We start from the raw sequence: 576,716 nt of genomic DNA, 5'->3' as shown, positions 1-576,716 counted from the left end.
CTCCAGACCCTTCTGAAGATATTTGTGAATTAGTGTGCTAAAACCAATTTAATGTTCTTATTGTACCTTCTGTCAGCTTGAGAGGTGGAATTCCATTTCATCTCAAGTGGTTTGAAATTTACAACGCCAATTTGGTTAGGTTACATTGGCCCCAGCACCATCAGGAAGGCCATCTGAGGTCCAAGCAACAAAGGAGGGAGAACCGTGGCAGAGTCAAGCAATGGGCAGGAAGGCCACAGAGCAGGAACATGGTACATTAACACCATCAGAGGCGAGGCTAGAGGCCAAACATGTACGAGGAAGAGGCTGGAGACATTGAAATGGTCCTGCCCAAGCTACCTAAAGTGTGATCAGCTTGTGACCAAACACTGTCAAGTCATTCTCTAGTTGTTTCATGTGTATGCAGCCTGTTTCCTGACCTACAGTGCAAGGTTCCCAAATGAAGAGAATCTTTTTTCCTCTATCTCCTCCTCCTTTTCCCCCTTTTTATCCCTAAGCACTCAGCAAATGTGAAGAAAGGAAAAGGAAGGAGGGAGGGAGGGAGGGAAGGAGGAGAGGAGGGAGGGAAGGAGGAGAGGAGGGAAGGAAGGAGGGGCAGAGTGAGCAGGAACTATTGTCTAAGGGTCAGTGGAATTGTTAAGATAAGTATAGATAAGGTAAGGTAAGTACAAAACTGAAATTAAGCAGAGCTAAAATTTCTGAATTCCGGCCTTTTGGACAATATATCTAGAGTTATCATAGACTAGATTGATAGGTACAAGCATGAGGCTGACTTCAGGAATCACTGAACATAGAGAAGCCAGCCCTTTGCACCTGTTGAGTCTCCCCACATCCACACGGTAAAGATAAGTCAACTTTCTTCGATGGATCCAGCTTCACCGCTGCCTAGTTGTACAACTTGAGCACTTAACTCCTATGTTTCATTTTCCTCATCTATAAAGTGGGGTTAATAATAGTCCCTCTGTCTCATAGTTACTATGAAAACTAAATTTAAAATATATTATATACCTATAGATATGTATTAATATATGTATGCTGAGCATAATATCAGACACACAGAGACTATATGATAAATATTAACTATTATGATTACTAATATCACTAAATTATTTAAAGTTTCCCCACCTTAAATAGCTTAATAATATTAACAATGGGATCACCATTTTGCCTGTGGCTCAAGCATTCTCTGGGCTCTAGGTAATGATGGCATTTACAACAGTGGGTTTCAGATAATAGGCTAATTGATCTTGTTTAATAAAGATGGAATTTATTCTACATTCTGATGTCTGTACCCATCCATGAAAAGACCTAAATACACTACACGTATAGGGATATTAGTCATTAAAATGTGCTAACAGGAAAAAATCCCATTTCCTGTCATAATTATCATTAGGGAAAGAATTCTTGAGAGCAGCCTAGTAAAGGCAAAATCTGCCATCCTACCCTGAGCACGAGGCAGCCTCATCTTTTGGAGATACTGAGTGCCCCCACCAAAGGCAGAGTAATTCCTGATCAATATATTATGTTCTTCCAATGGACTCATCTATCTAATGTGAATTCAATTTAGAGGACACTGCCAGACAGAATTAAATATCTTAGTTTGAAAAATTACAAAGAAAGTGTGTTTATAACAGTTCTATTTGATTGAATCAATTTTCTAAGCGTTTATCTTTTAAGGGTCTTAGAGGTCTTGCCTATAGGGTGTGTCTCCCAGATAGACTTTGCAGGACACCATCTGCTGCAAGAAAGGACCCTACAATGTTTTATTCTGGGCCTTCAATAGCTGTCCAAGGGGACTGCTGCAGGAGAAAAGTGCGTAAAATATCACTTACCACAGACATTTCCACAAGCAATTATTCTACCCCTTACCTAGATTAATTATTAATCTGTGTATTTTAGGGAGATCAGAGTTACAGCAAAAGGGTTATGATGGGACATGACTAATGAGATGATCTCAAATACTAAATGGGGATAACCCACATAATGGCACTGGTTCTGATTAAGATTCTTATGCAAGAAATAATAATACCCCTTTATGAAGCACTTGCCATTAGCCACACTTTGCACAAGCCATTTTATATATATCTTATCATTGGTTTCTCATGTTGATGCTGATGGGTTTATCTTACAGATGATGAAATTAAGATTCAGAGAGACTCAGTGAGGTTAAAAGAAATTGCCCAAGTCCCACAACTGATTAACAACAAAGCTGGCACTGAAACCCAAGTTCAGCTGACCCCAGAGTATATGCTTTTTTGCATCCTACTGATCTGTCAGGTTTAGCAGCTAAAAGTATAAAATATGCTGTCTTTTCTCCCAACTATTTTCAGAGATATTCCCCTAGCACAGATCCAATCAATTAACCAATATTTCTGTTAAAAGTATTATAACCACTGTAGGACTATTCTCTATTTTTAAAAGGTATAATTGGAGAAGGTATAGTGTCTTTATGGGATTTTTCCCCCCTGGATAAAATTTCAATCCTCCTTTTCAGATTTAGTATTCTTTTTGAGGAGAGTTAATCCCCTTACTTGGTATTAAGTCAAAAATCACAAGAAAGAAATAGAATATAGATCTGAAAAGTATTCAAAGTGCAATTCAGAATGAGATTTTTATAATGACAAAAATAAAGACAATGAGAGAATAAAATGAGAAAGTATATTCACAGGAGTTGTAGAAAGAGACTAGAGCCTACTATATCCAAATGGTAATAGCTGAGAATATTCTAGAATTAATAAGAAAAATAAATCCTCTGATTGAAAAAGCACAGGGGGCGCCTGGGTGGCTCAGTCATTAAGCGTCTGCCTTCAGCTCAGGTCATGATCCCAGGGTCCTGGGATCGAGCCCTGCATCGGGCTCCCTGCTCTGTGGGAGGCCTGCTTCCCCCTCGCCCACTCCCCCTGCTTGTGTTCCCTCTCTTACTGTCTCTCTCTCTCTGTCAAATGAATGAATAAAAAAAAAAAAAAGAAAAAGCACAACAAATATTGACTAGGCTAAATAAAATAAGCCTCACTTAGATATTTTTGGTGAAACTGTGGAACTTCAGAAATAAATCCTAGAAAAATGTAAAAACAGCCAGTAAAAAAAGCACATTGTCTGCAAAGGAACAACAATTAGACTGAAAGTTGACATCTCAGCAACAAAAATTGAGGCCAAAATAAAATAGGAAAATATCTTAAGAACTGCTGACCTAGAATTCTATACCCATTTAAATTACAATTCAAGAATGAGGATGAAATAAAGACATTTTCAAACAAAGACTAAGAGAATTTTCCACTCACAGATTCTAAATGAAAGAACTATATAAAGAGGGGCACCTGGGTGGCTCATTTGTTTAAGCATTTGCCTTCAGCTCAGGTCATGATCCCAGGGTTCTGGGATGGAGCCCCACATCAGACTCTCTGCTCAGTGGGGAGCCTGCTTCTCCCTCTCACTCTCCCTGTGTGTTCTCTCTCTCTCAAATAAATAAAATCTTAAAAAAAAAAAAAAAAAAGAACTACATAAAGATGTACTTCGGGGAATAGGAAAAATGAACCCATGAGAAAGGATTCAATAAGAAATAAATTAGCAGTGCACAATCTAAAAAAAAAAAAAAATTAAGGAAACAATTCCATTTATACTAGCATCAAAAAGAATAAAATACTTAGTAATAAATTTTTTAAAAGTATAAGAAAGTACAATAGTACAAAACTTGTGCTCTGAAAACTACAAGATATTTTTAAAGGAAATGAAAGAATTCCTAAATAAACAGAAAGACATCCCATGTTCATGGATTGAAGGATACTATTGTCAAGATGACAATACTCCTGCATGCATCTACAGATTCAATACAATGCTAACAAAATCCCATCTGACTTTTTGTGCAGAAATCAAGATGATATTAAAATTCATATTTAAGTACCAGGGACTCAGAATAGCGCTCTGAACAAGAAGAACAGAGTTGGAAAACTCACACTTCTGGACTTCAAAATTTATTACAAAGTTACAGTAATGAAAACAATGTGATAGTGGATTAAGAATAGACATACAGATCAACGGAATAGAGTCCAGAAATAAACCCTAGAGTTATGGTCAACTGATTTTCAACAAAGGTACAAAATATTCAGTGGAGAAAGAAAAATCATTTTCAGGGCGCCTGGGTGGCTCAGTTCGTTAAGCGGCTGCCTTCCGTTCGGGTCATGATCGCAGGGTCCTGGGATCAGACCCCGCAACGCATCGGGCTCCCTGCTCAGCAGGGAGCCTGATTCTCCCTCTCCCTCTGCCTGCTACTCCCCCTGCTTGTGCTCTCTCTCTATCTCTCTGTCAAATAAATAAATGAAAATCTTAAAAAGAAAAAAAGAATAATCTTTTTCAACACGTGATACTGGATAACTGGATAACTATGTGTAAAAGAATGAAGTTGTACTTCTTCCTCACTCTATACACAAAAATTAACTCAAAATTAATCATAGATGCAAATGTAAGAGTGAAAGTGTAAAATTCCTAGAAGAAACATAGGGATATATTTTCGTGACCTTGGATTAGGCAAAACCTTCTTAGAGATGATATTAAAAGCACACGCAACAAAAGAAAAACATATAAATTGGGTTTCATCAAAATTAAAAACTATTGTGCTTCAAAGAACACCATTAAGATAATGAAAAAGACCCCACAGAATGGGAAAAAATATTTGTAAATCATGTATCAGGTTAAGTGATTTCCATCTACAGCATACAAAGGACTCTCACAACTCAATAAGAGAAAGACAAATAACCCAACTTAAAAATGTGCAAAAGATCTGAATTCCAAAGAAAATGGCCAATAAATACATGAAAAGGTGTTTACCATCATTAGTCAGAAGAGAAATATAAACCAAAACACCAATACTACTTCACACAAACTAGGAAGGCTATAATAAAAAAGACACACAATAAAAAGTGTTGGTAAGGATATGGAGAAATCAGAATTCTCATATACTGCTGGTGAGAATGTAAAATAATACAGTCTTTTTGGAAAACATTCTGGCAGTTTGTCAAGAGACTAAACTGAAGGTTACCATTTGGCCCAGTAATTCCACTTTTAGATATATCCCCAAGGGAAATTAAAGTATGTGTCCAGACAAAAACATATACACATGTTCATAGCTGCATTATTCATAGTAGCTGAAAAGTGGAAACAACCCAAATGACCATCAATTGATAAATGGGCAAATAAAAAGTGGTATAGCCATAAAATATTATTCAACCATAAAAGGGATGAAGAACTGATACATGCTATAACATGGATGAACCTTAAAAACATTATGTTAAACAAAAGAAGCCAGACACAAAAGAGCAAATATTCTATAGTTTCATTTCTATGAATGTTTAGAATAGGCAAATCTATGTATATAGAAAGCAGATTAATGGTTGCCTAGGGCTGGGTGGTTGAAGGCAAATGGAAAGAGACTGCTGATGGATATGAGGTCTCTTTTTGGGGTCATAAAAATATTCTAAAGTTGATTCTGCTGGTAGTCATAACTGTGAATACAGTAAAAACCACTGAGTTGTAAACTTTAAATGGGTGAATTGTATAGAATGTGAATTACAGTTGACCCTTGAGCTATATGGATTTGAACTAGGTAGGTCCACTTATACATGGATTTTTTTTTTAATAAATACAGGGCAGTATTGTAAGTATATTTTCTCTCCGTTAGGATTTTCTTATTAACATTTTCTTTTCTCTCCTTACTTTCTTATAAGAATACTGTATATAACACATATAACATACAAAATAGGTGTTAATTGACTGTTTTTGTTTTGGTAAGGCTTCCAGTCAACAGTAGGCTATTAGTAGTTAAGTTGCAAACGGGCAAAAATTATACATGGATTTTTTACTGTGTGGGGGGTCGGTGTTCCTAACCCCTGTGTTGTTCAAGAGTTGACTATATATTTCAGTAAAGATGTTTTTTAAAAAGCAATAGAGGGTAAAGAATTTGATAAGTATATAGTCAAATCTAAACAAGCATTGAATGTATCAAATGGTAACAAAAGCACTCACAGAAGTTATAAAAAATGATGGGACTAAAATGCTGCAACAGTAATAAATGAAAACAGTGGAAGAAAAAATGACTACATCAAAAACTAGTGATGTATTGTATGGTGACTAACATAATGTAATAAAATTAAATTAAAAAATAAAAATTAAAAAAAATGATTAGAGATAAAGCATCCCAAGGTCCTTATTTTGTTTGAAAGAAGAGCAAGGGCTACTGATCAACCTACAAGATCGGAGACTAGTAGGCTTGCTAAATTTAAAAGTAAATAGGAAAAAATAGCAATAGAATCACTTGAAGGAAAAATATTGATCAGTTCTATAGCAGAAAAGGAGAAAAAAGAACCACAGGGTGAGCAGAAATCACACAATAAAAGAATAAGTCCATCACAATATGTAATCACAAAAATGTAAATGGATGAAATATACCAGGTAAAAGACTGAGACTCAGATTTAAATAAATCCAGGTGCACATAGTGTTGTTGTTTTTTTTAAATTACACTTTCTGTCTGTTCCTGGTAATTAGGATGAAATTACATTTGAATATTTTGCCTTGTCTTGTTCCTCACTTTAAATGGGATGCTCTTAGCATTTCACCATTAAGAATCATACTTGTTGATGGGATGCCTGGGTGGCTCAGTTGGTTAAGAGTCTGCCTTCGGCTCAGGTCATGATCCTGGGGTCCTGGGATTGAGTCTTGTGTTGGGCTCCTTGCTCAGTGGAGAGCCTGCTTCTCCCTCTGCCTGCCACTCCCCGTGCTTGTGCTCGCTCTGTCTCTCTCTCTCTCTCTCTCTGACAAATGAATAAATAAAATTTTTTTAAAAAAGAAGAAGAATACTTGTTGAGGGATGGGCTGAATGGGTGATGAGTATTAAGGAGGCACTTGTGTTGAGCACTGGGTGTTGTATGATGTGATGAATCCCTAAATTCCACACCTGAAACCAATTTTACCATATATGCTACTAACTAGAATTTAAATGAAAACTTGGAATTTAAAAAAAAGAATAATATTTTTTATGGCTTTGGTAGATACTCTTTTTCAGGTTAAGGCGTTTTCCTTCTATTCTTAGTTCATTAAGAGAAATTATATTCAGAATGTCGAGAGAATTCTCTACACAGGTAAACGATCATTCAAGAGTAAGGCTGAAGTCAAAAGATTTCAACGCTATAAAAGAGCTATACGGTGCCTAGATGTAAATCTAACAAAAGACGTGATAACTTTTATGAAGAAAACTCTAAAATCTTATGGAGAGACATAAAGGATAACCTGAGTAAACGGAGTGGTATGTTCATATATGGGAAGACAAGAGTTTCACAGTAAGTGTTCTCTTAGATATACACTATAAATTTAATAAATTCTATTAAAAATCCCTGGGGAGTTTTTTTTTTTTTTTCCCTTCACTGACCTGGATAAGCAGATCATAAAGTTCATGCAGCTCTAACAATAAAGGCCCAAGAATAGACAAAACAATACTGAAACAGAGAAAGGACTCACCCTAACAAATCTCAAGACTCATTGTAAATTAATAGTAATGAAAATACTCTAGTATCAGTATCCGAGTAAACAGATCAATGGGACAGATTTTCTGTAAAACCTAGAGACATTGCCATATACATAGGAACTTGGACTATGACAGAGGGGACATTAGAGATCAGTAGGGAAAGGATGACTATTTCATAAATGGCACTGGGACTACTTGCTAACAATATTTTCAAGGGGAAAAATTATATTCATACCTCACAGCATGTGCAAAAAATAAATTTCAGGTATGTTAAGGGAAAGTTGTAAACATTTAGACAAAATATAGGAAAATATATATGACATCCTAGAAGGGCAAAGCAGCAAAAATCATGGAAAAGTGATAAATTGAACTACATAATTTTAAAAAACTTGTCCATGGCAGATGACAACAATAACAAAGTAAAAAGACAAGCACTTAGAGAAAATATCTGCAACCTACATTTCTAAGGGAAGATAAGTATCCAAAATGTATAGTAAGTTCCTAAAAATAAGAAGAGAAATAACAAAACACCCAAAAGGCAAAGGGTATGAAGAAGCAATTAGCAGAGGAGGACATTTAATGGTCAAGAGACACATGAAAATATGCTCGACTTCACTAGCAGTCGAGGAGAGGCAAATTAAAACAAATAGATATTATGTCACAACTATTAGAGTGGGAAAAAAAATGTTTAATGCTGACATTACCAACAATACCAGTTGGCGAGAACAGAGAAAAACTTTCATCTGCTGCTAGTGGGAGTGTAAAATTATATAACCACTGCAGAGAGCAATCTGGCAATATCTGGTAAAGTTAATGTATAACCTATGAACAACTCCACTTTTATGTATCTAGAAGTTCCTGAGAGATACATGGGCCCAAGGAGATACAAACCGGAGAACATTCTTTTCAGCACTCCATGCAATAGCTGAAAGGTGGAGACAAGCTACCCGACCCTCAGGGGTAAACTGGGGGGATAAAATGTGCATTATTTATACAATGCCACATGCACAGTAGCTAACATGAGCGAGCTACCTCCCTGCCATCTGCGTGGATAAATCCAAAATATATAATGACAAGCTAAAAAGATGCTAAGTAAATATTATATGCGATATCATTTATATAAACTTTAAAATAAGTGAAACAATAGTACATATTATTTACAAATACATTAAAGATACCAAAATATTACCGGTTATTATTCACACCTTTGAGGGTGGAGAGAGAGGAGCCTCCTAACCAGGTGTCCTGGAGGTCTTTGAACTCACACATAAAACATAAAAGGATTTTTTGAGAACTGAGCCACTAATGAGCACTATTTGTGTACTTACGTACAAAGAACCCTAAAGACGTTCCGTGGATTCTAGTATCAATGGCTAGTTCCTCTTCACTAAAGAACCAAGGAGAGGGCGCCTGGGTGGCTCAGTTGGTTAAGCGACTGCCTTCGGCTCAGGTCATGATCCTGGAGTCCCGGGATCGAGTCCCGCATCGGGCTCCCTGCTCGGCGGGGAGCCTGCTTCTCCCTCTGACCCTCCCCCCTCTCATGTGCTCTCTCTCTCTCATTCTCTCTGTCTCAAATAAATAAATAAAATCTTTAAAAAAAAAAAAAAAAAGAACCAAGGAGAATAACCCTCCAGCAGCGGGGCTAACAGAACGGCTCTGGCCTAGCTCCTGTCTTCTCCTACAGCTTCTGGATTGTTCCCTGGCACCCAGCCTGGTTTGCACTGGGAAATCCCCTTGTTGTGTTTTCTTAGGCATCCACCAGAGGTACAGCCCAACACCCCGAGTTTTACCTGCTGACTTCTGTAGAAGATTCTATAGCTTTGCTCTGCCTCTGACCCATGGGCCTATCCCTGTGCCTTTCAGGGTGTGCTGCTTCCCTGGGTGGGCTTAGCTTTCCTCTAGGAGCTGCAATCCCAGGCAGGGGGCCTTTAAACTCCCTTCGGCCTGGAGTTACAGAACAGCGATCCTTCCTCGGTTCCTCCATTCAAGATGTGCACACACACACACTTTCATATTCACACAAACACCCTGATACACACATGCACACACGCGCACAAACTCGCACACACAAAGAAACACACAGACGCACCCACACTACCCCCTTCTCTGCAAGAGAAACCCGGCTTGCTGAGTCACTCAAAATCCACTATTGTGTGGATATCGTGCGGCAGATCTGATTTTATAATGGAACACAATGGGAAAATAGAATTCACTATTCACGAACACATAGATCTCAAATATCAAAGGACAATTGGATGATACCGCTGGGACCACTAATACACGATAGACCCCTCCTCTCACACAAGCTCAAATCCTGTGAGTTTTCTTTTCTTTTTCACTTTGGGAGCAGAGTTGATTCAATTCCACCCTTCAGTTCTTAGCGCATTACCATTACCACTCTGGGAGGCCCCCTCTCTAGCTCTATTTTACTTGATTTTATTTTTCCCCTTTGTGCCTGATTCCACTCTTCGGCCCTCACAGACATCCTCTGTAATGTCTTTGATATTTGCCCGATTGTTATTTATCCTATTGCTCGTCTACCAGGATGGCACAGCAAGATGATGTTTATCTCTGATTCATTACCCTGATTCATTTTTATTAAGCAGCCATAAAACTTTAGGTGTTGTGCGGGAGGGGCCTCTGCTGGGGCATCTAGCAGCCAGATGATGTGAACATCTGTTTAATCTGATGGTGGGTCCAGAGGTGTCTGTTACATTATTTTCTTTATACACAGAACACAGCTCACAAGTTGATGCCCTTGCTGGAAAAGAGTGCTCTTTCAATCAGGAAAATGTGCATTTGTCCCAAAGGAGTGTTTAGGTCTGCAGGCAGAGGGTGCGGTGACTGTGCCACAAAGACCCCCTTCTGTGGGGAGAGAGCGGCCTGCTGAACCCCGCATGCGGGCTCCCCTGGAACCTGGCCCGTAGGTGGCAGTCTCCCATCATCGTTCCTGGACCACAAGCCTCAGAAGGGCAGACCGCAGTCTAGGTGTCCTTTGCTCTTTTCTTCTGGCTTCCTAATATTTAATGTGCCCCCCACCAACTTCCCCTCATCCCCCCCAGCAGGTAGAGCCCAGAGTAAGGGAGAGCAGCAGTGACAAAAGAAACTTCATCTGGAACCAGCCAAAGTCAGAAGGGCCCGGTTGTGACCCCCTCTTTGCGACTGTTTTGGAATTGCAGGCCAGCCCTCTTGCAGAATTGCCCTGTAAATGGCAAGAAGGGGTGTCTTTCACACTAAACAGAAAATAAATCCTTCTCAAATTGTCATAATTTGTAAAAAGCAATCATGCTAATGCAAGTCTTTATCCTCCCTGTTTTGTCTTGCCCCTCACCTCTCTGCCAACACACACCCACAGAGTTGGGATTCATCTTTGGGAATGAGCTGTGATCAGGCATTCTTCCCCAAATATGCCCGAGCCCTCACCTTGCCCCTCACAGAGCCTATCTGACAAGATAGAGAATAGTCATAGGTAGAGATGAGGAGTGTGTGCATGTGTGTGTGTGCGTGTGTGTGTGTGTTGTGTGTATGTGTAAAAATCCTCCTACCCCTCTTGTGCAGAGAATTCTAGACAGGAAGTCCGAGGGAAACCAAGAGATCAAGAAAAGGGTACCACCTTCTCACCTTCCTTCTACCCACTCATTCCACACCAGAGAACAGAAGGCAGGAGGAACACTAACCTAGCCCCAGGCCCTTTTAGGAGAGCCTGCCCAATGGGCTTCTAATCAGCCTGCCCCTCTTGTCTGCCACCCATTGTTTAAGGAGCCAAAGGGGGTTTCAATCATTAACAAGTGTCAAATCGCCTGAGGATTGTGCTTGTCTAAGAGGCCACATGGAGTGGGTCATTAGCATTTGTAAAACCCGCCTCAGTAGCAACATAGAATCTAGTGCTGGGGTGGGTTTTGTGTATTCCACTTGAATTAGCAAGCAGAATATGTTTGTAAACTTATGAACACCTGGGTTCTGAAAAAGACACTGCTAAGGAAAGGACTTCCTTGGAAGGGGGCTTTCTCTGTTTCTAGGTGCTTCTTCTCCCCAGACTAGAAACCTAGACGCCTTGTCTTCTCCTTCCTCAGAGGTGGTTAGGACTCAGAGACTGTTAGTTAGGTTTGGAGGAATGAAGATACAGGAAGTCCCAAGTGTTACAGAAAGCATTCCTGAGTCAGAGGTAGTCAGCGGCCAGCCTATTCTAAAGGGGGGCAAATGCGTGTTTCTCCAGAGGACTAGAGCCTGGGGTAGGTGGGCTGTCAATGGTGGTGAAGGTGGTGAGGTGAAGGTAGAGGGGGTAGAGAGAGAGAGGTAGTGGAGGTGGAGGTGGCCGAGGTGGAGGGGTCAAGATGGAAAGAGTGCAGGGGGTGGAAGAAGGACTAGGAGAGGCCTGGCAGAAACCTGGGTCAAGCTGGAAACTGACGGAGCCGCGGCCATGACAGGGAAGCCTCTGCCAGCCCCGGGAGTCTTCCGATACGGTCTTGGCTGCTTGGCCAGTCTGTGCCATGCACTGGACTCACCAGGACCCAAAACCAGTTTCTTCTTGCTCGGGGAGACAGTCCCTGCAGTCTAGCTGGGGGTGTTAGGATGTGCCTGGTGGCTAGAAGCCTGTGAGGGGGCTGCCCTCTGGCACATACCCACAAGGGAGCAGAGGTCACTGCATTTTCAACCCTGGTTGAAAATTTCTGAGATGGGAGGATCTGGTTATTTAGGAGATAGACTCTATCAGGAAGGTCCATTGTCTCAGTGGCTATGTTCCTTTATGACACAGGAAATCATTTGTTGAAACCAACATGGCAAAGATACTGTGGATGAAAAGGTTGTAAAACAACAACAATAATGGGATTTCAGGTTAATTTCTTCCATCTGGATCAGACCTGAGTTCATTATACTTCCATGATGATTTACCATTCTGCATCTTCCTTTGACCTTGGGGGTACATATCAACATGGGGAATGAATGCAGAAGATCTGAGAATATAGGATCTTTCCTCTCTTTAGACTCTTTCCCTTGAAAAGCTCTGTGAATTCAGATTTTCTCTCTCATGTGGAAAAAGAACTGCTGAAAAGCACCTCCAACCCTCAAAATCTATACAATGAAGCCTTAGCAGGGCATTTAAATTCTGCTGGAACAGGAGCCCAGCAGCCTTCCTACTCATCTCCTACCACTCACCTTTTATCAGACTCATCCCAGTTGTCTTTGAAACACCAGGAGCATTTCCACACCTCTGTGTGTCTGCTGGGCCCTCTCACCCTACTGCACTTGCCCAGAGATCCTCCTTATTCCTCACGGCCTGTTTCAAATTTCACTTCCTTCCTGAAGCCTGATCCCTCTGGAGAAAGCGGCCCAGCCCCATTCTGTGCTCTCGTGGGCCCTGGGAATCTCCAGGGCATCGTCTTTGCTCACAGCCCGGTGGGTGGGCAGGCTGCACGTGTGGCCTGCCTTTCTCCTTCACAATCGTAAGCTCCTGGAGCGGGTCATCCATGTCTCCGTGTTATCTCTTCTAATACCCAGCCCAGTGTTGCCCAGTTCGAAGGGCTCAACAATTGTTGGTGGAATTTGCAGTCAAACCATGTTAGCTTACAAAAATAAACACAAATGTCAGGCCTAATCCTTCCCTATTCAATGTAAGAGGCACCACTAATTCACTTTTAACGGAAGAAAATGAGTAATTTAAAACTAGAAATGAATCACCTAATGAAGAGAGAGACAAAGAACGTTCAGCCCCTCTGAAATTCAAAGGCTTGACTGTGAAAATAAGGAAATGCCAAATTTGACAAATCAAATTAACAAATTTAGAAGAAATTACAGTGCTCGCTGTTGCCAGAGTCACAGTGAGACGTACATTCTCAGGGCTGCTCGTGGTGCAGCGAGGACGGCCTTTCTCAAAGTAATTTGACAAAATGTCTCAGGAGCCTGAGAAATCTTCATTCACTTTGATCCAGTAACTCCAACAAGAATGTTTTGTAAGGTGACAAGCTGTGATGCAAATGAAGAGTTATGTTTATTATGTTCATTGCAACCAGCAAAATTTATAATACTGAAAAGTTGAAGATAACCTAAACATCCAACACTACGGAAATGGCTCAACAAATAATAGTGGATCTGTGTAATAGTCTGCGCCGGTGCATTAAGATAATTTTTTTTTAAGATATTATTTATTTATTTATTTGACAGAGAGACACACAGCGAGAGAGCGAACACAAGCAGGGGGAGTGGGAGAGGGAGAAGCAGGGTCCCCGCGGAGCAGGGAGCCCAATGTGGGGCTCGATCCCAGGACCCTGAGACCATGACCTGAGCCAAAGGCAGATGCTTAACTGACTGAGCCACCCAGTGGCCCCCATTAAGATGATTTTTAAAAAACATTGTCACGGGAAAATGCATGTGATATAGTGTTAACTGGAAAATAAGACATAAAACTGAATATGTATTAAGATCTCAAATGTGATGTTACATATACATGTACATACATATTTACGTACCTATATATGTGTATATAACCTGTTTTATCTAATACGATCGCCACCAGCCACATGTTGCCATTGAGCGCTTGAAATTTGGCTAGTCCAAGGTAAGAGATGCTGTAAGTGTAAACTACATATTGTATTTCAAAGACTTAGTATGAAAAAATGATGTAAACTGCCTCATTAATAATTTTTTATTGATTATGTAATGAATGACAATATTTTAGACATATTGGGCTAAATCAATTCTATTATTAATCTCACCGGTTTCTTTATACTTTTTTTTTTAACATGGCTACTAGAACATTTAATATTAAACACAGAGTGCACATTCTATTTCTTTTGGGCAGTGCCGTATTAGATGATTGCATTTTTTAAAATGAAGAAAATTTCTAGTTGAGGTTATACCTGGGTTTTAGAATTACAGGTGATTTTAGTTTTGTTCTTTAAATTCTCCTGTCTTCTCCCTGTTTTCTGAATATGCATATATTTCTAGTGTCTCACTTCTTTTGGGGAGCTTTCTCCAGCCTCCCAGAGTGGCGTTAGATGCATGCATGACTTATAACACTTCTGTACAGCACTTACTAGAGTTTGAAATTACATGCTGTCTGATCATCTGATTCATGTCAGCCTGCTCAGTAGACCATAAGGTCCACGAGTCTGGGACCCACGTCTGTTTTGCTCACCTTTCTGTCCCTGGCACTTAGCAAAATGCATAGTACATAGTAAGTACATAATAAAATACTGGTTGGATGGATGAGTGAATGAATGAACAAATGAAAGTGTGAATGATTAAAGAAAAAAGCATTCAACACCAGAAACGCCCAAGTCACCACAATGATAAAATCAAAGTAATTCATCACATAAGAGAAATATTGGCAGACTTGGAAAAGGAGTGGTCCGAACAGGTTTGGGAGCTGCTGTGGCCAGCCGATCCGTGGCAGGGAGCACAGTGATCAAGAGCCCCACCAAGAGCTCTGAGGCTGCTTTTCCAGGGGCTCCCAACCAATGACCAAGTGCAGCGGGGAAACTAAGGCACACCCATTCCTGCATGAGGTGGGACTCTCCTGACTGGCGTTTTAGCTCAAGGACTCCCACCGGCCTTGCCTGAACTTCCTTCCTTCCTTCCCTCTCTTCTTCTCAGGGGTCAGACCTTCATCACCATTCGAGGGCTTTCCCTGCCGCCTTGGAGTCCCTCCCCATTTCCCCCAGTAAATCACTTGATTGTCTTATCTCATTTGGGGTTTGCTATTCAGAGGACCCAAATAATGCATTTGCTTCCAAAATTTAAAAACGTATGTTATTTACTTATTTGAATGGGCAATCCATACACACTCTACAAAATTCAAACAGCACAACATTTACAAGGAGGTTGTATTATAAAAGGAAAGTTGCTCCCATACCCCTTTCCTACAGCCACCTAATTATCTTCGAAATTCCCATTTCACTCCCAGAAGTCAATCTCTGTTCTACTCTTCCATACTATAGATACACTATTGTTACATTGCCTTAGTCACTTGAGAGTGTATCTTTTTTTTTTTTTTAAGATTTTATTTATTTGACAGAGAGACACAGCAAGAGAGGGAACACAAGCAGGGGGAGTGGGAGAGGGAGAAGCAGGCTTCCTGCCGAGCGGGGAGCCCGATGTGGGGCTCGATCCCATGACCCTGGGATCATGACCTGAGCCGAAGGCAGACACTTAACAACTGAGCCACCCAGGTGCCCCTTGAGAGTGTATCTTGACGAGTGCTCCATGACTATATATATTACACCTCATTCTTTTTATGGCTTTATCGTATTCCATTGTATTTCCCTGTTTCCACACTGATGAACATTTAAGTATTTCCAATCTTTTGCCATGATTATTATACCGTTGTAGTTTGTCTTTTCATTTATGTACAAGTATATTTGTACATAAATTCCTATAGAAAAAGTCCGGAAGTCGATTTACTGGATCTAAGGATAAGGATATGCTAAATTTTACTGCTGAATTGCTCTCCACAGAGGTTAGACCAAGCTACACCTTTAAGAGCATGGCCTCACACACTTGCCAACACGGTAGTTATCAGTCTTTTCCTCTGTGCCTGTCTGACAGGTTAAAAATGTAGTTCGGCTTTCCTCTTATTGTAAGCAAAGTCAAGAATCTCTTCATACCTTTAAGAACCATTTTATTCCTTTTCTGTGAACTGTGTTTTCCCATCCCTTGTTCATTACTCTATTGAGTGTTTTGCTCTCCTAAAACTGATTTGTCAGTGCTCTTTACACTTCAGGAAATTTATACTTTGGTTGAGATTTCAATGTGCTAGATTTTTCCCAGTTCGAATTTGACTGGTCTTTACTTTTTGATGGTGTTTTATTTTGTTTGGCTGAGAATTTTTTTAATTTTAAAATTAGTTAAATTTATCATTCTTTTCCTTTAAGACTTCTACATTTTGAGTCATACTTAGAAAGGCTGTCTTCAGATTTTTAAAAATAATTCCAAAAAATATTTCTGCAATTTATTTTTAAAGTATTTTTTTAAAAATCAGAAAAATTCATCTATGTTTTCTTCTTCTTCCCTTCCTTTCTCCCCCCTTCCCTCCCTTCTTTCCTTTTAAACAGTTTGCTCTTTCATCACAATTAACATTGGTATAAGGTGTGAGTTAGGGATTTGTGCAAGAGACTAACTAGTTATTAACCAAATCCATTTCCCTTTCTTGGCTAAAAAGCTAGACAACATTTTTCCTCTTCCCTTGAAGTTAGGCGTGGACATGTGGCTGAGTCCTGGCTAATGGGATGTGAGGGTAGGTAAAGTGACCCCCTCATCCTCTCTCTTTCCCTATCTGCCACGTCGATTCACCATGGAGAAGACTCTGGGGGTCTAGAGCAGTGCTGTCCAATAGAAATAAATGTGAGCCGTAAAAGCGAGACATATTTGTCATTTTACATGTTCTTAGTACCATATTAAGTAAACCAAAACAGGTAAACTTAATTGTAATAATATATTTTATTTAACCCAATATATATCTAAAGTACTATCAGTTGAACAAGTAATCACTATAAGATGGATTAATGAAATGTTTTACATTTTTTTTATACTATGTCTTTGAAATCTGATGTGTATTTTATACTTACTGCACATCTCACTTTACATTGGCCACATTTCAAGTGCTCAACAGTCTAATGAGTCTTGTGGTCAACATATCGGACAACACAGCTCTAGAGAATATCCACATGAATAGAGCTTGGGTCCCTGAATGGCCACACGGAAAACCGTACAACAGTAACAGCCAATTGTATTTTATATACACAAGAACAAACCTTAATTGTGTTAAATCACTGAGAACTTCGGGTTTGTTATAGCAGTTAGAATGACTTTATATACCTAATTTAGGATCCTAATCTACTTTTTCTGGCTGGCTACCAATTTGTTCCAATACCACTTATAGAATAATTGATTATTTTCATCAATTACTTGAAAATCATCTTTCTCATATTCTATGTTTTCATGTTTTAGGGATTATTCCTGGACCTTCAACCTAGATCTATTCATCAGTCAATCAGTATTGATTTATTTATTCACTAGTATCACACTGTCTTAACTATTACAGATTTCTTGTTCCCTGGGATGCTAAGGGGATATTCTAAGGCAGAATTCTAAGTTGACTCCCAAGATTCCTGATCCCTGGTATATATCCTTTATAATCCCTAGGATTTGTGAATTATGGGGTAGTCGCCCCCATGATTAAATTATATTGTTTGGCATAGTTAAGTTTAAGCAAGGGAGCTTATCCTGGGTGGGCCTGACCTAATCAGGTGAAACCGTAAACGAGACTGGGCTCTTTCTGGAAACAGATTCAGAACAGGAAGGAAATCAGTATCAGGGGGATTCCCCATTACTGGCTTTGAAGATGGAGGGGTCTCTGTGGCCAGTAGTATGGGAGGCTTCTAGGAGCTAAAAGCTCCTGGCTGACAGCCAGTGAGGAAACGCAGTCCTCAATCTTAAAATCACAAGGAAATAAAATCAGACAACAATCAGAATGAAATTGGAAGCAGATTCTTTCCCAGTCCATCCTCTAGAAAGGAATGCAACCTGGTGGACACCTGAATTTTAGTCTCACTAGACCCTGAGCTGAGAACCCTGTTATGCCACTCCTGGATTTCTGACCTGCAGAACTGTGGACTCATAAGTAGGTGTTATTTTAAGCCATTAGATTTGTGGTGATTTGTGATGCAGCAATAGAAAACTAATACACCTATTATATCTATTCTTGTTTAGATTTTTTTTTTTCTGGTTACTAATTATTTTTTCAGATAAACTATGTAATCAGCTTATCTAATTCTAAAAGAATATTCTGATAGTATTTTTATTGTCAGTGTTTGGCACTTAGAGATCAATTCAGGGAGAATTGACATCTCTATGATGTCGGAAGCGAGAATATACTACCCAAGAATATACTATGAATATTCCTACCCAAGAATATACTATGTCTTTCCATTTTTTTAAGGCCTTCATTTGCATTTGAAAGTTTTCTCTATATAGTCCTTGCACAATTTCCTTTAAAATCTATCCCAATTTATGTTTTGTTTCTATTGTACATGAGGTCTTTTTTCCATCACATTTTTAACTGGTTATTATTTCTATATAATTAGATTACAAATTTCCTAATGTTAACTCTGTACCAAACTTCCTAAATAAAATTTCCTATTACCTTTTTTTTTTTAAGATTTTATTTATTCATTTGAGAGAGAATGAGATAGAGAGAGCATGAGAGGGGGGAGGGTCAGAGGGAGAAGCAGACTCCCTGCCGAGCAGGGAGCCTGATGCAGGACTCGATCCTGGGACTCCAGGATCATGACCTGAGCTGAAGGCAGTCGCTTAACCAACTGAGCCACCTAGGCGCCCCCTATTACCTTTTTTTAAAGATTTTATTTATTTATTTGAGAGAGAGAGCATGAGCAGGGGGAGGGGCAGAAGGACAAGCAGACTCCATGCTCAGGGGCGAGCCTGACACAGGGCTTGATCCCAGAATGCTGAGATCATGACCTGAGTTGAAGGCAGACACTTGACCAATTGAGTCACCCAGGTGCCCCAAATTTCTTATTACTTTTAATAGATTTTTAATTGAATCTCTTAGATTCTTCAGGTAAATGCTATTACCTTCAAAGTGATAAATTTACCTCCTACTTTCAAGTTTTTATACCCCCAATTTATTTCATCTCATTCAATTATGTTGGCTAGTGTTTCCAACACATTGTGGAATAATAATGATAGCAATACGTACTTTTATCCATTTCCTGGCTTTAATAGAATTATTTCTTTTATTCTGAGTTTTTACAGCAGTATTCATAGGTAGAATTGTGCTATGATTTCATTGATTTGGGGGTATCATTTTTGTTGTGTTTTAATATCAATGTTATACTGCTTTCATTAAAAAGAATATGCACCTTTGAGTCTCCTTTTTTTTCTGAAACAGTTTAGTTTGCATTGATGTTACTAGCTCCTAAAAAATTGCATAGAACTTGCCTAAGAAAATATATAGGCCTGTTGCTCTTTGTGGGTTAGTTCATTAATAGTTTCATAATTCCTTCATGTTAAGTGGTTTATTTAGATTTTCTTTCTTCTCTGACCAATTCTGGCAATTTATATTTCCTAGGAAAACATCCATTTACTCATTTTATTTGCATAGAGTTAAACAAAGCAGCTATTTATGATTCAGTTTTATTTAAAAATGTTCAATATTTGTCTTTTCACCCCCCTTTCCTGATTAGATTACCTAACATCTATATATATCTTATGTTTTTCCACTGAAGAAACAGTTCTTGATTTGCTTTATTCACTGGTGTTACAATTTTTCTGTTTTTTAATGTAATAAGTTAAGCTTTGATCTTTATTATTCCTTCCACCTGCTTGCCTTGGTTTTACTGTTCTTTTGCTAACTTCTAGAACTGGATCTCTAATTTACTTTTATTCTTTCTTGCTTATTAATATAAATGTTTAGGACTTTGAATTTTTTTCTGAAGTTCACTGATTTAGCTATATCCCATAGTTCTGACATGTAATATATGTATTATTATTACTTTGTAGATTTCCTACACTTTAATTTCCTCCTTGATCAAAGAGTTGACAGAGAGTTTAAATTCTCCAAATGATAAGGTTTTTAGATTTGTAATTATTTCCAGTTTTATTGAAATAGTGTTAGAGAATTTGACCTGCACTATTTCTGTATTTTTCAAGTAAATCAAATATTCTTTCAGTTTGATATAGAGTCACATTTTTGTGACTATTACATGGGTACTTTTACTTTAAAGAAGATATCTTCTCTAATACAGTGTTTGCATATATATTCATGAGATCTATCTTATTAATTATGTTATTTAGGACTTTACTATTTTTATTTTTATGTATCTGTGTGGGTTCAGATAAAAAAAAATTTTAAATCTCGTACCATCAATATTTTTCTTTCTATCTTCTTTATGTTCCGTAGCCTTTGCTTCATGAATTTGTTGGTATGTTATTAACTACATATTTATAATTGTTAGATGTCTATTGTGACTTATACCTTTATCATTCTAAAACAGTATGCTCTGTTTTAATGGTTAATTTAGTGCTGAACTTAATGCTTTCTGCCTTAAATTCAACCTTGTTTGATTTTGGGGATGTCAATCTCATTTTTCTGTTGTCTTTGTTTCGTGTGGTTTTACCTACCTTTGTTTTCAAGTTTCAAAAACATGTGTGTTTCATATATATACACATATCCATATTCCACTGGGGCATTTTACTTTAATAGCTGATGTAGCCTGGCCATTTCTAACCACTGGGATATTTTCCTCCCTGCTTTCTGCCCCTTGCCTTCAACACCAGCTCCCTTATATTCATTTCTTGAGCTATTTCTGTTCTGCCTCCATAGGAACTAGCATGTGAGCCTCCTCACCACAGGCATCACACTAGACCATAATAAACACCCTTTGAGCCTAAATCAAAATGCAGAACACTTACTTAAAAACTGGGTATGAATATGTTATGTGTGTGCTCCTACTTCAGTCTCATGAGTAATGTTTATATAAACACTACAGTACAAAAGTACACGTATTTGGCTATTTGGGTAGAGGCCCTGGAAGGAATATTGTATTTAGGAGTTTTCCATTTGAGAAGCCAATGAAATTGACTTTTCATTTTATCTAAAAGCTATTAGATACTAAATAGACATGTATTTGAAACAGAAAAGCAACTTGTTTGTTCATGGTAAGGGTAGTTACTGAAAACTATGTTCTGATAAAAGCTCTATGACTGTTTAAGTAACTACTTTTGTGTAACTATTCCAAAATTCAGCAGTAAAAGACAATCACTGTAGTAAAGATTGTGTGGGTCAGGAATTTGGAAAAGGCCAGACAGGAACAGCTTGTTTCCACCTCAAAATGTCCACAGTCTCAGCTGGAAGGACTTGGAGGTGGAGCAACCCAGCGACTAGGGACAGAAATCCTTTGGCGGCATCTTCACTCACGTGTCTAGTGGGCCCTCAGGTGGGCCCGGTAGCCAGAACACCTACGCCTGGGCTCTCAGTGCGGCTGGGACTTCCTCACAGCTTGATGACCTTGGACTTCTTAATGGCAGGTCAGGGCTCCAAAGGCAAGAATCCCAAGGGAACCAGGTAGACGCTGCATTGCTTTTATGACCTAGCACCAGAAGACGCCGAGTGTAATTTTGGCCTTACTCTATTGGCCAATCAGTCACTGAAGTTGATCAACTAGTTACAAAGGCCCAGGTTCAAGGGGAGGAGATCGTCACCCTAACTCTCAACGGGACAAGCATCAGCGAATTTTCAGACATGTTTTAAATTCACCACACTGGCACTGCTCATCACTGGGCTCTCTGTGTCTCTGTCTCTGTCTGTCTCTGTCTCTCTCATACACCATCGCACCCAGTCACACCCATACTCACAAACTTACCTGGCTGCTTATTGACACTAGCTGTCAGTATAGGTAACTAAACTACAATGGTAGCTGTGGCGCTTCGTAAGCAAAAACACCAAGATCGAAAAAAGTGAAATATATTGGTTATCTGCAAATAACACATCTAAGATTATTTCCATTCACAAAATATCTACAAAACACAAGGACAGAAATTTTAAAGGGAGTGACACAAGGTAAAAGGCCAGAGTCATCACCAGAGTATGTAACCTGTCTCCTGTTTAATTTTCCATGTGTTGGGCTGGCTTCAGAGCTTCCCTGGCTTCACCCTCATTAACTTTTTCCTCAAACCTGCCAGGCTTCTTTCTTCCTTGACATAAGGATTGTGTATCTTTTGCTAAAATTTACTCTAGACGGATGCAGTGTTTTCTTTCTCTGTGATTCCACGACTGCTACGTTTGCTGTCCCCACACCAACTTCCCATCCATTATTATTACTTTGTTTCTCCCACTCAATTCTTCATTTAGTGGGCATTTATCAAGCACTGACGGTGTGCCAATCCCTGCAGTAGATCCTCGATAGACCGAGCCTGGCTATGCTAGAGTTCTGGACATCTGTAGGCAGCTGGTGCTGGGGGTCTTCCAGGTTGCTAGTGGCAGACACCCCCAGATGATAGATAGGGAAGAGTTAGCAAGGCACGGCGGTAGATGGGCAGGTAGCATCAATAGACTGGCCAAAAGGATGGAAAACAATGGCTGTGAAGGAAAAGGAGGGCGTCATCTAGAGCAGAGGAATGGTTGGGTCTCTGGCAGTGGCAGAAATTTTATGTGATCCACTCCTCTTCTGGATGGAGGGTTCCTAGAGCCAGGCAAGGGAGGGAGGGACTTTGCCATTTGGTTGATGGAGGCTGTTGATTCCAGGGACAACAAAACACACTATTAACATGATCTGCTTTAACAAGGATTCTCAAGCTGGTGGGGTCTTAATAGTAATATCTATTTGAGAGAAATGTAACTTTTTGTCTCAAAAAGAATTAAGTTAAACAACTGAAGAGAAGATATATAACAATTTAAAAAAAATACACAAGACAAGCATGGGGCAGTTTGTCCTCAATTTCCCTATTTCCATGTACCATATCCATGACCCATGTCCTTAGACTTTATTAATTGCATCTAATGAGAAAGAGCTTATCATCCCTGAAGATGGGCTCCTCCCATGTCTTTGACTTTTCTGTGTTGGTCTTCTTCTCTGGTTCCTCTTTTTCCCTCATCCTTTGCCTAATGATATTTTTTAAGGCTCTTGTGAGGCTCGCCTCTCTTCATATTCTGCCTATTCATCAATAGCCTTGGCTTCACCTACCATCTATCAGCTGCTGTCTGATCAGGTTTCTTCAAAAACAGAGCCTGAGGCAAGGATTAGGTACCCATGCTTTATTTGAGAAGTGAGGCAGGGAAGAATGTGAAGCAAATGCAAGATGATGCATCACCATACTAGTCATTGCTTTGCAATGAACTGTGAAGAGACACCCAGGTTATTAGCAAGTATGTCTGCTTGACCACATGGATATTTCCAAATAGGCTATCTGGACACACTATACCTTGTATCAGTTCATAGGACATAGGAATTTCCTCTGCTCTCCTATTAGCTCTTGGTCATCATTTACTCCACAAGGAGTTAGAGCCCCTACATTTTCAGGTTATATCATTGACCTCTTTGGTGGCTGTTTGGAATGCCAGGACCCATGAGCTGTGATGAGCCATTTCATCCAAGTCTGGAAGTGTCGGGAGGAGCCAGAATCTACAGTATGCTGTCATTTGGCATTACTGTGTGGTGGTGACCAAGGAGGAGGGCCTGGCATAATTGCCTAAGTGAAAGATACAGTCAACTGGCAATGACCCCATTTAGAGCAGAACAAGTGGTTGAGGGTCCAACAGGCAGTGGTGGCAAGAGAATCTGAGGAGATAGGCAATATGTATGCCCCCTACACATGGTAACTCCCAGATCTATATCTCTGCTTTGATTTCTCTCCTCATCCCTAGGCTACACCTCCAATAAGAGGTCCCAATGGCTGTTCAAAAATCAATGTGCCCCAAACCTAATTCATTATTTTACCCCTCCACCAAAATATGCTTCCTACCATGTTCCTTAACTCAGTGAAGAGTGCCACTATCCACAGATAATTATTAGAATTATAACTAGAATGGAACTTCATTCTCTCAGAGATCCAATCCCCTTCAATCCTGGGTGCCTCAACCCTTCATGCTGTCAAACAGCTGTATTTTCAAGACAGCTTTTATGGTTGTTCTTGAGAGGAAGGTAGTCTGTTAGGAGCCACTCCCTTACAGCCAGAAGCAGAAGCCCTTTGCAAACCTTTGTAACACAATTCCATTAAAAAGAAAGAAATTTTGGGGTGCCTGAGTGGCTCAGTCGTTAGGCGTCTGCCTTCGGCTCAGGTCATGATCCCCGAGTCCTGGGATCGAGCCCTGTGTCGGGCTCCCTGCTCTGTGGGAAGCCTGCTTCTCCTTCTCCCACTTCCCCTGCTTGTGTTCCCTCTCTCGCTGTCTCTCTCTGTCTGTCGAATAAATAAATAAATAAATCTTTAAAAACAAAAAACAAAAATAAAAAAATAAAAATAAAAACCCACCAATTCTATAAAAAAAAAGAAAGAAGTTTCATTATAAGAAATCTATATGACAAACATCTACTCTGTAGACAGTTTATGTAAAGTTAAAGTCTTACTTTATGAAGCAGGACCCATTTGACTGCAGTTGAGAGAAGACATGTCCCAAACTGGGTTAAACAAACAAACAAAAAAATTTTTTTTGCTCTATATGCTGAAAATTTCAGGAGGAAGATCATTGTATACAAGATTTCAAATGAAGTTTATCAGGATCCAATTTTATCTTCATCTCTGCTCAACTTCACGTAGAATGGTAAAGCCATTTTTAAATAGGCTTATGACCATAAGATGGCTGTCAGCAACTCCCTAAACTACACCCTTCCAGGTCCACACCCAGCAGAAAAGGAACGTGGAAAACCTCATTGGCTCTAATTGGGTCACTGCCCATTCCTAAACCAATCACCTTGCCTAGGGAAATTTGATAGAGTGATTAATCTAGACCCAGGTCAGCTCCCTGATTCCCAGGCCAGGGCTAGATTCAGTTCCTCCAGAAATCCGTAGACTGAGCAGGAGGTTAGGATGTGGTTACCAGGAGAAAGCAAACTGATGTTAGACAATGGAAAGAACAGTTGTCCACTTCCCTGGCCAAATCCAGTCTCTAAATCCACATTGCCTAAAGTTACTTGGAAGATCATAGTCTTCCTGCTTTGGTCCTCTAAGGCCATTTCTGTGATCCTGCTTCTGGATCTGTGACACCACTCCCCTCACACAGCCATGTGCTTTATAACCATCCTTCCAGGACACACATGCAGCTATTCCAACACTAGCATATTCATACCCGCGTGTTCCCTTTCTCCTGTTACTCTGAAATCTTAGCAAGAGTTGGGACAGGAGTAGCAGGAGGATGACACGGTTTCATTCCCTCACTGTCACCATTTCCTTTTCTCTCATTATCTCTTCAACAGAACAAGAGTCAGATGACCAGATTTCGCTCCCTAACTCTGCCACTTACTGCTATAATTCCAAAAAAACTCACTTCACCACACGAAGTCTCAATGCCCACAACTGCAAACAGGGCTAAGGATGTTCACTTTACCTCCTTCCAGGCAATCTCTCTAAAGAGTTGTATAAAAGAGGAAGAGGGTGACAGGTCTGGAGACGTCATCCTTTTGAATGGCTGTTGTGGATGGTGGTGACGCTTCTGATAGAGACATCTTAAAATGTGGGATTTTTCAAGCATTTCAATGATTGTGAAGGTTAAATGAAATATTTTGAAAATGTTTATCAACTCTAAAGCTCTTCAGAGATGCTGAATTGTATTATGGGCTGCCGATTGGTCCTTGAAAAGCTCTTGCTCCACATTAAGTGTTGTTTGTGTGTAACACTTGTCAAAGGTTTCCACCCCAGGAAACAAAAGCACAAAAGTTTCACTGAAGTCCTCTGGCCTAATCCTCTTAAGAGTCATTGAAGCCTCTCTGAATTGATCCAAAGGTAGTCAAGTACCTTCTTAAAACAGGAGGCTCTTTCAAATTTTCTTGCCATTCTTATTTGTGACAAATTCACTCCAGTGTTCCTTGCTACCCATCACCATTGTTCACACACACCGCCAGCAGCCAGAGATTGCCGAAGGTCACAGTGCCAGGAAGTGGCACCACGGGGATCTTCCTAGAATCTGCCCTCCCTCCACATGGCCAGGGTAAGTCAAGACTCATAACTACAACAGATGCAGGCTGTGGAACATCCAAAAGACACAGATTTTGACCCCATCTTGTGGGGAAAAGGGGAAGAAGTGTCTGAGTCAGGGCTGCATGCCCAAGGAGCGGCAGGTGTGGAAGTGGAGTCAGGAAGATTAGCTCTTGGACTGGTGCAGGTGCATAATCCAGAACTGAAATCCTATGACCAAGGGCCTTAATGAACTTTGCATATGCAGAGCCTAGCACAGTGTCTGACTCAGTGGGTGTCCAGTTGGGCTGTTGGTTGGGCTGGACAGGAACAGATAGATTTCAGAGATGTTCTGGGTGGTAGGCAGATATCATTTGTGAGTGGGTCAACATGAAGGATGAAAGGTAAGAAAGAGCAAACTATGGCTTTGGGTCTAGGGAACTGGCAGACAAGAGCTGTTCAGGTGGGATGATTAAGAATCCAATGTATGGCTTTAGTTTGAAGTGATGGTAAGTCAGCCGTGGAAACCCTACCAGAGATTTCACAATGTCACATGAAAAATTTATATGATGTTCAAACAGGTTTTGACGATAAAATATTAAGTGCATAGAACGTTTCTTTCTCTCTTTTTTTTAAATATTTATTTATTTGACAGAGAGAGCAAGAGAGAGCACAAGCAGGGGGAGCAGCAGAGGGAGAGGGAGAAGCAGGCTCCCTGCCAAGCAGGGAGCCCGATGCGGGGCCGGATCCCAGGACCCTGGGATCATGATCTGAGCCGAAGGCAGACACTCAACCGACTGAGCCACTCAGGCGCCCCCATAGAATGTTTCTTAAAGAAATGTTTCTTTAGACATAGAGCACAGACTGCTGGACCCCCCTTCCCACTTCTTTTTTGCTAATAGAACTCTGATTTTGTCTGAGGTGGCTCTGAGCCAGGCTTGGTAGTTCGGTATTCCCGCCTCCCCTGCCAGATGACCATGGAACTAAATCTAGCCAATGAGCTATAAGCAGAAGCTATTGGGTGGGACCCAACAAAATGGCATGCACATTGTACTCTTGGCCCTTTCCCTTTTTCAATTTGCAACGTGGCCCTGATGGCTCGCGTTCCGGTAGCCATCTGATGTCCATGAGGATGGAAACCACATGCTAAGGATGGCAGATGGAAGGAAACTGGGCCGTGAAGCTACCATACCAAGCCCTGGATGCCACCCGAAGGTTTCTTTTTAAAATGAGAAATAAAGCCTCTCACTTTTTATGTCTCTGTTTTTCAGGTCTTTGTTACTCACAGCCAAACTCGATTTCTTGTTGAAACACCATTGTCTTAAAAATATAAAAGACAATCTCAGAATGAGTTTTAATGTTTTGCAAAAGTGATAATGAGAGTAAGGCATCAGCCCCATAAGCAAGCCTATCATTTAAAAAACCTGAAAGGAAGCCTTTGGGGAGTCCTGTGAGATTAGTCACTAACATAGCCCCTGGCCCCTAACCTCTCAAAGGTTAAGAAAACAGCATGTCTCAAACACAGTTCAAGGTCATAACAACTGCTTGTGACTTTCAGTTTGAATTCAAAACCACCTATATGTACTTCCCATGACACAGAGTCTAATAAATTCCAAGAGTATCCAGGTTCTTACTGTGGTGGAATCCAGTGAAAACAAGCTCCCTCTTAGCAATCACATCCCAGGAAAATCACAGTTAGTGAGGGTAAGGAGAGAGGCACCCATGTCCACAGCAGGCTCTCTCTTAGCTCTTACAACTGAGTGGGAGGTTTTTGTTTGAATGAAGGCACAGGTCAGAAACGGCTGGTTCAACCCTGGCTCCATCTCATGCCCAGCTCCAGCCAGCCACTGACCACCGGACTGGCCGGGCCGAACGCCATTTTCTAGGAGACAGTCTCTGCTTGGTCCAGCCCAATTTGTAGATGGGTTCTCCCCAGTCAAGAGTGGGGTAGGGCCTTTGGTTGTAAACCTGGCTCAGAAGCACACCCTTGGCCAGAGGCCGTAGTAATTCTTAGAGCGAGGTGTCTATGGGCTCGGGGTGGGAGGCAGTCCAGATGAAACCCAAGTGTGGGTAATGAAGAACAAACAGCATGGGTGTGCGTGCCGCAGATATTTTCCTGCCAAAATGCAACTACACCCTCTGGAAGGTACCGCGGGCAGAAGTCTATCAGGTTTCACCCTGAAGCTTCGGGCATCACTTCCACAGGGTTCTCTGCCTAAGACGTGAGCTTCATTTTGCCAATAGCTTTCAGTTCATCACTCATGCACCTAAGTAGTTCTGTTTGAAAGATACATTTCTTTTCTCCAGACTAGTTCAGCTGATCTATTAGGTAACCAAACAAAACCTCTAAAAAGAAAAAGAAAAGAGAAAAACCTCAACCCTTAATTCTATCGCTCCCTCACAAAAAGGACACCCCAATGAGTTCATGTTCACAAAGCTTCCAACTTACCTGATTTACCTAGAACAGACTCACACTCGAGGGCGAGCTCTTGTAAGAGCGCCTCTGCATTTCTTCCGCACCTGGGAGTTTTTGGAATTTCAACGTCCTCAGTGGTGAAATGGAAATGAAACACACTCGAAAGTCTTGCCTAAGCAACAGTATTGTCTCCAGGCACGTCCAGAGGGACGGGCAGAGCATACATAGCAACTGGTTCTAAGACTAGTGAAGAGTGAGCGTAGACAGACACCTCTCTCTTTACCTGGGAATAACGGAAAGTGTGTGTTGATGAAGGCAGGCTCAGGCAGCCTCTACGTCTCCTCTTTCTGATGGGGCAGCCCGCACCGAGCATTTATATTTTGTGTCACGCACATTCTCTCATTTCCTAGATGGCTGGTGTCAGTCAAGTGACCTCCCTTAGCTCCAGTCCCACATGGTGTCGGGAGCCGCACACCAGTCCCTGCCAGGAAGTCAGGCTGCTGCCCGTCTGATGGGAAGGAGCTCACCGCCTCACCAGGCCCCCCGCCCCCACCTCTGCAGCTAATCTCTACCTCCCTCTAGTTTCCGTTCACTGGCCTAGCTCTGATCCTGCGGCTTTCCCCTTAGACTCGGCATTTTTTCCATCTCCCCGACCATTTAATTATATAAAGACCGCCATCAAGTCCCCCCAGGGAGTATTCCCCTCCGATCTGTCAATGACTCTTAAAGAGCATTCTTTTGGAGCCCAGGGCTCACGCAGCTATGCATGCAAACTCAGGGTGAGTCCTTCTAGGCCCTACACCTCTGTCGTAGAGCCTCTGGCTGCACTGACTGTCAACCCCAGTCGTATTGAGCCTCCAGTCAACCCAAACCATCAATATTCTGCAGTCCAAGCGTGTGACTTGAGCTTTCCCAAATCCTTTCCAAGAGCAAGAAAGCTGTCGGTCAATAACCAATGCCAGCACAGAGCCATCATCGTTAAACCTGGGTACGGTTCTGCCCATTTGCCTTAGAGGTTTCATCCCAGTGTTCCAATCAGTCTCCATATCTTCTAGAAACCTGATCCATCATGTGTCATTATTTGCTACACTCTCCAGTGGCGTGGCATTCACAAACTCGATGGGTCTGCCTTTTATTTCTATATTGGATACATTGCAATAAAAGCTGGCCAGATAAACCAAGGGAATGAGCAGATGTGATCACATTTGTCTTATGTGGGGTTTGCTCAAGGTCACACAACTGACCTAGGCACTGTGGAGCTGGCACTGGAATTCCGGTCTCCTGAAGCCCAGGTGGAGATTTTCCCACAGTGCCATGGGGCTGCCATGGGGGATGTTACCTCCCACAGGCCCTGCTGTACCTGAGTGGATGCTCATCATCCACTCAGCAGGTAGGGTCTCCACACAGATTTCAGGACAAGAATCTGTGTTTATTACCTTGTGTTGGCTGACACAGAGGTCTATAGTGAATAACAAATTTGCTTTCCACTCACTTTCACTTCTAGACTTCGAGAGTTTCTGACCAAACCCAGGCAGATCCTTCCCCTCCATGGACCTCCCTATATCTGCCCAGCTCGCCACAATGGGATGGACATGATCTGATCTAGGCATTAAGAGACTTGGGCCCTAATGCTCATTCCACCATATTTAATTCCTTGACCTTGTCTGACATTTAATTTCTATTTATCTCAGTTTTCTCACCTAAAATAGGGGACCACTTTGCCCTACCTTATAGGGTTGAATTGAGCATCAAAGGAAGAGAATGAATATAATTTTTTTTAAAAAAGCTATCCAATGTTTTGCAAAGTTTATTGTTATCAAGTGGGTACAGAGAACTCCAAAATGACTCAGTACCACTTAAAATTCCTTTTTAAAGCAGTTCATTGTATCCTAACCTATTTATTCATTTCTTTCTCTTTTTTCCTCTTAAAGTCCCAACAAAAACTGAATATTAAGAATGCATGCAGGGAGAGCACTGAATACAAATTAGCTATGCAATGTTCTGTAGTCACTTTGGCAGGGAAATGATACACCTATTAAAATACCCCAGTCAGAGCTGGCATGTACTCTGCTGATAACCCCAGCAGGCAACGACCTTGGCACCATTACAAGGGCAATATTTTCAAATGGATGAACTATTCCTGAACAAAGTGTCCAGTGTACTAGGAATAAACAGGCTTTTCATCCACCAAGCATGTGTGTTTTCTGGTTCCAACAACCTTTCCCAGAGACATGTTGGGGGGCTATGGGGGGGACCAGGAAGCCACACCTCCTAGAAACCTGTCCAATCTTGCTCATCCCTCCTTAAGACTGTTGACTGAATTGGCCTCCAAATCTCCATCCTCTCTTCTGAAGGTTTCACGATTTCTTGCCTGCACTTTTTCAAAAGTAGAACCCAGTGCTGCCCATTGTTCTCCTGGTCAGATCTCAAGGAATTCCCAGTAGGACAACAGGTTGGGGGATCAGCACCTCCCACCCCATTCCCCTTTCCCCCCAGTGTAAAATGGGAGCCTCACAAGCAAGAATCTGTGCTGGAGACTCACACAGGTTGCCACCAAGCATCTGCAAGGTCAACTCTAGGAGAAGGTGGACCAGTCTCCCGGGACAATTCAAAGTTGAATACACAAGAGGCTTTGAAGACAAGATTCTTAAGACAAAATTTTCTGGGAGAGCAAGAAAGGGCTCTAGATTCACCAGGAAGGAAGCACACATGCAAAACTCATTTGGTGAGGTTTGCTTCCTCACCTGGGCCAACAAGGCTATAGCTGGCCATTCAGCTCTTCACCTTTCATTCATTCTACAGTTATTTCCTGAGCATCTGCTGTGTGCCTAACCTTGTTCTATGTCCTGAGGACACAGAATAAGCAAAGTTCCTGCTCTCCTTACATTCTGGTGGTAGTGGGGAAACAATAAACAAATAAATAATTGAATATAGGGTGTGCCCGGTAGTGGTAAGTGCTAAGAGGCACAAAGAGTGCAGGTGTGGGTGAGCATGAGTTTGAATCAGGGAAGGCAACACCATTCAGGTAAATGTGACTGGGGGTCTGAAGGAAGTGACACAGTGAGCCACAACTATCTGGGCAAGCGTGTTCCGGGCAAGACCGTGCTTGAAACTGCAAAGAAGATAGTGTTACAGGAATGGAGCAAGCCAAGAAGGGAGTCAGAGGAGATGAAGTCAGAGAGGTAACGGGGAGCCAGCTCATGCAGGGCCTGAGAGCCATTTTAAGAACTTTGGTTTCAATACTGAGTGATCTGGGAAAACACTGAGTATCAGGGGAGGGGGAGAGGTTGGAACCGAAAAGTGAGATAATTTGATTATATGTATAAAGCTCTTCCTGGCTGTTCTGCTGAGAACAGAATGAAGGCAGGAAAGAATGTGAGTAGGGACAATATCAGGGGACTATGCAACCATGTAAGCAAGAGGGGCACCTGGGTGGCTGAGTCGTTAAGCGTCTGCCTTTGGCTCAGGTCATGATCCCAGGATCCTGGGATCAAGCCCCGCATCGGGCTCCCTGCTCCGCGGAAAGCCTGATTCTCTCTCTCCCACTCCCCCTGCTTGTGTTCCCTCTCTGTCAAATACATAAATAAAGTCTAAAAAAAAAAAAAAAACAACAATGTAAGCAAGAGATGATGGTGGTGGCTTGCACCATGACAGAGCACTGTGAGGGCGAGGGGAGGAGCTCAATATTTTTAAAGCAAGACCTATAGGAATCGATAAAAATGGGATGTGGGAAATGAGAGACAGAGTCAAGGATTAGTCCATGGCTTTTGGCTTAAGTAGTTGGAAGAATGAAGTTAGCATTTTTCTGAGAAGAGGAAGATTATGGGTGAAGTAGGATGAAAGGCATCAGGAGAATGATTTCAGATATGAGAAGTTTAGACGCCCAGTGGAGAGGCCTAGCAGGCCACTGGATTAGCAAGTCTTGGGTCCAGGCAAGAGATGTAACCTTGGGAATATCTTTGTAGAGAAGGTATGTAATGCCAAGAGCAAGAATGCTATTACCAGAAAAGTGAGTACTGATAGAGAAGAGGTGTAAGGACTGAGCTCTGGGGTGAGCTAACACAAGGGAAGATGAGCAAAGGACTTATTAAAGGGAGTTAAGAAATTTTTTAAAAAAGAGAAGGCCTAAAGAATATGTGAAGAAAATTTCTCAAGAAGGAACCACTGATAAACTTTGTTAAATGCTGCTATTTTGTCATACGTGAAAATAACTGAGAATTCACTATTGGACTTAGAAATTTGGGGCTCACTGGTAATTTTCCTAGGATAGGCTTACTTCGGTAGCAAATAACTACCAAATCAGTGACCTAACACAATAAAAACTTATTACGCACTCATGCTATAGTCCAATCAAGTGTTTGGTAGGTGGCCTTCCATGTGGTGATTTGCGTACTCAACCTCTTTACATCTTCCGTGTGTGGCCTCCAGGGTCACCTTGGAGAGGGAAGGGGCAGTCATACGGAAGTACCCCCACACTCAAATGCCTCAGCCTGTAGCTGGCATATTACCCTCACTCACATTCCTATGGCAAGAACTAGTCACGTGGTCTCATTTAGAGGCAAAGAAATTAGGAAACATCATTTATCTGTGTGCCCAGGGAGAAGAAACAGTTTTGTGACCATCTGGCCAATTTCTCCCATAACATCTTAGCAAGATCAGTTTTGGGGCCTAGGGGGAGCAAAAGACTGATTGAGGGGAGTTCAAGAAAAAAAGAGAAGTAGAGAAATGGGGTGGTGGCTAAAGTGGGATTTGGGATCAAGAGAGGTTTTTGTTTTGTTTCTTGCATGTTTGTAAGATAATAGAAAATGATCCGGGAGAGAGGGGGAAAGTGGAGAGGTGGTAACCTCCGGAGGGATAGCCTTGAGCAGGTGTGAGAGAAGGGGACCTAGCTCAGTGCTTCTTAAACTTCATCATGCACAAAAATCACTTGGAGAGCCCATTGAAACACAGATTCCCAGACTCCACCCCCAGAGATTCTGATTCAGCAGGTCTGGAGTGGGGTTGATGAATTTACATTTCAGACAATCTCCCAGGTGATGCTGATGCTGCCAATCAAGATGGAGGGCCACATCTTGAGTAGCACTGATAGAAGCTTGGGAATTCATCCTATCCTCAGAGGGAAGGCAGAGTGGACAGGCAGAGAGGAGGGTGAGCAGGTGGGTATGGTGGTGGAAAGGTGCAACTTCTTGGTTCATTGATCTATTATCTCAGTGGATTAGGAAGCAAGGCCATCAGCTGAGAATGAGGACAGGGGAGGAAGACAGAGGGAAGAGAAAATGTGAAATCATTGTCTTGAAGAACGGGAGAATAGCGGCGTAGGGAAGTGAACAGGAGTGCAGGTGAGCACCAAGGACCCACCTGCAGCTGTGGTGCTGAATTTAAAGACCAGGCAGCCATACCCAGTTGTCCAGGTACACACAGAGTGGACAGAGTGTAGATTCAGCCAAGGTCATGGTTTTGACAGGAAAGTACAATGAAGGGAGAGAGGGGTCAAAGGGAGTTGATCATATATTAATGAGTGGGGGGTCATGAAGGACCACAGAATCCAAGTGGGTAAGGAGGGCAGTGAGGACTTGTGGCCAGTGGTGGGGTGGTGAGGAACGGTGAAAAGCTGGGAAATCAATCAACTGTGGAGCTCAGTGAGGTTGAAGAATCATCAGAGAGAGCAGAGGACTGAGCAGGAAGGAGGAATTGTGACAGCAGAGCCGTATGCTTGAGATTGAAATTATGGAAGGAGTACAGTTATTGGTAATGATAAGGTCCAAGGCATGGCCATGGGTGTGAGTGGCCACGATACTATAAAGGACAAGACTGCTGGAGGAGAGGAAGTCGAGGAACTGGGAGGCATGGAAGGACCATGTTTGTAGATATTGAAATCACCAAGGATTAGTATCAAGAGTCTTGTTGGAAAGAGTACTGAGAGCTATTGCTTTCAATCCCTCCTCCAGAATCTGGTGCTCTAAAGGAGGGGGAGAAGTTCTAACATATAAATTCTGGGCCCCCAAGCAAAAATTTCCCTGCGAGTCTCCTTCTAGCACTAATTGCAAAATAAACACATAAAGCAGCAGGGGCTGCCTGGGGAGAGGCTGAGCCAGCAGAGAGGAGCCTCACTCTAGCTGGCTGGTGTTGGCCTTGAAAGAGTCCAGCTTCCCCCGGCTCTTTCCCTGCTTAATTTGAAGAATGAAAAGTGATGATGGGATGCTGAGAACCTGTGGTGATTCATCCCAGCCTGTGAATGCTCATGTCTCTCCACACATTTTCAATGGAGTAGTAGGCTGCTGGTTTGTGACGTCTTAGATTTCATATTTAACTACTATGTGTGTTCTAGTGCAGAAAAGATTAAATATAGACTCCGAACTAAGAAATCTAAAAGGAAGACCAAAGTAGCATCAGTGGTGAGCGCTGGAGGAACCGTGACGTGGAGTGGCAGGAACTTGGCCAAGAGGGTGGTGTCCCCGCCTGAGGTCCCGCTCCACGACCACAGTGTTCCAAGACCGAAAAGAGCAGCTTCAAGAATTATTGAGAATGAACATCCTCCCTCCCTTCACTTGTCTGAGCAGAGCTGTAGTACGTTCGGGTCCTCACTGGGAGGGAGCCATACTGAATTCCACCCAGAACTGCGGAGCGCATTCCTCTTTGCCCCAGGCCAGACACACCCCTGAGGCAGAAAGGGGGCCAAATTCCATGCTGTCCACTCCATTTACCCTCCACGCCCGAGAATCCAAACACAAAACCTGGCCTCTTCCCTACACAGACTGGGGCTGCCAATCAATGCAGGGGTAGGGTGGGGGGAGGGGCCCAAACTGTGGCCACATATGGATCCCATCTGGGACCTTCACATGGGTATGCAGCTGGGTATGAAGCTAGAGCTAGAGAGAGAGAATATGGGCAGGGAGGTTTTCTATCTAAAACAGACTGTAGTTATCTCTGGGTAATAGGGTTGTGGATGACTTTTCCATTTTCTCATCTGTAATTTCTAAATGTTCTGAAAGGAGTGTATGTTACTAATGTGTATACAAATGTATGTGGAAAAACTAATCAACTTGTTTTGTTGTTTATAAAATATTTAGTTGGATGAGTCTACCTTGACCACATCAACCATACAAGACCAGGCAAACAGTAAAGGACTCACCTTGCACACAGTTGGAGCTTGAATCGGCATATGGCGCACAACAATGGCAAGCGTGAAAGATTTTGGTGATTCAGTGTTTGCATCTCCTGACAGGCATGCCCTCTCCCTTGCCAATGACAAACAGTCAGAACCCTAAAACCCAAGAGGATGGGAAAGACAAAGAAGCATGGAAGGCAGTGGTGGTGTTCTCACGGGGGGAGAGGATACTTGATGTCCCCTCTAGTCTCTGATTCTCCATCTGGAGAATGGAGCTTCGTCCTGCGATTTCCCTGCCTGTGAGCAAAGGGTGATGTTCCATTGCTATGGGCCAGTATCACATGGGGGGGATCCTGGACCACCTAGCCGAAGCATATTTCATTTTTGCCCCTTGGTCTGGGTTGTCAAATTTGAGTGCAGTACCCAAAATGCCACATTAGCTTTGACCTGAGCTTTGAGATCAGGTTCAAAGACTTCTGGTCTAGGGTAAACACACAATGACGTCTGATCAAGGGAGGGCCTAGATAAAACTGTTACATGAACAAAATGCATCTTTGGACATCTCCCTGAAAAGGAAAGAGCAGCTACTTCTTATCATGGAAACTCATTCTGCAGGATTCCACGCAGGTACCCACTGCAGTACCCCACCTGACTCCCTGTGCCTCAGGATCCCCTCCCTGGATGGGCTCACGCACATGCTGTGGAGGTACCAGCCCAATTTGTTCACACCTCTCACCAGATTGAAGCTGTGTCTGAGCTTGGGCCTCTTTCTAGAAAGACATGGCCTTACCCAAATAAACAAAATGCTAATGATAGAAATTTTAGCTTGACCTATAGAATGCTGGTAAAGGAGAAGTTAGGGGATAGGGTAGGTCAGGAGTCTCCCTAAAATAAAAACACTTTACTTAAATTCGTCAACAAGAATGTTGACTTACTGGAAGAGTAAGCTACCTTAAATCCTTTGTGGAATAGAACTTCTTAAATGACAAGAAGAAAGGAGGGAAGGGAAGAAAGAAAAAAGGGAATAAGGAATTAGTAGAATCAACAACTGATTCTTAAAACACATACCCACATTCTTTCATCTGCTTTTCTCTTTCGTCCTTTGCAAGGGGCAAGATAATATTTGGCCCCATGATAATGTGCTTCAAGTCTTTTTTTTTTTTTTAATATTAGTTTCTAGGACAGCAGTTCTCAAAGTGTGTTCCAGGGAACCCTGAGTGGGGGAGGTCTTAGGCCATTTTAGGAGATTGTTGAGATCAAAACTATTTTCATAATAATAAGACCCAATTTGTCTTTTTCACTCAGTTGAGGTTTCCAGAGGCCACATGATATGCGATGACATCATTACATCAAAAAAGATTTTGTGGTCCAAAAAGATTAGCAAATGCTTTTAGACATTCTTAGAGAATTCACAATGTCTACTAGCATATGAAAGGCTCCGGGGAAGTTCTGTAGTAAAACAAAAACAAAAATAAGACCGTGTTTAACATAGTTTCATACAACATTGCCTATTTACTTGACCATGGAATTTATTCCTGTTTTTGTTTTCGTTGGTTGAATACCTGTTGTGTCATGTTTTGGAAAACGCTCCTCCAGGGGTAAGATATTAAGCCAGTAATCCTCTGCCCAAGGAACTTATTAAAGATCCCTCATCCAGACCTGATGTGAATAGTCAAGGACTGGACATTAGTATGTCAGTATAATGTAGTGGCTGAGGACAGAGCCAGGCTGCCTGAGTTCAGATCCTCACTCTCCCACTTACTAGCTGTGACTTTGGATAAGTTACTAAACCTCTCTGTGCCTCATAACCTTCATGCATAAAATGGAAAAACTTAAATATGCCTGTGTGTGTGTGTACCCATATCTTACAATGGACCTTACACATAGTACACATTATATAAGAATTAGCTATCATTTGTTCCCTCGCCAAACATGCTGGCCCGGGGCCAGGACCTCAAGCTAGGCCACACACCAGCAATGTGCCCTGAGACAGGTCATCTCTCCGCCATGGACTTCAATGTATCCATGTGTCAAATGAGAAAGTGAGCTGAGGCCATCTCCAAGGCCCCCTCTACTGCAGATATTCTCTGATTCCACACATTTGTGACTGAAGGCAGCACTCACGGGGAGCATGCGTGACAGGAAAAGCAAAGTCGGAGGTCAAGGGTGGTCCAAGAGCCCTCGGGCCCCGGGCAGTGTCACGGGATGGGAGGATTGACAAATTATGACTGGTCTTTGAGGGTGGAGTTCATCTGCGCCAGAGTTCTGCCACCCACCGACCCGGCTTCCCAGCCCACCCAGGTAGGAAGCAGAAAGAAGGCGGGAGCTGCCATTCCTGCCACCGTCACCACCATCAGCACCACGACTACTTAAACTGGCTGCTTGAGAGGAGCGCCTGGCTACAGAGAGGAGGAGGCTCTTTAAAGGGGGTTAATAGCAAACAGGGCTTCTGGCTTCATGGGCAGCCTTTTCTGCCCTCTTCTGAGGACCCTTCCCACCGCCCCACGCCCACCTACTCCTGTTAAGGCACCACAGTGGTCGCCTCTGTGTAAGTTCCTCCTATGAGACCTCATCATGGTTGGGCGTGAAGAGAACGCACAGACTAAAAACACGAAAAATGTCTGTCGAAGAGAGAGCTTTGAATTGCTGGCAGCTGTGGGCCAAGGTAGAGACACCCAACATTAGGCTTAGCAGGCTAAATTGGGAACATTTGAATGCTTGGTTTTACTTGTGCTTAAAAAAGCAAGTAGCATCTCAGCTGCCAGATGTTGGAGAACTTCAGCGTGGAGCTCGTGGGCATGGTGTCAGCAGTGCTTTTGCAGGTGACTACACGTCAAAGGGAAATGACGACTTGCTTTCCTAAAAAATGCTTCTCAGGAGGGAGCCCAGTGGCTTTCGTGTTTCACTTTCACTGGAGAAGTTAAATTTGGGAACACCAAAAAGGATGTCACTTAACTCAGAGAAGATTGACAGTAGGATTTGTCAGCACAGGAAATAATTCTGAGAACTGGGCTTCATAAGAGCTCAATTCCCTGTAGCTAAGGCCTTTGAGTATCACTGAACTACCTTCTAATTTGGTGTATCAATTAGGAGTTGCTTTTGGTTGTTAGACACAGAAAACTGCCTAAAGTTGCTTAAACCACACAAAGGCTCTTTTCTTCCCTATGTCACGAGAAATGCAGACATGGGTAATTACTGGTTCAATCAAGAAATCAGGAAAATCAGGGCTGAGTCTTTGTGATTCTTCTAGTCTTTTCCTCCTGGCCTCAGTATAGCTGTGGCAGCTCCAGCCATCATATCCACATCCCAAACAAGAGGAAGTAGTTAGGATGGAATGGCACAAAAAGCTTTCCGAGAAGTCCCATCTAACAATTTCTGCTTTCATCTTCTACAAGAGAGGCAGAGAAACAGTCTTTTCACTGGATGCATGCCACCTAGAATGGCACCGGGACTCCGTCACTCAGAAAGAAAGAGAGTGGAAATCACATAGGAAACTAGCACTCTCTGTGTGGGACTTCCTAGAGAGATGTGCTTAGACAAGAAGTTGCTGCCTAGCCTGATCCCTCTGGGATAGCTTGTTACGTGAAAGGGCAGGTATCCGGGGAGCCTCAGTTTACCTATGAAACTGACTTTCAGACCTCTCTCACTCGGACTGGGGCAAAACTGGCTTCTGTCCTAGGAGTGCCCCTACTTCCCAAGGCCACTTAATTAGGAAAAAAGGATTCTGGAAACAGGGAAAGAAGCGGCGGATTCGTTTCTTGATCAGAGACAGTGCACTCAGCATGGAGCACACGGAGATGAATGTGCTCACAGACACGGCAGGCGCGGATGCAGAACACGTGGTTCCGAACCTCCACGATCTTACAATTTAGGAGAGAGAGAAAAACATGCAGATCAGCAGAGAGGCTGCTACAGACTGAATATTTGTGCCCGGTGCCTAAAGTCATCAGTTGAAATGTATTCCCCCAATGTGATGGTGTTAGGGACGTGGGGCCTTCGGAAGGTGGTGAGGTCACGAGACTGGAGCCCACATGAATGGAATTAGTACCCTTATTTAAAAAACAAAACAAAACAAAACAAAAGCAAACCCACAGAACTCCCTTGGCCCTTCTGCCATGTGAGGACACAGCAAGAAGACAGCCATCTATGAACGAGGAGGTAGGGTCTCACGGACAAGGAATCTGCCAGCACCTTGATCTTAGATTTCCCAGTTCCCAGAGCTGTGAGAAATAAGTTTCCATTGGTAGAAGCCACCCAATCTCTGGTACTTTTGTTATAGCAGCCTAAACAGACTAAGACAGAGGCTAAGTGGAATCAGCCCCCGGCACAGAGAAGACAGTGATCAGCGTTACCAGGATACTCTCAAAGGTGTCAGAGAGGAGCGGGAAGATACAGGGTTTGCTGGTTGAACAGAGCGGGAGGGCGTGGGGAGGGCTCCCTCACCTGGCAAGAGAAACAGTGCTTGTCCTGAATTCCCAAGGGCCGCCCCCACATTTCCAGCTCCCCATCCAGCCACGGGAAGCAAAGATGAGCACTTAACAAGATCCAGCAAAAGCCAGGGAAGGGCACAGCACATTAGAAACACTGTAGCTGAGAACCAAGATACCAACTTCTTTTGCAGGAGGGGGAGACTCTTACACCTACATATTGGGGGATGGGTTAAGGAAAAGGGGCTCTTTTGTCCTGGCCTTTCTTCCTGGGCTTCCTGCAGATTTGGGAGCAAAAATGGCTAGCAAGACAAATGCGTTCTGTGGGCTGTGTGTAAAGTAGCAGCCAAGGGAGGAAGGATGAGTGGCTGGTTTTGCCCTTAGGTCTACCCATTTCCAACCGCCCTCCCATGCTTCCAGCAGTCACCATATGTTCACAGATTTGTAAATCACAATAAATGTCAGTGAGCTGCTATGGAATAATTCTCACCTTTGTTCATTTTCCAGCCCCTCCCGTCAGATCACATGGCTTAAATAACGGCCCGCTTCCCTCCCGCTCTTGCACACTCTTGCACGTCAAAGTCACAGCCCCTCTACGTTAAGGGCAGTGAGAATGGCCCATTTTACTCCAGTGGGAAGATAGCAGCATCGCAAACTGGCCTGCTAAGCTTTGGATCGGTCATGAAATGTTTAGTCACTAAAAGTCCTTTTTCCAATGGTTAGATTTTTAAAATATTTCTCTTCTGTAGTGGCATCTTCTAATCAAGCAAATTATCACAGGCCCGCAGGAGCAAAGACTGATTCCATCCCACCCTCGGTGTTTTATTTGCATCCCAAGAGGCAGATAAGGTGGGAGAGAGTTTGGGCAGTACTCTGGAGATGGGCTCTCTGGGTTCAAACCCTGGCTCTGCCCCTTACTCGCTGTGTGAAATTGGGCCTGCTACGTAACCAATCTATGCCTTGAGTTTCTCATCTGTAGAACAGACTGATAAAAGTGTCTACCTCAAAGCACTGGGAGGATTAAATGAATTGACCGATGTGAAGTGACTAGTGCCAGGACCAGATGCCAATTATTATTATTAAACAGCCCTGAATAGGGGCGCCTGGGTGGCTCAGTCGTTAGGCGTCTGCCTTCGGCTCAGGTCATGATCCCGGGGTCCTGGGATCAAGCCCCGCATCGGGCTCCCTGCTCGGTGGGAGGCCTGCTTCTCCCTCTCCCACTCCCCCTGCTTGTGTTCCTGCTCTCGCTATCTCTGTCAAATAAATAAATAAAACCTTTTAAAAATAAATAAATAAATGAATAAATAGCCCTGAATATAATCATGTACTTGTTGACCTTTGTGGCTTCTTAGAGGTTAAGTCTTGCAGGGAACTGCAGTGTGTTTGCCCAGGTAGATTCTGGGCAAGGAAAAGCCCTGGTCTTCCGTACACCGCCCCCCTCACTCTTCCACCTGGCCTTCCCCTCACCAGCATCTCTGACAGTAGTGGGAGGAGGTCTACTAGCCAGGGCTAAGTCATTGGCTCACCTGTGCTCAGCAGCAGAGGAGGATAGACAAGACCGAGGGATGGCGTAGAACTGAGGGGGACAGGGGCACCTGGGTGTGCCTTCGGCTCAGGTCACGATCTCAGGGTCAGTCTTCCTGCTCAGTGGGGAGTCTGCTTCTCCCTCTACCTCTGCCCCTCCCCTTGCTCGTGCACTCTCACGCGCACGCGCTCTCTCTCTCTCAAATAAATAAATAAAATCTTTAAAAAAAAAAAAGAAAAAAAGACCTGATAGGGACAAAAGAAGTGTCCTCAGCTTGGAGATTTTCTTTCTTACTTTTCTGCAAGCCTGCTAGAGTTGCTACCTTACACCATTGCATTCTATCCAAGGCATCCAATTATTTGTACATCTGTTTGAAAAGCAGCCTGCTCTTGGGGGCAGGGACGAGCAAGCCTGGCCCAGCTCCTTGTGACACCAAATAGACTCGCACTGCTCTTGGGATCCCTGCCCAGTGCTCTGGCCTGGGAGGGGCTGCCAGCTACCCAGAGAGAGTTGGATCTTTTCCATGTAATGAGACGGACTCAAAAGAACAAAGTTGCTCTCAACACCTGCTCACCCTCTCACAGCTACGAGGGCCAGGAGGGGAATGGGTGCTTGCAGACCACAGGCAATGAAAGAGAAAGAAGGGAAACAAAGAATCAGCAGCCCTTGGTTTGGCATCTTCCCGCTGTCCTTTCCCGGGAGGAGCTCAATGCCAAAGTCGCCACGTCCGTCTCTGGGTAGAGAGCTGGAAAACGGAATGGCTCAAAGGGCAGCAGGTGGGAAAGGATAGAGGGGTCTGGAAAAGCAGCCCCAGAATAATCTCCTTTTTTGCTTAAGCTAGCTTGGAATGAGTTTCTATGACTTGTGCCCTGTCTCATTTGTAATACCTTTTGTGAGAAATGCAGCATGGACCCCTCGGCCCCAGCAGAATAGCCTGGTCACACTGAAGGAGCCGCAAGGTGGCTGCAGGATCCCCAAGGCACCCCGTGGGCCTCGCCCCACTCACTGACGGGGCCCTCCAACCTCACCTTTGTTCACTTTGGTCTCAATGCCCCGCCATGGCTGGCCTATTCAGAGCTCACATGATAGAACTCACAGACCACAGCAGAGACAGGGACGCTATGAAAGGAGTTTCTTAAAACCGAATCTTTCTCTTCCAATGATTGTTGTAATCATATCACTAGGTGTTGCCACAATGTTTGTAGCAGGTACCTCTCCCGGTACCTGCCCAGCTCATCGCCAGAGTGATGGCCAAAGGACAGCTGAGTTTATGCCATGTGACTCCCGCCCACACTGAGGACTCATCAGACAAGGAGTGAACCCCCAGCCCAAGCTGAACCAGTCTGAATTAGGACCCGATATAAAAGTCTGGGCTCATGGCTTGAATGTAGGGTGTGTAATCACAGTGCCACGGGGCTACCATATCTGGCCCTGCAAGCTAGAAGAACAAAAGCCCGTCTGCAGAGAGGGGGAGAGAGAGAGAGAGAAATGAAAACCAGAGGAGCCAAAGGGAGTGAGCTGCCTGTGGTCCCGGCTCTCCAGACTCCATTTCTGGATACAGCCTCCCTTCCTGCCCGTGCTTTCTGAGAGGTTGCCCAGGAGCCTTCAACTCCGTGCCTTCCTTTTTTTGCATATTTTTTGGGTTTCTCTTACATGCATCCAGAAGAACTTCCACGAAGGCAGAGAGTGATTCACAGTTTACTGAACGCTTTCACATGTGATGGTGTTTGGATTTTGTTTCTCATGCTACTCTAGGGAGAAGGCAGGGGAAATACCATCATGTGCATTTCATGGCCCAAGAATCCCAGGTGATGATAGTTAAAGGTCTCCCAGGCACGGAGGTAGGTCTTTGACCCAGACCCAGCATCCCTTCCACCTTGAGACCTTGACATTTGGCGGTGTGCTTCCAGGAACAGGGACTTTGGCCTCAAGGTATATTCAAAGGTGATGTGCTGCATTCCTAAGCACAATCAGACACTTCAAAAAGAAATAGAAGCTTCAGCTTGATCCTTAGTTGCCACACCTTCATGAGCTTGTGCAGGCAGAGCTGGCCATGCTTCTGACTCCCAAAACAAAGTACATAGAGAAAGCAGAGCCGGGCATGGACGTTTTCGTGGGGAATCCTGCCCCTTATAAAAATACGTGGAGGGCGCCTGGGTGGCTTAGTCTTTAAGCTTCTGCCTTCAGCTCAGGTCATGATCCCAGGGTCCTGGGATCGAGCCCCGCATCCGGCTCCCTGCTCAGCGGGAAGCCTGCTTCTCCCTCTCCCACTCCCGGGGCTTGTGTTCCTGCTCTTGCTATCTCTGTCTCTGTCAAATAAATAAATAAAATCTTAAAAAAAAAAAAAAATACGTGGAGCCTGCGCTATTATGATATCACTCTAGCATTTGCCATATTTTACGTCTTCCTTCCTCTAGGACACCTGTGAACAATGGGCAGACAGGTTACATTTCTCTTCCCTACCTTTGTCTGGTCCTCAAGGACATTTTCTACGCAAGGTAGATTAACTCAGGAACTGGCAGTCTCTCCTTCTGGCGCACACGTGTGCACGCAAACACACACACACGCACACGTACACAGCTTGTGGATACCATTTTTAAAAAAACAGCTTTTTGACATATAAATTCAGATACTATACAGTTCACCCATTTAAAATATACAATTCACTCAAACTGTTCCAAAAAAAATAAAAGAGGAAGGAAAATTTCCAAATTCATTCTATGAGGCCAGCATTACCCTCATACCAAAACCAAAAGCAATTCATCTGATGAACATAGATGCAAAAATCCTTGACAAAATACTAGCAAACTGAATTCAACAATACATTAAAAAGGGGCGCCTGGGTGGCTCAGTTGGTTAAGCGACTGCCTTCGGCTCAGGTCATGATCCTGGAGTCCCGGGATCGAGTCCCGCATCGGGCTCCCTGCTCGGCGGGGAGTCTGCTTCTCCCTCTGACCCTCTTCCCTCTCATGCTCTCTCTCATTCTCTCTGTCTCAAATAAATAAATAAAATCTTAAAAAAAAAAAAAAAACCAATACATTAAAAATATCATTCACCACAATCAAGTGGGATTTATTCCCGGTATGCAAGGGTGGTTCAATATTTGCAAATCAATCAACATGATACATCACATCAATAAAAGAAAGGATAAGAACCATATAATCACTTTAATTGATGCAGAAAAAGCTTTTGACAAAGTAGAACATCCATTCATGATAAAAACCCTCATCAAAGTAGGTTTAGAGGGAAAATAAAGGCCATATATGAAAAACGTTCATTATTTGCAGATGACATGATACTATATATACAGAAAACCCAAAAGACTCCACCAAAACGCTGCTAGAATGATAAATGAATTCAGTAAGATTGCAGAACACAAAATAAATGTAAAGAAATCCCTTGCATTTCTATACACACTAATAATGAAGTAGCAGAAAGAGAAATCAAGAAAACAATCCCATTTACAATTACACCCAAAATAATAAAATACCTAGGAATGAACTTAACCAAGGAAGTGAATGACTTGTACTCTGAAAACAATAAAACACTGATGAAAGAAATTAAAGACACAAACAAAAAGATACTCCATGCTCATGGATTAGAAGAACAAATATTGCTAAAATGTCCATACTACCCAAAGCAATGTACAGATTTAATGCAATCCCTATCAAAATACCAACAGCATGTTTCACAGAACTAGAACAAACAATCCTAAAATTTGTATGGAACCAGGGCACCTGGTGGCTCAGTTGGTTAAGTGACTGCCTTCGGCTCAGGTCATGATCCCGGGGTCCTGGGATCAAGTCCCACATCAGCTCCCCCTGCTCAGTGGGGAGTCTGCTTCTCCCTCTCCCTCTGCCTGCGCTCCCCCTGCTTGTGCTCTGTCTCTGTCTCTCAAATAAATAAATAAAATCTTTTTAAAAAAAATTTGTATGGAACCGCAAAAGACCCCAAGTAGCCAAAGCAATCTTGAACAAGAAAACCAAAACCAGAGATATCACAATCCCAGATTATAAGATATATTACAAAGCTGTAGTAATCAAAAGAGTATGGACTGGCAGAAAAATAGACCCATAGATCAATGGAACAGAATAAAGAGCCCAGAAATAAACCCACAATTACATGGTCAGTTAATCTTTGACAAAGGAGGTGAGACTATGAAATGGGAAAAAGACAATCTCTTCAACAGATGGTGCTGGGAAAACTGGACCACTTTCTTACACCAAACACAAAAATAAATTCAAAATGGATTAAAGACCTAAAAGTGAGACCTGAAACTGTAAAAATCCTAGAAGAGAGCACAGGAAGTAATTTCTCTGACATCAGTTATAGCAACTTCTTTCTAGATATGTCTCCTGAGGCAAGGGAAACAAAAACAAAAATAAAATAAACTACTGGAACTACATCAAAATAAAAAAGCTTCTGCACAGCAAAGGAAACAATTAAAAAAACTAAAAAACAACCTATTGAGTGGGAGAAGATATTTGCAAATGACATATCTGATAAAGGGTTAGTATCCAAAATATATAAAGAACTGATACAACTCAACACCCCAAAAACAAACAATCCAATTAAAAAATGAGAAAACATGAGCAGACATTTCCCCAAAAAGACATCCAGATGACCAACAGACACATGAAAAGTTACTCAACATGTCTCATCATCAAAGAAATACAAACCAAAGCTACAGTGAGATATCACCTCACACCTGTCAGTATGTCTAAAATCAAAAACACAAGACACAATAAGTGTTGGTGAGGATGTGGAGAAAAAAAGAACCCTTGTGTACGATTGGTGGGAATGCAGATTCGTGCAGCCACCACAGAAAACGGTACAGAGATTGCTCAAAAAATTAAAAATAGAACTACCTTAGGATTCAGTAATTGCACTACTGGGTATTTACCCAAAGAATATGGAAACACAAATTTGAAAAGATATATGCTTCCTTATGTTTATTAAACATTATTTACAATAGCTAAACTACAGAAGCAGCCCAGGTGTCCATTGATAGATGAATGGATAAAGATGTGACATATATGTGTGTACACACACACACACACACACAGAGGAATATTACTCAGCCATAAAAAGGAATGAAATCTTGCCATTAACAACAACATGGATGGAAATAGAGAGTATAATGCTAAGCTAAATATGTCCAAGAAAGACAAATACCATATGATTTCATTTATATGTGGAATTTAAGAAACAAAACAAATAAACAAAGGAGAAAAAAAGAGACGAACAACAAGAAACCACTCTTAACTATAGAGAACAAACTGATGATTACCAGAGGGGAGGTGTGAGGGGATGGGTGAAATAAGTGGTGGGGATTAAGAGTACACCCATCGTGATGAACACTGAGCAATGTATGGAATTGTTGAATCACTATATTGTACGCCTGAAACTGATATAACACTGTACATGAACTATACTGGAATAAAAGTAAAAAATTTTTAATTAACATAAAAATGTACAATTCAATGAGTTTTGGTATATTATAGTATTTTTAAAATTTGGTAAGATAGATCTATAACATAAAATTTTCCATTTTAACCATTTTTTAAAGATTTTATTTATTTAGATTTATTTAGAGAGCAAGAGAGCACAAGCAGGGGAAGCAGGAGAAGGAAAGGGAAAAGCAGGCTCCCTGCTGAGCAGGGAGCCCGATGTGGGGCTCGATCCCAGGGCTCTGGGATCATGACCTGAGCTGAAGGCAGACGCTCAACCATCTGAGCCACCCAGGCACCCCCATTTTAACCATTTTTAAGTGGCATTAAGTACATTCACAATGTTGTGCAATCTTCACCAGTATTTACTTCTCATGAGTACCATTTTTTGCTCTTGTACTCCTCTCCCTCTCTCTCTCCCTCCCTCCCTTCCTTCTTTCCTTTTTTGTTTTTAAGGAGAGAAGGAAGCCCATCTCCCCCAAGCCCCGGCTTCCCCAAGCAGGTGAATCCCCACTGCACTGCTTCACTCTACACTCTTCTACTTAACCAATGTAGAAAAGACTTGAAGGCAAGATGCTGATTTGATCATATGTGAATTTCTGCTGCTCCCAGGTCTCCATGACCCAGAGAGAACATAATTCTTCTGGGACATTTCTGATGCCAAGCTCCTCTGCCGGAAAGGGAACTGCTTGAGTGCAGGGCTATGTATCCTCAGTCTGAACCCCTGAATTCGCCATAGGGGCTCAGCGAATGTCTGCAGAATGGCCTTGGCCTCCATTGTGTGGCCCAGATGAAAGCACCTATAGGGATTCCTGAAGGAATTTCTTCCCAAATGGAATGTTAGATTTTGATTTCTCTTCTCTTCATCAACTTTGCTTGCCTCCTCTTACTTCTTACTTGTCCTAACTGGTATGAGAAAAGAACCTTCTAGAAATTTGGTCTATTTGGATGTTAATGTGGGCTCAACATTTTGATGCTCTCCCCTGTGGCTGACAGGGGAGGGTGGGTCCTGAATGAGTACTGGGTGCTGGATCCCTATTTCTGGGTTCTGTGGGGGGGTGCACACCCTCCTATCAATCTACTCAGAGTGGAAGAGAGGGAGGAAGATGGTGGCTTTCCAGAAGGGAAAGCGCAGTTCTCAAGCACAGCCTTGGAGTCTCTCTGCACAGGGCTGACTTGTGAACCTGTCTGGAAGGCTCCCAATAAGAAGGCCCTGCCAGCCGCTGCTGCCAAAAGCCATCCTTTGGGGGATGGCATAACTGTCATTCACCGTGCAGATGGACAAGCAACAGCCGAGTCTCTCGTGAGGGTCTTTTGTGTAATTAAATGTACTAGCCTGACAGCCCCCGAAAGAGGGGCAATATCTCCTAAAGGTAAAACGGCTTTTCTCTAATCCTGAATGATGTCATGCTGTTGCTAGGTGCCTATTTTTCTGCCTTTCAAATAAAAAGTGACTAATGGGGTATATTTCATAACACATCTGCAAGTATGTAGTTATTCTTATACTTCAATGCCCTTTAAAATATTATTATCTGCCAACACTTGGACTATGTGCTGGTATGCAAATTAGACATAATAAAGAAAGAAGGGAGAAGTTTCTTGCTCTTGAAAAATCATATTTATAAGGTTAACGAGATTTATATATTGTATCAGGGAACCAGGGTTAGAAAGCAAGACTTTTAAAATGTAATAGTTGGCAACAATAAAGATTCTCTGGTGTTTTTCCCTGGACAAGATAAAAACTTTTCATCTATGCTGAGGTTTAATGAGATGAGAAAAAAATTCCCACAAAATCAAAACACATAGAATCCAACTCCAGGAACAAGGCAAACATTCTAAGTTAAATGTTTCTGTGGCAGGAACAGGAGCAGTGTTTTAAAAACATATGATTTTGCATTAAAAAAATCAAGTTAAGTTAATCATTTCAATGAGTTATCCATTTAAGCCAGAGAGTGGGCACCTTTTTTTTTTTTTATAAAAGGGAAAATACCAAGAAAATTCAATCTAATAAAAGAAAATACACAAAAAAGTGGGAACAATCTACACACACATATACATATACATGTATGAATGTATATGTTGAATTATGAACTACTTTATACACAAACAGAAAAAAGTCCTGAACTCAGTCTCTCAAATAATGGGGTGTTAGGATTTAGCATACATTCTGACTATAGGGAACCACTTCTGTAAATGTATATTGGACTAGACTTTTTAATACTCCAACATGAGTTGGAGTAATACCTGAAAGGGACTGAATAGTATGACCAGTGAAAGATGGGACAGAGCAGTTTGGAAGGACAGTGATGAAAGAGAAAAAAAAAAAAAAAGCTATCTCCTGTTATATCCCAACAAGTCCAGCCCCTTTGGTACAATAGTTATAAGCAAATGGAAAGATGCATGCATGCATGAACAAAAGAAATCATTTCTGTGTAACTTCTTTGGCTCTGTGCCTACCATCAAGCACCCTGCTCAACCTATATCCAGACAAGGTCCTCCCCTCAGCTGCAGGTGGAGCACAGGGTGAGACCTCTCCACCAGCTTGGAGGTGTGGCTGGGGAAAGTCACCGAGTCGGTGAGTCAGGGAAGGCTGACCTCCTTGCCACTCCTGACTTCTCCCAGGTCCGCTGTGGGTTGATCATTCACCAACCCCTCATCAAACCCCGTAACTGCTTAGTGTGACTTTGGCCCCAATAAGAATGAACTTTCAGTGGGCAAGTTAGCAGAGTGCCCAGGTGTGACACCGCCCTATGCTGGGTGCCCCTGGGGTTGCTCAGGACTCTCTCTGTACAATGTAAGACTCTCTCCGAACACCATGAGAAGCATACTCGCCTCCCCTCCTTGGGGCTCTGCATGTGGCAGAGACCAACCCTGTGTGAGAAGCATGAATGGTTCCTGCTTTCACTATGTCTTCCTAAAGAGCACTGCACGGGCTCTTTTGCAGAGGAGTCAGTGAGATGAAGTTGGCCAGAAGGTCCCTTCTAATTCGGCTACTTAAGTGAGGGGCTCATGGTGGTCTCCACGGCATTGTCTCCATTTTTCTTGTGTCACCTAACTACATTGCCCTGGAGCAGACCAGTCACTTGCCTGTCTCTTCTTCTAGGGCAGAAGTTTTCTTTGATTCCTAATCCTACCTTAAGTGCCAGGCACAGAGAAGACCCTCAGTAAGTGCTGGCTTAGTGAATGAATGTGATTTGCTCTGTTGGGTCTCCTTGAGACAGGTGGAGTTACAGAGCAGACCCATTTTCCAGAGGGAGTAGCTGAGGCACAGACAGACAGGTGGGGTGCTTTGGCCGAGGTCCCAGGGGAAGCAGAAGGACAGATGAGATTAGAACAGGGTGATGGGCCTTGAAAGATAACCGTGAAACCAAATGTCTCAGGAAACGCAAGCCAAGAGCCAGTTGCCTGGAGGCCAGGGCCCTTTCCCAGAGCACAGACTCTTAGCACAGAGCCCCAGACAGTCATAATGGCACCCCACCTCTGTTTGATAACATTTTACAAATTACCAAATGCTTGCCTACTCTTCACAGTGATCTGGAGGGAGGGCGGGCTGACATTATTATCCACATTTCACAGATGACGGTTTGGGGTTTTTTGTTTTTAAAGATTTTATTTATTTGAAAGAGCAAGAGAGAGAGAGAGCGCGCGCGCACAAGCAGGGGGAGTGGGAGAGGGAGAAGCAGGCTCCCTGCTAAGCAGGGAGCGTGATGCGGGGCTCGATCCCAGGACCCTGGGAATCACAACCTGAGCCTAATGACTAAGCCACTCAGGCGCCCTGGTTAGATGTTCTTAAGGACACACAGCTCCTAAAGGAGGAAGGGTGATGAGCTCAGGTCATGTGAGCTTCTCACCGAACCTGGTCAAACCCACTGTCCAAGAGCACAGGGCACGGGTCTGGCCCCACCGGACGCCACCGGACGCCCCTTTCAGTTACAGGCCAGCTTTAGGTGTAGGCGTCCTTCAGCGCTGCCTGCAGCGAGGCGGCGCTCCTATTCCCCGCAGAGCTGCGCCCGGGCCCTCCTCCTGGCTCCCGGGTGTAGCCCAGGAGCGTGCTGGCAGGATCGGGAGGCAAGGCGGCCTCCACAGCTTGCGCTGCGCCTGGGCAGGACAGATTGCTGGGACGCGGGAGCGGCTCCGCAGCCAATGCACTTGCCGTATGGGCGAGGTTGCTGTGCCAACAGTCATCTTCCCCCCCAGAATGTCAGGTGAGGAGGGAGACCGACAGCGCTCTGCCCTCCGCGCCTCCGATGCCGCGCTTTTGTTTCTACCCCCAACGGCCCGTACATCCCGTTCTCTGCCCAGGAGCGTCTCGGCCCAAGAAGTTGGCAAATCGGCAAAGTCTCATTTACAAAGTTGGGATCAGAAGATGGAATGGCTTTCCAGGTTTTGTTCAGACTGTTAAAAGAGATGCCAAAAGATGTCTTTTTTACATTCAGTTGGCTTCATCTGTTAACGACAACACCAGCTTCATGCTGAAGGTAACGGATGACACACTGTAAGATCTCGCTGGGTTAATTTTTAAAAGGAAATTGAGGGGGAGGGCCTGAAGTTACTTTCTGCTTGTTGGTTTTTTAATGACAAAGCATATTTAGACAGACTAAATGTGGCAAAATAAACAAATAAGTAAATACAAGTTCAGAGACTTCAATTTACTGAAACTCCTTTTAAAAGCAAGAGGAGACGTGAAAGGCAAAACTTCCACTCAAATTCAAAAGTTTCCAAGGAAAATTCCTGTAACCTTGAAGAATAATAAAGGCTCATGGATATATTTGGAATTTCTGAATGGTAGGACTGTTTCCCAAGAGTATTTTAAATATCCCAAGTGAAAAATGAGAACAAGGCCTAAATTGTTTGGTAAAGAGCAAAGAACTCTTTAGTTTAAGAAAAAGAGAGGGAGACTGGAAGAGTCAAAAACGCTACAAAAGGCCTGGAGCTTCCCATGAAATATGAACAACAGTAGTTTTTTGCCAGAAAACTTTTTACTCAATGCCATATGCAAAGAATGTATGTTGCATTTTTTTTTTTTTAATCCATCTCATGCTATCTTGCATCCTGTGAGTTTTCCCTTTGCTTTTTAGTCCTGCACAGGGTGTCAGGGTCTGGGGCTCTGCTGGCGGTGGGGGTGGGGGGAGGTCTGCCGGCACACACAGCCAAGCCCCCTCTCGCATCTTTGTAGGACTCTAGGCATCGGTAGTTAACAGTCCCATCCCTGCCCAGCTCCCTCCCAATCTTGAGGTGGTTGGGATTTTTCTGCCCTTATCATTCATTCTCTCCCACATTTCCTAAGCCCCTCAAACCTCAAAATTGAGCATTATCCTGGACCCTAAGTACTGTTCATACTAGGGACACATGGTAGACTGGGGACACCGCCTGCCCTCAAGTGACTTACCCTCCATGGGCCTGGCTAGATATCATGTGATACACATAGAAGGTGAAATCGTAGCCAGCATCATACGATGAAAATACTAAAGTCCGAGCACTTGGAAATTGTTAAGAAGAGAGCAAATACTTCTAGCAGAAAGGACTGGGGAAGCCCTCATTCAAGCAGCATGTTGCAAAGGAGAGCTGAGAGGCAGTTGGGGCTGGGACAGGGAGAGCAGGTGGCAGGAAGGCCAGCCCCGAGGCGGCCTGCGTGTGGCCATACCAAACGGGCCACGGGAGGGGCTGGGAAGGGCGTTAGAGCCCTGCCATGGGAGGTTTGAACACTGTGATGAGGACTGAGTTGATTCTGGAGGTGAAGTGAGACCAAATCTTTGGGAGCAAAGGAATTACGAAGTGCTCAGGACCCATGGGTGGGCTCAGGGGAGCAGGAGGCCCCTGAATACGTTGCTATGCGCATGCATGGCGGCTTGTGGGGGTGAGCAGAAAGATAAGTCTGTAGCTCTCCCTAGCTTCTCAAAAGGCCTCGCTGTTCTGAGGCCACATTCCAGGGCCAGGCTGGAGAAGAGCCTCACCACCACCCTTCTTCCCAGCCCCCCATCCTCAGCCCAGACACAGGGCACAAAAGTCACTTCGTGCCCTCCTTCCTTGGACACAAATCAGCCATTAAAATAGAGACCTGAGGGGGAGGGGGGCTTCAGACGCAGGTGGCCCCATTGGGCCTCTGACGCCCTGGGTTATTAGGTTTCCAAACTACGCAAGGGTGTTTATTTACACCACATTTTAATGTCAAATGAATGGAGAACTGCAGAATAACTTCTGCCCCAAGTTTCAGATTTCAAACTTTCCGCCTTTGGCAACATCATCTTAGTTGTTTGAAACAAGGTAGCAAACTCCACCCATGATTTCCGGCTCCTCCAGCAGCTCCAAACCAGACCCCAGCCTCTCCTCCTGCCTTCCCGCCCTCACCGCCACCAGCTAGCAACCAATAGAAATCCACTGGGCCTTCTGGATTTTTCTTCTTGTGAGAGTAAATGTGGCCTCCTCCCCTTCACCCCACTCCTCTTCTGCTCTTCCTCAGCAGGCCAGGCTGCAAATCTTTTCCTCAGATCCCTTTGCTCTATAGACCACAGTAGTGATGGACTTCTCCAGAACAAAGCCCATGCCCCACCTGAGATTAATTTTGGCTCTTTTACTACAATCACCACCCATTGTTCCCAACACCATACCTTTGCTCATCAGAAGCCCTCTGCCTCTAGAGCTGGGGGCTAAGTATCCCCAGCCTAGGGCAGCAGGAAATGGGAAAGAGGAGCCAGAGACTCTGGGGGAGGGCAAGGAGAGCATGTTTTGGATTCAAGTCAAAGCCCCCACAAAGACTGGAGAGAGAAGGGATGCGTCAAAGTGCAGCTTCTAAAGTGGCTTGGCTGATTTGGGAAGTATGGAGGCTAGAAGCCTGAAACACCTTTCAGAAATCTTAGATTGAAAACATGCAAACTGAACAAACAAGCGTTTCATTACCATGTGCACGTATATGTGCGCACCTCCATCTGCACCTGTTGGCAGGTGTCATTTCTGCCTCGAGCGCCACATAGATGCCCTTCCTCTCCCTCACCTGACTAGAACCTTGCCGAGTCACCAGGGCACTCCTCCCCCACCCCCAACACACGCAGTCCTAGGTATGGGCCTTGCACATAGCCAGCATCAGTAACTATGTGCTAAAGAGAATTTGCTCATTCAAATGTTTGTGGAGGGACGCCTGGGTGGCTCAGTTGGTTAAGCACCTGCCTTTGACTCAGGTCTTGATTCCAAGGATCCTGGGATGGAGTCCTTTGTTGAGCTCTCTGCTCAGGGGGAGTCTGCTTCTCCCGCTCCTTCTGCCCCTCCCCCCTGCTGGTGAGCTCTCTCTCTCTCTCATAAATAAATGAAATCTTTAAAACAAAACAAAAAAATTTGTTTGTTGAAATCTCATTATGTATTGCAACACTGCCTCAAACCCTGAAGCCAGCCTTAGATAAATGTGCTCCAGAAGGCTATCTAATCATGGCAGACATGAAGAGGAGAGCTAACATTTAGATAAAATGACCTAAGACCTAAACAAAGGAGGAAGTAAACAAATCAGCAGGCATAGAATGGGTCTGGCAAAACTCTGCTTTGATTGGCAAGGCTAAACTGCTCCTGTTACCTGAGACTGAGGGCAAGGACCTATCCTACTTACTTCCTCCCCTCCTGGTAGAGCCAAAGGGAAAAGAGAACCATGTCTTAGCCCCATAGGACAACGTTCCTGGACACCAGCCCCTTCCTCTCTCCCATCTCGCCTCTGTGGCTTTGGCAGCAATCAAAACACTCACCATCATGGTTTTGCTCAGAAACACAAAAAGGTCAGGACACCCCAGTGTCCTGGGGAGAGGTGCACTGGGACAAAGAAGACAGGAAGAGGTTGACTGGCAGAGAAAATTCAGAGGCAGATGGCAAATTTTTAGAACTTTCCCAAGGTTAAACATACACACACGCACACACACACACACCCCTATCTATTTATCCATCCATCCATCCATTGCTTTTTGCTTTTAGAAGTAAAAATAAAGAGAAAATAGAGAACTAGAGGATTTGGGGGGTGGGAGGCATTGGGGCAGGGGGCGGAGCTTCCTATTTTACTATAAACTGTAAATGAAGGACCATAGCTCTCTCCTCACACTCTCCCCGGGAGCACATCCCCCCTTTGCCCTTCTTACGGAAGTCCCTGGCTTTTATGAGAAAAATAAAACAAAACACGTATTACAAAATCTGTACAATCTCATCTAATTTGAGTTTCTTTCTGAGTAACTACCATCAGTCCCACACTCGTCACCAAACCCCCCTTCCCCGCAATACTTTCTAATTTTAGAGCTAAGAGCATGGAACTTGACACTGGATATGTTTCCATTTACCATGAAAGGCATGTTTCTCCACAAACAACTGGAGGGCAGGCTTGGAAAACAGGTTTAAAGACCAGACTTGTGGAACTTTGGCACGGCAATTTTCTGGAAACCTCTACCATCCCACCAAGAGGCAGGAAGCATCGAGAATGAATATGTGTTCTGGCTTCTTTCAAATGAAATGATTTAATTTTAAGAGTTTCAATTCATAAAATAGCCCCAGCTAATTTTCCAAGGAAAATAAACATATTTTGTGTCTCCTCATTCTTTAAAGAATATTGGGGCCATGAAAAGAATTTATACTGAAGACTTAATTGGGCAATGCCCCCAGTGTCTTTGAAGGAATATAGAATGGTGGGGAAAAAAAGCAAGTTTGATGGGGATGGAAACTTCTGTGATTTAGAAATTAGAAATCAGTTTAGCTGCCATGATATTCACAAACAAAAAATAAACTGGAAGAAAATCCTTTAGCATGTTATGGTTCATTTCCATAGTTTTATAGATTTATAGAATTAGGAGTTATTTCTACAGAAGGAAAAGCGAAGTCTTTATTTGCAAAGCGGATATTTTCATACCTACATGTATGTCCTCTTTGCCCAAAACTGTGAATCAGCTCCCTTTATTGCCACAAATATACTCAAATTATCAATATTTCCCATTAGTTGGCACCTTATCAAAGTCAGAAGTCATGGTCAATGCAGTTAAAAGAAAAAAAAATCACATAGGACTCCTACCCCTTCAGTCTCGCTGTCCCCTCCCTCTCCCCTGCCTAGCCCCTCCGTCACCTGTCTGTCCGGAGGGGGGGGTACGAGGGCACACATGTCTCCTGGTACACAGGCCCCAGGTACTTGACCTGCTTTTCTTTCCATTCCAGAGCTGCTACGGGACAAAGAGCACTTTTTTTCCCCCATGACCAGCTTCTGAGGAAGGCAGGTCTCCTCTGCTCCTCCCTTCTGCCTCATTCCTCCAAACAAGCAAATAGCAATCAATTCCCCATTGAGTTAAAGAACTTACTGCTAATCCCACTGTAGAAATGGATGGTGGGCACCCAAAGTAACAAGCAGGAGGAAGCCACAACAGCATAAGGAATCTCCTCAGCTCTCCAAGGCATGTCCCTGATTGGAGCCTGACTTTTCCCTTTCTATGCAGCCTCAAGGAGCTTCTTTCAGGGGATGTTGGATGTTGGGCAAACCTGTGGAGATTAGAGGCCAAGTTAAATTTGATCTGGCTTCCCTGCTGGAAAAATCAATCCAGAGCATTCTTGGCTATTGTGGAAGGTACACCTACCCAGGATGCCAGATACTGCTGCTCCTTCATCCTGAGCCCACAGCAGACCCAACCAAACAATCACAGATCTGTTTCCTGGGAGCCTGGATGAGGCCTCAGAATCCCTCTTAACAAGGTGGTAAAGTGGCCATTACTAGCGGCTCTTTAGATTTGGCCTGTGAGACGAACCTATTTGTCATTCCCGTCCCACCCTGTCCCATCCTCCGGGTGCTCTGAGTAAGACACATTCATCAGCCAGTTACAAAGTCTGTGTCCACCTTGCAGTAAAGCTTGGCTTCTTTGCCTCTTAAGGGGCATCTAACAGATAGGCATTTGGCCTTCTTGTCCCCACTCCTCTGCCAGGGTGTGTCAGGCCCCAGGTTTTTAGCAAATCTTCACATTTACCAAATTAGTGCATACGAATTAGTCAGGGACTAACTCCCTGCCTACAAGAAATCTGAGTCATTTGGTCTCAACATGAAAAAGGAGTTCACCTGATGCAGAAGGAACGGTTGATTCAAGTTCATGGAGAAGGCAGCTGTGCCCACTTCCTGTCGGAGCCTCATCAGAAGACCTGGAGACCTGGCGAGGCAGGCTCCTTGCTAGGAGGAAGGGCTAAGGAAGCGATGAAGGTAGTGAGTTTCCTCCACACTCATGGCCTCCACTGCAGCTGGTTATGGGACACTTGGAAGAAGTTAAAGTGGAGTGTGCACATCCAGTCTATGTTAATGCAGGCGAATGGCTGGGTTGTAGAAACTTGGAGAGATTTCCTAAGCAGCTTCCTCAGATCCAGGTCTCGTTAGCATTAACATGCTCTGATGGGGCTCGCGTGGTTGTACTAGCCTACGATGATATAAATGATCTGAACGTGTGGAGTTGAGGCTGCTAGGGGAAGGAGAGCATTTCTAATGGGAATGTGGAAGTATATAGGCTTCCCAACTCACGTGGGCATGTGGTTTGAAAAGTAAACAGAAACAGCCTTTCTTTCCCATTCCTGAACTGCTTTGGGTGCCACAAAGTGACAGATTTGAGCCACTGCAGAGCTATTTGGTGGAAATAAAGTCACAATTTAAGAAGAGAATCATAGATTAAGTGATGAAGCATAAGTTTCTCTCCCTGCCTTTAAACTTGGGGTGTGGCTGAATTATCAAGCATCTGCCCCATAAAGATAACTCTGTTTCACTGGACTGACCACCTAGATGACAGGATAGTTCCAGAAGCTTGAAGATACACTGAACAACAAACAGTATTTGAATTGTCTGCTATGAGCCAAACTCTATGCCTCACATATATCAGAAATCAGCTGGAATGAAGTTAAAAGTCACCACTAGTCCCATAAATCTACATCCAGAATTGAGACATGTTTTATACTTAATACATCCCATAGTTCTTGAGGATACTCTTCTATCTCTTGACTTGGCCACATCTGATTAAAGTCTAATTCTAGGCTTCTAACTGTAAAATATTATCTGAAAGAGTGCGTTAGACAGTTTTTGTGTTTCTGATAAATATCTACATCTTTGACTAGCTAAAACCATTTACCATTAAAACATTTCAGGCAGGGGCGCCTGGGTGGCTCAGTCGTTTGGGCGTCTGCCTTCGGCTCCAGTCATGATCCCAGGGTCCTGGAATCAAGCCCCACGTCGGCTCCCTGCTCCGTGGGAAGCCTGCTTCTCCTTCTCCCACTCCCCCTGCCTATGTTCCCTCTCTTGCTGTGTCTCTCTCTGTCAAATAAATAAATAAAATCTTAAAAAAAAAAAAACATTTCATGCAGCAGTGGGCACCACATACGGATTTCCGATAGAATGGTTTACAAATTAAAAAATAAATAAATAAACCCTTCTCTCTTAAGGTAATGCCTGGCCTAACTTCTCTGGATTCTACATATTCCAAATGTGTTTATCCTTTTAACTCACTTTTCTTTCAATTTTCAGCCAAATAATTTTTATTTAAATTCACTTTATCCTAAGGCTTAGGTTCGTGATTCCAGTGTGAAAGAAAAGTTCTTGCTGGTTCACTGCCATGTGCCAAGCTGAAATGACTGACACATCCTGTGACTAAGGAGGGCCGACCTTTCCGGTTTCAGATCCTTAGCCCCTCCCCCCACCCTGGGCCCCTCAGGTTTTCTGGAATGACTCACTCTCTCTTATTCCTCACAGGCCCTTCTTCTGGAGGGCCTCCTCCCCTCCCTACAGGTGATCCTCTGAAATTACCTTTTAATGGGTATAAATAGAAGAAAAAAATGAACTTTTCTACTGAGAGGAGAGTCTTTTCAGCATATCTTTAAAAAAAAAAAAAAGATTTATTTATTTGGGAGAGAGAGAGATGAGCCTGAGTGAGTCGGGGGAGGAGCAGAGGGAGAGAATCCCCAAGCAGATTCCCCTTGGAGGGCAGAGCCCACCACGGGGCTCAATCTCACGACCTATGAGATCATGACCGAGCGGAAACCAAGAGTCAGTCGCTCAACTGGCTGAGCCACCCAGGCGCCCCTTCTCAGAATATCCTTAACAGAAATACCTCAGTCTTCATTCTGAAGCTTCTAAGGACTTGGAACAGTTCCAGTGGCTCATTCCTGTCTACCCTCTGCCATCTTGCCCTCCATTCTAGACACGACATGAGTCCTGACTGTCATCTTCCATTCTGCCAGGCAAGGTTCTCTGGTTTTTCTGTGCACTTCAATCTCTGACAAAGGGATCTTGAGCCCCCAGAAAATTTGGTACCTTTTTCCATTCTTGTCAATAACAGGAAGAATAGGGAAAAGAATTTATTGAAAAAGAATCCGGGAGAGTACATTCCTGGCTTGCCACTAACTCCCTTGTGGCATTTAGAGGGTCACGTCCAGTGTCTCTGGTTTCACTTCCTCATCTCTCACAGGAGGTATTGGACCAGAAGACTGCCAAGGCTCCGCCCAGTCTAGCAAGATAGAATCTACCCTCCCTTGGAGAGCCCTGGAAAGTGGCCTCCATAGAACTGACCCCTCATAGCTGTCCCTGAGTGGCTGGTCCTACTCTGGGAGGGTGGTGGAGGGGCAGTGAGAGGGAAGAGCAGAAGTACAGAAGCTGGTGGGGTAGCCAACAAAAGCTTTAAAAATGGACAAATAAAACAATACAGAGGGAGAAAGACAAATACTGTATGATCTCACTTAAGTGGAATCTAAAACACCAAACTCGTAGGAACAGAGAACAGATTGGGGTTGCCAAAGGTGGGGGTGGGGGAAATGGATGAAGATGGTCAAAAGGTACAAACTTCCAGTTATAAGATGAGTAAGTTCTGGGGATGTAACGTACAGCATGGTGACTATAGTTAATAATACTGTATTATATACTTGAAAGTCGCTAAGAGAGTAGATTTTAAAAAGTTCTCACCTCACATGCAAAAAGTTGTAACTATGTGACGTGATGGATGTTTTCTTTCATTTTTTTTAAGATTTTATTTATTTATTAGAGAGAGAGAGAAAACACAGAGGGAGAGTGAGAGAGAGAAGCAGACTCCCTGCTCAGCTGGGAATCCGACGTGGAGCTCGATCCCAGGACGCTGAGATCATGACCTGAGCCAAAGGCAGATGCTTAACCGGCTGAACTACGCAAGCGCCCCGTGATGGATGTTTTAACCAGCAGTATTGTGGTGATCATTTTGCAATATACATGCGTGTACACACACACTGTGTATAAAATCACTACTGTGTTGTACACCTTAAACTTATACAGTATTATACATCAATTATATCTCAATAAAGCTGGGGGAGAAAACAATAAGGATGAACATTTGTATGACACTTCACAGTTAAGTCAGGCTTTCATTTACATGATCTCATTTAAAAGTGGAGAAGCACTTTATGGAGTACAATCCCCATTTTATAGATCATAAAACTGAGCTCAGAAGCTATGTGAGCTGTCCTAAGTCACATGACTAGGAAAGGATAGAGCAGAGTCGACCATGCAAGCCTGCCATTATTAGATCTGATGCTCTTTCCACTGGGCCAGGAAGACTTGCTGAGTTTCTCCTTGACTATGCCCCTGATCTTGGCCCCTGGGGGGCCGGTAACCCTGGCCTGCCAGGCCAAGGGGTGCTCTGTGGAAACATTTCTTTCTTTCTCTCTTGATACCTTTTTACTCTAATTCATTATGATTTATGTTCTTTGGTTCCCTTCATCAAAGCTTCTCATCATGTTATGGTAGCTCAATTTCACCTCTGTAAGAAAAGTCATGGCACTTGGAATTTGCCTTCTCCATCCCTAGAGATCCCAATATACAGTTATTAGGGCCTTAAAGGGGGAAGTATGAATAGAGCATTTCTTTCTTTCTTTCTCTTTCTTTCTTTCTTTCTTTCTTTCTTTCTTTCTTTCTTTCTTTCTTTCTTTCCTTCCTTCCTTCCTTCCTTCCTTCCTTCCTTCCTTCCTTCCTTCCTTCCTTCCTTCCTTCCTCTTTCTTTCGAGAGCACGAGCCGGGGGACAGAGGGAGAAGCAGACTCCCCCCACTGAGCAGGGAGCCCGACATGAGACTCGATCCCAGGACCCTGAGATCATGACCTGAGCCAAAGGCAGACGCTCAACTTACTGAGCCACCCAGGCGCCCCTGAATAGGGCATTTCTTAAACGTAAAAAGTATGTCTCTCTGTTTAATCAAACAACAACAGCAAACCCTCACGCCTCTTAGTATCGATTTAAATTATTTTCACTCTGGTTCTTGACTGTGTCCAAACTAATTATAAGCTAGATTCGAAATGTAATCAAAACTTCTTAAACCTTATGACTCTTCGGTTAGTGTCCGCCCTTGCTGAAATGACACTCTCTGTGTGAGGTTAAATGTTTGTTTCTGCATTTGGCCTCAGGACCACCATTAGCAGACAGGGCCTGGGGCACTGGATGCACTGTGGGAAACACCACTGCTCATAACCGCGGGGCTCTTTTGCCCCATCTGGGTCATCAGACTCATATTAACCAAAGCTCTGCCAGCAGCAAGCCTCAGAAGCCCGGAGAGCATCTCTACCTGCGGCGGCCACCTGAAACCTCTGCCTTTTCCCCTGGAAGGTAAGGTTCGCGTCCTGCTGGCCCGATCTTGCAGGTACAAAGTAAAGGTATGGGTCGTGTGACATGGCAGCCACACGCCTGTGGATGTGGACTTTTGAGTCTGGCAGGCTTCTCCTGCCCAGGTCTCCCTCACCAGGGCCGATGCCTTCAGAGACGCAAATGCAGGGGCGGGTCCTGAAGAGCGGGTGGCACTCAGGTCTTGGTGGTCACCCCGGTGACCCAGGAGAAGCTCCTATAATTTGGAGGGATCATCACTGCAGAAATCTGTCACGCACAGCCCTGTGGAGAAGTAGTGCTCTGGGGTACAAGATGTCACACCTTGCATTCAAGTCCCTCCCATGCTTTTTAATAACTGTCACCCGATCACAAGTCACCTAACCTCCCTGCACGTCAGCGTGTTCATCTAGAAGATGGAAGCAGTAATGCCTGCTCTTCTAATCTTACAGGACTGCTACAAAGCAGTGGTTCTCAAAGTGTGGTCCCCAGAAGAGCATCGGCAGCACCTGGGAGATTGTTTGAAGTGCACATGCGCAGGCCCTCCTACCCCAGACCTACAGACTCAGACGCTCTGGGTTGGGGGCAGGCAATCTGTGATGGCGCCAGTCCCCCGGGGGTTCCAACACGCTGTGACGTCAGACAAGCTCTGCTCTACAGCAAGGAGATAATGAATGTGAACGGCGTCCTCACGGTGAGGACGGCAGCTCTCCGGAAACGTTGGTCGCTGCCGTATCCCCCAGGCTCTTGTGAAAACACACACACCCCTGAGCTAACAGCTTATGCTTTGACAGGTGTCAGTCACTGGTAACAGGGGTAGCAGGCTGTTAAGAATAAACACTTTCCAGAAGAAAAGGTTAGGGAGGTTGAGCGTCTCTGTGTGGTGGGTAAGGGGCCGGGAGGGAGAAGGAAGAAAGGGACTTCAGTCATGTCCCACCTCTGCCACCTACCAGCTACACGACCTTCCGCAAGTTACTTAAAGGACATCATCATTACGATGATGACCTCCATAGGGTTACTGGATTAAATGACACCATGCATGCAAAGCTCTCTGAGCGATGCATGGTGCATACAGGCATTCAGTAAGCGATACCTGTCATTAGCAGGGCATCTAGGCTACCTGAGGCTACCGCCCATGTTGCTCACCAGCACCCCCAACCATCCTATTATTGCTATTACTCTCACCATCACCATCATCCTCACTCCTCCCACCCACAATCCCCCGACCTTAGGCTTAAGACTGCACCCGAAGATGTCCTGGAAAGCTTAACTGAATGGCATGGCTGTCTCAAGGCAGCCTGGGCCACGCGCTGGTCTCCAGAGGGGACACTGGTGGGTGCCACATTCTGAAGCCAGAAAGATGGTAGGCTACCAGAGGCACGAAGTCCTTCCTCTATGTGCATCCCCTTTTCTGGTCTGGAGGTGTGGCCGGTACAGCCTGAGGTGGGCAAAGTGGACAGCTTTGTCCATTGTCCATTGTTAACCACTAGTGGATCCGGCCAGCCCAGATTTTCTCTCTCGGGTGGCTCCGGGCACCTGTCTGCCCAGGTTCAGGCCTCTGGGATGGGTCATGTGGGCTTGTCTTGTCTTCCCTGGGATGACTCAGGGCCAGGAGGCCAAGAGTCGCCCTCAGCTCCCCTCCCGATAATGAGAGGTCAGATTCCTTCAGATTTAGTAAGGGCACTCCTTGAACCCGTCTTTTGTCACTCATCCACAGTGGGAATTCTCCTTTAATGAGCAGTAAGGCACACCCTTCCCCCAGAATGGGGGGCGGTGGCCATTCTAGGTGGCACATGAACAGGGCTGATTTCACAGTGGCCAGCCCAAAGGTGAGGGGCCGAGGGCAGGCCGGGCTGGAGCAGCCTGAGAGGGACACACCCCCTGGGCCTGCGTGGCCAGCCCTCCCCAGCCTTCCTGCCCAGGCTGCCACTCCTCCACACCCCACCTGCCCAAATAGCTCCAGGGCGATGCTGCTGCACGGGTGGGAGGCCGAAGAATGGCGGAAGAGCCCGGGTGGGAGGCAGAAGAATGGCGGAAGAGCCGGGCCCTGGGTGCTCAGCGATACCTGACTGGAAACCAAACAAAGCAGCCGCTGGGCACCTGTGGTCTAGCCATCACTCCACTTAGAGCCCTGGAGAGGCCTTGCCTTCACGCAGTGCCCTATCGTTTACACATTCACACACTGTCTCGCCCTGATCCGGACCCTCCCCACAGCAGGAAAGTAGAATGAACCTTCTCTGCAGCTCAGGATTAGTGAGGGACACACTGGGTCACATGCTGGTAAGGAAAAGAATTTGGATTCAATCCCATGAGGTCTGACTCCAAAACCCATCCATTTTCTTGTACCATACCACTGGTTTTTAAACTTCTATTTTAAAAAAGAATTTTTCGAACATCTAAAAAGAATGCCTCACTGTATTACCTTTGTTGAATCTGTAATAATTTTAAAATAAAAAGTGAAAAAGATATCTATGCCCTGATATATAAAATACATCAATAAGTATGAGAAGTCAGGTGAGTGTCTCGCCTTTTGGGGGCAGCGTTGAAAGGGAGTATGGGGGCTCCTGGGAGACCTAGAGATGTTCTATTTTTGGAGCTGTGCGGTTCCACAGGTGTGTGCAGTTGGTAAAACCTCACTGACATGTACCTTTATGATCACTGCCATTTTCTAAATAAATGTTAAACTTGAAAAATTAAAAATCAAAGTGGAGATGTCTGGTTGAAAAGGAAGGGGGGTTGGGATTTGCTCAGCCTCTCCCACCATCTCCCTTCCCTTAACGCCCTGAGATCCCCAGGATTCTGCAGAACCCAGCTTGGAATCTGGGTCCTGATTCCTCCTACTATAATGTGAATGGCTGGGTCAAAGGCCCTCAGCAACCCAGGGCCCTCGCTGACTCATCCAGTTACAAACCGTAGCCCTTAAGTTAAAAACCACCATTCAGACGTATGGGAAGAAGAGCTTCATCCTGGATGTGGAGATCCCACAAAAGGACACTGAGTGAGAAAGGAAATGACAGGCTCTGGGTCTCCCATAGGAAAGCTGTGGGCCCCACTTGGCGGGGGCGGGGGGGGGGGTGCGGGGGGCAGCCTTACACAGAAAGCATGGGCTTCGAGTGCAGGATACCCAAAGAAAACTGGCTTTTAAAAAAGACTTCTTTGGACAAAAGAAATCGGTTCAGACTTTCCCTAATCACAGGGAGCTAGAATTAACAGCCATTCAACATATTCCATAAGTAAAAGGCAGCCGGCAACATAAAACAAACTAGCAAATCTCACGTTCAAAGCTGGCCATGTACTTCCTTTCCACTTGATTTGGCTTTGATGAAGGTTTCTGGGTGGACCATGCACCTCTGATCAGTATGCCTCAGCCGGGTTGTTTGTTCCCTCGCACTTGGAGGACGTGGTGAACATTTTCTCCTGTAATACACTAAGTTAGTGTCCATTGTTCCCTGCCCACTGCTGTACCTGGAATGAGCAGCAGCTGCCAACCCACAGCTAAGGGCAGAAGTTAGCCCAGCGGGAGGTTAATTGGACCAAAATGAAGCCATGACAGTTTAACAGACCCTCTCAGAAGCCTATGGAGGCATGCTTAGGTGGGCTCCCCCAAGACTTCGGAAAGTTTGGAGGTGAAGTTGCTCTTGTTATTCACAATAGCAGGGTCTGCTGTCTCCATGTCAAACAGCCACTCTCCCACCTGCTGTGGGATAAAGCTGTTAGACAAAGGGAAATCTTTTATGAGCTCCTGTTTCTAGAAGGGGCTATTCTCTGAGGTGTTAGGAACTGATAAAACAGTCAATCAGACCAAGGACCTGACCCGGAGGGGAGGAGGGCAGGTGTCAGGGTCTCCTTGGTGACGTGGATTTTCTGTGAAGTTCTTTCCAGTTCAACAACACTGCACTTAACCTCAAAGAAAGCAGAGTTTTGTTTTATTGAATTTTCAGGCTAAGTGGAAAATTCTTTTTAGATATAGCATTTGTCATGGGGGAGCCATGTTCTCTGTGATTTCTGCCCAGAACACTCTCTCTACCTTGAGACTCCTCTTCTGTGGAAGAATGGCAGGAAATCCCAGTTGGTCAAAGTAGAAGCAGCCAATTGCAGCACATGGCTCTTATAGTAAAAGCCAACCCCACTTAGACACATCCAGCCAAGGGTTCATCTAGCAGAGTAAGGTAATAGCGTGGGCCCTCTATACTTTCAGTTGGGTACAATTGTTGGAGGCTTATTTTAATACTGACACATTAGAATCTTTCCAGAAGAGACCAGCTTGGTAAAGTATCTGGGAGCTGAGTCAGTTGAAGAGAAGGGACATGTGTAGCCCAGAGAAGAGAGGACTTATCTGGGGATGGGGTAGTTCCTGGGGGAAGAGCTATGACTCTTCTGGGTAATGACCATCTAAGTGATTCTAATAAGAGCTTGTCCAGCACAAACTCCTAGATAGTGTTTCCCTATGGCTTGGTCACTAATCTGAACACTGGACATACTATGAACTCATTAATGCTCACAACAGCCTTATGGGGTACTGACTGTTGTTATCACCCTCATTTTACCAATGTGGAAACAAACACAGAGAAGTAAGTGACTTGCCCAGTGTCACACAGCTATAAATGACAGAGCTGGAATTTGCACCCAGCTTTCTTACTAGCCCAGGATTTCTCAACATTGGCACTGCAAACATTTGGGGCGAGGTAATTCTTTGTTGTGGGGGGATGTCCTGTGCCTTGTAGGATATTTAGTGGCATTCCTGGCCTCTATCCACTGGATGCTGGTAGCACCCCTAATCATAGCAAAGAAATGTCTCTAGAAATTCATAAATCTTTCTTGGAGGGCAAAGTCACCTTAGTGAAAACCACTAAGCAAGAGTCTCTTGGGATGGGACAGCCGGCTTCGTGCAGGAGAGCAGACCTATGCTGCTACGTTCCTCTGCCATTCAGTTGTGGGGGCCATGAGGACCTCTCTTCTGGAGGCTTTATTATGCTTATCCTAACTGAACAGTGTGATTGCATTGGACCCTATGACTGCCTAGAAACATCCTAGCCCTAGGGGTTGTTTGATTTTTAACATGTCCAACATTTCCTAATTTTACTATCATTTGCCTCAGTGTCCCAAATGTCGAAGGCCAGAAGCCAATTCCAACTCACTGGGGCAAAAGCTGAAGGAAAGCCTAAACCAAAACCCACACACATTTTTACAGGGCGCAAGTGGAGGCTCTCAGAGATAAGCTCAGACAGACAATGCTCACAGTGACACACTGGGACATGGATAGCCTGAGTGGGAGGGGTGAGTGTGGGGACAAAGGGCAGGCCTGCTCTTTCCACCCTCCTGGGAGATAGCTTAGTGTCATAGGCTACTGTGACAGGGCCAAGGACAGGGGTGAGGAACACATTGTCCGACTCAGGCCCTGTCCTCTTTCTTCTGGGTCACCAGCCTCCTCTGTTTTCACTATCTCTCCTCAAGAGCCCAAAACTGTCTATTAAAACCCCTCACCAGCCTATGTCACTCCCCTGCTCTAAATCCTCCATGGCTACCCTTCTCTCTGAGTTGAAGCCCAAATTGTTCAAGGCCAGACTCATCTGGCCCTCTTGGCTTCTTGAGTCCCCTAACACTCATTCCTTCTTGCTGTTCCTGGAATTCCATGCTTTTCCTCCTATGTCTCCATGTCAAATCAAGCTTTTGAATGGAGTGTTGGTGAGTAGATCAGTCTCACCTCCTTTCTTTATTGTTCAAGCTCCAGGTGGCTGGGTCATCTCCTCCCATGATCTATCAGGTAGAGTAAGTGCTCCAACTTTGTTCTTTTTAAAGTTAGCTTTGGTTGTCCTGTGTGCCTTACAAGTCCACATACATTGTAGAACAAGCTTATCAATCTTCACAAAAGATCTTCCTAAGATTTTTTTTTTCTTCCTAAGATTTTGATTGAAAATATGTTGAATCTGTAGATAAGTTCAGGGAGAACACTGACTCTTCCAACCAGTGAACCCAGTATCACTTTCCATTTAGTTATATCTTCTTTAATATCTCTCAGCAGTGATTTGTAGCTCTCAGCATGGAAGATTTAACATTTTTATTAGGTTCATTTCTAACTATTTTATGTTTTGTGATGCTATTATAAATGGAATTGCTTTTTTAAAGTTTCATTTTCAAGTTGTTTGCTGCTAGTATTTAAGAATATAATGGCTTTTCCTATAATATCTTTGTATCCTGCAACCTTACTAAATTCACTTATTACTTCCACTAGTTATATCGTAGAGTCCTTGGGATTTTATATATAAACAATTGTAACATTTGCAAAAAGGTACAATTTTATATGTTCCTTCTTGGTCTTTATGCCTTTTATTTACTTTTCTTGCCTGATTGCAATGGCTAGAGCTGCCAGTGCAATATTAAATAAAAATGAAAGCAGGTATCCTTGCCTTGTTTCTCATCTTAGGGATAAAGCATTTAATCTTTCACCATTAAGTATGATATTATCTGTTGGTTTTCTGGAACTGCTTTTTATCAACTTGAGGAAGTTTCTAGTTGCTTAGAGTTTTTATCAGGCATGGGTGCTGAATCTTATTAAGTGCTTTTTTTGCATTGACTGAAATGGTGAAATGGTTTTCCTCCTTTACTAAGTGTCTGCTCATGCTGCTATAACAAAATACCAGATTGGCTTATAAACCATAGAAATTTATTTCTCAAAGTTCTGGGGCCTGGGAAATTCAAGATCAAGGTGCCAGCGGATTCAATGTCTACTGAGGGCTCACTTCCTGGTTCACAGATGACTGTCTTTTTGTTTTGTCCTCACATGGCAGAAAGGATGGGGCCTCTTTTAGAAGGATACAAATCCCATTCATGAGGGCTCTAACTTCACAACATCATCACCTACCAGAAGCCCCATCTCCTAATAGCATCACATTGGGGATCAGTTTCCAACATATGTATCTGTGTGGGGGTGGGGGATGGTACATATACACTAAGCACTAAGACAGACGTAGTTTTAGGGAGGTAAGAAAAAGTGTGGTATATGAGATCCTGCCATGGAAAGCTCCAGACTTCTTGGGGAAGAGGTGTGAAGGTGACATAAGGATTAAAAAGACCACAGCTTTTCAGTCAGCAGACCTGGCCTTTGAGACCTAGTTCTACATATGACTATAAGCAAGTTGACTGAACGAACCACTTTGAGCCTCAGTCTTCTCAGATGTAAGATAGAGGAAATAATCCCTACGTGGAAAAGCTGTGGTGAGGATTAAAGCATACCACGTGTGTCTAACACATTTAACAGTAGACACTGGGGGGGCCCTGGGGGGCTCAGTCAGTTAAGCGTGTGACTCTTGATTTCAGCCACAGTCATGATCTCATGAGTTCAAGCCCAGGCTCAGGGGGGTCCATGCAGGGAGTCTACTGGAGATTCTCCCTCTCCCTCTGCCCCTTCTTCCCTCCACTCGCACATTTGTGCACTCTCTCTCAAATAAATAAATAAATCTGTTTAAAAAAATGTTTAAAAAAAATAGAAACTGTTGCCTATGCTGTTAGATGTGAAACTCTGAGGCATTGATCCTTCAGAGTGAAGACAAAGCGTGCCCAGTTGGGATGACAAACACCCCAGTGCAGCTTCAGCTCAGGGCGGCGAAAAATACTTCCAGGAATATCTGGATAAAGGCTTCTCTACTTTTCCCTGTGTGCCTGATGATCCTGAATAGCAGACCAATTAGATAAAGTAGTAGACCAATTAGATAAAAAGCCATATACATCCAAAAGTGGCATTGTTTTTGATTAAACAAAATGCTCAGATGCTGGAGTATCTGAATCCAAAAGTACCAAACCATCTTTCACAAGAAGGCCGTCTGTTTTTAATCACAGGTTAATGAAAATTCCTGATGACTAAATACACAGTCATAGAACACCCCCATTTTGGATCTCCAATTCAATTTAAAATCTATCTTTAAAATTATCACAGCAATTAGTGTCATCCAATCCTTGGAATAGCCTACACTGGGAGTAGGGTAATTTAGCATATCTCAAAGCGTTACATCAAATCAGGGATATTAATAGTGTAACATGAATAAAAGGCTCCTTTTTATTAAGTGGTCAAATAAATGTGCAAACACTGAGTTAATCATAGTTAAACGTTCTTTTTAAATCACAGGACTTTAAGATACGAATGCGCAATGCCAACTTCCAAGAGGAACATATAGGCTGTAGAGTTTCCCAAACACCACATTTGATTTCAGAACTCTTTCACAATCACTGTCTCTTTGGTTACAAAGGTACAAACTCTAGGAAAGCTGAATGTAATTTTACATATGGCTTAGTAACATTATACTTCAGAAGTTTCAACCTCCACATCAAATCTTTTTAGAAAAATTCATGCACATTCACTCCTTGCAGCTTTCCACAGAACCCAATCCTTAGGAGGCTGTTAGTAAGTAGGATTATATTCTCGTCAAGTATTATTACCCCTACCTTACAAGTGAGAAGAAACCTAACAAAGAATGCTAACCACTTGATATTTCATCTAAGTGAATTGGCTCTGCATCCTGATGATGTAGGCATCACTATCACTGGTTGACAGCCATGGAAGGAAATTAAGTGACTTGTCCAGGGTCACACACAGCTAGTGGCAGAGAGTAAGAAAAGGAGTTACCATTATCTCCATCCACCCAAGGTGGGGAGTGGGTCACTGGGACAAAAATGGACACAGACGCAGATGCAAATCCCTTGGGAGGACTGCACCATGACGGTGCAGCTGACTCACCCCCACCCAACATGCCTCCAGGTGGGGCTTTGGGCAGAAGAGGGAATGAACGTGTGGATGTTAAAGAGCTTTGAGCTACCTGAACAAGAGGGCTTTGTTTTCTGGAGATCCCAGCTGGTAGCAAGAAAACCACCACTCAGACCTGCAATGCTGGCTCACAAACCCCACAGCTAGATTGGTAAGGGTTTTTCTGCAGCCCGTGTTTTGACCTTACAGCTTAGACTATATGACTAGTACACTGAGAAAGGAAGTAGGCAGAAGTCCTTCACACAGATGTTCTCATGAATATTCTTCACTGCCCCAGCCCTGCTGAATAAAGAAGAGGAGAAAGAGAGAGGAAAACCCAGACCTTGAAAATTCAGGAAATTGTGGGTGGAGGAGAGTGAAGAAAATGTACAACCTGATATTCAAAATTAAAAGTTGTTCATACGGTGGTTACTCGATTGTATTAATTGGCAAGTAATTGCCAGGGTGTGGGAAGGAAAAGACCTCGTCGGAGGCAGCTAAGTGTAATTTAGTAATCCCACCGAAGACACGAAACAGACTGTCCTCAGATGTTTGGAAATCTGACTTTACATGTAATTTGTGGGTGAAGAGGGGAAGTCGGGTTTGCCTTTATTTTGAAGACGCTGAACCTTGCCCCACTATTCCAGGTTTAGATGTGAACATTTTAATATTGGGCAGGGGAGGGGAGGAACGGGCAGTGAGGTGTTAGTTTCCCAAACAGATGATGCAGTTTCTTTCCTAGATGCAAAAACAGTTTGCTAAATCATCCATCAGTTTTCTCGGGTCCATAGACAAAAGCCACCCAGAGTAAAGGGATAAAAGCTGAGATGAAAATGGAAAATAAATCAGAGCTTGTAGAAACGGACCTGAAAAATGAATGACACCAAGCCCCCAGGTAGGCATTTTTATCTTCTCTAGGGTCATGGATCCACATGGGAATCTGATGATCACTGATACAAATGCACAGAACTTTGCGTAAACCTAAGGTTCTCACTGTCTGTGGCCTCACCATGGACCTTCTGGGCATGCAGGTACTAGATTAAGAGGCCCTAATCTTGGCAGAAACCAAACTTAACTGGCAAATGGCAGTATGACTTTCTCCTTTAGTTTTGAGTAACTAGCCGAGACAACTTTTAGAGCTATCTCTGGGACCACTCCAAGAAAACATTTCACTTAATCATCTGAGGTAGTCTATTAAATATGGGCTGTTCTGAAAAATTGGCCTGCAATCTGCCAATTCTGGTGACTTATTAGAAATAATAAAAGACAGTCACCTGCAGGATAGATTTAGATTCCATTAACCCCTACCTGGATGTGGTGCAAATACTGAATAGAGTGCCCTGGTTTACTGAGATGGGGTTTAGGATGGGATCTGCAAACACCACCAACTACTGATTGCTGGGGAATTGATTTTGTCCTTGGCAAAGCACATGGCAAAATAGGCTCTGAATGCCTTGTGCTTAATTTAACAAGAGTCTTCTTCTCCCACATAGGAGGTCATCGGCAAACATTTGGGGACAGTGAGAGCGCAGGCTCCAGGGGAAATGTTCAGGGTTCTCCTCTTCAAAGTGGAGCTGGTATTCTCCTCCACTTCCAGGCCGTGGACCTTAAACAGACTGCCCACCATGGCCAGGCTTGAAAGATAAAACTATTCAGCTTTACCAATCCACTCATAGGTCTTGGCTACCTTTTGGGTTAGTACAAGGAGTGATGGAGAGAAAGATGACATTGACCAGCCACAGAGTCTCTTTCCCCATACCTCAGTAAGGAAGGCATTTCCTATACCCTTTCGATGCTTCTACGTCACTCCAGAACAATGCCCTCCGAGATGTGTGTTGGGTCCTCCTACCTGGAGCAGTTTCCCGTGCGTGGAACTGCCATATTTTCTGAACCAAGATGGAGGCTGGGAGGACTCCTGGTCTGGTGTGCAACACGAATTCACGGAGGGTCACGTGAGCTGGGGCCAGGCTAGTCTGGGACGCTGGGAGTCACCATAACTGTACCTCACAGTGCCTTCCCTCCCAAGATGGAGTCGGAATGGTGCGTCCAGGCAGGCGTCTTGGCACGCTTCTGAAGGCGGCGGTTTGTCAGCTTGTTTTTAGGGCAGAGTGACGGGAGCCCTGCCACTCTGTGGCACACCTGCAAGGATTTCTGAGTACAGTCATGATAAATCAGATGGCACTTCACACTATCGTCTAGATTCTGGCCCACAGAAGCATTTCAGGTGATTTTTAAGAAGAATTAAATAAGAAAATTCTTAAAACTGAGGAAAATTATACCCTGAACCTAATTTCCCACCTTCTCCTCCCACTCTCACCCCCTCCCGTGAATTCGGAAAAGTTCCAAGTTCTTTGCCTTGGGAACAAATCACCCCAATCCAGCTTGTGATGCACCAGCATCAGCTGGGAGCCACTGGTTTAAGGTTTTAAAAGAGAAGTGAAGGAAGAAAAACAGAGAGAGAGAAAGGGGAGGGGGGAGAAGTATTTGCATTGGTATTACATGGATTAAATCTAAAATTGTCTCATGATAGCAGGCATTTTCTTTCAGCCAAGCTTCTTGTGTCTCAAAAAATCATAGTGTTTCACCCAGCTTTCCATTCAGCTTAACAATTTAAATCTGTTTCCAGCAGTCGGAATGGAAGTCTGGGGTGGACTCCGTGAGATCTCTTTCTATTCAGATTTTCTGAAAATACTTAAAATGAGAATTTTTAAAGTTATCCTTATTTATGCCTTCCTAGCAATGAGGAGGTGGCTGCTGGAGTAATTTTGCGAGGTCAAAAGCCACCCTCACCCCAAAACTCTCCTTCCACTGGCTTCCCACACTGCCTCAAATGTTTCCCAACACGTGGTCCAAGCAAGCAGTAGGCGTATTGGAAAGAGAATGGGCTTGGAGGTGAAGCGAACTTAGATTCAAATCCTAGCTATTCTACCACTTACTAGCTGGGAATCTTAGAAACGTATGTCACCTCTTAGAAACTCAGTTTTCTCTATATATACATAAATGCTCTCTGCATTAGTTTGGGTCTGAATAGTCAAACTGATGATATATGAAATCAACTGATACATAATAGGGCTCCAAGCATGTTGATTTCAGGAAAACAGAAACTGGCTTCTGAAGATATAAAACAGGAGGAATTTAATGCAAGGACTTGATTTCCAGATGACAGAAAAGGTTAAGAAGTCAATCAGGGGACAGTGAGGCAGCCCAGCCGGATGCCACCACCGCCAGAGGCTGGAGGGACACAGGCAGAGGGCAGGCTCTCCAAGGGCAAGCACGAAGGTCAGCGTAAGGAAACGCAGGGCCACAGTGGGAGCCAGGGTCATGAGAGAGGCACGGCTGCCAGAGATGGCACCCAAGGCAGAGGAGGAGGGAGAGAAGTACCGTGCCTCTGGCCACGCCGGCCCCCCTCCCACCTCTTGCCAAAGCCTCTGGCCGCTGACCTACCTGCAGAGAGTGCCACCTGCAGGGCCTGCTCCCTGCTGTACAGAGCGGGGTGGAGGCTCGGGAACAGGCCTGAGCGCAAGCAGCCCCAGGCCCAGCGCTGGAGACCAGAAATCCTGACATCACGTGGCCTCGCAGCACGGAAGCCTGTCCCCCTGGCTGCAGGCTCCAGGCATTGCCCCTGCCATCCCTCTCTCTAAAGCCATCACTACCTTCTAAACTGACCCCAGGGCAAATAGATTTCCCTTCCTCTTTCTAGGCAACGCTCTGCTCCTCGCTCCTTGAGGCAGGCAGACATTCCCCACCCCACCTGGCCAAACCCATCCTGTCGGGCGGGGTAGGGAGGGGACAGCCATACTGGAAGCACACAGGCTTTGGGGGTTCACAGGCACAGTGCTGCCCTCAGGCTTGGGCTGGGGTGCCCCTGCCCTGGGCCTCACTTTTAAAAGGCCAAGACTCTAAAAGCAAGGGAAACTAGCAACACCCATCCCCCCCACCCCGCTCTGGGTGTTTGACATCAAATTCCCTGCCCAAGGAGTCTGGAGCACATTTACAGGCCCTGACTGGTCTTTCCTCCTGCTCCTGAGGATGGACCACCCCTCCAGAGACGGCATCCTTAGACCTGAAGGGCGACCGTTCATGGGGGAGCGAGGAGGGAAGGGAGGGTCATGGTTATAAACACGGCTTACACACCACACACCTGGGGTGTCCACACACCTGCCTGTGAAGCCCCTCCTGGGGAGGGATGTAACGAGGGGTGTGCAAAGAAGGGGGACAGGCTGCCTGCCCGGGGTTGGGGGTTGGGGCCAGCTCTCCACATGCCATGATGTTCTGGCATAGCATTTCAAGGAGTTCTCCATTGAAACCTGGCCTTCCAGGTTGTTACGAAGATGTGACTGTTGGGTTATGAGGACAGAACATATTTAATTTAGCGGCTGTTGGCTTGATTTCTAACTTTCATGCATTAGGAGCTGCCATGTACCCTCCTGCTGCGGCCCCCACACTGGTTCAGTGTGGGCCTGGGCCAGAAGGAGTCCGGCTCTTTAACCAGACGTTGGGCTCCGAGAGTGTGGGGCTCAAAGAGGGAAGAAGAGGCCCAGACCCACAGATGCTCACAGGCCAGGAAGGGATGCAGAGGACTATATACCCACGGCGGCAGGCGGGGGGCTGGGGCGGTCCAGGGCTTCTGAATCTGGTATCTGCAGCCCTCCTGAGCAAACTCCTTCAGGCTTTGCGGAACAACACGCCCTTTGATATTTCTAAGCTAATTTATGGAATATGGCATATTCTGTTCTAAACACATTTCATATATAGTCACAGGTAATCCTCCCATGAGGCATATAATATCATTACCTCCATTTCACAGATAAAGAAACAGATAAAGAGGTTAAGCAATTTGCCCAAGACATAACCAGGATTCAGATCCCTGAGTCTGAGTCTCAAGCTGGACTCTTAACCACACCCTAACCCGCCTCCCACTCCATGAAAGTGTGTGTGTGTGTGTGTCCAGAACTTCACTGAGGGCTTAAAGAAGTCTCTTACCCCCCAGACAGTGAGGGACCACTCTGTCATTCTCCCAAACACTGAAAGATGGTTCTTGAGTCCTTGGCCAAGCCTCTTCTTTTCCTGGCTGAACATTCCCATCTTTTTGCTTTTCCTCATGTGATAGAACATCTAAACCCTTTACCAGCCAGCTTGGGGTCACTCCATCCTGTCTCATTGTCTCTTTTGAAGTGTGGGACCCAGAACTGAAATCCATATTCAAGTTGGCTGATCTTCCCTGCGTGAGCAGAATTAGGAAATCATTTCTGCCCATCGTTCTTGTACAAACACAGCAAGACAGGATTGGCCCTTCGCAAGAGCCTGTCCACAAGCATTTGTTGAACACCCACCCTGTGAATGAGAAAGCCCTTGTCCTCGAGGAGGATACAGTCCAGTGAAAGAGACAGACAGGGAATCGGTCACTTGAACAAAGTGTGAGTGCCACGAGGGAGCCCAGAGGAGCAAGCATTCTGTAGCAGGGGTGGTTGGGAGATGGACGTTAAAGAGTGAATAGGAATCCACCAGGTGAGCTAGAGGAGGTGGGAACAATGCGTGCGGAGGTAGGGAGGTGTGCAAGTATGTGGCACGTTCCAGAACTTGTTAAATAATTTGGTGGTCAGACCACATCTCCACCTGACCCTTTGGAAGGATTTGACATCCTGAAGGCAGAGGGGGCCACAAGCCTTTTTCTATGACTTCATTTCTATTAACTCGTGGAGCTTTTAGTCCACTGAAATCCTTAAGTCCTTTCACCCTGCCTCATTGATTTGTTAAACTAAAGTCCAGAACTTTTCACTTATGCCAATTCAGCTTCATCCTATTAGATCCTGCCCATTATTTTAGTCAGTCTGGATCCTATTTCTGCACACCCAAACTGTTAATTCTCCTTGCCAATGCTGCATCAGCTGCCCTTTCTGTTATTGATAAAAGTATCCAAAACAACAGGCTTGGGCAGAGACTTGTTGCCCACCACGACAGACTTCCTCTGAGTTACCATGAGTCGGCATTCCTCAGGTCATGAGTTCTTCTAAATACAAACACATCCAGCTCACAATTTTCCAATTTTGTCTACAAGAAAGTCCTGAGAGAGATATCAGCTGTCCTGCCGAAATCTGGATATAGCATCATCAACATCTCCCTGACCTACCAGCCCAACAACCCCATCAGAACAGGAAATGAGTGAGACGAACCTGACTTGTTTCGAGGGGACCCCTGCAGCTCCTCAGCTCTCTGTGTTCCAATTTCTAGGGTGCATACACCATTTGCTTACTAGCATGGACTACAGTTGCGGTGAGGTTTTTGGCACTCTGCCTCATACCTGTACATATGTAGTTTGCAGAATCCAAGTACTCTCTCTTTTGAAGATGAGGACTTTTGCCCACCCCAATCTTTGGATCGCTCACATTTGCTACGGTCTATGAAAGATAACAACAGCCACGGAGCAAGCTGGGCTCCTGCTCTCCCCTTGGCTGTGCTGGGACTGGGGAGCACTGGGAGGGCATCCGGACTCTCTTCCAACCCTGTCACAGGCATCTTTGCACCAACCTTGGGCTCCAGTTCCAACTCAGTAGGGTTATTTTCCCCTGTCCAGATTGAAGATCATTCTTGAAAGAGGAAAGAGCAACAGGAGTTTGGCATTTTGTCATACTCTCTTTAGTACTTTGCACTGCAGGCTAAAGAGTTTGAATTTGATCTGGTAAGTAATCCCTGAAGATTTTTGAAAACAGGAGTGATGTGATCCTAATTTAGGTGCAGAGTTTTAAGGTTTTTGGCTGTTTTGCATCATAACTACATTGCTCTCAGCATTAACATTTAACACTAGCAATTGCCTATAAGTATGACAGGCAGAGGAAAGCATACTAGCCAAGCACAGTAGTATAAGATCATTTTATCTTCAGTATGAGGCAGAAAAGGGAAACGGTGATGAGTAGGATTCGCAATCTGACAGACCCAGGTTTAAAATACCAACTCCATCATTTAAAGCCTGGGGGCCTTAACCAAGCATCTTCTTACCTCTGAGCCTCAGTTTTCTCATCCGTATAATGGGGAATAATAATTGTACCCACCAATTGGAGTCAATTGTGAAGTGCCTTGCTCCATAGACAAAGTGCCCAAGAAGTGGTCCTTTATCCAAATCCTTCAGCTTTAGGTGTTATGATTACACAGTGGTCACCTTGCGGGATTCCGAAGCTCCCCCAAACCGGGGGGCATCCTCCGAAAGTAGCCTGAGGAGGGGGGCCCTCCCCCATCAGATGTGGGCTCTGTGAAAGGAGGTGGTGTCTGCTGGTTGTGTGGCCCCAACCCCTGAGTGACCTGCAGGGGAGGCTGGCACCAAATTCCTGGAGTCCTGATTGCCACTCCCACCCTAATTAGCTCCACCGGGGCGTGTGCTTTTTTGTCAGGAGTTGTGGGGTTAATAGCTGGAAGAACCGGTTTTAAAATGCGCCCTCAGTAGTTGGTCTGGGTAATTCTTCAGAGGAAACTGGAGCCTGGGTGGGAGGCGCCAAGCCCCGGAGATGGCCTGTGTCCGCCGCCCCCGCCCCAGGTGCTGGCAGCTTCCTGCACGTGCGGCCTATCCGGTCCCACACACCTGGCCGCCCCCTCCCGACGGGCGGGGCGTTCAGAGAAAGGGATGATACAGCTGGGGGAGCCCTGGCCACCTTGCTCTCCTGCTCTCCGTCCACCCCGCCCTGAGGTTGGCCTCCCACGGCTGAGCAAAGTGGCTTTGGAGAGCGCGTGGTGCCACTCTGCCTGAGCCACATTTTCTTTCCACTGAACCCATGTCCACCCAGAGGCCCAGTTCTTCAGATGCAGCATGAATTTTCCCGTATATGCTCTGACCCTGTCAAGAAGCCCTGACCTTCCTAACACAGCACACTGGCCCAAAGTTCAAGGGTTTTCATAGCATGGCTGCTTAGTCCTCACTCTATGCCTGTGATTGGAGTACTACTGCTGCCCCCATTTTATAGATGAAGCAACTGAGGCACTTGAGAGCTCAGGTACCTTGCTGAAGGCCACATAGCCAAGTAAATGCCATAGATGGGATTTGAACTCATGAATGCTTGCTCGACACTATATTCTATTTCCTCTCTTGTGATAGAAAGTTGGGGACTTTGAGACCTGGCAGGGACAACCACCAGGCGGTGAGCCCCAATGCACAACCCTGGGGGCCTACTCCAAGTAAAAATCACCCCAGACTCTCTAGTGACCAGGTTCATTTCAGCTTCTAGGACCTCTGCAGCAGCATGGAAGCAGAGCAGAACCCAATCCGTCCCCTGCCCCGCAGAACCCTACACACACACACCCCTCTCCTCCTTTTGGGTCCAGGCAGAAGTCACAGCCCTTGGCCACTGAAGCCTGAACTCTTTTTTTTTTTAATTGGGGTAAGTGTGTGTATGTGTATGTGTATATATATACACACACACATATATATAAAATATATATTATATAACATACATTTTATATATTATATACATTATATACATATAATTTAGTGTCAATCATTTTTTAAGTGTATTGTTCAGTAGTGTTAAGTATATTCACATTGTTGTGAAACAAATCTCCAGGACCTTTTCAACTTGCAAATCTGAAGCCATACCCATTAGATGGCAGCTCTCCTTTTCACTCTCCCTCTCCCAAGCCCCTAGAAACTGCCATTCTCCTTTCTGTGTCTAGGAGTTTGACTATTTTAGATAACTCATATAAGTGGAATCACATAGTATTTTTTTTTTGTGACTGGCTTATTTCACTTAGCTAATGTCCCCCAAGGCTCATTCATGTTGTCGTGTGTGACAAGATTTCCTTCCTTTTTAAAGACTGAATAATATTCCATGGTTTCTACATACCGCTTTTTGTTTATTCATTCCTCCCTTGAAGGACATTTGGGTGGCTTCTGTCTCTTGGCTATTGCTAATAATGCTGCTATAAACATGGGGGTTCCAATATCCCTTTGAGATCCTGTTTTCAGTTCTTTTGGTTGGGGACCCAAACGTGGGGATTGCCGCATCATATGGTAATTCTATTTTTAATTTTTTGAGAACCTCCAGACTGTTCTCCATAGCCATGGCACCATTTCATATTCCCACAGATAGTGCACAAAGGTTCCAATTTCTCCACATCCACATTTGATATCTTCTGTTATTGTTGTTTGTTTGTGATAGTGATCATCCTGATGGGTGTGAAGTATGGCGCCTTAACTTTTGAGCACAGAGTCTTGCACAGACTGGCGGGAGCCTGGGCCTCCCCATGCCAGGATTGAGACTCCCACGTGACAACAGTAGTTCCTGTTACATTTTCCCCATGGCCAAAGAAACCAAGTGATTCTTGCTGACTTGCTGAAAATCCCTGGGCATGTTATAGCTTCGTCTCAGGCAATCGCTGAGGAACTGCTGTGGTTCCATGACCCATTCCTGGGGGAGCAGTGTTTTCAGCCGGTGGCAAGCAGGTGATGATCTGCTATGATATTAGTTATGATTTTACATTCTGTGATCATGATGATATTAATGACCACAGAATGTAAGCTCCATGCAGACAGAAGCCTTTATCTTGGTCATCTCTACATTCCCAGCACTTGGCACATAGTAAGTGCTCAGAAAATATTTGTTGAATGAACAAAGAGTAAACAAAACAAAGAAACGAATGCTTAGCTTTCTGAGCGTGTACAAAGCAGTCCCTCCGAGCCAAAGTGGCCCACAGTGATGGCCATCAGCAGACGGCCAGTTCCTACCTGTGGTGGCTTGCAGACTGTGTTTCATGGTAGCCTCAGCTGTAACCCCCGCTTCTCCTCCCCCCCCGCTCCGGCTGAAGTATTTTATACCTGGCTTCTAGCCACCAGCTCAGTCCTGTCACTCTCTCTCTCTCTCTCTCAGGACTCGGGACTTTGCTGTTCTAATGGGGCTGTCAAAGAGAGGGTTTAAAATGTTTGAGAAGGGATGCCTTAGCAGAAGATGTTGGCAGGCAGTGATAAATTGTCAGCTTTGCTTCAGGAAAAACAAAGTGTATCTCTTCTCGCTCCTCGCAGGGGAGATTTTTCAGGATCTCAGCACTTTTTTGTGTGTGTCTGTAGGGTTCCGCCTCCAGATACGAAGACACTTCAGTAGAGAATGAGAATGAGGGGGTTTCAAGCTAACACAGACACAGCAAAACCTGTTTTCTCTAGTACGGCAGAAGGAGAGGGCCACAATCATGAGGAGAGTGTGCCGACCCCAGGGCCACACTCAGATGTCACAGTCTGTAAGAAATGCAGTGATGTCACCCTTGCTATGTGCCTGGCACTGTTCTGAATACTTTACCTACTCATTTAATCTTCCCATTGATCTTGAGGGATGTTGCACCCATTGTACAGATGGGAAAACCAAGCTACTAAGAGGTCACACAGGTCCTGGGATTTGGATCCAGGCTTGTGGTTCCAGAGTCTGGGCTTTCCCCTGAACTGTACTGGATCTCTTTAGCCATTTGTCAACCCGTTCGTTAAGTCCACACCATTTACAGAGAGCCTACTAAGTGGCAGGCTCCACCCCTGGAAGTGAACAAAACACAAGCCTCACCGCCAAGGCTTTTAGTCTAACAAAGATGTTCATTCCATATGTGTCTTGTCTGTAAAACTAGGCCAGGATAAGTGGGAACCCAGATTCACAAACTGCCAAACCAAATTCAAATTCACTTAGTGATCAAGATTCGTGACAAACTACTTCTCAGGAGCCAAAATTGAATCTTTTTTGAAGCAAACGGCCCTAAGGGTAGGTGTGGGTTTTAATGGTGACTCTGGCCTCTGGAAGAGATTTTGGCACATTCGAACCAACAGGGGAAGCTGTTGACGCCCCTGTAGTGCCCTTCATGGAGGGGGAGGGGCGCACCTCTCCACCCAAGAACCAAGGAAAGCCACGATATCCTCATGAAAATACCAAATGAAGCCATTAGTCATATCAAGTGATACTAATATCAACCACATTCCTGCACTGGAATAGGACTAGTGGAGTTTCTGGGGCCATCCCTCGCTTCCCTGGAGAGCCCAGCCAAGTAGCATTTTCTTGTCAATTCAAATAAACCATAGATTCTGTGGGTGCAAACTTAAAAACCAGAATGGCAAAGCCCCTGCATGCCCCAGACACACTGGGAGAAACGGAACATTTATATGTCCCTCTGCTTACATTGTAGTAGGCAGTTCGGAGCTGGGTCCTGGATTAACTCCCAGCTCTGCAGCTCATGCAGGCAAATCACCTTCTATCCTTCAGTCCCCTCATCTGTAAAATGGGACTAATAACTAATAATCGTACCTTCTACATGGGGTGGATGTAAGATCAAAGGAGGGAATCTAGTGGAGAAATGCCCCGGAAGTGGTAGCTATCATCATGTTACTGTTGACCCTCAAGCAACATGGGTTTGAACTGCACAGGTCCACTTACATGTGGATTTTTTTGAATAAATACAGGATAGTACTATAAATGTATTTTCTTTTCTTTATGATTTTCTTAATAACATTTTCTTTTCTCTAGATGACTGTATTGTAAGAATACAGCATATAATACATGCAACATACGAAACTTGTATCGATTGACTGTTATTGGTAAGGCTTCTAGTCAAAAGTAAACTATTAGTAGTTAAGTTTTGGGGGAGTCAAAACTCATACATGAATTTCCAGCGAAGTCCCGAGTCCTGGGGACTGGGGGGAATGCCCTTAAACCCCACATTGTTCAAAGGTCAACTGTATCTTATTACATATTATTACTATCTGCAAATGATTATAATTCATTACATTTAAATAAATGCGCTATGAGTACCTTATGAGAATAGTTTTTCTCTGTTGCTCGAAGTTAAACATTATCGATGTCAGACACAGTGTAGGGCTGAGGCCTGTTTTGGGGGTTTTCAGTGAGGGACAATAGTAGTGTGACTCCCACCTTCCATCTTTTTTTTTTTTTTTAAGATTTTATTTATTTATTTGAGAGAGAGAGACAGAGATAGCGAGAGAGAACGTGAGTGGGGGGGGCAGAGAGAATCAGACTCCCCACCAAGCAGGGAGCCCCATATGGGGCTCGATGCCGGGACCCTGGGATCATGACCGGAGCCGAAGGCAGCCGCTTAACCGACTGAGCCACCCAGGTGTCCCTGCGTCCCTGCCACCTGGGCATCTCCCAACCTTCCAGTGTGAAGCTCTACCCAGTAGCTCAAACCTCCTTCCTTTAGCCCTGATGTCAATCCACTTCCTTTGTTCAAAAGGGGAGTTCTTTGCCCACCCCACTTGTCATGACTTCAGTTCTGTCTTAGCTTGGCTTCCCCAGAAAGCAGACTTTGGGTACAAACAACTCATCAAGGCAGTGCTCCCAGAAGTAACCAGTAAGGGAGAAGGGGGATCAGGACAGGGAAAGTGAGGAGGCCAAACAAGAGTGAGGTCTGAGCAGTCTGACCGAGGCCAGTTTTAGACTGACCCTGCAGGGGACCCTGGAGCATGTGATCCTCCCCGCCTGAGGGAAACGGAGCCTGAGGTGTAGACAGGGAAGGGCAGGCAATGGAAGTGGGAGTGGCTCTGTGCGCCATCCTGCCCCGGTGACCTACTTGGGAGAAGCTGTGTCTACCATTGCCACAACTCCCCCAGCTCTGAGGGTCCGGAGGCCCTGATTCCCAAAAGGGAGACAATGCATCTGGCAAGGGACACAAAAAGAGCCCCACTAAGCCTAAATCTATGCAACCCCTTGGTCATTTGGAGGCTTCCTTGACTGGCAACCCATCAGGCAAAGAAAGGAGCTGCCATCCTGGCAGGGGTTAAGGAGTCATGAGGAGGAGGCTCTGTCTCAGCTTCCACGGGCCAGGCAGGAGTATGTGTGGAACTCGAGGCAGCTCCAGGTTGCTCCCATGCCCAGGGTTAACTGTGCCCCAACAATTAGAGCAAGCAGAGCCATGGTAACCAGGGGCTCAGACTCCTCCAGGATGCAGGGCAGGGTCCCCCTGCCAGGGAACAGCCCGCAGAGTGCCAGCCGGCCAAAGGTGAGGGGTGGAGGAATGGAGGAGGGTTACGTGAAAATCCATTTCTTCTCCAGACTAGCTATAGCAGGGGCACTCTGAATTGTCCGGCTAACCCTCCTCTTATACGTTGCCCATAAACCACGGTCAATCTCCATCCTGAAAGCTCTGAACTTGAATGTGGGATGTTCAGGGGCAGCGTCTAGGCTCTGCCAGATCCTCGGAGATTCCTTGTTCACTCCTGGCTTCAGTGTGCTTTACTTCCCAGCTCCACTCCTGTTACCAGCTGTCTTAGGTCAGGTCCCCCAAAGCAGCCCCCAGATGAGGATCTGTGTGCGTGCGCACGATGCAGGAGCCTGGTAGGGAGTGGTGGGTTTAGACAGGACCGGGGCTCCCAGAGGGCGGCTGCAGCCTGACCCCGTGTGCTCTAAGGGTGTTCTGGGCTCTCTCTCTGTGCGGCCGAGGCAGCTCCAGAGCCCTGAGGACCATCTGCCAGAAAGAACCAAGGGGCTGGCTTAGAAGCAAAAGCATGCCAAAGCCTGGGTGCACCAGAAATGGTGGAAAGGACTAGGGTGAGTGTGGGTAGGGGCACGGGCATTTTCTGCTACCAGCTTACTACAGAAATGCTTTTAGAGTTGCTTCGCTCTCACAGTAAGAATGAATTCAGGCCCAAGACAGGGAACCGAGAGGGGAGAGCAAGTCTGTTTCAACAGAGCAGAAGACCACGTCTATCCAGCCTTGCCTCTGAGGGCCAGGGCGCCAGGGAAGGTGGATACGCAGCCCTGCCCTCCAAAACGTCCCCTCCAGCTGTGGAGAGAAGCCACCTGTGGACTTTTTAAACCACAGGCCAGCAAGCTCCCAGGCGGCCTATTATTACAGGGCAGAAGGCAAGGACGTGACCCAGGAGATTACAGACTGGCAAGGCCACTCTGAGCCCAGCAGATGAAAAAACAAATCAAAATAAAGAATTGGCATTGACAAGTTCAGGACAGAATTTATTTCTTCAAATTACACTTCCTTAAGTTTTGCTTGGGCTTGGAGATGTTTTCCCGCCAGGCAGATTTCCAAGGGTCAAAAGCTGTTTTGAGAGCAACCACATTCATCGGTTAATTCACTGTGTCTTTCTTTCTGTGCACGTTTTTGCGGGTCCTGCTCTGTCAACAGCCCCCAGGCTGAGCTCAGGGTGGGTGAGAGGAGACACTGGCTCTGCCTTTATGGAGTTTGCAGTTTAGCCGGGAGACAATGGCTACCTGAATAAGTACACACACAGACAGGGAAGTACAAACTGGGACCGGTGTCTTAAAGGGAAAGTGTGGAATGCCATGAGAGAGAAGAGCGGGGTGAACTGAATTAAATTGATTAGTCAGGAAGGACCCCTCTGAAGAAGCAGCATGTGTAAGTTGAGGCCTGAAGGATGAGTGGGAGTTAAACCATTTCGAGAAAGGAGGTTGGCTGTTGGGTGGGGTGGCTTTCTGGAGCAGGAAGAACAGCCCCGGGGGCGCCTGGCTGGCTCAGTCGGTTGAGTGTCTGCCTTCGGCTCAGGTCGTGATCCCAGGATCGAGCCCTGCATCAGGCTCCCCACTTAGTGGGGAGTCTGCTTCTTCCTCTCCCCCTCCCCCCTACTCATGCTCTCCCCACCTCCTCGCTGTCTCCCTCTCTCAAACAAATCTTAAAAAAAAAAAAAAACAGAACAGCCCACACTAAGGCCTGAAGTTGGGAAAAGTAGGGGTCGACCTGAGGCTCAAACCAACCAGCAAATTAAAACACCCCAATTCCCCCGAAGGATCCAAGCAAAAGTTTGAGCCTGTTTCTGCATGTGTGCAGTGGGGGTGGGATTCCAGGAGGGGAATGGGAGCCCAGAGTGGTGATAAACTTTAGCCCCCAAACCAGCTCTGGGTCAGATACTAAATATACAGAAATAATGAACTTTCTGATTAAAGGCAAAGTCAAGTAGTCTTGGCTCCTAGCACGGCCCGGCCCGGGGGCACCGCACACACCACAGTCTCTGTGAAGGGGGCCCCTGCCGTGGGTAGCATGCACCATCTGGAACAGAGCTTGTGGGAAAGAGGCTCTCTGGAGATCACTGGGGAGAAAAGAAGGTAGCTTAATGGTTGAATTTTTATTTTCAGAAGAAGCGAGAGGCCAGTGAGGCAGGACAGCAGAAATTAGAAGTGTGAGATGTATTGAGGAGAAAAGATTTTTTTTTCCTACAACAAAAAAAGTATTTGTGGAACTTTTAGATAGATAATATCTATCTAAGAGGCAAGAGGCAAGGCCCTACCCTCATGAAGCTTATAGTCTAGTGGGGGAGAAAAGACATTCATTTAAATAATATAAAAACAAATGTGTAATTGTCGGTTGAGAAGCGGCGCAGGAAAGGCCCATGGTGGTGGGGGTGGTTGGGTGTGTCGGGACACCTTCCCTGAGGAAGGGGAATTCAGGTGCAGATCTGAAGGTTGAGCAAAGGTTATTTAGGCTAAGGGAGTGGAGTGGGGGCAGGGTGAGAACATTCTAGGCATTGGGAAGGGCATGAGCAAGGCACTGTCATGGGGACATCTGAAAAAATAGAAGAAACCTGGTGACTGGGGCACAGTGAACATAAGAACAAGGAGAAATAACAAGGTTTAAGGGAGGAATTAGACTTGGATTCTAAAAACGTGTCCTACATGTTCATGGTGGGTGGAATTGAGGGGGCAGGAGAGCAAGCAGGGAGACCAGATAGAAAGCTCTTGGAGAGGCACAGGGTGGCCTGGACCAGGGTGTGGACAAGAATGGGATGGGTTTGAGACATATTTAGATGTAAATTTGGCAGGAAATGGTGATAGGCTGGGTGTGGAGGCTATAAAGGGGAATTGGGTGGGTGCTGGGGTCATTATCAACTTAGAGAACCCTTGAAAAGAAGATACTATTTTAGACATTTTGGACAGATTAAGTTGGAGGTGTCCCTGAGACCTCCAAGTGGAAGCAACAGGGTGAATGCATCTGAACCTCAGGGAAGAGGCCTGGGATAGTAGTATCAGTTGGGAAGTCACTGGTGTATGAGGGTTACTGAGGTCACAGGGTGAATGAGGCTGCACAGGCAGAGTATGAAAGTATGAATATGTACAGAGATGTGGCTTCGTTGGTCAAGTTTGTTTGGAGAACACTGAGTTAAAGATACTTAAACTGGATTCTTTGCTGCAGGACCTCTCAGGGGCCTTTAAAAGGCTAATGGGGGGCGCCTGGGTGGCTCAGTCGGTTAAGCGTCTGCCTTCAGCTCAGGTCATGATCCCAGGGTCCTGGGATCGAGCCCCGCATCGGGTTCCTTGCTCAGCGGGGAACCTGCTTCTCCCTCTGCCCCTCCCCTTGCTCATGCTTTCTCTCTCTGTCAAATAAATAAATAAAATCTTTAAAAAAATAAAAAATAAAAGGCTAATGGGTGGGGTGCCTGGGTGGCTCAGTGGATTAAGCAGCTGCCTTCAGCTCAGGTCATATCTCCGGGTCCTGGGATGAAGTCCCACAACAGGTTTCTTGCTCAGTGGGGAGTCTGCTTCTCCCTCTGCCTCTCTCTCTGCCCCTCCCTCCTCTCTGCCTCTCTCTCTGTCCCTTCCTCCTTCTGCCCCCCCACAGGTGCACATGCACATTCTCTTTCAAATAAATAAATAAAATCTTTAAAAATAAATAAAAACAAAAGGCTAATGAGTGTATTTCTGGAGGGGATAAGAAAGACTAATGAACACTGGGAATCTCTAAATACAGAGACACCTAAATTCAGAGATTCCTGAACTTTTTTTGACCATAGAATCCTTCTATCACGGGGCATCTTACTGCACTAGAAAAATCTTTCTGATAGTACAGTACTGTAATCCGAGCACTATCTTTTTTTCCTTTGAGGATAAAACCAACAGTAATACCCCACAGTTGAATAGTGTACCACACTTGACTGAGTGCTTTCATATCACTTCGTATCCAACTCCCCAAATAACCCTGTTGGGGTGGTCTTGGGATCCCCACTCACAGAGGAGGTTCAGCTATGTTAAGGGACATGCCCAGTGCCCAGTGTCTCACAGGTGGTGAGGGGAAGACCCGGAACTAAAGCCGGGACGACCAGGTTACCAAGTCCAACACCAGGTTCAGTTTCATGACCTTAGTTGTTCCCACGTGAAAACACATGGTCTTTAACAATGTTATTAATTTAACAGTTGTGAGGCTGATGCTTGGATCCTCAGAGGCTTCATCTGACACAGCTGCTGGCCTGCTTCCTCTTAACAGCCTCAGAATGGCGACACCGAATCAGACCCAACAGCCACTGACACTGGAAGCACATGACCTCATGAGGTCAACTTTCAAGAGCCATACCTCCAGCACCCCGGCTTCTGGTTAATGGTCAATTATGGATCTAACACCCACGAATTTATCTAAAATTTACAAAAACCGATTTATTATTTTAATCTCGTATCACCACTTGAGATAATGAGGTCTGGAAGTTCATCCTTCCTGCTATAAAACCTTTTATTAATCTTTTCTCTGTTGACTGGAGATGAGGCTGTTGGAGGCACTAAACTTCTTCAAGAGGGAGGATTATCCTTAGAGATGAGACAAGCCAAGACTACCTTCTAACATGAGCACAGGACTCCTCTTTTCATAAAATTAAATATATGCTCCCGTTAGTGATGGCCTTAAATAACAGTTGGGAGCTACTCTTCTGCTCAGCTGTGCTCTCAACACTGAACTCCTCTTCGTGGCAAAAGTCTGTGCTGGCTGTAGCGGGGGACCACAGCATATAGTCCCCATTAAGGAATTTTGGGGTTTTTTTTAAACTTCTTTTTAAGATTTTTATTTCATTTACTTGAGAGAGAGAGAGAGAGAGAGAGAGAGAGCATGAGAGGGGGGAGGGGCAGAGGGAAAGGGAGAAGCAAACTCCCCGCTGAGCAGGACCCTGGGATCATGACTTGAACCGAAGGCAGACACCCGACTGAGCCACCCAGGTGCCTTGGTTTTTTTATTATATAAATTTTCATTGAATTATAATATATATTCAGAAAGCTATGCAAAGCATAAATTTTCACAAAATAACTGTGCTAATGCAACCACCACCCACGTCAAGAAATAGAGCATTATCAGCTACCTGGCGCCTCTTCCCAACACTACCCCGTCCCTCCTTCCTAGAGGTAACCAGTGTTCTGACCATGTATTAGCTTCCTTTTACTCCTACAACAAATTAACACAAAATTAGTGGCTTAGAACAATATTCTCTTATAGTCCTGGAGAACAGAAATCCCAAATCAGTCTCACTGGGTTAAAATCGGGGTGTTGGCAGGGCTCGTTCCTTCTAGCGGCTCTCGGGAGAATGTTTCCTTGTCTTTTCCAGGTCCTGGAGGCCACCTACATTGCTTGACTTATGGCCCTCTTCCTACATTTTCAAAGCCAGCATTGTAGCATTTTCTCTCTGACTCTGATCCTCCTGCCTTCCTCTTATTAAGACCCTTATAATTAGATTAGGCCTACTTGGATAATCAAGGAAAATCTCCCCATCTCAAAACCTTTAATTTAATCACATCTACAAAATCTCTTTTACAGTATACGGTAATATATTCCAAGGTTCAGGGGATTAGGACATAGATATGTTTGGGGGGCCACTGTTCAGCCTACCACAGACCATAACACCATAGATTCATGTTACCCATTTTGAACCTTAAGTAAATAGAATCATACACTCTTTTCACGATGTCTTTTGATTTTAAACAGTTTTAAGTTTTAGAGTAGTCTATCTTATCAGTCTTTTGCTTTAAGATTAGTGCTTTTGTGTCTCTTTAAAGAAATATTTGCTTAGGTACCCCAAATAATGAAAATACTGTTTCCTCTGATTGTTATATTATTTTACTATCACTTTTTTAACGCCTTTTTTAAATTTTATTTTATTATGTTATGTTAATCACCATACATTACATTTAAACCTACAATCCATCTAGAACTAGTTTTTGTGAATGGTGTGAGGTAGTTACAAAGGTTCATTTTTTTTCCTGATGTGGGTACCCATATGATCCGGTATGATTTTGAAAAGACTGCTTTTCCCTCATGAGTCTGCATTAGCACTTTCATCTTAAACATCTGTTTAGGAACCATACCACGCTGTCTTAATCACTGTAACTTTTAAATAAACCCAGCTAACCACTGGTGCAAATTCTCCAATGCTGTCGTTCTTCAATATTATCTTGGCCACTCCTGGCCTTCTGCATGGCCATATAAATTTTAGAATCAGTTTACCAATTTCTTGGAATTTGGCTGGGACTACCTGAATCTGTAGATTATGTGGGAGAGCATGTTTCTAATCCTTAGTCCCCTAGTCCTTGAACATTTATTTGGGTCTTTAATTTAGTTCGGTGACATGTTACTCTTTTTGCACAAAGGTGTTGCACATCTTCCCCTGGATTTATTCTTAGGTGTTTAATGTTTGTTATGTTATTACAGTGCTGTATTATTATTTAAAAATTTCATTTTTGGATTTATTTTTAGTATATAGAATGCAATTGATTTTTTTATATTGATCTTGTATTCAGCAATCTTGCTAAGCTCATCCACTAATTTGTATAATTTGTAGGTTCTTTGGGATCTTCTCTCAATAGCTATATGTATATAAATAATATATATTACATAATCATATATATTTCTCTATATTATCCATGATGCTGATGAATAATGTCAGTTTTCTTTCTTCTTCAGTCTCATTTTTCTTGCCTTATTGTACTAGCTGTGAACTTCCAGTCCAATTTTGAATAGATACAATAACAGATATCTTTGTCTCATTTCCAAATTAGGGGGATTATGATGTTTGCTGTAGGGTTGTTTCTAGATTTCCTTTATAGGATTAAGGAAATTCTTTATATTTCTAATTGGCTAAGAATTTATTTTTAATCATGAGTGAATATTGAATTTTTTAAAGATTTTTTATTTATTCATTTGAGAGAGAGAGAATGAGCAAGCAAAAGCATGAGCAGGGGGGAGGGGCAGAGGGAGAAGCTGACTCCCTGCTGAGCAGGGAGCCCGACACAGGACTGGATCCCCAGATCACGACTGGAGCCAAAGGCAGATGCTTAACCAACTGAGCCACCCAGGTGCCCCAATATTGAATTTTTTAAAATGTTTTTTCTGTATCTATTGACATAATCGTAAGATTTTCCTTTTCATTCTGTTCATGTGATAAATTACATTAATTGAGTTTTCTTGGCTTTTTATTTTGAAACAATTTTAGATTTATGGAAGAGTTGCAAAAATAGTACCCTGCACCTACCCTTATACCCTTCACCCAGCTGCCCCAAATGCTCATTTTATATAACCATAGGATAAATGACAATACTTAAATAACACTGGTATAATACTTTTAGTCATACTATGTACTTTATTCAGATTTTACTAGTTTTCCCACTAATGTTCTATTTCAGGATGCCATATTGCATTTAGTTGTGGAATCTCCTTAGTCGGCTCTAATCTTTGACAGTTCTTCGGTCCTTCCTTGTCTTTCATGACTTTGACACTTTTGAAGAGAATTTTGTTAGACTCTCCTTTAATTTAGGTTTGTGTGATGTCTTCCCACGATTAGATTGAAGACTTTCATTTTTGAGCAAAGGTGATGCTCTTCGCAATCATCTCAGGGGGTGCATGATATGTCTTGTTACTGGTGATGGTAACCTTGATCACTTGGTTAAAGTGGTATCTGCCAGTGTTCATTGAGTTTTAAATATTAAACTTCCCTTATATTCTTGGAATAAACTCAAAATGGCTATATTTTTCATATATTTTAGGCTAATATTTTGAATGGAATGTTCATATCTACGTTTATAAGAGAGCTTGACAATTTTCCTTTCCTGAAGATATTTGTCAGGATTTAAGGTTAAGTTGGCTTCATAAAACAAGGTAGTAGCTGTTCCCTCTTTATTCGCTAGGAGAGTTTATGGTTTATGTAGGATTGTTGCTATTTCTTCCCTAAATTCTTGAAGAATTCACTGATGAAGTCACATGGGCCTGGAGTTTTCCTTGAGGGAAGGTTTTAAATTATATATTCGATATATATAGGACTAGTTAGATTTCTATTTTCCCTTGTCTCAGGTTTAGTACAGTGTCGCTTTTGAAGAATTTATTTCCTATTTTCAAATTTATTGGCAGAAACTTATAATATCCTTATTATTATTTTTTTTTTAAGAAATTGCAGTATAATCCTTTAATGGAATATCAACCACAGTGAAAATGAATTAACTACAAGCTAGAAATTCAACATTGCTGAATCTCAAAAACAATTTTTAGCAAAAAAGACAAATCACAGATGGATATATATATATATATGTACACATATATATACATGATTTCCTCTGTATAAAAACAATTTTTTTTGAGAGAGAGAGAATACCTGTACATATGTGTGTGAACACGGGAGGGGCAGAGGAAGAGAGAGAGAGAGAATCTTTTCCTTTTTAATTCAAAAAAAATTTTTTAGTTTTTTTTAATTTAAATTCAATTAATTAACATAGAGTGTATTATTAGTTTCCGAGGTAGAGGTCAGTGATTCATCAGTCTTATATAATACCCAGTGCTCATTGTATCACATGCCCTCCTTAATGTCCATCACCCAATTTTTTTTTCTTTAGTGGGCTCTATGCGCAACATGGGTCTCAAACTTAGAACCCCTGAGATCAAGAGTTGCATGCTCCACTGACTGAGCCAGCCAGGCACTCCCCCTTGTATTCTCTTTTAAAGGTATGATCTGCGATGAGGTGCTCTTTTTCATTCCTATTATCGATACTTTGTTTCTCACTTTTTTCTCGATTATTCTTGGTAGAGGTTTATCAAGATTACTGATCTTTGTGTAGAACCAACTTTTGGGTTTGTTGATTCTCTCATTGTACATTTGTCTACTATTTCCTTAATTTTCTGTTTTATCTTTATTATGTTTTTACTTTCTTGGGTTTAATTTGCTGAGTTCTTCCTCCCCTGCCCAATTTCTTGAGATAGATTCTTACATAACTGATTTTCAGCTTTTCTTCAACATTTGCATTTAAAGCTACAAATTGCTCTCTCCACTCAAGCACAGCTTGAACTGAATCCCACGTTTTGAATGTTATATTTTTATTATCCTTTAGTTAAAATATTTTCTCATTTTTCTCTAATGCACAGATTATTTAGAAGTTTATTTTCTAAAATGTGGGGATTTTTCCAGGTATCTTTTGCTATTGATTTTTAGCTGACTTTTACTGTGGTCATAGACCAGAAATTCTCCCAAAGAAATAAAAGCTAAGAACACTTACCATTCGTTTTATGAAGGCAACTTAACCTTAGTACCAAAACCTGACAAAGATATTATGTAGGGGGAGAAAAGGAAAGGAAAAGAGGATTTAAATCCTCTGAAATCTGTTGAGATTTGTTTTACGGATCAGCATACAGCCAGTTTTGGTAAATATACCATGTGCAATCAAAATTTCAAAACTGTATACTGGGGGCACCTGGGTGGCTCAGTCAGGTAAGCATCTGCTCAGGTCATGATCACAGTGTCCTCAATGGAGCAGCGTGGGACTCCCTGCTCAGCAGGGAGCCTGCTTCTCCCTCTCCCCCTGCCACTCCAGAGCCCTGCTTTGTGCTCTTTCTCTCAAATAAGTAAAATCTTAAAAAATAAAATAAAATACAGGGGCGCCTGGGTGGCTCAGTCATTAAGCGTCTGCCTTCAGCTCAGGTCATGATCCCAGGGTCCTGGGATGGAGCCCTGCATCAGGCTCCCTGCTCAGCTGGGAGCCTGCTTCTCCCTCTCCCACTCCCCCTGCTTGTGTTCCCTCTCTCGCTGTGTCTCTCTCTGTCAAATAAAATCTTTAAAAAAAAATAAAATAAAAAATAAAATAAAATACAAATAAAACTGTATTCTGCAGTTGTATGAAGCATTCCCTACATAATAATTAGGTCACATGTGCATTTGTTAATTGTATTGTTCAAATTTTTTATAACCTTGTGGTTGGTTTTTGTTCTCTGCTTCCTCTTCTAAAAGTTAGTAAGAGAAGTGAAAGTTGTGTTAAAATCTCCCATTGTTCCTTTTATTTCTGTCTATTTTTGCATTATAAAATTTGAGGATGTGTTATTAGGTACAATTTAGAATTGTTATATCTTCCAGATGGATTGACATTTTTATCCTTATGAAATGTACTACTTTATCTCTTGTAAAGTTTCTTGCCTTAAACATTGTCTGATATTGGTTAAGACATACCAGATTTTTTTATTTAGTTAGAGATATGTTTTTCTTCCTTTTATTTTTATTCTTTCTGTATGTTTATATTTGGGTGTAGTGATATGTTTATTTTTAATCCAGTCTTTTCATGTTTTAATTAGAATACTTAATCTGTTTACATTTAATATCCTTACTGATATATTTGGATATAAATCTACCATCTTCTTATTTTTTAGTTGTTACAATTGTTCTGTTTTCTTTTTCCCCTCTTTAACTTCTTTGGAATAAAGTATTTTTATTATTATTTCATTTCAATCTCTTATTAACTAGTTCATCATTGATTCTTTTATTATCTTTTTATTGGTTATCCTAGACCTAAAGATTACAACATGCATCCTTGACTTATTAAAATCCCATTCGTATTTTTTTCAATTCATGGATAATGTTAAGGACATTGGAATACTTTAACTCCTTTTTCCTACTTATATTTTATGTATTGTATATACATTAATTCTACAAATATTCTAAGTCTCTCAAGATATTATAATTTTACACAGTCAATATTAATTTATATTTCCTTGTAGGTTTAGTCTTTATTCCTTTCTGCATCTTCTTGCTTCCATTTGGAATTCTTTTCCTTCTACCTGAAAAACTAGTTTTTCCTTTAGTGTCTGTCAGTGAGCTGCAAATCATCTGTTTTTGTTTGGCTGGAAATGTCTTTTTTTCACTTTCATTTTTGAATGATACTTTCTCTGGGTATAGAACTTTAGGTTAGCAGTTATTTTCTTTTAGCCTTTTATTTTTATTTATTTATTTTTTCAATAGAAAACTATCGACCATTGTTTGCCAGTATTTACAATAAAATAAACCAGATACAGTTGGATAACATTCTGACTACTACAAAGTTATTGTTTTTCCTGGTTTCTGCTGAACCAGGAATTCAAATACTGAGAAGATTGAGCTTACATGTAGGGAATGACTTGGTGTAAAGAAAAAACATGCAGGTCAAGAATTTAGATTATAGGAGTTTGTTCACCCACCCATTTATTCCAGCTGGTCCTAAATTGCCAACATCATTAACCCTCTGATTATGATTAGGTTTCCATGAATGAAGTCCTAGACATTCCATGAGTCATGATCTTTTAGTCAACATAGAACAGGGATTTCAACTTCTTGAAAAGGGAATGGTTCATTAGAAGGAACCTTTAAATGTCCATTTAACTAAGTGTTACTTACCTAATTAAAACACACCAAGACTTGTCTAGTTTTCTCATTTGTGTGGGGAGGTTGTTGGTAGTGATAAAATTTTCCTTTCAGTATCTTGCAAATAAACTTGCATTTATATGACTGACTATAGATATGGATTCTGATATGGCTGCTTTTAAATTGTCCAATTTAAATTTTCAATTAATTACAAAATTTGAAAGGTTAAGACTTCAGGAAAAATTTCAATTTACTTAAGTGATTTATTTCTTAGGTTGCTGAAAATGATGGCATCCCAGAAACAAGGGCTTATCCATGGTTATGAAATGCTGATTTTACTTTGGTGAATGTTTAAAGAAAAAAAAAACCATTTACACATGTATTTTTATGTACACACACACACACACATACACCAAAAAAAGCCCAAATAAACAAAAAACCCAGAAGAGTCCTTAGGCATATAGGAGTTAAACACAAATCCTGATTGAGTAACGATTATGAAGATTTCCCCCAACATTTAGAAAAGATGTTCTCTAATGCAGGGGAATAACACACCATGGTGTCAAATATTCTTTTCTTTCTTTCTTTTTTTTAAAGATTTTATTTATTTGACACAAAAGAGAGAGAGATCACAAGGTGGGGGAGCCCTATGCGGGACTCGATCCCGGGACTCTGGGATCATGACCTGGGCCGAAGGCAGATGCTTAACCAACTGAGTCACCCAGGCGCCCCTCAAATATTCTTTTCTGATAAAGGAAGCAACTACAGAAAGCTTTTATTTGTTCAAAGTAACTGGTGCTACAGATGCAAAAAATCACCAACTCCCCTGATACTACTTCAAAACAAATATATCAAACTTGATTTTCATTAGAATGTTATTTCCTCATCCTAAGAAATCAAAAAACCGGGGCGCCTGGGTGGCTCAGTCGGTTAAGCGTCTGCCTTCGGCTCAGGTCATGATCCCAGGGTCCTGGGATCGAGCCCCGCATCAGGCTCCCTGCTCCGCGGGAAGCCTGCTTCTCCCTCTCCCACTCCCCCTACTTGTGTTCCCTCTCTCACTGTGTCTATCTCTGTCAAATAAATAAATAAATAAAATCTTTAAAAAAAAAAAAAGAAATAAAAAAACCAAGACCCAGATTTTATATATATATATATATATATATATAAAGCAATGGAAACAATTACTAAACTTCATCTTCTAGAGAAGAATGACAAGTTAGTCTCTCTTCGTAAAAAACAATTACACTTTGAGGACACTTCCTATGTGCCCCTTTTTCCAGCCCCAAGTCGGCCTCATCTGAATCTTTTCCATTTCATGACACACATGAATTCTCCATTGCTCTCTGTGGCACCAATTACTCATTCAGGATCAAGACCTCTTGGTTTATCCGCAGCATCTCTTTTCTTCTTTGATTTGCTATCATCAGATTCACGGTCAGATAAAGATTGCCTTTTTGTACCATCTTTTTCTTTACCAGCTTTCTGAGCATTAGGAAATACTTCAATTCACTCTGGACGATCTAAATTTTCTTCAGGTTCCCAAGTACTGTCAGCATCAGTAAATCTCTTCCACTTCAGGAAATACTCCCTCTTCCCATTTACTACACATTGGTCCAGTACTTTTCCCACCACAAATTTTCAGGCTCTGCCTCTTCTACTTTTTTACTCTTTCCTTTCTGTTTCTTCCCCATTTTTTGCAATGTCATTTTACTGGAGGCCTTTTTTTTTTTAATTGCAGGCTTGAAGAGCTGTTATCCACTGCCCCGGGGCGGCTCTAGGTCCCACACACCTCAAACTCCAGCCACATCCCTTCGTTTAGCCTTTTAAAGATAGCTTTTCATTATTGTTTGGCTTCCATTATTTTCATTGAAAATTTGACTCTTATTATTGTGCCTCTGAACAAAATGTGTCCTGTTATTTTTTATACTAGCTATACTTACAGTTTTTGCCTTTAGTTGTTTTTCACCTGTTTTACATGACGGGTCTAGCTGTAACTTTCTTTGTATTTATCTGTGGCTCTATGTCTTTTGTCAGTTTTTATATCCTCAGATTATTTTCTCATCAAAATTGTTTATGCTGTATTATCTCTCTCCTTCTCTTCCAGGACTCTAATTACACAAATGTTTTATACTGGGTCCCATTTATCACTTAGTCTCGCTTTTCTGTATTTCTTAAAATTTTTATCTTGCTGTAATTGTAGTGAAGTCTACATATTTTCTTCTAGTCTATACGCAAGTTCATGAATCATCTCTGAAATTGAGTTTAATCTGCCTTTAAATCCTTCCACTGAGTTCTTAATTTCAGTCCTAGAATTTTTATTAGACTATTTAAAAAATATATTCAACGTATCTGTTTAAATTACAGCATTTTTTTTCTCTTGGTTTTCAGTCATTTGTTCCTATCTCTTGATATGCCCAGTTTTATTGTTGTTGTTTGTTTAATGCCAGACACTATGCATGAAAAGTTGTGGTGATAATTTGAGAGTCTGGATGACTTCTTCCTCCAAAGAAGATTTACTTTGGTCAGGTAGGCAATTAGCCAGGAGAATATCTCTTTACTCTAATCTGAGATTGATTTGATTCAGATCTGAGTTTCAGTCTCTGTGAATGCTAGTCTATTTTCAGGCTAGCTTTTATTACCAGGGTGTAGTCCTTCAAGATTCCCAGCTGAAAGACTGTGCTGTTTACGAGGACCTCTCCTTTTGGAAAGCTTTGAATCCCAATTTTTGTCTCCTTACCCCTGTAAGATTGCCAGCAGTCCTGCTCAGCATCTCTGTACGTATTCAGAATAATCAAATGCCTCACAAAGGAAAATAGCTGCATATGTTAAGCTGCTCACCTCTCTGTGTTTCCTTTTTCTCTAATACCTTAGACTCTTAGTATCTCTCTAATGCTTTCAAATAGATGTTTCTCACTGTTAAAAAAAATCTAGGCTTTTCTAGTTGTTCTCATAAGGAGGATTGATCTGATACAAGCTAGTCCATCATAACTAGAAGCAGAAGTCTTCCCCTAAGGAGTTTATAACTTGTACTGCTCCATTTTATCATCCTTAGTTCTTGCCCTTGAGGAACTTTGCTTTAAAACAGTCTTGGCCGCTGTAATGAAAAATTCCAGGAGGGCGCCTGGGTGGCTCAGTTGGTTAAGTGACTGCCTTTGGCTCAGGTCATGATCCTGGTGTCCCGGGATCGAGTCCCGCATCGGGCTCCCTGCTCAGCAGGGAGTCTGCTTCTCCCTCTGACCCTCCCCCATCTCATGCTCTCTCTATCTCATTCTCTCTCTCAAATAAATAAATAAAATCTTTAAAAAAAAAAATTCCAGGATAACAACAACAACAACAAAACTGATGCCTTGGGGTGCCTGGGTGGCTCAGTCAGTTAAGCGTCTGCCTTCGGCTCAGGTTGTGATCTCAGGGTCCTGGGATCAAGCCCCACATAAGGCTCCCTGCTCAACAGAGAGTCTGCTTCTCCCTCTCTCTCTGACCCTCCTCCCCACTTGTGCACTCTCTCTGTCTCAAATAAATTTTTTAAAAAGTAAAAAAAAAAACAACAAACAACAAAACACTAATGCCTTGGATATTGAATATTATTTTTCAGGCATATTGTATAATATTGATGAAATAACAATTATTCAGTGTTTACTCTGGGCCAGGAAATGTCCTAGTATGTCCCATGCATTAATTCATTTAATGGGATAGAGTGAGGGTCCAGTGCTGTTCATATCCCTTAATCATAGAATTTGACCAAGGGTGGGTCATGGATTAAAGATAATATATAATTCAACAAACACAACACAACAATTCAACAAACACAGCCAAGGCCCAACTAAGAAAAAAGTTTAGATGCTATCTAGGCTATCAGATGACAGAGAATGCACAGAAAAAAAGGTAATCTACAAGCCTCAGACTACTCCCCCAGTAGTCTTTTTCCAGTGGGAAATACTAACAAAGCTAGTTTACAGCAAAAGACTGACAATGAGCAAGCTTTCTTTCCACTCCTGTGCTCTCTGGCAGAGGTGATATCTAAAGTAAGTAGCAGGGAAGAAGTAACAGGAAGAGAAGAGAGAACAATCAAAATCTTACGTCAACTGTCCCTGGGTATCAAGAATCAGCTTTATTTGCATTCAACAGACACCAAATAATGGCAGATTTAGGCCACGGAACTGAGTTGGGTGACCCATATAAGAATGGAATGGGTGTGATATGGTATTAATGGCCCAAGACCCAGCCAAGGAGAAGTGAAGGGGATATTTCAGCTGTTGGCCCAGAAAAGCAGAAGTATACACCAAACACCAGGCACAGAGCACAGAACATGGCAATCCCACTCCAACTTCAGGGCCAGACACTCCTCACCCTTTTGTATCCTTGAGCCTTCTAATACACAATGTGGGTGGGTCTCCTTCTTGCTATTGGATGGTATTCTGTCTAGCTTCCTCTGGACTCCAAAGAATTTTGTTTCCACCGGTGGAAGCAGTCTGTGGGAGAAGCAGAGACTGTCGAATAAGTCTGCCTTCGTTCAAGTCTTGGCTCTCACTGTCACTTGGGTGACTTTGGGCAAATTATTTAAACCTCTCTGAGCTGCGATATCGTCATTGTGAAATGGAGATGATGATAAAAATAATCAAGATGACATGAGATAATGCTAGTGAAGTGCTTTGCAAAAAAACCCAAAAAACAAAAGCAAAATAAAGGTTGGCTACGGCCATTACTTAATTTAATTTAGGGTCCTGGAGTGTGTAGGAAGGTCTTAGACTACTGTCATTGGATTCCTCATTTGGGAGGCAGCCTTGGGAGTGTTGTGGGAGGGGAAGGAAGAGGTGAAAACAGGGGGTTCCATGGTTCTCTGGGTGAGCAGGAGTTTAATCCCACAGGGATGGTGCTCCTCAGGCTGGTATCCAGGCCTTTTCGGAGAAACATTGCACAAATGTATGACTCTGGGAAGTCATTAGCCAGGTTTCCTGTTTTCACTTCTCCCTAGCAAGAAACAGGTTCTATTTCAAAGACATTCACAGGTCTCATCTTCCCTGTACCTCCCCACTCCAGAAACACTGAGGCTGGCACAGTCCTAGGTTGATCATGAATGGATGATGCCTCCCACCCATGTGGTCAGAAGTGCTCCTCCATGGAGTTCAGGGGCTCCCACTCACCAAAATGTCTCCTCAGTAAAGTGTTAAACATCAATTATTTAGCTCTTAACATGAATTAATGTGTCATTTTGCCCAAGTGTATTTGCATTTTATGCCTACTTTCGCTCGGGAATGAAAACCAAGAAACAGCAGTAAGAAGGGGAGCTCTAGAAGAGCCATTTTACAGTCAGAACCCCTCCCCCCATCCCCACTTCCGGTTCTCATTAGCTGTGTGGCTTTGGGTAACTTATTTTTCCTCTATTGTCCTTGACAGCCTCATTTAAGGGTCTCAGAGTTCCTTCCAGCTCTAAAAACCATATCTGTAAGACTGGTATTAGTTGGAGGACCTGAAGCCAGCCCAGAAATCACCCACAGGCCTATACAGTCACCCCATAACCAACCTGACCCAGGAAGCTTTGAACACACGCAGCGTGCCCTCTCGTCCGCCCCTCCCCCAGCCCCATGGGAGTCTCCCCGACCCTCCCCCTCCCCTGAGGACAGGGCCTCACCTCCGCCAGGCTCTGCCCCCACTCCAGCCCCCACTCTAGCCTCACTGTGCAGCCCCCTCCTTCTCTCCCCTCCCAATCCCCATTTCCTGTCTAGCAGATTTACAACGCAGTTCAAAGAAGGAAGGATGATATAACAGCTTTCCTGCTCCCTCCCTCTCCCAACTGACTTAGTCTAGCTGGCTTGGGGCCAAGTGGTTTTGTTCTCCACAGCCTCCCATAAGTAAAAATACTCCAGGCCCCAGCTCTCCCGTCTGTGACATGGCGTCAGCTCCCGAACCCACTGGTCAGGCTTTCGCTCGTGGGCGGGAAGGAGGCAGCCCTGTGCAGCGCTGGAGTCTAATTAAGTGCTGAGGAAATAAACCATGGGCTTCAATTTTAGTTCTGAAAATAGCTATGGCCTAGGATTCCTCTCTCTCTGGCCTGAGCTGGGAGACTTGTTCCACCGCTTGTCTTCCTGTGCCTGGGCTTCAGGGTTTGCGAAGGCAACGAGGTGGTGGGGAGGAGAGGACGCGGGTCCGAGAAGCAGAGGCAGCCCACAGAAGCCCAGGGGTTCAGAAGTCAGTGGGACAGGCACACTTCAGGGACAGGGGGATTCCAGCCCAGGGCCTTAGGCTCTTCCATACCCTCCATCCCTACTGTGCATTCTAGCCCCTGCTTCTCGAACGTGCTCTCAGTTTGCAGGGCATCCAAGAGTTCTGGGTCCTGCTGAATGCACTCCCGGAGTCCCATGTGGCTAAGAATGCAAAGCTCTGGCCAATATTGAAGTAATTCTCTAGGCAGATCATAGAATACACATCACGGTTTTGTGTATAATCAATCCTCTTGGGCAACGAGGATGAGGAAAAACATCAACAAATGGATTTGTGGAAATAAAAGCTTTTGCCAGTCAACTGAATGTCTAACTGGGTCTGTTAGACTGGATCCTGAGCATCGTCCCGTCTGCCTCTGTGCCGGGAAGGAGAGAATCAGCCTGCTGAAGGACACAGGCTACCCTCATGAGTCCAGACAAAGAGGGGCACACCCCTGAACTAATGGCAAGTCCAGCGGGGTCATCAGCTCTGCGATGTGGGAACTCCTTGGTCGTTCGCCCCATCCCAGCTCTTCTCACGCTATCTCATCATTAGCTGTCATCTCGCCATCAGACCACGGGCAGGCGCTCTAGATTCTTTCCTCCCTTCCACCATTACCCAGCACACAGTAGATGCCTGGCTCAAGGGCTTTTGTTCCTTTCCAGCCTCCCCCTTTGAGCAGTCAGGACTGAGCTTGCTCCTTATTGTCACGAGCCCTGTTACCTCAGCACCAAAGGGCCCGGGCCGGATGCCACGGTCAAGAACAAGGTGAAGGAGTTCAGTGAACAAGTTTAGCTCATCCGCCTGGGCGACCAGAGCGGACAGCAGAACTGCGGGGAGGTCTCTAACTCCAGGGGTGGCTGTGAAGCCAAACATCACGTGTGCCTAAAACTAAGCCAGTCCTCAAGGCTTCTAGGCAACAGCTGGAACAAAAACGAAGGAGAATTCCAAAGGAAATCAAACTCAAAGGGCAGGAGTGAGAGCTCTTCCCTGCCACTCTTGTGACAGCTTTTCCATCGGGCAAAAACGCAGAGCTGCTGATGCCCTGTGCGGAAGCCCCCTGGGCTTCTGGGAGCTCTCTTCGGATTTCTTTGGTCTCTTCGGATTCATTCAGTCGCGCCCTCGTGTTCTGAGCAGGTGCTGCATATGAGCTGCATACGGCGGGTGCAGTGGGGGCGGCCCATTACAGTACAGTGGGACAGGGCTGCATGGAGGCGGGGCCACGGGGCTGCGGGGGGGACAGGCCAGAGGGCGCCTGTGGCCGCATGAGGGACGCCGAAGCCTTCCCCGCGGGGGCGGAGGGGACTCGGCCGTCTCCGGGCCTCTGCCTTCCCACCCCTTGACCCGGCTCTTGTAAAGGGCCCCGTGCTGCGGGGGACAGGCAGTCAGGGGACAGCCTCGGCTCCCTGGTCTCCTGCTTTTCGCTCTCAGGAGGCTCCTCGGGGCCCCGTCGTTCCTCCACAGCCCCTTCTCTTGCTCCAGTCGGAGGCCCCAACCCAGGCGACCCGGGGCCGGGCTAGGGCTGCTGGGAAGGCGGACGGAGCGCCCTCCTGCTCCCCCGCGTGGGCAACTGTCTCAACCCCCAGCTGTGCTTGTGGAGGCGCGGGGCGGTGTGGCCAAACCACAGAGTCCCCATGTGGAAGATCCCGTTTCCTAACCACCTTGGCCTGACATCAATGGCAATATTGCCCCACAGGAGTGGCAAGCCATTTACTGCGGGAACCGCCGGGGCTCAAACACCAAGTTCAGACACGAAGAACTCCCCTCTGGAGGGTAAAACCGAGTTCAGAAAGAAGAAAAACAAAGCCTTCAGCCCAACTCTCCTGCGCGCAGACACCGTCCGTCCGCGCCCCAGCGCACAGCTGCCTCCCAGGCCTCCTTCCAGGGCCGGCCCCTCCTCAGAACCCCACGGTCCCCAGCTGTGCCAGCTTCCCGGCCTCCTCCTTAACCCGTCGGTTTCCTCCGTCGCCACCAGAGCGGAGTTGGGCCTCAGAAATCCTGTGCGGTGCTCGGGAGCACAGCACCCACCGCACGGCGCTGATGGTGTGCACGGTCTAGAGTTTCTCCTAATAAAGCAAATTAATAATAACTGCGGCCATTTATGGAGTACCTCGTATGACTTACCCGCTTGCGTTATTGGCTCTTCTGAGACCTCTCAGCTTTGAACACTAACTAGGAGGTAGGAATTGTTTCACTTGTCCTGTGAGAACATGGAGGCCATGCAGCCCCAGCGAGCAAAGGCAGGATTTAAACGGCTTTGCTCTCTTTCTGCCCACCCTATCACTTACTTTGAGCAAGAGTTGGTTCTCAGATGTGCAGATTAAAGAGATAACCACCACTTTAAAAAACTTTGAAACCAGAAAACACTAGATTGTGGGTTGGAAGAACCAGGGTTTCTCCCTAACCAACGGGGCTCATTGACTTTGGACAAGTACCAGCTTCCTTGAGCTCCCACAACCTTATCTTCAAAATGGTGCGAGTAAAAATATCTTCCTTTCTTCCCTCTTGGGTTGGTTGGAAAATCAAATAGATGCAAAAGCATCAGAAACTGTAGAGAAGGATGCTGGATGACTCCGACTCTGCCATGGCACACAACATAGTCTAAGACAAGAGACCCCCCCCCCCCCAGGGTGATCTCAGAGTGAGTTTGGGGACCTGACATGCCAAGAGCCTTTCATTTCATTTGTCAGAAACAGGCTCTGAGGCACTCTGTAAGACCCTGCTATTTTTATGATTTTGGAAGACTAGAAGGTATATCATAATGACAAACTGAAGTCCTCCATGACGGAACCTGGCCCATTAAACAGGTGACCCACTGGCAGGAACCATGTGGAAGCCATTGTTTTCAACCCACCTACTGCTGCCCTCTCTTATCACTGGCACTATATGAGATTTTGACTCTCCCATGGAAAAGAATCAGTTAATTAAATCTGGATCATTGAGTTTATCACCAAAGCCCAGAAACAACCCCAATGTGCCTTCAGCTGGGGAAATAGAGAAACAATCATGGTATGTTCATACAACAGAATATTACTCAGCAACAAAAGGAATGAAAGACTGTTACATGCAACAAATTCTGTATGCAAAGTGGAAAGAGTCAGACTCAAAAGACTTTGTACTGTATGATTCCATTTATATGACATTCTGGAAGAGGCAAAACTATAGGACTAGGAACAGATCAGTGGTTACCAGAGGTAAATTTCGGGAAGGATTTGACTAGGAGTGACACAAAGGAGTTTTTGGGGGGTGATGAACCTGTTCTGTATTTTGATTGTGGTGGTGTTTACATGACTCTATGCATTTGTTAAAACTCATAGAACCGTATACCAAAAGGAGTGAATTTTACAGTAAGTAAATTAAAACAGATTTTTAAAAGTTAAAAAATAAACTACTCAGAATTTTTACAAATGGGTCACTGTGAAAGTAGAGCAATTTGGTAGGGAGTCCCATAGTGTAGTATGATGTTGTATTAGGTGCCAAGTATAATGCAGTAGTCTGGGAATTTGGCCACTAGTTCTCTGGCTTGCGTTGGCAACAGTCACCTGGGTAAGGTGTTAAGAGGGCCCCATCCGCAGGTGACCTGATTCCCTGGTAAACCCTGGAGTCTACATTTTAAACAAGCTTCCCAGGTTGTTTGGGTTCAGATGGCTAATGGCCCACATTTTGAGACCCACTATTCAGCCTTTTTTCATTGCTTGGGAATGAAATTCTTTTGTGAACAGGTCCTTGTATGCCTTGAAGTTTCTACTAGTAAAATGAGGACAATTAGCGTGTCTCCTGCTTTATAGCGACTTGGGCTCGAACTCATGACCCCAAGATCAAGAGTTACATGCTGTTCTGAGCCAGCTAAGTGCCCCCCCCCTTTTTTTATTTCATCTTTTACTGAACAGATCTATGTTACACCATTTCTGAAATGTAAAGCTAAAATAGGGCTTTAAGGGGGTGCCTGGCTGGCTCTGTCTAAGCCCCACGTTGGGTATAGAGATTACTTAAAAATAAAATATTTAACAAAAAATAAAATAACATAAGACTTTAAGAACGTCTAATAGAGGGGCACCTGGGTGACTCAGTAGGTTAAGAGTCTGCCTTTCGCTCAGGTTGCAATCCCAGGGTTCTAGGATCGAGCCCTGTGTTGGGCTCCCTGCTCAGCAGGGGCATCTGCTTCTCTCTCACTCCCTCTGCCCCTTCCCCTGCTCTTGCTCTCTCTCTCTAAGTAAATAAAAAAAATCTAAAAAAAAAAAGTCAAATAGTAAAAGGGGGTGAGGTCTTATTCACACATTTAGTGAGTAGGCAACTAAGAAAATTTGGGATGGGAGAACATTCAGGTGTATCCTGGGGGTGCTCCAAAGCGCTACCTCATTCCAGGGGCAGTGAGCTTGGCAGCCTTCATGATCTGTTCTTCTGGGGCCTGCACCCTGAACATCTTTTCTAGTAACCTGACATCTTGGAATTTACCCAACCTCTTGGGAAGTGGTAGCTTTGACCTTAAGGGGATATTGTTAAGAGGAAATTTTGTCTCTCTGAAATGCTTTGAGTTTTCTCACAGCAAGAAACCCAAGACCAGAACCATGCCTTCCTTCTGGGATGACCATAATTCTGAGCTCTAGAACCATTCAAACAGAAGACGATGAGAACCTGGGTTCAAATCTCAATTCCATTGTTTATTGTCTATGTGATTCTGGCCAAGTAATTTCTTAGAACCTCAAATTCTTACCTTCAAATATTTCAGGTGTGGGCGCCTGAGTGGCTCAGTCGTTAAGCGTCTGCTTTCGGCTCAGGTCATGGTCCCAGGGTCCTGGGATCGAGCCCCACATCGGGCTCTCTGCTCAGCGGGAAGCCTGCTTCTCCCTCTGCCTGCCGCTCCCCCTGCTTGTGTTCCCTCTCTCGCTGTCTCTCTCTCTGTCAAATAAATAATAAAAATTAAAAAAAAAAATTTCAGGTGTAAAATGGGGCCAATGACTGTACTGACTTTGCAGGGATACTATGCAATTTGAAAGATACATACTGAGGTATTAAAGGTGTTATGATGGCTGAACTGTCAAAAGATTTGGCAAAAACAAAACCATACAGAGGTGCCTGGGTGGCTTAGTCGGTTAAGCATTTGCCTTCGGCTCAGGTCATGATCCCAGGGTCCTGGGATCCAGCTCTGCCTCACTGGGCTCCCAGCTCAGCAGGAAGTCTGCTTCTCCGGCTCCTCTACTCCTCCCCCATGCTCGTGCTCTCTCTCTCTCTCATCTCTCTCTCTCTCTCTCATCTCTCTCTCTCTAATAAATAAATAAAATCTTAAAAAAACCCAAAACCATATATACCTGTAATATATACATGCATATATAAATATAAAACAAACATGGCAAATGTTAAGAATTGTTGAATCTAGTGTAATCATTCTTTCAACTTTTCTGTATGTTTGAAGATTTTCATTATAAAATCAGAAAAAAAAAAAAAAAGATGCATGTAAGCCTGATGTACATGAGTCTTGCTCAATAGCCATCCTGAGCACCAGAGAGTGAATGAACAAGAAACAAGTAGCCAAAGCGGGGGGCGGGGGGGGGGGGGGGAGTGTCAGTAAGCACATGTTGAATTCTAGGGTAAATAAATAAGTAGGTGTTGGTATGACGTAGCTAATCCTTGTAAGAATCCTAAAGGAGGTATTATTATTATCCCCAGGAAACAGACAAGGCACCGGATGGCGAGTGGAGAGGACCGGCTCCACGGCCATGTCTGACCCTGAAGTCCATATGCCGCTGCTCACTACACCAGGGCCTTGCAAGCCGCAGTCCACAGGCTCCTGCAAAGGAGTGTTTTCTCATCATGCTTGTTTTATTAGACTTTTTACTGTTGTAAAAGTTAAACCTACTTTAGGTTCCGTCGTGAACAAGTGGCTTCTGAACGTACAAAATCGGGCCCGAGGGGCAGCCGCAGCGCTGGACGTTTCCTCTTACTCGCCCGGAGCGGAGCTAGCCCTGGGCAGAGCCGAGCCCAGGGAGGTGGGCCCGAGCCTTTACGCTCAGGGAGGTACAGACGCGGCAATTAGAAGCTTCAAACCACACGGGGAGGTCCTCTTTAACTCAGCTCTTCTCCGAACACCCAGCGGGGCAACCGGGAGGCCCTGGGCAGGAAGGAGTCTGTCTATGAAGGCAACGCCATCTCGGCCCATCCTGGAGGCTGCAACTCCGAGGCCTCGTCCTCCGCCTCCCGCCCTCCACGCATGCGCACGCGCTCGCGCTCGCGCTCGCGCACGCGCACACCGCCGACAGGTTCCGGTCCTTACGCCCGCAGCCCCCAGCCCGCGGCCATTCCTTGTACCCCTGGAACTAGCCGGGGATGGGGCTGGCCCCCAGTGTTTGTCCGAGAGACCTTCCAGCTGGGCCCCCGTAGCGCCTGTGTCATTCCACTTCTTGAGGACAGAGACTGGAGAGACTCACGGCAACACCACCGGGGCTCTAGGGCGGACATCTGCGGAGGGCGGCGAGCTGCCCCTTCCCCACTCTCGCTGCCGAACCCCCCCGCCCGGCCCCCGCTCCCCGTTCTCTCGGCCAGGCTTTCCCCTTTGTCCAGTTCTTTCCTCGCCTCCCTAGGGGCGCTGGACCCCAGCTCTCGCCCCAGGCTCTCTGGGCCTGTGTGGCTTCGGAGGCCCCAGGCGGAGGGCTGGCTTGTCGCCAGAAACCATGAGCCTTGAAGCCCACTTTGGACTCTGCCTCCGTTTCCCTTCTGGAAAATGAATGTGTTAACATTTGCCAACTTCCTGACTCAAAAAAGCGTCTGTGGTTCTGTACTTGCTTTGTGGTTTGTAAAATGTGTGCTCTGCATCTGGGCTCATCATGATAGCCTTGTGAAGTATGGAATGTTCATGGAGTAGACTTTGTAGATGGGGAAACTGAAGGCCAGAGAGAGGGGGGGAAATGACGCCCTCAAGGCCACACGGTGTTTAGTGGCAGAGCCAGGACCAGAAACAAGTCTTCCAACACTCTTGCCATGACCTTTGAGCTCTTTGTGATAATGATGATGACTTTATGGTACACAGCATGGACCGTGCACATGGGGCTGCCCACAGATCCCAAACGACTTCAAAGAAACCGAGAGCAGGAAAACCTTACAAGTTGGTTGTTACCTTTTATGCGTAATTACTACGCAATCTAATTACACAGATGGGGTTCATTAATATGTCAGTTTGCTTTATATTTTTATATGATGAAAACCAACACCCCACACAAAGCAAATGAACAAACAAACAAAAAGAATCAGACCTATAAAAACTGAGAACAAACTGATGGTTTGCGGGAGGGGAGAAGGGGGGAAGACAGGAGAGGTGGGTGAAGGGGAGTGAGGGGGAGTGGGGGGCACGTGTTTCCAGTTAGGGAATGAATAAGTCACAAGGATGAAAGGCACAGCGTAGGGGATATAGTCAATGGAATTGTAACAGCGTTGCGGAGTGACCGTAGCTACACTTGTGGTGAGCACAGCCTAACATATAAACTTGTTGAATCACCGTGTTGTACACCTGGAACCATTGCAGTATTGTGTGACAACTACACTTCAATTAAAAAAAAATCCCACACCCTACAGTGTGTGGGCCAATGGGCTGTGTATAAAGAGAGAGAACTTCTGACGAGGGTCTTCTGTCGATGTGGAAGCGGGCTGCAACTTCACTGGCTCGCTCTCAGGTAATCCTCACAACTCACAACATGGGCGGCCTTGTTCCCATTTCACAGAAGAGAAAACAGAGGCCCAGAGAAGTTAACTGACTCATCTCTCGTCATTCAGCTAGAGAATAGGCAGGGCTGGGTGCAAATCAAGATCTGTCCCATTCCAAAGTTGAGTTTCCCTCTCCTACTCCATGATACTGGCTCCCTACAGAGACATAAAGGGCTTAGTCATTAAGTGACTCAGTTTCCTCTTGTGTAAAAGCCTGCCTCCTGGTTTCTGCGTTAACTAAGGAGAGCCCCCCCCCCCCCTACCCCAGGTGCCCACCTGCACAGTAGGGCCAAAGGAGGGCTCATGGAGCAGCAGCCTGCAGGAGAGTGTTAGAGCCTTTCCTTTGGAGGAGCAGGTTTCCCCCACTGAGGAGGAGAAGCCAGTCAGACTTTTGAGGTCACCGAACCCCCCAGGGACAGCCTTGCTCTGAAAGCTGGAAGGCCAGCCTGGGGCACCAATGGGTCAGGGTCTGGCCCACATGTGGCCCTACTCTCCCCATGACCAGCTGGGCTGCTCTCCAGCTGGTTGTGCAATCTTGCTATGAATAGGTCTAGGTGTGTGGTTTGGTGCCAAAGAGACCAGACTTGTTTCCTTCGGGTGATAGCTCCCCTCTGGAATTCTGGGAGGTGAGGGAGCACAGCTGCGAGGTCAGGCTGCTGACCCTGAGGCTGGGCGGTCCAAGCCGGTGGCATGAGGGGTGTAGCCCGTGGCCAGACTGGATGGACAGGTTGGCAGCATGATCCCCAGCGTGCACAAGGATGGGTGCTCAACTGTGAGTGCCGAGAACTCCTCCTCCCTCCCCAGCAGTCGCCAGGCTGCCTGTCTCCCTGAACCTCTCTCACCTGCTCCCCTCCCTCTCACCAGGCCCTCAGTCCCTTAGGTAGGACTTAAAGAAGCTTGGAGGGGGAGAGGGAAAGACAGACTTGCAATTTAATTTTTAAAATATTAAAAATATGAGGATGTGGGAAAACAGGAGTTCTCCCATATTGTTGGTGATGTGACTTGGTACCTTGGAGGGCAATTTGGTCAATCTCTATTAAAATCCCAAATGTATGTATATCCTTTGGCCCAGCAATTCCAAGTTTGGGCATTAATCCTACAGAGATTCTTACATGTGTATGTAATATATGTATGAGATTATTGACTGCAGTGTTGCTGATAATAACAAGCATTTAGTAACAATGTTGTCTATCAATAGGGGACTACTGGTTCTATGAGCTATGATACAATAATACAATGGAATACTATGTAACTATAAAAATGAGGAGGCTTTCTATGTACGTACATTTTCTTTATGTCTAAGAAAATTATTAACAAAGTAAGATGCCTGACAGTGTGTATAATGCACTGGGAGGCTCAAACATCTGCCTTCAGCTCAGGTCATGATCCCGGGGTCCTGGGATGGAGCCCCGAGTCGGGCTCTCTGCTCAGCGGGGAGTCTGCTTCTCCCTCTCCATCTGCCCCTCCCCCTGCTCATGCTCTCTCTCTCTCTCTAATAAGTAAATAAAATCTTTTTTAAAAAATAAAAAAAAGGGGGAAAATAAGAATTTGTGTTTTTATTGCTTGTAGGTGCATAAGAAATTCTGGAAGGATGAGCAATAAACTCTGAAGTGAGGGGAACGAGGCAGAGAACTAGACAGGGATGGGAAGAAAACATTTCCTGTGTGTATCTATATGCTTTCCAGCTTTTGAATCTTGTGCATGAACTATCTTTCAAAGTATTTAAAAATACGGTGCAACAAAACGAAGATAATTTTGACAAAAATGTTCGTAACCCAATTGTCAGATAAAAGGGCATTTGTCTTCTGGGGACAAGTCCCCTTCCTACTTGAAGGAGTTACCCAGTAGGCGTATCTCGGTGGGAGAAGAGCCCCTCCTCCCCTACTGGAGCAGGACATGGTTCCTGATGCCCCTGCCAGTGGGGCTCCAAGCAGATGACTCAGGTGCCCTCCACTTTGCATTTGGAGGAGCAACTGAGGAACAGTTCACGGTGGCAACAGTTGAGGTCCTAAGTGCAGTGTTGAGGCCAAAGTGTCCGGACACAAGAATTATTTCAATTTTTGCTTTTTTCCTTTTAGGACCTGTCCCTAGTCATAGTTTACCCTGGCAGTACTATTTCTATTCTGCTCTTTGTTTTTCTTACGTTAATGTATAAGGTTATAATATGACAGCAATAATTACATTTCTAAGAGCGGATCTGATATGAGCATTTTCTATATATATTAATAACTTCCATAATTATTGTTTTAATTGATGCATAATATTCCTTTGTTCTGACTAGGTATTTCCTATACTGATATTCAAGATGTTAAGAGGATGAAATTATGGAAATCTGAAGTTACAAAGATACAATTTTGCAGTGATACTATTCACTTATCGGTCAGATTCCTTTTACGCGGTACTGCTACCTAATTATCTCCACTTTTATACCCTAATACCCTTATCCCACCTTATTCCTTATTCCTTACAGTCTTAAAAGAGGACTCAAAGCCGGCCTTTCCACCTTGGCTCATGTGAATGCATTACCTTTCAAAATATTTAAAAATACAGTGCAACAAAATGAAGATAATTTTGACAAAAAATTCCATAACCCAATTGCCAGGTACAATGGACATTTGTCTTCTGCGGATGGGTCCTGGCATGAAACTATTTATCTTTATAAAAGTAATACACTTGCACTTTGATAAATTAAACTTGTACAAAAGAGTTGAAAGCCAAAGTCCCTTGCCTGTGTCGCCCAGATTTCACCAAGTTTTTTGTGATTTCCACTAGATCAGGGCTCTTACCTCAGTTGCAAAGTCACAAGGATGCCGAGAGCTATTGATCTGTCAACCCTTGGGGCAGCTTCTAGGGCCTGTGGCTGTCAAGACACCTGGGACCAGGAGCAGCTTCCTCTGTCATCCCAGTAGGCAATACACATCATCATTTTCTGTGGGTAGCATGTTGTGAAAATAGTTCCAGAAAAACCATGACTTCTCGTTTCCTCAACATCTTGCTCCTAGGATCCACCTCCCACAGTGTGGGAGGCCCACTCAAGGCCCACTTGAAACAGCTCCCTGCCCTGCTTTCTTCCCATTCCACTATCAGAGTCCAAGCCACTGTTCTGGAATTTTCTGGCAGCCCACTTTTCTTGCCTGACTTCTCACTGATCTTCTTTGACCTCTTTTAAGCCCCAAACAAGTCCACTACTCACTGTTTCCCAGATACGTTCCAATCTTTCCTGCCACCTCTCCCTGCGATTCTTCACTTGAGCTAGAAAACCCAACCCATTTCTGCCTTTCCCCTCAAACGTTCCCTTCCTCTGGGCTCCCATGGCTTTACTTCCTCTGTCCCATCATACCTTTAGTAGCGTTGGTAGGATTCATCCACACAAGAACTCATGCCATCAGCCCTACATTTCACTTCAGCCCCTTTGTGCCCATCTGTCTGGGACAAAGACCGTGCCTGCCCATAGTAGGTGCTGCTGAGATGGATGAGGGTGGGATTCAGAGGAGGTCCTGTGTCAATATAAGAAGGGCGTCGACATTTTTCTTCCCTGAGTGGGAGTGGGCATGTTTGTAGTGTTTCTAGAAAGTCCTCAGAGAAGGCAGGCAAAAATGCAGGTTTGAGCCATTATTACATGACAGACACTAGGCAGAACCACACACGCATGATTTTTCTCAGGTCTTACATATTGCCGATGGCTTTCCCCTTTTAACATTCAAATTAGGAAAATCCAGGGGAGGGCCTCCTCTTCCTCCAGTTCCAAAGGTGTCTAGTCCTCAGACCCAGCACCATTGCTTCTCTTAGATGGAGATAAAAGCAGAGCTAGGGTGGGTCTCCTTCTGAATGCTCCTTTCTTTACCCCCACACTTCCAACATGCTCCCCTGGCCACGCTCCCCCCCTCATTGCCTACCCTTACCCCAGAGCCATCTCCCTACTTTTCCATGTCCCAGGGGCCTGGCTGTGCTGGGAGAGGGTGAAGACAGTGGCTCTGAAGTCTACCTTCCTTTACCTTTCAGCCCTGTACTCTAGCTGTGCTATGGTGACTGGGTTGACGCAGGTCAGATTTGCTAGCTTAAAGGTTTGCCCTCATTACTTGAATTTTATTTGCAAAATCAAATCCCTAAGGTGTTACAGAGATTAGTCCAAATCTTTCCTCTTCTAAACAAGAAGCTGAAGCAGGGAGTCAGCAAGAGTTAGCCCTTTATTCATCAAAGTGGAGCAGACACTTACACCTAGAATATAAACTCATGGGAGCAGGGCCCAGGTCCTGGTTCTTCTGGTGCTCATCAGTGTCTGGCCCACTGCCACACTTGACTTAGTAATTGTTGACCATTAACTTTAATTAGTTTTTGGTTGAATTTTTACTTGGTTTGGGAGAAGGCTCTATTGAGAATCTTATGATAACTAGTATTAGGTTTCCATCTTTAATCTTTTGGGAAACAAAATCAAAACTGAGAAGCAATCTCAAATGGAATACCTTCTCCCAGTTGGCTTTGGTGTAGAAGATGGTGAGGTTTTACCTTCACAGGTAATTAAAACCGTGGAAAGGACACTTAGGAAAGCATGACGCTCCACCAATATAAAATTTATCTCAAAGGGCAAACTTTATTTTTTTTTCCGAAGGGCAAACTTTAAAATATTTACTCACTTGATCTGAAATGAGTCCATCATGTTCCTTGGGACTTTGAACCCAATACTGGGGAGTTTCTAAAAGCGGAATAATGTCTACGTCTATTAAAATGAAAAATACCACCCAGGCTATGAGGGATAGTTTTACAATAGGGTGGAGTTTCTCCTCACTTGACTGAGAGGCCCTAAATGAACACATGGAGGAAATATTTATGCTGTTGCCACCAAAGGCCTGAAATATTGTGCCTGATTTTCAATGTGCAGGAGGGCTCTGTCGATGACCGATGTTCATCCACGGCACTCACATGAGGGGGACCTTATTAGGGTCAGTTTTGATAGGTCAAAATCTCTGACACTCAGCGAAGGCAGAGAGTCTAAATCCGGCTTCCCTACCTAAAAGCCCCACCTGGGCAATATGACACCATGCACACCAAAGTGACTATCAGCCACCACGAACAAGGCCATAGATCTGATCTGCTTTTATTAAACTGGTTGTCTGTGGAGCTCACAAGTTGGCTGGAGAGAAAGTTTGCTAGATCATTCGGTTTAGAGAGCTCATGACAGAGGCTCTCAGCTTTGTGCCTGTCCCAGCCTATGAAGTCATTCCACAGGAAGACCCTGACAGAAATGCAGCCCTTTCACGTCTGGAGTTAAAGGAGAAAGGAGAACAAAAGACTTCTTGGAGTGAGACAGAGTGTCACGGATGCTTTATTTACATGCGTCACCATCTCTTTTACAAACTAGATTACGGTTTTAAATGGAATACACAAGGCAATATCTACAAACACCAAGAAAAGTTAAGTACTGCATCTCTATTTCATTTGGAAAGGGGAAGATTCCCAAATCAAACTGGTTTTGATTCTTGAGAAGAGAGGTGGTAGAGTTAATTCATGGCAACAAATGGTTGGACAAAATCCTCAGCAAGAATGCAATATGATAGTGTTCGCGTGGAAAGAAAGGATGAGGTGCTTCAAACCAAAGTACCAACTGCTGGACTCTTAGGTGTCTGAATATGGCCATGCACCATATTTAATTCTAGTTTGAATGGGGCATGAGCAAGAAACTGAAACAGGTAAGACAATTTTACAGATACTGTATACAGATTTTTTTTTCCATTCATGCAACTTTTTTTTCTTAAAAAAAGTTAAACATGTGAAGCCAAAACGTACAATATATTTTTTTAATATCAACTTATTTTTCTGGTCCTCCTTCACATCTGTTTACATTTCCTGTGTACATAATGTGCTAGGACAAGTATACGCGAGAAGACTGATTGCCAGGCAATGAGATAATTTTAGAGAAATAAGTGATCAGACACATAGTTTTTTAAAAGCAGCCACACAAATAATTATGGAGTGTGGCAGAGGCCTCAGAACCAATCATTCACCAAAGAAGAATACACACAAAATTAAACAAGAGGAAAATATTTCATTCATTCGAACTGCATAAAATGTTATCCACCGAAGATTTAGATCAAATAGGATATACTCTTTTCAGTTCCTTGGGCGTCTGCGTTACGATCTCATGTGCAGACAGGATTTCGCAAGGCCTTCACTATCCCCTCACTGCCCCTGCTGCCCCCAGTCTTCAGGACAGGCTGGTTTTTTCGTACCTCTTTGCCAGTGATTGCATTTCTACAAAAAACTCTGCTAAGTCAAAAAATACAACAGTATGCCTAATCATACATGTTCCCCAAATACATCAAGAAAAAGGAAATCAGAGTTAGAGCTATCAGGGTTTTGCTTCTGCGTTCAGAGGGAAAGGGTGACATTCCCATTTCCCTCTAGCAGCCCATGGCATTAGCACGTGACACAGGACTGGCTGTCTGACCGCTTTACTCTTGACAGTCTCCCCAAGAGATTCCAACAGTCCTCTTTCCATAAGCGGGGTCCATTGGGTGTAGGCCAAGTCTGTCCCTACCGTCTTCAATAAGATCGGAAGCCACCTGAAAGGGCACCCTGAGACTGGGCAGAGCTGTCCTGAGCTGTGAGTCGTGAGGTCCTCCCCTCAGGGTGCTCAAGTGCCAAACACAGAATACCCAAACTCAACACCACACACACACACACACACACACACAGCCCACCTTGTATCACACGTGTGTGTTACGGTATCACTGTCCACTTGCACAATCCTCCCGTTAACAGGAAAGACAAACTTCTGAAATTTTTTAAAAATCTATGTTTCAGCAATCATCCTATTGCAGAGGATGCAATAAAGTAGATCGAGCTCAGCTTCATTCACAGTTAATGGGTGAGCTGAACCTGGCAGGCAGCTCTCACACCAGGACAGAGAAGGCTGATGATAAAGCTCTTTTCTAACTTTGGTACAAGGTATCTGGTGCTGGAGCCTGAAGAGAGAACAGCAGAACCCAAGAGTGCATGTCATGTTTTCAACATTAGTTACTCTTCTAATTTCCCATTACAAGTGGAAGGCTCCCTAGAGCAGCTTATTTAGAGGCTGAAGATAACCTGGAATAGTTCTCATCAGGATGCAAACATTACAGCTGCCAGGCCCCTGGAGGCAAGTATTCCACCGAGATACTCCAGATCAGAAAACTTACTGTGAGGCACCCATGACAGTGAGAACTCCACACGGCGGCCAACAGTTGGCCCTTCCTGAGAGCAGAGTCTCAGTGTAAGAGGCGGAGGTCTTAGGCTGCACCTCTGCCCTGTCTGGCCACCGCAGAACCTGGCGAGTGCAGGGGTGAGGGGTGGGGGTGGGGGGGTGTCGGGCCTCTGGGTGTACAGTCAGCCGGCAGTGGCCAAGGCTGAGAGTGGTGCTGCTGTGATCCTGGATGGGCCTAACTATTCCAACTCCCTCCCGAAACTGACGCTGGCACTCGACTTTGTCCTGACCTCAGCTCTCCACAATGCTCTACAAGTAGACGCTATTTGCATTATTAAGAAACAAAAACCCCAACAAATTCAAAGCACCCCTCCCCCTCCATTTTCCTGATGTGCTCTGTGGCTGCCCTGCTCTCAGACCTCCTCTGTCCCTCCCTCAGCTGTTTTCAATTAAATTATAATCTGGTTCTAGGACATTTTGTAAGACATTCTGCCTGAAATTTAACAAACACTGAGAAAAAAGGAGAATAAATGAGATGCCACATGTCTGAAAGGAAGTCAACATTTTAAAGTTGAAACATATTTGAGAGTTGCTTTTCTTACTCCCAAAGTAGCTCCCAGGGCCTATAAAACTGCAAAGGCAAATTAGCTATTTCGTTAGTTTGCTGTTTCTTTGCGTTCAGGAGAGAAATTCTCAGGGCCCTCATGCTGTAAGCACTCCAGATTCTTCTTGTATCTGACCTCCCTTCACCTTTCCCTCCCTGCGGCTGCTGCAGCTGAGTCCCATCGGCACCCCCACCAGGGCAGCATCACCTAGGAACCCAGACAGGCAGCCTCCTTTCAATGATACTGGACAGTTCTTGCGTGCAGGGGACTACCAAAGAGTCAAGGAAGTGGCTAGCATTATTATAAAGGAATACAGTAAGCAAAAGTCTGTCTCACTGACAAGCAGACCACGTGAATAGAGTACATATTTTTAAAAATTATACATACTTTTAAAATGAAGATTATAAACGTGTAGCAGTTTAGAAAAGGCGATACGCTACAGGCCTACTATAACCACAACTGCACGACAATTTACAGATTCAGTAAAAGGCAGGGTGAAATCAACAGGGCCATCACTCAAACATGACAACCCTAGCGAGGCGGGAGAGATGTGTGACAATACCAAATGGAACTTTCATTATGCTAGGAGCTGTTATCACCACCATTATCACCCCCAGAGGAATTACGAAGTGAAGGTGCACAAGGGGTCCCCTGGTGGCCAGTGGTAGGTGCAGGGGTCAGGTGGCACGTCTGTGTTGGTGGGAGGGAGTCAGTGCCCACTGCACGGTGCAAGCGTCAGCGAGAACTCATGCAGGGAAGTCTGTGCTGAAATACTAGCCTGTATTCCTAACGTCCATGCAGAATGGTCCATTTTTGTACTGTACATAAAATTTATTTATACATTTATATACCTAATGCTTTTTATGCAAAGAAAAGAGTCTTCATATATCACTTTGGAGAAGTATGCATATGCTGTGCTAATCAGAGCTTCATTACACCAGTTTTTCATATGTACCTAAGGTGTTCCCAACTATTCTGCCTACCAAAGAGGGTAACTAATATAATCCCACTTTCCAGGTTCAACAGAAAGCACTATACAGCACCATAACTTTTTGAAAACAAAACAAAATGAAATCCATAGAAGCAGAAAGGTGGAGGGAAAAAAAATGTCAAAACTGCCCTATCTTGTACTTCCATTGTGTCACTTGTACAATTACAATCTAAGCTTTTATATATATATTAGATTGTGTGTGTGTATATATATAAAAATCAGTTTGTATGCTATTGCCTCTCACTCATACATGTCTAGTAGATCTGATTATACACAGCAAGGCTGAAAATAATCAAGGGTATTTTAGGAAAATAGTGACTCTGGTTTGTACTTTTCACACATTTCTCACTATAGGCTTAATGCTCACCTGTAAGTTCATTTCTTCTGCAAAGCGAAACAGGACTACTTTTCTTTTTCTTTTCTCCTTAAAACTAAATCCTTTAGTGGCATTTGGCAATGAGTGGGTAGCTGAGCTGACTTCTTTCTTGAAAAGATCCTAATTTCTAACCTGCATACCATCACTATTCACTGCATCAGCTGAGGATAATGCCAGGAGACCAGAGGCCCGACTGCTCTGGCAACTGCAGACCAGGAGCTGGGGGTCTCTCCCCGCCCCTCCCCCCAACCCCTCACTCAGAACGAAAACACACCGGGTCGCATGCAGCACTCCATTCGTTGGGCCTATGCAGGGGTCAGTCCTGGACTGGTGCTCACGGCAAAGAGTTGTGCCATTGTTCAGTTTTTAGAAAAGCAGTTTTCTACCAAACAAAAGAAGAAAGAAAATCCCCCTCTGGTTTATGTAATTTGTTAGTTTATGGAGTTCCAAGGGCTCAAATGCTTGTGATGCCCAAAGCTAGAAATAGTAACTGGTACAACATTTTCCTTCTGTTTTTAAATTTGCCAGGGGAAGGATGATTAACATTTTAACATAAAAATACTGCAAGTTAATGCATGTGAAAAACTCAAAGTCAAAGGAAAACAAACACAAAAACGACACTTAAAACATCCCATAAACCATCGTGATATGAATACGCCACAGAATCGCCAACAGGAGCTCACGGTGTGCTCTGAACGAGGGTGGGTGGTGCTGACAGGGTGCTGTCCTTCGCTGGCAGGTGGCTCATCACCCTGTACAAGGAAGATTTTGCATACTTTATATAGAGAGTTCTGTTCCAAGGGTAAGTGCTTCACCCAGGGTAAGGGGCCTTTAACAGTCTCTGCTGGGTTAGGAAAATGGTGCGGGATTCACAAAGGTGTTAAGCTGTAAACGGTATCACTGTCCACTTGCTGAGAGCAGATTTGGCAAAGGGTTTCTCTGTAGGTCTTGTGTCAGTTTGAGGGTCTGCAGGAGGAGAAAAGAAAACCAAAGATGATTAAGGACATTCAAAAAGCAATTGTAGGCACCTCCGGGTCATACTTCACCAGCCTCCTGTCTCCTCACGTCACCTCCGAACTAAGGGTACTCACAGGAAAGCTGTTTTGCTACACTAGCTTCAAAGGTCTGAAAACCTAAGGACAAAGCATGGAGACTACTTACCGTATTTCTGGGCTTGATTACAAGATGCTCTCAAGTTGAAAAAGCCTAGAGGAAATGAGGTCATTCATCTTGGGAGGTTAAAAAGAAAGGCAAGTTAGGGGTGTTTTAGTAGGCCCTTCCTTTTTTTTTAATATCTCTAAGATTGATTGACTGATTTGAGAGTGTGTGTGCACGCACACGTGATGGGTGAGAGGGGGCAGAGGGAGAAGAAAAGAAGTCGACTCCATGCTGAGTGCAGAGCCCAATGTAGGGCTCAATCTCATGACTCTGAGATCATGACCTGAGCCAAAACCAAGAGGCAGGCGCTTAACTGACTGAGCTACCCAGGTGCCCCATTAAAAGTAAGTTAAGTCAGTCAGGGTGCAGATGGGATTTTGCTCTAGACTTCTGGATTGAGGGGTATCCTGGGACATGGAACTTTCAAGCTGAAGCGAGAAAAGTTGGTCACCCTAAGCAGACCAGCCTATGCCTTTCTGGTTCTCTCCCACTGGCTATATGGACTAACCGACCTTGTTTACCATCAATACGAGGGGAGTTGAAATGGCCATTTTCCACAAAGGCTTACGCAGTCTGCACTGCTGGATGGAGATCATCTTGACTTTCCTCGCTTTAATTAAAGGAGTAAGTTATCTCTAAATGGGCTGTGTGGGATTTTTTTTTTTTTAATATTAAAAGTCTGCAGAGAAAAAAAAAATTATCTAACACACACATATGGCCAAAAAACCCTCCCACAAAACATCCCTTTAACAGTTAACAATCTATTATTATTTTGCCTTCAACAGTCTTCAATGGTGAGGCACAAAAGAGGTCCTCTCAGACCATCTGAATTTACATGTCTGAGCAGACTTCCTGAGACCTCTGAGCCCAGAAAAGTTAAAGGACTAAAAAAAGTATACTCACAGAGATGTAGCTAAAGGAATTAACAAAACAGGGGCGCCTGGGTGGCTCAGTGGTTAAGCGTCTGCCTTCGGCTCAGGTCATGATCCCAGGGTCCTGGGATCGAGTCCCACATCGGGCTCCCTGCTCGGCGGGAAGCCTGCTTCTCCCTCTCCCACTCCCCCTGCTTGTGTTCCCTCTCTCGCTATGTCTCTCTCTGTCAAATAAATAAAATCTTTTTTTTTTTTTAAAGATTTTATTTATTTAACAGAGAGAGACACAGCGACAGCAGGAACACAAGCAGGGGGAGTGGGAGAGGGAGAAGCAGGCTTCCCGCCGAGCAGGGAGCCCGATGTGGGACTCGATCCCAGGACCCTGGGATCATGACCTGAGCCGAAGGCAGACGCTTAACCACTGAGCCACCCAGGCACCCTAAAATCTTAAAAAAAATAAATAAATAAAGGAATTAACAAAACAGACCTCAGGACGTAAGACCTTTGGTTTACGGAGACAGTGTCAGCTGTCACCGTAGGGAAAAAATGGCTCTAGGCCAAGAAATGGATAGAGAAGTAGGAGGGAAGCAAGCTGAACTCACCATCTTCTGATCAGAGAAGGTAAGCAAGTCATGAAATGTGCACCAGTAAGCTCACATATACGTTACACATCTGCTTCCCACTCTTTAGACCAGATATTATCATAGGTTCATTTGGAATTTTCACAAATGCACTTATGACTTCAATCTCTTCTGTGGCTGGGCTGGCTGGCAATCTTACCTTTCACTACCAATATTCATAAAGACAGCAGGGCTTAGTATTGGTAATGATGCAGAACCATGGTCACAATTACCCTTGCTACAGCTCCAAACAGAAGCACTTAGGGGTTTTATCAGAGGCAGCAACAATAAAGAAGGAAAAAAGGCCCCTTGTCCCCCACCCATCCCTGGTATTTAATTTCCCCGGCTGATGGATTTTTTTTTGCTTTGTAAAGGTACTAGACAATATCATCCTGGACTTGTTGGCTTCAGAGCAAGAAAAAGCTAAAACAGGGGTGGCTGAGTTGGTTGAGCACCTGCCTTCGGCTTGGGTCATTATCTCAGGGTCCTGGGATCGAGTCCTGCATTGGGCTCCTTGCTCAGCGGGGCAACCTGGCTGGCTCAGTCAGTGGAGCATGTGACCCTTGATCTCGGGGTTGTGAGCTCAAGCTCCACACTGGGTGTAGAGATTACTTTAAAAAAAAAAAAAAAAGCTAAAACAGATACCAGATCTAAGTATCTGTGAAGCATTTAGCCTCCTAGAGCCAGCCAGTGCTATTCTAGCTACTCTACCTGGGACCCCCGAGGAGTGAATGGATAAGGGTACAGACATGGTTCTTTGGAAGGGTATTCAGTTTTTTCCTTCCCAGTAACACTTAATAAACCACAATCTAACATTACTATGCGATTAGTCATCAAGGACTATGCTCCCCAGGTGCCAAGAGAGAAGCTGTAAAGCACTACCTAATTCAGACCCCATCCTGGTTCCCTCCGGTATTAATTATTCGGCCATGGAAACCAGTGCATACTGGGAAGGTGACACACTTCATTCCCCAAGTACAGAGGCAGAGCATGCAGCCTGCTCCTATGCTGGAGCTGGGTCAGCATCAGAGGAAAGGAGGCAGAGGGCACCTATAACCCCCCACGTGGCATCATTCTAAGCAGAACAGGGCATTAGCCCTGAAACCAGGGGCAGGAGGCCCACACTGAGACAACAACAATCCCCAGGCCAAATAAACATTCCCTCATCAAAAGGCCCAGAATCTTCAGGGAACATCATCTTTCAAAAGGAGATGCACTGATCAGGACTCCTTCCATTTCTGCAGAATGAGCATGGGGCTCCCTGTGGCACTAAGTCTCGGCACTCCCTGGGGGTCTCCCAGGCCATGCCTCTCAGCCTGCAAGGGAAACCTTGTGTGCTTAGAAGGGAGCCAGGAAAGGAGAGGCCCAGGTTCCGAGGCAGCTCTGACAAGGACAAACATAATGAGGAAATCCCACTCCACAGGACAGAAAGGTGACCTGTTTTCTCTGTGATAGAAAGCAAATACATTATAAAATATTGTAAAAATATAAAGAAATCAGATAAATGTTGAAGAGAAATACAAGCATTCTTCTTTAAAAGAAACACCAGAGGGGCGCCTGGGTGGCTCAGTCATTAAGTGTCTGCCTTCGGCTCAGGTCATGATCCCAGGGTCCTGGGATCGAGCCCCGCATTGGGCTCCCTGCTCGGCCAGGAGCCTGCTTCTCCCTCTTCCACTCCCCCTGCTTGTGTTCCCTCTCTAGCTGTCTCTCTCTGTCAAATAAATAAATCTTTAAAAAAAAAAAAAAAAAAAAGAAAGAAGCACCAGAATCACCATTCACTAGGAAGACCTTATGATTAAAAAGAGTCACAAAGAACACAGCTCCTTATCTGCCTTAGATTTTTAGCCATTCTTTGGTGACTCACTGTTTGCAAATGTTTATCTGACTCCATCAATGACGGCAAGAATAGAGGGAGCACTTTAAATGATGACACCAGTTACTGAGCTGGGAATTTAATGATACTTAGGTTGGGTACAGGTGTGGTGGGTTTCAATGAAGCTCCCCCATTCTTAACATTGTTTAAAATAAGATGTTTAAGTATGCTGATGCTGATTCTAAGTTTAAAAACACATCAGATTTAAGCAAAACATTTGGAAGGAAAAGGAAGCATACAGCTGAAGGGAATTATAGTTATCACTTTGCAGTTACTAGGCAATAGGCCAACTAACAATAAATATGAAAGTGCCCTAAAAAAAAAAAATGTCCTGTCCCATCAGTGACTTTCATTAATGGGGAGAAGGTCCCCTCTCTTCCCCCCCTGTGCCCAATAAATAAGTTTGAAATCAGACTGTTGATACAAGGAAAATGAAATGGGGAAGCCAAATGATGAGACCTATTCTAAAAATATCTATGGATGCTGTCATATGGTCTCTGGTGAGAGTAAGTCCCTCTATAATCTTGGCATCTGTAGGGAAGACAAGTTTCTGCCTAATTATCACCACTAAATCACATGATGTTCTAAGAAAGGGCAACGCCTCCAAGAAACTCTACACAAAACATAACAACCTCAATCAACTTTAATCTGGGAATAAAACATAAAAGTTCCTACTGCTGTCCTCCCACAACTTAACTCCACTGTGACAAACGTGGATTTCTCAGCAGTGTTTTTATCTTCTTGGCACAGAGGAAAGGAATAGGACCCTAATACCAAATATGACACAGAAGGAAAACAAGCCAGTAGCATGAAACTCTCGCATCCACAAATCCATGAAGGTTATCCACTGCTTTCCTAGCTAAAACAAAAGATGTTTGGAAGACGACTGCCTGAAACACAAAATTAAAGTGAAACACCTATTTTCCTTACTCTTTAAACATAAAGATAATTTAGGCCAAACCTGCAATCCCCAGGACAAGCTGGGGACTAAATATGGAACATTTAGGACAGAAAAGGAAATGAATCAATGTTCACTCGATCTGACAGGGAAACCTCATGTGGAGTTCAGAGAACAGGTGTGGGCTTCAGACTATGAATGTTTCCACCCCTGAGGAGAGAGCAAAGAAATGCCTGCCTGCCACCATCTCTGCTTTGCTCCCAGAGGGATCTCCGGGACACCCAATCCATCACGAGCCACAACCATTTGCCACCATCCACCTAGGCTTTTGGAGCTGGTGTCACCCCAGGAAAAACGGCATTTCTGTGGATCTAATTCTGGAGAGCCAAAATGGTGGCAGTTCCCTTGGAGTCCACCTTCACAGCCAAAACACGGAACAGCTCAAGAAAACACCTAATGGGTACACCACTTCAGCTTAATTTGGTAATTTTTCAGTATCTCCCAGGTTGGAACGGGAGACAAAGACTTACAGAAGCACCGGAAAGCCAGCCCGGAGGTCACTGTGGCAGCAGGCGCCTGACAGATGAGAATCTAGCTCTCGGCCTGCAATGCTGGCCAAACAGTGCCATCCTCCAGGACTGCCAGAGAAGGGGAATGAGGTGGTGCAGCTCTATAAAAATACATTTTGACAAATGCTGTCAACTTGCCACTTTAGATACTGAATAGCTTATGAGGGAAACAGGATAGGTATGGAGGTTTTGGCCGGCTGGAAGCCAAATTTGTATTCAGTTTGAGGAGCCTCAGTAAAGGAAAGTCAAGTTTCTAGGAAATGTAGTCCATAGGCACAGATGCCTTTTTAAAGGTTTATTTGAGAGAGAACGTGCGCGCACGTGTGCACGTGGGAGTGGGCGGGTGGGTGGGGGGGAGGCAGAAAAGAGAAGGAGAGAAATCTCAAGCCAACTCCCCTCTGAGCTCGGAGCCTGACACAGGGCTCGGTCTCACAACCCTGAGCTCATGACCTGACCCAAAATCAAGAGTCAGATGCTCAACTGAATGAGCCACCCAGGTGCCCCTCAACTAGTAAGATTTTTAAAAATTAATTTAAAAATTTAAAAAAGTATTTAATATTTACCTTCTCCCATCTTTTCTGTATATCCTACCATACACATTCTTTATTACAAGGACCAAAATTAACAGTCTTGCTACTCTAACTCTCAGATTGCTATCACTGCTTTAGTGATTCACCACTTACAAACAAGAGGGAACTGTACGGGAAGAAATGTGTAGAGCCATAAACCGTGACCCGAATATCACATGTTTATGTTTGCCTGTGTGACTCTTCACTGCATTTACTGGCGGGGGGAGGAGATGATTGCAAGTGTGCAGCCACCTCCTCAGGCTGGGGACGCACGGCATCCCTGGGACTTGGGACTGCAAGTGTAGGTCTAGTGTGCCAGCCCGTCTAAGGGCTCCACAACCAGCAGCTACAGAAGAAAAGAGTCTCCAAAGTCTTCTTTTCCTGCTTTAGATATACAGGGTTTTGAAGACCATCTAATTTTTCCACAAGTGACTCTGAAATTGAAAACACAAAAACAGCTGTTTTAGTTCCACAAATAGACCAGACCACTCATCCACCTGTAAGGTAAGACCAGGACATGCAGGTGACACAGGTGGTGGCCAAGAAGCAACAATTCTACCAGGGCAGCAGAAGAAGGAAACCAAGAAGGGAACTGAAAGGAGGGTCTCAGGGGTGGTTCCAAGATCGACAGGACCGCCCTAAGCAGCCTGGCCAGGAGCATAGACCCCAGGAGTGAGGTATGGGAGGCCCCCATGTCCCTGCTCAGCCTGGTTAAGCGCATGGAGCTCCCTTCCATGGGGCCCCCTACCCCAGCCAGCAGGCGACCTGAACCGAACGAGCTGGACAGAGAGTGCTTTGGCTTGAGGCATTCAGGCAGCAGGCATAAGGGACACCTTCTACCATATCTGTAGGTATGTTGGGCTGTATTGCTTTCTGATCATTTCTGAACATACAAATGACCAATGGAAGTTCCGATTAATTACAGTGGCAACGTATACGTGGAGACCCACCGGAAATTAATTTAAAATTTCAACCTCATAACCTCTGGCCTTCTCTTCTTGGCCATTAAATTTCCTTAAGGAGTCAAACAGTCCACACAGACATGAATACTTTAAAAAAAAAAAAGAAAGAAAATCTTATGATCCAGACTTCTTTCATCAGAGAGAAAGAGACAGAGGAAGAAGGGGAGGGGAGGAGGGAGAGAGAAGACATCCTGATACCCAAACCTTCAATCAAACCAAGACTGGCAATTAACATTTTATCCTCCGGAAACACTGGGATTACCTTCTGAGGTTTCCATGACTAAGTAATTCTCGTTTAATAAATGAATATCATAGATTTTAGCCAAAAAGAGGTTATTAAAAAGAACAGGAAATCTAGAATTATAGAGTACAGTCCACATCTATTACTGGGGAAGAAAAGCAAAGCACAAGACTTGCACCCAAGCACGCAGTTCTTCAGGAAGTGGACGGTTTCAGTTCTAAGGCTGGTCCTGCTTCTTTGGGAGGAAAGCTCCTGGAGAAGAACAGCCCATTTTCTCTGGGTTTTCACTGAACTTACAGTTGGAAGAGATCTTAAGGGCACAGTGACCACATTTTCTGAATCCCAAACTGTGTCACATTAGCCAATAAGGGGGTAAACCACCGGCCCCAGGGGTGGGGGTGTCCATGGCCAGACCACTGCCAGCAGCAAGCTATTTATTGTGTGGCAACTTTCAGCTCTCAAGAGAGCCCTAGGAGGGCTGGAACAGCTCTTTATTTCTCTGCTTTATTTCTGTGGCTTGGGATGGGCTGGCAGTGAGAAGGGGAAGATCGGATTTCTAGGCTCCCTACCAGCAGGAAGAGGCTACACTAAAAGGGAGCAGAGAAGGGGCAGGGGGAGGCTGTTCCCTCCGCAAAGTGCTACCACCCTTTGGATACTGACAGACACCCCAAGGAAAGCTGAAGCCAGACAGCTAGGACTTCTCAGACAATCCTTTAAAGATGCTAAGGAAATACTCTGGGTACCACACACAAATCTCCTCATTCCATCTACGTCAGAAGTTCCCTGTTCGTGAAACAATAGTTTCTCTCATGGGTACCTCCAAATTGGTAGGCAGGACTTCTAGGGGGCATCCAAAGTTTCACACAACAGCCAACTGCTATACCTTTTTAATAAAAAGAAACCAGACTCATTCTAGTTTATTGAGGAAAGTACTTGTTCTTTCTGCCAACAGTGTAAGATTGGCTTGGCTGCCTCCCTTATTCTGTATTAACCTCTGGAGCCACTGTCAGTAACAATAAACATTAAGTAGCTCTTTAAAAGTAGCCAAAGGACATTAACCCATATAAGAGCTCTGTGGGGTAGGTCTCCATTTTAACCCCATTTCACAGATAAGTAAACTGAGACTGAGGGAGATGAGTGACTTAACTCTGACACATAGCCATGAAAATGGCAGCCTTCTGCTACAGAATCCCACAGCTCCTCTGCCCTACCACACAGATGATACTTAACTTGGAGTGGGTTGTAAGGCAGGCTTTTTAAACCCACGGTTCCCACCAGAGCAGAACCCCAGTGACAGCGAGCTGAAGTGGGTGGCTGGTTCATGTCTTTAGGGGTTTCCTTAGAACATGGGTCCTATGGTTTCTTGATCAAAAAGGATTTGACTCAAGATATCAAGTAAATTTGGGAAATACTGCAATCCTATACTAGAAGGTTCATAACATATATTAAATTTTAAGGCTCTGATGGGGCGCCTGGGTGGTTCAGATGGTTAAGTGTCTGCCTTCAGCTCAGGTCATGATCCCAGGGTCCTGGGATCGAGTCCCGCATCGGGCTCTCTGCTCCTTGGGAGCCTGCTTCTCCCTCTGCCTCTCTCTCTCTCTCATGAATAAAAAAAAAAAAAAAAAATTTAAGGCTCTGAGAAGCCCGACTGGCAACAACCCTATTTCACTTTGTTTAACATGGTATTCCTCAAACTTATTTGACCACAGAATGCATTTTCAAAACAATGAATCATGGAACACTATATCAAAAACTAATGATGTACTGTATGGTGATTAACATAAAATAAAATTTAAAAAAGAATGCATTTTCTACTTAATACCCATAATACCTTGAGGATCTAGTATTCTGTGGAACACTGAGAAACACTTATGGGACCTCTAAATATCAGAAGTGTCACACTAATTTTCAAAAAATTTTAATTCATTTTAGTTTTTGGAACTTTAAACTTCAAAACAATCTGGAAGTTGGGGGAAAGCAATGTTTTTACATCAAATGAACACATCCACAAAACCAGGGTGAAGTGGATGATGTCTCTTATAAGGTGGGGAATCTCCACTTGGAATGAAAATCCAGTGTTAAAACATGCATCACCAAGTCGGGAAAAGCAAGCAGTCAGCAAACATCCTTCTATCTGCCCCAGGAACAAGGCAGAACCCTGGCCCATCTCTCCACTGACAGCACAGAGGTAGATCCCGACAAGCCCCTTTCTCCCATCTCTATAAAGAAAGGGAAGACTGTGAGAAGCACAGGTGGCACCTGGGGGAAGACTTTACTTGAGAAAACGTTATTTATGAGATGCTGAATATTGAGCATTATGAACCCTGGAAAAAGAAGCATTTAAAGGAAGCTTAAAGTTTACAAGAATTCCCAGTAGTAATTCAGGTGATTTTCACCCCATTTATTCATGCTCCATATAAGCTCTGTGGCCAAAGAGACCTTGCAGAAAGCCATTTATAAATGCAACTGCTTGAAGTAAGAGTCACTCAGGCTCTGTCCCTGTGCCCCAGAGGAGCAGCCTCAGTGCTGGATATCACTGCTTTCTAGGGAAAAGAATGTGTGTAAGGAGTGTACCAGCCTCTGCATAGAAAACCCCTTCACAGCTGTTGTCAATTTTCCTTTACTGTTGTCAACACTAAAAAGATCCGGACAGCCATTCTCAATGAATGACAGTTCAGACTTCAGGCTTTTTTAAGGTAAGAATAAAGATCCCTGCAAATGCAGAATTCTTGAGACGGGCATATTGTAACCACAGACTAAGACTACAGCCCCAAGTGCAAGTAACAGAGTATATTCTCCATGCAATACTTACAGATTCATACTTATCATACGTTACATTGCGTAACACAGAAATATCTACAACAAGAAAAAAACATGATACAAATAGCCTACATTGCCTGTATTTGGTTAGAATTAGTCCTATTCCCCAGCATGAATACATAACAGAATCAGAGCATTCAGATATCAGTTCAACAAGTATCAAAAAGTTGCTCCTTTTGGAAAGTAGCCTAAACATAAACTCCATAACATAAATGGCCTCCAACACTAGATCCTGACGTTCCCACACTAGTATACCACTGTTTCTTTATAATTCTGTACCATCACGTATCTCTTACTAGGGCCACTTCACAGACAGAATGTTATGTTTCGGGTTTAAAATTACATCTACTATGCACTTTTGAAACTATGATTCTATCCTCATCTGACAGATGAGAAGCCTACTATTGTGAGAGACTCACTGGTGATGTGCAGAAGCAGGGAGAGAACTATACCTCCGCTCTCCAGCTGGGCCTTTTCTGGTTGATGTCTTCCAATCTTTATCGCAAAGTAGTTTAAAACTAAATACAGGGCTGCTCCCTAATGGGGTCTCCAAATGCCAAAAAGATGAAGATGAATGAAAGAGCTTGTGAACTTAGGCATCTTTTGACCTCAAAACAACAGTGAGACTGAGGCTGCCCACCCTCTGAGGAGACACACATCAGACACAGGAGGGCTTGCTGGGAGCTTGGCCTTGCAACCACACCAGCTCACAACATCTCTGCTGCCAACTGGCAAGTATGTGCACCAGGCTGTAGGAGAGAAGACAGTGCCCTTCACACCCCAGTAGCTGGCACTCATAAAAAGGTATGGTTATTTTTTTTTCTTTTCCAGATAGGTCAAAGGATTTTACACATGGTCTAAGATGAATGACGTGTGTGAAACACCCAGCCCTCCAGAGGAGCACCTCTCCACAGCTCTCTAGCAAGACTGTCTGTCAACTGGACAGAGCTGCTCCATTAACTCCACAACCAGAGGGCTCTAATTTAGGGTCACATGACCTTCTGTTAGGCCAGGAAGGGAGTCTGGAGAATACCATGACTACTAGTGGAAAAAAAAAAAAAAAAAAAGGCCAAACCAAAAATGTCTTGGGAAGCTGGGGTGCTTAATTTGGGAGAAGGGAGGTCTGAGGTGGTGACCTCAGGCCGGTTTTGCAAATTTGGGAGAGTCACAAGTTTAAAAGTAAAGAATATACTTCAGGACATTTGTGCTCCTGGCTGGTTAGAGGAGTAATTCATTCCAAAGCAATATGGAAATCCTAAACTCAGACACCAGACTCCCTCAAAGCCCCTGTCGTCTTTAGGATGTTTCTTCTCTTGCTCTGATCACACTGAGCTGGTTTACTTACCTTCAGGAAATTTTGGTGACTTTTCATTCTTAAATGAAGAAATATCTTCTCAAAACAATCTCCCCAAAATGTTCTGAGAACGTTAGGGCATAATAATAAAATGCATTATCCCAAAAGTAGTTCTTTATCATCCAAATAATAATTCATTAAATATGCCTTAAAATGTATTTACATCTCCCTCAAAATATTTTTTTTTTTTTTACAGATTTTATTTATTTATTTGACAGAGAGTGAGATAGCGAGAGCAGGAACACAAGCAGGGTGAGTGGGAGAGCGAGAAGCAGGCTTCCTGCCGAGCAGGGAGCCCAATGTGGGACTCGATCCCAGGACCCTGGGATCATGACCTGAGCCGAAGGCAGATGCTTAACGACTGAGCCACCCAGGCGCACCCTCCCTCAAAATATTTTTATATAATCTTTCAGAAGTATACATACACAAGAAAGGTCTGCTATTGAACTACATTGAAAAAGTACGTAAGAATTGATAGTATGTTTCCTTCTGAACTACCTCTTCTCAATGAATTAGAAAGTAGCCTCCTTACAACTACACCAAAATTAAAACTTACTTGGGTCATTAGAAGCCACAATCACATTCCACTTCTTAAAGGAAGACAAACTATTTATTCTTCTAAAAGCCAAATATCTGTATTTCTCAAGGCCAGTCTTCACCAGTCTGAGTTCTGGTATGGGACTGAACTGGCTGGCATGCAAGCATGTCACTCTATTTAGCTTCCATTACAGTCTTTTTACCATCTCAAGGGCTATTAAATGACTGAAAACAGATGTCTGAGTTCCATTAGGGGCCTGCTTATGCCTGGGAAAGCTGAGAAGCTTTAGCATCACAACACTCTTGACATTCCCCTTTCTACAACTACCCCGTGAACTGCACTGAGCTCACCATAGGAGACCCTTGTAATTCCTTCCCAGGGGCAGAGGGTTAAACAAGGCTCAGGTTTTAATGGCTTTGAATCCCATTTCCCCTTTACACCATTTAAAGAAGGGTGTAAGAGCCTTGCCGAGATGTTTTTAAAAGAGGAGCTGGGGCACAGAACAGTCTTTGAACATGGGTAGGGTCTGGGGGTACGAACCTGTCAGAATACCCAGTGCTCACCTTACTTCTTAAGGAGAGTTTCAGGGCAAGCCTGTGTTATTATCTGCTCCACTGGCTCCAGTTCAGAGCGCTTCCTATTTTTTTCTACCTAGAGAAAATTAGGGAAAACTATCACAGTTCAAGACATTCAAGAAATATGGATTCTGGGTCCAGCTGTGTGACCTCTGGCAAACTACTTAACCTCTCTGGGCTCCCTGCTTACTCATCTGTCAGTCAGTTATGTTTACCTAATTACACTATACATATTTCAGCCCACTGCAGTTTTACAAAGCACTTTCACATACTTCAGTGCATTTGATTCTTACAATAACCCCAAGAAGTGACAAGGGGGTGATTATTCTCATTTTATAAAACTGGAAATTGAGGCTCAGAGGCTAAGTAACACACTCCTGATAGCAGCCAGAAAGTAGCAGAAGTGGAACTGAACCCTTGATTTCTGATTCTAATAAGGTATTTTTCTTATCACATCATGTGTGATCTTTCTGGTTCCAACAGTATTAAAATGCCACAATTTAGAAAATCTCTGCTCCCATTCCCAACCCATGTCACTGTTTGGAACCTGACCTCACTTAGACTTCGGGGAACAAGAAGCACATGAGCAACTGCTCTCTCTCTCTCTCACATAAAAACTGTTTTCAATTTAATTCTTTTGCTCTTTTAAATGCATAAAAGCTGAACACTAACCAATAAAGACAATTAGTACTATGGTGAAGAATCTAACAGACCTTGCTTTTGGTGGAAATAGTCATGCATGAAGGAGTCCAGAATATATATTCTACAGTTAAATCAGAAGTACCTGCAAACTGTTACTTTACTGGAAAAAGATGAAGAAACCACAACATCGAAGATCGACAATGGTAATGGTGGACTTGAGAGGCTAAGAAGGTCCTCTGGTTGGGTCCTTAACCTTGAAGTTTGTGTGACCTAAGGTCCCCCTCCCTCCCCTTCCATTCTATCCTCATCCATCCATCAAGTAGGGAGACCTGTGTCATGGGTAAGCGAGGGTGACTGGATACAAAGAAGAATGAAATCTGTGAATGTGTGTATTTCTTTTTACTCGCAGTAAAATTCCTGAGCTGTCAGCAAATTGTGGGGAGGGGCACCTGATGGCCCTGTTTGACGTGGAGATGAAATGGCTGGGAGCCACGTTACCACTGCTCCGTGGTTCTCAATTTCTCAATGTGGAGTAAAGTTCAAAGTAAATAAAAGTCAGCCTCCCCCCCATCATCCCCACTTTGTTATTAAATGCCATAGCATTGGGCACTGACCTGCTTTGCCCACTTCCCCTTTCCTCAGTGATCCTTCAGCCTGGCACCCAGCTCTGAGATGAGGCCTGCTTAGCACCAGTGAAGTTCCCCACGTTCAAACCAACAACATTCTGTGTGGAGATGAGGGAATCAAAATTAAAATCCAACCCATCAGCATCCATGAGTTCGCTACGGATAATGGACTCCATGTCACATTCCAAGCTCCCATTGAACATGTCCAGGTCCAAGTCGCTGGGGAACTTCTCATGGCCCATGACGGGAAGGTTTGCACTAGTTGAGTACAAGGAGGAGCCTGAGAGAGAGTCCGAGAGGGTTTGCATAGACTGGCTGACAGGAGACTGTTGCTGGTGTTTAACTGACCCAAGGCTGCTGGAGTCGCTCAAGCCCATGTTGCTGACAGAATTCGACAAGGCACGGCTGCCACCGAGAGCGCCCTGGGTTTGGTGCTGGTGGTGGAGCAAGTTCTGATTGACCAAACTCCCCTGGTTAGGCTGGGCGGCAAAGGACATCATTGGGTCATTTCGAAGCATCACGTTCCGGCGGGAGTTCTGGGCAGACACAGCAGTGCTGGCCTGAGACATCAAGGGGTCTGACTGGGTCATCATGACATCGCTGTGGCTGAGTGAATCTGAAGTGAGCAGGTCCTGGAGTGTCTGGTTGCCATAGTGTGACATGGAAGAGAAGGTAGCTGGCTTGTTCTCTTGGATGGTCTGCATGGGAGACTGGCGCAGGGAATTCAGAGACGAGGGTCCAAACACTGTGCTGTTAAAGGAGCCAGTTGGAGAACCCAGGCCGGAGCCCTTGGTAGTATATGGGAAGCTAGAGCTCCGCTGCATGAGCCCTCCAGTGGGCGATGGCTGGGATGATGGGAGGGTGATGTTATCCAGCAGGTCATCCATGAGGTTGTCAGACAGGCCATCATTCAGATTCATGGTGCCCGCCATGTCGGTCAGCCGTGGTAGCTCCACGGTGCATGGCTTACTTACAGAGGGTGAGAGGCTAGTGGAGCTGCTGTAGAGCATGGGGGAGAGTGGTGCATCATCATCCTGGACGTCATCCAACTCTGTGCTCGCCAAGATGGGTGACAGGCGGCCGCTGACGGTGCTGGCATTGGAATTGGTGCGTGAGCGGAAGTCCGTCCACGCATCCAGCTCATCACTGCTGCGTGACGTGGGGCTGCCAGGCCACTTGGTGAGCTGGGAGGGACTGTCATCTGCTGACTCAGGGGCTGTCTGCAGGGCTGCCTTCTTCTTGGCTGCACGGCCACGGCTCTTGGTATACTTGTTGCTGTTGTCCATGGACACAGCCCGCCGCCGGGGTGCCTTCCCGCTCTTTCCCCCATCAGGGTTGATGATCCACCAAGAGCTCTTGCCGGTCCCCTCATTCTGGACCCGCATGAACCGGCTGTGCAGTGATAGGTTGTGCCGGATAGAGTTCTGCAGAGAGAAAGGAAGATGCAGAATATGAGACAAAATGGTCCAAAATTTAGGCACCGAGAAGAGGTAGTTAATCAGACTCATTTTGGGGCTGGGGGACTCCTTAACTTTGGAGGTTTAAAAAATTAAAAAAAAGACAAACATTTGTATGATATGCCCCCCACCCAAGTTGGAATTCAATGACAACACTGTAAATGGCCAAGTTTGGTATTTAGGAGGTGGGAGATGGTTTCATATCCAGGAGATGCTGGACATGTGTAAAGTTCAATGATGTTGTTTTCCCCAAACTCCTAAATTTTGTTGTCCCTTCTATAATTCTATTTCCTATACTGAAGTTCACACTTATAATTTATTACCATAGCACTCTCTCCCTGCACTTTGCAACAAACCTCCCTGGCTCTCTAAGGGTAATTAATCACTTGGGGGGGCCATTTTGTTCTCTTATGGTTCCCTCCTCCACTAATTTAAGGCAGCATCTACCTGTTCTTAACCACGTCTATAAAAACTCAGAACTGGTGTGAACTGTTATCGATCCCTTCTATGACTCCACCTCTTCTTGCCATAATTTCACACCTGTCCAACAGGCATGAGAAAAAAATGGTAGAGTAGGATTTGCTGAGTTGACAGAAATAGGCAAGTCTTCCATTCAGAACAATTCCAAATAATTTATATAGATACCCCCCTCAAGGCAATGATCTGAGCATAGTAACTTCCTTCCAAAGAGTACAGCATGGAAAGGAGGGGAAAAAGTAACTTTACAGTGGAGACACAAACACTATCTCAGGTGATCAAGGTCAATATCAGTAAGACTAAGTCATGTTGATAATATGCATTCTTGATGTGATGAAAATGGCACCCTCTTTTGTAGTCTTCCTTCTAAAACCCATCACACCAGTCTAATTATGAGAAAAACATCAGACAAATTCCAATTAAGGGACATTTTAAAAAATGCCTGCCTGTTCAGTGTTCCTCGAAACTGTCAGACCCATGAGGAACCTAAGGAAGAATGATGATTAAATGTAATGTGTATCCTGGATGGGATGCTGGAACAGAAAAAGGACATTAGGTAAAAATGAAGGAAATGTGAATAAAATATGGACTTCAGTTAATAATAATGTATCAGTATTGGTTCATTAGTTGTGACAAATGAGCCAAACCTTAGATTAAGGTAAGATGTTAATAGGGTAAAATTGATGTTGGGTATATGAGAACTCTCTGTACTAGTTTTACAACTTTTCTGTATATCTAAAACTACTCTATATTAAGGGTAAAAAAAAAAAAGAAAGAAATAGGGCAAAATATCTTCAAAATCCTAACAATTGCAGCCATCTTGCAAGATCCTCCTCTTGGCTTGGTAGATAAGCCTGGTTGGCTGGGATGACCCAGATCCAGTCCTATCTCTGCCACTGATCAACCATGTGACCTTGAACAAATCATTTAATCTGTAAGCAACAACTTTACTTCTCTATCTTCATTATAGCCATAATAACATCCAAACCATCCCTCCCTGACAGGGATGATGTAAGAATGATATATGATAATATACTTCAGGAACCGGTCATGCTACCAAGTCAGGGTGTTTTCATTGCTATTATAGAACACACAGTACACATGGTGGAGAGAGCTCATCACCTGATGTGGCCTCATTCTAATCCGTAAAATGCCTCATGTGCAGTAAAAGAGAGGAGCTGATGGTATTCTCCACATCTGCAACAGCACCTACAGGCCAGATGAGTTTTTATTTGCAAGTTAAAGACAAAAGGTATTTCCTGATGCTGTATATTAAATACAATCCTAAAAGTTACCATAGTTTTTAAAAAATTGGCAATCACTAACTGTATTTATGTAGAAGATGCAAATACATGTGTTCCCCCAGAATGTTTTTAGAACATAGAAAATTAGCAGGATTTTACCATAAGCAAATAAACCGTGTTTCCCATATTTATGTTCCCATGCAAGGAGGGCCTACAGCTCAGGTTGGGCAATGAACATTTGCAACCATGGGTCATATGCTGGCATTTCTATGATGGCCATAAAGACACATTTGAGAGAAAAAAACAGGGAATATGCTATGCTGAGTATCTGATGAGACAAATGTTGCCCAGGAGACTATATACTCTGATTCCCTTCTACTCTTATGGTTTTTGAAAGAATAATGGCATCTCTACTAATGGTTCAGAAATCACATTTCTTTAAAAAGCAAAATACTTTATAAATCAGATATGAAGCATGCTTTTGAAATTCACTCTGCAGGGCTCAAAAAGCAGGTAAGTGCAAGGTGTTTCTACTATCTGAGTACTCAGATGACTAGATCTATTAAATAAAAAACTTAAACTTCTTGGTGAAAAAACAGGAAGGTTCTGAAGCTCTGTGGGAGCAATGTGCAACCCTGGCCAGCCCACTTAGCTCTAGATTTTGGAAAGAGTTCATATCAACGTCTAGGATTAACAATGACCCATCTTATGTACTGGGTTACCCCCCCACCCCCTTACAAAGCACTTAGGAGGGGCGCTTGGGTGGCTCAGTCGGTTAAGCATCTGCCTCCGGCTCAGGTCATGATCTCAGGGTCCTGGGATCGAGTCCCCATTTGGGTTCCCTGCTCAGCAGAGTCTGCTTCTTCCTCTCCCTCTGCCCCCACCCCCCGCTCGTGCATGCACATGCATGCACGTGTGTGCTCTCAAATAAAATTAAAAAAAAATAAAAATTAAAAGCACTTAGGGAACAATACACATTTTTAAAAAGATATTTATTTTAGAGAGAGAGAGAAAAAAAATATAAGCGGGGGAGGGGGAGAGGGAGAGAGAAAATCTCAAGCAGACTCCCCACTGAGCGCTGAGCCCAAGAAAGGGCTCAATCCCAGGACCATGAAATCATGACCTGAGCCAAAATCAACAGCTGGACGCTTAACCAACTGTGCCATCCAGGTGCCCAACAATATATACATTTTTTAAATGTATTTTTACATTTAAACTCTAAACCTGAACCAAACAGGAGGAAAAAAAAAAAAAGCAACACTAAAAAAACTCCAAAATGCCCTATGTGAATTTTCTAATGGTCATCTATTACTACAACTCTAAACCTCAATGTATGTGTATAATTTAGTAAAATTTACAAGCTACAATTGGTTAAAATTTGGAGACAGAAATTAAGCTTCTGGAAGGGCATGTGGTAAAGAGGCTGGCATACCCACATCTAGGATCAGAACTGAAGGGTGTCAGGGCCCAGGTCCCTGATCTCAAGGGTTAAGAAATGACAGCCAGCCTATTAGAGCACTGCCAGTTACTGGGCCATAACTTTTAGATTCATGGTCTCTAATCCTCATAATAAACCTGCAAAGTTGGTAACAGTACCCTCGTCATATATATGAAGGCTCAGGCTGAGAGATATTAAATAACTTAACACAAGGTCACACAGCTAAGTGTCTATATAACCCAGAGTGAAATTTGTTTTCCAGAACCCAATCCAATGCTTTTACTATAACTTTTCACAGCTTTGTCACCAAATTATTTAGAAGTCATTGTTTGAGCTATTTGTGCCAACTTAAAGAAACATTTAAGAAAGAAGGATATAAAAGGCACAACCTTATTCTGCTCAGAGAAAAAGCTTCCCTCCCGGGGAGCTTGGGTGGCTCAGTCAATTAAGGGACAAGACTCTTGATCTTGGCTCAGGTCATGATCTCAGGGTTGTGAGATGGAGCCCCGTGTCTGGGCTCTGCGCTGGGCATGGAGCCTGCTTAGGATTCTCTCTCCCTCTCCCTCCGCTCCCCAGGCCCCTGCTCTCTTTCCCTCTTAAAAAAAAAAAAAAAAAAAAAAAAGATTCCTTTCCAAAAAAGAAGAAAAAAAGCACAACATTACTATAATTTTGTTTATGAAATAGGGATAATAATTTGATGGGTCTTTTCTAAACTAAATTTTTTTAAGGAAGGTCTTTCAGAAGAACCGATCTGAAAGTGAAGGCTCACACAGCCCATGTTTGTACTTGTTTACTAGGTGGCCATAATAGCATTCGCTCTAGGGAGAGCACAGTGGTCACCATACAAACCAACGTTAACTGCCCTTAGATTCTGAAATAAAACCTGACTTCTTAAATTGGTGATTAGCTTCAGTTTCCAATCTTTGCTCAACTCCTGTTTTAGAGGTTATTAGTAGCAGGATGCATGCCCTAAGGCATATTACCTACACAACACTGACAGGTTCTTCCAGTTACATTACTAAGACAACACAAAAGCTGCCACCAGCATTGTGACAGTCCCCTATCTCAGCAGCCCTTATCCATACTGGCTGGTCAGCTTTCCATTTACAAAATCCATGATCTGAAGATGGGCCACCGACAGAAGGCCAATGAATAGGGCCCCTCTGTCCATTTCCAGTTCAAATGTCCCCTCACCCTAACAAGGTCAGATGCCAGGAATGTATTCTGGTTTTCCTCACAGGTCATGATTCTAATCACTAGTTTCTCTACCTAAATTTTGGAAGCAGGAAAAGGTAAATAAATAAATGCCAAATAAAATGTCAGAACTGCAATGTTTCCCCACACCTTCCCTGATAATGAAAGTTAATGGTGATATGATTTCTATAAGTTTCAAATAGCCATTCCCTCATGCAGTCCCAGGAAGGAGAAGTGGGATTTATAAAAACAGACAAGCCAACTGTAAAATCTTCTTAATGACCTATCATTTAAGTTCTCTAAAGACCTCTGCATTAGGGTCTGTAAATTAGTTTCCAACGTACTATGTGTACTTTAAACTATAAAACCACCACTAGGGCGCCTGGGTGGCTCAGTTGGTTGAGCGACTGCCTTCGGCTCAGGTCATGATCCTGGAGTCCCTGGATCGAGTCCCACATCGGGCTCCCTGCTCAGCGGGGAGCCTGCTTCTCCCTCTGACTCTCCCCCTTCTCATGTGCTCTCTCTCTCTCTCATTCTCTCTGTCTCAAATAAATAATAAAATCTTTATAAATAAATAAATAAATAAATAAATAAATAAATAAATAAATAAATAAAACCACCACTAAAAATAGTCTATGGTTTTCGACTAATTCATATATCATACCAATCTATATTTCTAAGATTTTACATAAGTTTGGGGATTGGGAGCTGAAGTAAAGCAGGAATGGTTTGACAGGACTAGAGTGATTTTTCTAATAGACATTTTGAAATACCTTGTGAGGCAAGCCATTATTAATTGGCTGAAGTACTAGAGATACATTTTCATTAATGCTGAGGTGATAAGGTAAATATTAACAACCAGGACTTGAGCACAGGCCATTCTGTCATCACATTTACTTACTAAAGGAGCCAAGAAGCTACTACAATCTCAACCCAAAATCATGTGAAGAGTTCTGGTTATTTAAGTCCACTCCTAAGAAATCCAGATACTGATGAATTATAGGAAAGCAAACATCTTCTAGGAAGCAAACTTTAGTGTCAGGGACAAATATGCCAGTTTTTCTCCAACCTGGCCCAAAGATTTAGAAAATCCTTAAAGCACCTCTAACAGAACATGTCTGAAGAGAGAGCAGAAATAAGAACACTCTTCATCCCACTTCATGTCAATGCTCTTTTACAAAATGATTTACACCGAAGCAAGCCCTGTACCAGACAGAAATGCTTCTACATGTAGTTAAGTAGTAACAGAACTGGCAAACCTGTGTTCTATGTGATTGCAGCTGCATTTAGTGGCCTAATCCTTCAAGGAGGTATGTGCAGGAGGTGTGTGAAGGAGGGAGCACCAGGGACTCATATTTCACAGTCACGATGACTGAGGGGCCACAGCCTAGAGATTTCTTTACCTGGCCCTCCTTGAAGAAATTAGCATAAAGATGACTGTACTTATCAGAATCTGTTAATTACTTTTCTTGCTATCCTGCAAGACAATCTTCTACTGTAAGATACATTTATTGCTAATATTAAAGTGCACACAGTCACTACATATGTGCCAACGGGTTGTGAAGACAGATGAACCCAAAACAGATGAGATGAGGTGACAGAGAGAAACTGCCTGAAATGAACAAGTATTCTCCACTGATAGTTTACAGAGTGGATAATTCACACATGCAATTTAAGGTGGCGAGTGGCTGGGGGGCTGGGGTGGGTCGGGAAGCGTGATGCTGAAGGAAGACTACAAGCTTTGATGTCAGTCAGGTCCGGGCTGGAATCCCAGCTCTGAAATTTGTCCAGTGACCTTGGGCAACTGAATTAACCTCGCATGCCCCTTTCATAAAATGAGGATAAAATTACCCTCCTTGCCTAACTCTAGGATCCTCGGGAAGGTTAAATGAAATTACGCATGCAAAGTACCCACTGGAATGCCAAGCACAAAGAGGCTCTCTACTGTCAGATCCCACATACGGAAGCAGTGACATCACAAACGTTCACTTACTGTTTTCCGAGCATCGTATAATTTAAGCCAAAAGGTGAGAGGGCAGCTCCTTCCAGGAAAAGATTTCACACTCTTAAAAGTATTTCAAAGGTGCCGTGTCAGTCGGGAGTGACTGGTAATTTCCTAACTGTTGCTATCCTATGTCCACTCCAGCCCCCTCCAACCCATGTTTACCTTGTGGGGACTGTCCACTAACCCAGACGCCAGCTGCATGTGCTTCCCCTGGAGCACAGAGAGGGTTTTGTCTGGAAGCAACATGTGGTATCAATTTATCTTTCTCAGCAACGGCAACAAGGAATCCACTGACTTTAAAAATAAAAAGGGAGTTGTATAATTTAACTCTTAAAGGCCCCTGCACACCCTCCTTTTTATGAAGACAACCCATCCCTCTCCCTCTTTTTTTGTGCAGTCTCCAAAGCAGCAAAAGGTGAGAGGCTGTCATGGCTGTCAACTCCTAAGCCAGACCCACTGCCTCCCACCAGGCAGATTGTAGGCATCCACCTGGTCCTTCTAAGGGATTTCAGTGGGGACAGTCTGCAAAGGATTGCCTTTAGACACAGTACTCATCTACCTTGTACACAGGATCAGCATTTCAAGTAGGTCTCACTGCTCTGACTTGTGGGCAATGACAATTCAGAATGAGGCTGCCAAATGCCTGAATTCTAATATATGCCTCTCCTTAGCAGGAGATGATAAAGGTCACGTGAAAAGCCCAATGGAAACCACAAATCACGAGGAGACCCAGGGGGCTGTATGCCACTGCAGAGTAACACGAAGATACAGCTTCAGGAGAAGGCCTGGGAAGCTGCCTTTGATTTATAATGACAAGCTCTTTCAAAGGCAGTTCTCTGGACAAGGCCCTGACTTCTCAAGTATTAATTCCTCCCCCTGGCTGCCCATTAGAATGGTCTGGGGGAGGCTTTACGTACTCCTGCCCCACTCCTAGAGACCCTGATTCAACTGGTGTGGGTAAGGGCTGGGTAGAGGTACATTTTTAAAGCTCCCCAGATTATTCTAATATGCAATTAGAGCTGAGAATCACTGGAATTTCCCCCTTACCTTTCCACTGACTGAGATGCTAAATCCAACCTAATAATCCCTAGTCTTCCCGGATCTGGTAGCACAGCATAGTCGATGTCTAAATCCAAGTTCCCCCCATTTAGAAAATAAGGGTGAGAGCCGGGGCTACAGATTCAAGCTGCGATTATATATGCAGAGTAAAACAGATCAAGTGTTCAGGCCACTGGGATCCAGATATATTTTTTCTTAAAAAAAAAAAAAAGGGGGCGCCTGGGTGGCTCAGTCGTTAAGCGTCTGCCTTCGGCTCAGGTCATGATCCCAGAGTCCTGGGATCGAGCCCCGCATCGGGCTCCCTGCTCTGCGGGAAGCCCGCTTCTCCCTCTCCCACTCCCCCTGCTTGTGTTCCTGCTGTCGCTGTGTCTCTCTCTGTCAAATAAATAAATAAAATCTTAAAAAAAAAAAAAAAAGGCAAGGGAGAGGGTGAAGAGTCCTGGACCTTGCGACAGTCATCTCATTCTGTCCCATGCTACTTCTCCCCCCGGCACAGATAGGCATGGACAGAAAAGAGATCATGTGGACATGTGCAAAACTAAGAATTGATATAGGCTGAAGAAAGGATGAGTTGGGACAGTAACTGATCCCTATAATTTTCAGGAGCCTCCCTGAAGTAGCATGCAATCTCATACAATCCCTTTCACAGCAAATTTCACAGCAATCCCTTTGCCCTTCAAGCAAAATGCCAAAAAGACAAATTGGGTAAAAATTATTCCTGAAAAAGCCATACCCCAATCGTGAGGTACTTATTAGCTCCCACTGTTAAGAATACAGCAAAGTATTACTTAATGAACTTCCCTGAGGACATAGTCAGCCTCAAAAATAACAATCACATACTCTGTTTCTCATTCCTTCTCATTCCTCAACTGTGCAAAACACTACAGCATTACACTCAGTGCAAAGATCCTTGGGTGGACGCTGCTGGAAGCCAAGCAGTGCCACCATCTGAGGGAGAAGTGTGAGGCTGGTCCTCCCTATTAGATACCGGGAGAGTCGAGGTTTTAGCTGGCTTATCTTCTTCTACTAGATTTTGTCTCCTTTGGGGCTAACCTGTCGTTCAAAAGCAAGAACAGAAAGTTGATAGCATAAAACAGACTAGAAATCAGAAACAGTTATTATTTCTGACAATATGGAATACCAGCTGTAATAACCAAGCAAGCCTTTCAGACTGGGAAGAAAACTTAAATAAACATTCACATAAAGGATTGTGCAATCAACCCTGATGTGTAAGACAAGTTCCAGGCTAGCTCTACTCTTACTCTTGTCTAAAACACTAAGTTTAAACCATTAAGGGACTTATTTTAAAAAGACGATGTTCTAAAATAAATATTGTCAGGAACTTGGCTGAAGGATTAAATTTCCAACTAGAAACAAGATTTCCACTAAATTTGCTAACAATAATCCTCTACCCACAGAGATCTCTTTGAAAACTAACATTTGTTTCAAGTTTTTATGCAGTAAGTGACAGGTTCTGGTATCTCATTAGAAGGAATAAAATAGGGGTGCCAGGGTGGCTCAGTCGGTTAAGTGTCTGCCTTCAGCTCAGGTCATGATTCCAGGGTTTTGGGATCAAAAGCCCTGTGTCGGGCTCCCTGCTCAGCAGGGAATCTGCTTCTCCTTCTCCCTCTGTGTGCTCCCACTCTTTCTCTCTCAAATAAATAAATCTTAAAAAAAATAAGGAATAAAATAACAATCATCTGATAATCAGCATAATGAACCCATTCTCTATCCAAGCAAAATGAGACACATGAGGCTTTCTTAGAAGAGGAAGGGCTGGGCAGGCAATCTGTCCTGTCCTGCCCCCCACTGAAAAAGAAATCCTAGATAGGAAGAAAGTTCTCTTGAAGAGCATGAAAAAGACAGCAACCACTCCACTGCAGTTTTGCTGGGTTTTCTATGTGGGTTTTATTTTCATATTCATTTTTTTTTTTCATTTAGTAATCTTCTTTTCAAGCTCTTCCACAGCTGTTTCTGTTCTTGGAGGGCAAGAGGGAACATTCCATTCCTTACAGCCAAACCTGCACTTCCGGCACAAAGAGAACCCTGGCAGCCTTGCAACCTCTTGCCCACACCCACTCCCTGCAGCACCCTGCCCCTCCCCACAAACCCTCCTACTTCCAACCCCCTGTCTGTTCTCTCCAGACTGAGGGAGAAGCAGCTCAAGGCATGCAGTCAAGAGAATGACAGTCCCCAGAAAGCCAGTCAAAGTTACAGCATTTGGCGGTCCCTGCTCTCTTCTTCCAAACTTCTTCCCCAATGTTACTGAATCCACTTCCCTTTCCCACAAGGGGCTCCGCAAGCACATGCTACATAAATTCCCTGGTAAGACCATGCATGACCAGCCACATGGAATGGATGCTTCAAAGGGTTAAAAGCCATGAAGTTGCAGAACAGACTCTGCCAAGTAGAACAAAGGAGAACAGAAATAGTTTTACTATTAACATAATTTTCACTTAGATTAAAAAAAATAAGGCCGTAAATTTTTCCAGTTTGAAAATTTATTGTGGGTGGAAATAGAATAAAAGGGCATTGGAAATACATGACCATAGTTCAGGAATACATCAGAGAGTTTAATCACTTTCTTGCCATTATATAAGTGATCAGAGCAGAAGTTTAGTAAAATGTAAACTGGGGGAAATGGAGAGGGCTGTAAAACCCATCTAGTAACAAGCAGCTTTAACTTCATAGTGAAAGAAACAAAGGACCAAAGAGATACAGGGGAGTGCCTGAACTCAATCAGCTAGTAAGTGGACTCCAAGCTGAGACAAACTCCAATCTCCCAGCCTTAACGTATAACAGTAATACCCAAAACAACATCAACCCCGATGTCTGGATTTCGATACCAATGGAAGGGATGAAGTGCTGGGAGCACAAAGCATGGGGAGTATCTTCCACCCACCCACCCTCCAACTTAAGTCTGCCTTATTTTACAGTTTGAGGAACAGAAGTCTGTCTCCTCCAACACATATCAAACTCTTTACAACCAGTTACCATATTATAGTTTTAGCATCTAGCATGGGGCCTGGTACATAGTAGGTGCTCAAAAAACATTTGTTTAATCAATGAATTGGTGGGAAGGGGGCAGCAACCATGAAACAAACCTGAATTATACTCTGCAATGTTATCAAACATAAGCTCAGTGAAAAATCCTCACGAGTGAAGATGGAAGCAAGCATCCATTGTAAAATGTGAAGTAGCAAGTCTCTCCCTTGAGTGTTAACTTCAATTATACAATCCAATTTCCAAAAACCAGACGACAGTCTAATTAGTAGACATAAGATTCTCTATAATAAGAGATGCTAAGAAGGGCAAAATGACAGCGTGTGAGTGAGCTACTTGGTGGAGCAAGGGCTTGGTGCAAAGGTCTCACGTCCATCTAGGGAGAAGAGCTGACTCCTTACCTATCTTGGGATGCTATGGGGCCTCATTACTTGGTAATGAAGTTGGCCCAGAGCCCTCAGAGGCATACTCAAAATCACAGATAACACACTCTGGTACTAAATCTCCTCCAAGGCACATCCAAAGAAAAACAAGAACAAGGAAAATCCAACATAAGAGTCTATTTCACCTGCAATCTGAAAGAACTTAATGTATTTGATATCTGCCGGGGTCAAGGCTCTGTGCTTGACAAATCTAATCTCATTTTATTTTCACGACAAACCTGTCAGGAGGAAATGGAGGTACAGAAAAGTTAAATAACTTGTCTGGTAGGTAGTGGTGCTAAGTAATCAAGTCTGAGGCTAACTCCAAAGTGAAGCTCTCACCACTGTACTACGGGTTTCCTTCTGATGTCACCAAACTGCCTAAGAAGAGAGGCACCACTAACTGGTGACCAAGGAACATGAAGGAACAAGAATAAAAATCTAGGGCGCCTGGGTGGCTCAGTTGGTTAAGCGACTGCCTTCGGCTCAGGTCATGATCCTGGAATCCCTGGATCGAGTCCCGCATCAGGCTCCCTGCTCGGCAGGGAGTCTGCTTTGTCCTCTGACCCTATCCCCTCTCATGTGTTCTCTCTCTCTCAAATAAATAAATAAAATCTTTAAAAAAAAAAAAAAGAATAAAATCTATATTATTGAATTACATGTTCCCATCTTTAGGTTTCTGTACATGGTCCCTAGGATTATGAAAGCAAGGTAAAGAGTGGAAAAAATGAATAGCCATGAAGCGAGCCCTGTTGAAACTAGATCATCTTTAGAAATGACACCTTTTTTCTCAGATATACCCCAAGAGACACTACTGGCATGTCCTAACCTGACCTGGGATCACCACTTTTAGGGGAACAACCAAGCACAATTACTGTCATAAGCTATTAAGTATCCAGGCCTTCCTCAGTGGCATGTCTGGTGGCTTCTGTGCTCAGAGAGTGTTAACCCATACGCTGAGTCAAGTCAGTATGACCTGGCGTCCTTGGCAGACTTATTCAGGCCCTCAAACGGCTGGCACCGTGCTATGGGTCCTCAAGCCAGAAACAGCGGGCAAAGCCAGCAAATGTCTGCTCTGTCCTGACCTTGCCATTACGAAGCTTAATCTGAAACAGGGACTCAGCTCTATACTATTTTAAACATGTAATTAGTTTATTATAGAGCCAGAAAAGATTAGCTTGCTTTAAATCTACGTGAATTTTAAAATATGCTTTTTGCCTGCCAACTGACAGCATGATCAGGATGCTTCTGTTTAACCTCAATCAAAAACTGGTAGAACACTGCTTTAAGGTTGTATATGCACGCTACTTTATTATTTGTCTTCTGGCAACAAAACCTGCAGAAACAGAAACTACGGACAATGCATACAAGCACATTAAAGGGATGGCTGTGGAGGTGCTGAGTGGGAGAGTCAGACAGCTTGAGAGTTTGTCATCTGAAATCCAGGAAAACTGCTTTTCTGTTCTTAGTTTACAATCCCTTCCTTCACATGAAATTCACTGGCTTTAGCGTCACACATACAAACACAACGGTCTCCAGCTCTTCAGATGTCATGGCTCAGAAAAGCCATTCTTTTGCATCTTGTTATTTCAAGGGCAACTGCTTTCTTTTGGGTAGCTCTAAAATATATGCCAGCGTGTGGGCACAGTCACACAGCTAAGCACAGGCCCACACCCTGGAAAGACTGGGAGGGGTAGAGGCACATTTTTCAACTAGGGAAGGAAAAAGTTTGGGCTAGGATTTACAAAACAGACAAGTGTGTATGCATTTGGCAGCAGCTATCTTCCAAATGTCAATGTTCATTATTCTAACAGTCATCAAAAATCAAGACGATAATGGTAAAAAGGCAGAAGACAAAAAAAAGTAAATGCCACACAACAGAATATCTCTGTTGGCTACTGCAAAGAAAACAACTGATAGATTTTCTCTTTATAGGAATAAAGAGCACAGCAGTCAATTCTGAAAAATGACTCAGGCCTATAGTCACAGGTAGAAGCCTACCCTTCTCTTTCCCTTCCATACCCTAATGAAATTCAGCTAAAAAGGAGCCTCCTGAGGAACTGCTTTCTCTACCCTGTAACCTCACCTGCATGTGCAGCATTTCACTGTACTGGTTTTGCAAGATTTCTTCTTGTTTAAAACCATAGGATGCAAAAGTGGCTGATGACCAGTGTAATGATATTGCTAAATGCCAAGTGAATCAACTATTCATTCCAGGATGCTTCTGGGTGCCAAGTACACATACAGATGAGCACCACACAGCTCAAAAGTCCACATAAAATGATCAAGTAAAGAGAGAACACTTTCATCAACTAAGGAACCAGGCATTCATTCCACTGTTCTGGCGGAAAAAACATTTAGATACTCGTGCATTTTAACTTAAAATCTAAGATGTTCCTAAATGTACAAGTTAATATTAGCATTACTCTCCAAACCATTATGAATTAAAAAGGCTGAATGTACATGGGATAAACCACAGTTTTTCTAAAGGCCATGACAGAAATGCAGTCCTTTTGTATTAATATGTACTGGGCTCTAATCAACTTCATGTGTGGAGGTAAGCTTGAAAGCACTGAAAAAACTGGGAACAGGAGGATCAGTAGTATAGTATCTATCACCCAAAGGGCAGGGGGGATAATATTAACTGGCAAGGATAGGCACATAAAAGACTCTCAGTACGGTGGAGAGTTAGGGGGTGAGCCCATGCCTCACCCAGCAGGTGTCACAGTGCTCCAGGGCTCAATGGTCCCTAAATACCAGCTGTCTGTGATTCCAAGGCCATTCTTGAGGAAATGGGACCCCTGGCCTTATAACTGCTTCCTTGGTTGGGTCTGACTTGGCAGGTTTAGTCCACAGATTTTCTCCTCAACTTCCTGGAGCCCATCACTGGGGCTCCCTGAAGTTTCCAATTCTTTCCCCTTAGTCAAGTTGTTCGTTTGCTAATAGGAAATTGTGTGTGTGAGCTCATAGCACGACCAGGTACTACCAGATCTTCCCCTAAAGCCTAACAAATCATTGTACATATAGGGGCCACTGAGATTAATCCCTTCAAATCAAGACTAGGGAAGAAAAATACAAAAGGACAGATGTTGCTGAGCTATTTTCAGGTTCAAAGGTAGCTTCAAATAATACACTTCCAACTCTCTGAGGCATTATGTGGAGTAATATCACCCAGTATTAAGCTTTCTCCAGAAACAAGTTCATCAGGTTCTTTTGAACAGCCGTGACCTCCGTAGTCTTCCCAAACACAGCCGAGTCCTGATGTTAATTTGTGGAGAGAAACAGAAGTCACACAAGCTTCTTATAGGATTAATAAATCCAAGTTGAGAGACAATTCTCCATAGGTTTCTGGTGTTTCTGCATGTCTTGCAAGCAAAGTACTAATGGCCCTCTGTTCTGGACTATATTTCTAGGATGTGTGCATCTGCATAGTGAACAATCTTGAAAGATAGTGATAGTGTTTCCCTCCAGAGCAACATACAGATACACTTACTGCCCATTATGAAAGATATAGGATCCGGGGCGCCTGGGTGGCTCAGATGGTTAAGCGTCTGCCTTCGGCTCAGGTCATGATCCCAGGGTCCTGGGATCGAGTCCCGCATCGGGCTCCCTGCTCCTTGGGAGCCTGCTTCTCTCTCTCTCTCTCTCTGTCTCTCATGAATAAATAAATAAAATCTTAAAAAAAAAAAAAAAAGATATAGGATCCCTAAACTCAAGGTTCCCCTCCTGTTAACAGAACCCACCGCATGCACAGGCATGAACCGGGGCCCATCTGTGTCACTCCTGTGGGACTTGGGGACAAAGAGGAAACCGACGCAAAATCTGCTACTGCATGTGCGCTTGCTGTGCGGGGCGTGAGTAATCGATTCCTTTGCCTCTGACCTAAGAGTCTCACGGCTAGTGGGGTCAAACGCCAAAGATGCAACTTGGCAATTCATCTCCAGCTAGCCTTCTTCTCCACCCCTACCTAAATGAGAAGGAACACAGGCCAAGGGGATGAAGAAGGAAAATGAAGTCACAAGTAGGAGGCAGACATGCATGGCTCCAGCATTTTGAATATTCTGATCCGGCTCTGCTGAGGACCCATAAGGCTTTATGAAAACAAACCATTAATAAAAGAGCAGCTCCCCAGACACAGTCACTTTGCTGTGTTTCATCTGCATCGGGTCACCATCTTTTTCAGCTGTTGCTCGACGCGGCTGTTTGCTTGTGAAGAGCAGAGCTGAGTGGGCAGCAGGTGTAGGTTTCTCTCTCCTCGCCTTCCTCGACCAGACGCGAGAGCAGATCATGCTATGTCCACCCTCCCCATCTCCCTGACAACCGACTGCCCCATCGCACGGCAGTCCTCGTGGTAACATCTGTTGCGTTTCCACAGGGACCAGATCACCGTTTTGGAGCCTGGGCCATTCTCGGGGGGAAGAGCTTCTCCTTAGTCCCCTACGCTTGTCCATGGGCTGCTCCAAATTTAACCCTGATGGAGATGCTGTCGGGCCTTTCTCCTTCCAGCAGTGACTTCGTCACTGTAACAGGTCACACACGTTAGAAACCCAGGATTCTCTCCTCTTGCCATTTTAGCTCTCCCCTATCCATTTTCTTCATTCCTCTGAAAGTATTTAGCAGCTTTAGACCTGTAGAAAGGAAGATGGGACTAGGCAGTGCCCATGAAACCAAAAGCAAACACATGCATATATATATATATATTTATATACTTTCTCCAAATTTCCAGAAGAGAGTTAATTTTCTAGCTTCTTAAATATAAACCAAAAGCCTCTACTACAAAATACAAAAACTTTACAAGATTTCATGCTCTACAGTCTTTTAATGAACTGATTTAAGCCAGGCCTGTTCTGGTACATAGGAAATTGATATTTTCTTTTCCCTCCCCTTTCCTCTTGGATAACCTACTTCCATTCTTGGCAAAAGGAGGCATATATTTACTACAGTGTTCACATGCACCTACACGTCCAGTGCCTCTGGAATAATACTGAATTGTTGCCACATGGCCAAATAATGTGCTCTTTGAGAAATAATTATCAATTAGAGTGCTATAAAATGGGCCAGCAGTTCTACTCTGCTCGCACTGTGTGGTATTTTGGCCACTAAACACAACAAGCTTTCTTTGGTTACTCTTTACATCAATCAGAAAATTACATTAATTTGCTGTGACGCTATTTGTGGACAGACGTGGAAAAGAATGCAGACATCCAGAGTAAATTAGAGCCAACTCACTCTACTTGGGCAATAGGTCCCCCACACAGTCACCGCAGATACTAACATTTTACAGGCACCCCAGCCTGGGCTGGGTTGACAAGGGCTGCATAAAAAAAACTATTAGCAACAACCTGCAAGCAATCAATTTCTAGTACTTTCAGTCTAGAGTAGCTGCCAAAAGAACTTGGCAAAAGCCATCATTTAAAAAAAACACCAATTTAAGCTACAGTGCAGTAGTCTTACTGTAGTAAAACAGGTTTTACTTTATCCATATATGAGGTCTAAAAATAGAAAAAAAATAAAGTTTTAAAATTTAGATACCATTTGGATATTTAAAAAGCCTTCTAGCTTTTCTTTCTTCCTGACAGTTCTCTTTTATGCAGTATTATGTTTAGTGATGATTATTAAAATATATCTTGGAAGGAAAAGGTGCATAAAAATATGAACTCATATATGTTCATATAAGAAGACAGCTAGAAAGTGTTAAATAGCAAAAGAAAGCACAACTACTTCTCCTTATCAACGCTAAAGATGCCTGATAATGAAAGACTCTCATTTCTTGAAATGAACTCTTTTCTCTTTTGAACTAAACCACACTGAATAAAGTTACCACCTGCAATACAACCCAGGAAGTCCAGCGTTAAAGAAATAGACTCTCTTTTCCCAGGTTCTTCATCTCCAAAGAAATCTACCTTCAGCATTGAAAGTCAGAGCAAATACACTGTAAATAAAGTATCAGATTTTAAAAAATTAAGTTGTCTGCCTTAAACTTCAGAAGCAACTAGAAGTTCAAAATGTGGATATTATCTGTTTTATTAGAAATCATACTCATGCCTCCAGTGGACAAATACAGGAGGAGGGGGCGCCTGGGTGGCTCAGTCGGTTAAGCATCTGCCTTCAGCTCAGGTCACGATTTCAGGGTGCTGGGATCCATCCCCGTGTCAGGCTCCCTGCTCAGCAGGAATCTGCTTCTCTCTCTCCCCCCACCGTATGTTCTCTCTCTCTCTCTCGAATAAATAATCTTCAAAAAAAAAAAAACCAACAAAAAATAAAAGCTGACTCAGATGAGAGATAGTCGCTTTTGTTCTGCATTTCTTTTTTCCATCTACATTTAGATGAACCTTGAGAATGAAAACCACCTGCAGTGATGGAACAATCTCAGGGATGAATCCTCAATCACTTCTTAGAATGGCTCTATCAGCCCTAGACTTCTTTTACATGAAAATAATTCACTACTAAATTTGGGTTTTCTGTTATATATAGCCAAACCTAACCCTGATTGATAAACCCAAAAACTATTTTTAGAAATGAATCTTATTGTTACGCCCTTCTGCATGTGTTATCCATATGTGTTCTCTCTCTCAACTTCTGCATATGTTAATTGATAAAAAATAGGTGATTACAAAATTCCAAGTCTTAATAATGGTAATCAGAGGTTTCTAATCACATCAAGTAAATAATGCAATAGACATACCTAGCAAGTGTCATCAAGCACTTTGAAAGTCCTTTTCAATGAATGATTGTGTATGTGCCAGACACTACCCTCCTCCAATGTTACAAGGTTGGCAGGGCAAGTGAGCAGTGATCCTTTTGGCCCCAGAGAAGCTTTGAGGTGGAGACCACTGAGGATAGGGACTCAACACGTTTACAAGTGAAGAGGCTGTATTATCATGAACCTCTTAAAACTTGTTTTGGGTCAACCTGAGTTTCAAGAGAAAGAGCATTTTGGAGGCCTCAAGACATAAAAATGAATTATGGGGAAAATGGCTCAGAGAGACAGATGGTCTTAAAAGGCTATTTCTACCAATCTGGGAATATGCTTGGGCCACTGGGCCAGCAACAATTTTCACAAAACTATCAGAAATAACATCAATAGCCAGCGAGCAAAGAATATCTAGAATATACCACAATGTCATAACTTGGATGAAGGCTTACGCTCTTCTGACTCTGGAGCAACAAGATATGAGCAGAAAATAAGGCAGCCATAGTGGTGACATATCAGTTTCCACTCAAGCCTAGAGTATCAAATCAAAAAAATAAAAATGCTATCCAATAAGGAAACCGATGGCCTCATATCTGGACAATGTGGGATAGCATCCAGTAAGAGTATTACAAATAATTCTATATTCCCACTGAACCAAACTGTGGTCAGTTATCCTTCCCTAAAACGAATTTTCAAAAATCAGGAAATGAGCAAATGAAGAAATCTGTCAGAAAGCCATTCCAATACTGTGAATAATGAATGCTATACAAGAATAAAAACTCTATCATCTAAAACTAATGATGTAATGTATGGGGATTAACACAAGAATAAAAAAAAAGAATAAAAACTCTATCGCATTAAGATACCATTTGACTATCTCAATTTTTCATGTCTAAAGTCTAGATACTAAGAACTGTGTCTATGAAGGCCTAGTAAATAGGGCAGCATTACGAATATTTAACTATGCTGCCCAATTCTGTCAGTATGTAAGAAAGAACATGCCAGGGAAACAGTCCTGAATATTCCTAGTTAGGTATGTACTTGCTGGGTTATAGTCACTGTTAGTTATCAGGGCCATCCCCAGGAGAAGAGAAGATGGGCCATTTACTCAGAGGAAAGGTGGTTACTTAGTAACGGATATATTCATTTTACTAATAAATATGACATAGTTGCTCCCTAAGCCTGTATGGGATGAAAAGGGTTTATTTCAGAGTTTAACTGTCCCCTTTGACATCTTTAACCCCTTGTTATGCTATTGAGTCCACTCCTGGCACTTCATAAATAAACCTGTAAGGTGCTGGTTCTGAAACGGCCCCTGTGGCAGCAACATCCTTGCCAGGTAAGGCCACTGGGCCAGAAGCACCAACTTCTATGGTGTCTCCCATGGAACTCCTCACACAGGACTAGGCACAAACATTCCTTCATTAAACTTGTAACCACACTAATGGAAACGTTAAAAAGGAGAAAACCCTCCAAGTCACAAATGTTTGATAAACTGATAGCTGTTTTGGAAAGTGATTTTAGTTTGTTAATATTTTGTCATCAGGTATAAATGTCCTACATCAAGTCCCGAATTCCTTTCATTTAGGGATTTGAGCAGACCACCCAGGATGTTCCATCCTAATTGCTTCCCAGGAACTAGCACCTGGTGCTACCTTTAGTCTTCTGATCATTAACTTTGAGGCTTCTATGTTTTGAGGGTGAAAGGGAAATGGCACAATTTGATAAGACTTCCTCTGACACAGAGGGTAGATCTGGGTTGGCAGGGAGTAGAAGGAATTAACAACAAAGGTTCAGCCTCTCCCCTCAGCCTCACTAGAACCTCCTGGGCTGGAGCTGTGCAGGAAGAAGCGGAGGGGCCTCACATACATACAGTATTCAAACAGGTGTTTATACTGAGGTCCTTCCATGTACCAGGTATACAAATACAAGTGAACAGACATAGTCCCTGGTCTCATTATAATTTTGTGGAGTGAAGAGGAAATGAGGGACAGACATTAATTACAATGAATAAATACATACATAATTACAAACTGAAAAGTGGTCTGAAGGAAAACAACAGGGTACCATGAGAGAAAATAATGGGTGGTTTGGATGGACCTAAGACAGACTGGAAAGTCAAGAAAACCTAAGACCTGGAGAATGAGCAACCAAGTAACAAAAGTCATTGGAGTGGATGAGTTCACCTAGGGAGAAAAAGGAAGAGAAATCTAAGTTTTCCTTGAAATCATGCAACATGAGGTCGGGTGGAGATAAGGACCAAACAAAAGAGAATAAACAGGAGCCACCACACAGGAGGGGAGTGTGGTGATCAAGGCCATAAGAACATAGTACTTCAAGAAGGAGAGAGCAGTCACCACTGAAAAATGTAAAAAGAGGAGGAGATGAAGAATGTCCATGAGTTTTGGCAAGAAAGAGGTTATCGCTGGTGACTGAGTGCTAGTGGCAGAAACCAGGGAAGATGCCAGCAAGGAATCACTAATCGTAACAAAAAAGCTAACATTTACTGAGTGCTTATTACATACTAAACACTATTCTAACAACGGGGGTAACATTATCCCCCATTTTGCAGATGAGAAAACTGAAGCTTGAGGAAACCTGCCCAAGACCACATGATATGAGTGGAGGATCCAGGATTGGAACTCAAGGGGTCTGGCTCCAGAGCCCGAACACCATGCAGTGAAGGCCTCAGAGGGTGAGGGAATAGGACCCAGGGCCTGCAGGCAGGGACTGGCACTGTCCTGGCCCTTGAGTCACAAAGGACTTTCCCAGCAGAGGTCATGAGATGAGGTAAGAAGATTCCACAGGCAGATTCTATTGGTGCAATGGCCATAGGATTGTCCTTTCATCTGGAGAAAATAATTACCGTCTAAGGGCTGGTACATCCCAGAATACATACTATGACAATTTCCAACTTGCTTTTCCACCATTCATCAGTGAGATACCTCTGAAAATAATTTCAACCTAGAGATGATCTAAGGGGCACACCGTGCTGCAGTCCCCACTTTAGCCAGGTGTTAGGACTCCTGCCCCACAGCCTCAATTCTCTGCACTTCAGCTCTGGACGGTATCACTTTTAGTCTGTGGGTCCCACTGCCACAGGCTGGGCAGGGACAAAGCAAAACACATGGGATTCTTCTGGCGGTGTGTCCTTTCCTTACATGGTTTAGGCAGGAAGGAAAGTAGAGCAATGAGAAGAAAGTGACGGATTGCTGTTGAACAATCCTTTCATTCCTTGGCAAACACAAAACAGAGCAGCTGTGCATTTCTTCTGAGGTCTGCTCATCTTGTTTTCAAAACCCAGCAATCCCACAGCCTTCACCTCCACCTGGGAATCATTTTTTAGGTACTCGAGAGGGGAGTGCTAGTATCTGAGGTGATCTCAATGGTACAAACCAGTAATGAAAGTAAGCTATGATCCTTGAATTCCTCCACCCTTCCTGTCCTTTCTGCCTTCAGCCAGTTTAATGTACACTAAGTCCATACAGGTCAAGCTGGCCCTGGGTAAAGAATTTATTGTTTACACAGTAAAATTACAAGAATGAACAAAAAAATGAAGTCATCCTCTATAGAACAGCACTGCACAAGAACCAGGGTGAAATCCATTTCCTCCTGAAGTAAAGCTTCCCATATAGATTACCAAAAGGTGGGGAAAGGAGAATTTGAAAACATATTTAACATTTTATGAGTTGGTCTCTTTGAATTAGGAAGTGGAAAGCACAAAGAAATTCTTTAGCTAGGAAGCTCAGCTGTATTTATCAGATCATGTGAAATACACATTATGTTTAGATTCTTAGAAATGAGCTCAATCTGTATGCAAAGGACTAGAAACAAGCTACAGCAATAACAAAAACTGAAGTTGCAGTAGCTGGAGACGGATTAGCTTCATGGGACCACTAATGAGGCTGCATGCTAACTCGGCTGGACAGGGGTCAGGCAATCCTACCTGTGACTCTTCTAGCAATTGTCTAAAACAATGCAAATTAAGAGTTAAAATTCTTATCTCAGGGAGGACAGTAATGTAGAGTGTAGCTACTGCCATATACAAATTACTCTAATTTTTAAAAAATTTTTTTATTTGCAAGCCTTGAATTGGGTAAAAGTTGCTGAACTTTTGTTTTCAGTCTTTAACTTTCCTTTGATTACCAAAGTAACACATGCTTATTCTAAAAATCTAGCAAAATCAGAAAAAAGTGGAGACAAAAACCAAAAAACCACCCAAAGCCTGAATTACTAAGGCTTAATATTTCAGGTTTCCTGTCTTCTTGTATTCTTCTTCCTCAATCCCATAAAGAATGCCCTTCCAGCTAGTCTACCTGTGTAGACATGTTTTAATACAATGAATGGCAACTGTACTCAAAGTACAACGTTCCACCCCCCCCTCAACTAAAAAGTTTATCCTTTACAAGCAGAACGGAAGAGGGATATTGACTGTAGGTAACTGTTCTGAAAAGAGGGACAGCTCTAAGTCCCACTGCACACATCACACCTAAGGTTGTCCCTCGCATACCTGGTACTAGGATTTTTATGGTTGCTTCTGTACTCCCCAGTTCCCATTTTCCATCCTGCTTGCTATGGGACAACCAAGCCACCAAAGGGGGAAAAAAAGACCCAAAAATGGATTAAGGGGAATTACACCTTAAATCTATATCAAGTAGTCATCATAACTCTGGTCAGCTAAATGTTATTACCCTATTTAATGCGGAAGAAAAATGGCATAGAGAAGTTGAGGCAGAATCTGGAATGGGAAGAGACATCAGAGATCAATTAACTCAGTGGTGTTCAAACTGCTTAGTGGAGCTGTGGAGGTTCTTTAGGGCCTTAGGTGAGGGAAGCAGACCAGCTCACTAAAATTCAATGTACTAAATTTACCACAATTCATTGCTTTCAAAAGCATTTACAGAAATGTTTTAATACCATTAGTAAGAATGATTCGTTTTTGTTGCTGATGATGAAATTTTTTTTTTTTTAAGATTTTTTATTTATTTGACAGAGAGAGACACAGCGAGAGAGGGAACACAAGCAGGGGGAGTGGGAGAGGGAGAAGCAGGCTTCCCGCCGAGCAGGGAGCCCGATGTGGGACTCGATCCCAGGACCCTGGGATCATGACCTGAGCCGAAGGCAGATGCTTAACAACTGAGCCACACAGGCGCCCCGATGATGAAATATTTTAAAATAAATTAAATCAATAAATTCAAAGGCATCAGAGGGAAACCAAAATGAACTAAACCAATCCCATCCCACTGAAATGCTGAATTTTGTTTCTAATCAGTAACAACAAAGTACGGCCAAATAGGTATTTGCTAAATGAACTTATGAATGAATGGGATCCGTCAACTTTGTAGAAAAACCTAACATGAAAACGACAAAATAATTCAAAGTGGTAGGAAGGAAGTCTGGAAGGCATTAATGAGATGTATGATTAATAACTCAAATTTCATATCTACTAAATTACATATATGAAACTGTGAAGGATCAAAATACCCCAATTAATGAAATGTCCTAAACATGCTATATAATGGATGCTAAAAAGTTCATACAACTGAAAATGGATAAAAAAAATTTTAAACATCAGAACAAACGGAACAATATTCACATGAGAAACTGACATTTTTTGTTACTTATGAAGCATATCTTTGTGAATTTAATATGCGCCTGGTGTTCAGAAAAAGTATAATGTGCTGCTGTTAAAACACTCACTGTCCAAGCATATGGGTAACCTGAGGGCAGGGGTGAGGAGGGGTATCTCCATTTCAATTCAGCCTATAGGTACTGCTGCCCAAATTATGTCACTTGAAAGATTCTCCTATCTTAATACCTACCGTGCTCAGTTAAGCTTTTCAGCAGTCTTGGGTGTATTTTCAAAGCCTCAATCCCAATTATCACTCAATGACATCATCTCTACCTTTCTTCTCCAAGGAAAACTGCTGCTTCCTTCCATGAGTCTCTCTGGGAGCACTGCCTCTCCTCCTCCTCATGCCCATCAACTCCTTCATATTCCAGCAAGACCGGCTCTCTCCATTCAAATCACGGCGGTACTCCTCTGCATCTGGAGGCAGGTACCCCATTTTTAAAAGCAGAATGGTCTTACACTCCGTGCTTTGGAGTTTTGAAGTGGTTTCACAGGTGCCTGTTTTTCTATTTAATGCTGCCTTTCCGAGTTGATCGTAAACTGAGACCAACAAGCAAGTTTTCTACTCTTTCTGCACCTCTGAGTGAATGACACAGTCTGATGCATGCAGTGTGGTGCTAAATATATATTCAGAAAGTAAAATCTACAGTTTTATGCCAAAGGAAAAAGATCTCAATACACTAATCATCTAGGTTTTGTTCTCTTAAAATTGTAGCTTTTAGGGAGAGTTAGTCCACACTTAATTTATTCAGGTTAAAGAGAAAGGGAAGGTGCCTAAGTAGTTGCAGTAGCTAGATTTTGGAGTGGGGGTTAGGGAAGGAATATTAAGCTCAACCGGGAGCAAAGCCAACAGGGTCCAGCTCCACTTGCTCCTTTCTGAAGGGCCCCTGTTGTTGCTGTCACCTGGGGTCGCTGCATCCATGCTTAAGTACAGTTTTCTGTCCCAGGAAATGCTTTCTGAGAGAGGAATACAGTAAGTAATAAGACCGGCTCATCTGGCTTTCTCTCATTTCAGTCCAATGCACTTGTGACCAACAAACTGAGTTTTTTTATTTTATCTACAAACCATATACTTTATGTACATGAAGATGAAAGCTTTTTCCCAAATCAAAAAGCTAATGACTGAATGAGTGTAGCAACCACTGGAGTTCTTGTTCCCTTCCCCAGAGGCTTTCTGGTGAAGAGTCCATGCTTTGCATATGAAAGGGAGGATTCAGGCCTCACCTGCTGTAGCAGTGAGAGGCAAGGTCTGAAGGAGGATGCCCTACCATCAGGTTAGAGGAGCTATGGGGCTCTGCATGCAAGGGCTCCTGGCATCTCCAGTGAGAAAGGACAGATCCCGAGGTCACCTTTCCTCTTGGCCCATTAACGGCCCATTAACTGTTATAGACCTGGATATCAGGACAGCCTCCTCACATCCATCTAAGGCCATCTAGATGGTGCTGACATAGCAGTGGGCAAAGATTCTGGAAATGGACACCTGAGGACTGTTAGCCAGGACAGGGGTGCCACTGTTCTGGCCCCTTTCCTATTGTCAATTTGGCATAATTTTAGGATGAGAGAAACTACTGTCCACTTCTCCTAAAGAGCCTGGGCCTCTAATTTAAACCAATAAGACATCTTTAAAAACAGCATCCTATTGCTCCTTGTCCCAACCACACACTCCTATTAGATACATAAGTATTAACAAACCACAAGTTAAAAACCTCCAGATGGGGGGAGCAGGAGGAGGCTGGGAATCATAGCTCTCTTTTCCTGGAGTTATTAATTTTTTTAACATCATCTGAATTTAATCCTAAAATGTCCTAAGATGTCTGAGCTGTAGGGGACCTTCAGACATCACTTTACCCTAAACCACCAGAGTCCGGAGAACTGAAGCAACCTGCACAAAGTCACACACTGCTGGTGAAGGCTGGGCCACGGCCCACGCCCAGGTTCCCTGGCTCTGATGCCAAGATTCACTCTCTTTTCTATATCACCTTAGTCAAACCCTGATATGCAGAAGAAATCACAGTAGAAATGCTCTGGGGGAGGGGGGGAAGAAGACCCAGAGTCCCCTTTCTACAACCCCCATCTTCCCTCAGGGTCCTGCAGCCCCTCACTGGGGATTTCTAGGGTCTCTTATGTCTGCACTTGAAAACAACTCCCCTCACACCACACTCCTTTATGCTCCACTGTCCCACACACCTAAAAATGCTACATGGTTTGGGGAGGGGGAGGCTAAATATAAGCACACATATAATGGTATTACTGAAAATTCAGAAAAGAGGATAAAAAGGTACTCATATTCCAGCTACCCTGCCTTCACCAATGTTGACAGTTTGATATATTCTGTTTTCATTTTTTTTCTTCTAAGTATATTTGTTTTACAAATTTGAAAACATAATTTTCTGTCCTATTTCCCTGACTTGACAGTGGACATATATTTACTGAACAAATTAAATTTTTATTAACATTCATAAGGATTTCAGGATGTTCTTTTTGATAAATGGCTACCTTAGGAAATATGTCAGAAAACTTGGGACATTATAATCATGCAACAGAAGTGAGGGGAAAGATTTTAACAGAGATAATATTAGCTACAGAGGAAGACAATCAAAAAGCTACTGGGGAAAGATAAGACCAGGACAAGAGGGAAGGTCTACGCTGCTGACTATCACATGGGGAGAAAGACTCAAGGGAAAAGAAAGAGATGCTAAGGAAATTCTTGCTGGAAATAAGTCTAATAGAAAGAACCACAACTCTAGAAAAACGAACTATCTCTATTTTCCCAGGAGTCTGATATATACAGTAAACCCATACAGACTTAACTCATCTATCTTACTTTACAAATCCATGAAAACATTCAGAGGCTAATTACAACATTCTGCTATTAACCAACTTTGCCCCCATTATTCTGGAAGAGAACCAAGGGCTGGATTTAGACATTTTTAAATCTGTAACAAGGTCCAAGTAATGTGGGACTTTAGAACAAAGGCCTCTACTGAGTTCCTAGGCTGGTTTCTGGCTTTCTGACTGTGGTCTATGCTGTGTCACTGGACCCAGCAGCACCTCAAGAAGCTACTGATTCATACGCTCGTATGGAACTCATTAAGCTTAAATATACATATATAGATATAGATATAGATAGATAGATAATGTTTTTACCGAGTGGTACTAATCTAGCCAAACAATAAAGGAGACAAAAAATAGATTACAGAAAAATAACCTCTTGGTCATATATGTGTGTGCTTCTAATACCTCAATTTATTTTATTCTTTGTCGCTTTGGGGAAAACCATGATTAAGGAAGACATAAAGCTGAAAACAACAGTAAAGACCAGAGGCAATGTAACCAAACCCTGCCCGGCACCCAGAAGCCCCCTCACTCTGCAGAGGTCTGCGCCCTCTCCCCAGTTCTTCCCTGCATGTCAGAAGATATCCTGATCCCTGCACAGGGTTGCTCACTCAGAAGAGCTGGGATTTAAATAGAAGCAGTTCAATGGAATGCCTGGGAGGAAGCTGCAGAGCTGCCTGGATCTGGTAGCCTCTCAAATTCTTCCAGGAAATGCAAATAAGCCTGGAAAGGTGCAGAACAAGAAGTGAGTGCCCCCCAGAAACAGAGCTCTCCTCAGTGGCTGCCAGTCTGGGTGGCCTTTGCTTGCTGTGGCTTCTCACCTGGCATACACCAAAGGTCCCTTCCCAGGTGGTGAGTTCACTCCAGTCCTCATCCTCACAAACTTCCAGAACATAACCCTAGAGACCTCCGTCCCTACTGAAGGGAGGAGGTCATTTCCAGGACCCATAGCGGTACAGGCTCGTCTGGTCTTCAAGTCACCAGCTTCCTCAGATTCTAGGATACTAAAAAGCAGGGTCTCTAGAAGCTTGGGTCTCCTGCCACACGCATCCCTTTTTCCCCAGCTCCACACGGGCTCAACACAGCATGTGTTCTATTAGCAGAATGTTTCACCTGTAAGGCACATGGGGTTTATGCTTTCTCTCTGTTAAATGAGTTCTCTCAAGCCTAGGAAATAATGATCTCTGGTTGAGAGGTCTGAGTGAACAAAAATACCAAAGAAGTGAACATCTTACATCTGCATTCCCCAAGAGATCAAGTTAACATTTATTGTGTGCATACTGACATGCTCACTACCCTCAACATCTATAAATATATTAAATCACACAGAATGGGACCTGGGCACAAGGATCACTCCAACCTCCAAGTCTTCAGGCAGGGAGGCATGGAGGCATGGAGGCACTAGCCATGTTTTGGAAGCAGGCCATGAAACCAGGCCTCAGAACAACTGGTCTTCTTACTTCCCCAACTGGGGGCTTGCCTCTCTAGCTGAGGAGTGACACAGCTTAATCCCACTTTGTGTGGGAAGGCTGACGAGATTACCACATGGATAACCAATCAGTAGTAGAAATCACTTTCTTTTTTCTGCTAAGTCTTATCAAGGGAACCAATTATTAAATTATGCACAAAAGCTATGCTTTTAAAAAATCTCCTTTTCTTGTTGTCTCTAAACACTGGAGTCATTATAACCAACTCATCCCCCATGACTTAGCCCAAACCTTCTGATAAAGGCAATAGGTCAGCATGTTCCAGAAAACACTAATTCTGCCATAGCTAACTAGCCTTTAATACTGACTCTCCTACCACCACCTCTCCTGACCCATGAGGGCTTTTTTTCCCATTATGCAACTGTATGAGTGACTGGCCATTTCATCACCCCTGCCAAGTGAAATGCCATAACAGAAGAGGAAGGCATCCCTCCACCTCCTATAGCTTGACTCCTGACATATCTAAAAACACCTCTTGCTATAGAATCATGGCATTTTATTATTCTTTTTATTATGATATATTTTAAACAGACAAAACAACTATACAGAATGTAACAAACATCCATTTACCCACTACCCAACTTTAACACAGCTTAATATTTGCTTTAAATAACTTTTGTAAAAAGAAAAAAAACATTACAGAAATGCCCTGTGTGTACCCTGCTCATTCTACTTCTCTTCCACTCTCCTCATGGGCAACCACTATTCTAAAGTTAGTTATTTTTATAAAAATTTAGAATTTTTACTACATAAGTATATATGCATAAACAATATATATTCTTTGCATGGTTTAAAACTTTATATAAATGGCATCACACTATAGTTAAGCAACTTGCATTTTTTGCTCAATTTTTACTTTTTCTTATGAAAGTTTCAAACATATGCAAAAATAAAAAGGTTGTAATAAACCCCCATGTACTTATAATCCAACCTCATGACCAATCTTCTATCTATATACATAAATTATAACCATCCCCTACTCACTCATCCCCCTCCTGGCCCCCCAATCACTCTGTAACAAATCCCATATAGGTAAAACTTTTGGACCTTAAACCCTTAAGGTCTATTTTCTACTGGAGCTAGTTTTTTTTTTTTTTTTTTTAAGAGAAGCCAAGGCAGAAGGGGGGAGGGGCGTGGAGGAACAAATACACGACCTGGTTTCAACCACCCTAGGAATTATAGCTCAAATCATTAAGCAAATGGATCCAATAAGGCACAAAGGAATGCCAGCTTTGGTTAGGGACCAGGAGTCTAACCATGAGCTTCTCCTTTCCCAGTGGCTTTGAGGCAGTGAGGTCATCTGTGAACCTTCCCACTGCCCACCACCTTCACCTCCAGCTCAGTATTCTCTCTGAATACTTTAACTTCCCAAGATAGTATCTTCTTGACACCTAGAGAAAAACTCCATCCTCCTTAACATACTCAATACCTGAACTGCATCTCCAAATACATTTACACGTACAGATGTAATGGTTAGTTGCCAATGTTTATCATGCGCCTTGTGCCAGGCATTTTTTTCATGCCTCAGGTTGTACTATTAACTCATTTTACAGATGAGAAAACTGCACAGAGGAGTTAAGTAATTTCCCCAAGGTGCCTAATAAGTGAAGCCCTGTACTGAGCTCGGGTGGACCGGCTCCAGGGCCCACATGACAACCCACACTGCCTCCTTAGCAAAAGGACCAGTTCCCAGTGGAACTCAAAGAAGCCACATCCTTGATGAATGTTTGGAAGCAATCAAAACTCCACTAGCAAATATGTGGTAAAAATCTGAGCAGCCGAGCCAGACTGAAGGCTGGCTGTGGATGCTCTGGGCAATTGGTTCTCAGCTCTATGATACTCTTCAACTTAATATTCCTTTTAAGAGGTCACAATCAAATTGACTTCTGTGTAAGAAAAGTAAAAAAGAGTACAAAGGTAGACAAAAGCCATTCATTAGTCCAGCTCCCCTCTCCACAGCCACTTAACAGGGAAGAGAAAAAGAAATCAGTCTCTTAATGCCTGAAAACACGTGACCTTCCTTCATCTTGAGAATATGGTATCTCCATATCAAAGAGTTCATTGTGTTGCATGCACACAAAGAGGCAGAATTATAATGACCTAAGTATTTGACCTTTATGCAGTAGTAAATGCATCAAAGCTTGGTCTCTAACAATTTTGGGTCATTTATAATAACTGGTTCTTAAGGAAGAAATGTCCTTTTTCTTTTAAGAACAAAATCCAGAATTTTACTCAGCAGCTTTTAGGCCATAAATCTTAAATGCTTTTTCTTTATAAACATACAGTCTCAAGAAGATAAAATTTCTCTTCTATTTACCAATGTGCCACACACACACACTCCCCTCTAAGCAACCCCAAGTGCTTGAGCCAAAGTTCCTTATCCAAGGTGGGCTACTGGATTTTTTTCATGATCATATTGTTTTCTTGCAATATCTAAACAAGAATAAATATTGCCCCAACGTCTCACTTTATTTACTCAATCAGTATTTATTAAGCACTGAGTATCCAGCACTGCATTAAATGTTCAAATACATCAGTGAACAAGATAGTCCTCAGGGAGCCTTTATTTTGAATATACACAGGAATTTCCTTTTGCTTAAGTTCTTGACTTATGAACCCTCAACTGAGAGGACATCAATTGAAATTTTACTTCCTTATGGGAAATAAGAATTTACGAGGGGTGGGGATTGGGTAGAGAAGATAGGTAAAAAGACTATACTACGGTAACAGATACTATTTCATAGGTTTTTAAAATAGTTTTATATAGTCCACATAAACAATTTTAAAGCTTCAGCTTTGAGGGCGCCTGGTGGCTCAGTCGTTAAGCATTTGCCTTCGGCTCGGGTCATGATCCCAGGATCCTGGGATCGAGCCCCACATCAGGCTCCCTGCTCTGCGGGAAGCCTGTTTCTCCCTCTCCCACTCCCCCTGCTCGCGCTCCCTCTCTCACTGTGTCTTTGTCAAATAAATAAAATCTTAAAAAAAAAAAAGCTTCAGCTTTGATAGTGTAACCTCTCCACAATATCCCTCCAAAAGAAGGTAAAGTGGGAAAAGAAATACTAAAGTGTTCGCTAGAAAGCTGAAGTTTCTTACAGTGTACTATTTGCATGCTCTAAATTAACGTTAAGTCAGGCAGGAGGAGATGGAGAAATGGAGCCAGCTGACACTGATGGATCACCAGTTCAAACAGGGTGCCAGCTTTCTCTTTCACCGTGAACTTCACCTGCCTTTTGTGTTTCGCTGACTAGATATGGGAAGTTAAAGGGATGTCTGTCGGTTTTATCCTGACCTAGGTACACTAAAAAGCATCTATAACAACGGTAGAATACTTTGAATATGCACAATAGGTAAAGGGAGAGATAAAAAATACTCCAGAAAGAATTATATAAAATAAAACTGTTTATAGAAAGAGCATAGTTGCTATTGTAGACAGTATTTCTTTGCTGTATTAACTTTTTTGGTGTGCTAAAATTTCAAAGGCTTCTTTGGCAATCTCTCTTGATAAGAGCTATTTACTAACTGGTTAACTCTTGACTTCCTGGTCCCTGGCTACACTTTACTTATCCTCGGTCATGCTGGTGGTCACGGTCTGCTTCCAAAAAAGAAATTCGAGGCAGCTGGGACTATACTTTGTTCATCTCTGTAGTCCCCAGAGTGCCTAGCACCACGTCCAAACCAAACTCTGTGTTCACTCATAAAATTTTTTTATTTAATTAAGGAGGCTTCCCCTAGTGGGAAGCAATGTGAAGGACACAGCACTATGCAACCAAAAAGACTAAACCTGAATCTAATCAAGCCTCTAGAGCTAATTTCCAGTTTCAGGAAATTCAGGCAATAGAGGAACAAGATAATGGCACCACAAGAAAACAGATATATCCAGAATGTGGGACATTCTGCAGGACAACTGACCCAGTTTCTGCAACAACTCAAGGCATGAAAAAAAAAAGGGGGGAGGAAAACTGGGGACTACTCCTGATTAAAAGACATAACATCCATACCCCATGTGTGGACCTTAATCATCTGATTCTAACAAAAAACACTGTAAAAAACACACACAAATATTTTTACACAACTGAGAAAAACTTTTTTTATTACAAACTGGACATTAGATGATACCAACAAAATATGGTAAGTACAGTTATGATAATGGCACAATGGTTATATAAGAATATGCCTATGTCTATTCATGCCTTTTCAGGGCACCCTGAAGTATGTAGAAGTGAAATAAGAGGCCTAGGGTTTGCTTTAAAATTCTCAAGGAAGGAAAAAAAGAAAGAGAAAAAATAGATTAACCAAATGAGGCAAAATCTTGATCGCTGTTGGATATATACTCCATTCTGTTGTTTTCATAATTTTAAAGATTTTATTTATTTATTTGACAGAGAGAGAGCACAAGTAAGCAGAGTGGCAGGCAGAGGGAGAGGGAGAAGCAGGCAAAAGCAGTAATTCAAATTATTTTATACAAAAAGTAAGCAAATATTTTCAAACCTAAAAATGAGACATGTTCACTTCACAGCTGGTTCATTAGGTCAACAAAATAAGCTTTCTTTTCTGATTACCTCTACCAAATATTTTTTTTTTACAAGAGCATGACACTTTACATGCTGTCAGATGAATAATAAATAGGAATGCTATAAGCATGTCGTTACACATGGTTTCTTCAGCAGACCACTGACATGTTTCCTACACCAGGAAGGACAGCAATTACACCCAGGCCTCAGGGAGCAACTCAAAGAGAAATGCTAAGGACAAAGCAGAAGAAACTTAGGCAGGGTAAGAGAGTGTCACAAAAAGTACTTTCTTTCCCCTTTTAACTGAAGTATAATTGACACAGAACATTATATTAGTTTCACCAGAAGGTACCTTATAGGCACAGTACCATACTTTTCATGGGTTTATTATCTAAATTCTTATCAAAGGTGCTTAAAGACAAGTGCTACTTCATTAAAAAAAAAAAAAAAGCCTTGGAAAACCACATAAAAAGTAGTAGATTCCATACTTAATGTCTTCTGTAAGAAAACAGTGTGTTTTTAAAAAGATTATAATCATTTAGAGTACAAAACTCCTAGACCAACACTATCCTGTCTTTATGCAAATCAACATGTGCCTCCTCCTACCCTCTTTCATCCCCTAACACCCAAGAAAATAAAATCCCAAACGGCATATGGATTGAGGGGCCAGGTGTTTGCAGACCAGAGGTGGAATTGACCCTATGTGTAAGCCAAATCCCTAAAGAGAGGAATACCCTCATTTATTTGGAGGCAGCCTGACAAAACTGGCACTTTCCACCTCACCCATCTGCATCATCATCTTTCAGATTTATGACTTCAACTCCAACAGTGCAGGGATGGGGTCGGCCTCGTTCACCACTATACCCCCAGGTGCCCAGCACATAATACACACTCCGATGAAGAGGAGGAAATATATCCATAATCATAACTACCTCAGCCTTCTCTCTTCTCAAAACCAGAAGACTTAGAAAATACTGATGTCCACAATGATGAGCTAAGTTCCAGAGATTCGGTATAAAAAAGCAGAACAATTTAATACATTTTAGAAAGCTACTATTAAAATGTCTTAATTTTATAAAAGGGCTGGGGCACTTACATATGTTTAAAACCAAAAAACAAAACCCCAAACCTTTATTGAATTAAAAGCAATGATCCTAAAGTTCATGATTATTTTACGCATTCTAATCAATTTATTAACAAACACTTTTTATAATGGCTCCCTGAGAAGGAGGACGATGACCCTTGGCGGCAATAGGAAGAAAAGGGAAGAAGGGGGTAGCAGAACTTGGGAAAGTCTATTAGAGTTTCTTCTTCTTTATTTTTTTTAAAGATTTTATTTACTTATTTGACAGAGAGAGACACAGTAAGAGAGGGAACACAAGCAGGGGGAGTGGGAGAGGGAGAAGCAGGCCCCCCACAGAGCAGGGAGTCCTATGTGGGGCTTGATCCCAGGACCCTGGGATCATGACCTGAGCAGAAGGCAGAGGCTTAACCGACAGAGCCACCCAGGCGCCCGAGTTTCTTCTTCTTTCAAGTGAAACAAGTCACAAAGAGTTGTAGAGAGAAGTGGCAAGGCTTATGCATGAGTTTATCTAACTTAGAGAAAGCGGGTGGAAACGAAGAACTAGCTGACCCAACAAAGTCACAAGAAAACTAACATAAAAGGACAGGCAAAGCTGCCTTCTACTGTTTCCACCCTCCTCCAAAGCACAGAGAAGTTCAGGTGATCCCATTAGACACAAATGCCCAAGAGCTCCCTTGCTCAACCAGGTTCCCAATATCACCCTGGACACCCCAAATGTTCAAATTCCCTTGAAATCCTCATGACCATGAAGGCATCCCTTGGGCACTGTCTCTCCCAAACCTAATAGTTCTCTTTTCCACATTCACCCACATCTACCCTTTCATTTGAACTTCACCTCTACCATTCCTACCTTAGTGACTTCTTTTCCTCTCCGGATTGTTCCTTTTCACCTATTTTCACCATCTTGTCCCTCTTCCACCCTTTCTCTTCCAAACTGCTCTTTCCTCTTTCCCCTCTTCTTGATATCTTTCTCTGTTTGATAATGGCTCCCACTCTTACTTATATCCCCCAAAACTTTCTGTACCTATGCCCCCTTCCTCCCCTCTACATTCCACACCTAGAAGCTACTTGTGTCTATGACTAAAGGGGAAAAAAAAATCTTAGGGCGAACATGGAATTTAAACCAAAAAAATATTTTAAAAAATTGGTCTCATTAAAAATTTTTTTAAACAACTTGAAGGCTGACCTAGAAAGTAGTAAGGAGGCCCACAAAGCTTCAGGTGGGCCTTTCCTATTTCAGGGCCAGAAGTACAGAATTTCTATAAACATGAAAATGTATCTAAATCTGCCTCCTGGTATTTCTAATCCTTTTATCACAGGTTCACCATCAAGGCCACAGGGATTTACCAATGAAAAAGATCTCTTTTCCCTGGTTTGTGATCTAAATTCCTATCCAAAGGTACCTAAAGACAAGTGCTACTTTATTCATGAAAAAGCCTGAGAAAAGCACATTAACAGCAGATACCCTGATTATTTAAGGTCTCTGGTCATTTAAAAGTTTTTCTTTAAGATTACAGAATAAAATTTTTTAAAGATTTAATTTAATTTTTTAAAATATTTATTTGAGAGAGAGAGCACAAGCAGGGGAGCAGCAGAGGGAGAGGGAGAAGCAAACTCCCCTCTGAACAGGGAGCCCAACGTGGGGCTCGATCCCAGGACTCTGGGATTGTGACCTGAGCCAAAGGCAGATGCTTAACCGACTGAGCCACCCAGGCGCCCCCAGAATAAAATTTCTGAAAACTTTTACTATGAAGCAAAAATATTACCCAAATAAAGCTTCAACCACCTCCTAATCTGTCTGAAAAGATTACTGCTTATAACATTATCATTTGACTTTTCAATGGCATCAAAGTACAACATGCTGCCTAAGACAGTAAGAAGAGAAATAACAAATGACCTCCCTCCAAACTGATAACCACAAATGACCACACCCCTTTCTGCTGGCAGTTCTCCCCTTACCCCCACTTGATTCCACTGTGTCCCAGATCTTAAGAGACCCCTAGAGAGAATGTTTTAGAAGGATCATTCATAATCTAGAAGGCAATTTTGATCTCTCACCTTTGAGAATGCTGCCTGTTTCCTATTCTATCTGTCCTCCGTGGCACCTCTGATTATCGCTGGTGATTACTACTATTACCATCAACACTAATAGATAAATGTTCAATTTATTGTGCTAGCAACTATGCTAATAAGCCCTTAATATGTATAACCTCAATGTAATCCTCAATTGGGATTTTACCTATGAGAAACAGGGGCACAGAAAGCTTATAGAACTTGATCAAGGTCCTCAGCCAGTAAGTCAAGGAGTTCAGACTGAAACCCAGGTCTGGTTCTGAAGCCCAAACTGTTAACCATGATACCACCTTACCCAAAAAGGACCCTCTATACCTCCATCCCAACTCCAGAAATTCGAAGATCCCCAGAGATCAGAAGACCATCAACACTCACTATGTAAAAACCTTTATACCCACCCAAGGTTCCTCTCATCTTTTGTGTCTTTTCCTCACAGTGCCTATCCAGGGGAAAAAGGAGGCGGCCTCCTCATCCTGTCCCAGGGTAGAGTGCTGTTCCATCCTGTCCCTCTTCCACCCTTTCTCTTCCAAACTGCTCTTTCCTCTCTCCCCTCTTCTTGATATCTTTCTCTGTTTGATAATGGCTCCCACTCTTACTTATATCCCCCAAAACTTTCTGTACCTATGCCCCCTTCCTCCCCTCTACATTCCACACCTTTCTAATTATATCTGGCTGAGAGTGTGGGTTTAAGCTCTTATTCAGCACCAAGGCTCTGCTCAGAGCCTTGATGAAGCCTGCTTCCCCCTCTCTGTCTCCACCTCACATCCTGGGTGAAGCCAATGGACCTGGAGGAGAGTCACACAGCAAGCCACAAAGCTCCAAGGTGAAACATGGCTCTTCCTCCGCATCTCCCCAAACCCCACGGGTGACATTCCTTTCCAAGGACCACCAAGATATCCTGTCACTGCTAGTTCTTCTCTTGTGTGGGAGAAAAAGATGGAGAAAATGAGTTACTGTGGATTAGCCATTAGAAAGTCCCTGCTGAGCTCATGCTTTATCTTAGTTAAGACTTAAATATGCACACCAGAGACTTCAAGCTCATATAGAGCTTTTGGAGGAGGGGAAAAAAGTACACAGAGGTAATCTTGTCATTTTTCTCAGCATGGAGCAGCCCGATAACAAATGCCTATTTTGTATTAAAAAGTAGATTCTGAAACCGAAAGCAAAAATAGATGACTAAAATACATTCTATCTTCCCGTATCTCTACAGAGGGAGAACCAAACAAACTTATACCAAGGGGCAAGTATTAAATACTAAGAATGATGATGGTTACTACAGATGGAGCAGTCTGTCTTGGTCAGACTCTGTGCTAGGTACTTTACAGACATTATTTCACCCAACCTTCATAATCCTGTGAAGCTCTTATTATAAGGAGGACATGGAGGCTTAGGGACTCTACCCCCAAAGCAATTATATAGCACTTACTGTGTGCCAAACTCTGTTCTAAGCATTTTAAATATGTATATATCTTGACTCATTTAATCCTCACAACAGCCCTGTGAAGTAGGTGGTACACTAACAGATGAGCAAACAGAGAGGGAGTCATTAAGTCATTTGCCCAAGGTCACACAGCTGATAAGTAACAGTAAGGATTTAAACCTAGGTACTAAGGCTCCAACATCTGTGTTCTTAGTCACTGAGCTTTACTACAAATACACTCCCTGGGTTTTTAATTAACCATTTTGGGGGTTGTTGTTTCTCCACGAAGAATGCAAGCCCTTGGAGGACAGGGAGCACGTTTCATATCCCACTCAGCAATCAGTACTGTGAACCAGCTAAGGCAGGGTCATCAGTAAATAACCGAATCTGGTGCAATACATGGAAGATCTGACTGTTGGGAGCTCTCCCTGTCAGCTCCACTGCCCCTAGCCCCTCCCACCTCAGCAGTCCCCAAAGTCTCCTGGCCAGCCTGTGTGGGTCCACTCTGGGGACATGTAAAAGCAGACTGGTACAGATTGAAAATGGTCTAACATCAAGACTGGCTTCTTTACTCCCCCCACTTCCAAACCACTAGAGAGCAAACTCAGCAACGAGACTGCCACATCCTGCTCCATTCCCCATGCCCAACGTCCACATAGCTCAAAGCCCTACCTCCTGCTCTATCCAGGAGTGAGTCACCTCTGAAGCCACCGCTAACCAAAATGTCAGCTTGCAAGAGGGCATCTACCAACCACCCCTGCCTACAGCAGAAAGAACAAAGCCTCTGGTCTGACACTCCAGGCCTCTCCCAGGCTCCAGTTTACCTTTGGTTGATGGATCCCCTATCTTCCCACCACCTACCCTTACCAGGGAGTCCCACCATGCCATCATTTACTCCTTGGACAGCTATTCAGCAAGTAACCACCATACGCCAGGGTCTCTGTTAGGAGCTGGAAATACAGGTGAACTAGAGATGCACAGGTCTTGCTTCATGGAGCTCATCCATCCTGTCCCACCTTAAAAAACCACAGCTGTCATTCAAGGTTCAGCTCCTATGCCACCTCCTATGTGAAACCTTTGGAGATACCCCTAGTTTTAAGTATCTGTCTGATAGCGAGTCATGCCAGAGTTTATAGTATATTTAAAAATCCTAGTAAAAATACTGGCATAGTCAGTGGAGGAACATAAAATTCCAGATTAAAGATTAGTAAGATTATCCTCACAGGACGTTTCACTCTGAAATATGCAGAACAGTAAAGGTTCAGATAAAAATCCATGAAATCAATGATGCCTGGCCTGGGGGGAATAATCTGAGGAGGCAGAGCACCCTAAACCACTGTAACTTATAAACTGATTTTATCTTTCCCTCCCTGGCTATATAGCTGTTCTTCATCTCAACAAAATCAATGGCCTGCCTGTTTATCTCTGATACATGTGCTCAAGTCATCAAGTAACCTAGGAAAACGGATAACGTGGCTTGCCTTAAGGTAGTGGCACATATTCCAGAAAACAGGGACCACCTATTGGGAGGACAAGGTGCTATAGGTATCTGAGCTGACAACACGACCCATCAGTTCCGACACCTAAGGAAAGAAAACCAGCATCCCTGGAGGTCACACTGGTAACTGTGATTCAAACTCTACGCAGGCCAACTGATACACCTTACTTATCTTGTACCACAGGAAAATAAGGGAATTACACATAAGTGAAATTTTCAAATAACGAATGCTTACTTTTCAATGCCAAAACATTAAAATATTAGTCATTTTAAAAGACTGTAGACAAAATTTAACATCTTCTGGATGTCTAGGGTCATACTAAAGTGTGCTTGACACTAAATAGCCTCCGACTACTTCCTCTCCTCAGCACCTGCTGTGAGCAGCTTCCTCTCCTCACCCTCAGCCCCACCTCCCTCTAATCAGCTGTGTACCTAGAAAGAACTGAAAGGAAAAGCAGATAACTAAGCTTATGCAACACACAAGCTGAATTGAGACACAACTGTAAGCAAACATGCTCTGGGCCCCTTACAAGGGGGTTGAAGGCAGGGAAAGAACCCTAAGACACTAAGCACCTGTGCCAGGGGGAGGCATCACCTCAGTATTCCATCCTCTCCGGTTGCTCCCTGACACAACCCAGCACATAGTAACGCTATTTCTACTTTAAAGATAAGGTCCTGGCAAAGTTGCTGGTTCACCCAACGTTGCAGAGATGGTGGGTGGCAGGGTGGGGCAGGGTCCCAGCCTTCTGACTCCAAGGAGCATCATCCTTCAGTTAAGCCGAAGCTGAGTCACAGAGGCATGAAGGCCTCACCAGAAGATCCTGACACAGTTTACAGGGCTCACCATGGTCTTCCAGAGTAAGGATTTCCTTAGTTTTAGAGAAATTCATTTCACTATTACATGGGGTTCCCCCCATCTTATCTTTAGAACTAAAATTTATTGGGTAAGTGCAAATAATTACTCTAGTGAAGACAAGTATCTCATCCTAGACACACGGATGCACCTTTAACTGTGGTCCTGTGAACAACTTAGGTCTTCACTAGTTTTCATCAATAAACCTAAAGACTGAAGTAAACTGTTATGACTACCCAAAAGGGGAGACCATCCACCTAATGATCTAAAATCAGTTCTTTGACCATTATTTTATGATTAAACAGTTGAGCAAACTTGCCAAAGAGCATAGAAGTGCTGAGAAATGGAACTTTTCACGAGAAACTAAATTACAATTGTAAGAAAACCATAACTACAAGTTATGTTCACTATGTGTAGTTTTATCAGCACTCCAGCTTAAATTATAACAAATACCAGGTAAAAAGTTTAATCCTATGCACATGGCATGTGTTCAGTGAATAAACTTTTTAAAAGTCTGATGCTCTACCGACTGAGCTATCCGGGCTCTCTGAATAAACTTTTTAATCTGAGCCTTTAAAAATGTCAAGTAACTGCAAAAAAATTATGTATGTGAGAAACACCAGCACCCATCCCCACTCAGTTGAAGATGCTCTTATGATTTCTTTGACCTCTACTTTTATGTATAGGGGGAAAAAAGTTCATTTAAAGAAATATGAAATACATTTAAAAAAAAATATTTTATTTATTTATTTGACAGAGACAGACAAAGCGAGAGAGGGAACACAAGCAGAGGGAGTGGGAGAGGAAGAAGCAGGCTTCCCACTGAGCAGGGAGCCCGATATGGGGCTTGATCCCAGGACCCTGGGATCATGACCTGAGTCGAAGGCAGATGCTTAATGACTGAGCCACCCAGGCACCCCAGAAATATGAAATACATTTAAAGCTTTACCAAAATGCAATACTAACTTTAATTTTTTACATTTTGATTATTCCCTGTGAAAATAGTGGCAACCTAAATTCTTCTTTCCAAGCCCACATAGGACATGCCCTATAAAAACAAAAGATCTTTTCTAAAAAGTGCACTCATCCTGCACCCGTAGCTTTATTCTTTGCCACTATTTATTAAGCAAGCTACCTACTGGTCTGATAAGCTTGATAATTTCCCCCTTCTCATCTTGAAATAGAATTAGAAAACCTAATCCTCACTTGTACTTCCTTGGATTAGTGTCCAAGGAGCTATATCTTTCTAGAGTAAAAATCTAGAGTTTGTTTTTTACCATTAGTCTATCCTAAGAAATGTCTCATCAGAGCAAGGAAAGGAGATACACCCTAAATTCCATCATCCATGGGCTTCCAAGTCTTTGGCTCAACATAAATCCTTGGGGATCCCCAGGTATAATCTGATCTGGATTGAAATTCTTTTGCTTGCTCACCAAGCAAGTAAAAGAACCTCCCTCAGAACAGTCCCACAATATCAAATGGGTTCATGGGAAGAATGATGGCTAATAATTTTTATTTAATTTTGCAAGCCTAAGGTAAAAAGCATAGGCAATAAATTTTACTAGTCAATAAAAACCAATTCTACTAATCCCTGGTAACTGACATACTAAACAGAGTTGGAAAGCATTTTACTGAAAGCAAAATATTTAGAGAAAATAGACATTTATACAAAACTATAAAATGCTTATAATAAGAATAAGTGCATTTCAAGGAAAGCACAAACTTATCTTAATTTATAGAGCTAATTAAAGCCTTAAAAAATTTAAGTGGAAATTGAAATATGCAAAAATGTATAAACATTCTACAAAAGATGGTCATTCTTTTCCTGAGTATACTAAAGCTATGAAACTTAAGGTGACACAGGAAGGTAGAGCTTTGGGAAATCTTTTCAAGAGCATATCCTTTCTACACACAGTTTCCCTCCTTCTTCATATTCTTGTTTGGAAATCCACATCTGTTGAAAGGTACCCAAAGATGCTAGAATTGAGCCTCCAATCCTTGTGGCCCCAACGCTATCTTACAATGTTTTTGTCACAGTCTGTATACGATCCAGATGTCCAAATTTTGGTGGCACGATGACTCCTACCTACACCCATTAATTGATACCTCTTTTTATTAAGGAATATACTTTTCTCCATTACTTTTAAATCCATTTAATGAGAGCACTAACACAACTTGCATGTGGTTCTCTATTTTTTAGCTGAAAGGTAGAAACTCTTGATCAACTGTTCATAAAGGAAACATTAAGAACAGTTAGCATCATGAAAGAGGATGACTTTTCCTGTTAAGTCTACTTTATGAACCCATAGCCCAAGACCTGAATTTCTTTCCTTCCTACATCATTTTACTAGCTGTGATTCTTTACTTCCTAATCAAACAATATAAACTGGTATATACTTTGTTACACCTGTGTTTCTACAAAGTTTGGAGGCTCCAGAGGGATATATTCCTTTCCCTTCCCCAAACAGACTGAGTGATTCTGTATCATAATTAAAAAAAAAAATAACAACCCAGGAGCAAAAAGTCTGACAAGGCCTGCCCAGGGAAAAAAACAAGCTTTTCCACAACTGAAGGCCAGGCCCAGCAGCCCACAGTGGGGCTGAGCCAGTGTCTGTCAATCCTGAACCTGTGATAGCGCTTAGTTATCCTTAGGAAGGAACCTGGAGGAGGTGAGACATTAATAAGGAAAGGTTTACATGTGGAGGTGGTTTCACTAAAACCTACCTGCCACAAGTATCTTCTACTCCACAAAATGTCCTACAACTACTACCCATACTCACCAAGGACCCAGAAATCATGAAAGAAGGCCAGTTTCTAAGCTCATCGGAGAAAGGCTCCCAAGACATCAGGGCTCAGGATGTCTGCCCTGACCCTTCCTGGGAGACAGCCCTTGAGAATCCACCCCCAAACCAGATGTGGAAGCCATGAGCACATTCTGGTAGGCTTCTGAGGCATGCTTTTGGTCCTATGACATGGCCAAGACGAGAAAGGGAACCGTGCCATAAAATGGAGTTGGACACAAAAGCATCTGCCCAGGCTTAGACCTTCTTCTATGTCCTCTCCTTTGCCTCTCCCACTGCCCTAGAAGTCGCTGACCCTCTGCTGCTTCCACTGTAGCTCAGGAAGGGGAACATTTCCAACTTTTAAAAAAAGGCCTTCTTACATACAATTCTAGAACTCTAGAGAAGCAAGTCCCTCAAAGAATGCCTGAATGGGAGACGCAGCACAAAGGAGGCCCCGGCTCTCAGAGACATCATGCAAGACGAGTCACTTCATCTATGTTAAGCCACTGCTGGTACTGTGGCCACCCTTGTTCAGAGTAAATGAGTAAGGCAGATGGATCCAAATGGATCTGCGGAAACTGGACATGGAAGATTATCACAGAAGCAGGGAAGGAGGAGTCCGGTACGAATGCCTGCTGCTTCAACACATGCTGGCTCCTTCCCTACAGGAGCAGAAAGGCTCCTCTCAGTGACTATCTGGTTATGGGGGAGGGGGGGCAGGGGACATACTGGGAAGGGGAGAAAAGAGAGATGTTGAAAACAAAAAAATACCCAAAAAAGTGCGTGTGTGTGTGTGTGTGCTCAAAAAAAAAAAAAATCTCAACCAGCTCCTCAGTAATTCCCCAAAGGAGCACTTGACAAATCAGGGACTCTGTCCTCTGATTTGATCCCAAGAGGAAATTACTCTGGACAAGATCCATCTTCCTTTCCTCCACTACCTACCTTCTCCTGGCTGATTCAAGTGGACTGTCAGGTACAAAGTAAACCTCAGGACAGAAAGCTTCCACTCTCCCTGATTCTCTTGCTCTCCAAGAGGAATTTAAGGAGAGATGCCTAACCAACCACTCCTCAAAGTTTCAGATGCCTCTGCTTCTTTCTTCCCAACTCTGCAGACTGAACATGCAATTTCTTCCTCAGAGGCATCAGGCCCAGACCATCCCTAAAGCCACATAAACATGACTGCATGAGACCTGAGGCCAAATTCAGGACTCCTTCTAGCATGTCCTGCCCTTGGGCACTGCCTACCTGGCAAGTACTGAAGTGGCCTGACTTAAGAGAACTAAATACCTGCTACCTCCCATTTTCTCCCCAACAAATTGTGAGATGACCTGTACCCATCACACTGAAGGAAGGTTCCTCAGCCTTGGCACTACTGACATTCTGAGCTGGATAGATTTCTACTGTGGGGGTCCATCCTGTGTGGTGTACTGTGTTTAGAGCATCCCTAGTCTAAACCTCCTAGATTCCAGCAGCAGCCATGGCCCCCACCTTGTGACAATCGAAAGTGTCTAAAGGTCACCTGGGGGCAAACACACACACACACACACACACCCACCCCTGCCCCACCCATGTTGATCACCACTGGCTTAAAGTATTGGCTCTGCATATTCTCTTTGTAAATTCTCATATTCTTAGAGGGAGAAGTAAGACATGAACGGCACTCCCAATGACTTAAGACTTTGGTATGAATTAACCTATGTTCTAAGAGGAATACAGCCTGGTAAGGATATCACCACACCAAGTGGGCTCAGCCTCTGAGGCAGGGCTGAGGTGGGGGATGGGAACGGAGGATGTTGCCAATGGTACAAGAAGAAAGAGCTGACCCACCATTCACAGCACAGGACTTGAAGCTGCCTTTCCCCCTATTTATGAGGGAGTGGACCTTAATTCAAGTCTGTCTTATCCAAGGAATACAGATTCCACACTGTAAGAAGTTACAGAACCTCAGAAAGACTGAATTTCACAAACACCCATGACCAAAGGGTCAAACTCAACCTTGCCAATAAAATGAAGCCCAAAATTCCACCATTTCTGCCTGAGGAATGTCTCTAGGAGCACTTGACAAGTGCCCTGGTGCTCCACATAGAAAAACTGGAATAGTTGAGACACATGCCTATGATGTGGAATGATTCAGGGACTCAGGACCACATTGAAAAAGCAACCAACAATTATTATTCTAGGCAATCTAGATGACACACAAAAGAATAAGGCATGGTTCCTGCCCTCACGTTGATGACAATCAAGTGGGGAAAAGAAAAGATTAATTACACATTCACCAACATCTACACCATCTAATAGCAGCAGCTACGGTTATGGGAAGCTCATAATGTGCCAAGTGGTATGCAAGGCACTTTATAACCATTATCTCTTTTAATTCTTAAAAAACCCCTTCAACATAGGGAGTATTACTATCCCTATTCTACAGCTGAAAAAAAATTGAGGTTCAAAGAGATTAGGTGACTTGCCCAAAGTCACGCAGCTGATCCACAATGGAGTTGGAATTCAAATATAGATTCCTTTCATTCCAGACTCATTTAACTCAACGCTAAAGCCCGCAACACTGCAGGAGTATAAGAGGGCAGGGTACTTGCAGACCACTGGAATTCTCAAAGGAAAGCCAAGCCCTAGGGTTGGCAAAGGAGAAGAAATAGTACTTCCAAGGCAAAAAGTTCTTTAAAACTTAGCTCCATGTCTCACACAGCAGCCTACAGCTATTGTAAACACTACTGCCCACAAGGAAAATCAAAGTCTTTCCTTAAAAGGATTCGGCTTGGAGTGAGTGGAGTGTTGCAGGCAGGAACAGATGAAGGTCAATAAATGTTCCTTTTTCTTCCAAGGATGAGTATTGCCGTTTCAACTGGGTTTAAAACTTTAACTTTCTTTTCACAACCATACCCATAGCTCTAGGTCAGTGAATCTTCATCCTGTGGATTCCTCTAGGAGTCCAGTGAATGCTATGCACCCACTTCCCAGAAAAACACCCATGCACACATCCTCCAGCATACCATTTTAAGAACACTTAAAAAACTTGCACACATTACAACGTTGGAAGGATATGAATACCTAATTTGGCCCTAGATGTGGATTTCATTTTTTCAGACATTTTCATCCTGACAATCCATCTAGTCCTTCCAAAGCAGGTTTGTACTGGACTGATGAGGAGCTCCTCATCAGCCAATGTGGCGAGAGATTCATTCCAATGATTTTTCATTGCAGTAGCTGAGGTGCATCACGCACTACACATATAATTACTTTTTTCTTTTGGACATTGCCTTATTAATTACTTCTATTTTGAATGTGACTCCCGTCGTGGCCTTAAAAATGACCAAGGAAGGGTCCTGCTTTGGTTTGATGGCATCTGATGCCTTTGCGACTCACATCAGCAATCAGCCAGCAATGCAACTGGCTCATTCACACGAGCAGTGGCTCAACGCGTCACCCCAGTGACTACAGCCTGGATGAACTGCTGCTCCTCATGGGCAACTCCTAGCTTTTCAGGCAGAGCAAGAACATACAAGCCTGGTTTTCAAAATGCTTAATGGCAATTACACTGGGCTGGTGATTCACTAAGCAGTACAGGATGTGCCCAATTATACACTCTATTTTTTCCAATCTTATTTCATGAACTCCAATTTCACAAGAACATAGATTCTCCATCCAAACAAAATTATCCAACTTAAACAATTGAAATACCAGTTATCCTCAAAATTCTCTTTGGAAGCAAGGATGTGTAAGGCATAATTTGAATAGACATTCGAGTAGTTTTTGGTTGTGTCATTCATTTAAACATTTAAGTACCTACATTTTTGATATTGTGGGAGGTCGCAGGTACAGAGAGGGAATCATTTGCTGAGTGCCAGTAATAAAACAGTATATGATAAAAACACCAGCTGTATCAAATAAAGCAACTTTTATCAAGTAAAAATATTAACAGTATTAATTTTGTTCTCCCCTAATCCCATCCCAGATTAAATACTACAACTTGAAATCTTTAGTAATAAGCTGCCAAGAACAGCTGCTATTGAAAAAAAAATTCTTACTATAAACAAATTATTAGTTCTTTCCACGAGTAAGTAACAATGTGGTGTCCTCATCCTCAGACGCAGAAACATGGCTTCATAATACAAATGATCCCAGCTCCTCCAGAAGAGCATCACACCTTGAAACACATACAACCTCTTCCATCTATAAAGTACTATGGGAGAAACACAGGGGTCCTGTCTGCAAAAAACAGTTAACTTTAGTTTTTAGGGGAAACATCTACATCCCACATGAAATAAACTGAGGCCACTTACCATCATATATTTTCCTCCTAAAGAAACTGTCACCTTCCTATTTAAGGAAAAGGACAGACAAAAAATTATGTACTGTTAAATGTGTTAAGAAAAATGTTTCACACATAAAAACAAATCAAAAGGCAGCATGAAACCATGTAAGACCTCTAAGAAAGTAATCAGTCATTGATGCTGTGTATTTCTAGGCTCCTGAGTACAAGCATGGTCTGTTTTTCTGACCCCAAAAAGATAATGAAAAGATTTAACTAACTTAAAGATTTAAAAGAGGACACTGTTAGAACTGCGTTTAGGAAACGAACCATGTTCCTAGGCAAAGAATGTTACTTAACTATTCTCCAAGAATGATCTATGGAGATTCCCTATGACTCCATGCAAGCTTGGTCCTGTAATTTAACCTCTATGGAACCCAGAAAGACTTAGGAAATGAGGCCCCAAGAAGGCAGTGACTTGTCTTAGCTTGGCAGGTAGAGAGACTCATTTGTAAGGCTTTGCAACCAAGCTTAAGTGAGATTTAGGAGTAAGACACGCCAAATTAAAACTGTTAAGGACCATTAATCACACCCTCATGACTCCAGATACATCAATACAACATATGCTTATGTAGGTCTGGTCTTTATTCTTAATCAGAGGTATTAGCTTCCTACTGCAACAGCCTATAGGAGGAACTGTTTCAAAAGTGGGGCAAGTATGGTTCAGCCCATTCATTATTTTAAGTAATTAAATCGTACAGATATGGCTATGAAATTTTTGTTATTCGTGGAGACAAACAAACAGATGGCCAGTGAGGAAATGAGATCCACTTTACAGCTGAGAATATACTATATTCCACTCCCAGTTTCTGAATGTCAAAGCCTGAGAGATAAATCCAAGAATCTAACTGGTAACCAGAATAGCAAAATTATTTTTATTTCATTTGTTTGGCATACCCCAACCATCAAGAAGTAGGAATAAGAAATAATGCCAAGCACAGCACCAAGTACTCTGTGGATATTTAATAAATATTACTTGGCTGACCAAAAGGGACAATCTTTCAAACAGTGACTAGTGTATTGAAAATTCAGGTATCTCTTCTTTAAATCATTATTGCCCTAAGTCAGAAAGTAAAGGTACCATTTCTGTAGTATACAGGCAGAATGTCTGCTGCCTTGGCCCCATAGTTAAGACTAATTCCTTCTTTTCTCCCTATAACAGGCTCTACTTTAAATGGTTAATACAATAGTAGACTTTGGCACTGACATCACATTTATCATGGATTTCAGCCATGATGGAATAACAGCTAGAAAACCAGACAATATATGGAGCAATTATTTTCAGGCACTGGACAACAGGCAATGTAGGACTTAATTCCTGAGGAGAATGAAACAAATGAGCATGACCTATGATTGCCTGACTATTGCCAGGAGGCAGTTTCCAAGCCACAGAACAGAGAAGGGAAAACTTAGAGCATGGCGGTCATATGGAGCTGAGGGGGCAGAGATCAGTATTCAGGGAGGCCAACCTGGCTAGAACTGGCAAGGCCGCACACCTGCAAAGAGGGGGCGGTGCAAAAGTCCCTTAGAATCTCAGCTTGAGTTCTGATCTGTATGAGAAGACCACCTAAAGTTGGGGAGAAAAGCACCAAAAGCAGTTGGTCTAAATCCCAGAACTCACAAAGAGCTAGGAATAGTTCATGTTTCCACCAGTAAACGCAGAAATAATTCATAATACACACACCATCAGATAAAATCCTCAGAAGAGTATTGTTGTAGTATTGGAGCTGAATCATCCCTAAACCAACGGCTGCTCTGGGCCTACCCTAATAAAGTCTAACAGCTAGCTCCAAAAATAATACAACTTGTTTCCAGTAACTTAACTGCATGCCAGAACAAAGCCCAGTACTATCTAAGGGAATACAACAAAACGTAGCATCCAAAAACAGTATCCAAGTAAAAATCACCAGGCATGCAAAGGAAGAAGAAATTATGACCCATCATTAGGAGAAAAATCAAAAGAAATAGACCCAGAAATAATAAGAGATTATGGAATTAGTAGACAAGGGCATTAACAAGTTATTATACTGGTATAGCTTCTCTGGAAAACAATTAGATAGTTCCTCAAAAGGTTAAACACAGAATTACCATATGACCCAGCAATCCCACTCCTATGCATATACCCGAGAGAAATGAAAATACATAAATGTTGTACATAAATATTCACAACAGTATTATTCATTATAGCCCCCAAACTGAAACAATCCAAATGTCCATCAACTGATGAATGAATGAACTGTGATATATCCTTACAAATGGGATGAAAAGGAATGAAGTACTGATACATGCTACAACATAGATAAGCCTTAAAGCCATTATGCTAAGTGAAAAGAAACAGTCACAAAAGACCACATATTATATGATTCCATTTATATGAAATGTGCTGATTAATCAGATCTATAGAGACAGAAAGTAGGTTAGTGGCTATGTGAGCTGGAGAGGAGTGAGGGGAGCTAACGGGTAAAGAGTTTCTTTATGGGGTGATGAAAATGTTCTAAAATTAGATTGTGATGATGATGATTGCACAACTCTGTTAATATACTAAAAGCACTGATTTATATAATTTAAATGGATAAATTATATACCAACATGAATTATGTCTCAATAAAGCTGTTAAAAAGTTATTCTAAATGTATTCCAGGTAGAAAAAGGAAGCAGAGAAGACAGATAAAGAACAAATCCAGTGGCACTTTCAGTGAAGAAAAATATAATATCTGAAATTAAAAAAATATACTGGATAGGATTAAAAGAAGATCAGACATTGCAGAAGATCAGTAAACTTTAAGACACAATAAAACTATGCAAAATGAAACAGAGAGAAAGAGACTGAAAAACAAATTAAGAGTATCAGTGAACTATAGGACAACATTAAGTTGTCTAACATATGTGTAATTACAGTCAAGAAGGAGAGAGAGGAAGAGGACAGGAAAAATAATTAAAAAACAATGGCTAAATTTAAAACATTTCTGCAAAAAACTATACTTTCACAGATCCAAGAAAACTTAAACTCCAAATAAATTATAAAGAAAACTACACAAAGGCACATATCAAAACTAGTGATAAAGAAAAAAATAATAAAAGCAGCCAGAGAAAAAGACACACTGATAGGAATAAACATAAATACAAAAATACTAATTTAAAGGGATACATGCACCCTTGTTTATAGCAGCATTATCCACAATAGTATTATCTACAAATTATGGAAATAGCTCAAGTGTCCACAGATTGATGGGTGGATAAAGAAGATACGGGGTGTGTGAGAGTGTGTGTGTCAGCCATAAAAAAAAAAGAATGAAATCTTGCCATTTGCAATGACATGGATGGAGCTAGAGAGTATTATGCTAAGTGAAGTCAGTCAGTCAGACAAATACCATATGATTTCATTCATATGTGGAATTTAAGAGACAAAACAAATGAGCAAAGAGGAAAAAAAAAAAGAGAAAGAGGCAAACCAAGAAACAGACTCAACTACAGAGAACAAACTGATAGTTTTTACAAACTGAAGAAAGAGGGTGGAGGGATGGGTGAAACAGGTGATGGGGATTAAGGAGTGCACTTGTGATGAGCACGGGGTGATGTATGGAGGTGCTGAATCACTGTATTGTACACCTGAAACTAATATTACACTGTATGTTAACTAACTGGAAATTAAATAAAAACTCTTTAAAAAAAGAGAATGAGAGCAAAGTACTTTTCATAAACTATTAAGACAGAAGAAAATGGAGGAACACCTTTAATAAGGGAACTAAGGGAAGAGAAATGCAGCAGCATCCTAGAATTCTATACCTAGTAAAACTGTCTTCCAAAAATGAAGACTTTCAGACGAACAAAAGCTGAGAGAATTCACTGCCAGCAGAGCTGCACTGTAAGAAATGTTAAAAGAAAGTTCATCAAGGGCGCCTGGGTGGCTCAGTTGGTTAAACTTCTGCCTTCGGCCCAGGTCATGATCCCGGGGTCCTGGGATCAAGTCCCACATCAGGCTACCTGCTCAGTGGGGAGTCGGCTTCTCCCTCTCCCCCTCCTCCCTGCTTGTGCTCTAATAAATAAAAACCTTTATTAAAAAAAGTTCATCAAGCAGAAAGAAAATGATACCAGATGGACATCTTAATTTAAACAAAGCAATGAAAAGCCAGAAATTATCAATGTATGGGTAAATATAAAGACTTTTTTCCTCATTTTTAATCTTTTTAAAAGATAATGACTATTTAAAGCAACCCAGTAATATATTGTTTATAATGTGTTTATAATATGTAGAAGTAAAATAGAACTAAGAATAGTAAGGGAGAAATTGCAGCATATTGCTTCAAGGATCTTACATTCTATGTAAAGTCTTATCTGAAGACTGACTATAATTGGTTAAAGATATACAAACACTAGAACAACTTATAAAATAAAAGAGTGTGGCTACTAAGCTAAGAGTGGAGGTAAATGGGATTCATTGAAACAACAGAAACAAAAGAAAGCAGGAAAAGAGGAGAAAGAACACAACATATAGGACAAATAGAAAACTAATAATAAGATAGATTTGAACTTAAACAATTCATAATTACATTATGAAACGGTCTTTATAAAAAGCCTCCTAGTAAGAAGCAGAAAAGTGTGAGATTGGATCAAACAACAGCAACAACAGTAAAAATAAACCCAACTATAAGCTGTCTACACACATACAAGACAAAGATAAGTTAAATCTAAAGATACAGGTTACAAGTACAAGGAAGGTAAAAGAGGTACATACAAATACTAATAAAAGAAAGCTAGAGTAGCTTACTAATCAAAAGTAGCTAGAGCAGTAGTAGCATATGTTTGTTTTATTATATAGATTTTAACAAAGAATATTGCCAGGATAAAGAGGGACATTCCATAGTAGGAAAGGAACCAATATATCAAGAGGATATAGAACAACCTTAAATGTTTATCTGCCAATAAAAGAATTTCAAAATACATGAAGCAAAAACAGAATTGAAAAGTAGAAAAATCCGCAATTACAGCTTGAATTTCAAAATTCATTTCACAGTAATTAATAAAACAAGTACTCACCAAATAAAGTTGACCACCTTGATCTAACTGGCATTTATAGATCACCCAAAACAGCATATAAATATTCTTTTCAAATACACATAAGACATTCGCCAAGATAGACCATATTCTAGACCATAAAACAAGTCTCAATAAATTTTAAAAACACTGAATTCATACAAAATAGATTCTCTGACCACAAAAGGATTAATTTAGAAAATAGTAACGGGGCACCTCGCTGGCTTAGCCTGTAGAATCTGAGACTCTTGATCTTGGGGATCATGAGTTCAAGCCCCTCAATGGGTGTAGAGCTTACTTAAATAATAATAGAAAGATATCTGGAAAATCCTCCAAATACCTGGAAATTAAATAATTCATTTCTAAATAAACTATAGGTCAAAGAAGAAATCACAAGGTAAACTGGCAAGTGTTTTGAACTGAATGTAAAACAAACATTGTTGGATGTAGTTGAAGAAGTTTTCTGCAGGAAATTTATCTTTTTAATATCTGTATTAGGAAAGAAGAAAAGTCTCAAATTAATGACCTCAGATTCCATCTTAAGTTACCAGAAAAAAAAGCAAATTAAATCCGCAACAAGGAGAAAGAAATATTAAAGAGCAGAAATTAACGAAACTAAAAACATAAAAATAACACAGAAAAATCAATGATACCAAATGTTGATTCTTTGAAAAGATCAATAATAGCATATGGCTCTAGCCAGACTAATAAGGAAAAAGAGAGAAGACAAATTATCAATATTGAGAATGAAAGCAAAATCACTACAGATCATACATGTATTAAAAGGAAAATAGAATAATATAAACACCTTTATGTTCAAAAATTTGACAACTTAGATGAAATGGACAAATTTCTAGAAAGACACAAACTATCCGAAGTCACTCAAGAAAAAATTTAAAAGCCAATAACACTTTATCTATTAAATAAATTGAATTAGTAATTAAAACCTCAAAAAGAAAATTCCAGGCTCTTAAGGACTAACTGTTGAGTTTTCATTTAAGTAAACATTTGAGAGATAATACAAATTCTACCAGAAAGCAGAAGAGAGAACAATTTCCAACTCATTTTGAGACTATCATTATCCTGACACCAAAACCAAACAAAATATTATAAGAAATTTATAGATTGGGATGCCTGGGTGGCTCAGTCGGTTAAACGGCTGCCTTCGGCCCAGGGTCCTGGAATCAAGTCCTGCATTGGGCTTCTTGCTCAGCGGGAGTCTGCTTTTCCCTCTGCCTGCTCTGCCTGCCGCTCCCCCTGCTTGTGCTCTCTCTCTCTGACCAATAAATAAATAAAATCTTTAAAAAAAGAAATTTATAGATCAATATCCCTCATGAAGACAAACACAAATATCCTTAACAAAATTTTAGCAACTTGAATCTAGCAACATAAAAGGTAACATATCATGACCAAGTGGGATATACTCCAGCAATGCAAGATTGGTTTAACACTGAAAATCAATGTTTCTTCATATTAAAAGACTAAAAACAAAACAAAACCATACAATCTTGATAAATGTGGAAAAAGCATGTGATAAAATTCAATAACTGTTCATGATTTTTAAAAAAGAAAAAAACACTCAACAAACTACGAATAAAAGAAACTTCGTCAATCTGATAAAGGGCACACATGAAAAACTCACACCTAACATCATACATCATACTACAGTAAAAGACTGAATAAAGTTTTCCCTTAAGACTGGGGACACAGCAAGGATCTCTGCTCTCACCACTTCTATTCAAGATGTGTTGGACATCTTGGCCAGTGAAATAAGGCAAGAAAAAGAATAAAAGGATCACACACACACACACACCCCCCCCACACACAAGGTATATAATATACATAACATTATACAGTAAAATTATAATATTATATATAAGGAAAGGAATATGTGTGTATGCATGTATGTAGGAAAGGATGAAGAAAACCTCTCTATTCACAGATATGATCATCAAAGTAGAAAATTCTAAGGTAGCTACAAAAAAGGTATTAGAACTAATTGGTGAGTTTAGCAAAGCTGCAAGAGGTAAGGTTAATATACAAAAACCAATTGTATTTCTATATATCAAATGAACAAATGGAAGCCGTAATTTTAAAATACCATTTACAAAAGGAATCATTTTTACAAAAGATGTGCAAGACCTGTGCTCTGAAATATATATGTATAACACTGCTAGAGAAATTAAAGAAGATTGAATCTAATCGTCTTAAAAAATAACTAAGTTGGAAGACTTGTATTATCTGATTTCCAGATTTACTGTAAATTCAGAATAATAACAGCACAGTATTGGTAAAAGAAAAGATGCAGATCAATAGAATACATAGTCCAGGATATACTAAGGTATCAAGACAGTTCAATGGATAAATGAATAATATACTAAAATTAACCCCAAATGGATCATACTTAAAATTAAGAGCTATGCAGCTTGTTATAGAAAAAAATTGGGAAAAAATAAATTGTCGTGAACTTGAATTAGACAAAAATTTCTTAGGACAGAAAATGCATAAACGGGACTTGACCAAAATTAAAAAAGCTTGCTCTTCAAAAGATGCTGTTAAGAAAATAAGCAATAAGATGGGAAAAAAATATTTGCAAAATTTATTTCTGAAAAAAGATTTGTATTAAAAACATATAAAGAACTCTTATAACCGAATAGTATGAACACAAATATTCCTATTTTTTAAAAAGGCAGAAGATTTCAACACTTGACCAAAGATACACAAATCAGAAATAAGCACATAAAAAGATGCTTAATATTACTAATTAAACAAATGCAAATAAAAGTACAAGATATCTACCACTACATAGTCAGTATATTCTACAGTGGATAAAAGTAAAACAACTAACATATCATTCAAATATTGGAGAGGAGGGAGGACAACTAGAACTCTCCTACACTCTGATTTGGTGGTCTGGCAATTTGGCAGTTTCTTATAGAATTAACATACACTGTACATATGACCCCGCAATCCTATTCCTAGGGATTTATCCCAAAGAAATGAAAAATATATCCCAAAAAGACTTGAATGTGAATATTCCTAGCAACTTTATTCTTAATAGTTAAAAAAAAAAACAACAACCAGGAACCCAAAAGTCCATCTACTGGTAAATGGATAAAATACTGTGCTATATTTATATAATGGGATATTCACAAAATGTGAATTCATAGCAATTAAAAGGAACGAACTACCAATAAAAGACAGGAATGAATCTTATATGCACTGTGCTAAGTGAAAGGAACTAACATGAAAAGCTACATACAGTATGACTCCGTTTATATAAAATTCTAGAAAAGGCCAAAGCAGCTCAGATGTGGCCAGGGGCCAGGAGCAGGGGAAGGGGAATGACTGAAAAGATGTATGAGGGCACTATTTGTGGTGATGAAAATGTCTGAAATGTTTTACGTGATTATGGTGTTACACCATTGTATATCTTTATCAAAACTCAAATTTTGCTCATAAAACAGCAAATTTTATTGTATTCAAATTATACCATTCAATAAATTTAATTACTTTTTCCCCCACAGGTGAATTTTGAAATAAATCACCATAGTTTTTGTGGTGTTTTGATTTTGGTTTTTTTTGAGACAATTTCATTTCATTGTAAAATTATCCAAATACTTCAAAAAGCGGGACTGTAGGAAAAAAGTCTTCATCCTCCCTGGGTCACAAATCAGAGGTGGGGGACGGAGGGAGGAGCAGGAACAAAAATCCTAAGAAAAATGTAAAAAGCATAAGCACAAGAAAAATGTGGGGGTCGTCCTCTGAACTGTTTAAACTGCACTTACAGGCTCCGAATTTTGCCAACCCCTACCCCTATCACTCATATCTACTTATAAAGGCCACAGAATGGAAATGTGTTGTCTCTCTCTCTCACAAAAACCAAACAGACACAGACACACACACCTCAGTTCTTTATACTTTCCTCCTCTTTGACTCAGAGCACAAAGGTGAAGAGGCTCAGCCTGCTGGGCTGAGAGGTCCAGTCTCCTACTCATTTGTACACACTTAAGAACACTGAATCCTCTGCTCAATTCTATTCAGTTTCTTGTGGCCAAATCTCCCTACAGCTAGTTTACTGTGAGTTCCTGGTCAGGAGTCCACAGTTAGAATCTTAGCAATTTACGGGACTCTTAGATGCAGTCCTTTTATTTTAAAATTATAAAAAACAATAACTATAATATTATAGAATATTAAAGGAAAAAATAACAAGTGCTCTCCAGTGAAGAAATGTTAAATTATAAAAACATCCAATCTTCGTCCACTTAAAATAATAAATTATAAAGCCTATGCATGGATAAAAACAAAACACAGAAAACAAAGAACAGAAAATCTCTCAACGAACCTAAATAAACAGCTCATGTGCAAATGACTAAAACTGTTAAGGAACTCATATAAATTAAGGATTATAACAGGTCTTCTCCAACTTTTTTCAAAACTGTGTGTGTGTGTATGTGTGTATGTATTTTTTAATCCAGTATGCACGTCTCCTGAGTTTAATGAAAGGACTCTTGCCTAGGAACAAGCAGCCCTGTGGTCAAGTTAAATCTTGTAGACATATTGCCAGCATGTACGTATGTGTGCTGTCCGGTTCTAAGCAACAACAGAAGGACCGGTGATGATGCGTACCACTAAAGGAGTGTGACATGAAGAAACAGGTAAGAACAACACTGCTTTCCAATTTAAGAGATCACTTTGTTGTCCTACGTGGCTAACCCAGAAACACAAATACATTCACCCTTAAAGGTGATCCATAGGGGAACAGCTTGGTGGCTCAGTCAGTTAGGCATCTGACTCTTGATCTCAGCTCAGGTCATGACCTCAGGGTCGTCAAATTGAGCCCCACGTCAGGCTCTGCGCTCAGTGCAGAGTCTGCTTGTCCCTCTCCCTCTGTTCCTCCCCCGACTCATGCATGCATGCGTTGTGTCTCAAATACATAAAATAAAATCTTTTTTTTAAAAAAAAAGGTGATCCATAGCATTATATAGAGATACAGTGAGAAACAAATTCACTTGCCTGTTATTTAGCCTTCTGTCCTCTCCCCCGTTCTTAATATACCATCTTTAATCTCAATACTGTATTGTCACCACCGCCTTGAAAGACAGGACAGATAGCATTTTGGCTAATTTTAAAACTAAAGAGGTTAAGACCCAGAGTTTACAACAATGCCCAAGGTCACTCAGCTACTAAGTGGCTAAACCTGGACTAGAACCTAGGCCCACAGGCACCTGGGTATGTAACTCCCAGTGCCTCTCTGTGAATGCTGGACGTTACCCCGAGTCAGCACAACCATTCCTTCCCACTGCTTTCTTCTAGGAGTAATGCTGGGGCTCCATCTTGTCTCTAATCACTCACTGAAACAAAAGCTTTTGGGAGAGACGTGACAATTCACCATTCATTTTTGGGGAAAGGCTAAAAATAGTAAGGCTTAGAGATAATCCATTTACTCAGCTTACCAGTTATAAACCACTGCTTTACTGAATGTAAATTACAGTAGGCTGATCTTAGGACATTTAAGAACTAACCTCCAATAACCTCTTCTGCATCATGTCCTCTGGTAACTGTCCATTTGGATTAAGGCAAAAGTCTTGAGGTCAGGCTAACAAACCTCTGCAGCTGGTAGAAGCACTCTGGCTACCTCTGTGTTAACAAAAGGAAACACGCTCTACACAGTTGAGCATTAACTGCCTAAGCAGCTCTCTTCAGAGTGAAACAAATCTGTCCAGGAAAGTTAGGGCCAGTTTTCTGACTATGGGAGAGTGGGGTAAAGAAAAAAAAGATTTTTTTTTTCCTCTGTGATAACAGCATATTTCTCTTCAAACTTTGAAGAACTATTAGAAATGCTAAATGTTATAAAAGTACCAAGGCCAAAAAGAAGGGCTTTTAAATTGTTTTTCACTTATGAACACACTGGAGTTGTTTTCAAATAAACCTAAAGACAGCTAAAAGGGATCCTAAATGGTACACTCTGTTCAGAACCCATTGAGTTGGCTAGCAGGTAGGATATTTGGTTTCCTGATTTCTGTCAGTATTTTTGTTTCTGGATTTTGTTTTTGACAGAGAAATTACAGCAGCATCAGAAAAGGATTGGGGTTTGGTTTTGTTTTTTATTTTTAATCCAACAAGTTCTGAAAAGTTCTTTGATCATCCTTCTACTTTGTTTGGACTGTGTCTCTAATCTACTCCGTGGTCTTCCCTGTTAGAATAAGTCTCTTTGGCAGGACTATTTGTAATACCAGAAAATACATCTGTGATAGCCAATTCTCAACCATCTTTAAGTAGGATTGTCAATTTAGTCATCTTTTTCAAGGGGTTGAACCAGAAATTTCACCCAACTGAAGCATTCTAAAAATGACACATTTAAATCAGAGAAACTCGAGGTGATCTTGAGACCAACTGGGAGTATACAACATATGAAATACATTACTCCTAATGAATCAATTGAGGGAACTGGACTAGACTGTCTACCTACATATCTTTCAACTCTGGCATTCTATAATCCCAAGGTCCTTGGAAAACAGCAGCAGATGGGACAGGAATGAAGGTCAGACTTGCTATCAATGCTCAGAATGCTGCTATGCTAAACTAAGAAACTGATACTGATCAAGATTAGTTCTCCCAGGGTAATCAATCCACTGTTATGGAATACACATTTCAGTGCCTGGCACATAGTAGGCATCAATAAACATTTACTGAACAAATGAATAAATTTCTTCCTTAGCATTTGTGGCAAGGCATCCAAGAAATGTAATCTGTGAACCCCCATAAGGATGCTTATGTCTTATTAAGCATCAGGATTCTCAGAAAAATAAGAATATGAGGACTCCTTTGGGCTTTGGAGACTGAGCAGAATTTATCCATAATCAGCTAAGCATCTGAATAAAGCAAGATCAACAGGGTTAGAAACAAATACATCCCATTTTCAAGACATGTAACCTTATCAGAATCAAAAAACACAAATTTAGTGAAGCAAGTTTCTGAAGAGAATGTAGGAAACATTATTCTTCTGTAGTATTTCAATTTGTGATTTAAAAAAACCATCTTTCATCTCCTAAGTATGCCCTTTGGGGTATGCAAGACAAAACACACAAATTAGTAATTTAAAAGTCTAGTTATAAATTCTGTGAGTCCAAGAACCAATGACAACACCTTGCTCCTAAATATTCTATATTTAGAATATATAATATCCCAGGGATCTGTTTGTTTTTTAAACATAACAAAACAAAAAACATGGACACTTGCTGGTCAAACTTGCACTGCCTCCTTCAACATACTCCGGCTGAGCTATCTTTATGGGACTTTTTTTTTTTTTTAAGATTTATTTATTTGAGAGAGAGAGAGCAGGGGAGAAGGGCAGACCGAGAGAGAGAATCCTAACCCAGACTCCCCACTGAACATACAGCCCAACTCAGGGCTCGATCCCAGGACCCTGAGATCATGACCTGAGCCAAGACCGAGTCAGATGCTTACCCAACTGTGCCACCCAGCAGGTACCCCTCTTTATGGGACTCTTATCCCTCCCCACTCTTGTCACGCAGGCAACAAAAATGAGAACTGCATACAACAGTGGCCAAAGAGCCAATTTTTAAAACAGTTATGCAGGGGTGCCTGGGTGTCTCAGTCAGTTAAGTGTCTGCCTTCAACTCAGGTCATGTTCCCAGGGTCCTGGGATTGAACCCCTGCATCGGGCTTCCCACTGGGCAGGGAGTCTGCTTGTCCCTCTTTCTCTCTGCCCTTCCCCTACTAGTGCTCTAATAAATAAATAAGTAAAATCTTTGAAAAAAAAAAAGTTATGCAAATTAGCACACACTAAAGTTGGTCAAATACAAATTTTAACCATTTAAAATGCACACACTGATCACTAAATCCTTGGTGAAAGAAGGACAGGCTGGTAAATGCAACAGAAAAAGTTTGTCGGTTCCCTGGCTTTCTGAACCTGCCTATTCACAAGGCTGCTTCCCGGGGAAGAAGACAAGAAAGTTTTTAATGGAGTTTCCTTAACCACAGCATGGGAGAACTATGCAGACAGATCAAATTCTAGAAGATTTCTTTTTTTCCTTTTCTCTTTTTGATTTTTGTTCTACCAGTGGCATTGCCACTATGTGTCAAGAACCCAAAGAGTTTAGGGTGAGGGGGAGGAATGTCACAATTGCAGAGGCCTGATTACTATGCAGAAAACACCGCCCTACCAGACAGACGTGCCAATGAACCGCCTTTGGGAAGAGGAGCCAGGGTACAGTCTGTGGTGGTGAACAAAAGGGGTGATGTACTGTGGAATTAGTTTCAAAAAGAATTCCTCATCTCCAGAGTTTCTGGATTTCTGGGCAAGACCAGCAATTAGTCATTAACTGAGAACATTATTGACAACCAAGGAAGACGCTCTGATCAGCCTCCTGTCAAACTACACAGAACTCCAATCTTCAAATTAATTGTTTTCTGACCCTGTCCCACCTCTTGTAAATGCATAATTGTTCTGTTTCAGACCAAAGTTGTTTGGTGGCACAAACTGTCTTATTTTACTTGTAATTCTTACATTTAAAAAAATCTAAAACTTTTATCAATGACAATTTGCAAAGCAATTAATTATTGCTCACATTACATGTTCACATTACAGGATTGTTTTTGTTGTTTTCTGGTCTTTTTTTTTTTTTTTTTTTTTTGAGTGATGTGAAAGCACCGTATTTTACAAAATAAATGCATCTTGTGACTTCTCCCTTTAATCAAATTTTCTTCTACTTTGCTGTCTTACTTCAATCTCATGCTACATTTCCATGTTCACCACCCTGCCCTCACCCATCCTAGCCTGGTCCTTCATTTTATCTAAGTAGGTTATCAAAACAGGAACCATCCCAATATTCCCTGTGCTAAAACAAAAACAAACAAATCTTCTCTTTCTAGGGTAATTCCAATAATTCCTGAACCATCTGTGAAATTAAGATAATTTGATCTAAAATCCGCCCCCCTTTTTTTATAAGGGCAAGCTTCTTGTTGGTCTAAGCTTCTGTTTACTTTTCTGAGAAATGAGTAACTTTTAGATTATGGATTAGAAATATGTATCTGATACATATTGTGTACACAAAAAAGCAGTACTAAACAGAAGGACCCCCATAATGGAGAATATGACTATGAACTTCACTTATCTCAATTAAAAAGCTTATTTTGGCCTAAGGAACATCCTACGCTTAGAAATGAAATTAGTAAAGCCAAGAGGCCATGCCCACATGGAACAGTGTGAAGAGAATTTGCAAAACAGAAGCATTTGGCTTTAAATATATACCCTTTTCTGTCTTCTTATTGGGCTGTCATGATCCACAGGAGAGCGAGGCACAAGAAAATGGGAGAAGTCTCAAAATCACTACCCATTCATTACGTTCTTTTTTTTTTTCATTCATTACATTCTGATACGGCCATGAGGGCATCTCCACAGAGATAAACTGGATTTAAGACAATTCTTCAGTTACTAAAAAAAGAGCCCAAATCAAATACACTTAACAGCAAGAAAGGCAACAACAATACAACAACAACAACAAACCAACCCTCAAGAACTTAAGGGATCCTGAAATATCCAGGCTAGCTGTTTTCTTTGGCTAAATTCATAGGCTGTTCAGTTCTAGCACAGACCCTACAACTATAACATTTATTTGTGGTTTAAACACAATAATGAACAATGAATGTGAACTGAATATTCCTTGTTCACAAATAGGTCAACGTCAAGCATAGTATTATGTACTAATAAATCATATGAAGCCTCCACACTTCAATACAGTTTTAGAATAGGACTATTCACTCATTTTAGGCAAAAGCAGGTCTCTGTTGAGTGTTATCCAAATCCAGAAAGAACACAAAATATGTTGGGAAGTTCTTCCACACAGTCACACAAAGGTATAATGATCCACAAAAACTTAAGCTTCCCTGAAGACGGCAAAGGAATCCAGTGCTTTTTACTTCATTTATCCACCAAGAAATATAATGCTGTCTTTCAGTTCTCTTTATTACTTATTACATCCACTATAATTCTAGATTTTCATGAGCAAATCTTTCATGAAATATCTATGTAATAAAACTTGTTTGCTTAAAATGTTTTTCTCTTTAGCATCTCCTGACCTCCTCAATAAACTAATTCTGCATGCTGCTGACCTGTCTCTCCTGACAATCACTCAGATCAGACTCGAACATCACCATTTTTGTCAAAGAAGTCTGAGGGCTTGATGCTGTTTGCATTTGATCATTCTCAACATCATGTTCTTTCACGTTGCTTAAGTCACCATTCTTGGTCAAATTCATAGTCAAAGATTCTTCTAGGAGTTTTCAGACCCACAGATATTTCCATAATCATTATAAAAATACTTCTTTTTAAATAAAAATAATTGTCTAAATATACCATGTAGAGAAATTTTTATTTCAAAAATAAAACTAAACTCTGAGCTTCAACAAAGCTGACAGATTCCAGGGCCCTTCCACAGCCCTGAAGGAAAACTGTGATAGACAGTTGGGAAAATCTGTTCAGGCTGAGCTCAAAGAAAATGCTCCATCCAAAACTACCCCAGTGATCTCTCCCCCATTAAGGAGAATTCCCTTCCTGCATGCTCTTTAAACCAAAAGTAACATTTTAGAAATATGCAACACCTGGATATAAGAATGACCAGCTTGATGTTCAATAATATACTCTCCTTCCTAGGCCAAATAAGTGTGAATGTTCTAGATACTTAATGTTAAGATCACTGGTGCTGTAAGAATCATGATAAATTGGGAAAAATGAAAAGAGAAGGTTTTCTTTATCATACCTGAGAAAGTGAATAGTTTTCATGGATGATGCTTTACTTAATCCACATTTCATTATATTCATCATTAGTCTTCAGCTACAAACTTGCAGAAGGTATTTAAATGGGTGAATAAGAATTCTTATAACTTTAAAAAAGAAAAATACCAGGTTCTGCCAGTCTCTTTAATTCATCTATTTGTTAAGAATCGGGTCTTTGTCACAGGATGCTTACTGAGCACCAAACAAGTTAGTGAGCACAATCTCTTCTGAAATCATCCAATCTTCTAGAAGAGTGATCTGCCATTCTAACAATAAAACAACTGAAATCAGCCTGATTCATCTTAAATATGGTACCCACATATAAAGAAAACAAATTACAGATCTCAAAGCACAAAGAGAAAAAATATCTTACATTGAAAGGAATGTCAGTTTGCCATATCCTACCGGAAACTAATTTTCAAACCAAAGATTTCATTTATCTCAGAAGACCAATACATTTTTCAGGTTTTGGTAAATATATTCCTTCAAAATCACTGCCTAGCCACACTGAGAAAAACACTAAAACACTTTAGTGTAAGAAGGGAGAAAAAAAGCATCTACCACTCTACCTACTCTTAACAGTTCCATTAAAGGACTATACTTAACTCCCATCTCTAAGAGGTACAAATGGGCTGCTATACTGAACAAGACACACACTTTCTCTCTCACACCTATATTGTTTATATTAATCAGTTTTTTAAAACAGTGATTCACATCTCAAAGGTTTGTCTGTCTTTAAGGCTGTTAAATGTTGGCAGCACACCCTTAACTAATTCTTCTGGATGAACAGGTGGTACAAGAGACAACACACAAGAACAGGAAGACTCAGAGGGATTTCTTATAATTCACTGTACCCATTTTTTTCCCGAAGATTTTTTTTTTTAAAGATTTTATTTATTTATTTGACAGAGAGAGACACAGCGAGAGAGGGAACACAAGCAGGGGAAGTGGGAGAGGGAGAAGCAGGCTTCCCGCTAAGCAGGGAGCCCGATGTGGGGCTCGATCCCAGGACCCTAGGATCATGACCTGAGTCGAAGGCAGACGCTTAACGACTGAGCCACCCAGGCGCCCCACGAAGATTTTATTTTTTTAGTAATTTCAGCACCCAATGTGGGGCTCAAACTTAAAACCCTGAGAACAAGAGCGGCATGCTCCACCAACTGAGCTAGCCAAGCACCCCTCTGTACCCATCTTATACCAAATCCTCTGAGGCTCTAAAAACACCACTTCAGCAGAGTCCCAAACTTCATATAAAAACAGGATCATAGTGGTACCTCTACTACTCTGAAAGATTTTCTTAGGCTAAGTGGGAATGGAAAACTAATAGTCAAGCTGTAAGTACATGTGGCTAGAGGGGGGGTTATGGTAGAGATTTACAAAGATTTTATAAAGTAATAATGCTCTGTATTGGCAAGGTATGAGAAATGGGTAAATGGGCACTTTCATACATTGCTGGTAGGATTTTAACAGGTTTTTGTAAAAGAAAAAGATACTAGGGAAAAAAAAGCAAAGCTTTAAAAAATCTGCATCCTCTGAGGCATCCATTCCACTATTTTAGAAATAAAAGCAGATGTGCATTAAGGCTTACCTATAAGATTCTCATCAGTGTATTTGTAACAGCAGAAAAACTAGAGGGATGGGGCGCCTGGGTGGTTCAGTGAGTTGAGCGTCCACTCTTGGCTTTAGCTAAGGTCATGATCTCATTTGTGGTGAGATGGAGCCACTTTGGGCTCTGCACTCAGTGGGGAGTCTGCTTGAAGATTCTCTCCCTCTGCCCCTCCCCCCACTTGTGCTCATGTGCACTAAAATAAATAAATCTTAAGAAAGAAAGAAAAACTGAAAGGAAAAGAGCCTTAATCAATTTAGAAATAACCAGCTAAATAAATGACATATTTATTTTATATAATGAAAAACAATGTCATACAAATGAAATATTATGCCATCATTAAAATGAAGTCATTGGGCATTTATCCCAGAGAAAAACTTATGTTCACACAAAAACATGTATACAAATGTTGAAAAGTTTTATTCAGTAGAGCCAAAAGCTGGAAAAACCCAAATATCCACCAAATGATAAATAGATGAATAAAATGTGATATATCCATACAGTAGAATACTAGGCAACAATAATCAGAACCTACTGATACATGTAGGAACTTGGATAAGTCTCCAGAGAATTAGGCTAAATTGAAAAGGCCAATCCCAAAGGTCACGTACTATATGACTGCACTTATATAACATTCTTGATATGACATCATAAAAATGGAGAACATATTAGTGGTTGCCAGGCGCCAGGATGGAGATGAGGGAAAGGAGGTGGCTGTGGCTACAAAAGGGCAACAGGAAGAATCCTTGGAAATGTTCTATATCTTGACTGTGAGTGTTCCATAGTTTTGCAAGATACTATCACTGGGGGAAGCTGGGTAATGGTACACGGGACCTCTCAATTTTTTCTTACAACTGTATGTAAACTTACAATTATCTCAAAATAAGACATTTAAGTTTTAAAAATGAAATCATTAACAGTTACCTAAAGACATGGAAAAGTATCTATAATCCTTCCTCCTTTATGAAAATTAGCCAAGATATCAAACTACCAAGTTCCTGAGGCTAAGGGAGAAACCAGGTGTTAAAGTCATAGGTAAATACATAACCCCAGTCAAACAACCAACCAAGATATAAGCACAAAGAAATGTTAACAATAAACTGCAGAATTACAGGTGATTTTTATTTTCCTCATTTTTGCAGTCTGTAGTTTTCCAAATTTTTTCAACAAACAAAAATACTGAATGGCTTAAATGGGAAAAAAAAATATAACTGTGTGGTGATGGATATTAGCTAAACTTATCACAGTAATTATTTTGTAATCTACAAATATACCAAGTCATTATGCTGTACACCTAAAACTAATACAATATTGTATGTCAATTATATCTCAATAAAAAATAAAGTAAGTGAATGGCTTACCCCTCAGAAGTCTTGAAAGACAGGAATATCTAGGGGCAAGTTGTGCTGGCCAGCAAATCAATCTTTTTTTTTTTTTTTTTAAGATTTTTATTTATTTATTTGACAGAGAGAGAGATAGTGAGAGCAGGAACACAAGCAGGGGGAGTGGGAGAGGGAGAAGCAGGCTTCCCGCGGAGCAGGGAGCCTGATGCGGGGCTCGATCCCAGGACCCTGGGATCATGACCTGAGCTGAAGGCAGTCACTTAACCAACTGAGCCACCCAGGAGCCCTCAGCAAATCAATCTTGACCAAACAGAAGGCTGATACAGATTCAGATGGATCTTTAAAGAAAGAACTAGCCACCCAATATTTTCTTGCTGGTATATGGCTACATGCTATTATATGGAATATCTGTAATATCTGTATTCTATTCTGAAAGGAAAAGTGAAATGGGACAATCCACATCGACAGGAGTAAATGGAATGAAAAGAGGCTGGAATCTGTCTGAAGAAATGGGATAGCCCTTAACAGAAACAACTGTACATGACGGGTGTAGAGTGGGCTTGCTTCTCAGATACTTATTTTTAAAGCATTTCTAAGTTTGGGAGTCAGATTTTCATGGACTGAGTACTTTTTTTTTTTTTTTAAGGAAAGTGAGAGAAGAGTTTTAGAAAAGCAAATCCACTGAACTGTAAAACTTTCAAACCTGGGAAAGCCTTTTGTGGCTGAGGATGAGGGAAAAGACCAGAAGCAGAGGAAGACACATCCTGGGTGAAAGATCATTATGAGAAGCCTATAATCTTAAACTATGGTGCTCGATGATTAAATTGACTGTTGAACACCATTCAAATAAGAGATAACTGTTCAAAGCATAAATCCAAAAACTATGGTTCTGATATGCACACACACACACACACGTACACAATTCTAAGCACAGCTGAGAGCACACAGAAGTACAGAAATTAATATAATTTTGGTCCTAGAATAAGCAACAAAGTTAGTATACCCAGGAGGATTATATATTTCTCTTTTATATAAAATTGTCCTGTCTTAAAAGAAAACTCCAGTAAGAAAGGTTATGTTTTTAAAGAACATTCCTGAATCTGTTTCAGTTCAGAAGTGTCATTTACTTATTACCTGGAATAATAACAGGGGGAAAGGAAGATGGAGAACAGGAAATAAAAACAACTTGTTCTCGTAGTTATCCTGATCTAGGAATGAGCAGACGGCATTCATCCAAGTTTCTAATGAACTCAGTTTGCACCTCAAGTTTCTTCTATAGTAACTGTTAGTAATCTTTTTATTAATTACATCTAAAAAAGAAAAGGGAGAGAGAAAGAACGTGCACAGATGAGAACTTGAGAAATTCCTTCCTGGTTATCAGGAGAAGCTAAAAGTGAAGGAGGTGGAGGGTCATATGTGAAGAGAGAGGGCCCCTGCCCTAGGTTTGAAGTCCCCAACCACCACCAGGTTGCAGTAACTGGAAAAGAGTCTATCCAACCATCCACATCTTGATACAGAATTCTGGTTGGCATTCCTGGAAGCCATTTATCTGCCAAACCAATTCCATGAATGGGAGCCTTCCCAGGACATGTTTAGAATTCTTTCCCTAAATTTCTGTTTCCATGATGGTGAATTTCCAGTAAGTCAATCACCACAGAATGTGTAACACTTCTCCCTCCCTGCCCCCACCACCAAATCTGGACAGCCCCAAAACCTTTTGGAATTATGCTTCTGACTCATGTTGTACTTAACGTTCAAGAGAAAGCTCTCGATTTTTTCCCATTTCCCAGCAGGCTCCAGCACAGACAACTGGTACAGAGCAATGGGTCAGTGCGTCCCAGTGACTCTTTTTTGAGTACCCTGCTTGCGGTTGCTTCAGCTCAGTTTATCACTCAGCAACTGCTTGGTAATCCCCTGTCATCCCCACCCTACAAATGTCCATATCAGCAGAGCTGGGTAGCAACAAGTCAGCTGAATTCAGCCAGTCAATCCATTCCTCCTCTGGAACTGAGGTGACTCAAGTGAAGATTAAGAAACTACTGAAGAAGTGCCTGGGTGGCTCAGTCGGTTAAGCGTCTGCCTTTGGCTCAGGTCAGGATCCCAGGGTCCTGGGATTGGGCCCCGCATCGGGCTCCCTGCTCATCGGGGAGCCTGCTTCTCCCTCTGCCTGCCACCCTCCCCGCCCCCCTGCTTGTGCTCTCTTGCTCTCAACAAAATCTTGAAAAAAAAAAATATTGAAGAACATAATTTTGGGGCAAAAAGACTACTTCAGACTGAGAGAGGCACAGGGGTCTTTCCCTTCCCTAAATTGGGGGAGACAGAAGAAGGGGGAGGGTCAGGAGCAAGAAGGCAAGTATTAAAGTAGAAAAAACCTACAAAATGGTACATTATGAAGTGCATGTGAACTGAACCCTTAAAGGAAAATACATGCCCCACCAAATAATGGGGAACCTCAAAACTCCATGAGAGGAATTACGTTTTTATTTTTAAGTTTTTTTCTTGCATTCTTTATGAGAAGGTTCAAAAATTCCAGCTTAGGATTTATGGGTTAGAAGAGGTTATTTAACAAATATGGCTGACTTTAAGTCGTTTCAGCAAAGGAAGAAGAATCACTAATTTTAAAAAACCAAAGCATAAATTCTAATTTTAGGACCTCGTTAGTACTCTAGTAGGTGGCATATGATGGACTCTGTGATACATCTCAAGAGTCAGGCAGACCTAAGTGCTTATTAAAAATTAGAGGAAACATGAGGTTTGTTCCTGAAATAGCTCTCTGGCTACCGCACATGCTGCGGCTGGACTCAGCCACATAAAGGTCTACAGTATGAGCCACCAAAGCCTATTAATACTGCAGAGTATCTGTGTAAAAAATTCCTTGAAACATATTAAAACATGGAGTACCTAACCAAGAGAATGCTGGGCTCTTTGCTCTGCACTGCTAGCTTAAATTTAGCCCAAGGAGACCCTAATTTCACATCGTCATTATCCAGAATGGGTATGAACACCACAAGGCAGCTCAGAGATGTCCTGATCCAATTAAAGACAGCACAATCATTTTGTTTAATAAGAAAGCAATTTTTCTTAAATAAGCACCCTCACAGCTAAAAAGAAAAATGCCTTCCACATTCAGAATCACAACCAATTTTTTTATGCCTAAACCCATTAACTATTCTCATTCTGGTGGGCTTCTGGACTTAATGGGGACAAAAAAGTTGAAAGAGTAAATCTCTAGGGTGACATTGTTTCTAACAGCTCCACAAACAGTCTCAGGTCTGCCTCTCTTTCTCATGTAGCCACCGTGAACTTACACAGCTCTGAGCTGTGTGTCTCTCAACATAGCCCGACAGCATCACCCACATTCCAGCATGTCCCCCTTTGGGACAAGTGAAGGCACAACTGCATGGCCTAGTTATGTTGTCACTTAGCTGCTGCCATCTCCAGAGTGAAATTTTCTCTCCAATCCTTTGGGATTCTCTCTGCTCATTGTGGTTCAGGCTATCACCCACACCTCAGAGTCTAAAAAGTTAGAAAGGACTAATTTATCTAGTCCAAGCATTTCACTTCCCAAAGTGTGTTCTGCTGATAACTGTTTTCTGGGGGGAAAAAAAATCCTTTGGACCTAAAGCTGTTTGGGATATGTTGAATTAAACTATGTAAAACAGGTTGTTTTTTTTTTACTGCAGGACTTCTCAGGAACTTCAACCTGCAGATATGTGTCCCAAAGCCCCTAAAGGGCAACAGCATATTAAGTATTTTCTGAACTCACTGAACCACAGATCTCTCTTTTAATAAAAATGTGGAAATGGTCTAAGGGTTCTAGATTCTCCCAAACTTCCTTTAATTTTGCCTATGAACAGGTGTACATTGACTTCTTTCTTTCCCCTAAACATCCCTTCTCAGTACTCCTATCTTTGATTCCATTTCCTGCCTAAACTTTCCCACCCCTTCTCAAACATTTTCCTTCCCTGCTTACAAAACATATTTGAGATGTTCATCCTTCATCAACCTATAACTTTCCAAGTAATCTGGACTTTCCCCCCTATATCTCTGAGTCTACATTACTACTTTTATTTGAACAATTTTTTTTTTTAATTAGGGAATTAACCAGGAGTCCATGGATGGGATTTAGAGGGTCCTAAGCCCCTGAAATCCTATGCAAATCAGATGCAAAATGTCTTATGTAACCACATCTTTCTGGGGATAGGCAGTACAACTGTTTTGAAGGGGTCAATTATTTCTCAAAATTGCATATAGCAAACATGGTTTTATAAAAATGTTTTTAATGCTAAAGGCATAATGGAATGGAGAGGAAAAATATAAAAAAAAATTTGACCTTTATGGTAAAATAATACATAATGACAGATTATAAATTTGGGGGGCATTCTTCAAAGTAAGGGAACATTTTAGGAAGAAAAAATTAGGATAAGTTTATATAAAAAGGACAGGAGGAAGGAAGCAGAGTCTAGGCAGGGTGTGACAGAATGATGGGGAACAGGGCTGCCACCATTATATTTCTTTAACTAGCATATAAAAAAAACATTCTATATTTGGCTCATTAATGCAAAATCAATTTCTAGCAAAAATATGAAGCTCATACCAAAGTTTTTCTATACTGCCAGTTAAATTCAAGTTAAGTTGAAGAGTTGGAGAGGTGAGTTATAATGAAAAGTATTTTCAGGGCGCCTGGCTGGCTCAGTCAGTAGAGTGTCTGACTCTTGATCTCGGAGTTGTAAGTTTGAGCCCCATGTTGCGGAGATTACTTAAAAATAAAATCTTAAAAAAAAAAAAAAAGCATTTTCACCCTACCTCCTTCTCCAGAAGTATTTCCAGTATTCCTGAAAACTCTATTTGCATTCCACATCACTACCTAGAAATACTATATGTTCACACCTCTCATAAACTCAACCAAAAAAAAGCAGGAGGCTTTTGGCCTCAACAACCTGTAGCCTGACAAGGGTTTGCAAAGCCCAGCTGTCTGGGAGAGGGGTGAGTGGGAAGTGTGGAAGACAGGCCCTGCCCTCCCCCACTCCTCGCCATCTCTCCTTGAGTACAACATTAAAATACCAGGAGGATAAACTCAACTCTTGGTTCTTGCTAGTGCTGTTAGGGGAACCACTGTGAAAATACCTTGGATCACAAACGTCTCCACCAAAAATCACATACTTTCCCTGACACATACAGAACACTCACGCGCATTCTGAAGTGGCTTCTATAAACACACAAAGGAAGAGAGAGCCACCCACAAAACTGCTCAGGTGAAGCCCATTCTTATTTCACTGCATAGAGCTGGCCGGAGTCAGTTTGGAAAGAGCTGGACCTCTGCCAAATTCAACAAAGCCAGATTTGGGGATGAGAGGCCGGGCTGTCCTGAACTCTTACGATGGCTTAGTCACTGTGACATGCCACACCATGCCAGACCCAGAGGCCCATGGACTCAAGGTGGCACAGAAGCCGGGGCCACCACCACGGAGGCAGAGTTCATATTTGCCATCTATATTCTTGGGAGTTTAGAAAGCAGAAATACAAAAACAATATGGCCAGAACCAAAAGAAGAAGGGGGCCAGAGAGGGAGGCAAGAGCAAAGAGGGAAATGGGACTGAGGTGAGGCAGGAGGGAAGGAAGTACTGGATGCCTCTTATCTCACAGAAAATTTGGGGGAACATGGATAGTGCAATCTCACACCTTTATCCTACTAATAAGAAACCAAATCTCCAGTTACTTAACAGCTTTGTTTTCTTTATTTGGCATCTAAACCTAAGGAGTATGAAACATGCTTTTGATATCCTACAACTCTCCTGAGAAGGAAAATGAGAAGAGGGACTCTCTTTTTTTTCTTCTCTAAAGCTCTAAAGCTCTAAATGTCACCTGTTTTCATTTTGTAAAAAAACAAAAACAAAAAACACACAGCTTAAATCAATCTAAATATCTCAAGTTCTCCTCTCCCCCCTTTTGAAATTAATTTGCCAACAACTGTTTGGGGACGGAGAAAACAAGAGGGAAGAATATCAGCATATAGCTTTGTGCTCTCTCTCCTCTCTTTGCTTTTGCAGTTTTAAGAAAAGTCAAAATTAAAAAACCACAACACAAACACAAAACCAAAAGATGTCCAAAAGAAATACATAGCAAAGGAAAAAAATATTTACTTTTCCTTCCCTACCACCTGCCCCCCTCAATTATTTAGCTTTCCTCAGGCACAGTTAACCTTCTGACAACACCTTTACTCAGTCTTTCAAGCTCATCTATTTAAAAACAGTAAGATCTAAAATATCTGCACACCCTATTTCACAATCAACATCTTTTGATAAACTAGGAAATAAAAGAACATCTTGTTACTATAATGTATAATCTTCCCTTCTAAGAAAAAACACTTGTATCAAATCCAACTAACATGATCCATTAAGAACAAGCTAGTTCTTTCTTAGAGGCTAACTTTGTACATGGAGGACATGAACTTTGAAAACAAACACTCAACAATTTTCCCAATAGCTCCATGTTCAAATAACCCACTAAATTATACATTCCTCAGCATGCATCCATTTCTCTGAAGATACACTCGAGAAATGCCCTCTCTAGTTTCTAATGGTGTTGAGATTGATACTAAAGACTGAAAAACAGTGAAAGCACTGAGACCCCCCTCCTCCCCTCACCCACTGAGATACTACCACACAGACCACTCTCAGTGCCCTCTCAACAAATGGCTTCTCCAACTCTGAACCCACAACAAATGTGCAACCTGAGGCCCCAGCTGTGGCAGACATATGCCAGAAGCCGAACTCAGGACACTTTTAGCATTCACACAGAAGCTCACACAGGTGTGAGGAACCACACCACCATGATCTGAGAAACGGACGCACCCCCTTCCACACACGTACACACACACTTCCACCCACCACCCTTCGATTCCAAAAGGCCACCAATGCTTATAGGACCTCCTACTTGAAAAATAATTTCAGGTGAATGTAAAATTCATTCTTGCTTGCTACTTACAAGGACTGTAAGTTCCTGAAAGGGAAGAATTTCTATTGCTCAAATCATGAGAGGAGGAGGAGGGACACAGAAGAGAAGGAAAGACTCTTGAGTAAGCATGAATAGAGGAAGGACCGTGAAAGCAAAGGGCCTAGCTTACAGTGCTAAAAAACTGGCCAAAATATACTATTTGTTCTTCAAGAAATTCCAACCATAGCCTTTCCTAAACTTTTTTTCTTTTTAGATCAACTTTATTGAAGTATAATTTATGTACCAAAAAAGGCACCCATTATGGGGCGCCTGGGTGGCTCAGTTGTTGGGCGATGTCTGCATTCAGCTCAGGTCATGGTCCCAGGGTCCTGGGATGGAGCCCGGCATCGGGCTCCTTGCTCCGCGGGAAGCCTGCTTCTCCCTCTCCCCCTGCTTGTGTTCCCTCTCTCGCTGTCTCTCTCCCTGTCAAATAAATAAAATCTTAAAAAAAAAATTCCTTTAAAAAAATGCACCCATTTTAAGCATACAGTTAGATGAATTTGGGCAACTGTATGCACCAGTGTAACCACCACAATAATGATACAGAACATTTTCATATCCCTACAAAGTTAAAGTTCCCTTATGCCCTTTTTGCAGTCACTCTCCTACCCCCATGGCCCCTGGCAATCACTGATCTGCTTTCGGTCACCATGGGTTAGCGTGACCTTTTCTTAAACTTCATATAAATGGGAACAAATAGTATGTACTCTTCTGCACATACCCATGTTTTCTATCAGTGGCTTGTTCCTCTTTATTGCTGAGTAGTATTCCCTTTGTATCAGTATACCACAATTTTCCAAACTTTTTTTTAAACAAAAAGGCAGCAATGGTTAACTTTAAACACATACATAAAACTGGGGCACCTAGCTGGCTCAGTCAGAAGAGCAAGCGACCTTTGATCTCAGGGTTGTGAGTTCGAGCCCTACGTTAGTTGTAGAGATTACTTAAAATAATTAAAAAATAAAACACATACATAAAACTTTTCAAGAATACCATTATTTCTTTTTCTCAAGGTAACTGGAACCCATAAGTAACTGTATAAAGTGCAGACCACAAAACCTTTGGCTTCACGAACATGAAGTTTTATTTGTTTCACCTCCCGATACAATAAACTGTTCAATCCAATGGAAAGAAAAATGATAACCTGAGATTTTTGTTTACTGCCAGCTCAAGACGTCATTCCAAGCTGCTGAAGAACTATGAGGAAACTGTCTCCAAGCAAATTTTCATGTGCTGCTTCCTGAATGCCTGACCGAAAAGTGAACTTCAGGGCTACAGTTTAATATGGTTCTGATCCTTCTGCTTTTGCCTGATTAGTGAGAATTTTGGATTTCATGCTGGCTCCTGAGTTATCCTACCACCAAAGGATGTCATGGGATTGCCCCAAGAAGTCCTATTTAGAAAAGGAAATAAACATACCATTTAAAATTTGTGTAACCTAACCTAAAATCATGAAGACTACTAGTATTTTACAATTTGGGAAATATTGTTCTAACATATAATGTACATCCCTCACATGGCACTTAGGTTTAGGATGGTTGCCTATAACAGGCATGTTATACCCTGGATGTAAATGTACTACCCTTAACCAACCAGTTGTTGGGTACAAAGATAAAACAAGAGTCTCTCAAAGATCTCCCAGTGAGCCAGCTATACCTGTGAAATGAGAAACTCTAATCCCCAGAAGCAAAAGGAAATCTCCATACCCTCAGCCCCCACTGCCCTACCCATGCCCAAGCAGGTCTTTATAACAGTTACAAAGGCAGGCAGCAGCATCTTCTAAGGGAGAGGTCCTAGACTGAGAAGACTATTTCCTGTCCACTCTGCCTAATCAACTAGTGGGTGCTCTGAGCTCACCACCAAGTTCTGGGCCTCAGTTTCTTTTTTCTATCGAATGAGGCCACTGACCTAGAATGGACTCTAATGTACCCTCTAGTCTGAAAGCTGTAATAGGAGTCTCATAAAAGAGCAATAATCCCAGGACTAAAAGGAGAAAAGTAGCGTATTTTTTGAATCATAATAGAATTTGTGAGCATGATATCCAAAATTCTGACAGAAACATCAGTTGTAGGAGCCTGGGTGGCTCAGTTGGTTAAGCGTCTGCTTTTGACTCAGGTTATGATCTCAGGGTCCTGGGATGGAGTCCCGCATCGGGCTCCCTGTTCAGCAGAGAGTCTGCTTCTCCCTCTCCCTTTGCCCCTCCGCCCTGCTCCTGCTCTCTTTCTTGCTCACGCTCTCTCTCTCTCAAAAAAATAAATAAAATCTTAAAAAAAAAAAAAAAAAGAAAGAAAAGAAACATTAGTCTCAATTCTCTATTTATAATTCTTGGCTGTTACAGTCTTTAAATAAATACTTTCATTTTGTCTACCATTACCTCTTGTTTTCCTCTAATTTGAGTATTATCCCTCAAAAAAAAGCATTGAAATTAAATCTTATTAATGAGTTGCAGTCTTCACATTTAACTTTACATATCTGAGTGCCTCTTGTCTGAATACTGATGCTTAAGGGTTTTTATTATGACACTGTATAGAACCCGACATCTTTGATTAAGAATAAATCTCTAGAGGGTGAAAAGTTTCCTTGCGGGGGAAAAATACCACTTCATTTTGCAATAGTTTTTTCCTGGGCAACATGCTTTTGATTTTTCATGAAACTGCAAAGGATCACTTAAAGCTTGACTAACATTCAGTATGAAAGGGTTTTTTTTTTTTTATATACAGTCACAATTAGAAGGCTGTCTTAGAATCCACATTAGGCAACCCTGTATAATCCAAAAGCCCGTTCAATTTCCCATAAGCATCTAAAGCAAGCACTGCTTTCCCCAATATTAGTCACAGACTCGTTCAGGACAGGCAGCCACTCTGCTCCAGCACCATCCACTCCCTGCCTGCTTCTTCCTCTTGCTCTTCAAGTTAACAGCAGCTAAAGCTGAGCTTCCACCGCTGGATGAGAGTGCAGGGAGGGGGCCTGCAAGTCCACCCCGGAATCTGGAAAAGGATGGATGGCTGCACTCGAAGAATAAAAGCCTGCCTCATGGATGAAGCACTTTCCAAGACAGGAATGGCAGGATGAGAAAACACTGGCCGGAGCGCCTGTACAGGCGCATGGTCCTTCTTAGTACTAAATGTCCCCAGCACTTGGAGGAAGTAAACAAGGATCCGGGTTATGCAGGCGTCCGTGTGGCCCAGGGCAGCCAAGGCCTGGTCAGTCAAGACTCCCGACTCCCAGTCAGGGGGCGCTGACGTCACAAAGCTCCAAAATGTGGGCTGCGTGTGACCAGGAAAAATTACAAAGGCCACTTTAAATACAGCCTGTATTTCTCTCTACCAGTTAGATATTTTTTTTATTTTCAAGAACAATAATTTTCTGAAAAAGTTAAGTAAAGCCAGAACATGGAAAACAGCTACATGGGGAATGGTCCACAGGAACAGCACACAGGTACCTTGATGCCACCCATTTTTCTCCTCAGGACACATTTGCATCAAACTTCCAACTCCACCAGACCAAAAATAGGTTTGGCTGTTCGGTCTTAGAAAACAGCCTCGGGAATGTCAATCTTTAAATGTCCTACTGCAGAACCTTCAACATTATCATTATGTTTACTTAATAAATGCTAAGCAACTAAGATACTATCATTACTTTCCATCAAAAACTGTTTAAATATTCCGTCAAGCTTTTCCATTTCCCAGTCACACCAGAACAAACTGTGGGGTTTTTTTTTTTTCTTTTTTGCCTAGTTGCAGAAAATAATCCCAGCAGAGCCGAAAGCATCCTACTGAGGTTTTGAGCTTGAGGGCAAGACCCAGTCAAGCTGTATTTCTCTGTTTCTCCCACCTACTATACTCTGGGAGGCCCAGACCATGGTTTCCAGACAGCAGGACACTGTATCTTGACTCACCACAAAGACAGTCTCAGTGTGTCTTGATATTCTAAGTTTCTTCTTAGCCTGTGTCTTTGGGGTGGGGAATAAGGGACTAGGGAATATAAAGATATAAAATAGAAGCCGTGCTGACCAGAAGGAAGAAGGCAGAGAGCTTTTTCTGTACCAACACACATATATCTCATTTTGTATAACAAATGTATTCTCGTACAGTTGACCATAACTGAACTTCTGAAATCTGATTCTTTAAAATGTAACAGCTCATTAATTAAAGAAATGTGATTGTACAACCACCTCAGTTTGTATCTTTTTGTAAATCTTAATTGGTCATATAGTTTAGTTTAAAAAAGTAATACTATTATATCCAGGTAATGGTCCATGCAAATGAATCAGCACACTAGCAAAAGAATAAGTCCAAGTGCAGAGAGAAACAGGAATTGAATTTTTAAATATATTAAAAAATAGTTCAAAAGGAACTTACTCAAAAACCAGCTGACACATATCATCTCTACCTTTGTTGTATTTATCAATTTGAAGATGATGAAATAAAACACATTCTTAAATGAGGTCACAAGCAATGCAACTGGTTAGCAGATCACCGCAACAACTAGAACTTTATGTTAACTATGTTAAAGTTGCCTTAAAAACGGTCTTTCTTGGGGCACCTGGGTGGCTCAGTTGATTAAGCATCTGCCTTCGGCTCAGGTCATGATCCCAGAGTCCTGGGATGGAGCCCCGCATCGGACTCCCTGCTCAGCGGGAAGCCTGCTTCTCCCTCTCCCACTCCCCCTGCTTGTGTTCTCTCTCTCACTGTCTCTCTCTGTCAAATGAATAAATAAAATCTGTAAAAAACAAACAAACTGTCTTTCTTCATTTTAAGATGGAACCTCACACTTAGGAGGCAGGTCCCTTTTGCTTTATTGTACACAGGGGTCTTAGGAAGGGCAACACCAGCAAAAAGCTGCAGGGGTGGGAGGGGAAGCCCTTCTCCAGCACGTGTCCCAGTTAATGTTACTAGTTTGGAAACACTGGTGTGAGTCATCGCAAAATGCAGGAATCCTTAGTTTTACTATAAAAATATTTGTGTCCTATGACAGACTTAATGCAACACAGGTGGGCAAAAGGAAAGTTCCAGGTTTCGGAACCAAATGTACCATCAGGCAAGTCAACTAAGCACAGATAACATCAAAGAGAAATTAAACATTTTGTCAAGGGTTTCTGATGACAATGCAAAAGCAGGAGAGTACATTGTACTTTAAACAATGCCTCTTCTGTTTGCAGGAACGTGGACTGGCCTAAAATGGAGGGGAGAAAAACAGGGGCGGCACTGAGCCACAGCTCTCACTTCAAAGGCAAATGAGGAGTGTGTGTGTGTGTACGTGTGTGTACACATACATATATATATACACACATATATTTTTTTTTCTATAAATTGGCAAAATATATGTACCACAGGTGGGCACACAAAGCTCCTCGTGCTGCCTGACACCCCATCAATCCCTACATATAATGCCCCTCAACGGAACCACCTCATTCCCTTGAGCAGTTTGAGGGCCAATTAATTCTGCCCAAGGAGAAGCAGTCTTAGGATCCCTTCATCTGTCGAGCAGAGGTGTATTCAGCCCTGAGGAACTATTCTAAGTGACAGAGACCTCTGATAGAGGAGGGGGAAGTAGGAGGTGGAGTGGGCAGGCTCCATCTATATTCACTCTGCCCCCGGAAACCTGGGTGAGGAGCTTGATCCACTGGATGCACCAGACACCTGCCAAACCAATCAGGGGCCAGACCCAGCTCTTAGTCTCAGCTTCCTTAGCAACTGAAAAATAAGATTTACCTTCAGGTTTATTGTGAGGATAGTGCTCAATAAATGTTACTACAGTTTCCTTACTGACCTGAGCCCCTTCCCTGAGAACCAGCCTTGTCTCGCACCCCAAGGCCTCCTGGAAGCTAGACTACGGCAGTGCCCTTGTGCTGAGCACCAACTACATACCAGCTCCTTGGCAATGCCCTCAACCCCAGCCCCTTCTGCTGAGTCCCTGCTACTAATTCTTGGTAATAGGCAAGTCCTTATATCCAGATTTTTGCCTTCCGCCCACCTCTTCCGATTCCTGTTTTCCCACCTGCCTTGGTTTTCTCCATGGGCAGCTCTGACAACTTTCCCAAAGAGCTTCATCCATACTATTTCATGTGTAAGTTCCAGTCACTCCCTAAGTCTGGAGCCACACACACTCAACCAAACTCTTTTTGTAAACCTTAATTTGTCATATAGTCAAAAAAGGATTTACAAGGCTAGACAGACAAATAAATAAACCACTGAGAAAGAACACTCAAACGGACTGGCTCATTACCCTAGAGAACCAAATTTCAAATATGAGAATGTCATCTATTAGATCAGTGTTCTGTTTATGATGGCCTAAGAGAAAAAGTTTCTCAGTAATAGAAAAAGCCGTGCTTCTTCTGTGAAACTGATCTGTTTTTATTAAAGGCAATTATAAAGTTGGAAGCCGAACTTACATCCTTTTTTGCTTCAGCTGCTATGAAACTCGAGCAAAATCTGTGGTCTAACACCTGTCAAGCACTACATTGCCCTTTACCTTCAGATTCATCCTTTTATACAGCATGCATTTTTGTATTATAAGGGGAGCATAAACAAACATCAATTTGAAATTAACATCTTTAGGCAAAGATAGTCTTTGCTTTTCTATTGGTTTGGGTCTATCCAGGAATAGCAAAGCTGGGTCAATGTTTAAAGCCAATAATAAAGCAAGGAACCTGCTGACAAGGTGGGATGGGAACAAGGTGGAAGCAGAACTTAGACCTAGGCCCCTCGTCTCTCCCCCACGCACACTGAAGGATGTGTCAGGAGAGCAGCCAGAATGAAGGGCGCAGCAGCATACTCCATCACTCCGTGGAAGCCAATTTTGGATGATACAGAGTCTAATGTGTATTTAAAGTGGTTTAGATTTTCCTTTGGCTAAAACCTTCGAGACTGTAGACTAATAGAACAATAATTATGATCGCTTTTCCTAAGGTGCCCTGAATAGCCTTAGAAGCACTCTAATGGGAGGTAAAAGGCAACTCTAAATTATAGGAAAGCAAGGGGCACACCTTGCAGAGGCTCTCAGCTGTCTTGGGAAGAAGAGCCCAGCCTCATTCAGCTGAAGTGCGAAGGAAGTTCAGAGGGCCCTCCTAGAGGGCCAAGGAGCTATGGATGCACTGCCAACTGGCCTCCAAACTCAACAGCAGCTGCTCCCCAGGCTAAGGGGCCTGTGAACCCCGACCAGCTTTGCGATCTATTCGACTTGGATTTCGACACCTTCAGCAGAATTTAAATTCCAGGTGGGGAACCTCTGCTCCCCAGGTGGAAAAATAAGATGACAAAGATTCTTCATGACTTGGAGACTTTGCAGTCAGCAATGCTTATGGCAAAGCAAGAGCCAAAACCATAGACTGTGAAATCAACTTTTCATTTCAAAAGAGACAGCTCTATGACCCTGTGCAGGCTACCATGTTTCAATTTCATCGCTAGGAAATAGAATAAGATTCCTGCCTTTTATCTCTCATTAGAGTGCTTCTGAGGCTATTCAGGTCTCCTTAGGAAAAGCGATCATTATTATTATTCTATTAGTCTATAACCTCCTAAGCTTTAGACAAATGAAAATCTAAACCACTTTAAATACACATTGGACTCAGTCTCATCCAAAACTGGCTCTGCATCCTAGTAAATGCAAGTTTCCAGATGGCAAGATTTTAGGTGAAATCATCAAAAGACTACATAAGTGCCACATATTATTACGTGCCTTCCACTCATTAATTCACCCAACACTCTGCATGTTAGGGATGAGCCAAGTTATCTCCTTTACAAAAAGCAGACTCAGTATTCTTTCACGGTTACACAAACAAATAGCAAAGCCAAAGTGAAAGGAAGGACAACTCCCTCCCCTCCCTGTACCCTGCAATTTATCAAGCAGGGTCTGTGTTTTATCACTTTTCCTTGAGGGTTGCAAAAGTTTTGCAAGGAATTCTTTGATTACTGTAATACTTTTATCAACAAAAGAAAATGAACTCCAACAACATACTATACTGTCAGAAATTTCACTAAAAGAGGTGGAAACATGAAGGATGGGCAGAAATATGTGCCAGGACATACAGCTGAGCAAAACTTCCCTTCTTTCCAGGCAAGGTAGACTCTGGGACCACGGAGGCCTTCCTTAAGGCAGTCTCCCAGGAAACACTGCACATACTTTCTGTGTGCACTTCCCTATCGCTCATCACACTATCAACTCATCAAAGGCAACACCTACTTCTACAGCCATCTTGATCCTCAACACATCAATACATTTGCTGAATGAAAGCAGATGAATAAGTCAGATGAATAATCATGGCTGTGCCCCAGGCAGCACACTCCCATGCCCTGTCCCCAAATGACTATACCACGTGGGCCCTGGAGTTGGGCCTAGACCCTAGCCCAGGCTATAGAAGCCAGCAACACTGCCACCAACCCACTGCCGAAGGACAAGAAAACTGTTTACAGGAGTTTGACTCAGATAATTTGCCATATTTTTATTTCACCTTTAAAGGACATATAGATTAATTCACCGCAGCATCAGAAATCCCATCTGCCATAAACCTTTCAATAATCAGTGTCAAGACTGCAATCTCCTTTATCAGAAGTGACCATAAGGGGCATTTTTGCTCTCAGTGCCAAAGAACTTGTTCATTCCAAAGACTACCAAATCTCTTCAATGCCTACAAAAGAGTTCAGCATATCAATCAGACTTTAAGAGTTACAGAAAGCTGCTTTGGGGACTTAACTTCCAACAAAAGATATCCAAGTCTACCAAACACCATTTAATGTATGGCCTGTCCAGCATCCCGACTGGTGCAATTGCAGATTTTCCTTGCAGCAAACTGCTGACAGTTAAAGCCACTGATCCAGCTAACTGTGCCCACTTCTCTGGCACAAAGTCACTTATTCTTAGAAATATATGCAATGGAACTCTTACCCCAAGACAACCCTCATACAACTACTTAGAAAATTCAGGCCCCATCACTCTGCTTTATAGGGGCTGCCACCAATCAGTCATGCTTCAAGGTCTGGAGACTGATAAGGCAACATCTGGCCACCTGAGAAAGTCTCTCACAGGTCCACTTCCAGAGGACGCCTCCACACTGGCCACAGTGAAATAAAAAGCCTTGTTCCTCCCTGGAGAATAATGTAGTGCTGTCTGAAGTGAGGAACATGTTCAGGCAGGCATGGGCACGCTCACAGACCCTCATGAGGCAGTCGGGCAGGTTGTCCTCCATAAGAGTGGTGGTGACTATGGTGACCACTAGGCAGCTCAAAACTAAGAGTGGCCAAACTATGCACTTCAGGTAAGCTCCTTTACATCTCTCATCCTTAATTTCCTCATGCAGAAAATAAAGGGATAAACCAGATGACATCCAAAGCCTTTAGTTCTGGAACTCAGAGGTTCCATCATCAATTTAGCATTGATTTGCTTCCAGCCCTTCAGGAAAATCCCTCAGGAAACAGGGCCCAGGTGAGATGGACAGAGCAATGTCAGGTACATAAAGGAGGGCTGCCAAGAAGGGTGGTCTAGGTACTGAGGGTCAGGAGTGAGGCCAGTTACACCTAATACAGGTAGTAAGTAACAATGGATTGACCAACTGCACTATCTTTTCTGGGTCAGACTTGGCTTTTCCACCTTGATGTACAGGAGGTAAGAGAAACCCAACATCAAGTCTGCCCTGAAAATGGTCTCCTCAAAAAAGAAAAGAACCTCACCCCTTAACATCTTCTAGAAGAGTCACTCACATCTACATGACAAAAACCTAACTGAAAGGTATTAAATAGGGTAAATGCATGACCTTACAAACAGCTCCTTTATTTTCTTTAAGGTCTTTCAGGGCATTTCTGTTTACATGCAGAATACAAAATGTTCATTTAAAAAAGTCCAATCACTTTTAAAAATATCAGTCAATGACTGAGAAAGAGATGTTTCTGAATTCTTACAATGAGATAAAAAGATTTCCACGCAACTTCTTAGATGAAAAGCTGTCTTCCACTAGAACACAGGACTGGGAATCCTGGACTTCTTAGCATATGCTTCACCTTCACTTCCACTCACGAGTTCTAGGGCAGGTCACAAGCCTGCTGGAGGTCACAAGCCTGCTGGGCCTGCTTCCCACATCTGGAAAACAAGATGTTTAGGAGGGGTCCCTCTAATCTAAATGCAACTGGTAGGCACTTGCTTAAGCAGGTAGTAAATAAATGGTCTACACCAAACCAACAAAGGCTGATTTCTCCTTTTCTTCCATGGGGGTTAAAAGTGCAAGGAAAATATTTTGTCTCTATATGACAGTGAACACTGTTTGTATAATAAATATTCAAAAAATAGCCTTGATTGCTTTTAGGGCTTTTTCTTAGAGTGTGCGCAGCCTATATTTTAAAGTATTAAGAAACACTATCTTTATCATTAATCTCAGGAAAAAATGGAGACACTTTATTTTTCATGCAGATGAGAAATACCAGACAACCAAGTTCTTTTAACAAAGTCTTGGCAGCAAGTCGCAGATCATTTTTCATTGACAGGGTGATAATGGGAAAAAGATGGCACATACAGTTTCCTATTCCTTTCCTCTCATTCCTTTGCCCCTCAAACATCAGGGACTTTGGGAGATTTGTTTACAGACAGAATGCCTCTCCCACTTTGACAAAGAAAAAAGTATTCAGAATTCTGAACTCCCTGAAAGACACTACCAAAACATAGAACATTATTACTTTTTTACCATCCCAGAATCACAAGTAACTTTGCTTTCCTCTTTTTCCTTCCAGAATAAGAACTGCTATGGTTCCCTTTTCTCCATGGTTCCATGCCAGACTGAAAGCAAATTGTTTACATTTTTTTTTTTTAAGATTTTATTTATTTGAGAGAGAGAGAATGAGAGGGAGCGAGTACATGAGAGGGGGGAGGGTCAGAGGGAGAAGCAGACTCCCTGCCAAGCAAGGAGCCCGATGCGGGACTTGATCCAGAGATTCCAGGATCATGACCTGAGCCGAAGGCAGTCGCTTAACCAACTGAGCCACCCAGGCGCCCCGCAAATTGTTTACATTTTAATCATAAAATGTATTCATTGATGATATCACTTAAGTGACAGTATGTATGTGTTGTTTGATAATGTTCTTTGCAGAAATTACATAATGGCTTAACTGTCCTAAACCCAGCCATTGCCCCTCATATTTCCTCTCAATCAACACAACTACTACCCTCCCTCCAGCTTCTGCCAAGGTATTTTTACTGGGCCATCACCCATTCTCCTAGATCCCTCTTTGCCAATCAAGTAATCACCCATGTCCACTACAACTTAGCCTCCTTCTCCTAATGCTTCCATCATCCAACACCTGCTTACTTCAGGTCACCTTAAACCACCACACACAATATCCTGGGGCTCGAAGTGTGAAAAAGATCCAAGAAAAGAAGGAAAACTACACCTAAATGATCCACTGGCTTCTGAAGCCAGGCCACGCAGATGTAGCTGTTCACCAGGTGCTGGAACACAATTAGACTGCTTCCACTTGCCCCAGGGAGAGGGAGAGAAAAAGCAGTCCTCACAGGGAAGTTTAGATGTGGTCCAGAGTCAAAGCATCTCTGTGTCTCATTTCTTGATCTGTAAAGTAGGACCTGGGTCACCCTTCTTAGAATATCACTTAGAGGGGCGCCTGGGTGGCTCAGATGGTTAAGCGTCTGCCTTCGGCTCAGGTCATGATCCCAGGGTCCTGGGATCGAGTCCCGCATCGGGCTCTCTGCTCCTTGGGAGCCTGCTTCTCCCTCTGCCTCTCTCTCTCTCTCTCTGTCTCTCATGAATAAATAAATAAAATCTTTAAAAAAAAAAAAAAGAATATCACTTATATCTGCTTTGCAGCCTGGAGAAAATAGGCGGTTTGCAGAGTCCTATTCCTAAGAATAATTATACTTCACAGGAGTGCAAGTCTTAAAAAAAAAAAAAAAGCCTGTTGGGTTCAATATGAATGCTTGTCTCCAACCTCACACTCCAGTCTGTTCTTCATGGGCTCTGAAAGAGTGACTGGCCAGGTAGAACACATGTCTTAATTTTAACACAAGATCATGCAAACCCCCCTCCTTTCTCTACTCTTAAAGCCAATGAGAGATGTGATAAGGAAGAACAGCCCAGTGAAGTCTCAGGCAGTATTACAAAATCAAAATTCCTAAAGTGTAGCTAAATCATTGATTTTAGAATTTAGTCAAAGTAGAGACATACTGATACAGGTATGTCACCTCTATCACTTGCCAACCATGTGGTCTTAGCCAAGTCACTTAACCATCCTATACCTCAGTTTCCTCCTCTGTAAAGAGGAAGAGCTAATATGCAGAAAGCTCTTAGCAACATCCAGCACTTAATAAGTGTTCAATTAATAGCTTTTAGTTACAGCCATGAAAATGATGGCTACACCTAAGGCCGAGACTGCACATATCACTCCAATTCGCACCAATGCAGACTGAAGATATAGGGGCTTTTGCCCTTTTTTGGGGGAGGGGATAAAAGCTTTCCAGCGTCAATGACAACTCTCCCCAGTTCAGCAGCATGTAGAAGTCAGGGCACAGGGACCTTCTTCTCAAAACCAAAGGCCTCCTCTACAGCCTCCTAGAGGGGATTTTAAAAGAGGGGTCAAGCAGACAGATGTCCCTTATTACCATCTTCAGATCTGGGCCACAGGAGCCAAGGACTCCGATCCCTCTGATCCTTGGGCTAGGAGCCAAGACTTCTAGACTGCTGCCAGGCAGGCTTTTCCTTATGAGCCTGACTGCTCCTTAAGGCACTTTACTCCTCTGTAAATGCATTCTTAATGCCAGGGTTTTTCCCAAGATACCCCCCTTCCCCTGCCTCCAAAACATGGAAACAATGACCCATCTTTTTGGAAAACCAAAATGGAAGTGAATTAACAATGTTTACACATTTCATCTGTGAGCAGTGACAGCTTTGGGAAACATTCCACCAGGTGCATCTGACTGAATTCTGATCTTAGAAGACCCTAGTAATCTCCTGGGGTCCAACTCTGCAGTCAAATGCTCTACCCCTGAGCTATACCCCCTCCTGGGGTCCAACTCTGAATGCTGCTTACAGTGTTCATGGCACATTTAGGACAGCCTCCAAATGTTGGCCCCAGACATAAGGTCCTGAAATGAACTTCCAAGTCTGGCCAACCCACTGTTCTTTGCACTATTTATATTCCTAAAGCCATCAGCTATGTTTGATATGGCTGATCATGAGGCCCAGCTTAATGGACTACAGAATCCAGTGATACCGACAGCAGGAATAACTTGTTTTGCTGTTTACCTGGCTTCACCTTGTGGGAGAGGCTATGTGCCTTTTAGGACTCTGAGCCAAGATGGATGCCATCTCCTCACCACAGCGTCGCCTCTGACCTCATCATGAGAGCTTCATCACTTTCCCCTTAGCTTCACTCACCCTCCACACCGATTACACCCAGCACATTTTAATCTTATCTTTCTCCCACATGTCCCACGTCTGTCTGTGGATGAGTCACTGCGACTACTCCCGTCTGATGCTAGTCTTAAAACTAAGAACGTTCCCAAAAGACCAAAACAAATAAGGGGAAAAGATCACAAAACAAGAATCCAACCTCAATACAAATCCTTTGAACATAACATATGCACCAGGATGAACATTTGGCATCCTCTGTGTACCTGAGCAGATCCTTCATTATGGTCATCCAGGAAGATTGGTGTCCTTGCCCTGTACAGAAAGCTACACAGCATCCAGGATCTGTGGCAAGTCTAGAATACCCAAGGGGCTAGGATCTTTGTTACATTTCAACAGATATCACCATGAGATGGCTGTTCATCTTTTCTCACTCTTGTCAGGATTCTGAAGCCAACGTGGCATGAGAATTTTGATTTTTGACCCCCAATCTATCACCAGAGGAATTCCAGTCTTAGCAAATGACTTAAGCAGTGGTTCTCAAACTTCAGCTTGCAGAATTACCTGGAGGCCTTGTTACAAGAGAATGCTGGGCCCAGAATTTCTGATTCAGTATGTCTGAAGTAGGCCCAAGAATCTGCATTTCCAAGTTCCTAGGTGATGCTGATGTTGATCTGGACACCCCACTTTGAGAACTACTAGCTTAATGCATCAGAATATGGTAGACCCCCCTCGGGGTATATCAGGTTAGGTTGCACAAAAGAAGGACAGTAAATTTATGTGTCTCAGTGTTCAAATCTCATGCAATGACTTGAACGATGACTCATGCACCATCTCTTTTTATAAATTCCTGAAAACTTTAAAATATGTTAACCCTATAGGGTCCAGTGGAAACTAGAAAAATATATGGAAGTTGGAAATGTTAAAGAAACCACATTCATTTATATAAAATTAGAGGAGGAAATCCTAGTTAAACACAGTTAAAAAATGATGCCCTTGTCTTAGAAACCAACTGTTCTCTTAGATCCCAGCTGGACAGCACTCCTTTTTTTTTATTTTTTTTAAGGGACAGTTACATTTTGGGGGGGGTTAATTTTATTTTATTATGTTAGTCACCATACAGTACATCATTAGTTTTTGATGTAGTGATCCACAATTCATTATTTTCATATAACACCCAGTGCTCCATGCAGTACATGCCCTCCTTAATACCCATCACGGGGCTAACCCATCCCCCCACCTCCCTCCCCTCAGTTCGTTTCTCAGAGTCCATAGTCTCTCATGGCTCATCTCTCCCTCCGATTTCCCCTTCATTTTTCCCTTCCTTTTCCTAATGTCCTCCATGCTATTCCTTATGTTCCACAAATAAGTGAAACCATATGATAATTGACTTTTTCTGCTTGACTTATTTCACTTAGCATAATCTCCTCCAGTCCCATCCATGTTGATGTAAAAGTTGGGTATTCATCCTTTCTGAAGCCAGGCCACGCAGATGTAGCTGTTCACCAGGTGCTGGAACACAATTAGACTGCTTCCACTTGCCCCAGGGAGAGGGAGAGAAAAAGCAGTCCTCACAGGGAAGTTTAGATGTGGTCCAGAGTCAAAGCATCTCTGTGTCTCATTTCTTGATCTGTAAGATAGGACCTGGGTCACCGTTCTTAGAATATCACTTATATCTGCTTTGCAGCCTGGAGAAAATAGGCAGTTTGCAGAGTCCTATTCCTAAGAATAATTATACTTCACAGGAGTGCAAGTCTTAAAAAAAAAAAAAAAAAGCCTGTTGGGTTCAATATGAATGCTTATCTCCAACCTCACACTCCAGTCTGTTCTTCATGGGCTCTGAAAGAGTGACTGGCCAGGTAGAACACATGTCTTAATTTTAACACAAGATCATGCAAACCCCCCTCCTTTCTCTACTCTTAAAGCCAATGAGAGATGTGATAAGGATGAACAGCCCAGTGAGGTCTCAGGCAGTATTATTCCATTATTCTGAGTAATATTCCATTGTATATATGGACCACATCTTCTTTATCCATTCGTCTGTTGAAGGGCATCTCAGCTCTTTCCACAGTTTGGCTATTGCAGACATTGCTGCTATGAACACTGGGGTGCATATGGCCCTTCTTTTCACTGTATCTGTGTCTTTGGGGTAAATACCCAGTAGTGCAATTGCTGGGTCATAGGGTAGCTCTATTTTTAATTTTCTGAGGCACCTCCACACTGTTTTCCAAAGTGGCTGTACCAACTTACATTCCCACCAATAGTGTAAGAGGGTTCCCCTTTCTCCATAACCTCCCCAACATTTGTTGTTTCTTGCCTTGTCAATTTTTGCCATTCTAACTGGTGTAAGGTGGTATCTCAATGTGGTTTTGATTTGAATTTCCCTGATGGCTAATGATGGTGAACATTTTTTCATGTGTCTGTTAGCCATTTGTATGTCTTCTTTGGAGAAGTTAGGCAGCACTCCTTTTTATATGCAGCTTCCAGGGAGCAAATTCTCCTTGGTAATCTTCCCATGGAGGAAAGGGTAGAAATAGGTCTAAAAGTCAATTCTAAAATAGTTGATAACTTCCACCGCCAAAATCTCATTTCTCTAAGACAATGGTTCTTAGCCCTAACTGTATACTATAACCTTCAAAACATATAGATCCCCAGGCCCCATACCTAGAGATTCTAATCTAATTGTTTTAGGATGGGACCTAGGCACAGCTTTTTCAAAGCTCCCCAGGTGATTCTCAAATGCAACCAAGGTTGAAAACCACTGATGTAGGAGAAAGATCAGAGATAGCAAATGGATAGGAAAAAGAGAAGGGCAGTGAGTCCCCTTTACATAATGTCTAATGACATAAAAGGAAAGAGAAAAGAATGGGAGAGCAGCTGGGGGGTGACAACAGGTAAAACGGAGGTTCTCAGGTTCTGAGACTGATCTAAAAATCAACAGTGTTGTTGGCTGTTTCAGGTTCAAAAAATCAGAGATGGCTACATGATCAAGGAACTGCCCACATGTGTCAAAGACTTGGTAACAGTACAAAGGACACACCAATAAACCGTTTTAACAAAATGTACTATTTTTTTTCAGAAGAGTTAGTAACTAGGGACTTGTGGCAAACAGCTTTAATTTCTCACAAACAAATTAACTAAAGGTTCAACTCTGAAATCATGTGCCAGAAAATTTACCACCCTGAACAAAATTTTTAAAAAAATTTTAAAGGAGAGGCAAAAGGAAGGAAATTGAAATAACTCCAAGCACTTGATAACTGAAATTATCTTCCCAGTAACCACACTGACAAAGGAGTTTTCAAAGTTGTAAAATCATGTGATTCAGATGATAAAACCAAGTTATTTTCTTCTCTTCCTTCTTGACTACCATAGATGCATGAGGTAACAAGCTGGGAAAAAAATGTTTGAAAGCTTTATGATCCTGTTTAAGGCAGAATGATGAACCCAAAACAGAACACAGTATTGGTAGTCAACAGACAGAGCAGAGCACCTCAGAGCAGGTAACACAGACAGACATCAGGTGAGAATTATCTCTGCTCACACCAACAGGTCAAACACTGGGAGCCCAGAGAGAAAAATTCAGCTGTATTTCCACTGTGTTAACAGTTAAAACCAATTCATCAATCTACAGTTTTTGATTTGATTAGAAAACTAAGATGTGGATAAATCTGCATCTTAAAAATGAAAACTATAATTTTTGATTAAAAACATCAATTTGTTAAGTAATTATTTTAAAATCAATTTAGAAGCCACAGTTCTCACTAACACCTCAGGTTAACTTTCTTAATTTAATATACTTCACCTATTCAGTACTGATTACCCAAAAATTAACTCAAAGCAGTATTCCCTGATTTTATGAGACTATCAGAATAAATCTCTCCCCTCCTCCCAAAGAACACCCTACGAAATGGTATCTATGGTCAAAGTGCCAAACTTCACCTTAGCAACTAACGTGAAGGTTGAATGTGGCAAAGCCAAAAGTATGGCCCTGAACACATAGACTTTCAGCCTGAAATAAGGCTCTTTCTTGGAAAGGGAAAAGACTAATAGGACTGCTTTAGATAATTCAGTTCAGCAGAGGACATGCATCTATTTAAACAGAAGGCTGTAAGCTTATCTTTATTGGACAGGGTTGGAGATAGAAGGCCTGATCTAGGCCACTAATTTCAAGAAACAGTATACTAGCTCACCTAGGAAGTTATCTATCAGGAGCTTAAGAACCTAAGTGTGCCAAAGCAAGCACACTCACCCTGGAATCAGCTCGAAGATAACCTTAAAATAATCAGGCCCACAATTTTCATAAGCCCATTCTAGGCTTCACAGGGTTACACAAATGGTACACCTAATCTAACTGCTCATTACTCTTTTAAACAAATTCAGAATGTTTGGGCTCAAAGTTTCAATGTTTCCTTTTTAAAAAGTTATCCTATTGAAACTTTAGTCTGTGGTCTGCCATTTATTTGTAAGATGGGTATATGCATATATGATAAATTATAACCCTGTTAATGAGACTGTACTGAAAACTAGTGAATAAAGATACATCCCTTCTCATTCTACCAACTGGGGGGTAAAAAAAAGAGGTACCCAATACAAAGATGCAAATGTATGGGGGTGCCTGGGTGGCTCAGTTGGTTGAGTATCAGACTCTTGATTTCAGGTCAGGTCAGGATCTCAGGGTCCTGAGATCAAGCTCTGGGTGGCCTGGGCTCCAAGTTCAGCAGGGAGTCCACTTGTATTCTCTCTCTCCCTCTGCCCCTCCCCCTGCTTGCATGCCCAGTTATACTTGTGCATTCCCTAAAAATAAATGAATAAATCTCAAAAAAAGAAAAGAAAAGAAAAGGATGCAAATGGGGCGCCTGGGTTGCTCAGTCATTTAAGTGGCTGCCTTTGGCTGGGGTCATGATCCTGAGGTACTGGGATCAAGCCCATGGCTCCCTGCTGAGCAGGGAGTCTGCTTCTTCCTCTGCCCCTCCCCCTGGTTCCTGCTCTCTCTTTCCTACTCTCTCTCAAATTAATAAATAAAATCTTAAAAAAAAAAAAATAGATGCAAATGTATGAAGGGTGAAATTAAAGCAAATCCTCGATTTGGAAATGAATGCTAGCAGGAAGTCCCAAGACAGCTATCCTGTAAGGTAAAAACTCTAGAAGATCTACACCAACCCTGAGTTTTAAATTAGGTAAAAAAATTTTTAAAGAATTTATGACAAGGACAAGTTCTAATGGAGAGATCTAGAGAAAAAGTTTTACTTTATAAAACCATTACAGTATTAGAAAAAATTAAAATGTATCAAGCTTTTAAAAATATTAAAATTAAAACTTTGAAAAGAAAAGGAGAGGAATCGAGCAGGAAGCGTTAAACATCACTCAGCTGAGCTTAATACGAAATATGGAACTGAGGCAATTATCTAGATAATTTATGATGAAAGAAATATCATTTTAAAAATCAATTATTAGGACATTTCAGCTTAAAAGCGGTTTGAGATTTGAATTATGTGAATTAATGACTCAACTATCCACTTGATCTTTCTAAAGTAGTACCAATTTTCAAGGAGACATCTAACAAGTTCCACTGGATATAATTTTATGCCCACCATAAACTTCAGGTTTATATCCAGAGCTGTACCTTTAGAAGTCCACTGTGGCCACTGCCACCTTCTACTGCAACTGCCTCCAGGCCCATCACCCTCCCTCCCCAGCACCCTGCTATATTCAGTTATCAGGCAGAACCAGTTTGCCCGCTCCACACTTATCACAGTGTTTCAGTCTATCTTCTGGACACTATCCAGATACTACTCACCTATCTTTACCATAAAACTGAGAGTTCTTAAGTTTTTTCCAACACGCATAGGATTACTATTCTGCTAGCCATGTTTTATCTTAGGGCGCATGAATACTGCATTCCCCGGGGCCAATTAAAACCATCATTTAGGTCCTATCCATATATAACTTTACCTTGAAGATAAAAGCAGTAAACTTTTCAGTAGAGATCAACACTTTAACCTGGCCAGCACCTTGCATTATGCAACATTTTCTGTCTCTGTCTTGGCAACCTGCCTTTAAACCCAACAGTAACTGCACTGCAGAGTCAATCACAAAATATTTTAATACCTTTAGTAATGAGATCTGATTTAGCAGCCAAACTTCTGCCAGGAACTTATGAATTGTTTTCCCCCAAAATCCATTTTTCTTGGTGGTCTTGTCTCCATTCATCTACCTGCCTAAAGCCTACAGTATAGAAGCACAGATACCCTGTTCTCCCAAAGCAGAAATTTGCCAGAGATAAGAGCCCAACCCAAAGTATTTCTACACATTATGTATCACATTCTATTAGTACTAAATAGTACACTTTGTATCTGACCCAGAGTAAACCATGGCCATGCAAGGAAGTGACCTATCAGAAATGAGAATCCCCGGGGCGCCTGGGTGGCTCAGTCGTTAAGCGTCTGCCTTCAGCTCAGGTCATGATCCCAGGGTCCTGGGATCGAGTCCCACATCGGGCTCCCTGCTCGGCGGGAAGCCTGCTTCTCCCTCTCCCACTCCCCCTGCTTGTGTTCCTGCTCTCCCTCCCTGCTCTCTGTCAAATAAATAAATAAAATCTTAAAAAAAAAAAAAAAAAAGAGAATACCCAAACCAGCAGGTTTTTGACAGAATTCTCAAGCCTCTTCTACTCTCCCACTAAAAGCCAGGCATGGACTCAATTCTTAAGTTATTAGCTAATAAAAATCAAGGAAAGGAGCCTACATCCTGGGTCCAAGTCCACTCCCCTAGCAGCACACAAAGAGGTGCTACCTCAGTCAGCCAATGATCGGAAGACGAGCATTCAGAACAGTATTCCAAAGGATCACTATGAGGGTTAGTGGTAATATATGCAAAGATGTGGCACACAGCAACTTTTAAGATGGCTGCTTTTTTCTAAAAGTACAAACTTTCAGTTATAATAAAGTCACAGGAATGGAAAATACAGCATGGTGACTAGAGTGAATAATGCTGTACTGAAGGTTTGAAAGTTGCCAGGAGAGTAAATCTTAAAAGTTCTCATCACAAGAAAAAAAAAAATTCTGTAACTATGTGTGGTGACAGAGGTTAACTAGACTTTTTGTGGTGATCACTTTGCAATATACAAGTACTGAATCATGTTATACACCTGAAGTTAATGTTGTGTCAAATTTACCTAAATTAAAAAACACATAAAAACTCAGCCCTCCCCACCAAATGAATAATGTAAATAAATGAAATGGCAGCTATTTAATGTTATTGTTATACACCCCCCACCCAACCCAAAGTCCCACCTGCACTCCAGGAATCAGTAGAGTGTAGCAGAAAAGGCAAAAGTTCCAGAGTCAAAGAAACCTTAGTCTGATCCCAAGTAAGTTCCTTGAACCATTTCCTGGTCTTTAAATTGGGATTTACATGAAATGCCTATCACACAAGATCAACATTAGATGTAAAAACCTAACTGATCATTTGGCGCTTAGTGTTCAATAAATCATAGCTACTATTATAATTATTATTATTATACCTAGGCCTGAAAATGTGGTTGCGTAGACTCCTTTTTATTGTAAAAATCATCCTGGCTCCCCTTCCCAAAAATATCATTTTGAAATATAAAATTAAACAGTGCAATTCTGATTCCTAAATACTTCAGAACAATTCAACCCAAACACCTACTAGGTACCTAGAAAATATCTACTGCTACTTTTAGATTTTTTTTCTTTTCACAGTTATGTCTACGAACTAAGTTGTGTCAATTACACCAAACTGTGTAAGACAGGTATCAAGTTCATTTTTTTTCCATTATGGACATCAAATTACTTGACTCAATGTCTTTGATGTATTTCTTCAACATTATTTACTCTGTCTGACATAAATCAAGCAACCAAATATATGTCTCTATTTTTGGTACTATCTACATTGTTCATCTATTCTTATACCTATACTCTAGGTCAGCTGCCACTTCTATGAGGACAACCACTCTGTGTTCTATGCTAGATCAGGATGGCTAGTTTTTTGGATGTAAATGTACACAGAGGAGACATGAGCCTGAAGCCTCAGGTGTGAGAGACTTTGAAAGTCCCTGAACCAAGCACAGGAGGAGCTAAAGGGACTCCAGAGAGATTGTGGATTAGCCTTACTACCATAACCAATGACAATGAATCTGATAGGGTTCTACCCTCTCAAGCCATGACATGGAAGAAAGGATTCTTCTTCAACACTATCCTTCTGCTGAGGACCCTAGGCTCCTCTCTCCCCTCAAAGACTGGCTGTTCTAGACCAAAGTTCTCAGCCAGAATTCATGGGCTGCAGTGTAAACCTCAAGCCCACACTCCACAGGTACAGCCATTCCACCAGCTTCAAGAAATAGGCCAAGAAATAAATTCAATAACAGGGGGAGAGGAGGTGTTATGAGGGAGAGCCCAGGACACATTAGAAATGGGAGGGAAGAACAAATTCTAGCTCCTTTTTTTTTTTTTAAAGATTTTATTTATTTATTCATAAGAGACATAGAGAGAGGCAGAGGGATAGCAGGTTCCCCGCTGAGCAGGGAGCCCGATGTGGGACTCAATCCCAGAACCCTGGGATCATGACCTGAGCCAAAGGCAGACGCTTAACCATCTAAGCCACCCAGGCGCCCCGAATTCTAGTAGTTCTGACTGGGAAATCAGGTGTATTCATGCCTCCCTTCTGTCCCGCCAAGCAGGATGAAGTACAAATTTAAACTACCATAAGGCAGCCTGTGAATGATTAACATTTTAATCTAAAAAAATTGGAAGGGGGGGCAGGCAGAATGGGTGAAAGTTGTCAAAAGGTACAAACTTCCAGTTATCAAAGAAGAGACTAGATCTTAAAAGTTCTAATTACAAGAAAAAAGAAATTTGTAACTATGTGTGCTGATGGACATTAACTTAAGTAGGCTTACTGTTCTGAACATTTTGTGACATACACAAAAATTGAATCAGCATGTTGTACACCTGAAACCAATGTTATAGGTCAATTATATCTCAATAATAAAATAAATAAAACTCTGTATTCTTCTCCTCTATCTGCAACCCTGCCTGTCCCTTTCTTTCATCTCTAGGCTCTTGTATTTGTTTCGTAAGGCTACCATAACAAATTCACGGTCTTCAAACAAAAATTTATTCTTTCAGTGCTAGAGGCCTAGAGGCTATAAGTCCAAAATCAAGGTGTCAGCAGGGTCAAGGTGTCAGCAGGGCCATGCTCCCTCTAAAGGCTGGGTGGGGGACCCCTTCCTGGCTTCTTCTTAGCTTCAGGTGGCTTCCAGAAATGCCTGGTGCCCTTGGCTAGTAACTGCATCACTCCAACCTTTGCCACAGTCTTCATGCAGACCTCTCAGCATCTAGTGCATCTTAGTTGTCCTCTCCTCTCCTTATAAGGACGCTAGTCACTGGGTTTGGGGCCCACCCTAATCCAATATAACTTAATTTTAACTAATTACCCCTTAAAAGACCCTATTTTCAAATAAGGTCACATTTTGAGGTTCCAGATGGACATGAATTTAGGAGGATACTATTCAACCCACTACAACTCCCAAATTAAAATAAACCACCACAATGCAGCGCCTGGGTGGCCAACTTGGTTAAGCTTCCAGCTCTTGGTATCAGCTCAGGTCGTGATCTCCTGGTCATGAGATGGGACTTCTCAATCGCCATGGAGTCTGCTTAGGTTTCTCTCTCTCTCTCCCTTTGCCCCTCCCCTCCATCACACACAGGCACATGGGCACACACAAGCTCTCTCACCCTCTCTCAAATAAATAAATAAATCTTTTTAAAAAATAAATAAACCACCATTACAAAATATGAGGCAAAGTGGAAGATGACAAATCACAGCATTACAGAAATATTTAAAAAAAAAAATTGGGGGCGCCTGGGTCGCTCAGTCGTTAAGCGTCTGCCTTCAGCTCGGGTCATGACCCCAGGGTCCTGGGATCAAGCCCCGCGTCAGGCTCCCCACTCAGCAGGAAGCCTGCTTCTCCCTCTCCCGCTCCCCCTGCTTGTGTTCCCTCTCTTGCTGTGTGTCTCTCTCTGTCGAAAAATAAAATCTTAAAAAAAAAAAATTCAAAGTTATAATCGCCAGTGGACTACTTCCAATCTCAATTAGAAATAATGTACCTTTTGCCTTTCTCTCACCTGTGGGAAACTGTGAAGGCTTAGAAAATATCAAAAATCCTATTCAAGGGGCACTTGGGTGGCTCAGTCAGTTGGGCGTCCAACTCTTGGTTTCGTCTTAGGTCATGATTTCATGGGTCTCGGGATGGAGCCCCAAGATGGGCTCCACTCTCGGCGGAGAGTCTGCCTGAAAGATTCTCTCCCCCTACCCTCCTAAATTCACATGCACGTGCTCTCTGAAATAAAATCTTCACACACACACAAAAAGTCCCATTCAAAATAGCGCTAAAAAACAACATTCCACTGGCCCAGACACTTGACACACTCTGAAAAATCTGTTATTAGGTATAAACACTCACACCAAAAAATATGAAAGACAGGGAAGGATGTTTTTCAGTTGAAAGTGCTTTCATTTAACTATTTGGGGGTGGAAAGTAGACCATGGGTCTCAGAAGACCAAGGTTTCCTTTAAAAAAAAAAAAAATTACCTTAGGTTTTTAACAGCCCCCTCTCCAAATTATCCTTTTTTTTTTTTTAAAAGATTTTATTTATTTATTTGAGACAGAGAGAATGAGAGACAGAGAGCATGAGAGGGAGGAGGGTCAGAGGGAGAAGCAGACTCCCTGCCGAGCAGGGAGCCCGATGCGGGACTCGATCCCGGGATTCCAGGATCATGACCTGAGCCGAAGGCAATCGCTTAACCAACTGAGCCAACCAGGCGCCCCAAATTATCCTTTTCTAATAAGGATATAAACCTACATGAAGGTACTATATTTCACAGTTCTTTTTATTTTAATCAAGGTATTATTTTAGCTTTCTGGGGAAAAAAATACTTGAGATGAGCTTAAAGACTTGCGTACTCCCTCTGCTGGCTCTGAATTTAAAGTATCAATGGCTTCAGGAGCCAAGTTATTAATTTCACTAGACATCTAAAACACAATGAAAGATATGATGTGGGGGCACCTGGTGGCTCAGTCATTAAGTACCTGCCTTCGGCTCAGGTCATAATCCCAGGGTCCTGGGGTCAGGCTCCCCGCTTGGCGGGAAGCCTGCTTCTCCCTCTCCCCCTCTCCCTGCTTGTGTTCCCTCTCTTGCTGTCTCTCTCTCTGTCAAATAAATAAATAAAATCTTCGGAAAAAAAAAAAAAGCTATGTGGATTCTCTCCCAACACACACACGCAAAGGTCTTCAAAGAAGTAAGTAATTCGAAAACAACTACTAAAATCTGCCAAAGGCATCTCCGTTGGATTTAGTATAGATTTACTCCAAAGGAAAGCTAATGCATTCCATTTGTTTGGAGCAGAAGTCACTTCTTGCATCGGCCTTGCCCCTACAAATGTACCACAACTCTTCCTTGCTCTTTTCCTTCGTACCTCTCCACTACAGGACTAGGGTGCATCTGGACACCCAGGCATGGTGAGCCCCTAGAAGATTACCTGGCTTCTTCATCATAGGCAATTACTAGAGTAGCAAATTACTGGAAGAGCCATGGCCCATGAGGGAAATTAGTCCATTTCGCTTTATGTTATCCCATAATAGTAACTGACAAACTGCAAAGAAAAAGTCCCAAGATTAAAATCTAAAAAAAAAAGTCTGAGTAGAAAGTGAAAGACACACTCTCTGGAAAAGCCCAGCTTGATACATGCACCAATCGTACACTTGTGTTTTATCAAGAAGGAGTGATAACATCACAATATTCTATGGATGCCTGCTACTGTACTTTTTCCAATTGGGGAAATTGTGATACTAAGAAATGAAGGTTCTTTGGTTAAGAATTAAATGGTTAAAGATACTGAGTCTGTCAGTAATGACGCCATCAGAATTGGGGTCTTCTATCATAATCACAGCCTAACCACTTATTTAGAAAACTCTTAACTTGGAAGAGTTACAGACTGGCTTTGAAAAGATCCATCTCAGAGAGTGCTTGCTGTCTCTTCCTCCTTCGTATGTGACTTCTATTTTCCAATTCATGGAGATATAAAACTTCAAGTACCTCTGGGACTTCTGCCTCCAAATGCAGAACATCACGGACAACTTAGTTTTACACAACAGCTTTGCTCCTGTAAGAAGTGGGTAAGTGAATTTTAGGCTGAACAACCCTATGATGAATCTTTCTAGGTGGTGCATATTGATGCGGCATTGGTGGGGTACACACACAGAAAAGAGACTTGATTTCAACGGTCTCTAAATGAAGTCATTCCTAGATCAAGGTTTTCCTCAGTTTCTATGATGGGTAGTGACTGGCACTAATGAAGTTTTCAGGGACTGCTATCACTAGGAAACAAGACACTGCAAGAAATGGCTTGGATAGCAGAGCATCCTTTCGTAATTATACTATATCTTATCAACATTAATGCTAGGAGGTCCAAGACTTCATAGCTGTAAGTATTCAAAAGACTCTACACATGATGTCACTTCACTCCCGAATCACATCACCTCCTTTCAGTGTCAGAGTCCCAGAACAAGGCTATCTTTATGGGCTGAGGACATAATGATTCAAAGAATAGCTCCGAGTATCAGAAATGTTTTTGTCTGGTAGACACATTCCATGCTTTGGAGGCTCTTACACTGTCCTTGGGAATATACAGGAGTCACAGAAAAATGACAAAAAGAAATAGGAGGGAGTCACGGTTGGACATGGTAGGGTGGGGTGGGCTTAAGACAGATGGCTTTTTCAGCAAGGTTAGCTGAGAACACTGATGGAAATACTAAAAAACCAACGCAGCTACTCTAGCATGAGCCAGCCTAAAGGATGGAGGAGGGGAAGCAGAGGCGAGCAAATGAAGTAAGAGTTTGCAGAAATGGAGGCACTGACACAAACAGCTGTGAAACCACAATGGTTAACAGCAGACAGTACAGAACAGTGCTGCCCAGGGCTCACGCGGACACACTCTTAGCTCCATCTCTGCTAGCTTGTAGGTTCCTGAGCCAGTCACTCACATGCTCTTGTCCTGCTTCCTCACCTGTAAAATGAAGTACTTAGATGATCTCTAAAACGTCTTTTAGTTCTAAATTTGAGGCAAGAAGCAATGTGAATGAGTCAGCTGTATCAAGGCTCCACCTCCACTCCAGAGGGAGGCCAGTCCTATACCAGGCCCCACAAGACAGAACTGGAGACCCCAGATCAGGCTAGGACCACAGGTGTGCTCTAATCCAGATGGCCCTGGGAAAGCCCCAGCTTCTCCCCAACAGACCCAAACTACAAGAGCCATGTTATAGCGGCCCTGCATCTCCAAAGCAAGCTGAAAATGATCTGCAGAGAATTAAAGACCAGTTCCAACCAAAGTTCAACACCAACTTTACCTTTTGCCAGTAATTTCTCTGCAGAGAGCTGAAATATCGAGGAAAGCAGAAGTACAGACATGAAAAAAGGCAAAGAGAATGACGACAATGACAAATTCACAGAACACAGATTTGCATGTTTATTTTCTGTCTTCCTCCAACAGAACCTGAATCCTGTGAGCTGGAACGTCATCTGCCTCGTGCTACTACTATATCCCTGAGACCCAGCAGAATGCCCTGTGAACCGTATGCCTTTGATAAGTATTTGTTGAATGAATAAAATGGCATGTGATGAAAATCGTTAAAAAGGTTTTCTCTTTCTAATCTGTAGTCACTTACTGTATACCAGTTATAATGTCCCCTGATACTAATCCACATGTATCTATCTCTATATAGATATAGAGATAAAATCCGCCTATATATGTCATTCTGAGCTCCTTTTATAGCAGCAAAAAGGCAAAGTGGCTCTTCAGGACTTGTGATACAGGAAAAGTTCAGGAGAAAAATGAGGGGTCAAGAATAGGACTGAGTCTGTTCCCCACAGGCAAGATGGGCAAGATATGAAAACAAAATAAATTCCATATTCTCTCTAGCCCTAGGAATCTAATCTGGTAAGCAGTGGGTAAGCAGGGTGCCCTGCTAGAATGTACAGACTGAAACAGTCTTACCTTTGCATTTTTATGAAGATCTTTGGATGGACAGTATTTGCTAAACTTTTCCCAGACCAAATAAATGACTCTTCAGTGAGACATGGACTCTTCATTAATTTTCCAAATAAAAATATCTTGCAGGTTTTAAGTAAGAATCATACGTATTAAAAAGTTTAACTACAAGATGTTCTTCTACGGTGTCATTCTCTTAAAATAGAACCCTCCTAAAATCTCCTAAAAATAAGTTTGCATGGTTTCATTTCATTTTCTAAGAAGGAGATAAACATATCAAAACAAACACTTAGCTTCTTTTTTAAAGAGTCTCTCTGCGACATAGGGCTCACAGATCAAAGTTTAAAAGGGCCAATTTCTTCACTTCATAGGTCGATGACACAGCTTTGAAAAAGAGGAAAAACAGGCCCCCCAGTGTACTGCCGCTGTAGGAAGAGGAAGTATATTCGTTGAGAATCACTGACGAAGACAGTACTGCCAAAGGAAATTACAAAACAGCATTTTGGCAACATGGGCCAAGCAGAAGACAGATTCCTTACACACGACCATGGCTGGCCCTTTGGTGAGTTACTCCAAAAGGTGACCGAGGCCAAAATTACAAGCCAACGTGGAATTATCACAACCTCGTCATTTTGAAATTTTAAAAACATATTTTTAGGCATGAAAGTTGCAGTCAAAATAACATTTTCTTAATACAGTATGTTGGGAAGGAACTGGATGCATTAATCTAAAGAATGAGAACAGTGAGAACATCAACAGGCATTATGTGCAGGTGGGCCCTCACCTTTTTACCCTGGGAAGAAGCTGTAAGAGCACACATTCTCACATGAAAGAAGACGTCCACAGCAGCAGGAGAAGTCGTCACATGCACAGGATCCTACGTTTATGAAATTGTGAGAAACAGCATGGAAACGCATGGCTGCCTAATGTAATCATGTCCTAATCTCCTGGGAAATGCAGGTGTGTGGGTGTGAGAAGATGAATAGTGATACATAGGCCTTAACAGGTAAACCCTGGAATCCTAGACGTCTGTCCCACAACAGGAGGAACTGAGAGAACATAGCAGTTGGATTAGGGGTGGTGCGGTGCAAGTAAACTTAATCCGAATGAAAGGAAATGTAACCTTTTCCCCTCTTAACCACATCTGACTACTCACATCTACTTTAATGCCTGAGGTAAGGGAACCTGTGAGATAGCCATCACCTTTCTCTCTGGCACAATATGTATCTGACAAACCTAAGTTAACCAAGAACTTCCTCCTTTTGTTAAAACGCTATCTTTTCTGCCACCTCTATCACTTCACAGTTCCTAAGTACCCCTACTGATAGACAGTGGATGGCTACACAAATGTGATGAACTCATCAGCCTCCAGCAATATTCGTCTTTCTGACGCTGAACTAATAACCAAGACATTTTTAGACTGAGAGGCAAATATGCTTTTCAGGAAAGCATCTTCTACTTATGTAAGACTACTTGTTACTTAGTAAAAAACCTTTAAAAAAATAGGTCAATTTAAAGAGGAAAACAGTGTGATAAAGAATAAAAATCTCCAAAACTGCAGCTACTAATTACCTAACTAACTGTGTGATCTTAGAGAAGTCTCTTAACTTGAAGAACCAGGATTTTCACCATTAAAATAAGGGAGTTGAACAATCTCAGCAAACCTCATCCTGGCTGTACATCAGAATAACCTAAGAAACTTAAAAAACAAAAATAAAACAAAAAAGAAACACCAATGCTAAGTCCCAGACCAACCCAATTAAAACCTATTCTCTAAGTATTGGTACTCTTTAAAAGCTCCAAGGTGATCCAAATATGCAACCAGGGCTTCAAACCACTAGTCCTAATTCTGATCTTCAAGGCTTCTTTTCTAATTCTTTTATTCTCTAGTCTTAGGGTGATAATTCTGGTGACAGGATCTCATAATGCAACAGTCCAAAAAGCCACAAAAGAAGTAAGGCCTAAACCCTGGATACTGTAGCTATGTGCACGCAGGGCAAAGAGAGGTTAACCTGAATTCTAGACATTTTCAGAAGTCAAAAACCCTAATGCATAACTCAGAATGAAAGTAGTGTGGTTTAAATGCACACACATGCTCTCAAAATGACTAATCATGATAGGAATCGACTCCTGAAACTTGGACGCATGGAAATGGGTCACAATTAGCTCCTGACCTCTCCCTTCTCCCTCTTCTTCCACTGCTACTAAACCACAAACACAAAAAAAGGTTGGCTATTAGTCATAATCGGAATATGAAACCAGCCCTAGTTTCAAAGGGCTTTCTCCATCATCAAAGATTTGGAAGTTCCTGCATGGGTGCATCTTTTGATGAAGGTCATCTTACAAAAACTCTTTAACTAAATTATATCCCCATAGTCTTCAAGGATTAGCTGCTATGTGATACTCAGAAATAGAACTGATGTAAAATCTTAAAGTAAAAATAATTCTACTGCATAAAATATAAAAATATTTTTCATGTCCTGTATTAAACATACTAAGGCTTGAGTTTCAATTTACAATTTTTCATAATTTTAGTTAAAAAGAAGTGAAATGGAAACTAATTTAACATTGTGTGTTGACTATACCTCATAAAAAAAAAAAAAAGAAAAGAGAGAGAGAAATGAGATAGCAGAGAAGGAAAAAGAAACCATGAGATCAGAAAAAAAGGTTAAGGACATAAAACCATAAAGTTTAGGACTAGGCCCAAAATCTCTACTCAAGTCCTGCAAGTTACATGAAAATATAATCAACTGAATCACAATTCATGGCTACTTTTGGTAATACTACTTTCTCACCTAGATCTTTAAAAAAAAAAAAAAAAAAAATGCTATTAAACGGTTACTATCTTTAATTACAAAATGAGATGTTATTTGTGGGATTAAACTACTTGAGTAAACTTAAAAAAAGGAAAAGTGAAAACCTTTCCAACATTAACTTTTAGCTACCTAACTTTTAACTAGCAGATTCTCTGCACCAAACTCAAAATATACAGGACTAACTTCAAGTTGAGAAATTTGAAAAATATTCCAAACCCCTATATCCATTTTCTTAGATCCTGAAACTCACCCCTTCCTGACACTGTACCCTGAGATTAACCCTCACTATTCACTTAGAAATTCAGTTTTAAAAGATATCACAGTAGCACTGCTTTGAAATGGAATTCACTCTCAAGCTTTCTGTAAATGGCCCTCATATCACACAACTGGCATTCCTTTGCAAAGCTGTAAAATTAAATCAAATGTAAGATTCATAATGTCGGCATTTGTTAAAGGAAATGAGACAGATAACTGGAATAATTTCAAAGCATACGCTTTGCTTTTAAAGTATCTCAACAAGTCCTCTCCAATACTAGCCATAAAAAATTTAAAAAAGGAGATACTTTGTTTGCAAGGATTTTTTTTTTTTAAAGCAAATTAAAACTCAACACACTAAATTCTTTAGTTTTTTTCACATACGGGTTTCTTCTCCAGTGCTCCAGTTCTCCACCAAGATTGAACTGTTCTTACTGTATACACCTCCTGGAACCCAGGAAGATACAGGGCTCCCCAAAGACACGAAATGAGGAAGGAACTACCTCATTAATTTAAAAAAAAAAAGCTAACTTGCAAACAGAACCAACTGATAAGCCATATGTATCTCCAACTGTACAGGACTCCTCTGCCTGGTACTGACACATTCATGTCTTGGGGAAAGAGGCCAGGAGGATGAGGTGCCAGGAAGAGCAAAGCAGCTGGGCATCAGCAGCCCAGCAGGGGCACAGGAGTTAATCTGTTTGGATGCCCAACTGCAGGAAGTCATTACATCATAGGCCTTTCCACACCTCTCTCCCTACCACGTGTCCAGTGCCCCAAGAGGCTGAAAAGAACAGGAGAGAGCCTCTCTTCTGGTTCACTTATAGGTAGAAGCCATTATGGCCCAGCCCTGACACCACACCTCCCTCCCAAAGGCCTAGGTGAAGCTCCAGGCCTCAGTCCTCCACACCTGGACCCGGCCGCAAACAGCGCCAGAGTCCAGGCCTCAACGGGAGCAGCAGGTGCGGCTAGTTCGCCTCGAGGTGGTAGGGCTGGCCCGTTCGGAACAACACAAGTTCGGGGGCAGGTTTACTGGAGAAACATCTCTAAGGAATAAAGGTGCCAACAGAGGCAAGGAAAGACAGCCAGCCAGTAAAAGGTTTACAACCACTACTTTTTCTAATGGGATCCGAGTGCCTGTGGGAACTAACACCCACAAGCCAGAAACTTCGACGCAAGGGTTTTCATCCAGCTAGTGACAACGACCATGCTCCTGTGACTGACTGGAAACCACAAATCCAACCCCTCCTCGGGGCTCCGAGTCCCAAACACTCCCCCACATCCTCTCACCCCACCCGCAGAACCCTCCCCGCATCCCCACTACAGTGATTTCTACTTCGAAGTTGGCCGCAGACCTACCTCCTCCGTGCAGTCCCGGGAATCCAGCAAATGCACTCCTGTCCGCCAGTCCTTCCCTCGCCGGTATCCCTTGCCCCCTCTCCTCACCTGGCCATGACCGAGGCTTCCTCGGAAGCCTCCTTTCCCCGCCCCACCCTCCGCGGCCGACCCTAGGTTCCCCTCCTCTGGGGGTCACAGAGATCCCCCCGAAACCTCACAGCGGAGGCTCTCGGTGCCAACCCCTCTCCCCAGCGCCCGCAGGCGCGCTCCGATGAATCGAAGGCGCGTCTCGCACTGCGCAGGAGGCCCGGCGGGTCCGGCCGCCCGCCCGAGGTGGGTACGCACCTTCCACCCCGCAGAGCTGTTGCTGTCGCCCTTATCCTTGAAGTAGGGCACGCAGCGCACCATCCACTCGTAGATCTGGGACAGAGTGAGCCGTTTGTCCGGCGAGCTCTCGATGGCGCGAGTGATCAGGTCGGCGTAGGACAGGTTCCCCCAGGCGTTCCGCCGCGACGAGCATTTCCTCGGCTGCCCGGAGCCCCCAGCCGCCCCCGGCTGCGGCGCCGGCAGTGGCTGCTGAGGCTGCAGCGGCGTCTGCGTCCCCCCGTTCAGCGCGCCCGCCGCGGGGGCCGGCCCGGACCCGGAGTCCTGCCCTCCGGGAGCCAGCAGGCGGGCCGAGTCTTCAAGGAGCAGCCCGGAGCCCAGCGTGCGGCTCCCGCCGCCGCCGATCGCCATGGCCGAGACCGCCCTACTGCTGCCGTCCTCGTCGTCTTCATCGTCCTCCTCTTCGGGGATCATAGAATCGGCGGCCGTCTCCCCCGAGGGCTTGGCCGGGCTCCCCTGGAGCTCTGGCCTCTGCAGGGGCCATGTACAGGAGCGCGGCCGGCTCTGGGGCTCGAACTCCGGGTCCAGCTCCACTTCGAGCGGAGAGAGCGGGGCCGGGGAGGCCGGTGCCTCTGCCATCTTCGCCGCCCGCCCGCCCGCGGCTCGGGCTCTCGCGCTCTCCTTTCGCGCCGGGGCGGGGTGCGGCGGGGGAGGGACGGGGGCGCCGCGAAGACTCGGGCTCCGGGGAGCCGCTGCCGCTACTGCCGCCGCCTGGAGAAGCACGAAAGAGAGAAAAGAGGAGAGTTGGGTTATCCCGGGCTGGAGCCCAGTCCTCGGCGACTCCGCGCCCGCCGCCGCCGCTTCCCGGCCGCACGGCGCCCGCCTCCCAGAAACAGACCTGGAGACGTGCGTCCCGCGAACCTGGCGCAGCAGACACCGCCCCCTGGCCAGGCCGCCCGGGAGCCAGGAGCGAATCGACGGGCTCGCACGGGGCAGCCCCCTTCCCCCCGCCGCCGGGGCCGCCAGATCTGCAGGTCTCTCCTGGGCTAGGTGGCTGGGCGGGGAAGAAGGGGGAGGGGAGGGGAGGACAGGGGAGGGGAGGGGAGGACAGGGGAGGGGAGGGGAGGGGGCGGGGGGAGGGGCGCGGGCCGCGCCTTTAAAGCGGGCAGCAGCCAGGGCTGGCGCAGCCGAGCCGCGGTCGGAGCCCGAGCGGGCGTGCGTTTGTTTATGTTTCGCTCGGGCCCGCTCAAGTGCTTCCCGCGGCGCCGCAGCCAAAGTCTGTGGCGTCTTCCGCTCTTCTCGTCCCCGGCCCTGCCGCCTCCGCGCCCCCTTGTACTCCCTTCTCCCCGCCGAGGGGCCCGAGTCCGGGGACGGCGCGGGCAGCCACCTTCTTCCCTCTTCGCCCGCGGGCTAGGAGGACGAACGCGGGTCCGAGCGCGGACGGGCTCTTGTCACTTCCAAAAAAAGGACAAGACGGGAAGCAGCGGGGCAGCAGCTCGACGGGTGTTTGCCAAGGGTCGAGCCAAGCAGGAACGACCACTTTGGGGTTTTGTGGGGTTTATTTGCTCGCGGGCGTTGTATCCTCCACCCCCTTCCCAGTAAAGAACGGGGGGGGAGGGGACAAGTCAGAACATAAATCTTCCAACAGGTCAGGAAGCGCCAAGTCTCCCGGACTGCCAGAAAACCCGGACCAGCACGTTCATCACCTCCTTGCTCCCGCTGCTGCCATCTTGACAGTTTTCCCCCCTTCACTCAAGTCCTTTAAAAACACTAGCGGGAGGGAAGGGGGGCGCGCACACCGAGTCACGGGGAGGGAAAAGGGAAGCGCCTGGCCCAGCTCGGAAGCAGATCCGGAGTCACCGGGAAGGCGACCGCCCCGCTGCACAGCTCCGGCGCCTACCTCAGTTCCTTCCCTTCAGGGACGAGGGGGGAGGAAGCACAATTCCGCGCGGGCCCGGGGCACGGCGAGGAGGGGGCGCGCAACCTCGGCGAAGGAGAGGCGCTCCGGCCACCGCCGCAGCCCGCCTGAGGAAACGCCTGTCAGCCTGCGCGCCGTCGCCTTCCACATTCCTCCTCCTCCCTTCCACGAGCAGGGCGGCCGCGGCAGCAGCACAAAGTTATAGACACACGCAGGGTGCCTCAACCTAGGCTGACGGCGGGCGGGCGGGCGGGCGGATCCCCGCCCAGAGGGAGGGCTGGGCGGCGGGCCCGGGTGTGCTGTGTGCGTGCGTGTGTGTGCGTGTGTGTGTGTGTGTGTATGTGGGCTCGCGCACGCGCGCCTGCGCGGCCGCGCTCCGCGGGCCTGCGGGCGTGGGTGTCAGGGAGCGCGCCGCGGGCCGGGACCAGGCGGGCTCCCGCAGACGTCCCCGCTGGGCTCCTCCTCCCTCCGAGAGCCTCAACGACAACAAAGCGCGGCGCTGGCCTAGGAGAAGAGGGAGGGGGAGAGCAAAGCCCCAAACGCTCCACGAGCGCAGTCGCGTGGCCTCTCAGACTCAGGGCAGGGCGCCTGCTACCGGGGGTCCCCGGCGGGCGCGTTCGTCCGCCAGGCTCTGTGCCCGCCCTGGTGTCCGGTTCCCTGTTAGAATCGGACACCAGGTAACACCCGAGATAAGATGCTGACCGCAGATTCCAAGGATTACCACGGCGTGGAAATACTGACAAGCAAAGATGCTGGTGCCTTACAGGACTTCGATAAACTGATGCCTTCAGATTTGATCAGGCACCGAGAGGTTTGCAGCCGAGTCTCTTACCTAGGACGCCCGAGGCAGTGGTGTTTCCCTTTTCATGGATTTCATGGCAAATGAGGGGAGAAGTGTAACTAACTCAGGAGAAATGCAAATTATTCCCCATTCCTAAAGGCAAGAGCAGATCTTGAACAATTATGAATGGAAAATAATTTGATTCTAACTTGTAAATGACTCCAGAACGGCTACTTGTGCATTTTTTAGTTTTTTAAAAAGGTATTTCTTTAGGTTTAGAAAAACATCTTCACAAGTCCTTATCCTACTATCAGCATCTAAATTGTTCATTTGTGCACTACGAATGCACTACATGCGACACGCACACCAAAAGCCTATTCACTTTGGTTCATAAGTATCTTTCTTTTCCCCCTTTTTCTTAAATCCTCCTAAGTCACTGGAAATAGCTCAGAGTCTAGAGCTAGCTCCTCACAATCCAATACACAAAAAGGTCCAACCCAGGGTACTCAGGAGTCCGCCCGCCCAGCGGACTCCAGGCTCCGGGCTTTGCGCAGGGCCCGTCACTCAAGTGACGTGCGGCCCCGCCCCTGCACCAAGCTAGTTCGACGCGTACAAACAGATGATGTCATTGTATCCACACGCGCGTGACCGGGGAGCTCTGCGCCGCGTCCCCATTCGCTGCGCCGCCTACTCGTCAAACCACGCCGCGTGCTGACTGGCCGCGGCCACCAGTCTCCAGGCCCCAGACACCCCTCTCCGCCTCCCGCCCCCGCCCCCCGGCAAATAATAAACAATCGAGTAAAATTCTAAGGAAGAAAGGAGGGGAGGGAGGAGAGGAGAAAGAGAGGGCGACCCAGAAGCCAGTCCTTCGCACGCTGAGGGAGAGTTCAAAGGAGGGGGCTTAAGAAGACAGGGGAGGGGAGAAGGGGAGCAGACCTGGGGCGATGGGTCCTGCCGCGTTGTGGCGGTGTCGGGGAAGGAAAGTTGGAGAGCACCCAGCGGGGCGCGCCTGGCAGCATGGGAGGAAGCTAGGGCCCTGGAGCGGCAGGACTCGGGGCTTCGGGGCGGTGCGCGGCCGTCGGAGGGGGAGGAGAGTGAGCAACGCAGGAGCGGCGCGGGCGGAGCCGGCAGACACGTGCGGGAGGAGGGCGGGCGCGCGCCGTACTGGCTCGCCTGGGGCGCGCGGCACAGTAGCCGCGCGCGCTTGTTTACCAGCGCACGTGGGTGTTATTTTTAAATGGAATGTTGTGCTGGCCGCGCGGCTGAGTGGCGGACGCGTGGGGCCGCCCGCGCTGGCTGGGGGGACGCGGCAGGCCTGCGCCACGGCCTCTCCGGGCTCTGTTCATCGACCAGACAGGCTGTCCCCCCTTCGGGCTTCCAGCGCAGCGGCTGGCGCGGGCCGGGGAGCCTGATGGCGAGTTTCGCGCGCTGCCAAAGCCTCTACGGGGACGTCGAGTTCCCGCCGCGGAAAGCTGCCTTCTTTAAGCCCGGCTTCGGCTCCCTCATTCACATTCCGGGAACAAAGCCACCTACTTCTCGCCCTGGAGGCCGCACAAGGCCGGGCTCCGCGGCCACAGGTTCCAGAGCCAATTTCACACGCTCACATACTCCCTGGCACACTACACCCTGGCCACGAGGTAGACTGTTACATCTTGCGTAGTTGGTGACCTCGCTACCTAGCTCAGAATGTCCCCAGCCCTTTATACACCCGTCACTGGGGCTTACAGCTCTGCCAAGTACAACGCTCTTGCTACCTCCGCTTGTCTTTGGAAGGGGACTTTGGGAAAGGGGGCTTTGACTGCTTCCTGAGGTTGCTTCTGTGCTTGCTGCTCCTCTCCTCATTGTGGGCCTGACCTGAGAAGCCCTGAGTTTGCGTTTGGTTTATAGCATGGCAATGTGGACGTTGAAACAGGACCACAACACTCAACTGCAGGTGTCCGTAGGGGGTGGGAGGGGTGGATCGGGGCTTCAGAGTGGGGCTTCAAAGTGCACATCGAAGGGGGGGTGCTTTTGGGCATATTACTGGGAGTCGTGTTCAGCTTTGCGGGAGGAACCCGGAGGCCAGATCACCCAGTGCTTTGCACCGTGATACAGCATAAAATCCAGAGAACTTTCAGTTGCTCCTTCTTAATATTTATAACACACTGTAAAAGAAATGCACGCTTTTCCCTCTCTGAATCTAAGCAATCTTTTGTCGTTAAAATACATACAGATTTAGAAAGAATGCGTTTACACTGGCTGGGATCTCCGCCATTAGATTTTCACTATAAACCTGTTGAGTGTCCATTACAGAATACATAACCCAAGGGCATTCAAAAAAATGGAAGAGTTAAAGATTCAGTAGATTGAGCTCTTTGTGACCCTATTGGTGAGGAATGGGGGTTGGGGACATGATATATCTATGTACCTCAAAGAGCTTACAGTCGTGGGGGGAGAGAGACATTAAAAAGTTCAGTATTTCAAGAGTTGAAAAACAGTACAAGACAAAAACACAAGAGGTCATGCATAGTGTTGGGCAAATTTCAAATGGATTGAGGATCAAAACTTCAAATGGAAAAACAACAACAACAAAAACTTCAAAAGGCAGCAACTATAAACATTCAGCTTGGTAAATGTGCATCATACCCAGAGAATTTACCCTTGTAATTTGTCCCCTCTGGGCAAACCTTTGAAAACTAAGAGGCTGAACCTCAGTAATTGTTGTATTTTCGCAGGAAATTGCTTTGACCTTTACTTTCCCCTCCAAGGCCTCCTTGGTCCTTCATTTCTTCTGTCCACCTTTTTTTCCCCTCAACTTTTTAGTACATATAATCCCCACCTTACGATTTTTCAATTTAGGATTTTAGGATTTTTCAACTTTACAGTGGTGCACAAGGGATTCACATTCAGTAGAAACCCTATTTCAATTTTGAATGTTAATCTATGCTCCCCCACTCCCCACCCCCACAGCTGCACGTGGTGCTGGGCAGCCCCAGTGAGCCACAGCTCCCAATCAGCCCCCTGATCAGGGGGGTTAACAACCGATATACTTATAACCATTCTGTACCCATGCAGTCATTCTGTGTTTACTTTCAGTACACAATTCAATAAATTACATGAGATAGTCAACACCTGATTATAAAATAGGGTTTGTGTTAGATGATTTGGCCCAACTGTAGGCTAATGTTACGTGTTCTGAGCGTGTTTAAGGTAGGCTAGGCCAAGCTATGATGTTTGGTAGGTTAAGTAGGTGTGTTAAATACATTTTCAACTTAACAATATTTTCAGGACATAGCCCTATCATCATAAGTCAAGGAAGATCTGTATAGGAAAGCTGAGTAAGTTATGGCTGTTGATCGAGAAGGAGTGCCAACATTACCTTGGTGGTAGAATTTTTGGTCAAAACTTTCCTCACTTCTTGTTAATTTTTACAAATGACTTAAGGTGGTCATTGTCCACTTCATTTTGTTTTGTTTTGTTTAAAATTTTATTTACGTGGGGGAGCCTGGGTGGCTCAGTCGATTAGTCTGCCTTCAGCTTAGGTCATGATCCCAGCATCCTGAGATGGAGCCCTAAGTCGGGCTCCCCGCTCAACGGGGAGTATGGTTCTCCCTCTGCACCTCCCTCTACTCGTGCACTTGCACTCTCTCTCAAATAAATGCAATCTTTAGAACAAATTTTTTTTTTTACCTGAATAAGCTAAGTAAATTCACCATTTCCAATATCTAATTGTGAGGCAGTTGGTGGTAGATATCAGAGCTCTGCCTCTAAGGGGGCCACCACTAAGCACCTGTGTCCTTGCCCTATCCTCCCCTCACCTAGGTCAGCTACACACTCCCTGACCCCAGACCCTAAATACTGGGGACTGAGCATGCTGCCTGTCAACAAAGTGCTCATTTCCCTCTATGACTGGCTTCTACATCCATCTCAACAATGAAGAGTGAAAACAAATACCTTCAAACAAGTTCGTGAGCCAGCTGGAAAGAAAGAAGGATCCCCAATATTCAGGTCTATAGCTGCTCCCCACCCTTTGTCTGACACCCCCATTAGTCCCTTCCTCTGCCTCCCCATTCTTCTGCAAACTACTCATGGGAAAAACATATTGAATACCATATACTGAAGAGCTTGAACTCTGGCTTATCTTTCAGGGTGTTATGGAGACAGCAGGCCCCAAATGGAGTTGCTTATGCCAAGTCCCACATCAACAAACCAAGACTTCATACCTAACCTAATTGCAGTTTCAACACCCACCCCATCCCACCCCCAGGAATGTAACCCTTAACCAGTCAACATGGAATTACCTGGTCAGCACTAATGAGATAACCAACCTGATAGACTGTCTAGTCCCCTTAGGAAGGCAACCTTGACTGAAACAATGCATTCTTTTCTAATAATTTCCTTTGTCCACCCCCCTTCCACCTTTAAAAACCTTTCCTTCTCTACAGCTTGGTGGAGCTCCTTTCTATTGCTAGATGGGATGCTGCTCAATTCATGAATGGGTTAACAAAGCCAATTTGATCTTCAAATTTACCAGTTGAATTTTTGTTATTTAGCAGGACATCATTTGAGGCAGGTTTCATCACCGTCCTCTCCAAGAATCTGGGGCTCCTGTCCTCTCTCCTCCTCTTTACCTTCTTCAGGCATGACCCACCCTGGCACAGAGCTTCCCCAGTCATTACAGTGACTGTCCTAGGATTCATGTGGAGGACAACTATGTGTGTTTACAGCAGGGAAGAAGCAGGGGATCCAAAAAAGATGGAAGATTTACCTGAAAGGGAACTGCATAGAGAAGAGAAAATGGAAAGGATTCTCTGTTTTGGTGTTATAAGGTAATGATGATAGCTCACCTTTGTTTGTTGCTTCCAGACCCTGAACTAAGCACTTTATTTGCAGTACGTAAGCCCTCCCAAAGGCCTTCCGAGGTGGATACAGTGATGCTAAATGGCATGGGGTTTAAGAAGTCAGGCTCTGAGGTCAAGTCTGATCCCTTCACTTACCAGCTATGTGACCGTGGGCTGTTATTTAACAGTTGGCCTCAGTTCCTCATTCATGAAATGAGAATAATACTTTTTGGGGTTGTTGGAAAGATTATGTTAAAGGAGATGAATCTAAAGCATTAGGCTTAGAATACTGGGAGGGGTTGGCTTTTAATATAGTGATGCCCAGTCTCCATCTTGCACCAACTGAATCAGAATCTTTAAGAGTGTGGTCTGGTGTTAATTTTTTTTTTTTTTTTTTAATATTTACCAAGTGAATCTAAGGCAGTGAAAACTGAGAACACTGAATTAGAGGTCTCTCTTCTTTACACTCCAGTGTTTGCCCTCCGCTATGACTATTGACTTCTGCTCAAGAATGATGACACAATCGTTAAGTATGCACAAAGGGGGCAGGTCCCATACCAAAATAGCTCAGTTTGTCTCTAGAACAACCTACCCCAGCAGGGACCATCCCTCTCATTTCACAGCATTTTGCCCTGGGTCACACAATGAGTGGCAGGCCCAGAATTTGAACCAAAGGCTGTATGAATCCGTGACATGTGCTCTTTCCCAAACCCTGCAATGCTTTTCCAACAGTATTTCCCTATGTGGGCCATTTAGCCTAGAGAAACAAAGCTGGAACCAGATACACAAACATAACCTCAAGCACTAACTCAGCCAAGCCAAAGCTGGTGTTTAGACAAATCTGCATCCATCAGGTTGTTTTCTTGGATCTCTTATGTGTTTTTAAAGTTTTTGAATCAATTGGCAATATTTGAAAAGGAGGATATTTCACTTGAAAGTCAGATTTCTCACTCTTCTTGAAAAATAAGATCTGGTGACATGTGGCAACAATGAGCTGGTATGTGCTCTCCAGTTCACCTCTTCATCATCAGGTCCTCTTCACTTATGTTTCCTGATGGACCGCTAGACATTGGACTTAGCCACCCTAACTTCTATCTTCTACTTCTACAGGACTCAGTGGGGCTGGCTCATTGCAGCTCATGAGAAACAACTGTGTTCATCCCTTCCCGGCTCTCTGTTCAGTGAATCAAATTGGTTACTTGAAATGGACTGTTGTGGGAGTTGTTGCCCCACAGAAATTGGCAAATGCTAACAATCAAGTCTTTTGTGGGGTTTGTTGTGTTTTCTTTTTCCTGAGAGTCAGTTTGCTAGCGCACCATTGCCCCCACTCCACTCAGCCACTGCTCGGTGTTCTGAAGACAAAGATTTGTTCTGAATAGAAAGTGAAGGGAATGGAAGCATTTGAAAAACTACTTCAGGGGCGCCTGGGTGGCTCAGTCGTTAAGCGTCTGCCTTCGGCTCAGGTCATGATCTCAGGGTCCTGGGATCGAGCCCCGCATCGGGCTCCCTGCTCTACGGGAAGCCTGCTTCTCCCTCTCTCACTCCCCCTGCTTGTGTTCCCTCTCTCGCTGTGCCTCTCTCTGTCAAATAAATAAATAAAATCTTTAAAAAAAAAAAAAAAAAAAACTACTTCAATCCTGCTAAGCAATTGCTTATACATTGTCTAACCTTTTCTCTTTTTTCAAGATTTATTTATTTTAGGGAGGGAGAGAGAGCACTGGAGCAAAAGGAGGGGCAGAGGGAGAGGGAGAGAATCTTAAGCAGACTCCCCACTGAGAGAGGAGCCTGACACAGGGCTGGACCCTGACATCATGACCTGAGCCTAAATCAACAGTCAGATGCCTAACCGATTGAGTCACCCAGGCACCCACTAACCTTATTTTTAAAGTACTTCAATTTAATGTGTGGAATAGATTCTCAGAACAAACCTTTTGATGAAAACCAAAGTTGGATAAGATTTTTTACTATTTTTTTTAAATGAATCATTGAGCTGGCAAGAAATGAAGGAAAAAACAAAGTTAAGGTAGGACCCCTGCTAAGTGAGCAAGCTCCTAGAAAATCTGTCAAACTGCAGTGTCCTTGAACTTCCACATTGACAGGCGTGCTGTGATGGAGACACAGAAGATAAACCCTCAAGCCTACCCAAGATCATAAGCAAAGTAAGAACCTATCCCAGTTTAAATTGGCACAATCACTATGGAAAACAGTAAGGAGGTTCCTCAAAACATTAAAAATAGAACAACCATATGATCGAGCAATCTCACTTCTAGAGATCCAAAGGAAATGAAATCACTATCTCAAAAAGATACGTGCACCCCCAATATTCATTGCAGCATAATTCACAATACCTAAGGCCTGTTTCCCGAGGCATATAAACAACCTAAGTGTCCACTGAAAGATAAATGAATAAAGATGTGGCATATATGCAATGGAATATTACTCAGCCATAAAAAGAAGGAAATCCTGCCATTTGTGACAACATGGATGAAACTTGAGGGCACTATGCTAAGTGACGTAAGTCAGACAGAGAAAGACTGTATTATCTCACATATATGTAGGATCTAAAAAAGCCAAATTCACAAAAACAGAGAGTAGATTTGTGGTTGCCAGGGGCTTTTTGTGAGGGAAATGGAGGGCTGTTGGTCAAAGGATACAGACTTTCAGTTACAAGATAAATAAGTTCTGGGGATCTAATGCAGAGCATGGTGTCTATAGTTAACAACACTGTATTTTATACCTGAAAATTGTTAAAAGAGTAAATCTTAAATGTTCTCACCACACACACACAGAAGGGTAACTATGTGAGGTGATGGATGTGTTAACTAACCTAATGGTGATAATCATGGTACAATATATGCACATATCAAATAATCATGCTATACACCTTTTAAAAAAAAATATGGAATGCTTCACAAACCTGCATGTCACCTTTGCACACTATCTTTCCAATTTTAGTATGTGTGCTGCCAGAGCAAGCACCCACTGTACATCTTAAACTTACACAATGTTACATGTCAATTATACCTCAATAGAGTTGGGAGAAAATAATTTCATTTAAAATAAAACACACATATTTTTTAAAAAAGAACCTCTTTCATAAAACTGGGATTCCAAAAGAACCAAAGTCAAGATGAATGTGAAATTGACTTGCTGTACAGAAGAGGACCCCCGAAAAATCTGCCTGTATTGATCCTGGTGCTGGATGGAGAAAAACAAAAAGGAGATATGACTCTTCCTTGAGAGTTCGTAACTATAGTGTGGCCTGCGTGGAAGATTGTGATCTAAATTCAAGATACCATGGAATTTTTAAAACTCAATGAGACCAAGATTGGGGTGCTCCAGACAACGGGCAAAACAAACACAAATCCTCTCCAGAGAAGATTATCTTGAACTTAGGCCCCAAAGAATGTCCCTAGATAAAGCCTCAAGAACGGAAGTTTACAATCAGAAACAAAACAAATAAGGAAGCAAGCCTCCATAAGTAAAGGCAGATAGAAACAAAAAATAAGATCAGATACACAAAGATTTGAGGTATTCGAATAAGCAGACACAGATAATAAGTGTGTTTAATATATTTCAAGAAATAAAAGAGAACAAGCGTCTAAAAAAAAGCTAAACAAATTTGAAATCAAAGTACTTCTTATTTATTTTTAATTTTTTCTTCCCAACTAGATTTTGGGTCCTTGAAGACATATAGGGGCCAGGCTGAATACCTTATAGGTTGTGGTTGTCAGATGAAGGAAGGAAGTACTCAACTCTTCTTTTGAAAGCCAGCAGCAAGAACTGAGTTTGTGAGCACAGTTTTTAAAATCCTATTGTAAGATCCAACAAATCACTTGTACAGGAAAGGAAGGCATGAAGGCAGAATTAATGCAGTGCTGCCTGCCGGCCAGCCTACAACAGACAGCACTGGGCTTTGTAAGTGGTCCACCCATTCCATTTCTCATCTTGGGAATACTAGTGAAGTAAGCCTGGGTCTATGTCCACTTGTTAGAAAATCTATTTTAGGGCGCCTGGGTGGCTCAGTTGGTTAAGCGACTGCCTTCGGCTCAGGTCATGATCCTGGAGTCCCGGGATCGAGTCCCGCGTCGGGCTCCCTGCTCAGCAGGGAGTCTGCTTCTCCCTCTCCCACTCCCCGTTTGTGTTCCCTGTCTCGCTGTGTCTTTCTCTGTCAAATAAATAAATAAAATCTTAAAAAAAAAAGAAAAAAGAAAATATATTTTAAATGCCTAGTAATTGGACTCTTAATTACAAATTACTTTAAAATATTGATGAAGGGACACCTGGGTGGCTCAGTCAGTTAAGCATCTGCCTTCCGCTCAGGCCATGATCTCGGAGTCCTGGATTCGAGCCCCATGTCGGGCTCCCTGCTCAGCACAGAGTCTGCTTCTCCCTCTCCCTCTGCCCCACTCCCCTGCTAGTGCTCTCTCTCTCAAATAAATAAATAAAATCTTTAAAAGAAATAAAAAATAAAATATTGATGCAGTACTTTAAAGAAATCAAGGCCATATGGAACCATTCATTACTCTTCAGACTGTATTACATCTACCTGGTGCAATTTGGCATGTCTACTAGTGTGTCAAGTTTTCCAGGAGGACTCTAATACTAAAACCCCAACAGGGTTCAAGAGACATTAGATCTGATTATTGCCTCTCCTATATCCCCAGCTGGAAATGGAGTAAACCTGTGGAACAGGAAGATGACAGGGGAAACATATAAAAGTTTGACAGATTTTGCAGGTCTGATGTAGTCAGCTTAAAATTCTCAAACTAGCAATGTCTGAGGCCTGCCCATATGTTACAGCAAACCCCGGCATAGAAGAGTACCAAGTAAGCTACCACAGTTGCTTGGTAAGGATGGTGTATTTCAGTTTGAATGTTATCCATTAGTGACGGTTCAAATGTCTTAGGAGAAAGCTTATCCTTTGTTGGAGGAACATTTCTCTCAGTTCAGGTGCTGGTAGACCCCTCTTGGCGGCCTGTCTGAGCAGGTGTCCTAGTGGTGTTACTGGGACCTGCTTTCTGAGTCCACTCCAAGAAACATTCCGGGTGACTGGCCTGAGCACCTGGCTTCTCACCAGAGAGGAAATTCCGGTTGGTGGTTCTATCCACTCTTCTCCACATGTTGGAAAGGTCTCACCTTCACTCCTTTGCCCCTCTGGATATTTCTCCTCTAATATCACATATCTGTGCCCTCTTCGGGGCTACTCGTGCTCATTTCTGGAGAGACAGCTGATGCCAACAAAATGGGTGACAGAATCGCTAAGGAGACATATGTGAGGAAGAAGTGTCCAGGCCTCCAAACACAAGTCCCTATGTGAAAGCACAACATCCGAACCTCAAACATTTGCACAGCGTTGAGAGCCCTTTTACAACTCCAGTTCTCAAATGTATAATGTGAGGGCCTTTTTTTTTTTGCTCTTAAAATGACTTTTATAAAATCTGTATTTTGGAAACAAATAATGAATCCAAGTGAATTATTCCATAAAAAACCACAATCCCTAGGGTACCTGTCCTGTGTAGGAAACTAACCAAACCGGATCACTTTGGGTCAGGCTTTCCTATTCACTATGGAGAGTGAAACTCCCTGTGGAGTTTGTAGGAATTTTGCCCACCAATAAGAAGATGAGGGTTGAGGCAATCCCTCCCTTTTTTTTTTCACTTGTTGTGCTATGAAACTATGTTGTTAGAGAGTGCATTGGTTGTCACGACAACCAACTGGAAGGGCTGCGACCCACAGGGAGCCTAGAAAAGGGAGAAACTGTGGTCTGCACCTCCAGGGCACAGCGGGCAGAGCGGAGAGTCCAACAGCCAAGGGAAGGTCAGTGGCCTCAGAAACCCTTCTCAGCTGCCCCCCAGACCTGACAACTCTTCAGGAAGTGGTGAAATCAAGTTTCTTCACCTGCTGAATCAAGAATCAGAGCCCGTCTTGGGAAACCACAGGTGGAGGAACTCCATGAGGCCCAATCTGGAAATGGTCATTTTGGCCTTCCCCCCAAAACACAATATTATCAAGAAGTTGTTCTTTTTAAATGATTTGACCCCCAAGTGAACAATTAGAATTGCATTCCTTTCTCAAGAGTATAAGAACTAGGGATGCCTGGGTGGCTCAGTCAGTTAAGCAGCTGCCTTCAGCTCATGTCATGATCCTAGGGTCCTGGGATCGAGTCCCCTGCATCAGGCTCCTTGCTAGGAGGGGAGCCTGCTTCTCCCTCTCCCACTCCCCCTGCTTGTGTTCCCTCTCTCGCTATGTCTCTATCTGTCAATAAATAAATAAAATCTTTTTTAAAAAAATAAGTATAAGAACTAGTTTATCTGGGTATGTTTAAGTTAGTTCCCTCCCCTTTTCCACAGTTGTAGTCTATTAATACTGAAATCAGGCCAGTCAGAATTCTTACGTCATTGTTGCTCAACTTCTGGATTCAAGAAATACTCAGAAGATGAGAATGCTTGGAAAATCCCTTCTAGAAGTCCTTCATGTGGACCTGCCTAATGCTTTCATTCTCTCAGATATTAAAAAAAGTTTATTAACCTCGAATCTTTCAATTTATCCAGTATGAAACAAAGGCACTTAAAATATTTTAGATACATCTGTATTTTGTACTTGTCCTGTATCTATAAGGTTGATCTGCCTATCTCCTCTTTCAACATATACTTTCTTCTTTTTCCACTTTTTTATTGAGAAATATAACATGCCTACAGAAAATAACAGAAGAGTTTAGTTTATGTGACAGTACAGTTTAATGAATGCTTGTTAAGAGAACATCATATAGCTAACACACAGGTCAAGAAATAGAACATTACCAGCACCCTACAAATCCCTGGGATGCTCTTCCCCATCAAAGCCCTCCTCTCTCTCCCTAGAAGTAATCACTTCTAATTTTTGTCGTAATTTCTTTGCTTTTCTTTATAGCTTTCCACCTATGTCTGCATCCCTAAACATAATCCTTTAGTTTTGCCTGTTTTTGATCTTCATATGAATAGGATCACACCTCTTATGTGATCTTTTTTTTTTTTTTTAAGTAGGCTCCACGCCCATCTGTGGGGCTCGAACTCACAACCCTGAGATCAAGCGTCGTTTGCTCTACGGCTGAGCCACCCAGGTGCCCCATATGTGGTCTTTTCCATGTGTTCTTTTGGATCTTGCTGCTCTCTCTTGATACTATGTTTGTGAGGTTCACCTATGTTGCTGTGTGCTGCTGACCTTCATTTTCATTGCCATAGCGTCCATTGCATGAAGAGCTCTCCATCTAGCTATAATCTATAGTCAGTTTATCTGTTCTAATGTTGATGGCTACCTGGGTTGTTTCCAGTCTAGTGCGACTGCGAACATTGTTCTGACATACCTAGGCATGTGTGCATGAGTTTAGTGTATACTTAATAGAGGACTTTCTGGGTCATAGGCAGGTCATGGGCATGTGCATCTTCCACCTCACTGAATGCTAGGCGGTTCTCTGAAGGGGTTGTACCATTTACACTTTCACCAGCACTGCTGAGTGGGCTCCTTGTCCACATTCTCACTAGCAATTGAAATTGTTGAGCTGCTTAATTTTTCTATTTTCTTCTTTTAGTGATGATGGATTTAAACGATTTAGATTTAATTGAGATTCCTGAGCACCTGCTAAGAAGCAGTGTACTAGGAGCTGCTCTATGTATTTGATCATTATTAAGTCGCAACAGCCCTAGAAAGGAGATGATGTTCTCCCCCATTTCATAAATGAGGAAAATGAAAGCCACAAGCTGGAAGTTTCCCAGCAGAGGCCATGACAGAGCTGGGACTAGAACCCAGGTCTGGCTGTCTTACGAAGACCACACTCTCTCCACGTTCCTTTGCATTTCCATCTCCGCCCTCTGCTTCCTCTCATCAGAATCTGGAAGACAGATGCCTGGGTTGGGAGTATGTTGCCTCGAGCCCACCCAAGGCCCTCGCTGGGTGCCAGGCCCTGGCTCTGTACCTGCTTCAGCTCACAGAGTCCACCACCTGAAGGGAACATTACAGAAGCTCATGTTGCACTGACCCAGCTGAACCACATTCCTCTTGTTATAAAGGATTCCTCTTAAACACTCTTTTAACTAGTTTACTCTGTTTTGTTTAATGCCCAGAAACCCACTTCCTTCTCCTTCAGCTCAGCCTTAGTCCTTTTGCAGTAGCATTTTCCCTCCCAGACTCTGAGCTACTTGAAGACAAAGACTATGTTTTAATCCCTTTAAAAAAAAAATCACATGTCATGGGGGAGGTGTCAGTCAAAGGGGATAAAATTTTAGTTATGCAAGATGAATAAATTCTGGAGATCTGTACAACCATAGGACCTATAGCAAACAATTCTGTGTCATATACTTAAAATTTTGCTAAGAGGGTAGATCTTATGTGAAGTACTCTTACCACAAAAGAAAAAATAATAATAATAAAAAGAAAGAGAGAAACAGGGCAGAAATAAACTTTTAGCGGTGATAATGAATAAGTTTATGGCCTTGATTGGCTCAGGGGCATATACTTATCTCTAAACTCATCAACTTGTATACCTTAAATATGTACAGCTTTTTGTACATCAATCCTCATACCTCAGTAAAGTGGTTAAAGCAAAATAAAATAAGATAAAATAAGCGAACAAAACAAAAAATTGTATGTTGAATGCCCAGACAAGGAGCAACACAGCAGAAAAAGCACAAGGGCCAGGAGACATGGCTGCCATTCCCTGCTCCATCCTCAGCTCACGCAGGCCCTTTGACCTTCCCATGTCTCAATGTCCTCTTCTATAAAATGAAAACATTGGCCTAGAGAATCTCAGAGGCATTTGGTGGTGCTAGCATCTGTGACTGTGTTAATTAATTTCTTCAAAAAGCACTTATCTGACACCTTCTGTTTGTACCCTTTAACAAACAAAACCTGTGGCCCGTATCATTGATACTCAGATAAAATGCTGCAGAGCTGGTTTGTTTTCCCTTCTTTACATGTTTGTGGACATTTGTTATTTCTTCGTGGCTTACCTATTGCTAACCATTAGATTTAGTTCTTTTTTAGCAAGAGCCATCTTTGCTATTTCCCAACTGGCCTGGAAGCTCAATGAGGCAAGAGATTGTGTCTAATTTGTATCTTCAGCACAGAGCAGACATTCAATAAGTGTAGAAGGAAGAAAGGAAGGAAGGGCAAGAGGGAGAAAAGAAGGAATCTTCCCATACTTGTGATAATCATTGAGCACAGAGCGAGTCAATATTTAAACCACAGTCCCTGTCCATGGAGGGTGCCTTTGGTAGCAAGCTCTGACATTTTACTGAACCAGTAGATCATCAGAGCTGTACGAAATTACATTTTTTTACTGAAGCATTTTGCAGGTACCTAATGTTATCAATGCCTTGATAAAGGATGCCAAGTGTTCCTGAGGGCAAAGGAGAAGGGAAAAGTATTATAATAAAATTACCAGACTCATTTGGCTTTTAACCATAGAAAGTTGACGGCTCTGGGAGATCCTTTATTTCTGCTGAATTGGCATTAATATAAGGCAACCTGCTTTCTGTTAGTTTTTGATAGTGTGTTTTAGAGGTGCTCTTTAGGAAGGTCTAATTTTCTTTACCTGGGTCTAGCTCTGGGCTCTGCCAAACTTCCTGGTGACCTGTGACTTATTATGAATATGCCCCAGTTCCATTTCCAGCCCATAGTTACCACCATGTCCCTAACTCAAGTGTAAAACACAAAATTTTAGTTTGCTCAACCGAGTTCTCCTATGCTTAGCCAGGGTGCTCTCCTGCACTCACAGGACAACCCCTTGCCATCTGAGAAAGAAGTCTTTGGACTTCCACTTCCAGACCTCTCCCTGGGGGGCAGGGAAGTGTGAAACAGACTTGCCACCTTCCACCCTCCTCCACCCACCCCCAAAAGTCTGACCACTGGCTGGTCTTAGAGGATCAGGCTGCTGATTTATTTTTTCTTTACCACTTCCCTCTAAGGTATCCAAGGGAAGAGGACGAATCTCTAGGTAGAAAGGTGAACTCTATTTTTCAAAGCACCACAGTGAGCCTGGAATAGAGACAGGCTGACTTCAGGCTGTTTCTGTCTGTAAGGTCCACAGTTCTCAAGCCAGTGGAGATGTGGTCGTTCTGAAGGAAGGCCCCAGGTGTGGAGCCCCTAGACAGCCACTTGCCTCTCTCCTGCATGGAGCTCGGTCCTGGGACAGCCTCTGACCACAGGTGATCCCTCCCCTCTGCTTCCCTCTCAGTAATCCCCCGCAGCACTTCCGGAGGAACTCTGTGGGTGAAAGGTACCAAGTAAATCCCTGACTTGTCCCATAGCTCTCAGTCTCCCAGGGCTACGCTAATCCCATCTCTGTGAGGTCACTTTTAAAACTAGATGATAGATTTCTTTTTTTTTTTTTAAGATTTTATTTATTTGACAGAAAATGAGCACAAGTAAGCAGAGTGGCAGGCAGAGGGAGAAGCAGGCTCCCCGCTGAGCAATGAGCCCGACGTGGGACTCCATCCTAGGACCCCAGGATCATGACCTGAGCTGAAGGCAGATGCTTAACCGACTGAGCCACCCAGGCACCTCTAGATGATAGATTTCTTTTTTTTTTTTTTTTAAAGATTTTATTTATTTATTTGACAGAGAAAGACACAGCGAGACAGGGAACACAAACGGGGAGTGGGAGAGGGAGAAGCAGACTCCCCGCCGAGCAGGGAGCCCGATGCGGGACTCGATCCCGGGACTCCAGGATCATGACCTGAGCCGAAGGCAGTCGCTTAACCAACTGAGCCACCCAGGCGCCCCAAGATGATAGATTTCTTAAGGGTAAGATTATGTCTTAGCTTTTTCTCCTCCTGCGTTTCCAGGAGCTGTTACAACGGCTTTGCCAATATCTTCCAACCATTGTCTGAGACTGAAAAACAGTATCTTACACATCCATGTGTTACTATTTTCGAATGGTATTTGGGCACTGTTATAAACACTTGTCATTATTAATTTTTTCTCAATTAATGGACAATAAAGTGGAGCCACAATCATGAGAGAGGCCTTAGTTCCTTTTAACACTAAAAGGAAGCCTTCATCTACAGAAAGGTTGGGCAAAAGATAGCAATAGATATTTCTTATCTGACTGACGGCCCTTTAGCCCCATTCCTGATCCCTGACTTCCTGTTCTTTTGGGATTAGGCTAAGGAAAGATGCCAACACTTTCTCATCAGCAAGGGGATTCTGCATCAGTGGATGACGGATGGGCTTGATGTCTTTATGCTCCTGCCTTACTTGGCCTGTGACTGTCGCCATAGGAAAGATTCAGCTCGGGAAAAAGAAAAAAAAAAAATCCCTTTTTAAAAAGAGATGAGCTACGTAAGAAAGCCCCTAACATTTATTCTGGGTTTGATAACCACCACCACCACCCTCATTCTAATCTTGCATATCTTTAAAAAAATTGAATTATTGCTGAACAGTGATTCAATCACTTGGGGGATGAGACCCAAGTCTGGAGCATTTTTCTCCCGAAAGGGTAATTTTTCAGACTCATCTTGCAAGCTGAAACTGGGGCTTGCCAACGGAGGCCTCCATCAGTATTTGCGCCATTGTTTGCCTGCTCGAACCCTGTGTGAGCCAGGGTGGATTGGGCTACTCTGTGTCCTAAGCCAAGTGCTGTTCCAATAGTCCCCATACCCCTTGCCGCTGCCATCCTTCTGGAAACATCCGCGTGGTGCTGTTTGACATCAGTCTCTCTGCGAGGGTCGCTGTGGATTGTCATTAACCCGCTAGCTGTGGGCTCCCCACTCTTGCTGCCACCAGCTGCCATGGTCCCCTAGCTCCGTGCAGGAGGACCCCCATCAGGGAGCCCCCTGCCCGCCCCCCGGGGGGCAATGAGCAGCACAGCAGGCCTCTCAGGTGAGGCCGAGGAGCTCAGCACTTGTTCCAGCTCCACAGCGCTTCCAGAGCCTACCTCCACCTAAGCCTGCCTGTTCCCGAGTTGTTTTGTACCAGTGACATGTCTTCACTTTAGTTCTATTTCTCAAGTGCCTTTCGTTCCAGCCACCAGACTTCCTCCTGATACCCATTCTAGAAACACTCTGATGGAAAAAGAAAGGCTTGAGGGGAGAGGGGTGGGAGGATGGGTTAGCCTGGTGATGGGTATTAAAGAGGGCACGTTCTGCATGGAGCACTGGGTGTTATGCACAATGAATCATGGAACACTACATCTATAACTAATGATGTAATGTATGGTGATTAACATAACAATAAAAATTAAAAAAAATATATACAAACAAAAGCCTGAAAAAGAAAGGCTTGTTCTTAGGCCAGGTTTTTCAGCTTCCCCAAGAGCCAGTAGGGCTTCTCCAGCTACATTTGGAGAAAACCCAATCGCGTGAGGGAACCTACTGGCCAAGGTCTGAGCACACACATACCCCCTGCCCCCGCCAGCACTTTTGTCCCAGGAACGCCAGAGTCTCCTACAGTTAATTTTAATGTTCACCTGCCAGCTACCACGTGTAACACATTTGGAGGGTCAGGATGGGAACAGAAAGACCTTTAGTAGAAGTCTCAAGAAGAATCTCCTGACCAAAGTGAAAATATACAGCAATCCCAGTTATGTTGTTCATCTCCCAGCTTAAGGTGCCAAGAAATAACAAGGATATTTATGAAATAGGATGAAGTTACTCAGTAGAAGAAGAAAGAAACCCAAACTGGCTGACCAGAGGACCACAGATGATGCCCTTCCTACCACTTCTAATACCATGAGGTACCTAGACTCTGAGTTTCCCTGATAAGGACAATCAGATCTTCTCAGTAAAGGGCAAAATTCAACACAAAGGACCGGGAAGAGACGGTCTCTAACTGCCACACCTGATTATGTACAAAGTTTATTCAGATCATAACTAATGTTTCTTGTCATCTCCCCTGGGCCCTGTGAAGGGGTCACAGTGTAGGCATTCCTTCATTTCCAGGGGGAAGCCTTGGGGCCGAGAACCACGGCTCGGTCAGAACAAAGCTGGGGACTCACCACAGCACCTGACTCCAAATCCATCCTTCCCAGAATCCTCCCCATGAAGAAAACGTCTCTCCCTCTGCCCCTGGCGTCTCTTTCAAGAGGCAACTCCTTCCCACGAGTGTCTGTAACTCAGTGGGTGTCAGTGTCTTCTTAGGTGGAGAATGAGGTCAAAATGGGAGGCACATTTAGAGACCATCCATGGTCCACAGCCACCAGAATACCAGGCCACACTAGACATGCCCAGAAGGTTCCGGGAGGGTCAGACATACATGGTGCCCTGACGCCAGTCTTTCTGGAAAAATATCTTCCCTCTGTGGCTCTCAGGGCACTTTGTGCATCTTACCCCTGCTTTTATCACAGTGAATGAGGTCACAACCAGAACCCCAATTCTGCACATGGAGAAAGAGGCAGATGGAGAGAGAAAGCAGAAACATGCATCGCTCCCTCTGGTTACCGTCACTATCAAACTTCACAGCCTCTACTTGCTTTCCTCAGCGCCTCTCACTGTTTTACAGAGAACTCCAGATTTAAAAAAATGATTTCTGTCCTTTCTAACTTACCGAGTCCGGCGAGCCAGCGCTGGCAAGCTGTGGTTTTATTAAGGTAGAGCGGCGTTCTCAGGGCCGGTCTCCGCAGAGCCCAAAGACACGGGTCTTTGCCTGTGTTTCCTGGTCTCCTCCTGCCATCTTGTGGCTGCGAGCCAAGCATACGTACAAATTCCAGTCTTCATCTCCCGAGCTCTCTGAAGAATGAGACTGAGTTTCCATCTCTTGCAGTCCACACCATGAGAGGAAGAATCCACCACACCCATAATTCATTTACCCCTTAGTCTGAAACAGGGGAAAAGAAACTGATTGTTTGAGAGCATGGCAAAGTTATCAAAAAAGGAGGCAGAAAACGTCAGATGCCAACTTTTACCAAGTTGAACTTTTGCTGAAATTGGGTAGATGAGGTGCCCTGAGAATTGGGGCCTTCCCATCAGCCCAACTTTGTTCTAAAGTGCAGAGCTAACTATGCTTGAGGACAGGCTTTGCGAACAAGTCTTAACTGAACCCGCATTGCACCCTCCCGTTGGTGATATTCCGGAACATTTACGATGTCTCTGTTCCATAGTAGACAACTCTCTACATGTTTTAATGGGGACTTTCCATATTTTGAGTAACATAAAATACCAACAGAATAAAAGGAATTTCTTGGCTCATATAACTGAAAAAAAGCAAAGGGAGGGAAAACTTCAGGCATGGATTGACCCAGAGGTTCATGTTGCCTTCAGGGTTCTGGGTCTGTCTGTGTGATTCTTTCTATTCTGACCCTTCTGTATGCTGGCCTCAGCCACAGGCTGCAGAACTCACTGTAGCAGCACCAGATGACGCCTCGTATCTGCACACGGCACAGTCCAGGGACAGACAAGCTGTCTCTGCTGGTAGGGCCTGGAAGATCAAGGATATTAACTAGACTTATTATGGTGATCGTTTCACAATACACTTTCCCAGTCAGAAGCCCTTGGTAAGTATTTTCCTCTATCTCTGTGAGGACCAGAATGGGTCCTGCTCTTATCCATAGGCCAATCACAATGAGTGGGTGGGATCCTCTAATTAACTTAAGCCAAACAGGGTCCACTCTGGAGTTAGGGTGGAATCGGTCTCACACAGCAGTCTCACAGGGCCACAAAGTGGGGTGGGAGCATTCTCCAAAGAAAGCTGGACCCTGAATTTTGATGGAAGAAAAGGGATAGATGCTAGGGAGGCAGCCAATAAAGGTGTACCACACTTTCTTGCACTGCTGGTGGGAATGCAAACTGGTGCAGCCACTGTGGAAAACAGTATGGAGGGGCACCTGGGTGGCTCAGTCGGTTAAGCGTCTGCCTTCAGCTCAGGTCATGATCCCAGGGTCCTGGGATCGAGCCCCGCATCGGGCTCCCTGCTCCGCGGGAAGCCTGCTTCTCCCTCTCCCACTCCCCCTGCTTGTGCTCCCTCTCTCACGGTCTCTCTCTGTCAAATAAATAAATAAAATATTTTTTTAAAAAAAGAAAAAGAAAACAGTATGGAGTTTCCTCAAACAGTTAAAACATAGAACTACCCTATGATCCAGCAATTGCACTACTAGGTATTTACCCAAAGAATTCAAAAATCCTCATTCAAAGGGATATATGCAACCCAATGTTTATAGCAGCATTATTTACTGTAGCCAAGATATGGAAGCAGCCCAAGTGTCCCTTGATTGATGACTGGACAAAGAAGATGTGGTATATACCATGGAATATTACTCAGCCACAATAAAGAATGAAATCTTGCCATTTGCAATGACATGGATGGAGCTAGAGAGTATTACGCTAAGCGAAATAAGTCAGTCAGAGAAAGATGAATACCATATGATTTCACTCATGTGTGGAATTTAAGAAACAAATGAGCAAAGGGGGGAGAAAGAGACAAACCAAGAAACAGACTCATAACTATAGAGAACAAACTGACGGTTACCAGAGGGGAGGCCAGAGTTTGGAGGATGGGGGAGATGGGTGAAGGTGGTCAAAAGGTACAAACTTCCAGTTATGAAATACATAAGCCCTGGGGATGTAATGTCCAGCTCCGTGCCTAGAGTTAATGACACTGTGTTGAATATTTGATAGTTGCTATAAGAGTCGTAGATCTTAAATGTTCTCATCACAAGAAAAATATTTTTGTAACTATATTTGGTGACGGATATTAACTAGACTTATTATGGTGATCGTTTCACAATACAGTATATACACATGTCATTATATTGTACCAAAAACTAACATAATGTTGGATGTCAATTATACATCAATTAAAAAATATATATACCTCAAATATATCTCAATTAAAAAAAGATTGGAAATGCTTTATTCTCTTTTAAAAATCAGAGTTTAATACTTTAGGATTCAAAAGCCCAGTCTTAGGTTTATTTCCACACTCGGTTTTAAAGGCTGTTGTCGCAGAACAAGAGATTGTTTGTAGATTCAAATTAGGAAAATTGTATTAATGGCTGCACTTACTAATTCATGACACCAGTATTTCAGTTCTATCCACCACGTATAAGGTTTTTTCCACCTTCTTGACACCAAAGGGTATTTTATTTTCTGTTTTTTTAAATAAATGAACCCTTAATTTGGAAGACTTTGTTTCTTTAAGTGTGCAGATGTGAGAGTTCTTACTAATGACACTTAACATCATTTTTGGCCACAAATCCTGTCATGATGCAATATTCCCAGACATGTTCAAAATGCTCTCTTTGTACAGCAGCGACAGCTGTGGGAAGGCTGCTTCTTTCTCACACTTACTCAAAAATCTCACCCGTGCCTTGACAGGACTGAACTAAAGCACACTCACTGGCAGCATGCTACTAAACTACTTACCAGGAAAGGCGGGCACAGTTAGAAGGTACATTTTCTTCTTCTATTTCTTTTTTTTTTAATTTTTTTAAAGATTATTTATTTATTTGACAGAGAGACACAGCAAGAGAGGGAACACAAGCAGGGGGAGTGGGAGAGGGAGAAGCAGGCTTCCTGCTGAGCAGGGAGCCTGATGCAGGGCTCAATCCCAGGACCCTGGGATCATGACCTGAGCTGAAGGCAGACGCTTAACGGACTGAGCCCCCCAGGCACCCCCATTTTCTTCTTCTATTTGTCTGTCAAGGAAAAATGTGTCATTCATCTTTAAGTCCAGCAATTCTTTTAAACCCTTTGCCAGGAGCAGTCCAAAACCTCTACATGGCACAAGAGATTTTCATGACCAACTCCTCTTCCCCACCATTTCACGTACAAAATACCATAAAGTTCCTATTATTTAAAGGTTTTGCCTTTATAAAAGTAGCCATGCCAATGGCCTTGTGCGGCCCCTAGACAGGAGTATGAGGTGATGCGTCTCTAGCAGCTGGGGGGGGGGGAAGGGGGGCCAATCTCCTCAAGCCACTACCACCTCCCCCCTAAGGAGTCACATGGCTGTGGCTGGCTTGTCAAGGACAAGGCAGATAGCAAAAATCAGTACCACAATTTTTATTTCTAAGTGTTTATTTCTAAATCTGTAATCATCAATACAGCATAATTGCTCGTGCTTTCCTCCTGCATCCTGGTGCCGTCAAGTGCTGCTGGGGTGTGCACGCCCCCTCATCTGGAGACCACTGCCCCTGAGAGTGCTTCCAGTGGGCCAGTCTTGCCTGTCCCCCCACCACCCCAACTATAGATTTCTAAGCTTCTTAAGAGCAAGGGTTCTGCCTTGTCCTTCCCGTCCCTCCCAAGAACCTAGCGCAGGGAGAGCAGAGCTCAGGGGCTCCATGACCTTGGAATGAGTGGGCTCCATCAACAATAAGCCCTCTGATGTACAGATGCCCATCAACCTGGTGGGGGGCAGGGCTCAGATGAAGAAAGCCTAGACCCCTTTCTTGAGGCTTCCTCATGTACTGGGCTGAGAGATGTGTAAATGAGGAATGACATACAATCCAAGGCGGAATGAAGTAGGAGCTGTGGGAGAAGGAAGCTAAAGACTCTTGGTTCTGGTTCATTCTCCCTAGAAGGATTGAGAAAGGCTTCCTGGAGGAGGTGGTGTGCTGTTCAGTGGTACTGGTTTGTGTACCATTGCAACAAGGGGAAAGGATGGAAAGAAGATGAGGAAGTGGCCTATCAGAGATGTCATCAAGGAGAAGAACCTGTCAGGGGAAAGTGTGGATGGAAAAGGAAGAGCTCACCATGTCAGTCTCAAGGACAAATTAAAACAATCCACAGGTCACGGGCTGGAACAATACAGTAGCCTTGCCTACAGTATTCCAGATACACTGGGTTTCGAATACAAATTTTTCTCTAGTGAGTAAAAAAAAAGGTCTTTAGGGGCAGACTCACAGATGTTCTTTCTGTTTCCCCCACACTCCTAACATGGTCCTGCCTTAGGGTGCTTGCGGTAACTTCCCTCTGTCTTGAACACCCCCCAGAGTGTCACAGTGTTGGTCCCCTATGTCGTTCGGGGCTGCACTCAGATGTGACCTCCTCAAGGGCCTCTCTGACCTAACGGAGGGAAGCTGGGCCCTCTCTGTCCTACCACTCTCTTCACTTTCATCCCAGCTCCAAGCACACCCTGATGTTTTCTGGGTTATTTATGGTGGTTTGTTAACTGTCTGTCCCCCTCCTCCCCAACACACACACACTAACATAAGGGTCAGGGCTGCTAAGCATGAATACTGAGCAAGAGACTTCACTCAGGTCCTCTTAAAATACTTGTTATAGGTCAGATTGATGAAACAGTCTCACTTGAGACGACCCCAAATCCACTTACAGGGGAAAACAGAGAGAGAGAGAGAGAGAGAGAGAGAGAGGAATATAAGAAAGTAGAAATTGCTCCGGTGAAATCTGATATATGAGGTTACCAGGCAGCTTTAGTATAACTTCTTTTTAAATCTGGTTTGTTTCATTTCTCTTACTTCAGTTAAAAAACAAAACAAAAAAATACCTCACTGTGTTTCTATGCACCTCTCAAAGGCACCTTACTTTGGTCGTAGACAAAAGTTGGTAGAACTAATAAATATATACTTCGGGGATATAACTTAAGTATTTGATTTGTCCACAGATTTCTCTAGAAATGTTAGGTGTCCTAAGTCCTTGTTTCCCCGTCTCAATCAAACCTCAGGTTCTCTGAGGGCACTTATTTAAAATACAGATTTCCAGGCCCCTCCGCAGAGGGACGTCTGAGGGGGGCTCCTCTACTCTGCGTTAGGCTTCGCAGGTGGTTGTGTGGCTCCCCAGGTTTGGGGACAGGACAGTAACTTAGCCTGCCCCGGTCGTCAGCAAACAGTGTCAAGGCCTCGTACTGCTTGAGGGCTCATTGTTTGAGGGAAATGGTGGGAAAACAGTGATTTTGCTTCCGATTTGCTGATTATAACGCTGACATGTGGCCAGACTCTCCCCGAATGTTGCAGACACCTTCGGGTGGCCCGTCGGGGCCCCGGGCCTGCCTCGCGGGAGGGCAGCGCACACTCCTCCGCGCGGGGCGCCTCGCGAGCAGCACCCGGGCCGCCCCGAACGCCGCACCCGCCAGAGAGCAGGCGGCCCCTGGGCCCCTTCCCTTCCTGGGAGAGGCTGGGCACGCAGCCGCGGAGGGACTGGCCCCGCGGGGCTTCTCACGCAAAGGCCTCAGAGGATCCGTGTACAGCGTGGGCCGTGCTGCCCTTACTCCGAGAAGCCCTTTCTGCGCGTTCGTGCTCGCTCTCGAGGAGGCCCAGCGGTGAGGAGAGCCTGAGCCTGCTCCCCAGGGCCTCGCCGCGCGCGCCGCCCAGGCTCCCCTGCAGGCCCGTCCCGCCGGGCCTCGGCGCTTGCGGGGCTTCCCAGGCCGGCCCTCCCCCAGCTCACCGGGGCCGCCGCGCGGGAAGCAGGGGCCGGCCGGCAGCCGCGAGCCCGGCCGGAGGAAGCCCGAGGTGGCAGCCCGCTGCCCCAGGCCAGGGTCTGCGGCCGTCCAGTCGCCCTCTGCGCCTCCGAGTTCCTGGGGCAGGTTCCTCAGGAGCGCTCTCAGGTCCTCCAGATGGAACTGAAACGCTGGCCCTGGGAAACGGGGCAGAGCGGGTGTGTGCCCGGCACGTGTCTCGGGGAGGGAGTCCGGGAGGACGCTGACCGTGAACGCAGGCCGCCGCGCCGCGGCCTCGTCCTGGAACGGGCGGCCAGGTCGGCGTGCTCCGCCCCACGGCGCGCCGAGGTAACACCACCGAGAGGCCGCGCGGGCATTTAACCGCGGGTCCGACTCCAGACAGCAGAGCGAAGACGCCGAGCTCAGTCCGTAGGCACCGGGCTTTGCCTGCCCCCAGCGCCTGCGCAGAGCTGCCCTCCGCACCAGCTGATGTCACGTGGTCCCAGATCCCCCCGTGCCACCACCAATGGAAGCTAAGCTCTGCCTAGGACTTCCGCCGGGCAAATGCGGGCTGTGAGGGAGGGAACGGGGGTGAGCACAACCCCCCCACCCACGCAACCCTGGGCGCGATTTCTGGCCTTGAGACAGAGTTGATGGGGCTGTAACTCAGTGGCCCGAACTGGGGACAGCCCAGAGCCTTGGGGGAGAAAGCCCTTTCTGAGCCAAGGAGGTAGGAGGGCCCGGAGAGGCCACACACAGGCTGCAGATGCCCGTCAGCCCCGCGTAGGGAGCCGTGCCCTGGGCCTCTCCGGGCGCTCGTCACACCAGCGAGGGCAGGAAGAAGGGGCTGTCCCCCCGCTGGCATCAGAAGGCCGCCCTGGGACGCTCTGCCTTGTGCTACAGCTCTGGGCGTTCATAGCCTGTCCTTCCTCCTCCGTGCTCCCCGAAGGAGTCCTTTGTCGGCCCGCCACAGGTTGGGGTGCTCGGTCACGGGCGTCCCAACACGACAGTGGTGCTCACCCAAGCTCTGGGTGTCTCCTTGCCCCAAACCTAACGCTACCGTATCGTGGTCACAGGATTATTTTTGTGCCATTGAATCTGATTCTCAGTACCCACAGAGGTGTAAGCAATTATTTTTAATTCTACAGACCATGTTACTCTAATCAGCAGAAATCAACTGCTACTTTTTTAGCAATTGAATGTAATACTCTGCATGTTACAGAATCTGGTTAAAAATATGAGAGGTTATTAGTGCAAAATGTGGGCATGTTTTAATGACAGCAGCGGTTTTTAACACTCTGCACCCTAAATTTGGGGTTCTAAAAATGAATTAAGTCTGGGAGGACCAAATTATATCCCATTTCTCTCAACATTCAGAAGAATAACATTCAAGTCATTATTTCTCCCTCTTCTGAATTTCCAAAACACTGTAATTTCTCGCGGTATTTATCACGCCTGCCCTCTGTTAGTACTGCCTCTGCCCCAGGTTCATCTCCTGGAGAGGAGGAACGAGTCTTGCCACCCTGCACCTCTCCCTCAGCACACAGTGTCTGTCACTCTGTCCCTTCTCCACATTTTACCAAACTTCCTGGCGGACTTGAGTGCCCTCTGTGTTCCCAGGACCCTTGGGCAAGCTGCCCTCTTGGCGTTTACTACATGATGTCCCTGTGTTGTCCCTGAAAGATCATGCGCACATCATGGCTAGGGACTCTGTCTCCTTCACCTCGGTGTGCCTAGCTCCTGGCACAGAGTAGAGAGCAAGTAAATGATGAATGAATGAATAAATGGTTAGTGAATACCTGCACCCTATTTTAACAGCTTTATTGAGATAGAATTCACATACCATGAAATTCGACCATTCAAAGTATACAGTTCAGTAGTTTTTAGTATATTGAAAGAATGGCGCAGTCACGACCACAATTGAATTTCAGACATCTAATAATTCAGACATCTAATAGTCAGCTCCCCTGAAACCACCCCTAGGGAAGATTCTGTATCCATCATCAATTATTTCTCATTCCTGCCACTACCCCTGGGACCTACTTTCTGTCTCCATGGATCTGCTGATTCTGAACATTTCATATACATGGAATCACATAATAGATGGCCATTGTGACTGGCTTCTTTCCTTTGGCCTCCTGTACTCAAGGTTCATCCATCCGTGTTGCAGCAGGTATCAAGACTTCATTTTTTAAAGGCTGGATAATAATCCCTTGTCTGGATGTACCATGTAATGTGTATGCATTCATCAGTTGGATATTTGTGTTTCCACTTTCTGGCTAATACGAATGAGATTATAAACATTCATGTGCAAGTTGTTGTGGGGACATATACTTTCATTTCTCTTGGATAGATACAAAGGGGAGAAGAATTGCTGGGTTCTGGGGTAACTTCATGTTTAACATTTTGTGGCACTGCCGGACTATTTTCGAAAGCTGCACCATTTTACATTATCACCAGTGATGTATGAGGGTTCCACTTTCTCTGCATCCTGCTCAACACTTGTTATTTTGTTTTTCTCTTTGATTCTAGCCATCGCACTGGTGTGGAGCGGTATCGTTGTGATATTGATTTGCATTTCCTAATGAGTTATTGAGCATTTTTTCATGAGCTTATTGGCCACTTATATCTGTACACTCCTGAACCAAATGATAAAATGTCAGAGCTTCACAGGAAAACATCACAGATGAGTCCCAAAGAGTAATGTTAAATGACGTACCCAAGTTGAGCAGTACAGGGTCTCAGATGGATCCTGACTCCTAACCACGTGCTCAGTTCTTCCCACCTGGCCCTTCTATCAGGTCGCCTCTGGATTCCTACCCCACTGGATGAATGAAGCGATTGGATTCCATATGAATCAGCATAAGCATATGCTCTAGTGCTTTTTGATTTTATGCCATATCTTTTCTTCTTTGGTTGGATGGGTTTCATCTCTGAAAATGGTTCTCCCTGGGTACAGACTTTGTACTTGAGCAGATGGTTTTTATAACTTGCAGCTACTTAAAGTTTTAAGCAACTGATGACTGAACTCCAAGCATTAAATAACTTGAAGAAGCTTTCTTAGCCACGAGAGTGCAAGCGAGGATGGATTTAAAGTCATAGGATAAATTTGAACCTGTCCACTTAATGTGTTCACTGTGGCCATGAACACACACAAGAAGAAAGTATTAAAAAGATAGCAAGTATTTTATTATTTATTTATTTATTTATTTATTTATTTATTTTGATAGCAAGTATTTTAAAAAGTACTTAAGGAATGAGGTGGGGCTGGTGAGGACAGTTATAGCATATGTATGAATGTTGGAGTTTGGAAGAATATAGAGAGAAGCTGACATTGCTCCGCCCTCCCAGGGGACCAGCAGGTGGATGTGGAGATAGAGCTGAAGAGAGAAGCCATTCTTAGTATGAATTCTCAGGGAAGAGTGCCGTCCTCAGACAATTAACAAAAATGAAAAGAGGTGGCCTGGGGGATGGCTGGTACCTACTCAAAAGAGGCTGGTTTATGCTGCAATACACAAGCAGCACAAAAATCTCCATGGCTTATCAGAATGTAATTGTATTCCTTGCTCATGCAACATTCACCACGGGTTTCCATGTGGTGGCTCAGCATTCCAAGCTACTTTCTTTTTCTCTCTTTTCTTTCTTCCTTTCTTTCTTTCTTCCTTCCTTTCTTTCTTTCTTGATTTATTTGAGAGAGAGAGAGCAAGAGAAGAGGGAGAGGGAGAGAATCCCAAGCAGACTCTATGCTGAATGCAGAGCCCAACATGGGGCTCGATCTCACAACCCTTAGATCATGAACTGAGTGGAAATCAAGAGTCCGATGCTTAACCGACTGAGCGACCCAGGTGCCCCCAGGCTACTTTCATCTTGGCTATATCTGTCTTAATATATTTCTATGTTTTCCATGGCAAGAGAAGAGCAGTCTAGAAGATTTCAAACCAACTAATGAGTGCTTCACCTTGGAAGCGACACGGCACATCATTTCTGCTCACAACTGATTGTTTAGAACTTAATCACATGGCCTTGTCTAACTGTGGAGGGGCCAGGAGGTGTGATCCTCCCATAAGCTTGGAGGGAAAGGCGAACTGGACAATGGGCAAGTTCCAGTAACATCTGCCAAAGCTGGAGAAGGAGGTTCTTTTTGGTCTTCCCTGGGGGAGTTCTTGGAGGGATTTTTGTGTCTATTAGAGTATCCCTTTCTGGCAGGGAATGGAGGAGGGTGTCTGAACTGTGGAGGCAGAGCTGAAGCAGAGGGGAGATGCAGGCTGAAGATAAGAACATGAAGTGTGACAAGCCAGATCATCTAGATTCCAAGCATTTTCTGAGTTTATTATCTGAATCCCCAAACATGAATCAAGTCTTTGTCTTAGCTAAGATTTGGGGACACTCAACAAGTATGGCTCGTCCCTGCCCAGTTCTAGTTTTTATTTTGATTTTAATTGGAGAGATTTCCTTAAGGAACAGTTGAGTCAACACACAGACTCCCTTATCAAAATAACCACAATTTTGTAAGCATTTACATCGTCATATCCCACATAGCACCTGGCAGAGGGCCTCACCATAAGAAACTCTTCATTCCTTCAGTTAGAGAATGAATAAGAGGAATGAGAACTATCAACTATCTATTGTACTCCTGAAGGCCAGCGTCCTTCTGTAAGACTCCAAACTCTCCTCAGCCCCAGGGTGAATAAGGACGATGCGGGAGACACCAGACCTAACTCAGTTCCTGTGGAAACTCAGGACAGGCCCAGAGGGCTTGGGATCATGTTTGCTCAAACCGCTCCTATCTTCAGATTGTTCATTTGCTACTCATTCCGATAATTAACCACGTATCAGGTCTGGTCCTGTACAAATACTTGCTTGAACCATTTCTCAAGCAGGTATCAACATGCTTCTAATGTCTATTACTTCTTTTCCCGGCATCACTGGCCCTTGCCAATTCATCGTGTATTGCGGCTGCATGAGTGCCTGGGATGATATCATTGCAAGAAGATATTGTGGACTTGGAAGACTGGGTTGACATACCGAATTGACAGAACATTCAGGAGGAGAGATCCAGTAGGCAGCCAGCAATAGAGAGCAGAAGATTGGGGAAAGTCAGGGATGGGGATACGCACTTGGGATTTATCGGCATTGGGTGGTATTTGTAGCTGTGGGAATCAGGAAGAGAATATGAAGATGATAGGTGTGAAAGCATTTTGTATAATATTGGGTCTTTTTATAATCACCATTTTTAATGGGTTCAAGAAAGAACTTAGGGGGCGAGAAAAAGGAAAAGGAGCCAGAAGCGTTCAGAGAAGGAGGACCTAAGAGGCAGGAGGAGAACCAAGTATTGGTTCAGGGCAGCTCAAGGAGAGAGAGCTGTAGGGGTGGGGCTGGGGTGGCGAAGTGCCAAGTGCTTGAGAACAGCAGGAGCTACTGGCGACTAAAGCCAGGGCTCTGCCCTTGGTGATGAGGAAGTTAGAGCTGGCTGGAGAGAGGGAGAGAGAGGTTTCATTAGGTAGACTGGCCACCATCTTCTCCTGTATTCAGATTCCCATCTGGCTTAGCCCCACCCCGTCTCCATGCTCGGTGCCCTCTCCCCAGTCCGGTTCCCTACACCAGCTCTTGGGCACTGGGCCCCACTGGGCTCCCAGGAATCCTTTATCCCTTTAGCAATAAACTCAACCTTGTCCAAGTGTAGTCCAAAGTTTCTTCCAGTGAGACTGTTGAGGGTAAAACTATTTTTCATAATATCACTGATTCACTCTGGACCTTTCTCACTCTCCCTCACAAGTATACAGTTGACTTTTCTGGAAGCTACATGATGTATCGCATCACAATGGAAGGAGTGCATAAAACCTGATAGGAGGAAGGAGGAGAGCAGGCCCTGGGAGGCAGCAGGGAGGCCCCGAGACGCCCTCGTACGCCATGACCTGGGCTCAAAGGCCTCTAAGCCACAGGGTTTGCTCCCTGGGAAGTGGCCTGTTATGGGAGTCCGGAGACCCAGGCTCAACGCCATGTTCTTCCTGGCCGTGCGGTCATGGGCACAAGCTCCTGACGGGCAGTTGTCAACCCTCGCTGGCCATTAGAATCCCATGGGAGCATTAACAGATACTGGGCCTGAGACCCCACTCTGACCAAGTGCATCAGGCTCTCCCCGGGTGGGACCCGGGTCTGGGAGCATGCGGCTGGGAGAGCCCCTGTTCTCCAACCCTGTGGGATTCTTGGACTTTTTTTCTGTCAGTTCATCCCACTGACCACAAGATGGAGCTCTCTTTCCGGGAAATGTTCGATGTTCGCCGAACAGGCAAGTCTATTTTCTCTCTAGTCCTGAAAGAATACATTTGAATTTGACAATCTTCACAGCATCTCATTAAGCCAGAATTCTGTGCCCTTGGGTCTAGCCATTTAATGCGTCTCTTTTCCCTTCTGCTAGAAACCGTATTGGGTCGGGATGTGTCATCTACTGTTTTGTATTCCTCAAAGGCTATAATGCAAAGCAGAGTTGGCATTTATTATTGCTTTATGATCCTCATTATTAGTATCAATAACAGCTACTCTTCACTTAACCTTTTACCATTTGCAAAGTACTCTTCACCAGTTAGTCTCAGAATAACTCTAGGAAATGGGTATCACTGTTCTCATTTATAGACGAGAAAACTGAGGCTCAGAGATCAAAAGTTGGCAGAACCAGATCCTGCACCCTTCCCATTGTGCTCAGATGAGAAGAACAGGCAGAGCACAGAGACCAGCAGTCAACCCCTTGGGACCCAAAAAGTACAGCCCAGAGGCAGGAAAATTCTCAGGACAACCTCTGGAAGACTTCGTAAGCAAGCAGGAAAGACAGATATCCTCTGGAGTTTCACACTGTCACAGACGACAGGTCAGTAGACAAGTTCGACCGGGCTGAGTGGCCGGCTGAGGTAACAGATGAGAAGTTTCCAGTGCGAAGCTGGACAGTCAGCAGACATTCAACAAGAGGACAGATTTTATTAGTTTTAATTTTATGTTCCAGGAAAATGAACTGCTATGCCAATGGGAAAAACAAATCTCAATTCTGCCTTAAGAAAAAGGTGTAAACTCCATCTCCAAAGAAAATCTTTTTCTACCAGCAAGGGATGTCTGACAAGTTAGCAGATCTGATGAGGATAATTTCCAAGATCACGACATCACTCGTTACAGACTTGCTGCCAGGTTCTGGCAATCAGTCAGGAACCCAAATGTCAGGGCCCCAGGACCCCAATGTCTCTGGGTGCTTCTATTCCAGATGAAGGGGCTACAAGTGTAAGTTCAAGTACTTGGACTAGGGAGACTGTTTTCAGGACTGAAGCAGTTACATGGAAAGCTTCATAAATTAGTATGTGGGTAAGTTTACGGCTCCCATGTACATGTTAGCAATTCAGTATGTTGTTTTACCATCTTCTGTGCCTCGGCTTCCCTGTGTGTAAAGTGGTAAGAGCAGTACCTAGCTCACAGGACTGTTATAAGGATCAAAAGAGTTTATGTACAAAGCATTAGAACCATGCCCAGCACACAGTAAGCACTATGTGTTTCTTTTTTTTTTTTTTAAAGATTTTATTTATTTATTTGAGAGAGAGAGAATGAGAGAGAGCACATGAGAGGGGTGAGGGTCAGAGGGAGAAGCAGGCTCCCCGCCGAGCAGGGAGCCCGATGCGGGACTCGATCCCGGGACTCCGGGATCATGACCTGAGCCGAAGGCAGTCGCTTAACCAACTGAGCCACCCAGGCGCCCAGCACTATGTGTTTCTTAAATAATGTTAAATAAATAAATGGATCTGAGCACATCCATTTATGTATTTTACAAGTGAAATCTTAATTTTTTTCAGTAATTTAAATATTATGTTATTTGTACACTTACGGGTACAAAAAAATGTACTTTAGGAAGATTAAAATATTTCCTTATGACTAAAATTTGAAATCCCACTGAAAATGCATAAATTTGATTAGAATGGTACTAGAGTCTTTTACATTTTATAAACATAAGAAATAGGTTAAAAATTCTTTAAGTCCACCATGTTTTTCTTTTCATTATTACCAGTGTTGGCACATAAGCCTGTCCGGCAAGAATAATGCAATGATCAGATTTTTCTTTCTCCTTTTTAAAGAAAAGCTTTCCTTTTTCTCCATTTAATTTCTTCCAAGTTTGGAAATTAGGGATCATTTCGGAGGGTGCCCTGGGCATTTTCCCGACTCTAAAGATTTCCTCGGTCTGAGTTTCTAGGCAATTGGGAATATTCCACAGCAACACTCAGCTCAAATGCCCGTCTTCAAGTATCAATTTAAAGCATTAAAAAAAAGAGAGAGAGAAAGAGAGAGAGCATTTGCTCTGAGAGATTTCATGCAACCCCAGGGAGAAAGACTGGAATGTTGAGAATGTAATAGGGACAGGACTTGGAAGAAAAACACATGAATTGAAACACTGCTTTCCAATCTAAAAGTTGTTTTTCATGTCTCATTTTGGCATTAATTTTCTTTTAGTACCATATTGTTTCCTGGTAACAGTTTTTTTGTTTGTTTTTTTTTGTTTTTGTAATAGCTATTCTTTACGACTTTTGTTTCTCTTTCTTGCAGGCTGTTTTATGAAACAGACTTTGTGGAGAAGAGATGGGGATAAAGATGTACCATTTCCAGCCACCATGGAACTCCCCTCCCCCACTCCCAGCTCAGACAGCCCCTTCACTACAGCCTATCCTACCAGGCCCAGGAGAACGTGGGGCATAGGGGACGGGACAGAAGCAGGGACATGATCCAGGTGCTCAGGTGAAACCAGAACTGTAGTTTTGCCCTACAGAAACAATATTTAAAAGTTTAAGTTCTTTAGTACCAAAATTTGGGGCAGTTGCACTGAGAATCGTGTGGGCTTCTGTGCATTGAGCCAGGGCCCTAATATCACATCATTGTTTCCATGGAAAAATTAAAACCTAGGTCCAAATACCTGACCTCAACTGAACTTTTACAAAAGAACCTGAGTGGGGACTATTTCACATACACCCAACACACTCAGAGACAGTTCCTGTTTCTATCAATCAGCCTGTCCATCTGTTTGTCCATCCATTCCTACTGTCTCTTTACTAAGATACAGCATAATTGCCAAAGAAATGTAAAAAGCAAAAAAAAAAAAAAACAAAAAAAAGTGAAAAGCAAAAAGCTACGATTGATAGAAATGAGTTACACATTTTATATTTATAGAGTTCAAAGCAATGGTTCTGTTGTAAATTCATCTTCACGGAATTTTTTAAAAAATCACTATTTAAAATAATCTCTTCTTCACAGAGGTGGTGTGGTATAGTCCGTGAGTTTTATAGTTGTGAATCTCAGGTCCAGCTACTTAACTTTTCCAAGACTTGGTTCCTTATCGATAAACAGGGACAATTACATAACTCTCAAGGATAAATTTTTTTTTCTGAGATCATGTAAATGTCTAGCAATAAATGTGGCTCTTTTGAACTCTTTTTTGTCTCACCTCAGTAAAGGTATTTTTATACTGAGCCATAAAAGGGGATGAGATCTTGCCATGTGCGACAACATGGATGAACCTGGAGGATATCATGCTAGTGAACTAAGTCAGGCCACGTGATTTCACTTATATGTGAAACAAACAAAAAGCAGAAACAAATCCATAAATATAGAGAACAAACTGATGGCTGCCGGGGGGGGGGGGCAGAACGGGTGAAGGGGAAGGGGAGGTACCGGTTTCTAGTTAGGGAATGAGTAAGTCACAGGATGAAAAGGCACAGCGTAGGGCCCACAGTCAATGGTACTGAAATAGCGCCGGGTGCAGAGCGGCAGGAGCTACACCTGTGGGGAGCACAGCAGAATGTACAGACTTGTTGAATCATGCCATATGCTTGAAACTGAAGTAATATTGTGTCAACTGTACTTCAGTTTTAGAAAATTTTAATGTTTTTAAACCCCCATTTAATTTTCAGAAGCCATGATTTAAACTTTTCTCTATACTTGGGTACCCTATCCATCAATCTGCTTGACTTAGGTTAACGTCCAAAATAGACTAATGCGGATAGACTATTCACTTACAAATTAAATAGATTCGAAGAGCTTACTTATGTTGACAGCTGTAACCATTTTATTTGAACTGGGCCTACCCCCCAAAAAATATGTGATTTTCACAACACTTTATAAGATGTCACATTCTTCCTTTTTTCTTTTTTTCTTGAAGAGGGACTTAGACTCTTGTAACAGCCTCAACTAAGACACCTTCTGTGGTAAGAGTTAGCAAAGTCAGGTGGCACTTGAATGAATCATGGAATGGCCTCAATGAAGGACAAGTCAGATTTTATTTAAGTAGGTTCATCAAGTGTTCTTCCCTATTTACTATTAAATTCATCTCATCACAGAAGCAGAGGCAAGGGTGGACGGTGGGGTTCTGCAAGCACAGCAAATGCGTCTGAGCCGTGGGAAGGAGGCTCCCGTCCACGGGGGTCCTGCCGGCCTCAGATGAACTGGAATCCACTCTGCTGCTGGTGTGTCCAGGACTCTGTCTCCTCCTGACTCGCTTTCACTGGCCCCTTTTCCTGGGATCTGTCCTCCTACTGTCAGTCAGCATTGCGGGCTCTGCCTGTTGGTTAGAATTTGACACCCATGCTGCTTTATTCTACTGGTGTCGTAATCCCCAATTTTTTCAGGCAACTCTGTGTCCACTGAAGATCTGGTCCTGCCTGCCAAGCTTGATCTCAGGGTAAAAGACATACTCTCAGTTGTGAGGAAACCTGAGGCCTAGGAGATTTAGTATAATTTATGGCCCCCCAAAATCACATGGATAAGACCATATTCTAAAATGGTGTTCTCTTTAGTTTATAATAGAATCAGAAAGTTCCTCTGCTTTGTATTGAAATGTAGGGTTTTTCTCCCTCTCATAAAAGGCATGTTTGTATCAGATGGCTACCATGTAGCCAAAGCTTGGAGAGGTCCAGAACGACACTGCATTTAGCCGCGCGTGTGTGTGTGTGTGTGTGTGTTATTCAGGTGGCTTAATATGAAGCCAAAATGTCTGGTCCTACATTAATCTTCAGGAGTGATGATTTTAATTTTGTAGTGCAGAAATAAAGCCAAATAAATAGGCAAAAAGTAAACCTATAAAAATGGCTTTAACTTACTAATCCAGTCCATCTTTGAGAGCACTTTGAGATAAAAATGGTCCAGAGGACAAAGTGCATAATTAATGATGAGAAAAATGATTCCTTCAAGTCCCATAAAAAAAAGAGTTCTCCCTGCCGTAATCATGTGTCCAGAGTTCTATTCATGCAGAAGCAATGGTTACTTCTTGCTTCTGTCCCCTTCATTCCAGTACTGCTCAGTCTGCATTTCCGTGAGTCGGGAAAGCGTGCGCTGAAATGCAAAGATCTCCTCTTCTCCAGTAAACATAGAGAGTCCTTCTGCTGAGTCCTGGTTACCAAAATACAATTAAAAAAACAAAACAAAACAACCCAGGACTAATTAAAACTACCACAAATAAAAATTTACAGAACTAAGTACAGGTTTAAAACAACTTCTTAGGTTTAGATCATAAAATGTTCTATACACTTTTTCCATATATGATCTCTTAAACTAGACTGGAGAATTAACTAATTTAAACCAATAATCAATAGTCAGAACAAATTACCAGGGAGAAAACAATAGGGAAAACAAGAATAATTAAAGCTGAACCAATGCCCCAAAATCCAAATATGAAGATTTTTGCATGAAGAAAGTTTTTGCAGGATGGAAATTTTCTGCAAAACCTAAAGGAGAGACAATGTCAGAAAAAGAATTCTTTCTCCAAAAATGTACGCCAGAGATAAGTAACACCAAAAAAACCCCAGCCGTTCAGGCAAGTTAGGAAGAGGCTGACACCCTCCTCCGAAGCACCACGGGCAGTGCCACGTGCCCCACAGGAGGCCCTGAGGACAAGCCTCCGCAGAGCCTTTTCCGCACCGGCTGACAGAGAGGTCTCCTGTGGGCCTAGAGATCTGGCCTGCGAGCCTACTTTGGGAAGGCAGAGCTGCCTTGGGTCTTGAGCTACTTAACCAGGGTTAAGTTTGGGAATCCCTCTGTGAGGCCAGCAAACAGCCTGGGACGGGTGACACCAACATGGGCTTGTGGCCAGTAAAAATTGTGTCTCTTTCCTTAGGGGGTTGCTGTCACACTTCCTCAGAGAAAACTTCTGGACTCCTTAGTCCATGCATTCCCGCTGACCCACTGCAAAACCACATGACCCTGTGGTCGTGAGCCCTCATTTCTTCATATACTGTTAGCCCTGCATGCTGAGCTTGCTTGACCCTATATCTGAACCCTGATCCTATGGAGAAAAATGGAAGAACCAATGATTTAAGGAACTTTAGAAACAAATGATATAGCCCCTCAAGTATATTTTTCAAACAGTAAAATACATTATTTGGACAGATGTATTGCTCTTAGAGAAACCACCATTTTGAAGGTTCCCAGCATATGGGTTTATAAGCAACACTTATTTCTACACATAGGTTTAAGTAGTCATATTTGGAAAGTTCACTTTCTAATGTATTATAGGCCTCATTTCCCCCAGACTCCTAAGAATGCATAATTTCTACTCGGGTCACTAAGGAACTATTTCCTCATTCCAAATGGCCTTTCATTTCTGGGGTGGGAAGGATGGGGCTCCCCTCATTCTGGAGGTAAGTGTTTATGGATAGCTTTAAAATTTTGACTAATATTTCAACTGTTGAGCAATATATCCTGCCATGTTCATACAGAAGAAGGAAATGTAAAATCACTTCCAGTTGGCCTGGAGCAAATCACCAGACCCCAAGCTCCAGGAGAACTGGGCCAGCACTGGCTCGTTTTCCACAGAGTGTCCCTAGAGCACTGCACCACAGGTGCTCCTGAAATGTTTATGGAATGGGGCTGGCAGATGAATAATGGATTTCTTTGTAAGCCAAGGGCTCCAGGCACTCCCTGGTCCTGGGATAGCCAGCCCACATGCTTGGATACTGTATCTCACGCTCTACAAATCCAGGAGACACGAAGAGTACCTAGAACAGGCAGCCTGGTGTAGCAGAATGAGCCCAGAACCAGATACGGGTCCCTGGTGTCCAGCTCTGGCCTGCCATTAGTCAGCTGTGTGACCACAGGCCCACTGGTCCACCCCTCTGGTCTTTGTTTTCATTATATGCAAAAACAGATCATGAAGATTCCTTCTACCCTAAGACTATATTCTTTACATTTAGTGATACGGAGAAAAAGCCTGCTCTCTTGGCTTTAAAAGGAGCAGCAAATCAATGGTTAAATACATACTGCATTCCTTCTTCAAAATGTAGCCACGTATAAAACCAAAAACAATTAGGCTGTTTTATAATAAAAAGAGATTATGTTAATATTGCCTACCTGGCTCAGCCCCAAATCATCCATCAGTATTCTGCTTTGCTCCAACTCACTGTCATGATGTTGATGCAAAAATAAGCTTGCTATAGGAGTCGATGCTGAGCAAATGATGCGCACCTGAAAGAGGAAGATGAGTGAATGGTAGTACTCCTTACATTTCACAAGTTCAAGGTGGAACAAATATCGCACAAAATAAAATCTGTTTGTCATCACAGGGAGCTAGTTTGTGTGATATTTTTAAGCTGCAGAGTGCTTTTCAAAATATTTCCACACAGCTTGTAACATCCTATAAAGTAGGGAGCAAAGGTTTTATTGGGTGACTTTAGGCCTGGAGAGGTCTCAGCTCATGAGGCCAGCTCAGGTCTCCCAGTTCGAAGTCCAGTGGTCTTTCCATTACACCCCGAGCCTGACATTTACACCTGGCTGTTTTGGGCCCGTGCATGCGGGGGTACTTTTCATGCGCTGCAAAGAGGTTACCACCTCTGGTAAGTTCAGTGCATCACTACTCTAATTAGACCCTGAATTTTTAGAACCCACATTTATATCAGCATCCTACCAAGGCATTCTTCAAAAAGACTAAGCTTGACATTAATATTTCTTGATTACACAAGTGTTTGAGTGAATGTGCATATGTGATCATATACTGGAAACACCTTTTATAAAAATCTTTATAAATTTTATGTCCACCAGTTTAAATACAAAACATACTCTTCTTGTTGTTTAAAAAGTCCTGAATTTGTTTTCAGGATTCACAGCTACCCTTTAAACATCATTAAACAACAATGCCAATACCTTAAAATAATGTATGACATTTGGGAATAGTTTTTCCATATCTGAATGGCCTTCTACCTCCTCTTATACATTTCTTTTAATCACAAATGACACTTCTTTCATTATTTAGATATGAATACTCTGATTTCACCAATTTCCATGAATACATTCTAGACTAATGCCTGTTTAATGCTCCCAATTTCTGAAATAAGATAATTTCAACTAGTCTTTAAACAAAGAACACAAACTCTAAATGTGTGATATAGTTAAAGCAAATGTTAGGAGAGTGGTTCTGGTATTCCATCATATCGCCACAGAACTCTTCCTTCCCATTAACTAAGAAGTGAAACAGTGGGGGTAAGACAGGACTGGGGGTAGGACAGAGGGCTGGGGACCATATGTTTTCTTTAAGGTATTCCTAGCTGCCATGTAGACAAGTTAAGAATTTATCAATCCTCCCACTCTAAGAACCACCTACTAAAGCCCCTCTACCACTTTTTTCTTGAAGCATTAGCCCTCTAAAAACAGAGGGCCACCTCCAGGCTCATTCCGTTCATTCCGGACCCAACATGAGTATTTCAGAGCAGTGTCTGGTAAGTGACGGGACTTGATCCCCTTGCTTGGTGTTCTCAGCTCCCTGCTGTCCAGAGGCCGGCACATGAACGCTGGCCCCCTGGGAGCATGTGCCACATTTGGATGTCACTCACTATGGCAGGCTCCTCTCAGCACTGCACCTGAGCCAAGCCAGCTGCCCTTTGCGCTCAGGCCCGCCCCAGGGCCTTTGCTACAAACGTCCTCCCTGCATTGGCGTTTAGGCATCACTTCTCAGCGCTTACAAGCAACAGTTGAGTGGCTTGCAAACATGCAGGTTTTCACGTCCATCCTCTAGGATGAGGGTTCATTTACTGGGCTAGGGTGGGGTGGGCTCTGGAACATAGATCTTAGGTAGCCCAGGGGATTCTGATGTAGGCCGTCCTCAGCAGGACTTCCCTAGGCCCACCCCCACCCCCACAGAGATCAATCTACTCTCCCCCAGACCCTCATGGCACCATACTCCTCTCTCAAGCCTTCCAAGAGACCAGCACTGAGGGGCGACTTTACATTCAGTTCTGTGGATATTTGATTAATGCTTCTCTGACACCAGACTCTAAGTTCTATGAAGGCTGGCACCAGATCTGGCTTTGCCTGTCGTTGAATTTCTAATATTTAGCACTGCACTTGGTATGAGAAAGGTTGTTGAATGAATGAAAAAAAGAAACATTAAAATTTCATCTCTTCCTCCCAGTGGATTCTGGTACTTTCCTCCTCCCCTCAAGATCCCTTCAATTTTAGAATCACTGCTCTATTTCTGTACAATAAGGAGAAAAATTATATCTAACAGTAAAATGATACTTAACTCTATTTTGAAGTTGTACTTATGCTTTTACTGTAAGTATGTATTTACAGATATATACTATTTTTTAAAAAGATTTATTGACTTATGAGAGAGAGAGCTTGAGCACGGTGGGGAGGGGCAGAGGGAGAGGGAGGACCTCAAGCAGACTCCGTGCTGAGGCTGGTGCCTGATGTGGGGCTCGATCTCTCGACCCTGAGATCACAACCTGAACCGAAACCAAGAATTAGATGCTCAACCAACTGAGCCACCCAGGCACCCCACAGATATATACTATAAATAGTGGCTCACCTTCACTGAAATCTGACTCTATGCCACACAATGTTCTAAGTGCCTTATGTGTTCATTTAATCCTTGCAACAACCATATAGAGTAAGTACCATTATTCCCCCCTCTTTTTTCTACAGAAGGCAACTGCAGCTCGAGAGATTAAGCTGGTCCTCAAGGCAGACAGCCTGGCCCCGAGGCCCACTCTTTAATCAATGGGCTGTTCTGCCTTTGGTGAATGGACACGGGCTCCGTAACTCACCCTAAAACACATGGCTAAAACCAACAAACAATGATGCAATGCTAGTTACGAGGGTTTCTGGGTCACAGGGAGAGAGAGCTCCAATCCTGAGGAGGGTCTCTAGTCACTCATTCATTTGTTCATTCATTATTTTTTCCATCCAATCGTGCATTCATGCAACTCGTGAATTGACTGAGCACTCAGTGTGGGTAAGGCATTCCGCTGCACATCATCGTAGTGCACACACACTGTGCATGATGGCATCGTTGATATCGCAGAGTCTTCTGATGGAAGCCTTACAATACTATGATTTTACTGCTATCACTGATACTATGTATACAGCATTTGGCTTGTGCCAAGCTTCACTTTCAGTGCTTTTCATGGATTAGCTTATTTTGCCCTCAATAATGCTCCGAAGGAAATACTATTTTCCCCAATTTGTAGATGAGGACACTGAGGCCCAGAGAATAAACCAGGATTCCAGCCCAGGCAATCTGACTCCACAGTCCAAAATGTTTAGTCTTGAGAAAATACACTACATCCTTACCTTGAAATCATAGAAGTTATCAATGAGGGTTATGAATCTTCGAGCTTGTGTCCTCTTTGCAAGCGTAAATTGTGGAATGTTTCGTAGGAATATTGTATCAAAATTCTTTGACAGTTCCAGATAGTCACTGGCTCCAAGTGGCTGTAATTAAAATGAAAATAAAGACTAGAACACTGAAGCCAATTCCGGTGGCCCTGAATTTGAAAACACCTCTTTTTCTGGTCATGGTCTGATCTAGGTGGCAGCTTTGGGGTAACTTGACCAAATGGAGCAGTGTTTTCAACTGCGGGCTAAGGATGGTGTCTACTGTAATTGTAATAGTGATGTAGAAAAGGGACAAGAGAGAAGATGAGGGGTGCCTAGGTGGCTCAGGCAGTTAAGCATCTGCCTTCAGCTCAGGTCATGATCCCGGGGTCCTGAGATCGAGCCCCACATCAGGCTCATTGCTCAGCGGGGAGCCTGCTTCTCCCTCTCCCTCCCCCCTGCTGTGCTCTCTCTCATGCTCTCACTCTCTCTTACTCTCTCAAATAAATAAATCTAAAAAAAAATAATAATAATGTTAAAGAGAGAGAGAGAGAGAAGACGAGTGTGGTGGGGAGTGACAAAATATCTCGAGCCACCTCAGTTGATACCTTGTAGGTCCCTGTAGGTCCCTGTCCTAAACCCAGACATTGTTTAATTTATATGACATAACTGTAAACATTTCCCCAATCCTTCCTATGGCTCAACTGCAAACTGTCACTACTGTTAAATGGAGCCATCTTATAACGGCATGCCAACTCCCCTGTCACCATTTTGAAATAAAGACTATGTTTCAGTGTGAACTCATCAGAAAATCTTTTTCATTCAATGTGAACTACAGTTGTTCAGGTACAATGTAGTGAACATGGATTACTAACTTCTGCAGGAAGTGCCAGAGGGTTCAATGACCAGAAGCAGACAGAGACCTGAGCATAACTTGGTGCGGCACTCTCCCTCTTGATGTGAGGAGGGTACAACACTCAAGATTCACAAAGCTATCCACAAAGGTGTCACCTACGATGTAAGGCACTTGTCCCTGAAACATGAATTTAACTCATGAAAATTATGAAAACTATCTGCAAACACATTCTTTGGGGTTAAGAACATTCCCAGCAAGCATTACCTCTCTTCATTTTAAGTTGCATGTGGATGATGTTTCTGGCCCTGCTAGAGTGTGGACAAGACCACGGCCTGAGTGGGCCAGGAGCTACTCTGAGGTACCTCTGAAAGCTCCTGGATCACCAGGACCCATCCCTGGGACACAGATGGCTGAGCCTCCTCCATTTCTGGCAGAATCTGTCAATACTCCTCCCTGTCCAGAAATGTCTCCCTCACTTGGGGAGTCATTTGCATCAAAACTTCTTCCAAAAATGTAGATATGGCTAAGTTCCTGGGAGAATTAGGGATTTGTGAGGAAGGGAGACCATCATCCCCGCTTTAGAGCCCATCCATTTAAGCCTACAGTGTCCTAACAACCAGCTGAAACCAGTCACACTCAGGAAAAGAGACTTCTCATGGAGGTGTGGGGAGGTGAGTAAATCAGAGAGTGAAGCTCTGGGGGAGTGGTTCCCTCAAGGGAGAGCAGCTCTAAGAAGGATGCAGCAGTTATGAGACCCTGGGCAAAGGGTAGGAAACGGGAGAGAGCACAAAGAATAACCCAGCTTCTTTGTAAATCTGCTTAGAGATGTCCCTTCCTCCCATCTCCTCTCACCCACCAGGTAACAAATGGGGCCGGAAGAGGGGACTCTTGCTTTCCCCCTTCCCTCCCCTGGCTGGTCAGCCTTTACCTCCAGACCTGGTGCCTGGCCTTACCTGAGACTCTCCCACTCACTGGGCCACAAAGGGACTGGAGTCTGGGGTTTGTTGGTTTGTCTGTTTAACCTTGGCTCTCTTACGAGGGAACCCTGCTGTTAGGCCTGTTACGGACCAGGAGTGAATCCTCAGTCTGTTACTTATTAATGGTACCTTTGGCAAGTCACATCATCTTTCTCTTCCTTTAGTTTTCCTATCTATAAAACGGGAGTTTGATTCCTAGCTCACAGGATGGTGACGATTACACGAAAGAATATGTGTAAAGCCTTTAGCACAGTGCCTAGGGCACACATTACACCCATATCACTTTGGCTGCTTTTTATTTAGATTATTTTGAGCCCAAAGGATTAGGATTAGGCTCAATACTGACAAGTTGAGGATGTAAAGAAGTGTCGTTCTCAATAGGACCAGTTAGTTTTGTTCCACCACTAGCTATATCCAAAACCCTAAATCAGTCTTTGTGCATCTGCCAGCCCTCAGGGTCACAGCAGGGACCAATGGAGACTGTGGGATCCCACGTAAAGAAGACAACTCCCTACGGCGGAGGTGGGGGGCAAGATACGGCCTCTTCGGATAAAAAGCAAAACTCCTACAATAAGACACTCAGGCTCTGAGGGTGACACACACCATGTTTTTGAGATCAGTTAGAATTTAGTGTCTCATCTTTTGTAAATCATAAAGTATATGTAAAAAAAAATGTAAAAGCTCATCTTAGGTATGTAGTTATGTATAATTAAACTTGTTCTTTATGCACGGATGTGATTTCTATCAGTATAACTACATGCCCAAGGAAAATCATCATCAGGAGCGCCCTGAAGTGCCTGGGGCAACTGAAAATCAGGATTCTGCCCACTCAGCTATTTTTACAAATTATATACCTTTGTCAGTAGGTTCTGCATTTGCCGTTATATTAGCAAATATCCCCTTCCTTCACATCCCTAAAACAATTATGTGCTCATTCACGTAAAGAAAATTAAGCTTTATATAGTTATCTATCTCCTTTAAAAACAATGGTGATGGGAGGCAATGAGGGGTTACTGTTCTTAATGGATCCCGAGTTTCACTTTGGGATGAAGAGATTTCTAGAAATGGACAGTGGTGATGGTTGCACAACAATGTGAATGTACTTAATGCCACAGAACTGTACACTTAAAAATGGTTAAAATGGCAAATTTTACATCATGTATTATTTTACCACCACAAAAAAAAAAGGCCATTAAAACTAAGAAATGTTATTCATTGCCAAAGAAATCCCAATTTAGGCCACAAAAAAAGATAACAATATTACTTTTTTCTTTAAAAACATAAGAAGAATGGGGGCAACTGGGTGGTGCAGTCAGTTAAGCATCCGATTCTTGATTTCAGCTCAGTCGTGATCTCAAGGTCATGAGATCGAGCCCCTCCTGGGGCTCCGTACTCAGCAAGGAGTTTGCTTAAGACTCTCTCCCTCTCCCTCTGCCCCTTACACTCCTAGAATAAATAAATCTTTTTAAAAAACATTGGAAGAATGAAGTGTATTAATTGAAGGACATCTTCAAGGAAATCAGCTCCAATAAGATTATATTAATTTAAAATATGAAGTTTTTAGAAGGTATCTAAAAGAGTGTTTTCTTATACTGGCTTTGATGTTAAAGTATCCAAGAAGTGACAAACTTTCAGGACTGATTCTGGTGAGAGATTGGGGGTTTCCTTATTACTCAGAAGTGCTATTCTTCATTACATAAATAAGTCGAACAACTGTGGGCAAAAACCATGTTAAGACACTTTGGACTCATTGGTCTGTCACTTCCAGTCATGTGACCTTGAGCAATCCCTCTGAACCTCCATTTCCTCATCTGTAAATGGGGGATCATGGCAGGACATGTCTCAGGTTTGTCCTGAGGCCTCGCTGTACTGACTGCATGTAAAATCTTATAATAGTGGCCGTCACACAGTAAGTGCTCAATAAATGCTATTTACAGAGTTTATGTGAAAAGCAAATGAAATGATATGTGCATAGTACGTATTTGGCATACAACAGATAGATACTTAATGAACAGTAGCTATTTTTTTATTAACTATCAAATAACCTTTTCCTGAGCTCATGAGGCCAGGCAGCCTAAATGAGTGAACGATTTGGCTGCCTCCAGTCTGCTTCTGCCTTTGTACTCAGGAGGTAAAAGCTCTTTCCTCTGCTCCTTCCTGCTGTCTCTGGTCTACCAAAATATCTGCCAGCCAGGCGCCTTAGCCCTCCATGAAGTCATTTATAGATGACAAAAATAGCGTCTGTCTCAGGCCCTCTCCCTCCCACTTTTTTGGTAATACCATTAGCACCACATGCGGGGGAGGGCCCCAGGCCCACAGAACGAACAGCCCCTACCCCAGCACATGGCACATTGGAAGGGCTTCATCTTTACGGAATGAATTAGTGAATGAATGATGCATAAAACACAACATAGCCCGAGGAGCAGGCTTATTCCTTCTTTTATATCCATTTGTCTCCAAAAACAATTGAACTACCTACCAAAAAAAAAAAAAAAAAAATCCCACTCTTTCTTAGTTGGCTCAAACTCCCCACTCCCAAGGCAAGTCTTTGTTGTATAACCTAGTATGTACGTAGGAAAAGTCTAGGAAGATATAGACTAAAATGTTAACAGCAGTTACCTTTAGGTGGTGGAATAAAAGATGAATTTTGTTTTTTTGTTGTACTTTTTTGATTCCCCACTGCTCCCCGCCCCATGAACTTGTGTTACTTACTTTTAAACAGCAAAAACAATAATGCTTTTTTGGGGGGGTCATTTTTATAATGGGCATCTTATCACTTACCTCACACATGTGAGATCATAACATGAGTTGTGTCATGGACATTTTTTCCCCCAAGGTTTTCTTAAGCTATAGAAGCGGAATTTTTTCAGGGACATTTAAAAAGAAAATAAAACATAAGGCTGAAAAGGAGATCTATAAAGATCTCCTTTACAGTGTGACAAAAGCATAAAGGATTTCATATTTGGGGTAAAATTTGACTTCAGTTATACAGTTACGTTCAGCTCATGGTGCTTCACACTAGCAGAGCAAGAGAGAGAGGGGATGAGGTGGATGGCAGCATCCCCCAGTAGTTCAGTTAGCTCTTGCAGCCAAGCACCAGACTTGCCCAGATCAAAGGCGTAGTGACGTCACAGGCAGGTAGATATACTCCCATTTATATCATGTCTTAACCTGAGCACATTTTCCCCATGCAAGCTGGATGACTAACTAGTGTGCTGTCCGTATCCTTTTCTCCACAATGTCGGACGGTCCCCAGGCCGTCTGTATACGTACACTGCCTCTGCTCCGTTCTCCGTCTCTCTCCCCCTTCTGGCTCTCTGAGGGAACCTAGGTTAAGCTGCGTATTCTCCATTGCTTTTATCCTTTATTTCCTATTTTCCTTTTTTCACTTCTTCACGATTCATTGTGGACACTTTCCTCTGACCTATATTCTAGATCCACTGTATTTCTCCTTAGCTGTGGTTTATCTGCTCTTAAACTCATCCATTGAGTTATTTTGGTTATTGTGCTTTACAGGTCTAGAATTTCTATTGATTCTTTCCCAAAGCTGATATATCTCACTTTATAGTCTCTAGACCCCTACACTTAAATTTCCAAGCCTGTCTTTAAAACAAAAAACAAAAAACAAAAAAACAAAACCCTCTCTGAATATGTAAGCTTAGTTGTTTAAAATATGGACTCATAATTCCAATACCTGGAGTTCCTAATTTTATCATTTGTTCTTTTTGCTTGTTCACATCCACAGTGTCTTGTCTCCTCATATGTTTGGTTATCTTTGTGTATTGGATTTTATCTTTGAAAAAAAGAATACTTGTAGAAAAAAATCCAAGTTCAAGGCTTGAAGTACTCTAAGTTACTCAGCTCACTGAATTTGACTGAAGTCCATTAGAGAGCTGGTTGACTTCTGGCTCACACTTATTCCTAGCATGCAGTCCTTCAGGGCTCCATCCAAAGTGGGGGACAGTTTACTGGGTTCCCATCCTGGACTGGCCCTAAACTCTGACTTTTGTCCCACTGACCCAGTGAGGCTGCTAAAGGCTCATTTTTTAAAATATTGCTAGCACTCATTACTATCCATGTCTTCCTCACCTTCCTGGGCACACAGCTAGACTATATTCTTCATACTCTTGTGTTTAGTTGTGGCCATGTGATCAGGTGCAGGCCAGTGGAATGTGAGAAAAAGTGAACAGCATGGCTTCCTGATCTGGCCCACAGAATCCTCACTTCCTTTACTCATCTGCAGGCTGAACAGATGGGCTCTGAAGACTTGAAAGAGGGCTAGAAGCACAACAGGTACAAAGCCTGGTTCTAAGAAGGACGGAATGAGCAGTGACCTGGCCAACGTATACTGGACGGTGATATGAGCAAGAAATACATATTAGCCTACACTAATTCTGATTTCATCCATCTTCCTTCATTGTCCTAATGATGGAGTTCACCATTATTTGACATGGAAGACCTTCTGACATTCCTATGTGTATAGGATTCTTGTTCACACAAGATAGTAACTATCAAAAATTTCTCTTCAAATTTTCTTCAGATTATCATTAAAAATTTTTATTATCATATTCCTTTGGCCGCAGCAACTTCTTGCTAGACACATCTCCAAAGGCAAGGGAAACAAAAGCAAAAATAAACTATTGAGACTTCATCAAGATAAAATGCTTTCGGGGTGCCTGCGTGGCTCAGTTGGTTAAGTGACTGCCGGGAGTCCCGGGATCGAGTCCCGCATCGGGCTCCCTGCTCAGCGGAGAGTCTGCTTCTCCCTCTGACCCTACCCCCTCTTGTGCTCTCTCTCTCACTCTCTCTAATAAATAAAATAAAATCTTAAAAAAAAAAGATAAAAAGTTTTGCACAGCAAAGGAAACAGTCAACAAAACTAAAAGACAATCTACAGAATGGGAGAAGATATTTGTAAATGATATATCAGATAAGAATCTATAAAGATCTATAATGAACTTATTAAACTCAACACCCCAAAAACAAAAAACCCAATCAAGAAATGGGCAGAAGATATGAACAGACATTTCTCCAAAGAAGACATACAAATGGCCTACAGACACATGAAATAATGCTCCACATCACTCGGCATCAGGGAAATACAAATCAAAACCACAATGAGATACTAACTCACACCAGTCAGAATGGCTAAAATTAACAAGTCAGGAAACGACAGATGTTGGCAAGGATGCGGGGAAAGGGGAACCCTCTTACACTGTTGGTGGGAATGCACTCTGGAAAACAGTGTGGAGGTTCCTCAAGAAGTTAAAAATAGAGCTACCCTATGACCCAGCAATTACACTACTAGGTATTTATCCCAAAGATAAAATGTAGTGAACTGAAGGGGCACCAGCACCCCAATGTTTAGAGCAACAATGTCCACAATAGCCAAACTATGGAAAGAGCCGAGATGTTCTTCAACAGATGAATGGATAAAGAAGATGTGGTATATATACACAATGGAATATTACTCAGTCATCAGAAAGGATGAAATCTTACCATTTACATCAACATGGATGGGACTGGAGGGTATTATTCTGAGCGAAATAAGTCAGTCAGAGAAGGACAATTATATGGTTTCATTCCTTATATGTGGAATATAAGAAACAGCAGAGGATCATAGGGGAAGGGAGGGAAAACTGAATGGGAAGAAATCAGAGAGGGAGAAAAACCATGAGAGACTCTTAACTATAGGAAACAAACTGAGGGTTGCTGGAGGGGAGGTGGAGAGGGGGAGGGGTAACTGGGTGATGGGCATTAAGGAGGACACGTGATGTGGTAAGCACTGGGTGTTATATGCAACTGATGAATTACTGAACTCTACATCTGAAATTAATGATGTACTATATGTTGGCTAATTGAATTTAAATTAAAAAATTTTATTATCATTGGGCACCTGGATGGCTCAGTTGGTTGAGTGACTGCCTTCGGCTCAGGTCATGATCCTGGAGTCCCGGGATCGAGTCTCACATCAGGCTCCCTGCTCAGTGGGGAGTCTGCTTCTCCCTCTGACCCTCCCCCTCTCATGCTCTCTCTCTCTCAAATAAATAAACAAATAAAATCCTTAAAAAAAAAAAAGAGCTTACTGCTCATATTTAAAAAAAAATTTTATCATTGAAGATTTTTAATCAGAAAATGCACCTAGCCATTTCAAATCAAAGCTGATTTTTAGGGCGCCTGGGTGGCTCAGTTGGTTAAGCAACTGCCTTCGGCTCAGGTCATGATCCTGGAGTCCCGGGATCGAGTCCCACATCGGGCTCCCTGCTCAGCAGGGAGTTTGCTTCTCCCTCTGACCCTCTTTCCTCTTGTGCTACCTCTCATTCTCTCTCTCTCAAATAAATAAATAAATAAAATTTAAAAAATCAAAGCTGATTTTTAAAAAGTTATGTTCATGGAGCCAACTTTTCTTATTACAAATTTGAAAAGATTTTATTTAGAAGTTCTGTTCAAATTCAGTATTTGATATATTTGAAGTATTTTTGTAAATTTATTTTTCTTCTGATTATATCATAGAAATAAGGTGCTGACAAATTGTCTTATCTAGCCCTGTGCACCACCCAAATGGTATGTTGCCACAGGACTACTGGTCCCCTTTCCCTTGTATTCAGTATTTAAGTGTGCTTGGCACATTCAAGTGCATTAAGTTAAAAATTCTCTAAAAAATTACGATAATTTTAAACCCATCTAAAATATTTTTGGAGAAATGAAGAATGCCTATGTGGGGCAGTCTGATTATAATAATGGCTCCATTTGTTTTTGCCTCCTTGTCAACATGCTTTGGATTGTGTCTTTCCATCTCTCCCATTAAGACATGGAGTCTGCCCAACTCTTCAATCTGGGCTGGACTTGTAATTTACCACGGTCAACAGAATAAGGCAAAAGTCACAATTTTCCAGTTCTGAGCTTAGGTCTCAAAAAGCTTTGCGTGCTTCTGCTCACTGTGTTGTAACAGCTAGGCTGGCCGGCTGATGAAGGAGAGAACATAAGGAGAGCCAGTTGTCTAAGCTGAGAAAGCATCTTAGGCCAGCCTACATCCAGCCCTCCCCACCCACCCACAGTGGATGAGAGAACCCAACCAAGACAAGCAAAGCTGACTGCATATGTTTAAGTGAATCCAAAATATACCAAAAAAACTTCCCAGTTGACCTGTAGATTAGAGAGCAATAATAAAATGCTTATTTTTTTAAGTCACTGAATTTGGGGGTGGTTTGTTATGTAGCAATAACTAACTGAAACACTATACTTTCTACAGTGAGATTTACTAGGAAAAGCCCATATTCTAAAAGTCCTTAGCAAATTCAGCACATGTAGAAAAATTTGTCTAGCTTTTGTAGCAAGACTGGTTTTACATAATTGATAAAGATACATAAAACGCATATTGTCATTATTTTATGTTCATTTCTTTTTTAAGATTTTATTTATTTGAGAGAGAGACAGCATGAGCAGGGGGAGTGGCAGAGGGAGAGGGAGAAGCAGACTCCCCACTAAGCAGAGAGCCCGATGCAGGGCTCAATCCCAGGACCCTAAGATCATGACCTGAGTTGAAGGCATACGCTTAACCAACTAAGCCACCCAGGCACCCCAATGTTCATTTATTTTTCTTAATCAGTTTTGGAATTTTTATGGTGTAGTATAAAACTTATTTCTAAAAATAAAACTTGTAATTTACTGTATACAAAAACTAGAAGAAAATTATGTGGCATCCCTCTAGAAGAAAGAAGACATGGACCCAGTCAAATAAAAACAGAAAGTCAGAGAGAGGAAACAAGTTGACATGAAAAAGGAAACTGGGAGAGACAAGGACTGACTGCAATGAAACTAAAATTGTAAGAGCATTCCAACAGAAAAATGGATAAAGAATATGAATAGATAATTCATGGAACAAAAAGTATAAAAAGTCTAAGAGGCTAATAAACAAATGAAAAATATAGTCAAGCTCACTAGTAACCAGAGAAAGACAAAATAAGAATATCATTTTTCATATAGCAATTTTGCGAAGAAACATAAATTATACTACTCAATGCTGGCAAGCAGGTAATGAGACATCCATTGTTGCTAAAAGAGTAAATTAGTTCAGTAGCTCCAAAAAAAATTTGTTGGATTGTATTAAGAGCCCTAGGAGAAGCCATAAACTTGACCCAGTTGTTCTGTTTCTAGAAATCAACTTATAGGAAACGATCAGAAATTCAACCAAAGGCTATATACAGGATTATTTATAACTATGTGAACCAAAAACAACTTTAAAATATAACAACAGAGGAATGGCTCAATAAATTATGCCACACTGATATAATGGAATATATTACCAACATATAGTGATGTTCATGAAACATTTTATGACATGTGAAAAAAAAGCATAATTCAAAATTATAATTGTACTACGGTATCTATTTTGCTTAAAATATATATGTAGGAAAAAGGCCAAGAAAATATGTAAAAATGCTAACAACTGTTATCTCTAAGTGATATCTCTATCTCTAAGTGGTATCTCTGAGTGATAGACTTAGAGGACTATATTTTATAATATTTAATCATCTTTATTTTTTAGACTTTTCTGTATTTTTCAAAAGAGAAACAAAATATGACAAAAGACATCACAGAATGATGTGGCAAAACAATGCTGAAGATCTTCACTGAGTCCAAAGTATACTCTTTGTTTTTGTTTTTCAGCTATTTGATCCCCCGCATCTCCCCTAATAGGGAGGAGTGTGTAAAACAGCCACCATACGTGCATATACTAAAGAGCTCGAGGCGCTACAAATCTATTCAAAATTACCCTTGCCACCCTCATTTACTCCACTGTATGAGACGGGGAGTCCCCAGAGGGTCAGTACTCTCTTGTCCACCCAAGTGTCCTTAGCGCCAAGCAGACCAGGAACAGGATCTTGCACAATACAAGATGAGTAAACAAGCAAACACATTCTCACCAAGTCTTCAGAATCAAAGATAACTCCTGACTGCTTAAAAAATACAAGTTTTGTACTAAATCTTACAAGAACTTGGCAAAACATAAAGACACATTTCTCCACTCTTTTGACCTAACACACCACTAAATTGCATGCACAGGATATCTACAGCAGTTGCAAGTATTTATACTTTTTTTGCTTTAGTTGATCCTTTTCCGTAAGTAAACCATAGCATAAGACACCTTCTGAAACCGTAATTAGTATTGTAAATTCATGCATTGTGTCCTATGAATAATTAACGCAGGTGATTATTTTTGAGTACTAAATGCCACTTCAGTTGGTAGCATCCTTGAGTACGTTATTCTAGCTCAAAATTCAAGTAGCATTATCTAATGCAGATTCTTCTTATGATAGACAATGATGAAATTCTCCATCTTTCTACCTGAGCAATTAAAAAGTTTAATAGTCTTTGATGTGGCTGGTTATCTGAATAATTTTCTAAACAGAAACAATTAAAATCCACTTATTTGATGGTTTGTGCATTCTCGACTATTGTTTCAAACTCTTTGTTTCTGTGGAAACCTGATGAAAACTTAAAGAACTTTAAATCTATAATGAGTTTGCAAAGAGCATTTGTTTTCCTTAATTACCGTGAGTATACAGCTGGATTATATGTGGCACAGTTTCTCTACCAAACTTTGAGGAATAAAGAGCTTGCCTGTGGTCTACTTTCTCCCGCATGAGAACCAGCACAGCTGTCCGCTGTGGTTTGACCCTAGTGCCGGGAGTGGGGATTTTCTCAAAGCCACACCAGTGAAATGCACGAGCCTTACCACCGGGCTGCCTTCTGCCCTGCAAGGAGCGGTTGATCCACTCCAGCACACACGAATGAGCTGTCAGTTTGAGTTTCTTTTTTCTCTGCCTGGCTAATGCTTGTTCTGCCACCATTATTTCAGCTCAAGTAGGATGATTATTATTTCAAGCGCTGTCTAGATCATATTGTCCTAAGGGTTACTCTTTATCTCTATAGACTCCTCTTTATAAATTCCTCACAGTGTTACCCTGATAACTCCTCATTAAACAAGTATGTGTGGCATCTTGCTTTGTGTACACAGAAATGGCAATACCTCGTATCTCAAAGAAAAGTACTCTTTAATAGAAAAAAGCACTTTAACGGCATTAGGATGAATGCGTTCTTTTCAAAACAAACTAAGAATATCATATGAATTTGTTAAAACAACTACGTGCATCAAATCAGTAAAGATAATAATTGGAAAAACAAAGCACTGAATGGTGTGTATTTGTAGAGTACATAATTTCCCAAGATTGGTAATAAGGCCCCTTACTATGAGAAATCTCATTAATATGAAGTCTGTAACATCCAACTGGGAAATATCTCACCATTCCAGAAAATACTACCATCTCTTACACATTCTACTTCGGAAGGTGTTCTCTGGTGTGCTGAAGAAAAGTTTTACTGCTTGACTTATGGAGTCTCAATGGCAGGAGGCTAGTTCTACCCAAAACTACCAGATCTTTACTAAACTCTCTGTCCCCTCTATGGCCAAATACAGTACTCTTTTGGGGTGTGTCTTATTTTTAACAGAGTTTATAGAAACAATGACCAAACAAACAAACAAAATCAATGTGGCAAACCAGAGGCGATTGCACTCTTTCCTCACCCTGACTTGACTAGCTTTGTGTATGTAATAAATCTCCAAATTCTGAAGATATCTAATTCTGGAGATTCCAGAACTGACAGCTTTCTTAAAACACAAACCACATCAAATCAGATCTATTAAGTGCCTGCTATATGAAAAGCACTGTGCTGGGTTTATTCCTGGGAATACTTCCAGTTCATTTGGGAAATAGAAACCCCAACAATTGGCACAAAGACATTTGATTTATTGCCTATAGCACAGAAAACCAAAATGAAAAATGTGGAGATAAGTTAAAAACACAGCATTAGAAGAATATGAAGAAGTAGGAAATCATTAGCATCATCATTATTACTAACAAGCACCACTGAATGTAAGCACCAATAAAGTTCCAAGGAAACAACATAAAAACTACAAAAGACTCTCCATGAGATGGTAGGAATTATTGAAATGGATTATACTAACAACCTGGGCTAGAGTAAACCAGATTATAATTTGTTAAATGATGAGCTGGCATCTGACTAGGATGGAGTGTTCAATTGTTTAATAGACATCTAAAACTTCAGTGGACTGAAGAGTTGCTCCTTTTGGAAGTGGGATAAACTGGGTTCAACCATGCCAAAGGAATTAACAACAATGAATGAATTAGTGTAGCTTAGATCCCTCCACTCAGAAAGACCCTCGATACTTCTGGAATTAAAAAGTCCTGCCCAAGTATTTTATTCTGCTCGTTTTCAATAAGAAAGCACCCTAGAGTCTATGAAGAACAGGTCTGCTGCTTTGGTTTTTAAGGCCGAGGAAAATGAACCTTTACAGCCTCCCTCACAGACCTTGGCTAACCTCATCCTAGAACCTGGCTTTCCCATGAGATTATTCAACCTGGCTAGACTCTCCTACTAGTTCTCAAAGTACCTAAAATCTCTGAGTTAAGGTAACAAGAGGTTTACACTTTAGATTTTTTTTTAAAGTTTATTATTATTTTTTTTAGTAATCTCACAACTCCAAGATCTCACATGGGGCTCGAACTCACAACCCCAAGATCAAGAGTCACATGCTCCACCAACTGAGCCAGCTAGGTGACCTTAAGCTTTAGATTTTATAAGAAGCCATGGGCACACTTCGGATTATGAGGTTTTATTTCTCATGGCTCCTAAAATTTGTTTAGCTTCAAGCCAACCCTAAGCAAATCAGGTTCTAGGAAAATGGGAACTAAACAAGTTAGTTGAACAAAGTGTTATATCAAGCATTTAGCATAATAAGAGAACCCATATTCTTCATATCCAGAACACAGATAACATAACACTTTTCAAAAACATTCCATATACAAATGTATGTGAGTGTGTTGTAACTATTTCATTGGTTAGTTTTTTAAAGTTTTTGGTCAGAAGGTATTTACTGTGATCCTCTACTGATAATTAGCCATATATAATTAACCCATTAAAGTCATAAAGAATGAGAGAAAACTTCTTTCAGCTGCACAAACAGCTAGTTCTTTGAAATGACTAATCTAGACATTAGCAATCTAGCAGACACTGAAAAAAATATTGGTGGGGGAAGAAAAATAGCCCAACTATTACTAGAATTATTTTACAAACTCATTTATTAAAACAATGCTGTAACAACCCCCTTCTAATTTCCCACTGGCAAAAAAAGATTTTATTAGCTAGTTTAAAACAAATGGAAATTTAAACATTATTATTAATGCCTCAGACATTATAATATCTGATTGTACAGACTACAGAAGGTAATAAATGTATGTGGCCAAGGCTGAAATATGTTTCCATCCTGTTGTCTATTTTTGAATATAATGATTTTAATAAGAATATATACAGTAATGATGAAGTAATTAGTAACAACATGATTCTACCAAATTCACTGAAATCAGTAGCTGAAGACTAGCACTTTGATTATTAACATAATCAAGCTATCCTGAGCATCCCCTCGGTAGAGGGGATGATTTGCTACATCTCTGTTGGAGGAAACTGTTATAAATTAGCCTGGCTTTGAGATCCAGAAGAAATTTGAAAGATTACTCCCAAAGGAGGTTCTACACCTTTGCTACTGGTCCTACCTACTGGTGCATTTGAAAAGAAAGGTCCATCGATGCAATTTGAAATTTGAAAGATTACTCCCAAAGGAGGTTCTACACCTTTGCTACTGGTCCTACCTACTGGTGCATTTGAAAAGAAAGGTCCATCGATGCAAACTTCTTCCTTTGGAAATCAAAATGAAGAGGCATAAAAAGTAACAACACACTATAATACAAGAAGAGGCTTTAGAATAGCAAGTTAACTTATTTTAGACACTTTTTTTTTTAAAGACTTTATTCATTTATTTGACAGAGAGAGAGATAGCGAGAGAGGGAACACAAGTAGGGAGAGTGGGAGAGAGAGAAGCAGGCTTCCCGCTGAGCAGGGAGCCCAACGCGGGGCTCGATCCCAGGACCCTGGGATCATGACCTGAGCCGAAGGCACACACTTAACAACTGAGCCACCCAGGCGCCCTGCAAGTAACTTATTTTAAATTTAAGGAGGATGACTTCTGAAAATGTTAAAGTCTTATAAATGCAGAGATTTTGTTATTTTTGTTTTGCTTTCCTTGTGAGAGTTCATTGGGTCTCCCCAATCCTCTTAGACTTGGATATTTAAAAAGCCTAATCAGAGTTGGAAAAGAAATGGCTATCAAAGAATTATTCTTCCTCCCACTCTTCTGCTTCCCAAATCATGGAAATACTTGACGAAAAATGCTAATTCATATTCTAAAGATATTAAAAGTTAATCAGAGCAAGGTTGAATGCTTCTCTGTGCTGCTGGATACACAAAGGGCTGAACCCCTCAAACTGAGTAGACCAATAGAATTTTTCATTCCACCTTCTTACCAAAAAGATAACCTTGAATTATCTGCTGCTCAAGTTTTATTAAAATATACAACATTCATCAGAGGCTTGAACATGAGTCTATCCAATCTCTAAGCATTTATCTAATCTCTAAACAATTTCTCTGGGTCAAGCCTGATAATACATAGAAAAGCTTACTCATAAAGTGCTTTTTTAACCTCTATAGCACTAGTTTCATTGAAAAGTGCTTTTTCATTATGCCTCCCACTTGACTATAAGAATCTGTGCAATACAAACTTGTATTGGCAGCAGGGATAGTGCTGAGAAAGCCATGTGCTGGCATCTTTCAGAAGTCCCTATATGAAAGGTCCAAGTGCCAGAAAGACCTTCACTTCTAACTAATTTTCTGTCTTCTAACTTACTGAACATCTTTCCCCCTACTTGAGAGAAGGCTGAGAGCTGATATAATTGTTCAATTTAAGAACCTCACAGAAGTTTATGACATAGATTTACATATACTAACTTTTCCTTTCAACTTATTCTGTTTTCTCTTTGCCCTGTTTTAAAAAAAAATCTACGTAATTCTATTTGTGAGTGTACATGTGTATCTGTAATACTTTTTGGAACCAAGTAAAGTATAAATAAATACATGCCTGCATTATTCTTTTTCTATTTGTTTTTTGGGGGGGGGGAGAGGGAGAGAGAGAATTTTAAGCAGGCTCCACGCCCAGCATGGAGCTCGACAGCAGGCTCGATCTCACGACCCTGAGATCATGACCTGAGCTGAAATCAAGAGTCAGACGCTTAACTGACTGAGCCATCCAGGCGCCCCTCTTTTTCTATTTGTTTTTAAAGCTTATTTTGTTTTTAGTTTGCTTTTAAATAGGAAGCAAAAGGGCATCCAGGGAAATAAAATGTAAGAACTTCAGATACCAAACAGCAAGACCTCTTTCTTTTTTTTAAAAAAGATTTTATTTATTTATTTATTATTTATTTATTTGAGAGAGAGAGAGAGAGAAACAGCATAAGAGGGGAGAGGGTCAGAGGGAGAAGCAGGCTCCCCGCTGAGCCGGGAGTCCAATGTGGGACTCAATCCCAGGACTCCAGGATCATGACCTGAGCAGAAGGCAGACGCTTAACCGACTGAGCCACCCAGGCGCCCTGCAAAACCTCTTTTAAGTGTGTTACTTAACTTAAACTCACTTATATGTGGAACACCACCAAACTCATAGAATAAAAGAACAGCTCTGTGGTTACAGAGGCTGGGAGGAGGGGAAATGGAGGAAGGTGGTCAAAAGGTACAAACTTTCAGTTATGAGACAATTACTCTTCTTTTTATCTATGTGAGACAATGGATGTTAACTAAACCTATTGTGGTAATTATTTCACAATATATGTAAATCAAACCATCATGCTGTACACCTTAAACCTATTAACGGTGATGTATGTCAATAATTTCTCAATAACACTGGGGGAAAAGGTATGCAGAATAATTTTTTTATCTCCATGTAAATGTGAATAAGAATTTACATTTTATAGAGTGTTTCCATATATATTAAGGCTGGAAAACAGTAAGATTAGGTTATTAAGAGCAGAGGCTTATTATATATGTCTACTAAGACCTTCTACAAAGTAACCTCCAAATCCCAAGATGTTACCAATCTAGTAAATTACTTCCATTTTTAAAAAATCCAAGGAGGCACCTGGGTGGCTCAGTTGGTTAAGCATCTGCCTTCTGCTTAGGTCATGATCTCAGGGTTCTGGGATCTGGCCCCGTGTCAGGCTCCCTGCTTGGTGTGGAGCCTGTTTCTCCCTCTCCTCCCTGCTCGTGCACTCTCTCTCTCAAATAAATAAATAAAAAATTTTTTAAAAATTCAAGAAAACGGTGGGAAATTTTAGTTGTTTCTAATGTAACTTTGATTCAGATGTACTAGGACCCTAACTGTTTCCTTCCACTAAATCCCATGACGAGATTTTCCAATCCCACCCACACCCTTCATCTCTTCCATTTTCAATGTTAGTTCAGGTGATTTCATTGACTCCTTTCAACTTCAAAAGAACACATCTCTATAAATGACTTCCAGATCTGGATCTTCAGTCTTAGATTCCCAGTTGTTTCTAAGTCCCCTTCTCCTACCTCAGTTATCTGTTAAGGGTCCTGCCATCCCTCTGGTCATCCAAACTAAGAACGTCAGAGCCCCAGGTGGCTCGTCCTTGGCCCTGGTACCTCTCTACATCCAATCTTACAGATTTCCCTCATATTCACCTTGTTCTTTCCAATCTATCATGTATACCTGTTTTAGGGGGCAATTGGGACAGAGATTCAGTCCATGCTCTGTTTGCCAAGCCACGGACCCTGGTGAGGGACAGCATCCATCTAAAGGAAGGACCACATAAAGGCATGATGTGCTCACTTAGCTCCATGCCCGTCTTGGGGAGCTTTATCTAGTGCACACAAAGCCTCCATATATGGTAGCAATGCCAAAGTCTTATACAACTTTGCCGGATTATCCAATATAGATCTGTTAAAAAATAATGACTAGTTTGTTTTATGCTGATGAAGGTTCTAATTTAAACTCTACTGCCTGATATGCAAGCCCCTTTATATTGACTTCAACCCATCTATCCTGCCTGAGTGCATACCACTCTCCTACATACAAACTAAATTCCACCCGTGACCCTTAAATTCTTTGGAAAAAGAATTCTGGATTGTTGGGTGTTTTTTTCCTTTCAGCAGTTTAAAGATGATATTGCATTGTCTTCAGGTGTTCACTGCCTCTGATGAGAGGTCTTTAATCATACTATTGTTCTCCTGGGCTGCATCTTTGGTTTTCAACAGTTTGACTATGATGTGCCTCAGAGTGATTTTCTTTGTATCTGCTAGGGGTTCATTGAGCTTCTGGGGTCTGTAAATTTCTATCTTTTCTTAAACTTGGAAAAGCTTCAGCCATTATTTCTCCCCAAATTTTTTTCTACCCCATTCTCTCTTTTCCTTCTAGGACTCTAATGATATAGTTTGGTTTTTGATATGGTTTCTTAAGCAATGAGGCTTTGCTTTTTTTCCCCCCTCTGTTTTTCAGATTACTGCATAATTTCTATTGATCTATATTCAAGTTCACTGACTCTCCTGTTTTCTGCAATTTGGTATTAAGTACATATAGTAAACTTCAAAATTTTTAGGTCTAGAATTATCAACTTTTAGTTTGAGAATTTCCATTTGGTTCCTTTTATAGTTTTAATTTCTCTGCTACGATTTCCTATTTGTTTATTCATTATCAGTATATTTTCCTTTATCCTTGAGTATAGATATAAAAGCTACTTTAAAATCCTTGCCTCTAATGTCAACATCTGTATCATCTCAGGGTCAGTTTCTGTGATCATTTCTCTCTTAAAAGTGGATCAGATTTTCCTGTATCTGCATACATCTAGTAATTTTGGATTATATTCTAGATATTGTGAAGGATATATTATTGGAGATTTGGAATTCTTTTATATTCCACCAAAATATACTGATTTTCTGTTGTTGCTATTTTAGCAGGTAATTAACTTGGCTAGTCTCAAACTCCAAACTCTGTCTCCTCTGGGCAGCAACTGAAATCTCTGTTCAGTATTTTTAGTCTTAGTTGTACATGTATAGTTCACAGGTTGGCCCAAGATCTGGGCAGTCTCTGTGAAGTTTTGGGCTCTTCCTCTGTGGTTCTCTCCTTTCCACAATTTTCTTATTTTCCAGCTGCTATAGTCAATCTCTTCTCATTCCTCAGGCCAGGAATATTGCAGGTTTCTACTAAGTTTTAGATGGTCCATATGAGAACAACTGTGATCTGTCCTCTGGCAAAAAATTATAAAAATAAATTCACCAGCATCAATCCTCTCTTCCAGTGTGGTCTGTGCTCCACTTTCTCCCTGTTTTGGTTGCTCAACAGTGCCTTCCAGAGTTATTTCTTAGATTTTGCCCAGAGTTAGAGTTACGATCTAAAGGTGGGTTGGGGACACCTCAGTGGCTCAGTTGGTTAAGCATCCAACTCTTGATCTCAGCTCAGGTCTTGATCTCAGGGTCATGAGTTCAAGCCCCACATTGGGTTCCATGCTGGGCATGGAGCCTACTTAAAAAATAATAATAAATAAAAGTGGGTTGGTCAAATAGGTGTTACTCTATAATTACTGGAAGTAGAACCCTCCTGAGTCTTCCACTCTCTGAATATACTCTGTAATTTCCTACGTCTGTATTTTTCAGAAAAACACAAAACCTCAGAGGAGGAAAAGATCAAAGGTTGCCTTCATGATCTGTTATTCTTAGAAACAACCAAAGAGCCACCCTAACACTCTCCCCCACTTCTCCCACACCAGCAGAATCTTCAGCCCTCTAGCCCTTAAGGCCTAGTTCCTTTTTAATTACCCAAAGCATTCTGCTCTTACTGATCCTGCAGTACTAATTATAATCTACCTCACATTCTAATGGTCTATGTACTGATGGTATTTTCTAAATTAAGACTGCATGAGTGTAGAGACTAATTCTTATTCATCTTGGTACCCCGTGCAGCACCTAGAATGATGTCAGCCTTCCATTAAGTACTCAATAAATATCTGTTGAATGACTAGAAAGAAGTACCATAAAATATAAAAAGGGTAGGCCTCTCTCTGTTACCTTGCATAAAAGGTAACAATTATCTAGCATGTTGGTTTATTTAACAAAGTTTTCCTTCCTGAAAGGAGGGCATTCCCAAGAGGAGATACTATTTGCTGACCCACTGGAACATGGTGGTAAAAGTTACAAACTTTCCTAGAGTATATGGCCCCATTAGTCATCCTATTACTTTATGTACCATAGTCCTGCTCAATCTAAAATGACTTTCTGTGGATCATGGTAAGAGGTCTAAATTTCTCTGCCTGATTTTTATGGAGGATCTGTCTGAGATTTTCATTCTTATTTCCCTTTTCTAACATGTACCCTGCTCTCATTAGGCAAGTATCTTCTATTCCTCCTGAAACATTCAGTGCTTGGCTTCAGCTCATGGTTGAAATACTTTCACTCTACTCATCTAAATTCTTTTCACATATCAAGGTCAAGATGAAGTTCCTCCTGAAATCTCATGTCTCCTCAGAGTCTTCCCAATCCTTACTACCCTTACTTTTAACTCCTGATGTACTCATTATATGTACTAATGAGCACAAATCCTCAAAATAGACCGTTCTAGCTCAAACAAAGGGAAGAAGTTAGTTGATCACATCCCACATTTTGCAGATGAGGTACTTGGACCCAGAGAGGTTAAGTGATCTGCCCAAGACCACTCAGCTACAAAGTATCTGGATAAGGATTGGAATTCCTATCTCTTGATTCATTTGGACCTCTTTCTACTCTACAACATTGTCTGATATTTGTTCATGTTATTTCCTTTACTAAATTATAAACTCCTTGAAAGAAACTTCTTATACTTCTTTTATATTCCTCATAACATAGTGGCATACCAATATGGAAGCACTTAAGAAATAGTTGCTGATGGGGCGTTTGGGTGGCTGTCGTTAAGAGTCTGCCTTCAGCTCAGGTCATGATTTCAGGGTCCTAGGATCAAGCCCCACACCAGGGTCCCTGCTCCACGGGAAGCCTGCTTCTCCCTCTCCCACTCCCCCTGCTTGTGTTCCCTCTCTCGCTGTGTCTCTCTCTGTCAAATAAATAAATAAAATCTTAAAAAAAAAAAAAAAATAGTTGCTGGCCACTGAATCAATGTAACAATCTTGGGAAAGGGGGAGTCTTACACAACATATATTTCTTGATTAATAATAAAAGATAAAAGAGCTAAGTAATATTTGATCCTAAAATTCACAGAAATCTTACAATTTTTTTAAGAAATCTTTTTTTTCCAAAGATTTTATTTATTTATTTGAGAGAGAGACAGAGAGAGGGTACGAGTGGGGTGAGTGGCAGAGGAAGAAGCAGAAGCCTTCCTGAGGGAGCCCCATGAGGGACTCGATCCTGGGACTCTGGGATCATGACCTGAGCTGAAGGCAGATGCTTAACCGATTGAGCTACCCAGGCACCCCAATCCTACAATTTTTTGATACTACAACTCATTTCTAGTTTTTTCTCAAAATCTTTGCCTGACTTAGTATCTTTACCGAGTTATTTTAAGAGACAAAAACCGTGTATCCTAACAATTCTCAAACTTTTTTTCTATAAAATACATTTCAAAGTCATAATATATCTAACGGGATATAGGATATATCTTACTAAATATCTACTTAGCATTGAACTGAGTAATCACTAATTCTGAGTCAACTGACCTAATCCAGGGAAAAGTACTACAGAGTATATCAAATCATGTGTTTTGAGGTGGGAAATAGAAAAACCTGAAAATTAAAAATCAAAGAATTACTTGATATATAAAACTTTTTGTTAAAAAACGAAAGAGCCAGTTGGTAGGTAAGCATTAGAAAAACCAGTGTTAAAACTTCAAAAAAACATCAAAAAATACCTTTAAAGTACCTATACAGTCTTTTACAGTCTTATTAATTGGTTGATCTGTGTTTCCTCAACACTTTCCAGTGTTTTCATTGATTAGATCTTCTGTTTTGAAAACTATACCTTTTATTGTCTGCATTTTGTAAGGGGAGAAATTGAGGCACTGGAATGTTGAGTTACTTTCCCAAGATCACATAGCTAGTAGGTGGCAGAGTCAAGGCTTGAACTCCTCGGTACTCTGGGAATCAGATTCTGTAGTTTAGGGTTGTGATATATTTATTATTAAATCCAAGTCAGATCACTTTAAAATTAAACACAAGTTCTAATTTTAAAAAGCTAAAGACCACTTTAATTTTTAAAATTTTAATTCATACTTCTTAATCATTGAGCAGGAAAATGACACATTCCTCTCAAAGACAAAAGCAAATATTAAATATTAGTTTGTCATACTTTCTTACAGAAGTGATCTTAAAGGGAACATGAGGAGCTGTGTCTACTCCTAAATCTGATCCTCAAAATAATTCTACTCCTAAGACAAAGAAATATATTGAAGGTGTACAGTTTTCAGCACATTCATTCGTCCCTCGAGACACTCAGGGAATCCCTAGGGGCTTCCTCCCCATTACAGGGACCAGACACATTTTCATAGAAAATGAAAGCCAGCTTTCTCCCTCGGAGAAGCTTCGGGCAGCTGAGTCTAAGTCGTCAAAAGCTTGCAGAGTTTAAAATCTACAGCCATATACTGCATCACCTAAGGAGCTGTCCTTGCCCTAGCTTGGGAACGGAAGGTGAGCAAGACTGCTTGGCTTCACAATGTGCCCTGTGATAGAACATTTGTCATGTGAAGAAAGTAGGAAGGTGTTTGCTCAACCCAGTTTTTCTTCATTCCTTCTGATGCTTCTCCCCTCACCCCCACCTTGACATCATGGAAATGGCCACATTCCAAGTGGCTATAGTTCCCAAATTTCTAATCCAGCCTTCTTTTATGGGCATTTCTGTAAAGGTCTTTTTTTCTTTTTCTTTTTAAACCAGCAAAATACAAAAACAAACCCATAACAACTTATAACCCAATATACAGTTATTTCCTTGGAAGATACAAATCACCATCTACAAATAGTAAAAATTGATCCTTCAATTCAACCTCCAATCTTGCTTTATCTCGAAAAATGCAAATAACACATAAAAATGTCATTTTAGCTTATTTAACAAAAATATGGGTGATTGTAACTATGAACTAAATTCCTAGGATAATGAACAAATTGCTATTAATTTTCAGCATAACTTTCTTGACAAATTGTAGGTTCATAAAATAGTACCTCTTGCATTTCACAATTTGGTTGTTCAACTACACAGAAAAATATTTTTACAAAAGTATCTTTTGTAATATTTTATAAATATTTTTACAAAAATATTTAAGGATTTCATCAGGTTTTTCAAAATTCTCTTTTAATTCATAAATATTTCAATTATTTTCTTTTAAAGCTTTTATGGTGTCATTATCCTTCATTTTTTTTTTTCTTTCATCAAGTCGGCCAATCTTCACTTGTCAGTGGCTTTGCATGGATAGGTTTACTTTTATCTATATTGTTATGGTGGGATGTTTACTACATCAGACAAGCACTGAATGACTGGCAAAAGACTGACATGATGGGTGGAACTAGGAACTAGTATTAAGCTGTGAAAGATGTCTGAGGAAGGGCTACTTTTTTTTTTTTTTTAAGATTTTATTTATTTGACAGAGAAAGACACAGTGAGAGAGGGAACACAAGCAGGGAGAGTGAGAGAGGGAGAAGCAGGCTTCCCGCAGAGCAGGGAGCCCGATGTGGGCTCAATCCCCGGACCCTGGGATCATGACCCGAGCCGAAGGCAGACACTTAACTAGTGAGCCACCTAGGAACCCCAGGAAGGGCTACATTTTTAAGTGGTCAGTTCATTTATGACTATTTTCTTGTTATGATAATTTTGCATTTCTTTTTTTTGTCTTTTTAGAGAGAAAGAGCATGTGTGCACAGGGGGAGAAAGGACAGAGGGAGAGGGAGAGAGAGAATCTTAAGCAGGCTCCACGCCCAGTGTGGAGCCCATTGTAGGGCTGAATCTTAGGACCCTAAGATCATGACCTGAGCCGAAATCAAGAGTCGGACACTTAACCGACTGAGCCACCCAAGTGCCCTGATAATTTTGCATTACTTTGCAAACTTATAACTGTGGCAATTCAGATACTGAATACTTGCATGAAGAGGACTCTTGAAATCATTCAGTTTCAGATGTAACCTAAAATTCTTAATTAATTAAAATGATCTTCTGAATCAGGCTAAATAGTTCAGTAAACAAAAATCATTCAATAAGGGAAAAAAACACATCTAACCCCAAGTGAAAAAGCAGGCATCTGGTATGTCTCAGACAGTCCCAGCTTTAGATGGCTTGGTTTTCTGGGAAGCTCTTAAAGCTTGAGACTCACCCAACCACCACACCTGACACCACCATGAAACAAAACCTTTGGCAAGGAGTGAATGGGTTGATGGTCTGTAAAGATTATTTTTGAGCCATGGCCCCTTCCAAGAAAAAAATGATATATTTATAGATTTATATAGTAGGTAGAAATTTGTCTATTAGTGCCATCATAGATAAAAGAAGGTTTTGACTGTAAGCCATTGATGTATGCCATAAGTAAAACTTAAAAAGCCCAGATCATTCTCCTCTTCTCACACCTCTCTCCCTCCCTGCTCCAAGGTTAACATCTAGCTTCTTGGTATCTCTGGGATTCTCTTTCTTTGCAAGTCTACAATTCAATATTGTCATGCCCAGAAAAGGAAACCCAATTAGGAGAGCCCCATAGCACCTGCAAAATAATAAAGCACACATTGCCGTGTATTAAGCATTATTCTAGGCACTTTATATGTATTAACTCATTTAATATTTACAATAGGTAGGCACTATTATTGTGCCCATTTTATAGGTGGAGAAATTGAGGCACTGAGATGTTAAGTTACTTTCACAAGATCATATGGTTAGCAAGTGGCAGAACCGGGGTTTGAACTCCTTGCTAGTCTGAGAATTAGATTCTGTGCTCTTAATCACTACACTCCATCTGAAAATGTTCTGGACAAGTTACATCAAATCTTCAATTCTGGTTCGACCATGAAATACAATCAGATACTTGTGAGTTCCCATATCTGAGCTAACCTTTGAGCTTTTTATGGAGCATGAAGCTTGCTGGGAAACAGACATCCTCCAGTGTGAGAGCCCCCTCTGTGCTGAGACTCTTAGTACAGGACTGTCCAACTCATGTGGCTTGGCAGATCCACACTATCCAGTAGCTGTGCTACTGACCCCTGTGTCTTCCTGAAAGCTGGAAAAGACCTATACCTCCAGGCTAGTGACCTTAGGCAGCCTCATTCCTTCACTGTTTAATAAAAATATTATCATTTTCTCTCCCTGTCATAATATGAAAAAGGTTGGGAAGCCCTGCTTTAGGGAACTGTGGAAGGGTAAAAGAGAAAATATTTGGGTGGTCTTTGTTCCCTGTCATCCCTGTCACTCTCTCCATATCAAAGCTATAGCAAGGGAAAGTGAGGCAGATTCATCTCTATGGACATGACTTGTTCAGGTTTCCTTGACATAGTTACTTGGCTCAAGTAGAGGGCAGTGGAGAAGTCAGAAATACTGTTACTTAAGTCAGTGGCTCTCAAAATACAGTTCTTAGATCTCTAGAGGTCCCTGAGACACTTTCAGGGGTCCTTGAGGTCAAAACTTTCTATAATAACACTAGGACACTATTTACCTTTTCCACTCTGGTGGGACATTTGCAGTAATGGGGCAAAAGCAATGGTGGGTAAAACTGCTGGCACTTAAGCATGAATCAAAGCAGTGGCACCAAACCATATTGTATTCTTCACTGCCCATGTACTCACAATAAAAAATAAAATAAAATAAATTAATAAATTCAGTTCTACTTAAGAACATCCTTAGGGGAAAAAAAAAGAACATCCTTAGAGAATCAGTAAAAAGGATTTTGTTAAATCTTAACCCTTAAGAACACATCTTTTTAGTACTCTTTGTGGTGAAGGAAGTACACATAAAGTACTTCTGCTATACACCAAATATAATGGTTGTCTTGAGGAAAAGCATGTGTCCAGTTGCTTGAGTTGCTAGCTGAACTAGCCACTTTCATCATGGAACATCATTTTTATTTGAAAGACTAAGTTACAGGTAAACTATGGTTATTCAGACTGGGCAGACATTTTCTTACAATGTTCCACAGACAGTTTCTTGAAAATGAACCAAGTAAGACTTTCACTTCAAGGAAAACAACTAAAAGTAATTTGTTGCTAGTGATAAGATTTGAGCAAATAAGTGAAAATTAGAATTTTGGAAAACTTGTTGCTGCTATCATGAACTTGACAGCTTTCCAATTCTTAAACATTTTTTTCTGATGAGACTGGTGACATTAAGGAATCTAATGCTTTGATATTATATAATTAAATGTGGCAACATTTGAAAGATCTATATAACTCAATCAACCAATATTTTCCAATAACCACTGCATAAAGATCCATTTAAAGTTCAAGAAGGAGGGGTGCCTGGGTGGCTCAGTCAGTTAAATGTCTGCCTTCGGCTCAGGTCATGATTTCGGGGTCCTGGGATTGAGCCCTGCGTCAGGGTCCCTGCTCAGTGGGGAGTCCACTACTCCCTCTCCCTTTGCCCCTCCCCCTGCTCACACTCTCTCTCTCAAATAAATAAAAAATCTTTAAAAGAAAAATAAAGTTCAAGAGGATTAATGGAAGGGCGCCTGGGTGGCTCAGTCGGTTAAGCATCTGCCTTCGGCTCAGGTCATGATCCCAGGGTCCTGGGATGGAGCCCCATGTCAGGCTCCCTGCTCAGCAGGAGTCTACTTCTCCCTCTCTCTCTGCTGCTCCCCCTGCTTGTGCTCTCTTGTTCATGCTCTCTCTCTCAAATAAATAAATACAATCTTTTAAAAAAAGGATTAGTGGATTTTAATATAATAGTATGTCAAAAATACACTGATACTGTCTCAGATTCTTGTAACTAACAGTTTAAAATCTACTTCTTGGAGAGCCTGGGTGGCTCAGTCGGTTAAGCGTCTGCCTTCAGCTCAGGTCATGATCCCGGAGTCCCAGGATAGAGCCCTATGGCTGGGTCCCTGTTCAGTGGGGATCTGCTTCTCCCTTGCCCTCTGCCCCTCCCCCTGCTCCTTCTCTCTCTGTCTCTCTCTCACTCTCTCTCATCTCAAATAAACAAATAAAAATAAACTCTGGAAATAAAATCTACTTGTCAAATTTTTTTTTAAAAATGTAAATAGACTTTTTTAGAATAGTTCTAGATTTACAGAAAAATTGAAAAGATAGTACAGAGTTTTCATACACTTCCAAATCCAGTTTCCCCTATTATTAACATCTTACATTAGCATGGCACATTTGTTACAATTAATGAACCAATATTGATATACTATTAACTGAAGTCCATATTTTGTTCAGATTTCCTTACTTTTTACTTAAGGTTCTTTTTCTGTTCCAGGATTCCATTGAGGATACCATATTACCTCTTAGTGATCATGGCTCTTAGGCTCCCCTCTGCTGTGACAGTTTCTCATACTTTCCTTATTTTTGATGATCTTGATAGTTTTGAAGAGTACTGCCCAGTTATTTTGTAGAATGTCCCTCAGCTAGAATTTGCCTGATATTTTTCTCATGATTAGAGTGGAATTATGGGTAATGGGAGAAAGACCACAGAGGTCAAGTGCTATTTTCATCACATCATATCAAGGGCATAAACTATCAACATGAATCATTGCTGTTGATGTTAATGTTGATCACACTTGCCTGAGGTAGTGTTTGTCAGGTTTCTCTAATATAAAGTTACTCTTTTCCCCCTTTCCATACTGTGCTTTTTGGAAGGAAGTTCTTATTGAATTTTCATGTAGCATCAAAAAGGAGCATCCACAATTATCTGATAAGGCTATTAAAATATTTTTCCCATTTCGAACTACATATCTGTATGAGACCAGATTTTCTTATATACTCCAACCAAAACAACGTATCATAATAGATTGAATGTAGAAGCAGATATGAGGATGTCCCTATCTCCTATTAAGCCAGATATTAAAGAGCTTTGCAAAAAATATAATATATTGTCACTCTTCTTACTAAGTTACTTTCACTTTGGAATATACTTTTCATAAAAGCGATATTTATGTTAATTTGATGGGCTGAATATAATGGGTTTTATCATTGTTATTTTAAATCAATTATAAATACTTTAAAATTTTATCAGTTTTAATTTCTAAAACATAGAGTAAATATTAAGAGAGACAACCCATATAAACAAAAGCTCTTTGGGTTCCTCAATAATTTTTTTTTTTTTTAAGATTTTATTTATTTATTTGAGAGAGAGAGAATGAGAGAGAGAGAGAGCATGAGGGGGGAAGGGTCAGAGGGAGAAGCAGACTCCTCGCTGAGCAAGGAGCCCGATGCGGGACTCGATCCCGGGACTCCAGGATCATGACCTGAGCCGAAGGCAGTCGCTTAACCAACTGAGCCACCCAGGCGCCCTCCTCAATAATTTTTAAGAGTGTAAAGGGGTCCTGAAACCAAATAGTTTGAGAACCACTTGCTTTAGGGTTAAGCTTTTGTAGACCAAAAATGAAAGAACACTGTTCAAAGAAAGTGAGCCAAAACTGAATTCTAAAGGCTTAATGAGTAAACTGACTATACCTAAATTTTCCTTATTGAAAAATGTAATTTTTACACCTGCAGAAAATTGTTTCCTCAACTCATAACTGTGCTCACAAGTAACTATTTGCAAGAGTAGTTTGTTATTTGTGTCTTAAAAATAATGACAGGTAGCCAGGTGTGTTTGTAAAAAGTCTAAGCAGAGAAATATATCAGTTGATGCATATGCATGGGTATACACATGTTCCCTGTCAACTTCTTGTTTATTAGCTTTTTTCTTCTTTGGTTTTTAGTATTCAAGGAATGGAGATCCATCAGATACATGTTTTGGCCTTCATCTATCTATTAATCTTGATTATATCAAATTAGTTTATATGTGGTTAGACTTATAACTGTACCTAACAGTATCTCTTGGGGAATTGTTAAAAAACATTTCACTTCTCTATCTCTATTTTATGCTTTATTTCATTTCATGTATTCCAAATGAAACCACCAGATGGGAACTACTTCTGGTTTGTGTCCCGTGCTTGGTACACTCTCAGTAAATACTAAAGGATGAATAGCTTTTATCTCTACTACTTGGCCAAGAGTCAAGGCTGATGGTGTTGGATGTCAACAGTGGTGATTAGCATCAGGGAATAAGGGCATTAATCACCAGAACTGAGGCAGCCCAGGAATCTCCCTGGCCTTTTACCTTCCCAGCAGCAAAACCATTCCTGCAGCATTGCTGATCTGTGTGTGCCATTTCCCAAATATGCTGAGCTCGGGCAATACCATGTCCAAATAAGCAGGCAGACAGCCTGGCTAAAGCATGGGGGGGGACAGGTATGGCAGAAGTGAGATTACAAAGAGCTTAGTAGAGAATGGGTCAGATCCTTATAAGGAGGATGTGAATCCAATGTCAAAAATTATCCCTAAATCTTTTTGTCCTCTCTTTCCATCCTCACATTCCTCATCAACCCTTAAGTTAAACATTCATAATCTTGGTGTTGAAAGACACTTGAAAGTTATCTTATCCATCTGTTCAACCAATCCTGAATCCTCCCTACAAACTCTAGTCCTTTAGCTGCCTTGCAATGTCAATTTGCAGGATGCAGTTAGAATGCAGTTAGACTGGGTGGCTCAGTCATTAAGCATCTGCCTTCAGCTCAGGTCATGATCCCAGGGTCCTGGGATCGAGCCCCGCATTGGGCTCCCTGCTCAGCAGGAAGCCTGCTTCTCCATCTCCCACTTCCCCTGCTTGTGTTCCCTCTCTTGCTGTCTCTTTCTGTCAAATAAATAAATAAATTCTTAAAAAAAAAAAAAAAAAGAATGTGTGAGAAGGAATTTAGGACACATGCCATTAAATGTAAAATTTCGGGGTGCCTGGGTGGCTCAGTTGGTTAGGCGACTGCCTTCGGCTCAGGTCGTGATCCTGGAGTTCCGGGATCGAGTCCCGCATCGGGCTCCCTGCTCGGCGGGGAGTCTGCTTCTCCCTCTGGCCCTCCCCCCTCTCATGTGCTCTCTCTCTCTCATTCTTGCTCTCAAATAAATAGATAAAATCTTTAAAAAAAAAAAAAGTTTAAAATGTAAAATTTCAACACACATACCTGGACCTAGCCTGTTTCACATAGGTCCCGAGAATTATATAAAAAGGGTGGAATAAAATCTTGTGATTGACTTATACCATAATTTGATTTAAAAAGGTAAGATATACATTAGTAACATTTTACCTGAATTTATTTAATTGTTCTGAAACTTTGTAAATAAAGGAAAAAGAATTCTTTGCAACAACCTTCTTCCCCACCACCTCCCCAGAGTAGACTATGAAGATTTGGGCCCCTGAGTAGTGGCCTTTTCCTGGCACTAAGTGTCTCCTGAAATAACACATAAAAAATATAAATACTCAGTGACTGCTCCAAGAGACCATCTTTGCCCAAGATACAACAGGTCTGTCCTTCCCCTTTCCTCACTAGGTCCCCTTTTGTGGAAGAAAGAGGAGCTTCATCTTTTCAATATACAAGATTTTTCTCTTTGCCCAAGATACAACAGGTCTGTCCTTCCCTTTCCTCACTAGGTCCCCTTTTGTGGAAGGAAGAGGAGCTTCATCTTTTCAATATACAAGATTTTTCTCAAGTTTATTTCTCTAGCAGAGTAAGTAAATCTTAAATGGAAGCCTTAAGAGAATTTTGTCTAGAGATAATAGGTTATTAGGACCTTGACGAAACTGACCCCATAGAAATGTGAAGGGTCCATACGACCTAGGATGACTTTCCATACCACCAATGATGATATTTTTGCCCTGTCAGAGGATCTTACTTGATCTTAAATCTTATCGATTTGAAGTGCTTTATTTCTCTAATAATAATTGCATATTAGATTCATCTCTCTGGTTTAAAAATTACAAATTTACACTGGTGAAAGGTAAATAAGTCATTAGCTTTTGAGAAAAGTACTCACAAAATGGCTGGCAGCTACAAAGACTTTCTCTTCTTCACTGAAAACAATTCTTTTTTAGTTATCTTAAAACTTGAGATAAGTCAGAGACCACTTACAGGACAATTGAGAAATTATGCTTAAAGTTATGTATAATTTGGATTTGTTTTTCTCAAGATTTACAGTCAATAAATATATTGAATATCCACTGAGTAGAGCTTTTAAAAGACAGAATTCATATCAATAATGAATTTGCAATCAAGGTCTTTCTCATTTATATGAATGTGTCTGTTACAAACATTTTTTCCTCTGTTGAATATATTATTATATAATATAGATGTCACAGAAATAGGAATTCACTCTTTTTGTAGCCCAAACAGATCAGAAATGGCAATCACAGGTGGGCACTGAGAATGAGGGCTAGAAATTCTCTCATGTCATACTTCCTTGGATCATGGTAGTATTACTTCATCTTCCTCGCCCCAATACTAACCTCACCACAATGACAAAAAACATAATTCTCTTATGTTTTACTTTCACAAAACATCCCTGAAACTGGTTTCTGTTTGCTTCCAGCAACAGTTGATAGTTCTCTCCGTATTTCCAATTTTGCTTTAGCATCCTTCTTAAGTGCAAATTTTGAGCCAACGTCTATAAAAGGCACATGACATAGACGGATGAGTATTTCCCTTCATGAGACTGTTAAATCAGTGCCGACTCTGGGAACAGTATTTTAAAATGTGAACCAGGCAGAGAGGAAAATACGAGGTATTTTAACAAGTGAAAAGGCCAATGAGTCTGGATGTGTCTGGATACTTACTCTCTCACACAGCTCTTCAAATGTGCAGTCAGCGACAGTTCCACACGCTTTATGCAGCCGCAGCTCTCTGCCTTGCACTTTTAGAATCCTTGGTCTAGTTACTATGGGAACAGGAACAAAGACTCAATCTTGTCTGGATAATTACTATAAAATTCATCTCTTACAGATAGGAAATGCATAGCTTGATGAATAATAGCACATGATTCAACACATAAATTAGACAAAATGCTGATACAATGACTGCCACTTGAGTGTGGCATCAACCCATATACAGCAATGGAACTTATTAATTGGTCAGTGGAGATTGGGCATTGTGTTCTAAATGTATTCTCTTTCAAGAGAAATTAACTTACGTACAATCATTTTGTTTCTGAGCCAGCTCATCAAACAACTTATCCATGACAGCCTCCACATCAGCTTCACTTGTGCTACAGTGAAAAGAATAATAGAATATGAAATTAATAACACTTGAAGCCAACATCAAACAGCTGCCTGAGCCTGCTTAGCTTTTTGCCCACAAAAAAAGAGAACAGGATGTTATGCTCTAAATACAAACATTAGATTTAGAATACACTTAAAAGCAGAGAATATTAACTCTCAGGTAGATGATTCTGCCTTATTTGCATACACTGAAAGACTTCTGTGCTTCTGGCTGTTTCCAGTAATGAGACGATACAGGCAGAGTAAATCCATTAATACTATGTGTACACAATGAGAAGAAAGGCTTCTGGCTCTCTCTTGCATGCAAAACAAGAGCAAATAGACAAGGCAGTCAAGCATCCAGCAAAGTATCCTTTGAAATCTCAACTGAGAGGGTACATGTGAAATTAAATATTGAAGCTGCTTAAAAAAAAAAAAAATCAAGTCAAGCCACTGACTGAGAGGATCAAACATCCAGAATTAAATCACCAGCTTCAAATTACCAACTTGATCTGCACATCAATAACTTTATGGGACTTCGAATATAAGGACAATTATAGACCACACAGTTTCTCTCAAAAATGTCCTTGTCAGAAATTCAAGAAAACTCTCTCCTTCTGTGATGCCTACCATTGCGGCTCCTACGGAAGTTAGTCTCATCAAAGAATCCTTTGTATTCTAATTACAAATCGCCATATGGTTTAGGGAACCCACATACACAAATGTGATAACACTATGCCCTTTCTTCCTGTCACTTTTTTTAAAGAGGGGTTTGTAAATTAACTGTCAATAAAATAAAATATCTGGCAGAAGAAATAAATGCTGTTAAAAAAAACAACTTCAAGTGTAAATGTAAGTTTACTTCAACTCTACATACAAACTTATACAGTATGACCTGCCGATATGCTTAATTTTGCTTATCTAGGTGTGGAAGCAATTAAACTCAATTCTGGACATTCATCTTAATAAAGTCTTTTTGAAAACTAATATGACAAATTATTTTTTAAGTGTAAAAGAAACCAAACTCATTTCTCCCTTGAGATAATTACCAGGTGGCAGGCATTTAACAAGCACCTAATTCTTCAACTGTTGTACAGCAAATGCTTTTAAAATGCAGGACAGCACACGGTCATTATGAAGGGTTTTGGAATTGTACCCTCCAAGTGATAACCATTCCACCTCAAAGGATATTAAAAACATCATCTGCAATGGTTAACTTTGCAGGGGAAATGCTATTTGACTTAAGTAAAGGCTTTATGACATTTGAATTGGGTAGTATTACATAATAAAATGACACTACACAAAGGGATTATAGAGACAAAAAACAATTTTAAAGGTACAAAGAAATCGCACAAGCCAATATAAATGTCAGTGTCTACACCAAGCACATGTATGTTTATATGGCTTTGCCAACATTATTCTTGGGAATTCATTTGGAATTGTCCCCACCTTGTTATAGTGGCATAAACACACTCAACTATTGGAAAAGAAGCAAAGGTACTTTTTAAGGGCTATAAAACAGAAGGAGCAAAACCAGCCACCCAGGGTTTCTGCTGGCTTGCAGGAAGTTAACTTCTTCTTAGGAGAGGCATGTTACCCAACAGAGGAGGAGAAATGAATTCTGAAAAATAACCAAGACAGTCACATTTCTAAGAGCATATTTAGTGAATAAACAATTGCTTACAAATTTCCTCAGTAGTGATTTCTCGTTTACTCAGCGCTCTAATATACTATAATATTAAAATGTGGCTCACAAGACTTCAGTCAGGCCACATCTTCTGCATCATCAATGAAATTACTATATATGATTTACTTACAGTGAAATTATATGTGAAGTGGCATAATTATTTTATTATAGCAGTATCTTATAAAAAATTCTACATGGGCACCAGGGTGGCTCAGTCGGTTAAGTGTCTGACTCTTGGTTTTGGCTCAGGTCATGATCTCAGGGTTCTGTGATTGAGCCCTGTATGGAGCTCTACACTGAGCATGGAACCTGCTTAAGATTCTCTTTCTCTCTCCCTCTGCCCCTCCACCCCCATCCCTGCTTGCGCGTGCACACTCTCTTTCAAAAATAGATAGATAGATAGATAGATAGATAGATAGATAAAATTTTATTAAATTATTGTAAAAAGTTACTCAGAAGTTACAACATGCAAAATAAAAATTTTTACTGGTGTTAAGTGGCCTAAAAATAAATATTCACAAAAGTAGTTCATGTAACTTAAAATTGAACAGCCTGTTATCCATCTAAGCCAAATTGTACTTGACCTCAGGGAGTGAGTTCTATTGACCAGTTGAAGGGCAGAAACCTCAGCTTCATATTGTTTTAAAAGCGGGAGGGGCTAGTATGTGTTTTGGTTTTATTAGATATATCTCTGTATTGACATGAAATAAATGAGGATGCTGTGGAAGAAATCCTTACCAGAAATGAACTTATTCATAATCCCTTAACAGATAATTTACAAGAAAACACTAGTCTTCTCACACTCCACTCAGACCAGATTTCCCCTACTTAAAAGGATGCATCAATCAGAGCTCATTAACTTTTTTGAAGGATGAGAATTAGGAAAGTAAAAAGAGAAATTAAAACTTACCTGTCCATATTAGCTTAAAAGATTCAGAGTTTTACTCATTATCCAGGTTCATATCTGGTTTATACATCTTTGAATATGTTTTGTAATTCTAGTAAAAAATTTAGATGGTTCTGAACTATTTCAATGTGTCACACAAAGAATAACAAAGGCTGCATTTATCAAGCAACTACTATGTAACAGTTAGTTTACCTATACTACCCCCACCTGTCCATGTAGTATTTGCTATTATCCTATTTTTACAGACGAGAAAACTGAGACTCAGAGAATTCAGCCCTCACTTATCTAAGATCTGAAAAATTAAAAATTTAAAATTTTGTATAACCAAGTATTATAAATAAAATACACAGGCAGAGCAACCAGGAAACACAGTAGCAACATGTATGGCATATTACTATCAAATGTATTAAAAATTAATACAATTTTAATACCACAAATAGAGAAACTGACAAAGGATCTGGAAAGGAAAATTGCATTAAAAAAAAGCTCGATGGGCAAGAAGCCTATGTAAAATCATTCATTTACTAGTGATAACAAATGCAAAGTAAAATCATGCAATACTATTCTTTTATCTAAACTAGCAGAGATGAGGAAAAAGCTAGAGCAAGCCTAGGTAAGGAGAAAATGGACCCTCTTCACATACTGCTGGGAGTGGTATAAAATTGGTACAAGATTTCAGGGCAACCAGATAATTTGTGATAAAAGCGTTAAAAACATGCATACCGCATCACCCAGCTATTCCACTCATAAGAATTTCACCTATGGAAATAATAATGGTTAACAACTACAAGGATGTTCATTGTGACACCTCTAACATCAAAAAAGTGAGAAAAAAACAACCCTGGGGCGCCTGGGTGGCTCAGTCATTAAGCATCTGCCTTCAGCTCAGGTCGTAGTCCCAGGGTCCTGGGATCCAGCCCCGAGTCAGGCTCCCTGCTCAGCGGGGAGTCTGCTTCTCCCTCTCCCACTCCCCCTGCTTGTGTTCCCTCTCTCGCTGTGTCTCTGTCAAATAAATAAATAAAATCTTAAAAAAAAATAAAACTCTAATGTCCCTCAATGGGGACTATGAAGTACATTTGAATACACGCACACAATGAAATAGTATGCAGTTTTCAAGTACAACTCTTCTCCCTAGTCCTGGAACTGCAGTTAAGGTCCAAGTTGATGACTAAAAGTGCTTAGTGCCCCCCAAGTTTCTAAAGAGAACCACCAATGTGCCACCAATGGCTGGATCCAGACTCCTGCCCCCATGGCTAAATCATGAAGAGAACCAGCCCTATTCCAAATGCCTCCTCCTCCTCCTCCTCCTCCACCATTCCCTACTCTCCACCACACCACAGTGTCTTTATGAGGAGGGGAGAAGGGGTCAGGAATCTTTATGTCTAGTATTTGTGATAAGAGCCTTTTTCTTCTCTTCTTCCCCTTAGGAATTTTTCTTCAGGTTGACTTCTAGTTCCATAGCGTTGTGGCCAGAAAAGATGCATGGTATGACTTCAATCTTTGTGAATTTTTTGAGGCTTGTTTTGTGACCTAATATGTGATCTCTTCTGGAGAATCTTCCATGTGCACTTGGAAAGAATGTGTATCTGCTGTTTTAGGATGGAATGTCCTGAATATATCTGTTAAATTCATCTGGTCCAGTGTGTCATTCGAAGCCATTGTTTCCTGGCTGATTTTCTGTTTAGATGATCTGTATTATCGATATAAGCGCCTTCCCCTTAGGAAAGAAGAGGGTGACTTACCCTCCCCCAAAGACAAGTGATGGGATGGAGGAAAGGTTCTCTACACAAGTCACCTGGAAAGATTAGGGGAGCCTGAAAGAAGAAAAATCTGGCATTGTCCTTAGCTGGATGAGTAGGACCTTGGTAGATTGAGAAATCAGAAGATGGGAGGTGGAGTGCTAAGCCAACATGAAGCAAGCCAGTTCTCACTAAAAACACTCCAAAGGCTTAGCACTACTACATATACTTGAAGTTACAGGTGAGAGGGCAGGCTGGAAATAGGGGCACTCTTGGAATATAAGACAAAGACAGTTCTTTAGATGCCCTGCCTTTACCTGGACAGCAAGAGTCCTGTACACCTCCTCCACTCCAGCTGAAACTAATAAGTTTACCATCTGGGTCATCTTTAACAATGAAGAAAGTGGGAGAGACACCATACTCAAATCCTACATATTAACAGTGAAACCAACAGTACTTCCCTCTTCAGCATCCAGAACCCTACCAGCAAAACTTCTACTGAAGGAAGTAGAAAGATTGAAGGAAACATTCTGGAGGAAACTGAATAGCCAAAAGAAAGACTTGCAGATACTGACATTGGGGGGTTCTTCAATGGAAAACCTGACCTGCCACCTTATCTACCATCCTCCAATCAATAAAACCCTATCCATGCACACAGAACTTCTAATCAGCTTTTTAATGCCTCAATCTTGTGAATGGACAACCAAGTATTTCTAGGCACTTAAGGAAAGCCTCTAAGATATAAAATAAAGACTAAAAGAGATAGAAAAAGAGGATCTTGGAGGAAGCAAAGAGAAATACACTCTAATACACCTAAAGAGAAGAAGATATTACATGCATAAACAAAGAAGGATGCTATAACCTAAAAGAACAATTAGTGCATAAGAAAGAGCTCTAAATATGACTGTTAAATAAAAAATTCAGGAAAAGAATTAGAAGAAAAAGTTGAAGTAATCTTTCAGAAAATAGAACAAAAAGAACAAAAACTGGAAAACAGAAGGGAGAATAAAAGAATCAGAAAATAAATCCAGAAGGCCCAATATCTAACCAGGAGAAGCTCCAAAGGCTATGGAGAAAAAAATAAAAGCAGCAGCAATCAAAAAATTAAATTGTTTCCTAGAACTGAAGAGCATGAATGTCTAAGTTGAAAGACTCCAGTGAACACCCATGACAAAGACTGGGGGCAAAGGCTCCATTCCAAGGCATATTATCTGGAAACTTCAGAAACCAGGAATAAAGAAAGAATATCCTAAAAACTTCAAGAGGAAAAACAGGTTAAATATAAAAAGGTCAACAAACTGATTTGTGTCAGTTCTCATGAAATTTTGCAGCTGTAATAATGGAAGCACGAAGAGAATGGTATGCGTCTAAAATTTTCTAAAGGGAAGTTATTGTCAAACAAACCATGCCCAAACTATTAATCAAGAAAAATAAAGACATTTTTGGACAGGTGAGTTCTCAAAAAAGCTATCTCCTGTGCAGCCTTCTTCATAAGATACTAGGTAGGCTGGGCTCTCTCAGACCAGGGAGAAGAGTTCTGGGTCCAGTAGGACCAAATAAGCTCTATCCCCATTGGCCCTCCTGCCCGTGGCAGCTGTCAACTCCAGACAAAATACAAAAATAGGTGACCTGAAGGCACTGGGCAGTGAAGAGAAGCAGGCAGATTCTGGAGGGAGCAGACACTTGGGAAAAGGGAAAAACGTGGGTGAATTACCCATTTTACAGCTTTCAGACTGAAGACAATAAAATCAGGACTGCTCAGGGCAACTCCAACTCCAACTCCAACAGAAAACCTGCAGTCCTGGCCTGAAGAACCAGAGGACAGTTGGGGGCAACCACGCAAGGTGGGAAATCTGGGGAATCCCCACAAGTGTTTCCAAAGTCCCTGAAGATATTAATCTTGAAAATTCCTGAAATCATAAGTTATTCTGTATTTATCACAATACTAATAAACAGTGAATTATTTTTCTGTTACTCGGTTATACTAAAAGCTTTGGTGGTTTTCTATGAAAAATATGGCATAAAAATAAACTCATGGCTTATCACTATTACAAATCAATATACTAGGACATATATTTCTATATTATATTATGTATATTGTGATACATTTCAATAACATAAAAATGATCTCTACCAGATACAGACTTGATAGCAGGAAATATTAAAAGGAAACTTTAACACAAAATAAATGCAAATAAGATTATTTTAAAATTTAAGTATCTCCAATATTTAGTATGTAAAAGTTATTTTCTAAATTAAAGGTTTTTAAAACACAAAGCATAATCACCGTATCTGATAGTCCTGATCTTTGCTGGTTGACAACTATTCCAGGCATAGGAAAATGTCATTTGGCACTGACATTGATCAAATCATTAAGAGTGTGTCCTAAATCATTTTCAAGTTGGGCATTAGGGTACATACTGCTTTATATAAACTCGTTTCCCTTATTAACATGTGTCTAGCTGCATTTACCGACTATTATCTACTTAAAGGCCCTATCCCTAAATACAGTCACACTGGGGGTTTGGACTTTGCCTATGAATTTTGGGGGGACATAATTCAGTCCTTAATAATGAGCATTTGTGTACTTTACAGTTCAGGGTTACTATGCAGAGTGCTATGTGAACATTCTAGCACACGCCTTTTGGTAACCTTTTGTATACATGTATGTTGGGTGTATAACTAGGAGCCAAATTACTGCTCATAGGGTATACCAACGTTCAGCTTAGTAAATATTGCCAAACAATTTTCCTGAGTGGTTGTAGTAGTTTACTCTCTTACCGGCACGTACAAAAAGTTCTACTTGTTTCACAGCCTTGCCTACACTTGTTTTTCCATTTCTTCCATTTTAGTAATTTTAGTGGACATATTATAAATGATTTTAAGGTAAGTTGCCTCAAATTATTTTTAGAGATGGGTGGGGCATAAAAATACAAATATAATTAATGCAATAGTTAATCCAGAAGCATTTTCTTAGTAAGATGTCATTATGGCATACATAACATTAAATTAAAAACACTAAGATCTCTTGACTTTTTTAGGCAGGAAATTTCAAGAACATTATTGTAAAATTTTCAGCCACAGAAAATGACTTTAGTCTCAAAATAGGAAAAGAATTTATAATGGAGAAAAACAGGAGTAATGGGAAAGAGTCTATGACTCCAGGGCCCCACTAGTCAGTTTTCCAGGGAAACTATTTTAAAAGGCAGCAACTTTACCTTATACTAAAAATCTATACTCAAAAATACAACCATGCTTGTGAAGCTCCAAAGAAGGACTAGGGTTAGGGGCGCCTGGGTGGCTCAGTCGTTAAGCGTCTGCCTTCGGCTCAGGTCATGATCCCAGGGTCCTGGGATTGAGCCCCGCATCGGGCTCCCTGCTCAGCGAGAAGTCTGCTTCTCCCTCTCCCACTCCCCCTGCCTCTGTTCCCTCTCTTGCTGTGTCTCTCTCTGTCAAATAAATAAATAAAATCTTTAAAAAAAAAACTAGTGTCAGATGGTTTTAAAGAAAAATCAAGTGTTTAGGACACAAGACCCACAGTTGGCCAAAGGCATATTCAGAAAACAAATGTACAAAAAACACTCAAGGATATAGATTATACAAAAATACAAATAGTGATTAAAATTAGACCCAAGTTATAAACATAATTTAAAATTATTCCAGCATAACCAGTAAAATTCGAGGAAAGCGCAATAGCTAGTAGTCAAGAGCAGTTGCATGGGAAAGCGGCAGCCTGAAGACGGCACTAAATTAAATGGTTTTTTCAGTGTAGAAGGGAAGCTAAATTCAGAGCTTTCTTTCAGGGCTACAAGAATATCATGTCACACAGCAAGGAAGAAAATGTTCTGTTCTGCTCTGTGAAGTTCAGTGTTAACCACAAAGTGGCATATCTTAAGAAAGAGTGATTTGGGTAACATCAATATGATCAGGAGAAAAAACTGGAATTAAGCTCAGATGCTATGAATTGTAGCCCCTTTCCTCTCGGGGAAACAGAAACATAAGCTCCTACAAATGAGTAGGGATAAAGAATTTAAGTGACTTCCTTCAATTCTGGGTCACTGCCCCACCACTGGGATGCTACTGTATGGCAGTGTTTGGGGCAGATAAGATGTGAAACAGAAAATCTGCCCACAAATAATCAAAAGTAAGAGAATTAAAGTCATTTCTGAAGAAAAAGCGAAGTCACTCTTTTCAAATGATTTTTGTTTGGAGAGTGGAGGGTATAGGGCCCAAGTAGAGTGCAGACTATTTTTCCTTTGTTCTATAATGCCCTGGTAAAATCCACCCATTTCATTGCTTCTGTCACTTTTTGCTAAGCTCAGAAACTGCAGTGGAGGGGCAGGTTTCTATTTTCTGTTAAGTAATACCACTGTGTCTTTAAGTCAGAAAAGCCCTGGAATCAACCACTGTTTCGTTGCCAGGAAATTTGGCATCAACTCCTACAGGAAACCTGTGAGTACAGTACCCTGGATTAAAAGCCTGATTGCTTTGGAAGTATGAGAATCATGATTTATTTTTCCATATCAAATTAGTAAACAGAGAGGAAAGTAATCAGTCATTCCAATTTTAAGAAAATTTCTATAGCCGAAATCAGGCATTCAACACAAAACTTAGACGGAGAAATAGAACATGTCAAAAAAGACCTTATTATTGCTGGATCATTTGAAATTCTCAACAAAAATTCCAAAAGAAGTGGAGGTTTCTAGAAGAGGGTCACACATGAATTTAAATGGAAATTAATTTCTTCAAGAACCTCCCACTTCATTAGGATTGACTCAGAGGAACAGAATGCTACCCACACTTTGCCCCTTTATCCCCTTTTTAAAATCAACAGCTTGTTAGGGTATCAACAAGTAGAATAGGGTTGGCTTTCCTTGGTCCCTCTCTCTCCATGTTCTCTATTCCAGAGAGCCAAAGTTGATTCAACGAGGGAGAAATTTCCCCTTCCTCTAAGAGTTCTTGTGCCAAACTTCCCTGGCAGGGAGCCTTCTCACTCTACTGATTCCTTGTGCATTCATGCTGTACAGCTCTTTGTGCTCTTACCAAACATAATCTGGGGCTGGAGGCAGGTCTAAGATTAAGTTGGTTTATATTTGCCTTAATATAAAACAGACTTGGTTGCATTTCAAATCCTGTAGGTTTGTTTTACATAACGGAATCAGTTGTTAGAATGGATTTTGTCCTACTATTTATCTTCTCAGTCATTCAAAGGCTTAATTGACTGTTCAGAGATCCATTTCAATCTCTAAATTTCCCACCGTTCTCAATCACCTGGAGAGTAACTTACCTGGTTCCATTAATCTTGACCTGTGTATAATGCAGAAAGTGGGACCTAGCACCTTTTGCTCTCAAATTCCAGACCTTCACCCCCACTTCTCAGCCCCAAACTCCATATAAAATTTCTACCAAATCTAAATATAGCATTTTCCCCCAAATAAGTCAGTGGTGTAACACGCAGAGTTACAACATGGTAGATACAATAATATTTCCTTTTCATAAAACTTAAGAAAAGCTAGAATGGACTGAAGATGATGAAAATAAATAAATAAAAACGAGGAAGAAGGTAGAGAGTAAGAAGATCTGACTCCTTTTCAGAAGAAGAAAATGGTCACATCCACCTCGGAAAAAGAGGCCAAGGGAGTTTTAATAGTTAAAAGAGGTACACAGCAAGGAACTAAAGACCTTGGGCATTTGCCAGATCAGCTTTTCTAATGTTGAAGATTGACCTTTATTTATAAATTCATAAATGACCTTTATTTCAAATGTGATCTATTTGAAGATGAAATAAAAGATAAGAATTCTAAGGAAATCTAAAAACTTTATTAACTGTACTTTTATATCTATAAGCATACATATCATTTACTCATGTACATATTGTGTATATAGCTTATTTACACTTTACTAGATGAGGACAGCCATACAGTTGAATACTTTGTCAATGTGTTCAGCAGGAAATGGTGGGCCAGCTCTATTCTGGTCCTGTCTGGCCTGCTGGAATAAACACTGTGATATGCTATTGTCAAATTACTGTTCAATAAAGGAATGGAAGATAAAAGGTATGCTGAGCTGACTGATGGGGTCTGATACTGAAGTTTATACAAGATGAACTTCTTTTGCTGCTGTATCACTTCTTAGGCGGTATTTCAAATAGTTTCAAACCCTTGAAATTTTTAATTCAGTACTCCCTAAGTTAATACAGGATTAATAAATATTTAAATGTGCATCTAAATTATGTGATTTTAAGACATGATAAACAGCCTACCTGACTATGCCCTACAAGATATAAAGCAGAAAGTTGTTGTTGTCTACTAATATAAAATTATAAGTTTGTAATGTCACAGAGCCTTACTTATTCATAAAATATCAACAAGGGTTCTTATAAGAAAGATACTGTGCATCTGCTTTTGAGAACCAACTACATTCTTCCACCATAGAGCCCTTTTTCCTACAGGTGGGCTTAGAGTACAGATTCATACCACTACTGACCTTTTAATTCTCAAAACATACAGCAACATACAATGCTTCATTATAAATTTGAGACATTTCAGTTTGATGAAACTTTATACTTATCAGAGATAAATAGTTCTTCACTTAAAAAAATACAAAAATAGGGGAGCCTGGGTGGCTCAGTCAGTTATGCGGCTGCCTTCAGCTCAGGTCATGATCCCAGGGTCCTGGGATCGAGCCCTGCATTGGGCTCCCTGCTCAGCGGGAAGCCTGCTTCTCCCTCTCCCACTCCCCCTACTTCTGTTCCCTCTGTCACTGTCTCTCTCTCTGTCAAATAAATAAGTAAAATCTTAAAAAAAAAAAAAATACAAAAAATAGTAAAAAAAATTAAAAGACTAAAATTTACACTAAAAATATTCACTTAATGTAAAGACAGTAAAAGGAGAACCGAGGAACAAAAAAGGCATGAAACATAAAGTAAAAGAGCAGGTGTGACTCCAACTACATCAATAATAATATAATTTGTGAATGTATTAAACAATTCAATCAAAAGCAGAGATTGGGGGGTGCCTGGGTGGCTCAGTCAGTTAAGCGTCTGCCTTCAGCTCAGGTCATGGTGCTGGAGTCCTGGGATCGAGCCCCACATCGGGCTCCCTGCTCAGCAGGGAGTCTCCTTCTCCCTCTGCCCCTCACCCGGCTCTCTTATGCTCTCTCTCACTCACTGTTTCAAATAAATAAATAAAATCTTAAAAAAAAAAAAAGCAGAGATTGTTTGACTGAATAAAAAAGCAAGATCCAACAATATATTGTCCATAGGAGATATCTTTTAGGTTCCAAGATACAACTAGGTTGAAAGTAAAAGGACAAGAAGAAAGACATATTAATGCAAACAGCAACCACTACTAACATCGGACAACATAGACTTTAATACAAAAAATGTGGTTAGAGATTAAAAGGGACATTTCATAATGATAAAGTTTAATCCATCAGGATAATATAACAATTACAAACATAGGCCCCTAACAACAGAGTCCCAAAATACATGAGGCAAAAACTGACATAAGTGAAGGGAGAAACAATAATAGTTGGAGACTTCAATATCCAACTTTTTTTTAAATGATTTTATTTTTAAATCAATCTCTACACCCAATGTGGGGCTCAAACTTACAACCTCAAGATCAAGAGTCGCATGGTCTACCAACTGAGCCAGCCTGGTGCCCCCCAACTTTCAGTAAGGGCAACTAGGGAGAAGACCCAACAGGCCATATAAAACTTGGACTGCAATATACACTAACTAGACCTAACAGACATCTATATAAACACTCCACCCAATAATAGCAGAATACACATTATTCTCAAGTGTATATGGAACATTCTCAAGGAAAGAGCATATCCTAGGTCATAAAGCAAGCCTAAATAATTAAAAGGATTAAATTATATGAATCACAATGGAGTGAAATTAGAAAATAGTAACAGAAAGATATTTTGGAAATTCACAAATATATAAAAATTAAACATCCTCCTAAATGATCAATGGGAGAAAGAAAGAAAGAAGGAAGGAAGGAAGGAAGGAAGGAAGGAAGGAAAGAAAGAAAGAAAGAAAGAAAGAAAGAAAGAAAGAAAGAAAGAAAGAAAGAAAGAAAGAAAGAAATCAAGAGGAAATTAGAAAATACTTTGAGATAACAAAAATGAAGACACAACATTCCAAAAATTATGGGATACAGCTAAAGTAGTGCTTAGAAGGAAAAGTATAATTTGAATACCTACATTAAAAAAAAAAAAAAAAAGAAGAAGAAAAATCTCAAACTAATAACCTAACCTTCCACCATCAGATTCTGGACAAAGAAGAAAAAGCTAAACCTAAAACAAGTGGAAGGAGGGAAATAATAAAGATTAGAGTGGAAAACAATGAAATAGAGAATAGAAAAATAATATAGCAAATAAAAAAAAAAGTTGGTGGGGCGCCTGGGTGGCTCAGTCGTTAAGCATCTGCCTTCGGCTCAGGTCATGATCCCAGGGTCCTGGGATAGAGCCCCACATCAGGCTCCCTGCTCAGCGGGTAGCCTGCTTCTCCCTCTCCCTCTCCCACTCCCCCTGCTTGTGTTCCTACTCTTGCTAACTCTCTCTGTCAAAAAAAGAAAAAAAAGTTGGTTCTTTGAGAAAGTGAACAAAATTGACAAACCTTTACCTAGACAGACTAAGGATAGAAGACAAAAGTCATCAAAATCAGGAATGGAAGAGAGAATATTAGAAATAAAAAAGGATTATAAGGGAATACTATTAACAATTATATACCAACAAATTAGATCACCTAAATGAAATGGACAAATTCCTAGAAAGATAAAAACTACCGAGACTGACTCAAGAAGAAAGAGAAAAATCTAAATAGAAGAGGGAAACTCTCCAATTCATTCTATTAGGCAAATATTACCTTGATAGCAAAACCTGACAGACATCATGAAAACTATTGACCCATATCTCTTATGAATATAAAAACAAAAATGCTTAACAAAATACTAGCAAACGAAATCAAGCAACATATAAAAAGGATTATATACCATGAGCAAATAGGATTTATCTCAGAAATGCAAGGTTAACTTAAAATCCAAAAATCAATTAATGAAATATACTGTATCAGTAGAATGTACATGAAAAACGATCATCTCAATAGACACAGAAAACGCATTCAACCAAATCCAACACCCTAATGCAAGGTTAACTTAAAATCCAAAAATAAATTAATGAAATATACCATATCAATAGAATGGACAAGAAAAATACGATCATCTCAATAGACACAGAAAATGCATTCAACAAAATCCAACACCCTTTCATGATAAAAATACTCAATAACTAACAATAGAAGGGAATGTCTTAAACCTAATAAAGGGCATCTATGAAAAACCCAGAGATAACATCATAATTAATGGTGAAAGAATAAAGTCTTCCCTACTAAGCTCAGAAACAAGACAAGGGTGTCCACTCTATAGTGGAATATACCATTTCTATTTAACATTGCACCAGATGTTCTATGCAAGAAAAGTAGACAAGGGAAGTAAATAATAAGCATCCAGATTGGAAAGGAAGAACTAAACTACCTCTATTTGCAGATGACATGATCTTATATTTAGAAAATCCTAAGGAATTAGAAACTATCAGAAACAAACTATTAGAAACTATTAGAACAAATACACAATTTCAGCAAGGTTGCAGGTTACAAGATCAATATGCAAAAATCAATTGTATTTCTACATAGTAGCAACAAAGAAACCAAAAGTGAAATCACAAAAACAATTCCACTTACACTAGCTTCCAAAAGAATAAAATATTTATGAATAAAATTAACAAAAGAATTATAAAGCTTTATACATTGAAGACTATAAAACTTTGTTGAAAGGAATTACAGAAGACCAAAATAAATGAAAAGATATCTGTTATGGGTTGAATTGTGTCCTCAATAAATGTTAAACTCCTAACCTCTAATATCTGTGAATGTGACCTTATTTTGAAATAGGATCTATGCAGATATAATCAAGTTAAGATGAGGTCATACTGGTTTAGGGTAGTCTCTAATGCAATGACTGGTATCCTTATATGAAGAAGAAATTTAGTCACAAAGACACATAGGGAGAATGCCATATGAAGATAGAGGCAGATATTGGAGTGATGCACCTATAAGCCAAGGAATCACCAGAACCTACAGGAGAAGCATGGAACAGATTCTCTTTCAGAGTACCCAATGGGAACTAACCTACCAACATCTTGATTTTGGACTGCCAGCCTCAAGAACAATGATAGAATAAGTTTCTGCTATTCCAAGACACTCAGTTTGTGGCACTTTGTATGGTAGCCCTAGGAAACTAGTAAAACACTTCATGTTCATGACTTAGAATATTTGATATTGTATTTCCCAATGTGATTTACAGATTCAATACAATCCTTATCAAAATTCCAGCTGGCTTTGCTGTAGAAATTGACAAGATGATCCTACTAGTCTTATGGAAATTCAAAAGACCCAGAATAAGTCAACCAATCTTGGGGAGAAAAAAAGAACAAAGTTGTAGGGCTCATACTTCCTGATTTCAAAACTTACTACAAAGCTATTGCAATCAAGACAGCGTGACATTGACATAAAGATAGACAAACAGATTGATGGGATATAATTAAGACCAGAAATAAACCCTTACATTTACAGTCAATTAATTTTCAACAATGGTGTTGATATAATTCAATACGGAAAGGATAGTCTTTCCAATAAATGATGCTGGGACAATTAGATATCCACATGCAAAAGAATGAAGATGGACCACTATCTCATATCATATATAAAAACTAACTCAAAATTAATCAAATACCTAAATATCAGAGCTATAACTATAAAACTCATAGAAGAAAAATAGGCATAAATCTTCACAACCTTGGATTAGACAATGGTTTCTTAAATATGACGCCAAAAGTATAAGCAATGAAAGAAAAAAATAAATTGGACGGCATCAAAATTTAAAACTTGTGTGCTTCTAAGGACATCATCAACAAAATAAAAAGATAAACACAGAATATGAAAAAAAAATTTTTTTAAGATTTTATTTATTTATTTGACAGAGACAGAGACAGCGAGAGCAGGAACACAAGCAGGGGGAGTGGGAGAGGGAGAAGCAGGCTTCCTGCTGAGCCGGGAGCCCGATGTGGGACTCGATCCCAGGACCCTGGGATCATGACCTGAGCCGAAGGCAGTCGCTTAACCAACTGAACCACCCAGGCGCCCCAGAATATGAAAATATTTTTGTAAATCATATATACAACAAGGGATCTGTATCTAGAATGTATAAAGAACACTTAAGATTCAATACTAAAAAGACAAATGACACAATTTTAAATTGGGTAAAGTGTCTGAATAGACTTTTCTCCTGAGAAGATAGACTATGGTCACAAGCAAATGAAACAATGCTCAATGTCATTAGCCATCAGAGAAATGCAAATGGAAACCATAATGAGATACCATTTGACACTCGCTAGGATTATATTTGGGTTGGATTGTGTTTCCCCAAAAGGATATGAAGTCCTAAGTCCCAGTGCCTTAATATGTGCCCTTACTTGTAAATAGGGTCTTTATAGATGTAGTTGGTAAAGTGGGAGAACCTTAATCTTCTATGATTAATACCCTTATAAGGAGACACAGAGCAGGACCATGCGACAACAGATGCAGAGACTGGATTGACACATTTATAAGCTGAGGAACACCAAGTACTGACGGCAAACAATATAAACGAGAAGAGGTAAGGGCAAGATTCTCTCCTAGAGGTTTCAGAGGAGGCAAGGCCCTGCCAAAAACTTGATTTTGGATTTTTTGCCTCCAGAACTGCAAGACAATAAATTCCTGGTGTTTTAAGCCACCCAGATCATGGTACTTTGTAAGAACATTCCTAGGAAACTAATACACGTGGCTACAATAACAGAGGTATTGACAGGTGATGTCACTGATGTGAAGAAATTGAAGCCCTCATACACTACTGGTGGAGATATAATATGGTACAGCTACTTTGGAAGACAGTCTGGAAGTTCCTCAAAAGACTAAATGTAGAACTAACCACACCCAGAAATTCCACTCCTAGGTATACACAAAAGAAATAAAAATGTAAGTCCACACACACACACAAAAAAACTTGTACATGAATGTTCACAGCAGCATTATTCACAATAGCCAAAAAGCAGGAACAACCCAAATATCCATCAACTAATGAGTGGATAAATAAAAGTTCTATATTTAATGGAATATTGTTTGGCAATAATAATATGAATCCTGAAAAAATTATGCTAAGTGAAAGAAGGCAATCACAAAGGAATGGGCAAATACAGAGAGGCAGAAAGTAGATTAGTGGTTGCCTGGGCTGGTCGGTGGTTGGTTGAGTGATAAAAATATTCTACAACAGACTGTGGTTCTGGTTGCATAATTCCATGAATATACTAAAAGTCATTAATTATACACTTTAAATGGGTGAACTGTATGGCATGTGAATTCTGTTTCAATAAAGCTGTTAAAAAATAAGTATAATATCCTTATCACACCTAACAAAGCTAACACTAATTCTTCAATGTCATGACATATGCAGTTAGTGTGTGAATTTCTCTGATTGTTGTTGCATAGTGTTTTTGTTTTTTGCTTTTGTTCTTACAGTTTGTTTGATTCAGGATCTAAGTAAGGTCTACACACAGCAATTGATTGATATGTTCCTTAAGTCTCTCTCTCTTTTTTTAAAATTTTTATTGTTATGTTAATCACCATACATTACATCATTAGTTTTTGATGTAGTGTTCCATGATTCATTGTTTGTGTATAACACCCAGTGCTCCATGCAGAACGTGCCCTCTTTAATACCCATCACCAGGCTAACCCATCCTCCCACACCCCTCCCCTCTAGAACCCTCAGTTTGTTTTTCAGAGTCCATCATCTCTCATGGTTCATCTCCCCCTCCAATTTCCCCCCCTTCATTCTTCCCCTCCTGCTATCTTTTTTTTTTTTTAACATATATTGTATTATTTGTTTCAGATGTACAGATCTGTGATTCAACAGTCTTGCACAATTCACAGCACTCACCATAGCACATACCCTCCCCAATGTCTATCACCCAGCCACCCCATCCCTCCCACACCCCACCACTCCAGTGTTTGTTTCCTGAGATTAAGAATTCCTCATATCAGTGAGGTCATATGATACATGTTTTTCTCTGACTGACTTATTTCGCTCAGCATAACACCCTCCAGTTCCATCCACGTCGTTGCAAATGGCAAGATCTCATTCCTTTTGATGGCTGCATAATATTCCATTGTGTATATATACCACCTCTTCTTTATCCATTCATCTGTCGATGGACATCTTGGCTCTTTCCACAGTTTGGCTATTGTGGACACTGCTGCTATAAACATCAGGGTGCATGTACCCCTTCGGATCCCTACATTTGTATCTTTGGGGTAAATACCCAGTAGTGCAATTGCTGGGTTGTAGGGTAGCTCTATTTTCAACTTTTTGAGGAAACTCCATACTGTTTTCCAGAGTGGCTGCACCAGCTTGCATTCCCACCAACAGTGTAGGAGGGTTCCCCTTTCTCTGCATCCCCGCCAACATCTGTTGTTTCCTGACTTGTTAATTTTAGTCATTCTGACTGGTGTGAGGTGATATCTCACTGAGGGTTTGATTTGGATTTCCCTGATGCTGAGCGATGTTGAGCACTTTTTCATGTGTCTGTTGGCCATTTGGATGTCTTCTTTGCAAAAATGTCTGTTCATATCTTCTGCCCATTTCTTGATCGGATCATTTGTTCTTTGGGTGTTGAGTTTAAGAAGTTCTTTATAGATTTTGGATACTAGCCCTTTATCTGATACGTCATTTGCAAATATCTTCTCCCATTCTGTTAGTTGTCTTTTGGTTTTGTTGACTGTTTCCTTTGCTGTGCAAAAGCTTTTTATCTTGATGAAGTCCCAATAGTTCATTTTTGCCCTTGCTTCCCTTGCCTTTGGCGATGTTTCTAGGAAGAAGTTGCTGCGGCTGAGGTCGAAGAGGTTGCTGCCTGTGTTCTCCTTTAGGATTTTGATGGACTCCTGTCTCACATTTAGGTCTTTCAACCATTTTGAGTCTGTTTTTGTGTGTGGTGTAAGGAAATGGTCCAGTTTCATTCTTCTGCATGTGGCTGTCCAATTTTCCCAACACCATTTGTTGAAGAGACTGTCTTTTTTCCACTGGATATTCTTTCCTGCTTTGTCAAAGATTAGTTGACGATAGAGTTGAGGGTCTATTTCTGGGCTCTCTATTCTGTTCCATTGATCCGTGTGTCTGTTTTTGTGCCACTACCATACTGTCTTGATGATGACAGCTTTGTAATAGAGCTCGAAGTCCGGAATTGTGATGCCACCAGCTTTGCTTTTCTTTTTCAACATTTCTCTGGCTATTCGGGGTCTTTTCTGGTTCCATACAAATTTTAGGATTATTTGTTTCATTTCTTTGAAAAAAGTGGATGGTATTTTGATGGGGATTGCACTGAATATGTAGATTGCTCTGGGTAGCACTGACATCTTCACAATATTTGTTCCTCCAATCCATGAGCATGAAACATTTTTCCATTTCTTTGTGTCTTCCTCAATTTCTTTCATGAGTATTTTATAGTTTTCTGAGTACAGATCCTTTGCCTCTTTGGTTAGATTTATTCCTAGGTATCTTATGGTTTTGGGTGCAATTGTAAATGGAATCGACTCCTTCATTTCTCTTTCTTCTGTCTTGTTGTTGGTGTATAGGAATGCCACTGATTTCTGTGCATTGATTTTATATCCTGCCACTTTACTGAATTCCTGCGAGTTCTAGTCCTTAAGTCTGTTTTAAACTATAGGTTCTCTTTTTTTATTTGCTGAAGAAGCAAGTTATTTATGTCATTAAAAAAATCTGCAGTCTACATTTTGGTGAATATACTCCCATGATGTTATTTAACATATTCCATTGCTCCTAATATTTCCTGTAAATTGAATTCCTGTAAATCAAATTCAGGTTCCATTTCTATTGCAATTATTACAGAACTTAAGATCATTAACTAGTTCCATTATATTATGTGGGTTTTACAAAATGGTGATATTCTAATTTTCATTCTTTTTTCTTCTGTTATCTATAAAACTCCTATAAAGATAAGCATCCCCCATCAACTATTTTGTTATACTAAAAATCAGTTCTTTTAAAACAGGCAGGAAAAATACTTGATTCTTTTATTTACCTGTTTTCAGGATAATAGATTGGAAACTTCCACTTCTGGCCATAATGAAGTAACAAGGCCCAGATTATCCTCCTACCTTAAATAACTACAGACTGTCTAAACTATATGAAACAATGTTTTTCAGACACTGGAGCACAGAAAGCACAGGACAGTGACCCCTGAGGGAAAGAAAACAAATGAGGTGAGCCTCCAGGCTTCAGAAGAGGAAACTTGATCAGATCCCAATGGTCTTTGAGTTGAGAAATCAGAATTTGGGGAGGCCACAGCAACTAGAATTTGCAAGGTAGAATACTGAAGAGAGCGCTACACACCCAAAGACAAAGTTTCCATGATCTGCAAAGGGTCCCTTTCAGGTCTTTGAACTGAATACTAATCTGTGCATGCATGAGAAGAAATGACTCAAGGCTGGAGGTGGGATATGCTACTGGTGAAGCAGAGCAAAGAATAGGAAATGGATGACTTCAGACCAAGAGGCTGTAGTTGTCACCAGGAGGCCTGGCATTTGAGCGTCGGAGTCCTCAAAATTGCCCAACGACAGGACTCTTGGCTTTAATGTCTCCTGTACCCCCAGGCCTCCGGAGTGGGGTGGCGATGAGGGGGCAGGGAGGGAGGTTGGGCCAAACAGACAAACAACAGAACGCCAACAAATCACACAGCATTACCCATGGAGCTCATAATGGCCAGAAATAGTTCATATTTCCTCCAATCAGAGTAGATTGCCCTACTAATACATGGAGTATCAAGTAGAGTCCTCAGAAGAGTATTACTTCACTAGTGAGAATAATTAGCTGTAGAATAAAAGTTACTCTGCTCCCACTTTACAAAGCTCAGCCTTGAAAGGATACAATTATTTCCAAATAACTTAATTGTGTCCTAGAACAAAGCCCAAAATATAAAATCACAATATTTGGCCTTCAATAAAAATCAACAGGCATGCAAAGAAGCAGGAGAATATAACTTCTAAAAAGGATAAAAATCCAGGGACCTGTGTGGCTCAGTCAGTTAGGCATCTGACTCTCGATTTCTGTTCAGGTGGTCATCTTGGGGTCCTGGGATCAACTCCCATACTGGGCTCCACACTCAGTGGGGAGTCTCCTTGAGGATTTTTTTCTCTCTCCCTTTGCCCCTCCTCCCTTTTGTGTGCTCTCTCCAAAATAAAATAAATAAATCTTTAAAAATAAAAAGGATAAAAATCAATCAGTAGAAATAGACCCCAAAATGACATATGTGGTAGAATTAGTAGACAAAGACATTTGAAACGGTGACTATAAATATTCTCTGTATGTTCAATAAGGTAGAGGGAGGCATGAGGATATTTTTTTAAAAGATTTTATTTATTTATTTGAGAGAGGGAGAGAGAGAGAGCAGAGGAAGGGGCAGAGGGAGAAGGACAAGCAGCCTACTCGATCTCGGGATTCTGGGATCCTGACATGAGCCCAAGGCAAACCCTTAACCAACTGAGCCACCCAGGTGCCCTGGAAGGCATGAGGATATTAAGAACAGAGAAAGAAGATATAAAGTCTTCTGGAAGTTGAACTTCTAGAAAGAAAAAAATACCATGTCTGACATGAACAATACCCTGGATAGGATTAATAACAGATTACACAATGCCAAAGAAACTACCCAAAATGAAACAAGATTGAAAAAAAGATTGGAAAAAAAAAAAAGAACAGAGAATCAGGAAGCTGTGAGACAACATAAAGATGTCTCATATAGGTGTAACTGGAGTCCCAGAAATTGGAGAAGGGGAGAAAGGGACAAAGTATGTGAAGAAATAAGGAATAAAAATTCTCCAAATTAAAATTATAAACTCACAGATCCAAGAAGTACAACCAATCTTGGGAAAAAGAAACAAACAAACAAAGTCACACCAAGGCACATCATAAACAAAGAGCTTAAAACCAATAACAAAAAGAAAACTGTAGAAGCAGCTAGTGAAAAGACATCTTATGTAAAGAAGGACAAAGAATGATAGATTTCTCATTAGAAACAATACAAGTCACAAGATAATCAAGCAACAACATTTAATGTCCTGAAAGGAAAAAAAAAATCTGTCAACCACAAATTCTCTAGCTAGCAAAAATGTCCTTCAGAAATAAAAACAAAAGACTTTAGAGACATATGAGACACACAAAAGATGAGAAAATTCACCACTACCAGAATACCACTGCAAAAAATGTTAAAGACCTTCAAAAAGAAGGAAAATGAAACCAAATGGAAATTTCAATCTATATAACAGAATGAAGAGCATAAGAAATGGTATTCATGTAAGTAAATGTAAAAGAATTTTTTCTTATTTAAAAAATCTCTTTAAAAGATTATTGACTGTTTAAGCAAAAATAATGACACTGTACTGTGCAATATATAATATAAAATACATATAATTATTTTACATAATAAAATGCATTACACAATAAAATATAGGACTAAATAGCACAAAGGTCAGGATAGTGAAAATGGAAGTATACTGTTGTAGAATTTTTACATTTTACATCAAGAGGTAAATTGTTATTTGAAAGCAGACTATTATAAGTTAAAGATGCTTACTCTAAACTCTGTAGCAACCACAAAAACAAAAACAAGAAAGTATAGCAAATAAGCTAACGTAAGAGAGAAAATGGAATCTTAAAAATGAAATAAGTCAGAGAGAGAGGTAAATGGGAAGAACAGAAAAAACAAATGGCATATTAAAATCCAACCATATCAATAAACACATTAAATGTAAATGGCTTAAACACTCCCATTAAAGAAAAAGAATGTCAGATTGCATAAAAAATAAATTCCCGACTATGTGTTGCTCACAAGAAACCATTTTAAGTAGGACACAGATAAGTTGAAAGCAAAAAGATAGATCATGCAAATGCTAATTTTTAAAAAGCTGATGTGGCTACATTAATACTAAGCATAGATTTCAGAGCCAGATGTATAGAAAAAGCAATCAAAGTATGTATAGAAAAATCATCAAATGTTTGGAAGTTAGACAACATACTTTTAAATAACCCATTGGTCAAAGAATAAATCACAAGGGAAAACAGGACATACTGAAATGTATGAGATGCAATTCATATGGTACTTAAAAGAAAATTTATAGCATTAAAATGCTTATATAAAAAGAACAGAAAGGTTTCAAATCAAGGACTTAAATTTCTATCTTTAGGGGCACCTGGGTGGCTCAGTTGTTAAGCGTCTGCCTTCGGCTCAGGTCATGATCCCAGGGTCCTGGGATCGAGCCCCGCGTCAGGCTCCCTGCTCCGCGGGAAGCCTGCTTCTCCTTCTCCCACTTCACCCGCTTGTGTTCCCTCTCTCGCTGTCTCTCTCTCTCTGTCAAAATGAATAAATACAATCTTTAAAAAAAAAATTTCTATCTTTAAAAACTAGAAAAACAAGAACCAATTAAATCCAAACTAAGCAGAATAAAATTAATATATAAAGATCAGTACAGAAATCAATGAAATAGAAAACAGAAAGCAATGGAGAAAATCAAATAACAAAAGCTATTTCTTTAGAATCATCAATATTAATAAAATTCCTGCTAGTATGATCAGAAAAAAAAAAAGATTCTGTATCTTTTAAAAAACTTTTTATTATGGAAAATTTCACACATACATACATGTAGAGAGAATAGTATTAAAAACTCAACACAATCACCCACTTAATTTGTGGCCAATGTTGTTTCATCTAAACGACTTCCCTCCCACAATTCCCTCACCCTGGATTATTTTGAAGCAAATCTCACACATTGTATTATTTTATCTGTAAATATTTTGGTTTGTGAATATGATTATCTCTTAAGTATATAAACCTATATGTTCTGTGTTATGATGCTAAGAAGGAATAAAATTTAATCTGTAAACATCAAAAATGTCCCCAACCATCTTCTCTTCCCCAGGCTTAAGGATTGGCCAGATCAACAGTCTTAACCCATGAAAGTAGTTTCTCTAACTGCCAGAGGCAGAAATTCTTTCCCTTATCCTTTAAGGAACAGACTTCAGGAAAGCGTTGTGTCTGGTCTTGATGAAGGCTTGGAAACTGAGCTTTGATTCACACTGATTGACAGTGAACACTCAGGCATATCCTAGAGCTTGCACTTGGTAACTGTACCTGGTGAGTAGTCACGTACAATAGCCAAAGTCTCCACAGCAGTCAAGACTTACCGGAGGGTATACGCCTCCCTTCTCCCCCATCCACCTATCAACCCAAGAATGACAAAGGTGACCTGATGGGATCCTTATCCTGATCAGGTGCTACTTTTGTCAGCTAATTGGCCCTGAAATGCCAGAAAAACTTACAACATCAAATGAGAATATGCTATGTCATCCTCTGTTTTTGTGCAACTATCACCATATGGATATATTTCTGTATCCTTTGCTGCTAAACAAATTTTATATTCCGTAACTTATGTGGTATTTTCCCTTCAATACTATCACCACTCCATTGTGACACCATGAAAACTAGTGTCAGATAGGATGAATATGAATGTACAAGAATCTAAAAAGGTACATGAGGGAATTCAGGGAATTAAAGGGAAAAGAATATAGGTGACATATTGGCATTCAACCACAAAAACCTGTTATAGATGATGAGAGAAAAAATTGTTTCAATGGGGTATGCACACAGCCTGCTACAGTTCTCTGGATGGTCAGGAACATGGAACTAAAACAAATTATGGTCTAAAAGGAAAGGAACTAGACTTAACAATTTTCAAGTTGCTTCTATTGGCAGATGTTTCAGAAGTTCTTCAGTGGGAACTGGAACAGGAAATGACTGACTGGGTTGGCACTCTAACTGGTAAGAAAAACTAAGACACTGTAAATTCCAATGTCTAAGACAGAAACACCTGGAATGGTAAAGATGGGGGATGGGGAGAAGGTCCCAAGATGTCCTAGAGACTCTGGTGAACTAGAAGGTGGCAACCTTCCAGGCAGAAGACAGAACTCTGCCAATGTTTTAGGTATGAAAAGATGTGACAAATGAGCTAAGAAATGTTTTAAATTTTCATTGATCTGATTCTCTCAGTTGAGGGAAGAGGAGTGTGTATAGGGACTCTCATAGACAAGAAACACGAAGTTTTTAATTGTGGGGATGTTTTAACATGTTTGAGCTCCAGTCTTTGTTTTCACAGACCTTTCTTCTAAAACAGAGCTGTATGGTTTTTGCCAGCCACCTTTTCTTTTAATTTTTGAAGATATATTCTCAAAAATTATTTTCTATATGGAATAGATATCTCCCAAGTGGGAGATTAGTAGTACTTGAGACATGAAACTTCTACTGGTAAAAGTAAGAAGAAACTTCTTTTTGAGATTGGCTAGAAAGATAGATGACTATATGTACTGTATTAAACCAGGTAAAAATATGTGAATATTTGGGCTTTGTCTGAAAGTTGTAACATATTTTTCATCATTTCAGTATGATCAATAGTCCCCATATACATGAAAGTGAAATGATCTTTAGACAATTTAACTGAAATATTAAAAAACTGAATAACAGGTTCAGATATAATTTGGTAGAAGTAATAGATGACTCAGTGGATAGGAGCCAAAAGAAATAAAGGGAGAAAGCCCAGCTTCTTTAAGGTTAAAAGTCTGGTCAATGTCCCTATTGGGAGAACAGTCCTCCATGGGTCTCTCACTCTTCTGCACATCTTGCTGAGCATGCCAGGAATACATGGCCCTAACCATTTCTCAAGGTTGTGTTTGGCACGAGAAACCTTGAGGGATGAGGCAATGTCTCCCTTGAAACAAAAAACAGGCCTGCATACTTCTGGCTATAAAATGGTGTAGATTTCCCAAGCTCAGAGTTCCTGTGCTATAATACAACTCACTGCCTATGCAGGTATTCATCTGAGCCCTTGGCAAAACTCTCTGTGCCCCCCACAATGGGACCACAGGGCAAGAAGGGCACAGACACAATATGCTCTCTACACCAAGGGTCATAAAATCCTTTGTCTCTGACCCAGATCTCTCGTGTCTTCTGCCAGCATCCATGAAACAGTAACAGGCAAACCTATTAGCTGGTAAGCTGGGTAAAATCAAATCCCAGGCCCAATACCTTCCCTGCCCATCCCTTCTGGTTCAGTTTAAAGTCTTCCATTGAGGCCATGACCTCTCTGCTATGGGTGGGGTGTTTTTATGTGAGCATGAAGATATGGTATTTGAATAGGAACCCTCTCCCCACCCCCAACCCCTGGTTCCTTCAACAGACTTAGAAAAAGAACCTGTACTACTCAGTTCCTGAATGAAAAAGAAAAAGAGAAAAGAACAAGGGAGCGTCTGAACAAGGTGAAGAAGAACAAGGTGTTGCCTGTCTGAAAAGAGACCTCATTGCATATATAAAATGATAACCTCCACTGTCACCAGCTCCCAAGCAGAGAACTAATTGGAAGCAGTGAAATTCTCTGGAAAGTATGGGATAGGGCCACCCTTGGCAAACACCAGGCAGTTAAAAAAATTACAAGTCCAAATACACCAAATACACCCAAATACAAACAGGAAGCCCAATGCTTAGTTGACCTGTTTGGATTTCGGCAAATCATATTCCCCACATGGGATTCCTATGGAGTCCAATCCACCAAGCGACAAGGAAGAGAATGACTTCGTGCTCATATCTGGGGTGACCATGCAGTTACCACAGAATGAAAAATTGGACAACCATGGGGTGTTTTAATTTCTGCAAAAGTTCAGATGTCTGGGCTCAAGCTTTCTGTCATTTGTAACTTGCTAAATTTAAAGTTTCAGAGTTTGTTTTATATGAGATTAAAAACGTCGTTGGATGGGCCCAAAACATCTGGAACTTATTTATAAAGGTACTGTAAGATTTCTATATCTATTATGATGTAAAACTACAACTGAAATAGATTACATACAAACACATAATGTCGTATACCAATTACTTCTTGTGTTACCTGGACGATATTAAGAACCATAGAAAGTGTTCCCGAGTCAACTTTTTGGGTACTTTTAAAAATCTCTGATAATTCTTGATATTATTTGGATTATGTTTTGGGACATTTTGAATTAGCTTTTGGAAAGTTAGACTAATAAAACACTGAATTAATGAATATTTCTATTTCATTAAAGATCAGATGTAGGATTCTGCTTGTATGAAATCCTGAGATATTGCTTCATGTTCCCCTGGAGGGAGGCTAGAATTTTGTTTTTCTTTTCAGGTAGCTGAGGGGGCCAATGAGATTGACAAAGGGGGAGTCTGAACTTGTATGTTCAGGAACGAATGCCAGATGTTTAGGCATAGGGTAATAAAGAGAAACACATGCTGTAATAGGGCAATATATAACATGGTACATTAAAATCTGTTATGGGGGAAATTAGTAAGTTTCCCTAAAAGAACAAGGGCAAAAGAAACCTAATTAAATCAGAAATGTTAACATGACCCTAGGAAATTTTCTTTGTCATGAAAGAAGTTCTCGCTAAGGGCTCATGTGAAACAATATAAATTACATCCCTAGCACCGTGTCTCTGTATCTAATATTATTCTCCCACTCCCGAGAGGATTTTAATTCCTGATTCTCCTCAGGGACACATATCTGCCTTACCCTTTGAGTGAGGTGTGCCTTTAGGTTCTCTAGTTTGGGTTATCAGATTATAGTGAAGCCCTTTTTGATGTTAAATACAGGAACAAAATCTACCTTCCTTGAGGATTAAATGAATTTATATATTTTTAAGAAAGTTGATCCAAAGTTTCATTCCTGGACTCTGGGTTGTTGTTAGATATTGTTTTCCTCCAGTGCATATTTTAAGTACAAACCTGAATTTCATTGTGTTAAAATTGTACTTCAAGCAGGAAAAGGAAGAGGCAGCCTCAGGTCAGAGAGAAAATGGCTATCCTCCCAACAAAAGCAGCTTTCCACGACCTGTAAATTCTACTGAGACCTCTCTAGCAGTATGAAACAAATTTCATGATTTAGATCCAGACTACCATCCGACTGAAGGAACTTCCCATTAGGAAAATGTTTTAATTCTTCCACATAAGGATACATTTTGTGGGAAAACAGGGAACAAGAATTGCCCCCTTTGAAAAAGAATGCAGAGAATAATAAGAAGCTAATTTCTAGGTACCACACATCTGGAATATCACGAAATTGGTAGCAAAGAATCGGGAAAAGATTGCAAATACCAGAAAAATATAAAAACCAGAAAACACAAACATAAAAGAAACAGAAGGGAAAAAGTCCAAGCTAAAGCAGAAAGAAGTGCTATAAGAAAGTACTTTAAAGACAAAGTACTTAAGGGCACATGAAGAACCTTCTATAATAATCATCAGAATCTGAATAATAAACTGAAATAGTCCCCCTTGGTACATTGTAAAGCATGCAATTTTAATTATGTGATTTTTCTAGCTAATTTCTGCTTCAAAAACAGTAAAGTACTTCTGCTTACAAGGTGGCAGAGACAAGAACTTTTCTGAACCTCTCATACACACGTTATCAAAATTTAAATTAGCAGAAACACGCCTTTGAGTTAAATCACAATTAGCCCTTAGATCTATTTATTGAGAACCCACTATGTGCCCAACGCTGGTGGCGTATGCTAAACAGCAGTTTACATTTGTAAAGCACTTGTCCCTTTTCAGGTTCGCACAAATGACATTTTAAAAACAACTATTTGTTTTTCAGCATTAACTGCACGGGCTGAATACATCTATTATTAGAAATGGCTCCTACTCAGGAGAGTCTTTGTTTTTAAAAGATAAAATATATCCAGTTGTACTTGTGTATATATATTTTACATGGTTATGTATGGAAGTCAATCAGCAATGATAAATACAGTCTAACAAAATAAAACAACAATTTTTGGGGAACAGAAATGGCACATTTGTCAGGAGATGTCCACAAATAATTAATTACTTTCACACAATAAAGATATTCTCTTAATCCTAGAGTCTCATAAGAGGATCTCATTACTTTCTAACCATCTGTCATCACTCCTCCCCAAAAAACTAATTAGGGTTTCATCCAATCACACATTATAAATCATGCAAATGTGGATGGCAAAAAACACAGTTTAAAGAAGTTAACATTATAACATTTTGTATTCTAAAAATCACAGGCTTCAGAACTAGCCTTTCCTGCTCTAATAATTACCCTGCTTATTTTTCTCTTTTCCTGATTATTTGATATTAAACTTAGAAAATTAAATTAAAAAAAAGAAAAACTTACAGATAGTAGAGTTTTCCTGCAGCAGGAAGTTCCCTTTTCCGGTAGTCAATCCCAGAATCTAGCTGGACCGTACTACAGTATTTCTGCAATCCAAACACACAAACAAGTGGTGGCTTAGAATTATGATCTGTCTGCTATCCTTTTTCTTTCTTTAATCTTTGAAATTTTTCTTTAGTAAAATAATGAGTTTAGGACAAAACAAGAGTAGTCACGTAAGAATCATAAAAGTTGAACATTAAATATATATCAAGCCCAAAGAATTCAGTTCAAAGAAGATTAGCAGCATGCCTTTCTGACACTTTGCTAAAACAATGCTAATCAGCAAATTCCTACATAATGTGCATTACATTAAAAATTTTTTAAATCCCAATTTCTGTTAACCATTAAGTAAGAAGCTATCAGAAAGAATAACTCGTGGGTCTTCAGCATCACAATGGGAGAGAGCTAGGCCAGAACATTAGTATCCACATTTTAAACCAAATGCTCTTACTAAAGCTACGCTATATGTATACCTGCCCTTCATTTGTAAATGACCGCCACTGCCCTTGTCCCTTATAGTCCCCTTTCCAGCCATCAATGTCTTTAGCGTTCTTTCCTGCTGCAGACACCTCCCTTCAGCCTGAATCCTATGCCACTGATGTCCTTCTATTCTCCCAATTACTCTTTCCTTTCCATCCCCCTCCTCCCCCCCCCCCCCCGCACATGTGCTCACACCACACACACTGAAACTCCTCCTGTAGAAGCTTATGAACTTTTGCTACACCTATCTTGGTCAGCTGGCTTTCTTTTTAGGGGTAAGGGGGGGTATATATATTATATATTATAGACACATATTCATTCCAGTAGAACAATGGTGAGCAAGGGTTTTCAGAACAATTCAAGAAACATTTACAGGCTGATCTTTTTGTTTTCAACCTAAATGAAAATTGCTTTATGAAAATTCATGAGGAGAAAATTGTATTTTAACAACTTCATTACCTTTATTAGTGAAAAACTGCTTTTTTGGGCCAAGGTAATTGTGGCAAACTGTATTTTCCAAAGATGGCTGCAATAATCTCCCCACGCCAACATGTTATGATGTTGATATTCCATCCATCGGGAAGTGGGGTCTATGTTCCCCCTCCCCTGAATCTTGTGACTAGGACAAGATGATGCTATGCAACAGTATCCTATGTGACACAGCCAAGGCAGCTTCTTACTCCCTAGCTAGAACACTTGCTCTGGAACCCTGAACTGCTAGGTGAGCATCAAACTGCCTGGAGGAGCTTAAAGCAACCCAGACAGAGACACGGCCTGGAGGGGCCCTGAGATGACATGAAGACAGAGGTCTCACCAGGCCCCAGCTGTTCCAGTTGTTGCCACTATGGTACTAAGGGAGCCAGAATTGCCGGCTAAGGCTTTCTCAAATCCCTGACCCACAGAAAACAGGGAGAGAGAATGAAGCAATGTTGTTTTAAGCCTCTAATTTTTTCAGTCATTTGTTATGCAGCAATAGATAATCGGAACAGTCATATCGGGGCACACTTGAAATGTAGCTACATTCTTCTGCTCGAAAACTGCATCCTGGGTTGAACTGCTACCCAAGAGCTGAGGGCTGTTTATCCTCTGCACTGCAGGGAAGAGACTGTACACAGTGGCAGGGAGAATACACTTCCCTTCTTCCATGCTTCAGCTGCCAAGTGGCTCAAGAAAGTAAAATAGGGCGATCAACCATCGCCCTGGGACTGAGGGGTTTCCCCGGTTGCAGGACTTTTGGTGCTCACATCAGGACAGTCCTGGGCAAACTGGGACAGTGGATCACCTTAGGAATAACCCAGAAATCAGGGCTGGAAGGCTGGAGTATTTTGATCCCAGGGTCCTGGGATCGAGTCTTGCGTTGGGCTCCCTGCTCAGCAGGGAGTCTGCTTCCTTTCTAGTTCCAGGAAATAAAATACTCCCCCAACTCGTGCTCGCTCTCAAGCTCTCTCTCTCTCTCACTCATTCTCTCTCTCAAATAAATAAGTAAGATCTTTTAAAAAATAAAATAAAATAATCCCCAAGAAGAAGCTGGTCCTCTGGGGAAGTCTACAAAACACAACCCTTGAACACTACCTGTGACAAACAACCCCTGAACTTAACAAAGTCATGCCACACTACAGTGCTAGACCTGAGCAGCTGGTGGGCCTCCCCATAGAGACCTCCACAGCTCATCATTCCAAGTGACTCATACCCACTCCCCAGGCCTCACTCTTGGGACTCGGGGCCTGTAACCCATCTCACCAGAAAGGAATATGGTGCTGCCTAAATACATGCATTCCACTCTCCTCTTGCCTCAAATGATCTGTTTTTTGAAAAAAGGGTATAGCCATATATCTCTCTTCTTCTCAACTTTGAGTAATGTACTAAAATTGGGAAAAGAGGTACCTCCTCCCCCTTGCCCAGCCACCCAGTACAAAGAGGAGATGGACTTTTTTAGCTAGCACTTCACACTCTATCTCTCTGAGGGAAGTCTGTCCTGCTGTGGTAAGGGCCAGTTTTTCATAAGCTAGCTGTACCACAGACAATATAATAAATAGCACAGCAATATATTCATGTAAGCATATTTACCCAGGCTCTCTATTTCTTTTAAACCACACTTTATCTTCTATGACCCAATATTCCTAATTTAGCCAAAATTTTTTCTTCACACTTTATCTTCTATGACCCAATATTCCTAATTTAGCCAAAATTTTTTCTTTATTTTTTTGCTATTAAAAAATAAGACTAATGGAAGTTATACAAGCTTCAATTTCTCTTTCTGGGTAACTAACTTCTCTCTCATAGGAGTGATTAAGCCCTACTGAATGATTGCATTTGTACATTCACTAATCACCACTGAGGAATACCTAATCAGCAGCAAAAGAACTACAACCAAAGCCCTCAGATTTTAGCTCTTAATTGTCTGAAAAATACTAACACTCCGTTTATATTTTTAAAGAAAAATAAACCTCAAATTTTCAGATTTTATTCACTTAAGCTAACTTCTTCAGAACACTTTGCAGAAGGATGGAGGAGGGTGAAAGCTAAACTAATTCCAAGTTGATGATTCTAGTCAAAAGGGCATGGTTTAATTTCCTAATTTCCAGAGATAGTTACAAGACCTGTGACCTCTTATCACCATCCAATTGCAGTGAATAAAACTAATCAGCTACCAAAAGAAAGTTATTTTAAAATAGTTTGTATATTTACCTATACAAAGGACAAATACAATTACACAATCTAAAAATGCAATTAGGAAATTTGGGGAGGAAACGGAGGGAGGTGAACGCACCCGTGGGAGCATATGCATGAGTGAAAGGCCTTGACTTTGCAAAGAAAAATGTACTACTAAAAGAACCATATTCTAGCAGTTTGCATTTTCCTCAAGATCTATTGTGTGTATTTTTAGCAACTTTGAATAATACCATCAGAAAAATAGCCATCTCACAAAATAACTTTATATAGCTTCTACTCTGGCTTTTTCCTTCCAAGTTGGAACAAAAGAACAATAAATATTGTGGAGAAAATCCTTTAAAACCACAATATATTAACCTTGTAAGCAAAGACTGAAATAATAAAGATTTGCCTACCTTAAATACTCTTTATTATAAAAGTAATATTGCTTACAATGGAAAAAGAAAAAACACATAACAAAGTTTTATGTCTTATCTAAGTGATTATATTAAATAGGAACTTAAAAGATATACACTATTGAAGTTTTTTGACAATATTTAACTGATCAGTTTTATACATTTTTAATAAGTAAGCATAAGAGGAAAATATGGCTGAGGCCTTTCTAGTTCCAGGAAATAAAATACTTAAATAACTAAAATCTGTCTTTTAACTTAAGTGCTTTAAAACTGTATGTTTTTAAGCTAAAAAAAAAAGTGATCCAGGCTCATTGTAAAAAATTCAAATATTAAAAGTGCAAAGGTAGAAATGAAAGTCTATCCCCTTCTCAGAAAAAAAGTTTGCTTATAGCTGATATCCTTCAATTTTTTTCTACATGTACAGAGATGCTGACAGAGAAATTGGGATCATATTTATACACACAGTTCTAAGCTTAATTCTTTCCAAGATCTTAAAAGTTCTATGAGAGAAATAACTACATTTAAATACAGGAAAGCCACAGTGTATACTGTACTATTTTGTTTGCTGAGAATATAATTCTGTAAGTCAATGACAAGTAAGAATACAAGAAAGATATTGAGCCAAAAAAAAGGAGACTGGGTGGGGGTCTCTCTTTTTTTTTGAGACGGGATATACATCCAGATATACATGCTGAAGCAGGTGTACATTCTAAGAAACCTGCTTCAATCTCATTTAAAACAATCATGTGCTACCACTTTTAAGCTTAAGCAATGATATATAAAAATTCAACACATGATAAGCTTGGACATATTTTTAAGCTTCTTATGATGTAAGTATAACATAAATACAGAGAAATACACAAGTCATAAATGTCCAGCTCAGTCAAGAAACAGAACATTACTAGCACCTGTGAAGTCCCTCTAGTATTCTCTTCTATCTCTTCAAAGGTAACCAGTATGCTGATTCTAGCAACATAGAATTTTGCCTGTTTGGGGAGTTTTATATAAATAGAACCACCCAGTATGTATTCTTTTGTGATTGGGCTCCTTTATGTTTGTGAGATTCATCCATTCTCATGTCGTGTATACTTAGTTTGGTTGGTGTGTCATATCCACTATGTGAATAAGCCACAATTTATCGACTCATTCTACTGTTGATGGACATTTGGGCTGTTTCTAGTTACTTGCTCTTTCAAATAATGCAGCCACGAACATTTCTGCATGTGAGTCTTGGCGCACACATGCACATGCTCTTGTTGGATATATACCTAGAAGAGTAACTGCTTGGCCATAGGATAAGAGTCTGCTTAGCTTTAGCGAACGCTGCCAGGGTTCCAAGGCGATGCACAACCTACACTCCCAAGAGTGGTGTATGAGCATTCCTAAGTATGTGTTTGCTACTGGTATAAAGAAATACAATTGATTTTTGAATGCTCACCTTATATCCAGCAGTCTTAGAAATTCAATTATTAATGTAATATTTTTGTATGTTAATTTTTCAGGATGATACTAAAGATGTCCCATATTTTTTGCAAATATGCTACATTGTTTTATATCACAAAAACTATACACTTAGAGTTTAACAAGTCCCCTGCAAATTCAATATTTACTTTGGATTAACTTAACAAACACGGAACACTATATACTGGGTACTTCCCTGTTTCCTAGAAATACAATAATGAATAAGCTTTTGCTCTGACAGCCTGGTAGAATTCAGATATTTGCCTCAAAGTTACCATTTTCTTCTTCTCCCAATCATGGACATCATTTTTCAAAGTTGCTAAGTCCTTTGCCAATTTCTCAGAAATTGCGATTTTAGCCTGTTACTTAACTTTCCCCTCAGTTTTCTCTTTTATAAAATAAAGGAATTGAATTATGATCTCTTTCAGTCTAAAATTCGTCTTTTTTAAGATTTCATTTGTTGGGGTGCCTGCGTGGCTCAGTTGGTTAAACAGCCCACTCTTGATTTCTGCTCAGGTCATGATTTCAGGATTGTGAAATAGAGCCCCCACTTGGGCTCCATACTCAGTGGGGAGTCTGCTTGAGATTCTCTCTCTCCCTCTGCTCCTCCCTGTGCTCATGCACTCTCTCTCTCAAATAAATAAATCTTTAAAAAAAAGATTTTATTTATTATTGGAGAGAGAATGCACAGGCATGCACACAGGCAGGGAGAGGAGCAGAGGGGAAAAGAGAGAGAATCTTGAGCAGACTCTGCACCAACTGTAGAGCCTGATGAGGGGCTTGATCTCATAACCCTGATCATGACCTGAGCTGAAACCAAGAGTCCAACACTTAACCGACTCAGCCACCCAGGCACCCCTCAATCTAAAATTCTTAATACATGGGGCGCCTGGGTGACTCAGTTGGTTAAGCGACTGCCTTCGGCTCAGGTCATGATCCTGGAGTCCCAAGATTGAGTCCCGCATCAGGCTCCCTTCTCGGCGGGGAATCTGCTTCTCCCTCTGACCCTCCCGACCCTCCCCCCTCTCATGCTCTCTCTCTCAGTCTCTCTCTCTCTCAAATAAATAAATAAAATCTTTAAAAATAAAAATAAAAAAATAAAATAAAATTCTTAATACAATCCTGAAGTTCTCACACTTCACAGCTAAGTTCTTGTTCAGAACTTTTTAGTTCTGAAGTAGACCTAAGGCTCAGAGTCTACCACAAATCACTTTGCCTCCTTTGCTTTCTTGCTCAAATATTCCAAAATACATTAAAAAAAATTTTTTCCCACTGCCCCACTCCCTGGCTACCCCACTTGTCTCTTGCTTAAAATATCCACATCCTACCACCTTACTTGGTAAGGTTTACATCTCTTCCTTTTATCAAGCAGTTTCAAAATTTCTCTTCCCTTCCAAAAAGCAGGAAATAAGACACTTTAGCCACTGCCAAGTGCTCTTATGTCTCACTTGTGATAATGCATAATAACTTGAACTTACCTCATATAATCCTCACAATAATCATACACAGAGTAATTTTTTTATCCTCATTTTACAGTTGAGGAAATTTAAGGAGGAGATTACTTTTTTAAAATCACTGCAATGGGCTAAACTGTGTTCCCTGCAAATTTGTTTTTTTTTTTTTTTAAAGATTTTATTTATTTATTTGAGACAGAGAGAATGAGAGAGAGAGAGCACATGAGAGGGGGGAGGGTCAGAGGCAGAAGCAGGCTCCCTGCCAAGCAGGGAGCCTGATGCGGGACTCGATCCCGGGACTCCAGGATCATGACCTGAGCCGAAGGCAGTCGCTTAACCAACTGAGCCACCCAGGCGCCCTCCCTGCAAATTTGTATGTTGAAGTCCTAACCCCCAGTACTGCAGAATGTGACTGTACTTGGAGACTGAGCCTTTAAAGATGTGATTACATTAAAATGAGGTGTTTTTTGTGTTTTTTTTAGGGTAGGCCCTAATCCAATATGACTGGTGTACTCACGAGAGGAGGAAATTAGACACAGACATGCGAAAGAGGAAGGACCATGTGAAGGCAGAGGGAAAAGACAGCCATCTGCAAGTCAAGGAGAGATGCCTCAGAAGAAACCAACCCCGCCAACACCTTGATCTTGGACTTCTAGCCTCCAGAACTGTGAGAAAATAAATTTCTGTTGTTTAAGCCACCAGTCTGTGGTATTTTGTTATGGGAGCCCAAGCAAACTAATACATTACTAACACTCTTGTCCCATTAATAAGCATACAGGAAGACATTTTTTAAAGACCATAAAAAAGGAAAGAACAATTGTGACATTAAAAAAAAAAAAAAAAAAGCCAGGACTGAAGCTAAAAAGCACAGCTGTATACACTTGCTTATAAGGTGAGCCAAAATCTGCCTCTTTCTGCAGCCACAGTTGGAAGGGAAAATACAGTAATTTCACAATTCAAAGAGCTCTAGAGAGGCCACACAGTTTGTAGGTGGCTGAGCCATGATTTGCCCGGGTCACTCATGCCCCCAAATCTATGATCTTCTCACCATGCCACACTGCTTTATTACACAGTAGTTACAGGATCATTTGTCTTTAGCCTTATACAATTTACATGATTATTTTTTGTTTCCCAATTCCTCCCTCCCTGTCCCAAATCAATTACCTCTGCACAGCATAAATATGCTAATTGGTCTTCTAGAAGTCCACACTGTATGATTCCATTATAATTTCCTTTAACTATTTAGTTCAAAACTGTGTATGAGATATGTTCATCCTATACTAAATTCTATACTATACTGGATAGTATTATAGCAATCTTCCATTATATAGGACGTTTTCTATGTTTAAAGTGTCTGGTCAACTCATGGCCCACTATTTTTGTGACCTGCACCTGATCATCTAAACTGATGTTGTCAGTCTTGGAAGGTGAACTCCAAGAGAGCAAGAATTGCCTGCTTAACTCACTACATGGCACCATCTACTCACAGGCCCTATGAAGCAGGACTGGAGTCCAATGATGAGGATGATTTATTTCCTTCTCTCATAGGTGCAAAAAGGGGAAGTACAAACTAATCTCAGACAATTACTCTCTCCTACAAAATACATATGAAGTTTCTGCTCATATTTTAAAAGATCTCATAATAAAACTGCCATAAACTTGGTAATTTGAGGTGTAAATAAATGGGTCCATCTTCATCATCAACATCATTAAATAGCAAACACTAATGTAAGGGTTTACCATGTGCCATATATAAAGGGTAAACCATTTTGTAAGGGTTTTAAAGGCATACCCTTTAAATATATGCCTCTCACACTCTATAAAATTGGTGGAATTATTATTCCCACTTTACAGATAGATAAGGACATTAAAGCACAAGAGAAGTAACCTGTCCATTATAAAAAACCTCAAAAGTGGTAGAACTGTAACAGCATTCCAGCTGATCTTAAGTGTTAACTTGCTTCAAGTTGACACACTCCCTTGCCTGCTGCCTTAAGGTCCTTGATCTGTAACAGAACTAATTTACTTTACTTTCTTTGAGACTGGCAGACCCCTGGCCTTGGGGAATGAAGGACCAGAACATTCCTAGGCCACAGAGGCCAGCAAGTCTGCTTAAAGCCACCTTGGCTTTCTGATAGGCCAGCAATCTTTTAGTAAAACGTTTTTTTTTTTTTTCTTTTTAAGGTCACACAATGACTTTACTGACCTCCCTTTGCACATCTGTAGATCTTGCCCTCCTTTGCAGAAAGAACAGAGTACTCTTGCCCAACCACCCCCAGGTACCAAGGAACCAGACCTTCTTGCACAATCACCCCTGGGCACCAAGGAACCATAACTTCTTGCACAACCTCCGAGCACCAAGATAACACTGTAGCTGGCATCATCAAATCTGCACATAATCCAGAAATGTCAGACCACTGTACTCCCTTACCTGATCAAACCCCTTTAAAAATCAAGAGTCCACCTTCTACCCAGCTGGCCAGCCTCCTGAATAAAGTTCATATTCTTTTCCAGTCAAAACTCATCTCTTGGTATTGGCCTTTTGAGCAAGGGGCAGCCGAACTTGGGTTTCGATAAGAGAACCAGGATTCCAACCCAAGCATTTTGGTTCCAATGTTCATATTTTTAATTACTTTGCTATATTGCCTCCATACCCAGGAAATGTTCAAGCAACCAGGTCTCTTACTTGGATATAAAGGCAATGCAAAATTCACATGGGTTTATTGCAAGTCCTTGTAGAACTCTGTCAGCCTGCTTGGGACAGTCCTACCTCTGCTGCCTTCTGATCATATGCTAACCAGGTAAGGCCTAGTCCTGATGGTTATTTTGAGAAGCAGCTGTGTTGCAATGAATAGATTCATTTACTTATTGTAACCATACCCCATACAAAAATGATATGGAGCAACTTTTCAGAAACTCTATCCAGTTACATTATACTGCACATAAAAAATTGGAAGCTTTCTTACAATCACTAAGATAACAGAAACAGATTTGGGTTTCAAGCTTGTAAGTTCTGAGATAAGGATCATGTTTATGTTGTTCATCATTGTGTCCCTAGCACCTAGCACAATATCTAGTACATAATATATAGTAAATGCTCAGTAAATACTGATCAACTGAACAAATCATTAGCAAACTCATCTATGTGCGAAGCTTAGGTGCAGGTTAATATGTCAGAAACTACAGGAAAAAGCCAACCAGTACAGTCCCTTTCCCAAGGAGCTTTTATGATAAAATGGGAACTGACTTAGCAGGATTCTTGCTAAAACTAGACTCAGCAAAGACTGACAAGGACATGGTAGGCCAAGGTTGAGGCCTAGTAGAGAAGAGGGCTTCAAGGAGGCTAACGAAAGTACAGTCAAGGAGAAAGTCTTTGTCAGAACTCAGCTGAGACAGAAAATTCAGACAAGGAATTCTACCTTCCTCCAAGTAAGAGCTTCATCCCAAGGCAGGGTTTCTTCAATGACAAAGAGATGAAACTGAGAACATATCCACATTCATAAAACAAAAGTCGTGAGCTATGCTGATTTGGCGGCTTACACCCGCCACAATCAACTCATGTAGCTTAGAAAAAGACACAAGCTAACTCTGAGTTTCCTAAACCAATGCAAGTGGCAGGGAAGATGGAAATACCCTGGCTGGTAGACCAGTGGTTCTCAACACTGACTGCATGTTAGCATTAACTGGCAATTATTTAGAAAGTACTGATGCCCAGGTCATTTTTGTAGAGGAGGACTTATGTTGGCTGATTTTTGTCTGTTTTATTTTAAGCTCCTTAGGCCATTCTAATGAGCAATCAGTGTTGAGAGCCACTGGCTTAGCCTAATCTAGCCCCAACTCCAGTTGGTCCCATCCAAATTACATGACTACTCCATAGTAGAAGATGGAATGAATTTTGGAGAAAACAACCACAATGTCCATCATAGGTGGTAATTAAAGCCATAGGACCACCCAGGGTTGGTGTTTATGGTCCTAGAATCGAAGAGTCAGAGATTGGTAGCATTGATTCCTTTCTTGTTTGGATAAAATGAGATGAAAAAGAAATCACCATGACTTTGCTATGGGGGTAAAGACATAAAAGCATATGAGTTGTCAAGAACTATTTGAATGAACAAAGGAAATAAACAGAATACTAAGTAAACAAAGGACTGATAACGCTTAACATGGGTTGGAGAAATATTCTATAATTGGAGTAGTTTGATTAGATGAAGAGGACTTGGAATAAATTTCCTTAGGGAAAATAAAAATATGAGAATGTATACAAAGGACAGAAGGACACTTGAGTGACTGGTCCAACAAAGGATTCCAACATCTCAAACTAGATAACCCTAAGTTTATAGAGTTAGGTTTTCAACTCACATCTCATATTGTTAATGAGGCTACATTCTTATCTTTTTTGAGCACCACTGTGATTTGGAGCATTCCAATGTGCCTCTGAAATAATGAGTTCCTGGATGTCACCAAAAATATTTTCAAAAAAAAAAAAAAAGAGGCAAAGCACCAGCATCTGGTGGCATACCTGATCAAACTTAGTAGATGTGGCACTGAAGCCCAGCACAACAGTTGTAGAATCTCTCTGTCAGTGTTTGGAACTCTGAGAGGAAACCATGGCCCTTCAAAAACACACCTCCACTCTCACCATCTATAAAAGGAAAGGTGAAACATCTGACTGTGGCAACTGCTACTGTAACCAGAGACCTTGTTCAAAAGGCCAATGACTTACTTTCCCTTCTATATTCTTCATCTTAGACATATTGATTCTTAGAAAATATTTGGACTCTAGTATACTAAAATATAGTATTTATCATCTTTAGACCACCAAGAAGTAGGAACTTGTGAAGAACAAGAATCTACACCGCCTCTGTCAACTTGGTCAAGACCTTAGGTGCTGTTAGTAGACTGGTGTCCTGATAAGACTTAATTTGGATGATCAAGATACCAATTTGTATCTTAAATAGCTATATGCCAGGATGGGGAACACGTCAGAATTGATGAAGGTCTTGTCCTTACATGATCAAATTATTTTGACATAGGGGTGGTAAATAAAAAATCCTAATGTTTATATGAAGAGATGCTTCTGTTCATCAGAAAAATGGTAACCTTTGAGACATAGGATGCTACATAGAGTTTATGTGTTTTCCTCTTGTTATAATAGAAGACACTCTGCTGCCATATATATGTTTAATCATATATATGTTATATAGAAATGTTTAATCATGGTTATCTTTATAAAACTGTCACAAAAGAATAAAAATAACTACAGCCACCATTTATTGAGCACTTAATTTTACAACAACCTTTAAAAATAGGATTATCAGCCTCAATTTACCAATGCAGTACTTAAAGTTCAAAAAGAGTAAATATTCTGCTCTCTACTTGTCTAGAATTATTTGTCCCCTAGGGGGCAGAGACTAAACTCTGCAGACCATGTGCTCGTCACCACTACATATATCTGCTATATTCAGAAAAAGACATGGAATAAAAGTTCAAAAATTCCACCACCTTAAGTATTCTGGCCACTATCACTTCGCAATGACATGATACTACCTCGATATGTCCAAGCAACAACCAGTAAAATTCCTAGAGTACCACACATTAATTCTACATGATTTGTTGTCATTTATTTATTTATACCCTACTGTGTTCTGGAAGGATTAATGTGGCTTCTTTAAAAAAATCATCATACTGTTTGTATATTCAGTTTCACCATTTAATTTTCAATATTATCTAATATACAAGTTAAGTGTAATTTGACAAAACCTAATAAAGCTTTAATTGCACAGAACCTTTGACCTAGAAATTCCATTTCCAGGAACCTATCCCTACAAAAACATTGACTCCTGTGACTAAAAATGCATTTGTAAACAGCTTTTTTTTAAAGCATTATTTGAAAAGAAACACAGTAAACCTAAGTATACAAAAATTGCAGATTAGTTTAAAAATACTAGTGCAGCCATTAGTAGAAATACAAAACATCCATTTAAAAGAAAGAGCTAGAGTTATATCTGATATAAAAAGATCTCCAGGGTCTCTCCAAGGTATAAAAGCACAAATCAGATATAGATGTAACTATTACCCTGTTAATTTACAACAAAACTATATGCTTAGGCATATATAGAGATATGTAATGCATATAAATGTATGAAAAATGCTTGAAAAGATACAGATTTTCTTTCAGCTTTATTGAGGTATAACTGACATATAACATTTGTAAGATTAAGGTGTACAACTGATAAACTTAACATATTGCAAAATGATTATCACAGTAGCATTGGTTAATACACTATCACCTCACATAATTACCATTTTTTTATGGCAAGAATTTAGCAACTTTCAAGCATAAAATACAGTAGTATTGTTAACTATACTCACCATGCTGTGCATTAGATCCCAAAAACTTAGTCATTTACAACTAAAAGTTTGTACCCATCTCCCCATTTCCCCCACTCCCCAGCTCCTGGCAACGACCAACCTATTCTCTGTCTCTATGAGTTCAGCTTTTTTAGATTCCACATATAAGTAATATCATATTGCATTTGTCTCTCTCTGACTTATTTCACTTAGCATAATGCTCTCAAGGTCCATCTATTTTGTCACAAATGGCAGTGTTTCCTTCTTATGGCTGAAGAATATTCCATTGTATATATATATATATATATACTACATCTTTATCCATTCGTCCATTGATGGACACTTAGGTTGTTTCTGTATCTTGGCTATTAGAAAGAATGCTGCAAAGAACCCAGAAGTGCAGATGTCTGTTCAAGATAGTGATTTCATTTCCTTTGGATATATACTCAGAAGTGGAATTGCTGAATCATATGCTAACTCTACTTTTAATGTTTTGAGGAGCTTCTATACTGTTTTTCCTAGGGGCAACATCAATTTATAGCCCCACAAATAGTGCACAAGGGTTTCTTTTTCTCCATATCCTCCCCAACACTTATCTCTTGTGGTTTTGAGGGTAGCCATTCTAACAGATGTGAGGTGATAGCTCATTGTGGTTTTGATTTGCATTTTCCTGATGATTAGTGATGCTGAACATCTTTTCATGTACCCATGGCCATTTGTAGGTCTTCTTTGGAAAAATGTCTATACGGTTCCTCTGCCCATTTTTTGAAGCCCTCTACTATTATTGTACTGTTTGTACATTTCTCTCTTCAGATGTGAGTATTTTCTTAATATATTTAGGTGCTCTGATGTTGGGTGCACATATGATTGTTATGCCTTCTTGATAAATTGACCCCTTTATTATTATATAGTGGTGTTCTTTGACTCATTGCAGTTTTTGACTTAAAGTCTATCTTCTCTCTTCTCTGATGTAGGTATAGCTATTCCTGCTCACTTTTGGTTTCTACTTCCACAGAATCTTTTTTCATCCCTTCACTTTGAGCCTACATGTCTTTAAAGCTATGTGTCCTTACAGGCACCATATAGTTAGGTCCTCCTTTTTTGTTTTTAATCCATCCAGACAATCTATACCTTTTGATTTGAGAATTTAATACACTTATATTTAGAGTAATTATCAATAGCATCTTATTAATTATACTCTGGCTGTTTCCTTGTTCCTTTCTCTCTTGCTGCCTTCCTCTGTGAACAGATCATTTTCCATAGGGATAGGCTTTGATTCCCTTCTCTTTATCTTTAGTGTATTTACGGCAGTCTTTGTTTTGTGGTTACCATGAGGCTCACATAAAATACCTTATGAATATAACAGAATATTTTACACTGGTAACAACCTCAATCTCATACAAAAACTGTACCCTCTTACTACCCTTCCTTTTTTGTTTTTGATGTCACAATTTAGCCATTTTCATATTATGTATTAAATAACAAATTATTGTAGCTATAGTTATTTTTAATACTCTTGTTCTTTAACCTTTGTATAGATTTAAGTGGCTTAAATACCACCATATTACAAAATTAGACTATTCTGAATTTGACTGTATACCTTTATCAGTGTATTGTATATTTTCATATTTTCGTGTTACTAATTACTATTCTCTCATTTCAGTTTGAAGAACTTCTTATAAAGCAGGTCTAGTGATGATGAACTCCCTCAGCTTTTGCTTGTCTGGATAAGTCTTTGCCTATACTTTATTTCTGAAGGATAAGTTTGCTGAAGAGAGTATTCTTGACTGGTAGGTTTTTTTTTTTTAATTTTAGTTATATTTGAATATATCATTCCACTGTCTTCTGGCCTGTAAGATTTCTCCTGAGAAATCTGATAGCCTTGTGGTGTGCTAGTAACAAATTTCCTTTCTCTTGTTGCTCTTAAGATTCTTTGTCTCTGCGGGGCGCCTGGGTGGCTCAGTTGTTAAGCATCTGCCTTCGGCTCAGGTCATGATCCCAGGGTCCTGGGATCGAGCCCCGCATTGGGCTCCCTGCTTGGCGGGAAGCCTGCTTCTCCCTCTCCCACTCCCGCTGCTTGTGTTCCCTCTCTCACGCTCTCTCTCTGTCAAATAAATAAAATCTTAAAAAAAAAAATTCTTTGTCTCTGACTTTTGAGTTTTATTATAATATTTTATTATAATGTACCTTGGAAAAGACTCTTTTGAGTTTTTTTGATGACCTATAAGCTTTGTGAACTTGGATATCCAAATCTCTCCCCATATTTGGGAAGTTCTCTGCCATTATTTCTTTAAATAAACTTTCTGCCCCCTTTCCCTCTCTTCTCTTTCTGGAACCCCAATAATTCACAGATTGTTTCTTCTGATGGTATCCCATAGTTTATGTAGAGTTTCTTCATTCTTTATCAGTCTTTTTTCTTTATTCTGCTCTGACTGGATAATTTTAAAGTCCCTGTCTTCGATGTCATTGATTCTTTCTTCTACTTGATCAAGCCTAATATTGATTGCTTTCTATTGCCTTTTTTTTTTTTTTTTCATTTCATTAATTGTATTCTTCAGCTTCAGAATTTCTATTTGGTTCTTTTTTATTATTTCTCTTTGTTAAATTTCTCATTTTGTTTGTGTATGGTTTTCCTGATTTTGTTGCATTGCTTTTGTGTGTTTTCCTGTAGCCATTAAGTTTCCTTAAAACAGCTATTTTGAATTTTTTTTTTTAAAGGAATTGTTTTTCTTTTTTTTTTTTTTTTTAAGATTTTATTTATTTATTTGACAGAGAGTGAGAGAAAGCACAGGCAGGGGGAGTGTCAGGGAGAGGGAGAAGCAGGCTCCCCACTGAGCAGGGGGTGCCCAATGCAGGACTTGATCCCAGGACCTGGGGATCATGACCTGAGCCGAAGGCAGTCAGCCAACCAACTGAGCCACCCAGGTGTCCAACTATTTTGAATTCTTATGGGGTAAATCCCAGATGTCCATGTCTTTGGGATCAGTTATTGGAAGACTATTGTGATCCTTAGGTGGTGTCATGTTTCCATGATTTTTCATATTCTTTGAAGTTTTGTACTATTGTCTCCACATTTGAAGTAGCAGTCCTCCTCCTCCTGTCTTCACTAATACTTTCAAGAGAGAAATACCTTCCACCAGCCTGCTAGGAATTCTGAGGCTTTTTCAGACCTTCTATGGATACATGCGCTCCACAGTTATTGCTCCTTCTTGAATTCTTAAGGCTATATGCCTTCTCTCAATCCTGAAACATCCTGAGTGCTGACAACCTTCCTTTTATTTTCCCAAAGGGAGCACTAAAGCTCAAGTTTGTGATCTCTCCCTGGTGTGCAGATTCAGGCTGGCTTTCTGAACATGCTCACTAGCCATCTGCCAAAGCTCACTCTTACCATGGCCATTGGGAGCATACACAGGGCATCAGCCATGAAGTAGGGTGTGTGTGTGTGTGTGTGTGTGTGTGTGTGTGTGTGTGTGTGTGATATGCAAAGCACTGGGGATGCCCTTGAGCCAACGAGGGGGATCTGGGCAAGGGTCCCCAGCAGCTTGTGAATGTATGTGAAGCAGTTAGTAGGATCCAACTCTCTTTAATGCCTTCAAAGAGTTCTATCTGCTCCTCTTCTAGCCTCTTCCTGCCCTCCAGTCATGCAGCTCAAAACTCAGTACTCTGGATGGGGCAAAAGAGAAATGAGCCTCTTAGGCAGCATCCCACACAGCTGCGGAAGCAGGGTGATCACTCACATCCTCTTATGATCCCCTGCAGGAGAAATCACAGGCCAAGAAGTTCTCTCTTGGCCCTAAGCTGCACTGCCTTGGGGGAGGGGTGATGCAGGTAAAGTCAAACCATTCTTCTTACCCTCTCCAATGTGTCCAAACTCAGGTTTTGTTTGTTTTTTGCTCCAAGAGTATGCTGGAAGTCTTCCACTAGAAACCTGGACATCTACAAAGGCTCTCTCATCCTCGGTTGACTGTTTAAGATAGTGTTTCCAGGGGCTCCCAGACCACAACTGAGAGGTGCTAGAGATGGTTCACAAACCACTGTAAGGTCCACAGCCAGGACCAAGGTCTATATTCCTATTACCTGACATATGGGTAGGCAAGCCTCCTCCCAGGTGCCTCGGCATATGGTGCTAAATCCAACACCGCCCACAAAAGCACTTTTGTCTGTGAATAGACGCCAAATTACTGTTGGTTGGGGGGGGGGGGGGCACGTGGGAGCACAAACAAGAGATGTCTTATTCAATCCTGATACTGATGTCACTCCTCCACATTAAATTTTTAACAGCAACCACTCCTGAGGAGGGAAGTAGGAATGAAATAGGGGTGGAGGAGGGGAAGAAATGGGGAGAGGAGAGAGTAGTGAAGGAGGGAGCATTTGATATTTAGTAAATATACACTTATGTGTTCAGATTTTTTAATATAGCATGCATTCATTTCTCTTTCATGAAATTTTATAAAAGGAAAGATCTTAGAGAACTCCATGTATTGTCCCCAAATAGTGGTACTTGGAAAAAGCTGATAGCTGTCTTATTGAAATCACAGCCATTATACATTTCCAGCTCTGTCATAACCAACAGAATTTTAATTAATATTCCATTTCTTCTCCCACTGTTTACTTTATCCAAGAAAACCAGAGTCCTCATTCCTGAGGTAAAAAAAGAAAAACATAAGAATGACATCACAGACTGGAAAGAAGTTGATGTATATGCTTTTTGAGAATCTTTTTTATAACCATGCTACCAACCCATAACTGCAGCACCTGTAAGCTTTCTTTCTCTCCCACAAAAAGGAACTGTGCAATATACCCTCAGGCCAAGAGGAATTTCTCACTACATATGCGGCTTTGCAAAATCTATTTTTTTGAAAATCCAGTAAATTTACTCGTAAGTTTTTTCCTTCTTCTATACAAATAATCAGGGGTAAACAATAACTTCTCTACCTTAAAAAATAAAACCATATGAATACACAAAGTACATAATGCATGTGATTCATTTATACTATAATCACTTCTAGAATGATAAAAACTAAATCTCAAAATATTTAGCTTAAAAAATAATTTTCAGAGACTTCGTTAAGATTTTTAGTATACAGGACAGCATTTAGAAATATTCTCAACTCTGGTTCTGCTCTTCCTGCCTTGTATCTGCTTGGCTTTTTGTCATTTCACTGTTCATTAGCACTTTTATTTAAAGATGAAAGAGGAAGAGAAAGAAGATGAATTCAGTCAATCTCATAACTTATTCTAATCTCTGATAAAAGATCTGAAGAATAAATTTTAAGCTATTAGCTGAAACAAGACTGAACATCACTATATTTATCATTGTGTACAACTAAAGGTAGATTAATAAAGTAGATTATACTTTTATAAAAGAAAAAGAATTCCTTTTTGAAAAAAGCAAATGAGAATATAATTTATAATTATAATATAATATAAAATATAATTAATTCTACCCAAAGACAACATGTAAATATAACAAATATATAATGTTAAGACACACACACATGCGCACACACATATTAAGCAACGTGGTTTGTGGAAAGAACGCTCAGTAAAAAAACAGGAAATCTGGGTTCTAGTTTTGGCTCTGCCACTAGCTGGGCAATCTTAGGCATGAGCCTCAATTGGCTCATACTGTATAAAGTGATGGTATAAATGTTTCTTTTTTTTTCTTTTATTTTATTATGTTATGTGAATCACCATACATTACATCATTAGTTTTTGTTGTAGTGTTCCATGATTCATTGTTTGCGTATAACACCCAGTGCTTCGTTCAGTACGTGCCCTCTTTAATACCTATCACCAGGGTAACCCATCCCCCCACCCCCTCCCCTCTAGAACCCTGTTTGTTTCTCAGAGTCCATAGTCTCTCATGGTTCATCTCCCCCTCTGATTTCCCAACATACTCCTTGCTCTGTATTTCTCAGCTCTCACTATTCATAACTTATTTAGTGCCACATCAGGTATCTTCTCCCACATACTCTGAAACTATTTTTTGCTTTCTCCCTCTGCCCTTACCTTTCCCTTCTAAGCCTAGTCCAGCTTTCTCAGGAAAATCTTCACTTAATTCCAATTGGAGCAAAGGAAACCATAAGCATGACTATTAAACCAAGAGTGATGGCAGGGATAAACCTAAGTGAAGAAAACAAAAGGCCTAACAAACAAACAAAAGGCTCAGTTTCATCAACCTCTGAAATTTGCAGACACACACAGGAGTCCATTCAGAATTCACATAAATTTCCATTTCATTCACTTATCCTCCACAATCACCAGCATTACAGAAAGGAGAAAATTTATTTAAAATTTGTGGGTTTATCACTGTTTTTTATAATTGTTAATGCTGCAATCTTCTAACACACAGTTAATCATTCCTAACTCATTCTATATTGAAGTATAATATTTTCCTATACTATAATTATTTGTTAGTGTGCCTATTTCCTCTACCAGAACATCCTGATTTCCTTGATGGCAGGATTCATTTCAGGACAATTTCATGACTGTAATCCCAGTAGCTAAGCACTTAATAAATGCATGTTGAAATCTGAATATTGTTTTTCTTCTATTTTATCTTACAAAGGTGTTGTATTTGAGCTACTTGGGCAATAAGGCTTTCATAGACTAGCTAGCCTAGGACTATAACACTGTATTTAGAACAATGTTTGGAGGAGAAATCTATCATAATTCAAAAGAAATAATTTATAAATAAACTTCTGAAACTTAATCTTTTTGAAAATTTGTAGCACGATATATCAGGGCCTTTGCAATCTTGCAGTCTAACCCCAACATTTACAGATGAAAAAAATGTAAACTCAAGTGGATTCAAGAGACTTGCGCAAAGTCAGGAACAGAGCTAGGCTCAGAAAGAACTGTCTTCTTAAACCACTGTTTTTCTGCTTTATCATGGACACCACATAAATATGTGTGATATGACTGTATGATTTCTTCTGCTTTCAGCTGTTAAAAATTTTAAAGATTTTATGGCAGAGTTCATTCAGCTAACCAACCGGATCTTTATAATATATGAATCCTAATGATCCTTATTGACTGAGGAATACACTATAAGGACTTGCACATGTCTTCAAAGACAAATTACAAAGTGCACCTTTAATAAAAAACAAAAATAAGTTGAAACACTACTGAAAGTACATTCCAATTGCATTAAGAAGTCCTTTCTATTAATTCTAATTTTAGTGTCAATCTACATTTTGTTATTTATTTTCTGTTCGTGTATATTCAGAGAGGACATTGTCTCAATAAGCTGTATACTATTTAACACCAACGTGAAACTGGGAAGTGTAGATACAGTCAGTAGTAAAAGAATAGATAAAGTATTTTATACCAAGCACCTCTAACATGCTATAATTTTGAGAGAGAAAAGCTAAATTCACTAAAGCAGAAAAGGGTTTCTTGGATATCTTGAAGCCTCAAAAACTTGGCCAAACTATTGTTCAGTGTGCACATAGTTTGTGTCTTCATGCTCAGATGTTGTTGAAACAGCAGACTTAAAAGAAATAATGTCAATGAATCCTACCAAGCACTATACATGACCTCTGGGGTAATTAGCAATCATTCAAAAGCAACAAGACTAAAATGTTCTATTCTTTATTACTGTCAGCTCTTATCTTGATCAGCATTTTAATAAAGATGCTTCGTTTCTGAGACAGTTTCATGAATCAGTCATAATTACATTCTGACATGCAGTGAATAGTAAAGCAAAACTAAATATCACTTCATCAACCTTTCTAACCTTTATGCAAGTATTAACTGTAAATAATTTTTACACAATCCTACAACAGAAAATCTGCATATTTCTTAGCTTTGTACATACTTTACCCCAAATGAATTTCCTGTGACCTATACCTGAAAAACACAATCAGCCATAATTATCCAGTTTTGTGAGATGTTCAGGTGTTGCCTTTCAGAGTTCAAATCAACTTCAAGTATAAAAGGCTACTTTATTCTACAAATGGCACAATATGCAAAATGGGTTAAGTAGCCAAAAGCATCTCAGAGCATTGTGGCTTGAAAGAAGTCTATCCAGAATCAAAACATCAGAACAAAAATACGCTAAAGCAAAGTGACACTTATAAAAATAGATTCATAGATTACACATTAAGAAATGGATCCTGATGACTACTGCAGAAAGTCTTATCATTAAAATATGTTAAAAGAAGAATATTAATTAGAAGGAAATCTGAGCAGTTAAAGGGAAGATTTTTTTTTAATGTAAGACCATAATAGTTGATGGAAGAGGATGGAAATTTATCAGAAATATAAACTTACTTAGATACTAGTCTGATATTGAGGATAATAATGCAAACTCTTTTAACACCAGCAACTCCCCTCCCCCTCCCCCTAAAGATTTACTTTAGAGTTTTGAAATAGCTAATTTCTCTTTTTGCTGAAGACTTTTAGAAATATTTTTGATAGTCAAGGTGAACATAATTCAAATATCAGAACAAACTGATACCCCATTTTAGGTGATTTATTGTTTTAGGTCTTAGAAGATTTCAAAATAAATGCAATGTTTCTCAAGAATAATTCCTGTCTTCTCAGTAGTAGATAGAGAACATCTACACAGAGCTAGGTTCCCAAACCTGTATTTTCACTATGTCCCTCAAATAAGTAAAGTTTACAGTAAATTTACTGAGTGATATTTTTAACCAAGATGACTACCATTTAAAAACTTAACTACAGTGAAAAAGGAACATATTTACCATTTTACTTTGTGTAATTTCAATTTGAAAAATAAGGTCCTTCTAAAACCAATCTAAAATCATTCCCTATATGTTTTCGTATACATTTTATTATAAAATGATCTTCCTAGAATGTTACCAATCTGAGGCAAAATGGAATTAGCAAGCATCTTTTTCATATGGGACTAAAACCACAAAAATGTAAAAAAAAAAAAAAAGCACAACATAAAAATGTATGTCTTTTATGTGATAATTTTTGTTTAACTCTTCCATTTAGCTTTCTTGATCATTATTCCTTCCTCTTATTGGAAGTGCAAGCAAAGAAGGGAAAAGAAGTGTTGATTTAAGAAAACAGATTTCCCAGAAAGAAAAAAAACTGTGATTAAGATTTAAACAAAAGCTAAAGATGGCTTCCTCTGAGCACTGATGAGGTCCGCTACCTCATTACTAACAACTGAAAACTTGTGATGCATTTTGTTTCAAGAGAATCCAAAAGTCCTTGCTATAAAGCAGACAGGGGGGTGCAGAGTCCATTCACTCTTTCTGTATCACGACCATTATGTAAGAAGTATAAAACACTGCCTTTATGCTGCCAAGCCACAATGACTCTTCCTACATCAAAGGATTTTCACCACCAGGGTTTTTTCTTCAAAATTTATTCAAGCTAAGGGCAGAGAGACAACAATTCATACACGCTAATTACGTCTAATTATCTATTCCCTTTTCTGACCGGCTTCGGCCAGTGTTATTTGCTATCTGGATTTCTCACAACCTCCCTCTGCCCTGTCCATCCAGCCCAACAGTGAAGGCTTTGAAGAAAACAGTTGTGGCTTTTTAGAGTTTTCTCAATATAAAGTTCAAGCAAATTAAATAATTATTCTGTTAGTTTTGACACATTTATGCGTTAAATATGAGGACCTCTTGGTTAATTTGGCAAATTCCTCACATCTCTTCATGGTTGGAATCATAGTAACACCCTCTCTTATAGGAGCTTCTCCTCATGCTTTCTTTTCATGATCTAAATGAAATGTTTATTGGATTAAAGTTCTTCTCTGCAGACCTCCATGGTGGCCTATGACAAAGAGCTTAAAAGTTCTATTAATTGGCTTGAGTTTTCAGGGAGGGTAAAGGGAAAATTTGATTTCACATTACATCACTAGCCAAGAAAATTGCCACGTGTAATTAAACTAATTTATCTCATGAGTCAAAGAAACAACTAATTCATATTTAAGACACACTTCCTTTCAACCATTTTCACCATTAAAGAACTGATTTCTTCTAATTTAACCAAAAATATTTATTTAAGAAAAAAGAATTCAAGACCTAACAGTACATATTTCATATATATAATACATATAAGCAATAGCTTGCTGTAGTCCAGTTTGATACAAACATACCACTTTTATATTTTATAGATTACATAAATACAAATGTATAATTTATATATTTCATGGAAAATCTTTGTTTTCATTTTATGTAAGACTATTACAGAAAATATTATTTTAAAAAGCATACACCCAAAATGACTTTTCCATGGGCAGGCCCTGACTAATATGTGTACATTCTGGTATGAAGACAGACAAGAATTACATTTTAAATCCATGATACAACAACTTTTATTCTAGATATTTATTCATTTCAAGGACACAGCACGAAAACACCATCACAAATAAAGTTTAATGCCTGCTATTATAGCCAATTTGCTTAAATATATTTTCTCAAACATATATTAAATAGGTTTATGAAAATATCTTAAGCAGATTTCCTTAGGGGTGCCTGGGTGGCTCATTTGTTAAGCGTCTGCCTTTTGGCTCAGGTCATGGTCCCAGGGTCCCGGGATCAAGCCCCACATCGGGCTCCCTGCTCGGCAGGAAGCCTGCTTCTCCCTCTCCCACTCCCCCTGCTTCCTTCTCTCGCTGTGTCTTTCTCTGTCAAATAAATAAATAAAATCTTTTTTAAAAATTTCCTTAATTTCTTTAGCCTAAAATGGCAAAATATAGGAATGTTCTGCAAGTCAAACAGTCATTTTTGTATCTTAAAACATTAAATACTAAGGTTCAAATGAACACTTCAGCAGTTTTGGGGGAAAGCCAGAACTCTTTTCAGTTCCAGACTACTACTTTACTATATTTTGTTTCTTCCAATCTTAAGTGATAAAAAGTTAACTCATAAGTAAAGATATTATCATATCACACTAACGAACAAAGGGTTAATCCTTGGTACATTGACTCAGTGGGGCTGACACTGACCTCGAAAGCTGCTTCTGATTATTTAGCCATCTGAAAGCTTCAGTATTGCAAGTTATAATGAACAAACTGACAAATCAATTTCAACAATAAAATGAAAATTGTGGCAGGAAGAAATGGCAAATATATATTTAGCAAGTCTATAAATCCCAATGCAGGTAGCTGGGCAGTCTGAGCATTAAAGTGTTTTACCTAAGGGTTATAAACAATTTTTCTAAAGTTTATAACTAGAAATCACAATATGGGAATATTCTCAGAGTTCACTATAGATATAAGATTTCTTAGAAAAAAAAAATCCCTCAGGAAACAAAACCAAAAGCTAATACATGGCTTTTTGTGTGTGTAAGTTTTAGATAAAGGACGCATAACAAATGAGAAACATTAACAACCAAGTAGAAGAAATGAAGTTATTACCTGAACATTACACAAATACTATAAAAATGGTAATAATAACAAAGCTATTACTACTTTAGGTTATAAAGCATTTTTATGTGTTGCATATTTATACCCAACAAATGTTAAACCAAATCAGATTATGATGCTTTCCAAATGGACAACTCTTTATCAGGAAAAGGAAAATTCATATTTATAAGACTTAATGCAGTACCTTATTTTTCTCTAATTTTATCATCTACAATTCATCAAAAAGAAAATTATACTGTAGAATGCCTTGTTGGTTATTTCTGGCCAGCTTATAGTTGCGATTTTGGTATTCTATTAATCACCTAATTCATTTAATTTAATTTTTTAAACTCATTTAATTTTAAATAGAAATTTTAAAACTTAATAAAGAAGATAGTTTGCTAAAATGTTAGTGTGAATGAAAGTTAAAATGCCACATTACTGATAATAGAATCTATTACTTTGTGGCAAAACACTACATATAATATTGCCCAGGAACATTTCCCATGGGGGGATTATTATAGATCTGTCCATACTATTAAGAAAAGGGGCACCTGGGTGGCTCAGTCGTTGGGTGTCTGCCTTCAGCTCAGGTCATGATCCCGGTGTCCTGGGATCGAGCCCCGCATCGGGCTCCCTGCTCAGCGGGAAGCCTGCTTCTCCCTCTCCCACTCACCCTGCTTGTGTTCCCTCTCTCGCTGTGTTTCTATCAAATAAATAAATAAAATCTTAAAAAAAAAAAAAAAGAAAAGGGGTGCCTGGCTGGCTGAGTCGGTGGAGCATGAGACTCTTGATCTCGGGGTTTTTAGTTCCAGCCCCATGTTAGGTGCAGAGATTACTTAAACATAAAATCTTAAAAAAAAAAATCATAAAAAGTTAAAAAAAATTCTCCATATGAGTTTTGGAATTCTCCAAATTTTTTTAACTCTAAAATTATGAATAGTATTTATCTCTTTAAGGGTTCATTATGGAATGCATCAGACACAATGGTTTATTTAAGCATGATGGAATAAAGACACAGATTTTTACCCAAATATAAAACAGCTGTCCAAAATACCATGGATTGCTGGAATTTGATCAGATGAGAAGAGCAATGCTTGCCAGGCAATCCATGTATCAAGAAAGCCAATAATAGTAGTCCAGTGGAAATTAACCTAAGAAACTATTTTTCTGTTCAAAATACCAATTGGTCCTCCGTTCCTTTCAACCACAATGATTTTAAATGATGTTTACAATGGAACGAGATTATGTTCAATGTATTTTATACAATGAACACACATTTAAGATGCTATTTTCTTTCTTTTTTTAAAAAAGATTTTATCTATTTGTCAGAGAGAGAGAATACAAACAGGGGGAGTGGCAAGCAGAGGGAGAAGCAGGCTCTCTACTAAGCAGGGAGCCTGACACGGGACTCGATCCCAGGACCCTGGGATCATGACCTGAGCCGAAGGCAGACACTTAACTGACTGAGCCACCCAGGCGTTTCCTAAGATGTTATTTTCTTAAATGTATAAAACTGAAGATATTTCTAAGAAAGTTGATCCTAACAAAGCTGATATTTCTCAGCTTACCAAAGTATTTGAGACTGATACTGAACCACCCTTACTTTTTGGTTCCCCAAGCTTCATCCCTTCTATCAACCATTTATATAGCAAGCTCTTAAAATGCCACTTTCTGTAAGACCTACTAATGTAATGAATCTATGCTGACACATGATTTCCATCACATAAAACAAGTCATACTTTATAGAAAAAAGTGCTATATACATATGTTCTTTTTAAACACTTGTCTCTCTTTCCTTTGCATGTTGTATAAATCAGGGATAAGAAAACTTTTTATAAAAAGCCAGATAGTAAATATTTCAGGATTTGAAGACCATAAGTGCCACAGCTACTTAACTCTGCTGCTGCAGTGTGAAAACAACCACAGACAATACATAAATGAATAAGCATGAAGTTTTTCAATAAAATTTTATTTACAAAAACAGGTGGCTGCCCAGATTTGGCCACTGGCTATAGTTTATCAACTCCTGGTATAGATTATCACAGAACTGAGACGGATGTACTTAACTTTAGAGAATAGTGCTAGGTAGATACCAACACATGCTTTCACAATTATATCTGTTCATATACTTAGAAGAACTGCCTAAGTTTTATTAAAATCACAACAAAGATTCTTTAAGAATAAATCAGCAAAATCAGGACATTGTGTCACATGGTCAGCAAGGAGTTTCAAGTTTGAAGCAGGCAAAATAATCATAGTATCAACCATCTTTTTTATAGACATAAGGTAATGTTAAGTACTATATTTTTAAAATATATTTCAAGTCCCCCCGCCTTATCTGTGAGGGATACAATCCAAGATACCTCAAACCGCAGATAGTACTGAACCCTATACATACTAGGTTTTTCTTATATATACATACGTAAGATAAAGTTTAAATTATAAATAAGGCACAGTCAGAGATTAACAACAATAACTAATAATAAAATGGGACAATTACAACAATATACTGTAATGAACGTTATGTGAATATGGTTTCTCCCTCTCCCAAAATATCTTACTGTACTGTACTCACCCTTCTTGTGATGAGGTGAGATGATAAAATGCCTACGTGGTTAGAGGAAGAGAAGTGAGTGGCACAGACACTGTGATGTAGTGTTGGGCTACAACTGACCCTCTGACAATAGGTCAGAAGGAGGATCACCTGCTTCCAGGCCATGGGGGATCCTCAGGTAATTGAAACCATAGCAAGTGAAACTGTGGATAACAAGGAACTACTGTACATATAATATAAACATATTCTTTTATTTTGGGGGGAAATCTGACTTGTTTTAAAAAAGATTTTATTTGTCAGAGAGAGAGAGAGCACTAGTAGGGGAAGGGCAGGGGGAGAGAAGCAGGTTCCCTGCTGAGCAGGGAGCCCAAGGCGGGACTCGATCCCAAGACCCTGGGATCATGACCTGAGCCAAAGGCAGATGCTTAACCAAATAAGCCTCCCAGGTGTCCCAAAAATCTGACTTTTAAATAAATTCCCAAGTTTCAAGCAAACAGAAGGATAGTGATAGTTATTATTTTATGAACATCTCAAAGAATTACTAATCACAAAATTTTAAATTGGTAATTCTAATGCTTCTGTCTTTTCCATGTGTTTTCTCCTCCATGATGAATGCCCTTTCCCACTTTGCCTGGTAACTTTTATTTTATTTTTTTAAAGATTTTATTTATTTATTTGACAGAGAGAGACACAGTGAGAGAGGGAACACAAGCAGGGGGAGTGGGAGAGGGAGAAGCAGGCTTCCTGCCGAGAAGGGAGCCTGATGTGGGGCTCGATCCTGGTCATGACCTGAGCCGAAGGCAGGTGCTTAACGATTGAGACACCCAGGTGCCCACCTGGTAACTTTTATTATATGCTTATTTAATTTAAGCATTTGTTCTTTGGAAATACTCCTGACATGTACCATCTACTCCACTCAAACCACTAGTGTTGGTTGGGGCCCCTTTTCTATATTCTTTAGCATTCTGTAGTTAATTCAATTACAGAAGTTCCCACCTGGTTATGAAAAAATTTTACTCACTTCCAGACCAGAGTAAGACAATATTTAATAAATTCCATGATCATCACCAGTGTTTTCTTACCATAATATCTCCATTTATAAGTTATTAATTTTGACTTAATCTTAGTTTGTTCAAGAATTTTCATAAGTTCTACACTCCTTTGACATCACATATCCAAAAATATGTATCTGCAGGCTTAGATTTTCATGTCAGCTTAGCTAACAAGAGGACACAAATTTATTTTTAATAAAGTAAAAACTATTTTATTCTACTATCTACTTGTAGCAAATAAGTCTCAATCCAGCTTGATTTTTTCTTACTGAATTTTCTTCTTTTTAATTGTAGGACTCTTTCTTTATCCTTGAAGTTCAGTTATGCACCAGAAAAATGTATTATTCCTCTATTTTATTTTTCTCTTTTAGAAATATGAATTATGTAATGCTTGATCTCTGTTGTCCGCTTTCCATAGCTAGCATTTTCACAATAGTTTTCTCTCTGACTCTTCTAGCTTCCTTTTGTGTGATTTCTTCATAAGTTGGGTCTCTTTATCACTAATTTTATTTTTAGCAGTTTTGATTCTTTAACTTGCTTTTTCTAAGATGTTCTTCACTTTTTTATTGGGTCTCCCCTCACCCTCTTTTCTTGGCTCTGCCACCTCAGTTTCCATCTAATCTTACAGTTACTTCATCTCTGTTCTCATATTTCATTGATACCCATAACTTCTTTCATTTCTTTTAAAATACAGAAAAGTTTTATCTGAAAAAGTCTCCTGTTTCTTGGGGTAGTTCTTCCAAAGTACACCCTTCATGTACGTTTACTTGTTAGTGTGTATCTACCTCTCCTGTCTGTGCCTGCTGCTTCCTTCCTGTGCCCGCCATTCCGCTCTTTTCATGATAGCCTCTGTACAGAGGACCTATGCTCATTCCATTTTGCTTTTTGCTAATTTCTCAACTTCGAATGTGAGTAGTCCCATCCATGTCTGCTGATTTCCTAAGAAGGGTAGGCAAAAATTTACCTGCTAAAAAAATGGGTCTTAGTATAAAGAATAACACAAGATCATTCCAGGAAAGTCTAATGTTAGAAATCTTAGAAAAGTCTAAAAGAGAAAATGTAAATCATCTATAATCTTATTATCCAGAAATAAGTTCTAGTTACATTTTGATGGTACTTATTACCAGTATTTTCCTATGCATGTATATCACCTCCATAATTAAGAGAGTTATAGATATATCCTTGCATCATTTTTTCACTCACATTACCTGTGAGCATTATTATACATTATCAAAAGCTTTTTGAAAATATCATTCCAAGTAAGTATACTATATCCCTTCATGTGATTGTACCATCATTTAAAGATTCCTCTAAACATAGGAAAGATGTTCCCATCACTGCTTTTTTAAAATAGTTATCCTATTTATATTTTTGAAGTATCTGTAAAAAAAAATGGTTCTGAGTTCCTAAATTACAAAATGTCCTGTCTTCTTCTTTACAATTAAAAGCCAAGATAATGGAAACCATTAACAAGACGAAAAGGCAACCTACTGAATGGGAGAAGACATTTGCAAATGATATATCCAATAAGGCGTTAGTATCTAAAATACATAAAGAACTTATACAACCCCACACCAAAAAAAGCCCCAAGTAATCAGATTAAAAGATGGGGAGAGAACCTGAACAGACAGCCAAGAGATACTTGAAAAGGTGCTCACCATCGCTAATCATCAGAAAAATGTGTATCAAAACCACAATGAGATATCACCTTACATCTTGTCAGAATGGCTAGAATCAAAAAGACAAGAAATAACAAGTATTGGGACGTCTGGCTGGTTCAGTTGGTAGAGCATGTGACTCTTAATCTCAGTGTTGTGAATTCAAGTCCCACACTGGGCATGGAGTCTACAAAAGCAAAGAGAGAAAGAGAGGGAGGGAAGGAGAGAAGGAAAGAGAGAGAGAGAAAGAAAGAAAGAGTGAATGAACAAACGGACAAGTATTGACAAGGATGCAGAGAAAGGAATCCTGGTGCACTGCTGTGGAAATGTAAATTGGCACAGCCACTGTGGAAAACAGTATGGAGGTTCCTCAAAAAATTAAAAATAGAAATAGCATATCCAGTAATTCCACTACTGGGTATTTACCCAAAGAGAACAAAAACACTCGTTCAAAAAGATATATGTAGTCAAGTGTTCACTGCAGCATTATTTACAATAGCCAAGGTAATGGAAACAATCCAAGTGTCCCTCAATAGATGAATGGATAAAGAAGATGTGGTATAGTATAGACACAATGGAATATTATTCATTCATAAAAAAGAATGAGATCCTTCCATTTACAACAATATGGATGGGCCTCAAGGGTATTATCTAAGTGAAATAAGTCAGACAGAGAAAGACAAATACCATATGATTTCACTGATATGTGGAATCTAAAAAATGAATAAAAAAACGAAAAAAACAGACTCTTAAAAGTAGAGAACAAACTGATGGTTGCTGGCAGGTGGGGGGATGGGTGAAATAGATAAGGAGGATTAAGAGGTACAAATTTCCAGTTATAAAATAAATAAGTCATGAAGATGAGAAGTATAGCTTAGGGAACATAGTCAATAATACTGTAATAACACTGTTTGGTTACAGATGGTGACTACACTTATCGTGGTGAGCACAGAGTAATGTACAGAATTGTTGAATCAATATGTTGTACACCTGAGGCTAATACATGTTAATTATACTCCAATTAAAAGAATGTATGTTAATTACACTTAAAAAAAAAAAAAAACAACTAAGCAACTTACACTTTTGGCCAAGGCAGAGTACTTAGAACTCAATTTTACCTTCCTGCCATTACACACTAAAACACTAGACAAAACATGTAAAACATCAGACATAATACATTGGGTAGCAGAGGATAGCAATCCCTGAGATGTGGGAAATAAGCCAGGCAAGCAAGCATTAGATTTCCCATGGCTTTCTGTCAGAGGCAATTTCTAGACTGTAGCACAGCAGTCTAAATGAGTTGAAGAGTTGAGGCAGTTGGGATTTGTATGAAAGAGTTCAGTAAAAAAGGAAGTACGCAGAGAAAAAGCTCTAGATAGCTGCATAAAGAATGTCTATAATCTTTGGCTGAATATTAAATTGCACATGCATAAGGTGAAACTCACAAGACTGGGAAAAGAATAATCCACACAAAGCTGGAAGATATGAGCATTCTGAACAGCCAGAGTAGAGAGATTTCAGTGACACTAAGGGGATTCAGTAGAGAGCCTAAAAGGGTCACATGTAAAAGAAAGGCTAAAATAGTCTTGGAGTAAAGGCTACTTGAGACACACTACCGAAGCTTAAAAACAAGCCTCAAAAGGATAAAGCTGATCTGGAAGAAACATAACCACTTGCCAAAATAAAATTCAACAGCCTTAAAGGAAGTAACACTCAATAGAATCACCACAATGTCCAGCATCCAATCACAAATTATTAAACTTGCCAAGAAGGATGTAACACTCAATATAATCATCACAATGTCCAGCATCCAATCACAAATTATTAAATTTGCCAAGAAGCAGGAAAGTAGGGCTCAGAACCAGGGGGAAAAAAATCAGACCAGAAATGATAGAATTAGTAGACAAGGACATTTAATAAACTGACTTCTACTTTTGGGAAGATGAAGTAGATGTCCCTTCCCTATGCCTCATGCTATGTACAACTGAAAATCCTGGAGATTATATATAAAATAAACATAAGAATATACTAAAAAGTGGAAAGAAGAAAGAACAGCTAGGGATCTCAAGACCTGAGAAACAAAAGAATGGTGAGTTCTCCGCTTTTCTTCTCAATTCAGATTTTTCAGACTTGGAGCTGAAGAAGCCAGCATCTCAGAAATGTCAATGGACATAGACAAATGAGGATCCAACAAAAGTCTGCTCTCTTTAGCCAAAGGACTGGGAAAATGGCAGCATAACAAAAGAGACAACTTTCCAAAAATAACTTTTACTGCAGCAAACACCACAGGGAAAACAAACTGTGGTACCACCTCCACCCATTCCATTCAAGAGAGGAGTCTAGAAGTATATTCTCAGAAGGCTGTTATGAGGCACTCTAACCCTCCTGCCAGTAATGTCAGAGAAGAGCAAGTAGGGAACTGAAACTTTCATTCTTGCCAGTCAAAAATGAGCACCGCTTCCCTCCCCTGATGACATCAATGGAACCTCTCCACCAGCAGAAACAAGGAGCATCTGCTCAATAGATACTGAACAAAGAACCTGGACTTCTACCTATAGCTGGCAATAATGAGACAGGACCTAACCTTCTGTCAGAATAGTGTCCAAAAAAGCCATCTAAAACTAAAGTTTAAAGATGACAAACAGGGGCACCTGGGTGGCTCAGTCATTAAGCATTTGCCTTTGGCTCAGGTCATGATCCCAGAGTCCTGGGATGGAGCCACACATCGGGCTCCCTGCTCGGCAGGAGGCCTGATTCTCCCTCTTCCACTCTCCCTGCTTGTGTTCCCTCTCTCGCTGTCTCTCTCTGTCAAATAAATAATAAATAAATAAAATCTTAGAAAAATAAAGATGACAAACGGGTTCCTAGGTGGCACATTTGACTGAGTGAACAACTCTGGGTTTTGGCTTGGATCATGATTTTAGGGTCGTGGGATCCAGCCGTGCATAGGGCTCTGCACTCAGCATGAAGTCTGCTTGAGATTCTCTCTCCTCCTCCCACTTGTGCTCTCTCTAAAACAAATAAATTTATCTCTAAAATAAATAAATAAATCTTAAAAAAAAATAAAAGTGAAATAAAGATGACAAACAAATGGCCAATAAGCACATGAAAAGATGCTACACATCACTAATCACTTGAGAAATATGAATCAAAACTACAGTGAGCTACCACTTTATACCTGTTAGGGTGGCTATCATCCAAAAAATAAGAAGAAGAACAACAACGACGACGACGACAAGTGTTGGCAAGGATGTAAAGAAACTGAAAACCTTGTGTATTGCTGGTGGGAATATAAAATGGTGCAGCTGCTAAGGAAAACAGCATGGCAGTTCCTCAAAAACTTCAATATAGATTTACATATGACCTAGAAATTCCACTCCTGGGTATATACACAGAAGAATTAAAAAGACTCAACCAATATTTGCACACAAGTGTTCAGAGCAGCATTATTCACAAGAGCCAAAAGGTAGAATTAACCCAATGTCCATCAACAGATGAATGGACAAATTGTGGTATATACATAAAATGGAATCTTATTTCCTAAAAAGGGATGGAATTCGACACATGCTACAGCATGGATGAACCTTGAAGACATTATGCTAAGTGAAAAAAAGCCAGAAACAAAAGGACAAATATTTTATGATTCCATTTATATAAGGTATCTAAAAATGGCAAATTCACAGAGATAGAAAGTAGAATGGTGACGACCAGGAGCTGGGAGTAGAGGAGAATGGGGAGTTATTATTTAATGAGTACAGAATTTCAATTTGGAAAGATGAAAAAGTCCTAGAGATGGATGGTGGTGATGGTTACCCAACAATGTGAATGTACTTAATGCCACTGAACTGTATACTTAAAAATGGTTAAAATGGTAAATTTCATGTTGTATGTACTTTACCACAAAAAAAATGATTTAAAAAAATAAGATCCAAAGTCTCATGACAAATTATGAAAATGTCCAAGATTCCAATGAAATTCATTCATACCAAAAATCAGGAAGATCTCACACTGAATGTAAAAAGACAATCAATAGATGCCAACATCAAGGTGACAGAGATGTTAAAATTATCCAATAAAAATACCCAATGCATGTGCAATTTAAAGCAGAAATGACAAAAATGCTTCAACAGGCAATTTTGACTATGCTTGAAACAAAGGAGCTTATATTACTACTTAGTAAAAAATTTCATTAAGGAAGTTCTGTTCACAAGCAGTATTTAATAATTTTAAGTCTGCATGCAACTTACAACATAGCCTCCAAATAGGTAAGGTCAATGACAGAACTAGCAGAGAAATAGACAAATTCACAATCATAATGAGTGATGTTTTCCATGAGCTTCATAGTAATTGATGGGAAAAAATAATAAAAATTGGAAAAGCATAATTAAAAATTCTAATTTAATGGGTGTACTATGTTATATATACTATCACAAACAACTGCAGTTGAATACTCATTATTTTTAAGAATACAGAGAATATATGGGATCCTGGCTGGCTCAGTCAGAAGAGCATGTGACTCTTGATCTTGGGGTCATGAGTTCCAGCCCCACATGGGGTGTAAAAATTGCTTAAATAAATTAAAAAACTTAAAAAAATATTTTAAAAAGGAAGAATACAGAGAATATTTTTACAAAAATTGCCCACATATTAGGCCATAAAGCAAGTTTCAACAAATTTCAAAGGATTTAAGTTGCAAGAGCATATCGTCTAACCACAATGCAATCAAGCACTTAAGAAAATAATAACAAAGGTATAACTAGAAAATTTCTTATGTTTGTTTGGAAATTAAGAAACATACTTCCGGGTGATTCATGGGTTAAAGAAGAAATCACAATAGAAATTAGAAAATACTTTGAACTTAACAGTGAAAATACTAAATATCAAAACTTAATGAATGTAGCTATTTAAAGGAAAATAAATAGCCTTAAATGCATTTAGGAATGAAGGTTGAAATGAGATTTTTTAAAAATTAATCTCAGGAAATTAGAAAAAGAACAGCAAAATAAACTCAAAGAAAGTGCAAGTAAGAGCGAAACAGGAGCCTCCGTACTTAAAAGGCAGTGGAAATAATATGCAAGGTTCTGCTTTTTTTTGTTTTGTTTTGCCTTGCTTTGTTTGAAGGGGTTATTCTAGGAGGACTTCCTAAGGAAATGTACCTGAACATTTTATAAATCCTTGCCAGCACAATGACTTTTTTCTTTTTGTAATAAATTGTGGTGTAAAACATACACAACATAAAATTTATTATTTTAATCCTTTTAAGTGTGCAATTCAATGCCATTAAGTACATTGACAATGTTATGCAATCATTACCACTGTCTATTTCTAGAACTTTTTTATCATCTCAAAGAGACTTTACCCATGAAACAATAACCACTCAATCCCCTCTCCTCTCAGCCCCTGGTAACCTCTCTTTTACTTTCTGTTTCTCTGAATATGCTTTTTCCAGGTACCTCATATAAGTGGAATCATATAATATTTGTCCTTTTGTTTCTGGCTTCTCTCAGTATGTTTTCAAGGTTTGTCCATAATGTAGCGTATGTCAGAATTTCATTCCTTTTTTATGGCAGAACAATAATTCATTGTATGAACATACCACATTTTGTTTTTTAGTAGCATATTAGTCCTCCTCATCATTTCTACTATCTTATAACAATATTATTGTTTACTAAGAGCTTATATAAGCTCTTGGGTGTTTTTTGTTTTTTTGTGGGTTTTTTTTTTTTGCAATACTCCAAGCAATAAATCACAAGTTCTTGTAGTGAATTAGACCTGTTATCACTTGGTTTATAGAGAACATAAAGGAAAAAATGGATTTTACACTGTAGTTTTTCCCCAAATAAATTTCTATCCGGTTTATATTCTCTCTCTTTTTTTTTTAGCGATTTTATTTATTTATTGTCAGAGAGAGCACAAGCAGGAGGATTGGCAGGGAGAGATATGCTGAGCAAGGAGCCGGATGCAGGACTCTATCCCAGGACCTTGGGATCGTGACCTGAGCTGAAGGCAGCCACTTAACCTACTGAGCCACCCAGGGATCCCTATAATCTCTTTTCATTAAACCAAGATTCTCTATTTGTTTTAAGATTGACTTCTACTATATATGTCTCTCAGCTAGGCCAATATGGAAGAGTAATGCGAGCATATGTGAATAGGCAAAATATCATTTAAATAAATATGAAACAACCTTTCCTTACAAGGAAAACTTCATATGCCCACCAAAAAAGTTCCAGGGAAACCAGCCACAGCATATATTTATTGGGCTGATGTTTTGTTACATGTGAAAAGTCTTTTGAATAAATGAGACATTTTAAATATTTTCTCATCCAATCTGGTATTTAGTTTCCTATGAATTTTAGTTTATGTTCAATTTCAAATTTATCTGTTCTTGTTCAATTTCAAATTTGGATTATTTATCTCTTTGGTGTTCCTTCCTCTCCAAGAAAAATAAAATTAAGGGTGAGAAAGGGAAAAAAATTAAATTAAATCTGGCCAATTTAGTTGCTTATTAATAATGCTATTACATATTAAAGTATAATAAATTACTGGCCAAAAAATAAGGTTTGTGGTTAAAAAAAAGTGTACCTACAAAGTTCCCTGAGAATCTTTAACTTGTTTCATTATGTGAGCCTTCATTCTTTGTATTTTGTATATTTTCTGCTACATGAAGATACTACTTTTAGCACCCATTTTTCTCAGCTTCCCTATTTATATTTTGGTATCTACATATACCAAATCACTTTGGATTCCCAGCATGGAGAAAACACTGCAGATTTACCTTCTCCTCAAATGTAAAACATGAATATAAAAGGGAAAAAATACCAACAGCATAAATCCTCAAAGAGTACTTTTCCTTACATCTATAAATATCTCACAGAAATTAAAAACTTCTGGGAACTTAAAATTGGTCAAGGAAATAGATGTTTTAATTCTCCTAAGTATAGCACAGAGAATAAAGTTTGGTACCAACAACAACTTCAAAAAGATTATCTGACTATATCGTTAGAATATTTGAAGAAAAAATATTCTTCTCTTTTAAATATTTATTTATTTGAGAGAGAGAGAGAACACACAAGTGTGAGCTGGGAGGAGTTGCAAAGGGAGAGGGAGAGAATTTCCAGCAACTTTCCACTGAGTGCAGTGCTGGCGGGGGCTCAATCCCAGGACCCTGAGATCATGACCTGAGCTGAGTCCACGCTCAACCGACTAGGCCACCCAGGGCATCCCATTACTACTTCTTCATAAGAATTTTTGAGGTTTTTAGGTATTAAAAAATAATACAACTTTATCCCTTCTTCAGCTATATTGTTATTGACTGGGAAAAATTATGTAACTAAGAATTACGAGAATTATATTTTGGCACATAAGCTTCTTTTTGGTACTTCATTTTCCTTTGTGTTATAGGTATTTGTGTATGTACTATATGCCCAACTAGATGATAAATGACTTATAAGCAAGAAACATAGCCTATTTCATGACTGCATTACCCATCATGCCTAATGTAGCACTTTGCACATAGTAGGTCTCAAATATTGGTAGAATATAGAATTATTGAATAATTGTGTAAAAAATTATTTAAATTAACAGTGAAAAAGGTTACTTTATTCTCAGACTGTAATGAAGACTATTTCAAACTCTATGCAGTGATGATACACACAAATATTTAAACTATTTATGTGCCTCAACTTGACATAATTTTATGATAACTTGATGGCAATCACATTTAAATATATTAGAATATTTTTGTAATAATGCTACTCTAGAATAACAACTTTAATAGCTGAGAAAACATGTTAAAGACCATTAACCTGAAAGAAACAGGAACATTAAACATTTTTTTCAGAAATCAATGTATAAGGTTAAACATTCCACTATAGTATTTATGAGCAAATCTCAAATTATAATTTATAAATGCAAACTATCAAATGTTTCAGCTAGACAATAATTTAGACTATATTTTATAATTTCTCCTGTGTACACATTGCTGAATACTATATAAAAAACATTCTTTTCTTCTTTAGTGTCTTTGACTGTAACTATCTAATATCAAAATGAATTTTGCTTGAATGCAAGACCATGGCAATGCTATAAAGGCCCTTAATTATCAATCAATATGATATTAATCAGTAAACACAAGTAAGTGATTTTCTTTACCTTTAGAACAGCAATGAATGGTACGAAGTTAGCTCTTTGGAGTCCATTTTTATAGAGATCTGAAAGAAAAAATTGCTATTAGCTTTTTACTTAGCCTAAATCTAATGTTAGCTCATATCTCAGTCTGGAAAATAAAGCTTTCTATTTATAAAAAAGATAAACACGCAAAAGAAAAATAACCAAAATTGATTTCTATTCTGGTACTACACAAAATTCATTATATTCTAAATAAGAGGAAGAATTGACAAAATTATGAAAGAAAATCAAAAGACATCCAATCAAATTGGTTTTACACTATAGTAAAAAGCAATAAAAGAATTTGGAAGATATCACAAATAATCCTAAGTCAATAACTCAACATATATATTTTTTAAAGTATTTAATATTTCAACATATAGAATTTTACTGGGAAAGGAATTATATTGCCCTTTATCTCAATCTATAGTAAAAATTATCAGTACAGAATTAAAAGCGTGTAACAAGATTAGCCTTTTAAGAAAACACATCGAAAGACAGAACTGTGCATGTATTTGTATCAAGACTACATATTTAACATTAAGGTAAATGACACTAAGGCCACTTTACTTTAAAAGAAATTACCTAAGCTTTGCACAGTGGCAGTATCATAGCCAATGAGGTTTATCCGAGGCGCGATTATTGCTAATTAAAAGAAATTACCACAAAATTAAAATTCCATTCTCAAAAGACTATAAATTTAATGCAGTTATAAAATAATAAACAGCTAGTATTTTTGGCCTTAGAATGGTGGTTTTTATATATGCATGTGTCACAGTGCATGTATGTTCAGACATATCCACACACATGAAACTGTCCAGGGCAAATAAGTGGAAAGGGGTAACAAATTTTAAGCTTTGCATATTTTTCTTTATTCTTCCTTTTTTCTTTCTTTCTAAAAAAAGAAGACTTGGAACTTTATTAAAGAGAATGAAATGTTATTGCATATAAAGCATTCCTTTTAAAAGTAAAATCTAAAGTAATGAGATTTTTTTTTAAGTATAAAAATGGGAACAGTAAAAAGTTTTTTCAATAATAAAACCCATGAATTAGGTTATGTGTCTTAATTTTCCTCTACATATGCTTTATAGGGTCCTTTCTATACTTCCTTGTTTAGAGAAAATTTGGTAACTGAGATAGACTTCAACTGTCACTTTTACTTACGGAAATAAAATATGGTCATTAGGAAACATTTATTCTCTTTAGAAAAATATTCATCATAACGTCATTATAGTGTAGAAAGTATTTGCAAAGCTCTTTGGTTAATTAAGGATAAGAGGCTTTAATTCAGTTACATTTAATATTCTTATTTAAGGATATTATAGGTAAGATAATACTGGCCAGGCTGTTGGAATCTTCAAATTCAAAGTGAGATCCTTCCTTTCCTATAATCAATACCTTAAATGAGTAAAATAGGTAAAATGCAGGAAATGGGTTATTAAGTTAGGTATTTTCAGAATCTTCCCTAATTATCAAGTTGTTGGGGAAGGTGCATAAAAACACTGCTGTATGATAAGAGTTGACAGCCATGATTACCAATAAGTGGTAAAATTTGAAAATAAAATAATCTTATTTTATTTATTTATTTTTTAAGTAGGCTCCATGCCCAACATGGGGCTTGAACTCATGACCCCAAGATCAACAGTCACATGCTTCACTGACTGAGCTCCAGTGACTGAGCCAGGTGTCCCAAAAAATAAGATAATTTAAATACACTCAATGTTTACAGCAGCTTTATCTGGAATAGCCAAAAACTGGAAGCAATCCAAATGTCCATCATTAGGTGAGTGGATAAGCAAACTGTGATATTTCTGTATAATGAAATACTACTTAGCAATAAAAAGTAGAAACCATACACACAACAAAATAGATGAATCTCAAAATAATTACGCAGAGTAAGAGGCCAGAAAAGGTATATACTGTGTGATTCCATTTATATAAAACTCTAAAAAAAGCAAATTAAAGCTACAGTAATATAAAGCTAATCAGTGGTTGCCTAGAGAAGGGGCCAGCAGGACAACAATGACCGGGAGAGATGAAAACAGGGAAAGAGGAGTTTTGAGTGTGACAGAAATATTCATTATATTGACTGCAGTGGTAATTTCACAGATGTACGCACATGCCAATATTTTATAAATTGTACCCTTTAAATATGTGTCATTTACTGTATATCAATTATAACTCAATAAGTTCTTTTAAAATTTATTGGGAAAAATACCAAAGTGAATATTGAAGAACACAATGTTATAGAACTAACACTGAGATATTACACAAATGAAAGTTTATCTATGTTAAGGTAACTTTTTGGTCTCACTTACAGAATAGTATCTTTGTTATGAACACAAAAGGCTCTGAGACGTAACTTAACAAGTATGTACCTTTCAGTAGGTTCATGACAATGAAAGGTATAAAAACGCCCACTTGTAATATTCTTGATTGAAAGTTTCCACTCGTCAGCAAAGGTAAAATCAAATAATACCTTTCAGTCTTCAAGAGTTAAATTTTTAAAGGGTTAACTTTAAAAACACTCTGCCTTTATAAGGATATATAATCCAAACTTTATGCTCTGAAAAGTATTTTCTAAATAAAATTCCAAACAAAATTCATTTGGCTTGTAAACCTTTAGGTTTTTATAGGACACTTAAGTGAAAAAGAACTGTACTCATTAAATTGAAGAGTTTTTTGCAATTCAAATATTACGCTAATTATCAATGCAATAGATCTATCTCCTGAAATGTTACTTAGCTACCATTTTTTTCATACTAGTTGTTTAATATTATTTCTCTCAGACATAAAGATTTTATAATACATTTGTATCAACATTTGTCACTGTTTACTAAATACTATTTAAAAATTCAGCAGAAGTTCTTGCTTACAATTTTTTAATGATCTCTAAACAGAGTTAAATGAGACTTGGTCATATAAGAGAGAGTACTGAAATTATGGCACATTCATTTTTCAAGATTGGTAATAAGGACCTCTACATTCTCCACAGTGAATAACTATAATAATACAGACAAAATACATGCAAAGAGGATTTTTAAAGCAATTACAAGGATCTAAATACTTTGGAGATGTACATGGATATACAGATTTTTTCCTTAAAAATCCAAGCATCGTGGAAGCGGTTATATACAAACCTAATGGTAACCATATATCAAAAACCACTAATAAATATGCAAAGAATAAAGAGAAAGAAATCCAAACATATCACTAAACAATTCAGCAAAACATGAAAGAAAGACAAGTAAGGATCAGAGAACGAACATCTTTAGAAACAACCACAAAAAAAATAATAAATTGACAATAAATACATATCTATCAATAATTACTTTGAATGTAAATGGACTAAATGCTCCAATCAAAAGACATAGGGTGACAGAGTGGATAAAAAAATAAGACCCATCTATACGCTGCCTACAAGAGACTCATTTCAGACCAAAAGACACTTGCAGATTGGAAGTGAGGGGATGGAGAAACATCTATCATGCAAATGGTTGGCAAAAGAAAGCCAGAGTAAAAATACTTATACTGCACAAAATAGGCTTTAAAGGGGCAACTGGGTGGCTCAGTCGTTAAGCGTCTGCCTTCGGCTCAGGTCATGATCTCAGGGTCCTGGGATCGAGCCCCGCATCGGGCTCCCTGCTCGGTGGGGAGCCTGCTTCTCCCTCTCCCCCTCCCCCTGCTTGTGTTCCCTCTCTCGCTGTGTCTCTCTCTGTCAAATAAATAAATAAAATCTTAAAAAAAAAAAAAAAAGACCTTCTTAAAAAAAAAAATAGGCTTTAAAACAAAGACTGTAACAAAGACAAAGAAGGACACTATATACTAATAAAGGGGACAATCAAACAAGTATAACAATTGTAAATATTTATGCACCCAACATAGGAGCACCCAAATACATAAAACAGTTAATAATAAATATAATAATAATAACAAAAATAAAGGGGGGCACCTGGGTGGCTCAGTCATTAAGCATCTGCCTTCAGCTCAGGTCATGATCCCAGGGTCCTGGGATCGAGCCCCACATCGGGCTCCCTGCTCAGCGGGAAGCCTGCTTCTCCCTCTCCCACTCCCCCTGCTTGTGTTCCCTCTCTCGCTATGTCTCTCTCTGTCAAATAAATAAATAAAATCTTAGAAAAAAAATAACAAAAATAAAGGAACTAATTGATAATACAGTAACAGTAGAGAACCTTAACACCCCACTTATACCAATGGACAGATCTTCTAAACAAAAAATCAACAAGGAAACAATGGCTTTGAATGACACACTGGACCAGATGGATTTACCAGATATATTCAGAAGATTCCATTCTAAAACAACAGAATATACATTCTTCTCAAGCGCACATGGAACATTCTCCAAAACAGATCACATTTTAGCCCACAAAACAAGCCTCAAAAAATTCAAGAAGACTGAACTCATACCATGAATCTTTTTGGACCACAAGGCTATAAAACTAGAAGTCAACAACCAGGAAAAATCTGGAAAGACCACAAATACATGGAGGTTAGATAATCTGCTACTAAACAATGAAGGGGTAAACCAGGAAATAAAAGAAGAAATAAAAAGTACTTGGAAGCAAAAGAAAATGAAAATACAATGGCCCAAAACCTTTAGGATACAGCAAAAGTGGTCATAAGAGGGATATTTATAGCAACACAGGCCTACCTCAAGAAGAAAATTCTCAAATAAACAACCTAACTTTATATCCAAAGGAGCTATAAAAAGAAAACAAACAAAATCTAAAAGCAGAAGGAAGGAAATAATAAAGATTAAAGCAGAAATAAATGATAGAAAAACTAAAAAACAAAACAATAGATCAACGAAACCAGAAGTTGGTTCTTTGTAAAAAAAATCAATGAAATTGAGAAACCTCTACCAGACCTACCAAGAAAAAAAAGAGAAAGGACTCAAATAAAATCACAAATGACAAAGGAAAAATAACAACCAATGCCACAGAAACACAAACAATTATAAGAGAATATTATGAAAAACTACATGCCGACAAATTTGCCATCCTAGAAGAAATGGATAAATTCCTAGAAACATATAAACTACCAAAACTGAAACAGGAAGAAATAGACAATTTGAATAGACTGATAACCAGCAAAGAAATTGAATCAGTAATCAAAAAATTCCCAAAAAACAAAAGTCCAGGACCAGATGGCTTCACAGGCAAATTCTACCAAACATGTAAAAATGAGTTAATACCTATAATTCTCAAACTATTCCAAAAAATATAAAAGGAAGGAAAACTTCCAAATTCATTCTATGAGACCAGCATTACCCTGATAACAAAACCAAATAAAAACATCACAAAAAAAGAGAACTATAAGCCAATATATTTGATGAACACAGGTGCAAAAATCCTCAATAAAATACTAGCAAACTGAATTCAACAACACATTAAAAAAATCATTCACAATGATCAAGTGGGATTTATTGCTAGGTTGTAAGGGTGGTTCAATATTCACAAATCAATCAATGTGATACATCACATCAATAAGAGAAAGGATAAGAACTATATGATCATTTCAGTAGATGTAGAAAAAGTGTTTGACAAAGTAGAACATCCATTCATGATAAAAACTCTCAACAAAATAGGTTTAGAGGAACATACCTCAACATAATAAAGCCCTTATATGAAAAACCCCACAGCAAACATCATCCTCAATCAGGAAAATCTGAGATCTTTCCCCCTAAGGTCAAGAACAAGACAAGGATGTCCACTCTTACCACTTTTATTCAACAGAGTACTGGAAGTCCTAGCAATAATAAAACAAAAAGAAATAAAAGGCATCCAGATTGGTAAGGAAGAAGTAAAACATTCATTATTTGCAGATGACATGATACTCTATATAGAAACCCCAAAAGACTCCACCCAAAACCTGCTAAACCGATAAATAAATTCAGTAAGGTTGCAGGATCTACAGAAATCTGTTGCATTTCTATACACCAATAATGAAGCAGCAGAAGGAGAAATTAAGAAAACAATCCCATTTACAGTTGCACCAAAAATAAAATACCTAGGAATAAACCTAACCAAAAAGCTAAAAGACCTGTTGAAATAAACTGAAGATGACACAAAGAAATGGAAAGACATTCCATGCTCATGGATTGGAAGAAAAAGTATTGTTAAAATGTCTATACTACCCAAAACAATCTAGATATTTAATGCAATCCCTATCAAAATACCAACAGCATTTTTCATAGAACTAGAACAAAGAATTCTAAAATTTGTATGGAACCACAAAAGACCCCAAATAGCCAAAGCAATCTTGAAAAAGAAAAGAAAAGCTAGCGGCATCACAATTTCAGACTTCAAGTTATAGTACAAAGCTGTAGTAGTCAAAACAGTATGGTACTGGCACAAAAACAGACATACAGATCAACAGAAGAGAATAGAAAACCCAGAAAGGAACCCACAACTATATTGTCAAATATTCTTTGACAAAGCAGGAAAGAATATTCAGCGGGAAAAAGACAGTCTCTTCAACAAATGGTGTTGGGAAAACTGGGTAGCAACATGCAAAAGAAGGAAACTGACCACTTTCTTATACCATTCACAAAAATAATTTCAAAATGGATTAAAGACCTAAATGTGAGACCTGAAACCATAAAAATCCTAGCAAAGAACACAGACAGTGACTTCTTTGACACCCGCCTTAGCAACTTTTTTCTACATAGTCTCCTGAGGCAAGGGAAACAAAAACAAAAATAAACTGTTGGTACTACATCAAAATAAAAAGCTTCTGCACAGCAAAGGAAACAACCAACAAAACTAAAAGACAACCTATGGAATAGGAGAAGATATTTGCAAATGACATATCTGATAAAGAGTTAATACCCAAAATATATAAAGAACTGATACAACTCAACACCCCAAAAACAAATAATCCAATAAATGGGCAGAAGACATGAACAGACATTTCTCCAAAAAAATATCCGATGGCCAACACACATGAAAAAATGTTCAACATCACCCATCATAAGGGATGTACAAATCAAAACTACAATGGGATATCACCTCACATCTGTCAGAATGGCTAAAATCAACAACACAAGAAACAACAGGTGTTGGTAAGAATGTGGAGAAAAAGGAACCCGCATGCACTGTTGGTGGGAATGCAAACTGGTGCAACCACTGTGGAAAAGAGTATGGAGGTTCTGCAAAAAATTAAAAATAGAACTACCCTACAATCCAGCAATCACACTACTGGGTATTTACCCAAGGAATATAAAAACACTAATTCAAAGGGATACATGCACCCCTATGTTTATAGCAGCATTATTTATAATAGCCAACATTTGGAAGCAGCCCAAGTGTCTATCGATTGATAAATGGATAAAGAAGATGTGGCATATATACACAATGGAATATTATTCAGCCATAAAAAAATAACAAAATTGTGCCATTTGCAACAGCATGGATGGAGCCAGTGAGTATAATGCTAAACGAAATAAGTCAGAGAAAGACAAATACCCTATGATTTCACATATATGTAGAATTTAAGAAACAAAACAAACAAGCAAAGGGAAAAGAGACAAATCAAGAAACAGACCCTTAAGGGGCGCCTGGGTGGCTCAGTCGTTAAGCGTCTGCCTTCGGCTCAGGTCACGATCCCGGGGTCCTGGGATCGAGCCCCCCATCAGGCTCCTTGCTCAGCGGGGAGCCTGTTTCTCCTTCTGCCTGCTGCTCCCCCTGCTTCTACCCTTTCTCTCTCTGACAAATAAATAAAATCTTAAAAAAATATATTTTTTAAGTAGACTCCATACTCAACATGGGGCTTGAACTCACAGTTCAAGAGTCATGTGTTCTACAAACTGAGCCAGCCAGGTGCCCCAACTTTATGCTTTTTAGACTGTTTTGCTTACTCAAGGTATTTTTTTTTTCATTGCCATATAAAACTTGTCAATTTCTACCCCCCCCAAAAAAAAGCATGCTGGGGTTATGATTATCATTGTACTGAATCTACATATCAATTTAAGAAATGACATTTTTTCTAATATTGAATGCTCCAATCCAAGAAAATAGTATATCATTCCATTTATTTAGGTCTTTAATTTCTCCCAGCAATGTTTTCTAGTTTTCAGTGTGGAGAGGTATTGCAGGTTTTCTGTTAAACCTATTTCTAATTACTTTATGCTTTTGATGATATTATTAAAATTGGGGGTTTTATTTCATTTTCCAATTCCTTGCTGCAAGTATATAAAAATATCATTGATTTTTGCACACTAACCATGTAACCTGTGACTGTGCTAAATTCACACAGTAGCTCTATGAGCTTATTTGAAGATTTTAAAGATACCTCTATGTAAACAGTGCCTTCTGTAAAAATAGATCATTTTAGCTCTTCTTTTTCATTCCATGTTTTCTTTTTCTTGCCTTACTTCAGTTACTAGGGCCTCTGATATTATGTTGACTAGAAGTGGGAAGAGTAAGCATCCTTGTCTTGTTCCCAGTGTGAGAGGGAGAATGTCCAATATTTCACCATTAAATACGCTCACTGGTTTTGGTGGATGGTTCTGGTAGATGTTCTTTATCAAATTAAGGAAGATTTTTACTATTCCCAGTTCATTGGTTGGTTGTTTTTTTTGTTTGTTTGTTTGTTTTTTAAGATTTTATTTATTTATTTGAGAGAGAGAGAAAGAGAGAGAGCACATGAGAGGGGGGAGGGCCAGAGGGAGAAGCAGACTCCCTGCCGAGCAGGGAGACTGATGCGGGACTCGATCCAGGGACTCCAGGATCATGACCTGAGCCGAAGGCAGTCGCTTAACCAACTGAGCCACCCAGGCGCCCCATGGTTGGTTGTTTTTTTAACAAAATGCTAGCCCTAGCATTTAATAATGAATGTGAGCTAGAGCTTGTCAAATGTTTTTTCCATATTTGTTAAAAGTATTATTTTTCTCCTTTATTCTGTTAATATAGATGACACTGATTGATTCTCAAATTTTAAATTAATCTTGCATTCATAGAATAAACCCCAAATAGTCATGATGTATTATTATCCTCTTTTTATATGCCGCTGAATTTGCTTTGCTAATATTTTGTTAATTATTTTTATGTCTATGTTCTTGAGAAATATTATCTTGTTAGTTTTCTTTCTTTGGAATGCCTTAGTTGAATTTTGCTGTTATGGCTACACTGGACACATAACAGGAGTTGAGAAATGTTTCCCATTCTTCTGTTTTCTGAAAGAGTTTGTGTAAGATTGCATAAGATTCTTCCTTAAATGTTTGATAGAATTCATCAGTGAAACCATCTGGGTCTAGACTTTTTGGTGGGAAAGTTTTTGATAACAAATTAGATTTCATTAGCAACTATATGGATATTCAGATTTTCTGTTTCATTTTGTGTCAGTTTTGGCAAATTTTATTTTTTAATAATTTTGTCCATTTCATCTAAGTTGTGACATTTGTGGTCATGAAGTTGCTCACAATATTCTTCTGATTATCCTTTTAATATTTATAATTCTTCTTTCATTCTTTTTTTTTTTAAAGATTTTATTTATTTATTTGAGAGAGAGAGATTGAGAGAGAGAGAGCATGAGAGGGGGGAGGGTCGGGAGGGTCAGAGGGAGAAGCAGACTCCCTGCCGAGCAGGAAGCCCGATGCAGGACTCGATCCAGGGACTCCAGAATCATGACCTGAGCCGAAGGCAGTCGCTTAACCAACTGAGCCACCCAGGCGCCCTCTTCTTTCATTCTTAATAGTGGTCATTTGTGTGGGGTTTTTTTCTTGATCAGTGTAGTTAAAGGTTTTACAATTTTGTTCATCTCAAAAAACTCAGTTTGGGGTTTGTTAATTTTACTATTGTTTGTTTTCTAATTTCATTGGTTTCTACTCTTTGTATTTCCTTCCTTCTTTCTACCTAGCTTTAATTTACCCTTCTAGGTTCTTTTTTCTCCTTTTTTTAAACTGATAATTGACATATAACATTATATGCTAGCTTCAAGTGTACAACATAATGATTTGATATTTGTATATATTGCAAAATAATCACTCACAATAAGTCTAGTTACTATCCATCACCAGTTACAATTTTTTTCCTATGATAAGAACTTTAAGATCTACTTTCTTGGCAACTTTCAAATACACAATACAGTATTATTAACTGGAGTCATCATGCTCTACATTACATCCCCAGAACTCATTTATTTTATAACTGGAAGTTTGTACCTTTTGACCACCTTCACCCATTTTGTCCACCCTCCACCCCCCACCTGTGGCAACCATCAATCCCTTCTCTGCATCTATGAGTTCAGTTTCCAGTAGTGCAATTGCTGGAGCATATGGTAGTCTATTTTTAATTTTTTGAGGAACCTCCATGTTTTTCCATCGTGGCTGCAACAATTTACATTCCTATGAACAGCACTAAAGGGTTCCCTTTTATCCACTTCCTCACCAACACTTGCTATTTTTTGTCTTTCTGATAGTAACCATTCTAAGAGGTGTGAGGTGATAACTCATTGTGGTTCTGATTTTAATTTCCCTGACAATTAGTGATGTTGAGCTCCTTTTCATATACCTGTTGGCCAGCTGTATGTCTTCCTTGGAAAAATGTCTATTTAGATCCTCCTGCCCACTTTTAATCAGACTGTGGTTTTTTGCTATTGAGTTGTAGGAGTTCTTTTTATATTTTGGATATTAAACCCTTATCAAATATATGATTTGCAAAGATTTTATCCAATTTGGTAGGTTGCCTCTTAGCTTCTTAAGGTAAAATCTTAGGTCACTGATTTTAGAGACTTTTCCTCTAAAAAAACATTTAAACTACAAATTTTCCTCAAAGAACTGTTTTATTTAGCAACATCCTAAAAATTTCAATGTTACATTTTCATTTTATTTTGCTTCAAAACATTTTCTAAAGTGAAGGGCTGGCAATTATTCACATTCATTGTGATTTCTTATTTAATCCATGGATTAGTTAAATATATTATTTAATTTGCAAATATTTGAGAGTTTCCTGGATATCTTATTGTTGTTGACATTTAATTTAATTCTACTATGGTGAGAATACATTCTATATGATTTCAAACTTTATAAATTTGTTGAGACTTGGTTTACGGCCCAGCATATGTTCAATCTTGGTGAACATACAATGTGCATTTAAAAAGACTGAATTCTGCAGTTATTAGGTTTAATGTTCAATAAGTACTAATCAGGTCAAAACAAATGATTATCTATATCTTTACAAATTTTTGTTCATTCAACTGCTTTAGGAGGGATGTTCAAATTTCCAACTATGATTATTCAACTGTCTAGTTCACTCATTAAATCAATTTTTGCTTTGTGTAATTTGAAGATGTGTTATTAGGTGCATACATTTAAGATTGTCATGGCTTTCTAATAAATAGACTTTTATCATTATGAAATGTCACTCTTAATCTCTAGTAATATTTGTTTTGACATTTACATTTTTGGAGTTTTGGATGAAACTTAGAATTTATAGATTTATAAAAGTATTCATATAATTTATAAAACCGTAAGTACCGATCTCACATAGACTTTATGCATATTAGATAATGCTTAACTATCTCTTCTTCACAAAACATTTGGGTTAAATATAAAATTAACATTTACATTATTTAATTTACTCTTTCTTCCTTTCTTATTCTTTCCTTCTATTTTTTTCCTTCCTTTTTAATCATTGCCAATCAGTTTAAAGCAACAAATAAAACTAAGTTTATTTTAGAGAGGTTTTGTACCACCACTATCTTGACCATAAGGGCTTATTTTTTTTAAATGCCAATAATGTGTTTGGTGATACACAAATTAAAAAATCAGAAAGAAAAGTTAGGGTGATCTACATATCTATTATTATTGATGTTGTGTTACTGCATATATCCTTAGCTAATATTTTCAATGAAAACTGCTACAGAGATGATGGCAGGAAGATGAAATCCTTCCCATCAATCCTACAAATAGTCCTGTAAATTAAATCCATTTTTTATTTAAATAATTGCCAGCCCTTCACTTTAGATATCCTACGACATTTTTTTTTTTTTTAATCTGAGAGAGAGAGAGAATGAGAGACAGAGAGCATGAGAGGGAGGAGGGTCAGAGGGAGAAGCAGACTCCCTGCTGAGCAGGGAGCCTGATGCGGGACTCGATCCTGGAACTCCAGGATCATGACCCGAGCCGAAGGCAGTCGCTCAACCAACTGAGCCACCCAGGCGCCCCTATCCTACAACATTTTAAAGGACACGATCCCCTGTAAAAGTAATAATGGGAATCCAAGGAAATTATAGGCTCCAGAGGGTATTGTTTTTAAGAACCATGAAAGAGAAACTTCACAAAATGTCACATAAAATTTTGATTACAAAAATACTACCATCCATATACTTACATATTTATTTTTAGTAAAGTTAAACATCAATGAAGTAGTTTTTCACACTAGAGCTTCTTTTTATAATGGAAGTCAATGGATTTAAATATCATGACTTAAGTGTTCAATGAGAGAACAGAACCTCTATATTTCCGGGAATCTTTCATGCATGAAGATGATCCAAAACCAGCCAGGCAAAAATTAGTGGCAGAGACTCCTACTCTCCTGTTAACTTTTAGAACCATCTATTTCATTATCAAGTGTGAGTGGCTGAGGCTTAGTTAACAACAGCTTTCACATGGACTCTAAATAAAAGTTGTCTTTGTACTCTGAGGTCCTTACTACCAGATGGAGTATTAGTGTGAATGAATGGAATTCTTTGACAAATTTCTTTAGAGTTCATTTAAGTTCATTGTGGTTTTTGTACTGATCTCTACAAAAACTGTATGGATGAGTCAGTGGAGTCCTTAGCATCTCTCTCCACGACTTCCCTTTTATGATAATATCACACTTATTTCCTGCAATGTCAACTACATAATTAGATGGGCCTTGCTGTCAAAGATCTTTTAATGGATTCCTTAATGTTGAAAATATTTCCTCTTTTTGGTATCATAAATCATTATAGCTGAAGGTAACTATAAGAGTATATTCTGGTAAAGCAGAAAATCATTCTTGTGCAGCTATATTCCAGATTAGGAATTTACATGCTCATTTTAGTACTAGACAAAAGATGTCCTCTTATTGAAATGATCTTAGGCTCAAAACTATTTTCTACAAACTTGATTTACCTACAACTGAAATCCCTAGCAGACAAACTCCAGCACGATGGCCCAGGAGTCAAGGGCACAGGCCCCCTGCTGCCATGAACTGAAGAAGGAGAAGTTGAGCCCAGCATAAGCATCCTCTAGTGAGGCCACAGGGACCAGCAGGGCCTGGCATAGTAAATTCAATCTGACATTAATAAACTCATGCCAGCCTTCATATTGTTACTATTTGTATGGTATATCTTTTTGCAACCACTTACTTTCAATCTATCTATCTTTACAGTTAAATTATATCTTCTGAAATTTTTAATCCATTCTGTACCTCTCAATCCCTTTCAACCATTTTGCCCATCCTCCCCTCTGACAACCACCAGTTTGTTCTCTGTATTTACGGGTCTGTTCAGTTTTTTTGTCTGTTTTCTTTTTTAGATTCCACATATAAGTGGAATCATAGAATATTTGTCTTTCTATGTCTGACTTATTTCACTTAGCATAACACCCTCTAGGTCCATCCATGTTGTCACAAATAGCAAGATCTCATTCTTTTTTATGGCTGTGTAATAATCCATTGTATGGATGTGTATGGATGTGTGTGTGTGTGTGTGTATATATACATATATATACACACATATACACCAAATCTTCTTTATCCATTCATCTATCAATGGACACTCAGGTTGCTTCCATATTTTGGCTATTGTAAATAATGCTGCAATGAACATAAGGGTGCATTTATCTTCTCAAATTAGTTTTTTCATTTCCTTTGAGTAAATATCCAGGAATTAAATTACTGGATCATACGCCATTTTTATTTTTAATTTTTTAAGAAACCTCCATACTGTTTTTCACAATGGCTGCATGAATTTTCATTCCCACCAACAATGCACAAGGGTGCACAACCTTGCCAGTACTTGCTATTTCTTGTCTTCTTGATACTAGCCACTCTGACAAGTGTAAGATGATATCTCATTGTGGGTTTGATTTGCATTTCCCTGATGATTAATGATGTTGAGCACATTTTCATGTCTCTATTGGCGATCTGTAGGTCTTCCCTGGAAAAATGTCTATCAGTTCCTCTGCTCATTTTTAAATTGGATTATCTGGGGGGTTTTGGTGTTGAGTTCTATATGTTCTTTATAGATTTTGGATATTAACCCCTTATTGGACATAACATTGTAAATATCTTCTCCTATTCAGGAGATTTTCTCATTTTGTTGATGGTTTCCTTTGCTATGCAGAAATTTTTTATTTTGGTGAAGTCCCAGTATTTTGTCTTTATTCTTGAAGGAAATTTTTGTTTCATATCTAGGTTGACGGGGTTTTTTTCCCCAGTATAAAGATGTAGTTCCATGGTTGCTGGCCTCCATAGCTCCTAATGGAAGTCATCAGAAGCTAATCATTGTTCCCCTGTATTTAACATGCTGTTTTTCTCTAGATGCTTTCTAGATTTTCCTTTCACATTAGGTTTTTAGCAGTTTGACTATAATCTGCCTAGCAGTGTTTTCTTGTATTTGCTCTGCTTGACTTTCACTGAGTTTCTTGAACCTGTAAATTTATGTCTGCCCCAGATTAAGAAATTTTCAGTCATTATTTCTTCAAAAGTTTTTCTGCCTCATTCTCTCTTCTTGCCTTCTGGGATTCCAATTAGAAATATGTTAGAAAGCTTGTAATGGTTCTACAAATTCTTAAGGCTTTCTTTTCTTCTCTCATTTACTCTCCATTCTTCACACTGAGTAATTTCAAGTTCTCTCTCTGGCTCTTTGCTTCGTTATCTCCATTCTGCTAGTAAGCTCATCAAGTGAATTTTTACTTAAGATACTGTCTTTTTTCATTCTAAAATTTAAACTTGGTACTTTTTTATGATTTCTCTTGCTCTGCTGAGATTTCCTATCTCTTCATTCATTATGAATATATTTTCTTTACCTCATTTCTCTAACAATTATTATTTTAATTGTTGCTTTAAAGTCTAATGCCAATATCTGGGTCATATTGGGGTTGATCTCTGTTGACTGTTTTTTTCTCTTGAGGATGGGTCACTTTTTCTTCATTCTTCATTTTGAGATTGTTTCCTGGATCTTGTGGATTTGTTTCATTTTCTGGAGTGTGTCAATATCTTTTTTTAGCAAGAAATTACCTTGGATGATTCTAACTACAAACTGAAATCTCAGATCAGTACCCTACCCTACCTTTAGTTAGGAAGTTTGTGATCTACCCCGCAAATGTATGATTCAGAGGTCAGTCAGAGGTTTGGGCAAGATTTATACACAGAACTTGGGGCTACATCCATCTAGTTCACTCTGGGGTTCACTTCTCATTTTCCTGTAGCAATGCTTGCCCCACACTCCACCATCTGGTTCTTCAGGCCAGAAAGACTGTGAGTTTTGTATCAGAATTTCAATCACTCAATGTAGCACTGACTTTATCTGCCCTAAAGGTGATAGCTATTTTTTTAAAAAAGAAAAAGAAAAGATGTTATCTCCAAATTTGGACTTTCTTCCAAGTCTTACCTCCCTTCTAGAATCTGCCTGACATTTTTTACTCTTCAAGACCTTCAGATAGTTGTGTTATATATTTTTTCCAAATTTATCATTATTGTCTGTAAGACATTTGGCTAGGAGCTTACTCAGCCATATCAGAAGTTTAGTTTTTAATAGAGAAATGTAACCCATTTATACTTCAGGTCAACATGCCTGATCTTGTTTTATGTTCTTTACCCATACTTTTTGCTGCTTCTCCTGCTTTCTAGTTTTTGCTCTAAGAAATATTTTTTCCTTTTATCTTTTTTCTAGTTATTTGAAAACTAGAAGGTATACCTTAAATTCTAAAAAACTTGACTGTGGGGCACCTGGATGGCTTAGTCGGTTAAGCATCTGCCTTTGGCTCAGATCATGATCCCAGGGTCTTGGAATCAAGCCCCACATGGGGCTCCCTGCTCAGCGGGGAGTCTGCTTCTCCCTCTGCTGCTCACTCTCTCTCTCTCTCTCTGTCAAATAAATAAATAAAACCTAAAAAATAATAATAATAGTAAATAAAATAAAATAAAATACTTGACTGTGTATTTCCCTAGTTATAAGTACAACAAATGATGATACTGTCACTCAGGATCAGCAAACACTCTCTCCAAGGAGAACACAATTTACAAATATCTAAGCAAGCAGTAACTACAAATACTCATTTACACTCAATTCATTGGTATCATCAATTTTCTTATTTCAAGTATTTCTTTTTAATAAGTTCACATTAAGACCTCTTTCCTCCAGGACACTTATTTTTTTTTCATCATTTTATTTTCTTTATTCTATTTCTACATACCTCTTAAGTTGTTTTCCTACATCACTGATTTCATTTTCTGTAGTTTCAATTCTATATTTCAGTGCTTCTAATGCTTTTATTAATTTAATTTAATTAACTTAATCTTTATTTCATTTAGCTTTCTTTTATTTCAGCCAATCTCTTAGTAAAAAGGTTTTCAACTCAATCTGTCTTTTCTCTGCTTAGATCTTCTGTATCATACAGTTTATGTTTTCTCGATTTTTAAAGAATATAAAACAAATTTTCTAACACTTACTTCTCTTTTCTACTTATTGTTCCCATATTATGGTATTTTCTTTTTTATAACCTTGAAAAAGCAGTGGTATGACTAATCTTGGAGAATCCCTATAATGAAGATATGTGGTTCCCCTCCCTAACCTCCTAGTTGTTCTTATAATGTCTCTATCTCTACTGTCGTTCAATGTTATAAAGTGATAGTTGGCATCCTTCCTTTGTTCACACTTATAATAGAAATGCCAGTGTCCCCACTAAGCATAATTCTGACCTTTGAGCTGCTATACACATATTTGATATCATATTAAGAAACTACCCATCTGTTTATATTTTAGGGAGTGATTCTATCAAGAATGATGCTGAATTTTGCCAAAATGTTTGTAGCTTTGATGGTGAACACAACTGGATTTTTTTCTCCCTAGAAATATTAATATAATAATAATATAATATTAATAATAATTACATTTGTTGTATGTGTGTACATAATTGTTAACCAACTTTCTAGTGATATCCAGCTTTTTATTTACTGTAGATGTGTTGCTTGAGGAAGGATCACATAGTGTTGTTGCCTGATAATCTAAGTAATACAGGATTATTCTTGGGCATTCTAATGCTGCCTGCAGCATTATCATTGTAATAAACAGTAAATTTAAAACTAGAAAGACCAGAATGCACTGTTCTCACAGTTCTAACTTAAGTCAGTAGGGGACTTTTTTCTTTTTACCACTCTGTGTTTTACTATCAAAGAAGCACAGTTGAAATGAATTTACATATTCTATTTCCCCATAAAAATATATTCTTATTTTTTGATTGAATAAGTTCTTAAACTTATTTATTAATTTCACATATTAATTCATTTAATTTACTTGCCTATTATCAATTTGTTGCTAGGGTCTCCATGCTCTTAAATATTTTTTTTCTCTATTAGAATATTACATACGGGCACCTGGGTGGGTCAGTCGTTAAGCGACTGACTTCAGCTCAGGTCCTGATCCTAGGGTCCTGGGATCGAGCTCCACATTGGGCATCCTGCTCCACGGGAAGCCTGCTTCTCCCTCTTCCACTCCCCCTGCTTGTGTTCCCTCTCTCACTGTGTCTCTCTCTGTCAAATAAATAAAATCTTTAAAAAAAATAGAGTATCATGTAATTAACAAAGTTTTATTTCAGAACCTAAAAACTGAGTAGCACATATATGAAATTTTAATTGTAGATTTTTGTTTTAGGCTTTTCTAATGACCTGACAGCATAATCTTTGAAAAGTAAAACTGTGTCTATTTGTATATGGGCCACATAAACTATTTCCCTAAATGACAAAAATCACAAATAAGTCATCTAATTGAGGCTTTACAAAAATAAGAAATTAAATACAAACTATATCTAGATCTAATTTATCTGAAAATTTGCTAGCAATTTCCTATTCCTATGGATCTGATCCAATATCCTCTCTGTTTCACTTTAAAAAAAAAAAAAAAGCCCTAACCACATTATCCTACAAAATATAAAATAGTAGCACTACAAATATTACACTACAACTGTTGCTTAAAATATACTAAACATACATTGAGCTTGCAAGAAACTAGGAAAACCCCTACAGACCAGCAAATAGGAGGCTAAAAGCTAAAGTAGTAATCATCAGCTGATACTGGTTTGGGTTTGTTTTTTGGAGTTTTTTGGGGTTTTTTTGGGGGGGGGATTTGCATAAAAAGACACAAGCTTCATTGAAATACATTTGTTTATGAACTTTATATTTGTTGTATCCCAATGTTCCAAAAAAGACTTAAGGAGACTTCTAAGATTATATAAAATGCAACAAAGGAACATAGATTAAAAGTAGGATGAAAGAAGAAAAAAATGAAAGGATACTAAATGCCCAAGAATACAAAGGATACAAAGCCCAAATCGCATACTATAATGACCTAAATATTTGCTCTGGGTCATCTACAAGTTTGAATCTAAGCTTCCTAGCAGTAAAAGTGAAAAGCAAAACATAACCAAATACTCTACTGACAATATTTGTGAGATAAATATAAACTGTTGTTGAGAAATACAAATATTGAACCACCCTTGCAGCCCAGGAATAAGTCCCACTTGAGGGTGAATGATTCTTTAAAAGTACTGTTGGATTCGATTTGCTAGTATTTTATTGAAAAATTTTGCACCCATGCTCATCAGGAATATTGGCCTGTAGTTCTTTTTTTAGTGGACTCTTTTTTTTTTTTAAGATTTTATTTATTTATTTGACAGAGAGAGAGACAGCAAAAGAGGGAACACAAGTAGGGGGAGTGGAAGAGGGAGAAGCAGGGAGCCCGATGTGAGGCTCGATCCCAGGACTCTGAGATCATGACCTGAGCAGAAGGCAGACGCTTAACGACTGAGCCACCCAGGCGCCCCTTTAGTGGAGTCTTTATCTGGTTTTGGTATCTGGGTAATGCTGGCCTCAGAATGGATTTGGAAGTTTTCCTTCTATTTCTTTTTCTTTTTTTTTGGAATAGCTTGGGTTTTTTTTATTATTATTACTGCATTCAGTTAGCCAACATATAGTACATCATTAGTTTTCAAAGATTCATTAGTTGCATATAACACCCAGTGCTCATCACAACACATGCCCTGGTTTGGGGTTTTAACAACTACATGGGGTACAGAGGGTGAGGGCTTGGACCCAAGACAGGAATTCAAATGCAGGACTAGAGAAAAGTAACATACAGGCAGTCACTCATTGATACCTTATTCCCCTCACACCCCCTCCCCAAGTATTGCATCCCTTTCTTCTCTTCTACAGGATTTTTCTCTTTTAGGTTCCTAAACTCTGGCGTTGCTTTCACTTGGTTATCAACTATTTCCCATTAAAATTATTAATTGCTTATTAAATGTTTCTGATCATTTTCTACTAAAATTAATAATCTGTCTATTAATTGACAATTAAGTTACAAGCTGTTAAAAGATTAGGGTATGATAGTAGCTTCCATCCACAACAATAATTCCCATTCTTATTCATGAAGTTGAAGCTTTACAACTAGAAATGGAGGGAATGAAATGAATGAAGTGGAAGAAAATTAAACAGAGAGGCTAAAAAAATTAATGGAGGGAAAAAATATTTTTCTCCACTGAGCACTATCTTCTGGACCTTTAACTTCCAGATTATACTGTCTTTATTGAATGACAGGAATCACCACCTAGTTGTACAGGCCTGAAATTTTAAAACAATTTCTACATTTGCCTTTCTCTTTTCCTCAATATTCAACCTACAGCCAGGTGCTATCCATTTTACTTCTTGAATACCTTTCAGATCTATCCTCTCCATATCCATAGGTGATACCTATGAGTTTTTCAACCTCAGGACTACAGACATTTTTGGCTAGATAATTCCTTGTTGTGGGGGGTAGCCGTGCATATTATAGGATGTTTGGGCAGAATTCCTGGCTTCTACAGAATGACTAGAGGCCAGTAGCAGTACCCATCTCCACCCTGCCTAGTTGTGAGAAACAAAAATGCCTCAAACATTGCCAAATAGTCCCCTAGGTGATAATCACTGCCTTATACTAAGCTAACACCATTTCTTACCCAGTGTACTGCAAGAGTCTCCTAATATGTCTTCACTGAATCCACCATATTACTGCACCCCCCTGCCCCCCCCCCCATAACCACTCTCCACACTACACCCAGTGATATTCCAACTCTGGTCTTGTCAGTCCCTACTTAAAGTACTTCAGTATCTTCCCATTTCTCTTAGACTAAAACCCAAAATCCTTTTTATTGCTTTAGAAGGTCTAGCTCTCACTTCTCCAGATTCATGTTGGACCTCACTGCATCCTACTTCCCCTCCTTCATTGTACTCCAGCCACACTGGCTACCTTTCAATTCCTCACATGGGTCATTCTCTCTCCAGCTCTTGGGAGAACCCTCTGACAAGAAGATTCTTCCCCCACCTCTTGTAACGCTCTGAGAATTAGTAGATGCTATTTAAAAACAGTAACAACCAATGTTGGGGCTCTAGATTAAAAGCTGTGACCTAAAGAAAAAGTTGAATGCATTTTGATGGTTGGAAAACAGGACATACCGCTTTTTCTAGCACAGGGTAGACAAAGATCAGTGATGACCAACAAGGAGAAATTATAGAGGACAACGTGTTAAGAGTCACAAAACTTAGGTCCTAATCTCTTTTCTGCATTGATTATCCATGTGATTTGTTCTTAGTTTTAATTAACTTTTCTGGTGTACAGTTCTATCAGTTTGAATACATGTAACCATAACCACAATCAGGATACAAAACAGTTCCATCACCCCCAAAAATTCTCTCATGTTGCCCCTTTGCTGTCAAACACCTTCCCACTGTAGTCTCTGGCAACCACTGACCTATATAGTCTTTGTCCTATACTTTTATCTTTTCCTGGCATATATATACATGCCATCTTCTCTATATTAAAATATTAAGCCATTTATGATGATCATTTGTCTGCCATAGCCAAAAACTAAATGTATGACAGTATCCCTTCTATGGTTCATATTTTAAAAAAGGATTTAAGTTTGTGGTTAATGCCCAATTTTTTCAATTTCACATCTTAAATTTTCAGTCTTCTCTGGAAAAGTGGCTCCACTTTGAATTTCTACATGCTATCTTGGTGGGCCTATAACTTTGCTCACTCTACAAAGCTATGAGCTCCAGACTGTTCCTTAGCCTTTCCTTGTAGTGGTCCTTCCTCAGTTTACCACAGCCAACTGAGCAGCCAACTGCAATTTTCTTTTCAGCAGTCTTTACTGATGGTGAGGGAGGGAGCAGTGTTCCAAGCTTATTCTAGCACCATGTTACTTATGAACATAGCTTGTCACTGAATGTCTAAAGATAATACTGATGACACTGTTTAGTCAACAGTCAGCTAAAGGAGAGTCTTGTTAATGATATAATACGAAAAAACTCACTGCGTTATCTCATAGAGTTGCCACCCTGGTAAATCATAAGAATGCTATCCATAACATTATATAAATTTTAATAAGCACATCTGACAGAATCATTCGTAATTCTCTTGTAGTGTATCAGATTAGGTGTAATTACACTGGATTCAAAAGAATAACTGGATTCAGAAGTATTAAGTAATTGGGGTGCCCAGGTGGCTCAGTCGGTTAAGCATCCGACTCGGTTTTGGCTCAGGTCATGATCTCATGGGCCATGGGATTGAGCCCTACATTGGGCTCCATGCTCAGGGGGGAGTCTGCTTAAGATTCTCTCCCTCTGCCCCCCCCCCCACTCATACTCTGTCTCTCTAAAACAAATAAATCTTTTTAAAAAAAAGTATTAAGTAATTGATGTCTCCCACAAGTGCTTCCTCAGAGATAAATTAAGTATTAGAAACCACTTACATGTAAGCAAGATTTAAGTCTTTTTCTAAGATTCATTTAGGAGTTTTCTTTCATTTCATTGAGTTTCTTTTATGGCCCGTAAAAAGCAATTAGAAAGGCTTGTATTTCTGAGACACAGAAACTGAAGAATTCCATAAAAATCTGCTTTTTGCTCCTTTTCCTGCTTCTATTCTTGCTAGGACCTGTACCCCCACCCCACTTTACACATGCCTCAGAATGCAAATAGTGTGTGCCCTCCTTCTAAGGGACAAGGAGTTCATGATTTCTTCAGAATAAATAACATCTAAGGAAGGATGAGGTGATAATGACTGAACAAAGCTGTCGTATGCATATTCCAGACCACCAGTGCTAGACATCTCAACACCAAGATGCCCTGGCTCCAAGGAATAACACCTGGGTCTCATCTTCGTTTTAACCAGTTCCTGGATGCCTGAGAGGACACATACACCATACCATCATCCTTAATAAAAAACCACAGACCCTGAACAAAGACGAAACTCATGCTCCTTTCCTTTCCAAGTCTCCCAGTCGCTTCTCTGTATCTGCTCTCTCTATATCTTCAATAAACTCTGCTCTCACTTCCTGCTGGCTTGCATTTGATTTCCATCCTGCGCAAAAGCCATGGACCCTCTTGGCTGGTTCTATAGGACCCCCTCCGGGTCCTCAGACCTGGCCTGCCAGCATCATTTTTTGATATGAACATATATCAAATACAGAGAAAAACAGCAAGTTGGTCAAACACAGGAGATCACGTGAATTTACCTTGCTAAGAATATAAACATTTTTCAAATACAAATACCAACTGATTTTCTAGATTAAGTCCTTTATAAAACTAATGATAAGCAAAGTCATCAGATTTTATTAACACAATAAGATGAATATAAAAATTATAGATTTTTCAAAGCTTGTTAGTTTCCACCTAATTGGATGAGACTAGCACAATGTTTGTTTTTACCTTCCGGTGGCCTGTTGGATGTTGCCACAACGACGACCCCATTTTTGAACAGATTTTCAAAAAGCTGTTTCAGAATCATGGCATCAGCAATGTCAGTGACCTATGGACAACAACACATTTGTTTTATTTTAATTTCACTTCTGCTCTAACAAATTTGCTAATGGCTCATCTTTTTTTTTTTTTTTAAGGATGGAAGTGAATTCCAAGAGAAAAATTCTAATTATCATCATGAAGAAAAGAGTAGATAATTAAAAGCATGAAAGACTGTATGGTAGTCTTTTAAACTTGACTCTTTTTTGCAAGCCTATCATTTCTACGCAAATTATCAAATGGTTCTATGTTAACTTCTTTTATAAACTACAGGTGGAAAGTACAGATAATTGTCTTAAACATTTAGGAAGTCTAATTAATTAGAAATAACATGACCAAATCCTCCTCCAACGCCCATCACAGACTCTGTCCACCCCACCCCACCTCACCCTGGCAAAAAGAGGAGAGAGAGAGAGAGAAAAAAAAAAAAAAGAAGAAGAAACAAGCTGATTGAGATTTCTAATACCTTTCTGGCAAAGGTCCCTGAAAAGGTGACTTTAAATGGTCATGGGACTTTAGAAATAAGGACAAATAGCCAGTGAGACATAATCAGCTGCTGTTGAAAATAGAATGATATGACATAGATACTATTGTGCAATTGTTGCACAAAACAATTCAACAGATGGCCCATCACAAAAATAAGCAATTTCATTGTTCTTTTTAAGTGGCTTCTATTACTGTCCATGAATAATCAAAAGGCACTGCAGTCACTTCCAGCACAGCCAGCCTCTGCTAACCTTCGCAAACACAAATATTCCTTCTATTAAAAAAAAGAAAGAAAGAAAAGAAAAACCTTACAAGAATGGTTCATGCAGTGCTTTAAAAAATTACTTCTGACAAAAGTAGAAATACATAATATAGATAAAACTATTCCATCTAAGTTACAGAGACACATATAACTATCTTTTCTAAAATTTTTAAAAATCCACAATTAACAAGCTTATTAACTTTTAAAAAAGCTTTTTAAAATCACAAGGAAATAGAGAAATTAAGGAGGGAAGGAAGTTGAGTTCAAAAACAAATGTATAGTGAAGATAGATATTAATCATTGTACCTTCCCTTTTAAATATAATAATATGGGTTTTAGATACTTCTTATGTAAAAATATTTTGATCTTTAATAGCATTTCAGATCACCTTAATAAAATTGGTTTTATATTCACAAAACATACAATAAATATCACATTGTTATTTTTAAACTCTGTTAGAGCATAGAAACTGGCGTAATTCTTTCAAATTAGATCAAAATACTGAAAGTTACCCACCAAATGGTTGTATAAGACAACAACCACCTGACTTACACAGGTTGATGTCACTTTTCTCTTTTACGCAAAAGTTTCATTATTTCCTTCCCAACTGAACAAAAACCAAACCAAACCAGGAAACAGGGATGTGCAGAGCTTTTTTTCTTTTTTTTCTGCCTCAGGTTTTAACTTTAAAACATTAACTAGAAAACTACTGAAGATTCCTTAAATTAAAAAGACTTCAGAAACTTACAGAGTGGTGATTAAAATGAAAAGGAAAGTCGAACTATTTAATTATTTAGGAAAGTGATAGTTAATTTGGAGCTTAGGATCACTGTCAAATTTTGCTTCCGCAAAAATACTCACAGAGAAGGCCCTTTTCAAATGCTTAGACACCAGTGGCATTTCTGATGAGAGAGCAAACAAGCTTGCAAATTTTAGAAGCAAGTGCACTTTTAAATTGGATTCCCAATACACTGACTTTGAAAGAGAATGATATCAATGAAAAGTTGCCCAATTTAAGAAAATAAAAATGGTTATTTGACTATCTCACCAATGTTTTTGAAAAAAAAAATTAAAAATAGCTTTTCGTGCCCTACGGTTTAGAAAAGTAAAGAGACATTTAGCTTGTAACAGTGCAAAGGTTTAAGCTGGAAGTTGAAGAAAAGCAAACAATAAAGACTTGTGGTTGAATCATAATTTGTTGTTTTTGTATTACAAAATGTTTTTGCTCTATCAGAGTAAATTAACTTGGAGAAGCTATGGCTAATTAATAAAGCAGGAGTCACTTGGGGTAGCTGGGTGCCAATGTATACTCTTTTGATCTTGTCCCCGCACTTGTTCAGCTTTGCTGGGGAACAGTAATTTTACAGTATAAGTGAACAGAAGACAATTGGCCACACATTCTTGGAGAGCGGGCTTTTTTAGCACCCAGCATTTCATTACCACCAAGAACAAAAGAGAAGGCTACAGATTACCAATAAGGGTAGTCCGCTAATACAGAGAGGGGGAGACATTTCATTAGCATTAAAGAGAAAAGATTTTTTATGACCTAGAGTTGCTTTCCATTATGACTCACTTAAGTAAAAAAAAAAAAAAAAAAATCTAATGGTTAATTTACATATGTAAGTGCTTGAGTCTCAGTCACCCACTGATTGGTACAGTGCCATGTAATGAGTGACAAACATAAGCATGCATTATCAGTAATTAGTATTAGCACAAAAATAAGCATCTATTTTTTATTAGCAGTTTTTAATAGCTTTCCTGTTTTACAAAAACGGTCAAAACTATTTTTTAAATGATATTGATAGCTTATAGAGGAGAATTTTGCATGATATTCTGCTCATCAGAATTCTTTTTTTTTTTTTTAGACCATATTAGTAAAACATCTATCCAGTGTCCCTAAAAGAGACAGGAAAAAATAACTTTTTTTTTTAAATCAGTTTCCTTCAGTATTATACCTTCAGAATCATAAATGGTTTAACAAAAAAATATAAATATTCAAAGTCAACATAATGAAGACCCTAAAGAAAACTTTGAGGAAAATCTGCTCTTTTATTTCAGCATCTAAAACATATAAAAACAACCTACCTAGACAAATTTCTCAAACAAAATAATAGTATATTTGACACCACAGGCAAAACTGAAATGCTATACTTTACTAAAGATAACCAAGCTAATGAGGAATACATTCTGCAAATGTAATCTGAATACTGCCAAAACATAATTTAAAAATTCCCCAAATTCAAGAGTACATATAGTCTTGTTTTTAAGCAGCAATAATTCTCATTCAGCTCCCTAGTAAAATAAATATTATATTAATTAACACCAAGTAAAGGCCAATAATAACTAGTTAAAAATCAAGACTACTAATAGGATTCAATTTTTAAAAGTGAAGTGGTGACTGCAGACATACGATTGTTAAGAATAAAGTGCCTAAAAAATTCTTTTCTAGTAAATCAGCAGTGTATCGTACTAGGATTAATAGGCTTAAGGATAATTTTTAGGTTCTATCACTAACACATCTACTAAAAGCCTATCCAGCTCCAGATCTGTATATTTAAATACATAATGTAAGACATCATATACCAAAGAGAACATATAACATAGCTGTTACTACTAGTGAATTAGAGCACTAATGATGAATTCACACAGAGTTACCAGCTGTGTAACCTTGATGAGTTAGTTAACTTCTCTGACCCTTAATTTCCTCATCAGTATAATGAAGGTAGTAATAATACCTACATGAAGGTAGTAATAACACCTACCTTGCAAAATTGTTATGATCCTTATATTAAATCCTCAAGAAATGTTAGCTAGGACTACTATCTGTGTATGGCATACGTGCTAGTATAATTGCACGTTATTTATATGTAGCTGTATCGAACTTTAGCTGTAGAAGGAATGGTATATACCATAGTACAGTAGTTAAGAACAAAGGCACATAGTACTCAATAAACAGAATATACATAATAGATGGAATGTAACCATTCCAATAAATGGCATTGTCTCAAACAGATAGTTCATAAAAGATGAATTTTAACTAGTTAATAAACAAATGTAGAAAAAATTCAACTATATTATTACTTAAGGAATATTAAAACAATAAGATACCATTTTTCATCTATTAGACAAAAAATGTTAAGATAATTCAGAATGTTGACAGGAAAAATTGTGGGTTGTTATTATAAATAAGGGAAGTGGGACTTAGTTGGGACACTACCTCAATATTTATCATTTGGTACTAGGATTTATTCATTCATTCTTTCACTCGCTATTAGGCATTCACTCATCCTCAAACACAGTTCTAGACATTTGAGATACATCAATTACCAAAACAAAGATTCCTACCTTCAAGATTATGGAGGAATATATATATAATAAGCAGTAAACATAATAAATAATATATATATGCCAGAAGGTGATATATGTTATTTTTAAAAAGAATGGTTTTTAAAAAGACAGTAAGGGACATTGGTTAATGGCAAACCACAGTTTTTTAAGAATAGGCCTTTGTTAAGGAGATAACTGAGCAAAGATCTGAAGAAGTGAGAGACTCTTTGGAGTATCTGGGGGAGACTGCCCCAGGCAGAAAGTTCAGTGCAAAGGCTCTGCTTGTTTGTTCTAAGTTGTGTGGATGTTGGGAATCAGAGTGCCGCTGTAACAATATTTTGGGGGTATCCTTTTACCCCCAAATTTTAGAAAAAGGGGACAAGGAGAGATCTGGACTAGCAATAATCCAGTTTTGGTATGCTAGAGGAGCTTTTCTAAAACCAGTAGAAGACAGTCCAGATACTGAAACTAGGAGATCCAGGTTCTGCTCAGTGATCACTTCTGCCCTTAGAGGCCATATTCTTGCCCTTATACTCTTGCTTTCTCTGGTTCTTCTCAACAGTGGGTATATAGAGATAACTGGCCTTTTCTCGCATACAGTGGTAAACTCCAGGCTCAAGTCTGGAATTGCAGAGGAAATAAAAGCAAAACTACTAACACTTTTCATCCTAGGACATGCAGGGCAACTTTGTTCAAAAGCTGAGGGTTCTCCCTCCTGCACTGTTGGTGGGAATGCAAGCTGGTGCAGCCACTCTGGAAAACAGTATGGAGGTTCCTCAAAAAGTTGAAAATAGAGCTACCCTACGACCCAGCAATTGCACTACTGGGCATTTATCCCAAAGATACAAATGTAGCGATCCGAAGGGGCATGTGCACCCCAATGCTTATAGCAGCAATGTCTACAACAGCCACTATGGAAAGAGCCTAGATGCCCATCGACAGATGAATGGATAAAGATGTGGTATATATATATACAATGGAATATTATGCAGCCATCAAAAAAATGAAATCTTGCCATTTGCAACGACGTGGATGGAACTAGAGGGTATTATGCTAAGCAAAATAAGTCAATCAGAGAAAGACAATTATCATATGATCTCACTGATATGAGGAATTTGAGAAACAAGACAGAGGATCATAGGGGAAGGGAGGGAAAAATGAAACAAGACGAAACCAGAGAGGGAGACAAACCATAATAGACTCTTAACCTCAGGAAACAAACTGAGGGTTGCTGGAGTGGAGGGGGGTGGGAGGGATGGGGTGGCTGGGTGATGGACATTGGGGAGGGTATATACTATGGTGAGCACTGTGAATTGTGTAAGACTGATGAATCACAGACCTGTACCCCTGAAACAAATAATACATTATATGTTAATAATAATAATAATTAAAAAAAAAGAAAAAGGCAGAGGGTTCTCTCATGTTGCCAACTCTAACATAATAGAATGCTACATTCCAGTAGCATTTGCGATCAAATAAAAGCAATCAATTTGATATTCAGTCTTGTTTTATCATCTCTGAGCATATGTTCTTCAGAGCTCTGGTGGGAAAGAAACATTTGGTATAACACCCACTATTAGCTATGGTTCCCTAATTTTTTAGGAAAATAGGGTTGGAAAATATTTGCAAGGAGCAAGGAGATAGGATCAGAGAGAAAGCAGGAAGGCTTGAATAAAAGAAATGACACTGTCTTATTGTATTCCCCACACACACCCACTTAGAGTTTAAGCTTTTTTAAGTTGGGTTTTCTGTTACCTATAGTAGAAAGCATCCTAGGAGATACCTCATCTCTTTGCTCTTTGGTCTTTAGTTCATCAGCTAATTCTCCTTGCACTGGAGATACTGGATTCTATATGAAGGAAGGTGACATTTCCTCACAGTACTCCTATTTATGCTATCTTTTATAGGCCATAAGGAAATCCCTCCTGATACAGCAGATAGGAGCAAAACATGAGCTGAACAGATCCATCCCCAAGACTGTTTGCAAGCAACAGGCACAGGAGATTCAGCTAAAGAAAAGGAGTTTACTTGAGCCTCCAGGATGCAAACAGCACTGATAGCACCTGCTGGGAACTGGAGCTGAGGTAGCTCTGGAGAACTCAGCAGCTGTCCAGGGAGCAGCCTTGTAGTCCTCCCCCTAATGTGATTCAGTTATTTCCTATGTCTCTTTGTTCCTGCTTCATTATTGTGTGGGAACTGCCCTCAGTGCCTTTTAGTTGAAAGACATGAGACAGAGGACATGATTGGCCCAATCCCCAGGGTACACCACACAAGTGCAATGTTGCTGGCAAGTTTGTGGGCTTGGTACTCATAGATCAGATGTCCAGACATGGTCCATTTGACTGTGGGTCAGATCGGGTCCTGTAGTTTGGGATAAGGCTCTTTATTTAAGGCAACTGGATGGATGAGTAAACGAATGAATGAACATCAAACCAACTCTGGACGGGGCAGGCGATGACCACTCCGTCATATCCACTCTCTCTTTGTTAGCAAGCGACATTTTACAAGTGAGGGGCCTATCTCCCCCTTGATCTCCTTTATACTTAATATGTAATTTGAAAAATCATTTTTATTGCCTGCCTTTCTTTTGCAAGACTCACTCATTTGGAACACGAGCATCCTGAGAGTTGCTTTTGTTTCCTTCTTCCCAACCATTCTGAAGTCTGAACTCAATGGAGAATGCCCAGTGCAACCAGAGAGGTTTCTGTTAGGGCCTCACTATTAGGGTGGTATTATGACATTAATGGGTCCTAGACACTTTTACCTTCATGAGCCCCTTCCTCAATTAGAAAATGCATTTGAGGGGTGCCTGGGTGATTCAGTCGGTTAAGTGTCTGACTTCGGTTCAGGTCATGATCCCAGGGTCCTCGGATTGAGCCCCTCATCAAGCCCCGCACTGAGCATCATGCTCAACAGGGAGTCTGCTTCTCCCTCTCCCTCTCCATCTGACCCTCCCCTGCTCATGTACATGGGCACACTCTCTCTCAAATAAATAAATAAATGAAATCTTAAAAAAAAAGAAAATGCATTTGAAAATACGTGTGTTTACATACATAAATAGTATTTTATGACTGGGTTGGTATAAAATATATATAGATACAGGCTGAATTCATTATGATATGTTCATTTCTTTCTGCAAATTTTAAAAGAAATTAAAATATTTTTGTGGGCCCCTGAAAGTATAATGGACCCTAAGTACTGTGCCTACTACACCTAATGGGTAATTTGGCCCTGCTTGCTATTAATCCTCTGAGGATCTCTTTGTACCACCAAATTGTCATTGCTTCCTAACCTTCTTAGTCTTGCCAATGGTCTTTGTGTCACAGCAACAGACCACTCTTTTCTCTGAATGTTTTAAAATTCATATTTTTTAAGTTAAAGGTCATGATTTTTATATGATACCAAGGAAATTCTGATGCCCTCTATTCCTCATCTACATGATGACTATAATAACTATTTTACAGAATTAAATGAATAACCGTGTTATAGATATAAAAACACTTTGTAAACCATGAATCATTTTACAAAGGTTAGGTATTAATATACTTTTAAAAAAAATTTAACTTCAATGCCCTAATCAAAAATTTAACTGTCCTAATTCAATTTTATTGGTGATAATGTGATTAAGAGATCATAATGAGAAAACCAAGAGATGGTCTTCACTGATTTATCACTGACTTTTGTTGTCGACAACAAACTCAGTACTATTTTTAGAACTAAACTAGGCCTTTCTCTTTCTGCAACACATTGTACACTTAGTGCACTTTTTCAGAGTAGAACATTTCTTCCCCACAAGGCTTCTTCTGAAGACCTTTGTAGTTCTACAATACAAAAGGTGATAAGATGCCTGGGTGGCTCAGTCAGTTAAGCATCTGCCTTCAGCTCAGGTCATGATCCCAGGGTCCTGGGATTGGGCCCCCCACATCAGGGCTCTGTGCTCAGCGGGAAGCCTGCTTCTCCCTCTGCCTGCCACTCCCCCTGTTTGTGTTCTATCTCTCTCTCTGACAAATAAATAAATAAAATCTTAAAAAAAAAAAGAAGGTCAATGCCAGGCTGTCTTAATATGACTGAAAGGAGAAAGAAAGATTCCTCCTTTCCAGATGGCCCAGTGTAACACCATTCCTGGTGAAAATTCTTCTTTCTCATCTATCATAAATCGAGACCATTGTTAGATAAGTGTATCAAGTTGCTAAAGGAGACCTATCTGCCTCATTTGGGATAAAGGCAACCTGGCCATCTTATCTTCCCACCAATGCAGGTTTTTAAAACCCAGAACAAAAAATAACTCGCTACCAATTTAAATGCATAATTTCAGAGAATCTTAAAACTGTAAGAAGCTTTAGAATTCAACTAGGACAGTTCCCTCACTTCATCACAAATCTGTTGTGAGGCTTAAATAAGATGTGTGACTCACCCAGGGCCCACCTCAGAGTAGGCACAAAACAAATGTTAGCTTCCTACCCCTTCGAAGTTCTCTGGGCCTTTATTCTAGGCAGTCAGACACAGGAGTTTATGCACTCAGCTCCAGAGATATTATTCAAAAGCTCTGGGTGTGAAGCCCTATTTTTAAGCTTATATTCAGTATTTGTGGATTTTTCTATTTTCATTCCAATAATCAATTGCTCTTACAGTAAGAATTATAGAAAAATAAACTATTACATTTCAGAACCACTGAAGAAAGCAAATAAAGAGGAAGTAATTCTTAACCTAGAGCATCTATTATTATTATTATTATTATCATTATTAAACACCGGGATACAGAAAAAGCATAAGACATGGCATTTGCCTGCATGCTATCTTTGCTCTCGTAAGAAATAAAGATCAGAAAATAACTTATTACCAATTTAAATGCACAATTTCAGAGACTCCTAAAACTACAAGAACTTTGAAAGTTCAAGTAGGGCCAACTCCCCGTCATCACAAACAAGTTGTGAGGCTTAAATGAGATGTGTTAATCACTTGTATTTTATATAACACTTTAAAAAAAAACCACAAACATCTTTAAAGACATTATTTTGTAATCATGACATTATCTCCATCATGGTACAGGTGAAATGTAAATCCATGACCCTAATATAGGGATGGGCAAACTTTTCCTATAAAAGGCTGAGTAGTATATATTTTAGGCTTTGCAAACCACATGTGGTCTCTGTTGCATTTTCTTCTTCTTTTTTAAAAGACCCTTTAAAGGGGCGCCTGGGTGGCTCAGTCGTTAAGTGACTGCCTTCAGCTCAGGTCATGATCCCAGGGTCCTGGGATCGAGCCCCGCATCAGGCTCCCTGCTCGGCGGGAAGCCTGCTTCTCCCTCTCCCACTCCCCCTGCTTGTGTTCCCTCTCTCGCTGTGTCCCTCTCTGTCAAATAAATAAATAAAATCTTTAAAAAATAAAAAATAAAAAATAAATAAAAGACCCTTTAAAAATATAAAAATCATTCTTTTCTCACCGGCCATACAAAAGCAGATGGGCCAGATTTGCTCTGTGTGAGCCATAGTTTGCTAATCCCTGGACTAGACGGTAAAATAAACTCATAAGAGGTAATGTGTCAAATCAATTTATAAAACAATGATAAAATCAGGAACAGAATTTAAATCTTCACATGTCATTCAGAATACCATTCCACATCTATGAAAATCTCTACCTTACCTGAAATTCATCGAAACATAAGAGACATGCTTCTTCACTGATCTCTTCAGCTATGGGAGCTATTGGATCATATGATTTAGCCATGAATCCTGGTTTTCTTTTTGGCAAACTCTGTTTAAGGCGGTGTATTCCTTTAATGGATGAAATTAAACACAAATCAAATACTGTATTAATTGTTCATTTTAAATAACTATAATGTATCTTTTAAATCTCTAAATGAAACCTCAGTGTGAACATAAAAACTAAGTTTAAATGCCACATAAAATCAAATGTGATTATTGAAAAATTGGTTGCATTTTCTCTACCTCAAAATAAGTTGTTCACATCTTAATACATTCCCATGGCTGTAAGGACACTTTGTAGTCATTCCATCCCCACCCTTCAATCACTTCAGAGGTGACAAAGTGATAGCCTAGATGACAAGATGGTAACTAGCTGGATCAACAGATCAATCTTGTTGCTGAGGATTTCAGAGATGCGGGCAGAGGAGGTGATCCTGCCCTACGTCTAGCATACATAATCAGATGTTCCCTTATCTCTAGGCAATCCCACTTCACTCCTTAAAAGTGTATTGAATGTTGGAAGTATTAGAAGAAAAATGCAATGTTCCTGCCCTGGTGAGGTTACGGTATAGCTGGTAGACAAATAATGCACAACAGAAATAATCTAAGAACACTGACAAAGCAGTAAGGCATACATACAAGCACATGAATGCCTACTTGCTAAGGTGACACAGAGGAAATGACCTAGTCAAGAACAACTTCTTGAAATAAGCGAGTTTTTAACATTTCGTATTGATCCTTAGTAGAAAGAGGAAATACCCAACCTTCATATAGTAACCTCTCTTCTCTTAATGGGAAGTACTGAATTTGTCTTTAGGACCAACTCTACATCACAAGTTGTTTCAATATAGCACAAAACAAGTGAAACCAAATAAAACCTCACTTTAAGCAAACTAATTTTTTAAAAGATTAAGAATTTTAAAAGATGGTAAGAACTATTCTGTAGTGTTTGCCCACTTAAAAATCCCTTCTTTTAGACCATTTAACTTACTTTCATGAACATCTAGCATGAACCCATGAAAATGAACCCGTTTCTTCCTCTTCATCTCCACATAAGTATAAAACATGTCCATCACCATTGTTTTCCCTGTACCTTAAAAAAAAAAAAAACAAAAAAAACTATTAAACAGTATGTACTGATCGCTCTCATGATTGTTCATTAGCTTTGGGATAATGAAACCATACTCTTCTACTGGAAAGCTTAAGACTATGTTACTTTTTTGGAAGGAGTGTTTATTTTGTATGTTAAATGAGCTAAAAATAAAATGTTGATATTGCTCTTTTTTGTTAAAATCCTGTTATTAGGAAATACAACATTTAATTAACATTACAGGGAACTATGTAAATAAACTGGTAAGATCTGCAGATTATTCATTCTTCAGTTTCTCTTCCAAAAGACATCAATATGAATAAAATAACTTAATTAAGTAAATATTTATTGGGCCATAAGTAAGAGGAGTGGTCTTAGGGAAATTCAAAGATGAAAAATAAAAAAATAAAGATTAGTATCTAACATAAATGCTGAAAGTAAATAATAGATGTACATTAGAACTGCAGAATTGCCAATTTTAACAATTTTTTGGTAGGTTTATCTTTATTTCTCTTTGCCTATCCTACAGTATTTTTTTATACATGTTGATACTATGCTCTTTTTCTTTTAAGTTTTTTTTTATTCTTATGTTAATCCTCTTTTAAGTTTTTTATTTTAATTGCAGTATAGTTAACACACCGTATAATATTACTTTTTAGGTGTACAATATAGTGATTCAACACTTCCATACAACATGTGGTGCTCATCACAGTAAGTGCGCTCCTTAATCCCCATCATCTATTTCACCCTTCCCCCCCAGCCACCTCCCCTCTGATAACCATCAGTTTGTTCTCAATAGTTAAAAGTCTGTTTCTTGCTGTCTTTTTTTTTCTTTGCTTGTTTTGTTTTAGCTTTTGAAAAAAGTGTTAAGATACAACACTGTCTTAAAAAGCTGAGAACATAAATCTTTCAAAATGAGGCCTACTTGAAGAAATTGAAACCGTTAACCCTTCAACACTGAAACTTTGAACCACTGTGATTGCTTTAGTAATCGAAGAGTCATATTTAACAAAGTATGCACGGAAAGTCTTATTCCCTCGCAGAAAGCCCAGAGCTTTGGGGACATTGGCAGTACTCAGGCTCAGGTCAGACCCAGCATTCTTCAGCAGGCCAGGCCAGGGCATGCTGGTGCTGTCCCTCATGCTCACCACTTCCTCTGGCACGACCCCACCACAGTGCCCATCCTCTCCTCCCAGGAGCTATGAGTATACATAGGCGGCTCAGGATGTGAGATCTAAGTCTTAAATCTATTTGGCTTTCCTTCATTCCATATGGCTTTGAGCCCATGCCATCTGAATCACCAGAAAGTTTTTTGTATGTGAAAATACAATTCACCAAACACATCTGGTCATTAATGAAGAAACCAATTCGATTTAAAAGTAATCTTTTTGCAAAAAATATTTAGTATAATATTTCTTGATACAGTGCGTAGCAGCAGATTTGAATCATTACATTTATGCAAAATAATAAAATTTTAAATTCTGCTGCATGAAACAGTACGCTTGTAGATCCAAAAAAAAGTCAGGAACTCACAAAAAATGTGAATAATATATATTTGAATGTAATCTTTGTGCTGAGTCTTTAAAAAACAGGCTTAAAATATAACAAGACCATCATATAAAAAGCTTCTGGAGATAAAAGCAAAAAAATCATAAAGGAAAAAATGGCTACCTGAAATTTAACCTTCTAGGGCGCCTGGGTGGTTCAGTAGGTTAAGTGTCTGCCTTCGGCTCAGGTCATGATCCTGGGGTCCTGGGATCGGGTCCCGCATCGGGCTCCCTGCTCAGCAGGGATCTGCTTCTCCCTCTCCCTCTGCCCCACCCCCCTGCTCATGCTCACTTGCGTGTGCGCGTACTCTCTCTCTCTCAAATAAATAAATAAAACCTTAAAAAAATTAACCTTCTGAATATCAAAATCACTATAAATAAAATTAATATCCTTATTTATTTAATCAATATATTGTTACTGAATAACACATGTGAGGCCCTATTCTGGGTGCTCGGGATCTGGTAGCAAACAAAACAGACAAAAATCCCTGTCTTCATGAAACCTGAAAGATTAACCTTACATATCTTTAAATATGAAGAGCTCTTAGAAACTACAGTGGTGTTTTGGGGGGTTTTTGTTTTTGTTTTTGGTCTGTCCTAAATCTCTTACTTTTGAAAACTTCCCTACTTAGCATGATTCTATGAGGGCATCAATCACAGGATGAGCCAATCAAAATACCCCTTTATCATATACACTGTGGTTGGCCCTGTAATGAGCACATGACCCAGTTAGGTCAGTGTTCTCTAGAGGCAGTTAATGTGGATCCTGAAAATAAGAATCATCTCTTCTCTTTTTAAAGGAGCAACCTAGAAAATTCCAGAAATATTTTTTATAACAGCAAAAAATTGTGACCAAGAATGAAGCCAACTACAAAACTATGAACAAGAATGAAGCCAAAAAGGAAAGCAGAACCAAAAGATGAAGGAAAAGGGAAACGGAGGGAAGGGGAGAGAGATCCCAAAAATATCACTTAAGACATTAAATATAGATCTACCCACAGCTGAATCAGACCATTATTCAACTTAATAATTAAACCAGCCATTAAATTCCTCCCCTGGTTCAGCCAATTCAACTGGCTTTTTTTTTTTTTTTCCACTACAACTGAAAGAATACTAAACAGGACAGATTTAACAGGGGAAAGAAAAAAAGATGATCAATGTACAAGAAAAAATGAGTATTCAAATGACACAAAAAATATAAATAGCTTTAAACATATTTTTAAAAGTTTAATTCTACCAGGAATAAAAGGAATACAAGGAAAAACACCCATGATATACCATTTTTATGTTCGTGAAGATGTAGAAAACAAGCACTCTAATATACTTCTGGAGATAGTATAAAACCAACCCTTCTGGAAGTCAGTTTGGCAATGTCAATCAAAAGGTAGACAAGTATTTTAAAATACTCAGAACCAAAATCAATACTGTAAAGATATTTTTGCTCCCTAAATTATTTCAAAGCTCAGTGGAATCCCAATCAAAATCAATTTAGAAATAACTTGACAACATGATCCTAAAGTCAGTCTCCTGATAAAAAATAAATAAATAAAGGTCTATCAACAGGAAACTGATTAAGTGAATTGTGGAACATTCATATAATAAAATAGTATATACCCAGTAAAATGAATGAGGTAGATCAATACGTTCTGATATGACATGATATCTAAGACCCACAATTAACTGGAAAAAAAATAAAGTACTTAATATTTGAATAAAATAAAAACACCCACACTTTTAAAAATTCTCCTGAGTGGCTAATTTCTTTAAAAAGTGTGAAAAAGGGACATCTGGGTGGCTCAGTTGGTTAAGTGTCTGCCTTCAGTCCGGTCATGATCCCAAAGTCCTGGGATCAAATTCCGCATCAGGTTCCTTGCTCAGCAGGGAGCCTGCTTCTCCCTCTGCCTGCTCCTCTCCCTGCTTGTGCTTGCTCACTCTCTCTCTCTCACAAATACATAAAAATCTTTAAAAAATTACAATTAAAAAAATTTTAAAGTGCCGAAAATACTCTAAAACAAGATCAAGTAGCAAGTAATAGAGGTTGGGGGAAACAAGGAGGAAAAGAAGAGAAACTATACAATAAAAATGTATCATGAAATTAGAAAATTATATTTGAGTGGTACCGGACTCTTTAAAAAAATCAACTAAACCAGTTAAGCAGACCTAAGGATATATAATAACAGTGTATATGAAAAAAATAATTGTTAAAGACAAATGCTCAGCCATTTGCAGAAAATAAAACTAGATTCCTACTCACATTTCACACCAAAATTAATTCCAGATGAATCCAAGAAAACGAAAACTTCTGAGAGACCATGTGAGAGTAACTGGTTCCAGATTTGCCATTTGCCATCCCAACATAAACACCTTGAAAATTGGATGAAATACAGGGGCACCTGGGTGGCTCAGATGGTTAAGCATCTGCCTTCGGCTCAGGTCATGATCTCGGGGTCCTGGAATTGAGTCCCGCATCGGGTTCCCTGCTCAGTGCAGAGCCTGCTTCTCCCTCTCCCTCTGCCACTCCCTCTGCTTGTGCTCTTCTGTCTATCTCTCTGTCAAATAAATAAATAAAATCTTAAAAAAAAAAATTTTTTTTTAAAGAAAATTGGATGAAATATATGAAACTAATATTTTCAGACACTGGAAAATAAAAATACAAGACTCTGATCCCCGACAGAAGGGAAAAACAAGATGAGCCCTATATCACTGCAGCTTTTGGCTTAGAGGCACCCTCCAGACTGCTGCACAGAAAGGAGGAATCCTGGGCAAAACACCCAGGGCAGGCTGAGTTGCGTTAAGAGAGATCAGAATTATGGGAGTCCAATGCCAGGGAAATTTGCACGGCAAAATGCCAGGGAGGAGGAAGTTATCTATGAAAGAGCTCCAGAAATTAACATGTGGGTACTCTTAAGTCTTTGGCTGAATACTAGCTGCTCATGTGTAGGGTGACACTCCATGATGTGAGGCAAAGAATGGCCATCAGGAAACTGTAAAATGAACAATTTCCAGAGATACTGTACTCATGCAACAACTTGGATGAATCTCTAAGAAATTACACTGGGGTGGGGGCAGAAAGCCAATCTCAAAGGTTATGTACTTTTCCATTTATATAACATTTTTGAAATGATGGAATTTTAGAAATGGAGAACAGATTGATGGCTGCCAGGACTTAGAAAGAGAGGGTGAGTAGGTACGGTTACAAAATTATGAACACAAGGGACTCGTGGTGATAGAACTGTTCAGTACCTTGACTGTGGCAGTAAATACATGAACCTACACAGTTGACAAATTGTACAGAACTAAATACAGACACAGAAATGAGTACAAGTAAAACAAGAAATTTGAATAAGATCAGTGAATTATATCAATGTCATTCTGTTTGTGATATTTATACTATAGTTTTGCAAAATGTTACCTTTGGGGGGAAATGAGTAAAGTGTACACAGATATCTCCATATTACTTCTTACAAGTGTGAATCTATAATTATCTCAATAAAAATTTCAATTAAAAAAATACTTCAGGGGCCCCAGGATGGTTCAGTCCGTTAAACATACTACTCTAGATCTCAGCTCAGGTCTTGATCTCAGGGTCGTGAGTTCAAGCCCCAGATTGGGCTCCATGCCCAGCATGGAGCCTACTTAAAAAAAAAAAAATACTTCAAATGAATCAAGCTGGCATGTAAGTAACTTAACTCCCTATCAAAATAAAATTCAATATATAAAAACCATATAATCATCACATTTGAAAAAATGTTTGACAAAAGTCAGCATACATTCATGACCAAATCTCTCAGCAGACTAGGAAAAGAAGCATATTTTTCAAACTCATAAAGGACAAATACAAAAAGAAACATACAATGAAAAGATGCTCAACATCACTAATCATTTGAGAAATGCAAATCAAAACTACAATGAGATACCACTTCAACACCCATTAGGATGGCTATTATTTTTTTAAGAAGAAAATAACAAATATTGGTAAGGATGTGGAAAAATGAGGACCCTTGTACATTGCTGGTGGGAATGTAAAATAGTGCAGCTGCTGTGGAAAACAGTATAGAAGTTGCTCCAAAAATTAAACACAGAGTGACCATATGATCCACCAACTCCACTTCTGGGTATATACACAAAAGAACTGAAAGCAGGGATTCAGATATTGTTCACCACAGTCAAAAGATGGAAATAACCCAAACATCCATCAACAGATGAACAGATAAAAATTGGACACATATGCTGGAATACTATTCCGCCTTAAAAAGTAATGGAATTCTGATACAGTCTACAACATAAATGAACCCTGAATAAAACTATGGTAGGTGAAATAAGTTAGACACAAAAATTTAAATAATATATGATTCCACTATATATGACATACCTGGAGTAGTCAAATTTACAGGGACAGAAAATTGAATGGTGGTTGCCAGGGCCTGGGACGGAGGGGCATATGGAATGGGGAATTATTGTTTATAGGTAGAGAGTTTCAGTTTGGGAAGATGAAAAATGTTCTGGAGATGGATGGTATAATGGCTGCAAAAGATTTAAAGATCTTTAAAAATGAAGATGAAAATGTTCTGGAGATGGATGGTGTGATGGTTGCAAAATAATGTCAATGTACTTACCGCCACTGAACTTTACAAGTAAAAGTAGTTAAAATGGTAAATTTTATGTTATGTATATTTTGCCACATTAAGAAAAATAATACATTAAAAAAAATACCCTACAATTAACATCATACTTATTAGTGAAAGACTGAACACTTTTCTCCTAAAATTTCACACAAGGCAAGGACATTCACTCTCACTACTTCTATTCAGCATTATACTGGAGTTCCTAGCTAGTGCAATAAGGCAAGAAAAAGAATCAGAAGACATACAAATTGTAAAGGAAAAATTCTTTATTTGCAACAGCATGATTGTATACATAAAAATTCCTAAAGAATCTATCAAATAACCACTAGAGTTTATAACTGAATGTAGCAAGGTCACCAAAAAAATCAATTGATTCTATACACTAGCAGCGATCAGTTGGAAATTAAAATTTTAAAACACAATACCATTTGCAGTGGCATCAGAAAACATAAAATACATAGGAATAAATTTATCAAAAAATATGGCAGAACTCTGCATTACAACCTATAAAACAGCACTGAGAGAAATTAAAGATCTTTAAAAATGAAGAAACATACCATGCCCATAGATTGGAAGACTCAATTTTTATCAAAAAATCAGTATTTATCAAAAACATCAATATTTTAAGTTATGAATTCTTTCCAAATTGATCTATAGATTGAATGTAATCCCAATCAAAATCCCAGGAGGATTTTTTTTTAAAGAAATTAACCAGCCAATTCTAAAATGTGGAAATGCAAAGGTCATAGAATGGCCAAAACGATCTTGAAAAAGACAGAGTTGAAAGACTCCCATTACACCACAGGGATGCATTAGCAAAACCCACGTTGTAGGAAATCCTACAGGACAAATTAGTTTATATATGTATGTGTACATATATATGTGTGTAACAGTGTGAATTTTGCTGATGCATCTCTGTGGTATGATGTCACACATACACACACATACACACACCCACACACACAAAGAGACTAAAGACTTAATCATTAATAGCACACTGGGCGCCTGGGTGGCTCAGTTGGTTAAGCGACTGCCTTCGGCTCAGGTCATGATCCTCGAGTCCCTGGATCGAGTCCTGCATTGGGCTCCCTGCTCAGCAGGGAGCCTGCTTCTCCCTCTGACCCTCTCCCCTTTCATGTGCTCTCTTTCTCATTCTCTCTCTCTCAAATAAATGAATAAAATCTTTTAAAAAAATTAATAGCACACTGAAAACAAACATTTACGACAATTAGAAATCTGAGTATTTAATGAAATTACAAATAATGTTAATTTTTAGAGTGTGAAAATGGTATATACTTAAATCTCTACTTATTTTGTATTCATTCTTTATCTTATTTCTACCAACATCTAATTTTTTTTCCTACTTCTAACAGAGACTAGTAGATATACCCCCAAAATTATTAATATTTGACTTTCCTCAACACCAAACAGTGCTTAGGGAGAATATGAGGGAAATGTTAAGTTCATGACACTACCAAAAAAGGGAGGAAAAAGGTAACAAAGGTCTTTCAAAAATGTAAAATTCTTTCAATGTGGCTATGATAAACACCATTAGATTTAGTATGGTGGGCAAGAGCCCTGTGTATGGTGGAATTTCAGAGATGCTAAAAGATTTCTCTGCCCAAAATCACCAAGTGATCAGCTGGATCACTACAGTTCTATTTCATATATCAAGTTCCAGTGAAATTCTAACTCTTAGAAGCTCTTTTTATTTTTTTTTTAATTTTTTTAAAATTTAAAATCTATTTATTTATTTATTTGAGAGAGAGAGAGAGAGCAAGCACGAGTGGGGAGGGGCAGAGGCAGAGAGAGAAGCAGGCTCCCCACTAAGCAGGGAGCCTGATGTGGGGCTCCATCCCACAACACTGAGATCATGACCTGAGCCAAAAGCAGACGCTTAACAAGCTGAGCCACCCAGGCACCCCTAGAAGACTCTTTTTAAATGCAAATGTTCTGGTGAGGTAACCTACTCATCCAATGGAACCCATTAAAATTTTAGCAAGTAGTTTAGAATAGTTTAGATTAGAAACAGCTTAGAAGTAGTTCAGATATTTAGCTAGAAGGCAGATCCTGGGATAATATGAGTCCAACCAGTTTAAGTAGTAGAGGAGAAAGCTGTGTCCTGTGGAAGGTCCAGCATGAGAAATCCTAATGCCCAAAAAGATGAAACAGCAGGAAAAAACCCTAGCACACCAACATGTAGTAATGGATATTAGAGACACTAGACTAGTGTTTTTCAAACTGCCTCTACAACCAGAATTATCTTTTCATAGACTAGAACAGAATAGAAAATATCCAAATGTATCACACATCAGAGTAAGTTTTCTTTCATAAAACTATTTTTCAGGGGTGTGTGTGTGCATGTGTGCACATGCACACACACATACATACATAGGTCAGAATGTAAAAATATGTTTTACTGTGGGTCATGTTCAAAAATATTTCAGAGCCATCACAAGAGTCTATAAGCTTTGGGTGAGCAAAGGCTGTGTCTGCTTTTATTCACCATTACATCTGCAGAAACAACACACTGCCTGGCACACAGCAAATGTTCAATAAAATTTGTCAAGTGAACACAAGAATGAGGACAGATGTTGAAAAAATGTGGGGAAGAAACCAACACTAAATTTTACCTACTTCACAATTTTGTTTTGGTCTCTATAGTATCCTAAATAAAACCTTGTGTTTTTCTCAAGAGCAGATTTTTACGAGGAAGAGTAATTTATAAAAGCTAAAACTCTTCTAACTCTCAAGCCTATATAGTTATGAAGCCAAAAATGACTACTTGACCATCCCCCTCCCAGTGTTGCCCTTTTCACAGCCAAGCCCCCTGCTGAAGGAGCTGGAAGTGTTGTCCTCCATCATCCAAGCCCAGAATTCAACCAGGAGGCAGCAGAAAAGGGACTGATAAACAAAAATGTACTTTGATCCTCTCCAAATGTACAGGAGGAATCATTAACCCTGCCATCACCACCACAGGCTGCTAGTCAAGAGCTGAAACCTTGTTGTAAGAAAGCCAACTATACTGGGGAGCCTGGGTGGCTCAGTCTGTTAAGCGTCTGCCTTTGGCTCAGGTCATGATCCCAGGGTCCTGGGATCGAGTCCTGCATCGCATCGGGCTCCTTGATCGGCGGGGAGCTTGCTTCTCCCTCTGCCTGCTGCCCCCCCTGCTTGTGCACACTCTCTCTCTCTCCCCCTCTCTGACAAATAAATAAAATCTTTAAAAAAAAAAAGGAGGAAGCCAACTATACGGGTAAGAATGAAGCCACAAAACACTCCTACTGCAGCATTTGGCTTCTGCATGAGATATGCTAAGCATTTTATTAATGAAAACATTTCAAGGTTGAATCATGATGATAAGGTCTCCAGTTTACATATCAACTCTACTGGTTCCCTGGATTGAGGGTCCATCTGAGTCAATCATCTCAACACAAGTAGAATGGAGTGTTCATGTCAGAGCCCAGGGCAAGTACAGGAATAAGGAGCAGAAGGGGGTGCTCTGGAACAGACATCTTTCCCACTGAATCTCTTCAAAATTGAACACCTGTTTCCCAAGTCTAAAAAAGGAAAATAGTAACGAAAAAGAGCTTGTGAGAGCATTCTGAGGCTATTCTCCCAGATAGCAACCCCCCTCCATGCAAAATAAGAATCTGACCTATCCTTTATTACCTGTTTTGTATTTTTTTTAAAGATTTTATTTATTTATTTGACAGAGAGAGAGAGAGAGAGCACATAATCAAGGGGAGGGGCAGAGGGAGAGGGAGAAGCAGACTCCCTGCTGAGCAGGGAACCCAACGCGGGGCTCAATCCCAGGACTCTGGGATCATGACCTGAGCCGAAGGCAGACACTTGACCGACTGAGCCACTCAGGTGTCCTGTTTTGTAAATATTCTAAACTAAACGGAGTACAGTCATAAAAAATGTTCATTTCCCTTCCTACTGTAGAATTCCTTTCTCTTCCCCTCTCTGCAATATAAAGATGTTCTTAACCAAATGTTGCCACACACCCAGCTCTGTGAACAACCACAGATGTTACCATATCCTCTCTAATTCTTTCAAGCACTCAGATGAATTATATTTATCACACCTCCCTTCAATTTATTAGCATATGGCTGTATTTTCCAAACTAAAATCCATTAACTTTTATAGGTTTGGGGTATTATTATTATTTTTTAAGTCCTTTTGCAGAAGTGGAAACAGTTGGGTTTTACTAACCATCTCCATGTATGGTTAAGTGGTTGAAGTAACAGGAGAAACAAAGATATTGATTTTAGCAATGACTAAACATGAAAGTGAAGGTATAGGAAGTAACTGTTCTCCAAAGAGGCAAAGAATGAGAGACAACAGAATGAGACCTGCTAGCAGTACCCAAAGGTGTGGACACATAAAACTGCTCAAACACCTGGCATAAATTGCTTTTTAAATAAGAAGTAAGCCTGCACTGTTCTCAAAAATACCAATTAGCCAATGAACTAAGAAAAAGAACAGCTTGAGCTTCTTTAACAGTTTTCAAATCTGTAAGCTCCAAGAACATAAAGAATCTTAAGGGGCAAGCTCTCTCACTCACTTGTTTATGAATTCACCAATTCTTTTTATTAGACTTGCTAAATAAATAAATGTAAATCTATAAATGTAAAACAGGCATTCAAAAACAAATAAGAGGGAGGACCCAGAAAAGAACAGTTGGATCTTTAAAGCACTATAACTACTTATTTGGCTCCTATTATTTTTCTTGTCCTAAAATTCTTACTAAGATAAGAAACTTTGCCTCTACTTCCTCATAACGCAAATCTGTTATGGCTATAGGGGAGCCTGAGATTTATCAGTTGAGCAGCAAAACTGATTTTGCTATATGTAAATGTGCATTTTTAGTTAGCCAATAAAAGAAATGATTGATAAGCAATAAGACCAGATAAAGTAAGAGCCACCTTCATGACGTCGGTGAAGGTGGGTAAATAGGGAGAGGTTTAGAACTAGGAGAGAAGAATTTGTTTGAAGGAAACTGAAGCCAAAAAACAGACAAGTTCACCAAGAATGAAGTCAGAAAAGAAGCAAGACATTCTTTGATTAGGAAAATCTAAAAAGTAAGCAACAGCTTATAAAGTTTCCAAGAAAACTGTACCCAATATATGGATGTGGGAGACCAAGGAAACATAACCACTCATTCATTAAGAATATCCACTAATAACTCAATGAAAGATAATAGTAACTAAATTGAGGACAAGGGTTTAGATTATGAGTAAAAATATAAGCGGAAATTAAAAGTAAAAAAGAACAACTAATTTTTTTTAAGTATTAGTTGAGTCAAATAGCTTTGAGAAATGAGATTCTTATTTATCTAGTAACCTATTTATAAATGATTACCTTCCCTGAGATCAACTCAGTTTATACACTAAGCAATGTCTGCAGCCTACCATGCTAACCAATCCTAAACTACAGTCGCACCCTGAGAAGAAAAAGAAAAGAAAACTAAGATAATGGCCCTCCTCCCCCCCCCCCATTTTACTTTGCTTCATCCTATTCCCTGGCTGGCAATGGACTGAGGGGTGGAAATGGAAATATCCCTGAGTGAAAGCTGGGAGCCTCCTGTTTAGACCACTCGAAACTTACTTTAACATACTTACCAACGTCTCCATAAACATATAGGCCTCTTGGAGGTCTGCTCCTTGAAAAAAGCTGCAAATTAAGAACAAATTATAAATCTCTTACATGGAAATAATTAAATATCATCACATACAGAGTGTTCCTAACTGTCAGATACAGGACTAAAATGGGCTATTGTACACAATAAGTTAAAATATTTGATGTAAAAGGCTATGAAGCCCAAGTTACATTTTAATGCAGGAGGCAAGAATCATAAAGCCCAGAGCAAGGGCTCTGAAGGGACACAACTTGAGTTTGCATCCCCTACATCATTTAGTAACTAGGTAATCTTCCCCCTCTTTCCTAAATGGGCTCCCCAAACAATAATAGCCTAGACCATTCCCAGCAAGCAAGAGATCAGAAGAATTTTTCTAGAGACACTGAATAGTCTCCAGAAAAAAAGGAAAACAAACAAACAAAAATCTGAAGGTACTTATGTGCAGACTTCTCTTAAAGAAATAACTGGTCCCTATTAGATCACCTTACAGTAGAGCACACCAGTCAACCAACCTCTTACGGATAGAGCCTTCAGTTGGCTTGTTAGTATCTGAAAAGATTCTAAAATGAACTGACACACAACAATCAATAGAAACTTGAAAAGGAAAACATTCAAGATGAAAGCTGGAGACCAGAACAAGGGTACAGAAGGGAGAAAAACTCAGAGGAAACAGGGGCACCTGGGTGGTTCAGTTGGTTAAGCATCCACCTCTTGATCTCGGCTCAGGTCATGATCTCAGGGTCTGGGATCGAGCCCCACGTGGGGCTCCACAATCAGTGCAGAGTCTGCTTGTCCCTCTCCCTCTGCTCCTCTCCCACCCTTGTTCATGCATATGCACTCTCTCTCTCAAATAAATAAAGAAAATCTTTTAAAAATAAAACTGCAATCAACATAATTAACATGCTGGGGAAAATAAGAGAAGCTATTAAAACTGTAAAGCAAGAACAAAATGCAATTTTGAAAAAGGAACATCAAGAACAAAAGAACATTTTGAAATTTAAAATATGGTAGCAGGGGGGCACCTGGCTGGCTCAGTCAGTAGAGCATGTGACTCTTGATCTCAGGGTTATGAGTTCAAACCCCACGTTGAGTGTAGAGATTACTTAAAAATAAAAAAATCTTTTCCTTTTTTAAAGGTATTATTTATTTATTTGACAGAGACAGACACAGCAAGAGAGGGAACATAAGCAGGGGGAGTGGGAGAGGGAGAAGTAGGCTTCCTGCTGAGCAGGGAGCCTGATGCGGGGCTCGATCCCAGGACCCTGGGATCATGACCCTCATGAGCCAAAGGCAGACGTTTAACGAATGAGCCACCCAGGCGCCCCCCAAATAAAAAAATCTTAAAAAAAAAAAGTATGGTAGCAGAAATACAATTTCAGAAAAAGGATTAGAAGATAAACTTGAGGAGCTGTCTCAAAAAAATACAACAAATAAACAGCAACAAGAATACATGGAAAAATATAAGAAAATTACTGGATTAATTCATCAGGAGGTCCAATATCTGACAAAAAAGGAATTCCAGAAAGAGAAAATAGAAGAAAAAGGAGAGGAGGAAGTTATCTAAGAAAGAATGCAAAGATTTTTTCTCAAATCTGAAGGACTTCATTTCTAGATTGGGAGGAAAGAGTAAGTACCCAGCACAGGAAGGGAAATAAAACCTATACCAAGTCCCAATCCTGAAATTTCAGATACCAGGGATACAAAGAACACCCTACAAACATCCTAGGTGGCTTTTCGGGAGGATAACAAAGGGGCAAGGGAACAGATCACAAACAACAGATAAAGACTTGAATAAGATTTGAGGGACAATGATTTCCAATCTAATCCATCCAATCTCTCCATCAAGTACGAAAATGGAAAATTGGCATTCCATACATAGAGGGTCTTAAAAACACCTCCCCGTCAGAAATAGGAACACCTTGACTCCAGAAAAGACAGATGAGCCTGAGAAGGAAGCCCTGGTAAGATGGAGGGTTGCTCTAGAAGCAAAGAGGCACAAGCAGATCAAGAAAGCAATCACGTCCGGAAGGAAACAGGAGGATGGAGGGCTCCAAAGGAAGAAACAAAGTGGAACTTCTCTTTGCCTGATATTATTATCAGCCCTAATAACCATCCTAAATTTTGTTTCACTTAGAAGAGTAATCTTCAAACTCTGCAACAGCTTCTAGAGACCTGTGCAAAAGCCAAGGTAAGCCAGGGCAGAGAGAATTCAGACAGGGTAAAAGCAGAAAGAAGTGAAGGCTATGCCACTTAGCACAAACCAGAGCAGATGTTCGGCAGAGAACATTCTCAAAGGCTATGATATCATCTAGTTTTGATTATACAAAATGCTTTTGTTTTTTAATCTGTGGGTTCACTCCAACATACCTCAGAAACCTCTCTAGCTTTCTTGCTCCTCTTGGCTTTCTCTGAGAACCCAGCCCCTGACTCCAGCACGCCCCTTCCAGAAGAACCTTCCCCATGGTTTAGGCAAAAGGATCTTCTTTGCTTTGATTCTGCCAGCTGGATGCCTTCCCTGTGTTCTTCTGCACATTAACTCTCTCTATTCTTAAATTTCAACGGAAAGCAGATTCTACTCCTGCCAAAACCTCTTAATTTGTTTTGTTTTAAAATCTTATATGTGCCATTCTTGTACACTGGTTATTCTATTTTCAACTTGTCAGAAAAAAGCATTATGCTCTTAAATAATTTTAGAACAGCTTCAAATTGGAAAACTTGCATACAACCTCATAATCTCTAAGTATATTCTATGTATTAGAAATCTTTTGAAAGCAACATTCAGGGGGTGCCCGGGTGGCTCAGTCGTTAAGCGTCTGCCTTCGGCTCAGGTCATGATCCCAGAGTCCTGGGATTGGGTCCCACGTCGGGCTCCCTGCTCAGCGGGAAGCCTGCTTCTCCCTCTCCCACTCCCCCTGCTCGTGTTCCCTCCCTCTCTGTGTCTCTCTCTGTCAAATAAATAAATAAAATCTTAAAAAAAAAAAAAAAGAAAGAAAGCAACATTCTGTATTCTGTGAAGTGTCACAGCAATTCATAATTCTTCACAACACATTTTGCAGGAATAGTCCTGGGTCTACTCTAGTACTATTCACATGATACCATCAATATATGCTAAATAAATGAAGTTCGAGGCAAAAATTTAACAGATTGGGGAAAAAAGATGACATAGAGAGAACTCAATCAATGCTGTCCAAAAAAATATCATTTGGTTCTATCTTCTGTTCTACCCACTCAAACTCAACATATTTTGGAAAGAACATTTTAACAAATATGTTACACTATATATTACACACACATTTTCTAATTATGTAACTATAATATATAACTATAACATGTTAGATACCATCTACCTAAACAATATATACTCTAAGTATTTCCACTTTGAGAGGTAAGCTAATTTTCTCCTAATATATTTTCAGTCTACAAAAAACTATTGAAATTATTTCAAGGGATTTAAAAATCTGTATGTTGGGGCGCCTGGGTGGCTCAGATGGTTAAGCATCTGCCTTCAGCTCAGGTCATGATCCTAGGGTCCTGGGATCGAGCCCCGCATGGGGGGCTTCCTGCTCAGCAGGAAGCCTGCTTCTCCCTCTCCCACTCCCCCTGCTTGTGTTCCCTCTCTTGCTGTGTCTCTCTCTGTCAAATAAAGTCTTTAAAAAAAAAGAAAAGAAATTGCAATCTCACCCATATCTGCACTCATTTTTTCCTCTCTCTCTCCTACGACGAAGTAAGATGATTCTTCTTCCTATGTAACTTTTTATCAATTTCTGGATCTCAGTCCTCACCCCCACCACTTTCCCAGGAACCATGCCCATCAAATTAAATGTTTCACTTCTCTTGTAATCCTTTTCAGCAACAGCTTTATAAATGTGTTCCTGTGAATTTATTTTTATAATCTATTAAGTGTAATGTCTTGTAAGCAAGACATAAACCCAAAAGCTATAATGGAAAAGACAGAAACATTAAAAGCAGTGAAATTAAACATATCTGTTTGGGAAAAAAATGCTAAGAACAGTAAAAAGGCAAGAAAAAAAATCTGGCAATATTACAGACAAGAATTTGTTTCCTTAGTAAGCATAGTTTTTATAAACCGATAAGAAAACAAATACAAATGGCTTAAACATTTGAAAGAATACTTATTCTCCTTCACAATAAAAGAGGTATGTTTTAAAATAACAATGAAGGGCGCCTGGGTGGCTCAGTCGTTAAGCGTCTTCCTTCGGCTCAGGTCATGATCCCAGGGTCCTGGGATCGAGCCCTGCATCGGGCTCCCTGCTCGGCGGAAGGCCTGCTTCTCTCCCTCCCACTTACCCTGCTTGTGTTCTCTCTCTGGCTGTCTCTCCCTGTCAAATAAATAAATAAAATCTTTAAAAAAATAAAATAAAATAAAATAACAATGAAATACTGCCATGACAAAAATCTAAAAGTCTGAGAGAATACAGTACCGTCAAAAATGTAAGGAGACAGGCAGGCTCATAAATTAGTAAGAATATGAACTGCTGCAATCTTTTTTTTTTCATAGCACAGTGAATTTTAATGTCCTCCCCTTTGGGGAGGTCACACTGTACACTTTTTTTTTTTTTTTTTAAGATTTTATTTATTTGAGAGAGAGAGAGTGAGAGACAGAGAGCACGAGAGGGAAGAGGGTCAGAGGGAGAAGCAGACCCCCTGCCGAGCAGGGAGCCCGATGCGGGACCCGATCCTGGGACTCCAGGATCATGACCTGAGCCGAAGGCAGTCGCCCAACCAACTGAGCCACCCAGGCGCCCGTGTACACTTTTGGAGATACCCCTAAAGTTGTCCAGTAATTCCACTTCTGGGTATTTATCCAAAGGAAATGAAAACACTAAGAAAGATATCTGCACCCCCATGTTATTGCTGCACAACCAAGACATGAAAATAACAAAAGTGTCCAAAAATTGAAAATGGATAAAGAAAATATATACATTGGGATATTATTCAGGTATAAAAAAGAAGGAAATCTTGCCATTTGTAACAGCATGGACGGACCTTGAGGGCATTATACTAAGTAAAGTAAATCTGGCAGAAAAAGACATATACTGGGGTGCCTGGCTGGCTCAGTTGGAAGACCCTGTGACTGTTGATCTTGGGGTTGTGAGATCAAGCCCCACGTTGGTGTAGAGATTACTTAAAATAAATAAACTTAAAAAAAAAAAGAAAAACACATATAATGAATAATATCACTTATCTCTGGAATCCCCAAAACAAAAACCAAAAAGTAAAACTCCTAGAACTCTCTAATCAGACAGGCTTCTCAAGTTTAGGAGACTTACTGTAATAACCTAAATCAGAAGGGAGGATAAGAAAAGCAGGTGTCAAAAGAATGTCATTAAAATTGTTTTAAACAATATGGCTAAACTAACAATTGTACAATAAAGAAATGTGCTGTGGGGCACCTGGGTGGCGCAGTCAGTTAAGCGTCCAAATCCTGGCTTTGGCTCAGGTCATGATCTCAGGGTCATGAGACCAGGCTCTCCACTCAACACAGAGTCTGCTTGGGACTCTCTCTCTGTCCCTCCCCAACATGTTCAGTGTCCTTCTCTCTTTCTCTCTCAAGTAAATAAATGAATAAATCTTAAAAAAAAAAAAAAGAACTGTGCTGATATCACCAGCGTTTGGGGTCCTGACTGTTGTGCATTTGGTGATACACTCCAAGCCACTAAGTTTAGTAAAATTTACACTTTGAAGTTTATATACAGTATATAAAAGCTGATTTTCACCCAAAGAATCTTTTGAACATGGGGTTTACATTTTAAAAAGTAAACATCCAAACATTCTATCAAAATTTTATGAGACATAACCAATGCAAAGTGTGAATCCAAACACACACACACACACACACACACACAGTTAAAGGGATATTTAGGGAACAACTGAAGAAATTTAAATGTGGGCTTCATATTTAGGGTTGCAAGATGAAATACACAATGTCCAGTTAAATGGGAATTTCAGATTAACATCAAATAATTTTTTAGTATGTATGTATGTGTGTGTGTGTATCTCCCAAATATTGCAAGAGATATACATACACTAAAAAAGTATTATTTATCTGAATAACATACCTGGACATCCTGTGTTTTTCTTTGGTAAAATCAAGCAACTCTATTTTAGATAATATTATCATATCAATGTTAAATTTCTTGGGTGTGATAATGGTAATACAGTTATGCAGGAGGATGTCCTTGTTAGGAAATACATAATGATGTTTTAAAGGGTCGAGTGTTATTATGTTGCAACTTTCAGCTAATTAAAGAAAATTATATATATATTTACAGAGAAAAACCAAATGGGGCAAAATGTTAACCATTCATGGATTTAAGTGTATTGTTGAAATTTTTCAAAATAAAACGTTGTGGGGGAGGGAATTTGAGGAGTCCAATATGGCGGAGGAGTAGGAGACCTTAGCTTCCTCTGGTCCCAGGAATTCAGCTAGGTAGCTATCAAATCATTCTGAACACCTGTGAATTTAACTGGGAAATTGAAGAATAGCTGCAACTCTACAAATAAAAAAGCAACCACTTTCTGCAAGGTAGGAGGTACAGAGAAGTCAATCTGAGGCAATAAATGGATAGATAAACAGGGAAGGGGGGTAAACCTCCATCAGCCAGCACTGGAAAGTGATATAGCAGCTGAGCACAAAATCAAAACTTTAAAAACTCTGTTCCCTTGAGGGACATCCCTGCCTGAAAGATGCTCAGGTGTGAAGCAGGGCAGAATCCTAGGTGGGACAGTATGGTCTCAGGATCCCCAGGGACACAGGAAGACCGGGGATGCCTGAGTGCGGCAGAGTCCCCAGGCATCTGAGCAAGAAAGCCAGCTGCAATCAGTGAGCCCAGGAGTGGGATCTCAGTTTATTCCATAAACCAGCATGTTAGCACGACCACTCTCCAAGCAGGGGCCCAGCAAGCAGCAGAACTACCATGAGATCCTCCCACTTCCTCACCTGGGGAGGAAAGGTGCAGGTGTGCACGGCAGAAGTTTGCTGGGTTTGGAGGCTCCAAACAGGATCCCATGCCTGAGAGAGAAATGCTTGGTCACAGGCTGGGTGAACACAGAGTGCAGAAAGAGACCAGGAAGACAGGAGCGATTGACAGTTTTTCCCTGAGAATGCACTGAGGAGTGGGGCTCCGAGATTTCAGCTCTGGGGCTGCAGATTGAGAGGCTGCCATTTTCATTCTCATCCCCTAAAGAGGCTCAGAAAGCCTTCAGGGAACAAAAGCCACATAGAGGAATCCAGAACAGCATACTTAGCCTGGCCCCCCTGGCAAGGGCAGTGCAATTCCACCTGGGGCAAAGGCACCTGAGATTCAGCACAACAGGCCCCTCCCTCAGAAGATCAGCAAGAATATCCGGCCAAGACCAAGTTTACTGATCACACAGAACTGCAAAACTCCAGCACTAGGGGAAAAATTATATAAAATTCATGGGGTTTTCCCCATGATTCTTTAGTCCTTCAATTTTAATTTTTTTTCTCTTTCCATTTTTTTTTCCCCTAAGATTTTATTTATTTATTTGACAGAGAGAGAAAGAGCGAGAGCAGGAACACAAGCAGGGGGAGTGGGAGAGGGAGAAGCAGGCTTCCCGCTGAGCAGGGAGCCCGATGTGGGACTTGATCCCAGGACCCTGGGATCATGACCTGAGCTGAAGGCAGATGCTTAACGACTGAGCCCCCCAGGCACCCTCTCTTTCCTTTTTCAACCAATTTATTTTATCAACTCTTTTTTTTAAATCTTTTTTAATTTTCTTTTTTACACTTACACCCTATCCTTTTGTTGTATTTAATTTTATTTTTGTATATATAAGTTTTTCTTTTTTTACAATTTTTGGATGCAGTTTCTTCTGACAAACAGACCAAAATACATCGAGAATCTAGTGTATTGCTCTGTTCTCTTCACCCGTCTGATCATATTCTTTTCTTTTTGTTAAAGTCGTTTTTAATTTCCATCTTTACACTTACATTCTACCCTTTTGATGTAATTAATTTTATTTTTGTGTGTATATATATATGTATATATATATGTGTGTATATATATATGTATATATATATATATATGTTTTTCTTTCTTTACAATTTTAGGATGTAGTTTCTTCTAACAGAACAAAATACACTCAGGATATAATGTACTGCTCTGTTCTGTTCCCCTGTTTATACCCCTTTTTTTTGTCTTTTAATTTTCATTTTTACAGTTACATTCTATCCTTCCAATGTATTTAATTTTATTTTTCTACACACATAAGTTTTTCTTTCTTTACAATTTTGGGATGTAGTTTTCTAACAAACAGACCAAAATACACACAGGATCCAGTGTATTACTCTGTTCTATTCACTTGTATGATTATATTCTTTTTTTTTTTAATATTTTTTTCAGTTTCAGGTCTCTTCTGATTTGTTTCATGTATATTTCTTTGGAGTCGTTGTTGCCATTTTAATATTCTGTTCTCTCCTTCATCTATTCTTCTCTGGACAGATTGACAAGTTGGAAAAACTCACCTCAGAAAAGAGAACAAGAGGCAGTACTGACTGCCAGGGACCTAATCCATATGGATATAAGTAAGATGTTGGAACTAGAGATCAGAATAACGATTATAAAGATACTAGCTGGGCTTGAAAAAAAAGCATAGAAGACACTAGAGAATCCCTTTCTGGAGAAATAAAAGAACTAAAATCTAATCAAGTTAAAACAAAAAGGCTATTAATAAGATACAATAAAAAATGGAGGCTCTAACTTGTGAGGCAGAAGAGAGAATTAGTGATATAGAAGACAAAATGATGGAGAATAAAGAAGCTGAGAAAAAGAGAGATAAACAACTACTGGATCACGAGGGGATAATTCAAGAGATAAGTGATACCATAAAGCGAAACAATATTAGGATAACTAGGATTCCACAAGAAGCGGAAAGGGGGGCAGGCAGAAGGTATACTGGAGCAAATTATAGCAGAGAACTTCCCTAAACTGGGGAAGGAAACAGGCATTCAGGTCCAGGAGGCACAGAGAACCCCCTTCAAAATCAATAAAAATAGGTCAACACCTTGACATAGAATAGTGAAACTTGCAAATCTCAGAGACAAAGAGAAAATCCTAAAAGCAGCTTGGGACAAGAGGTCCATAACCTACAAGGACTATCAGCAGACCTATCCACAGAGACCTGGCAGGCCAGAAAGGATTGGCATGATATATTCAGAGTGCTAAATGAGAAAAATATGTAGCCAAGAATACTCTATCCAGTAAAGATGTCATTCAAAATAGAAGGAGAGATAAAAAGCTTCCAGGACATACAAACTAAAAGAATGTGATCACTAAACCAGCCCTGCAAGAAATATTAAAGGAGATCCTTTAAGCGAAGAGAGAGCTCAAAAGTAACATAGACCAGAAAGGAACAGAGACAATATACACAAATAGTGACTTTACGGGTAATATAATAGCACTAAATTCATATCTTTCAATAGTTATTCTGAATGTGAATTGGCTAAATGCCCCCAGTCAAAAGACACAGGTATCAGCTTGGATAAAAAAGCAAGAACCCGGGCGCCTGGGTGGCTCAGTCGGTTGAGCGACTGCCTTCGGCTCAGGTCCTGATCCTGGAGTCCCGGGATCGAGCCCCGCATCAGGCTCCCTGCTCGGCGGGGAGCCTGCTTCTCCCTCTCCCACTCCCCCTGCTTGTGTTCCTGCTCTGGCTATCTCTCTCTGTCAAATAAATAAAATCTTTAAAAAAAAAATCTTTAAAAAAAAAAAAAAAAAAAAGCAAGACCCATCAATCTGCTGGCTGCAAGAGACTCATTTTAGACCCAAAGACACTTCCAGATTGAAAGTGAGGGTGTGGAAAAATCATTTATCATGCTAATGGACAGCAAAAGAAAGTTGGGTAGTAATCTTTATATCAGACAAATTAGATTTTAAACCAAAGACTGTAATAAAAGATGAGGAGGGACACTATATCATAATTAAAGGGTCTCTCCAACAAGATGTAACAATTATAAATATTTATACCCCTAACATGGGGCAGCCAATTATATAAACCAATTAATAACAAAATTAAAGAAACACATTGATAATAATACAAGAATTGTAGGGGGCGGTAACAACCCACTCACAGCAATGGACAGATTATCTACATAGAAGATCAACAAGGAAACAAGGGCTTTAAATGACTCACTGGATCAGCTGGACTTAACAAATATATTCAGAGCATTTCATCCTAAAGCAGCAGAATACATATGCTTTTTGAGTGCATATGGAACATTCTCCAGAATAGATCACATACTGGGTCACAAATCAGACCTGAACCAGTATGAAAAGACTGAGATCATACCATTCATATTTTCAAACCACAATGCTATGAAACTTGAAGTCAACCACAAGAAAAAATTTGGAAGGACCACAAATGCAGGTTAAAGAACATCCTACTAAAGAATGCATGGGTCAACCAGGACATTAAAGAAGAATTTTAAATATTCATGGAAACAAATGAAAATGAAAACACAACTGTTCAAAACCTTTGGGATGCAGCAAAGGTGGTCCTAAGAGGGAAGTATATAGCAATACAAGTCTTTCTCAAGAAACAAGAAAGGTCTCAAATACACACGCTAACCTTACACCTAAAGGAGCTGGAGAAAGAACAGCAAATAAAGCCTAAACCCAGCAGGAGAAGAGAATTAATAAAGATTAGAGCAAAAACAAATGAAATAGAAACCAAAAGAACAGAACACATCAACAAAATTAGGAGCTGGTTCTTTTAAAGAATTAATTAAGATTGATACACCCCTGGCCAGACTTATCAAAAAGAAAAGAGAAAGGACCCAAATAAATAAAATCATGAATGAAAGAGATCACAACCAACACTGAAGAAATACAAACAATTATAAGAACATATTATGAGTAACTATATGCCAACAAATCAGGCAATCTGGAAGAACTGGATGCATGCCTAGGGATGTATAAACTACCAAAACTGAACCAGGAAGAAATAGGAAACCTGAACAGACCCCAAACCAGCAAGAAAATTGAAGCAATAATCAAAAATCTCCCAACAAACAAGAGCCCAGGGCCAGATGGCTTCCCAGGGGAATTCTACCAAACATTTAAAGAAGAATACATACCTATTCTTCTGAAGCTGTTCCAAAAAATAGAAATGGAAGGAGAACTTCCAAAGTCATTTTATGAGGCCAGCATTACCTTGATTCCAAACCCAGACAAAGACCCAACCGAAAAGGAGAATTAGAGACCAATATTCCTGATGAACATGGATGCCAAAATTCTCACCAAGATACTAGCCAACAGGATTCACCACGACGAAATGGGATTTATTCCTGGGCTGCAAGGTGGTTCAACATCTGCAAATCAATCAATGTGATACACTACATTAACAAAACAAAGGACAAGAACCATATGATCCTCTCAATACACGCAGAAAAAGCACTTGACAAAGTACAGCATCCTTTCTTGATCAAAACTCTTCACAGTGTAGGGATAGAGGAAAATACCTCAATAACATAAAAGCCATAATACGAAAAGCCCACAGAATATCATTCTCAGTGGGGAAAAACTGAGAGCTTTTCCCCTAAGATCAGGAACAATGGCAGGGATGTCCACTCTCACCACTGCTGTTCAACATAGTAATAGAAGTCCTAGCCTCAGACAACAAAAGGAAATAAAAGGCATCTGAATCAGCAAGAAGAAGTCAAATTCTCACTCTTCACTGATGACATGATACTCTATCTGGAAAACCCAAAAGACTCTACTCCAAAATGGCTAGAACTCACAGGAATTCAGCAAAGTGGCAGGATATAAAATCAATGCACAGAAATCAGTTGCATTTCTATATACTAACAATGAGACAGAAGAAAGAGAAATTAAGGAATCGATCCCATTTAAAATTGCATCAAAAACCATAAGATACCTAGCAATAAACTTAACCAAAGAGGCAACGGATCTGTACTCAGAAATCTATAGAACACTCATGAAAGAAATTGAGGAAGACACAAAGAAATGGGAAAACATTCCATATTCATGGATTAAAAGAACAAATATTGTTAAAATGTCTATGCTACCTAGAGCAATCTACACATTCAATGCAATCCCCATCAAAATACCATCAACTTTTTTCACAGAGCTGGAACAAATAATCCTAAAATTTGTATGGAACCAGAAAAGACCCCAAATAGTCAAAGGAATGTTGAAAAAGAAAACCAAAGCTGGTGGCATCACAGTTCCAGACTTCAAGCTCTATTACAAAGCTGTAATCATCAAGGCAGTATGGGACTGGCACAAAAACAGACACATAGATGAATGAAACAGAATAGAGAGCCCAGAAATGGACCCTCAACTCTATGGTCAACTAATCTTTGACAAAGCAGGAAAGAATATTCAATGGAAAAAAGACAATCTCTTCAACAAATAGTGTTGGGAAAATTGGACAGCCACTTGCAGAAGAATGAAACTGGACTATTTCCTTACACAATACACAAAAATGGACTCAAAATGGATGAAAGACCTAAATGTGAGACAGGAATCCATCAAAATCCTAGAGGAGAACACAGGCAGCAACCTCTTTGACCTCAGCCACAGCAACTTCTTGCTAGACACGTCTCCAAAGGCAAGGGAAGCAAAGGCAAAAATGAACTACTGGGACTTCATCAAGATAAAAAGCTTTTGAACAGAAAAGGAAACAGTCGACAAAACCAAAAGACAACCGACAGAATGGGAGAAGATATTTGCAAATGTCTTATCAGATAACAGGCTAATATCCAAGATTTATAAAGAACTTATCAAACTCAACACCCAAAAGACAAATAATCCAATCAAGAAATGGGCAGAAGACATGAACAGACATTTCTCCAAAGAAGACATACAAATTACCAACAGACACACGAAAAAATGTTCAACATTACTCGGCATCAGGGAGAAACAAATCAAAACCACAATGAAGTACCACCTCACACTTGTCAGAATGGCTAAAATTAACCACTCAGGAAACGACAGATGTTGGTGAGGATGCAGAGAAAGGGAAACCCTCCTACACTGTTGGTGGGAATGCAAGCTGGTGCAGCCACTCTGAAAAACAGTATGGACGTTCTTCAAAAAGTTGAAAATAGAGCTACCCTACGACCCTTTCATCCATTTTGCACTACTGGGTATTTACCCCAAAGACACAAATGTAGTGATCCAAAGGGTTACGTGCTCCCCAATGTTTATAGCAGCAATGTCCACAATAGCTAAAATTTGGAAAGAGCCCAGATGTCCATCAACAGAGGAACAGATAAAGATGTGGTGTGTGTGTGTGTGTGTGTGTGTGTGTATATATATATTTGGAATATTAGTCATCAAAAGAAGTGATATCTTGCCATTTGCAATGATGTGGATGGAACTAGAGGGTATTATGCTAAGCAAAATAAGTCAGAGAAAGACAATTATCATATGATCTCACTCATATGTGGAATTTAAGAAACAAAACAGAGGATCATAGGGGAAGAGAAGAAAAAATAAAACAAGACAAAATCAGAGAGGGAGACAAACCATAAGAGAACTCTTAATCATAGGAAACAAACTGAGGGTCGCTAGAGGGGAGGGGGGTTGAGGGATGGGGTAACTAGGTGATGGACATTAAGGAGGGCATGTGACAGGGGCGCCTGGGTGGCTCAGTTGGTTAAGGAGGGCATGTGATATAATAAGCACTGGGTATTATATAAGACTGATGAATCACTGACCTCTACCTCTGAAACTAATACATTTTATGTTATAATTAATAAATTTAGATTAAAAAATATATATATATATATTAAAAAATAAGAGGGGCACCTGAGTGGCTCAGTCAGTTAAGCGTCTGCCTTCGGCTCAGGTCATGATCCCAGGGTGCTGGGATCGAGCCCCACATCGGGCTCCTGGCTCAGCAGGGAGCCTCCTTCTCCCTCTCCCCCAGCTCATGCTCTTTCTCTCTATCTCTGTGTCTCAAATGAATGAATAAAATCTTTTAAAAATAAAATAAAAATAAAAAAGTTGGGGGGAAACGTGGTGATTAATTACTAAATTGCTTTTACTTTCTTTTGGTGAATTGCTTTCACTTTTGAATTAAGTCTAGAATTATTCTAAAAGTATCTGCATATTTACATTTTAGATGAGTGTTTTCACAACTATTGCCAAAAGTATTCCTTTAACTTCTACAAAGTAAACATTTGTCATCTTCATTCCGAATATTTTGATTTAATCATTTTAACTTATGTTTTGTTCCTTATATTAAAATATTAGCATTAAAAAGTATTCCAAGGTGACTCCCATCAAACTTATAAATTGAAATAGCATGTCCTCCACCTTTCTGGGTTACTATCCACCTGCTACTCCAGCATAATTTCCATTAGGACAATTAGATAATAAGGGTGATGCTTTAAAATAAAAAGGGTTGTTTTCAATTTGTTTAAAATGCAGGAATACTACTTTTCCTGTTTCTCCCCACTCCCCTCATCATTCCATTATCTCCAAAAATGATAGAATCAGAGACAATGATTCCAGCTGGAATGCTGAGCATAATTACATCTTTTAAAAACTAGCATTATATCATTCTCAACATAGACCACGTTCTGATAAAAGTAGATCACTTCAGGTTTCTAAGAAGATCTTTAAAAACTAAAAAACTGAACTATATGTTAGCACCCATAAATTCTCTTCAAATAAAAATCTTTTTTTAAATGCCTTCAGCTGAATTGCAAAAGAACCCTTGACCTTAAGTACACCAATTTGTTCAGTTTGTTAGTAGAATTAAGACTATTTAAGTATCAGGGCGCCTGGGTGCTCAGTCGTTAAGCGTCTGCCTTCGGCTCGGGTCATGATCCCAGGGTCCTGGGATCAAGCCCTGCATCAGGTTCCCTGCTCTGCGGGGGGCCTGCTTCTCCCTCTCCCTCTCCCACTCCCCCTGCTTGTGTTCCCTCTCTGGCTGTGTCTCTCTCTGTCAAATAAATAAATAAAATCTTAAAAAAAAAAAAAAAGACTAAGTATCTAAATAACTAGCAAGTGTGTATAGTGGGTGAGCTTAAACCTCTTGAACAACTAGCATAAGAAATGGCTCAATTTCTCATTATAACAGAGTTTGAAGATGCAAATGACTTTTTAATGCCTCATGCATTCAAGCAGCAAGCATTTATAAGTGTCTATATGTGCCACTAGGAGGCAAATGACAGGAGGCAATTTCTTCAGCAAATCATTCATGTTAACTCACTCCTACCTGATAATCTGAGTCTGGACTGGCTTAGACAACTTTATGCTAGGTGTGATCTATTCCAGGCCACTACTAGTTCAGATGGATGTCCAAGACATAAGCATAATTCTCAAACCAATCTGGAATTTATTTTAAAAAAAAAATGTGAAAAATATCCCTCATTCTGAACCTGGTTGAGGTTCTGAATTTGAGGAATTAAAGTGAGCTTCCAGACTTCTCCTGGATTATCAAAGAACTGATGCTACAGAGGGAATGAGAACACAAACACATCCACAGAGAGGTAAATGGATATAGAAACTCATAGATATGACACCAACACTCACACACAGACAACACAGATAGGCTGACAGCAGAGACTGACAGCTTCAGACAGCCTTCAGAGTCAGCAGAGATTGTTTTGTGAATCTTCAGTGATGGCTTTGTTACTCATTTTTCATTTATTCTGCAAACATGGATTGAGGACTGAGCACCTACTTTGTACCAGGCAATAAGCTGGGCTCTGCAGACCTAAAAGACCCAGAAAACAAAGTATTTCCTTAAGGAGTATGTGGTCACCAGGTGGGCAATATGAAATAAATGATATCAAAGGATGCAGTGAGGGGTAGCCTTGAGGCAAGAGAAGGTCCTGGTCTTGTCAAGGATCTTCAAGTAGTCTGTCACAGCTGGTACTTTGATTAACAGCAGAGAACTAAGATGAAGCTGGCAAGAGGCAGGGACCAGGTTCTCAAGGACCTTCGAGAACACACTAATGAGTTTGTACTTCCTCCTGAGGGTACTGAGAAGTCTTAAGCAGGAGAATGGAACAATCAGATTATGTGTTGGAAACACTGGTCTTGATACACTGGAGAATACATTGAATGGGAGAAAATTAGAGGCAAGGACACCGCCACTCACATCTGCTCCACGGACAAGGCATTCTGGTTGCCAGGTAAAAGTGTGGTCCAGGAAGAAGTACTTGTAGGGGCATTTGTGTGGTTCACTGGGGCAAAGGCAACTGAAGGCAGCCCTGTGGTGGTTTCCATTGCCATGAAGGAGGTACGGATTGCCTTGGAGCTGTGCTTTAGGCTACTCTTAGAGAAACTGTACATGGCATGGCAGTGTGGCTTGAAACATGTGTTCAGATCCTAGTATCTGCAAATTTCCATGAGAGATGAGGGCATGGGTTGCAATTGCTCAGTTTTTCTTCTATCACCTCTTGTTTCAGAATAAAGGCTTTCACTCAGTTAAAAAAAAAATGTGTAAGGCAAAATTCACTTACAATTCAACTTAAGAAACTAAATGAAGGCACATTCTTAAAAGGCTTAATATTGTTAAAAGGGAGTAACTTCTTAGGTTATCCTTCAAAGATGCTGCCTTCATAGAGAATCTTCAGGAATAGCAAATGTGAATGCAACTAGTAAAGAGCTTCGGAGGGACAACTCTGAACTTCAGGCTGAAATAGATTGTTAGGGGAAAACAACTGAAAATAAAAGGAAAATCTAAACAATTCAGAACCAGACTGATGACTTTACAGGAAGAATGAAATTCTAGAACACAAATCAAAATCTATCACATCACATGGCTTTCCCGGTTAGAGTGTGCCCTTCACCCAAAGGTCGGCCTTCATCTGCAAAGAGATCTCTCACCACTGCTCAGACTCTCACCCTTGCTACCATGCTTCCTTACCCACTGCTTCCTCCAAATCAAAGGCCTTCTTGCCACTGCATCTAAGTGAACAATTCTTAAAATGAAGACCTCGGTTTTCTTACTCCATGAATACTTTCTGCCAAGGGATCTTTCTAACCTACCATCTATCCATCCTGATTTTCCTTTTCTATGTGCTGAATTTTCCCTTACAATCCCCACATCCTGAAAATGATAGGATTGCCTTTAGGTTTCATTCAGTCTTCACACAAACCTACTGAACATTCTGAATCTGAGAAGAACCCTGAGACTTTTGTCTCTCTTCAAATGTAATTTTGAATTCTCAATTTTAGTTTCAAAAATTGCTATTATTTAATAGCACAAATGAAAGCTTTACAGAATGGTTCTCAGAAGTGTTTTATAACGTATTTAATTATTAATCTTATCAAGTGCATTATTTACATTTTATTCTCTGTAGATAGTAAATATTGCATTTAATGGTAATATTTAATAATTATTATAGGAATACTACTAAATTTATTTAATACTGAAACAGTCATATGACCAATTCAGAAACTGGAAACATTTAATATGGTAAAGCCAATACCATATGCCTACAGCAGTATCTTCATTTATTTTAATAACACAAATGTGAAAGTAATTTGAATATATTTTTAATTGGCACATTTTTAAACATGTTGTATACAGTATTTTAAATATAGTAATATTGATCCTTCTCAGGAGTACACAGTTAATACATATAAACTTAAATATATAAATTTGTACCATATATTTTTTGTGGGTTTTAATGCTGTTGATTTTAATGTATATATCCACATTTGGAATCTGGTCCTTCAAGAGTAAATCAATAGTACTTTGATTCATAAAATTTCTTTATAATTGAGTTAGAATTTTAAGTCCCAAGTGAAGCAATAATATAGAATAAATTTAAAATCCTTTTATTTAGTCAGCTCTGTTCCCATATGCATTTCATACCCACCTGAATTTTTATTTAATTCACTGAGTTATAACTGTTTATGGATTATCTCCTCTATTGAACAGGGTATGACTGAGATCAGAAACCATTACTCTTATTCACATTTGTATCCTTGGCTTCCAGCATGAAGCCTAGCACATAGTAAGGACCAACTCTCTTTTTGTTGAATTGAATTCATGTATAACAATTCAGGGTCCTCTGATAAGCAAAAAGATATATTCTAGCTAAGCATGATAGACTTTTCCATAAAACTAAAAATCATTTGATTTTCCCAGCTACACAATAGAACTACTTCCCCGGTGTCCACTGTGGAGATTTATTAATTCTCCTTTAGAAGACAAGAAAACACATGGCCCATTATTTCCCCAGTACTTGAAATGAGTACATTACTCGAAAAAGACAAAACATTACTGAACGTGAGGTCAGATTAAATCCAATATTAAATGAACACATAACTACACATATAGAACTCAAAAACATCTGTCATTCATGAAAAAGATTTAAGGCCAAGAAAATTCAGCTTATGAAATTTCAGAAAAACATTTCCATTGCTAAAAAGTCTAAGGGACTTTCTACGCCTTCCTGAGCTCTGTGCTCACAGTTCCCCTTCCTCAATCTTTTTGGAAGAAGCAAATGATGAACAAGTCTAAAATTATATTATCTAGTTATAATTCCCTCAAAATGAATTAAAATAACCTGTTGAAATATCAACAATTACATTCAAAAATATTTTTACTATAAAATACAATAGACACGGTAAATTGGACAGAATATTGAGTAACTGGTTACCTACCACCAGCTTTATTAAATCTTTATATTTTGACATACTTATCCCAAAATTTAAGTAGTAAAACATTAGATACAGCTGAAGTCTCCCTTTGTGTCCTATTTCCTCAGAGTTAACAACCCTGATTTTGAAATCATTCCATGCTATGCAACATTCCATTTTAGAAATACATTCTGATTTATTTATCCATTTTTGTGGCATCCTCCCAAAACAGACTCTTCATCCATTCTTCTACTGGGTTTTTACATTCCAGATAACAATCCATAGTCAATTATTTTTGATGCAAATATTTTCTCCTGGTCTGTTCTGCCTTTTCACTTTTCCTATGATGCTTTTTCTTGGATAGAAGTTTTAAATTTTAGTATAACCACATGTATCCATCTTTACCTTCATAACTTAGACTTTTGTGTCTTTTTTTTTTTTTTTGAGAGAGAGAGAGAGAGAAAGAGAGCAAGTGAGTGTGTAAGCAGGAGCTGGGGAAGGAGCAGAGGGAGAGGAACAAGCAGACTCCGCACTGAGCATGGAGCCCAACAGAGGGCTCGATCCCACAACCCTGAGATCATGACCTGAGCTGAAATCAAGAGTAAGATGCTTAACTGACTAAGCCACCCAAGTGCTCCTAGGTTTTCATATCTTGTATAAGAAATTCTTCCTTTTCCCAGGTTCATAAAGATATTCCTCCAGATTTTCTTCAAGAAGTTTAAGTATAGGACATTAATTCTATGTAATTTATGTTTATGTTTAGAGAAAAAAGTACCTGATTTTATTTTACTTTTCACATAATCAATTGTCTAATCCCTGTTTATTGACTAGACCATCTTTTTCCCCACTGATTTTCAGTGTGCTACTTCAATGGTGTATTAAGTTTTCATGCAAGTTCCAAACTTTGTACTTTGTCTCATTTGTCTGTCTATATAATGGAACACTGAGTGGTTCTGTTGACTAGAGGCAGGGATATATAAAGACAAGTAATGGGAAATTAGATTAGAAGGCTAGACTAAGTACAGTTCAAGTAGAGTCATGAATATAATTAATGGTCTCCCACCAGCCTTCAAAATCTGGTCAAACAGCAGTCATCTAGAGCAGAGTCAGCAAATCATGGCCTCTGGGCCAAACTCAGACTGACAGCTGTTTTTGTAAATAAGTATTTGTTGGAGTACATTTATTTATGTATTTCTGTGGCTGTTTTGACTACAATGGTAGAATTGAGTAGTTGGAACAGAGATCATATGGCCCCCTAAGCCTAAAAGGTTTCCTACATGGTCCTTTAAAGAAAATACTGACCAACCCCTGATCTAGAGATCTGACTATAATCTCAGCATGATGGCTCTTTACAGCCTATATAATTTTGCTTTCATAACCAAAGTAGTCAGTTTTGGTTGATAAAGACAGAAAAAATTCCAATCCTAAACATTATGAAATAGGGCTATAGCCTTTCCTTTAAATTCATTTCAAAGGACTTATTAAAGACATTCTCACCTATGTTGATGGCATAATTTCACCTTAGGAATTATGATAAAACTTAAAATGTAATTGAATACATTGGTTAATTATTCTAGAGACAGAAACAGGCCTATTACACTCTGTTTCTCAAATTTCAGACTTTATTAGAGTCTGGGATGTGTTAGTTCTCAAAAACCAAGGTAGTTTGACTCCTGATCTCACTTCTTATAGACAATGCCATCATTGGATTAGGACATAATGCTTTTGCTTCAGTTGTCATAAAAATTTGATAAAAGAAACATTCATTTAAAAATATTCCTGGTCTTGGGGTGCCTGGGTGGCTCAGGTGGTGGAGCATGTGACTCTTGAACTCATGACCCTGAGATCAAGTCCCACACTGGATGTAAATAAAAAAAACTCCTGGTTTTTAATAAAACTGTAGCTATAGATATTGTCCACTGTATATTCAATGTTGCTTATGATTTTCTAACGGATAAAGGAATCAGGGAAACTTTACCCAAATCATGCTGCTCAACCTACTTTACCTATAGGAAATGCCAGTTCTAAGAAGAGGAATGTAGAAAGTAAGTGCTCAGTCCTTTAGGTGGAAGAGAGAAGGGGAGAACTGAGGAAAAACAGCAAATAGCTTAGTCTTGGATTAATAACTAAAGGGATTCAGATTAGGCCTCCCACATCTCCTAAAAGGCCACAGCTAGCATTCCAGGTATTCCACTCATAGCCTCCATGGGCTAGAAGCCAGAACAAGGAAAGCATCAGACCTTAGATTAGATGGCTTTAAAGGCAAGGCAGGTCTTTTCTATGCGATATACACATTGTTCTTGGGAGGGTAAGAAGAGGTATCCAAACAAAAGATGATAGGATGTAGAGGGAAGTTGGAAATAATTTCTCATTATGGAAAAACTTAAAATTATTTTGTAGAGAGCAGGAGGAAAAGGAAAGGAATATTGTTCCTTCCACTCCTATTCCCAAGTGTCTTGGGCTATGATGTCGCCTCCCAAGAGATGGAAAACCTGGCTGCCTGTATAGCCCTGATTAATGGAAACAGAGACTTGCAGAGTAGCTCCACACTCTAATTCTCTCCCTCCCTGACTCCAGAAATGCTTGATTTGGCTATGTAAAAGTAATTCTAATTATAGTGATTTACATGAACTACTTACCATTTATGCCTAATTACCTCATAGCACAATAACAATTATGCATACATTACATGTGTCAGATTAACCTGGTTGTTAAGTTTTATTTGTTAACAAAGATAAAGTGTTCATAAATGCTCATTCCTCATAGTTTGTTGCTTCTAAAGCATGGTCATCTGCTAATTTTTTCCAATTTTTATTAGAGGAAACACTGTTAAACTCATACATAAAAGCAGCCTAATAGACTGGTACCAGTTTTCTCCTCATCAATAATTCAGACATTTTGTGAAGGTGCATTTTATTTTAATATTATACCTTAGCCTTACAGCAAGTTTCTTAGAAGTACAATAAAAAAAAAGGACATTCACTATATTGAATGTTTATGTTTAAATATCTGCATGAAAAACAAATACACAAGGGGCACCTGTGTGGCTCAGTCAGTTAGGTGCCCGACTCTTGCTTTTTGCTCAGGGTTGAGACTGAGTCCTGCGTCGGGCTCTGTACTTAGCAGAGTCTGCTTAAGATTCTCTCTCCTTCATCCCCTGCCCTTCCCACATGTGTGTGCGCTCTCTCTCTCTCTCTCTCTAAATCTTTTTTTAAAAAATGCCCAAGGGCCCCTAAATGGCTCAGCCAGTAGAACATGCGACTCTTGATCTCAGGGTCATGAGTTCGAGCCCCACAGTGAGCATAAAGCGTACATTGAACACACACACACGCACGCCCATATTGCTAAGTGAAATATGTCAGACAAAAAAAGACAAATGCTGTATTTTCTCACTTTTATGCAGAATCCTAAAAAAGTCAAATTTGTAGAATGGTGATTACTGGGGGCTGGGGGCAATGGCAAGATATTGGTCAAAGAATACAAACTGCCAGCTATAGGATGAATAAGTTCTGGGGATCTAATGCACAGCATGAGGACTAAAATTAACCATATTGTGGGGCGCCTGGGTGGCTCGGTCGGTTAAGCAGCTACCTTCAGCTCAGGTCATGATCTCTGGGTACTGGGATTGAGGCCCGCATCGGGCTTCCTGCTCAGTGGGGAGTCTGCTTCTCTCTCTCTCTCTCTGTCCCTCTGCCCCTCCCCCCACTGCTCACTCTAATAAATAAATAAAATCTTAAAAAAATAAAAAATAAAAAATAAAATTAACAGTATTATATTATAAACAGTATGGAGGATCCTCAAAAAGTTAAAAATAGAGGTACCCTATGACCCAGTAATTGCACTATTAGGTATTTATCCAAAGGTTACAAACATAGTGATTCGAAGGGGCACATGCACCCCAATGTTTATAGCCCCAATGTCCACAATAGCCAAACTATGGAAAGAACCAGATGTCCATCAACAGATGAATGGATAAAGAAGATGTGCTGTATATATACAATGGAATATTACTCAGCCATCAAAAAGAATGAAATCTTGGCATTTACAATGACATAGATGGAATTAGAGGGTATTATGCTAAGTGAAACAAGTCAGAGAAAGGCAATTATCATATGATTTCATTCATATGTGGAATTTAAGAAATAAAACTGATGAATATAGCAGAAGGAAAGGAAAAATAAGACAGAAACAGCGGGAGACAAATCATAAGAGACTCTTTTTTTTTAAATTTTATTTTATTATGTTGTTAATCACATTACATCATTAGTTTTTGATGTAGTGTTCCATGATTCACTGTTTGCGTATAACACCCAGTGCTCCATTCACTACAGGCCCTCTTTAATACCCATCACCAGGCTAACCCATCCCCCCACCCCCTTCCCCTCTAGAACCCTCAGTTTGTTTCTGAGTCCATCGTCTCTCAGGGTTTGTCTCCCCGTCCAATTCCCCCCCTTCATTTTTCCCTTCCTACTATCTTCTTTTTTTCTTTTTTTTTAACATATATTGTATTATTTGTTTCAGAGGTACAGGTCTGTGATTCAACAGTCTTACACAACTCAAAGGCTCACCATAGCACATATCCTCCCCAATGTCTATCACCCAGCCACCCCATCCCTCCCACCCCCCACCACTCCAGCAACCCTCAGTTTGTTTCCTGAGATTAAGAATTCCTCATATCAGTGAGAACATATGATACATGTCTTTCCATGAGTGACTTATTTCGCTCAGCATAATTACCCTCCAGTTCCATCCACATCGTTGCAAATGGCAAGATTTCATTCCTTTTAATGGCTGCATAATATTCCATTGTATATATATACCACCTCTTCTTTATCCATTCATCTGTCAATGGACATCTTGGCTCTTTCCATAGTTTGGCTATTGTGGACATTGCTGCTATAAACATTGGGGTGCACGTACCCCTTCAGATCACTACATTTGTATCTTTGGGGTAAATACCCAGTACTGCAATTGCTGGGTCGTAGGGTAGCTCTATTTTCAACTTTTTGAGGAAACTCCATACTGTTTTCCAAAGTGGCTGCACCAGCTTGCATTCCCACCAACAGTGTAGGAGGGTTCCCCTTTCTCCGCATCCTCGCCAACATCTGTCATTTCCTGATTTGTTAATTTTAGCCATTCTGACTGGTGTGAGGTGTTATCTCATCGAGGTTTTGATTTGGATTTCCCCGATGCTGAGCAATGTTGAGTACTTTATCATGTGTCTGTTGGCCATTTGGATGTCTTCTTTGCAAAAATGTCTGTTCATGTCTTCTGCCCATTTCTCGAATGGATTATTTGTTCTTTGGGTGTTGAGTTTGATAGGTTCTTTATAGATTTTGGATACTAGCCCTTTATCTGATATGTCATTTACAAATATCTTCTCCCATTCTGTTAGTTGTCTTTTGATTTTGTTGACTGCTTCCTTTGCTGTGCAAAAGCTTTTTATCTTGATGAAGTCCCAATAGTTCATTTCTGCCCTTGCTTCCCTTGCCTTCGGCGATGTTTCTAGGAAGAAGTTGCTGCGGCTGAGGTCAAAGAGGTTGCTGCCTGTGTTCTCCTCTAGGAATTTGATGTATTCCTGTCTCACATTTAGGTCTTTCAACCATTTTGAGTCTATTTTTGTGTGTGGTGTAAGAAAATGTTCCAGTTTCATTCTTCTGCATGTGGCTGTCCCATTTTCCCAACACCATTTGTTGAAGAGACTGTCTTTTTTCCATTGGACATTCTTTCCTGCTTTGTCAAAGATGAGTTGACCATAGAGTTGAGGGTCCATTTCTGGGCTCTCTATTCTGTTCCATTGATCTATGTGTCTGTTTTTGTGCCAGTACCATACTGTCTTGATGATGACAGCTTTGTAATAGAGCTTGAAGTCCGGAATTGTGATGCCACCAGCTTTGCTTTTCTTTTTCAACATTCCTCTGGCTATTCCGGGTCTTTTCTGGTTCCATACAAATTTTAGGATTATTTGTTTCATTTCTTTGAAAAAAGTGGATGCTATTTTGATAGGGATTGCATTAAATGTGTAGCTTTCTCTGGGTAGCATTGACATCTTCACAATATTTGTTCTTCCAATCCATGAGCATGGAACTTTTTTCCATTTGTATCTTCCTTGATCTTTCATGAGTATTTTATAGTTTTCTGAGTACAGATTCTTTGCCTCTTTGGTTAGATTTATTCCTAGGTATCTTATGGTTTTGGGTGCAATTGTAAATGGGATCAACTCTTTAATTTTTCTTTCTTCTGTCTTGTTGTTGGTGTATAGAAATGCCACTGACTTCTGTGCATTGATTTTATATCCTGCCACTTTACTGAATTCCTGTATGAGTTCTAGCAGTTTTGGGGTGGAGTCTTTTGGGTTTTCCACATAAAGTATCATATCATCTGCAAAGAGTGAGAGTTTGACTTCTCTTTGACAATTCAGATGCCTTTTATTTCTTTCTGTTGTCTGATAGCTGAGGCTAGGACTTCTAGTACTATATTGAATAGCAGTGGTGATAATGGACATCCCTGCTGTGTTCCTGACCTTAGGGGGAAAGCTCTCAGTTTTTCCCCATTGAGAATGATATTCGCTGTGGGTTTTTCATAGATGGCTTTTATGATATTGAGGTATGTACCCTCTATCCCTATACTCTTAAGAGTTTTTTTTTTTTTAAGATTTTATTTATTTATTTGACAGAGAGATAGAGAGAGACAACAAGTAGGCAGAGAGGCAGGCAGAGGGAGAGGGAGTAGCAGGCTCCCCGCCGAGCAGGGAGCCCGATGCAGGGCTTGATCCCAGGACCCTGGGATCATGACCTGAGCCGAAGGCAGCTGCTTAACCAACTGAGCCACCCAGGCACCCCTATACTCTTAAGAGTTTTGATCAAGAAAGGATGCTGTACTTTGTCAAATGCTTTTTATGCATCTATTGAGAGGATCATATGGTTCTTGTTCTTTCTTTTATTAATGTATTGCATCACATTGATTGATTTGCAGATGTTGAACCAACCTTGCAGCCCAGGAATAAATCCCACTTGGCTGTGGTGAATAATCCTTTTAACGTACTGCTGGATCCTACTGGCTAGTATTTTGGTGAGAATTTTTGCATCCATGTTCATCAGGGATATTGGCCTGTAATTCTCCTTTTTGATGAGGTCTTTGTCTGATTTTGGGATCAAGGTAATGCTGGCCTCATAAAATGAGTTTGGAAGTTTTCCTACCATTTCTATTTTCTGGAACAGTTTCAGAAGAATAGGTATTAGTTCTTCTTTAAATGTTTGGTAGAATTCCCCTGGGAAGCCATCTTGCCCTGGGCTCTTGTTTGTTGGGAGATTTTTGATGACTGCTTCAATTTCCTTAGTGGTTATAGGTCTGTTCAGGTTTTCTATTTCTTCCTGGTTCAGTTTTGGTAGTTGATACATCTCTGGGAATGCATCCATTGCTTCCAGATTATCTAATTTCCTGGTATATAGTTGCTTGTAATATGTTCTTATAATTGTTTGTATTTCTTTGGTGTTGGTTGTGATCTCTCCTCTTTCATTCATGATTTCATTTATTTGGGTCATTTCTCTCTTCTTTTTGATAAGTCTGGCCAGGGGTTTACCAATCTTATTCATTCTTTCAAAGAACCAGCTCCTAGTTTCGTTAATCTGTTCTACTGTTCTTTTGGTTTCTATTTCATTGATTTCTGCTCTGATCTTTATTAATTCTCTTCTCCTGCTGGGTTTAGGCTTTATTTGCTGTTCTTTCTACAGCTCCTTTAGGTGTAGGGTTAGGTTGTATATTTGAGACCTTTCTTGTTTCTTGAGAAAGGCTTCTATTGCTATGTACTTTCCTCTTAGGACTGCCTTTGCTGCATCCCAAAGATTCTGAACAGTTGTGTTTTCATTTTCATTGGTTTCCATGAATTTTTTTAAATCTTTAATTTCCTGGTTGACCCATTCATTCTTTAGTAGGATGCTCTTTAGCCTCCATGTATTTGAGTTCTTTCTGACTTTCCTCTTGTGATTGAGTTCTAGTTTCAAAGCATTGTGGTCCAAAAATATGCAGGGAATGATCCCAATCTTTTGGTACTGATTGAGACCTGATTTGTGACCTAGGATGTGATCTATTCTGGAGAATGTTCCATGGGAACTAGAGAAGAATGTGTATTCTGCTGCTTTGGGATGGAATGTTCTGAATATATCTGTGAAGTCCATTTGGTCCAGTGTGTCATTTAAAGTCTTTATTTCCAGGGGCACCTGGGTGGCTCAGTTGGTTAAGCGACTGCCTTTGGCTCAGGTCATGATCCTGGAATCCCGGGATCAAGTCCCACATGGGGCTCCCAGCTCAGCAGGGAGTCTGCTTCTCCCTCTGACCCTCCTCCCCCTCTCATGCTCTCTGTCTCCCATTCTCTCTCTCAGATAAATAAATAAAACCTTTAAAAAAAAAAAAAAAGATTTAAAGTCTTTATTTCCAGGTGCCTGGGTGGCTCAGTTGGTTAAGCGACTGCCTTCGGCTCAGGTTATGATCCTGGAGTCCCAGGATCGAGTCCCACATCAGGCCCCTGCTCAGTGGGGAGTCTGCTTCTCCCTCTGACCTTCCCCCCTCTCCTGCTCTCTCTCTCATTCTCTCTCTCAAATAAATAAATAAAATCTTTAAAAAAAAAAAAAGTATTTATTTCCCTGCTGATCTTTTGCTTAGATGATCTGTCCATTTCAGTGAGGGTGTTGTTAAAGTCCCCTACTATTATTGTATTGTTGTCGATGTGTTTCTTTGCTTTTGTTATTAATTGGCTTATATAATTGGCTGCTCCCATGTTAGGGGCATAGATATTTACAATTGTTAGATCTTCTTGTTGGATAGACCCTTTAAGTATGATATAGTGTCCTTCCTTATCTCTTATTATAGTCTTTGGTTTAAAATCTAATTTGTCTGATATAAGGATTGCCACCCCAGCTTTCTTTTGCTGTCCATTAGCATGGTAAATGGTTTTCCACCCCCTCACTTTCAATCTGGAGGTGTCTTTGGGTCTAAAATGAGTCTATCGCAGACAGCATATCAGTGGGGCTTGTTTTTTTATCCAATCTGATACCCTGTGTCTTTTGATTGGGGCATTTGGCCCATTTACATTCAGGATAACTATTGAAAGATATGAATTTAGTGCCACTGTATTGCCTATAAGGTGACTGTTACTGTATACTGTCTCTGTTTCCTTCTGGTCTATGTTACTTTTAGGCTCTCTCTTTGCTTAGACGACCCCTTTCAATATTTCTTGTAGGGCTGGGTTTGTGTTTGCAAATTCCTTTAGTTTTTGTTTGTCCTGGAAGCTTTTTATCTCTCCTTCTATTTTCAATGACAGCCCAGCTGGATATAGTATTCTTGGCTGCATATTTTTCTCATTTAGTGCTCTGAATATATCATGCCAGTCCTTTCTGGCCCACCAGGTCTCTGTGGATAGGTCTGTTGCCAGTCTAATGTTTCTACCATTGTAGGTTACAGACCTCTTGTCCCGAGCTGCTTTCAGGATTTTCTCTTTGTCTCTGAGACTCGTAAGTTTTACTATTAGATGTTGGGGTGTTGACCTATTTTTATTGATTTTGAGGGGGGTTCTCTGTGCCTCCTGGATTTTGATGCTTGTTTCCTTCCCCAAATTAGGGAAGTTCTCTGCTATAATTTGCTCCAATATACTTTCTGCCCCCCCTCTCTCTTTCTTCTTCTTCTGGGATCCCAATTATTCTAATACTGTTTTGTCTTATGGTATCACTTATCTCTCGAATTCTGCCCTTGTGATCCACTAGTTGTTTATCTCTCTTTTTCTCAGCTTCTTTATTTTCCAACATTTGGTCTTCTTTATCACTAATTCTCTCTTCTGCCTCGTTTATCCTAGCAGTTAGAGCCTCCATTTTTTATTGCACCTCATTAATAGCCTTTTTGATTTTGACTTGGTTAGATTTTAGTTCTTTTATTTCTCCGGAAAGGGTTTCTCTAGTATCTTCCATGCTTTTTTCAAGCCCAGCTAGTATCTTTATAATCATCATTCTGAACTCTAGTTCCGACATCTTACTAATGTCCATATTGATTAGGTCCCTGGCAGTCGGTACTGCCTCTTGTTCTTTTTTTTTTGAGGTGATTTTTTCTGTCTTGTCATTTTGTCCAGAGGAGAATAGATGAATGAGAGAACAAAATGCTAATAGGGTAACAATGACCCCAGAAAAATATACACTAAACAAATCAGAAGAGACCTGAAACCAGGGGAAAGGAAAGGGAAAGAAAGAAAAAAGAAAAAAAAAGAAAAAGATTAAAGAAAAGAATATGATTAAATATGATCAAGCTGGTGAATAGATCAGCGCCACACACTAGATTTTGGGCATATTTTGGTCTGTTAGAAGAAAGTGCCTCCCAAAATTTTAAAGAAAGAAAAACCTATATATGTACAAAAATAAGGGTAAATACAATGAAGGGATGGAATATGACTGTAAAGATGAAAATTATAAAAGATTTTATAAAAGGAATTGATATGGTAAGAAGCTGGTTGAAAAAAGAAAGAAGAGAAATTAAAAAAAGGGGGGGGTAAAGAATGTGATCAGGCAGGAGACTAGAACAAAGCCATACACTAGAGATTTAGGGTATATTTTGGTCTGTTAGAAGCAACTGTATCCCAAAATTTTAAAGAGAGAACAACTTATATATATATACCAAAAATAAGGTTAACTACTACGAAGGGACAGAATATGACTCTTCCAGAAAGTGGTCACTTTTCTGTTCAGAGAGCTGCTGCTATTCTTTTCTTCGATCTCCTGTTGAGTTCATAGGTGTTCAGAATGGTTTGATACCTATCTAGCTGAATTCCTGGGACCAGACGAAATTTAGGTCTCCTACTCCTCCGCCATCTTGCTCCTCCTCAAGAGACTCTTAATCATAGGAAACAAACTGAGGGTTGCTGGAAGGGAGTGGGGTAGGAGTATGGGGTAACTGGGTGATGGGCATTAAGGAGGGCACTTGATGGAATGAGCACTGGGTGTTATATGCAACTGATGAATCTCTAAATTCTACTTCTGAAACTAATACACTATATGTTAATTAAATTGAATTTAAATAAAAATTTTTTAAAATACTGTATTATATACTCAAAAGTAGTTAAGACAGTAGATCTTAAATGTTTTCACCACAAAAAAAAATGGTAATTATGTGAGGAGATAGAGATATTAACTAACCTTATTATGGTAATCATTTTGTAATACATGAGTATCAAATTATCACATTGTATCCCTTGAATTATAATTTCTCAATAAGCTTAGAGAAAAAATAAAATCATAAATCTTACTTTCCCAAATCAACAAACCTACAAATAAAGTTCTGCTTTCACTAAAAAAAAAAACCAAAAACTAGTAGCCCAAGTTTTCCTTCTCTGATACTTGGCATATCAGTGTTTATTTTTAGAAGAAATAGGTCTCACAACTATATGGTCAATTAATCTTTGACAAAGCAGGAAAGAATATCCAGTCTCTCCTAAAGACAGTCTCTTCAACAAATGGTTTTGGGAAAACTGGACAGTTACATGCAAAAGAATGAAACTGGACCACTTTCTTACACCATAAACAAAAATAAATTCAAAATGGATGAAAGACCTAAATGTGAGACAGGAAGCCATTAAAATCCTAGAGGAGAACACAGGCAGTAACCTCTTTGACAATAGCCGTAGCAACTTCTTTCTAGACAGGTCTCCTAAGGTAAAGGAAACAAAAGCAAAAATACACTATTGGGACTTCATCAAAATAAAAAGCTTCTGCACAGTTAAGGAAACAATCAACAAAACTAAAAGGCAACCTACAGAATGGGAGAAGATATTTGCAAATGATATATCCAATAAAGGGTTGGTATTCAAAATATATTAAGAACTTACCAAACAACACCCAAAATACAAAATAATACAGTTTAAAAAAAATGGGCAGAAGACATGAACAGACATTTTTCCAAAGAAGACATCCAAATGGCCAACAGACACATGAAAAGATGCTCAACATCACTCATCATCAGGGAAATACAAATCAACACTACAATGAGATAGTACCCTCAAACCTGTCAGAATGGCTAAAATTAACAACACAGGAAACAAAAGGTGTTGGTGAGGATGTGGAGAAAGGGGAACCCTCTTGTACTGTGGGTGGGAATGCAAACTGGTGCAGCCATTCTGAAAAACAGTATAGAGGTTCCTCAAAAAGTTAAAAACAGAACTACCTTATGATACAGCAATAGCACTATTAGGTATTTACCCAACAATACTAATCCAAAGGGATACATGCACCCTGATGTCTACAGCAATATTATCAAGAATAGCCAAATTATGGAAAGAGCCCAAATGTCCATGGACTGATGAACAGGTAAAGAACAGTGGTATGTACACACATACACACACACACACACACACACACACACACTGGAATGTCACTCAGCCATAAAAAAATAATGAAATCTTGCCATTTGCAATGAGGTGGATGGAACTAGAGAGTATAATGCTAAGCAAAATAAGTCAGAGAAAGACAAATACCATATGATTTCACTCATATGTGGAATTTAAGAAACAAAAGAACATAGGGGGGAAAAAAAAGAGGCAAACCAAGAAAAAGGCTCTTAGCTATAGAGAACAACTGATAGTTACCAGAGGGTAGGGAGAGGGTGACGCATTAAATAGGAGATGAGGATTAAGGAAGGCATGTGTTGAGACACCTGGGTGGCTCAGTCGGTTAAGCATCTGCCTTCGGCTCAGGTCATGATCCCAGGGTCCTGGGATTGAGTCCTGCATCAGGCTCCCTACTCAGGGGGGAGCCTGCCTCTCCCTCTGCCTGCTGTTCCCCCTGCTTGTGTACTCTCTCTAACAAATAAATAAATAAAATCTTAAAAAAAAAAAAAAAAAAAAGGAGGGCAAGTGCTGTGATGAACACCAGATATTGCATGTAAGTATTGAATCACTAAATTCTACACCTGAAACTAGTATTACACTGTATGTTAACTAACTGGAATTTAAATAAAAACTTGAAAAAAAAAAAAAGAAAGAAAGAAGTCTGTGGCATTTTTTCAATCTTCAAAAACTAAAGCTTTTAGGCAGACAGTCTCTGCTTTGCTATGCTGCCCACCACTCCCTTGCGGTGTTTTCAATAAACTTCTGTCTCCTTTGTTCTGCCTCAGGTGACTTCTTTCACCGCCCACACTGCCGGTTTCCACCTGATCGGGAGAGACACCACATTTGGTGCCCCCACCTCCTGGCCGAGGTTACTCCTAGATGAGGATCCAAAGCCCCAGGGGGGAAGCAGCTAGACTGCCCTTGCCCAAAATGGTGAGGGATTTCCCCTCTTGCCCTTGGAAGGGATTCTTCCTTCCCTCTCCTTTCTCTCTTCGGGCTTCCAGCAGTCTAACCCAAGTACTCCTCAGACAACTGAAGGTCTCCAGCCAGGGTGGCTCCCTGGTGTGGTCTGAAGGTCTGAGGGCAAACAGGTCAGACTGCCCAAAGGACCCCTTTGTCCATCTCCTTAAAAAACAAAGAAGTAAACAAAAACTAAAGCTTTTATATATGTTTTACTCAGATTACATTAGATGTTTGGGTCTTTTTCAATGTTGAAGATTTGGCAAGCTTAAGAAACTACAGGACAAATACTACCACAAAGAAATGCTGATCTATCTACAAAAGACTTATTCACATATGCATTAGGATTAAGCAAATACAAGCTTTCATTAGACACATTTAAAACTACCTGAGAGAGGGGCGCCTGGGTGGCTCAGTCGGTTGAGCGGCTGCCTTCGGCTCAGGTCATGATCCCAGGTTCCTGGGATCGAGCCCCGCGTCGGGCTCCCTGCTCAGTGGAGAGTCTGCTTCTCCCTCACTCTCTGCCTACTTGTGCTCTCTCTCTATCTCTCTGTCAAATAAATAAATAAAATCTTTAAAAAAAATAAAAAATAAAAAAATAAAATAAAACTACCTGAGAGGTCAAATCTCTTACTTACATAAGATTACAGCTACACATTAAAACTAGGGACTCTAGGTAGTAAATACTACATTTACTTACTGCTAAATAACTGTCAATTTACCAGGCAGACCCATCACTGCCAGTTCAGAAATCAAAGGAGGAAGTGTGGGAGAATACCCCTGAGAAGAGCCAAATAATTACTTAAGAGAAAAAAAAAATGTTGTTGAATTGGCAACCAGATACATTAATGATTAAAGGATACTTTTCACTGGATGTAAGTTCACCAATCACAGTAAGATGAGCCCTAGGGATGATACAGAGTGGGGAGGAGGGGGAAAAAAAGGACTGTATTTCTAAAAGGGAAAGGACTACAAAGAGAACAAAATAGAAAATTCATGAAAGCAATTGCATTCTGATAACCAAAAACCCAGTTAAGTGAAACATCCTGCTTGCTGTCTATGACATATAACCAAGCCAGTATTTTATTTGGAAGACCATCTGTATTACAAACTATAATTAGGTACACAGTACATAAGCAGTCTACGTTTTCCAAACTTTTTAGTTCTTTACTCGCCTATAAACTTTTGGAAATACTGGAAGATGAAGAAAGGCTGGCCATCAAAAGGGATAATTCCTTATTAGTTCCTATAACCATTACACTGGGCCGGCCAATCACAGTGGCCACCACAGTCACAGTCTACTTCTGAGGGAACCAGCAGAATCATGGGAGCCCTGGATGGTACCTTAGGCAGAGATCAGATCTTTACACTGGCTAGTGCCCTCCAAAAAACCTGGTATGGAAGCTCTGCTCAAACAGGGATAACGTGATTGGGTTTCCTATCAGATTCTTACTGAGGAATTTAAACCACAGATACAGGAAGAGAATTAATAAATTGGCAGGACAAACTGAAGTGGAAACAGACGTGGGGGAAGGAAGACCAGAGTAAGCAAATTACATGAATGGCAGAGCACTGGAGCAAGAATCGGCAGGTACCTGTGCCTCCTGCCAGTCAAGTCATCAACACTTTCAAAACCACTGATGCAAAGCCTCAGGCTCTGGCTCTGGGAGGCCTGTCTGTGTAACAGAGATGCCCTTCACTGTTATTTGCATATGTAGTCTTATTCTAAATCTCTCTTTCTTTCCGTAATCTAAATGAATCCCTAGTCCATTTAACCAAAAGATGTTAATGCGATGACAGCATTTTTCTTTCGATAAAAATAAAACTCTGTAAGTATAATCTAAAGTGCTTTTTGAAAAGTAAAATTACTTCGATTAGAGTTTTTAAATCAAGCACTACTAACATATGTTATATATTACCTTTCCTCTAAAGACCTCCTAATAATAGAACATTTGTACGTGGGGGAGGATGGTTGGCCAATTAAAGGAAAACTAGTTTCTTTGGTTGAACCATATTCCAACTTTTCTTACTATTAATATCCCTCATAATTCGAAGAGAACACTACTGATGGCCATGGCTTCTATAATGGGATAAGGAATGGGAGTTTTCCTGTTTTCTCAAAATTTCAGCAAAAGCTCAAAGCTAAGGACAGGAGAAACAAGTTCCCCTCCATTCTAAAAAGAGGTATTAGTCACATCCATGCAGGAAGTACTGTAAGAAAAAAAAAGAAGCAAAAACAGCCCTAAAAAAAAGTGGAACTGAAGAAAGCGATCAAGATAGAATGCTGTTAGGTAAGTAAGGAATGTTGTGGCATCTCCCCCAGATAAACCTCATGCCAAAAGCAGGTGGCTCCCAAGGGAAGCGTCCAAAGAGATTAGGATTGAGTGTATGACAAGATGGGCATCCCCCTCTCTAGCGGGATGCTTGTTTAGGTGAGGAAATCCCACAGGCAGTAACCAAAGCAGGCTATGGAAATGTCCCTGGAAGAACTTGCCACAGGTCTCCAGGAGGCTGACTGAAGCTGGAGTAGGGATTGGAGAAAGGAGATGTTATGCTTCTTGTGGCCTAAGTAGACACCATAAAAGGTGCACTGGGTAGAGCTGTCCTGACAGGAGCCCACCCAAGAAGGTTAAGTGCAAGGGCAAGGGGGACCGGCAGAATGCAGTGGTGCAAGCAAGGTGTTCAACCAGAGTCATAAGAGGTCCAAAAGTGGAGCAGTGGGGAGGTCCCCAGGGGAGTCCAAAAGAACCCACCAGTGTGCCCTTTCAACAAAGCACTAGCATATCAGTGTCTACCACACAAAAGGCCCTTAACTGTTCACTTAAGACTTTGCTGTTTTGCTCTAATTTCCATCTTCTCATCCCGACCCCAGAGAAGCCAGGCAAGCAGACACAGGAAGAGGAGGGAGAGGGGAAGAACAAATCACTCCACCTTCTGCACTGCTGATCCTAGGACAGGCCTGAGCTAGAGGGAGGGGAAATTTTTAAATTGTCCAATTTCCATTTAGACTAGATAGCATCAATTATTACCTAAATATGAAGCTATTTGAATCCCCCCAAAGGTAAAAGAAAGCTATGGAGCATCAAGAGGTCAGGAATAGGGATCCAACAGAGCTTCTTTAAAGGAACTCGTGAGAGGGACACCTGGGTGGCTCAGTTGGTTAAGCGTCTGCCTTCGGCTCAGGTTATGATCTCGGGGTCCTGGGATGGAGCTCCACATCGGGCTCCCTGCTCAGTGGGGAGTCTGCTTCTCCCTCTGCCTCTCCCTCTCCCACCTACTCATGCTCTAATAAATAAATAAAATCTTAAAAAAAAAAAAAAAGGAACTGGTGAGGAATTTCAAGCAGTTTCATGATTGTACCAACTGCATTTAATCCATTTTATAAAATGCTTACTTTTAACTGTTCCATCTTTAATATCACACAAAACTCACCTTTGAAAAAAGGCCTCCTGCCTCTATACTGTATCCTTTAAGGTCCTCATGTAATTTCTGCAAACACTGTATGACTCTTCTTTGATTCTCATCATTCTTTAGCTCATGAGTGTTAATCAGAAAGTCATAGTGGTCCAGTGGTCCATGGCAAACAGCCAAAGCTTTTGAATAAACCTCTGTAGCCGCAGTTGGAGATGTAATCTCAGGGGTCTGAACTGTATAGGCTATAAACAAAAAAATATATAAAATTTTAGAGTTCCTTAAATGAAGATATTTCGTAGTACTCCACATGTTTCTTAATGATCACATTAAAACCTTCCAGGTAAAAGTATATATATGTGAACAGTTATTGTAAATCTCATTTTGATAAAAATAAAACACATTTTGGGGCACCTGGCTGGCCCAGTCAGTGGAGTGTGAGACTCTTGATCTCAGGGTCATGAGTTCAAGCCCCACCTTGGGCGTGGAGCCTACTTAAAAAAAATAATAAAAAGATAAAACACATTTTGTTCAATGAATATAATCATCTCATTTTAACAAAAGAGAGTAAACCCCAAACCCACAAGCTATCATTGTAACTCCTCTTCTAGAAAACCTAACCTGCCATAGAGTCTCTGCTTTGCCTCCACTCCATTAAATGGGCCACCTGGATTCATCAGATCCTTCCCCACAGCAGGGCTGGCACCTTTGAGGTAAGTCTAATTCTGGTTTTTGAGTACCAAGGCAGAGACAGAGATTAGTCACAAAGGGTTTTCTACTGCCCCCTTATTCCCTATCCAAACCACACAGCATTCAGATATTACAACACTGATTTCAATGCTTGTAAGATTCCTTTCCTTTTCCATAACTTTTAAGTTGAACACAAAGAGTTGAAACACAACAGAGTGTCTGTTGCAAAGCAGTAAGGTTTTCTGATCCTTTTTTTAGCCTCTCCTGGGAGAGAAATGATTGGCCATGGCAAGATCAATCATAACTATTCCTTATCTGGGCCAGGTGCAATGAGCAAGTAACTCCTGTTCTATTTTTATTTTATTTATTCTTTTATATATATATTTTTTATTTTTTTAAATTTTATTATTTTATGTTAGTCATCATACATCATTAGTTTTTGATGTGGTGATCCACAATCCATTGTTTTCGTATAACACCCAGTGCTCCATGCAGTACGTGCCCTCCTTAATACCCATCACCGGGCTAACCAATCCCCCCTCCCCCCTCCCCTCTAAAACCCTGTTTGTCTCTCAGAGTCCATAGTCTCTCACGGTTCATCTTTTATAGAAGTATAATTGATATACAATGTTATATTAGTTTCGAGGGGACAACACAGTGACTCAGCAATTCTATACCTTACACAATTCTCACCACAGTAAGTGTAGTTACCACCTGTCACCATACAGAGTTATTACAATATTACTATCTTTCTCTGTATTTTTTAGAAGCAACAATAAACAGCAGCAAACTGGCACATTTTTTGGACAGGGCTGGTGCCCTTCTTTGAGTCAAAGATTTTGCAAAGATACATTGCCAGCGTTATCACTGTTTCATTGAATGCCATGTTTCCTTTGTTTCAGTAATATAAAAATTACATACCCTGGGGAAAAAATTAAGAGTCAATATTATTTCCATCTTTTTCCCAAGAAAGGAAAGAAAATCCTAAATAAGCCATGAGTGTTGGGGAGAGGGCAGGGCTGTCTTCTTTTTTTTTTTAGGGCTGTCTTCTAATAGCTATTCTTCCTGTCTGAATAGAAGTTTTAGCTGGGTACTAGGCTGCCCAGTTAAATAATCCATTTCTGGCCTCTCAAGCAGCCAGGCACAGCCATATGACCAGTTCTAACCAATGGGATGTGAGCAGAAACCTGTGCAGCTCTGCTACATGCCCTTAAAGAGAAAGGCATGCCCTCCTCCCCTCCCTCCCCTTCTTCTAACTGGAATGTAAGTGTGATGCCTGCAGCTGGAAGAGCCAACCTGGCAAGGCGAGGCCCACAGAATGCTGAACAAAGCAGAGCAAAGTTCTCCAACATTGCTGAGCTGCCGAACCAGCCCTGGGCCACCTACCGGATTTTTATGTAAAAAAATAAACTTCTATCTCACTCTTCAACCAGGTCCTCAGCCAATCATACATCACAATACTACTCACTTTGTAGAGCAAATACTCTAATCCATCCCCTCCCACTCTTCCTCATGCTACCACGCTACCTGGGGCTCTCATGATCTCTGGCTTGGCGTCCCTGCCTCTGATCACCTCCACTGCCCCAAATTCACCACTACCACAATCTGGAAAATACTTCCCATCAACTACAGAGATGATCTTGCTAAAATCCCAACTGTGATTTTATTAATATTTTTCTTAAAATTCATCTCATTGTTTAAAGGAGTGGTTTTCAAACATCAAACATAATTTTAACAGCAGCACTTTTTTTTTTTTTTTTTACATATAAAACCTTCCATGCAATCCTAAATTTATGGAAGAGAAAAATGGGAGAGGGGGCACAAAGTCCCACCCTCTTCACATCTCCCTCATTTCTATAACTATACCACCCCCATTTCCAAAGAAGCCCCTGAAGCCACTTTTTCACTTGATAGAAGCACGTTAAGTACAGTGTACAGAAAAGAGTTAGCACAGCAGGCCTGAGATTACTGTCCTCAGAAAGGTCTGCTTGCAAGGTGGGCTCTTGGCTGAGAACTTGGATTCCAAGAGGGTCCCCACCATTCCCAGAAATGGAAAGGGTGACTAACTGTGCCTAAACTGTTTGTACCATGTACAAGCTATGTGGTTTATGCTGAACACCTAGTTTCCTTCTACATAGCCAGAATTTTGGTACATGCTATGCAGAGTAGCTATGTACCCACCACGACCCCCCACCACCCTAGGCATTGAGTCTCTAATGAGCTTCCCTAATAGACAACATTTCACATCTGTTGTCACAGTTCATTGCTGGAGAAATTAAGTATTTCTTATGTGACTCCACTAGGAGAAGACTCTTGGAAGCTTGCACCTAATTTCTTCCAGACCTTGCCCCACAGGCCTTTCCCTTTGGCTGACTGTGTTTATATCCTTTTGATGTAATAAACCATAGCCATGAGTACAACTATATGCTGTCTTGTGAATCCTCCTAGCAAATCATCAAACCTGGAGGTAGTTTTGGGGATCTCCAAAAAGAGTGTCCTCATTCTAGGGTTTAAGAAATTTGTAATAGGGCCCCAGCCTGCATTTCCAGACGACTCTCCCTCTACTCTCCAAAAAGCAGTCACATATACAAAAAATGATTGTCTACCACATGTAATGTGTAATGGGGTAATAGAGAATATCAGGGGTTTTTTAATTATTATTTTAAGTGGGGGTGGAGGGGAAAAATTGCAGTAGTAATGTATCAAGATTAACTGGCATTAGCAAGTAAAATGAATTTGGATACAGAGAAACTGGTTATGAAACTATTCTAAGTGGGAAATAATCAAGGCCCAAATTAGGACGGGCAATAGCAGAAATGTCATGAAGCTAGTTAGAATGGAAAATGCAAAGGCAGACTCAATAATGTGAACTGCCTTCTAGTCAAGTGGATTACTTACTGTGTCTGAAACACTTTCAGTTACTTCACTTCATGGTCATGCCTTTCTTTGTTCATAGACTCCCTGACTTGGACATCCTCCTCTTCCAATCTCTGCCAGCCTAATTTCTCCCTCACAAAATCTTACCATCCTTCAAAGTCCCTCAGCTCCCTACCACCAAACGTCCAAATTCACCTGTATTTACCCCATCATTTTCTCTTTCCTTAGCCTGGTGTTATTGCTCATTCCAACAAGGATATTAATGCCTTCTTGTCCTCTAATCAGTGGCTTTCAAATTTTGGAACCCTCCTGAATATCGTGAACCAATATTCACACACATATATACAACTGAAAAACTTCATGAAATAAGAGATTTAGTAACAGTATGAAATGGTTAAAAAAAACAACAACTATGTATTATATACTCTGGTATTTTTAATATATATTTTACTATATATATACACTTATATATATATGACATATATATGTGCCAAGAACCACTAGATTTAGTTATATTAAACGCCATATATTATACTTATTTACCTTTTTGTTTTCTGTCTATCCCCACCAGAGTAGATGTTTGTTTTCGCCAGAGTATATGCTCTCTGAGGACAGGAATTTTTATCTGCTTTGTTCAATGCTGTATTTCCCAGTGAACCGTGCCTGGTACATAACTGGTGCTTATTAAAAATAATCTTGAATCTCCTCCGTTCCTACCTTTCCAGAGATGTCATTCTCTTCACTAACCAGCCCTGTATTATATCATCAACCTTCCCCTCTCTATCCACTTTTTCATACCAGCTCAACCCTTTCCTATCTTAAAATTATAATAACAAAACCTCCTTGACCCACAGTCATGAGACATCTGCTCTACCTCCTTTCCTTCAGAGCCAAACCACTTGAAAAAGTTACCTTTATTTTTTCTGGCGACTCCCTCACATCCTGCTCAATTCTCAACCCACTGTGGTCAAGCTTCTACTGAGATAGCTTCTGCCAAGTCCACCCAAGACCTATTGTTGCCAAACCCAGAAGCTACTCCTCAGTCTTCATATTCCTTTTTACAATCATCAAATATCTAATTTTTAAAATTAGTCATTGGAAAGATCAGGACTGCGGGGAAAGTACATTGTTTCTCTTGGCATCTGCCTTTAGAGAGGCTTAACGCTATTTGCTTCTACTTTAATTTTTTACTAGCCTAAGATCTTTATTTAGTAGTATATACTTCATTTGCATTTTTTAAAAAAGAAAACCAAGGCACACTGAAGACATCACTTGAGCTAGTCAGCAGACATAAAAAGGGAAACAGCGGTTATCCAGTTCCACATGTAAGAAGTCTGAAAGTTGCCACCCCATCCTAACCACGAAAAAGCTGAACAGACTGAAAAGCCAACATCTCTTCTCAGATCCATAAGACAAGGGAGGATGCAAGGCAAACCACTGCCCCCATGATTAAAGAGAAAGATAGGCAAATACAGAAAATAATGGCTTATAAGAGCAGAGACTCACAAGTCAAAACCAGACAGGAAAACCTAAACTTAGTTGACAAATTGCTGGAAGCTCAATATGGACAACTCAGAGTTAAAAACTCCAGGGGTATCCAGTCATAGAGGGGCCCTCACACTTTTCTGAATTTTCCTACAGGAGTTCAACCAAGTTCTTAGTGTTAATATGGGGAAAATCCCCTTATGCTTCTGGCATGTGGAATGAAAAGAAACCTTTTTTTTTTTTTTTTTAAAGATTTTTGTTTTTTTAATAAAGATTTTATTTATTTATATGTCTGAGAAAGAGAGAGCACAACCAGGGGGAGCATCAGGCAGAGGCAGAAGCAGGCTCCCCGCTGAACAAGGAGCCTGATGCAGGACTCGATCTCAGGACCCTGAGATCATGACCTTAGCTGAAGGCAGACACTTAATGGACTGAGCCACCCAGGAGTCCCTAAGATTTTATTTTTAAGTAATCTCCACACCCAGTGTGGGGCTCAAACTCACAACCCTGAGATCAAGAGCCACACACTCCACCAACTGAGCCAGCCAGGTACCCCAAGAAACCATTTAAAAATACACCAGAACACTTTGTTATTCCTAACAAGGCCTGTCCTTGGGGGAAGCTAGTTAAGGAACCTAACCTGCTAGGTATTAGCAGAGCCTAAATGACCTGGGGGAAAGGAAAATACCCAACTCCACTCAACTCTAGCCTTCCATGTGGGAGAAGGAAAATACTCAACTCCAGCCCACTCAACCATCCTCTCCCACCTAAGAGGGAAGAAAAAACATTTCTGAAGCTCATAATCCAGACACGTAGGCTCCCTAAAACATGGAGACCTAATTATAGAACCATAAAATACTTCCTCTCCCCAGATAGCTCACCATATTACCAAAGGCCAATTTATAGTAGTTTCTTTCACCTGGTATATCACATCCAAGAAAAAATTACAAGATATACTAAAAGGCAAACAACAATTTGGAGAGATGAAACAAGCATCAGAACCAGACATGGCAGGGATGTTGGAAGTATAGGACCAGAAATTTAAAACAATATATAAATATATATATATATATATGGTTAACATGCTAAGGGCTCTAATGTATAAAGTAGACAGCATACAAGAACATATGAGCAATATAAGGAGAGAGATGGAAATCCTAAAAAAAGAACCAAAAAGAAATGCTAGAGATTGAAAACACTGTTAACAGAAATTAAGAATGCTTTTCATGTTAGTAAACTAGACACAGCTGAGGAAAGAATCTCTGCACTTGAGGATGAATCAGTAGAACTCTTCAAAACTCTAAGGCAAAGAAAGGCTGGGGGGACAAAAAAAACAATATCCAAGGACTGTGGGACAACTGCAAAAGGTGTAGCATACACATCACGGGAATACCAGAAGAAGAAGAAAGAGAAAGAAACAGAAAAAATATTGGAAACAATAATAACAGAGAAGTTTCCCAAATAAATGACAGACACCAAACCACAGATCCAGGAAGTTCAGAGAACACCGAGCAGAATAAATGCCATGAAAATTACACCTAGACATACAACTTTTAAACTACAGAAAAATCAAAGATAAAGAAAAAATCCTGGTGCACTGGGGTGGCTCAGTCAGTTAAGTGTCTCTTTTTTTTTTTTTTTTGTTAAGATTTTATTTATTTATTTGAGAGAGAGAGACAGCGAGAGAGGGAACACAGGCAGGGGGAATGGGAGAGGGAGAAGCAGGCTTCCCACTGAGCAAGGAGCCCGATGCGGGGCTCGATCCCAGGACCCCAGGATCATGACCTGAGCTGAAGGCAGACACTTAACGACTGAGCCACCCAGGTGCCCCTAAGTGTCTGACTCTTGATTTCAGCTCAGGTCATGATCTCAGAGTCATGAGATCAAGCCCCACATAGGACTCCATGCTGGGAATGGAGCCTGCTTAAGATTCTTGCTCTCCCTTTTCTTCTTCCCCTCATCTCTCTAAAAAAAAAAAAAGAATAAAAGAAAAAAATCCTTAAAGAAGCCAGAAGAAAAATACACCCAACCTATACTTCTCAGAAACCATTCAAGCCAGAAGACAGTAGAGTGAAATATTAAAAGTACTGAGAAGAAAACCTACCAAACTAGAATTCTGAATCCTGCAAAATTACCTTTCAAGAATAAAGGAGAAATAAAGACTTTCTCAGAAAAATAAAAAATTAATTTGTTGCCAGTAGACATGCCTTGCAAGAAATGTTAAATGAAGTTCTTTAGAGAAAATGAAAATAATACAGGTCAGAAACTCAGATCCATAAAGAAAAAATGTCTAAGAAGAAAAAAATGAAAGTAAAAGTAAAATAAAAACTTTTACTTTCCTTATTCTTAACTGATTTAACATATAACAGTTTGTTCAAAATAATGTATATCGAAAAAAGTCAAAAGCAGTATAACCGACGTGCCAAGAAAGGCGAGAAAATGAAATCATAAAATACTCAAAACTACAAAACAGAGAAAAAGAGAACCAAAAACAAGAATAATAAGGGCAACAAATAGAAAACAGTAACAAATATAGTAGATATTAATCCAACTAAATCAATAATCACTTTAAATATCAATGATATAAATGCACCAATTGAGAGATAGAGATGGTCAGAGTGGAGGGCACCTCGGTGGCTCAGTCGTTAAGCGTGGGCCTTCAGCTAAGGTCATGATCCCAGGGTCCTGGGATCGAGGCCCGCATAGGGCTCCCTGCTCGGTGAGAAGCCTGCTTCTCTCTCTCTCCCACTTGCCCTGCTCGTGTTCCCTCTCTCGCTGTGTCTTTGTCAAATAAATAAAATCTTTTTAAAAAAAGAAAGATTTAAAGGGATGGTCAGAGTGGATCAAAACATATAAGACCCAACTACATGTTGTCTACAAGAAACCCACTTTAAATATAAAGACACGGGACACCTGGGTGGCTCAGTCGTTAAGCATCTGCCTTCGGCTCAGGTCATGGTCCCAGGGCCCTGGGGTCAAGTCCCACATCAGGCTCTCTGCTCAGCAGAAGGCCTGTTTCTCCCTCTCCCACTCCCCCTGCTTGTGTTCCTCTCTCGCTATGTCTCTTTCTGTCAAATAAATAAATAAAATCTTTAAATATATATATATAAAGACATATGGATTAACAGTAAATGGATGGCAAAAAATATACATGCTAACACTAAAGAAAGCATGGGAGCTGTATTAATTTCAGACACAGAAGACTTCAAAGAAAAGTTATCAGAGATTAAGAAGGGCATTACATAATGATAAAGGAGTCAATTCTCCAAGAAGAATCAATCCTTAATGCATGTGCACCTAACAACGGAATATCAAACTAAACTACATGATACTAAAATTGACAGAAATATAAAGAGAAATAGATGAATCCACTATCATAGTTGGAGACTCTAATATCCCCCTAACAGAAATGGACAGATCCAGCAGGCAGAAAAATCAGTAACGGCATATTGAACTCAACGCTAACAATCAACTAGCCATAATTGACATTTAGAGAATACTTCATTCAACAGTGGAATACACTTTCTTATCAGGTTCACATGGAACATTCACCAAAACAGACCACATTCCAGGCCATTAGACACATCTTAACAAAGTTAAAAGAAATCATACAATGTCTGCTCTAGACAACAACAGAATTTAACTAGAAATCAGTAGTAGAAAAATAATAGGAAAATTCTAAAATACACGGAGATTAAGCAATACATTTCTAACATATGGGTCAAAGAAGAAATCTGAAGAAAAATGTAAAAGACCTTACGCCCTTCCAACTCAAAATGGATCAGTTGTAAATGTAAAACACAAAACTATCAAACTCCTAGAAGGTAACATAGAAGAAACATAAAAGATATAGAAGAAAACCTATATAATCTTGTGTTTGGTGATGACTTTTTAGATATAACACCAAAAGAACAATCTGTGAAAGAAATAACTGATAAGCTGGACTTCATTAAAATTTAAAACTTTTGTTCTGTGAAAGCCAATGCCATGGCATCATTAGAAGACAAGACACAGAATGGGAGAAAATATTTGCAAAAGACCATCTGATAAAGGACTATTGTACAAAATATACAAAGAACTCTTAAAACTCATAACAAGATAACAATCCAATTTAAAAATGGGCCAAAGACTTTAACAGACACTTCAGCAAAGAAATATACAGATGGCAAAGAAGCATATGAAAAAATCTCTATATCGTATGTCATGAGGTAAAACAATAATGGCATACCACTATACACCTATTAGAATGGCCAAAATTCAGAGCACCAAGAATGCTAACCAGAATGTGGAGCAACAGGAACTCTCATTCATTCCTGGCGGGAACGTAAAATGGTAAAACCACTTTGGAAGACAGTTTGGCAATTTCTTACAAAACTAAGCACACTGTTACTATATATCCAGGAATCATGCTCCCTGGTATTTACCCAAAGGAGTTGAAAACTTAAATCCACAAAAAAACCCTGTACTCAGATGTTTACAGGAGCTGTATTCATAATAGCCAAAACTTGAAAGCCATCAAGACATCCTTCAGTAGGCAAAATGGACAAATAAATTGGTATATCTAGACAATGGAATATTATTCAGCACTAAAAAGAAATGAGCTATCAAGCCATGAAAACACATGGAGAAAATTTAAATGCATGTAACTAAGTGAAAGAGCCAATTTGAAAAAGCTGCATATTATAAGGTCAGACATTCTAACTATATGACATTCTGGAAAGGGCAAAACTATGGAAACCGTAAAAAGATCAGCAGTAGACAAAGGGTGGGGAGGCAGGGAGGAGGGAACAGACAGAGCACAGAGGATTTTTAGGGTAGTGAAAATACTCTGTATGATACTATAATGATGGATACACGTCATTCATTATACATACACACCCATAGTTCAAGAGTGAACCCAAATGTAAAGCATGGACTTTAGGTAATTATAATGAGTCCACATAGGTTCATCAGTTCTAACAAATGTACCACTCTGGTGGGGGATACTGAAAACAGGGGAATCCATGCATGTGTGGGGGAGGGGGAGTAGGGAGAATATGGGAAATCTCTGTACCTTCCTCTCAATTTTGCTATGAATCTAAAACTGATACTGAAAAAAAAAAAAAAGTCTAAAAAAGAGAGAGAATCAGTCAGACAAGACACTCAAGGCTGAGAGATTGGCCAGCTTAGGCCTGGATAGCAGCTGTATAAATTGAAACACAAAAGACTTCTCAAAAGCTGCACTAAATTAAATCTGTTACTACATCAGTGTACACAAATTATGGGATGCTGCTGCCATATTATTTTGATTTGTATTAATTTGTCTTATTGTACTCCAAATGGACAGTGGGAAAATGCCATTCTGAAGATCCACACACTGATCTACAAACATAAATGGAAGATTTTAAGGCCCATAAAGCCTGCATTATCTCAATTTTGTACTTTACTTTACTACTTTCTCCTAAATAAGTTTTAGGAAGATCCCACTGAACTCCATAGCCCATGTACCACAAGACTTAGTCAAGATGTCCTCCTGTCTGAATGATTATAACTTCCTAGATAGTATTTTGACAGTTATTTCTATCCACATACACCCACCCCCAGAAAAAATAATTTCTCCAGCCTTTGACTGCATTTGTGATTACTTCAATTTCCTTTTTTTTTTTTTGGAAGTGAACATAACCTCAAGATTTTATTGTCTTCATATTAAACAAGAGATGAGGCTTAGAACTGGATCAGTTGACCCTTTTTCTTCTTGCCACCTCCCAGTTTAAAATGTCTTAATGGCCAGCACTGTCTAGATCTGCAGTTGGGCTCAATGCATTCAGGCATCAGCACCATCTCCTTTGTAGTTTTAGCTTTTTCCCAGAAAACATGCTTAGTCTGCCACCATAACCTCTCTGCTTCCTGTAATAAGGCTGATGTGGGGAACAAAGGCAGAAGAAAAAAAATTAAATTTCCTTATAACTTACAACCCACTGACAAGTCCTTGAGACAGGCAGAGTGACCTTCATCTAGGAACTCAACTGCCTTAGTGTTAATACTTTGCTAAGGGCAAAAGGCAATCTTAGCTTAACATTATCCTGACCTCCAGGATCCTAAAAGTCTACTTTAACATATAAAACCCCTTTGGAAACTTCCTTTAACTCTACCCCCCAAGATATATGTTAGCAATCATCCTCCAAGCATATGGCCCACTGATATACATCTTGAAGGGTCTCATGACTAAGACTTTACTAGACCGTAGTAAAGGACGCCTCAAGGTCCTGGAAACCTCACTTCCAAATTCCTTAGAGACTTACACTATCCCTAACCCCTACCCCCAACTTGAAAGTATATAATCGGCCACTCCTCACGACCCCAATGCAGCTCTTTTTGCCCATGGGTCCTGTCCCTGTGCTTTAATAAAACCACCTTTTTGCACAGAAGACATCTCAAGAATTCTTTCTGGACTGTTTGCTCCAAACCTCAACATTTCCACATCAAAGGCCACTTTCCCTGGACATACAAAGAATCTTTGCCCTTTTTGTCACTCTGTGCCCCACTTCTTATAAGAAACGCCACAGTTTTTGGGAATGTTCACCATGTTTGTCTGCTGGGGCACTATTAGCAGGGAAAGTGATTGCTCCCAATTTTTTTCATTGGTTATAGCTCTGCTTTGATAGAGTAACACTTGAAAATATACAGATATCCAGGAAAAAAATAAAGCAGTATGAAGTATTGAAAGCATAACTGCGCTTTAGTTGGGTCTTAAGTTTCTAATTGTAACAGCAATCATACTTCTCAACAATGTCCACCAGCTCTACAAGCAATGGTAACATTAGCGCATTTTACACTGGACTTGTCAAATACCCACTCTATAAATTCACCCTGTGTTGCATCTGGGTTTTTCAAAAGAATTGAGGCATATCTATAATTCACCATTAGAGTCAGGTTTCTGAAGACTGAGATATGAAACACTGCCAAAATACTGTCAATTTGCTTCTCAAACATTTTTTTTAAAAAACAGCGTAATTTATTCTTTAAAGCAATTTTATAGATATGGGCAGTCTAGTTAATTTCATAGTGATGTTGGTTGAATATGATACAAAGGAAACAGGTATTTTCCAGGACAATGGGATAGGTAAAGGAAGCTTTAAGAATTCATGGGGGGAGAAAAAGATAAAACCTAAACTTGTTTTTCAGATGTTTTAAAATTTCCACAAAACCTTTTGTTCAAAAGTTAATTATTTAACTGTGGTACATAAAATATATTGAATGCACTGCCAGGCATCAAGATGGGAAACCCTCTCTCTTATATAATAAAACCATCTTTTCTGGTCCATCTTGGCCCAAGTCCTGGTTGTCTGAGAGCAGACTTCCCTTGAGAGGGCTGAAGTTGTAATAAAAAGCATTGTTTTCATCTACTGGTTTGTATTCTTATTCAATTTCAGTTAGGAAGCCACTTCCAGAGCCACTTCCACATCCTGATCCAGTCAGATCCAAAATAGTCCTCAGAAAGAGGAAAGACATCATTCAAGTTCCGGAATCTTGTCATTGAGGAAGCGTTGAGTGCTTGGAGGGAAGATTCTGCTGGATTCACCCGAAGTAGGTTGAATATCGGTTCCTTTTCAACAGTGCAATTTGCAGAATTACTTCCAGGATTGCAACATACTCACTGGTACCTGGCTCTCTGCACAGGAGAACCTCTCTTTGGCTCCTGTCCCTGTCTGTGTCTTGGCCCAAACTGTGTTCCCAAGGACCGGAGCTGAGCAAGAGTTGGGTTTCTTCTCCCCCAATTCTTAAGTTTTCATCTTAAGACAGAAATTTGGAAGAAAAAAATTTTTCTTTAGTTCTGCAGTCAACAAGCTAATATGCCCCACTTAACTAATCTCACTACATTAATAAATAATAAACCACAGTTACACTTGTCTTAATGGCACATAGGTAGCCTATAATGCAGAAAGAAAAGGCAACTGAACAGCACAATTATAAAAGAAATTAGAAAAAGGCAAATTGTCACCAATAGCCCTGACAAAAGTTGTTATATAACACACAGTTCTTTTTTTAAAAAGGTCTTAACTTGTGGTCCATGGCGGCGGTCGGGGAGGAGAGGTCTGGGAGCCTACTAAAAGAAAATTATGTGTATGTATGTGTGTTATTGTGTATTTTTTCTGAGGCAAGATCTCTAAACATACTATAGCCTCCTTCAAATTTTCAAACAAGTTTGTGAACAAAAACTGGTCAAGAACCACTGTTTTAAAGAACTGCCAAAACTTAGAGCTTTAGAAGGAAAATCTATTAATAGCAGCTCATTTTTATTGAGCACTCACTTTGTGCCAGGGACTAGGGTAAGTAACAACATAATTATTTTTATTAATCCTCATAATAATCGTATTATACAAATAACCAAAAAAATCCATGGATAAATTTGTTCATTCATTCACTGTTTGTTGAAAACCAACTACATCTGAGGTACTATCAGTGGAAAAAAACACTAAAAACAAATTCCTTTCCTTGTGGAACCTTCACTCCAGTCAAGGGGAAAAGAAACAAAAAATTAAAGAAAGGAACAGACAGTGATCAGTACACTGATGAAAATAAAAGTGATATCCTAGGGTCTCTGAACAACAGCATGGGCATCCCCAGGGAGTTTAACAGAAAAACAGAATCTTGGGCCCCACACCAGGGGTCTGAATCAAAATGTGCAGTATAACAAAATACCTAGGCATTTCATATGCACATTAAAGTTTAAAAAGCACAATGCTAGGAAATGACTGGGGACTCCTAAGAGTTGTAAGAAAAAGCCTTCCTATGAAAGGGACATTTAAGTTGACACCTGAATGCCAAAAGGAGTCAGCCCTGAGGAAGATCTGGGAGAACACCCCAGGTAGAGAAGAGCTCTTGCAAAAACCCTCAAATGAAAATGGAAAAAGCTTTACATTTTTGAGGGAGAAAACATAAGTTTATGTGGCCAATTTACATAAACAAAATAGAGTATATCATAAGATGAAGTTGGAAAGAAGAGGAAGAACCAGATCCTTCAGAGTCTTATAAACCATGGTAAACAGTGTAGACTTACAAATAGGATTAAGAACAAGTAGGTGTTGATCAATAGCATGACATGATTTTTTAAAAGATTACTTCTATAGAAAATAAGATGGTAGGAATGCAAAATAGAAGCAGAAATGAATGGATTGTACGGTATGTGAGTTATAGCTCAATAAAGTTATTACATATATATTTTTTAAGTAGAAGCAGAGACCAGTTAGGAAACTATAACAACAGTCTAGTTCAAAGATGTCCATAATTTGACCAGAGTTAGCACTGCAAGTTAAGTAAACTGACCAAGATCATGTGGCCAATAATAGTAGCAGCAACAACTGCTAACCTTTACTAAGCATCTACTAGGTGCCAGGTACTTTTCTAAGTACTTTCACACATTAACTCATTTAATCTTCACAACCACTCTATGACATAGGTACTACCATTATCTTTAAAGGTGAAGAAACTGAGGCAGAGAGGGGCTAAGTAGGTAACCGGTCCGGGTTCCAATAGTCAGGTAGTGGCAGAGCAAGCATCTGCCCTAACAGGTACAGCAGGGAGGCAGGATGGGCTCTGGAGTCAACTCTCAGTCATGGTAATATTCTCCATGGCAGATTGGGCAGGTGATCACCATCCTAGCCAATGATGTCTGATGCCTAGGGGGAAGTCAGCTTCTGCCAAAGTTTCCCCCAGTGCTCTTTAAAAGGAGACCAGAGGGGCGCCTGGGTGGCTCAGTCGTTAAGTGTCTGCCTTCGGCTCAGGTCATGATCCCAGGGTCCTGGGATCGAGCCCCGCATCGGGTTCCCTGCTCCGCGGGAAGCCTGCTTCTCCCTCTCCCACTCCCCCTGCTTGTGTTCCCTCTCCAGCTGTCTCTCTCTCTGCGTCAAATAAATAAATAAAATCTTTAAAAAAAAAATAAAAAATAAAAATAAATAAATAAATAAAAGGAGACCAGAACAAGAACTCATTCATTTCTGCCTTTGTGCTTTTTTAAAGATTTATTAGAGGGACAGAGAGAAAGAATGCGTGAGCGAGTGCAGGGAGGGGGTGTGTATAAAAGAGAGGGAGAGACAGTCCTAAGCAGACTCTGCAGTGAGCATGGAGCCCAATGGAGGGGCTCAATTACACAACCCTGAGATCAGGACCTGACACGAAAGCAAGAGTCAGATGCTTAACCGGCAGCGCCCCCCCAGGTACCCCCTGCCTTTGTACTTGAATCTGTCAAAGGGGATACCTGTACTGCTACAAGCATCTTAAGAACGTGAGGGAAAAGGGTGATACGTGGAGGACAATCATAGTCTTGATATATGTTGTGATGGTTAAGTTTATGTGTCGAGGTGACTGGACCATGAGATGCCCATACATTTAGTCAAACATTAGTCTAGATGTATCTGTGAGGGTATTTCTGGATGAGATGAGCATTTGAATCAGTAGACTGAGTAACGCAAACTGCTCTCCCTAATGTGGATGGGCTTCGTCCAATCAGCTAAAGGCCTAAATAGAAGCAAAGGCTGACCCTCCCTGAGTCAGAGAGAATTACTGTCTGCCTTTAAGCTGGGACATTGGTTTTCTCCTGTCTTTGCTCTCCAACTGAAATACAGGCTCTTCCTGAGCGTTAAGCCTGCTAGTCTTTAAACTAAAACTACACTATCCGCTCTCCTGGTTCACAGGCCTTCAGACTTGGACTGGAATTACACCACTGACTCTCCTGGGACTCTTGGTCTCCAACTTGCTGACTGCAGATGTTGGGACTTATCAGCCTCCATAATCGTATGAACCAATTCCTTACAATAAACCTCTTTCTCTTTCTAAATGTATATATATTCTACTTGCTGTGTTTTTTTAGAGAACCCTGACTAATAAAGCTTAATTGTATTAACACAGTTTCTGTAGAGCTGGAGTGATAATAGCAAAGGGAATATGTGAACTTTGTATTCTTTGGTGCTTTAAATTGGAACAGATTTCTAATTTTACACGTAGGTAGATAGTTGAGAATATTTTGAAGATGCTCTTTAGAGACTTAAGCAAAATGGTAGACCAGACTAATTCAGCAGAAGGTAAGCATTTTTCCATTAAGAAATGTTATTTTAGGGGCGCCTGGATGGATCAGTCATGGAGCATATAACTCTTGATCTTGGGGTCATGGGTTTGAGTCCCACGCTGGGTGGAGAGATCACTTAAAAAATTTTTCTAAAAATGTTACTTTAAAGGTCTGCTTCATCCTTAAGTTTTTCTAGTACTTGAAATTAAATATTTTTTAAACATTTTATTTATTTGACAGAGAGAGCACAATCAGGGGGAGCGGCAGGCAGAGGGAGAGGGAAAAGCAGGCTTCCCACTGAGCAGGAAGCCTGACACAGGGTTCAATCCCAGGACCCTGGGATCATGACCTGAGCTGAAGGCAGACACCTAACCGACTGAGCCACCCAGGTGCCCGAAGTTAAATATTTTTTGAGAACCTATCTCTAACTTTATACTCAAAATCAGTAAAGATGTGGCTTAATGTGCAGAAACTTTACATATAACTTGTCAGTAAAGTGGGGTTCAGTTCAAAAATCTTCTATAAAGATTTCTCAGCTCAAAAATATCCTATGATTAATGGAAAGAACTAAAGATATGCAACACAACATACAACCATACAAATATAAAGAGTTTCCAAGGTAACTATCTTTTTGCATTATTCATTCCTAAACGATTGTATATCCAGAATACTCAATACAATGTGATGAATCTGACCACTTCAAGGCAGTATGTGTGTTTACTGCAGTAGAATAATCAAAGAAGTTACACAAAATCAACAGACTACAAGAGGTATTTATATAACCCAGAAAGCTATATGCTTTTAACAGCTTCAAGTTTTCTTTGTAAAACTTGGATTCATTTGAAAATTCATGAGTGGAAAAAAAAAAAAAGAAAATTCATGAGTGACAGAATTCTGAAAGGTAAAGAAAACTAACACTATGAAGTGCCTACTATGTACTTAGCACACAGCACTTTCTGTACATTATCTTCTCTCAAAAAAATCTGAGGTAGCTATTGTTATTCCTTATAAATGAGGGAACTAAAATAACTTAAAAGGTTAGAAAACTTAAGTGAATGACCAAGCCATGATCTGAAGCTAAGTGACCCAAACCACCAGAATGTCACTCTCATTAAAACAACCATAATGCTATTGATAAGTGAGGGCTGTGCTCCCACTTGTCGTAGCCAGGCAAGAAAATCAAAACACGAACCTCTCTCAGGCCCTCTAATCTGAAGTACTCAAGCCTCTTAGAGCAACCACCAACCCCTTCTTCTCCTGGATCTCCATCCTCCTCAAGCCCTGCCAGAGCTCTGCCCTGCCTGCACGCTAGGGTCAGCCTGCCTCTGCTAAGAAACAGCACTTCCAAAACACACCAGCAGCAGCTTTTTCTATTAAAAGCCCCAAACCGAAGTGCTAGAGGAAAGAATTCCTCTCCCTCTATAAATCAAAAAGCCCTTATATTTCACATTGTTGGCTTTCAGGGTTTCAACAAACCAGACTTATGTATACCTTTTTGAGCTTTGATGGTAAAATACTAATATATTTTGCACTAAATAAGACAATGACCTAGCCCTCAAACATGAAGAGGACAGGGGCGCCTGGGTGGCTCAGTTGGTTAGGCGACTGCCTTCGGCTCAGGTCATGATCCTGGAGTCCCAGGATCGAGTCCCGCATCGGGCTCCCTGCTCTGCAGGGAGTCTGCTCCTCCCTCTGACCCTCCCCCCTCTCATGTGCTCTCTGTCTCTCTCATTCTCTCTGTCTCAAATAAATAAATAAAATTAAAAAAAAAAAAAAACATGAAGAGGACACAAAGTTGGGAGACAAATCAATGCTGGATCACAATCCTGATTCAAGAGGATGTTAACATGCTACAAAAATTGGATGAAACTCCCAACATAAAATTTAACTAAGGTGCATTTAAGTTCAAAAGCTTAATTAGACTGAAAAGAATCAATTGAAAACCTATGAAATAAAAGAACTGAATTCAGTCAGCAGCTAAACAATATTTATAAAGCATCTATAAAGCGCAAAGTTCTGTGCTAAAAACTTCTAATACAATCGGGTGTGAGTTGGAAAGATAGTAACTGCACTCAAAATACTGTGTACTGGGAGAGATACAAACAAGTGGATCAACAACTCTAATGAAGTATAGGAAGTAGTAAAGGAAAGATGAGGATGCTCAGAGATCACAGAGCCAAAGCTAGTAACCTAGCCTAGGGAGTTAAGGAAGGGTACTCAGAGGAAATGATGTTTCAGTTGAGAGCAAAAGGACAAATGGATGTTAGCCAGTGAAGGGAGGGAGGGACAGAGGAAGAGAATGAGATGCATCAGCCTGTGAGAAGGCTCTAAAACACAAGAGTATGGCACACACTAAAGAAAATGAAACAAGTTCAGTACAGCTGAGATATAAAGTGGAAGGGAATGGGTCAAAAGATGAGATACTAGAGAATTATAAAGGAACCAGGTGACACAGGGCCTTGCAATGATAAGCAAGTGGAATTCAACCTTGAAGACAATAGGAAGCCACTTATGAGTTTTTAATAACACAGTAGCTTGATTATGTCCCCTCTTAAGCAAAAAAGAAGGTTACTGGAAAAATATCTTAACAGTTATCTTTCTAACACGCTAGCAATAACCAGTTGGAAAATACAATAGAAAAAAAAAAGGATCCTACTTACAATAAAAGGTCTAGAATAAAGATGAACAATATTATCTTTGTAAGACTTATATAAAAAATCTCAAAGGCATAAATGAAAATTTGGAAAAAGAGACATAATATTAGAAACACACACAACTTTACCAACACTGCCAATTCTTCAATTCTTCACAGTTTACAGATTAAATACAGTTCCACCAAAAATCCTTAGAAAATTGCGAAGAAGTAATGAGAGGGGCCCTTGCCTACCAGATGTGAAAATAAAGCATTATGATCAAAACATCAATGAATAGGGGCACCTGAGTGGCTCAGTCGGTTAAGCATCCAACTCTTGGTTTCAGCTCAGGTCCTGATCTAGGGGTCCTAAGATCAAGCCCCACCTCAGGCTCTGCACTCAGCGCTGTCGGCTAGGGAGTCTCTCTCCCTCTCCCTCTGCCCTTTCCCCTCTCGCATGTGCAGACACACACATGTGCGTGCTTGCTCGCTCTCACTCTCTCTCTCTCACTCTCAATCTCAAATAAATCTTAAAAAGAAAATAGAATACTAAAAAAAAGTCTTCATGGCATAATTTAATATATAATAAAAGAGGCATATTAAATCTTATCACTGTTCTTTTGTCACCTTACATTTTTGTTATTCATCTTGTCTGTTCCTCTCAACTAGACTACAGGCTACAAGAGGATAGGTTGTCTGTTCAATTCACTATATACCTAACACATACAATGCCTGACATATGATAGGCACATCATAAGTATTTGTTGAATAAATAAATTAAGCAATGGGAGACAACAGATTATTGAACAAGCGACATTTGAACCACTGGGAGACAACAGAAAAAATTAGATTATCCCTTCATAGTACATACCTAAATAAATTCCAGGTGGTTTTAAAATATAAATATTAAATACAAACAAGAAACTAAATAAATAAAAGATTATTTATTTAGTATATTAGTCTGCAAACTATGGCCTACAGGCCAAATTCAGCCATACTCATTAGTTTATGTATTGTCTATGACAGTTTTCACACTACAATACCAGAGCTGAGTAGTTGCAACAAAGACCTGCATATGGCCTGCAAGGTCAAAAATATTTGTTATCTACTCCTTTACAAAAAGAAAAAAAAAAGTTTGCCAATGTCTGATCTGTTCTCCTAATAGGTGTGGACTTTCTAAGCCCCGTCCTGTCTGGACATCACAATCACCTGTGAAACTCAGACTTAATGAATCCCAATTAAATGCCAGTGGGAATGGATCAAAAACCTAAATGTAAAGAACTATAAAATGCTTAGAAGAAAACATAATTATAAATCTTTATGACTTTATATTAGGCAATGATTCCTAGAAATGACACCAAAAAGCAACTGAAGATAAAATAAATTGAACTTCATCAAAATTAAAACTTTTATACAAAGAATATTATCAAGAAAGTGAAAAAACCACCCACAGAATGAGGAAAATATTTGCAAATCACGTATCTGCTATGGAACTTGGCTCCAGAATATATAAATTCTTACAACTCAATTTTATAACCCAATTTTTTAAATAGGCAAAGGATTTGAATAGACACAGATATATGAATGGTCTGTAAATACATGAAAAGATGTTCAGTATGAGTAGTCGATAGGGAAATGTAAATCAAAACCACAATACGATACCACTTCACACCCACTAGGAGAGTGAAGATCAAAATGACAATAATAAGTGTTGAAGAGGATATGGAGAAATTTGAACCTTCAGATATTACTGGTGGGAATGTAAAATAGTGCAGGTACTTTGGAAAACAGTAACAGTTCCTCAAAAAGTTAGGACATGACCCAGCAATTCTACTCCTAAGTATACACCCAGGAGAAATGAAAACACACGTCCACACAAAAATGTATACACAAATGTTCATGGCAGCATTATTCGTATTAGCCAAAAAGTGGAAACAAGCCAAAAGCCCATCAACTGATGAAAAAAATATGGTATATCCATCAATACAGCCATAAGAAGGAATGAAGTACTGATACATACTACAACTTGGATAAACCTCAAAAACATTATGCTAAGTGAAAGAAGTCAAGAGAAGACCACGTGTTTTATGGTTCCATTTATATGAAATGTCAGTAGGCAAATCCATATAGACATAAAGTGAATTAGTGGTTGCCAAGGGCTGGGAGTGTGGAGAAGGGGGTAGGAGGGGAATAGGTAGTGACTGCTAACAAGTATTAGATAGTGGTGATAGCTCCACAATTTTGTAAATATGCTAAATATACTGAGTTGTATACTTTAACAGGGTGAATTTTATGGAATATGAATTATATAATTTTTTAATTAAAAAGTTCTAAAAAAATTCCAACAGGAATATTCCCAATACATACATATTAAAAAAAAAAAAAAAAAAAAAAAACTTGTTTCCAGTGTAATGTAAAGAACATCTCCCAATAAGCCCCACAACCCAATTTTAAAAGGGACAGAAGTGGGGCGCCTGGGTGGCTCAGTTGTTAAGTGTCTGCCTTCGGCTCAGGTCGTGATCCCAGGGTCCTGGGATCAAGCCCTGCACTGGGCTCCCGCTCCGCGGGAGGTCTGCTTCTCCCTCTCCCACTCCCCCTGCTTCTGTCCCCTCTCTTGCTAATGTCTCTCTCTCTCTGTCAAATAAATAAAATCTTTAAAAAAAAAAAAGAAGGGACAGAAGTGGGGCACCTGGGTGGCTCAGCTGGTTAAGCGGCTGACTCGATTTCAGCTCAGGCCATGATCTCAGGGTCATGAGATCAAGCCCCACATCAGGCTCCATGCTCACTGCAGAGTCTGCTTGAGATTCTCTCTCCCTCTGCCCCTCCCTCAACCCGCGCTCTCACTCTAATAAATAAAAGCTTTAAAATAAATAAGTAAATAAATAATAAAAAGGACAGAAGAGCATCAACAGGCACTTGACAAAAGAAGATATATGAACGGTAATAAACACATGAAAAATTGCTCAACATCTTTAGACATTACGTAGATGCAAATTTTTTTAAGTTCTTTTTTTTTTAAGCTAGCTCTGCACCCAACATGGGGCTCAAACTTACAACCCCAAGATCAAGAGTCACATGGTCTACCAACTGAGCTAGCCAGGTGCCCCAGTATATGCAATTTTAAGCCACAACAAGATACCATTTCCATTCACTCAAATGGTTAAAATTTAAAACCTTGACAACCCCAATTGTTGGTAAAGATACATAGCACATACACCTGGGTGGCTCAGTTGGTTAAGTGACTGCCTTCGGCTCAGGTCGTGATCCTGGAGTCCCGGGATCAAGTCCCACATCAGGCTCCCTGCTCGGCGGGGAGTCTGCTTTCCCTCTGACCCTCCCTTCCTCATGTGCTCTCTCTCTCATTCTCTCTCTCTCTCTCAAATAAATAAAATCTTTAAAAAAAAAAGATACATAGCACATAGAACATTCATACATTATTGAGAGTATGAAGAAATAAGATCACTTTAGACAACAGTTTGGCAGTTTCTTATAAAGTTAAGCTACACTCTCTATATGAACTAGAAATGCCATTCCTAGGTATATACCCAAGAGAAATGAAAACATATCCAAAAATAATTAATATAAGATTGTAGCAGCTGGAAACAACTCAAATGTCTATTGAAAGGAGAATGGAGGGCGCCTGGGTGGCTCAGTTCGTTAAGCGACTGCCTTCGGCTCAGGTCATGATCCTGGAGTCCCAGGATCAAGTCCCGCATCGGGCTCCCTGCTCAGCAGAGAGCCTGCTTCTCCCTCTAACCCTCCTCCCTCTCATGCTCTCTGTCTCTCATTCTCTCTCTCGCAAATAAATAATCTTAAAAAAAAAAATTTTTTTTTTAAAAAGAAAGGAGAATGGATAAACAAATTGTGGTATGTGCATATAAAGGAATACTACTCAACAAAAATTAACTCATGTGATTTCATGTTTTAGCAGTTTATCTGAAAAACATGTAAAGTCAAGGAAACCAGACACAAACAAATATATACTATATAATTCCATTTATGAATTCCAAGAACAGATAAAAGCACTGTGATAGAAAAATTAATCTATGGCAAAATTAATCTATGGTGATAGAAATCAGAACACAGATCACCTTTATAGGATATAAAAATGAATAAAAGGGCAGAATGAACTTTCTAGGGTGATGGAAACATTATCAGAAGTCGGCAAGCTATAGACCATGGGTGAAATCCAGCTCACTGCCTGTTTTTATAAATAAAAGTTTTACTGGAACACAGCCATGTTCATTTATATATTATCTATGGCTGCTTTTGCACAACAAGGGCAAGAAAAAAATGTGATAGAAACCCTACAGCCCACAAAGCATAAAATATTTACTATCTGACCCTTTACAGGGTAAGTATGTCAACCCCTATTCTGTATCTTCACTGAGTACAAGTAACAGTGAATACATTTACTAAAACTCATTGAATACATGTAAGATCTGTGCATTTCACTCTAGGTAGATTTTCCTTCACTTTTTTAAAAATCCCAACATATTTTTTTGAGGAAATTCCTAAACTGATTCTCAAATTTATATAGCAATGCACAGGACCTAGAATAGCCTACACCAGTGCTATACAAAAGAAATATAATGTGAACATATATAATTTAAATTTTTCTAAGAGCTACATTTTTTTAAAAGTTTTTTAAGGGTGTCTGGGTGGCCTAGTCGGTTAAGCATCTGCCTTCAGCTCAGGTCATGATCCCGGGGTCCTGGGATCCAGTCCCACATCAGGCTCTCTGCTCAGTGGGGAGTCAGCTTCTCCCTCTGCCCCTCCCCCTGCATCTTGTGCTCTCTCCCTCTCTCTCCTTCTCTCTCAAAAATAAATTTTAAAAATCGGGGCGCCTGGGTGGCTCAGTTGGTTAAGCAACTGCCTTCGGCTCAGGTCATGATCCTGGAGTCCCGGGATCGAGTCCCACGTCGGGCTCCCTGCTCAGCAGGGAGTCTGCCTCTCTCTCTGACCCTCCCCCCTCTCATGCTCTCTATCTCATTCTCTCTCTCAAATAAATAAATAAAATCTTTAAAAAAATAAAATAAAATAAAATAAATAAATTTTAAAAATCTTCAAAAAAATAAAATAAAAAGGTTTTTCAAAAACATGAAATAATTTTAATCATGTATTTTATTTAATCCAACATATCCAAAATATTTCAACCGTTAATTTTTCATAGATCTTTTGCATTTCTGCACACCTGTGAGTAGAGGCAGACAGCTTTTGTTCTAGAGAGTCTTTTAATAATAGTTGTTACTGTCTAGTATAATAATGTCTCCCTACAGGTCAAAAGCTAAGATTTGCTTGCAATACCCTTATAAAAGATAGGGTTTCCTAAGCTCAGGGTTCCTCAATTGTGAAACAAAATCACGGAGTATGCCGGCATCCACCTGGGCCAACCTCTGCATCACCCCCATGGGGCTTGAGGGGCAAGGGGAATGGAGGCAGACATGATACATCACCTGCTAGGCCATGAGTAATAAAATTCTTTGTCTCTGACCCAGGGTTTCACATCTTCTGCCAACATTCATGAAATCCTGACAAGCTAACATGATTCTTGAAAGCAGGATAAAATCTCAGATCCTTCACAGTTCTTGACATCAAGAACTGTAATCAACATGTACTCAGATTTTTACATTTTTAAAGATGTTATCTTTTTCATATTTTTTTCAGTATGTATTTTGCACTTAGACTATATCTCAATTTGGATGCTAAATTTTCACTGGAAATATTTAATATGTACTTAGGCTTCACAAAATCTACAGTCAAGAAAGTAGATTCATATTCCTGAGTTGTTCCAAGAATATTTATGTTAATAAAGAGGAAAGCTATGTAAGTATGAAGGCAGGAGATATGTGAGAAATCTCAGTACCTTCTGCTCAATTTTGCTGTGAACCTAAAACTGCTCTAAAAATAAAGTCTTTTTGGGCACCTGGGTAGCTCAGTTGTTAGGCGTCTGCCTTCAGCTCGGGTCATGATCCCAGGGTCCTGGGATCAAGCCCCACATCGGGCTCCCTACTCAGCGGGGAGCCTGCTTCTCCTTTTCCCACTCCCCCTACTTGTGTTCCCTCTCTTGCTGTTTCTCTCTCTGTCAAATAAATAAATAAAATCTTTATTTTATTTTTTTTAAGTCTTTAAAAAAAAACATTTTCCAATATCTGAATCAGGTATCCTTTTTAAAATTTGTATTTAACTAAAATTAAATATAATTTAAGATTTACTTTCCTAGTCACATTAGCCATATTTCAAGCACTCAATGTCCACGTGTGGCTAGTGGCTGTGATACCAGACAGCTTACTTAGGTCTAGTCAATCTTGAAAAAGAGTGAAGTTGGAGGACTCAAACAGATAGATATTAAAATTATAAAGCTAAAGAATTAGGGTACTGTGATATCAGCACAAAAATAGACCTAAGGAAAAAAAACAGAAACCCATATATATATATTGAGCAACTATTTTATATATTTATATATGTTATTACTATATTTTATATATTTATATATAAATACATAAATGTGTTTTTTATATATTTTTATATATCTATAGAGAGACAGCAACTATTACTTAATAGTTGTCTCTTCTGTATTTTCTACTATGCACATGTACTATTTTTATAATATTTATTTTTAAAAAGAAAAAATTAATCAAATACAAACCAGAGATATATATACAGTCACTGGATTTTTTTTTTAATTTTTTTTATTCTTATGTTAATCCCCATACATTACATCATTAGTTTTAGATGTAGTGTTCCATGATTCATTGTTTGTGCATAACACCCAGTGCTCCATGCAGAATGTGCCCTCCTCAATACCCATTACCAGGCTAACCCATCCTCCCACCCCCCTCCCCTCTAGAACCCTCAGTATGTTTTCAGAGTCCATCGTCTCTCATGGTTCGTCTACCCCTCCAATTTCCCCCGCTTCATTCTTCCCCTCCTGCTACCTTCTTCTTTTTTTTTTTTTCTTAACATATATTGCATTATTTGTTTCAGAGGTACAGATCTGAGATTCAACAGTCTTGCACAATTCACAGCGCTTACCAGAGCACATACCCTCCCCAGTGTCTATCACCCAGTCACCCCATCCCTCCCACCCCACCCCCCACTCCAGCAACCCTCAGTTTGTTTCCTGCCATTAAGAATTCCTCATATCAGTGAGGTCATATGATACATGTCTTTCTCTGTTTACAGTCACTGGATTTATGTCAAAGGTAATGCTGCAGTAGCCTGGTAAAAAGATACTCTATTCAAAAAATGTTCCAGGACAATGAATATCCACATGAAAAGAAAAAAATGAATCTTGACCCCAGTTTAACATAACATACAAGTAATCCAGATGAACCATGGATCTAAGTGTGAAAAGAAAAATAATAAAACTTCTAAAAGATATCAGAATACCCTCATGACCTTAAGGTAAGCAAAGATTTCTTAAACAGGATACAAAAAAAAAAAAGGTTGATAAATGGACATTACAATTAAGTACTTCTGTTCATAAAAAAAAAAACTAAAGTGCAAGCCACAGACCAGGAGAAAATACTTGCAATTTATACATCTGACAAAGGACTAATATCCAGAATATATAAAGAACTACAATTATTAATAGACCAAAAAGATGCATTAGGAAAATGGGCAGAACACTTGAAAAGGTGTGTCACAAAAGATTCTATCCAAGTGTCCTATAAATATGTAAAAAAAAAAAAAAGGTAGTCAACCTCAAAAGTCATCAGAGAAAAGCAAAATAAAACCACAATGAGACATCACTACACATTTAGTAGAGTGACTAAAATTAAAAAGAATACAAGTTTGCTTTTTTTTTTAAAGATTTTATTAATTTTTTTGACAGAGAGAGATATAACGAGAGCAGGAACACAAGCAGGGGGAGTGGGAGAGGGAGAAGCAGGCTTCCCGCAGAGCAGGGAGCCCGATGTGGGACTTGATCCCAGGACCCTGGGATCATGACCTGAGCCGAAGGCAGACGCTTAACGACTGAGCCACCCAGGTGCCCAGAATACAAGTATTGATGAGGACACATGGCAGCTGAAATCTCATACACCGCTAGTAGAAATATATTTTGATGTAATCATTTTGGAAAACTGGCCTTATCTACTAAAGATGAACATATATTGTATGATCCAGCAATTCTCAGGTATCTGCCCACCAGAAAGCATTTAGGTATGCACACCAAAATATATGTACAAACTTTCATAGCAGTAGCCAAAACTTGAATAACAACCTCAACACCTAAAACTGTAGAATGGATTTAAAAATCTGGTAGAATCTTTACATCAGTCAGAATGGCTAGCATCAAAATGATAGGAAATAAGCGTTGGCAAGGATGTGGAGAAAAAGGCACCCTCATGCACTGTTGGTGGGAATGTAAATTTGTGCGCCCACTGTGGGAAACATGGAGATAACGCAAAAGATTAAAAATAGAAATGCATACAATCCAGTAATTCCACTAGTGAATATTTACCCAAAGAAAACAAAAACACTAATTTGAAAAAATATATGCACCCCTAGTTTATTGCAGCATTATTTACAATAGCCAAGATATGGAGCAACCTAAGTGTCCATTAATAGATGAACAGATAAAAAAGATATGGTATTTATATACAATGGAATATTACTCAGCTATAAAAAAAGAATGAGATCTTGCCATTTGCAACAATATGGATGGACCCCAAGAGTATTATGCTAAGTGAAATAAGACAGACAGAAAGACGAATACCACAGGATTTCACTTATGTGTGAAATCTAAAAACCAAATGAACAACAACAACAATAAAGCAGAAACAGACCCATAAACGCAGAACAAACTGGTGGTTTCCAAAGGAAAGGGAGGTGGGCGACGGGCAAAATGGGTGAAGGGGATTGGGAGGTACAAGCTTCCAGTTACAGAACACAGAAATCATGGAAATGAAAGAGCATAGGGAATATAATCAACGGTACTGTAATAGCATTGTCTGGTGACCAATAGTAGCTATGCTTGTGGTGAGCACAGCATAACACATAGAGTTGTCCAATCACTATGGTGTACACCTGGAACCACTGTGACGTTGTATGCCAACTATACTGCAATTAAAAAAATAAAAGACCTTTAAGAAAACTGTGGTATAATTATACAATGTCATATTATAGTCAGCAAATGAATTAACTATTGCTATATGGAAAACATTGATGAACCTCACAAACATAATGTTAAGTGAAATAAGCCAGAATCATGATTCTATTTACATAAAATTTAAAAACAGGCAAAATAAATTAATAGTAATATATATCAGGATGTTGATTACCATTGCAAGTAAAGGGCTAGCGACTCAGAGGGTGCACAACAGTTGCCTCCGGCACTAAAAATGTTCTATTTCTTGATTTAGGTTGTATTTACACAGATCTATTCTCTTTACAAAAATTCAGCAGGCTTTACAATTATCATGTGTACTTTTCTAAATGAATATTATACCTCAATAACTTTTTAATTTTTTTAAAAAAGATTTTATTTATTTATTTGGGGGAGAGAGAGACATAGACGAGAGCATGAGTGAGGGGAGGGGCAATGGGAGAGAGAGAAGCAGGCTCCCCGCTGAGCAGGGAGCCCAATTGGGGCTCAATCCCAGGACCCTGGGGATCATGACCTGAGCCAAAGGCAGGCACACCACAACTTCTTAATTTTTTGAGTATACTTAATAGTTGTCTCTTCTGTATTTTCTACTATGCACATGTACTATTTTTATAATACTTATTTTTAAAAAGAAAAAATCAATCAAATACAAATTGGAGAGATCTGTCTTAACAGCCCTAGGAGTCTTAAGGTGAGACATAAATATAATAGGACACAGGAAAGGTAACCTACAACACTCCTCTAGCCAGATATATCTGAAGGAATATATTGAGATATGGGGGCCATATTTTCAGAGCGACATTCAGAAAGTAGATTGTAATCTAAAGAAGGGAAGTAGTTCTAGGGATCTAGAAACCACGTCATGAGATTTGACTAACAGGACAGGGACAGCCGACACTGAGAAGAGACATAGTAACAATATCCCAGCACCCTATGTCTAGCATATAGAGGGCACCAAGAAACATTTGGGGAATAAATGAATGAATTGAAGAAATCTAAGTCTTTAATGTTTGAAAGGTTGTCAAATGGAATTAGGATAAGGATGATGAATGAATGAATAAATGAGTAAATAAGTAAATGATATTATCAGTCTTGATATGTTTAAAGAACTGTCATGTGCAGTCAGGACTAGAGTTATATATGCTGTGCCTGAGCAAAATTTCAAGATGAATGGAAAGAACGTAAAAAAAAGCTCGAATTTCTTTCTACTTAAGAATATTCTAGGGCTGCTCAGTCTGAAGAGCACGAGACTCTTAATCTCAGGGTCGTGAGTTCAAGCCCCATGCTGGGTGTAGAGATTATTTAAAATAAGTAAATAAAATTTTAAAAAATAATAATAATTTTCTAACCTATAGGGCAGCCAAAAATGGAAGAAACAGGTAAGGCAGAAAGTACATGCCTTTCTAACACCGTCTGACTACATGACCCAGAGGTCCTCTTCAGTTCTAATATTCTTTGATTCTATAAAATATTATCTTTATATCTTTCTGCACAGCAAATAATTCACATATACTTGAGTTACTTTTGAAAACAGTATCAATTTCTTACTAAATGAAGATATTTTACTTGTGTACTATAAATCAAAGTTCAACAGCTTTCTTTGAAACATCATGACAAAGAACCTCTAGGTATTCAGAATATCTAGAGAAAAGGTAGTTAAATCCAGGAGAACAAAAACCATCACTGGTTACCTACAGAGGCCCTCTGCACAATCTTAAAGAAAAAAATCAAAACTGCATTTTCTAGAATTCAAAGCACTGAAATCAGACTGGGTCCTTTGCCATTAATTTAATGAATCCTCCCCAAAGTTAAAATTACTTCAGTAATTCTGTATAGAGTTGAATTCATTCCATTTCTACTCACTGACTAGAATCTACCAACTCTGGCATTTTAATAATATTTCAATTACTCTTAGCATAGCTCCACATTTATATGACAATTCTTATAGTTTTCAAAGTGCTTTCTCACATAATAACTTATTTGAGCCTCATAAATGACCTGCAAGGAAGGTAGAGTTAGGATAATTAATCCCATTTCTACAGATGAGCAAATGGAAAATGCCAAATTAAATGGCTGTCCCAATACGCTCAATGAAACCAAAATCATAATCTAGTCTTTGCAGGTCACATTTCATTATTCATCTGGTATCCCATATGTTCATCAGTCTTAAGATAGAACTGATCAAAATTCTTCAAAGTAACAGTTACGGAATAAAAGGAGGTTCACGTCTTCACAAAGAGGAAGAAGATTGTTGCCAAAAAGAACACATGCTTAGTTAAATGAAATCAAAACTATATAAGGAATTTAGATTTCCAGTTTAAAATGTTTACCCAACTGCTGTGAGAAAAATGCACAATCAGGAAAAGCACATTTAATATTTCTAAAGGGCTGGATTAAAATTTCAGCTGTAAGCTTCATTACTGTAATTAGATTTTTAATGCATATTTATTAAACATCCATTCAAATACTGTGTTCACAATTATTCATGAGTTATTTGTACATTTGTGTTGATTTTAACAAACTGTAAACAGTGGCCACTGACCAGAAATGTTCTCCTACAACGACAGTAGCCCATACTAAGGTCATAGGCAGCCCATTTATGCTCTATTATGTTCTAATCATATCCCAAATATAAATATTCAGCTGTTTTTTTGAAAACTGCAATGGTCATCAATGACCCAAAAAGTCAGACTTACCAGTGACATTAAAGACCTATGTTTGATTCAGTGATGAATAAACAAAGTGCAGAATAGAAGAAAATCAAATCTTAATTAAACTCTTTCTTTAGAAAAACAACATAAGCCATCATCAAGGAATGCATCACAAGATGATTTACTTTATTTATAAAAGGCTGATTTGGGGGCTTTAAAAGGGTGCTTTTGATTTAAATAGAAAAATTATGAAAATTAAAACTAAATGCTTGCTGGTTATCATTCTTTTCCTTTAAAAGCTGGTTAATCTTAATGTGCCAGTGTATAACTTTACAAAAGGAAAAAACAGTACTTTAAATTTCATGATAACAAATCAGTAAAATACCGCCTAAAAATCTGAATAAAGCTATTCTGAAGTAATTATAGGCATGGCCTAGCATACTGAGTAACTCCTTAATATTCACCCTGTTCATTCACTATTTAATAATGAGATCTAAGGAATCTATTTTCTTTCAAGTGCTAAAGAAAAATAACATTTTTAAAGTTCATTTACTTAAATTTTATATACTCATACACATAAGAATTTTTTAATGGAATCTACGTGGTTTACATTTGAGATATAGTTGCATTATGAAGCTATGAAGGAACTACTCTAAGAATTACATATTCAGGCTTTAAAAGTTGTTGAAAACTGCTACCCGGTCAAGAATATGGATAGATGCATTGAAAAGTAACTCCTAGAATAGGCTCAATGAAGAGAAGAAATAAGGGAGCACGAGCAGGACACTGAACAAAAGCTATGAAAAAGATTCTGGAGATTAAATATCAAGAACCTCCAGGACAGTAGATGCAGAAATGGGACCTCAATCGAGGACCTTAGGTAAGGAAGACATAACGTAGCAGGAAGAACAGACGTATCGAAAAGGCTTTTTAAGAGAGAAATTAGAATAAATCTTAGTTACAGGTCAGTGAAAAATATGAGTGACCTAGGAAAACAAGTGTTAGATATATTCAAGCAGAGGCTAGATCACTTGTCAGAGAATTTATAGATGGAACATATTACTACACTGGGCCCAAGGCTGAACTTCCAGTTTCTAGAATCTTAACACCTACTATTTCTGTGGTACTTTTAGTAAAAAGGCAAATCAAAAGAATAGTTATACCCCCATTTAAATACTATTCTCTTAAACAAAGAAAATGAAGCTCTTGAGGTGTAAAGCAGTGCTAATCTACAGATCAATCACCCATTTCTGGACCTCTTACATTCCTTCCTATCAGTTCTATTCTTAGACCCACCCTTTGTTATCTGCCCCTCCCTCCCCTGGAACAATGTCTAGGGCACCAGCTTTGCCTATGTAATAAGCTGTGCTTTTCAAAAACTAATTGGAAAAAAACATTATCATGAAGTTATCAGTCTCAGGAGTAGGCATGAACATTCTTTTCTAATATAATAGATGTTAATGAAAATCCAAGAAACATGAAGTTTCATATAAGCATATTCATCTAATTGGGTAGTAAAGTCCAAAGCCCATTTTCTTAATCACTAATATATACTACCAATAAATTATATGAATTCATATGGCTGAGGTACATTAGTTCTCATATTAATGCCTAATTGAGATCTCCTGTATACACATAGTAAAGAGGTTGTGGAACCAAGGGTGAACATGAGTCATCATTTAATAAAGACACCTAAAAATACAACATTGAGATACAAAAAGAAACTATGGGAAAAAAAATCACGAGATGTGGCTCTCACAGTACCTTGCCTCCATGAAACAATTTATTTAAGGCTAGCTTAAATAAAATAGAATTTTCATATACACTAATGTTCAGTTTCAGAAAACCTAGAAACATTCTCCTCTTTGGTTCCTCTTCTAGTTTTCCTATGACCTCTCTTAATGATCTCCGACAAGGTCATGTTCATATCACAAAATGTCAATTTTCCCAAGGACTCACTGTCAGTGTCTTCTCCTTTTCTCTCTACAAATATACCCAGGCTAGTTCCTTCATTCTCATGGCTCTCAACACCTCATATTTCCTTTCTTAATCTCAGACCCACATATTTCCTACAACTAATTAAATTTATTTATCCAGAACTGTCATAACCACCTCAAATTTAACAAGTCCAAAAAGGAATCGCTGCCTAAAATGCCTCTGGCCCTACTTTCTGTGTGTTTATTTACCCTGACGGATGGTGATGCCATCAAATTACCCAAACTAGGAAACCTAAGTTGATCCTAACTCTTCTCTTTCCTTGTCTCACCCAAAGCCTGGCAATTCCACCAAAGAACTGTCTCTGAATCCCCTCCCTTGCTGCCCTACTTCCCACCTTACCACAGCAGTAATTCAGGCTATGAACCGTTCTCTCCAGAACTACAACTTCCTCCTAAATCACCACTGAGCTTCCAGTATTCCCCACCCACGGCATTTCCAATCCGCTCTTCAGGCAGCAATAAGAATAATCATGCTAAAACCGATACAACTTTTCTTCTTATAAAACCTCCACCAGCATCCTGCTGAGCCTAGATGTCTTCGCACACTATACAGGACTTTTAACCAGATCCAGGCCACCTTCCCAGCTTCATTTCTAGCTGCTCTCCCTGAGGGCCCATAATCCAATAAGGGCCATGTACAACCCACTTCAACGCTTGTGCTACAACACTCTCCCCTCTCCAGAGCTGCTTTCACCTCCATAGTCCTGCAACACTTAAGATGAGCCTAAATGATGGGTTATTAATGTCTATTGTTATATTAGCCTGGGTGGCTCAGTCAGTTAAGCGTCTGCCTTCGGCTTGGGATGTGATCCCAGGGTCCTGGGATCGAGCCCCGCATCGGGCTCCCTGCTCAACGGAGAGCCTGCTTCTCCCTCTCCCTCTGCCTGCTGCTCTGCCTACTTGTGCTCTCTTGCTCTGTCAAATAAATAAAATCTTTAGGGCACCTGGGTGGCTCAGTTGGTTAAGCGACTGCCTTCGGCTCAGGTCATGATCCTGGAGTCCTGGGATCGAGTCCCGCATCGGGCTCCCTGCTCAGCAGGGAGTCTGCTTCTCCCTCTGACCCTCCTCCCTCTCATGCTCTCTGTATCTCATTCTCTCTGTCTCAAATAAATAAATAAAATCTTTAAAAAAATAAATAAATAAATAAATAAATAAATAAATAAATAAAATCTTTAACCAAAAAAAAAAAAAAAAAAAGGAGCCAGAAGACAATGGTTAAGTTTGTGGTTCTGGAGCAAAAAATGCCTGGGTTCACATCCCAGTTGGGTGGTCATGCCCGTTTATCCATCTATGAGATAGAGTTAACAAGTAATTTTACAGGGTTTTTATGAAGATTAAATTATGAGAGAAAGAAACTGCTAGCAGATCGCTTGGAACATAGAAAAGGCTCGATAAATGTTAGCTATTATAATATCATCGCTCTTCCAAGACTGTGAGCTATTCAAGGGCTGGGACTCAATTTCATTCACTTCCCCTACCACCACCACCACCCCCACCCCCACCACCCCTACCCACCCACACACTTAATACAAGGCTTCAACTGAATTAGCAAATTTGAGGCATTTTCCACCCACACCATGGCCATTCTAATCTCTAAAAAAATGTTTCCCCTTAACCATTTGGAGGTTGAACAACCATTACATTAAACAAAGATACACTTAGATCTAAAAGAAAACAGGCAATAAAATAAAAATTGAGCATCTATACTTAAATTACAATATGATACCAAATTTTCAATTTAAGTATTTTTTTTAAAAGATTTTACTTCTCTATTTGACAGAGAGCACGTGTGCTTCGCGCACAAGCAGGCACAGCAGCAGCAGAGGCAGAGGGAGAAGCAGGCTCCCCCCTGAGCAAGGAGCCCAACTGGGGCCAGCCCAACCGACTGAGCCATCCAGGCGCCCCTCAATTCAAATTTTAATAAACTAATGGAAATACACATCCCAAAAAGGAATTCATAATGTTCTATCTCCTAAGGAATTTAAAGTTAGGCAATCAGGTAGGCTGATTTGGATGAAGAGCATTTTAGGACCCCTAAATTCTTCATAGCTCAGCTTCCCAAACATCTTGGAGCCAGGGCTGGCCCTAAAGCTTAGATGAGACATAAAAACAAAGAACATGCTCTTCCTTTCCCTTCATTCCTTTCCTTGGTCTATTTCCTTCTTCTATTTAACACTAAGTCAATGCTGGGGCACCTGGGTGGCTCAGTCGTTAAGCATCTGCCTTCGGCTCAGGTCATGATCCCAGGGTCCTGGGATCAAGCTCTGCAGGAAGCCTGCTTCTCCCTCTCCCACTCCCCCAGCTTGTGTTCCTGCTCTCGCTCTCTCTGTCAAATAAATAAATAAAATCTTTAAAAAAAAAAAAACATTAAGTCAATGCTTCCAGCACATTACAGGGTAGTAAAAAGTAGACTTGAAAAGGTGAAAAAAATGCAAATATAAATGTAAACAGTAAATACCCCCCCGCCCAAAATTGAGGGATACAAGACCCATTTTAAAATAGGGCTCCTGGGTGGCTCAGTCGTTAAGCGCCTGCCTTCGGCTCAGGTCATGATCCCAGGATCTTGGGATCGAGCCCCGCATGGGGCTCCCTGCTTTGCAGGAAGCCTGCTTCTCCCTCCCCCGCTCCCTCTGCTTGTGTTCCCTCTCTTGCTGTGTCTCTCTCGGTCAAATAAATATATAAATCTTAAAAAATAAAATAAAATTGGGACTCTAAATACGGAAAAGCATTTCAACTTAAATTTTCTTTTCATTTAAAGAGAGGGAGGGAGCACCTTTAGTTACAATTAAATCGACCTCTACCTTAACTGTATTTTCATTAAATCTCTACCCACAAAACCGGCTAAATGTTGAGTATAGGAGGCAGTATTATAACAAGCCAAGTTCACCTGTCCAATGCTCGGCAAAGACCACCACTGAGATACCAAGTATGTAGCAAGGAAAGGGTTTATTAGAGATGTGGCCAAACAAGGAGACAGGATGGCAAGCCACCTCTCCGGAGGAGGAAAGACAGGGAAATCTAAAGGCAAAGGAAAAAAGGTCTGGGTAAAAAGTTGCACCTGCACTTTTTAGTCTACAACTGCAATTGGTCCCAGGGTCCTGGGATGGAGCCCCACATCGGGCTCCCTGCTCTGCAGGAAATCTGCTTCTCCCTCTGCTCCTCCTCCCACTCGTTCTCTCAATCTCTCAATTTCTCTCTCAAATAAATACATAAATCTTTTTTTTTTAAGTGTTTTTGACAACTTCTGAGGCCTTCTCTGAATGGCATGGAAAAGCTTCAACACAATTTGTAAAGGTGTCTACAAATACTAAGAAATATTGAAAATTACCTTTTTTTTGGCATAATAGTAAAGTCTACCTGCTGGTTTTCTCCAAGTTCAGTACCTCTAAGTTGTATACCTTTTAGAGCTGGTGGGGGCCAGTCTTAGGATGGCTTTTAGCACAAACGTCACATTTTTGAAGAGTGCTCTAAAAATTGGGACCCACAATATACTTCTGGATCCACTTAAGAGTAGTATCTTAGGGGCGCCTGGGTGGCTCAGTTGGTTAAGCGACTGCCTTCAGCTCAGGTCATGATCCTGGAGTCCCGGGATCGAGTCCCGCATGCTTGGCAGGGAGTCTGCTTCTCCCTCTGACCCTCCTCCCTCTCATGCTCTCTGTCTCTCATTCTCTCTCTCTCAAATAAATAAATAAAATCTTAAAAAAAAAAAAAAAGAGTAGTATCTTAATCATAAGGGGTGCTTTGGTGAATATGGTTAATCATTTCTTCCATAAGATGTTCTGGGGTAAGGATTCATCTTAGTTCCAAACGGCTTTAGTGCCAACATGGTGTCCAAATTCCTGTTCCAAAAAAAAAAAAAAAAAAATTCCCATATCTTAGCTATTTTGAGGTCCTCCCAGGAATACTGGGTTGATATTTAGTTAAGCCCATATCTGGCATTAAAGTCATTATAGAAGATTTTTGGAGTCTTTGCCAAATTGGCAGCTTAATCTATCCATTGTTCCCTTGACCAATCAGTCCAATTTCTGGTGTCCTCAGCAATGGACAATAGCTGATGGGTCACCATTGCATCCAGCTCTTCATTGTCTTCAATCCATAAAACTGTTCCCATCCATAAACATATCTCCATTAGGAGTGAAAGACTCTCAGCTGTAGGAATGCTTCCAACAGTCCTCAACTCTCAGACACTATCAGGATTGTCTTGACTGAAGACAGCTGCCTTGCCAAGGGTAAGCCCTCTTTCCAAGTGGTCATGTCCAATCACTATTATAAAAGTCCAGCCCTTTTGTCTCAATTTAGGATGGGTCTGAAGGATAATTCAATTTTTGAAACTCCTCAAGAGAATCAGTTAAGGCTTCTGTTGATATTATATCGCTGCTCAACTTCTGCCTCATTTATGCTCCCTTCTCTTCTTCCAGTGTTGATCACTAATAAACTTCTTTATATACTAATCTCCATAATTTTAGTCTCCACAAAATTCCCTTCCAAAAATTCCCTTCTTACAAACCTTCTAAAACTTTACTTCTCACAACAACTTCTCACAACAATTTTACTTTTCACATTCAGATTTTGTCCTGAGTTTTCCCTCTTTAGGTAACCCAGCTAACTTTCCTTGCATATAGAGTTGTTACCCTTATTATTTCCAGTAGTCTTAATTACATTTATTAAAATTATTTACATCCGTTTATTTGTTCTTAGACTGCCCATAAAACTTAATAAGAAAGTTCTAAGGTTTTTTTTTTCTTTTCTAACAAATTTTGCAATGGAGATAACATGAATTTATTTGACTTTCAATAAAGACAGGCAGAATAAAACCTTTACATTTAATGTTGCTAATTCTAAAGACATGTCCATTTTAATTAAACCAATAACCTTGAATTAGCCTTAATACTGAATATTTTCCAAGATCATGTGAACTTAAAAAACAGCTGGGTTAGTTTCCATCTTTCTCAGTTTTAGAATGCCCAGTTCTTACAAGTTCTTGCCTTTAAACCAACTAAATAGAGTTCTTTTACAAAATTAATTTTAGCAATAACATCCAGAGGTAGAGAAAATATCTCACATTTACAACATACATGGACACACAAATACACAAGATGCAAACAAAACCTTAACGGCCCAATTTCCAAATATCTGCCTTTCCCAACACAAATCTAATGGCAAGATGGTATTATAATTAATGGATGTGGCCAAGCAGTGTTGCCAAAAAAGACTGCCCAATTTTGAAGAATACAGCCCAAAGGCTTCATGTGGGGATGAAACTGTCATTTCCCATTTTCCAATTAGAACACAGCTTGTTTTATTCAAATATACCAAAAGCTGCAGCAACAACAACAACAACAAAATGAAGCCCAGAGTACCTCCGTGAACATCAGTTCCTCCCCAAAAGTTGGGGCTTCACAGACTGAACCAAATGGCTTCCTAGTCAAGCCTTTTCTTAGGAAAAGGAGGCTAAGAGAACCAAACTGCACTATTTGGAGGCAACCGAATGGGAGGAAGAAATCTGAGAGCCAAACCAAACAGAAGGAAGAAATAAGCTCACACGCCATCACACATGAACTACTACTCACCAAGAGACATCTGTCCAAACTGAATCCAAGAAAATATTTCCTTGCCACAAAGGTTAAATTAGGTGCCGAAAGTCAAAGGTACCCAGTTGGGGTGGGGACTCAGGGACAGTCCCTAGGGCAAAGAACCTCGGCAGCTGCTTCGACTTGTCACCAGGCCCCCATCACCAACTGGGGGCCAACAAACCACCCACAGGCAGGCAAAGAACTCCTAGCTAGCTTGCCAAAACTGTAACAAAACCCAAGTTTGGCTGTCCAATGTGCAGCAAAGACAATCAATGAGAATCAAGTAGGCAGCAGGAAAAGGGTTTACTAGAGAGGCAGCCAAATGAGAAGATGGGAGAACAAGCCTCAAATCCACCTCTCCGAAGGAGGAGGAAAATTTAAAGGCAAATGAAAAAGGTCTGGAGGGAAAGTTGCAGCTGTGCTTATCAGTCTGCAGCTGCAATTAGTCCCATTAACCCTTTGGTTTCTAGTGAGTTTTGAAATTCTAAGAGATAATTCTGAATGCAATAATATCTTGATTTAATTTTTAAAAAATATGAGTACAGGTTAATAGCAAAGCCTTTATGGTCAGATGTAAATCCAAGTATACCCTTTACTTGAAGCCAAAAGTTCTGACACTTAACTAGCTGTATAACTTCTGCAACCTTGGATTCATCAACCCCAAAATGAGGATAGTAAGAATTAAATAAGATAAAGTATGTAGAAAGCACTTTGCGTACTACATGGCACAGAATAAGCATTCAGTAAATCTTATGTTATTACGATGATGTTCCTTAAATCTTAAATTTTCATAAATTATGGTATATGCATTGAATAAAATTCTATTTTAACCATTTAGAATGAGGTAGTTCTGGGTGCCTGGGTGGCTCAGTTGGTTAAGCGACTGCCTTTGGCTCAGGTCATGATCCTGGAGTCCCTGGATTGAGTCGCGCATCGGACTCCCTGCTCGGCAGGGAGTCTGCTTCTCCCTCTGACCCTCCCCCTTCTCACGCTCTCTCTCTCTCTCAAATAAATAAATAAAATCTTTTAAAAAAATAAAATAAAATAAAATAAAATAAAATAAAATGAGGTAGTTCTAGAGGCGCCTGGGTGGCTCAGTCGGTTAAGCAACTGCCTTTGGCTCAGGTCATGATCCTGGGGTCCTGGGATGGAGCCCGGCATCAGACTCCCTGCTTTGCAGAGAGCCTACTTCTCCTTCTCCCTCTGCCTGCCACTCCCCCTGCTTGTGCTCTTTCTCTATCAAATTAATTAATTAATTTACTTTTAAAAAATAAAATAAGGCAGTTCTATATGTATTAATATGTAATGACTTCCAAAATATACTAAACAAAACAAAACAAAAAGGTACAGGAGGATATGTATGTTACCACATTTTTTTTAAATATAGACGCTTACATATACACATACATGTTTTTTCATACACATAATGACCCGAAGAATACATAAGAAACTAGTATTAGAGGTTGCCTCTAGGGAGGAAAACTAAGTGGCTAAGGGATAGGGGGTGGAACATTTTACCATATTTTTTCTTGTATCATTTGCTTTTATTACCTATTTCATAAATTAAAAAAAAAATAAAATATATATTATGACCCAACCCTTACACTACCAAAATATTCCATCCACATAGTAAGTGAATTATGCTAAACTTTGCAGAAGAACCTAAGGTGACTTAATCAGAGTTCTAGTATTAATTTCAACTCTATTGGTGGTAATAATTAAAGACTGATAAGGTTTTAGCTAGGTAAGCCAATGAGAATCAATTTATTAAGACACAGAAGAAGGGGTGCTTGGAGATAAGAAAAAAAAAACAAGTATGTGGAGGGAAAAGACAATAAGAATAACTTCATTCATTCATTCAGGAAATACACCTTAACCATCAGGCACCAAACACTGTGCCAAGTGCTGAGGAAACAAGACACCTGGTCCTTGCTTTTGAGTAGCCCGCAGTTTAATGGGAGTATATGAATATAGCAGCAAAATCAGCACTCCTGAAGACTTAGTTACTCATAATATATGATCATTCACTCACGAACATGTAACAGTTTGAATGAATGAATGGAGCAAGCCCAGGGACAAAATCCACCCCATTGAAGCCTCTAGTGACTTGAATAAGAATTGTTTCCTCAGACTGAGAATACTTGCACACTTGCGTTCCCAGAATCCCGAGAGCCAGCTTGGCCCGCAGAAAAAGTCCGAGGTTTGGCTTTTAGATGCAGTTCCGGGTCACCGGTCTAGAAAGCAAGGAAGGCGCAAGTATAAGGGTCCCCAGCCCCCTATCCCACATTTGCATCCCTTCAGCCAGGCACTCCTACACCTGGGCTCACCTAGTGTTAACTCTAACAGCCTGAACAGACCAAACTCTTAGTCGACCTCTGACCTCAAAATGAAAGTCGCCCTGGGTCAGCTTCCTCAAGGCTCAGGGCTCCTTCACGAGCAGCCAGACAAGGACAAGAGAGGCTGAAACTCCTCTCCAAGGGCCCCTAGCTCCTTAAATCGTGAAACCAGGAGGCAACTGGGAGAAACAGAGTAGGGACGGTGACTGACCGGAGACTTCCCCGGTCATATGCAGTCGGCTCGGCCTACTCAGGGCACAGTCACTGACCTTTCCAAAAGGTAGTTCCTGGGGCGGTGGCCGGAGGGGCGAGAGCAGCAGCCCAGGCCCGGCACCCAACACATCTCCCTCTCAGCCGGCTCTGCACTAAGCGCAGGGTAACCAAGGGCGACCAGGAGGCCGCCATCTTGAGCTCTGTACAAGGGAAGAAGAAAACTTTATTGAAACCCAAAAGAAAAACGGCGGCACAAACAAATGAAGCGGTGCTCACATAAGGCTACGCCGGAGAGAACGAAAGAGAGCCACAGGAAGAACGCGACCTCCACCAGCGACAGAGCTGGCTAGACTCCGGGGCCCTTCCGTCCTTCCGGGTGCCTCCAGCCGGAACTACGACTCCCGGCATGCAGTGCGGCAGCGCGGGGGCGCCGGAGGCAAAGGATGGGCTCGGGAGGAGCGCAATCCTGCGCCCAGTGCCGGCCCACTTTCGCGGCACAGGATCCCGAAATGATTCGGGGAATTGTAACGGGATTATGATGTGTAGTCACGGAACCACCCCTGAGTCTTCTCGGTTTAAGTACCTGACCGAGATTTCGAGACCTAAATAAAATGCAGGTGACCCAGTGGGCACTCATATTTTAACGAAATATTGACGTTACCTACCTGGTCACACTCCCTAAATGGTAGCCCTAATTGTTTTGCCTCCAGCGTCCAACTCATCTTTGGCAGAGTACCTGAAATGTGCTCCTTCCACTTTTACTTTCTATATTTGAATAGCATAAATCATTTTCAATATGGCATACATTCAAATGTTTTGAAAGAATTTGTAACTGTCATGGGAAAACCAATGACCCAGGATGGACAATTAGTGGATGGAGTGGCCATGGGATAGTGTATCCAAAAACGAATTTCTAAGTGGTTGCCCTAATTTGATTAAACAAAAAATGTTTGAGTTATTATAAGTGCATTAAGAATACAAACTGCTGTCCAGAAGAGGCGGGCAATCCCCAGGAGGGATGAAAAAAGCAACAAAAGATTCTACCACATGTTGTGGAATCAATGAAAGGAGAGCACTTTGGCTGGGAAATCAGGAAGGCCTTCTGGAAGCTTTACTTTTAACAGGAGATGAAGACCTTCCAAGAACAGGAAATAGAACTAAGGCAGGCAGGAAGAAAGTCTGAATTATAGGAAGGACAAAGCCACATTTCAGATGAGTGAAAATTAAAACAACTACCCTAGAAAGCATTCCAGGAAGTTAAGCAGTTTGTCCACAATAGAAAATTCCAAAGAAACAGAAAAAGAGAGCATAGCATGGTATAATTTGGAGACTCTCTACTGTCAAATTATTTATGAAAAAGTTATTTTGATTGTATCTGTCAAAATAAGTCAATTTACACTATTTTCTATCTTTAATTCTATTGTCTGACATGACTATTCCTCCATACTACAGTGAATGTTTCTTTATTTCATTTAATGTTATTAATTTGGGGTGTGACACCTTATGAAAAACCTTTTGAAAAGATTGAACTAGGGCGCCTGGGTGGCTCAGATGGTTAAGCGTCTGCCTTCGGCTCAGGTCATGATCCCGGAGTCCTGGGATCGAGTCCCGCATCGGGCTCCCCGCTCTGCGGGAAGTCTGCTTCTCCCTCTGCCTCTCTCTCTCTCATGAATAAATAAATAAAATCTTTAAAAAAAAAAAAGATTGAACTATTCTTCCTTGACTTATATATTTATCACACTCCAGACTTTCAGAGATTATCTATGTATCATTTTGTTTGCTTTGGGAAAATAGTTGCTTGCCTTGGTCAATGAAATTACTTTTTATTAGAGATTCCAACAGCTTAACAATTATGAAAGTGAAACAGCACTCAGACAGTTTAATGACAAATTGGCGGGAACATCTACAAGAAATTTTCACATGGCTGTGCAAGTGAACAGAAACATGGCAAATGAACTTTATTGCGTGCCAGTATGAGGTAACTTAGATTACATTTGTTGTATTCAAGAGAATTCATTATGACCAGAAGACTAATTAAGTAGCCATTGTAAACCATTTTATTAAAACATTAATCCTGTGTTCCTGCAGTTCCTATAATTGCTAAAACAAATGAAAAAGCAAAAATAACCCTGAAAGTAATTTGTTAACATTATCAGAAAAAGTAGAAGTAGTAAATCAGAAAACCAGAAAGCATTATCTTGTCCTTATTTTAAAAACCTCCCTAGAGAAAATGCCAAGTACTTCTGGCATCTAATCTCAAGGACAAAACCAAACTGAAAGTATCAACAGGACAAATAAAGTAATGAAGGAAATGGGAAAGAAAGTGGTTTGGTCCATAGAAAACATACTATGGCAGAAGTCAGAAGTTATATTTGGGTTCTGATTTTGTCACTAAATTAACCTCTCCCTTTGTTTTCCTTTTCTATAAAATTAAGATAATGTCTATCCTGACTACCTTCCAAAGGTTTTGTGAGAATTAAATGAGATAATGTATATACACAAAGGGTTAGTCAAATATACTTATAAACGGAAACTGAAAGGGGATAAGGTCAAAATCTAAAATAATGGGCCTAGGACAGCATGGATTCATGATATCCAAGAATTGTAAAAATACGGAATGTACTCTAAAGCTTGTAAAACGTAGGGAGAAATTTTAATAAATAGAAGTTCTATCCATCAACAGATGAATGGGTAAAGAAGATTATATATATAATATATATATTATATATATATAATGGAATATTATGCAGCCATCAAAAAAAGAAATCTTGCCATTTGCAACAACATGAATGGAACTAGAGGGTATGGTATTATGCTAAGTGAAATAAGTCAATCAGAGAAAGACAATTATCATATGATCTCACTGATATGAGGAATTTAAGAAACAAGACAGAGAATCATAGAGGAAGGGAGGGAAAAATGAAACAAGATAAAACCAGAGAGGGAGACAAACCATAAGAGATTCTTAATCTCAGGAAACAAACTGAGGGTTGCTGGAGTGGAGGGGGGTGGGAGGGATGGGGTGGCTGGTTGATGGACATTGGGGAGGGTATGTGCTATGGTGAGCACTTTGTATTGTGTAAGACTGATGAATCACAGACCTATACCCCTGAAACAAATAATACATTATATGTTAATTTAAAAATTTTTTTTAAATAAAAAAAAATGAAATACTCAGATAAATAAATACATACATACATACATACATACCTTTGGTAGACCAAAAAAAAAGAAGTTCTACTGAAACTTAATACTTCAAGTGGCAAATTTATGACACTCATTAAAAGCAAAAAAAAAATTAAATAGGATTTAAATAAATGAGATGATAATCCACAATAAATTTGGGTGATTTGGAATATCTAATTTTTCTCCAGCTCTAATACACTATAATTTTCCAACCCTAGGTTCATGAGGTTGCCATTTTAGAAAGTGCTTTTTAGCCATGCAGAGACTAGACTGCAGAGGAGCAGATAGAATAGGCCATTGGCATGAACAAGCCAGGATACCATTTGCTAATACTGTTATTATTGTTCTTCTTTGACCATTTCCTTTGGGGGAACAGGATACCCTAATCCCTCATTCCCACTTCCACTACCCTATCTGTAGGCCCTCCATCATAGTAGATGGCAACTGGCCTTCCAGTTGTTCAGGCCATCTATCATAAGAGAGTCATCCTCTTTCTCTCTCATCCCACATCCAGTCCAACAGTGAATTTGTTGGCTTCACCTTAGAGAGTATTCAGAATCCCATCACTTTACACCATCAACATTGCCACCACCAATACTGGTCTAAGTCACCATCATCTCCCTGCTGGGTTGTTGCAGATGCCTTCCAACTTGTCTCTCTGCTTCCACTCTTGTCCCCTACAGTCCATTCTCCACACAGCAGCCAGATTTATGTTTTAAATGTTAAATTGAGGGGCGTCTGGGTAACACAAAGTCAGTTAAGCATCCAAACTCTTGGTTTCGGCTCAGGTAGTGATCTCAGGGTCCTGAGTCCAAGCCCCTCATTGGGGTCCACACTCTGCATGGAATCTGCTTGAGATTCTCTCTTTCTCTCCCTCTGCCCCTCACCCCAAATAAATAAATAAATCTCTAAAATAAAATAAAATGTTAAGTTGAATCATGCCATTCCTGTGTTTAACATCCACTAGTGTCTTCCCCTGTCACTCAATTATTAAAACATCCTACAAGGCGTCATGACTTGGCCCACAACTGGCTTTGTGATCTCATCTCATGCCACTCTTCCTTATCTTCCCTCAGTCCATCTACGTTGTTTTTTTTGCTACTCCTGGAACTCACAAGTCTGCTTACCACCCCAAAGCTTTTGCAGTTCTTATGCCTTCTGCCTAGAATACTCTCCTCCAAGAGATCTACTTAGTTCACGTTCGCATGTCCATACTTCCTTATATCTTCTCAGTTAAGGCCTTCCCTGGCTACCTATATAAAATTAGTCTCACCCTGCACTCCTTTTCCTCCCTCCCAGCTTTATTTTCTCCACAACAGTTACCATCATGGCATAATACATACTTCACTAATTTATTAGTTGATTATCTGCTCTTCCCAGAATTTAAGCTCCATGTGGACAGTGATTTATGTCTGTTTTGTTTACTGCTGTAAAACCAAGGTTTAGGATAACACCTAGGTTAGTAAAGAAGGTTTGTTGGATGACTGAATGAGAAGTCTTAGTAAAACTACAAAATGTATTGTTTCAGTCTCTACAAAAAAGCAAATAACGGGCTCCTGGGTGGCTCAGTTGGTTAAGCGACTGCCTTCGGCTCAGGTCATGATCCCGGGATCCCGCATTGGTCTCCCTGCTCAGCAGGAGTCTGCTACTCCCTCTGACCCTCCCCCCACTCATGCTCTCTTACTCTTTCTCTCTCAAATAAATTAATAAAATCTTTTTAAAAAAAAAAAGCAAATAACTTGTTTCATGAAATCAGTTATAGGGCGCCTGGGTAGCTCAGTTGGTTAAGTAACTGCCTTCGGCTCAGGTCATGATCCCGGAGTCCTGGGATCGAGTCCCACATCGGGCTCCCTACTCAGCAGGGAGTCTGCTTCTCCCTCTGACCCTCTCATGCTCTCTGTCTCTCTTTCTCTCTCTCACAAATAAAATTAAAAAAAAAAGAAATCAGTTATATTCCTAATATTTCAAGCCCATTTTATTTTGTTTTTAAAGATTTATCCATTTATTTTAGAGAAAGAGAGAGAGAGAGTGTGCAAGCAGGAAGGGGGGCAGAGGGAGAGGAAGAGAGAATCTCAAGCAGACTCCCCACTGAGAGTGGAGCCCAAGGCAGGGCTCAATCTCATGACTCTGAGATCAGGATCTGAGCTGAAATCAAGATTCAGATGCTTAACCAAATGAGCCACCCAATTGGCCCATTTTAAAGATTAAAAACACCATCAAACTCAGTATCACAGAAATGGAATACAATCAAACGGCACTTATTTTCCACTTATTTATTCATTGACTTGTCATTACACATGACTCCTCATAATTACTGTGCCTCATAATTATAGGTTCTTCTAATTTAACTAAGAAATACTTCAGGGCGCCTGGGTGGCTCAGTTGGTTAAGCGACTGCCTTCAGCTCAGGTCATGATCCTGGAGTCCCTGGATTGAGTCCCGCATCGGGCTCTCTGCTCGGCAGGGAGTCTGCTTCGTCCTCTGATCCTATCCCCTCTCATGTGTTCTCTCTCTCTCATTCTCTCTCTCTCAAATAAATAAATAAAATCTTAAAAAAATAATAAAAAAATAATAAAAAAATAAAATAAAAAAAGGAAATACTTCAGAGCTACAAGAAACAATATGGTTCATTCAAAGACACGTAAGGAACAATTTAAAACTATAACAATTCATTTTGTAAAGTAAAATCAAATATCCAGCTTTTAAATTCCAACGTTTGTATTTAAAGATTCTGAACCAAAAATATAATTTAAGTTACTTAATTTCCACAAACTAATTAAAAATGGTTAAGTGCCTCATTAACTATGGAAACTTCTAAAGATTTTATTTATTTGTTTGACAGAGAGAGACACAACCAGAGAGGGAACACAAGCAGGGGGAGTGCGAGAGGGAGAGGTGGCTTCCCACTGAGCGGGGAGCCGGATGCGGGGCTCGATCCCAGGACCCTGGAATCATGACCTGAGCCGAAGACAGACGCTTAATGACTGAGCCACCCAGGCACCCCACTATGGAAACTTCTAAACAAGATACACCTACTTCAGTAACATGAATTTACATGAAGTATAAATTTTGTTGCAAGAAGTGTATTCCTTCTAATAAGTAAGAATTATATATTTGCTAACTTCCCAACTAAAGTTACCATTTTTTTCCTTTACTGAAACATTGTTTAACCTGTAACTAGGGACTGCCCAAAGACAAAATATTTGGAAGTCAAGTCCCATGCTCAAATCTTTATTTACTTTCACCTTATTCTCAACAACAGATTAAAAAATAACTGGTTGTGTTTGTCTTTCAGTTTTTAATATCCTTTACTGGGCTATTCTTTCTTTTCTTTTCCTTTTTAATTTGAACCACATTGGTTATCGTTGCTTATATCAAGAGTTTATAACTTTTTATTGCTAAAGAGTATTACATTGCATGAATGTAAAATAATAATAATAATAATTTGAACCACAGGACAACATGTCTGTATTTACTTGTATTTTTCCTCCTTAAATGTTCTTTACCCAACCTTTTGGGGGGGGGGGGAGTTGAAGCTTTCCTTATATAATTTCTCCACATGCCCTCTCTGCCATCTTTCTTTTTAAAAGAGCAGTGACCCCCAACCAATTCTAACCCCCCAACCTCATATGCAAATTTGTAATCTGGCAGCCACCTTCAATTAGTTTCTGTTCCTCATCACTCACATCCAATCTTTCACCAGATAAACCTGAATCCTATCATCTCAATATGGCATAAACCCATCCATTATCATTGGGTCTTCCTCCTGTCTTTCCAAGACTAATTGTAGTCACCTCCTAACTGGCTACATCTCTCTCCTCCACTCCAACCTGCTGTCAGATTTGTTTCCAAAAATATGACCTATCTGACCACATCCCATCACAGATTCTAAATTTGCTATGCCTTCTTACTGTCTACAGAATTAAATACAATTTCTTTATTATAAGCCTTTAGAAAATCAAGCTCTGGCTCCTACCTATCATTTTCTCCTATCAGTCAAATGATTTAGATTCAGAAAACCAGAAAACAGGTCGTGAGTGATTTACCAAATATCTTATTTTTTTTCATGAAACTTTATATACATATTATTTTGGAAAAACTGGAAAACTGATCCCACCCCCCAACTCCCTACCCCCTTTATTTCCTAAGTGCGTTCTGGTGCTTTTTGTAATTAGAAAAAAAAAATCATATTAATAAAAATAACTACAAAAATAATTTACCAAAAAAAAATTGAAGTTGAATACTTCCAGGGCAATTCCAAGGATGTTCCAGATTTAATACTGCATATATGCTCAGTATTCATCATTACAAACACACACACACACACACACACAAAACCAAAACTTCACATAAATGGATATCCAGACTTAATGAGAAAAAAAAAAACGACTTATCCACAATAACACAGGTACTACTCCTTTTTGAAGTAAATTGAGTAGTAATAGGGGCTAATACCTTGTCTATTCAATGAGATAGTTCTTCAAATAGCCCTTAAATCGGATCATGCTACATAGAATTTTGATTCACACTTAGTGATGGTCAAAACAATCTAGTTTTGTCGGTTGGTTAGTTGGTTGATGCAATGCATCCAGGCAATCAAATAGACTGGATGTTTTTCAGTTCTATAGACTGCTTATTCAGAGGAATTTAAGTTGGCTGAAAATGCAACCAGCGTTTGAAACTCAAAGATGCAATCATAAAACTGTATGAACTCATTTGTTTAAATCAGTATTTGTACTTGCACCAGGTGATTAGTCTCAAAATTGGCCATGATTTGGCCTAGACTTCAAAAGAATCAGTTGGGTTTGGTTTTGTTTTCAACTGGACATCTTGGGGAGATTACCTGGATAAGTTTTAAATCAAGGTGAGTTTTATTTATCCAACTTTACTGACAACAGAGAAGTTGGTTGTTGTTTTTTTTTTTAAGGATTTTATTTACTTATTTATTTGAAAGAGACATAAAGAGAGCAGGGGAAGGGGCAAAGGGAGAGGGACACGCAGACCCTGCACTGAGCGTGGGGCCTGAACATGGGGCTCAATCTCACAACCCGGAGATCACTACCTGAGCCGAAATCAAGAGTCAGGCGCTTAACCAACTGAATCAGCCAGGCGCCCCAACAACAGAGACATTCTTAATCTAGACTCTCTAGATGATAAAACCTGAATACGTTTTAGTCATGGGACATAACTAATTCAAGAAGGGTTCATTCCAAAGTTGAGTGTCTTCTGCCAAAACCAAGAATGTGTGCGGAAAACTAAGGGAACAGATAAGGAAAATGTCATGAGACCTCTAATGTCTATACACACCAATTGTAAGGACTCAATTTTCCCAGCATGTATCTCACTTAGGCCAAGCAATTCTCATCAGCTTCAAAGGGAGAGATGTGCATCCACAGATCCAAGTTTGCAGTATCCAGGGCTTACTCAGCAGGAATACATACTATAATTTCTGGTACCAGGCTTCATTTTTTAGTCCAAATCAACTCAGCTGGATTTTGAAGCTTTAGTTCTTGCAAATAATCAACTATCCCTTAAAATATCAAATCCACTTGGCTTTATTTTACACATCAATCCTGTTGATTACTTAGGATAAGCCATAGTTTGGGTTTGTACATTGATATGCAAGACTTGTAATACCGAGCTATATGCTATACTACTATGTAGCATTATAGTATCAAATTACCAGAATTTTTTCTGGAGGTAATTTTATGCATAGCAAAGAGAGAAGAAGCAGGAGATATAATTTTCCATGTCTGCTGTTCAACAATTTTTTTTTAATATAATTCTGTTTACAAGTACTGTTTTCAGCTTTAATTTGATACTTTACTACCAGGTAAATTATCTTCTAATGTAATTACTTTTATATAATAATTATGATCTTGAAAGTTTACAAAGTAATTAAAGGGCATTTTCTAAGAAATAGATTTCTAGATTTAAATTATGCAGTTTTTCTGCTTATAGTTTTGGTGTTATCTAATTTATTACTATCATTATTATTACTATTATTAAATAGTTATGAAGTGGCAAGTATAGAGATAACCTTTACAAATACCTGAGACTTTAGGTCTAAACTATTTTTAATTGCAAATTTCAAAAGTTGACATAAGTATATCCCCGTTATCTTTTTTTTAGCATTAGTTTTGACTAACTCTAGCATGTTATACACATCAGCACCTGTGCCCATTTAGCAAAGAATTTCAGTACAAATCATTCCTGAATTGAATAGACATCTCTAAGAAGCATTACAATTGTTGCAATATTTTTAGAAACTGAAACAAGGAAATAAACAACTTCAGTAAAAGTGATTTAAATAACAAATAACGTATCTTTATAAACAGCTTATCTCCTTGAGAACAAAGAATAAACAAGGAGACAAGGTTTTTTTTTTCTTTCCACTATTAAAGCAGATCACAATATGAATGGGTGAAATGTCATGAATAATTGGAGAAAATCACAGAGTAATCTTCTGCAAAAACATCTGATTTATTTAAATTGTCGTTTGTCTTATTAGAACCTTTATTTAACCTTGTTATCCACAATGCAGTATTCAAGCTGGTTTATCAAAAATATACTTTGGAACTAACCATTTTTTGAAAATTTTTACTTTCTCAAATGTAAGCTATGGTAATTTAAACCTCCTGTGACAGCTGTCTTGTTGGGACCTAATTAATTGACATTGCATTACATTGCAATGCCTGTGAAAACCAATGTTGTGAATCTAAAACAACAGTAAATAAATCAAGGCTTTGAAACATTCTGTTAATAGATTTAAGCTCAGGTTTCTGGTCAAGAGGATCATCAAGCTTTCCACTACTAGATTCATCTAGATACAATAATCATTCAATATCCTCAATGGTTCAGGGCCTCATTCTATGATTTTCCATCCATGTTCTTTCTAGATAAGCCTATTTCCTTATAGACTTCTATACAGATTTCAGGGCTTAGCATGTATCTAGCGCTGTTCTAAATGCGTTACAAATATTAACTCTCTCAGTGCTCATAACCACCTCATGAGATAGGTACTATTATTTCCCCGAGTTTATATATGAAGAAATGGAGGCACAGACAGGCAAATAACTTTTCTAGGGTTACACAGCTATAAGGATTTGCCCATCTCCTCTACTAAGCCCTGATTAAACAGAATTGATTTGCTCATAGTATTATTGTCTTAATACAAGTTACACACATTTATATAAAATATAAAATTCTATCCAAGAGGTATTTATAATATAAAAACATCAGAATGGTAATATGTAAATAATGGATAGGAGAGATTAGGGAAAACAAAGCACTATGGAGACCTCTGCAGTCCAACATTAACCAAAACTAAGATGTGGCAGGGGAATAAAGGGTGGATGAAAAAGAAGAGAAAAAAGACAGCTCATAGTCATAAGTCCAAGTGATTAGAAAAATATTGATAATATTTACAGCAAAAAGGATATAAATATTAGATATTGCTTGAGAGTAAATGGGATGGGACTGATTTTAGATATGTTGAGTTGGATTTAGCCAATTGGACAACAAATGGAAACAGCATATGGGTACCTGCATGAGTATGTAATGCAATGAGTGGCAAACATTGTAGTGATACACCCACTCCAAGTTGAGATCTTTATAGATTCGGGAGCATTAAACAGCCTAGTAGATCAAGCCGTGGTCCAGCAGGTTTGGTCAAGTTCTCTACCAAACCCAACCCACAAGTTCTGGACAAATACATCTCTTACGCAGGTAAGTTTCCAAATGATTAGTTAGAAGAGTTTACTTCCTTTACAAATATGATTAGGAACCAACCTGGTATGCCTGGGAGTGTATGGCCTGGAGGCTAAGGTCTTTCATGAGAACACCGGCACCAATTCACAGAGATTTGCCGGGCCTTCCATGTCCCAATAGGAGTTGTGGTGCTGTTTGCATCCCAACATCCTCCTTTGACTTGGCATCTCACAAACTTTTGGTCTCAGCAGTCTTCAGTTGCTTAGTGAAGTACTTTCTTTGGGTCAAACCAGGGAAATGGGGGCAGATATTTTTCAAGACTATTCACTTTTCTACATTCCCACTGCTTACCAGCTTAATTCCACCAGAGTGATCTTTCTAAACCAAAAATCAAATCAAATCACCCTTATTCAGTGGTTTCCTTTAGAAAGTCTTTAAATAACATCCAGAACCATAAACATAGACTGTAATGCCCCCTCAAGGACTTGTCCTTCTTGGCCTTAGTCCTTTCTAGTCCCTTTTCATTCCAGTAGTACTGAACTGTGTGGAGCTCCCTAGCTATGTCATGTTCTTTCTTTCCTCTGGGCCCCTGCATGTGTTTATCTCTATCTCCAGAGTGCACCTCCTACACACATGCACACCCAATCACAGGCATCTTGCCTCTCAAACACCAACTCTATGTCTTAGTTTTGTTGCTGCTTTCTTCTGGAATTCTTCCCATACTACCCTCAAGACTGGGCTAAGTGGCTCTTATCCCACTCTATTGATGTGGCTTATTCATTTTTATGTCTCCATGACCAGTCTGAAAGATCCTGGAAGCAAAAACTGTATCTTGTTTACCACCTTCCCACTTCTCCATATTCTCCCTTCCCCCAGCACCGAGCACATTGGTTTATTGAAGGTGCTCAGTACATAGTTGTCACATGGATGGCCAGAAGGGCCTAGAAGTCCTAAGAGGGACATATCTGTTCAGCTGAAGAGACCATATGATGCCACTGGTTCTGGAATGGGACTCTCTCCCCACCCCACCAATTAATTAATGTATCTCACATTCCTGAGATTTCTAGATCTTCACTACTCATTGTGGTCTGGAGACCAGCAGTATTGGCATTCCCTCAGACTTTATCCTGGAACTCCTGGATCAGAATCTGCATTTTTGCAAGATCCCCTGTTGATTTGTATGCACAGTAATATTTGAGAAACACTGCTTGAGATAACATTGGTGGTTCTTCACTCAGAAAGCTGGTAATCCATTTCCTTGAGAGAAGGAATGCAAATGCCTGGTTTCCAGTGCTCCCACAGCTGAGGACTTATTTTTGCCCTGATCCAGGTATACACCAATCTTGCCTGTCCTTACATGTTTGAAGTAAGTCACTCTGCATGTCAGGGGCCCTTCTATCTCAAAAGGAATCCTGTGCCTGCCTCCCACTCCCCCACCCTGGAAATCAACCTCTCAACTGGAAACAGGAATTTCTCCTTGTCATGGCTGCTTTTGACTTCTAGACAGTGAATTCAATGTTATCTATCAGAAGAGTCTTTCCTCTCCCAGGAATGGGCCTTATATCCCTGATGTCTGAGCGATCCTCAGCCATTGGCTGGGAGCAGCCTGTGGGAAATAAGGCCTTGGAGCAAATGCAGTAATAAATTTCAGAGTACAGCAGCTGAGGTCATAGGTTAATTATGTTTCCTGAGGCTGGAGATCTGAGAGGCACATTCTCATGGCTACCACAAAGAGTAAGGAGAAGATACAGGAAAAAAGGAATAATTAGTGGAGAAGAACTTGGAAAAAGCAAGAGAGAGTGGTTTTGATGTTAATACAACCAGCTGGGCACTGCCTGATTTACCAATACAGAAGAGGCACTAAATCACACACACAAAATAACAAAATGCAGAATTGTTTGTGTTTTGGAGGAGATGTTTTATAGAGGATCTCAGGGTGGGGATTAAGACCCCTCAAAGGGCATGCCTAAAACACAACAAGTGGTTACTAACCTGCCGGCTGAGAGTGAGAGTCATCTTACCAGCAGGATTTCTTTGCTGAGTGCGGTATGCAACCTGGGCCTGACTAGCTCCAGCACCTAGCCTCTTTAAATAAAACTGTAAACAAATATACAAAGAAAATCAGTGTGAAGATGTATTCAGCTGAAGTATAAGCCTCCCAGAGATTCCAAACACTGAGACTGTCTAAGAGGAAACCCCATGCTGATCTCCCTGACTGTGGAAGTAGAGCAGTTAACCTTTGAGAAAAGAGGGACTGTGTGATGTGCTACTAGAACAGATTAATACCATCTCCAAAGCCTCTGATTCCCCAACACCAACTCGGTGTCCAACAATTCAAATCAATCCTGACACCAATTACCTGAAGTTGGCACAGACCCTACAGGTTAAGGACTCAGTCCCACAAGACTGTCCCCACAGCTGCAAATGGGGTGCCAAAGCTATCCACGTCTGCTCAGCCAAATACAGATTTGGGCAGGGGTTCTCATAATCTCCCCCTCAGTTTTGATAATTCGACTCACAGATATCAGAAAAATATTTTACTTATGTTTGCTGGTTTGTCTCTTTCATTTGGTTCAAAAACAGCCAAGTGGAAGAGATGCATAGGGCAAGGTCTGGGGAGGGGGTGTGTGGAACTTTTATTTCTTCTCCTGACTGCCACCTTCCAGGACGTTGAAATTTCGCACCCTCTCCTCAAGTATTAGGCCTTTCTGGTGACCAGCTCCCAACCCGAAGCTACCTAGGGGTCCTGCCTGGGAGTCACCTCATTAGCATAAACTCAGGTGTAGTCAAAAGGGGCCCCTTAGGAATAACAAAAGACACTCCTACTACTCAGAAAATTCCAAAGGTTTTAGGAACTCAGTGCTGGGATCCAGGGACAAAAATTATATATTTTTTATTATACCAGATACAGTCACAGATACAGGACTGAAAGAGAAATACAATTCTCATGTGACTTCAAGTATATTACAACCATCTCAAATCACTGAGTAAAGAATAGATTTTTATTTTTATTTATTTTTTAAAAAAATTTTATTTATTTATTCATGAGAGACAGAGGGAGAGAGAGAGAGAGAGAGAGAGGGGCAGAGGGGAAGCAGGCTCCCAAGGAGCAGGGAGCGATGCAGGACTCGATCCCAGGACCCTGGGATCATGACCCGAGCTGAAGGCAGACGCTCAACCATCTGAGCCACCCAGGCACCCAAGAATAGATTTTTGAAAAATAGATTGTTTAGGGGCACCTGGGTGGCTCAGTCGTTAAGCGTCTGCCTTCGGCTCAGGTCATGAGTCCTGGGATCGAGACCCACATTGGGCTCCCTGCTCTGTGGGAAGCCTGCTTCTCCCTGTCCCACTCCCCCTGCTTGTGTTCCCTCTCTCTGTCAAAGAAATAAATAAAAATCTTAAAAAAATAAAATAATGATAAAAAAATAGATTGTTTAATAAATGGTGCTGCAACACCTAGGTAGTCAAATGGGGTGGGGGGATTTAGATCCATATTTCTCTTATGCCAAAAGAAATTCTAGATGGATCAAATATTTTTTTAAAAACCCCTATAAATAGGGGTGACTGGGTGGCTCAGTCTGGTAAGCCTCTGCTTTCAACTCAGGTCATGATGTCCAGGTCCTGGGATAGAGCCCTGCATTGGGCTTCCTGCTTAGTGGGGAGTCTGCTTCTCTCTCTCTCTCTCTCTTCCTCTGCGCCCCCCATTCTCTCTCTCTCAAATATAAATAATCTTTAAAAAATAAATTTAAAAAATTAAAAACCTATAGTCTAGAAAAAAATGGATTCTTTTATAAGAGGAGGAAGGCTTTCTAAGCATGCTTCAAAACTCACAAGCCATAAAAGAAAAAAGACTGATAAATTCAACTACATAAATTAAATTACAGGGGCACCTGGATGGCTCAGTTGTTAAGCATCTGCCTTCGGCTCAGGTCATGATCCCAGGGTCCTGGGATTGAGCCCCGCATTGGGCTCCCTGCTCAGCCAGGAGTCTGCTTCTCCCTCTCCCACTTCCCCTGCTTGTGTTCCCTCTCTTGCTGTGTCTCTCTCTGTCAAATAAATAAAATCTTAAAAAAAAAATTAAATTACAAAATACATGGTAAAAACCATCATTGGCAGAGTTAAAAGTTAAACTGGGGGAGATATTTGCAATTTATATCACAGAAAATGGTTACCTTTTAATATTTAATAAATACCAACATATCAAGAAAAAGAGCAAGTCAAAAGAAAAATGGGCAAAGAATCTGAACAAATAAATATATCACCAAAAAAGGGAAATATGAATGACTTGTAAACATATGAAAAGATGGTCAACTGTGCTCAGTTGAATAAGGAACATGCAAATAAAGATACCAGTTAGATTAGTGAAGATTAAAAAGTTTGATACCACTTCATGCTGGTGAAGCTATGGACAAACAGGCACTTTCATACATTGCTGAACAGGGTGTAAACTGGTTAAACCTGTACAGAAGACATTTTGCAATACCTTTCATAAATATATATATCCTTTGACCTAGTAATTCCATTTACAGAAATTTATCCTACAAATATAATCCTGTGTGTGTGTGATGATAGCATATTCAGGCTATTCATTGCAACACTGTAATAGTGAAAGTTTGAGATCCCATATATATTTGTTAATAGGGGGACAAGTTAAATTATGGCACATCATGTCATGGAATACTTTGCTGCAGTACAAATATGGAACTATCTTCAAGATACACTGTTAAGTGAAACAAGATACAAAAGTATATGTGCGTATATATATATATATATATTGTAGTATACTTCTGAAGGGACACAATTCTCATCTCTCATGGTCCCATAGTAATACAGGTATACTAACAAATTATTTTTCTAGAATTAGGCCATTTAGGAAAACATAAAGCTGGTAATAGTTTTCTAACATTTTAGTCTATCCCTAGAACACGGTGATGTCTTCCCATTCCTTTCCCAACTGCAAATGCCACTCTCTCTTGAGTTACCAGTGTTGACAGCCTGGTTATATATCTTTCCATACTTTTTCCCATGCACATATAAAAATCTGCAATATAGATGTACATATATTTATATATTATTTTTGTTCTGTTTGTTTACCCAAATGACATCATACTGGACAGATTTTTCTGTGATCCTCACCAATACATCATGAATATTCCTCTTCTAATTCCAATAATTAAAAATAGATATAGTCTCCATTCTGACTCCATTTCTCTGCTGGGACAGAGAAAAACTATAAATAGGGTCTGTACTTTCGTTCAGCCATTATATTCTTATGTTAATTCTAGTAGCTTACTCTTTGGGGATTTTCCTAGGACTACAATCATATATTCTGAAAAATAATGTTCCTCCCAACATTTATACCAGGAAGCTCTTCTTAGCTGTCTGGCTGCTATGTTGCTGTGCTGGATCCTCTGTAGCTGCTTCCCATCGCAGGCAATTGTTGCCTCTGCCCAAAGCTGCTCTGCATGGCCTCCAAGGAATGAGACAGAAGCTTCCTATGAGAATATCCCATGACGGCTTTGTTCAAGAGTCACAGATGATAGCACAATACAGTGGTTCCTGGTCTCTTAGCTCACATATATTCTAATTCAAAGTGTCACCTCATAGGGGCCAAAGGCAGGCTCTCCCCAAAAGTGCCAGTTTGGCGTATTATTTTAAGTAAAAGTTACTTGGGAAACAGTTGGTGCAAGCACACTCAGACCCTCCTCTCTCCCCTCTGAAAGCAGGAAATAAATCTCCCACATGGAAAGTATCCTTCCTGCACTAAGAAATAAAAAAAATTAAAAAAAAATCCTTATCACCAGAGATTGGGACTTTAAAGTCTAGAAAGTTATAGAAAAAAACCTTGTTAATTTTTACTACTCTATTATCCCAGCCCAAATTCTTCTCAGATTTACTAATCAAAGCTCCCAAACCTCTGTTTTCTGTGTCCTATTAATTCCTCACAGATTTATTGTCTCATTGTCTAAAAAGTATAAAAATTGCCTGCCTTGGTCATTTCTTTGCATCTCGATTTCATTATTGGGCCTCCATGAGCATGTAATTAAACTTTGGATTTTTTCTCCTGTTAATCTGTCTCATATCAATTTGATTCTTAAACCAGCTGGATGATCTTGAAAGGTAGAAGGAAATTTTTTTCCTCCCCTACAATCTATATTCAATTCTTGAGCTCACTGCTGTAATCATACCAGCCAAGTTCCCATTTGGTCTCTGGCGACAGCAGGCAGGCCCAGCAGGAAGTGCTGTCTAAACATACTTAATTCTGACATTACCCTTACTCTTTTGAAAGAGATACTCAGAGAGGGCTTCTTTGACCACCCTGTCTAATGAGCTTGTCTCATTCTCTATCACATTATCCCAGCTTTATTTTCTTTATAGCACCAGTCATATTATTTATTGACTTATTATGTCTCCCCAAGATAGACTCTATAGCAGACCTGATGAATTCAGAGAATTTCCATGTCTTATTTACCCTTAACTCTCTCGTACTACAGTTGAAAAACACCTACTAGACCTTCAATAAATATTTGTTGAATTAATGAATGTTAATTTTCTGGAAAATAGTCTATATCATATTTAAGTAATTCCTTTATTCCAACTGTTCTTAGTGTTATTAGGAATAGTTGCTAATGATCTGGGCAATTTTTCATCTTAAGGGTCAGATTATTTAAAGTGAATGAGGTTTCTGAAACTCAACATACTTTTAAAAATGCAGACATAGTTGCAGAACTATGATACAAACAGAGAGAACTCTCTAGGCAGGGATAGAAATTTATCCTTCTACCTCAAAGTTCGAAATCTGCATTTGCTACAGATGAACTACCATCTACTTGTTTTATCTTTTTTTCCCCCATTTTTTATAAAGGCTTGAGTTTCATTTCAAATGCTGTAGAAATACATTTACCACTTTTTTTTTTTTTTAACTTACTGGAACTTTGTGGGAAATGAGGGAAGAAAGTTGCAGGTTACCCAAACATAGGTCATTAAAGGCAGGTTTCAGCCCACTTACTACGTTATTTTGTTTTAGAGAGCCCAACAGTCTCCAAACGATTTGACCTTAGTGGGGTGATTTGGCAAGGTCTTTGTCTGAATTCCACTCTCCTACTTTATCTCCTTCTATTTATCATTCCAGGCACGCGAATGGTCAAACTGTCACGTTGATGTCAAACTCATCATGTGAGGCACGTTAATGGTTACCTAGAAAGGCATTTTCAGTGGTTCACGGTGAGACATTTGGTAGGTTGACGTAGAGTTAGCGGGAGTTTTTTTTCGACTGCGGGCAAATCCCCCAAATCTCGCCATTTAACTTTTGTTTCCGCAGCCCCCAAGGCCACGAAGCCCAATTCCGTGTTTCCTCCCACCGCTCCAGGCCAAGGCGGCGGCCGAAAGACAGGAAGCGCCCACCCCCAGACCCCTAGGTCCCGCAGCACTTCGACCTCAGCCAGGCGGCGATGCGCTCGCCCGGTGCATTGTGGGCGCTGTAGTCTGGCCGGAACCTGTTCACGACTACAAGTCCCGTGACTGCCGCTGCTCCTCCGCCGCCTAACCGGCAGTCCCCCTCCGCGGCCTCAGCTGGGCCTCCCAGGCCCAGGGCGCGGCGTCCCGGCGAGTCAGCTGTTTCTCCCCTAGGCACAAGAGGCGGAAGCTGGAGAGACGCAGGGAGGAGCTTCGCTCGGGGGAGAACGCCCGTCCTACGTGCTCGTTCGCCTCGACCGCTGTGCGCGAGCCCGGTGTCCCCGCGGCGGGCAGCAGCGGCGGCGTCGGTGGAACGCGGAGGGGGCGGAGGGAGTCCGCGGCGGCGGCGGCGGCTGCAGTAGAGAAATGGCGGAGACCGTGGCGGACACCCGGCGGCTGATCACCAAGCCGCAGAACCTGAATGATGCCTACGGGCCGCCCAGCAACTTCCTCGAGATCGATGTGAGCAACCCGCAGACGGTGGGGGTCGGCCGGGGCCGCTTCACCACCTACGAAATCAGGGTCAAGGTGAGGCCGTCTTTCTCCCCTTCAGAGAGACCCCTCCCGCCGTCCGTGGTCTCCCCCAGCCGACCCACGAGTTGATCCCCTCCGGCGGCTACAGCCGCCCGGGTCCGGAGTCGCGGGCTGACTCGGTCGGGCAGCCTTGCCCACGGGCGGGGTCTTGGGCCAGGGCCCTTCTTCCTCTAAGGCTTGGAAGGGGCTGCAGAGTGAGCTGAGCCCAGCACTGGTACTTGGAGAAGGTGCTCGAAGAAGAGGGCGTGGGATGAGCCCCGCTTGCCCCTCAAGCAGCTGATCTGGGAATGACATTTGAGTTGGAAAGGTCTAGATCTTTCGAGAACACAGTGCTTCATTGGGAGGGGAGCTAGATGTGACTGAGGAAGGGGGTTTGCGCAAAGTTGAAGTTTTCCCAGTTTTCTTGAACTGGAGACTTTTCCCAGAGGTGGCCGAGCCAAGCTGGATGGTTGGTCCAGGCCCTTTCCGAGCTACCAAACTGACCTAGGTTGTACATTTTTCGGAACAGAATCTAGTGGGTGTTCATAAAAGCCTGACGAATTTGGTAGGGCTGAGCCTGGAGAGAACAGTGATTGACCTTAGCATTCTGGGCCACCATCGTGCTAAAGCCTGAGGTGTGGCGAGTGTTGTCTACCTCACAATCCAAAACTACAACTGCTTTAAGAAAGCCTATTCATTTAGGGATCTTGCTCTCTTAATTTAGAGATTTGCACTTAACTGAATGAAGGAATCAGCTGAAGTAGAAAAGTAGAAACACTTATAATTTCGTAACTAGTATTTGATAGCAATAAGTAATTCAGATGATTTGAAAGATGCTAATTGAGAATAGTGCTTCACTTTCACTGTAGTTCAGGTTTAAAGAACTTTCTCATGTATGGAAGTATCTTTAAAAATTAATCACATGAAACGAATCTAGCTGTTAAAAACGACAACAAATTTTACTAAAAATTAAGTGTAATAATTTCATTTTACAGTAATTGAACTTTAAGAAGTTAGTATTAATTTTTAAATGGAGTAATTTCTCATTAACTTGTGCATCTTTTGTGTGTATGGTTAAAAAACAACCTATAATTTACCATCAACCATTTTTTTTTTTTAAAGATTTTTATTATTTGAGAGAGAATGAGAGAGCGAGAGCACATTGAGGGGGGAGGGTCAGAGGGAGAAGCAGGCTCCCTGCTGAGCAGGGAGACCGATGCGGGGGGATGCGGGGGACTCGATCTTGGGACTTCAGGATCATGACCTGAGCCGAAGGCAGTCGCTTAACCAGCTGAGCCACCCAGGCGCCCCTACCATCAACTATTTTTAAGTGTACAGTTCAGTAGTGTTAAGTATATTCAAATTGTGAAATTTATGCATTTAAAAAATGTATCATGTATTGCTAAAAGATTTTTAATAATCAGACTTTAAGATGTGAAACTAAAGTTTATGTTCCAGGTCACCCTAGTGTCCCTATGGATGTGTAAAATTTGAGCCATAAGCAGTTTTGTTATAGTGAAATTGCAAAATCCAGGCTCCAGCATACTTACGGAAGTACTTTACCACATAAGCCTAGTAAAAAAGTAAGGCCTTTTTTTTTTTTTTTAACTTTTGGAATGATTTTAAAATATATGGCAGATTTTTAACTGAAAAGAACTTCCTCTTTTACCCTAATTCACCGCCATGTTTTCCTTTATTTCTTGTGCTAAAACACTTGGTATTCCTGTTTCTAAACTTCCATAGCTAGTACTTCCTGTCATACAACCGAAGCAAAATCTCCTGCTTCCACTTCCTCCATTTAATAACTTTGTGTTTATCTTGCTGGGTGCATTGTAATAAGTGCATTCTAGTATAATTTAATTATTTAAAAAATACATCTGATACTTTATTACTGCATAGCTGATGTGACACTTTAAAAATAGTGTTTATGGTATGATCATTTACATTTTTAAGAATCCTTTCTAAGAGTGGTTAATAAGTTATGGAATTAACAAAGTATGCACCTGCATTGGTTTGTGTTATATAAACCAGTTTTTTGTGTGTTAATGATGTTTATAGTCATAAATGCAGGTATCCTAAAAAAGTGTAATTGAGTTTCTAATGGTCGTGAAATGCCATTGGGGTTTTTCTTAATATGTAATGTGTTAATTTAAAACTCAGGACACCATATAGTACGACAATAGGTCGTATTTAAGTAGCATATGATTTTTGAGTGTAATGACAATCTTGTGTTAAGGTAAAATGGCCAGCAAGATGAATAGGTAAGTCATTTTGTAATTTTATTTATTACTACTTTCTAAACTGTTGCTTCTCTCCCTAGCCCCTATTGCCTGCCTTTGGCTATTGAAATGCCATGTGGAGTTTGGGCCCTTAAACTATCTTATAGTTACTTTCTAATTCTGGTCTTGAGAAAAATGTTCAATTTTTATAGAATCTGATTGAAATTACTCTAATTCAGAGAGTAATTTTATCTAGATAGTGGCACTTTAGAATGCAAGTTTCCCAATCTCCACTTATCTTTTGGTTTGAGGGTAGTGTTTAAGACTATTAGGATCACTTGATTAGTATCTCTGGGCTTTTGAAAATAATTGGTACAGTGTTAATGTTTTTAAAAATTGTTCTAATGGCTAGGTGCAGCAGAGAGCACCATAAATGATGAAAGGTTTAGGAAAGCTCAGGGTCTAGAATTATTTTTGCATATTAAAGAGAAGTTTAAAGGAGAAATTCAGTCACTGTTTATGAAGTTTGTACTATAATGTAACCTTAATTTTCTGGGGATTTTAAGTTAGTTAAGATCCATTGTAACTAGAGACAATTGTTTCGAACAGGAGTGAAGTTAAGGATCTTTCTTGAGCTCTGAATTCAATGAATAGATTTATCATTTATAAGCAGAGTAAGGTACACAATCTAAACTCCACTTCACCTCTGAAAGATAGGTATGCTAACAATAGCACCTACCTCATAGGACTAAATGAGATAATGTACATAAATCTCTTTAGCTAATTGGTACATACTAAGCTTTCAAAAGTTACCTCTTTCTAAAAACAGATATGTTCTAATTTAAAAGACAGTGATCAACTAACTACATTTTCTGTATTACTATGCAGTTGAGTTACTGAAATTGTTAGATTTTCTTGGCATGGAAGTATACTTTCATGGAGGCAGATGGAGTATAAAAGAAGCCATCTTGTTTAGTATTTAACCAAGGAACTTGTTTGTTTTCAGTTTTTATTATTTTGTGTGATTCCATGTAGAAAGTTGTGATGTCATTTGGAAGGTGGTAAATTTCATATTAAGCCCAAAAATACTTAATAGAATACTTCATATTTTAAGGTAGCACATTTCCTGTGATGATTATACTAGTATTTTTTCCAGTTTTTTTTTTTTTTTTTTTAAAGATTTTATTTGTTCATTTGACAGAGTGAGACCCAATGAGAGAGGGAACACAAGCAGGGGGAGTGGCAGAGGGAGAAGCAGGCTTCCCGCTGAGCAGGGAACCCGGTGCGGGGCTTGATCCCACTGGGATCATGATCTGAGCCAAAGGCAAATGCTTAATGACTGAGCCACCCGGGCACCCCTATTTTTTCCAGTTTTATTGAGATATGACTGATATATAATGTATTTAAGGTGTACAGCATAATGATTTTTTATGTGCATATATTGTGAAATGATTAATAAGATTAGCCGACATTCAACTCCTCACATAGTTACAGAGTAGCCTTTTAAAATTGAGGCTTATTAAAACATAAAGCTGGGGTGCCTGGGTGGCTCAGTCATTAAGCGTCTGCCTTCGGCTCAGGTCATGATCCCAGGGTCCTGGGATCGAGCCCCGCATCGGGCTCCCTGCTCAGCAGGAAGCCTGCTTCTCCCTCTCCCACTCCCCCTGCTTGTGTTCCCTCTCTCTGTGTGTCTCTCTCTGTCAAATGAATAAATAAAATCTTTTAAAAAATAAAAAAATAAAACATAAAGCTGAATACTGAAGTTTGATAAACATTTTTTTTAAAGATTTTATTTATTTGAGAGAGGGAGCATGAGCAGGGGAAGGGACAGAGGGAGAAAGGAGAGGGAAAAGCAGAATCCTCACTGAGCAGAGAGCCCTATGTGGGACTCAATCCCAGGACCCTGAGATCATGACCTGAGCCGAAGATAGATGCTTAACCACTGAGCCACCCAGACGTCCCGGTAAACTTTTTTTTAAAGATTGTATTTATTTATTTTAGAGTGCGTGCGTGTTGGCGGGGGGTGGGGGGGTGGAAGCAGAGGGAGAAGAGAATCTCAGGTAGACTCCACACTGAACCCAGAGCCTGACACAGGGCTCCATCCCAGGACCCTGAAATCAGGACCTGAGCCGAAATCAAGAGTGGATGCTTAACTGACTGTGCCATCCAGGCGCCGCAAGTTTGATAAACATTTTGACAGGAAAGATCATCAGTAAAAGTAGCATCTTAACCGTTTTCCATTCTAAACCTGTATTGGTGATTTTACTCTGGGAGAGTCCTCTCATTTTAAATTGGAAGTTATTAATATCCAGATTGGAAACTGAGAAATAAATTAATTCTTAGACTTGCTTTTAGGATTTATAAGAACATATTATTAAAGGGCCCAAATGTATTTTTTCAAAATAATATTTTAAAGAATCAAGGTGTTTTCGTGCCAAAGGACATCTCGCAGAATCGAGGTAGCTTTATCAGCTGGCCATCAGATGTTGTCTGATACACATCTTTGCTGGTACCTTCAGCTGACTTCCTGGATCTCCCTGAAGGATGGGCATGTTACTACCTTTGAAGGTTCTGTTCTTACCTCATCCATGCCTTAAGATTGGGGAGGGAGGCAATGACAGTTAAAAAGTAGTCCTGCTGTATTGGGTTATTAGGGACTGTTCTATATTGTTCTGCACAGACGGTTGTCTCTCACCCAAAGTAAATTATCTGACTAGTGTTAGAGCTAAGGTTAGATTTGAAGTAGTCTGGTCCTGGTTCAGAATGGCTTCACAGCTGCAGTTCACTTAATTTAAAACAGGACATTAAAACCTTTGTTGTCTACAGCCTAGTTTGGTGGCACCCTCAGGTGTCTGAACATTTGAAGGAAATCCCAAGTTGGTACTCTTGAGACCTGAGTTGACTCTTCAGTAATGCACAGTGGGTAAGATGCACCCAGGAGAGATGAACAGCTGCAAAGAGCTTGCTATTAAATTCTGTGCTCTGATGAGATGACCTGAAGAGAACGTGTTGTTGAGTGGCTGGCTAGTGATGTTATAAAAGGCAAACTTTTTTTTCTTTGCGTGTTGAAGCTAAAGAGATTTTTCACTTCAGTACTTCTTCTATTCAAGGCACTGTGCTTTATATATAAAAAATATGGAACGCTTCATGAATTTGCATGTCATCCTTGTGCAGGGGCCATGATAATCTCTGTATCATTCCAATTTTAGTATATGTGCTGCTGAAGCGAGCACTGCTATATATATATGATCTTTGAGGTAACTGAAGAGAATAGATAATATTCCTGTTTTGCTTTTGTAAAAGCTGGGGTCCCTGTTGATCTGGTCCTCATCTCTTGTCCCTCCCTCATTTTTACTTTATGTGCCAGTTCTCTTGAACTACTTGTATCTCCTGAATAAGCTGAATTCTCTTTTATCCAGGCCTCTTGTGTCTACATACTTCCTCCGCCATTAAAAACAGCCTTCCTAAGGTGCCTGGCTAGCTTGGTTGGTGGAGAGTATGACTCTTGATCTTGGGGTTGTGAGTTTGAGCCCCACGCTGGGTGTGGAGATTACTTAAAAACAGAAAGTCTTTTATTTATTTATTTTTTAAGATTTTTATTTATTTGTCAGAGAGAGAGCAAGAGAGCACAAGCAGGAGGAGTGGCAGGCAGAGGGAGAAGCAGGCTCCCCACTGAGCAAGGAGCCCGATGGAGAACTCAATCCCTGAGCCGAAGGTAGATGCTTAACAGACTGAGCCACCCAAACGTCCCCCAAAAATAAAATCTTTAAAAAAAAATAAAACGGTCTTCCTTTAGTGGCCTCATCTGGCTACTGTTACTTGTCCTGCAGGACTCAGCCTTACTATCATCTTTTTTTTTTTTTTAAAGATTTTACTTATTTATTAGAGAGAGAGAACGAGTGTGGGGAGGGGCAGAGGGAGAAGCAGACTCCCAGCTGAACAGGGAGCCCTACCCGGGGCTTAATCCCAGGACCCTGAGATCATGACCTGCGCTATACGCAGACGCGTAACTGGCTGAGCCACCCAGGCGCCCCCTTACTATCATCTTTTTAGAGATTTTGCTGATCCTTGGAATTTAGACTGGATTTCCTTCCTGTGTACCCTTGTAGCCCTATAAGGATTAAATTTATTTGCTTGTTTGTGGCTTCCTTTAGTTCCTGTATCTTCCACTATAAATTCCTAGAGGACAGGGACTGTCATAATCCTTCTTATTCAACACCTGGCACTGTACTTGGTATGTAGTGGACAGTATGAATGAATGAAGTTTAGGAAGGTTAAGTAACTTGCCCAAAGTCGTGGGTATTAAATGGCAAAACTGGGATTTGAGTCTGCATTTTCTGACCTTCAGAGCCTGTCCTGAACATTCTCCTCGAGAGCTTTTGAAACTATTTTGATTCTTACTTCATTGGGTAGGGTTGGGATTTGGGAAATGGTAGTTTATTTATTTATTTTTAAGATTTTATTTATTTTATTTTGAGAGAGCGAGTGAGGGAGAGAGCACAAGCAGGGGAAGGGGCAGAGGGAGAAGCTGACTCCCTGCTGAGCAGGGAGCCTGATGCGGGGCTCAATCCCAGGACGCTGGGATCATGACCTGAGCCGAAGGCAGACGCTTAACCGACCGAGCCACTCAGGTGTCCCGGGAGAGAGAGAATCTTAAGCAGGCTCCATACCCAGGGCGGAGAACCCTGAGATCATGACCCGGCTGAAATCAAGAGTTGGACGCTTAACTGACTGAGCCACCCAGGTGCCCCAAGAAAGAAATTCTTGTATTTTGTTAATATTGCCACTCTGTACCTTTTAAGTGGAAAAGTCTAAAATGTTTAACTTTTAGCAGTCTTGGTGACTCTTTGTAGTAGAAATTTTCCCTGTCTTCACCTTCATAATCATGCTTACCAAAAAAGAAAGAAAAAAAAATTGAACTGTTTTTAGGTACTTTGATGTTTTACCATATTGTGCTGCTTTCATGTAAGCAGAGCCAGCAATTTTTTTTTAAAGATTTTTTTTTTTTTTTTAAGATTTTGTTTATTTATTTGACAGAGAGAGATACACAGCGAGAGAGAGAACACAAGCAGGGGGAGTGGGAGAGGGAGAAGCAGGCTTCCCGCAGAGCAGGGAGCCTGACGCAGGGCTCGATCCCAGGACTCTGGGATCATAACCTGAGCCGAAGGCAGACGCTTAACAACTGAGCCACCCAGGCGCCCCAGAGCCAGCAGTTTTTTGAACATCAGATAAGAAAGATGGTGTCCAAGAAAAGCAATACTATAATCTTGGTATTACTTTTTACTGATTTCTTAGTTAAATGACTTAATGCTCTCAACTAGAATTTTACTTCCTTAAGGAAATATTTAGAACCTAGGAATTTTGACATGGCGGTAAAATGTGACATTTGATGTAACTTTCAGGGAAGGTGGTATCCATTAGGATACAGTTTGGGCTGTTCTCACAGAGACTTCAACAATAGAGAGTTTAATTTTTCACATGAGAGGTCTCAGAGGCAGGCCTGGGCTGGTATCATGGCTTGACTCTCAGCTGCCAGCATCACATCCATCTTCTAGCCAAGGGGAAAACGTATTCCTGCCCCATTGCCCTTTTCCTCAAAGGAAGCTGGGAAATCTAGTCACATCTTCAACCATGTGAAGAAAGGAAGGACAGGCACAGTTCTTTGCTTTACCACAATAGCAAAGAAGTAATTGGGATCAGCCCTTCTAGGGTGTGTGGCTTTAGCAACATTCTGATCATCTCTCTTAATTCTTTACTTTTTGCTGATGCCTGATATTTCAAAGTTTAGAGAAAAGGTCATTTGATTTGTAAGAAATGAAATTGAGTTCTCATTAGTTCTGACAGTCTTTTTTTTTAAAGGTTTTTTATTTGAAAGAGTGAGCATGGGGGGGGGGGAGCAGTTCGAGAGGGGGAGGGATAAGCCGACTCCCCACTGAGCAGGGAGCCTTACACAGGGCTCAATCCCAGGACCCCGACCTGAGCCAAAGGCAGACACTTAACCAACTGAGCCACCCAGATGCCCCAGTTTTGACAATTTTAAATGTGAATGAGTTTTGATTTCTTTGATTTCTTCCTGAAAGTTAATTTTGGTGAGTTGAGAAAGGAGACAATCATGAAGACATGGCATATCTGATAGGGTATGGGGTTGGATTAGAGGTGTTGAAAATACATGATTAATCTTTTATTTTTTTCTTCTTCAATGGCTGTTTAAAACTATGGAGGCAGTTTTACTTAGGACCAGCATTTTAGTTGATGGTATCGAATGAAGGAGTATATAATTTGAGCCACCAAAATAAGTGAGTTCAGTGTCTCTTACCAGAGAATCATAGAAGACTTAAAATAATTTTTATCACTGATATAGCATCTCTGTTTGCTTGGCTTTCCTTAAATTATTTCCACACCTGCTACCTATAGATTGTTTGCTTTATGTTTTTTCCCACTCTTGCCTTGTGGGATGAGTTTCTCTGTTCCATAGTAAATTTGGGAATTCTAATCCATACAGAGGAAAAAAGGAGTCTCAAAGCTCCCCTCCTTATGTCCAGTTCTTTGCATCTCACTCCTCTCTTGCCTTGACATTATTCATTATCTTGAAGTAGAAACAGAAGTAGATAAAAGTCTTGTTGGCTAGGCATATATTATGTATTGTCAGGCCTTTATTTAAATTTACACCCAGGGGTGCCTGGGTAGCTCAGTTTGTTGAGCATCCGACCCTTGCTTTCAGCTCAGATCATGATCTCAGGGTTGTGGGATCAAGCCCTGTGTCCAGCCCTGTGCTCAGTGCAGAGTCTGCTGAAGATTTTCTCCCTCTCTCCCTTAAGCTCTCTCTTGTGTGAGTGCACTCTCTCAAATAAATAAATAAAATCTTAAATAGATAAATTTACACCCAGAGATCCCCCCATATTGTGTAACTGAGAACATTTTTTTAAAGATTCATTTATTTGAGAGAGAGAGCATGAGTGGGTGAAGGGGCAAAGGGAGAGAGGAAGGAAGAGGCAGACTCCCTACTGAGTGCGGAACCAGACACGGGGCTTGATCTCACCGCCCTGAGATCATGACCTGAGCTGAAATCAAGAGTCAGAAGCCCAACTGACTGACCACCCAGGCACCCCACTGAGAACATTATTAATAATACACTGATAGATCTAGAGCTTGAGTGAGCAAGCTGTGGGCTTTCCTGTTTTTGTAGTTTTATTGGAAGACTTCCAAAACTTAAGGCAATAAATTTGTGTTTTAAGCTACTAAGTTTGTGATAATTTGTTACAGCAGCAATAGGAAATTAATAAGAATGACCATACCCCTGTACTAAAAATCATTTCCTGGGCACTTGAGTGGCTCAGATGGTTGAGCATCTGCCTTCGGCTCAGATCCCAGGGTCCTGGGATTGAGCTCCATGTTGGGCTCCCTATTCAGCGGGGAGTCTTCTTCTCCCTCCCCCTGCTCTTGTGCTCTTGCTTGCTCTCTCCCTCTCAAATAAATAAATAAAATCTTTTTAAAAAACTGAGTATAAGAGAAAGAATCACATAATCTTTGATACAGTCGTTTATCCTTGCTGTTGTACTCTGGTGCTCTTGTATGAGAGGGAGCCAACTTCTGAGACTAGGCAGATGTAAAATTATGAGTACTGTGTGATGAATACTGTGGATTATTGGCTCTTGGTTAAAATTTAACTTAGAAAAGGTGTTATTCTTTATTACTAGGCCTCTGACCCTCCATAATTCCAGGCAGGGTCTTGGAAGCAATAGTATCTTCCATTCATTGCACACATTAGGAGAAAAGTACTTTGAATTCTGCATCTTGTGATTCTAGGTCTCAAAGTCTAAAATATATTTAAGTATTTCAGGCAGAAAATGTATAACTACACAATTTCTTTTGATGTTACAATTTTTTTTTCTTGGTTTCTATTTTGGAAAGAAACCTGCAGTTAGCTTCAGGCATTTATTTATAGTGAGCAGAAACGGTCTGTTCTTTTAAAATATCCAGATCCATTTGTGACAGGATAGATTTTAAAAATGCAACCTAAAAGGCTATGAGGTATATAAAATATATGTATCAAATACGTAAGGCACCCAGAACTTCTGTATGAAGAAAGTTCAAGAATGTTAAAACTAAGGAAGCATTGTAGAAGAAGGATTCTAATTATAAAATCTGGTGAAACTTTCATAAATTAAGAAAGGATTTATAGGTTAGAGTAGGCTATTAGTTATGAATACTGTTCAGTGGATTATTTAGAAGGAATATGTTCTTTGATTTGCTTTTCTCTAGAACTTTTGATATGCCTTTGTCTAAAACTGTTCTAATATAGTAGCCATTAGCCATATGAGTCTATTTAAATTGAAGTGTTAGATTCAAACTATCAGACATCTATTTGTTTCCTTAGAATTAGAGTTGACTTGTTTGACTTGTCTTTAATTAATTATAAGTGATAATTGGGCTTGAATTACAGGATATGTCATATATAAAGGGACCATTGTATATAGGGCTTTTTCTCTTGAGTTTCTGTAACCTTTTTGCCCCATCTCACTGTGTTTCCAGTCATTGATCACTCACAGTCTGTTCACTGTTACCTCTGGGCCAAACTCCCATGCACTGATACACACCCTGTTCTCTGCTGATTAAGATAGAGAAAATTTCTTAATCCAGTCAAAGGTTAGCGACGTATTTCCTTTATAGGATAATTTTATTATATTGGGAAATTGAGCACAAGTTTGTAAACTATAGTTAAACTATAGCTTAACCAAAGAGAACTGGGATGAGAGTAAATGGTGCCTTTCAGAGTGTATAGAATCTTACTTCTCTTCAGTCCTATACAGGTAGATGTAAAATATGTGTGGTGCCGACAGATTTCAGTTATAGCTGCTTTCAGGTCTGTTTAGAGCACTGGGCCTTCCCATGGTATTTAGCTCAGGCCCCTGAAGTAATTTCCTGTTTTCCAATGAAGTTGGGTCTCTTATAGGTCTTGCTGTGGCCAGTAGAAGAGGAAATGCTTCCCAAAATCCTTTTCTGCCCCACTTCCTCAAGGATTCTTTTTAAAGGCCTCAGAAAAATCTGTTAGATTAAAATGTTGAAGTCTTACATCTAAATTCTCATGTAGGCAAACTAAAAGCAACTCAGCAGTGGATATTAAATTTAGATTGTAAAGCACTTTGATAAATCGGTTTTGTCCCTCAGTTTACACGTTAATATATTCTTTTCGTAAACACCTGAAGTTGGTGAGGAGTCAGAGTTGGCTGCAAAGGGTTGAACAAGCTGCAAAACAAAAACAGCTTCAGTTATAGATTCATTGAAATGTCCTAGAGCACTTCCATTTTTATAACTTCCTAAGTTCTTGGTTGTTGAACAAGTCACCTTGTTATAAAGATGGTTTAAATTGTTACACTTTCTTCGGCAATTTTTGATGGCTTGTGTTTCTGATTAGTGTTTGTCCTAGTTTCACCAGACTTTATTGAAAGAGCACAGTTTCTTATCAGTATCATGTGGTTTCAGAGACATCTTGGTAGTTTTTTGCTATCAGTATTGCCAGAAATTGTATATCCTGTGTCAGAATGTGCAGAGAAATTTTGTTCTTTTAATTTATAGTCGCTATTATTTATTACTATTAATTCGTACACTTGCCCTGATACTGCATTTTGTTTCTCTCCTCTATCAGTCCCTGTGTAGGGCTCCTTACCCCTACGCAATGACAGACTTCATTTTCTTGTTGGGTTTTGACTGCTGTGTTTATGATATTCAAGTTTCATTCTCAAGGAAGCTAAACTTCTCTTTAAATTGGTCGAAGCATCTGGGGCAGTCTTTCCCTACCCAGGGATGGTAGAAAAGAACTGGCAACAGACTTGAGTATTGTATGTGTGAGGGCGCGCTGGGCAGAGGTTGTAGCAGAGGGGCAAAACTATTGACCGCTTACATAGCGTGGATCTCCATTCTTTTAGAACCTCCATTAAGTTTTTGTTCTTTGGGAGATAGTTTAACATAGTCTAAGAACACATAGATTGTGAACTTGAATTCATATCCCAGTTTGCCCAGCCTGTTAATTGAGTGCCCTTGGACAATTAACCCCTCTGAACCTTTTGTCTGTCCTAAAGATGACAGTGTTAACTGTTTTCCTTAGGATTACATGAGAATTAAATGATGTTAAGTGTTATGGACTTTAAATACTATTTCATTTGGGATGCCTGGGTGGCTCAGTCAGTTAAGTGTCTGACTCTTGATCCCAGCTCAGATCTCAGGGTTGTGAGTTCAAGCCCCTCATTAGGCTCCATATTGGGCCTGGAGCCTACTTAAAAAAAAAAAAAATTCTGTCTCATTTATATAATATTAGCTGTTGCTATTATTTAATTACTGAGTTGCCTCTAGCTTTCTATTGCACTATCAGAAAAGAGAAGGAGGTGCCTGACTGGCTCAGTCGATAGAGCATGTGACTCTTGATCTCAGGATTGTGAGTTTGAGCCCCACATTGGGGGTACAGGTTACTTTAAAAAAAGAGAAAAGAAAGTACTGATTTCAGTAAATGGTTTTCTGACATACATTGCCAGACTTGCATTTTTTTCTCCCAAACTCTCTTGATATATCATTGAAACGTTCTTAAGGAAAAGTCAAAACTCTATAGAATCTCTTATATTATTTAAACATGACAATGGATGGTACTGATGGTTGCACAACAGTGTAAATGTACTTAATACTTCAGAGTTCTGTGCACTTAAAAATGTATACTCTGTAACATAAAATGGTAAATTTTCTGTTATGTGTGTTGTATCACTATAAAAAAACAGGGAAACACAAATAATGGAGGAGGAGCAGTTAAGTTAATATAATCTTTTCTTTCAAGTTACCAAAGCAGGGGAGGAAAGCAGTTCTTCATGACCTTTTAACAAGAATCTCAGTCCTTACCCATTTATCTTGTCTTAAAGTCTGTTTTAGAGGTGTCAGGGTGGCTCAGTTGGTTAAGCAACTGACTCTTGGTTTCATCTCAGGTTATGATCTCCAGGTTGTGGGATCGAGCCCTATGCTTAGCACAGAGTCCGCTTCGGATTCTCTCTCCCGCTCCCTTTTTCCCCCTCTGCCCCTCCCCCTACTTGCACATGCCCTCTCACTCTCCAAAAATAAAATCTTTTTTTAAAAAAATTTTAAAGTCTTTTATCTGTTATTAATATAGTCACTCCAGCATTTTTGTGGTTCCTTGTAGGCTATATCATTTTCCATCCTTTCACTTTTAACCTGTTTTTGAATGTTAAATGTGTGTCTTGTGGACAGGATGTAATGAATGGTATCTTTTTTTTAAATCCAGGCTGACAAGCTCTGTCTTTTGATTGAAGGTTTGTTTTATATTTAATGAAATTATTGGTGTGATGGATTTATTTCTGCCATTTGATACTTTTTTCTTTTTTTAAGTTTTTATTTTAATTTCAGTTAGTTAATGTACAGTGTTACATTAGTTTCAGGTGTACAGTATTGTGATTCAGCAATTCCATACATCATCCAGTGCTCATCACAAGTGCACTTCTTTTTAATTTTACTTCACTTATTTATTTTAAAGATTTACTTATTTATTTTACTTATTTATTTTAGAGCGAGAGTGCGCACAAGCGGAATGGGAATAGGGAGAGGGAAGGAGACTCTCAAGCTGACTCCATGCTGAGTGCAGAGCCCAACACAGGGCTTGATCTCACAACCATGAGATCACGAACTGAGCCAAAACCAGGAGTCAGATTTTTAACTGTGTTACCCAGGTGCCCCTTTTTATTTTTTTGCTTTTTTGAGAGAGAGAAAGCATGAGCTGGGCAGGAGGGGCAGATGGGGAGAGGGAGAGAGAATCTCAGACAGGCTCCATGCCAAGGGCAGGGCTCAGTCTCACAACCCTGAGAGCATCACCTGAGCCAAAATCAAGAGTCGGATGCTTAACCAGCTGAGCCACCCAGGTGCCCCACAAGTGCATTTTTTTTTTTTTTTTAAGATTTTATTTATTTATTTGACACAGATATAGCGAGAGAGGGAACACAAGCAGGGGGAGTGGGAGAGGGAGAAGCAGGCTTCCCGCTGACCAGGGAGCCCGATGCGGGGCTTGGCCTGAGCCGAAGGCAGACGCTTAACGACTGAGCCACCCAGGCGCCCCACAAGTGCACTTCTTTTTTTTTTTTTTTTAAAGATTTTATTTATTTATTTGACAGAGAGAGAGAGAACACAAATAGGCAGAGGGAGAGGGAGAAGCAGGCTCCCCGCAGAGCAGGGAGCCCGATGCGGGACTCGATCCTGGGACTCCAGGATCATGACCCGAGCCGAAGGCAGTCGCTCAACCAACTGAGCCACCCAGGCGCCCTACAAGTGCACTTCTTAATACTTATTTATTATATCTCATTTTTGTTTTTCTATTCCTCCTTTATTGCTTTTTTCATTAAATAGATTTTTTTAGCATACCATTTTAATTCTTAAGACCTTTTAAAATTCTTCTTAAGATTATTAGTGTTTGATCTAGGAAGGACAGTGACTCAGCCTTTCACAGTGTAATTCACTTTAATGCTAACTTAATTCTAGTAAAATATATAAGCTTTGCTCCAAATACATCCAGTTCCTCCCCCTTCCTTTGTTTTATATTGTCATGTATATTTATCTTTACGTCGTACAGGGGTAACAAAGAGGTTTATAATTATTTTATGCAGTTGTCTTTTTAATCGTGTAAGAGAGGAGAAAAACACATTTATACATTTACCTGTGTAATTACTTTTACTGCTTCTCTTATTTCTTCATGTGGATCCCAGTAACCATCTGTTGTTATTTCTTTTGAGCCTGAAGGGCTTTCTTCCCCTCCCTCCCTCCCTCCCTGCCTGCCTTCCTTCCTTCCTTCTCTCCCTTTCCTTCTTTTCTTTCTTTTTTCTTAAAGATTTTCATTTATTTGAGAGAGAAAGGCAGAGATAGAGCACGAGCAGGGACGAGAGGGAGAAGCAGCCTCCCCACTGAGCAGGGAGCCCAACGTGGGGCTTGATCTCAGGACCCTAGGATCATGGCCTTCAGCTTAACCGACTGAGCCATGCAGGCACCCCTGAAGGGCTTTCTTTAGTATTTCTTGTAAGGCAGATCTGCTTACTATAAATTCTTACAGTCTTTGTTCATCTGGGAATGGCTTATTTTATATATATACACACATACACACACACACACACACACGCACATATATATGTATGTATTTATTAAGTAGGGTCCATGCCCAGTCTGGAGCCCAGTGTGGGGCTTGAACTCACAGCCCTGAGATCAGTACCTGAGCTGAGATCAAGAGTTGGACGCTTAACTAACTGAGCCACCCAGGTGCCCCTTCTCTTTATTTTTGAAGGATAATTTTGGTGGATATATTAGTTTTCTGTTACTGCATTAAAAATTATCATAAATGTAGCACCTTAAAGTACTGCCTCACCGGTTTCTTTAAGTCAGAAACCTGGGTTTGGCTTAGCTTGGCCCTTTGCTTGGATCTTAAGATCTACAGTCAAGGTTTGATCAGTGTTGTGGTCTCATGTAAGGCCTGGGATTCTTTTCAGGCTTACATGGTTGTTGGGAGAATTCATTTTCTTTTTCTTTTTTTTTAAAGATTTTATTTATTTATTTGATAGAGACATAGTGAGAGAGGGAACACAAGCAGGGGGAGTGGGAGAGGGAGAAGCAGGCTTCCCGCAGAGCAGGGAGCCCGATGTGGGGCTCGATCCCAGGATCCTGGGACCATGACCTGAGCCGAAGGCAGACGCTTAATGACTGAGCCACCCAGGCACCCCCGAATTCATTTTCTTATAGCTGTAAAATTTATAGTGGCCTGAAGTCCTCTTTTTAAGGGGCTCACCTGATTAAGTCAAGTCCACTAAAAAATCTCTTTTGATGAACTCTAAAGACTGATTAACCTTATCTGCAGAAGTCCTTCATCTTTGCCGTATAATGTAACTCAGTCATGAAAGTGACATCCATCGTATTTGTAGGCCTCTCCCACACTCATATGGGAGGTGTGTATACCAGGGATGGGAATTGGTGGGGAGGTGCATACCAGATTTCTCTCTACCACTGAATATAGACTTTGTTGTATCTTCTTTCAGCCTTCTGAATATTCCAGTGCTTCCTAGTCTCTGTTGTTTAAGGGGAGAAGTCAGCTGTTAATTTTATTGTGTGTCTCCCTATATGTGATGAGTCATTTGTCTCTTACCATTTTCAAGATTTTCTGGTTGTCTTTGGCTTTTAATAGTTTGACCATGAAAAAAAAAAAATAGTTTGACCATGATGTTTGTAGGTATGGATCTCTTTATGTTTCTCCTACTTGGAATTCATGGAGTTTCTTGGATGTGTAGTATAAAGATTTTAATCAGATTTGGGAAGTCTTCAGCCATTATTCTTTTTTTTCTTCTTATTGTGAGTCTCCCATTACTTGTGTGTTGGTACCTGTGGTGGAGTCTCACAGGTTTCTGAGGCACTGTTTGTTCTGTTCTCTTTTTGTTCTTCAGAATGAACAATTTCTATTGATCTCTCGTCATTTGCTGATTCCTCTTGTCTGCCCCTCAAATCTGTTGAGCCCGTCCAGTGAATTTTTCATTGCAGTTATTGCACTTGTCTCTCTCTCTTTTTTAAGATTTTATTTTTAAGTAATCTCCACACTCAACCTGGGGCTTGAACTCAACAACCCTGAGATCACGAGTTGCATGCTCTACTGACTGAACCAGCCAGGCGCCCCAGTTATTACACTTTTCAACTCCAGAAGACTTGGGTCTTCATTATAATCTCTTTTTGTTGAGATGCTCTATTCATTGAGTCATTGTCATCATACTTTTCCTTGAATGGTTTTCTTTAAGCCGTACTTTCCTTTAAGCGTGGTTTCTTTTAGTTACTTGACATATTTATTATAATAGCTGCTTTGAAATCCTTGTCAGCTAATTCAGCAGCTGAACCTCTTCAGAGAGTTTCTATTGAAAACAATTGTTTTTTCCCTGTGTATAGAATACGCTTTCCTGTTTCTTTGCATGTTTCATAATACTTTTTTTTTAAGCTGAACCTTTTATTTTGTTTGAACATTTTAGACAATATATTTTTATTTATTTTTTAAATATTTTATTTATTTGAGAGCGTGAGCAAGCACGAACAGGGGGAGGGGCAGAGGGAGAGGGAGAAGCAGACTCCCCTCTGAGCACAGAGCCCAAGTCAGGGCTCAATCCCGGAACCCTGAGATCATGACCCAAGCAGAAGTCAGACACTTAACCAACTGAGCCACCCAGGTGCCCCTTAGATAATATATTTTATTTTATTTTATTTTATTATTATTTTTTAAAGATTTTATTTATTTGACAGAGAGAGACATAACGAGAGAGGAAACACAAGCAGGGGGAGTGGGCGAGGGAGAAGCAGGCCTCCCGCGGAGCACGGAGCCTGAAGCAGGGCTCGATCCCAGGACCCTTGGATCATGACCTGAGCCGAAGGCAGACACTAAACAACTGAGCCACCCCAGGCGCCCCTAGATAATACATTTTAGAGACTCATGAATTATATCATCTCCCACCTCTCCCACACGGGAGGGGGTCTATTTCTATATATTTTTTTAAGGACCTGCCTGCACAAAGTCTGTAGTGTGCTGTTGCCAGTATCTCTGATTTTTTTCCCCCAATTCTTGTTTGTTTTTTAAGCCTGGTTTCCTAGGGGTCAGCCTTGGACAGCATAGCTTAGTGGTTAGCCAGTGACTTGGTCAGAGGTTCTGCGTAAGCACCTTGAGCCATAAGGCTTCTGCCCTTAGACAATGAATTTGTATGTAGGTTGGGGAATGAATTCAAAGCATAGGCAATTTATAAGTTCCAACTTCTACTTTGTGCCAAGTCTTCTCATGTCCATGATTCTTCTGTATCTGTGAAAGACCCCACAGCCAGAGATAAGTAGGGTCCTTGCCAGTCTTTCCTAAGCCTGCATGCCGCTTTGTGCAAGCACAGAGCCTTTCAGACCACCAGGATAACGTATTAAGGTCCGTCATGGTTGTGCCATTCTCAGGACATCTCTGCTAAATTTCCGTCAAGTATATTCATTTGTTTCTTGCCCTAGTCAATCTTGGAACCATTGGCTGATGCAGTATTGGCCTTCCCCATTGTTTGCCACCAAGATCACTGTTCTTCTCAACAGTACCCCCTGCATATGGAATTTTTCTGCAATCTTCTCTTAATCAGTTATCCCCCTCTAGCAGTGATGGTGCTGGTTTTGCCCCACACTGGTAAAACTATCATTGATGGATTAAAACACCACAGACTTGTGCTCTTACCTGAGGTTCACGATTTTTTCTTAAATAAATGCTTTTCGATTTGTTATATGTCTTCAGCCAATTTTCAGAATCCTGATATGGTTGTTTTTGACATGTTTGTCTAGTTTTATCATTGATTTGCGGGGGGAGAGGTGGGAGAGGTTTTGCTTAGCTCTTCACCATTCCAGCAGCAACCACTGCTCAGCAGGAGGCCTGCTTCTCCTTCTCTCACTCCCCCCAAAACTTACCGTTTTGCATTCTACCTTTTTTTGAGGTTTTATATTTTGAAGAGATCTTACTAATATTACTGTGCTTTTAATGTTAATTTATGTGTGCTCAGAAGCACTTTTTATGCAATGTTTAAATGTTTTTTAAGGCCTCTTGATCAAATATTACTTAGCTTCTTGCACATAGTAGTTGTTTCTAGATATGTCTCCTGAGGCAAGGGAAACAAAAGCAAAAATGAACTGTTGGGACTTGATGAAGATAAAAGCTTCTGCACAGTGAAGGAAGCAATCAACAAAACTAAAAGCTAGCCTGTGGAATGGGAGAAGACACTTGCAAATGACATGTCTGATAAGGGTTAGTATCCAAAATATATAAAGAACTAACCAAACTCAACACCCAAAAAACACAAATAATCCAGTTAAGAAATGGGCAGAAGACATGAATAGACACTTTTCCAAAGAAGACATCCAGATGGCTAACAGACACATGAAAAGATGCTGAACATCACTCATCATCAGGGAAATACAAATCAAAACCACATTGAGATGCCACCTAACACCTGTCAGAATGGCTAAAATTAACAACACAGGAAACAATAGGTACTGGCAAAGATGCAGAGAAAGGGGAACCCTCTTGCACTGTTGGTGGGAATGCAAGCTTGTGCAGCCACTCTGGAGAACAATATGGAGGTTCCTCAAAAAGTTAAAAATAGAAACTACTCTATGATCTAGTAAACGCACTACTAGGTATTTACCCAAAGGATACAAAAATACTGATTTGAAAGGGTGCATGTATCCCGATGTTTATAACAGCATTATCAGCAATAGCCAAACTATGGAGAGAGCCCAAATATCCATCGACTGATGACTGGATAAAGAAGTGGTGTGCATGTGCGCACACGCGAACACACATACACACTGGAATATTACTTAGCCATCAAAAAGAATGAAATCTTGCCATTTGCAGTTATGTGGATGGAGCTAGAATGTATTATGCTAAGCAAAATAAGTCAGATAGAAGAAGACAAATACCATGTGATTTCACTCATTTCTGGAATTTAAGAAACAAAGCAGATGAACATATGGAAAGGGGACAAAAAAAAGAGAGAGGGAAACAAACCATAAGAGACTCTTTTTTAAAAGATTTTATTTATTTATTTGACAGACAGTGAGAGAAGGAACACAAGCAGGGGGAGTGAGAGAGGGAGAAGCAGGCCTCCCACTGATCAGGGAGCCCGATGTGGGGCTCGATCCCAGGACCCTGGGATCATGACCTGAGCCAAAGGCAGACGCCCAACGACTGAGCCACCCAGGTGCCCCCCATAAGAGACTCTTAAAAATAGAGAACAAACTGAGGGTTGTTGGAGGGAGGTGGGTGGGAGATGGGTTAAATGTTGATGGGTATTAAGGAGGGCACTTGTTATGATGAGCACTGGGTGTTGTATGTATATGATGAATCACTGAATTCTACTCCTGAAACCAATATTGCACTGTATGTTACCTAACTAGAATTTAACTAAAAATTTGAAAAAAAGATAAATGTGGCATGGTATTTGCTCTACACTCAATACCCAGGAAGTGATAATATGTGTGAAGTAGTAATAGTTTCTCTTTAATTATTGATGTAAATGGCAGTATCGTCATTTTAAAGATGATGTAACTGAGATTTAGAGAAGGGAAGTAACTTTTTTTTTTAAAGATTTTATTTATTTATTTGAGAGAGAGAATGAGAGACAGAGAGCATGAGAGGGAGGAGGGTCAGAGGGAGAAGCAGACTCCCTGCTGAGCAGGGAGCCTGACGTGGGACTCGATCCCAGGACTCCAGGATCATGACCTGAGCCGAAGGCAGCCGCTTAACCAACTGAGCCACCCAGGCGCCCGGAAAGTAACATTTTTTAAAAGATTTATTTATTTTATAGAGACAGCGAGAGCTGAGGAAGGACAGAGGGAGAGAGAGAGAAGCAGACTCCCCGCTTAGCATAGAGCCTGATGCAGGGCTTGATCCCAGCACCCTGAGATTAGGACCTGAGCAGAACCCAAGAGTCGAATGCTCAACCTACTGAGCCACCCAGGTGCCTCAGAAAAATTTTTAGTCTTAAAGCCTCTAAGCCTAAACGGTTGTACATATATGTCTTTATCATAATAATGTACTCCCAAGATTGTGTAGTCTTACAGAAACTTGCCCCATGGTATTGTAGTATCTATAATTTCTTTCTCCTTACCCTTATCTATCCTTGTCTATATAAAGTCTGCTAATCAGGGGCCATGTCCATGTATTTAGTCAGCGTTTGTGGTAGATTCTCAATACTTTTATTCTGTATGGTTCTTCACATTATAAGTAACATCAGTGGCTTATGAGACTCCATAATTAATATTTATAAGTGTCATGACTTAAAATATTTACCACACTTCCAAATAGTTTGGGGGCTAGAGGTGAAGGATCTGGAATGATTTCCTTTTCTTACAAACTTTACAACTCAGAGGAGAGAGCAAGAGATGGAAAGTATGAGGAGAAAAGAGGCTAGATTAAGTACTCAGAAATGAACTTAAATTTTGAGGGACAGAACCCAGCCCCACCACAAACACTGATAATACCTAACAGTTAAAGAGAGTATGCTGGCAAGAAATTTTTTGGCTTATACTGACTTAATTATTAATGTATTGAAATCTTTTTTTTTTTTTTTAAGATTTTATTTATTTGAAAGAGAGAAAGAGAGAATGAGCGATGTGGGACCTGATCCTGGAACTCCGGGATCATGACCTGAGCCGAAGGTAGACACTTAACTGACTGAGCCACCCAGGCGTCCTGTATTGAAATCTTTGATGACAAGTTACAAAACTCTTGTGACCTGTGCTTTTTCCAATGATGTATTATGAGGGTTCTTAAGAGAGTTAACGGTTTCTAATAAAAGGATTTTGTGTTAGTGATTTGAGTACTTTTGGGTTATAAGAACAATAATCACTCTTTGTGGGGCTTTATGGAAGGAATAAAGTATTGTAATGATACTGCTGTCAGTCTCTAAATTTAAAGCATGCGTGTATATAGTATTTAATATCATTGTCTAGTTGGTCTTATTATAGCTAATCACTCTCAGAAGAGAAAGGGTTTATTAACATAAGCATCACTCGTGTCTTCAAGAATTAAGACTCATTAAATACCTGTTTTCATGTTCCAGGTAATATTTCATTCTTTGAACAAACACCTCAGTGTAATTCTTTTATAATGTAGGTGGTAAATTATTTCATACTCTGTTCTTAGAGGTTTATCAAGTTAATGCAGAGAAAGCAATTTAATCTTAAATTACAACTTATTTTAGGACCTTGCTATTGTTTAGAGTAGAAGAATTTCAGTTTGGGTGCCTGGGTGGCTCAGTTGGTTAAACAACTGCCTTTGGCTCGGGTCATGATCCTGGAGTCCCAGGATCGAGTACCACATTGGGCTCCCTACTCGGCGGGGAGTCGTCTTCTCCCTCTGACCTTCCCCCCTCTCATGCTCTCTCTCTCTCTCATTCTCTCTCAAATAAATAAATAAAATCTTTAAAAAAAAGAAAAAAAATTCAGTTCATCTTATCACCTGCTTAAATTATGGAAGAACACTTCCGTAATTGAATAATCTATAACCAATGAACTTTTTAAAGATTTTCTGGGAACCTCAGCTGCTCAGAACATAGTCAAGAGCTAATAAGCAAAAAAGTTAACAGCAAAGGGTTAAAAAAAAAAGAAGTCTATATACTTATTAGGTACCACGTTTTTATATGTGAAATACTGTCCTCTCAGTATGCTGCTTGTTTAGCATAATTCTACCAAAGTCAGGTTACTGATTCAGTTACCTGTTACCGTGTAATAGACAGCCCCAAAAGTTGGTGGCTTAAAACAACTGACATTCACTTTATCACAATTCTGCAGTTTGGTCAGGTCTTAGAAGGAACAGCTTATCTCTGTTTTCCTTGATATCTGCTGGAGCACCTTGACGGGCTGGAGGATTTATTTCCAAGATGATTCAGTCATATGGCTGGCTGGCAAGTTGGTGCTGGCACCAACTGGGAGTTCAGCTGGAGCTGTTGATCAAGTCCTGAGTCTTCTTTCATGTGGATAGCTAGACTTCTAACAGAATAGTGTCTGGGTTCCAAGAGAGAAAGTCTTTCTGTGAACAGATGTTCCAAGAGGACAAGCCTCAGTTCACAAATACTTAACTAATATGCCATTCATCAGAGGCGGTTACATGGCCAAGTCGATGAGAGAAAGGATACAGAAAGCATGATTTATTGCAGGTAACCAAAGTTAATAGCCTACTACAGTTATGTGCCTCCTCAGTCTGTAGTGAAATAGCCTCCCTGGGGGCCGTTTTGAAGCCTTAACATTCATAGCCTTTGGCTCAGTAATTTCACCTCTAGCGGTTTGTCTTAAGGAAAGTATATAAATTTCCTGGAACTGTATCAAGGTTTCATCTAACTCTCATCCATAGCATTTTGCCAAGGGTGAAGTAGCTGGTTAATGCAGGATTAAAACCAGATTGTCTGGTTCCAGAGCTGTGTGCTTAATCATTGTAGTATACCACCTATTATGTAGATAATGTCTGTATATAATCATGTTAATGATATAAATGAGAAGCTTATAACATATTTAATAAAAATAGAAGTATATATAAAAATCTGAAAGGATATATATCAAAATATCTACAAAGGAATGTGTATTACTGTTCTAATTTTTTCAATTATAAAGATACTTTTTATGAGCCTGCCATGCAAACTTAATACATTCCTCATATGTATATGGTTTTTTTTTAAAGAATTTTTAATTTTTAAGTAATCTGCACCCAACATGAGGCTTGAGCTCACAACCCCAAGATCAAGAGTTGCATGCTCCACCGAATGAGCCAACCAGGCACCCCTTAGATCTATTTTAATTCTGCTCTATTTCTTTAATCCCTCCCCACCCTCCCGAGTTCATGCTATACGTATCTCTTGAGGAGGAGATCCTTTTTAGATCCCTGTAGTCCATATGTGCATATATAGAAGTTTAGAATACACTTACTGAATAGAGTTTCTTAACTAATATTCCTCCGCTGGTTTCCACATTATAGTTTTACCTACAATGACTTTGCATCCCATTTCCAGTTATCCTCATAATGGTTAGTTCCAAATCACTATACTTGAGGAGGTAAAATATTATTGCCTATGATTATTTTGGCTAAACTAAAATGACTTGGTGATCATACAGATTCCTTAGTTCCCGTACCCTGTTTCACAGTTAGTAGGTCTAGGACAGTGGTTCTAGGGCACTGATTCTCAACCCTGGCTGCACCTTAGAATTACCCAAAAACACTGATGTTAGAGTTCCACCTCAGGCTAATTTGAATGAGATTCTGTAGGTGGTGGCACTTCGGATGTGTGGTAATGGGTGGCTGTTTACAACTCTTGAGACAATTCTCACCATGAGGCAAGTAGGGAAGATACAGAAGATAGTTCTGCACTTTTCAAATAGTTCAAAAAAGGTCGTAGACTATTAATAAGCAGTTTTCTTTCAGAAGCCTATATGGGATTGTATAAATATTCATGAACTATTAGGAACAAATTTTTCTTTACAGTGGAATTGTTACTGCAGTTTCCTTAAAGGTTTAAAGGTGAAAACCTTGTGAGTCTTGTTGCCAATTCGCAGATGAAGAATATGGTCAAAGTAGGAAGAGTAGGGGCACCTGGGTGGCTCAGTCGTTAAGCGTCTGCCTTCGGCTCAGGTCATGATCCCAGGGTCCTGGGATCGAGCCCTGCATCGGGCTCCCTGCTCAGCGGGAAGCCTGCTTCTCCCTCTCCCACTCCCCCTGCTTGTGTTCCCTCTCTCACTGTCTCTCTCTCTCTGTCAAATAAATAAATCTTTAAAAAAAAAAGGAAGAGTATATGGAATTACTTGATTTATGCATTAAAGCAGTCTAGATTATTTCTTCTCTACTGTTTTGGATATTATGCTGTAAAGGATACTTCTTTCATGTTGTACACCTGAAACTAATATCATATTGTATGTCAACTATACTTCAATTTAAAAAAAAAAAGAATACTTCTTTTAAAATAATGGGAAATTGTATCACTGGAAGGCCATGTCCTTATTTTATTATTTTTTTTTAAAGAAAGAAACTAAACTAAATACCTTGGCTTACTGACAATCTACATTTCAAAGGTTCTCTGGACTAAAAGCTTATTCTTCACTTAAATGACTTCTCCCCAGCCATATTTAGAGTTCATCTAGGTTATAAACCATATCTCCAGTTATTCATGCTGTTCCAGATTGGGTAAAACAAGTATCAAAAGTACTGACGGGCCAGATAATAGCTTAAGCACTTCTCAGCTTATCCTTTATCTCTAGATGTAGATATTTGGAGAAATGCAGCCCTTTAATGAGAACCTGAGTGAGGCATCCATTTACATCTCTTAGGATTGGTTAAATAGAGTAAGGTCTGTTGAGTATACTTTTGATGTTGTTGCCAGTCTCTTTTTTCAAATGTATACATGACACTATCTGAAGAAATACTAGAAACACCTAGTAAACATTTTTCTAATATCTATTGTTAAGCTATATTCAGGTGATCACATTTTGAGGCTTGGTTTTCTATTTGGCTATCAGTGATAATCAGGTTACATAAAGGGTATCTGTGAGCTTCTGACTTTTAATAGGTCGGCCTGTGTAAGTGTGTAAGACCCAGCTTTTTGGAGACCAGTGTGACAGTTTCCTCTGCTTAAATGTGAAGGGAGCACTTTTTTTTAGAGGTCTGTACCATGATTTTAAAAATCTGCTCTATAGTATATAATACCTGTTTGGGTTCCTGATGATTTTACTCTTTGTCATTAGTAATACCTTTTGGGAAATGGCTGGTTTCTCTTTTATATAAATGGTAGGGTTTAAAAAAATTTTGTATCCGTGTATAGTTGACACAGTGTTATATTAGTTTCAGGTGTACATCATGATTCAGAGTGTCTATAGGTTATGCCATGCTCACCACTAAATAGCAGTTTTAGAGTACAGGTGTACAGACGTCTCATAACCTTTCATCCCTTTGGAGTTTTGTTTCTGGTATATTATTATATAACAGATAATACTGAATAGTTTCCTTCAAGTTTTTAGTCTTATTCTTTGGGAATTGTTGAATGTCCCAGGTATCTTGTGTAATTAGTCCATTACCTTTTCATGTGCTCTGCAAAATATATTTTCTTCTTGCAAATGAAAAGGCAAGATACACAGAAGCTTGAGAATTGCCCTGAATTTTTCCTAAGGCAAGTACAAATATCCAGGGCTTCATTTTAGCCAAATAGACTGTAAATCCTCTTCTGAATCTGTTTAGTAAATCAAATTGTGAACAAAATATACTTAACATATCTGTATGTTGACACTATTATTTGGTAGTGCAGTAAGCTAGTCTCCGCATGGTTGAAGTGAGGCAAATAACTTTACCTAAAAATGTGAATTTCTCCAAGAAGCAGGATTCATTCTGTGCTCTGACGATTCTATAAGCTTTAAATTTAAGTGGATAAATTCCAAATGGCACTAAATTTTATTAGACAGCAAGTGCAAGAATAAGGAAAAAAAACTTACTGTAAAGAGGAAAAAAAGGTAACTTTACAGTTGGATAAATCTGGCTGACTTAACCTTAATCAGGTGATCCAATAATAGGACAAACTGACATCATGTCTTTCTGATGTGATGTACTGAGAAGGCTTCAACGTTCCTTCCATTAGGAACATTCCTGACAGAAATGCAGGACATGAAACTGGTCAGGAGGAAACAGACAAACTCAAACGTATAATGTATCTCAAATATCTGCCCTTCAGTGTTTAAAATTGTCAGTGTCGGGGCGCCTGGGTGGCTCAGTCGTTAAACGTCTGCCTTCGGCTCAGGTCATGATCCCAGGGTCCTGGGATCGAGCCCCGCATCGGGCTCCCTGCTCGGCGGGAAGCCTGCTTCTCCCTCTCCCACTCCCCCTGCTTGTGTTCTCTCTCTCACTGTCTCTCTCTCTCTCTGTCAAATAAATAAATAAAATCTTAAAAAATAAAATTGTCAGTGTCTTGAATGGCAAAGCATCAGGAAGACTTCTAAATTGAAAGAGATTAAAGATACAACAAGGCAGAGCTTGATTCTTAATTGGATTCCGATTTTTAAAAAGTTTTAAAGGGACAACTGTAAGATTTGAATATGGACTGTATATCAATGTTAATGTCCTGTATTTGGTCCTTGTTCTGTGGTTATATAAAAGAATGTTCTTAGGAAATGCACACCAAAGTGCTTGATGGTAAAGGGTTATGATGTCTGCAGTTAGCTCTCAAATGGTTCAGCAAAAATAACTGCGTGTAGAAGATTGAGAAAGCAAATGTAACAATAACAACAATTGGTTAAAGGTAAAGGAGAGTATTATGAGAACTTTTTGCTGAGTGTTAAAAGATACAAAAGCGGTAATGTAAGAAAACAACTTAGACTTACTGTGCAGTTGTTGGGTGTATGATTCTAGCATGTTTATATATATTACCTCATTTTATCATTACATCATTCTTGTTTTTTTTTTTTAAAGATTTTATTTGTTTGACAGAGGCACAGCGAGAGAGGGAACACAAGCAGGGGGAGTGGGAGAGGGAGAAGCAGGCCTCCCACGGAGCAGGGAGCCGATGCGGGGCTCGATCCCAGGACCCTGGGATCATGACCTGAGCTGAAGGCAGACGCTTAACGACTGAGCCACCCAGGCGCCCCTACAACATCATTCTTATGATTATAAGAACATGGCCTTCCAGAACCACACATCTAATTTATTTCAAAATATTTATCCCTTGAATGATTTCCCAAGCAGTAGAAGAGAAATTGTCTGGGCTCGTTCAACTTCTAAACCATCTATTTTGATACACTTTCACACTATTATCCCCAGTTTATAGATGAGCAAATTGAAAAATAGATTAACTAGCCCAAGTCATACAGCTATGTGACAGTGCCGGAATTTGAACCTAGACAGAGACTGAGCTCTTAACCACTGTTGTGGTTGAGAAAGAGTAGGGTTACTGACTTTAATTTTCTTTGACTGCAGAAGGAATAGTATGACTACTGTAAAGTTTTGTAAAACAAGATATTAAAAATCTTAAATTTGACTAAAATCTCATTTCTTTATCTGAAGCATTGAATGCTTTTTTTTTTTTTTTAAGGTTTTATTTATTTGAGAGAGCACGAGCAGGGTGAGGGGCAGAGGGAGAAGCCGACTCCCTGCCAAGCAGGGAGCCTGACGTGGGGCTCCATCTTGGGACTCTGGGATCATGACCTGAGCCCAAGGCAGATGCCAAATCGGCTGAGCCACCCAGGCGCCCCACATTGAATGCTTTTCATTTGCATTTTCTCTATTTTTCTATTCTCTTTTTCATTTATTTCCACTCTGATCTGTATTATTTCCTTTCTTCTGCTTGTTTTGTGTTTAGTTCTTCTAGTTTCCTAAGGTGGAAGTTTATTCATTTGAGATATTCATCTTTTTTAATGCAGACGTTTACAGCTATAAATTTCCATCTAAGCACTGGTTTAGCTGCTTGTTGGATGATCATTTGAACCAATCAGACATGTTACAGTAATATTTTCCAAACTTTGTGTTAATCACCTGGGGAATTTTTTTAAAAGGTTCGTTCCCGGCGTGCTGGGTAGCTCAGTCATTTGAGCATTGGATTCTTGATTCCAGCTCAAGTCATGATCTTGTGGTTGTGGAACTGAGCCCTGCATCCTGCATCTGCACTGAATGCGGAGTCTGCTTGTCCCTCTCCCTCCCTTCTACCTCTCCTTGAGCTTGCCCTCTCTCTTTTTCTCTAAAATAAGTAAAATCTTGGGGTGCCTGGGTGGCTCAGTCAATTAAGCATTTGCCTTTGGCTCAGGTCATGATCCCAGGGTCCTGGAAATGAGCCCTGCATTGGGCTCCCTGCTCAGTGGGGAGTCTGCTTCTCCCTCTCCCTCTACCTGCCACTCCCCCTGCTTGTGGTCACGCAAGCTCGCGCTCTCTCCCTCTCTCTCTCTTTCTGTCAAATAAATAAAATCTTAAAAAAAAATAAGTAAAATCTTTAAAGGGTTCATTCCCCTAAAAACTGATTTAGTTGCTCTGAGGCAGGCCTCAAGACTGGTTTTTTTGTTTGTTTTTAAAGACTACCCAGATGTGGCTACCATCTGAAAACTTACCAAGCTATACCCTCGATGTTATTTGTTCACTTTTCTATGCTTATGTTATACTTCTACTTAAGAAATTGTTTCAAAGTACCTAGGTAATTCTGAAGCATCACTTGATTTAAGAACCACTGATATCTTTAATTTTAGTAGTGGGGGTAGGATATAGAGTAGAGATTTTGGTTTCTTTTTCTCTGACTTTTTAACATTGTGCCATGTATTTATTGATTTGATTTATTTGATCTGTTTGTTTATTTTAGAGAGAGTAGGGGGAAGGGGCAGAGGGAGAGTTTTAAGAAGACTCTGCACTGAGCACCGAGCCCCACTAGGGGCTTGATCTCGTGACCCTGAGGTCACGATCTGAGCCAAAACCGAGAGTCAGATGCTTAACCATCTGAGCCACCCAGGCATCCCCCCAAAAATGTTAATAAGTAGTGGTGACATATTAACTAGTATTTGGGTTGTAATAATTAAAAAGGCATATTTTGGAATGGTGAATAAAATCAGGTTTTTTTTTTTTTTTTTTTTTAGATTTTATTTATTTATTTGAGAGAGAGAGAGAGCATGAACAGGAGCAGGGGCAGAGGGAGAAGGAGAAGCAGACTTCCCGTGGAGCAGGGAGCCCAACTCGGGGCTTGATCCCAGGACCCTGGGATAATGACCTGAGCTGAAGGCAGATGCTTAACCGACTGAGCTACCCTGGTTCCCCAGTGGATAAAATGGTTTTTACAAACTTTATGAATTCTTGGCAACCTTCTTATCTTTTTGAGAGGCAGATAATTATAATTCTTTGCTTTTTAAATGTTAGTTTGGGCCATAGCCCTGACATAATTTTAAATTACTCTTAATACTGGATTTCTTACGTAGATCTTATGAGAATAGTTGATGTGTTTGTAGGAGCCTGTGTCTTTGCTTCAGATTTATAATGAAACATAGGTTGTACAACTTTCACAGTTACATGAATGCAATTGAAAAGACCAAGGTTACTCAAACTCACCTTCAGCATTTACTGATAATAGGTACCTATACAGATAGGTAAAGATTATGGCTTAGTTTATGGTTCTTGCCTGATGGACTTTAGTTTTACTTGTCTCTGATCTTGCCTGTCTCTGATCGCTGTTCCTCCAAATAAAAAATTGTCATTTTATACAAATGGCTGAGTTTGACACTTTTACCTATTAGGTAAAATAACAGTAGTTAGGCAGAAAATAGTGGCTTCTAGTTTATGCTCATTCTGAGCAATTTAGAACAACTTCTAAAATTAAGGGGAAAATACGAATGTCAGGATGAGAGAATACTAAATGTTGCCTTTTAAAAGTTTCAAAGTTTTGGTCATCTTAAATAAGTTAACCATATTTAAGTCTGATTTACATTTACTTTCAGAATTCACCACTTTATTTCTCTCTGGATAAGTCTATAAAGCAGTTTAAATGAAATCCAAAGTAAAACCTATAAGGAATTTTTGCTTTAATTTGCCTCAGTAGTCTGGCTCTTGTGCATATTCTTCAAGCGGATAAACCTTAGAAATGGCTAGAACCAACTGTTCTTTTTTTTTTTTTTAAGATATAATTGACATGGGACACCTGGCTGGCTCAGTCGGAAGAGTTAGTGACTCTTGATCTCCAGTTTGTGAGTTTGGGCCCATGGTGGGTGTAGAGTTTATTTAACTAAATAAAACTTAAAAAAAAAAAAAAGATATAATTGACATGTTACATTAGTTTCAGGTGTACAACATAATGATCCCATATTTGCATACTTTGTGAAATGATCACAGTAAGTCTAGTTAACATCTCCCACCATACATAGTTACAAAAAATTTTTCTTTCTTGTGATGAGAACAGAACCAACTGTACTTAATGGCCCTCATGCACAAACATATAGCTAATCTGTCCAGTTCTGTGGTTTCAACTTTTGTGGTAATTTCTCTGTGCTGTTTTTCTGTTCCAAAGTTTTTTTCCTGTTCAGAGATGTTTATTAACTCCTGGTGCTAACAGATACATACCTTAACCAGATACTCAGGGCACAGTTTAACCTTTTCAGTTTTCCCATGATCTGTGCTTTAGAATACTCAGCATGTAGTTCACACTATTCTCAACTATCTTCCTACGGTATGGCTTACTCCATGTGTTAAAAGAATACTGGCCAAATCCAGTATCAATTCCTTTGTGCTTTTATTACACAAATGGTATCATACTGTATATACTGTTCTGAAACTTTTTTTTTAAGATTTTATTTTTTTATGCAATCTCTACCCCCAACATGGGACTTGAATTCATTACCCTGAGATCAAGAGTCACATGCTCAAAAAAAAAAGGTCGCATGCTCTGAAACTTCTATTTAACACATCTCAGGCAGGCTTTCTGATCAGCCTATGGCTGAATTTTAGTTTATAAAAGCTGTATATTTCATTTTATGTTTGTAACAGTTTAGTAGATTTTGTTTGTTTTATTATTACGTGAACAATGCTTAAGTAAACTACATACTGATACATTTTTGTATATGTGGAAATATGTGTAGGATTAATTCCTAGTGGAATTGTTGGCTTAAAAGGTAAATGCCTTTATTTATTGTTATTATTACTATTTTTAGTTTCAGAGGTAGAATTTAATGATTCATCAGTTGCATATAACACCCAGTGCTCGGGGCGCCTGGGTGGCTTGGTCACTGGGCGTCTGCTTTTGGCTTGGGTCATAATCCTGGGGTCCTGGGATCGAGCCCCGCACCAGGCTCCTTGCTCAGCAGGAATCCTGCTCCTCCCTCTCCCACTCCCCCTGCTTGTGTTCCCTCTCACTGTGTCTCTGTCTGACAAATAAATAAATAAATAAATCTTCAAAAAAATAATAAAATAAAAAAGTCATTTAAAACAAAGAAACCACCCAGTGCTCATTCCATCAAGTGCCCTCCTTAATGCCCATCACCCAGTTATCCCATCCCCCACCCACCTCCCTCAAGCAACCCTCAGTTTGTTTCCTACAGTTAAGAGTCTCTTATGGTTTGCCTCCCTGTTTTCATCTTCTTTTTAAGATACACACATGTAAAAGAGTGATAGATGTCACCAAAATGGCCTCCTTACGGGTTGGACCAGTTTTTACTACCATCAGCAGATTTTTCAAGTGTCTGTCTCTCTCTCTCCTCATCATCACTAGGTATTAAAATGTAATACCTGCCTGTCTGAGTGAAAATGGGATCTTACTGTTTTAACTAGCATTTCTTGTGTGAGTGAAGTTGAACATTACTGGCCGTTAGTCTTTCTGTGGTCTGCCTGTTTTGTCAGGTTATTCATTTTTATCCTTAATTGGTCTCTAAGTAAACATTTTAATAAAATTATCCCTTTGTTTTATGTTGCAAATATTTTGTCTATAATTTGTTCTTGGTCTTTCAACTTTTTTTTGGTTTATGGTATATGGTAGTTTTAACCACGTAAATTTAAATTTTTTGTATACTTATCCTTTAACCTCCCTAATATATTGTAAATTTCAAAAGGGTTAGGGCTCCATCTCAGGCATTATATTCCCCAACTTACCTAGTAGTACTAGCCCTTTTATAAATGTTCCCAAATTGTAAACATAGTTGAATCCTCCTAAAACTGTAGTAAAAAGGTAATCATCCTTACTCTTCTCTATTTAGAAAACCAAAATGGAACATTTTATGAGGGTTAAATAAGTTGAAAGTGACCGATCAAGAGTTTATAATCAACAGAGCTTAAAGAAAACACCTCCACATTTTTTCATTTTTATTTTGATCAAGTTGAGTTGAAAGATGTTGGTGTTGATCAGGAGGAAGTTAACTGGCAAACTTGCCACTCCAAATGTAATGGGCAAATAATATTAAGAATTGCATGATGTGACTTTATCAAAACTTTAAAGCAGTCATCATGTAAAGAAAAATCCTATCCAGAGAGCAAACTAAATATAAGAATTTTCTTTAACTGTGACCCTTTTTTATATATGATCTATCATTATTAGCCAGTCATGGACTTTTTCTCCTTCCCACTCCCCTCTTATTAAAGTGAATCAGATATAATCATGATTGTGTCAAAAGTTCAAAAGGGAAAATGGAAGGTAAAATGAGCTGAATTGGCACTCTTCCCTCAACATTGTACCTGTAAGCTTGATATGTTGTTTCAGAGATTAACTTTATGGACTTCCGTACCCAGAAGTATGAAAATTCTTAGGGAACTCTTTTCACAAGCTTGATCTTAACATATTGAATAAAGAGAGCAGCTAATCCCTTTTGTAAAGTAATTTGAGAGGAGGGAATTCAAAATGTAAAATCTCACCTGCAGAAAACACTCAATTCTATAAAAGCCTTTCTATCTTTAGACACTTAGAAAGACTTAATATTTTAATGCGGAAGGGTGAACTTGGTTAAAAAGCCAATGGGTGAAATTAGAGAGAAATAATCCAGTGCTTTCTTTCTGGGAATTATCATCCTGCTCCCCAGGGGACCTAATTTTATTCCCTGTGGGGAATGAGAATACCCTTCTGTACAGCAAGCCAGCATCTCTAAATATAAGCTTGACTTTTAGTATAATAAGAGTCTTGTTATGTGCAGTTTTGCTCTTAGTCATTAATACAATGAACAAATGTTGTGGTTACCTGGGAAAGAAAATTCAAGTGCTTTTAAACCTCTTGCGAGATTTGGTTTCATGCTTGAAACCTATTCAGTGTTATGCCCAATAGCATCTGTAGATTCCAAGCTATAAGGTATACAACACGGAGAAGTTAATACACTTTGGAAAAAATTGAGACCTACTACAAAATGGGTTTAAGGCCGTGAATAAAAAGCTTTTCTTTCGCTGAATGACAATAACTTATCAGTGGCATTAAGTTTAACAAATGATTGGTATTTTCTTAAGAGTAAGGTTTACGTGGTAGATGATGTCTCTTCTGGTGACGCTTACCTTTTTTCTTTTCAGCTGTAAAACAGTTTGCTGTTCTACAAGTGCAAAGACCAAATTAAAAACAAAATATAATCTAAGAGTATATAGTATTAAATAGCATTTTCAGTATGGTATGTATGGCATTAATTGCCATAAAAACTTTGTGATATGTGCACTTTAAATTCTATTCTTTTTTTTTTTTAAAGATTTTATTTATTTTTTAGAGAGCGAGCGAGAGAGAAACAGCATGAGAGGGGAGTGGGTCAGAGGGAGAAGCAGGCTCCCCGCTGAGCCTGGAGCCCGATGTGGGACTCGATCCCAGGACCCTGGGATCATGACCTGAGCCGAAGGCAGACGCTTAACCATCTGAGCCACCCAGACGCCCTTAAATTCTGCTAATAGTCCTTAATCATAAACCATTTTAAAATAGGTTTGGTGGTGTATTTTCTCTTTTTATAGGGATCAGTAAAAGATAATAAAAATCTTTCTTGTTACTTTTAGAAGTTGACATAAGTGGTCCTTGCAGTCTTATAAAGAACAGTCTCCATTCCAACATAACCCCAAAGTACTGGGCATTACGTTTTCAATTCTTAAAGTTGCCCTCAGCCTATAAAACTGTGGATCTCTGAACCTGATCTAATGTGTATGACTGCTGATTTCCTGCTAGTAGTAACAGTGCAGACATTACACACTCTCCCTGCTAGTTTCTGGCATTTTTAGAAGAATATTAAGCATAATCCTTTATTCATTTCTTTCATTGTGAAACGTCTTATCTAGTCATAATAATAAAGTATTTTGTATATCATGTCAAAGTAGTTAAGGTCTCTTTCCCCTGTGAGCATTGTATGGTAAGGTACTATCTAACCTGGATAGCAGTCAGAGCTAGCTTTATCTCACTCCTGTTCAGTTGACATTTCTACAGCTCACTGAAATTGAAAAAAATGGCCTTATTTATGTAACTGACCACAGGCAGAATGACCTTACCTAAAGCCTATGTGCAGACATGCATTTTAAAAGTTGTACTCCAGTGTAAATAATATACTTGTTTAACGTTTAGCCAAGTTTTATTTTGTTAGAGGTAAAATATCATCATAATAACTTTATGATTTTCTTATCTTAAGGTAACCAGACTTGCCATATTATCAGTTTGACAAACAGATTCCCCACCCCAGCCCTGTTTTTGAAGTCCCTGTCCCATGCTTCAACTTAGGAGTGATTTTTTTTTTTTTTTTAAATTTCAGACAAATCTGCCTATTTTCAAGCTGAAGGAATCTACTGTTAGAAGAAGATACAGTGACTTTGAATGGCTGCGGAGTGAATTAGAAAGAGAGAGCAAGGTAAGAATTATTTGTAATGGGATTTTAAAGCCAAACACTCTGAATTTTATTTAATTAATTTATTTTTTAAAAGATTTATTTATTTGTTTGACAGACACAGTGAGAGAGGGAACACAAGCAGGGTAGTGGGAAAGGGAGAAGAAGGCTTCCCACTGAGCAGGGAGCCCAATGCAGGGCTCGATCCCAGGACCCTGGGATCATGACCTGAGCTAAAGGCAGACGCTTAATGACTGAACCACCCAGGCGCCCTTAAACACTCTGGATTTTAATGTTTTAAGGACCTTTCAGAAAACTTATCTTGAATGAAGGGGGTAAAAGCAAGTATAATTTCTTTTTTTCTAGTAGCTCAATTTTGTCTTATTTTATGGGAGATGGATGAAGTCTGTAATTTTTCCTTAGAACTCGTTCTTCTCTTGTCTACTTTAATGGCTCAATTGAGGCCTTTGCTGACTCATACTTGGATAACGCTTACTTCTCAGAAGTCTTTTGCTATTACTTCCTTTCCCTCATCTTCCTCTTTAGTCTTGCCCCCCAACCCCACACCTTGCCAAGTTTCTCTTCCTCAGTACATCTCATATATCATTGTATTTGCAGTTTTTTTCTTTTACTGACTCATAATACATTTTTTCATCATCACACATGTACATATAACAAAAGCTTCATAAACCAGTACTTACTCTGTGATAGTGCTGATATTCTTCAGCTTAGCTTTTTTAAATGATGGCCATGCTCTAATAGGTTACTACATGCAGTTTAAAAACACTGTTGTATACCTTGGTGTAAGAGTCTTCTCTTAAAATTTAGTGGCTTTGGCTGCAAAAAAAAAAAAATCAAGGCAAGGCAAGGTCTCATTCTAATGTCCCTAATTTCAGCACTGTTTCAGAAGGACATCAGAAGTTGATATGTAGGAGCCCTGAAGTAAGTTAAGGTTAGCTTATGCTCATTTCTAAAGTCTGATAAGTTGAAATGGAAGGAAAACTTCCTTAACCAGATACTTGTGGCTGTATACAAGAGCAATATATTACACAAATCATAGCATTCCATTGAAATGTAAAGGAGTTTTGCTCAAAAGAATATAATAAAAGTATAGGGGTGCCTGGGTGGCTCAGTCATTAAGCATCTGCCTTCGGCTCAGGTCATGATTCCAGAGTCCTGGGATCAAGCCCCACATCAGGCTCCTTGCTCAGCGGGAAGCCTGCTTCTCCCTCTCCCATTTCCCCCACTTGTGTTCCCTCTCTCGTTGTCTCTGTCAAATAAAAAATGAATAAAACTAGAAATATAAGACCGATGTAAAGAAAACTTTAAAACTTCACTGGAAGATAAAAGCAGAACTTAATAAATAGAAATACTACATTCTTAGTTTGGAATATTCACCTTTGAAGATTCATTTACTCTATAAACATTTGAGAGCTATTCTGTATGTTCTATGAGTTATAGATAGAGCTGTGAACACATTAAGTCCCCCACTTTCATGGTCCTTACATTCAGTTGGGGAAGCCAGGTGGTGGTGAAGGGATAGCAGAAAAAATAGTAAGATATATAGTATGGTGATATGCTCTAAAGAAAACAAAAACCAAGGGAAGTAGGGAGTGGTAGGAGAGTACTCTTTCATAGAGTCGTCAAAGGAAGGCCTCACTCTTAGAGGTGACATTTTAGCAGTAGACATGATCAAAGTAAAGCATTTATCTCCTAATTCTGATAGAAATCTTAGTGGGTTTTTTTATAAACTTGCAGATTTATGTATGAGCTTTACAATCAAAGAGAACACCAAGAAGAGTAAAAAATTATTTTCAGGGGGCGCCTGGGTGGCTCAGTCGTTAAGCGTCTGCCTTCGGCTCGGGTTGTGGTCCCAGGGTCCTGGGATTGAGCCCCACATCGGGCTCCCTGCTCCGCGGGAGGCCTGCTTCTCCCTCTCCCACTCCCCCAGCTTGTGTTCCAGCTCTCGCTGTGTCTGTCAGATAACTAAATAAAATCTTTAAAAATATATGTATATATTTTCAGCATGTACTGAGCACCTGCAGGCATCAGAGTTTCTCTTAAGGCTATAGTAATTAAAACAGTCAGGTATTGCTTTAGGGATAAGCAGATAGATTTAGCAGAATGTAATAGAACTTAGAAGCCTACTTGCATGTTTATTGGAAATTTAGTTTGTAATACAGATAACATAGTCAGTAGGGAGAATAATTTATATTCAGTAAATGGGGTTGAAACATTTGGCTGTCTATTTAGGAATAAAAATTTATAACTCACTGTGTATAAATTATAGGTGGTTTGAAGTTGTAAATGTACAAAACTAGTTAGGAAAGTTTTGGGTAACGAAATTATTTATGATCGCAGGGAAGAAGTCCCAGCTTTACTGAGATACAGTTGACAACACTGTGCAAGTTTATGGCATTTGTTATATGTATATATTGTGAAATGATGGCCACAATAAGCTTAGTTAATATATCCATCACCTCACATAGGTTTGTTTTTGTTTTTGGTGGTGGTGAGAACATTTAAGATCTACTGTCTTAGCAACTTTTAAGTGTATAATACAGTATTGTTAACTGTAGTCACCATGCTCTACATTTGATCCCCAGACCATTTTGTAACTGGAAGTTTGTGGCCTTTGACCAGCATCCTCCATTTCTCCCATCGCCCAACCCCTGGCAACCACTAATCTGCTACTCTCTGTTACTAGGAGTTAGATTTTTTTAGGTCCCGCACATAAGTGAGATCATACAGTATTTGTCTTTCTCTGATTTATGGGAAGAAGTGTCTTGATAGGTTTTGGGCTTTGCTTAACATGGCATGTGGTGCACACTAAACATTTGGGACATGTAGACATCACTTATGGAAAAAATAACGGCTTCATTGACATATATATAATTCACATGCCATAGAGTTCACCCATTTAGAGTAAAATTCATTGGTTCTTAGTATATTCACAAAGTTGTACAACAATCTCTACAGTCAGTTTTAGAACATCTTAATCATTCCATAAAAGAAATCCCATACCCATTAGTAGTCACTACAAGTTTCTCCCTCAACCCCTCCTCACCCAGCCCTATACAACCACTAATTGACTTCTCTATGGATTTGCCTTTTCTGGACATTTCATTAAATAGCATAGAATATGTAGTCTTTTGTGTCTGGCTTCTTTCACTGAGGGTGTTTTTAACATTAATCCCTAATTAATTTTTTTTTTCCTAATTCATTTCTTTTTGTTGCCAAATAATATTCTGTTATATGGATATACATTTTATTTATCCATTCATCAGTTGTTAGACATTTGGGTTGTTTCTACTTTTTTACTATTGCAAATAATGCTGCTGTGAACATTTGTGTATAGGTTTGGGTTTTTTTTTTTTGACATACGCTTTTATTTCTTTTGAGTATATATGTGGGAGTAGATTTACTGGTTTCTCTATAACTGTTAAACTTTGAGGAACTCCCAGACTGTTTTCCAAAGTAGCTGTACCATTTTTACAGTCCCACCAATGGCTGAGAGTTCCACTTTTCTCCATATCCTTACCAACACTTACTATTATCTGTCTTTTTTTTTCTTTTAAGATTTATGTATGTATTTGAGAGAGCGAGCGTGTGCACATGCAGGGGGGGGAGGGGTGCGTGGGGGGAGAGAGAATCTCAAGCAGAGTCCCTGCTGAGTGCAGAGCCCCACTCGGGGCTCAGTCCCACAACCCTGAGATCATGACCTGCCAACTGAGCCACCCAGGTGCCCCAACAATTATCTGTCTTTATTATAGCTGTCCTAGTATGTGTGAAGTGCAGTGTCATTGTGGTTTTGATTTTCATTTCCCTAAGGGCTGGTGATGTTGATCAATCTTTCCAGGTACGTACTTACTGGTCATTTATAATCTTCTGTGGGGAAATACTTTTTTCAGATCGTTTGCCCCTTTAATAGAGTGTTTTGTCTTTTTATTTTTATTTATTTATTTATTTATTTTTAAAGATTTTATTTATTTATTTGACAGAGGCACAGCAAGAGAGGGAACACAAGCAGGGGGAATGGGAGAGGGAGAAGCAGGCTTCCTGCTGAGCAGGGAGCCCGATGTGGGGCTCGATCCCAGGTCCCTGGGATCATGGCCTGAGCCGAAGGCAGACGCTTAACGACTGAGCCACCCAGGCGCCCTTGTCTTTTTATTATTGAGTTGTATCTAGAATATATAAAAACTCTTACAAGTCCCTTATCAGATACGTGATTTGCAAAAATCTCCCATTTGATGGATTGTTTTCACATGATGCTGTCCTTTGAAGCACAATACTCCACTTTTAGTAATAGACCAGTTAAATATCTGAAGGGTTTAACCTGTGTGAAAGTTGTACTTTATTACAGTATTGCTAAGAACAATCAAGTATTTTTGTTTATATATTAATACTTTTAACCAAAATCTGTTACATGAGGCTAGAAAGTAGGTGGTATTTAGTGTTTACTGGTCATTATGGTGAAATCTTTTAGCTTTTAGTTTAGTATGCTTTTCTTTATTATGCTGGCCCAAATAACTTCCTGTCTACTTCTCACCCCACATGTACACAAACATCTTTGGATTAATGACTGTTAAATTGGTAAGAACTCTAACTAGATCTTTTCAGACTGCTTAAGCGAAAGTAATTTGATGTTGAAGAGGATCTTTGGAATTTTAGCGGAACAAGCCACTCATGACTTTTCTTAGCTACAACCTGTTACCTACAACCTCACCATCCATTTCAGTGACTGTTTTGAATATTATGTTAGGAAGAATATATCTCTGAAGATAACACATAGTAATCTTAAGTTTCATGCTAAATTATGCCCTGAATTAATGGTAGTTATTTGTTTAGTACATTGGTTCTAGCTTCTTTTTTAATAATAGCTTTATACATACAGATGTTTTTCCCTGCCCATCAGATAGCCATTCTACTGGAGCTCAGTTAGTGGTCATGATCTCTGCTTCTCAGTTGTAAGGTCCCTGCAGGTTTTAACACTCAACTTCACAAATGCTAATAGAGAGTTTCGAAAATGCTAAGGCAGAGTTATGGAGATAAATCTTTAGATGTCTTAATCATTGGTCATCTGGGGAGAAGAGTAGATCTAGGAAGGATTTAGGAAGTTCATGTCTGGCATTTGGTTTTGTGTTTCTTTTTTGCTCTTATTTTGTTCTTTGTTATTCTGTATGAAGTTGTTTTGATCTTTCCTTTTTTTACCCTGCTGGATTATTGTTTTAGGATAGAAACTACGTCAAGAGTTTAAAATTTTTAGAATACATACAATTTTATTACTTGTGTTTACTATTTATATTTCTTCTTGTCTGAATTGTTTGCTTACACCTTTTCTCTGTTTGTGTAAGATATGGATCCAGCTAAGTGGTTAGTCATTTAACAGATATTTGAGCTTCTGTTGTGTGCCCAGCCTTTCTTAAAATAACCATAGGAAGCCTGACACAGGATCCTTATTTGAAGGCATTAATAGGATAAATTGGTGGCTTTCCACCAGGGGCAATTTTGTCCCTCAGGAGACATTTGACAATGTCTGGAGACAGTTTTTATTGTCACAACAAGGGGGTGCTCCTGGGTGCTACCCAGTCTAGTGGGTAGAGGCCTGGGATGCTGCTAAACATTCTACAGTGCACAAGAAAGCCCTCCCCACCCTGCCCCTAAAGAATTATCTGGTTCAAAATGTTAATAGTGCCATGGTTGAGAAACCAAACTAACCTGTGAAATAAATAGCTATGTGCTATTTAACTCAAACAGATATTTGAGCTCCAGGTAATTCCTAGAAGAGAGATCAGTGTAAGTGGGCGCTAGAGGACAGACTTTGAAGGGGAAAATTGGGATATTCCTATGTAGGAAGAAAGAAATGACAGGTCCTTGGGGAGAGAGAGGGTAATGGATGTGGGAGAAAGTTGACATGTTTCTTAGCCTAGAAAATGGAAGAGTGGTGACAGAATTGTTGATTATTTTATTCTTTAAATGCTGCTCGAACACAAGTAGGAAAGACTATATGCAGATGGTATGAGGTGGAGGAAATAGACCACAGAATTCTTATCTGCCCATGCTGGAGAGAATTTGTTAATACTTCATTTCTTGGTGTGATTGAAAGTTGATCTTGATCTCTGCAGTCTCCACCATGAGAAAGCGTTGTCTCCCCTAAGTGGCCTCCGGATTGTCTGGAGGCACCGCAGCCTTTATGGTTGCTCGAATGTTCTCTTTGTACACTTGTGCCTCGACACGTTCAGCAGAAATGGTAATTAAGTTATGGGCCATGCCCTTGAGGAGCCTTGGTCTGCTGGGCTATTCTGCATTTTGGTTATCTTGCCTCCAAACACTGAATCTTTTTTCAGTGTGTTTTTACTGATTTTCTTTTATATTTAAACTGGTTTACAGTTTAAATATAAAAGAATGGCTGTCCTAGGGAACACATACTTTGTTTTCATGTTGTGCTGTCTAATTTTCACAGCCCAGTCAGCATCTTCAAGAACTTTCTTTCCTGTATTTTTTCAGGTTGTAGTCCCCCCGCTCCCTGGAAAAGCATTTTTGCGTCAGCTTCCTTTTAGAGGAGATGATGGAATATTTGATGACAATTTTATTGAAGAAAGGAAGCAAGGGCTGGAGCAGTTTATAAACAAGTAAGTACTTTCTGTACCTCAAGGTGTAAGAGGGAATAGTGTTCCGAGACGACTTCAAGTGAATACTAGTAATTTAGGTATTAAGCTAAACGGTAACACTACTTTTCTTTTTGGCCATTTCCTAACTAACTTTTTGTACCATTTAAATAAAGTAGAAGTATATAACAAGTTGAAGATCATGTGATAAATATTAACACACTTGAGTGATTAAAATGAGTATCTTTGTGTTGACCTAAGTTTTGTATTTGTTTTTCATGGTTAATTTATGCAAATTACATTTAAAATTGCAGCATTTAAAAAATACAGTTTTACTTATGATTTTTTCTCATTTAAGGTATGTTCTAGCGTGAACAATAAAACTTACAGTACACTTGCAATCATTTTGTTTGATTGCAGATGGAGGTTATTATCAGCATGTCTTGTGTAAAGGTACACATTTAAAATTTTCATGGCAAAATGTATTTTTTCAACATGTAAGAAGACCTGAGATTGTTTTACTTTAGAAACTCTTAAAGCAAAATTTCTAGCTTTTAAGTTTACTCCTTTTGAAACATAGCCATTTTTAGAAACCAAAGTGATAGAATTATGCCAGGAAAAGGGGTCGCTATAATTGTGCATTGGCCTTAAATTTAACCAAATAAGGTCAAATACTGGAGAGTAATGGTTGTGTGAGCTTAGTATTATTCAACACTTCAGTTTTTATCTAGTAATAAAGACTGAAGATCTGTGAGTGGTTAAACAGGAGGGAAAGTTGTACAAAGCCTATAACTTTTAGTTATCTGCTGTAGCACGTTAACCTTCGTTGTCTTACGAACCTGTTTTCCTTTGGGAGAAGGCAGTGCTAGCAGAGGTGTTTTTTAAATTCAGAAATTAAAGTCTGGTTACCCATTTTCATCTTATGTTCAGTCTGCAATGGAAACCTTTAAAGCAAACAAAAAGAAGAAGAAAATGGACACTTACGCCCCTTTCTTAGTATTTTCAGCCTTTATTGAACTTCAGTATATTTCTAATTCTGATCCTGTGTCTTTTCCTTCTTTAAAATGGGTTCTTAGAATTAATGACAGGTTTCACTTTGAACATTAAAATTCATTTAGGTTTCTTGTGAATATACCCGTTAATATATAAAGAAGTTAATTGGGTACATTTTCTAGAAGCAGTGCAAAGCTAGCGATTAAATGTTTTCTAAATGACCTAGTGAGCCAAAGGAAAGGAAATACCTACCATTCGTTGATAGAGCATAGCCTTGTGAGCAGTCCAGAATAACACTTACTATTGCTAAATCGTACGTGCTTTTTAACCTTAGAATATATGTGTTTGACCCCCAGCCCCACTTTTGAAAAATACTGTTGGACTAAGTTTGTATTTTTTAATTCCTAGGGTCGCTGGTCATCCTCTGGCACAGAATGAACGTTGTCTTCACATGTTTTTACAGGATGAAATTATAGATAAAAGCTATACTCCATCTAAAATAAGACATGCCTGAAATTTGGTGAGAAGGGGCAAAAACAAAACAAAAAATAAAAAAAACCCTTTCCGTGACTATTATTGATATGCACCAGTGAAGAAGTTCTAACTAACTTTTAGCATGCTGCACAGAAACTGGTATAACATGCCTTCAGTATACTAACATTCATATGCTCGGTTTTGTTTTGTTTTGTTTTGGCAGTTGACAAGAAGTTAATTTGCTTTAGTGAAAATCCCTCATTCCAGCCTTTCTATATAAATAGCTCTTCCTTGCTGTTTTATTGTGGTACCCACCATCGCCTCACAGACCTGTTACTCCAGCATAACCCGCAGTGTCCTAACTAAAGTTACTGACTTGGTCTTATCTGCACAGTTTTTGTGTCCTGTTTGCTTCTTGAATCTGATTAACTAGAATATTTCTCTTACTCCTTTTTAATATGTGATGTCCCTTGACCTAATTTATGTGTAGAAGGACTACACCATTGGTTTCCAGTCCCCCATGTGTAAGATACACACTTGTGTGCAGAAAGTCTCTCCCTTCAGGCTTGTAATACCTTTCACGTGGAAGATCAATGAGGGAAATCTTTATATTCTGTATAAAAACAAAATCAAATTTATATACTAAAATCATTTGTCTAAAAATTTAAGTTGTTTTCAAATAAAAATAAAAAAGCATTTCTGATGTGCACGGATTGTGGTGTTCCCGGCTGCTTTTCCCCCTTTCTGGCTGTCCTGCTTAACTCACTGTCGAGAGGGATTATTTACGAATTATATACTTCTCATTCCTGTAACTCCATTCCTCTTAAACAGTGGTGCTATCAAATAGGCTACCACCCTTTGAATTGGGGTATTTTCTTTTATACAACAAAAAAAGTGATGTACTAAAAGAAGCATTCCTTAAAGCTTACTGAGTTGTTATGAAGCACTTTGTGTATTTGAAAAATGCTTTATAATCTCAAGTCATTCTTAAAAGGCCTTTTAAGATAAGTCAGTACCATGACTCCTGTTTTTCAGAGGAATTTTTTTCCTAGTTCATCTGAGTGACTTGTTTAAACACACTTAGGAAGGGTGTAATAACCCTTTTCTGGGTCAGCAGATTCTTGCTTTCTCTTTAATTTGGTTTGGGATCGTGGCACACTGTATCCCCTTTGACCAAGGGAGAAGGGCACAGTGTTCTAGCCCGTGACTTGTGTAAGTGATAAGAAACCAAAAAATGCAGGACTCCTTGCTGCCTAACTTGTGGTGCAGCCAGACCTTTGCAGCCAGAATGCGGTCTCTGATTTGAATCTGTACAACATCTGGTGGCATGGGGGGACCTCTTGTGACCCAGAGGTAAACCCCAAGGTAAGGAAAGTTTATCCTCCCACTCCAGAGCTGTCTCCTCTGGAAACACGTCCGTCCATTTGAGAGGAAACCAGCTTAGGTCTGGGCCAAACTAGGATATCCACCAAGCAGGTTGGAAGTCCTAGGAATTAGAGCTGCCCTGTAAGGCCTTTTGTTGCTTAAATAATATTTCACAATCCCATATCCGGACATTTCAATTACTATAAATTAAGAAGGCACAAAGCTAAACAACAGGTGAACTTTATTTCAGTGCGCTGGAGAAGTAACATCAAAGGCTGTCAGTTTTTGGTATGCAGAACGGAGTAATGGTAGCTCTGAATTAACTCCTCTCGAGCAGTGGTTTTCAAGCAGGGATGGTTTTGCCCCCAAGTCACATGTAGCAATATCCCCCAGACATCTTTGGTTGTCACACTGGGGAACACTACTGACTCCAGTGGGCAGAAGTTAGAGATGCTGCTGAGCCTCCTGCCACGCACCGGACAGCCGTCCTACGGCAGAAAAATGCCAGGAGTGCAGAGGCTTCCACTCCTTATGGAATTCTTTTGATTTTGGTCATTTATAGACAAGGGAATAAAGTGGTTTCGAAGGGGTTGTACTGGCCTGTTTACTTTTAACCTCTACAATTGCCTGAGGGCAGGGATGCTCTTAGAAAGTTGAAGGTTTCAAGTCAGGTGAAAAGGTGCTTACTTCAGGTGATGATATGTTTTTGCCAGATGTGGGAAAGTACTTCTCAGTGTTGTCTCTTAGAGAATTGAAACCATGGTCCATATTAAAATGACATTCAGTTGGTGAAGTGTCCCACTCTTGATTGTGGCTCAGGTCATGATCTCAGGGTCCTGGGATGGAGCCCGCAGTCAAGTTGAGTCAAGCTCCTTGCTCAGCAGGGAGTCTGCTAATCCCTTTCCCTCTGCCCCTCCCCCCGTACATGGGCACACACTCTCGCTCAAATAAATTTTTAAAAAAATAAAAATGACATCTTTAACCCTGTGAAGTAAAAATGCAGGTGCTATTAACTCTAACCACATAGGTGGAGGTTCTAGAAGCCCTTAAGGGTCTTCCTAAAAGTAGAAGTTAATTTGGCAGTGAGTTGTGCTACAAGAGTCTCAGGCTCTGTGTCCTCTCGGTTAATAATTGCCTTGTCTCAGCTGTTGGGAAGGGTCAGCATCAGTGATAAAGGCTTTAGTAACTTAGAGTTGTGGAGAACTAAATGTAAAATCCTTAGAACAGCAGTATCTGGGACATGTAAAGACTTAATAATAGTTATCTGATGGCGGTGGTAGTCACTGATCCAGTAGTAGCAGCAAAGGGTATCATTAAACCCATGGCAGTTCTTAGATAGGTTTATCTGGTATTTGCCTTCGTTCATGGAGGTTCTGCCATCATGACCCTCAGTTGTGGTGAGGACCTCTGGGGGGCGGTGGGACGCAGGGGAGGATCTCCTTTTTATTACATCCTGTGGCTTTTGAGCTCAGCCCTCTTGTAGATAAAAAGTCCTTGTCCTGTTGCTTCAGCTTGCTTTGCCAGTATTTTGGTTACAGGAGTGAGGATAAACACAGCCAATGGAAGGGGGAGGCTGCTGGCCTCTAGACCTTCACAGATAAAATTTGACATCTGGATGGACAGATAGCGTGGCGCACTGCCTGGCATATGGATGAACTGCTCAGTGGGTGCTAGCTGTGAAGATTACAGAGTGCCAGTGTTTGGGCTGAGAAATGAGTTAGAAACTGTTCTGGGAGGATGAAGTTTAAGTCTTTCTCAGTACTTCCTTTGTGATCTCTGTCACGGAGCTTCCCGGGGAAGTGAATGATACTGTCTCTCACACGTGAGAAGACTGAGGCCATGCAAGCGTAAGTGACACGCTCATGGTTACCCGGGATGTGACAGCTCTGGATGAAGACTAGGATGTCTGACTCTAAAGCCCTGAGTTAGTGCACTTGCTTCTTTTGGACCGGGCCCAAGACCTGGTAACCAGCCTTTACTTGGTGCTCAGTACATTTATTGAATGCATGAAAGGGTGAATTTTCAATAACATTTCCTGTGTCCTCTAGGCTGAACATGAATGAATGAATGGATAGGTTTTGTTTTGTTTTGTGGTTAGATTTTTTAAGTGTGGGTATAAAAAACATTTTTGGACATGAATACCTTGCTGATCAGAAGTATCTTTTTTTCCTACACTTAGCTGTGTACCATAATTGCTCCCTAAGACTGAGTCCAAGAATTTTTTTTTTTTTAAGCTTCCTAGATAATTATGAAACCACCAGTTTGGACACTTACCTAGAAGGCCCTTTTCCTAGAATTTGGTCAGATTTTATCTTAACCTAGCTACTTAAGTCATTACAAAACAAAGTCAAGAATCAAAGAAAGACAAATACCATATGATTTCACTCCTATGTGGAATTTAAGAAAACAAGCAAAGGGGGAGAAAAAGAGGCAAACCAAGAAACAGACTCTGAACTATAGAGAACAAGCTGATGGTTACCAGAGGGGAGGGGGGAAATAGGTGATGGGGATTAAGGAGGGCACTTGTGATGAGCACCGGGTGTTCTGTGGTGGTGCGTCACTACATTGTGCATCTGAAACTGGTATTACAATGTATGGTAACTAACTGGAATTTATTTGTTTGTATTTATTTCTTAGGCTCCACACCCAACATGGGGCTTAAACTCACGACCCCGAGATTAAGAGTGGTGTGCTCTACAGACTGAGCCAGCCAGCTGCCCCTAACTAACTGGAATTTTAGTAAAAACTTAAAAAAAGAAATCAAGGGAGTCAGGACTTACCAGATCTTGAGAAGTTACTTTTGCAATTCAATTTACAGTAAGTGAAATTCGCGCTATTCCAACCTTGTTAAGAAAATAAGACCTTGATTCAGAGACTAGGAAAATTCATTTAACAGCACAAAAGGAAGTTTAGAGGATGCTGGTTAACAGCTCACCAGAGGCTTTCTCCTGTTAGAATGAAGGTCATAAATGGAAACGATGCAATAAAATCAAACAGCAACACCAAGCATCTTATATGTACAAAGTGTTAACATAGGCAAGGGGCTAACCAGGGCCCCTTTTCTCAAGAAACTCAGTCTTGTTAGGACATCATCATGAAAAGACTCACTGAGAGTCTAGCCGGAGAGAAGATATGGCAGATGTGAGGACAAGAAGGGCTGTGGGAGTTCAGATGGAGGCAAGGGAATGGCTATTCAAAATAAAGGGGATAGGGGTGCCTGGGTGGCTCAGTCGGTTAAGCGTCTGCCTTCTGCTCAGGTCATGATCCCAGGGTCCTGGGATCAAGCCCCGCGTCGGGCTCCCTGCTCCATTGGAAGCCTGCTTCTCCCTCTCCCACTCCCCCTGCTTGTGTTCCCTCTCTCGCTGTGTCTCTCTCTCTCTCTGTCAAATAAATAAATAAAATCTTTTAAATAAATAAAGGGGACTTCCAGTTCCAACTCTGATGTGAAAGGAGATGAAAGTTGTCACTCTTGTCCTTACGAGAAAAAGCCAGACGTGTGCCTGGGTGGCTCAGTCAGTTAGGCGTCCAATTCTTGATTTTGGCTCAGGTCATGATCCCAGGTGGTGAGATGGAGCCCTGCACTGGGCTCTGTGCTGGGCGTGGAGCCTGCTTAAGATTCTCTCTCCCTGTGCCCACAGTCCCCTGCCCCACACGCACACGTGCACTCTTCTCTCAGAAAAGCTGGACAAACTGAAAATCAATGTCTTTCCTTGGACCCAACCCATTAGAATTGAGGTTGCAGGGCACACCATCACCCCAAAATCTGGAGAGTGAGAGCTCCTCTAGAATTGACAGTCAAAATCTGTTTACCTGGAGCAGAAACTGCTGGAGCCATAAACTGGCAGGAACACTTAAACACAGTAATACTGGGTTGCTGGAAGTTGAGTGTGGCCTAGCGTGAGAGTGAGAAGCTCCTGGAGACTGCAGTGTTGAGGGGCTGCATATGTTCCTAGGCTTTTACCTCCAGGCACCCCACCAGATAGCCACAGTGAAGATCAAGGAAGATCTCCTTTTGGCTCTGGCAGGGAGAGGAGATGAATAATCATTGTGAAGTACACCCAGAACCTTCTCTATTACAAAGGCCTACCGGAATCCCTGTTGGGGGAAAGGCATTCTTTGCACACCAGCCCCTTCCTGTCTCACCTAAGGGGGGGAAATACATATATAGTCAACAAGGTTGTCAAGACTGAAAGCAAACAGATTGGGAATGCTGGAGCCAGAGAAGCGAGGCAGGGGGGAGGGGCAAGGCTCTACCACTGGGGGAACACTGGTGAGGGTCACAGGCCCACTACAACATGGACATTTAACCTGGGCACAATAGAATGCATACATTCCACCTACTTCACCACCACACCCCCAGAGCCTCCAGTGGAGTCCCAGTGGATCATAGCTGAGTACTGTTAAGACAGACTCTGAGGAGGGAAACCCGAAGTTAAGAGAGACAAAAGCAGACCTAAAGGAATTTGAAGCCTCGGGTACCTATAACCACAGCAAAAACCGAACACATCCACTCCCTAGCCAGATTACCATAAATCTTCACAGAGGCCTGTTGACCTCCCTTTCTGTGATCCAATGCAACATGTCTGGCTTTCGAGGAGAAATTTACAAGGCATGTCACAAGGCAGAAAGTCTGGAGAGAGAAAGCAGTCATCAATACCAGAGCCAGACATGACACAGATTTTGGAATTGTCAGGCAGGGAATTTAAAATAACTATATTTAAAATAACTATGTAACATGTTAAATGTTTTAATAGAAGACCACATGCAAAAACAGAAGGGTAATATAATCAGAGAAATGGAACTCTTAAAAACCAAAGGGTGTGCTAGAAATCAAAGTCACTGTAATAGAAATGAAGAATGCCTTCCAGGGGCTCATGAGTAGGTTTGACATAGTTTAGGAAGAATCTGTGCATCTGATGATAGGTCAATAGAAACATCTCAAACTGAAATGCAAAGAAAAACTAAAAAAACAAAACAAAAAACCTAGAACTTCCAAAAACGGTGGGATCCTTTCAAAAGGTGTAAGTATTGAACACCGGGCACGAAAGAGAACAGAGCAAAAGAAATACTGAAGTAATAATGGCTGAGAACCTTCCAAAATTAAAGATACCAAACCACAGGACCAGGAAGCTGAGAGGGTAGTAAGCAGGACTGATTTAAAACAAAACAGCGCGTAGGCATATCATTTTCTAATTGCAGAAAATCCCAGACCAACAGAAAAATCTTGAGAGAAGCTAGAGTGAACGAGTGAAAGGAATGCTGGTTTGACAGTTTTTAAATGCTTTTCATCAGCAGTCTGGAGGCCGGAGGTGGTGTCGTGGTTTAATCTGGAATCTGGATTTGGATGGGGGAAAAAGTCGCATCTCTATACTCCGTATTCTCTAACTGGGATTTAGCGTTTCTTCCATTATGACGGTAGGAGCAAACCAGGGTAGTAATAGTATACAAGTGTGTATGTCACATGTTGTTGCAGATCTTGAAATACACTGACAACCACTTGAAAAGATTGCAGTTATTAGACCTGCCCCTGAATCTTATTTAATGTGTTTAAGAGAGGCGCACATATTATTTTATCACAAGTTTTAAAAAACACTTTAATGGAGCCCCTGGGTGGCTCCGTCAGTTAAGCACCCGACTTTTGGTTTCGGCTCAGGTCCTGATCTCAGGGTTGTGAGATCGAACCCCACATCGGGCTCCATTCTCAGTGGGGAGTCTGCTGGAGAGTCGCTCCCTCTGCCCCTCCCCCGACTCTGTGTGTGTGTGTGTGTGTGTGCGCGCGCAGGCACTCTCTCAAAAAAGGTAAAAAAATAAAAAACACTTTAATAAATGATTTCAACAAATTCGTTTTATTCATAATCCGGTGTGTTTTATGCTTTTATAAGCATCTGAATAGGGATCTTTGGTACAAATCGGGTGAGGAGCCGGTGATGTCACAACCCCCAAAGGCTCCCACCCCAGAGCGAGACCTGGACATGCCCTGAGTCTGCGCGAAGTGACGTGGCTTCGCTTGCTGTTCGGGTGCGTGTGCCTGAGAAGAGAGAGGGCGAAGGAGACTGGAAGACAACCAACCTACTGTCTGTCGAGTGCTGAGGTTTCGGCCTGGGCTTTCACCTGTATTATCTCATTTAATCCTCAAAAAACCTACTGGGTGGGTGTTATCCTCATGCTACCAAGAGAAGAGCTGAGACGGTGTAAGTTATTTGTCCAAGGTCACACAGCCAGTAAAAAGTGAAACTGGCATACAAACCCCGGTCTTTGTAATTCTGGAACCAGTACCGGGGCGATGCTGACCCCAGTATGGATTGCACCGGCCGTTGGCCGTGAGGTTGGGACCCACGGTGAGCATCCACCCCGACAGCCGGGGCCTCCAGACCCCGGGGCCGGGGCCTGTGGCCTCCTGGGCACGCATGTCCCCAGCGCTCCCACAGTTGCCTTGACAGCAGTGTTGTTATCAAAGAGGCCAATGCAAGCCGAGACTCATTATCTTCCTCTAAAGGAAAGTTAAACATTGAAGAGAACCTGGTTATAAAACTGGAATGTCCATCCATGCTTGGCACCTATAAACACTGCAGCTTTGTCATTACTTAGCTTTCTCGGTACATTTCCTTTCCTTTCTAGCTAGATTATACTTTAATCCAGTTGTTTTCATGTTCGGTAAATCCAAACCATGTTTAACCGGTTTATTCATTGGAGAATCTCAGAGGTGAAGAAAGTTTTGTCCTTTCAACTGCACTGGGGATTTGCTGTCTTCTTTCTGTAAAGGGATTTTCTTGGACCTGTAATCTGAACATTCTGGCCCGTGGGGTGTTTTCCCCCCACAATGAGCAAATTTGTGAGGCTTGACCCTTTGTGTGCCGTGGAGCCGAGACAATGCCCTTCTGTGAATGGCTTCCCCGGAGGACAGTAGTAATTGCCGTGGGGAATATAAACCACCCGGCTATCACTCCCCAAGCCTCGCTGCCCCTGGCCACGCATGGCCACCCCCACCCCCCCGCCTCAGCTGCGTGCTTCAGAAGGGACCCACCATTCTGGGACAGCATTCTGGAGCGGTCTGCTCAGCAGCATTTTGAGAGCTGGTGGTCTGACATAAACGGAAGTGAATCGGTCTCTCGGACGAGTCTGTTGGTGAAACGGCGGGTCCTTATACACATTGTCTGCCCGAGGGATAAATTGGCCCAAATTTCATGGAAGGCAGTTTGGCAATAACAACACTATAAGCCCAGGAATTCCACTTTGAGGAATTTATCTCACAGACATACTTTCTGTTTTGAGAGATGATATTTATACAATATGGATACTTTCTTTGATTGTCGGTTGAGTATCTCTGAAAGGTTATGAAAGAAACAGGTACCATTGGCTGCCTGGTTCGGGGGCAGACTGGGCGGCCCAAGGGCAGGGGCGAGAGGACAATGTCTCACTGGATACTCAAACCAAACCACTTCTTATTTTGAAATCATTTAGATATACTGGAAAGTTGTAAAGATAACACAAAGAGTTCCCCTATACGCCCTCCCCCGGTTGCCCTCGTGTTGACATCTTGTATGACCATGGTATTTTTGGCAACTCTAAGAAACCAGCATTGGTACATCACTATTCACTAAACTCCAAACTTCGACTTCCATCAGCTTTTCCACTAATACCTCTTTCTGTTCCAGGATCCAGTCCAGGAGACCATGTGGCGGTTAGTGGTCACATCTCTAGCCTCTCTGGTCTGTGACATGTATACCTTTGGAAATTTTTGAATTGTGTCTCATGTGACTATTAAGTATTCCAAAAAAACAAGTAAATTTTTTTTAAAAAAGACGGACTCATAGGATGTTAGAACTGGAAGGAATCTCGGGATCAGTCCAATCCAAGCCTCTCATTATTCAGACACAGGAAGGGACTTGTCCCAGGCCCTCCCCTAACAGCAGACCCAGAGCCCAGACCAGAAGCCAAGAGGCGGGGCCAGGGAGTAGTAGAAAGAGGATAAGCTTCAAAGTCACCTACACTTGGGTTCAAATCCCAGCTCTGTGTCCTTGGGCCAGTAGGTATCTTAGAAAAAAAACAAAGCAACATTTATTCATTTATCCGAGAGAGAGAGGGAGGGGCAGAAGCAGAGGGAGAGAGAATTCTCAAGCAGACTCCCCACTGAGCCTGGAGCCCATCTCGGGGCTCCATCCCAGGATCCCGATATCATGACCTGAGCCAAAACCAAGAGTTGGGTGCTCAACCGACTGAGCCACCCAGGCACCCCAGTAGGTATTTTTTTGTCTGGATTCTTTCACTCAACATGTTTTAAGATTCAGCTATGTTGTTGCATGTGTCCAGTAATTTGTTTAAAAAGACCAAACAAACAATAGTTCTTTGAGGAAGTAGTCATGATTTCTAAGAATTTATTGAGAAAAGAAAGTATTCTTTCATCTTTGATTTCTACTTGTGCAGAAATGTGACACCACAGACCGAACTCTCTTCCCTTCCTGGAAACACTCGAGCACAGTGAGTGGTCAGGCCCCACGCTGCTGAAGGGGGAGTAGTGGGAAAGAACGCTGGGAGGTGAAAGCCCCAGGGATACCTTCACTTCCCTGTGCAAAGAGTTTCCCTGAGCCTGCCTAAGAAGTCCCAGGAAGGCAGGCACCTCCTTATTACCTCCACAGACCCTCCAGCACCCTGCATCCGCCACAGCCAGGACTAAGGCAGGCAGTGCTCCAGCTTCGGAAAATTTAAAGATTTATTTATCCATTTTAGAAAGAGAGAGGGAGAGGGTGCGAGAGCAGGGGGAGAGGCAGAGGAAGAGAGAGAATCTCAAGCAGACTCCCAGATGAGCGAGGAGCCCGCTGTGGGGCTTGATCTCACGACCCTGAGATCATGACCTGGGCCGAAATCAGGAGTCGGAGGTTTAACCAGCTGAGCCACCCAGGCACCCCTCTGGCTTTGGAAATTTTAAATAAATTTGTCAACCAAAAAAATAAATCTAAATAATGCAAAAACTAATACAGATATAAATATAAGAAATATGTCAATCTATTAAAAATAATAAAACCAGCTGATTGATTGTTCAGAAAGTAGTTTAAAAAACTTACCCATAATCCCACCATCTTTTCTGTGCAAATTTCATATACTAATACCTCCACATAATTTTGCAGATCCAACAATAAATGTGGAGGGTACACAAGATGTATTTGTGCTACCTTCTATTATTGGACGTTTTTATTATTTTCATTACTATAAATAACAGTATGGTGAGCATCTCCATGCATAAAGCTCTTGCTATGTTTCAGGGGGTTTTTTGAGCCAGAGTTCCAGAAGTATATCTATGAATGAATTTTTATTCATTCACATGAGTGAATATCTTTGGCCTGTGATATAAGTTGCTAAGTTGTGTACTAACTTACTGTTAAGAGCATTTTGTAGGGGCGCCTGGGTGGCTCAGCGGTTAAGCATCTGCCTCCAGCTCAGGTTATGATCCCAGGGTCCTGGGATCCAAGCCCTGCGTTGGGCTCCCTGCTCAGCGGGGAGCCTGCTTCTCCCTCTGCCTGCCACTCCCCCTGCTTGTGCTCATTCTCCATCAAGTAAGTAAGTAAAATCTTAAAAAAAAAAAAGAGTAGTAGAAAAATTTTAAAAAAGAGCATTTTGTAAAAATGCCTAATTCACGGTGGCACCTTTTCCTTTGGGGAAGGTGCCCTCCTCGTCAGTGTATTCACTCAGCTAGGAGGTGAAGTTGGCACTCTAAGTCCTCTGCTGGCTTGCTCTCTGGAAGAGAGGTGCTATTTCCAGGCCTCGGCCAGCTTTTGGGCGACAGAGCCTGCTGACCTCATCTCGTCTGGTGCTGACGGCTTACGTTTCTCAACTCTCACGGAGGCAGCATTATAGAGTGGGCTGGACCATTACCATTTTCTTTCTTCAGCAGTGTCTGAGTTTCACTTGCAGGTCAGATGGATTTTAAAAAAAGAAATAAGGTGAGGGACCCCTGGGTGGCTCAGCTGGCTGAGCCTCCAACTCTTGATTTTGGCTCAGGTTGCGATCTCGGGATGGTGGGACTGAGCCCCACATCGGGCTCTGTGCTCAGCGGGGAGCCTGCTGGAGAGTCTCTCCCTCCCTCTGCCTCTCCCCCTGCTCTCTCTCTCTTTCTAAAATAAATCTTGAAGAAGAAGAAGGAGAAGAAGGAGAAGAAGAAGAAGAAGAAGAAGAAGAAGAAGAAGAAGAAGAAGAAGAAGAAGAAGAAGAAGAAGAAGAAGAAGAAGAAGAAGAAGAAGAAGAAGAAGAAGAAGAAGAAGAAGAAGAAGAAGAAGAAGAAGAAGAAGGAGAAGAAGAAGAAGGAGAAATAATAATAATAATAAGAAGAAATAAGGTAAAGGACTCTGGGCCAATGCAGTATAAAGGGATCCATGAACAGACGTCAAATGTTGGGTTAGGCTGAAGGGCTTGCTGGAAAACACGGAGTCAGTAATTCCGAAAGGGATTCAAGGTGACCACAGTTTACTGATTACTGTTAGAGAAAGTCCCTCAGCCCCTCATTCTTTTCTTTTTTTTTTTCAAAGATTTTATTTATTTATTTGAGAGAGAGAGAATGAGAGAGAGCACATGAGAGGGAGGAGGGTCAGAGGGAGAAGCAGACTCTCTGCTGAGCAGGGAGCCCGATGCGGGACTCGATCCCGGGACTCCAGGATCATGGCCTGAGCCGAAGGCAGTCGCTTAACCGACTGAGCCACCCAGGCGCCCCAGCCCCTCATTATTTTCGTCTTGACTCTTGTCAAATGGATCAGTAGAACCTATGTCCTCAGTGTAACTGACCCCATACACTCCACAGTAACACACTGAAGAAATACTGGCTGCTTTCTAAGTACGGCCCACGGAACTGGCGTCCCCGTCTAGTCGGGGACTGAGGGTGTGTGTGGACCTAACAACTCAAGGCAGAAAGTGATGCCTGAAGCAAGGAGTACACACCCTTCAGAACCTGAGTCCAGTCTTGTTTCAAATGTATCTCCTACCTTCAGCCCCTACCCACACATCCTTCCGCCTCTGAAGCTGTGACCTAAAAATGCCAACCGAGCAGGCATCTGCACATGCTGTTCCAGCTAAGCTGCCGTTCCCGGCTGGTCGGCACCTCGGTCACCCCTGCTCATCCTTCAGGACGCAGCGTAACTGTCCCCAGCTCAGCGAAGACTCACGGCACGTCCCAGGGAAGAGGGTCTTCCGCTCTCAAGGCGCCCTAGCAAGGTGGCCAGGGCTCCACGTATGGTGGCCCTCGTCCCCTTCCCAGACCACGAGTGAGGGCTTTACCGCTCCTCTCTGTGTCCCGGCCCCGGAGCTCGGGCTGCTGTACAGGAGACCCTCACTCAGCCTCACTGGGTGAAGAAATGAATGACCGAATGATGACTATCATACCCGTGGAGTTATGGCGTCTCATTCCCTTCCGCCAATCAAAATCCTTATTTTGGATGACGGCGCCGGTATGCCAGAGTTGGACAGGAGTTTGGAGATCTATTTTCACCCATTGCACGGTTCAATTGACTCACCCAGCTCCTTAGAGCCAGTGTAGGAGGCCCAAATGAAACTCCCATTACAACTCAAATCGCAGAGATATGCAATTTCTTTAGTTTATCTACAATTCACCTGGTCTTCACAAACTCACACCTGCTGCTTAGAGATAAAAATTCACTTTGCATCTTACCTTGCATGGGGGGGGAGGGGATTTATTTATTTGTTTTTTAAAGATTTTATTTATTCATCAGACAGAGAGGGAGAGAGAAAGCACAGGCAGAGGGAGAGGGAGAAGCAGGCTCCCCTATGTGGGAGCAGGGAGCCCTATGTGGGACTCGATCCCAGGACCCCGGGATCATGACCTGAACCGAAGGCAGACGCTTAACGACTGAGCCACCCTGGCGTCCCAAGCAGGGGGTGATTTAAATAGCCCTTTGGGTATTTTGCAATCTCCCAGAGAGTGACCCCTTCTCCCTGCTTTTCTCCCCAAGGTGTCCCCATGTAATGGGGGCTAGTGCAGCAGAAATGTGCCAGAACTGGGGTCCTAAGGAACAGTGCCCTTGCCCCACTGGTCTCTGGAAAGGTCTCTGCTGAGGGGTTGCCCACCCGTAGGTATTTGCACCAAGCACTGCAGTAGTTCTACATCGTGGTCTGGGCTCCGGGTTTGTCAGAGCCTGTGGTGGGGTCCCCCCTTCAGGTCTTGGTGGCTGCTGACTCCTGGACCTCTGCCAAGTTCTCCAGACAGTCCTAGACCCAGGGATCCACCCCGACCCTCCGCGGGCTGGTCTGTCACCTCGCCCTGCCACAGCCAGCTCCTAGTTCTTGGGTCAGCTTCCACATAACAGGAAAACTGAGACACTGAAACCTTAGGACCTCGCTTTTCCTCCCACACGCTGGGCCAGGTTGCTATGGCCACCGCAAGACTATTGTGGAAGCAGCCTCAGAGTCCTGTG

At 40.6% G+C, this 576,716-nt stretch overlaps 3 protein-coding genes, 2 long non-coding RNA genes, 2 other non-coding genes and 1 pseudogene across 17 annotated transcripts; 4 read left to right on the top strand and 4 right to left on the bottom strand.

The window, feature by feature from the left end:
* Positions 1-95,748: 95,748 nt before the first annotated feature.
* LOC123836490 (chromobox protein homolog 3-like) lies at positions 95,749-97,084 on the bottom strand (annotated as a pseudogene).
* Positions 97,085-113,907: 16,823 nt separating this feature from the next.
* Positions 113,908-241,270, bottom strand: FOXO3 (forkhead box O3). Of its 6 annotated transcripts, none has more exons than XM_064597961.1 (4): positions 241,125-241,270; positions 237,511-238,260; positions 132,060-133,495; positions 113,908-118,720 (listed from the first exon to the last, which is right to left on the bottom strand). In XM_064597961.1, the coding sequence occupies exons 2-3, from the start codon at positions 238,126-238,128 to the stop codon at positions 132,095-132,097; spliced, it is 2,019 nt and encodes a 672-aa protein (XP_064454031.1). In that variant the 5' UTR covers positions 238,129-238,260; positions 241,125-241,270; the 3' UTR covers positions 113,908-118,720; positions 132,060-132,094. The 6 variants fall into 6 exon arrangements, with proteins under 6 accessions (XP_064454031.1, XP_045721230.1, XP_064454032.1 ...); XM_045865274.3 differs by lacking the exon at positions 241,125-241,270 and adding an exon at positions 239,390-239,530; XM_064597962.1 differs by lacking the exon at positions 241,125-241,270 and adding an exon at positions 238,388-238,548.
* Positions 241,271-242,668: 1,398 nt separating this feature from the next.
* LOC135365590 (uncharacterized) lies at positions 242,669-248,309 on the top strand. Its single transcript, XR_010413721.1, has 3 exons — positions 242,669-244,175; positions 244,724-244,996; positions 246,119-248,309. It is a non-coding gene; the product is annotated as an uncharacterized LOC135365590 (long non-coding RNA).
* Positions 248,310-266,014: 17,705 nt separating this feature from the next.
* Positions 266,015-501,397, bottom strand: AFG1L (AFG1 like ATPase). 5 transcript variants are annotated; one of them, XM_064597957.1, is made up of 15 exons: positions 501,237-501,397; positions 501,017-501,160; positions 473,040-473,174; positions 460,372-460,595; positions 424,988-425,039; positions 413,093-413,194; positions 412,040-412,170; positions 402,232-402,331; positions 379,268-379,326; positions 341,656-341,738; positions 312,887-312,957; positions 312,530-312,630; positions 280,892-281,032; positions 277,676-277,789; positions 266,015-275,719 (listed from the first exon to the last, which is right to left on the bottom strand). In XM_064597957.1, the coding sequence occupies exons 2-15, from the start codon at positions 501,150-501,152 to the stop codon at positions 275,591-275,593; spliced, it is 1,578 nt and encodes a 525-aa protein (XP_064454027.1). In that variant the 5' UTR covers positions 501,153-501,160; positions 501,237-501,397; the 3' UTR covers positions 266,015-275,590. The 5 variants fall into 5 exon arrangements, with proteins under 5 accessions (XP_064454027.1, XP_064454029.1, XP_064454028.1 ...); XM_064597959.1 differs by having other exon boundaries at positions 473,046-473,174; positions 501,237-501,383; XM_064597958.1 differs by having other exon boundaries at positions 501,286-501,366.
* LOC135365591 (uncharacterized) lies at positions 271,444-317,104 on the top strand. The gene is made up of 3 exons (XR_010413722.1): positions 271,444-271,579; positions 272,888-273,076; positions 316,971-317,104. It is a non-coding gene; the product is annotated as an uncharacterized LOC135365591 (long non-coding RNA).
* Positions 379,871-380,004, top strand: LOC123837973 (U4 spliceosomal RNA). Its single transcript, XR_006789333.1, has one exon. It is a non-coding gene; the product is annotated as a U4 spliceosomal RNA (small nuclear RNA).
* Positions 501,398-519,399: 18,002 nt separating the features above from the next.
* SNX3 (sorting nexin 3) lies at positions 519,400-563,631 on the top strand. 2 transcript variants are annotated; one of them, XM_045865272.3, is made up of 5 exons: positions 519,400-519,839; positions 554,789-554,884; positions 561,368-561,492; positions 561,889-561,921; positions 562,870-563,631. In XM_045865272.3, exons 1-4 carry the CDS (start codon positions 519,678-519,680, stop codon positions 561,917-561,919), a joined length of 414 nt encoding a protein of 137 aa, XP_045721228.1. In that variant the 5' UTR covers positions 519,400-519,677; the 3' UTR covers positions 561,920-561,921; positions 562,870-563,631. The 2 variants fall into 2 exon arrangements, with proteins under 2 accessions (XP_045721228.1, XP_045721227.1); XM_045865271.3 differs by lacking the exon at positions 561,889-561,921 and having other exon boundaries at positions 519,406-519,839.
* LOC123838015 (U6 spliceosomal RNA) lies at positions 525,173-525,276 on the bottom strand. The gene has a single exon (XR_006789358.1). It is a non-coding gene; the product is annotated as a U6 spliceosomal RNA (small nuclear RNA).
* Positions 563,632-576,716: the final 13,085 nt, after the last annotated feature.

The sequence above is a fragment of the Mirounga angustirostris genome, unplaced genomic scaffold (genome assembly GCF_029215605.1).
Source record: "Mirounga angustirostris isolate CCGP_5_RB_7025 unplaced genomic scaffold, mMirAng1.0.hap1 SCAF_8, whole genome shotgun sequence".
Classification (NCBI taxonomy): domain Eukaryota; kingdom Metazoa; phylum Chordata; class Mammalia; order Carnivora; family Phocidae; genus Mirounga; species Mirounga angustirostris.
This window is presented reverse-complemented; position numbering and strand designations above follow the sequence as displayed.

Excerpts from the sequence above, each read along its gene's own strand:
- AFG1L (XM_064597957.1), bottom strand. The coding sequence starts at position 501,152 with ATGGCGGCCTCCTGGTCGCCCTTGGTTACCCTGCGCTTAGTGCAGAGC. Across the intron at positions 460,596-473,039 it reads GTGCAGAGAGCCAGGTACCA|CCTATACAGTTCAGACCCCT; the intron begins GTGAGTATGTTG and ends TTTTGTTTATAG. Across the intron at positions 379,327-402,231 it reads ATCCAACAGGCCACCGGAAG|ATCTCTATAAAAATGGACTC; the intron begins GTAAAAACAAAC and ends TTTTTCTTTCAG.
- SNX3 (XM_045865271.3), top strand. The coding sequence starts at position 519,678 with ATGGCGGAGACCGTGGCGGACACCCGGCGGCTGATCACCAAGCCGCAG. Across the intron at positions 554,885-561,367 it reads AATTAGAAAGAGAGAGCAAG|GTTGTAGTCCCCCCGCTCCC; the intron begins GTAAGAATTATT and ends GTATTTTTTCAG. Across the intron at positions 561,493-562,869 it reads CTGGAGCAGTTTATAAACAA|GGTCGCTGGTCATCCTCTGG; the intron begins GTAAGTACTTTC and ends TTTAATTCCTAG.
- FOXO3 (XM_064597961.1), bottom strand. The coding sequence starts at position 238,128 with ATGGCAGAGGCACCGGCCTCCCCGGCCCCGCTCTCTCCGCTCGAAGTG. Across the intron at positions 133,496-237,510 it reads ACAGCTCTGCGGGGTGGAAG|AACTCTATCCGGCACAACCT; the intron begins GTGCGTACCCAC and ends TTCTCTCTGCAG.